General features: G+C 40.7%; 9 protein-coding genes and 4 long non-coding RNA genes across 58 annotated transcripts; 7 read left to right on the top strand and 6 right to left on the bottom strand.

Moving 5' to 3' along the window:
• Positions 1-8,088: 8,088 nt before the first annotated feature.
• Positions 8,089-10,922, bottom strand: COA4 (cytochrome c oxidase assembly factor 4 homolog). Its single transcript, XM_082749795.1, has 2 exons — positions 10,796-10,922; positions 8,089-8,918 (listed from the first exon to the last, which is right to left on the bottom strand). Exon 2 carries the CDS (start codon positions 8,904-8,906, stop codon positions 8,601-8,603), a length of 306 nt encoding a protein of 101 aa, XP_082605921.1. The 5' UTR covers positions 8,907-8,918; positions 10,796-10,922; the 3' UTR covers positions 8,089-8,600.
• A 107-nt stretch (positions 10,923-11,029) lies between these two features.
• PAAF1 (proteasomal ATPase associated factor 1) lies at positions 11,030-54,786 on the top strand. Of its 3 annotated transcripts, XR_014316462.1 has the most exons (13): positions 11,030-11,108; positions 13,089-13,129; positions 14,167-14,270; positions 18,676-18,765; positions 31,006-31,104; positions 31,767-31,917; positions 38,657-38,851; positions 44,763-44,854; positions 46,202-46,317; positions 46,445-46,499; positions 48,250-48,332; positions 50,946-51,028; positions 54,372-54,786. XR_014316462.1 is itself a non-coding variant. In XM_082749759.1 (12 exons), exons 1-12 carry the CDS (start codon positions 11,062-11,064, stop codon positions 54,447-54,449), a joined length of 1,179 nt encoding a protein of 392 aa, XP_082605885.1. In that variant the 5' UTR covers positions 11,031-11,061; the 3' UTR covers positions 54,450-54,786. The 3 variants fall into 3 exon arrangements, 2 of the variants coding, with proteins under 2 accessions (XP_082605885.1, XP_082605886.1); XM_082749759.1 differs by lacking the exon at positions 46,445-46,499 and having other exon boundaries at positions 11,031-11,108; XM_082749760.1 differs by lacking the exon at positions 46,445-46,499 and having other exon boundaries at positions 11,053-11,141.
• An 11,115-nt stretch (positions 54,787-65,901) lies between these two features.
• On the top strand, positions 65,902-79,126 carry DNAJB13 (DnaJ heat shock protein family (Hsp40) member B13). Of its 2 annotated transcripts, none has more exons than XM_082749770.1 (8): positions 65,902-66,048; positions 71,040-71,143; positions 72,114-72,275; positions 74,783-74,940; positions 75,985-76,098; positions 77,154-77,267; positions 78,148-78,224; positions 78,810-79,126. In XM_082749770.1, exons 1-8 carry the CDS (start codon positions 65,981-65,983, stop codon positions 78,961-78,963), a joined length of 951 nt encoding a protein of 316 aa, XP_082605896.1. In that variant the 5' UTR covers positions 65,902-65,980; the 3' UTR covers positions 78,964-79,126. The 2 variants fall into 2 exon arrangements, with proteins under 2 accessions (XP_082605896.1, XP_082605897.1); XM_082749771.1 differs by having other exon boundaries at positions 72,054-72,275.
• A 9,402-nt stretch (positions 79,127-88,528) lies between these two features.
• UCP2 (uncoupling protein 2) lies at positions 88,529-95,400 on the bottom strand. Its single transcript, XM_082749774.1, has 8 exons — positions 95,104-95,400; positions 93,955-94,112; positions 91,440-91,664; positions 91,057-91,267; positions 90,054-90,248; positions 89,863-89,964; positions 89,345-89,525; positions 88,529-88,975 (listed from the first exon to the last, which is right to left on the bottom strand). Exons 3-8 carry the CDS (start codon positions 91,563-91,565, stop codon positions 88,861-88,863), a joined length of 930 nt encoding a protein of 309 aa, XP_082605900.1. The 5' UTR covers positions 91,566-91,664; positions 93,955-94,112; positions 95,104-95,400; the 3' UTR covers positions 88,529-88,860.
• On the top strand, positions 94,119-132,948 carry LOC309873682. 3 transcript variants are annotated; one of them, XR_014316465.1, is made up of 3 exons: positions 94,119-94,909; positions 125,876-126,001; positions 130,107-132,948. It is a non-coding gene; the product is annotated as an uncharacterized lncRNA (long non-coding RNA). The 3 variants fall into 3 exon arrangements; XR_014316466.1 differs by lacking the exon at positions 94,119-94,909 and adding an exon at positions 102,069-102,817; XR_014316467.1 differs by lacking the exon at positions 94,119-94,909 and adding an exon at positions 123,007-124,478.
• UCP3 (uncoupling protein 3) lies at positions 106,315-116,711 on the bottom strand. 2 transcript variants are annotated; one of them, XM_082749772.1, is made up of 7 exons: positions 116,519-116,711; positions 113,796-114,032; positions 113,119-113,329; positions 112,649-112,849; positions 111,374-111,475; positions 110,677-110,857; positions 106,315-108,150 (listed from the first exon to the last, which is right to left on the bottom strand). In XM_082749772.1, the coding sequence occupies exons 2-7, from the start codon at positions 113,919-113,921 to the stop codon at positions 108,036-108,038; spliced, it is 936 nt and encodes a 311-aa protein (XP_082605898.1). In that variant the 5' UTR covers positions 113,922-114,032; positions 116,519-116,711; the 3' UTR covers positions 106,315-108,035. The 2 variants fall into 2 exon arrangements, with proteins under 2 accessions (XP_082605898.1, XP_082605899.1); XM_082749773.1 differs by having other exon boundaries at positions 113,796-114,008.
• Positions 118,886-120,220, top strand: LOC309873684. Its single transcript, XR_014316469.1, has 2 exons — positions 118,886-119,039; positions 119,898-120,220. It is a non-coding gene; the product is annotated as an uncharacterized lncRNA (long non-coding RNA).
• Positions 120,687-267,900, bottom strand: C2CD3 (C2 domain containing 3 centriole elongation regulator). 29 transcript variants are annotated; one of them, XR_014316451.1, is made up of 34 exons: positions 267,462-267,809; positions 262,129-262,398; positions 258,898-259,055; positions 244,961-245,184; positions 243,688-243,935; positions 237,117-237,249; positions 236,533-236,661; positions 226,578-226,725; positions 216,663-216,814; positions 215,455-215,664; positions 214,650-214,762; positions 210,314-210,432; positions 208,401-208,523; positions 204,541-205,035; positions 201,307-201,458; positions 199,269-199,512; positions 196,388-196,568; positions 194,768-194,951; positions 193,302-193,474; positions 191,062-191,185; positions 185,318-185,586; positions 185,082-185,171; positions 177,577-178,179; positions 174,418-174,753; positions 166,654-166,792; positions 164,052-164,116; positions 159,860-160,065; positions 157,582-157,703; positions 150,180-150,341; positions 146,665-146,882; positions 142,898-144,123; positions 138,544-138,655; positions 126,011-126,127; positions 120,687-121,500 (listed from the first exon to the last, which is right to left on the bottom strand). XR_014316451.1 is itself a non-coding variant. In XM_082749709.1 (34 exons), exons 1-34 carry the CDS (start codon positions 267,821-267,823, stop codon positions 121,360-121,362), a joined length of 7,104 nt encoding a protein of 2,367 aa, XP_082605835.1. In that variant the 5' UTR covers positions 267,824-267,879; the 3' UTR covers positions 120,687-121,359. The 29 variants fall into 29 exon arrangements, 23 of the variants coding, with proteins under 23 accessions (XP_082605835.1, XP_082605815.1, XP_082605826.1 ...); XM_082749709.1 differs by having other exon boundaries at positions 138,544-138,609; positions 142,888-143,804; positions 199,266-199,512; positions 267,754-267,879; XM_082749689.1 differs by having other exon boundaries at positions 142,898-143,804; positions 199,266-199,512; positions 267,754-267,879.
• On the top strand, positions 267,844-332,831 carry PPME1 (protein phosphatase methylesterase 1). Of its 2 annotated transcripts, XM_082749762.1 has the most exons (15): positions 267,971-268,239; positions 285,603-285,696; positions 290,633-290,727; positions 291,305-291,396; positions 300,288-300,345; positions 300,812-300,863; positions 306,090-306,244; positions 307,552-307,642; positions 311,433-311,498; positions 314,728-314,851; positions 323,716-323,845; positions 324,917-324,961; positions 329,559-329,623; positions 330,232-330,299; positions 331,610-332,831. In XM_082749762.1, exons 3-15 carry the CDS (start codon positions 290,688-290,690, stop codon positions 331,626-331,628), a joined length of 1,005 nt encoding a protein of 334 aa, XP_082605888.1. In that variant the 5' UTR covers positions 267,971-268,239; positions 285,603-285,696; positions 290,633-290,687; the 3' UTR covers positions 331,629-332,831. The 2 variants fall into 2 exon arrangements, with proteins under 2 accessions (XP_082605887.1, XP_082605888.1); XM_082749761.1 differs by lacking the exon at positions 285,603-285,696 and having other exon boundaries at positions 267,844-268,239; positions 290,633-290,726; positions 291,304-291,396.
• An 8,911-nt stretch (positions 332,832-341,742) lies between these two features.
• On the bottom strand, positions 341,743-380,478 carry P4HA3 (prolyl 4-hydroxylase subunit alpha 3). Of its 7 annotated transcripts, none has more exons than XR_014316461.1 (13): positions 380,229-380,478; positions 373,462-373,604; positions 372,449-372,672; positions 367,855-368,004; positions 361,229-361,280; positions 358,945-359,108; positions 358,516-358,692; positions 353,586-353,650; positions 351,879-352,049; positions 348,200-348,262; positions 344,662-344,730; positions 343,151-343,247; positions 341,743-342,343 (listed from the first exon to the last, which is right to left on the bottom strand). XR_014316461.1 is itself a non-coding variant. In XM_082749747.1 (13 exons), exons 1-13 carry the CDS (start codon positions 380,426-380,428, stop codon positions 342,273-342,275), a joined length of 1,635 nt encoding a protein of 544 aa, XP_082605873.1. In that variant the 5' UTR covers positions 380,429-380,478; the 3' UTR covers positions 341,743-342,272. The 7 variants fall into 7 exon arrangements, 6 of the variants coding, with proteins under 6 accessions (XP_082605873.1, XP_082605878.1, XP_082605874.1 ...); XM_082749747.1 differs by having other exon boundaries at positions 351,890-352,049; XM_082749752.1 differs by having other exon boundaries at positions 343,151-343,240; positions 351,890-352,049.
• Positions 380,479-380,563: 85 nt separating this feature from the next.
• On the top strand, positions 380,564-415,750 carry LOC309873685. Of its 2 annotated transcripts, XR_014316470.1 has the most exons (3): positions 380,564-381,002; positions 413,816-413,920; positions 415,078-415,750. It is a non-coding gene; the product is annotated as an uncharacterized lncRNA (long non-coding RNA). The 2 variants fall into 2 exon arrangements; XR_014316471.1 differs by lacking the exons at positions 413,816-413,920; positions 415,078-415,750 and adding an exon at positions 392,455-393,264.
• PGM2L1 (phosphoglucomutase 2 like 1) lies at positions 396,628-453,469 on the bottom strand. Of its 4 annotated transcripts, none has more exons than XM_082749745.1 (15): positions 453,091-453,469; positions 451,678-451,946; positions 428,980-429,147; positions 425,666-425,772; positions 424,868-424,952; positions 420,946-421,029; positions 414,165-414,358; positions 413,048-413,237; positions 412,635-412,732; positions 411,789-411,969; positions 408,993-409,086; positions 408,315-408,444; positions 407,895-408,084; positions 404,394-404,527; positions 396,628-402,394 (listed from the first exon to the last, which is right to left on the bottom strand). In XM_082749745.1, the coding sequence occupies exons 2-15, from the start codon at positions 451,786-451,788 to the stop codon at positions 402,292-402,294; spliced, it is 1,869 nt and encodes a 622-aa protein (XP_082605871.1). In that variant the 5' UTR covers positions 451,789-451,946; positions 453,091-453,469; the 3' UTR covers positions 396,628-402,291. The 4 variants fall into 4 exon arrangements, with proteins under 4 accessions (XP_082605871.1, XP_082605869.1, XP_082605870.1 ...); XM_082749743.1 differs by lacking the exon at positions 453,091-453,469 and adding an exon at positions 452,288-452,433; XM_082749744.1 differs by lacking the exon at positions 453,091-453,469 and adding an exon at positions 452,314-452,405.
• LOC309873687 lies at positions 452,582-475,224 on the top strand. The gene is made up of 2 exons (XR_014316473.1): positions 452,582-452,766; positions 475,032-475,224. It is a non-coding gene; the product is annotated as an uncharacterized lncRNA (long non-coding RNA).
• The last annotated feature ends 447 nt before the right edge of the window (positions 475,225-475,671 follow it).

The following is a 475,671-nucleotide window of genomic DNA, read 5'->3' as shown; positions in this document are numbered from 1 at the left end:
GGAAGCATGTTTCCCTTCACTATTTCCCCAGTTAGAGTGATCTCATCCTTTCAAGCAATCTGGCATTGAATCTTTTAGTGAAACAGAGGATCATAACATAAGTAAACCCCCTATGGATAGAAGGCATAGGGTTGGAAATTTTGGCTCTGTATATGAAAAAAACCTCTCCAGATAGAATCAGGGTCTGGCGGTAGTGAAAAAATACCACTTTGTGGGTAGTGAGTGACTCGTCATTCAGGGAGATGTTACATAACTGCTAATTAAGGTTACCTGGAATGAGTTTACACAAAGAATTAAGGTTGATCTTGGTCAGAAGTCAGAAAACTGCTGGTAAGCCAAGTCCCACTAACTGCCTCTTTTTTTAAAAGTAATCTACTGGAGTGAAATTCACAAACCACAAAAGTAACCATTTTAAAGCAGACAATTCGGTGGTATTTAATACATTCACAATGTTATACAACTACCACCTATATTTAGTTCTAAAGCTCTGTTGCCTGTGTATTGGAACAGGGCCATGGTCGTTCACTTACATATGGTGTAGGGCTGCTTTCACACTGGCAGAATAGTTGTGACACAGACTGTAAAAGCAAAACATTCATCATGCGTCCTTTCTAAAAATAGTTTGTCAAACCCTGATCTAAGTCACTGGTTCTCAAACTAAGTGTGCATCCAAATCACCACCTGGGGGACTTTTTAAACACAAATTTTTGGACTCCACCCTTATTTTTTCTGATTCAGTAAATCCTGAGTGAGGGCATAGAATTTGCGTTTCTTACACATTCCCAGGTGATGCTAATGCTCATGCAACTGGTCCAAGGATACCTCTTTGAGAACCACTAGTCTAAGTGACCTCTGATATTTTTCCTATTTTGGGTATTAGTGAGTTCATACTTTTGTACATAATAGCAATCATTTATTGAGCTAGACTCTGTGGAAGGTACTACATGAGCTCTAATCCTTACACCAGTCTTTTAGGGTGTATATATGCGTGTGCACGTGAATGGGTATTGGTGTGTGTGAAAAGGCTATGTATGAGTATGTGTATCTCAGTATGTATCTCACACATACGGAGCCCTCATTATGCTATGTACTTTATAAAAATTGACGTTGATGGTATTGTCCCAGTTTTACAGATGAAAAAACTGAGGTCTGGAGATAGAAAGTAACTTCATTCTCCTGAAGAGTCACATAACTAATAAGTGACAGATCTTTCTCTCCTGTACTCCACTGCTGCTGTGGGGTACCCCTACGCAGAGGTCTGTGGGAGCCCAGAGCATTCTTAGCATTGCATGTACTTTTCTAAAACTCAACAGTTGCAGTTCTGAAGTTATTTTGGTTTCTTTGCGTTGGTCTTTAAAGGCAACAATAGGACACTCAGATTTCCTTCTAAGGTATAACACTAAGGGAGAGCTGTCAAAATAGCAGTTACCTAAAGTTAAAATGCTTCTCTGAATTGACACTGAAGGTTCAGCAGGCCACTGCTTTCAAGTGAAGCCCAGTGGGAGGTTGGGCAAAATTTTTCTGGTCAGAACTGGTATTTTGGTTGTAGAATTACTCATTGCTGAGTCTCTTTTAGGGAAGATAAAAGAGAAGTTGCTAATGGATGAGTGTAATTTGGGGAGATGTATAGAGACAGGAAGATCAAGATGAATAAACAGATGTATACAAATACTTACACATGGTTCCCATGTCCTGAGGACTCTATTTAGAACCTGGAAAATTGCATTCTTTTTGTTTCTGACTTTTCCTTGTTAGTTATTTGTGCAATCAGGACACAGGGTTTAATAAACTGACAAGAACATTAGGACCCAGCTAGCCTAACCCTCTCCTTTAGCAGGTATAGGTTAGGGACCCAGGAAAGGGTGCTTTTACCCAAGGTCACAGCACACCTCACAGGCATGCCTTGGAACAGGATTCAGATCTCTTGATTCCCAGTCCATCCCTTTCCATTACATCACTGAGGGATGAGTCAGGTTTTTCTCTTGAATAGGAGGCAACTGGATTCCCTCACCTTGGAGCTCTCCTGTCACTGACCTAGTTGATGATTTATCCTCTCACCAGAGTCAAAGAGCTTTTGTTACTCCTTAGTCTGCCCTGAGATAAATGGAAATTGCTTCTAATGCCTTATCCTGTCAAGAAGGATGGGAGGTATTCTGATTACTAGAACCTCAGAGTTACAAAACAATTATGAGCTTCATCGGATTCTCTCCAGTGAGGTCCAGAAGGAAATGGACTTTCCTAGAATCACATGGCAGTGAAGTCAAATGGAGTGTAAGTTTCTTGCACAAGGTTGAAAATAACTTTCCCACCCTCCCTGAGACAACTTATTATAAAGGAAAGAGTCAGAGAAACCTAGGCTATTCCTCTTTTCTATACTTAACTATTCTTAGGGACTCATGTGAATTATTTTAACCTCATAAACCTCAGTTTTCTGATCTGTAAAATGGGAATACTCCCTTTTTAGGAATTTGAGGTGGAGATAATATATACAAATGGGCTAGCAAGTGCTCAGTAAATATTGGATTATTTTCCCTTCCAAACTTCTTCAGCACACTTCTTAAAAAGTTTTTTTTAATTGAGATATAATTTATATTTATGATGAAACAACAGATCTTAAGTGTATAATGATCAGTTTTTAAAATGCTTGGGTCCTGATGGGTCAGTTAAGTGTCCAACTCTTTTTTTTTTTTTTAAAGATTTTATTTATTTATTTGACAGAGAGAGAGATCACAAGCAGGCAGAAGCAGGCTCCCCACTGAGCAGACAGCCCAATGCAGGGCTTGATCCCAGGACCCTGAGATCATGACCTGAGCTGAAGGCAGAGGCTTAACCCACTGAGCCACCCAGGTGCCCCTTAAGTGTCCAGCCCTTTTTTAAAAAAAGATTTTATTTATTTATTTGACAGAGGGAGAAGCAGGCTTCCCAGAAGCAGGGGGACCCTGGGACCATTACCTGAACCTAAGGCAGACGCTTAACTTACTGATCCACCTAGGTGTCCCAGGTGTCCAACTCTTAATTTCAGCTCAGGTCATGATCTCAGGGTTCTGGGATTGAGCCCTCCATCAAACTCTGTACTAAGCCTGGAGTGTGCTTGTCCCTCTCCCTCTGCTTCCCATCCCAACCCCTTAAAATAAATAAATAAATAAAATATTTTAAAAAAATGCAGTCACCCATGAAACCTATACTTCTATCAAGATTACACTTTCATAACGCCAGAAAGTTCCTTTACTTTCTTTGAGTCCTTCTTCTCCAGAAGCAATCATTAATCTCATTTTTGGTGAAGTTTTGCCTTTCTAGAAGTGCATATAAGTATCATACAGTATATGCCCTTTTGTGACTGACTTCATTTACCCTGTTTTATCCATGTTGTTGTGTCTGTCACTAGTTCATTCCTTCAGCATACTTTTAGTTTTGAATGTTCCTTTGAATGTGCCTAGAATCTCTGTGATAACATGAGGGGTAGGCAGGAGGGACAAGAGGGAAGGTCAGTGGATTGGGATTTAGAACAGCTGGGTGCTAGGTTTGGCTCCATCAGTATACAACCTTTGGGATAATCTGTTTTTGGTCTTCATTTTTCTCATCTGTAAAAAGATGAGATCACTGGCCTAAGAGGGAAGCAGACTTTTCCAAGGTTAGCCAGTGCCAGCCAGGGATTGCTCCAGTTCACTCAATTCCTGGTTTAGTGCACGTTACTGAGATTTTGAGAACTGACATTTTGTGTAGATCATTAACTTCCAGGAAGATTGAATGGGGTTGAATTGGCAGTCTTCCTAGTTAAGGCCAACAGTTTCCTCAGCTTTATGTTTTAGTTCCCTTCCTCTGGCTAAGGATGCCTTCTTCTGCCACCACCACAGAAGGCTGGAATTTGCCAGCTGTGGACTCTAAAAGGGTAGGTTTACGTAAGGAAGGAAAGCTCTCTGTGCAAGCATTGGTTGGGTCTAGAACTAGACCTGCCGGAAAGGCACTGAAGACAAGTGGCCAAAGTGTCTTGCGCTAGTTTAATGTGTACTTTGACCTCTTTGTGTCATTTATGTCTTCAAATATGTGATCTCCCTGGAGAGTCTGAAATGATTCATTGAGTTCTTATAAATCCCCCCAGAATAACTTCCATTCCTAGTCATTTCAGGTTTAGGTCACCATTTCGACAGAATGCCCAGGCTCTGAAAGATGCCCAAGCTCCAAAGAATGAAAACTCTTCAGAAGATTGCTGCTAAAGGAGGAAAGAATTCCTCCCACTTCTGCCTGCTGTAAGTCCCTGCTGGAGCAGAGAGCCCTATCATTCTATACAGTGGGAAGCATAAGGTTTCAACCTGAACTGGCTCCAGTTCTCTTTGGATTTCTAGTCAGCAGCTCAAGGACTTAGCCTGGAAATTTTACCTGAGGGAGGGAGATTGGGAAGCATCTCTTATTACTCACCTAGTAAAACACATTACCATGCAACTTTGTACTGAGCACAGGCCAAGTCCCCAGCCAAGGACCTTGCAGGGAATGGCCAACTCATGAGCCACAGCGACACCCAGCCAAGTCTCTCCACTCATCCCTGGCACCAAGCCTCTGTACAGAGGTAGGTATAGATTGTTCTGGACAAGCATGGACCACCTTAAATTACAGCTCCATGGCTGTAGGCTCCAGAGCTGAGAGACTAAAATAACATGCCAATCTAGAACACTGTGGGCAAGGTGCACTGGTTAACCTCCTTTTTGTAAAACACTAAAAAAGCCAGCCAAACAAACAAATCCATAATATTTACATAGTAAATAGTTACTTACTATTTGTTAAGCATCATACCAGGCAGTGGAAGATCAGGAGAGCACAGAACAGAACAGTATAGACCTAAGAATAAGACACACTTGAAAGTCTAGCCCCTAATCTAACCTTTATTTCCTCTTCTGTGAAGGGGAGTTAATGGGGTTACTGAGAAAATGTAACTCAGGAGAGCACCTAGCACACAATTAACATCTAGTGAATGCTTACTATGTACCAGACACTTTCTAAGCTCTTTACCAAAATTAATTTTTTCAACAAGTCTATGAGGAAGGTCTACATTTATTAGTTTTAAGGCCTATGAGGAAGGTTTTACATGCATTTTTCAGAAGAAAAAATAGATCCTGAGATGTTAAGTAATTTGCCCCAAACCACACAGCTAGTAAGTGGCATAGTGGGATTTGAAAGCAGTGTGTCCTAGAGATTGAGAGCAAACTTTGGAACCAAACAGCCTGAGTTAAATGCTTCATAAATATTGTATGACAGTATTTATTACATATATACATTATAAATATAATAGTTCAAAAATGCTAATAATTTTTATTTGCTATTTATATTATTATCCCTCATTTAATTCTCTGCACCAAGAAAATAATAATTCTCTATTATGCCTATTAAATAGGCATTTACTTCATTTACTTGAGGAAACAGATTTGAGTGGCAACAAAGCCCACTTTGCCCAAATACATTCTGTGACCCACCCAGTGTTAGCTCTGTGTTAGAGGTGGAGTCTTATAAAACTTGCACTTAGCTGGTTTGTAAGCTAGTCTGCTAGTGAGTCCTGTCCTTCCTCTACTAGAATCCCACCCGCCCTCCCCACAGACAGTTATTTCTATTTTAATTACATAAATTAATATGTAGATACATTTCTCTTGTAAAAGATTTGAATATATTGGGGCGCCTGGGTGGCTCAGTGGGTTAAAGCCTCTGCCTTCAGCTCAGGTCATGATACCAGGGTCCTGGGATCGAACCCCGCATCAGGCTCTCTGCTCAGCAGGGAGCCTGCTTCCTCGTCTCTCTCTGCCTGCCTCTCTGCCAGCTTGTGCTGTCAAATAAATAAATAAAATCTTTAAAAAAAAATTTGAATATATAAGCAAATATAGTCCTTACTGATGGGAGTTTTAACATTTATTCACTATATAAACAATGTTGCAGTGAACATAACAGTATATACATCTTATAAAAATATATTCAAGAGGGTTCCTAAAAGAATTGCTGTTGAAATATATATTTTTAAGTTTTTAAGTAATCTCTAAAGCCAACATGGGGCTCAAATTCATGACCCCAAGATCAAGAGTTGCATACTCTTCTGACAAAGCCAGCCAGTAAATATATAAATGTTTAAAATATTTACAGATCCTAGGGCACCTGGGTGGCTCAGTCAGTTAAGTGACCAACTCTTGATTTCAGCTCAGGTCATGACCTCAGGGTCATGAGATCAAACCCCACATGGGGCTCCACAGTGAGAGGAATCCGCTTTTCCTTCTCCCTCTACCCCTACCCCCATGCACGTGCGCACATTCTCTCTCTCAAATAAATCTTTAAGAAAAGATAAAATATTTATAGATCCCATCAAACTGTCCTCCAGTAGCTTTATTAACTTACTATCCCTTCAGTGTGATTGTGCCTGTTCTTCATCCCCACCAATACTGGCTGTTATAAATACTTTTGATTTTTGTTAATAGAAATAGCTAATACTACTTCATTTAACTTTGCTCAGTTTTTAATTGGGCTGTTTGCTTCTTACTGATTTCTAGGTATTTTTATTTATTTATTTATTTATTTTAAAGAGAGAAAGCTGGGGGGCGGGGGTGCAATGGGGAGAGGCAGAGAGGGAGAGAATCTTCACGGAGCCCTACACGGCTTGATCTCAGGACCTTGAGATCATGATCTGAGCTAAAATCAAGAGTTGAATCCTTAACTGACTGAGCCACCCAGGCACCACTTATTTCTAGGTACTTTTTACTTAATGTAGATGGTATACCTTTCTGTTACATATGTTACAAAGAGGTAATGTTTCCTTCATCACTTAAGGTTCAACTCAACTAACTCCCTTTGAAATTCTTCCTGACAGCTCCAGTCCACACTGTTCTGATGACCCACAGCACTGAGCAGACAGAGCAGACAGGGCCCCACAGAGTCTTTACTGATTACTAATTGGGATTTTACTGTTCTTTAAACTGGTATTCCTCTCATCTTCTCCCCTCTTTTCTCTTTCTCTCCAACCCCAGTCACCAATGCAAAGACTCAAAGTAGTTTTAGGGCTTACTATACTTCAGATTTGCACTTTTAATACATAGATGCTCAAGAAATGTTACCAATGGGTGGCTCCGATCATTAAGTGTCTGCCTTCGGCTCAGGTAATGATCTCAGGGTCCTGGGATCAAGCCCCACATCAGGTTCCCCTGCTCAGCGGGGAGTCTGTTTCTCCCTTTCCTTCTATTGCTCCCCCTGCTTATGTTCTTGCCATCAAATAAATAAAATTTAAAAAAAACGTTACTGATGATGATGAGAGCATACACCCCTTTACATTCCAGCTTCCATGGCAGGAGTTACTCTTCCACCTTCTTTTCCACTCCAAATGCCTCCCAGGGCTAGACAGAAAACAGAATGCACAATGTAGTTCCATAGAAGAAAAATGAGAAGCAATGGCAACTGTTATTAACTGGAGAATACAACCATCTCAAAGAGGAATCATTACTCAATTCCAGCAAATTGTCAAGTGGGAATATAAGCTCCATGATGATAGCTTCTCCATTTTTTAAGAGCTGAAAATCTGTATTTTATGTTAAATGTGCCTTTTATTTATTTACTTTTTTATGGCATAAAGGGGATTCAGCCACTTAAAAAAAAAGATCTTATTTATTTGACAGAGAGAGAGAGAGTGCACAAGTAGGCACAGTGGCAGGGAGAGGGAGAAGCAGGCTCCCTGCTGAGTAGAGAGCCCGATGTGGGGAATGATGCCAGACTCCATCATGACCTGAGCCAAAGGCAAACGCTCAACTGACCGAGCCACCAGGTGTCTCTGTTAAAAGTGCCTTTTAAAGATTTTTTTTTTTTTTTTTTTTGACAGAGAGAGATCACAAGTAGGCAGAGAGGCAGGCAGAGAGAGAGAGAGAGAGGAGGAAGCAGGCTATCTGCTGAGCAGAGAGCCTGATGCGGGACTCGATCCCATGAGCATGTTGAGGTCAGACTCTGCATCTGTCTGGGATATAAGAGGAACTCAGTGTTTATTTTCCCGTATGTTTTCTTCCTTCTACTAGATTAAATGAAATATCCAGATCAACCAAGGAAACATAAAGGCACTTACATAATGGCTAGTAATTAGTTATTCTAATGTTGTTTTATTTCCACCCTTCAAACCAGACTAAGTAACACGAAGAAAGAGATCCTATTATTCATCCCATCAGATCATATTATTCATTCACACAGTAGCTGGCACAAGGAAAGGTCTTAGAAAAACTTGTTAGTCATGTGTTGAACCAATGATGAATAAATGAAGACCTGACCAGGTAACCAATTTACATTTAGATTGTGAATTTACTTTTCAAATTAAGTGTCCATGTAATCAGTACTTGGCACACTGACCCAAGATGTAGGACAGAAGACCATCCATTAACCCCAATCTTTGTTTTACTTAGCAAATACCAGTCAATATTCAATATTGGTGAAGATGTGTGGTATCTCACCATGAAAATATCACAGCTCTTTACAGCAGTCATGTCCAAACCCATGGCTGCCGAGCTTTCAACATCAGTCTTAGCTGAAGATAATCCCCGAGTTTTATACTTCTTGGCCCACACTTCTGCTGTTCAGGACTTCTTCCCGGGATCTCTCTAGGTGCTAGTTTCTGCAGGGCCATTCTCTGGGGATAGGCAGTTTGGAGACTCAGTGGTGGGACGGCCTCGCTCTTTCCTCCTCTGCAGCTCCTCCCGCCGCCTTGCCTGCTGTTCACTCATGCAGTCCCTGAAGGCCTGTACCTGCGGCTGACACTGGCGCCAGTCCTGGTGTTGGGCCATGCACTCCTGTACTGCATAATGGGAAGCAGCACAGCCAGAACGGGAGATCAGCCGGTCCAGGGGGTCCTCTTCCTCATCTTCCTTCTTCACCTGTCGGGCCCAGGTATGGCCTTGAGTTGACATCTTTGGGAATCTCTGGAACATCAGTGGAGGCAAGATTAGAGTAGGGATGTGACTATGAGGTTCCCCTATTATAAATAACACTGACCAAACCTATTTTGGTTTGGTTTAGCCTATTTATGCATTAGTCTCCCATTGGAGACTGTAAGCTTATTTGAGAACAGATATTCGGCCTGATTCATCTTGATGCCACCAGCAATAGGCCTGGCAAGAGAACAGATCTGCAAAATGGTTTGAACTCAATGAAATTACAAGTATATGAGAGTGTTTAGCACAGCACTAAATAAGCTAGAATGGATTCTGTTAATGGAATCTAAAATAGGTGAAATGTCACCTTTTTGGAGCACCTGTCTTGGATCCACCCCAAAATAATTAATCTCTCTTCTTTTCTCCTATTAACCTTTTCCTATGGTTGGAAAAGAACATGGTTTAACATTTGGGAGAGCAACCAAATATGGAGAAATGGAGAGTTCCGTGTGGCTGTAGCGTGCATGGGCCAGGGCAAGAGATGAGTCTGTGAGATGAGAGTGCTTAATGTGAGGTGGATTTGCCCAGACTGTCTTCCTAAGATCATCTGCTTCACAGCACCCAGTAGAAAGTAGCCTACAGAAAGAATCTGAGAAAGGTTTGAAGGGAAATAAACTCAGCCTTTACACACATTTCACCATGACAGGCTTTAAAGGAACTAGTACTCTTTAATGCCTTTCCTGTGTCTCTCTGGTTCATTCAACAAAGGATCATTAAGTATGTATCATGCATGAGGCACTATGCTAGAGGATACAGGAGTGACCAAGACTGAGTTCCTGCCTTAATAGTGTATAATCTATGTAATAAACAGACTACAAGGCAGTGTGTACGGATATCGAAGACTGGGAACACACTGGAGGAACACCTAATCCAGACATGGCAGGAACAGGCAGGGAAGACTTCCTGGAGGAAATGATTCCTAAACTGAGACTTGAAGGATAAATAGGAGTTAGCCAGAGATGGGGAGAAGGTCTATTCCCAATCAATGGAAGAGGAGAATCACAGGTTGAGACAGGATTTAACACAGGAAAGGAACTGGAGGTTCTGTATGGCTGAGGAATAGCATAAGAAGAGAACTGTAAAACAAATGAAATTGGCGCTATGAGAAAGTATCTAATCATAGCAAGGTTTTGTTGGCCATAGTAAGCAGTGCGGAAATTACAAAGATTTAAGGACTCCAAAGCCTTACCCAAAAGTCATTTGCTTTGGAGGCAAACCTGAGGAAGGGGTAAATAGGCTTTGAAAAGGGACTGGGATTGGAAACCTAGTTTTGTCACTAACTGGAAGACCTTAAGAAAATCACTTCGTAGTTTCTCTTTAAAAAAGTGTCTATCTCACAGGACTGTCGAAGGCTAAATGAGATAATGCACTTAAGAAGCCTGGCACGTCCATAGAGTTCAATACATGAGTTTTATTACCGTACAGAAAAAGTGCCCTGGATTCTAACCCAAGAGATCCAGATTCGAATACCAGCACCACGTCTTACCACACAATCTTTTTAGCTTCCTCCTTAATAATAGTTAACTCATAGAATTAATGTAAGGATTAATATGATAATGAACGAAAATTGCACGGACAACAGGAATCAGTAAATGTCACGGTATTCTCTCCCCACTACATCCGGCTTCAGTCTTCCCTGGAGTGAAAAAGAGGAAGACCCATGCTTGGAGATCGGGGCAGGCTACACAGTCGGCAGCTGGCCTGGACTGGGAAGGCCTGGGAAAGCAGAGAAATTCAATTGTCCAAGTCACCTGCAGCTACTCTCCGACTTAACGAGAGAACGCATGCGCGCAAGCGGCAGTTACCCTCTGTACTGCTGTGCCCGCTACGCCTCACTGCGCAAAGACGCGGTAGGCAGTGCTCACCGATCAGGTTGGACACGAGAACTCGGACGCGCGTTCTAGCACGTCGACGTCAGTTTTGCAGGCAGTTGGAACTCTTCCGACCCTCAGACCGAAAACCAACCACTCTGGGGAGAGGGGAGGTGGGGAACATGAGTGCGGAAGTGGGAGGGAGAGGAACCCGCCACATGTATTCATTGGTGGCCTCTCAGTATAGATCCCGCCCCCAGTCCTTGTCGCAGCCCCTTGGCGACCCACTTCCGGCAAAGAGCGGAAGAGGCGGGGTTACGATGGCGGCGCCTCTGAGGATTCAGAGCGACTGGGCCCAAGCCCTCAGGTGAATGAAGGCCCAGAACCGGGACGGAGGAGGGTAACGCGTGTAGTCTTTGCGTTAAGGAGAGCTGTATCCAGTCCAGGATAGAGATTACCTACATCATTGGTTGAGGGATCACTGGATGTAGCAAACCCACATGGTCATTTGTCTTCGTTTTCAGCAGAGCTGTCCTGAGGCAACGTATATGTGCTGTGATCCCAGTATCAGAACTAGGACCAATGAGTTGGAGAAAGACAGGAAAACTGGGAGGCAGGAAGACTCTTGGGCGAGGAGTCAGTCATTTAGCAAGTATTTACTGTTCGTCAGTTATTTGCAAAGGTCCTACGACTCAACCACCTCCACATTGTCTTTGAGTTTATGATGAAATCTTTGTATCCTCCTAAGACCCCTAGTGCTATGTTAGATAAATTGCACAGTTCTATTCAGGAAACAATGTAACATCCACTATGTCCAGGCTGTGTGCGGGTGGAGTTTAGATGAATAATCTAAATTTAAAGGATGGCTCCTGCCTTTAGGAAGCTGACAGTGTAATTGGGGATGCACAGCAAACCATTCATTTAACATATTTATTGATCGTATACTGTGCAGGTTGTTACTCTGCACCAGGATGAGTACAGCAGTGCCATGAATGGCAACTGTTATTACTAATAGGGGTTTTTCACATTGAAACCATGGTAAAGATGAAAACATAGCTTTTTGCAATTAAGAAAATTATGCTTTACTATGTGAGCCAAAATAAAATACACATTACTTAATACAATAAGTAGTAAAGTAATAAAGATAAGTAATAAAGCAAGGACATTGACATTTACTGAGGACCACCACAAAGTGGTGCCTAGGAGAGAATGCAGGAGAGGAATCAGGAAGTAACTTGTCCAAGATTTTGTAGCCAGTGATAGAGAGTTACTGTCAACCTAAATCTTTCTTTCTTTCTTTTTTTTTTTTTTTTTAAGATTTTATGTGTTTATTTGAGAGAGAGAGGATGAGCAGAGGGAGAGGGAGAAGCAGACTCCCCACTGAGCAGGGAGCCCGATGCAGGGTTCTATCCCAGGACCCTGGGTTCATGACCTGAGGCCAAGGCAGACACTTAACCGACTGATGTGCCCCTAAATCTTTCTGTCCTAAAAGTGTAGGTCTGGGTGTGTGGGTGGGGAGGATAGGGTGGCTGGGTTACGGACATTGGGGAGGGTATGTGTTATGGTGAGTACTGTGAATTGTGTAAGACTGATGATTTACCGACCTGTACCCCTGAAGTAAATAATACATTGTATGTTAATAAAAAAGTAAAAAAATAAAATTGAAAAGTATAGGTCTTTTTCACTATAACCTAAAAATGTTAGAGTGATGAAATAAAGATTGGGATGATTGGGGCGGTGCATTCTAAAACACATAAAAAGTCAGTGTGAGCTGGTGGAGTGCAGAAATTGCATACTAGTCCCATGTTTCTGTTCCTGCTTTCCAGATAGCTAGGTGACCTTGGACAAGTCATTTTCTGAGCTTCAGTCTTATCTTAACATGGGGATAATAAAAGACATTTTCTTAAATTGTGAGGATTAATGATACTGTTTGCAAAGTGCTTAGCACAGGGCTTGGCTTAAAATAATCCCAGTAAATATCTAAATATAAAGTATTTGTGATTTTTCAGAGCTGTGTTACTTATAAATGAATAGTGAACTCCCTGTTGTTGAAGTATTTGAATATTCATTTAACCTATTTTGAAGTATTTCAATAGTCATTTAACCTGTTTTTGAAGTATTTGAATATTTATTTAACCAATAGACATCTATTCATTAAACACTTAATGCATCAATATTTATTTAATAAATCTTGTTTTATAATAATATAAGCCTGGATGAGATATTAGACTAGTCATACTTAAGTACTATCCAAACTGAAGATTATATGATCTTCTTTCTCCCTTGCACCAGGGGCATCCTTTTCAGCATTGAATGAGCCTAATTAGTCTTTTGTCTCTCTTCATAGGAAGGATGAAGGGGAAGCCTGGCTAAGTTGTCACCCCCCAGGTAATGTCCTTTTGCCCAAATTAATATGCCTTCTTTTAGAGGTAGGGGGATTTACTACCCTTAGAAGAGAGTTAGAAGAGAGCTTCATACTTTCTTTTGGCTCAGACTCCTTGCACAATGCTCCTAATCTTCAAATGTTCTTGACTAGTTTATGTGTAGGATATTTTATTTAGGCCCCATCACCAAAAACAGTGTTCTCCTTAAGCAGATTTTCTAGATTACTGAAGCGTAACTCAATGCTATGTATTATGTGTATATACTGTGGCTAAATGCATGTGTGCGTGTTGATCTTTCATTGTGGAAGAATTATATTTCACAGTCAGTAAAACTGAGTTTGAGATTGCTTTAGTAGGGTTTTGGTTTTTTTTTTAATATTGATTTATTTTTGGGGCGCCTGGGTGGCTCAGTGGGTTAAGCCTCTACCTTTGGCTCAGGTCATGATCTCAGGGTCCTGGGATCGAGCCCCGCATCGGGCTCTCTGCTCAGCAGGGGGCCTGCTTCCTCCTCTCTCTCTGCCTGCCTCTCTGCCTGCTTGTGATCTCTCTCTCTCTCTCTCTCTGTCAAATGAATAATGAATAAAATCTTAAAAAAAAAAAAAAAGATTGATTTATTTTTGGTGGGGGGCAGGAGCAGCGGGAGAAGGAAAGAAACTCAAGCAGACGGTGCACTGAGTTCACACCATGGTCCAGGGCTCCATCTTGGGACCCTGAGATCACAACTCTGAGATCATGACCTGAGCCAAAATCAAGAGTTGGGTGCTTAACTGACTGTGCCACCCAGGAACCCCCTGGTAGCTTTCTCACAAATGCCGTAACTTTAAATCTTTGTATCTAATTTTTAGCTCTTGAGCATATTCCTACCAAATTAGGTTCACCCAGACCAGGGGTTTTTTCTTTTCACCTTACTTTATACAAGTACCTTCTTTTCTTTCATGAACCAATTTCCTGCCATCTATATAGATGCCTGAATTAAATCTTCAAGGAGAACAATGTTAAATTATTATTTTCCTGAGACAACGCTTCTTTTGTGTTATGTAGGTAAACCAACTTTGTATGGCAGCCTAACTTGTCAAGGAATTGGCCAGGATGGCATCCCAGAAGTTACAGCTTCAGAAGGATTTATTGTGAATGAGATAAACAAGGTAGGTTTTTATATCCTCTAAATGACACTGGGTTAATACCCATATATCTACTTTAAATATTTATACTGTAATTTATATATGTTTGTCATCTTTATTTTATTTGTATAGTAATCACAGTTTTTACTGCCTTGGATGTCAAGAGTTGTTTTTTGTTTTTTTTCTTTTGTAGTTACATGTGCTTTGAGATACCTTTAGTTGCATACACTTCCCTTATATCAGCGCTGTCCGATAGATGAATTATGTAAGCCACATATGTGATGTAAATTTTTTTTTTAAGATTTTATTTATTTATTTGAGAGAGAGACAGTGAGAGAGAGCATGAGCAAGGAGAAAGTCAGAGGGAGAAGCAGACTCCCCGTGGAGCTGGGAGCCTGATGCGGGACTCGATCCTGGGACTCCAGGATCATGACCTGAGCCGAAGGCAGTCGTCCAACCAACTGAGCCACCCAGGGGTCCCTGTAATGTAAAATTTTTTAAGAGCCACATAAAAAAGGTAAAAAGAGGGACACCTGGGTGGCTCAGCTGTTAAGCGGCTGCCTTCGGCTTAGGTCACAATCCCAGGGTTCTGGGATCGAGCCCTGCATCAGGCTCCCTGCTCGGTGGGAAGCCTGCTTCTCCCTTGCCTGCTCCCACTGCTTATATTCCCTCTCTCACTGTTTCTCTCTCTCTCTCTCTCTGTCAAATAAATAAATAAATAAATAATCTTTAAAAAAGTGAAATTAATTTTAATAATATATTTTATTTAATGCAATTAATCTAAAATACTATTTCAACTTATAATTAATATTAAAAAATTATTAGTGAGATACTATACATTCCTTTTTTCTTACTGAGTTTTTGAGACCGTGTGTGTATCTTATATTTACTACACATCCCAATTCAGACTAATTTTTTATTGAAAATAAATAAGTAGGGGCACCTGAGTGGCTCAGTGGATTAAGCCGCTGCCTTCGGCTCAGGTCATGATCTCAGGGTCCTAGGATGGAGCCTGGCATCGGGCTCTGCTCAGCAGGGAGCCTGCTTCCCCCTCTCTCTCTGCCTGACTCTCTGCCTACTTGTGATCTCTCTCTCTGTCAAATAAATAAATAAAATCTTAAAAAAAAAAAGAAAGAAAAGAAAAGAAACAAGTAAAGGTATTTAGGTTATATAAATTTAGAGTTGAGAACATAAATTCACATACCCAGGTAGTTCCAGATATATTTTTAAAGTTTTCCAAAAACTGAGGCAAGTATCAGTTTTTAAATTAAACTTTAAATAAAATTTAAAAATGCAGTTTTCATATACACTGGCTGTATTTCAAATGCTCAATTATCTCTTGTGGCCAGTATCTACCATATTGGACAGCATAGCCTTTACAATGTATCTGGCTAGGCCTTGATGAAGACCTACATAAATAGTAGTTTTTCTCATTGTCTTTGAGGTGAGTAGATAGCCAAACAAAGTATTGCAGAACCCATGTTCTGGTGAGATGTGTAATTAAATTTTTTTTAGTTGTGAAATATTTCAGGTATACTGATAAGAATGGATGATACTTTGTTTTTTACATAAGACTTTAAATGTTAATTTATTCCAATTTTTGCAAGTTAATAGGCTATATGTTATTATATATGTTTTGCATTTGTTTTTCAGAAACAGCTATGGCATAGTAGAAACTGTCAGAAGATCTGAGTTCAAGTTTTAGTTAACTCTGACACTAATAATATGATTTTTGGACAAATAACTTAGTTTTCTGAGCCTGTTTCCTCATTTACAAAATGGAGATGTGCTACCTACAGACTGATTAACATGGAGTGAGACTGCATATGAATGAAAACTAAAATCTTACAAAAGTGAGTTGTTGTTCATCATAACAATCCTGTGGGATTGGCATTTTAAATTTCCATTTTGCATATAACCAAACAGACTCAGAGACATTAATTAACCCTAATAATCAAAGCTAATTAGACTGTATACCAGAATTGAAACCAGTTCTATAAATTTCTAGGTATGGACACTACCTTGCAAGCCGACATTTTTCCCAAGTGTTTTGCCCATATCCATCCATAGCTTCAGTGCTGACTTCCTTTCTTCCTTTCACACTTAGGCCCTCATACAATCCTTATCTCTTCCAACATTATTGCTAATTTCTGTCTTGTACCTGCTGAGTCAGACAGTAAATTCTTATGGTTGAACATTCATTTGTTTTCTAATTGCCATGAGTCACTTTGCTCTTTGATGTTGCTGTATTGTTCTCTTGAACAGTAGATTATGCTTAAATATCTAAACCTGGAGAATAAAAATGTTTGACTTGGAATTTTATCTTAGTGTGGAATGCCCACACTCCTCCTCTAACCCCCCCCCACCCTGAATTTTATGTTTTGATATCTCTTGCAGCTTTTCATTACAATATTTTCATTAACAGCATGATTCTCTACTGTTGATATTGGAAGGTAGTTCAACATTTCTCTTCCTCCATAGTTTGTTTATGGATTAAAGGTTGATTTGGTCAGTTGATAAGCAGGAGAAAACTACTAATTCTTGAAATCTTTCACATAATTAGTCCCAAAGAAATGAAGTCTTCTGAGAACAACCACAATTCTTATAAATGCCTGAACACTAAGTTTTTGGAGTTCCTTGAATCCTTGCTGGTAGGAATATTTAAGCCCGGAGAGTTTAGCTGACACTCTAGTTTTGGGTGTAGGAGGCAATTCCAAATCCAGGTCAACTCTCTTGCAGCTGTGTGGGCTTTCTTATGGGGTTAGAAGCAAAATTCATTTGATGAAAAGACTGCAGGCAGCCACATATGGCTATGCTGGCTAAGAAAGTGCTATTTATACAGACATATTCTAATTGCCTTTTTAAAAAAAGATTTTACTTATTTATTTGACAGAGAGATCACAAGTAGGCAGAGAGTTGGGGGGAAGCAGGCTCCCTGCTGGGCAGATCCCAGTCCCCTGTGGGACTTGATCCCAGGACCCTGAGATCATGACCTGAGTGGAAGGCAGAGGCTTATCCCACTGAGCCACCCAGGCGCTCCTCTAATTGCCTTTTTAAATGAGTAGAAGACTTATAGTAAGAGCATTTTGATTTTTAGTGATGAGAATGTTACTACTTTGAAATTGTTCTTTCTAAAGAACTGTGAGGACCTGTGTTTGCTGTGTATATATTAGTCTTAGAAAGAGTTTTAGAAAATTTTAACTTTGGAAGACATTTTCATTGTTCAGTAGAATTTCCAAAATCTTTGAAGTACTGCTGCAGAAGAGATAACAGGTTGGGGCTGTTTGGCGAGTGTAACTCTACTCACCTCCCTATGGGAGATACACACTTAGGTGGTGGTGTTGGTATTCAGCCATTTAGAGTAAAGGACTCATATTGCAAGAATCCCTGAAGGGTTTACTAAGCCTTTTATACCTCTGCACATGCTACCTTGAAACACCAACATACTTAATCTTAAATGGTTACAAAGGCTGCCTTGTGCAAGTCCTATCATCTGAACCTAACATCTTTTTCTAGATATAATTTGAATGTCACCATTCAACTATGTCACCAGTGTTTTCTTGCTACAGTAGTTGAAAGATATGTTATAATGACTAGCAAAACACATGAGGAATTAATACAGCTGTGGGGTAATGAGCAGTCTATGAACATGGATCAACTGTTGGAATGGGCACTGCAAGCCTGACCAGGGCCTACAGATTGTATAAGTGTACCATAATTTATACCAATTTTCTGTGGTAACTATAGATGTCAGTAGTCTTAACATTTTTTAAGTAGTCTTAACAAGTTCCTGTAGGCAGTAAGTTAGCTTTTAGACTAGTCTTTTAAGTGCTAGACTTAGAGTCTGGTTGGTGATGTTTTCTCCTATCTGTTAATCCTATTCCTTGCCCCACTGCTAACTAAGAGTACTCATATTAGATTTTCTTTGAAAAATTAATGCTCTCATATTAATATCTTACTGTTGGTTTATCTTCTGTGGGAGTTTACTTCTTATAAAAAGATAAGGGCAGCTAAACAATACCAAATTACATTGCGGCCCTTTGCAGTAAAAGGACTGCTAATTTATAAGGGAGTGGTAGTGTTGTGAGCTGGCAAAGGAGGATTAGAAGGGGTACATTTAAAAAAAGTTAGAATTTCCAGGGCACCTGGGTAGCTCAGTGGGTTAAGCCTCTGCCTTCGGCTCAGATCATGATCAAAGGGTCCTGGGATCAGGCTATACATCGGGCTCTCTGCTCAGTAGGGAACCTGCTTCCTCCTCTCTCCCTGCCTGCCTTTCTGCCTACTTGTGATCTCTGTCTGTCAAATAAATGAATAATAAAATCTTTTTAGAAAAAGTTAGAATTTCTTATCATCTACTGTTTTCTTTAAGAGCCTTTCATTCCACTGGAGTAACTTTACTGATGAATTTCATCTTTCCCTCTCTATTTAGAAAAGCATTCATATTTCTTGTCCGAAGGAAAATGCATCCTCAAAGTTTTTGGCACCATACACTACTTTTTCCAGAATTCATTCAAAGAGTGTAAGTATTTTGATAAAATGAGAGAATATAATGACATGTTAATTTTTCATTATCTGCATGAGTGCTATAAACATATTCATAATTAATGTGTCTTTCATTTACTGTGTATTAAGGTACCATAGCTGAAGTGTGATGCTTGGCAAAACTGGTATTTGGGTCCACATAGAATATGTATATAAATCCACTCACTGGCAATTTTAGAGAGTAGAATTGTCTGAGGTTTACTCATTTATGTTTTAACAGAGCTGTTTAGTGGCTTTTGGATAATGATAGAAGCTGTGTTTATGTAATTTGCCATTGTTTATATTTCTGTCTCATTGCCTATAGGACAGAGATGTTTTATCAAAATTCCAAATACAGCATATTGAGAAATAATTTTCAGAGGTCTCTGTGATAATGCCCTTTCTACTACCATGATCTTTTTTGAAGCATAAATGAGAAATATTTGGATAAACTGATTATCTTAAAGCCTTCCATTTTATTGTGTAGTACATTTTACAAAATGGCTATTTTTTATCCTTTTTATAAAACAGACATAGTTTACGTGATGAAAATTTAGGAAATATCAAAAGGCGAAAAATCACTCATGTTCTGCAACCTAAAGTAACTAAAGTAACTATTGTGAACTTTTGTTACAAATGCTGTATTAATATAGTAGTAATAGCTACTATGTGTCTGCACCATGTGAAGCTTTATGTATTATTTCACTCAATTCTCATCTTTTTTCTTTCTTTTATTTTAAAAGATTTTATTTATTTATTAGAGAGAGCGTAAGAGAGAGTGTGTGTGAGCAGGGGGAAGGGCAGAGGGAGGGAGAAGCTGACTGCCCGCTGAGCAGGGAGCCTGATGTGGGACTTGATATTGAAGTCAGACCTTTAACCAACTGAGCCACTCAGGCATGTTGCCCTTTTTTCTTTAAATACTTAAGCAAAGTAGGTTTTTATAGTATATACTGTTTTATAACTTGTATTTCTATTCCTTAATAATATGTACATCATTGCATGTCATCTTTCTTCATATTCTTTTTTTTTTCCCCAGAGTATCTTTTAAAAATTTTTTTGTTTTCTTAAAGATTTTATTACTTATTTGACAGAGAGCGATCACAAGTAGGCAGAGAGGCAGGCAGAGAGAAAGGGCTCAATCCCAGGACCCTGAGATCATGACTTGAGCTGAAGGCAGCGGCTTAACCCACTGAGCCACCCAGGTGCCCCTTTGCATATTCTTTTAAGAGCTGCATAGTATTCCTACTGTATGATTTACTACAATTCATTTTTCCAATCTTATATTACTGGACTTTCAGGTATTTTTGATTTCCTAATTTTATACTTTGATGATTTGGCTAACCCTTTATTCACAAAGTTAGGAAGAAATTAGAATACATTTATAAAATAGAGTTGCTGAGTCATGGGAAGTGCAAGTTATAAGGCTTTTGGTATGTTCTGACTTCCACTTAACTAATTTATGGAGTTAATTATTACCCTGCCTTTCATGTGTAAAACGTACTGACTGATGCTCACAGCACATTCATGGCTTGTAAGCTCTTCTCTGGGATCTACATACTGCGATACTACTGGTTAAATTGAATGCTTACCAAGGATAAGTTACATTATCAATTATATTGTTTTTGAAACTTTGTTAATTAAATACAGTAAACCAATGTAATACGAAAATGAAAAGACAGAGTGATTATGTCTTTGAAAACTAAATGGTTGCTTTGGAAAGCCTTGATAAAGAAGAGATTTTTTTAAAAAACAGCTAAAATAGAAGCACATGGGTGGCTCAGTCAGTTGAACGTCTGGTTCATGATTTCAGCTCAGGTCATCATCTCAGGGTCTTGGGATCAAGCAAGCCCCATCTCGGCTCCTGACTCAGCAGGGAGTCTGCTAAGATTCTCTCTCTCCCTCTCCCCCTCCCTCCACCAACAAATCTCTAAAATAAATTTAAAAATAATGACTATAATAGTATGTGTGGGCAAGATAAATGCAAACTGTTATGGAAAAGATTTCTTGTTAAAATCCTAGGTGAGGGGCGCCTGGGTGGCTCAGTGGTTTGGGCTGCTGCCTTCGGCTCGGGTCATGATCTCAGGGTCCTGGGATCGAGCCCCGCATCGGGCTCCCTGCTCCGCAGGAAGCCTGCTTCTCTCTCTCTCTCTCTCTCTCCCCCTGCCTCTCTGCCTACTTGTGATCTCTGTCTGTCAAATAAATAAATAAAATCTTTAAAAAAAAAAAAAATCCTAGGTGAGGGGCGCCTGGGTGGCTCAGTGGGTTAAAGCCTCTGCCTTCTGCTCGGGTCATGAGGATAGAGCCCCACGTCGGGCTCTCTGCTCAGTGGGGACCCTGCTTCCTCCTCTCTTTCTGCCTGCTTCCCTGCCTACTTGTGATCCCTGTCTATCAAATAAATAAATAAAATCTTTAAAAAAAAAAAATCCTAGGTGAATTTTGCTCTTAGATTGCTTTGTAAATGTGAATAAAGATTTGCCTTGCTTTCAAGAAATCAAGTTATGAATTGTGCCTTTTGATTTATAGTTTAATACAAGAAAGGTTATTACAAGAAATATATTTTATTACAAGAAGGTGAAACTTCCTTTTTTGGGGCACCTGGGTGGCTCAGTGGGTTAAAGCCTCTGCCTTCGCCTCAGGTCATGATCCCAGGTCCTGGGATCGAGCCCCGCATCGGGCTCTCTGCTTAGCCGGAGGTCTGCTTCCTCCTCTCTCTCTGCCAGCCTCTCTGCCTATTTGTGATCTCTGTCTGTCAAATAAACAAATAAAATCTTTAAAAGAAAAGAAAAAAGATTTATAAAAAAAAAAAAAAGAAAAGAAACTTCCTTTTTTGACTTTAAAACATTTTAATAATGTGTATACTTTTTAAAAAAAATTTTTAAATGTAAATTCAGTTAATTAACATATAATGTACTATTAGTTTCAGAGGTAGAGTTCAGTGAGTCATCAGTCTTACATACCACCCAGTGCTCATTACATCATGTGCCCTCCTTAATTTTCATCACCCAGTTACCCCATACCCCCTTCCTCTCCTCTCGAGAAACCCTTAGTTTGTTTCCTATAATTAAAGGTCTCTTATGGTTTGTCTCCCTCTCTGGTTTCATCTTGTTTCATTTTTAACTCTCTTCCCCTGTAATCCTCTGTTTTGCTTCTTAAATTCCACATATGAATAAGATCATATGATAATTGTCTTTCTCAGATTGATTTATTTCGCTTAGCAAAATACCCTCTAGTTCTATCCACATCATTGCAGATGGCAAGATTTCATTTTTTGATGGCTGAGTAGTATTGCATTATGTATATATACCACATCTTTTTTTTTTTTTTTAAGATTTTATTTATTTATTTGACAGAGATCACAAGTAGGCAGAGAGACGGGTAGAGGCTGGAGGAAGCAGGCTCCCTGCTGAGCAGAGAGCCCTATGTGTGGCTCGATACCAGGACCCTGAGATCATGACCTGAGCTGAAGGCAGAGGCGCTTCAACCCACTGAGCCACCCAGTTGCCCCTATACCACATCTTCTTTACCCATTCATCTGTTTGTGAACATCTGGACCCTTTCTATAGTTTGGCTATTGTGAACATTGCTCTTAGAAACATTGGGGTGCACGTTCTCCTTCAAATCAACATTTTTGTATCCTTTGGATAAATACCTAGCAATACAACTGCTGAGTCATAGGGTAACTCTGTTTTCAGCTTTCTGAGGAAACCCCATGCTGTTTTACAGAGTGGCTGTACCAGCTTGCATTCCCCCCAACAGTGAAAGAGAGTTCCCCTTTCTTTGCATCCTCATCAACATCAATTGTTTCCTAACTTGTTAGTTTTAGCTATTCTGACCAGTATGAAGTGGTTATCTCATTGTATTTTAATTTATTTCCTTGATGCCGAGTGATGTTGAGCATTTTTTCATGTGTCTTTTGGCCATTTAGATGTCTTTGGAGAAATGTCTGTTCATATCTTCTGCCCATTTCTTGACTGGATCATTCTTTGAGTGTTGAGTTTGATAAGTTCTTTATAAATTTTGAATACTAGCCCTTTATCTGATATGTCATTTGCAAATATCTTCTCCCATTCTGTCAGTTGTCTCTTTATAATTGTTATTTTGAAATCTAGTTCTGACATATTACTCACATCCGTACTGATTAGGTCCCTGGCAGTCAGTACTACCTCTAGTTCTCTTTCTTGAGGTGAGTTTTTCCATCTTGTCATTCTCTTCAGAGAACAGATGAGTGAAAAAACAAAACAGTAATATGGCAACAAAGACCCCAGAGACCTGAAACGGAAAAAAAAATTTTTTTCTTTAAAAGTATACAATCAGACAGGTGAACAGAATAGAGCAATGTACTGCATCCTGTGTGTATTTTGCTTGTTTGTTAGAAAACTATATTCTGGGTGCCTGCATGGCTCAGTGGGTTAAGCCTCTGCCTTCAGCTCAGGTCATGATCTCAGGGTTCTGGGATCGAGTCCCACATCGGGCTCTCTGCTCAGCGGGGAGCCTGCTTCCTCCTCTCTCTCTCTCCGCCTGCCTCTCTACCTATTTGTGATCTCTGTCTGTCAAACAAATAAAATTTAAAAAAAAAAAAAAAGAAAACTATATTCCAAAATTGTAAAGAAAGAAAAACTTACATATGTACAAAAATAAAGTTAAATACAATGAAATGTTAGAAATACTATAAAAATGAAAATTAAAAGCCAAAAGAAAAAGAAAATATAGTCAGGCGAACAGATCAGAGCAATACACTATAATCTGGGTGTATTTTGGTCTATTTGTTAGAAGAAATTATATCCCAAAACTGTAAAGAAAGAAAAACTTAACTTTAAGTCACCACTGCTGTCATGAATAGCGCGTAGGGCAGGCCTGCACTGACATGGAGCGGGAGAAGGACCTGTGCTTCAATTGCTGATTTGCCAAGAAGTTCCTCAAGGGCGGGGACAGCTCCTCAGGCCCATGCACCAGCCTCTTCAGGCACTATCAGCAGTGTGTTTAGAGAGCAATAAACAAGAAGGAGACTCCCATTGAGGGATTGGAATTCATGGGCCATGCAAAGAAAGGCCTGAAAGCTCTTCTTCTTCTTTTTTTTTTTTTAATTTTATTTATTCATTTGACAGAGATCACAAGTAGGCAGAGAGGCAGGCAGAGAGAGGAGGAAGCAGGCTTCCTGCTGAGCAGAGAGCCCTATGTGGGGCTCGATCCCAGGACCCTGAGATCATGGCCTGAGCTGAAGGCAGAGGTTTAAGCCACTGAGCCACCCAGGTGCCCCCTGAAAGCTTTTCTTGACCTTGACAGTCACCTTGAAAATAGACTCCTTCAGTTAGGAAAATGAGGACACTGGATTTTGTCAATTAAAGCTGTGAATATAGCCATTGGTTTGATGAGGAGTTTAGGAGGGAGGAGTTTTCTTTCCTCCTCGATTTCCTCTCACTTGTAAAAGATGCATCACTCTTTGCTTTGAGGTGATTTTTCACTTGCTCTGGCATCTTGGAGGAACTCCATGTGCTGAAACTGAATGATTTCTTAGGATTAATGTTGCAGTACTTAGTCTGGGATCGGACTTACATATCCTTTGTATATAAATACTGATAAACTTGTCAGGATGTTCAGGGCGGCCTAACTTCTTGAGTTTTGCTGCGAAGGACATTGGGTACCTTGTACTAAGGTTGTTATTCATGGAAGCATTTGGTTAGGATCTCTCTTTTCTCTCAAGGAGCTAATGCTCTGAAAAGGGGTCCCAGCACAACAATTTTAATCAATGCTTGGGAGAACAATTTTATTTTTATATGATAATTTTTAAGATTGCTGGTGGACTGGGTTAGCCAAGAGGAAGACAGCTTTAAGAATTCCCTACCTTGGGACACCTGGGTGGCTCAGTTGGTTGGGTAGCTGCCTTCGGCTCAGGTCATGATCCCAGCATCCTGGGATCGAGTCCCACATTGGGCTCCTTGCTCGGCAGGGAGCCTGCTTCTCCCTTTGTCTCTGCCTGCCATTCTGTCTGCCTGTGCTCGCTCTCTCTCCCTCTCTCTCTCTGACAAATAAAATAAAATCTTAAATTAAAAAAAAAAAAAGAATTCCCTACCTTAAGAAGAGGTGTCAGATTCAGGGGTGCCTGGGTGGCTCAGTGGATTAAAGCCTCTGCTTTCAGCTCAGGTCATGATCCCAGGGTCCTGGGATCGAGCCCCACATCGGGCTCTCTGCTCAGCAGGAAGCCTGCTTCCTCCTCTCTCTGCCTGCCTCTCTGCCTACTTGTGATCTCTGTCAAATAAATTAAAAAAAATAAAAATAAAAAAAGAAGAGGTGTCAGATTCTGATTAAATGTGAAAGCGTGAAGAATATTGCGGTATACACCATTTCAGAGCTTATAGTGTAGTTTAGGAATTAAGTTCCTTGGAGTAACAATGGAGGAAGATCTAATTTACAAACATTTGCCGTTGCCAGCTTTCATCCCAAGTCAATTGATTAGCCAACATGTATTATCATAAAACTGCCAAAATGCTGTATCTGGTTAAATGGGAGAAGAGTTTGTTTTATTTGCCTTGTGTACTTGCCTTGCCCTGTAATGTCTGTAATCATGGAGATGGAATAAATTGTAATATTTAGTTTCAAAAAAAAAAGAAAAACTCATATATATACAAAAATAAAATTAAATACATTGGGGGCACCTGGGTGGCTCAGTGGTGGTGTAAAGCCTTCCTCTCAGATCCTGATCCCCAGGTCCTGGGATTCAGCCCCCGCATCGGACTCTCTGCTCAGCGGGGAACCTGCTTCCTCTTCTCTCTCTCCCTGCCTCTCTGCCTACTTGTGAGCTCTGTCTGTCAAATAAATAAATAAGATATTTCAAGAAAAATACATTGAAAAGATAGAATATAATTGTAATGATGAAAATTTAAAAAGACTTTAACGAGAAAAAATATGATCAGATAGGTGACGAGAACATAGTAATACACTAGATTCTGGGTGTATTTTGGTCTATTTGTGGGTAAGAAAGCCCATCAATTTATTCCCTTATGGTAACTACTTTTGGCGTCCCTTATGGTAACTACTTTTGACACTATAAAGTAATCCATCCATATCTCCCTCTCTTGAATTGTCATACTTATCCAATAATTAGGGTAGTCCATGATTTTATATTTATGTTCTTCTTTTTTTTTGAAGATTTTATTCATTTATCAGAGAGAGAGAGAGAGCGAGCAAAGGCAGACAGAATGGCAGGCAGAGGCAGAGGGAGAAGCAGGCTCCCTGCCGAGCAAGGAGCCCAATTTGGGACTCGATCCCAGGATACTGGGATCATGACCTGAGCTGCAGGCAGCTGCTTAACCAACTGAGCCACCCAGGCGTCCCTATGTTCTTTTTTTTTTTTTTTAAGAGAGGGAGAAAGGTGGGGGAGGGGCAGAGAGAGGGAGAGAGAGAGAGAAAATCCTAAGCAGGCTTCACGCCCAGCATGGAGCCTGATGTGGGGGCTCAGTTTTAGAACCCTGAAATCATGCCTGGAGCTGAAATCAAGAGTTGTTTAACTTGCAGAGCCACCCAGGTGCCCCTATGTATATTCACTTATAATTGCACATCATAATAGGTAAGAGCATAAACTCTAGTGATAAACTCATTGGATTTGAATTTTGGTTCAACTGTGACCTTAGGCCAGGGTACTTACCCTCTATGTCACAGATTCTTTATTTGTAAAATAGTGGTAAAAGTATATTTCATGGGGCTGTTACAAGGATTTAAACAGAATTTTGTCTGAAACATAGTAAGTAAGTAAGTGTTAAAATTACATAGTATTTTCTTTGTATTTTTATGTTTTATTTTTCTACATTTCAAACTTTATTTTCGTTACTTGGTTTAAAGTAGGGATCAGCTTTATTATTTTTTTAATGATTAGCATATCAAGACACTATAAAATAATCCATCCATATCTCCCTCTCTTGAATTGTCATACTTATCCAATATTTAGGATCATCCCATTGATCTGTTTTTTTGCTGGAACTAAGAAATGGATCTCTAGCTTTAAACTCTGACCTAGGTTTGCGTCCTGCTCTGTTGTGTCACCTTGAGGATATTACTTAATCACTTCTTAAACTTTAGATTTCTCAACTGAAAAATAGAAATACCTATCTTAATAGATTTTTGAGGGTATTATATGAGAGTAGTGAGTTACGTGTCTGGAATATAATAGCTTTTCAATAAATGTTAGTTTCCTTTCTACTTTAATAAAAGTTTGGAGAAAGGAGATAGCTGGTATGACCTATAATCTACTCTTCAGTGTTCTATTACTTTGGAAGAACTGGATAGTTGAGATTTAATTACTTTTTAGATCTAGGAACTAAGACGCCAAAGATATGTAAAATAGATAAGGTAACAATATATCTGTCCCCTCCAGGGACAGTATATTAACTGAGAGATACAATAGAATATATCAAAGTTTCTCAGCCATGGTACTGCTGACATTTTGAGCTGGGTAATTCTTTATTGTAGGGGACTATTCCCTAATTATGACAACTAAAAATGTTTACAGACATCACCTGATGTGATGAGCTAAGTTGCCCCTGGTTGACAACCACTACAATATATGAACATAGTGCTGAAGACTTCTAAGGAGGAAGTGATAAACTTTTTGGCAGAATTGGGATACCCTTTTGAGAAATAGGTCATTTTTTTTTCTTTTCTCCAGCTTACTTTAAGAATACAGTATATAGGGGCACCTGGGTGGCTCAGTGGGTTAAGCCTCTGTCTTCGGCTCAGGTCATGATCCTGGGGTCCTAGGATCGAGCCCCACATCGGGCTCTCTGCTCAGCAGGGAGCCTGCTTCCCCTGCTCTCTCTGCCTACTTATGATCTCTCTCTCTGTCAAATAAATAAATTAAATCTTAAAAAAAAAAAGAATACAGTATATAATACATATAACATACAACATTTATATTTTTATTTTTATTGATTTTTATTTTTTATTAACATATAATATATTATTTGCCCCAGGGGTACAGGTCTGTGAATCGTCAGGCTTACATACTTCGCAGCACTCACCATAGCACATACCCTGCCCAATGTCCATACAATATTTTAAAATTAAATTAAATTAATTTTTTTGAAAGGAAGCTCTGTGCCCAGCATGGAGCTTGAACTCACAACCCTGAGTCACATGCTCTATCAAGATCCGGCCAGGTGCCCCAAATTTACTTATTTTTATTTGAGTGTAGTTGAGAGAAGTAGGTCATTTAAAAAAAATGATTAATTGTGCCTTTTTTATTTTTTAGAGATTTTATTTATGAGAGAGAGAGAGCAAGAGAGAGCATAAATAGGTAGGAGGGGCAGAGGGAGAGGTAGACTCCTTGCTCAGCAGGGAGCCTGACACAGGCCTTGATTCCCTGGGATCATAACCTGAGCCAAAGGCAGATGCTTAACCGACTGAGCCACCCAGGCGCCCTAATTGTGCCCTTTTTCGATTTCATATTCTCCTTTCCTCTTATTTGAGTTCATTATTAGGTGACTTATCTATTTTGTTTTAAAGATTTTATTTATTTATTTGACAGAGAGAGAGATCACGAGTAGGCAGAGAGGCAGGCAGAGAAAGAGGGGGACGCAGGCTCCCTGCTGAGCAGAGAGCCCGACCTGGGGCTTGATCCCAGGAGTCTGAGACCATGACCTGAGGCGAAGGCAGAGGCTTAACCCACTGAGCCACCCAGGCACCCCATGACTTATCCATTAATCGCCTCCTGTAATCCAGGTACTCTGGGTGCTGGGGCTATAGTAGTGAATAAAACTGTTGTGTAGCGCCTACATTCTTCGGGTGTAGGACCAGACAGGATTTGCTAATGACTTCGGTGTGAAATGTGAGTGAAAATGAGGAGTTGGGATCATTCCAGAATTTTCCAAAGAGTTGGGTAAATTATAGTGCCATTTACTGGTTCAGGTCAAGTAGTTGTTTTGGTATGAAGCTGGCGGGAATGAGAGTCCTGTTTTGAACTTGGTTGGGTTTGAGGTGACCACTGTAAAGCTAGCAGTTGAATAGGTAGCACCTGAGTCAGGAAAGAGTTTGAGCTATGTTGCTTTAAGGATTAAATCTATTTCAGCATGAGTAGGGAAGTGTTTAAATGTCTTGTTTCTGGGGCCCTGCAAATGGGGACAGTAGTTGCTCTTACTGATATGGGTCAGCTGGCTTTACTCACCTACCTAATGTTGTTAAGGTACTTCATTCTTATTACCAGACTACTGTCCATTGGTGTTTGTTGAGTTAGTTACCATGTACATAGTCTGTGGCTGTGTTACGAAAGTGCTGGACAGGGGCTCCTGGCTGGGCTCAGTTGGCAGAGCACACAACTCTTGATCTTGGGGTTGTAAGTTTGAGCCCTGCATTGTGTGTGAGATTACTTAAAAATAAAATCTTCCCCCCTCCCCAGAAAAAAAGTGCTGGACATTGTTCAACTTGTCATGTAGTTGGGGAGCCAGACAGAATTGAAAAGTTAATTGATGATCCTAGTATTCAGGCTCAAGACAGGATTCAGGGTGGTAGTGGTAGTTTGGAGAAGAAAGATAGATCTAAGAGTTGGGTACTCCAGTACTAGAATGTGAAGGCAGCACTATGTCATATTTACATCCATGTCTCCAGTATCCAGCAATGGGAAGCTAGGAGCAGAATGGAATTATTATGAAAATCAAATGATATAATGTATTTGAAAATGTTTTATAAATGATAAAACATGATATAAAGGTTAGTTATTGTCATAATCCTTAAAACTAAAGGATTCACAATTAAGTTAATAGTACTTTTTATTCTGGGACACCTGGGTGGCTCAGTTGCTTAAATATCTGACTCTAGGTTACAGCTCAGGTCATGATCTCAGGGTGGTGAGATCAGGCTCCATGCTCAGCAGGGAGTCTGCTTGAGGATTCTCTCTCCTATACTGTCTCACACAAATGTGCTCTCTCTCTTTCTAAAATAAATAAATAAATAAATAAATAAATAAATAAATAAATAAATAAATAAAAATTTTTAAAAAGACAGTACTTCTATTCTGAGGAGTCAAGGTAAAGAAGAAAAAGTCTTAGAGTGAGAGATATATGCCTTTAGTTCTTGCCGAATTTACTCATGATGACTCAGCTGGCTTAGAACAAAGCAGAATGGTAGATTGGGTAATTAAAGCCTACTCTACTTTTCCCTTAATAATTTAGGTCTTCTGGGAATCCAGGAATATGTCTGGGATTATACATCTCAGTCCTACATTTCTGGAATATTTGCAGCTGGGTTTTTTTTTTTTAATGTATATATATTTTTAAAGATTTTATTTATTTAACAGACAGAGATCACAGGTAGGCAGAGAGGCAGGCAGAGAGAGAGGAGGAAGCAGGCTCCTTGCGGAGCAGAGAGCCCGATGTGGGGCTCGATCCCAGGACCCTGGGATCACGACCTGAGCCGAAGGCAGAAGCTTTAACCCACTGAGCCACCCAGGCGCCCCATAGCTGGGTTTTTTTTTTAATAAAAAAAAAATGTATGCATGTGTATGATCATTGCTTATGTATGAAGTGATTGCTAATGTTGAAACTGCATAAAGGGATCAGAATTTTTTGTTACTTATTCTGAAATACACATATACGCACAATTAGGATTTTACAGAGGGAATGTGAAGAAGTAAATTGGAAGCATCTTTGCTTTTTCTTGAATCCATCTGGTACGTTTTAGTTGACTGTCTTTTGTGTACGTGGATTCCTAAGAATGAGGTATCTTAATTTTAAAATAGCAAAAGAGAGGTGCCTGGGTGGCTCAGTCAGTCAAGTGTCTGCCTTTGACTTGGGCTGTGATCCCAGGGTCATGGGATTGAGCCCCACAGTGGGCTCCCTGCTCCACCATGGGGAGCCTGCTTCTACCTCTCCCTCTGCTGCTCCCCCTGCTTGTGTTCTCTCTCTCTTTGTCAAATAAATAAGTAAAATCTTAAAAAAAAATTTAAAAATAGCAAAAGATGGAAACGATAGAAGTGATATGGGGATAGTAAAAACTTTATAGTTGAAGCAGAAGGCTGTAGATGATTACAAGAACATCTTTTTGTTTTGAGAAATAAAAGATGTTGACGCTAGCTTTGTTAGGAGATAGGTGATGACACCTCAGTCTTCAGATGAAAACACTTGTCCTTTGTGCTGGGAAGCGTAGGCCTGAAGAAGTCTTAGAAGAGTGTGAAACAGGAGTAATCTTTAACATATTTCAGGGAAAGAAGAGTATTTCAGTATTTATAACACCAGTTATTTTGTCTTTTTAACAGATAACATGCCTGGACATTTCCAGTGGAGGCGGTCTTGGTGTGTCTTCTAGTACTGATGGGAGCATGAAGATCTGGCAGGCTTCTAATGGCGAACTCAGAGTAAAGGCTTTGGTTATGCTTTTAGGTTCTTATACATGAAGGGTGGTTGGAGAAGCCTTAGACTGGGTCACAGAAAGTGGAGTGGTGCATTCTAAATTTATTGGACCACTGCACTTCAACTGATCTTGTTCTCCCATTTCTTAATCTGAGAACCATCCTCAATCTTGGTGATTTGCCAGAACAGATTGGGCCTGGAACAGTGGAGAAGCCAGGCTAGTGAATGTCTAGGTGGGTGGTCCCTTGGTATGAACTGCCTTCAGTGATAAGCTTCTAAGCCAGATTAGCTAGGCTGTTACATTGATTATATGGCCAAACTCCTCCACCTTATGCAGAGAATTTTAAAAAGAGGTGAGTAAAAGTGTCCTCAAGCCTCCTCGGCTCCTTATATGTAGAACTAGACTTGAGGCTGGCTGGGAGAACCTTGGAGTTCAAATCCATTATATCTGTAGCCAGAGCTACAGGAAAGGGAGTCAGTAGCTCTTCAAACACTGCCTGGTATACAAATGAGCTAAAGAGATCCTTTTGAACCTCACTAGTTTTAAAAACCAGCATGTAGGCATAGCTTGTAGATATTTCATTTAAAGGACCAAGGATATGATAGGTCAGAGAATATCAGGGAATGGACAAGAGAACTAGCATGGAATTTTCTTTTGTTTTTCCAGAGAGTATTGGAAGGACATGTATTTGATGTGAATTGTTGCAGGTTTTTCCCATCAGGCCTTGTGGTTCTGAGTGGGGGAATGGATGCCCAGCTGAAGATCTGGTCAGCTGAAGATGCTAGCTGTGTGGTGACCTTCAAAGGTCACAAAGGAGGTATGAAGGGTGATTTCTCCAAAAGGCTTCTGTAATGATTCCCCAGAGACAAATCACCAAAAAGGTGGAAAAGGTTGAAACAGAAGCTAGTTTTCTACAAAAACACGAATAATTCCTCTAACCGGCCATTTAAATGAGCTGTTTCCTCAAGGATTAGAAATTCCTTTGACACTGAGTCTTGTTATTGCTCTCCAGAACTAATTGACTTACACAGATAGTTGTTTTCTGCAATTGACAAGTGAAAAAAAATCCTCCCCAGGAGGTTATCTGCTGTGTGCTAGGAGAGAGAGAGAGAGAGATGTGTGCCAACATTTTCTCATTATTAGTCCTTTGAGGTGACAGTAAAAGCTGGGTGCAAATGGCTGCATCACTAGATATCAAAGATAGAGCCTGACACTGACTATCAGTTCCTATGAATTTTTTTTTTTTTAAAGATTTTTATTTATTTATTTGATAGACAAAGATCACAAGTAGACAGAGAGGCAGGCAGAGAGAGAGGGGGAAGCAGGCTCCCCACCGAGCAGAGAGCCCAATGCGGGGCTCGATCCCAGGACCCTGAGATCATGACCCGAGCCGAAGGCAGAGGCTTAAACCACTGAGCCACCCAGGCGCCCCCGTTCCTATGAATTTAAGTCACAGTTCAGATTTTAGGAATGGATTAGCCATATAGCCAGTTGATAACAAATTATAGAGACAAAATGAGAACATTTTCCCTTTGTAACTGGTTTGTGGGACAAAATTATAATTTAACAATGTTTTATCGATAATTGGAATGTTAAAAAGGTGATAAATGTTATTCTTATTTTACAAGTTTAGGTATTTTTTAAAAAGTATTAACATCCCCAATAATTTTTTACCTTGTTCCCTTCTTTTGGACCATAGTACACATCATCTGTATGACTCATTTGAGAATTAATTATGTATTGCCCTATACTTAACATATTTGTTAGTCTTTTGATTGTACCTGACGACATTATAAATAACTTGTATGCTCGAGTTTAAGTTTTGTTACTTCTTTATAATGATTTGTTAGGTTACATACAGATCATCTAGCAAATACATGTTAACCTTAGCAAGGTTATTTCTAAGACTGTTAGTACATAGGTACATTGAGGAGGAATAGAAAAGATATCTGGAGCCTTCTTCACATTCAGCCTGAAGAACTGACTGGTCTGAGGAGTCAAAGCGGCCTGCATAGATAGGGAGTGCAGGAGCCAGACAAGTTGACTAGAAGTGATAAACTGTAGGAGAAGTGATGTGAAGTCAGATCCAGGCTAATGTTTGTGAGGTCTTGAATGCTCTTCCCTAGGTCTGTCTGTTAAGCAGGGCCAGATTTGTTGTTGCCCATTCTTCCACAGTACAGAAAATCAAAATTAATCAAAATTGATCTCTGATAGTTTAGCAGCATGTGTGTGTGTCACTGCCTCCAGCTAAATGAATTCCAAGTTCCATTGTATGGCTCCGTTTTTAATCTCTTTACTTACAAGATTTTAAAGGATGTTTATTAGCAAAGGCCATGAACTATATAAAAAACAGAATAAAGAATTATTACCTGGGGGCGCCTGGGTGGCTCAATGGGTTAAGCCTCTGCCTTCCGCTCAGGTCATGATCTCAGGGTCCTGGGATCAAGCCCCGCATTGATCTGCTCAGCTGGGAGCCTGCTTCCCCCCCTTTCTCTCTGCCTGCCTCTCTGCCTCCTTGTGATCTCTATCAAATAAATAAAATCTTTTTTTAAAAATATTTATTTATTTATTTGTTTATTTATTTTTAAGATTTTATTTATTCATTTGACAGAGGGAGATCACAAGCAGAGAGGCAGACAGAGAGAGGGGGGAAGCAGGCTCTCTGCTGAGCAGAGAGCCCAATGCCGGGCTCGATCCCAGGACCCTGAGACCATGACCCAAGCCCAAGGCAGAGGCTTAATCCACCGAGCCACCCAGGTGCCCAAACTTTTGTTATTTTAAATCCCTGGCTTGCTTATTGCTTCTGGTATATGAAAATATGATAGTACATGAGGCAGTATGTAGAGTGTTTAAGCTTGGGATTTGGAGACATAGAAATCTTGGTTTAAATCTTAGTTCTTGGGGTGCTTGGGTGGCTCAGTGGGTTAAAGCCTCTGCCTTCGGCTCAGGTCATGATTCCACGGTCCTGGGATCGAGCCCCACATCAGGCTCTCTGCTCGAGAGGGTGAGCTTTGTGATATTTTAACATACTTGTCATGTGAAAAGCAGAAATTGTTATTTCTAATAGAATAGACTAATTCTTTTTTTTTTCAATTTATTTATTTTCAGAAAAAACGTATTCATTATTTTTTCACCACACCCAGTGCTCCATGCAATCCGTGCCCTCCATAATACCCACCACCTGGTACCCCAACCTCCCATACCCCCGCCACTTCAGACCCCTCAGATTGTTTTTCAGAGTCCATAGTCCCTCATGATTCACCTCCCCTTCCAATTTACCCCAACTCCCTTCTCCTCTCTAATACCCCTTGTCCTCCATGATATTTGTTATGCTCCACAAATAAGTGAAACCATATGATAATTGACTCTCTCTGCTTGACTTATTTCACTCAGCATAATCTCTTCCAGTCCCGTCCATGTTGCTACAAAAGTTGGGTATTCATCCTTTCTGATGGAGGCATAATACTCCATAGTGTATATGGACCACATCTTCCTTATCCATTCGTCCGTTGAAGGGCATCTTGGTGCTTTCCATAGTTTGGCGACCGTGACCATTGCTGCTATAAACATTGGGGTACAGATGGCCCTTCTTTTCATGACATCTGTATCTTTGGGGTAAATACCCAGGAGTGCAATTGCAGGGTCATAGGGAAGTTCTATTTTTAATTTCTTGAGGAATCTCCACACTGTTCTCCAAAGAGGCTGCACCAACTTGCACTCCCACCAACAGTGTAAGAGGGTTCCCCTTTCTCCACATCCTCTCCAACACATGTTGTTTCCTGTCTTGTTAATTTTGGCCATTCTAACTGGTGTAAGGTGATATCTCAATGTGGTTTTAATTTGAATCTCCCTGAGGGCTAATGATGATGAACATTTTTTCATGTGTCTGATAGCCATTTGTATGTCTTGATTGGAGAAGTGTCTGTTCATATCTTCTGCCCATTTTTTGATATGTTTGCCTGTTTCGTGTGTGTTGAGTTTGAGGAGTTCATTATAGATCCTGGATATCAACCTTTTGTCTGTACTGTCATTTGCAAATATCTTCTCCCATTCCGTGGGTTGCCTCTTTGTTTTTTTGACTGTTTCCTTTGCTGTGCAGAAGCTTTTGATTTTGATGAAGTCCCAAAAGTTTATTTTCGCTTTTGTTTCCTTTGCCTTTGGAGACATATCTTGAAAGAAGTTGCTGTGGCTGATATTGAAGAGATTACTGCCTATGTTCTCCTCTAGGATTCTGATGGATTCCTGTCTCACGTTGAGGTCTTTTACCCATTTTGAGTTTATCTTTGTGTATGGTGTAAGAGAATGGTCGAGTTTCATTCTTCTACATATAGCTGTCCAGTTTTCCCAGCACCATTTATTGAAGAGACTTTTTTCCACTGTATATTTTTTACTGTTTTGTCAAAAATTAATTGACCATAGAGTTGAGGGTCCATATCTGGGCTCTCTACTCTGTTCCACTGGTCTATGTGTCTGTTTTGATGCCAGTACCATGCTGTCTTGGTGATCACAGCTTTGTAATAAAGCTTGAAATCAGATAATGTGATGCCCCCAGCTTTATTTTTGTTTTTCAACATTTCCTTAGTGATTCGGGGTCTCTTCTGATTCCATACAAATTTTAGGATTATTTGCTCCAGCTCTTTGAAGAATACCGGTGGAATTTTGATCGGAATGACATTAAAAGTATATATTGCTCTAGGCAGTATAGACATTTTAACAATGTTTATTCTTCCGATCTAACAGAAGTTCTCCAGTAGCACAAATATGATCCCAGTTAATATGTAATTGGTTTTCCCTTATATTTTTAGATATGTATTTTATATATAAATAATTAGTGTGTTCTTTAGTAAGCAGAGATGAGATATGTATATGTTTTTAAATCTTTCTAATGAAAAGATAAAGTAGTTTTGTCTTTGTAATATAGTAGTCCCCCTTTATCCCTGGGGAATGCGTTCCAAGACCTCCAGTGGATGCCTGAAACTGCAGATAGTACCAAATCATGTATATACTATCTTTTCCTATATGTACAAACATGTGATATGTGACAGACAAATGGATACTGTGTGGATATGCTGGGTAAAGTGATGTGATTCACGTCTTGGCTGTGGAATAGTGCAAGATTTTATCACGCTACTCAGAAAAGCATACAATTTAAGACATATGAATTATTTATTTCTAGAATTTTCCATTTAATATTTTCAGACCGTGTTTGACCACAGAAAGTGACACTATGGCTAAGGGGATACTACTATACATGAGTCTTCTAAGTAGCTCCAAGGTGTACTTTAGTTTGAAGTTTTTAAATTGCCCAGGCCCTTCAACTAAGGTTGGTGAATTTGGAGGTATATAGAAATATAATCCTTTGAATAATAATTTAATAATCATAACTCTAATAACTGCCAGATCATTCTTAATCTGTGAAAACATTGAGACAAATGGAACACCATTATAGTTGATTGGTTGAGTTTTGCTCACCATGGTAGGGAAGCTACTTGCATTTGTGGAATAATTTTAGCAGGTCATGTTGCATTTTCAGCTCTTCAGCCATTATTTTCAAACTCTTCTCTATTTTCTTTGAAATAAGATATGCTGCCTTGAAGTAACAGTAGGTGCTTCAAAACTTTTTTTTTTTTTCAAGACTCATTTTTTCTGAGATCTAGTCACAACCATTACTCTTTCCATGTACACACACACATACATTTCCCCTTCCCTGGTATGTGTGTTTTTACTTCCTGGCAACATTAAACCAGTTTAATAGTAAAACTAGATAATTTTAATGGAGTAAACTTGTTAAAAACATGCCTAGATATATGAATGTTGCTGTATTTTTTACTAAGACTTGTTTTAGTCATAGTTTCTTTAACGTTCTTATTTCCCAGACATTGGCTAGGATGTTTATTTGTGATTCAGTGGAATCTTTTCTTTCTTTTTTTTTTTTTAATTTTATTTTTAAGATTTTATTTATTTATTTATTTGACAGACAATGATTACAAGTAGGCAGAGAGGCAGGCATGGGGGTTGGGGGGAAGCAGGCTCTCAGCTGAGCAGATCAATGTGGGGCTTGGTCCCAGGACCCCGAGATCATGGTCTTAGCTGAGTGGAATCTTTTCTTGAAGGCAAATGCTTTTTCATCTTGGTTTTTATGTTGAGGACTTTTATCAGTTTGGTTTGATATTTAAAGCTTTTTGGCTTCTGGTAGGTCTTTGCTCTGGTAGCTTCTCTTGCAAGGCCTTCCTGCTACTTTCATAGCTTCTTTCTAGAGTAATTTGTCATAGGTTCTAGCTCTGTAGGGCTCCTCTTTCTTTTATTCTTGTCATCTCAGAGTGAAGAAGAGATCCATTCTAGTTGCCACTGTATTGTGAGAAGGTAGTTGGGGGAAAGTAGAGTGCTACTTTCCACTACTTTGTTTTTTCTCATTCTACCTGTTGTTGCCAGGTCAGGATAGAGGTTCAGCTCTCCACTGGACCCTGCTGAGCCTGATCACTGTCAAGGGTCAAAGAATTGGACTGCTGCCTCCTGCTTCAGGGGGAGTAGGGTAGAAGAGCGCTGCCTATTTAGCCTCACTGACCTTGGGGAAGTGGCAGTTTTTCTCTCTCTGTTTGAGTAAGTTGCCAACATTTTCTGCTAGGCTACCCCTTTCCCAATTTTTTGCAACTATTTCTTGGAGGTGGGTTGTTTTGTTTTTGTTTTTGTTTTTAAATTTGTACATTTTTTTTTAAATCAATTCCTTGTTGGAGGCTTCTGTAGATCCTTTCCAGGTTGTACGGGAAGCAATAAGGAAATCCAGGGAATTTGTTACTCTTTTGTTCTCCCAAGTCCTCAAGTCCCTACGTAACCTTCTTTCCATCTTCCAGTTTTCTTGTCTTTTTTTTTTTTTAAGATTTTATTTATTTATTTGACAGAGAGAGATCACAAGTAGGCAGAGAGGCAGGCAGAGAGAGAGGAAGGGAAGCAGGCCCCCCGCTGAGCAGAGAGCCTGATGCGGGACTCGATCCCAGGACCCTGAGATCATGACCTGAGCCGAAGGCAGTGGCCCAACCCACTGAGCCACCCAGGCACCCATCAGTTTTCTTGTCTTATGTCCAGATTTTTTTCAGTTATAAGGGAAAGGGCCTGGGAGAGATGGGGCTACTGTCTTTTGGCCAGTACAGAAGTCACATCTTTAAGATGGCGAGATTAATCCTTTCAATTAGTTCTCAGTGGAAGCAGTAAGACAGTGATTTTCAAACTGAACTGAAACATCTTAATTTTTATTTAAAAAACATGTTTTAAAAGCCAGAATTAAAACTTAAAAACCACTGTTCTAGGACACTCCACTAAGAATTAAATCCAAACCTTTTTCTAAGTCTGTCTCTAAGGACTAGTTTTTGAACCATTGGGAAGCAAGGACTTTGTTCTATTTCTGTTTTTCTAGCACTTGAACTTGCCCAGCATGTAGTACATATCCAGTACATGTTTGTGAAGCAACGGAGTCATTTAGGCAAATCCTTATTCTCTGCCCTTGTAGTTCCTTTATGACCCACTCCATCTTAGGATCCTTTTTTTTTTCCTCTTGCCAGGTATTCTGGATACAGCCATTGTTGATCGGGGGAGGAATGTGGTGTCTGGTTCTCGAGATGGGACAGCACGACTTTGGGATTGTGGGCGCTCAGCCTGCCTGGGAGTCATTGCAGACTGTGGTTCTTCTATCAATGGAGTGGCTGTGGGTGCTGCTGACAACTCCATAAACCTCGGCTCGCCTGAGCACACGCCGAGTAAGTTGGTAATGATATGTTGAGCTTATTTTGATTCCTTAGTCACCTTCAGTGTTTGCCTTAGCTTCTCCTTTTCTCTCCTTTTTTGGCTGGTATTTGTATTTTCACCATAAGTTTAGTATTTATTGCATACCTACTATGTTTCTATTGCTTTGGAATCTATAAAAGAAGTATATGTCATGTTAACTACATTTAAGTAAGTACATAGTTTAGCAGATGAGACTGATGCCTATAAAACAAAAATTTTTTTTAGCTGGAACAACATAATGATTCTTTTTTTTTTTTTTTTTTTTTAAAAGGTTCCCTTCACTTCACATGGGTACCTTTTTTTTTTTTTTTTTTTAAAGATTTTATTTATTTATTTGTCAGAGAGAGAGGGAGAGAGAGAGCGAGTACAGGCGGACAGAATGGCAGGCAGAGGCAGAGGGAGAAGCAGGCTCCCTGCCGAGCAAGGAGCCCGATGCGGGACTCGATCCCAGGACGCTGGGATCATGACCTGAGCTGAAGGCAGCTGCTTAACCAACTGAGCCACCCAGGCGTCCCCATAATGATTCTTAATACAAATAAAATGGTCTTTTGGAAGAAGAGAGTATTTTATGGTTTTTTGGAAGAAGAGAATATTTTATATTTTAGGTTAGTGTAGATGATAAAGGTGTCACGAAGAAGTTGACTTGAACCTTGGAGGATGAATTTGAGTTGAATAGACAAGAATGGGAAGGATGGGAAAATGGGAGCTGGGGTGTAGGATTAGGGGCAGTTCACATTAAAATAGCTTGAGGTGAAATTGACTGTTAGGTAGAAAGATATGTTTGGTTGGGTCAGAGGTTGGATCAGGAGTAGTTAGTAGGGGCACCTGGGTGGCTCAGTGGGTTAAAGCCTCTGCTTTTGGCTCAGGTCAGGATCCCAGGGTCCTGGGATTGAGCCCGCCATCAGGCTCTCTGCTCAGCAGGGAGCCTTCTTCCCTCTCTCTTTCTCTGCCTACTTGTCTGTCAAATATATAAATAAAATCTTAAAAAATAAATAAGAATAGTTAGTAGTGGGGATCACCTGGCAGGCTCAGTTGTAGAGTGTGCAACTCTTGATCTCAGAGTTCCAAGTTTGAGCTTCATGTTGGGTGTAGAGATTACTTTAAAAAAATCTTTAGGGGCTGGGGCACTTGGATGGTTCATATGGTTAAATATCTGCCTTCAGCTCAGGTCTTGATCTCTAGGTCCTGGGATCGAGTCACGCTCCCAGCTTATCAGGGAGTCTGCTTCTTCCTTTCCCTCTGCCTCTCTCCCTGCTTGTGCTCTCTTTGTCTCTCTCACTCTCAAATGAATATATAAAATCTTTAAAGGGGCGCCTGGGTGGCTCAGTGGGTTAAACCTCTGCCTTCGGCTCGGGTCATGATCCCAGGGTTCTGGAATCGAGCCCCACATCGGGCTCTGCTCAGCAGGGAGCCTGCTTCCACCTCTCTCTCTGCCTACTTGTGATCTCTCTGTTAAATAAATAAAATCTTTACCAAAAAAAAAAAAAGAAAACCTCTTTAGGGGCATCTGGCTGGCTCAGTCAGTGGAATGTGAGACTCTTGATATTGGGGTTGTGGATTCAAGCCCCATATTTGGTGTAAGGATTAAAAATAATCCTTTGGTGTAAGATTTTAAAAATAAAATCTTTAAGAAAACACTTTATTTTTTACAGTAGTTTTAGGTTCACAGCAAAATGGAGTAGAAAGTGCAGTTTCCGGGGTACCTGGGTGGCTCAGTCGGTTAAGTATCCAGCTCTTAGTTTTGGGTCAGGTCATGAGATCAAGCCCCATGTTGAGTGCCATGCTCAGTGCAGTCTGCTTAAGGATTCTTTCCCTCGCCCTCTGCCCCTCCTCCCACTCACAGTTGCACACACGTGCTCTCTCTCTCTCTCTCAAATAAATAAATAAATAAATAAATAAATAAATAAATCTTTTTAAAAAGGTATGGTTTTCATACTCCCTCTGCCCCAGACAGCCTCCCCAATTACCATTTTATCAATATCCCTCACCAGAGTGGCATATTTGTTACAATTGATAAACCTGTGTTGACATATCATTATCACTTAAGTAATTTTTATTAGGTTCATTCTTGGTGTTGTATATTCTATGGATTTGGACAAGTGTATAATGACATGTATCTATCATGGTATCATACAGAAGATTCATTGCCTGAAAAATCCTTTGTGCTCTACCACTTCATCCCTTCCTCTCCTATATCCCTTAGCAACCACTGATACTTTTACTGCATCCATGATTTTGCCTTTTCCAGAATGTCACAGAATCATAAACTATACAGTCTTTTCAGATTGGTTTCTTTCATTTAGTAATAAGCATTTAAGGTTCCTCCATATCTTTTTATGGGTTTTTAGTACTGAATAATATTCCATTGTCTGGATGTACCTCAGTTTAGTTATCCATTCACCTACTGAAGGACATCTTGGTTGCTTCCAAGTTTTGGCGAATATGAATAAAGCTGCTATAAATATCTGTGTGCATGTTTTTATGTGGACATGGGTTTTCAACTGATTTGGGTTATTTTTGTCCTTCACTTTTTATTTTTTAAGATTTTGTTTATTTATTTGAGAGAGAGAGAGAGCATGAGTGGAGAAAGGGGCAGAGGTAGAGGGAGAAGCTGACTCACTGCTGAGCAGAGAACCTGATGCAGGGCTCAATCCCAGGACCCCAGGATCATGACCTGAGTCAAAGTCAAACTCAACTGACTGAGCCTCCCGGGTGCCCCATTGCGCTTCAATTTTTTTTTTTTTTAAGATTTTATTTATTTATTTGACAGAGATCACAAGTAAGCAGAGAAGCAGGCAGAGAGAGAGAGGAAGGGAAGCAGGCTCCCTGCTGAGCAGAGAGCCCGATGCGGGGCTCGATCCCGGGACCCTGGGATCATGACCAGAGCTGAAGGCAGAGGCTTTAACCCACCGAGCCACCCAGGCACCCCTGCCCTTCACTTTTGACACACTGTAGGTACTCTCTTGTCTTAAACTTCCCGTGCAGATGTACTGTGGTCCAAGAACTAAAATTGTTGCTGACCACCAGATGTTCCCTGAGCTCTCTTTGGAATTAATAGGATAAGTCTTTTCCCAAAGTGTGATACATATGCAATTAGTGATAAATAAGATTATTTCAGGCAGTACACATCTTCAGTAGTGTACTATTAAATATATTTAATACACATATTTTGCTTCAAACCTAAGATAGCCCACAAATATTATTTAAAACAAGGTTAAGTTTTTAAAAAAGTATTGGCTTAAAGTAATTTTTTTTAAAGATTTTATTTGTCAGAGATCGAGAGCACAAGCAGGGGGAGCATCAGGCAGAGGGAGAAGAAACAGGCTCCCCAATAAGCAAGGAGCATGAGGCCACATGTGAGATTAATCCCAGGACCCTGGATCATGACCCGAGCTGAAGGCACTCAACCGACTGAGCCACCCTGGCATCTCAATTTAAAGTAATTTAAATGAAAATATGCTTTTTGTTTTATTTATTTATTTATTTATTTATTTATTTATTTATTTATTTATTTTTAAAAGATTTTAGTTATTTATTTGACAGAGTAAGTGAGAGAGGGAACAGAAGCAGGGGGAGAGGGAGAGGGAGAAGCAGGCTTCTTGCCAGGCAGAGAGCCGGATGTGGGGCTTGATCCCAGGACCCTGGGATCATGACCTGAGCCAAAGACAGATGCTTAATTGACTGAGCCACCCAGGCACCACGTACGAGTCTCCTATAACCCTTACTGAGAGACCCGGGCGCCCTGTTTTTTTTTGTTTTTTGGTTTTTTTTCTTTTTTTAAGGATTTTATATATTTATTTGAGAGAGGTGGGGAGAGTTGAGAGGGAGAGAGAGAGGCAGACTCCCAGTTGGTAGGGCGCCTAACTCAGGGCTTGATCCTAGGACCCCGAGATCATAACCTGAGCCGAAGGCAGGTATTTAACTGACTGAGCCACCCAGGTGTCCCTTACTAGTCTCCTATAATCCATTCTCCTCAGAGCAACCATTTGTGGTCATTTTTTAAAAAAAAAGCAACCCACAAATCAAGTCATGTTGCTCTCCTTTGTCCCTACTCTCCTCCAGTGACCTCCTTTTATACATATATTAAAATCCTATCCACTTCACTTGGCTTATCACAATACTTAACACTTTCTGAACTCCACATTCCTTTCCAGCCTCGTGTCATACTGCCTTTACTTCGCAAAGGTGTTTGCATGGCTAATTTCTGGTTTACCAGTCAGTTCTCAGTTGAAACCTGGCCTCCATGGGGTTTCTTAAAAGATAGATTTATTTGATAGATTTATTTGTTTGTTTTTATTTAAGAGAGGCTGGGCTGGTGGGGATGGGGGTAGAGGGAGAGAGAGTCGTAAGCAGACTCCATGCTGAACACAGAGCTGACGCAGGGCTCAATCTCATTACCCTGAGATCATGACCTAAGCTGAAACCAAGAGTCAGATGCTTACCTGACTGTGCAACCCAGGTACTTCTCATGGATTTTTTTTTACAGTTGAAGTTTAAACTTAAAATTACCTTTTCTCACTCAGCCTTCCACATCTACTCACTACTGATTAGATTTTCCTTCTTTATTTCCTTTGTGGAATTCATCACTGTCTGAAAATATCCTATTTGTTTATTTACATATTCCACTATAATTCTTGAGAGTAAGGACCCTGTCTGTTCATATATTACTATTTCCTTAGCACCTAGAATAGTGTCCAATACATAGTAGACCCTCACTAAAGATTTTAGTGAATGAATAAATTTCATTTACTGCAGACCATAAGAGCCTTGAGGGCAGAGACTGTTCTAACATTGTGCCCCTGCTGCTAATATGATATCTTGTCATATTCCAAATGACTTAATATTCTTAAGTTGGGTTTATTTATTTATTTATTTATTTAAGATTTTATTTATTTATTTGAAGGACGGAGATCACAAGTAGGCAGAGAGGCAGGCAGAGAGAGAGAGAGAGGGAAGCAGGCTTCCTGCGGAGCAGGGAGCCCGATGCGGGGCTCGATCCCAGGACCCTGAGATCATGACCCGAGCCAAAGGCAGCAGCCCAAACCACTGAGCCACCCAGGCGCCCCTTAAGTTGGGTTTATTGATAAGTATTTTACATGTAGTAAAAGTTGCCCTTTTTATCTTATTTTATTATATATATATATATATTTTTTTTTTTTAAGATTTTATTTATTTATTTGACAGACAGAGATCACAAGTAGGCAGAGAGGCAGTCTGAAAGAGAGAGAGGAAGAAGGAGGCTCCCCGCCGAGCAGAGAGCCCAATGCGGGATTCGATCCCAGGATCCTGGGATCATGACCCGAGCCAAAGGCAGAGGCTTAACCCACTGAGCCACCCAGGCGCCCCTTATATTTTTTTAATTAGCTTATTTAGGGGCACCTGGGTAGCTCAGTCAGTTGACCTTCTGACTCTTGGTTTCAGCTCAAGTCATGATCTTGCAGTCATGGGATTGAGGCCTGTGCTGGGCTCTGGGCTCAGTGTAGAGTCCGCTTCAGATTCTTTCTCCTCCCTCTGCCCTTCCCATGTGCACTCCTGCTCTCTCTCAAATAATAAATAAAATCTAAATATATATATATATATATTTATTTATTTATTAAGTAATCTCTTATCCCTAACCTGGGGCTCGAACTTAAAGCCCTGAGATCAAGAGTTGCATGTACTACCAACTGAGCCAGGCAGGTACCCCAGAAGTCACCCTTTTAAATGATCAGTTCATGAGTTTTGACAGATGTTTACCAAGATACAGAATATAATAAAAGTTTTTTTAAGTTAGCAAATTAATCACTAAAAGGAATTCAATAAACAGCCGTAAGGATTTGTGCTTTCTGGCACTGCCAGCTGATCGGCCTAGCCCATTGTTGACATGGTTTATCTGTCATGCAGGTGAACGGGAGGTTGGAACAGAGTCGAAAATGCTGCTGTTGGCACGGGAGGATAAGAAACTTCAGTGCTTGGGACTGCAGAGCAGGCAGCCGGCAAGTGGTTCCTCTAAGACTTTGGAACTCTGGGGCATGCTGGATCACTCTGATTTTTGGAAAGCAGTTTTGGAAACATTTCTGCTTGCTCCCTGTGTTCATCTTTTGGGAAAGCTGCAGGAGTAAAGGGCAAAAGAGTGTAACGATTAAGAGCATGGAATTTGGAGAAAGGGCAGCATTCACATCGTAGCTCTTCTATAATGGTTGTGACATTTAATAGGTTACTTAACCATTCTGAGCCTCAGTTTCCTCATCACTAAATTGGGCATAGTAGTACTCACCTTGTAGGGTTGTATGATGAGGATTAAATGCTCTACTTCTTTGTGACCTTTGTTAAGTCACTTTCTCTCTGGGCTTCAGCATACTGTGTATAAAATGATGAGGTTATGTAGATTTCCTTCCATATCCAAGGTAATGTGAAGAAATTCTGAGTCAAGGACTCATGCATTCAGGACTCTTGATCAACTAGTGACCAGAATGTCTCTTATGGAAGAATTATTTGAATTTTTTTCCTTCAGCCTTTGAAATTTTGCACTGGGCATACTACTCTTCATTAAGCCCGGGGTTCCCTGGGATTTTATTTTGCCCATCAGCCTCACCCAGATAACTTTAATGATATGGGTTGGCTATAGATTTTATATTTTCATTTCTTCTTGTTACTTTTGTTCTAGTGATGTTTCCATTTTCAGAAATGACATTCCAGGAACGTCACTCTTTCTGGTCGTATCGCCTCTGCACTGCTTTTCCTTCTGAAGGGAAATCACAGGTTTTGTTTGTTTGGCCAGATTTGTTTTTTTCCTTTCTTTTTAGAACATTTGAGGCAGAAATGATCAGATTGAGCTAACAGTAGAGAACAACAACAACAACAACAACAACATCTGATAATTCCTTTTTTCGGGAAGAATTATAATTCTTTAAATTGCCACTTTATTTAAGCTTGTTTCTTTTCCTACGTAGTCTCCCTTCAAAAGGTTGTCAGAAGTGACATGAACAAAATTTAAATGTGTGAATTGCAAGTATTTCCCAAATGGAGGGTTGTAATGAGAAGCAGAAGAAAGACGTTGGAGACTGAGGGTCGTGGGAGGCAGTGTGGGTCCTGGGAGGCAGTGTGTTGAGGGGCAGTAGTTTGAAAACTGCATCTGGGTGTGGTTGTGCATACATTGTTAAAGTCCTCTGCGGGGCCTGGTTCCTCTTTGGTCCTTGCTGAGTACTTTGTTTAGAAGCAGAGTACTTAAAGGGAGAGGAAAGCAAATGTCTCTAAAAATAGGAAATTTTTCCCTTTTTTGGTGTCTGCTTATTTCTGAAAACAATGTTTAAGCAGCAGTTTCGGCACCCACTTGTTCCCAGGTGTTCCTCTTTGTTGGCTCAGATGCCTTCAACTGCTGCACTTTTCTCTCTGGCTTCTTGCTGTTGGCTGGGACACAGGATGGAAACATTTATCAGCTGGACGTGAGGAGTCCAAGGTGAGTCACCATTCATTTGCATGATGCAGGTCTTCTACAGAGTGGAAATTTTTATTAGCTTTAACAATGATTTAGCATAACATGTAGACGACTGTTGAATCAAGGGTATATTTTTCCATTTATAAAGGTTTTCCAGTATGAGTGGTCTGGTTGTTCTTATTATTCCTGGAATCATATTAAAGGTAATTTGATTCATGCTGTCATGATTGTCCTATTGTAGTGATGGCTTTGGAATCTGAGCTTTAACGAACTAACATTTCACTTAAAATGATTGTATAGAACTTTTAATTTTAGGGAGCTCAGTAATTTTCTCAGTGGTATTAAATCTGGATTGGCTTAAGAGTGATCATTTTTAGTTCAAGTAAGCCAGCTGTTTTTCTTGGCTTTGATCATAACCTATCTGAAATGGGCTTTATTCTGGTTTTAAAGATACCCAGAGAGAACCACACAACCTCTCCATCCCAGGATTTAACTATTTCTCCAATTCTGTCCCTTCTTTCTTCCATTTCCTTTCTTTTGTTCAGCTGACATTTACTGAATGGCTTTTGTGGTCACCAGATATTGTGCAGGGCACTGAAAACCAGAAGTAAAAGATACAGATTCTGCCCTTGAGGTGGATTCTAACAGTAAAGACAGGCAACTAAAAGACATTGGTGATACATTGTGGTCAGTGGGCTGACAGGGCTCTACACAGGAAAATGAGAAAGCGCTGAGAAGGAGAAAGGAGAAGGTGGGAATTCTTCTCCAAGGAAATGAAGCTTTAATTGGATCTTGTCCAGTAGGAAGTTACCAAATGAAGAGAGGGATCTGCCCTAGGTAGAATAGCACATAGAGAAGCATGAAGATATGTGGAAGTATGGCACTTTCAGGGATCTCTGAGTAGTTTAATATGACAAATATATACCCTGCAGACAGGGTAGCAGTTAGAAGTGATGTCAGACAGGAAAGCAAGAGTTTGTTAGAAAGAACACATGTACCATCCAAAGGAGTTTGGGCTTTACTCTAACAGCAGTAAAGAAATTGTAGTGAAAGCTTGCACCTTTTCTTCCAAAATTTCAATTGCTTTACTTTTGTTCTTGTTTTTGACTCTATAGAGATTCAGGGAATGTCTGATCACTATTAGAAAATCAGCCAGGGTGCCTGGGTGGCTCAGTTAGTTAAGCATCTGCCTTTGGCTCAGGTCATAATCCCAGGGTCCTAGAATCAAGCCCCATGTCAGGTTCAGACTCGGACTCAGACTCAGACCCAGACTCAGCGGGGAGTCTGCTTCTCCCTCTTCTGCTCCCCCTGCTTGTGCTTTCTCTCTTTCTCTCAAATAAATAAAATATTAAAAAAAGAAGAAGAAGAAGAAGAAAATGAGCCTCACAGGGGGACCTAGCTGGCTCAGTTGGTAGAGTGTGCGACTTGATCTCAGGGTCACAAATTCGAGCCCCACTTTGAGCGTGGAGCCTACTTAAGATTAAAAAAGAAAGAAAGAAAATCAGCTTTACATATATATTAAATTGATTCTCATTCACCTTTCTCTTTCATTTCATAGAATCCTGACATTTGTAATATCTGACAAGTATCTTTTTTTTACTCCCAACTGTCTTAATTTTGTCTGTAAGCAAAATAATTAACATGTGTTAACATTGTTATCTTAAACTCTGGTCAGGTCTCCCCTAAAGACTGGAGTTGGTGGTGGTAACTTAGTTCATTCAGCTCAGTGACCTGTTTAGTTAAAGACATGTTTAGATCACTCCAAGGTGGTTTTGAGTGGATTACCTGAATCTACCATTTAAGGATCTTGTCAGGAAAGAAAGTGTATGAATGTTTAATCTCTGTCCACGTTTGTCCTGTTTGCTTTTGTGTGGTTAGTCCTATATGTTGAATATAGTCAAGTGTTGCTCTTGAAGAAAAAAGTACAGTTGTTTCTTTTTCTTTGAATTCTAGGGCTCCGGTACAAGTCATCCACAGATCTGGAGCACCAGTTCTGTCCCTGCTGAGTTTCAGAGATGGATTCATTGCCAGCCAAGGTGGGTCCAGGGATCCCTTGAGAGAGATGGCTTCCTGTAGTTCCTTTAAATTTAAGGTTAGGGGTATCTGGTGGCTTAGTCTGTTAAGCATCTGACTTTTAATGCTTAGGTCATGATCTCAGGGTGGTGAGATTGAGCCCTGCATCAGGCTCCATGCTGTGTGGAGCCTACTTAAGATTCTATCTCTTGGGGTGCCTATGTGGCCTGGTTGAGTGACTTGATTTCTGCTCAGGTCATGATCTTGGGGATGTGAGAATGAGCCCAGCATTGGACTCCATGCTGGGCTTGAAGCCTGCTTGAGATTCTCTTTCTCTCTGTCCCTCCCCTCCAACCCTTAAAAAAAAAGATTATCTCTCCCTCTGCCCCTTTCCCTGTACTCCACCCCTACTCTCCCATTCATGCCTTCTCTCTCTATCTAAAAATAAATAAATTTATATTTAAATGCATGATCTATGGTGGGGCTAGGGGTATGGTTCTTCACAATTCTTTGGCATATCGTATTTATTGTACAGTGTTTATCACCCTACACTATGATTGTCTATATCTCCCTCCAGTTCAGGCTCCTTGAAAGTAGTGATTGTGCCTTATTCATAGTAATATAACTGTTTTCAGAGGATGAAACTTAAGACCGATGAAAGAAAGTTACCAGGAGCCACATTTCAGTTGAATGTAAGGAAAATGTTCTGTCTCGTTAGGAGAGAAGCTGGCATTGTAGAAAGCAGTACCAACTTGGGTTGGAGAAGCATAGGGTGGCTGGCCAATCTGCAAGGTGTTGTGAATAGAATTCAGTACCGGTTTAGAAGTTGGATATAGATGATCTTAGAGGTCCTTTGGAACTCTTTTACTAGAGAGGAGATTGAAATTGCCAGATTAAACAATTTAGAAACTTTTTATTATGGAAATTGTCAAAGAGATACAAAGGTAGAGAGAAAAGCATAATAAACCTGATATTCCCATTATCTAGCTTCAACCTTTACCAGTTTATAGCTAATCCTGTTTCATCTTGTTTTACACTTTCCCTTATAATCCCCAATTATTGTGATATTTTGAAACATATCACAAATATTGTATTATTATACCTATCAATACTTACATAAGTATTTCTAAAAAATAATAATTCTTTTATTGAAAAGATGATTTTTGGGATGCCTGGCTGGCATTGGTGGAGCATGCTACTCTTGATATTGGGTTGTCAGTTTGAGTCCCATGTTGGGTGTAGAGATTACTTAATAAAATAAAATTTAGGGGTGCCTGGGTGGCTCAGTGGATTAAAGCCTCTGCCTTCGGCTCAGGTCATGATCTCAGGGTCCTGGGTCAAGCCCCACATCGGGCTCTCTGCTCAGTGGGAGCCTACTTCCCTTCTTCTCTCTCTGCCTGCCTCTTTGCCTACTTGTGATCTCTGTCTGTCAAATAAATAGATAAAATTTTTTAAATAAATAAATAAAATAAAATTTGAATTTAAAAAGATTATTTTTAATAATACCAGAAAGGATAAGGTCTTTCTGTATGCTGCTGGTTGGGGTATAAGTTGATTAACAGATAAATTAAAATTAATTAATTTGTTTCAACAGCAGTTTTTCAATTTTTAAAAAGCTTGAAAAGGTTAATTAAAATTTTATTCTTTACAAAGTTACAATGTTGATACAGAAAAACTTCATGTATAAAGATATTCTTTTATGTAATATGCTTTCAACCATGTAAAATAACATTTGCACAAAAAGGGGGTGCCTCGGTGGCTCATTGGGTTAAAGCCTCTTCCTTCGGCTCAGGTCATGATCCCAGGATCCTGGGATCAAGCCCCACATTGGGCTCCCTGCTCGGCAGGGATCCTGCTTCCCTTCCTCTCTCTCTGCCTGTCTCTCTGCCTACTTGTGATCTCTGTCTGTCAAATAAATAAATAAAATCTTTTAAAAAATTTTGCACAAAAAGGATTGGAAAAATACATTAAAAATATTAACAGTAGTGATCTTTTAGGGGTAGATGGAGTGTTTTTTTTTAAATTTCTGTTTCTTGTTTTTAAAGTTTTCCTCAATTAACATGTACTGTTTTTATATTAAGTAAAACAATAATAAAAAAATTACTTTATTTCAGCAGTTTACAGATCATTCCAAGTCTCATTTGCCCATGGTCTTTTAAGAAAATTAAGTTTAAAAATAAATATACTTTTATTTTCTTGGAATTACAACTTTGCTCCTTTGTCTCATATATCCAGTCAAGTTTATAGGTAGAAGAATAATTTGGGAGCATATTAAAACATGTATATGGACAAGTCCCTGTTAAAAATCATGGGCCAGGGTAAGTTTGCAGTCTTCTATAAGCCTGAAGTGACTTGCTCTGTGCCCTTGGCAGGTATTGCTCATCAAAGACAGCCCTTCTTCCCACTGAGCTTGTACTTGTCCTTCAGATCCTCTAACCCAGCATTCAAGGCAGCCACTGTAGGCCCTCATGTTTGACCCATGTAATGAGGTCTGTTTGCCATTCTGGGTCTTGGGATAAACTTCTTTAGGCTTGTGATGTACTGAAATAAACTACAATACTGATTTTTTTTTTTTTTAAAGCTCCTTTGCGTGCAGCTTTTCTTTAGTTCTCTAAATTTTTCTTTCTGCCTTTTAGGTGATGGAAGCTGTTTCATTGTCCAGCAAGACCTAGACTATCTCATTGAGCTCACTGGAGCTGACTGTGACCCTGTGTTCAAGGTACAGGCCCGAGAGGCACCTGGGTGATTCCCACCTGACATCTAAGGCTTTTGAGGGGACTGAATCCAGCTACTTTGTGGGCATTCTGAATGATAAAATACTTATGGATGAGATAAAAGTCAGTGAGAATTTTGAATCAGAAGTGATTTCACCACTTTTTAGCTCTAGAAACTTGAAAAATCATTTTACCTCCTCAGTCTGTCCGTTCTATAAAATGAGAGTAATAATGTATATGAAAAATAGTTGTAAATTTTAAATCTTCTATAAATAGTTAGCTGTCATTATTATTATTATTTAAAGTTCAAGACTGTTTATCTCATTTGATTAGAAAGAGAAAAACAAAAGGGGAAATAATATTTATTGACTAGACATTGTGCTGGATGTTTTACATGTATCTTATTTCATTGTTATTATTCTTGAGGTATAAGTATTATTATTTCTATTGTTTTTATATTTTTTTAAAGTTATACAGCTAATACATACCTATAAAAATTCAAACAATACAAAATTACACAACTTTCAAGTCCCCTTTAAGACCTTTTTAGTTCTGCTCTTCTTTCCAGGAGTAACTAGCATTAACACTTGGGCATGTATCTTTCAAGACTGTTTTTGGAAAATTTTCACTTCTGTCTTTGTGTTTATGTAATTATGTAGATAATATAGGTTTATCTTTAGTTTGTGCATAACTGAAAACATTCTCTATGTATTGTTTTGTTCTGTGACTTTTTTAACATCTCAGAGCTCTTTTCAGATAAATGCAAATAGATCCACTTCATTTTTAAAATTCCTGCATAGTGTTCTATATTGTGAATCAACATACCATTTTCATTTTTATAAGTGAGGAAGCTGGAGTCCAGAGTGATTGAGAAAGTTGCCTTAGGTCATGTAGGTACACATTAACACACCTGAGATTAAGCTACCTCCAGAATTCATGCTTCTTCCACTGAATTAGTGGTTCTTAACCTTTGAGTCTCAGGCTTTTTCTCTTCTTTTCTTTCGATTGAGATCTTATCTACATACCGTTTTGCTAGTCTGCATGGGTACATTAATCCTAATGAGTTTAGATTTATAATGAGTGGGCTTAATCATATAATAACATACACACATGCACACAAATTGTTTTTAAAAAGTTGCGCATAGGGGCGCCTGGGTGGCTTAGTTGGTTAATAAGCCACTGCCTTTGGCTCAGGTCGTGATCCTGGAGATCCGAGATCGAGTCCCACAGCGAACTCCCAGCTCCACAGGGGGTCTGCTTCTCCCTCTGACCTCCTCCTCTCTCATGCTCTCTCTCACTCTCTATTTCTCAAATAAATAGAATCTTTTTTAAATGCATATATTATGCTCCTATATTTTTTTTATTTATTTTTATTTTATTTATTTATTTGACAGACAGAGATCACAAGTAGGCAGAGAGGCAGGCAGAGAGAGAGGAGGAAGCAGGCTCCCTGTGGAGCAGAGAGCCCGATGCGGGGCTCGATCCCAGGACCTTGGGATCATGACCTGAGCCGAAGGCAGAGGCTTTAACCCACTGAGCCACTCAGGTGCCCCTATTATGCTCCTATAAAGGTTGATTAAAAACCTCTAGTTTCAAAAAAAAAACAAAACACCTCTAGTTTCAAGAATCAGTCTGATTTTGAAGATGAACTATTTTGGTCATTTTTGTACAGTGCTATGTTATTGAACTGCAATGTATATTTTTTAAAAGGACACTGATGAAGGGCACCAACTGGTGTTAACTTTAACCTTAGCTGGCTTCCCCCTTCTCTCCCCAAGAGTTCTCTGCTGTAAAGATGGAAAAGACCCAGTGATACTTTGGCAGCAGTTCTTTTGCTGCGTGGAGGTAACAGAAGCAGGCCCAGGTCCCCCTCTCATTCTTCCACACTGTGCAACTCACAAATGGCTCTGAAATGATAACATTCACTGTCGTGCCTAAAAACTTATGAACATGGAGAGTCAGATAGAACAAGGGAAAAGAAAATCACAGGTGGGCACATGAAAAGCCAAGCTGCTCTGTCCAACACCTGTGCCTGTGTAATGTGTGGTTTAACTAAATGTGGCTGAACTACTAAAAGTAAACCAGCTTGACTCACCTTCCAAAGCAGAACAAGACTTCTGCCAGTGGTAAGAGGCTCATATACAGGATCTCTACTCCTGCATAGTATAATGTATGCACATAGCACATCTAGCCGCTGAAGAGCTGCACGGGCCCACTCTCCCAGATCACATGCACGTGACTGGTTGTAGCTCCTTCACCCCTAGGACATCAACACCCCTCAGCATAGAGGTGAGAGGAGTGGGCCCACCAACCATTACAGGTGCCAGATGTCTCTCTGCTGCAGCTTAGGGACACTGGTTTTTGGTTTCTTTGAACCAGTCCTTATTATTCCCAGTCTGACTAGCTGGTTCCATTGTAGGGCTGGTTCCTCTGTAGGTCTTACTTCCTGGATGCTCTGATCAACCTCGTTTTTCTACCTTCACTCTGTAAATGTATCCCAGAACCCCTACAACAGCTTCTGTAAAAAAACCAAGAGTAGAATGATGACAAATGTGGCACATCTACAGCAGCTCTCCCAGATTGGGACACAGTAGCCAGTCAGCCCGAAAATGAAAAGTGGGGATCCATAGCAATGATAATTATAGTAGGGACAAGAGGATGCACATCTTCAAAGAAGTGGTCATTGTCATCATAAGTGATGAAGACAGGGGCTCCCACATAACCTAAAAGGCCAGAATGCGAGCTACCCCCGACCCTGAAGATGAGGTTGAGAAATTCCAGAAGTCTTGGAGGAGGTGATGCCGTCCATCCATGGTGCTGGCGGCCCTACGGACACCATGTGCTCTCCAAGCAAGGTGGCAGTAGTGATGGCAGAGCCTAGACTGGCCTTCATCTCAACCCGTGGTGCCGTGGCACAGCCTCAGCATGTGCCTTGCTCCTCCACGTAGCTGCTGCCTCAGATTTCTTTGAGAAGTCGATGAAATCCCCTCAGGCAGGCAAATATTGAGAACTTCTTTGAATATAATTTTATAAGGTTCAGAGATACAGCGGCCAGTCTATGGGTCATCTCCTTTCCCAGATCCAGACCCTCTGCCCTCAACTATGCACCACACTAAAGGGTTTGCTCTCTACTTGGCTGATTAGTTTCTCTGTTCTGTAGTCCTAAGGGACCTGGGTCCTAACTGGCTATTTTAAAATACTGATCATGGATCTAATTCTTCTTTTGTCTTTGAAGTCAGTAGAGCTTCTTAGACTCACTTGTACTAATGGAGATCAATGACGAGCTTCTATCTTCTCGAAATGGAAGATTCCCAGGCTTCCTTTGAGCTGTGAACTTTTATATTCCAGGTAGCCACATGGGAGAAGCAGATCTACACATGCTGTCGAGATGGTCTTGTGCGACGCTATCAGCTCTCTGACCTCTGACTCCTTGGAAAAGGATGAAGTTAATGAAAAATATTGGCTCTAATCAACAAAGACATTAGTCCTTCTCAAGGACCATGGCCCCTTATTGTTTGGGGCACCCTTTGGGTGTCACAGAAAATCAGCTGCATTGCCCCATGTGGAAGTATCATTCCATGACAAGACCTACTGTGAATTGAGTAAGAAGCTCACACGTACTCCCTGTATACACTCACCCCAGCAGCACAGGGCAAGGACATGGATGCTTATACTTTGATCTCATACCATTGTGTTAAATGTTTACAAGGACCAGAGGACTAAAGCCTGTGCTCTGAAGGAAATAAAGAGAATGTGTTTGGAAGAGTCTGAATTTGAAAAACTTTGTTAAATATTCTTACTCCAGCAAAAAGCCATTCAAGTTGATGGAACTCCTTTCTTGGGCACTTCCTGTTGGCCTACCCGTAGAGTTACTGCTTCTTAGCAGTAACTATTATTTAAGCAGGAGCCTGTGAATGATTCCTATACAGGTAGGGAAGCCAACTGTCTCAGTTTTCCTTGGACTGAGGGGTTTTCTGCTACGTGGGACTTTCAGTCCTAGGCAAACTGATAGGATTGATCAGTCCATATACAGGTAATAAAGTTGAATCCTATAATTGTAAGGGCAGTGACTGTCCGAGTGTGGTCCCTTAACTGCCAAATCAGTATCACCTGGGAACTTGGTAGAAATAGAAATTCTAGGCCCCACCTCAGCCCTAAATCAGAAATTCTATGGGTAGAGCCGGCCAGGTGATTCTGATGCATGCTAAAGCTTGAGACCTAGAGGAAGAAATAATAAAGGGCACTTTTGTCATAGCTGGAACTCAGCACTTATGGGATGGTGAGGCTGGTCTTTAGAGGATGAGGCTGGGGAGGTGGGCCGGGCCCAAGCAATGAAGGGGCTTGAGTCCCAGGTAAGGAGCTTGAATTTCATTTGGTTGGCAAGAGACCCACAGAAGAGTTTTAAGCAAGGGTTTAACATGGGTCACTTTTTTCCCCCCTAAATATAAAAATGGAGTAATAATGCATGAATTCCGTGTTTTATTTTCACTTAGAATCTCTGAGTTCTTTCAGTACATTTAGACCTCCATCATTCTTTTTAACACTATGGAGTTTTACATTTTAGAGATTACTAGAGAGAGAAAAGGTTCCTTGGACAACACAACACTTGAGCTGAGCAATGTAGGCTAAGATCTGGCTTTATTTAAGGGAAGAATCCAGTATCTGGCTGGGGTAACAGTATGGTTCACAGCATTCTTAAAGGTATATTCGCATGTAATATTTATAACTTCACTATGACATGCAGATAGTGAGACTCCGATTAATTGGTTGGCCAAGGGTCATAGGGAACAGAAATTTTAACACCGTTTATCTTAACTTTAAATCCATTTTTTTCTACCTGTTGTATATGCTTAAATTGTGAAAATAAAATAGTCATTGAATATTACTGGTCATCTATGCTATACTAGGGACTGTATTTAAATATTTAATCCCAATGACATTCTTAAAAAGGAAATGGCATATATATAGTTTTATAGATAAGGAAACTGAGGCTCAAGAAATTAAGTACCAAACCCTTGATTTGGGCCTTGCTTAGTTTGTCTCCAAGACTGTGTCTTCCGCTACGCTACACAATACTCAAGACCTCTGGGACTTGACCAGTTCCATTTAAGGAGTGATTTGTGATAAGGTCAGGTAGACCCAAAGGGACATATTCCAGAGCTCAGAAACATTGGATCCAAGGAGATCTGGAGAGAACCTCTTGGAAGTCAGATGAAGAAGACAGGATGAAGCAGGATTGGGTGAGTTCACACAAGCAGGAATGTCTGTGAGTTCCTCTTCCAGGACTTGCTCTTCACTGCCGTCAGAGCTGTGATAGTCCAGTGGTAATGGGTGCAGTGGATGCCCTGAAATCTAGATCCAAACAGGAGGAGGGAGGCTAGCTCTTAGGTGACTCAAAGCCTCGTCTACTGTGAATGGAATCTCCCCAGTATTAGCAGACAGCCTTTTTTTTTCCCTTTTGGGTTGAGGAGTGCATTCTGGGTAAGGAAGGGTGGACAACCTTCATCTGCCGCAGTACAGGCTCAGGTAAGCTAGACTTTGTTTCTTGGCTTTCAGACGCCCCCTTGTGACTTCTTGTGAGAAGTGCATCTATTTCTCTGAATGGAAAGCTGGCAGTGGCATTCACTAGCGTGCATGTAATTGGTGCCGGTAGCCCTGCAGAGTAAAGGTTTCTTATTCTTGAACATGTCTCTTTTTATATTTTTATTATTTACTCTTTTTTTTTTAGATTTTATTTATTTGAGAGAGTGAGCGAGAGAGAGCATGAGTAGGGCAAGGGGCAGAGGGAGAGAGAGAAGCAGACTCCCTTCTGAGGAGGTAGTCCGATTTGGGGCTTGATCCCAGGATTCTGGGATCATGACCTGGGCCCAAGGCAGACGCTTAACTGACTAAGTCACCAGGAGCCCCAAATTTACTTTTCACCTTGAAATCATTTCACACTTGAGAAAAGTTGTAAGGATGTGGTATCTGTTTAACATTTAGGGACTTCCGCCTGATTTCCAAATGGCTACACCATTTTACATTCTGAGTGACAGTGTATAAGGGTTCTTATTTCTCCATGTCCTTGCCAACCCTTGGTCTCTCCACCTTTTATCATAATCAGGTGAGGTTAAGTTGGTTAAAATGGTGCCTCCAGGTTTCTCCATGGCAAAGTTAGTAGTTTGTGGAGAGCTACTTTGAGACTATATGAATATACTGCTCCTCATCAAACCTGCATCATCTAGTGGCAGCCTTTGTTGTTTTTCTGAATCAGTTACTCCTATGCTAACTGCCAAATAGTCATTTTATCATTCCATCATTCTTTTTACATTTATAATTGGCTTTCTACTGTGAGACTTTCCCTTCTCTGCCATTTATCTAATTACTGATTCACTCACTTATTCACCATAGGTTTATTATTATGGACTGCACATGGATTTGTATTTTATTTTATGGATTATAATCCATTATTGCTACTATTTATTTTGGTGGTTAATTTTTCTCAGTTGGACCCAGTGGTAGCCCCTTCAAGATGGATACTATGTCCTTTTTTTTTTTTAAAGGAAACATTTTATTTATTCATCTGTCAGAAGGAACAGGGGGAGTGGCAGGTAGAGGGAGAAGCAGGCTCCACGCTGAGCAGGAGCCCGAGGTGGGACTCAATCCTAGGACCCTGGGATTATCACTTGAGCCAAAGGCAGATGCTTAACCGACTGAGCGGTCCAGGTGTCCTGATGTTATGTCCTTTTGATGTGTTAATAGCATTCTTTTAGTGCTTCCATATTTTCTGATACCACAAGCTATTTAAGTTTCATCTTATAATTTCCCATCCCAGTACTGGAATCAACTATTTGTCTAGATAGCTCTTGTTCTTTTAGTGGAGAATGGCTTTTGGAAATCAAGATTTGGGCACTATATATATACTCTTTACTACTAGGGTATTATTGCTTCTAGGCCATATCAGTGGACAGTACTGTGATGTGGAGTCTCCATTTCAATATCCCTCATTCTGTATATATATTAAAAAATCATAAATTCACACTGAAGTCCCCTAATTCCAGTCCAGCTCCACTGGGATCATTCTAGTCTTCTGCATATAAACTTCCTTCCTCCCAATAGTGAGAAACTCGGCTGTCATAATTCTCAATGTTTCACTTGCTCAATACTTCTGTGAGTAAAGAGTGTGGCAGCCACACAGGCCATCTCCCCTTTCACCCCAGCCCCTGCACACATGGTGTCCCTCAGATAGAGTCTCATTATTCCCATGTTCACCTCAGCCAATCTCAGGCTGAACAAGGCCTTCTCCCAACCCTCTGGATTTAATTTTCTTTTTAAGATTTTTTTTTTTTTTTTTTTTTACAGAAATCACTAGTAGGCAGAAGTAGGCAGAGAGAGACAGGAAAGCAGGCTCTCTGCTGGGCAAAGAGCCCAATGCGGGGCTTGATCCCAGGACCCTGAGATCATGACCTGAGCCATAGGCAGAGGCTCAACCTGCTGAGCCACCCAGGCACCCCTGGGTTTAATTTTTAATAACATATTCTTTCTGGTAATAAGAGTTTTTTTTTAAAAAAAAAAAAAAAAAGACCCTACACATGAAAAAGATGCTCAATTCCAGTAGTTAAGTGCAAATTAAAACCCACAAGAAAGCTCAGAAATGCAAAAAATAAAATAATGCCATATTTTCACTTTACAAATAGGCAACTGTGGCTAAGAAATCATTGTTTAAGGTCATAAAACTAGTAGCTAATGGACAGGATTTGGAACTTGGGCTCTGGCTCTATTACCTCAATGCTAAGGAAGCATTTTTTATGCATGCTTTAGTGTAATTGTATTTAATATTTTCACATCTGCCCTGTGGTGGAGTTTATGTTCATAATCCCATTTATTCAAGGAAATAAACGTGGGGCCATTAAGTAAACTTGCTTCAGGTCACACAAATCTGAATTGAGCATAGCAACATCAAGATATAGTTGCTTTCTGGGGCGCCTGGGTGGTTCAGTGGGTTAAAGCCTCTGCCTTCAGCTCAGGCTGAAGGGTCCTGGGATCGAGCCCCGCATCGGGCTCTCTGCTTAGCAGGGAGCCTGCTTCTTCCTCTCTCTCTCTCTACTTGCCTCTCTGCCTACTTGTGATCTCTGTCTGTCAAATAAATAAATAAAATTTTTAAAAAAAGATTAAAGAAAAAAGATCTAGTTTCTTTCTGACCACTCAACTTTCTTTTTTTAAACTTCATTTAAAAAACCTTCAGTGCAATATTAAAAAGCAATACAGCCAGCTGGAGTGACAACCAACAGAAAGAAACTGTTAGGGAAGACTCAGGGACCTCACTCCAGCTGCTCCTAGGGAACAGAGGCCAGGGGCAGACCCAACTGGGGAAGAGAGGAAAGACCACCCAGCAAAATGGACAGGCAGAACAAAACATATAAGAAACATCTGGCTGAACTGAAGAGGGTCTAGGGGAGAGGGGAAGCCCCCATTTCCCCCCCAAATGTCCTAGACTTGGGAGGGCTGGCCTCCTGGGGTGAAATGAGCAGGCCCTGTACCACTCCACACTCCTCTGTGGTAGAGTATAGGATGTGCTGGGGGCCACGTGTGTATGCTTGGGGAAACAGGGAAGAGACGAGTAGGGAGGAATATCCCTCACTGGAATCTTATGAGGGCTGAGAGTGACCCCCTCCAGTTCCTAGACACTGGGGTCTTGGTAGATGGGGGTTGAAATGGGTTGGGGCAGCGGGGAGGCTGGGTGCTCAACCTAGAAAGCCAGCAGGGTCATCATCCTCAAAGTGGCCTTCCTGCAGCACCTCGATGTAGTGCTCATAGATTTTCAGGGCTGTGCCCAGATAGATGGACAGGCCAGTCAGCATTATCAGTGCACTGCGTAAAGACTGGCCATTGATATCCCACTCTTCGGAAGCTGTTGCCTGCTTGGGGAAGCTGGCCTCGATAAAATATTCAACCACGTCCATCACTGTCCACTCCAGGGAATCAACTAGCTTCTCTTTGCCCCCAGAAGGACATCAGTCCTAGGTAGGGCTGGTTTTCCTAACTGACCCCTCAACTTATCCCAAACCTGCAGTTGACTTTTTAGGTCTTTAATTTATTTCTCTGTCCCTTGGCCCAACTCCAGAAGTGTGTTTTAACTTTTCCAAATATTCCTAAAGTAGGCCTCAAAGGATGTGAAATAGCTACTTTAAAGCAGGTCCTCCTCTAAATAGTGTGGTTTCAGAGGACCCAGAAAATTTCTTAAATATCTCAGTCACTAATACCTGAAATGCCATTAAGGGACCCAGCGTTTTCATCCACAGTTAGAGATGAGCTTTAAAACATAACTGTCTTTTCCCCCAACTGACTGACATTAGATCCTTTTTTTTTTTCTTTTTAAAGAGAGGAGGGGGGGAGAAAGGAGTCGTCTTCTTCTTCTTCTTCTTCTTCTTCTTCTTCTTCTTCTTCTTTTTTTCTTTTAGAAAGACGGCATGGTGGGGCGCCTGGGTGGCTCAGTGTGTTGGGCCTCTGCCTTCAGCTCAGATCATGATCTCGGGGTCCTGGGATTGAGTCCTACATCAGGCTCTCTGCTCAGTGGGGAGCCTGCTCCTCCTCTCTCTTTGCCTGCCTCTCTGCCTACTTGTGATCTCTCTCTGTCAGATAAATAAATAAAATCTTTAAAAAAAAAAAAAAAAGGGCATGGTGGGGAGAGAAGCAGAGGGAGAGGGAGAGAGAAACTCAAGTACTAAGCCCAACACTGGGCTCAATCTCCCACCTGATTATGATCTAAGCCAAAACCAAGAATTGGACATTTAACTGACTGCACCGAGGGAGAGAGAGAGAGAGAATGAATGAATCTTTTTTTTTTAAAAATGATTTTTATTTATTTATTTGACAGACAGAGATCACAAGTAGGCAGAGAGGCAGGCAGAGAGAGGAAGGGAAGCAGGCCTCCCGCTGAGCAGAGAGCCCGATGCCCAGGACCCTGGGATCATGACCTGAGCTGAAGGCAGAGGCTTTAACCCACTGAGCCACTCAGGTGCCCCAGATTGAATGAATCTTAAGCAGGCTCCATGCCCAGGGTGAAGCCCAACATAGGGCTCCATCTCAGGACCCAGAGATCAAGACCTGATCAGAAATTAAGAGACACTTAACAATGAGCAACCCAGTCGCCCCTAGATCCTTTTTTAAGAACACATTTACATTTGAGAGGAGTAAAGGAGTAGTACTTAGAAAAGAAGCTCCTGAAGAAGGAGGAGGAGGAAAAAAGGAAGGGATATAGTGTGGCATTGGCCCAGGGAAAGACCAGTGGACCAGTAGTCCAGATACAAACCCACGTATATATGGAAAGTTTATACATAACACAGCAGTCAATACAGATTGGTGCGGGAAACAGAGAACTGCTAAATAAATGGTTCTGGGACAACTCTATATCAAAAAGAAGAAAATGATACTACCTTGTACCATATTCCAAAAAAAAAAAAGTTCTAGGTGAATAAAAGACTTAAGAGTGAAATGGACTCTCAGAAGAAAATATAGGTGAAGATCTTTATGACCCTCTACAGAGAATATTTCTTAGACATAAAAAGTATAATCAAAAAGGAAAAGATTGGTAAGTTCTACCCCCCTAAAAAAATTGGTAAAAACACAAGCTTGGAAATGAAAGGGGTTTTTATTTTATCTATTTTCAACAAATATAAAACGTGAAGAGTCCCCGTACCCCCCAAAAAAATCCCAGTAGAAAAATGGTCAAAAGAGGGACACCTGAGTGGCTCAGTTGGTTGAGCATCTGGTTTTGACTCAGGTCATGATCCAGGGTCCTGGGATTAAGTGCCACACTGGGCTCCCTGCTCAGTGGGAAGCCTGCTTCTTCCTCTCCCTCTGCCAACCATTCCCCCTGCTTGTGTGCTCTCTCTTTCTTTCTCTCTCTCTCTCTCTCTCTGACAAATAATAAAATCTTACGAAAAATGGGCAAAAGACATAAATAGGCTTTCACGATAAAAAACAAATGGGCAATAAACATGAAAAGATAAAAAAATGGAAATCAAAGTCTGCAATGAGTTGTTGTTTCACATCTATATTGGCAAACATTTAAAAACTTGACATCAGTGGTGCCTGGCTAGTTCAGTGGGTAGAGCCTGCAACTCTTGATCTCAGGGTTGTGAATTCAATCTCCATGTTGGGCATGGAGCCTACTTAAAATAAGACACACACACACACACACACACGTGTGTGTGTATGTATGTATGTGTACATGTACTTTAAAAGAAAATTAAAAACTGGACATCAAGAATTGGTAAGAATGTAGGGGCACCTGGGTGGCTCAGTTGTTGAGTGTCTCCCTTCAGCTCAGGTCATGATCCTGGGGTCCTGGAATGGAGCTCGCTGCATTAGGCATCAGGCTCCCTGCTTGGCAGGAGGCCTGCTTCTCTCTCTCCCAATCCCCCTGCTTGTGTTCCCTCTCTCGCTGTGTCTCCCTCTGTCAAGTGAATAAATCTTTCTATCTGGTGAGCTGGTTGTTAAATATTTACAAGTACGCCACAGGAGATGCATAGTAGTGAAACAATGAATAAAAGCAAGCGAATACTAAGTAGGTAGAGAGGAGCACACAGGGGCAACATTCCTTCAATAAGGAATGTTCTAATGCTGCTCTTCTGTGCATATAAACTTCCTAAGGAAAAGAAAATAAGCAAGGGTTAGCTTGGTGGAAGGCAGGGCCAGTGGCATGTGTATATATACACACTGGAGGATCTGAGAGAGGTAGCTCCAAAGATGAATGTGAATGTGAGAGAGAGAATGGTTAGTTGGGGCAGTTGCAAGCATGCTTTTCATGCTCAAGCATTCTGAGAAGCAAGGAGCAAGGGGGTTGGTGTGCCCTGGTAGGAGAGATTAGGGTAGATGGGGTGAGAGCAGATCACCACATGCCTATGTGCCAGGGTCAGCAGTTTGGATTAACTGTGGGCAATGTGTGAGCAAAAGTCTTGGCATGCTCAAGCATTCTGAGAAGCAAGGAGCAAGGGGGTTGGTGTGCCCTGGTAGGGAAGATTAGGGTAGATGGGGTGAGAGCAGATCACCGCATGCCTATGTGCCAGGGTCAGCAGTTTGGATTAACTGTGAGCAATGTGTGGGCAAAAGTCTTGGCAGGGTAGAGGCAAGATGGGCAGGATAGTGAGGAAGTTGGAAAGGCTTTGCTGGAAAGTGAAAGCCAAAGCAAGACCATGGCTCTGAGGACGAAGAGGCTTAAGAGGTCCCTAAGATGTAAAAAAGACGGAGCTTAGTGACTGATTGGATGTGGGATGTGGAAAATAGGACGCTTCTGCCCACAAGGAGGTAGAACAGAATTCCCCACTCTTTAAGGGTGGGCCATGAAATGACTTTCTTCCAAGGAGTACAATCCAGAAAGGAGGAAACAAAAGTAACCTTACAGTGGAGAGAAAACTGAAAAGGCTACCTCAGCAGGTGAAGGTCATCATTGCCAGTGATGTCATGTTGATAGTAGGTCCCTTTGATATGTTGGGATGAGAATGGCATTTCACCTCTGTGGTCTTCCTTCCAGAAGCCCCTAGCCTCAGTCTAATCATCAAGCAAATCCCATTGAGAGGCTGTACAAAATACACGACCGGTACTCCTTATTAAACTATCAAAATCATCAAAAAACAAGAAAAGTGAGAAACAGTTTTAGCCAGCAAAACCCTAAGGAAACCTGACAACTAAAGGTAATGTGGTATCCTGGTTGGAATCCTGGAATAGAAAAAAAAGACATTGGGTTAAAAACTAGGAAATCTAAAAGTGTGGATTTCCATTATAAATGAGGTATCTGGAAGAAATAAAACTAAAAGTCAACTTACTGAATGGGAGCAGATATTTGCAAATGACATATCTAATAAAGGGCTAATATCCAAAATATACAAAGAACTGCTAAAACAAGACTCAAAAAACAAATACTCCTATTAAAAAATGGGCAGAAGCCATGAAAAGACATTTCTTCACAGAAAACCTACACATGGCCAACAGACACATGAAAAGGCGCTCAACATCACTCATCATCAGGGAAATGCAAATCAAAACTACGATATCACCTCACATCTAAATTGACTAAAATTAACAACACAAGAAACAAGTGTTGGCAAGGATGTGGTGAAAAAGGAGTCCTCCTGCACTGTTGGTGGGAATGCAGCCACTATGAGAAAACAGCATGGAGGTTCTTCAAAAAGTTAAAAATTAGACAAACCATAAGAGAATCTTAATCTCAGGAAACAAACTGAGGGCTGTTGGAGTAGAGAGGGGTGGGAGGGATAGGGGGGCTGGGAGATGGACACTGGGGAGGGTCTGTGCTATGGTAAGTGATATGAATTGTGTAAGACTGATGATTCACAGACCTGTACCCCAGAAACAAATAATACATTATATGTTAATAAAACACATATATATGTATGTGTGTGTGTGTGTATGTATATGTGTGTGTGTATATATTCACATACACACACATATAAAAAATGTTTTAAAATATGGGGTGCTGGGTGGCTCAGTCATTAGGTGTTTGCCTTCAGCTCAGGTCATGATCCTGGGCTCCTGGGATTGAGCCCACAATCGGACTCCCTGCTTGGTGGGAGGCCTGCTTTTCCCTCTCCCACTCCTCCTGCTTGTATTCCCTCTCTTGCTGTCCCTCTCTGTCAAATAGTAAATAAAATCTTTAAAAATAATTTTAAAAATAGACCTACCTCATGATCCAGTAATCGCACTGCTGGGTATCTATCCAAAAAATACAGAAAGACCAATTCAAAGAGATACATGCACCCCTGTGCTTATAGTAGCATTATCTACAATAGCCAAATTATGGAAACAGCCCATGTACATGAACAGATAACAAAGTGGTGTATTTATGCAACAGAATATTGTTCAGCCATAAAGAAGAATGAAATCTTGCCATTGGCAACAACATGGATGGAGCTAGGGAGTATTACGCCAAATGAAATAAGCCAGTCAGTTTAAGTCAAATACAATATGGTTTCACTCATATGTGGAATTTAAGAAACAAAACAAACTAACCTGGGTGGGAGTAAACGAGAGGCAAACCAAGAAACAGATGCTTACCTAGAGAGAACAAACTGATGGTTACCAGAGGGCAGATGGTGGAGGGATGGGTGAAACAGGTGTTGGAGATTAAGGAGGGCACTTACTGTAATGAGCACCAGGTGATACATGAGTTATTGAATCACTGTATTGTATACCTGAAACTAATATAACACTGTAAACTATAGTGCAGATAAATTAAAACTTAATAAATAAATGTCACTAAATTGAGCATTAGAAAAAAATCACAATGTATCAATATTGATTATTATTTGTGGTAAGTATACCTTTCTCATGTAAGCCATTAAGAGTACAGGAAACTGGGTGTGGGGCATATGGGAATTCTGTCTTCCCAACTTTTCTGAAAGTCTAAAACTATTCTAAAATTTAAAACTTATTTTTAAAAAATCAGCTAGATGCATTTGTTCTGAAAATGGTTTTTTTTTAAGATTTTTTTTATGAGAGACAGTGTGTTGGAGTGGGGGTGGTGGGGCAGAGCGAGAGAGAGAAAGAGTCACAAGCCAACTCTGACTCCGCACTGACCCTGGGGCCCCAGTGGGGCTTGTTCTCATGACCTGAGGTCATGATCTGAGGTGAAACCAAGAGTCGGACCCTCAACCAACTGCCCCACCTAGGCATCCCTGTTCTGAAAAGTTTTAATTAAAATTAATTGCTACTTTCCTTAAAAACTGAGTTGAGAGTTTCTGAGTTGAGTGACCTTTATCAGGGTCACAGAGTCAGCCCCTATTCTTCTAATTCTTCTCTTGGCTCTTCTGTGAGGCAGAATTGAACAGGTGGTTTGCTTGGGCAGGAAGGACTACCACTCCCAGAGTGCCCCTGTGCGGTTGTCAGGAGCAACCAGAGAATGCAGACTAACAGCCCTCTTGGAGTCGGGATTATACAACTGGGTACCTTGCCAGGCAGCCATGGGCCAGGACTATTACTCCGTGCTTGAGGTCACTCGCAATTCAGAGGATGCCGAGATCAAGAAGGCGTAAGTGGGGGGCGGGAGTGAGGCTTTAGGGGAGTGCCAGGAAGGCTCCACCTTTATCTTCCAAACTGAGCTTTCTTGCACAGTTTAGGGCAGGCAAGATAAACCTTGTTCCTTCTCTTGATTCTTGCTTACCTATACTCTAGGTTTGGGCTGGGTTAGAGTTCCCAATTCATCATGCTTTACCTCCTAAACCCTATCTCTCTTCCTGCTCATCCTGGTTTTCCTAGCAATAAAAGTCAGGACAAAGGAGACATTTGAATTTTATTCTGATTATGGAGAACCAAAGGATTGAAAATAGTTGAGTGACCTGACCAAATGGGTGTGTTTCATAGTTTATTCTGGCCATCAGATGAGTTTGTTTTTGTTTTTGTTTTTTTAAGATTTTATTTATTTATTTGAGAGACAGAGATCAAAAGTAGGCAGAGAGGCAGGCAGAGAGAGAGGAGAGAGCAGGCTCCATGCTGAGCAGAGAGCCCAATGTGGGGCTTGATCCCAGGACCCTGGGATTGTGACCTGAGCCGAAGGCAGAGGCTTTAACCCACTGAGCCACCCAGGTGCCCCTCAGATGAGTTTTTAATGCTGAACGGCATTTCTCAATACTTCCATCAGGTCTTGGGGATTTTGCGGTCCATTTCCAAAAAAGTGTAGGATGGGAGTCAGCACATTTTTCTGAAGAAAAAAAAAAAGTGTTTTTGGGGGGTAGCTGGGTGTCTCAGTCAGTTAAGCATCTGACTTGATTTCAGCTTGGGTCGTGATCTCCAGGTCATGAGATTGATCCCTGCGTCAGGCTCCACACTAGGTGTCAAGCCTGCTTGGGATTCTGTCTCTCCCTCTGCTCCCCCCAAACCACACACACCCTGTTCGCTCACACACGCACTCTCTCTCTCAAAAAAAAAAAAAATGTGTTTTTTAAATGTATATTTATTGAGTGCCTACCCTATGGTTAGGGGCAGTGGTAGAAGCTGGAGATATGATCATGAATCAGACAGATAAGTAGCTTGATTTTGTTGATTAATACAGATAATGAATAAGTCATAAGTGTGATGAATGTTACAGAAGGGGAAGTACAGAGGGTTGTGAAAGCTTATTTTAGAAGTAGAGAGACCCTATTCAGGGGCTGTCAGGATAATCAAGGCTGACAATGAAGCTTAGGTGCACCTGGATGGCTCAGTGGGTTAAGCATTCATCTTTAGCTCAAGGCATGATCTCAGGGTCCTGGGATCAAGCCCCCCATCGGGCTCTCTGCTCAGGAGGGAGCCTACTTCTCCCTCTGCCTCTGCCCCTCTCCTTGCTTATGTGCTCTCTCAATCTCTCTCTCTCAAATGAATAAATAAGATCTTTTTAAAAAAGAAAAAAGAAGATGAAGCTTGAAGCAGGACAGTGGGTTGGTGAGAAGAGAGAGAATGGACTTGGCTCTTTTTTTTTTTTCAAGATTTTATTTTTGTATTTGACAGAGATCACAAGTAGGCAGGGAGGCAGGCAGAGAGAGAGAGAGAGGGAAACAGGCTCCCCGCTGAGCAGATAATCAAGGGAGAGAGCCCGATGGGGGCTCGATCCCAGGACTCTGAGATCATGACCTGAGCTGGAGGCATAGGCCTAACCCACTGAGCCACCCAGGCACCCCTTGACTTGGCTTTTAATCAGATCTTTGAAGGGTAAGGAAAAAGGGAGGAATCTGGGATAATACAATTATGGTTGGGCAGTAATCCATTTATTGAATGTACAGATTCTGTTCTGAAAACCTCCCATCATTATTTCATTTAATCCTTACAACAACCCTGAGAGGTAGGTGCTATTATTATCCCAAGCCCATGTGCCTAGTAACCAGTATCTGGACACCAGGCCTACTGTGGTTCAGGTCCTATAGGGCATTAATTGTGGGGTAAGTCGAAAGAGTCTACAGTGTGGCTGAGAAACAAGACACAGACTCATGAGACAATTACAGAGTAACTCAGGACAGTGTGTGATGTCACCCACAGTTCAGAGCATCTCCTTGGCCAATGGGAGCCATCTAAGGAGAGGTCACAAAGAGTTGGAGTGCCGAAAAGTAAGCCAAACTTAAACACTAGAAACACCTAGATCTGAATCCAGGTTCTCCTACCCACTAGCTGTGTGACATGGACAAAGTGCCCTCTCTGGGCCTCGTTTTCCCATGTCTAAAATAACAGTAACAAACAGTGGCACCTGGGTGGCTCAGTGCGTTGGGCATCTGCCTTCAGCTCGGGTCATGGTCCTGGGTCCTGGGATTGCCCTTCACTGGACTCCTTGCTCAGCAGGGGGCCTGCTTCTCCCTCTCGCTCTACCCCTCCCCCTGCTTGTGCTCTCTCTTGTGCACTCTCTCTAATAAGTAAATTCTTAAAAATTAATAATTATAAAGGTTGTTCTAGTATTAATATGGGATCGTATGAGATAATGAATATGAAATGCCCAGCAATCATTTGCCTCAAAACCAGGTCCTATAGAGTGGTTAAAAGGACCACATGTATTTCAAACAATAGCCCTTAACCCTTCTCTCTCGTAACAGTTTTAAGAGATGAGTGCTATACTGGAGTACCTAGATTTTTGACCTCCCTGCTCAAAATGCTGAATGTATATAATGAAGAAAAGCTCCACGATGATTCCTAATTGCCTAGCTATTTCCCTTCTCAGTGTCTCTCATTTGGTCTCAGCTGCTACATCTGAGCTGTGACTCACCTCCGTCTTGGGCACTCAGTAAAACAGTGATGGTTGTAAGTAAAACTTACAACTACTCAAGTTTATATGAACACGGAACTCTTCTCAAACCCACTTACTTTTACTCATTGATAGAATATTCTTTCAGTTCTCCTCATAACTGACTTTGGCCTTTGTAACTGAGAAGGGCTGGTTTCAAAGCCTCAAGGAGGTCATGACAATTGTGTTCAAGTCTCTGAAGGTGGAACAAGCCGATACTCTCTGTAAGGGCTCCAAGGTCAGAGTTAGGACCTTCAGAGTTAGAGGACAGCAGGCCTCACTCAGTAAGATGAAATGTTGCCTCCAAGTCCGAGCGGTCCCACCCTGAGATGGGCTGCCTTGTGGGACAGTTACATTGGGTCATTCTTTTACTCTCTGCTGCTCAGAGCTAGGCACCAGGGACACAGAACCAGACACAGTAACTCAAGGAAATCACGCTAGTGGGAGAGACAAGCCAGTCAATAACCAGCTGGAGCACCAAGTACTAAGTTTAGGGACGGAAGGCACTGGGGACTCGGGAAGGGGATTCTAACCCAGAATGGAGGCTGCAGTTAGGGAAGGCATCCTGGAGGAGTTGACCCTGAGCTGTGTGTTGGAAGATGAATGAAAATGTGCCAGTGGGAGATGGGAGGGACTGGAGAGGGGTGAGTGTTACAGGTGAAGGGAGTAGAATGTCAAAGACATGAGCAACGCAGTGTGGGGAGTTTGGAGCCTGGGCAGAAGGTCAGTAGAGGTCATGGGAGTGGGGAGAGAGCTGTGAGTAAGAAGGCCAGAGAGAGAAGCAGAGGCTTGAATCTCAGAGAGATTTGGATTTTATGCTGAAGACAAAGGGGAAACCAGTGGAGGATTTAGGCCGCAGAGTGACTTGGTCAGGGGGCAGCACGCCAAAAGGCCTGGGGAAGGGGAGCACTAGAAACAGGAAACCATAGTTCTGCAATAGTTGTAGGGATGAAGCAGCAGGAAGAGAACCTTAGGGAGAAAGAAAAACCAACGTGCCTGGGTAACGGGTGGGATGGGGGTGGAGGGGACAAAGAACCTGGGAGTTGATAACGTTCAGGTTTTTGGCTGCAGTTCCTGGGTAAGTGAGCAAAAAATGAGGGAATGAAAGTGTGTTTCATTTGGGCTCATTGAGTTTGTGGGGCCTTTGGGACATCAGAGAGGAGATACCAAGATGGCTCTGGGAGCTGGGCCCTCTGAACTGCATCAGTAGACACCGTGGGGCTCAGGCTTCCTGAAGAGAGCCCAAAGCAGGTGATTGGGAGGGAGGTGAGAGGGGCTGGGGTCTTTATTCCCAGCTCCCTTCCTAGCAGGGCCCTTCAGGTTGGCTATGTTCCTTAAATGAAGTGACGGCTCCTGCCAAGGGCCCCCATCCACACACCCTTCCGTGGGATGTCATGAACTTCTCCTTCCCCTCACTCCTATAGGCTCGAGGGCATCAGGATCCCTCAGGGCTCCTGACCTTGGGCTACAGCGCCGTCCACTATGGTTATCCTCCCTACCTCACACTTTGGTGAGTGGTCCCTTTATCAACTCCACAAATCCCCCAGTCCATGCCAGCTCTTTCCTCCCAGACACTGAGGGTACAGCTTTTCAGATGCTGTAGGTGCTGCCTCACTTGAGTGGTGGGATGGGGCAGCTATGGAAGCTGGGCAGCGAATGAGCACAGAAGCAGGAGACACTAAGAGGGCCTGACATGTGCTGAGTGCCTCTCTGTACTCAGCCCTTTGACGCCTTATTTTATGTGATCTTCCCAAGAAGCCTAGGGGTCAGTTCAGACATCAAGACAGGATTCGAAATATATTGGGGGAGGCATGTGTGAGGGTCAAGGAGGAGCAAGAGTGGGCAGGAGGGCCTTCAGACCCCAGTGCAGGTCTGATGCCTGTGGTGGGGGAGCTGGGTGGGGAGGGCCGCAGAGTCGGCTGGAGAAAATGCTCAGTCCGGATGATTGGCAGGAGTTCCGAGGCAGAGGTTGTAGGTTGGAGGGGTCCTGTGTCCCACAGGGAGGCACAAGCACGAACATCCTCACCATGCTTGGGCCCTAGCTGGAGCAGGTGGAGGAGGGGTAGCTTCAGCACAAACACCGAGGGCAGGCAGCTACGCTTTCTCCCCGCTGGGCCCTCTTCAAGGGCATCTGAGCCATGGGCCACCTTGGCTACCACAGCCCAGACTTTATAGTTGGGAACATCAAAGCAGTGAACAGAGAGCCAGCTCTAAGCCAGCTCTAAGCACCTTGGGCCTGTTTCAGCTGCTATGACGAGTATGAATCCTCTCTCCTCCAGGTACCGGAAACTGGCCCTGAAGAACCACCCGCTCAAATCCAGCGAGCCATCTGCAGCAGAGACATTCAGGCAAATAGCAGAGGCCTATGATGTGCTGAGCGACCGTGAGTGACTCTGCTCTCTTCCTCAGGTCTTGGGTGTTGGGCTTTCTGAGGGGACCCAACAGAGAGGAGGCATTCCTCTTCCTGCCCTGGGCAAAGAAAGAAAACAGCACGAAGAATTAGTCGCCTATCTCAGTAGTCCAGAGATAAGGCTGACGTAGCGTGGGGAGCCCTTGGATTAAGCTGATCTGCTCAGCTGGTCTTGGAGGGGGCAGAACCTGGTGCAGGTCCCCACAGCCCCCACATTCACCCTGGGCCCGCAGGGATGGGCACAGTGAGATGCTTCCTGCCAAGGCAGGAAGGTAAGGCTGAAGCTGGTGTGCACCTTTACTCTTCCCGGACGGCCAAGGAGAGCATGTCTATAAAGGGGCATGGAGAGGCTGGTAATTGAGAAATCTCCTGAAACTAGGAGTATAGAAAGCGATTCCTCCCCTCTGCCCTGGCAAGTACCTGCATGGACATCCTGAAGTCTTGTCCCAGAGACTAGTTACAGATCCTGTGCCGAAGAATGGCCAGATCACAAAGGTTTTTCTGGTCCCGAGTTCTCAGGACTTTGGAGTCCTTAGACTGTAGGAGTTCAAAGCTCTAGAATCTGGGAGCTCTAGAATTCTTGGATTCTAGAATTTCAAGGTGCTAGGATTCTACCTGCCCCAGAAAAAACTGTATTTGTGATGATGAGTTCAGCCCAATTCCCGGACAGTAGCCTGACTGTTAATCTCCAGATCCCTCCTCCAGGCCTCCGCCACCGTTGTGGCTCTCCTCCAGGCTACAGGCCCATACCTAGATGCACCCACCATGAGCTTCCGCACCTGACTTTTCAGATCTCCTTCCAAAGACTGCCAGACAACAGGCACGTTAGAAATAAGGTTGCTTTTGCCCTTTTCTCTCCACCCTGTGTTCATCTGCTTCCCAGCCCAGTAGCTATCTTAGTCCCCGAGACCGGCCCCTTCCTCAAGGTGCAACATGTCCACAGCTGTGAAGAGAGGCATCTATGACAAGTTTGGAGAAGAGGGCCTGAAGGGCGGGATTCCCCTGGAGTATGGAGCCCAGACCCCATGGACCACTGGTTATGTCTTCCACGGCAACCCTGAAAAGGTTTTCCATGATTTCTTCGGAGGAGACAACCCCTTTGGTGGTAAGAGGCCCCACCTCCCCACTTGCCTTACTGGGAAAGGACAGAGCTATAAAAGGTTTCTTTTCCTTGAATCCTTTTGTTTATTTAAGAAATAGATATAGTGCCTGATTAAAAAAATTGTATTAAAGAAGAAATAAAGTCCAGCCTTTATTCCTTCTCTAGGAGCAGCCACTTACTGCCAACAGTTTATGTATCCTTCCAGAAATTTTCTGTGCATTTATGAGCATATATTTATGTTTACATAAGCCTTTTACCTAATTAAGGAAAGAGGACCATATTGTACATGCTGAGTTTTTTTTCACTTAGTGTATCTTGGAGATGATCTTATTATGTACCATATTGTATACAGATCTGTTTCATTCATTTTAATAGCTGCATCAGATTTCATTATACAAGTGTGTGTTAGTCAGCTGAGTACATGGATGGCTGTGTGAATGATCCCACATCCCGACAAACTGACAAAGAGCTGATTTCTGAGGCTCAGGGTCATCTCGCAAGGACAATTGACCCTCAGACCTGTCTTCCTGGCTTCAGTTTTGCGACTCAGAGAAGCTCGGTTTCATTGCCTGTCCCCCTGTAGCCTCTCCGCCTGGCTATACCACCGCCTTTCTGCATTTCAGAAGTTCTCTTTTCCTTTTCTCCATGTTAATAACAACTGAGTACGGCTCACTGTCTGTCTACCTCCGGGCCCCCTCCCACCCTGCATTGCCTTCTCCTGTCTGCCAGAGGGAACTAAGTTCATCAGCTGCATGTGTAACTGGACAAAGCGGGGGACTCAGGGTCAGGTCTGTTTCAGATCCACACACTGCCTCTTACGAGCTGTGTGGTTCTCGGCAAATCCCTTCACCGCTCTGAAACCTCAACTTCCTTTCTGGTCAATGACTATACTAGTCCTTTCCTCACCCATCATTATCAAATGAGATAACGGGCTTTATAAATCCATTATGAACATGCGCTCTGCAGACTGAAAGATACTGTACAATGGATCTGTCTCTCCCAGAGACAGGCACATGGAAAAGAGACAGCTCGGAGGAGCCAACCCAGAGCTTATAGGGGCATTGCTTACAAGGTTTGGGCTATACTGCCGGAACGCCCGGGTGGCTCATTTGGTTAAGTGGCTGCTTTCGGCTCAGGTCATGATCCCAGGATCCTGGGATCAAGCCCCACATCGGGCTCCTTGCTTGGCAGGGAGCCTGCTTCTCCCTCTGCCTGCCACTCTGCCTGCATGTGCTCTTTCTCTCTCTCTCTCTGACAAATAAATAAATAAAATCTTAAAAAGAAGAAGAAGAAGAAGAAGAAGCTATACTGCTTCAGTGCTTCACCCCAGGGATTCGTGGGTCCCATCTCCCTACAGGGCCGAGGGACAAGGCCTTCCTATGACCTGGCTACTGGGGTGTCTATAGCCCCGTACACCATAGCTGCAGCGTGAACGAATGAATTCAGTGAATGATACAAGAGGGGACCAGGTAATTCACAGGCCTCTTGATTCATTAGCACAGCACAGCAGGGCACACATTACAGTGAGGCCTTGCCCTAAAAATCTGAATTATGATAGCAACCTAGACTCTACACAAAAGGCTTCACATGTAGTGATAAGCACAGTGGTTCAGGACACAGGTTCTAGAGTCACACTGTCTGAGTCCAGATGGACTGTGGGGCTGTGAGCATTTTCTTTGGCCTCTCTTCCCTGTAAGAGAACCATGTGAAGCACTGACACCAGCTCCTGCTGCAGAGTAAGCTTTCAGCAATGTCTAGTTCTTCATCATCATCTTGTTATTTAATCCTAATGGTAGAAGGCAGATCAGGCATTATTACTCCAATCCAAGCACAGAAAAACTGGAACCAAACTACTACATAGCACTTCAAGAGGCAAGGGCTCTTTGGACTGGGATGGAAGGGCAGCAAGAGGTGTTTATGGGTATAGAGCTGGGCAGGGAGAAAAGAGACTGAAGAAAAAAACGTTTGGTGAACTCTCAAATTTTTAAGGAACCACCCCTGCCCCAGCCCTTTGTCAGCGGCTGACTTCATAGAAACTTGAGTCTGGGGTCTCTAGTGGTATTGGGCTGGGCTGTACATGAGGGAAAGGGGAGCCTCGGGAAGGGTAGGAAGGACTAGAATGCTTATTATGACTCTCCCAGCGGCCTTCTAACTGCAGGAGTCATTTCTGGAATACCAGGAGCTGCCACCAGAGGGCACTCCTCTCCCTTCTGAGACAGCCAGTCTCCAGGGGTATTTCCCAAGTTTAGGGGGAAAGGAGTCAGGAGAGTGTGGGACTATCCAAAAAGGGTGGGGTGGGGGGTTTGAAGTAGTGGGAAGTGGCAAGGATTGATAATCATTGGATCTGCAATTAAGGATAACTTTTTGACCTGGCTTAACAGTCTGAGTCTGCAAGATAGGAATGAGATGCTGGGTATTACACTTGGGGTGTAATATGTGTGAAGGTGTCTGTGCATCCAAGTCCCTGGAAGCAGCCTCTCTTACTCCTCTCCTCTCCCCACCTCCTGCAGAGTTTTTTGATGAAGAAGGAAATGAGGTAGATTTGAACTTTGGGGGGCTCCGGGGCCGGGGAGTCAAGAAACAGGACCCCCCAATTGAACGAGACCTCTACCTATCCCTGGAGGACTTATTCTTCGGCTGCACCAAGAAAATTAAGATCTCCCGAAGGGTGAGTACTGGGCTTCCTCCTACTGGGAGCCACTACCTATCCTGTCCAATCTTACAAGTAACCTCCTCCCTGTCCTCACTGGAGACCTCAGGTATGGTCTCTGATGGAATCATGAAATCTCAAGTTTGGGGACATAAGATAATAGAATTCTAGAATCTGAAGTTGGAAGGGACAATCAAAGGTCCCATTCTATCCCATGCAGGAATCTCCTCTCCAGTGTTCCTAACTGGGACAGAGTCTTTCCTTTGCTCTCAGTTCATCCCCATCCCTGTGGGAAGTTGGGCTCTTAATGTGCAGAGTCTCCCGTGAATTCTGCCCTCTGGGCATTACCAGACCATACCCCCAGGGCTTCATCAGTGTGTAAGCCTCACAAGGAAGAAGAAACAATGTGGGCATGGAGGGTGGGCTGCAGGACATTCCCCAAGGAGTCTGATTGAAGACCTTCAGTGCCCCAGGGTACAGTCAGTCCTTGAGTTGGCCCTGTCCCGTGGCCCAACCCTATGCTAGGCACACAAGCAAGACCTTTTAACACCTTTCCCCAGAAGAGGAGATGCCAACAATGGCCATGCTTTCCGCGGATGGCACTTGTCTGGGCATGTGATTGGGGAATGGATGGATGACATAATAGGGAATGCTCGAATATGCTGACCTCTGTGGTCTTTCTCCCTTCATGATTAAGAGACCTCCCAGAGCCTCATGGCCAGGGTCTCTTGATTTGGAGAGAGGACCTGGGTATGTGCTCACTATGTATTTGTTAGTGGCCAGGGCCACGTGATTTCTAGGGCAGGAGTTGGGGGCTTGATCAACTCATGGTGACCACTTGGCATCTCAAGCCCCAGCCCTACGACATAGCCTGTCATCCTGGAATTATAAGTCCTTGGTTCCAGTGAATGGGGTGAGAGTGGGAATGGCTCTGGAAGGTTCTCCCTGTTGTTAGAGGAATGATCCCAAGCACAGAACCTCTGTAACAAATTTCTCATGTGAAAAGGCCAGCCGGGAAATCCCCAGCAAACTTCTCCCCACCCCCCCGCCATCTGGCTGCAGGTGCTGAACGAGGATGGGTACTCCTCTACCATCAAGGACAAGATTCTCACAATTGATGTGAAACCTGGTTGGAGGCAGGGCACACGGATCACCTTTGAGAAGGAAGGGGACCAGGTGAGAAGGAGGGAATTGACTAGGATCCATCCTTAATTAGTGTCAGTTGCCTGGGCTTGTCCATGGAGTGGGAAGACTGAGAGGGAAGGAGGCAATGCTTTCTCCTGCCCCTGTGAGCCCTACTCTGGTAGGGAGACCAGTCTGCAGAGTGGGTGAGATGATCCCCAAAGTCTCTTATAGACGACAGAGCCTCATCATACCTCTATGAGTGGATACCCAGGGATTTCCCCCATTTTGCAGAATAAGAAACTGAGACCCGGAGAGGGAAGGGATTTGCCCAGGGCAAGAGCACAAGAGCTCTCTCTTCCTGATTTTCTTCAGTGCTTCTTGAATAAAGCCTAACTACAGGAGCTATTCAGAAACCACTTATTAATAATAATTTTAATACCATTTAATATCTTAATGATAATTACTTATTTAAATAAAAATATAAAATTATTGTTCAAGGCATGCTGAATCCTAAGTCTGAGAAGAGGCAGAGTGATGGTGTTTTCAGAGCCGAAAGAGATTAATTCCTCGGCTGACACTTCTTGCTCCCTTTCTCACCTGTAAAACATCTACTTCCAAAACACGCCCTTCAGGACCCCGCTCTAATGCTCCCAGCTGTGGGCAGCCTCCCCTGACCCCCCACCTAGGTTAGGGCCTCTCTGGTCTCCTGCGTCTGGGTTCCCTTTACCATAGTCTGGAGCACATTGAGGACTGTGGGCCTGTCGCCCACAGCGACAGTTAATGAAGCCTGGCAGGACAGAGGCTTGCTGGAAGTTGTCTTCAAATTTGCAGCTCAGAGTTTTGCCCACCACCTCAGGAAGCCCCGTCCCCCTCCAGCTGAGTGAATCCTTTTGCTCAATAGAGGAGAAGTATTTGGGGGGGCTGGATTCACCCGAGTAGGCTTCTCAAAGAAGCGGATATGAAAACAAACTGTAAAGGTCCTTCCAGAAAACCTGGTTTAATCTCTTCATTGTTCAGATGAAGACATGGAGACCAGTAGAGGTAGGAACTTGGCCAGTGGCACACAGCCAATTAGCCCTTGTCAACCCTTAGCCTCCTCTGCCCAGGGCCCCAACATTATCCCAGCCGACATCATCTTCATCGTAAAGGAGAAGCTACACCCTCGCTTCCGCAGGGAGAACGACAACCTCTTTTTTGTGAACCCCATTCCCTTGGGCAAGGTAAGTGGGCAAAGTAGAGGAGAAGAGGTGGGCAGATGAGAGTGAGCAAGCCGGCCGCATTCTGCACTCCTCCCACTGCATGGGGTAGGCCTTCAGAACGTGAGGAGAGCACATATAATCTATGTGGTGTCTTCAGGGCCCCTCTGTGTCCTCAGACTCCAAGCACAGAATAGCACCGGCCTAGGCTTTGCCTTCCCTTCTGCACTGCACCTGCAGGCAGTCACTCAGTCAGTCCCGCCACCTGGTCTGTTCATCTCTCAGTCTGGGTGTGAGCACCTGCGTCTGCCCAGGAGCCCTCTGGCGGCCCTCCCGCCTCCCTTCCCAACTTCTCTAGGCTCTTCCCCGTACTTATTGGACTTATTGGACTGTGCCACTGGCTTATCTCAGCATCTCCTATGATGTTCAGGGCCCTCCACACTCTGCCCCTGAGGTTCTCCCCCCGTGCACTCCGACCACCGTGCTCCTCGGAGCTCCTGCCTGCTCACACCTCCAAATTCTTGTTAGTGCTATGCCCTTTGCATGGAATGCTGTATCCACCTGGTCTCCCTGGCAAGCTCCTTCTCACCCTTATCAACTGCCATCATGGGGCCGCCCTCCTGTCCCACTCCAAAATGTTCGGGGGGCCTCTCCTTGGCTCCCGCAGACTCCTTGACTTCACTCTATCATAATATATGTCATCCTCAGTCTTACGTAGCAGACTGAGCTCCTGCGAGCAGGTAGTTAGTTGCCTGGCTCGCTCTTCTGTGAGTCCTTGAACAGCCTTGTGCCTCCTTGAGGCAGGGCTCATGGCCTGGCACTGAATAAGCTCAGAAAGTGCCTTCTAAACAGAAAGGCCAAGGTGACCTCCCCCACTCCCACCTTTGGCCCTCATGTCCCCTAGGCCCTGACCTGCTGCACTGTGGAGGTGAAGACCCTAGACGATCGTCTGCTCAACATCCCCATCAATGATATTGTCCAGTGAGTGCCCCTGCTTGGGACCCAGTTGGCAGAAGGGCTGGCCTGGACCTTGGAGGGTAGTGGCACGCTGGGCAGCCCCGTGCCGTTCAGTCCTGGCCAGAGAGACCTGAAATCCAGCCCCACCTCTGGCCAAGCTGCAGTCACCTGGTAAACGGGAGTGCCTTTCTCTAACTTGCACAAGGCCACTTTAGAGCCCAGAGGGCCCCCGTGTTGGGCAATCTTGGTTGCCTTCCTCCTCCTGAACCTCTCATTAGTGTTCTGAGTTGTATTCCTTAAGTCCTTTCCAGGAAAGGCCCTCCCCATGGGAAGCTTTACTCAGCCTCTCAGCATCCCAACCCAGGGTGGTATCTCTAGTTCTGGAACCCTCTGTTAGAGACTCAGTGTAAAAGGGTTGTCGAGGGAGCAGGCTGTCTGAACAAGCCAGTTCCCCCACCCCTACCCCGTTCTGGTTGAAATGAGCCCCATGGCGGAAAACCGTACTGATTGCCCCTTGCCTGAAGTTATGCAAGCAGGGGCAGCATGGGATCTGTCAAAATGCTCCTCTGTGGGGCCGCTAATTTCCCTTCTCTCATCCTCACCTCTCAGTCCCAAGTATTTCAAGAAGGTGTCAGGTGAGGGGATGCCGCTGCCCGAGGACCCCACTAAGAAGGGAGATCTCTTCATCTTCTTCGACATCCAGTTCCCCACCCGCCTCACACCCCAAAAGAAACAGATGCTGCGCCAGGCATTGCTGACATAACTCTTGTGGACTGGGGGCTGGTGCGTGGAGGAGGCTAGCTGGGCCTTTAGCCCACCCCGGCCTCAGGATGTGCAGGGGAGCCAGCCCACAGCACAGATGGGAGGTGAGGATGGGATGGCAAGGGACTTTTAAACTGACACAATAAAGATTTATTTCCTACCTACCAGTTGCACCCAGGAGACTGTGTTGGAGGAAAAGGAGCTTCATGTATCTCTTTCTTGTGAGCAGAGGGAAGGGCAAGGTGTAGGAAGCCTAAAACCTGGGTCCTTGTCCAGGTTTTTAAAATTTATTTAAATTCATTAGTTAATGTATGATGTGTTATTGGTTTCAGAGGTAGAGCTCAGTGATGAAGTGATAGATCAGTCTTATATAATACGCAGTGCTCATTGCATGCCTTCCTTAATGCCCATCACCCGGTTACCCCATCCCCTATCCCTCTCCCCTCCAACAACCCTCAGTTTGTTTCCTTATGGTTTGTCTCTCTCTCTAATTATACCTTGTTTTATTTTTTCCTCTCTTCCCTATGATCCTCTGTTTTGCTTCTTAAATTGCACAACCCGGTGAGATCATATGATAATTATCTTTCTCTGATTGCTTATTTCACTTAGCATAATACCCTCCATATCCATCCACATTGTTGCAAATGGCAATATTTCATTTCTGATGGTTGCATAATATTCGTGTGTGTGTGTGTGTACCACATCATCTTTACCCATTCATCTGTCAATGGACATCTGTGTTCTTTCTTTTTTTTTTTTTTTAAGATTTTATTTATTTGTTTGTCAGAGAGAGAGAGCACAAGCAAGCAGAGTGGCAGTCAGAGGCAGAGAGAGAAGAAGGCTCCCCGCTGAGCAAGGAGCCCGATGTGGGACTCGATCCCAGGACCCCGGGATCATGATCTGAGCTGAAGGTAGCCGCTTAACAAACTAAGCCACCCAGGCATCCCACATCTGGACTCTTTCAACAGTTCAGCTGTTTCGAACATTGCTACTATGAACACTGGGGTGCAGGTGTCCCTTCGGATCACTACATTTGTATCTTTGGGGTAAATACCCAGTAGTGTAATTGCTGATTCGTAGGGCAGCTCTATTTTTAACTTTCTAAGGAAACTCCATGATGCTTTCCAGAGTGACTGTACCAGTTTGCATTCCCACCAACAGCATAAGAGGATTCCTCTTTCTCCACATCCTCACCAACATCTGTTGTTTCCTGACTTGTTAGTTTTAGCCATTCTGACCAGTATGAAGTGGTATCTCATTGTATTTTGATTTGTATTTCCCTGATGCTGAGTGATATTGAATGTTTTTTCATGTGTCTGTTTGTCATTTGGATGTCTTCTGTGGTGAAGTGTCTGTTCATGTCTTCTGCCCATTTCTTGATTGGATTATTTGTTCTTTGGGTGTTGAGTTTGATAAATTCTTTATAGATTTTGGATACTAGCCCTTTATCTGATAAGACATTTGCAAATATCTTCTCCCATTTTGTTGGCTGTCTTTTGGTTTTGTTGACTGTTTTCTTTGTTGTGCAAAAGCTTTTTATCTTAATGAAGTCCCAATAGTTCATTTTTGCCTTTGTTTCCCTTGCCTTTGGAGACATGTCTAGCAAGAAGTCACTATGGCCGAGGTCACAGATGTTGCTGCATATGTTCTCCAGGATTTTATTGGATTTATGTCTCACATTGAGGTCTTTTATCCATTTTGATTTTATTTTTGTGTATGGTGTAATGAAATGGTCCAGTTTCATTCTTCTGCATGTGGCTGTCCAATTTTCCCAGCACCATTTGTTGAAGGTACTATCCTTTTTCCATTGGATATTCTTTCCTGCTTTGTCAAAGATTAGTTGACCATGAGTTGAGGATCCATTTCTGGGCTCTCTTCTGCTCCCTTGATCTGTGTGTCTGTTTTCGTGCCAGGACCATGCTGTCTTGATGATTACAGCTTTGTAATAGAGCTTGAAGTTTGGAATTGTGATGCCACCAGCTTTGGTTTTATTTTTCAACATTCGTTTGGCTATTCAGGCTCTTTTCTGGTTCCATATGAATTTTAGAATTATTTGTTCCAGTTCTGTGAAAAACATTGATGATATTTTGATAGGGATTGCATTGAACGTATATACGTATTGAATGTATACTGCATTGAATGTATAAGTAGCATAGACATTTTCACAATATTTGTTCTTCCAAACCATGAGCATGGAATGTTTTTCCATTTCTTTGTGTCTTCCTCAATTTCTTTCATGAGTGCTCAATAGTTTTCTGAGTACAGATCCTTTGTCTCTTTGGTTAAGTTTTTTCCTAGGTGTCTTAGAGTTTTGGGTGCAATTGTAAATGGGATCAGCTCCTTAATTTCTCTTTCTTCTGTCTCATTGTTTGTGTATAGAAATACAACTAATTTATGTGCATTGATTTTGTATCCCTCCACTTTGATGAATTCCTGTATGAGTTCTAGCAATTTTGGGTTGGAGTCTTTTGGGTTTTCCCCATAGACTATTATGTCATCTGCAAAGAGTGAGAGTTTGACCTCTTCTTACTGATTTGGATGACTTTTATTTCTTTTTGTTGTCTGAATGCTGAGGCAAGTTACTATGTTGAGCAGCAGTGGTGACAGTGGATATCCCTGCTGTGTTCTTGAGTTTAGTTCTCTCAGTTTTTCCCAGTTAAGAATTATATTTGTGGGGTGCCTCATGGCTCAGTGGGTTAAGCCTCTGCCTTCAGCTCAGGTCATGATCTCAGGGTCCTGGGATCAAGCCCTGCATCAGGGTCTCTGCTCAGTAGGGAACCTGGACCCACCCTCTCCCCTGCCTCTGTGCCTACTTGTGATCTCTGTCTTCAAATAAATAAATAAAATCTTTTTTTAGGGACGCCTGGGTGGCTCAGTTGGTTAAGCAGCTGCCTTCAGTTCAGGTCATGCTCCCAACGTCCTGGGACCGAGTCCCACGTCGGGCTCCTTGCTCAGCGGGGAGCCTGCTTCTCCCTCTGCCTCTGCCTGCCATTCTGTCTGCCTGTGCTCGCTCGCTCTCCCTCTCTCTCTCTCTGATAAATAAATAAAATCTTAAAAAAATATAAAAAAATAAAATCTTTTTTTAAAAAATGCTATTTGCTGTGGGCTTCTCATACATAGTCTTTATGATATTGAGGCGTGTTCCCTCTATCCTTACAGCATGAAGATTTTAATCAAGAAAGAATGCTGTACTTTGTCAGTGCTTTTTCTGCATCTATTGAGAGGATCATACAGTTCCTGTCCTTTCTTTAGGTAGTGTATCACATTGATTAATTTGCAGATATTGAACTATGGTTGCAGTCCAGGAATAAATTCCACTTGTTTGTGGTGAATAATCCTTTTAATGTACTGTTGGATTCTACTGGCTAGTATCTTGGTGAGAATTTTTGTATCTGTGTTCATCAGGTATATTGGTCTGTAAATCTCCTTTTTGATGGGGTCTATGTCTGGTTTTGGGATCAAAGTAATGCTGGCCTCATAGAGTTTGGAAGTTTTCCTTCTATTTCTATTCTTTGAAATAGCTTCAGAAGAATAGGTATTAATTCTTCTTTAAATGTTTGGTAGAATTCCCTTGGGAAGCCATCTGGCCCTAGACTTCTGTCTGTGGGTAGATTTTTGACATCTGCTTCTGTTTCCTTGCTGGTTATGGGTGTGTTCAGGTTTTCTTTTTCTTCCTGTTTCAGTTTTGCTAGTTTATACTTCTCTAGGAATGCATCCATTTCTTCCAGATTTGTTGGCATATACTTGCTCATAATATGTTTTTGTAATTGTATTTTTTCAGTGTTTGTTGTGACTTCTCCTCTTTCATTCATGATTTTATTTATTTGGACCCTGTCTTTTTTTCTTTTTGAGAAGTCTGCCCAGGGATTTATCAATCTTATTCTTTTAAAAAAACAGCTCCTAGTTTCGTTGATCTTTTCTACTTTTCTTTTGGTTTCTATTTCATTGATTTCTGCTTTACTCTTTATTAAATCTCTTCTCTGTTGTGTTTAGGCTTTGCTTGCTGTACTTTCTCCAGCTCCTTTAGGTGTAAGGTTAGGTTGTGTAATTTAGACCTTTCTTGTTTCTAGAGAAAGGTATATTGCTATATACCTCCCTCTTAGGACCACCTTTGCTGAATCACAAAGATTTTGAACAGTTGTATTTTTTTTTTAAACTTTTTTTTTTTTAAGATTTTATTTATTTGTCAGAGAGAGAGCAAGCACAGGCAGACAGAATGGCAGGCAGAGGCAGAGGGAGAAGCAGGCTACCTGCCGAGCAAGGAGCCCGACGTGGGACTCGATCCCAGGACGCCGGGATCATGACCCGAGCCGAAGACAGCTGCTTAACCAACTGAGCCACTCAGGCGTCCCTGAACAGTTGTATTTTTATTTGTTTCCATGAAGTTTTAAAATTCTTTAATTTCCTGGGGCGCCTGGGTGGCTCAGTGGGTTAAAGCCTCTGCCTTCGGCTCGGGTCATGATCCCAGGGTCCTGGGATCGAGCCCCACGTCGGGCTCTCTGCTCAATGGGGAGCCTGCTTCCTTCTCTCTCTCTCTCTCTGCCTGCCTCTCTGCCTACTTGTGATCTCTGCCTGTCAAATAAATAAATAAAATTCTTTAATTTCCTGGTTGACCCATTCATTCTTTAGTAAGATGCCCTTTAGCCTCCGTGTATTTCAATTCTTTCCAAATTTTCTCTTGTGATTGAGCTGCAGTTTCAAAGCATTGTAGGCCAAAAATATGCAGGGAATAATCCCAATCTTTTGGTACCAGTTGAGAGCTGACTTGTGAACCTATATGTGATTTATTCTGGAGAATGTTCCATACACTAAGGAAGAATGTGTATTCTGTTGCTTTAGGATGGAATGCCTTCAGTATATCTGTGATGTCCATCCCATCCAGTATTTCATCCAAAGCCCTTATTTCCTTGTTGATCTTCTGCTTAGATGATCTGTCCACTGCATTGAGTGGGGTGTTAAGGTCCCTTGCTATTATTGTGTTATTATCAATGTGTTTCTTTCATTTTATTATTAATTGGTTTATGTAATTGGCTGCTCCCATATTTGGGGCATAAATATTTACAATTGTTAGATCTTCTTGTTGGATAGACCCTCTAATTATGATATAGTGTCCTTCCTCATATCTTACTACAGTCTTTGGTTTAAAATCTAATTTGTTTTCTTAAGACCCTAGTACCTATAACCCTGGAAGATTCCAATTATTCTGCACAATAAAATTTACAAATTAAAAAAATAATAATAAAATCTGTCTGGGGCACCTGGGTGGCTCAGTTGTTAAGCGCCTGCCTTCAGTTCAGGTCATGATCCCAGGGTCCTGGGATTGAGCCCCACCTTGGGCTCCCCCGCTCAGTGGAAAGCTTGCTTCTCCCTCTCCCATTCCCCCTGCTTGTATTCCCTCCCATACTGTCTATCAAATAAATAAAATCTAAAAAAATAAAAAAATCTAATTTGATATAAGGATTGCCACCCCAGCTTCCTTTTGATATCCATTAAAACAATAATTTGTTTTCCACCCCCTCGCTTTCAATCTGGAGGTGTCCTTGGGTCTAAAATGAGTATCTGGCAGATATCAATGGGTATATCGATGGGTTTTGCATTTTTATCCAATCTGATACCCTATGTCTTTTGATTAGGGCATTTAGCTCATTTATATTCAGAGTAAACATTGAAAGATATGAATTTAGTACCATTGTAAAGTACCTGTAAAGTCACTGTTTCTGTATATTGTCGCTGTTCCTTCCTGTTCTATGTTACTTTTGGGCTCTCTCTTCGCTTAAAGGATCCCTTTTAATATTTCTTATAGGGGTGGTTTAGCAAATTCTTTTAGTTTCTCTTTGTCCTGCAAACTTTTTATCATTCCTTCTATTTTGAATGATATGCTAGCTGTAAAAGTATTCTTGGCTGCATATTTTTCTTGTTTAATGCCCTGAATATATCATGCCAGTCCTTTCTGGTTTGCCAGGTCTCTGTGGATAGGTCTGCTGCCAGTCTGTTTCTACCCTTGTAGGTTATACACCTCTTGTCGTGACTTGCTTTCAAGATTTTCTCTGTCTCTGAGATTTGCAGGTTTCACTGTCATTTGTCAGGATGTTGACCGGTTTTTATTGATTTTGAGGGGTATTCTCTGTGACTCCTGGACTTGAATAACTTCCCCTTATTAGGGAAGTTCTCTGCTCCAATATACCTTCTGCTCCCCCTTCTTTTGGGATCCCAATTATCTTAATATTGTTTTGCTTTATGTTATCACTTATCTCTTGAATTCTCCCCCTCATAATTATCTTTTATCTCTTATCTTTCTCAGCTTCTTTATTTTCCATCATTTTATCTTCTATATCACTGATTCTCTCTTCTGCCTCATCTATCCTAGCAGTTGGAGCCTCCATTTTTATTACATCTCATTAATAGCCTTTTTGATTTTAACTTTAGATTTTAGCTTTTTTATTTCTCCAGGAATGGATTCTCTAGTGTCTTCTCTGCTTTTTTCCCTAGCCCAGTAAGTATCTTTATAATTGTTATTCTCAACTCTAGTTCCAACTTATGTTCATACAGATTAGGTCCCTGGCAGTCAGTACTGCCTCCTTGTCCTGGTTTTCCATGACCAGGTAGGTTCCTGAGGGCTCGGAGCCTGTATGCTGTTACCTTGATAGAGTGGGGCAGAGCCGTGTGGTCTCTGTGTCCCTACTCTGCTCTGATTTCTCATGACACAAAATCTTTACCTATATAACACTCTCTAGAGTGTTATATGGTCACACTGTGGACAGGAAGCACAAAGAAAACACTTGTCAAGGTTACATGGGACAAAGATATCATCAGAACTTTGAAGGCTACTCCCAGACTCATCCTGCCTAGAGGCAACACTGACACAGGGCTGGAAATGGCTTTGATTCTTCCTCACCAGCCTCAATTCCATCTACTTAGTGGGTCCTGGGCTGCCTCTAGGTAGGGTGCAGAGGGGGACAGGCAAACTGGATTTCACTCCCGGCCCTGCCACAGGCTTCCTGGATGTTACTACTCATAACTCCCCTGCAGGCTGCTTGAGGACTGAGTCATTGGTGAATGTATTTGAACTCACTGCTTAGGAATCAGGGTTCCAGGATTGCTGCTGCTATGACCACCAGGCCCAGCTGGGCCCATATAGAGCACACCTACCTCCCCAAACTGCCTACCATCCATCAGCAAGTGTGGCATGCAACTCTTCTCTCTTTTGAGTCTGGGTTTGGGCTAGGATACATCCAAGCTTCTGAGAGTAACTGGCCACTTTTATGGAGGGATGTCAGAGGTACCAGAAAAGGCCCCCATGCTGTCGATATCAAATTCCCCCATTCAAAGCACATCCAAGCTTTAGGTTTTTTCTTAAATGTGGTTTCAGTAGCACCAGTCAGACATTTAAAAAACCATCAGGGAGGGTGCCCGGGTGCCTCAGTGGGTTAAGCCTCTGCCTTCGGCTCAGGTCATGATCTCAGGGTTCTGGGATTGAGTCCTGCATTGGGCTCTCTGCTTGGCAGGGAGCCTGCTTCCTCCTCTCTCTCTCTCTGCCTGCTTGGTCTCTCTCTGTCAAATAAATAAATCTTTAAAAAATAAAAATAAAAAACCACCAGGGAGAATGCAGCAGGAGCTGCCCTTGAGATGTGGAATCTGGACCAGGGTTCTAGGGAGCACCTCTGCCGTCCTTAAGGAATGTGGGCCTTGGAATCAGCTACACCTCAGTCATATGCCAGGAGTCAATCACATTGCTTCTCTGAGCCTGTTTCTTACAGCAAAGATTACAATCCTGGTCTTGTGGGCCTTATGGAAACAAGATGAAGTGGACTCTGCCCTGAGGCACGGCTGGTGGAGGGGTGGTGCCAGCTGCCCTCTGCTGACAGTGAGCAAGTGGATGAGGGAGTGTGGTGACCGTGTTGTCTCCTCTAGGCCAGCAGCAAAGCCTGCCTCTAGCCTTTTCATGGTGAGGCTCTGAAGGAAGTGTGCTTTTAGGCCTGATGGAAGACCTTTATGAGATTTCTATTACCTCGGTGATCTTCGGTGCTACCTCCTATGGTAGGCAAAGCAGGCTGGCTTGGCATATATTCATTTTATAGGCCATGAGGACTGGTTACTGAATTACTGAGGCTTACAGATATGCTGCCCAGTGGTTTCTGCCACCTCCCCAACCTCCTCACTGTCCCAGGATCATGCCCAGAACCATGATGGAGCCCGGTGGCCTTGTGTCCATCCTAGTATCTGGGACATAAGGCTGGTGAGTGGTATCAGCTGACACGCCTAGGGCAACAAATTGACCCTTTGGTGCGTTAACAGGGAGTCCTGCCTCCCAGAACTAACATGAGAATTAGGGTGCAGGAGGGCTAGTCCTCCATTTATGCTGATTCCCCACAGCCCAGCAGACAATAGCCCCACTGGGCTGCTTACCACCTTCACTTTGGCTCTGTTCATGGCACCCAACCCTGTCTCTCTCAGGGACTGAGACCCCAGCTCAATTTGTCAGATGCTAGGAAGTAGGTGAGGAATCCTGGGCCCTCCTTCTGTCTCCAAGAACCAGTCTAATGTCCTGGACCCCTTGCCAAAGCACTGAAGGGCTGAGCCTCCAGCTCTGACCAGTGGGGAAAGAGCAGTAGTATTAGCTGCTTTAGGCAGCTGGAAGAGGGGAGTCATATTCTCTGAGCCTGGCTCTACAGCTGCCCAACCCTTTCCAAAGGACTCTAGCACTGGTCCCTGCGTGAGGAGTCCACAAGGGGAGAGAGGAGTCTGACTGGCCCCCGTTCAGTTGCTGACTTCCTATATGTCCTTGCTTGCATGACTGGTCTCAACCTTCATCTTCTTCCAGCAGCTATAAAATAGGCCTACCTCTGCACGAGATGCCTCAGCATCCCGGGACTTCAGAGTACCCAACCCCTTGAAACAGATATAAAATCTGCTTTCCTGTCTGAGGACAGGTGCTAGGGACAGGGAGGTTGACACCGTGTGCAGCCTAAGTCCTGTCTTGGCACTGCCTCCTTGGGATCTTGAGCCCAGGGAGAGGCTGAGACTCCAAATGAAAGTATCCTCAGGTTGAGGCCACCTGTTTGCCTTGCAGCATGTCCCACCAGTGCAGAAGTACCACCCACTAAGGGCATGACTGGAGGACAAGAAGTGGCCTGGCTTTGCCTCACTAGGTCTGGGACTTTGAGAAGGTTTCTCATTTGTAGAATGGAATAAACTAAGTTCATAGCATCTAAGGTTCCCAAGTTCTCTAAATCTTCCAAGAAGCAGAGGCAATGTAGGGCAGACAGGAACACACCGACTTTGCAGATAAACAGGGGCCAGCTAGAGGGTTTAGAAAGGCAGGTGCTAGAGTACCAGGCATGGGTGACATGACCTGGTGCAAGTGAAGCTACTGCTGCCCCGGCTGCTCCTTCACTTGCCATCTAAGCCCTGGCCCGGTCTGGGAAGAGAAATGGACAGGATGACCTCTATGGGCCCCAGATTGGATGCTAGCAGCAGAAGGTGGGTCATACCTTTCTAAGTTAGGTGCCAAAAGGGCCCACTGGACCAAAACCTCTGTTAAGAGCTACGAGAGAGGGAAGAGACACCAAGGTTGAACCTGTTTTATGGGTGACATGCTGGCTGGGCTGGGCTTGGGGGCAGAACAAAGAGCTGGGCTTAACTTTTCAAGCAACTGAAGGCTTGGGATCCTGGCTGATGCCAGTCCTCTTACAGTGTTAGCTGGGGTCAACTCTATTGGGACTGAGAGGCAATGGGGAGATGAGGTAGGGAAGAAGGGTGAGAATGTGGGGAGAGGAAAGGGAGGTGGTGGGAAAGGGAGTAGAAGGAAGGGGTGAGGAGAGAGGGAAGGGAAGCACGGCCTGGATAGAGCTGAGCCAAAGCCAAAGCTAGAGGTGGTGGGCTCAGCAGCAGGAGACGCTCAAAAGGGAGCCTCGCGGGAAGTTCGGGTAGCCATGAGGGCCCGTTTGAGCTGCTCATAGGTGACAAACATCACCACGTTCCAGGAACCCAAACGGAGAAAGGAGGGCATGAACCTAGAAGAGAGAAAACACAGGTCACAGAGGGTAATCTGGTGACTCCTGAGGGCACTCCCACCTCCCACTCACCCATGGTATCCAATCCAACCCAGCTGCTCTGCCCCCAAGAAGGCTGAGCACTCAGGGAACACAGGCCCACAGCTGTGTGGCTGTCAGCCAAGAATCCCCCGGGAGTCTCCATTTTAGTACCGACAAAGTAGGGATAACAACTCTGGAAGTAGTTAAGAGCATGAGAAAATGCTGGTGAAATACCAGGACCAGGATCAGAATAGCTTGACACCTGGTTGCAGGTGGTTCTCTCCTATCTGTGTGTAGGTATGGGCAGCCAGGGGGCTTCAAATTGGATGGGACGGATCAAAGGCTCACCCTTTGTAGAAGGCTCGAGGACCCTCCTTCTGGAGCATGGTGAGGGCACAGTGGCCAGCGCTGCTGTACTGGCCCAGGGCAGAGTTCATGTATCTTGTCTTGACCACATCGACAGGGGAGGCGATGACAGTGGTGCAGAAGCCCGCCCCGAAGGCGGAAGTGAAGTGGCAAGGGAGGTCATCTGCCAAGGAGGAGCGGGAGAGGCGGTCAGGACTCCTCACCCCAACATTCCAGAAGGAAAGGGATTATTAAAATAGCTTAGGGGTCTGATGGTTTTAGAGAGAGACACTCCAGCTGGGACTTCTCCTGATGACCTAAGACTCCTTTTGCCTCAGTGCCTCAGTGTGCAAAGTGGGAGTTACATCCTAGCAGGCTTCAATATGGTAAATCTAAACTCATTCCACAAGCATAGGGGAAGCAGGATGAAAAGATGTAGTCAGTCCTCAGGCAACCAGACTCCCGCATCTGCTCCCAGATGGTAGGAAAGACGAGACCCAGCACCAATTACTCTAACTCACCTGTCATGAGGTTGGCCTTCAGGAGGGCATCCTTGATGAGATCGTAGGTCACCAGCTCAGCACAGTTGACAATGGCATTACGAGCAACATTGGGAGAGGTTCCTACAGGAGGAAAGAGTACCAATGTGGAACCAGAGACTAGGGGAGAAGGAGGATGTGGGAGAAGAAACACCTGATACACAGACACAAACCTTTCCAGAGTCCTCGGAACCCTTCCTCTCGGGCGATGGTCTTGTAGGCATCAACAGTGCTTTGGTATCTCCGGCCACTTCCAGCCTGGGCTTGAGCCTGGAACCGTACCTTTACTACATCTGTGGGCTGGGCCACAGCCACAGCCAAGGCACCTGTGGTGCTGCCTGCCAGGAGGCGGCTCCCGATGCTGGCATCTGTGGGAAAACCGTGGGGGTCAGTGCCTGGGGGGTTGGACTCACTTTCCACCTCTCCTCACCAAAAGCATCTCATCTCTGGCCTTTTGGGAATAGGATTCAGATAAGCTCTTGCTCGAAAAACTCTTTGCATCAAAGAAAAGTAACACTGTGAAGGTCTATTACTTGCTATGCACAGGGTCACAGCAAGGAGCAGGACAAAGTGAGACTTAGCTCAATAGGTTACATGCCCTGAGAAATCACAGTCCTTTCCATTTGACAAATGTGAAAACCAAAGCTCAGAGAGAAGTGGCCTTCTCAAGGCCTGGGACCTGTTAAGACTTGGGATCGCATGCCAGATTTATTTCTCTCTCTCCTGTAATCTTGGGAAAAGCCAACCTTTTGATCTGGGTTCTCAGTTTCCACATGTGTAAAATGGAGGGTGGGCAAGGCATGCTGAGGAGATGAAATGGAAGAGTGGTCTTGGAGGCAAAAGTCCTAGCTGTGTTTTTCTGGTTCCCCATTGTGTGCTCTTGGCCAAGTCCTTTCCACCAAGAAGACTCAAGTCTTTTCATCTGGAGATGATGCCATCTACTCTCAGAGCAGTTGTGAGGATTGTCCTGGGACAATGCCCTGCAGAGCTTAGCACAGCCCAGGTGTTCAGGAATCATTAGGAATCAAGGTCCCTTCCAGTTCTCAGTTCCTCTGACTAGCCTAAGGATCTGGAAGCCTAAAGGGGCTATGCAGCAAATCATCAATCAGGGATGATTTGATCAATCATCACAATGAAGAAAAGGCCAAGGGGCCTATGGCCCAGTCCCACACTCACGCTCAGAACCCTTGGTGTAGAACTGCTTGACAGAGTCGTAGAGGCCGATGCGGACGGAGGCAAAGCTCATTTGGCGCTGTAGGCCGGCGACCAGCCCACTGTAGAGGCTGCGGGGGCCCTCGGTGCGCACCATGGTCAGAATGGTGCCCAGCACGCCGCGGTACTGGGTGCTGGCCGCAGCCCGCACTGGCCCCTGCCTCTCTCCTTGGATCTGCAAGGTCAAGGTGGGTGGTTATGGATAAGGCAGGTTGCACTCTCCATCTCCTGCCATCCCTATGTTCCAAAGTTTACAGTTCTAAACATTTCCCTGGCCCTTAAGTAGTCTGTATTTTGGGGCAGAGCAGACCAGACAATATCAAGAACCCCAGGCTTCATCCCCTCACCTGCAGCCGGACTTTCGCCGTGTCCAGAGGAAAGGTGATGAGATCTGCAATGCACGCAGCTGTGCCAGCCCCCAGGAACTTCACCGTGGCAGTAGGGGGTACATCTGTAGCCTTGAACCCAACCATAATGCTGATATCCCGCTACCTCCCAGGAGATGGAAAAAGAGTGGTGAATGGAACACTTTCAGGCAGCAACAAGACGAGACAGAGGAACTCTGCCGGAATCTAAGCCAAGGAGAAAGAAGTCCCATTAGCAGCAGTATGCCCAGTCCTTCCCTGCTCACCATGCCACCCCTACCTTCCCTGACAGTATCACGTCCCTAAGCAAGAACCAGAGCAACCTCGTGAGCTCTGGAGAAGCAATTCCTGCTTGGGGAGAACACATCTTGTGAAGCGGCCTCTCCTTTTCCCGGACTTACAGGGAGAGTCCAGCTCCTGGCTATCTTAGTAGGATAAGTCAGTGCCTCTGAGTCAATGCCCCAGCTTTCTGTCTGCTGGGTGCAGAGAGCTCACTGCTGATGCCCACATTCCTGCTTCCGCAGGTCTGGAAGACAGGCAGAAGTGGGGAAAATGTTGCGGTCAGACCAAGACCTGACAGGCACAAACTCACAGGCTTATGCCCTGGATTTCTTAAGCAGGAGAGGTTCCTACAGGTCTGAAATTGCCTAAGTCTAGGGGAAAAAAAAAAAAAAAGAATGGCAAGGCCAGTTCAACCCTTTCCAAGCCCACTATTCTCATTCTCTTCCCAAGCCTGCACACTGGGGCTCTCTAGAGTCATTCCTTCAAGACTGCTTTGCTGGGTGTTGATTTACTGAGAGGCAGGAGACAAGGTCACCCCAGAGGGCCCTTACTGTCTGGCATAGGGGATGGGCAGGTAATTCAAGCTGCATTTGGGGCCTGCAGGACATACTCTCAAAATGGGGAGGGAACAGCTAACTCCATCAGGAGAGAGGTAAGGAAGAGTGTGTGATCAGAAAAGGTGATATTTAGCTGGGCCTTGAAGGATCCTGGGCAACTCTCAGGGGTGAGAGCAGGTACACAGGCCCTGGACTCTCTCCCCTGGACTACTGTGTGATGCCAGGAAAACTGGTTCCTTCTCTGGCCAGTTTCCTCTCCTTCAACACAGGGGATCCACCATCTTCACAGGAAGGGCAGGCTTGGGGAGGTGCAGGTCAGAGCTCTCAAGAGTGAAACAGGAAACCAAACACTCCATTTTGTTCTCAAAGTTGGAACAACACCCTTCTCTGCTGTACCCACGGGCTGGGGAGGAAGTGAGCCCAATGGCCCAGTGGGGGAGGGTGACCTGCTTCTCTCTTCGCTGAGCTCACTTCTCTGACTTCAGGAGCAGCTGCTCTGAGCCCAGCCTGATTGGCCACCCTTGTCACTGGGGCCATGAGCAAAATGCTGGCCAGCAAGAGGAGGATGTGGTTGGAGTCCGTTGAGTACACAAAGACCCATGGAAGCAAACAGCTGCTTCCTCCTGGGCTGCTCACTCCAGGTAGCTGGGGCAAACAGTGAAATCCAGAGGCTCCTCACTACTCAGCTGTACTCAGAGCTCCTACAGGCCAGACCTGGTCTTATTTGAGTTTTCCTGAAACCTGGCCACATGAGGCTCAGTGAAGATTGGGAGTCATACGGCAGAACGGGTTGATGAAGGTGCTTCAGATGTCCCAGGTTCCCTGTCTGACCTAACTATCCCCCAGGACATGTTCCATACCCTCCCCAGCCCACCGGGGGGAGCACTGTTAGCTCACTCCTCAGAGCAGCCCTGTGAGGTGGCTGCCTTACTTCCATGTCAGAGGAGGGAGCTTAGCCAGAGCCACGTGTATAGGCTCCAAAGCTTATGCAATTTGCTTTGCGCTGGTGTCCAGAACATTTCTCTCCCACTGTTTTCTCAGCCCCGGCTTTTGCAAGGTAGGGCTTTTGCAAGGAAGTCTAACACCCAAGTTCTCTCATGCCAATCTGACAGTTCTGAGAAGGTTCAGGCAAATCATATCCCTTCTCTTGGGTCAATTGTATCCTGACCCTGAGCTAGGCTGCAGTGCTGTCAAGGCCAGAGAACAAGACCCAGCCCCCGTCCATCTCCAAGATAGGTGCACAGAGGCTCACCTGCCATTTCAAAATGTTGCTGTGGGTTTGCCCAGGTCCTTCAGAGGCATGAGTATGGGGTCATTGGTGGTAAAGACCCTACTAAGAAGTGTAATACTCAAGCCTGGAAAGAGTCTATCCTAGCTCTGCTGCAGACTTCCAGGATGACCAAGGGCTAATCACTATCCCATCTAGGCTTCAATTTCTTCCTTTGTAAATATGAGGGACCACCATCCATGGCTTGTCAAGGTCAGCTTAAAGGACAGAATGAGACCAGGAATATATGAAAGTGCTTTGTGAACTCTGAAGAGCAACTTCACTTGGGGGGGGGGGTTATTTTTGCTAATATTCTACAGACGCCTGGCCCCAGGCCAAAAGGCTGCTGCTATAGGCAGCAGGGGACTCCTGCCTCAGACTGGACTCTTACCCGGCTTTGTATGGTCTCACGCTGAGGCCTCTGAAGATCAGGCTTCTCTAAAGGCATCCCATTCTTCAAAGCTGCCAGTAGCTATCATGGCCCGATCCCCTTGGTTTTCCATAGAAAATGGCTGGGAGACGAAACACCTAATAGACATACTATGTGTCCTGTGGATGAGGGCAAAGAAGAGAGTTTATTTTAGAAAGAGAGAGAGAGAGAGAGAGAGAGAGATCATATGCCTGGGGGGAGGGGCAGAGGGAGGGAGAAAACCTCAAGCCCGTTCCCTGCTGAGCACAGAGCTCAATACCAGCTGGAACCCACACCCCCAGATCCTGACCTGGGCGGGAAGCCCACAGTCCAAGGCTCAACCGACTGAGCCACCCAGGCGCCCCAAGAGGATGGTTTAGAAAGGGAAATCTTTCTTAAAGGATCACATTCCAGCAAGGAAAGAGCCACCTGCCAGAGGCACAAAAACCCACAGTCCTTAAGCTGGGAGGTGGGGAGGAGAAAGGAACGGGGTCCATTTCATCTACGGCAGCCGGGGACTAATTAAGTGCACAAACTGTGTATGTGTGGGGGGAATGAATCTAGGAGTACCCCCTCCCCAGTCTGCTTGGTATCACGCATTTACTGCCTTCGAGATTTCTGCTTTAGTGGCACTCTCTGTAGAAGCACTCTCCGACACAGCCGACTCTGACGAACGGAACTGTTGTAAAAAGGTCATGATAGATCAAAGCCTCTCTTGAGAGTCCGCTAGGCCCCAGGTGCGGACTGTGAGGAGGATAGAAGGGCTGGAGGCAGGCCCTACTCAAAAACTCAAAACCTCCTCTTCCTCGGGAGGGGAAGGCCATTCAGATCATCGTGGACGCGCGGAGGGCCCCCCACCCAAGCCGGGGCTGGGCATCCAGGCCGAGCGGAGAGAGTGGAAGAGGAGGCTTCAATTACAGGCAACTGAACCTGAGCGGTAAGAACAAAAGGGAGAGAGAAAAAGAAAGAAGAGATAAGGAAAAAAGAGGAGAGAGAAGAAAAATACAAGACAGGCTGGGAGAAGAGGAGGGAAGTTAAAGAGAGGGAAGGGCGCGGATCCGCGTCGCCGGGTTGCAGGCTTGCCGCAGGTGTAGCGGGCGCAGGGCTGGGGCGGGCGGGGCCCAGGCTCACCCGGCAGCAGGGAGAACACGAGTGCCGGCGGCTGTTTGTTGGCTGCGAGCGCGTGGAGGGAGAGCAGGCGGTACTCGGTCCTAGAGCGCCGCTGGCGAGCTTGCAGTGGGGGTCCCCCGGGCCTGCTGGGCGGTTTCTGTCTGGGGGGCGGGGCATGAGGGGGCGGGGCCTGCGCGACGGAGCCTGTGGGCTCTGGTGGGGTCACCTTCTAGCCCCCGCCTTTCCGCACGGGCAGTCACGCCCAAGGTTCTCTGCGCGTCTTCCTCCACTCTCCTGCCATGCAGGCGGATTCCCGCGTTTACCCATTCGTGCGCCCGCAGGGTCACTCCGTCGCTCCGCCTCATATCCCCCTCCCCCGCGGTCCGCCAACCTCCTACTGAGAATGGCAAGGCTGACGCCTGGAAAGGAACAGAGCCTGTCCAGGGTCACACAAGCCTCTCTACCCCGGCACCCCGCCAGGGTTCTTTCTAACAGCGCCCCCAGAGGGTCGGGTGGAGAGCACTCCCTGCTTCACCCGCCCAGTCCGCGACCCCCCGACCAGGCAAACAGGACGCCCGCCTCCCGCCGCTCTGGCTGGGCGGGTCCTCCCGACCGCTGGCGATTGGTTAAAGCCGCCGCGTTGCCCGCGGAAGGAGCCAATCAGGGCTGCAGCGGCCGGTGGCGGTTAACCGCCAACGGCCGCGCGGCGCGGCTGGTCTTCCCTCCGTCTCCCGCCGCACCCCTGGTTTGCCCTGGGGACCCGGGGGATTTTCCGATCTGGGTGGGACGCGGGCGCAGAGCGTGACGCTCCCGCCCCCACTTGCAGCGGAGTGCTCGGGCCGGCGCCGCGCGAGAGCGTAGGCGGAACAGGGCCCGGGCCTGCTGCTCGCCCAGCCCCGAGATGAGAAATTGATTTAGATGAGCTGAACCTGGCTCGCCTTCAGGGGGCCGGCGGTCTTCTCGGGGCGACAGGCACGTAAAAAACCAGCAGTTGGGTACTGTGGCTGGAGCAAATATGGCGTTTGGGGAGTAGAAGGAGATAGGACTCCTCTTCGCCCTAGTACGCCTCTCTGTCCTTCCTCTTCTCATCTTTCAGCCTCTCAGGACTGTTTTGAGGGATTGACTGAGGTAGTGGAAGCGGTTTTACTGACTAGATTGTAAAATTCTCGAGAGCAGGAAGCTATTTTCTATATTTTTATTATCACAACACTCCAAGGGGCGACTAGAGGCTCAGTGCTTGCTTTTGGGCTGCTGCTGAAGATGCGTGGAAAAGCGTAATGGGAGAATGGGGGGAGATGAACATTTGCTGACTACAATTACCAGGTTCACGTTCAGTGTGAATACTTAGCATAATCTTGCGAAGCTGATATTAACCTAAATTTTACAGATGAGGAAAGAGTCCCAAAGGGGTTAAATCAGCTACCTAATGTCACACAGCTAGGAAGTGGTGAGCCGCGACTTAAACCCTGGTTTATCAGGTTCCATGCGTTTGTTTTCTGAATTGTCCACAAGCAGAAGTTGTCAGCTGAGAATAACTGGAATGGGCCTGGATAATTATAGCAGGAAAGAAAAACACCAAGCACGTGGTCCTGGCAGAAGCAGAAAACAAAAGTGGAAACTGAAAAGTCAAGCCAGAGAATTTTTTCTGGCTCTGTGGAGGCTCCCATCCACTAGCTGGTCTAGCTTTTGCACAAGCTTCTGTCTGTTGCTGTGATGAAATGATTCCCAGGATGTCCTGTGACTGGTGGTGAAACTGCTGAACTTGAGGAGACAGAACAGGGTGCATCTAAAGGCCTGAAGATAAGAGTGTCACCCTGACTGCCCAAATGGAAGAATCTGAGTTCCAAAGACTGCATACCCATGAAATGTTTAATCATTCCTGGCGAAATTCAAGGGCTGTTAAAAGGATCACGGGTGAACACTTAAAAAGAGAAGTAGAGATTCCCAGGACCCTGCGTGGATCCCTTAAGAACAAATCCTGTTAAATTCTCTAGGGGCGCCTGGGTGGCTCAGTGGGTTAAGCCTCTGCTCAGCAGGGAGTCTCTCTCTCTGTCTCTCTCTCTCTGCCTACTTGTGATCTCTGTCAATAAATATAATCTTTTTCTTTTTTAAAAAATAAATCTTAAAAAAAATTCTCTCAACACAAGAGTTTGAAAACAAAAAAATAAACAACAGAACCCCCAAATGCTCTTTTATTTTGGATGGAGCCAGGCAGATTAGAGTAATGCTATAGACACTGTACCCCTGGACTTTTAGCAAGCCTATTGTCTGAGTTGTTAGAGATCTTGTAGACAGATTAGAGAATGTATGCATACAGGTCAGTGCATTTTAAAAACTTGTTTCACATCTGTTTCATTGAATATATATATATATATATATATATATATATATATATGCCCCAGTTTAGTTGTAAATATATGTGCCAATAATTAAGCTGAGGAAGTTTATAATGTTGATAATCATACCAGAAAACAGTTTACTGTATTTACAGTTTTGGAACTTTAAAATTTTAAATACAGGAGCGTCTGGGTGGCTCAGTGGGTTAAGCCTCTGCCTTCGGCTCAGGTCATGATCTCAGGGTCCTGGGATCCAGCCCTGCATCAGGCTCTCTGCTCATCAGGGAGACTGCTTCCCGCCCCCTCACCCCACCTGTCTCTCTGCCTACTTGTGATCTCTGTCAAATAAATAAATAAATAAATAAAACCTTAAAAAAATTTAAATACAATCTATTTGAAACACTGAAAATGAAAAAGACACAAGAATGCCATAGAAAGGGGCACCTGGGTGGTTCTGTGGGTTAAAGCCTCTGCCTTTGGCTCAGGTCATGATCCCAGGGTCCTGGGATTGAGCCCCGCATGGGGCTCTCTGCTTATTGGGGAGCCTACTTCCTCCTCTCTCTGCCTGCCTCTCTGCCTACTTGTGATCTCTGTCAAATAAATAAAATCTTTAAAAAAATGCCATAGAAAATTGAAAACATTAGGTTATTAAAGTCAACATGAGAAAACATTAAATATTACACACTTCAAGTGTCTCTGTTAATTTTAAAATATTGAGTAGGTTGGCTATGTTAACCCCTGAAAATAAACACAAAATGATCTGATTGCATTTTTTTAAAGATTTTATTTATTTTTATTTAAATTTTTTAAAAATTTATTTGAGAGAGCGAACATGAGAGAGAGAAAGTAGAGTGGGGGCATTGCGGGTGGGTAGGGGTAGGGTAGAGGGAGAGGGAGAAACAGGCTCCCTGTTATTTTTTTCTTTCTTAAAGCTAGCTTTATAGTGACGATCACTAAAAAGCATCTTGCTGGTGTGATATAACTTATCACTTAAATGATGTTCACAGTGTGCTGTGGTATAGTTTGGGAAACATTTAATATTGTTTGGCATCTTGCTGATTATAGCACATCCTAATGCAACAAAGAGCTACTTTATTCTTTTTAATATTTTATTTATTTGACAGAAAGAGCACAGGCAGGGGGAGTGGCAGGCAGAGGGGAAGGGAGAAGCAGGCTCCCTGCTGAGCAGAGAGCCCAACAGTGGGGTTCGATGCTAGGACCCTGAGATAATGAACCAAGCTGAAGCCAGGTGCCTAACCGACTGAGCCATCCAAGCACCCACAAAGAGCTGCTTTTAAAAAAAAATTGAGGGGCACCTGGGTGGCTCAGTAGGTTGAACATCCAACTCTCGATTTGGCTCAGGTCGTGGGATGACACCCACCTCCCCTCCCATCAGGTTCCCCCACTTATTGGGGAGTTTGCTTCTCTCTCTCTCCCTCTGCCCCTTCCTCCACTTGAAAGCTCTCTCTCAAATAAACAAGTCTTTTTTTTTTTTTTAATTGACGCTAGGTTCTTTTTTCTTTCTTTCTTTTTTTGTTTTTTAAACAAAGACTTTCTAGCAGTCAACACTGTATTTTTTTATCTTGAGTTGAAGGATAAGGATAAGGATAAGGATAAGCTTTATGATCACTGCTAACATTTATAAGTCGTCACTATGAACATTGTAATGGTGATTTTATGCATTACTTTATCAAACCTAGATCTCGTCTAATTTTATAGTTTGTTACCTATGCTTTTGGAGCTAATGGAAGAGATTTAACTCTTCTTATGAAAATACTTCTTGGTATTTAGAGTAGAAAGAGTATAAAACAATAAACATGCAGTATTGAGAAGTTTGACAAGGCATTAAGAATTCTTTTTTTTTTTTTTAAGATTTTATTTACTTTGATAGAGAGAGACACAGCCAGAGAGGGAACACAAGCAGGGGGAATGGGAGAAGCTGGTTTCCCACTGAGCAGGGAGCCTGAGGTAGGGCTCGAACCCAGGACCCTGGGATCATGACCCAAGCCAAAGACAGATGCTTAACTACTGAGCCACCCAGGTGCCCCAAGACATTAAGAATTCTAGTAGATATCTTTAACTTATGCATATCAATTGAATCTTATTGAAGATATGCAAATCAGCATAGTTGTGTATAATTTAACCTTTTTTTTTTTTTAAGATTTTATTTATTTGTCAGAGAGAGAACAAGAGCGAGCACAGGCAGACAGAGTGGCAGGCAGAGTCAGAGGGAGAAGCAGGCTCCCTGTGGAGCAAGGAGCCAGATGTGGGACTCGATCCCAGGACACTGGGATCATGACCTGAGCCGAAGGCAGCTGCTTAACCAACTGAGCCACCCAGGCGTCCCTTAACCTTGTTTTTTAAGGTCTTTACTCAGACTATAAAGATTCACTGACCTCTTATGAGAAGTTTTGGGAAAAAAATTTTTTTTTACCCATTTAGAATTCATTCAAAGTCCAACAAGCAGTCCTTGAAAGGATGTTAACAGGTCCAATTTGCATTTTTTTTTCTTTTTTTTTTTTCTGGTACCAGCTTTATTGAAATATAATTAATATACTCTGCAATTCATCCATTTAGAGAGAAAGTCAACAGTTTTTAGTATAGAGTTGTGCAACCGTCACCACAACCAATTTTAGAACATTTTAATCATTTCAAAACACCCAACCCCTCCTTACCCTTTACCTGTCATGCCCCAATAACCTCCATCTTTCCCAGCCCTACTTTCTCCCTCTATAGAGTTACCTATTCGGACTTTTCATGTAAGTAGAAGCATACTGTATGTGGTCCTTTGTGTCTGGCTTCCTTCACTTAGCATTCTGTTTTCAGGGTTCATCTATGTTGTAGTATGCATCAGTACTTAATTCCTTTTTATTACTGAATAAAGATACATCTTTTAACTTCTTTAAAGATGCATCTTTTAACTCTTAACAGTGTTTTTCTTTTTTTTTTATTTTAAAGATTTTTTTATTTATTTATCAGAGAGAGAGAGGGGGAGAGAGCGAGCACAGGCAGACAGAATGGCAGGCAGAGGCAGAGGGAGAAGCAGGCTCCCTGCTGAGCAAGGAGTCCGATGTGGGACTCGATCCCAGGACGCTGGGATCATGACCTGAGCCGAAGGCAGCTGCTTAACCAACTGAGCCACCCAGGCATCCCTTAACAGTGTTTTTCTAATTCAACATTACAAATATAGTGTTTGGGTCATCTGGGTGGCTCAGTCAGTTAGGCACCTGGCTTCAGCTTGGGTCATGATCTCAGGGTCCTGGGATGGAGCCCTGAATTGTGCTCTCTGCTCAGCGGGGAGCCTGCTTCTCCCTCCCCCTCTGCCTGCCACTCCCCCTGTCTGTGCTCTTTCTCTCTGTCAAATAAATAAAATTTTAAAAAGAATAAAGCAGCTCTTTGTTGCATTAGGATGTGCTATAGTCAGCAAGATGCCAAACAATATTAAATGTTTCCCAAACTATACCACAACACACTTTGAACATCATTTAAGTGATTAGTTACACTACACCAGCAGGATGCTTTTTAGTGACCGTCATTATAAAGCTAGCTTTAAGAAAGAAAAAAAAACACCCAGTGTGAATAACACATGTTGTTATCAAATTACTGCAAGTGAAGATTAGCAGTGAGGAGTGAGGAGGGTGACCCTCTATTCCATTCTGATAAGATTGATAAGATTTCTTGTCTTTAAATATTGCATTATTTGCAGGAAGTGGGACTTCCATACCAGCATAAGATGGTAAAGCAAACTTGAAAAACTGGCTTCAGTGTGAATATCCAGTGTTTAAATCTCTTTCCTGGAATGAATGAAAAATTAAGGACGTGTAGACAGAGTTTTCTCTGAACGGAGTGGAGTGGTTTGTTTGTTCTGAATGGGGTTTTTGAAGGCTTTTTTCTCTGCAAAGTTTGTGTGTAGCAGGTTTCCTACAAACGTTCTCATTTAATTCAGAGCTAACCAGGAATTTCAAAGCACAGCTCAAGGGGAAACCAGTCGGCTTCTGTTGTGGCAACATTAGAGTTCTGTTTTGTTGTTGAATCTGTAGTTGCTTCCTCAGTAACTATTTCAAATGATTCTGTACGTTCATTTGCTCTGAGTCAGAAGTTAAATCAGGTTCTCCTTTTTTTCTCAGAAACATCACCAAGTTTTCTGTTTATAGGTTGTTTAGAAGTGTAGAGCATGGTGACATAACCACAGAAATCCCTGCTAACTCATCCTGTTCGGAATATTTGCAATGCTTTATGACTCACGCCTCTCCTTGTAGTTGTTTTATCAAATGGGAAAAGTTTCTCTCATCCCATCATTCAATATGTGTGAATATGTGTGAAGTAGGAATTACTTCAAGTTTATTATTTTTTTAAGGATTTTATGTATTTATTTGATAGATCACAAGTAGGCAGAGATGCGGGCAGAGAGAGAGGGGGAAACAGGCTCCCCACTGAGCAGAGAGACCGATGTGGGGCTCGATCCCAGGACCCCGAGATCATGACCTGAGCCAAAGGCAGAGGCTTTAACCCACTGAGCCACCCAGGCACCTCTTACTTCAGGTTTATGACTCTAAGACATTATTAGTGCCTAATAATGACCATGAATTATATCTGACTGTTTTTGAAGTCTTACACTTTTGGACAGTAATAAAAAAATGGGGATTTAACTTCTGGGTGGTGACTTCTGGATAATGGGTCTAAAATGCCGAGCTGTCCTCCTGCCAATGATCCAGCTGGATCTGTCAGTGAGAGGAGCCATGGTAACAAGCAATTTGTAATTTTTGTTTAGAAGTCTGCTGCAAGTTGTAGGGTTCAAATCAAGAAGGCTTTACAGTGTAAGAGATTCAGAAGAAAAACATAATCAGGTTGTCATTACAATGCACAGACAGTATTTGTTTCTCTAAGTGCCAGATCAAGATATCTCTGTAGTCTCCGCTTGTCCTTCCCAAGTATTTTGAATCTTTTCTGATTCTGTAAGGAAGCTGTCCAGAGACTCCTGTGAGAGTTTGCTAACTTTTGGTGAAAGATTTCCCATCATTAAGAAGGTAATAGTGGGGATGCCTGGGTGGCTCAGTTGGTTAAGCAGCTGCCTTCAGCTCAGGTCATGATCCCAGTGTTCTGGGATCGAGTCCCACATCGGGCTCCTTGCTTAGCAGGGAGCCTGCTTCTCCCTCTGCCTCTGCCTGCCATTCTGTCTGCCTGTGCTAGCTCTCTCTCCCTCTCTCTCTCTGATAAATAAATAAAATCTTAAAAAAAAAAAAAAAGAAGGTAGTGGAGTCAAATAGGGAAGCAGTATCTTTGTATATCCTGGGGACAGACCCGCACTGCTTGGACAGACTGTGTCAGCTGGATCTAGTTTCAGTATCAGAGCTGACAAAGCTTCTCGTTCAGGACTCCTACTTTCTCCACCTGCCCTGGTAAGAATATCTTTTGTGGATGTAGACTACTTTTAAATTTGTTTACAGAGGGTACATTCCACCATGATAATGAAGTTGATCCCGGTTTCTTACTTGTCTCTTCTTATGCACAAAGTTGGCCCAATCAGCAGTACTTGGACAAATCATTCATAACCAATGATAAGTGTATCTCAAGGACATTTGCAAGCTCGGCAGCATTAATATGCTTACCTATTGAAAGAACTATAGTTCCAAAGTAATTACTAGTCATGTTGCAGTCAGTTCATTACAGAACCTTCAAGAGAATGAGATTGTCAGGGTGCCTGGGTGGCTCAGTGGGTTAAAGCCGCTGCCTTCGGCTCAGGTCATGATCTCAGGGTCCTGGGATCGAGTCCTGCATTGGGCTCTCTGCTCAACTGGCAGCCTGCTTCCTCCTCTCTCTATGCCTGCCTCTCTGCCTACTTGAGATCTCTCTCTGTCAAATAAATTAATAAAATCTTTAAAAAAAATGAAATTGTCATCAGAGATTGATAGGTTCAAATAAATAAATCATTTATTATATAAACTATACACCACATTATAATCTAGTGATCCAGAGAGTTAAGGACTGACTTGAATCAATGATCTTAACTATATATATTTCTCAGGCAAGATGCATATTTTTACATCATTTTTGTGATCTGACCAGTTTTCACTCCTTACCATGTCTCTGTGGGATTTTCTACTGGCTTTATTGGTAGGTGATCATTCCTCCAAATTTCAAAAAGAAAAAATTTGATCTATACTGATTCATAATATCAATGTACCACTGTCTTTTAATGCCAAGAAACCGTAGACAGTCAGCTCTAATAACATTGGACAATGAAGCAGAAATTTTCTCTTTTTTCAAAATGTCCTCTGTAACCTCAGCATGATACAAAAATATTATCTTCAGACCCACAATATCCAATAAATGGTGAAGGTAAAGCCTGAAAAAATCGAGAGTATAATAGGTCCTCAAAGTATTTGCAGTCATCTTTCTTGACATGTTTATATTTCCATATCATAGCTGATGGTGGGTATATAGAGGACTATCTACTTGGCATATTTTCTCTGTGAATTTTAAAGACCCTGTCACATATTGGCTAGCAGCTTGCTCTGTGGGTGATGTGCTTTATGTGGACCTCCATGTTTATGGTGTGGGAGCCCTGAGACAGCTGGGGGAAGCTCACTAGGGGCCTGGTGCCTTACACTTTGGAATTCCCGATGGTGAGGGCTCCAGACAGCTCAGCGTGGCAGAGAACAGAGAATGGTGCGAGGGGTGTACCAGAGGACCCATTTTGTTCATTAAATTATATTTTAAGGGAGAAAGAAAGAGCTTTTAAGATCTTTTTTTTAATAAATAACTCTCTAGGCCCTAACCGACTTTCCTATATAACCATTCCTGAAATTTTGATGGGAAGACTGGAGAATGCTTTCATTTTGCTTCTCTGCATTTCAAAATGTTTACCTTTATGGCTGTTTTATTTCTGGCTTTTCCATATCCATTCCAGAGTGATCCCTACCACCTTACCCCATTATTCTGTCCTCTTCTGTCTTCTCCAGGATCCTGTTTCTGCAATCTATTTGCCTTATCTTCAATCTTTCCTTTCTTCTACTCTGTGTGTGTAAATGGAAAGAAACCCTCAGGACTTTCCTACCCCTTCTACAGTGGCTTTCCCCCCTCCTTCCTTTCTCTGCCACACTTTCCAGACAATTGGCTGTCCTCTGACTTCTCAGCCTCTGGCACAGCTCTTACATATTTCATGCATGAATAAAGGAATGATCTCACGTTCACCTCATTCACTTAATGCCAGCCACACACAGCCTTCTTTCTGTTCTCTGAACATGTCAAGCTCATTCCCATAGGGCCTGTGGGCTGCTTGTTTCCTTATCCTGGCCAGCTCCTCTCATCATCCCTGCATATACACACACACACTCACACATACATACAGATACCCTGCACACATAGATACACAGGCACACATGTTTCTTGGAGATCACCCGTGATCCCTTTTTCATATTAAGTGCATATTTATTTATTTTTTTTTAAATTAAAACAACATTTTTTTAAAAGATTTTATTTATTTGACAGAGAGAGTGTGAGAGAGCACAAGCAGGGGGAGCAGCAGGCACAGGAAGTCGGAGAAGCAGGCTCCCTGCCGAGCAGAGAGCCCGATGCAGGGCTCGATCCCAGGACCCCAGGATCATGACCCGAGCCAAAGGCAGACACCCAACCACCTGAGCCACCCAGGTGCCCCAAGTGCATTTTTAAAGTAAACTTTATTCATTCATTCTTTCTTTCTTCCTTCCTTCCTTCCTTCCTTCCTTCCTTCCTTCCTTTAAGAGTGAGAACATGTGAGCTACCTAGGAGCCCCAGAGCACATTTCCTCTTAATGACTTGATGGAGTAAGTGTCTGTGGGTGTGTTGTGGGGGATGGGTGCACAGAGCTAAGACACCAACTTCCCTGTGGGGCCTCAGCTGGTGACCTGACCATTTTACAAGATCTCATCCCTGACTTCCTTGTGGCAGAAATTGGGGATAGAACTAGGAAGGGCTTGCATGCTGTGGTTTAGAAGAAGCTGTTTCAGTTCTTAGAATCACTGAACTTTAGAGCTTTAGTTCATTTGGTTCAACTTCTGCCTTTAAAAAGTGGGGAAAGAGAGCTAATATTTTGCCCAAGAAACTATAGAAGACCTCCCACCAATCTGGGCTTTCTTTCTTTTTCCTTCTTCCTTCCTTTCTTACTTTTTTGAAGATTTTATTTATTTATTTGACATAGAGTGGGAGAACACAAGCAGGGGGAGCAGTAGCAGGAGAGGGAGTAGTGGAGAGGGAGAGGAAGAAGCGGAGAGGGAGAAGTAGGCTCCCCACCAAGCGGGGAGCCCAATGCAGAACTTGATGTGGGACTTGATCCCATGACCTAAGCTAGACGCCTTAGCCGACCTTAGCAGATGCCTAAATACTGAGCCACTGAGGCACCCCTGGTTTTCCTTTCTTCAAAAGTCTGGACTCAGAGGTCACTAAGGTGCTGCTCCCAATCAAAGTAACTCTTGGTAGAATTGATCCTTTCTCTATTTTGGTATCATCATCCAGATAGTTTGTTTTGGGTGGAGGATGTGTTAACATTGCTATGGGGAGGGTGCCTGGGTGGATCAGTTGGTTCAGCGGCCAACTCTTGACTTTGGCTCAGGTTATGATCGCAGGGTCGTGGGATTGAGCCCTGCATCAGCCTCCTCACTCAGCTGGGAGTCTGCTTGAGGATTCCGTCTCTCCCTCTGCCTGGCCCCCTCTCCCTGCTCATGCTCTCTCTCTTTCTGAAATAAATATATACATTTAAAATAAATACATATTGTTGCATAGTAACTCATAGAAGACATAGTTCCTGGCCCTAGGAATTTACAAACTGAGACCAGGAGTTTAAGAATGACTTGTACATTCCAGTCAAGTCAAAAGAAAGAGAAAATTTTAAATATGGGTTTTATTTAAAAATCAAACCAGATATTAAACAGAAATAATCTTTCTTTCTTTTTTTTTTGCTTTTATTTGAACTTTCCAGTTTATATATGTTGATAATCTCAAATTATCATTTAAATTTAGGAGAGTGCTAAGGGTGAGTGGACATTTACTTTTCCCCTCCTGGGATGCAGCCGTGTCAGAGTGGGGAGGGAGAGATGACGTTGCTGAGCACTTCTACAAAGGTGGGGGATTGTTATTTCTACTTCTCTGCTAGGACAGTGAGGTATTAGGATTCCTGGTGGTTAGGTTTCTGGTAAGATGAGGGGAGGGGACATTTGAACCCAGTACTGTTATTAATGTCACAAAGGCCCAGTGCTGGCAAACAGGAAACCTGGTGAGAAAGGGACATTCTGTCCAAGAAAGAGAAGGCAAAAAAGACATAGCTGTTCTCATTCCCACACCCTTTACTGAATTATAATAATTTTCCAAAGAACTCTGAGCCCTTGGGGCACCTGGGTGGCTCAGTGGCCTCTGCCTTCAGCTCGGGTCATGATCCCAGGGTCCTGGGATCGAGCCCCGTATCGGGCTCTCTGCTCGGCGGTGAGCCTGCTTCTCCCCTCTCACTCTGCCCGCCTCTCTGCCTACTTGTGATCTCTCTCTCTGTCAAATAAATAAATAAATAATCTTAAAAAAAAAAAAAAAAAAAGAACTCTGAGCCCTGCTACTTTAGGCTGTCAGCCTGGCATCTACCTCTTTTTCCCCAAGCCTGGTACCGTTCAGGGGTCTTACAGTCCTGCTGGGAAGCCAGGGCTGCGTGGGAGTGGGCCTTCGGTGACTGCACACCATTCTGTCACCCCTGGCCCCCCAGCCCCTGGCTCCTTTGGTCTAACCTCTAGACAACTTTTCAACCTTTCAAACTTCCCTGGCAGTTCTTTACTGTCCTGAGAATATCTTTCCCAAGAACTTGTAAATATCAGAGCTTTTGCTTTTATAAAGTGCTTTCATGTCCACCCTGTCACCTGATCCTCATAACATCCCGGGTGAGAGAGGAGGGAGGGGTTTATTACTCCCATTTTACAGGAAAGAAGATGAGGTCTGCCCTCTTGATTCTGCAGTGTCATCAGGGAACAGTTAAGAATCTCAGCCTCATGCTGGCCCAGCAGTGTTCTTTTGGCACAGGTTCCCGGTTTTCTCGTTCTCTCTCTCTCTCTTTTTTTTTTTTTTTTTTGGTCTCCTATTTTCTAGAATCCTAGTGGCTTCTAAGTGGCAGGCACATTACACAGATGGCTGATGATCCATAGTTAACCAAAGGCTGCAGTCACAGCTATGTTGTTTCGGCAGCGTCCCTCCACACTCCTTAGCTGGTTTCCAGGTGTCATGTACCACTGCTGTCTCACGCTTGCAGTCTTTCCTGTTTACAATTCATCATCTCATTAGATTTTTTTTTAATTTTTTTTTTTTTTTTGTACAGAACATAGGTTTTCAGACTTTTGTTTTATCCAAATGGATGTTTTGGTTTATTTTCTCTTGCCTAAATGTTAGGCATCCAACATCATGGGTCCCTCAAATTAATATAATTTAATTTCCATCTTGTTCATACAAAACAAATGTGTTCTTAAGACAAAGCACTGAAGACCAGAATCCTTTCTCTGCTTCTGTTTCTTGACTCAGCAGGAAGTAAACAGTTGTGTAAACATGTGTGGGTTTGTGTGGGACCCACTGGTTTTTGTTCCAATTAAGTACTAAGTGGCCCTGCTTTATTCAGAATGAAGATTCCCGTAGCATCTGGACTTTCATCAAGGCTCGTTTCAGCTGCTCATAGGTCACGAACATCACCACATTCCAGGTTCCCAAACGCAAAAATGATGGTGTAAATCTGATGAGAGAACAACCAGAACATCAGGTGGCGTGGACTAAGTACCCCACATGGATGTCGGGCGCTCCCCGCATTTACAGCATTAGTGCCAAAGGACCTAGGACTCTGTTAATCACAAACATTCTCTGAGTCTGTTCAGGCTTTTTCTCCTCTGCTGAAGGAATTTAGGCAGAAGCAGGAGTCAAGAAAGGAAAGAAAGCACATTTTGAATCAGGTTCTGTGTTAGGCAATTAATTCCCACAAGTCTATAAGGAAGCTATGATGGTTGCCACGTTTCTTTTTTAGAAACTGAGGCCCAGGCGTGTCTGGGTGGCTCAGTTGGTTAAGCGTTTGACTCTTGGTTTTGGCTCCAGTCTTGGTCCCAGGGTTGTGGGATGGAGCCCCTTGTCAGGCTCCGTGGTGAGGTGGGGACTCTGTTCGGGATTTTCCCTCTCTCCCCGCCTCCCTCTACCCCTACCCCACGCTTGTGTGTGTGTGCTCTCTCTCCCTCCCAAATAAGTAAATCTTAAAAAAAAAAAAAAAAAAAAAAAGGAACTGAAGCCCAGGGCAATTAAGGAGTTCAGCTAAAACTATCTGACTCCACCCTGCTGCTGGGTATTTCTGGAATCATTTACATGCTGAGGGGCCATCCCTGCGGAGGCCCTACCAGGGTACCTAGAAGCTGGCACACCAGAGGGTGAAGACTGAGTGACACCAGCTTTATAATCTCCAGAGAGCCTGCCTGTCCTGTGATAACACAGCTGGGAGCCAGTCTCCACCTCAGCTTCACAGACTCAGGGAGGAGTCTGGGACCTGACCTGCTCCCTCTTTGGCCTCTCTACTAATCCCCCTCCTGGTCCTATACTCTCCTGCCAGACTTGCTTCCTGTGCCCTTGTCTGAGCTGCTCCTTCTGCCTGGGAATGTCCCCTACTCTCCTCCTTGCCTGGCTGGTTGCTCTTGGCTCTGCAGGACTAGGCTTGGGCCCCACAGACTCATACCAATGTCTCTCCAGATGCCTCAGCCTAGCCTCCCCAGGGAGAATAGCACTGGGGCAATGAAGGTGAACTCCAGAGTCTGAGCTGGGCTCAGACCCTAGCTCTGTCAGTTTCTAGCTGCATGACCTAGGACAGGTGACTTAATCTTTCTAAGCCTCAGTGTCCTCATCTGTAAAATGAGGAACATAACAGCATTTACCTTATATAGTTGTTGTGAAGGACTAAATGAGTTAATAAACAGCATACAGTGCAGGGCCCAGTCTCCGTAAATGCTCCATTAATGTCGCCTGTGTCTGCTGCTCTCTGAGGCAAGCACAGGGCCTGGCACACAGGAGATGCTCAGTAAATTGTTTTCCAAGTGAAAGAATAAACTGAGACAGGCGGCAGCGGCTGCTGATTGTAATGAGAGAAGCACTTACAGGGGAAGAACAGCCTGGCAACAGAAGGAGTTTTATATGTCACTTACAGGATTGAGGACCTGATTGCATGATGGGTCCCATCTAACATGGGGCACCAGAAAACTATCTGCTGAAGGCATCAGTGGTGGGAGGGGTGAGGGCCAAGCCAAGAGCCTGGCAATAGGACAGATGACAACACGGCGGGTGGCATCTGATGATCTGGCTTAGAGCCATGGCTCTGACATTGTAAGTCTGGGATCTTGGGTAAGTCACTTGACCTTCCTGAGTCTCCATTTCTTCCTCAGTAAATGTGGAGTAGACCATCCAATTCAGGGGTTGTTCAGATAATCTGTGTAAAGTGCTTTGCGTAAGGTCTTGTACTTAGCGCCTTAGTGGTCATGGTGGTTGTTCACAACCTACATTATTGAGCGCTGGCTCTTGGCTAGGGAGGTGAAAGACGGATAAGCCTCCATTCTGGCTTTGAGGAGCTTGTGACCCAGCATGGGGAATATTTTAGCCTTACAAATCCTATAACACAAGGTAGGAGGTGGTAAGTACCCTAAACAGTGGAATCAAGGACGTATTGGTGAAGTTCACAGGGAGGAGGAAAGATTCCTACTGGAGAATACTGGGGAGGAGGTGGCCTTTGAACTAGTTCTGACGCATGTGCATGAGGCGGGAAAGGCATTCCATTAAGAAGGAATGGTAAAAGCAGACCCAAAAGCAAAAAAAAGTGATGTGTGCTGGGCATTTCGGCCGCCATCCGTGCTGATCCACAGTCATGACAGTGGGCTGGAGGCAAGTCTCAGGACGACCGACCACCCTTCCTTCCTCCCTTACCCTATAAGTTTGGGGATAGACAACACTTTGACCTATGCCTTGAATTCTTTTTTCTCAGCCTCCCCTGACTCTCCAGGTCAGATTTGGTCCACTTTTTTTTTTTTTTTTAAACTTCTGTAGTTCTTTGTATTTGTCCTTTGTGGTGTTTATATATCTGTGCTGTTCACCACCACGTCCCCAGGTGGACCCATGGTAGGCACATTATATGTGGAGGAAGGAAAGAAAGAAGAATGGAAGGAAGGAGAGAAAGAAGGGAAGGAAGCAAGCCCAGGTTCTCTGGGAGGGGGTGCTGGAGCAGGAGGGGGAGACTCACCCCTTATAGAAGGCCATGGAGCCCTCGCGGGCCACCATCTTCAGCATACAGTCCAGGGGGCTGCGGTATCGGCCTGGTGGCGAGTTCATGTACCGGGTCTTCACCACATCCACTGGGGAGGCCACCACTGTGGCACAGAAGCCGGCTCCAAAGGCAGAGATGAAGTGGCAGGGGAAATTGTCTGCAGCGGGGAAGGGAGGAGCAAGTGCAGAGCTGTGAGGAGGCAAAGCGCTGCCTTTCTGTTCCCCGTGGTCGTCATTTGTCCTTCACTAAACTGGAAGCTTCTGAGTGTGAGGACAGAGCTTTCTAAAGCTCTCACAGGACTCACAAAATAGAACAGGGCTGTCCCACTGCTGGACGGCTCTGCAGCCCAGCGATCTCATTAAAGGAAAACGAAGTCCGAGAAGGTGACCCTTGCTTCAAGGTGCACGGTGGGAAGCAGGCTTCTTTCCCAGTCATCACAGTGATGGCAGGGTATTTTTTTTTTAAAGCTCTAATTGGCATTATTAAGTGATTCATGAATTGGGCAGCACCCCGTCTAGCAAGTTAAGAGGCCCTCCTATACTGGGCATTTTTTCTGGGCACTGCTCCCCTCTCTGCTCCTTCTAACAGTCACCTCTGAGTGGTACCCACTCTGTGGAATTCCAGGTTCCCTCCCTGCTGTGGGAGGGCAGCTCCCCGGAGCCCAGGGCCTTACCCGTGAGCAGGCGATAGTCTAGCAGCTTCTCCTTGATGATGTCATAGGTCACCATCTCAGCACAGTTGACGATGGAGTTCCTTGTGATGTTGGGGAAAGTTCCTGTGAAGGATGGGGTGGGGGCTGATGAGTGAAAACGAGACGTGGACTCCGTGGTTGCAAGGTCCCGGGCTCCAGTTTGGGGGCAGAATGTTCCATTCCAGGGGTCTCAGAGGAGACTGCCTCAACTGAGCGGGTTCCACACTTTCCTCTCTGGGGCTAACTCTTAGGTTATCCGTGTCCACCTCAGAGACAGGAAACAGAGAGGCCCTCTTATGTTTGTCCGAGCCACACTTTGGAGAATAATCTGTAATATCTATCAAAATTAAAATATGCCTCCCTGAGACCCGGCTAAAGTCAGGCAAGAAAGCCTTTCTTCTTTCCAAGAGCTCCAAGGCTCTTGGAGCAGTGACAGGAAGGGAGGCCTTAGGAGAGCATCAAGACCCAGCCACTGATATCACAGATGAGAGGGCTGGACTTTGGGAGAGTGCAGAGCAAATCAGGCTGTGACCAAGGGGTCCTGTGCTTAACCTTCACTGGGTCACTCTCTCTTCTGCAAGGATTGGTGTGATCCTTGGTCCACATGTGGGAGAGATTCCAACATTTGTCACGGTGGCCTCCACGGGGACACATAGGGACCCCAGAAGCCTTACTCTTGAGGAAACCCCCTCCTCATGGAATCTCCTTGCACCCGACAACTCACGGTTGCCTCCTCCGCTGGCCTCTGTTTCTTCTCTGAGTCCTGTAGTCCTACAGACCTATGTCCTATAGTCATCACCCCTGAGAGAACTTTGCTGGGGAAGCCCTCCCCTTCCATCTCCACACACCTAGAGCCCACTGAGCCTTGAGGCCCAGCTTCCGTGTCGCCTTCCCCCCCGACCTTGGAGTCTGCACAGCCTCTCTTGCCTCTATGCGACCTTTGCACGTCCTACCCTGTGGGCTGGCTGCTCCTTGACATGTCTCATCCCTCTCCATCTGTGAGAGCCATGAGGGTAGGGAAGGTATCTTCCATTCCTTTCTGTCTCCCTCACAGCAACCTGCACATGCTGAAGGGTTGCCAAATTGAATTGAACTCGGGCACTGTGGCAGGTCAGTGTGAGAGTTTTGGCTGGGATGTTCTTGCAGAATCACTGGACTATACCATGCTGGGAGTTCCCTCCTCGCTCGGTTCTCCGCCCTAACTCAGGGTAAGGCATGCTCTACCCCGGGCCCTCTGAGCCTGGAGTCCAGACCTACCTTTCCATAGGCCCCTGAACCCTTCCTCCCTGGCGATGGTCCTGTAGGCGTCCATTGTCCCACTGTATTTCCTGTTGCTCGCAGCCCCAAGGTGTATGCCGGCCTGAAACCTGACCTTCACCACATCTGTGGGCTGGGCACAGCATACTGCCATGGCCCCGGTGGTGCAGCCTGCCAAAATCCGGGTAGTGATGCTCGAGTCTGGAGAGGAGGAGAGAGAGGGGGTCAGTGTTCGGCCAGCCAGTGCTCCTCCGGGCTGGACACTCTTCTCTGTGGGGCTGTTTTTGCCTGACGCCTGCCTCTTCTCCCAGGCTCAGGGTCCTGACCGTGCCTCTGTCTCCTGGTGACTGTCTCCGGCTTTCAGTGGCCCAGCCCTGCCTGCATCCCTGCACCACCTGCATCCCTGACCCGCTAACCTAGAGTCTGCTTCTGCCTAACCCCTCCGTGTATCCGGGATGCCAGGCACTCACAGTCGCATCCCTTGGGGGTGTAGAGCTGCTTGGCAGAGTCGTAGAGGCCAATGCGGATGGAGGCGAAGCTCATCTGGCGCTGCAGGCCGGCAACCAGCCCACTGTAGAGGCTGCGGGGGCCCTCGGTGCGCACCATGGTCAGGATGGTGCCCAGCACGCCGCGGTACTGGGGTCTCTGGGCTGCCTGGGTCGCCTGCTTCTCCCCCTGGATCTGAGGAACGGCCCAGCAGAGGGTGAGGAGCTGGGAGCGGGGCGGAGGGGGCCGTGTGCAGAGGGGCCTGCCCAGGCGATTGGAGCTGCCACGTCCCCGTGAAAACAAGGTGTGTGCCCCCAGCGCATCGTTCCTAAACTATGATCCGTGGTGTGGTGCTCAGCCCTCAGAGCACAGGGAGGGCAGATTGTTTTCCCCACAACAAGTGGTCAGTGGTTTGCCCAAGGTCACACAGTTACTTTTCCTTCACACTCCATGGTTTACAAAGTCGGGTGAGGCCAGGAAGGGCCCAAGGACCCACGATTTTTTTTTTTTTTTGTCTCAGATGATGGTGGCACAGGGTTGTAAGCAGTGGAGTGAGTGGCCTGTGCAGGGTTCGTGAGGCTGGCACACGCTAGAGGTGCTGGAGTGGAGAACTCAGTCCTGCCTTTGATCTGAGCAACGACCCTTGCCAAAAAGTACTTACCTGCAGGCGAACCTTGGCTGTGTCCAGTGGAAAGGTGAGGAGATCAGCAAAACAGGCTGCTGTGCCTGCCCCTAGGAATTTCACAGCTGTGGTAGGAGGTACCTCTGAAGGCTTTAGTCCAGCCATGGTCCCAGAAGGTTCTGCCTGGTCCCTCCAGGGCCCAGGAGAGAGAAGAAAGGAGAGAGGTCCAAGGAGAGAGGCTGCTTTGCAATCCTGAGGTTTAGTGCAGGGAGGAGGCTGTCAGAGACAGACCAGAGGAGGCAGATGGAACTTGGGCCATCCAGACCTGTCCCCACCTGTCCCCTGTGTGCAGAGTTTTTATTGCCAGAAGGAAATCCCTATCCCCAGAAGGAAAGGGACAAACACTGTGCCCGCCTCACAACTCTGGCACTGGCCCTGACTCTAAGGGGTGAGGACACTGAAGAATCCAGGATCCCAGCATACTAGGGGTATGTGTGAAATGGGTGCCAGGGGGTGTGACCTGCTAAGAAATGGCATCAGCACCAAAAACCAGATACCCAGAAGAACAGGTGATAAGAATGCAGGGTTGCCTGTGCCAGGCGTGCCAGCTCCCCCAGGTAACCACAGCTAAGCCAGGACCTTCGGATACACTCATGCCCCTGCTCAGCCAGGAATAGGACAGATGCAGGCCCAAGTGCACACAGGGAGAGGAGACACATTCTCTTGACCCAAGATGGACCCTCCTCTGTCTGAGAAGCCCGTTCTCTTCAGCTGAGAAGGGATGTCCTCAAAGGTGTGAGGGGAAGGGGCCTGTCCTGAGCCAGGCAGAGCAGCTGCCACTATCCCCAACATCAGCAGCAGGACGCTTTGCAGCCCCATCTCCCTGGGAGCCATGGGAGGCAGAGCAGCAGAGGAGCCCAGGACCAGGCTTCCTCCCTCCTCCAAAGCAGAACATCAGCCCCAGGAATCCCACTTCATGGGTTTTGTCTCATGGGCCGGATCTCCTGGGGGAAGCCTGTTTTCCCCTGGCCTGGGGGTTGGGTGGGAGGATTGGGGGAGCCTGAACTCTCAAACTCCTTTGGCCTGGCCTCTGTTCCCACAGCTTTTTGTTGATTAGCTTAGTAGCTGTAGTTGTTTCCCCACTAGATAGGGAGCCGTAAAGGCTGGGATAGGGTCTACTTATCCTGCTTCTCTGTGTAGCCTGGTACCAGGGGGGCCCAGGGAGGACCAGTTGACCAAGGAACCCCACTTGCTGAAGTGGAGAAATGGGAAATCAGAGAAGCCCACAGTGATCTTTCATGGAGGGATCTGGAATGCCAGGGCTGTACTGAATCAGAGAATGGGGAGTGATTGGTGGTTCTCAAGTAGAGGAATGACATCGTCAGGCCAGTGTTCAGAGTATGCAGGTGCAAATGTCAAGGCTGGATTGGAAGGGGAGAGACCAGTGAGGAAATTGTTGGAATGGTGTAGCCAGAGCTGTTGGAGCCACGCAGCGGCCACGCGTGAAGACGCAGCCTATTCTGGACGCAGCCTTGAGCCGTGGGAGGCAGAATGGATGGGCAGGGACTCAAGTTAAAAGCCCTACCTCATTGGGGGGGTGGGTGCGCTAGAACTTTCATTAGTCAAGTTGTGGTGGAGAGGGAGGCCACAATGGTAGACTCAGGAGCTACCCTGAGGCCACCGTTTCCCACTTCCCTTCTCCCTTGACTCCAGCATCCTGAATTGATACTTGAGGAAATCTAGCAGCCAGCGGATTTTTGTCAGTGGCAAAGGGGAAGTTGAGAGCAGGACTCTTCTCTCCATAGCTCTGTTGGGGCACTTGAGGCACAGGATGTTCCAGTAACCCTAACCCTAATGTCTGCCCAGTGCTCCTTGCATGAGGCATGGTGCCGAGGACTATATGGGTATTGACTAATTCAGTCCCTTTATAAGGCTATACGGTAGTTGTCACAAAGATTCCCACTCATAAACAAGGGACCTCAGGCTGTGAGGGCTTCAGCTAGTCATAAGACTGACGGAAGGGATGGGGCTGGGACTGGAGCCCAGGTCAGTGTGACACTGCGGCCGTGCCATTGGCCGGAGCCTCACTCTTCAGGGAGAGCTCAGGATCCCTGGAACTGCTTGTTTACGGAGTGGATTCTCAGAGGCCCTCAGCGCCGGAGATCCTGATTCACGTCTGGGCTGGGACTGGGGAATCTGTTCTCCGTGGCAGCTCAGAAGCAGGGATCAGACAACCCCATTCTGAGATGCCCCACCTGATCTCACCCTCCTGGCAAAGCCTGCACAGCATATCCCTGCTGAGGACGCCGCTTGAGTAGAGTTGTGTGGGCTCGTAAACCTCCCTCCCTGTGAGGCCAGAGGTGCATGCACCATCTCTACTCAGGAAAGGAGTCCCCAGAACCCTTATGGGGAAAGGCCTTAATGCTCTAGAGGAATTCTGGAGATTCTGTGCTAGACTAAGGAGAAAGCCACTCTTGTCTACGGAGATTTGCAAAATCAGAGCAGAGGCGGCCAGCAGCAAAAGGGGACAGTGAGTTGTGGGTGAGTGACGCAGACGTTCGGGTCGAGCCTCTGCCCAACCATGGTGCCCCTGCATTATGGTTGTCGTTACCCCCTCTTAACTTGGTGGGGGAGGAATGAAATCTACCAGCTCTGTAGTGATCCCAGGCTAGTGATCTCCGTTCACTCCGGGCTGTCTCTGTAAGCTGCCGTGAAGGGCAGAGCATGGAGGAGGAAGGGGGTGGTGGAGAATGGGGTCTTACCTGTGGGTCCAGCCAGGGCAGGGGAAGCACCGGGCCTCCTTAAGGCTCCTTAGGGCTCCATCCCAGGGTGGGGCAGCAGGGATCTAGTTGCCCCCTTACCATTCACTGTTGTCTCTCTGCCTCCGGCTTGGCACCTATCTTTATATGCTCCAGCTGGCTTGAAACCTTACTCTACAGAAGCTTAGCTGACAGCCTGATCACTTGACAAGAGGCGGCTGGCTGGTGAGTGGCAGGGAGGTGAGGGGAAAGGTCAGAGTTCCAGATCTGGTTTAGTTCCTCTGACTTAGGGTTCTTTAAAATAGCTCCTTCCAGCTGCTAAAAGAGCTACCTCAGGTAATGAGGGCACATATGAAGACAGGGGTTGGACCTGTCACCTTTGAGAATTCAAAGGTCAATGCCACACACAGGATAGGCTGGGCAGGGCTGTCCTAACATTAACAATGATAGTAACGGTCATTTCTTGGTGCCTACTGTGTGCCAGATACCTTAGAGACATTATTTCTATTTTTCACAACCCTATGAGGTGAGTACTATTAGGATTCTGTTTGTTTGTTTTTAAATATTTGAGAGAAAGAAAGAAAGCGAGCGTGAGGAGTGGGGAGGGGCAGATGGAAAGGGAGAAGCAGACTCCCCCTGAGCAGGGAGCTGCCTATGGGGCTCCATCCTGGAAACCTGAGATCATGACATGAGCTGAGGGCAAGCACTTAACTGACTGAGCCACGCAGGTGCCCAGGATTCTGTTTTTTTAAATAACAGCTTTACTGAGATATAATTCACATACCATACAGTCCACCTATTTAATGAATATAATTCATTGGTTTTAACTGTTGTTATCCAACCATCATCACAATTTTTTTTAATGGTTTTTTAAAGATTTTATTTATTTATTTATTTGTCAGAGAGAGAGAGAGACAGAGCACACAAGCAGGCAGAGTGGCAGGCAGAGGCAGAGAGAGAAGCAGGCTCCCTGTTGAGCAGGGAGCCCAATGTGGGACTCGATCCCACGACCCTGAGATCATGACCCGAGCCGAAGGCAGCAGCTTAACCAACTGAGCCACCCAGGCATCCCATCATCACAATTTTAAAATATTTTCACCACTCCCCACAGGCCCCCCCGCCCAAATCCCTGTGTACATCAATAATCACTTTCCTTTTTCCCTTACACTCAGGCCCAAGCAATCACTAATCTACTTTCTGTCTCTATAGATTTCATTTTTTTAAAAGATCTTATTTATTTGAGAGAGTGAGAACGAGAGAGAGCAAGAGCCGGCTGAGAGGCAGAGGGAGAAGCATGACTCTGGAATTATGACCCGAGTCAAAGGCAGATGCTTAACTGATGAGCCACCCAGGTGCCCCTATCTCTATGGATTTCTGAACCTTTCATATAAATAAAATCCTATTGTATATGACTGGCTTTTCTGTTAGCATAGTACATTCAAGATGTGTCTGTGCTATAGCATGTATCAGTACCTCATTCCTTTCCTCGCTGAGCATCTAACATTTGTAATGCTCCCTTTACAGAGGAGAAAACGGTGTCAGGGAGGGACAAGGACTAACCCCACTCACATTGCTAGTATATGGTGTTGCCCAACCCCCAGTCCTTTAATATTTATAATTATAAATTAGTAATTAAAATTCTGGGTCTCTCTCACACATGACACTGAAGGGAGCCAAAGGGAGTGGGCAGAGGTGTGTGGAGCACGGCAGGGAGGGCTCCTAGGAGCTGCGACTACTGTAGGCTCCATCAGTAGGCACTGAGGGGCAGGGTGGGGCACATCTGAACCTGGGACGCAGGTGACACAGAAAAGGGGATGGGGACAGGAGAAGAGAGGGGAATTCTGGGGTGAGAAGGGAGTTAACTGGGTAGGGCAGAGGAGTAGGCAGAGCCCATTTCTGGACTTGGGCACAGAGCCATGGCCACAGAGCAAGTGGTCACAAGTCTAGACATTCAAGTGCAAAGCCAGGGATGTGTCTGTCCTCTCCCTTGGAGCAGGCCCTGCCCTAACATCAGTAGCACAGGCAGTTCCCTTCATAAGGGAAGGAGCTGCTAGGACTGCTGAGGCTGGGCTCAGGAAGTAGGTGCCGGCTCCAGCTGGAAATGCTGGCCTGAAGGTGGTGGGTAGATTGCAGTGGGTACATGGGAAGGGATAAACAGCAGGCGCTCAAACAAGGAGGCCGTGGGCCCTGGAGTCCCCAGAGGGAGGACTCAGCTTACATTGGCCTGGGAGGCTTCTTGAGGGCAGGGCCAGGTGTGTCTGCTGTGGCTCCCTGTCCCCAGAATCCAACAGACACTGAAAATTCAAAGGTTGGTGGCAAGGGCTGGGAGTAGCCAGCATCTGGTGAGCAGAAATATCCATTTTCAGGTCTCTGCAGAGGCACTGCCTGAAAGGAAGCGAGGGAGATGATGGCTCCTTGTCAAGTACGTACCTCATGCCCTTAAGCCAGGCTGCATGGCTCACAAGGCATTTCACCTCTGAGCTGTCACCGGGAAAGAGATCCAACTTTCAAGGAGAGGATACTGGTAAATAACACACTATTTTAAAGATTTTATTTATTTATTTGACAGAGATCACAAGTAGGCAGAGAGGTAGGCAGAGAGAGAGGAGGAAGCAGACTCCCTGCTGAACAGAGAGCCCAATGCGGGGCTCGATTCCAGGACCCTGGGATCATGACCTGAGCCGAAGGCAGAGGCTTTAACCCACTGAGCCACCCAGGCGCCTCGAGCACACTCTTTTTAAGTGGGGGTGATGGTTTACAGACCCTTAGGGTGCCCTTTTATTTTGGGGGGTTGCTCTGAGCCTGGGTAGGAAAAACCGCCTGGGTAGCCACAGCCTGTGTCCTGCTGTGGCCTTATCCCAACTTGACCCAATCAGGTTATTTACAGAAGCTGGAGCAGGATTTGGAAGGAATATTCTTCACCTGAGGCTTAACCCCTCAGGCCTGGGCCCCCGACTGCCCCTCTATAGGTTCTATGTGGCCTTAAGGCAGGTGGAGCCCTTGCCTTGAAAGCTCTTACTGTCTACCTGAGATGGGGGGGAGGGGTGAGCAGGCAGGCTGAAGGCTGAAAACTGGGGGGCCAAGAACAAAAAAAAGGGAACAGCCTGGTGGGAGGGCACTTCAATGATGGGGGGGGCACCCTGTTCCTCCTCGGGGTTTGTGCATCACCCTACACCCTCAGGCGTGTCCTGCCTGTCTCAGAGCTGTTGGGGTGCTTGCCTGTCTGCCCCTTAGCTCGGGAGCTCCGGGGGTGGGGTGGTGGGAGGAGCTGACATTTCCTCAGCTTCCACCAAGTGCCAAGTGCAGGCGAAGCACTTTCACAAATGTCATCTGTTTAGTCTTTACAACAACCCCCTGAAGCGTTATTATCTCTGCTTTGCAGACAGGCAACAGCGGCTCAGATGGAAGGACAGTCAAGCTGGAGGGGACCTATGAGGGAAGTGGCAGTGTCAAGACATGTCTCTTCCCTGTCCCTAGCAGCATGTGGCTCTGAGTGCTCTCCTGGTTTTTTCTCTGGGCTCATCCTCCGACTTTTCTGGGAAGCACCCCCTGGTTGCTCCAGCCCACATGGTTTTTCTCTATCAGTTTCCCCAATTCAGACAACTCACTGGCTACTTCCTGTGTGCAGAAGCCTTGTGACACCTCTGGAAATGTTGTATGTGGTGATTCCTTTCCTAGCTACATAAACAGAGGCAAAGAACTTGACTTTGGTGAGTTTCAGTAACTATAAAATGGGTATCATGACGTGTAGGTTATAGAGTTGTTATGAGGACTAAGCAAAATGGCCTGTGCTTGGGGAGGAAAGCGGGACCCTCCATGTTAGTTCTCCTCCAACCTTCTCTCCCAGCCATTCTGCACATCTTTGTGCTTTTCTTATCTTCCCCACAAGCCTTGTCTATAGCAGCTGCTCAAATGTTTGGAGTTTGACAGTCTTAACCCAGAGCAATTCACTCTAGTGAGATCAGGGATTCTAAGCAGACCTGTTCCAGGAGACTCCTCCACTTTGTTGCTGGATTGGAGGCACAAGCAAAGGAATAATGGAGTGTCTGCCCAATCTGATCTCTCACCGTGAAGTCTTGTGGTGACCTGGCCCCTAGCTTTCCTTTGGCTGTTAGAGCACAAATGGATTCCTAACACCCCAGTCCGGTAGCCAATCCAGGAAACACCTGGGTACAGAATACAAATACCAATATGATTTTATTCAAACACAGGCAGGAACAAGGACCTTCAGAGCTGGGTAAAAACAATAAGTTAAAAGCATGGTTAGAATTTCAGATAATCAAAAAAAGTCCAAAGGAGGTGATTTTCCCCCCTCCTTTTCTATTGATTAATTCAACACAGCATAAAAATAATTTATATCTATAAAACACCCTTATTTCTAAGCAAATCAGCGGAGGTGGCCCAAGGACTTCCTCAGCTATGCACAACACAATCTCCACCCCCACCTCTACCCCACCCAAACTTTAAGTCAAAAATGGCCCATGATATTCAGGCAGAAGGTGGGCTCATGTCAGCAGTAGGCTATCAAGGACACTGGAAGGAGTTTCTCAGCCGAGAGATGCCTGCTTGGGTCCCTTGGTCAAAAGATGGGTGGTTCCACTTGGGTACTGGAGTCCATTTTGTTTAGAAGGAAGAAGCTGAAATCCTAGCAGGTGGACTTTGGACTGGTTTGGGACATTCCTCCAGGCTGCACTGGATGGGGTCCCAAGGCACCCATGGACTAGGCTGGTGGTTGTTTCAGGGCTCTCATGGCCTTGAAGGAAGCAGACCTTGTGTCTCATGTGAGCCGGACAAGGCCAAAGGAAGGTGGGAGGCGGATCCTTCCCTTTGTCTTTCAGTCTGTATTAGTCTTTCTGGGAGTACTGGGAAGAAAATATCCGTGCGATCCTGCGAGTTTCTTCCTCAGGCAAGTTGGGAGGCAGCGAGTTGGGTCTGGGACGACAAGGCCTTCTGGACAAGACTCTGCTGGAGGCCTCACTCTTGTCCTGAAAGAAGAAGTCAGCTAGGTGAGGATATGGCACCTCCAAGAAATGACTTTGGTTCCTCTCATATCTTGGTTCTCTGGCTAATATTGACATAGAGCTGACTGGTTTACAAAGCACTTTATGGACCTGACCTTGTTTAACCCTCATCTCAACCCCACGGGTGGGCACGTTGTTCCTACGTCATGGACAGGAAACTAGAGTTCAGGTTTAAATAAACTCAAGGTCCCACAGCTTGGCGTGGCAGAGCCGGGATGTGAACCCTAGCTGAGACTCTGTGTGCCTGTGGAGGAGCAGCAGTCCCCTCTGGGACAGGACTAAAGCCTCATCCCTTCTCTTGCTGCATGAATATGGGTAAGCTATTCGTCTTCTGAGTTGTAACTGTTCTACATGTCACCATGGGAATATATCCAATTGCCAGGGAGGAGATGTTGGTGAATACTACACTCTCAGTATGGCCCCTGGGAGTTCTGACAGCCAGCAGGTGACATGAACCACATCCCAACACTGCCCTCCTACCAAAACTTTACCTGCCTCAGGCTGACAGGGTATCACCAGTTCCCCTTTAAGGTCCTAGTGCTTGGGTCCCTTTTGGGTTATGTGATGGTGGTCTTCTGGACTCCTTTAGGACTCACTCTTTTGCTCATTCAACTGTTCCCCACTCCACTTTATTTTCTGTACCAGGTTCCTGCCCTGAAGGAGCTCAAAGCTATACAAAAAAGCCAACATAGGCAGCCAGTTGACAGGAAGAGGCAGTGCTAAAAGGAGATGGGGGTCACCACCACAGGTCAACCTGGCTGACCTCAACAGCATGCAGCCTGCCCTATGGAAGGGTAGCTCTTCTCTGCCTCCAAATCCATGTGCTGAGGTCTTCACAAGTTGATGGAGGCATAGGCAGCTCACTGCACCACTCCCCAGGCACCAAGAATCAGTTTGGTGGAGACCCCAGAGATCTGAAACTACCTCCATGCCACTTGTGATTCTGCAAATGGGAAACTGAGGCCCAGCGAGAGTTGCTTTTGGGATCAGTAACATTTAGTAATTCCCTTCCTTCACTTAACCTTTTTAATGCGTACTGTGAGGAGACAGAAATGAACAGAACCCAGTTTTCTTTTTTATTTTAAATATTGTATTTATTTGAGAGAGAGTATGAGTGGGGGGGTGGGAAGAGGAGAGGGAGAAGCAGACTCCCTGCTGAGAAGGGAGCCCAATGTATGGGCTCGATCCCAGGACCCTGAGATCATGACCTGAGTCAAAGACAGATACTTAACTGAGCCACCCAGGTGCCCTCAGAACCCTGTTCTTGACTTCCATGGCACCGAGAGGACAGAGTGATCTACTAAAAAAATTAGAATAGCAGTCAGAATGTGATAAGGGGAGTGGAAAGCCAGGCAGCCTTGAGGACTACCTGCCAATCTGGAATTCTTTGTTTTATTTTATTTATTTATTTTTTTAATAGTTTTTTTTTAAAGATTTTATTTATTTGACAGAGAGAGATCACAAGCAGGCAGAGACAGAGAGGAGGAAGCAGGCTCCCCGCTGAGCAGAAAGCCCAATGCGGGACTCGAACCCAGGACCCTGAGATTATGACCTGAGCCAAAGGCAGCGGCTTAACCCACTGAGCCACCGAGGCGCCCCCAATCTGGAATTCTAAATGCTGAAGGAGTCCACAGAACCTGAGCAAACTCTCAGCACTGAAAGCCCACAGTTAGGGTTGCCTGAGAACCAACCCACAGCTCTATGTCTTCTAGGGAGGCCTAGGCTAAAAGGAAAACTACTTTGCTCATGACTGGAGTTCTTCCTTCCAGAATATGAGAGGTGTTGTTTAATGCCTCAGGCCAGGGTAGACCAGTTGCCCAGTCCCTGGCTGTTGCCCTCCTCCTCTGCACTGGATGGGTGCTTCTGCAAGACACAGACTGAGTCTGATGCTTATGACTCCAACTGTGCCAGGTCCAAGACAGGAGGTTGTTAACTGCTAGACCAGTAATGGGTGGGACCAAGCCCTGGTGGCCAGAGGCTGAAATTGGGTTGGGAGGAGGCTGCCTCTTAAAAAAACATCTTATTCATTCATTCTAGAACCAGTGGTTGTTGGTCTACCAAATGCCAGGCCTTTGGTTAGGTCAAATCCTCTCAGGCGCTTGGAAACACATTAAGTCCTCATATACCCCTCTGTACTCCCAAGATCTAAGAATGTTGTCTTGTGAGCTATTAAGGATTTAGAGGTAATGATGAATCCCCTTCTAGTGCCCTGGCTCCACTGCAGACAGATCTTCTGGGTCACCAGCTGTACCTTAACTTTCCATTTCTTTCTCTGCGACAGTGAAAGGGGACAGAGATGTTTGTTTTTAAAAGCTAAATGGGAAAACAGGCCTAAGAGCATAGTCCCCTATTTCAAATCCTAAACCATCTGTGTCATCTGCCAGACGAGAAGCACTGTTTTCAAGAAGTTCTGGTAGGTCTTATCCTTGGAAGGGTCAGTTGGGTACTTCAGTTTATGAAATGACCATTAAAGAGCTTTGTTAGTGACTCATCAAGCCTTTTAGGAGCCTAAGATCAATCTAACCCGATCAATTTTTAAAAAATAAATTTATTAAGCTTTTTTTTTTTCTTTTTTTGAGAGAACATGCCTATGCATGCTCATATGCATGATTTGCGGGGGGAGGGGCAGTGGGAGAGGGAGAAGCAGGGTCCCCTGCTGAGCAGGGAGCCCAATGTAGGGCTCCATTCTAGGACCCTGGGATTATGACCTGAGCTGAAAGCAGATGCTTAACCGACTGAGTTATTCAAGCGTCCCTCAACCTGATCAATTTCTAAGGACAATAAGTAGCCATGGTTTCTGTCTTCATAGGGCCAGAGGCTAGAGGGGAGAAGACCGATACCAACCCACCCAACAATCACAGAGATGAAGCTTAGAACTCGGAAGCATGGAGAAGGGAGCAATTCATGACAGCCAGGATGGCCAGGGGAGGCTTCACACAGAGGTGAGATCCTAGCTGGGCAGAGTGGCAGCTGAACTGGAGGTGGAATGAGGTCATTTCACTGGGGGGAACGGCATGAGCATAGGCCCACACCTGACTGGCTGGGCCAACATCTGTCTGCCCTGGAGCTGAATCAAGTGTGGCTGGTTCAACCGACTTCCCAGCATTCACATCCCCACTGGCAACCCAGGGGCTTTATCTGTATGGCCCAGGCCCAGGGACAGGGCTTGGCTCTGTCTACTAGGCAGGGCAGGGGTGTGGAAGGACAGAGAACACACACTCAGCAGCGTTTGGCTTTTGTTGACCTCAGTAGGGTCTAAAAAACATCTTGACTGGGAGTAAAGGTTCTTCCTTCATTAGTTATTACTCCAAAACACACAACTAAGGAGGGGCTGGGCAGAGGTGAAATTGCTCAGAACAAGGACACCCCTCCATGTTCTGACTGTTCCTCGGAAATCCTCACATGCTCCTGCTGGAGCCCTGGGGCCCAAGCCCTGAGCAGGTCCCCTTGCTCAGTAGATACCTGCCTTGCTCGACTTCCACCCACTTCGCTGGCTGCCTTCCCCTAGGCTGGGACTAGGACTTGTTGGGGCTAGAGAGTAGCAGATTCAGTAGCCACAGCTAGGAGCAGGGCAGAAATGGGGACAAGATACACAGACCAGGGTCCTAGCCCTGAGACAAATCCTAAATTTGAGCCCCCAGCCCAACTGCAGCATGGCTGGGCTTCATGAACAGATGATGGGAGAGGAGGTGCTCTGTCACTCAGGAATGGCTTCCAGCTGCTAGATCCTTCTTTGGCCAGGTCCCTGTGACATAGTATCTTCTCCAAAACCTCCCTCAGGAAGGCCCAGCCCTCTTCTTTTTTTCTTTTTCTTTTTTTTTTTTTTTAAGATTTTATTTATTTATTTGACAGACAGAGATCACAAGTAGGCAGAGAGGCAGGCAGAGAGAGAGGAGGAAGCAGGCTCCCTGCTGAGCACAGAGCCCGATGCGGGGCTCGATCTCAGGACCCTGGGATCATGACCTGAGCCTTCGGCAGAGGCTTTAACCCACTGAGCCACCCAGGCGCCCCGAGGCCCAGCCCTCTTCTTTGGGTTGAAATGTGGTCTGGTCCAAGCCACTATATTCTGGATTCTCTTCACTCTAGTCCCCCAGTGGATCCTCTTGAATAGATCACCTGCTGCCAGGAAGGTGGTGGGTGCAGGTCTCCCCACTTACCCCTGCTTCAGGGTGTTCCTGAGACTCTCAGAAGGGAGGCAGTGGGGTAGAGTGGAAGGAAAATGGTCTGTGGCCAAACTCAACTATCCACTTGCTTGATGCCAAGACACACTCTTTCTCTGGGTCTCGGTATCTTTGTTACCAAAGGGAACTAAGAACTTCTGTTTGGCCTTCTAATCCAGGTTTACTATGAAGGTGAAATGAAATTCATATGTGACCAAGGGTCTGGTCAGCTACATCTTGTGAAACACCTGCTACAGAGAGGACTTGCTGTTCTCAGACCTCACGCCAGGCAGAGCAAAAGTAAGGTACTGTACCTCCCCAAGGCATGCCCCCAGGTCTGGCCAAGCTCTCCCCGCTCCACTGCCCTCTGCCCAGTGAACCTCTGGACCTGGCATCAGGACTGAAGTTTTGTTCTTTTCCAGAGCGATCCCCTTAGGTAACATAAACACAGACTTAGTTGCTGGAAACAAAACTTTTGCAAGAGCTAAAAACTGAAAGTAAACAGCTCCCTGATTCTGGCTGGCTAGGAAGGCTTGCCAATGGGATTGCTGCCCCAGAGACAGCTCAGTACAGCTGTCTGTCTTCCTCAACTTTCACCCCCTTGGCTAGCTGCCTTCACCTGGCACCAGTGGCTCCCAGAGTCCTCTCTCCCACGGCTGGAATTAGGACTTCCTTGGGCTAAAGAGAGTTTGCAGATTCAGCAGCTACAGCTAAGAGCAGGGGGAATGTGGGGACAAAACACAGACCAAGGGCCTAGCCCTGAGAGGCCAATCCTAAACCTGATCACTCAGCTCAAGTGCAGTGTGGCTGGGCTCCCTACTCTGAGCTCACCCTCTGCTTCTGCAGTAGAGCCCTGGTCACGTGGTTCTTACCACCTACTGCTCCCTCCGTTCCTCACCACACCCACTTCCTTCCCTATCCTTCCTCTGAGGAGCCTTCCCTGACAAAGAGGCCCTTCTATAGGGACTAGAGCCACTCCCTCACCCTGGGCCTCAGTCTCCCCATCTACAGAATGAAGAGGCCTGACTAAATCAAGACCCTTTGACCCTCTGAACTCACACCCTGCTAGGGAGAGGGGTTGAAAGTCCCGACTCCTGAGAGGGAAAGGTTAAACTGTCACTCCTGGAAGAGGTCCTTGCTCCTCCTAGACTCTGGCTTCAGAGTAGCTCAGGCAACTTGAGCCCTGTGTCTGCCTAAAGGTCCTGTGGGCCCTTTCCCTTAAGGTGCCTGCCAAGTTGCATTCTGGGTCAGGGTGGGCACCAGCCAATTCTGGCTATTACCCCTGACTTCTGTACACCCTTGGCAAGGGAGCTCATCTCCTAAAAGCTCTCTGTATGGACTTTTATCAAAAACCCTTGGACCTTTAGGATTCTTCTTGGCACTCTGCAGAGAGCTGGGGACTTGGTGGCTCAAAGAAGTGAGGCAGTACATTAAGAGGGACATCTCAGCCATCAGGCTTAGACCACAGGTTGAAGAGAGAGGATACTGGGCTCAGGAAGTTCCCTTGGGCCCCAGCTGACCTGATCTGACAGTTTTATGGAAGCTGGGTTTCTCTACCAGGACTGTGCATCTCTTAGATGCCTCTAGGCCTGAGGAAGGGAAACCAAGAGGCAGAAAAATTCTTTGAACTCCTGTAAGAAGAGAGGCAAATTTAAAGCCTTAAGACTCATATACAGGCAGACCAGAGACTTCTGAGGCTAGGGATCTGTTACCCTCAGATAGGGGTGGTGTATCACCCTGGGCCTCTAACTCAGGATCTGAATGGAGCAAAGAGTCTACCGCTATAGCTTGAAAACTGCTTCCATACTTCAAGGCTGCTCTGTGGGGCTTAACTTCCCAGCTTCCAGTTCTTGGTGCTAAGCTTTTGATCATGCCCCTATCCCTTAGCGTTTCATTTTACCAGTTCCCCCCAAAATGGAACAATAAATAAGAGGGGAGACATCTCAATAGTAATGATGATAAAAATAATAATAGCTAACACTCATACAGTTCTCTCTCTCTCTCAAAAAGATTTATTTACTCCTTGGGAACAACAGCACCTGGCCCCATGCCTGTGGTTCGTCCGGGAACTTGTTCCTGCTGTGTGGAGAGCCTGGCCTTGGCAGGAGGGCACAGAATAAGACAAGGCCCATCTCACAGTAAAGAAGTGCCGTGCAGGCAGGCAGGGAGGCCAAAACTCAGATGACAGGTTACTTTTGCTCTTTGCTTCTGATTTCTATTCCAACCTAACTGTTCTGGTTAAGTTCAAATCCTCCCTACCTTTGACCTCCTTTCTAGCGTACACTGTTTGGACCTCTGAGTTGCCAAATTCTGCTGATTCCCTGAGAGGTATCTTTTCTCCAGAATCACAGCTTATAAAGCCTTTCCTTCATCTCTGAATTCTACTCAAGCCACTGTTGTGGCTCTGGCTTCTTTTCCCTAAATTCATTCTTTTTTTGTCTTGTTTTCCATAAGTGTTATTGTAGGCTAACATCACTTGGGAAAGCTAGAGTGGTTTGGAGGCCAGTACCCCTAGGAACCGAGCTCCCTGCAGACACAGTCTAAAGTACCAGGTCCAGCCCTTTAAGCATGACAGGTACTTGATAGGAGCTGGATATAAAATATAAAGCTGGCTACCCTGGGGAACTGTGAGCTCCTGAGAGAAGGGGCCTTCTATCCTCTCTGAACCTAGCTCAGGACTATGACTTTAATTTGCCAAAAGATGTATGTGTCAAGTTTGAGGCCGAAATTACCTTCCTATGCTCTGGCCTATGTGTCCTCAGGCCCTGTTCTGGCTCTCCTAGTCATTAATGAGAAGTTACTGGAGGGTTCCAAGTAGAGAAGTCACAGGATTTACTCAACATCTCAAAAGGTTAAAGGATGCTGTATGCGGAATGGGTTGCCAGGGGCAAGGGCAAAAGCAGAACGGCAAGAGAGATTTCTGCAATAATCTAGGCAAGAGGTGACGGTGGTTTAGACTGGGGTGGTAATGGCTGGTGTGGTGATAAATTAGATCTGGATGTATTTTTTTTTTTTTTTTTTTTGACAAGCTTGCGAATCTTTATTGTTCTCCTGGATGTATTTTAAAGACAGAGCTGCCAGAATTTCTTGGTGGATTGGAAATAGAGGTGTCAGGGGGGATTCTAAGGGTTTTGGTCTAAACCACAGAACTAGAAGGATAGGGTGTCTGTTAACAGATGGGGAAGACTGAGGAAGAGCTTTATGGAATAAAATCTGGAGTGAGTGTTAATTTGAAGTATCTGTTAAATACCTAAGTGGGGCTGTTGGGTAGGCAGGGGGGCCACATGAACCTAGAGTTGACAAAAGTCTGAGTGAAGGTAACAGTTAGCAGTGGTCAGCACGTAGAAAGGATTTTAAAGCTCTGAGATCAGATGGGATCATCTGGAAAACAAATGTAAATGGAGCAGTCTAGACTCTGCCCAGGGTTACTCCTTTGTTAACAAGTAGGGGAAATAAGGAGGAACCAGCAAAGGCAGCTGAGCGGGAATCGCCATGAGGGAGGTGGAGAACTTATTTGAACTGATGCCTTAGAAACAAGTGAAGAAAGTATTTAAAGGAGAGAGAGAGAGAGAGATCGACTATGTCACACACTGCTGAGAGGGCAAATAAATGGGGCACTCAGATTTGATAGGTGGCTTAGGAATATGGGTTTTTATTTTTTAAGATTTATTTATTTGACAGAGATGACAAGTAGGCAGAAAGGCCTACTTGTCAGTAAGGGTGGGTGGGTGGGGAAGCAGGCTCACCTGCTGAGGTCTGAGCAGAGAGTCAGACATGGGGCTGGATCCCAGGACCCTGAGATCATGACCTGAGCTGAAGGCAGGGGCTCAACCCACTGAGCCACCCAGGTGCCCCAGGAATATGGGTTTTTAAATTATAAAAAGGTTTTGCTTTTTGACAACCCTGAAGAGTCCGCCTCCCTTCCAGCTGTGGGAAAGCGTGGACATGAGTGAGACTCGTTAGAAGTCATGAGGGAGATGATGAAGACAGATAACAGGATGGTGGGAAGTGAGTACATGTAGAAGATATTTAGTGGGCTGAATTAACAGACCCTGCTAACAGAAGAGCTCTGGGGTGTGGGGGGTAAAGGAGCAAGAGGGGGGAAAGAGCTTCTGGCAGAAGGGCTGTGCAAAGGGAGGTGCCAAGCTCAAGTTTTGGACATAGTGCACTGTTTGTGACACATCAGGGAAAAGATGGCTAGGATGCGGCTGGATGCAAGTGTGTCTGCAGCATGGGAGAGAAGTCTAGATGAAGATAAGGATTTGACAGGTCGTCAAAATGTAAATAACTTAAATACTTGAAGTGGTTGAGATTTCCCCAAAGAAACAGCTGTAAGAGCAGAGGACAGAAACCTGGGGGAAAACAACATGTGAGATGCTGCTGTCTCATCTTCTCTTTCCTCCCCTTTAGGGAAGTTGATAAAACTAATTTACCCACAAGCAGCAAAGCAAACAGAATCAGACGTAACTTTCAATAAAACCAGGAAGCCGTCCCAGCGAAGAGGTCCTTTATCATGGGAGGTAAGAGAAAGCAGAGGCAGCAGAACTTGACTGATGCACAAGTACTACAACACTGCCACTGGCTGGCATGCAGCAGTCCTGCTCAACAGCCACCCACCTCCTCCTCTCCTTCTGAAAGCGTGACAGCCGGAAAGGAGGCAATCATGAGAAGCAGAGCTAAGGGTCGGCCTCTGTTCCCTATCTCTGTGGCACTTGGTATTCTACAACCTCCCTGTGAGACGCGATAACCCCATCTGACAAGTGAGGAAACAGACTCAGCAAGATCAGACTTGACTAATGTCACATAGAGACCTGTATCCACTACACCATTGGGGAAAGGGTGGAAAAAACCCTGCTTCACAAAAGCTGGACGTGTTTCTGAGCCAGAAACCTAGAGCCAGGTTTCTGGGCTCTAGGGCGTCATTTCAACATGAAGTGAAGGATCAGGCCTTCCCTTAGAGCTGGTGAGGCCAGAACAGTTGAACCAGTGCTTGCAGAGTCTCTCCTCCTGCAGGGACGGGTTGCTTGCCGGCCCTGAAGCAGGTTAGCTACAGTGCAGCAGTCCTAGGACACTGGTTGAGAAGAGCCCAGCAGCCTCTCAAAATGCTCCCCTTCAACCTTCAGGGCCAAGGCTAGCATTAGGAGGAGGCAGAACAGATGACATTCTCAAACGAGGGTATAGGACAGGGTTGCTGCCCTTCTGTCCCTAACTCTCACTTTTACAGTTGACAAGGCCCAAGACATTACAAAAAATAGAAGACAAGAAGAGACAAGAAGAGAAAATAGATGGGCACCCGGGTAGCTCAGCTGGTTAAGCATCTGCCTTTGGCTGGGATTATGATCCCAGTGTCCTGGGATTCAGCCCCATGTTGGGCTCCTTGCTTGGCAGGGAGCCTGCTTCTCCTTCTGCCTCTGCCTGCTGCTCCCCCTGCTTGTGCTCTCTCTCTCAGTCAAATAAATAAAATCTTAAAAAAAAAAGTAAAGAAAATAGAAGCTTCCATCAAATGGGAAACACCACCAAATTTCTAATCCTACTTGCTTTAGCACTGATATTCTTTTTTTTTTTTTTCAAGATTTTATTTATCAGAGAGAGAGAGAGAGGGAAGAGAGCGAGCACAGGCAGACAGAACGGCAGGCAGAGGTAGAGGGAGAAGCAGGATCCTTGCTGAGCAAGGAGCCTGATGTGGGACTCGATCCCAGGACGCTGGGATCATGACCTGAGCTGAAGGCAGCTGCTTAACCAACTGAGCCACCCAGGCGTCCCAGCACCGATATTCTTGATCTTCTCCATCTTTCTTCATGCTTCAAGGTGTTTTCTTTTTCCTCTCAAAAGGCTACCTCCACCTGTGCTCTGCATCCCATGCCCTCTCTGACTCAAGGACCATCCTTTCTCTTCTTCTCCTGCATCTTCCCATTTTTTTATGGGACCACTGCATTCACATAAAGAAAGCTGTAGCCATTCCCATATTAAATAAAACCAAACCCCAAAACCTTCCCTTTACCTCACATGCTACTCTAGCCACTACCCTATTTCCCTGCTTCACAGTCACAGCCAGATTTATGGAAGGAGTTGGTATCTCCATTTTGGCACCATTCAATCACTCTTAAAATGTTAATTACATACAGTTTTGTGATTTCATTGTGTTAAACACCAAAGAAACTATGTGATATATGTAAATTATAAAGCATTATAAAAATGAACATCTGTGAATCCACAACCCAGTCTGACTGTGAAAATAAAGGAAACCTCATTTAAAATGGAGTCAGGAAGCCCTGAAGGGAGAGCTCTCACACACTAGCTCTGATGGTAAGAAGCAGACCTAGCATTTGTCAACAGAAAGAAGCTTACTTATTTCCATACCCCAACAGGAAAAAGGAAGAATTCCTCCTTGCCCAGCAACAAAGTAGACAAGGTGGACTCAGCAGAAAAGTCCCTCCCAGGTTCCTCCCTTCACCCTGTAAAAGTAAGCCCCTCTCCTCTGTTCTGCAGACTTGCCTGTTTTGATATAGTTTGCTGGTCCCCAAACTGCAATTCCTCTGCTATTCCAGAATAAACTGGTAAAATAACCCGTTTTGTTTTGTTTTGTTTTTTCCCCCCACGTTAGCAGAATCAACCTAAGAACTCAAACACTGCTAATATTATTGTATAGACCTGTGTTCTTCCTCCCCTATCCTACCCCTGCCTCCACAATCATGAACATTGTGGTCAAATGTTAAAAAGGTCACATTACCATTCTGGGCAACAGAAAGAATGATGCCTGCTTCTCATCAGAAACAATGTAAGTCAGAGTGTGGAAGGATTGCTCTAAAGTGCTAAAACAAAATTCAAATTGGAATTCTATAGCCAGTGGGGAAAAATATTCTTGAAAAATGAAGGCAAAATAAAGATATTTTCAGACAACTGAAGGTGTTGCCAGTAGGTCTGCAGTACATGAAATTCTAAAGGAAGTTCTTTGTGCTAAAAGGAAATGATCCTGGCCGGAAATCAGGATGTGAAGAAGGAATGGAGAACACCAGCAAGTATGTTGGCAAATATGAACGTCTGGTTTTTGTCTTAAATTCTTCAAAGAGGTTACTCTGAAGACCTTCCGAGACCATAAGCTGAGATTATGGGGCTCCTGCCCAAGTATAATTCATAATTAGATCTAAAATAAACCATAAGTGTAGTGAAGTTGAAGTTCTGACTTATCCCATGGTAACTATGTCAAATGCTTTCAAAAATAAATGTAATTCTTAATATTTTTTTCCCTTAACTTTTGGTGCCTCCACTTGCTACAGTCTAAAACACAAACTTGATTTGAGTCTTAGGTTATCCAGCACTGGGCAGCAGCCAGCCAGAGCACAAGACTCGGAAAATATGCATCCAGTAGTGACAGGGTCATTGCTAGTGAGAACAATCAGCCTCCTGAGGTGTCCTGGGACTTTCAGTGCTGAAATGGCCAGTTTTGAGTGTGATGATTAGTTACCCTAAGCAAGATCCAGGATGAGGTCCTGAGGAGAGAAGAGCACTGAGAACAGCAGATAAACAATGGAGTTTTGCTGTGACTAAGAAAGAGAAACAGCTGAAAAGTATTTAAGACTTACATTCTCAAAACTAGACTTGCCCCCTTTTTTTTTTTTTAAAGATTTTATTTATTTATTTGACAGAGAGAAATCACAAGTAGATGGATAGGCAGGCAGAGAGAGAGAGAGAGAGAGAGAGAGAGAGAGAGAAGCAGGCTCCCCGCCGAGCAGAGAGCCTGATGCGGGACTCGATCCCAGGACCCTGAGATCATGACCCGAGCCGAAGGCAGCGGCCCAACCCACTGAGCCACCCAGGCGCCCCAGACTTGCCCTTTAATTGAAGTGAAAATTCTTATTTCTCCCTCTCCTACACTTGTGTCTTATGTTTAACAGATCAAAGACCGATAATTCCCTTGGGAGCTGGTATATAATGAAGGCAGAAACAGAAAAGCAAGAACAGCATTTCTGCGTGGTAGGAGACACAACAGCTCGGAGTGGCTCATAGACTCCCTTCCTATGGGTGTGACTCATTTGACATTTCATCCACTTTGCTGGGAGGGGAAGAGAGAAAAGGAACTAACAGTGTCTACTTTTTTCCTCTAGAAAATTCTTGCCATCATTCTATTAGGTAAGAATTATTTTAGCATGATGGTACATAAAAGTAAACAGAAACTCAGAAAGGTCATGTTCAAGATCCCTTAATTACTTAGTAGCAGCTTCAGTGTTTGACCTCATGGGTGTCTCCCTCAAAAGCTTGTGCCTGGTACCTGGATAGAGGCTGGTGACTCCAGGATAAATGCTGGTGAGTATGTATGGGACATGCAAGAGGAAGGAGATGAGCTGGAGAGTACAAACCAGAGCAGAAATAAAGCCTACAAAATGCAGAGCTCCTGAGTAGGGGCAGGCATCTTTCCTTCTCCAGGAAAGGATTTACAAATTTGATGAGAACTGAGATGTGTGAGAACTTAGACTGATCTGTCTACTAAAAAAATCAGATGTCCTGAAAATGGTGCTAGGGAAGTTGAGGGAGAGAGGAGGAGGGAAAACTAGTAAAAGGATCAGATATCTGATGGCTTCTCTTTAGGATATACCCTAGGGTCTCAAGATGCTTCTGGATGGACTCCATTGGTCATCAAAGTAGGTCCTGGAAAAGCATTAAAAATGTTTAAGTGAAGGGGTTAAAGCCTCTGCCTTTGGCTCAGGTCATGATCCCAGAGTCCTGGGATCAAGCCCCACATTGGGCTCTCTGCTCTTCGGGGAGCCTGCTTCTTCCTCTCTCTCTCTGCCTGCCCTTCTGCCTACTTGTGATCTCTGTCAAATAAACAAATAAAATAAAATATATTTAAGAGGGAAGGAGGAGTAAGATGGCGGAGTAGGAGACCTAAATTTCGTTGGGTCCCAGGATTTCAGCTAGATAATTATCAAACCATTCTGAACACCTATGAACTCAAAAAGATATTGAAGAAAAGAATCGCAGCAATTCTAGGAATAGAAAAGTGGCCACTTTCTGGAAGGTAGGATGTTCAGAGAAGTGAATCTGAGGCGATATACGGGAAGACAGATTGTGGCGGGGAGGGGCCAGCTCCCGGCAAGCGATAGAAGAGAGGAGCACAGAGTCACAACTTTTACAGGTCTACTCCAATGAGGGATGCTGCTCCAGAGGCTAAGTGGGGAATGGAGCCCTTGCTGAGACAGTGTGGTCTCAGGTCCCTTAGGGCCACAGAAAGACCAGGGGTGCATGAGTGTGGCAGAGCTCCCAGGTGTTGGAGCGGGTAAGCTGGCTGCAAAGATGGAGCTGAGGAGTGGGCTCTCAGCTCAGGGTTGCCATAAACCATGATTCCCAGCATAGTCGGGTCACTGCCACCCCCTTCCTCCCTAGAAGGAGGGATGCGGGAGCATGCTGCAGGAATTGGCTGGGTTTGGAGAATCCAAATAGGGCTGTGTGCCAGAGATAGACAATCTGGAAGAAATGGATGCATTCCTAGAGACATATAAACTGTCAAAACTGAACCAGGATGCAACAGAAAACCTGAACAGACCCATAACCAGCAAGGAAATTGAAGTCATAAAAAATCTCCTAATAAACAAGCTGGGGGCCAGGTGGGTTCCCAGGGGAATTCTACCAAACATTTAAAGAAGAATTAATACCTTTTCTCCCGAAACTGTTCCAAAAAATAGAAATGGAAGGAAAACTTCCAAACTCATTTTATGAGGTCAGCATTACCTTGGATCCCCAAACCAGAGAAAGAGCCTATTAAAAAGGAAAATTACAGGGGCGCCTGGGTGGCTCAGTGGGTTAAAGCCTCTGCCTTCGGCTCGGGTCGTGATCCCAGGGTTCTGGGATCAAGCCCCGCATCAGGCTCTCTGCTCAGCAGGGAGCCTGCTTTCCCCCTCTCTCTTTCTGCCTGCCTTTCTGCCTACTTGTGATCTCTGTCAAATAAATAAATAAAATCTTAAAAAAAAAAAAGGAAAATTACAGACCAATATCCCTGATGAACATGGATGCAAAAATTCTCACCAAAATACTAGCCAATAGGATCCAATAGTACATTAAAAGGATTATTCACCATGATCAAGTGGGATTTATTCCTGGCTGCATGGTTGGTTCAACATCGTGCAAATCAATCAATGTGATATAATACATTAATCAAAGAAAGAACAAGTACCATATGATACTTTCAATAGATGTTAAAAAAGCATTTGACAAAGCACAGCATCCATTCTTGATCAAAGCTCTTCACAGTGTAGGGATAGAGGATACATACCTCAATATCATAAAAGCCATCTATGAAAAACCCACAGTGAATATCATTCCCAATGGGGAAAAACTAAGAGCTTTTCCCCGAAGATCAGGAACATGGCAGGGCTGTCCACGTCACTACTGCTATTCAACATAGTACTAGAAGTCCTAGCCTCAGCAATCAGACAACAAAAAGAAATAAAAGGCATCCCCAATTTGGCAAAGAAGTCAAACTCCCACTCTTTGCAGATGACATGATACTTCATGTGGAAAACCCATAAGACTCCACTCCAAAACTGTAAGAACTCATACAGGAATTCAGCAAAGTGTCATGATATAAAATCAATGCATAGAAATCAGTTGCATTTCTATACACCAACAGCAAGACAGAAGAAAGAGAAATTAAGGAGTCGATCCCATTTACAATTGCACCCCAAACCATAAGATACCTAGGAATAAACCTAACCAAAGAGGCAAACAATCCATACTCAGAAATCTATAGAGTACTCGTGAAAGAAATCGAGGAAAACACAGAGAAATGGAAAAACATTCCATGCTCATGGTTTGGAAGAATAAATATTGTGAAATATATATAGTGTATATGCTACCTAAAGCAATTACACATTTAACACAATCCCTATTCAAAATACCATCAATGTTTTCCAAAGAAATGGAACAAATAATCCTAAAATTTATAGGGAACCAGAAAAGACCCCAAATAGCCAGAGGAATGTTGAAAAAGAAAACCAAAGTTGGCGGCATCACAATTCCAGACTTTAAGCTCTGTTACAAAGCTGTAATCATCAAGACAGTATGGCACTTTCACAAAAACAGACACAGATCAGTGGAAGAGAACAGAGAGCCTGAATTCTGTGGTCAACTAATCTTTGAAAAAGCAGGAAAGAATGTCTAATGGAAAAAAAACAGACTCTTCAACAAATGGTGTTGGGAAAATTGGACAGCTGCATGCAGAAGAATGAAACTGGACCATTTCCTTACACCACACATAAAAATAGACCCAAAACGGATTAAAGACATCAATGTGAGATAGGAATCCATCAAAATCCTTGAGGAAAACACAGGCAGCAACGTCTTCGGCCTCAGCTGCAGCAACTTCTTCCTAGAAACATCACCAAAGACAAGGGAAGCAAGGGCAAAAATGAACTACTGGGCCTTAAGATCAAAAGCTTTTTTTGCACAGCAAAGGAAACAGTCAACAACCCAAAAGACAACCAACAGAATGGGAGAAGATATTTGCAAATGATGTAGCAGATAAAGGGCTAGTATCCAAAATCTATAAAAAATTTATCAAACTCAACATCCAAAGAATAAATAAATAAGCAGAGGGGGGCGCCTGGGTGGCTCAGTGGGTTAGGCCTCTGCCTTCAGCTCGGGTCATGATCTCAGGGTCCTGGGATCGAGCCCCGCATCGGGCTCTCTGTTCAGCGGGGAGCCTGTTTCCCTCTCTCTCTTTGCCTGCCTCTCTGCCTACTTGTCATCTCTGTCAAATAAATAAATAAAATCTTAAAAAAAAAAAAAAAAGAAAGAAACAGAGGAAGGGAAGAGATATTTTGCCACAGAAGACATCCAAATGGCCAACAAACACATGAAAAAGTGCTCAACATCACTCGGCATTAGAGAAATATAAATCAAAACCACAGTGAGATACCACCTCACACCAGTCAGAATGGCTAACATTGACAAGTCAGGAAACGACAGGTGTTGGCCTGGATGCAGAGAAATGGGAACCCTCCTACACTGGATAAAACATGTACCTCATTAGGTTGCTGAATAGCACCTCAATACAAGGTGCTTTGAACAGTGCCCAGCAAGCACCACCATGACCGCCATCTTTCAGCTTAAACACTGCCTCCTCAGAGAGACCCTGTTCTTTTCAGAACACCAATACTCATCACAATCTGTAAATATTTTGTTTATTCTTTGTGCTCCATGAAGATAGGGAATTTGTCTTGTTTACTATTGTATGCTCAGAACCTAGCACAGTGCCTGACGCAGGTAGGTACTCTAGAAATATATGCTGAATGATTACGGAAGTAGTTATTACTATTACTATACTGGTGCGGTGCCAAGGCAGAAAAGAGGAGAGCTGGGATCTGTAACCATCTAGCTCAGCTAAAGGATGAACAGTTACAAGATGTTCTGTAAACAACAAATGGGTACAGCCCTGATACTATTCTCTTCTTCTAGACTTACACATCTCTCACCTGGTGCTGAGGTTGGATCTCCTGTTTGAAGTTTCCTCTGCTCATGCCCACCGTGACTTAGTGGCGCTCCCAGAGCACTCACTATATTCATTTCTTGGCTGAGTCCTGTTTTTAACATTTCTGTACTATTTCTTCCACATAACTTAGCTGATGATGCCCTGCTCTTTACATATTTACTCTTCCTCATTTTGTGCCTAGTTCACCCCAGATGAGTTCCTTGTGTACCCCTGGGCCTTCAGAATATGCTCAGCACAAGCCTGGAGACTGACAATTGCTGCTGCCTTTTCAGAAAGCTGGTCCAGGGCAGCTCTGCATTCTGCACATGCTTTCATGGAAGAGATGAGGATTCTAGGAGAGGGAAGTCAGCTGGCTGTTCTTACCTGATCTGTTGCGGCTGGTGGTGGCATAGCTGCAGAGAGTGAGAGCATCCGCATGGAAGCCTCCAACTGCTGGGGAGGCAAAAAGAAGTTGGGTACCACAATGGGCTCTGGCCTAGACGGTAGTTAAGGGACACAATTACCTAGAAATCTCCCCCCTTGCCAGACCAGCATCTCCCTTGGGCTTAGTCACCCCCACTCAGTTCCTCCAACTTATTCTTGTCCATGAAACCTCTGCTCCAGTGGTGCCTTCTGCCTGGAAGACCCTGCCCACCCCTAACAAATCAGTCTATACTTTCTGCAAGTGTTAGTTAAAATAATTCCTCCTCTTGGAAGCCTCTCCTAAAGTCAGCCCATTGTGATTCCTGCAGTCTGCAACACAAGATACTGCTTGTTTTTACTCTGCTAGGAGTCTTGATTTGTTTCAGTATTCCTTCCAGAAACTTCTCAAAGGCAAGGGCAGTTTCCATCAGTTACCTCACTACTTCCCTAGAGCCCTGAAAGGGTTGAGGCTGATAGGCAGCAACATTTCAATTTGTTTTTTCATTTTCATTCAACTTGCTGAGGACCTGCTGACCCAAAACTGACCTGTTAGAGTCCGACAGGGTCAGGGTGGAAAGGCGGCTTCAAGGGCAGTGTCCTGCCAGTTACAACACCCAGGAATGAGGACTCTATAGAAGGGGCTCTCTGTGGTACGGCTTGTCTACCCGGTCTGCATCTGAGCCCTAGAAGCAAGTACCACATCTTGTACTTCTCCATATCCTCTGACTTAATCCAGTACTGTGCAAGAACACCCGTGTTCCAATAACATCTGTTCACTCAAAGCAATGATTCCATTTGGGAGGGGGCTATTTTGGTGTTCTAATTTTTTTGTTTCTGTTCAATAAGCCAAATATGGTTCTGGTTCGAATTGGTTTATCATGGTTCTTCCAGGCTAGACTTTGAACTCCAAGAGGGTAGAGATAATTGATCTCTTTTTCACAGTCATATTCCTGTCACCTAGCATAGTACCTGGGATATAGTAAGTGCTCAGTAAGTGTCTACTGAATGAATGAAATGCATCCTTTCCTGCTTTGGCTCAAATCCCTAATTTTTCTATAAAGAGGTGGAGGTGGAGGTGGAGACCCTGAAGGAGAGGAGCCTTTTTACCCAAGCCTTTTTTAGAGGCCCAAGTGAAGCAGGATCTGGCTGCTCTGACTACTGGGGACTCTTCCAGTTAGTTGATGCTGTGGGGAAAGAAAAGCTTTGTTATGAGGGGTCACGGATGTGTCTGAAGCTCCAAAGCTCCCCATCTCAGTCACTTTTTAGACAGTGACTTCGGGAAAATTCATTTTTTGCACCTATTTTTTCACCTGGTTATAGCAATGGTATCTTTTGAGGATTACATGACTTTATAGATGCAAGTGTTCACTAAACATCAGCTATTCTTATTTTCCTGGTTCATGGGAAAAAGGTGCCTATTCTGTCTTTACCCCTCAGGTTCCCTGCCATTGAAGTCTGCCTTCTGTTCCCACCTCTGCACCATCCTCCTCAACGCTAATGCCACCATCAGTCCACATTCTACAGGACCTGTCTGAAGTGTCAGAGCACTGACCACTACTTCTCCCTGAAACTCTGCTCCTGCACGGCCTCTGTCCTGCTTTTCCATCTCCAACCAGCTCTTCTCCACCTCCTCTGTGGTGTGTCTTATTCCGTGCTTACAGCTGGGGGCTCCTCAGGGCCCCATCTTGTGTGTGTACTTCTCCGTTTCCACGCTCTCCCTGCTGCCCTCATCTGTTTTCAGAGGCACCTACCTTTATAGCTGGTGTCCTCCAGGAGGTCTTACAGGCACACATGTCCGAAGTGGAAACGTGCCCCTCCCCTACAAACTATTTTTTTGTGCTGTTCCCTATCCAGTCAATCACCTCGCTTACCTAGCAACTTGTGACAGAACTCTCGAAGCCATCCTTTCTATTTCCTTCTTCCTCTTCCCTGCCCCTATCTAATTCTCCAATCTGTGCCCCTCCTCTTCACCATAAAGCAGACTATGCTTTAGGTCACACTTTATCTTTTATTACTATTTCAAGTTTCCCACCTTGTCTCCTTGTTTCTGGCCTCCCCTTCATCTAACCCATCATCCACCCTCTAATTTTCTAATACGTAAACCTGACCAATCACACTCCTGCTTGCTTACCAGTTAATATTTACCGAACACTATGTACCAGGCATTTGCTAGGTAGTTTACACTGTTAATTGACTTTTCACAATACTCCCACAAGAGAAGTACTATTATCATCTCTGTTTTAAAGATAAGGACACTGAAGTTGAACTTGGTTACAGGATAGAGTCCAACCACCTTAGCCGGGCATAAAAGGTTCTCAGAGGTAGCCCTGCCTCACCTCTCACCATTCCACATACCTCTGGGCTCTACCCAGAGTGAACCGCTGCCCACAGGCCAGGCTCTTTCAACTGGCTATGCCTCTGGACACGCAGTTCACTGTGACTAGATCTTTCTCTCTCCTCTGCCTACAGAATGCCTATTCATCTTTAAGGTCCAGCTCTACTGTTTCTCTTACTGGAATGCCTCCAAACAGTATTACAAGAGCTTCTTCCTCTTGTTCCCTAGCATTCTGTCCATGTTTCATCACAGCACTTAGAATAAGAAACTGTATCACTGCCTGTCCCTACCTCATAAGGGGAACTTCTGGAGTAAGGTCTATTTCAAATCTGTTTTCAGTAGCAGCACACAGCCTGGCAACACCCATTTTTGATGAATTACTACTTGGGAAGGTTCAAATTAGAGCAGTATCCTTAGTACCTGGGCACAAGTGACTGCTCCAGCACAGACCATATGCGTTCTGAGCACAAGTAAGCTGGCTGTAAAGGCAGCAGCCTCAGAAGCCAGGAAGGAACTCCATTGGAGGTAGTCTCCTTTCAGTGTCAGACTCCAGCCATTTCATGGTTTCAGTCTTTTCTGAGTCCCCATTGCCTGCCTACCCTTTAGTTTCTCTCTGCTCTGCAACACGAATCACATTTATGTAGTGGGTACTCATTTAATTTCCTCAAGAATCAATCTGACTTGGGGCACCTGGGTGGCTCAGTGGGTTGAGCCGCTGCCTTCGGCTCAGGTCATGATCTCGCGTCCCGGGATCGAGTCCCGCATCGGGCTCTCTGCTCGGCAGGGAGCCTGCTTCCTCCTCTCTCTCTGCCTGCCTCTCTGCCTACTTGTGATCTCTCTCTGTCAAATAAATAAATAAATTCTTTAAAAAAAAAAAAAAGAATCAATCTGACTTGATTTTCTCAAAAATCCTGTGAAATTCAGTTCAATTCAGTCTATATTTACCGATTCCTCCTCTGTGCTGTCTGGTACAGGGGATACAGAAAAAGACAAGGTCCCTGACCTACCTGGGGAGTGTACAGTCTGATGTCTCCATTGTGTAGGGAAAGAAACTGAGGCTCAGAAAGGTTAAATTATAGGTCTGACTTCACAGGGTCTAGAAGGGTAAAAAACAGGCCCCCTGGCTTCTGGGAGAGAAAGATCTCTTCAGTAAAACAGCCTCCTTCACCAGCACCTGCACAGTAACCCCTGCTTACTATGGGATGCTGGTGGCACTGATTTGATAGGGGTTAGGCAACAAACGTGAGGGCTGCCAATGGTCCTAAGTGATTTCTTTTTCCCATAACATGCTCATCTGTGTTTCAAAGCAGGAATGGGGAACGTTAGATATCCCTTCCCCCACTCAACACTGCCATTCTGGAGGGGGAGGGAGAGTTGGGCAAGTACATTTCAACCGTGCCCTCTTCCTCTCTCCTTTTCCCTATCACTTGCATTTCTTATAAAAAAAAATTAATTAGGCAAGTTACTATAAATTTGAGCCTCAGTTTCCCTACATGCAAAATAGAAATGATGATACTGACCTTCTAGACTTATGAAGAGTGAATGAAAAAGTTATGTAAAGTGCCTGGCACATAGTAAATACTTAATCAGTGCTGGTACTCTCCTTTCCCCTCTCACCCTCCACTTTGATTTCACCTGAGATTAATGGTCTCATTCCTTACATCCAGAACACTACCTTCAAATGCAAAATACCCAATAGACTGATCCAGTAAATCAGGCTGGGCTAGGCTAATGAATGTGCTACCAACACTTACACCCAATTCAAAGCATCATGCTTCAAGGGTGGATATTAATATAGCACCAAAGCACCTTAAAGCCTTGGTGAGTATTCTGAAGGAAGAGGCTTCCTGTACCTCCCAGTGCATTACATGAGGAAGGCCACCGCTCCTGCTCACACACACGCTAGGCTATCCAAGTGCCAGTGTCCAAAATGCCTACAAATGACTTAAGGGGCTACTTGAGGGAAATACCAAAGGATACAGGAGGCTCTGCCTTGTGGACACCTCTGTTCCAGACGTTGCCTGGTTCTGCCTGATCTCAGAGCAGTTGATAGGTAGCCCCCGATGGCTTTCCTTCCTGCTCCGGGAGGCTAGGTGGAGAGGGAATTTCTTGAAGCTATCAGCAGAGTCACTTAGTTCACTGGAGGCAGCTTCATTCTCAGTCTGCGCCTCTAGCCTGCCCTCCTGGTCCTGATTTGCTCTTGGCGAGCTCAGTCCAACAGAAGTATTGCTCTGCTGGGCTTCTGAGATAGTCACTTGTGAGACGAGATGAGGGACTGCTGAAGCAGACTCTCCATCCCTAGAGTGAGAAGACTCACCCTCACAAGCAGTAAGACTTTGGCTAGAAGAACCCTGCCCAAGCAGATGGGGCTGAACCGCCCTTCCTGGACTGGACAGAGGGCTACTTTTGCCCTTGAGCTCATCTCTGGGGAAATGCTTTGAAGAACAACAAGAAGGGCCTTCCCTATGCACCTCATTAACCTCACTTGTGTCTGACATGAAACTGGACCAAGGGCTAGTTTTGTCTGTCACGGTGGTGATATCATTGAGGGTCCTGGGCTCAATGATGTCTTCTTCATATTCCTCATCACTGTAGGCTTGGCCTGCCTCAGTTTCTTCACTGCTCTGCATCCTTGTAATGGGTACTGTGTGCCCCAGGGACTCATGGAGAATTCCTCTTCCACTTGAAGTCTCTTCAAGAGTAGGGCGAGTTAAGGGGCTTCTGCCCCCATCCGGAGCTCTTGCCAATGGCAGTTCTGGAGTTGTGCTTCGCTCCTCCATGACCACTGTCTCCTGACCATCTGGTAGGGTGGGAACCTCTCCGCTTCTACTCCTGGCTCGGTGAGAACTCAAAGATGCTTGAGTATTCTTGGTGATAGTCTGCAGATCTGAACAGCAACAGATATCTTACTACAAGGTAGGGCCACAGACCACTCAATTTTCCCATGCTAGGCTCTAGCTTCAGATGTATTCTTGCAATCAGACTTTGAACAAATCTTACATTAATCCACCCGAGTCAGTGAAACTATATTCAAGGCAGTATACAATTTCTAGCACTTTATTCTAACATCAGAGGACCAAAATCTAATCTGTTTATAGTTGTGGTTACATCTGTGGAAAGGCTTTCAGAGACTATCTGCTCAGGAATTCTTGGGAGCTAGGAGTCCTGGCGGGCATGTTCATGCTTCCATTTACTTCAGTAATTACCTATATTAAAAATCAAAATGAGATTTGATGACAGTTATTAGAACTATATATTTTACTTGGAAAATAAAACCAAGTCATCTGTTACCCAAATTGTAAGGCAGGGGAGGTTTACAGAGAAAACAGAGGCAGCATGGTGTGTGGAAAGAGCAGAGGCTTTGGGGGCCAGTCAGTCTTGGATTTAAATCTCGACTGTCACTTAGCAACTTTTTGGTCATGAGCAAACTATCCTTTCTGACCCTGTTTATCTTTAAAATGTGATTAACAGGGGAGTGGGGGATGGGGTAACCAGGTGTTGGGTATTTAGGAGGGCATGTGTGGTGATGAGCACTGGGTGTTATACACAACTAATGAATTGTTGAACATAACACCAAAAACTAAAGATATACTATATATGCTGGCTAACTGAATAAAAATAAATAAAAATTTTTCGAAAAATGTGATTAACATCACCCTTTGCACAGAGTTATGGTAAAGAATACATGCAATAAATGGGCATAAGTGGTATGGCACATGTATAAGCAATAAATAGAAGCTACCAGTCATTTCAAATGGTTTTGCAATTAAATGGGAGGGAATAAATCAATAGGCTTAGTAAATGGTTTGTTTGCATGGTTATCTAAGAAGAAAAGGCAAATTTGACTCCTTGAGTATGGGGTCATAACTCCCTCACAGCACCAAATGGAAATCTTCAGCCTACCTGAGGTGTTGGCTGAATTTAATACATTAACAATTGTCATGTCTCAAAGGGGTATAGATGTATGAAAACAGAACATCCCTACCTACAAACAGGAAGAGGAACCAGGAAGCAGGTTAGTTAATCCTGATCCCCTTGCCTAAACTATCCTTTCTGTCTTGGAGCAGTTTTTCTGCTTTTTACAAACCAGCCCATCCTCCAAGGCCCTGCTCTACTGCACTTCCTCCAGGAAGCCTTCCTAGGTGTATCACCTGTGGGATGGCTAGACAGTGTTGTTCTATAAAGAAGCACTTAAGATGCTATTGTGTATATTTTCCTCATCAGATTGTGAGCTTCTCAAAGGCAGAGACCATGTGTCTGATTCATGTTGCATTTTTAGAGTCCAGCAAAGGACCTGGCACATAGATGTGCCATAAATGAGATCTCTACTCAGTTAACTCACTCTCAAGCTTCACTTGTATCTACTTGTCTAATGACGTCTTCAAACGTGTACTGAGACATGATGGAGGCTGGAGGAGTTTATTCATTTAAACTGTTTTCTTTGATCCAATCATCTCTCTCATTCACTCTCCTAATATACCCATTTAAGGGGTTCCCAATCTGCTTTCACCTTTACTCCAAACAAACCTCCCTCTGTTTTGCTTTTATGCTTTCTTTCTAGGAGGCAGTTTCTTCAGTTGACTATAGAATGTACTCCTGATGAAAGCAAAGACAATTCCTGTCTTGTCCACCATTTTATCCTCCTAGAACTTGTAACACATAGTGCCTGGCATAGTTGCTGCTCAGTAAATAGACGACTGAATATTTCCAAGCAAGTAGAAACCAAATACAGCATGTAGCTCTGGAGCCCTGGCTACCAACAGGTCAGCTCTCTGGGCAAGAGGACAGGAAAGAGGTTTGTATCTATTATCAATCATGGTGGCTGCTCTCCCCTTTAAACAAAGAAAACTGAACTTATTCATCCCTGTGTACAATAAGCATCTCTTCCTTGAACAAAAATGACACCCAAGTGATGGCTAAAGATACTGATCTAATTGTTTTCTCACAACTCCCTAAACTGATATATAAGTTCCCAGGTCTTAACCCTGCATTCTGACTCAAGAGAAAGGAGTAAGATCCAGTGATTTTTTATATGTTCAGGCAAGTTTGAGAAATACTTGTTCTGCAACAGGCTCTGGGCTGCACAGTGGAATTACGTGGGAGTTATGAACACTGATGCCTGGGTCCCATCTTCAGAGATCTGTTGCAACTAACCTATGGTGCAGCCTGGGCACCTGAATTTGAAAAGTTCCCTCAAGAACCCCAATATGCAGCCAAGGTGAGGAGCACCACTTTACGGGGTTTTTCGATGGGTCGACTACGGACCACCAACATCTAGTCATACGAGGTACCTGCTAAATATGCAGACTTCTGCTTTCTGAGAATTACAATTTTAAATAAATCTGTAGTTGGTTTTTCCCTGAAAACAGGGTTGCACAAGCTTAAGAACTGCTACTGAAGAACTCACCTAATCCATGCTAGTCTTTTTTTTTTTTTTGGCTGGGGAAACCTCAAGAAAGGAAAGGGGTCAGGGTAAACAGTGTCAAATAGTAAGCCTGTGCCAGCAAGCCACCAAAGACCTGACTCGAGTCTCCTGCCTCTCAGTGTGATGCTCTTTCCACTTCACATATTTCTGTGCCATGCTTCTACATCTCTCCTTCCAGAAGGAAGACAGTAAGTAAGTCAGATAGGGAAAGCTGTTGGTCTCTGTTTGTCATGGGGATTTGTCTGAGGGCAGACATTCAAATGCTTTTTGACTAGGCACCCAGGGAGTATAACTGCTCAACAAGAGGGGCCCTGAGCCATACCCGTGATTAAGGAGCTGACTTGCAACACCAGGTTATTGGATTTCTCCAGGATGCTCTGGCTCTCTGGGTCTAGGCTGCTGTCTCCAGGTCCACGATGATCCCTGTGGCTCTCCTGACATTGCAAGATGCTATAACTCTGAGGACTGAGGGGCAGCAAAGGCTTGGAGAGCTTCTGACTGAAGTACTGCTGGATCTGATCTAGCTCATTCAGATTCCTCCTGTAAAAAAAGGGAGAAGACCAAAGGGTCATTCACTGGGATTACAAGCATCTTTGCATTTCCCTGACAGTCCACTGCTTCCCAGGAGCTTAGTACTTCTAGTACTTCACTTGGTCTATTAACACTAGGACTGACCCTGCCCTCCCTCTCCAATCCATCAACTCATCCTTTACCAGACTATGATCCTGCTGCTCAGGACAACTTTCCTTCCTTCTGTCTGGCTAATGAGATTCCTCTTCTGATGTCCAGTAAAACCCCCACCTCCTGTAGGGAAGGAACCATTCTTGACTACCATTCATGCCTAGTCTTCACATCCTCTTACTCCGACAGAGGAAGGCCTTACTCTGGACTAACACTGGCCTTTGCTACTCAATAACCATACCCAATCCTTCAAGTAAGTGACCTCTCCTAGCAAGTCTTCCCTGAACCTCTAAATTGGGTTAAGAGGTCCCCTTTTGTGCTCCACAATTCTGTACTCTCCAATCATATCCATTTCCCCTGATGTACTATGAGCTGTGTGCTGCTCCCTTTACATCTGCTGTACTCAGCGTAGGGTTTTCTCCATGATGATAGATGGGTTCTGTCCCAGCTGGGTTCATTTCAGCCTCATACCTCTGAATCCTGGAACCTGAGTTCAATCTATTCCCCTTGCTGTGTCCCTATGCTATTTAACTTTTAAAGTGCTCATATTTCTCCTTTCCAAAAGTCCATCAACCCAAATCCTTGGGCCACCTCTCCTCTGAACTCCTTCACTCTTGGCATCTCCATCAACCTTTTGTCTTAGATTTCCCTTTAGTTTTCTCATTACGTATCAGTTTCCCAAACTAGGCCGTGAGCACTTGGTGATAGAAGACAGTATTTCAAACTTCTCTCTTTCTCTGGTTCACTCACTGTGCCTGGTGCACTGGCAAAACACAGAAGCTAAGTACCTGTGAGGTAAACTGAAGGTCTCTCTATCCTTTGTTAGGAACTACAGTTTGCATGTCCTACAGTCAAATTCAAATTAAATGAGGGAGCACAATGCTGATCCTTAATCTGTCACTAGAGACCACAACTCTCAAAATATGGTGGACTTACTTAGGTGTAGACACTTAAGTGTCTACATCTGGGTGTACACCACATGCTACCTGTAGCAGGAACATGCAAACAACTGTGAACCTGGTGGAACTTGAGAAAATGTGCAAACCCAGCTGGCCTTGTCAGAGATTCTGGGTATAGAAACTATTAACACTAAGCTGCAATTTTCTCATCTGTAAAAAGGTTTATTAATATTTGCTCTGCAGGCCTCATAGTATTGCTGAGACTCAAATGAAGCAGTTTTAGGGCTCTGTGAACCCAAGGAAGTCACGTGAAATTGGTATCTTGTTTCATCTCCACTGGGTAGGGAATTCATCTACTAACAGTTTTCAAAATGTGGTTCTAGGTCTAGCAGCATCACTATCATCTGAGAGCTTATTAGAAATGCTAATTCTCAGGCACTATCCTGGACCTACTGAATCAGGAACTGCATAGGTGGGTCCAGCAATCGCTGTTTTAACAAACTCTTAATGTGATTCTGAAAAGCACCCAATTTTGAGAACCACTCCTCTAGGGCAATGGTTTATAGCCTGGCAATTTGGCCCCAAGAAGTCTTTTGGCAACGTGTGGAGACATTTTTGGTTGTTACAGTCAGGGGAGGGGTGCTATTGGTATCTTGTGGAGAGAGGCCAAGGCTGCTGCTAAATATCCTACAATGCACAAGACAAGCCCTTGCAGCAAAGCATCTGGCCCAAAAGTCAGTGGTGCCGACACGGAGAGAAACTGCTCTAGGGTGCAGGAGAGTTTCATTCTCTCTTTTCTCAGTGAATGACCCAATAAAATGTAGCCACACTCTTAATGGTTTTACTTAAATAGCCTACAGTCTCTGGCTGAGAATCTAAAATGAGAATCTGAGCATACCTCTTTCTTGTGATATAAAAATCTGAACAGTTTCCCATAGTCTATAGTGTGAGTGTTCAATTCTTTTAACACGTTCCACTAATCAAAAACATTTTGCCACTTCTTTTCTGAGTTTGCTTTAGGAAACCAAATAATAGGTTAGTTAGTTTTCCGAATACAAAATGTCAAATATTTCCCCCTCAACTTTACACATTCTCTTCCTCCCCTCCCCATCACTTTCCACTTGAGAATCATTCATTCTTGAAGTCCAAACTCCTAGCTAACATTTAAGGCCCTTCAAGATGGTCCCACAGAACTTGTCCTACTTTTTACATCTTTTTTTTTTTTTTAAAGACTGATTGATTTGAGAGAGAGAGAGAGAGCGAGAGAGATAGCACATGTGAGTGGGGTGAGGGGCAGTGGGAAAGAATCTCTAGCAGTCTCCCAACAATGCATGGAGCCCAAAGTGGGGCTTGATCCCACAACCCTAGAGGTCATGACCTGAGTTGAAACCAAGAGTTGGACGCTCAACTGACTAGGCCTGTTGCTTTTTACATCCTATGCTCAGCTGTATCCTAACTGTACTGCTGGTATTCCTCCAAACTTGACTTGCTGTTTCATCCCTCTGGGTCTTAGCATGTTTTCTGCATAGAATGTCTTTCAAATTCATTGACCTGCTCCTTCAAAGACCAGTTCAAGTGTGACTTCTTTAAATCTTCCATTACCAACTTAGAATGTTACTTATTCCTCCATCTACCCTTGGCCAGAAAACCTGCAGCTCTTACCTCACATCATTATAATTATCCGGTAACAGGCTATCTCCCCCTCTGGGAATGGCAGAGCCAGGATCGGAAGCCAAGACTACTGGACTCTGAAGCCAAGACCTCACAGCACCACACTTCTTACTATATAACCCAGGGGCTGACTCAGATGATCTATAATGGCCCTTTCTTCTCTGGCTCAGATGCTGACTAAATTAAGAAAGAGATAGGGAAACATTAACAGGACAGATTCTGGTCTGGAAGAATTCAGTGGTTGTGAGAAGACAGTGGGCAGAAGGAGGCTCTGTAACTTTAAAGTAGATACGAAACTATATAGAGTGGTTATTACGTCTGGTGAATAACCTCAAGTTCCTGTGTTACTAGGTGGACCAGTAATAGAGCCCGTGAAGGAACAGAAGGCCCCACGCTTGAGAAAGGTTGATCTATGCGGAATCCTGAGAGGTTCCAGGGTCCAATTCAGCATTAACCTAGACAAAAGTCCCTCCTAAGCTCTCAGGGCCGCGGCAGCGGACAGAAAAGCAGTCCTGCCAGCTGCCACTGCCAGTTACCTTGTGCTTCACTATGGTTTCCTGTGTCTTTCCTCAGCACCGGGCCTTACCTGAGAGAAGTCAGAATGGAAGTACGGGAGGACAAAGGCAATGTGGTCAGTTTGTCATCACGTGGCAAAACCGCCTCTCCCTGCTGCAGGGATTCATGAAATCGGCGGATATTCTGCACATGCTCTTCATGGCGTGATGCCTGACTTCTTGTGGTACTGCTTCTGTCAGGAATAAATGGGGCCAGAGTAAGAAATAAGAAAACTCCTAATGTGACAATCAACAAGTAACAAATAAACTGACACTGCAAATCCATTCCCATTCCCATGATTCTGGCTTGGATTACAACTATCTTCCAAATAATCTTGCCTTCAGTCTTACCCCTTTATTTTTCTCTCTCTTCTTTAATTCTAGTGTAGTTAACATACAGTGTTGTATTAGTTTCAGGTGTAGAATAGAGTGATTTAACAATTCTGTACATTATTCAGTGCTCATCAGGATAAGTCTATTCTTAGTCCCCTTCAGGGTTTCACCCATCCCCCTACCCATCTCCCCTCTGGTAACAATACGTTCTTTACAATTAAGAGTCAGCTTCTTGGTTTGTCTCTTTTCCCCTTTTGTTTGCTTTGTTTCTTACAGTCCACACAGGAGTGAAATATGCTATTCATCTCTGACTTATTTTTTTTAAAAAGATTTTATTTATTTATTTGAGAGAGAGAGAGATCACAAGGAGGCAGAGAGGCAGGCAGAGAGAGAGGAGGAAGCAGGCTCCTTGCTGAGCAGAGAGCCTGACTGATGTGGGGCTCGATCCCAGAACCCTGAGATCATGACCTGAGCTGAACAGAGAGGCTTAACTCACTGAGCCCCTCACGCACCCCATCTCTAACTTATTTTGCTCGGCATTATACACTCTGGATCCATCCATGTTGTTCCAACTGGCAAGATTTCATTCTTTTTAATGTTTGAATAGTATTCCATTGTGTATGTGTGTGCATGCGTGCACACCCCCCATCTTTATCCATTCATCTGTGAATGGACACTTGGGTTGCTTCCATAGTCTGTCTATTGCAAATAATGCTGCTATTATAAAAAATAAACATGAGGCTTTTGCCCTTTGAATTCGTGTTTTTGTATTCTTTGGGTAAATATCCAGTAGTGTGATTCCTCAATCATAGGGCAGTTCTATTTTTAACTTTTTTAAAAAAAGATTTTATCTATTTACTTGACAAAGAGAGAGAGAGGACAAACAAGTGGGGGAGCAATAGGCAGAGGGAGACGAAGAAGCTGAGCCTGATATGGGGCTCAATCCCAGGACCCTGAGACAATGACCTGAGCTGAAGGCAGACTCAATGAACTGAGCCACCCAGGTGCCCCTATTTTTTTTTTTTTTCTTAAAAGATTTTATTTATTTATTTGTCAGAGAGAGAGAGAGAGAGAGAGAGAGAGCACAAGCAGGCTGAGTGGCAGGCAGAGGCAGAGAGAGAAGCAGGCTCCTCACTGAGCAAGGAGTCTGATGTGGGACTTGATCCCAGGACTCTGGGATCATGACCTGAGCTGAAGGCAGCCGCTTAACCGACTGAGCCACCCAGGTGTCCCCCTATTTTTAACTTTTGAGGAGACTCCATATTGTTTTCACCAGTGGCTGCACCAGTTTGCATTCCCACCAACAGTGCACAAGGGTTCTTTTTTTCTACAACCTTGCCAATATGTTTCTTTCTTTCTTTTTTTTTTTTTTAAAGATTTTATTTATTTATTTGACAGACAGAGATCACAAGTAGGCAGAGCAGGCAGAGAGAGGGGGAAGCAGGCTCCCTGCTGAGCAGAGAGCCTGATGTGGGGCTCGATCCCAGGACCCTGGGATCATGACCTGAGCTGAAGGCAGAGGCTTAACCCGCTGAGCCACCCAGGCGCCCACCAATATGTTTCTAGTACTGTTGATTTAGCCATTCTGAAGGTGAGAGGTAATACCTCATTATGGTTTTGATTTGCATTTCCCTGATGTTGAGTGATGCTAAGCATCTTTTCATGTCACTGTTGGCCATTTGTAGGTCTTCTGTGGAAAAATGTCTGTTCCTGTCTTCTGCCCATTTTTTAATCAGAGTATTTGTTTTTTGGGTGTTGTGTTGTATAAGTTCTTTATGTATTCTAGATAGTAGCCCCTTATTGGATACATCATTTGCAAATGTCTTCTCCGATTCAGTAGGCTGTCTTTTAATTTTGTGGTTGTTTCTTTGCTGCGCAGAAACTTTTTATTTTGATGTGGTCCCAACAATTTTTGCTTTTGTTTCCGTTGCTTAGGTGGACACTTATACGAAGATATTGCTATAGCTAATGTCAGAGAAATTACTGCTTATGTTCTCTTCAAGGATTTTTATGGTTTCAGGTCTCATAATTAGGTCCTTAATTCATTTTAAGCTTATTTTTGTGTATGGTGTTAGAAAGTGGTCCAGTTTCACTCTTTTGCATGTTACTGTCCAGTTTTCCCATCATTTGTTGAAAAGACTGCTTTTTTCCCATTGCATACTCTTGCCTCCTTTATTGAAAATTGACCATATAAATGTGAGCTTATGTCTGCGTTTTCTATTCTATTCCACTAACCTGTGTGTCTATTTTTGTGCCAGTCCACACTGTATTGACCACTAGAGCTTTGTAATACAAACTAAGGGTTCAGATTTGTGATGCCTCTAGCTTTGCTTTTCTTTTTCAAGACTGTTTTGGCTATTTGGGTCTCTTCTGGTTCCAAACAAATTTTAGGATTGTTTGTTCTAGTTCTGTGAAAAATGCTATTGATGTTTTGATAGGGATTGCTTTAAATGTGTAGATTGCCATGGGTAGCATAAACATTTTAACAGTATTTGTTCTTCCAATCTATGAGCATGCATTGTCTTTCCATTTTTCTTTTCACCTTTTAAAGTAGGCTCCACACCCAGCGTGGAGCCCAATGTGAGGCTCGAACTCACAACCCTGAGCTCAAGACCTGAGCTAAGATTAAGTTTTGGACACTTAACCAACTGAACCAACCAGGAGACCTTGTCTTCCCATTTCTTTGTGTCACTTTCTATTTCTTCCATCAGTATTTTATAGTTTTCAGAGTATAGGTCCTTCGAACTCTTTGGTTAGATTTATTCCTAACTACTTTACTATTTTTGGTACAATTGTAAATGTGATTGTCTTTTTGTTTTTCTTAATTTCTTTCTGCTACTTTAGGGAGGGGGAAAACATGGGCAAGGAGAGGGGCAAATGGAGAGGGAGAGAGAAAGTCCTAAGCAGACTATAAGCTAAGTGCAGCACCCAACATAGGACTTTATCCCACAAATGTGAGAACATGACTTGAGCCAAAATCAAGTCTCATATGCATAACCGACTGAGACACTCAGTTGCCCCTTACTCCTTTAAATGTTTGGTAGAATTCACCTGAAAGCTGTCTGGTCCTTGGCTTTTGTTTGTTGGGAGTTTTTTGATCAGATTCAATTTCATAAGCAGTCTGTTCAAATTTTCTATTTCTTTCTGTGTCAGTTTGGTAGGTTATATGTTTCTAGGAATTCATCCATTTCTTCGAGGTTGTCCAATGTGTTGGCATATAATTTTTCTTAGTATTTTCTTACAATTATTTGTATTTCTGTGTTATTGAATATCCTTCCTCCTCTTTCATTTGTGATATTGTTTGAGTCCTTTCTCTCTCTCTTTTTTTCTGGATGAATCTGGCTAGAGGTTTATCAATTTTGTTGATTTTTTTTTTTTTTTTTGAAGAAACAGTTCCTGGTTTCATTAATCTGTTCTATTCTTTTTTTAGTTTTTCTATCATTTGCCTCTGCTCTAATCTTTATTAATTTCCTTTTGCTGGTTTTGGGTTTTGTTTGTTCTTTTTTGAGCTCCAAAGGTGTAAGGTTAGGTTGTTTATTTGAGATTTCTCTTGCTTTTTGTGGTAGGTCTGTATTGCTCTAAACTTGCCTCCTGGAACAGCTTTTGCTGCATCCCAAAGATTCTGGACCATTGTGTTTCAATTTCATTTCTCTCTGTATATATTTTGATTTCTTCTTTGATTTCTTGGTTGATCCATTCATTGTTTAGTAGCATGTTATTTAACCTCCATGTGTTTGTGATGTTTATAATTTTTTTTCATATGGTTGATTTCTAGTTTCATAGTGTTGTGGTCAGAAAAGATGTACATGACTTCAATCTTTTTAAATTTGTTGACACTTGTTTTGTGGCTTGATATGTGATCTATTCTAGAGAACGTTCCATGTGCACTTGAAATGAATGTGTATTCTACTGTTATAGGATGGAATGTCCTTAATATATCTGTAAAATCCATCTGGTCCAATATGTCATTCAAAGCCACTGTTTTCTTGTTGATTTTCTGTTTGTTTCCATTGATTTAAGTGTTACCTATTCTCTTTTATAAATTCTCCACATTATAGCCTGAGTGATTTTTTTAAAAACATAGGTCTGAAATAACAAGAACAACAACACTATTTATGGAGTCCTTATTAATGAGCCAAGCACTGTTTAAGCATTTGTTTACTAATCTATTCCCTATTTAATCACCGTTGCTCCTTTCTAGCTTTGGTCACTCTTTTTTTGCGGGCGGGGAGGGGTGGCACAAGGTGTCTGTGACCAAATTTATCCCTGAGGCCCAGCACAGTTGGGATCAAGGCCCATGGATCACAGTGTTTCTGTGGCAGCCTTTTGGGCCAGTGCCAGCCATGGCATGGGCGGGCACTGAATTTGACATAGCTGCGGTGTTTTGTTTTGTTAAATCTATAAAAAAATTTTCAAATTTCTTCGCAAGGTATTCATGAACTTGACTCCAGCAATAATTGTCTTCTCTTTAAATATTAGCTTCATCGATATATAATTCACATACAATTCACCCAGTGAAAGTGTACAACTCAATGGTTTTTAGTATATTCAGAGTTGTATAACCATCACCACGTATTTTCATCACCCAAAAAAGAAACTCTATACCTATCAGCAATCACTCCACATTTCCTCCACTCCCTCAAACCCTCAACCCAAACCTCCTAGCTCTAGGCTACTGCTAATCTACTTTCTGATTCTGTAGATTGGCCCAATCTGAATAATTCATATAAGTGGAATAATAACCGTATAGAGTCTTTTGTGACTGACTTCTTCCATTTGGCATGTTTTTAAACTTCACCCGTGCTATAGTATATATCAGTAATTCATTCCTTCTTGTGGTTGAGTAATTCTCCATTATGTAGAGATAACACGTTATTTTTCTATACATCAGATGATGCACATTTTGGTTGTTTCCATTTAAAAAAAAAATATTTTATTTATCTATTTGACAGAGACCACAAGTAGGCAGAGAGGCAGGCAGAGAGAGAGGAGGAAGCAGGCTCCCCGCTGAGCAGAGAGCCTAATGCGGGACTCAATCCCAAGACCCTGAGATCATGACCTGAGCTGAAGGCAGAGGCTTAACCCACTGAGCCACCCAGGTGCCCCTGGTTGTTTCCATTTTTAAGTCATAAGGAACAATGCTACTAACAAACACTCATGTACAGGTTTTGTGCAGACATATTATTTTACTGTTCTTGGGTATATACCTAGAAGCGGAATTATTGGATCAAATGATTTCTCTATGTTTAGCCTTTTAAAAGGAAGTGCCAGACTGTTTTACAAAGCAGCTGCACCATTTTAAAATCCCATCCCTGGATGGTTCAGTCATTGGGTGCCTGCCCTTGGCTCAGGTCATGATCCCAGGGTCCTGGGATTGAGCCCCACTTCGGGGTCCCTGCTCAGCGGGAAGCCTGTTTCTCCCTCTCCCACTCCCTCTGCTTGTGTTCCCTCTCTCACTGTCTCTCTCTCTGTCAAAAAAAGAAATAAAATCATTAAAAATAAATAAATAAATACATACATAAGTAGACAAATAAATTTAAAAAAGCCCACCATGTATGAGGGTTCTGGTTTCTCCACATTCTCCCAACACTTGTGATATTTGTCTTTTTGATTAGTTATTGTAGTGGGTGTGAAGTGGTATCCCATTATGGCTTTCATTTACATTCTCCTGATGGTTAATGATTTTTTAAAAAATATTTTATTTATTTATTTGAGAGAGAGAGACAGTGAGGGAGAGTATGAGCGAGGAGAAGGTCAGAGAGAGAAGCAGACTCCCCGTGGAGCTGGGAGCCCGATGTGGGACTTGATCCTGGGACTCCAGGATCATGACCTTGAGCTGAAAGCAGTTGCTTAACCAACTGAGCCACCCAGGCACCCTGGTTAATGATGTTAAATATCTTTTCATGTGCTTACTGATAATTTGTGTATCTTCTTTGGATGTTTTCAGATATTCTTTGGATGTCTATTCAGATCATTTGTCTTTTTTTTTTAAGATTTTATTTTATTTATTTATTTATTTTAAAGATTTTATTTATTTATTTGACAGAGAGAGATCACAAGTAGGCAGAGAGGCAGGCAGAGAGAGAGAGAGGAGGAAGCAGGCTCCCTGCTGAGCAGAGAGCCTGATGTGGGACTCGATCCCAGGACCCTGAGATCATGACCTGAGCCGAAGGCAGCGGCTTAGCCCACTGAGCCACCCAGGCGCCCAAGATTTTATTTATTTAAGGGAGACAGAGCGAGAGTAAGCAAGCATGAGCACAGGGCGGTGGGGAGGAAAGGGAGAAGCAGGCTCCCTACTGAGCAGGGAGCCTAACTGGGGCTTGATCCCAGGACCCTGGGATCATGACCACAGCTGGAGGCAGAGGCTTAACCCACTGAGCCACCCAGGTGCCCCTTTTGGTCCATGCTTACTTGGGTTATTTGCTTTTTATTATTGAATTATAGGAATTATATATATATATATATATATATATATATATATATATATGAATTCTTTATATATTCTGGATATGTCTCGTCATATCTATAGGTTGCCTTTTTATTTTCTTAATTGTGGCATGAAAGTTTTTAATCTTATAATCCAATTTACTTTTTTTTTTTGTTGCTTCTGCTTTTTGTCTCTTATGTAAGGAATCATTTACGTAATCTAAGGTCATGAAGATTTACTCCTGTTTTCTTCCTTTGAGAGAATGGAATATGCTCTAGCTCTGTCATCCATATGCATGTCTATGGTTGACGAGGTGAAGCATCTGGATGGGCCAGTTGCTCTTCATAAAATATCCTGGTTCCTACATTTGGAAAGGGAAAGATTTCAGATAGCTGATGATTGATTTTAAGGATAAATGTTAAACGTTAAAGGCCTCTAAGGAAAAGAGAACCGCATCCTTTCCACTGAAGCTACCCTTCAGATAGCAGTAAAAGTTCAAGTTTCCATCTTATGAAAAAAAAATTTGCTTTCGTAGGATCCCGAAGTTCCCAGCAGTTGTGACAGAACAAAGCTATTTCCCTGTCTCTATTTTCTTCCTCCAATAAAGTAAAGAGAGATGACAAACTAGTTAGCAGACTTTCAACTCTATTTCTTCCCATCAAAAATTCACTCACCTCTCAGGAGAGGAGAAATCAAGTTCCTTTGATGAGGTGTGAGTAAATTGTTCTGGGGTCCATCTTGCAATGCTGCTGAGGAATGCAGAGGCAGGGAAGGAAAAGGGGCGATATACTGGGTTCTGTAGAAACAATGAGAAAAATGGTGTGCCTGTCACCACAAATCCTTTTGGAACAAAGAAGTACAAATAAGTTTGTAAATTTGTGTTTAAAAAATTTATTGTATGTAGATAAATATAATTTGCTGAGTACTTTCTATGTGTTGGATGATGTACTAAGCAATTTACATGCATTTTCTTATTTGAACTTCACAATAATATTACAAGATAGGTACTATTATTCCCATTTTATATACCATGCTATCAGATTACTTTTTAGTTGCTTTATTTGTATTTATGCTTGGCTCTTCCAGCTAGTTTGTAAATTCCTGACTGGATATCATTTTACCTTACATGTCAAGTGGTATTTCTTACCTCATGACTACAGGGCTAACGTGAAGAAAAGACCTTCTTATACAGTGACTGTTTAACTCTTTGTCACTTTCTCACGCAGTCATGCATGAGAGAGATGCCCACCCTGCTAGAACCTGGGCCAGGCATGCATGATAACAGAGATGAAAAAAAAAAAAAACCACCCTACAATCTTTGTCTTGATAGAGCTCCCTCATCTGGGACAGTCTGGAAAATTCTTTTATAGTTAACTCCCTGAGTGTTCTTACTATCACTGATTCCCCTCTTTCCATTCCCTCTCTTTTTATTTTTTCTATAAGACAGAACAGTGATTTTATTTGACAGTTAAAAAATATTTATTTTTAAAAGATTTTATTTATTTGCCAGAGAGAGAGCGCGAGCACAAACAGGGAGAGCAACAGGCAGAAGGGGAAGGAGGCTTTCCACTGAGCAAGAAGCTTGATGCAGAATTTGATCCTAGGACTCCAGGATCATGACCTGAGCTGAAGGCAGATGCTTAACTGACGGAGCCACTCAGCCATCCCAAAACGTTTTACTTAAATTCAATTAATTTAACGTATAATGTATTACTGGTTTCAGAAGAAGAGGTCAGTGATTCATCAGTTTATATAATACCCAGTGCTCATTATATCACGTGCCCTCCTTAATGTCCATCATCCATTTTCCCATCTCCCCACTCCCTTCCCCTCCAGCAACCCTCAATTTGTTTCCTATGATTAAGAGTCTCTTATAGTTTGTCTCCCTCTCTGGTTTCATCTTATATTTTTTTCCTCATTGTTTTGTTAGAACAATGATTTTAGGGACGCCTGGGTGGCTCAGTCAGTTAAGCATGATCTGCCTTCGGCTCAGATCACGATTTCAGGGTCCTGGGACTGAGTCCAGCATCAGGCTCCTTGCTCAGCAGGGAGCCTCCTTCTCTCTCTGCCTCCGCTGCTCCCTGCTTGTGTGCTTTCTCTCTCTCTCTCTCGGAAAAAGAAATAAAACCTTAAAAGAAAGAAAGAACAAGGATTTTAATGTAATAGAGTTTTTAAAGAGTTTAACCAATGTGGTTTCAAACTCCATGCTGCAATTAATCTTATTTTATTTAAAAATTAAGATACAGCCATTTGTGACAACACGGATGGACCCAGAGGGTATGATGCTATGTGAAGTAAGAGAGAAAGACAAATACCCTATAATTTCACTTTTATGTGGAGTCTAAAAAACAAAACAAATTAATTAAGAAAAAAGCAGAAACAGACCCATAGATATAGAGAACAGACTGATGGTTGCTAGAGGGGAGGGGGATGGGCAAAATCAGTGAAGTAGGTAGGAGATACAGGCTTCCAGTTAAGGAATGAATAAGTCACGGGAATAAAAGGCACATCACAGAGAATGCAGGCAATGGTACTGTAATAGCACTGTATGATGACAGATGGTGGCTGCACTTGTGAGCATGACATATAAACTTGTCTAATCACTGTGTTGTACACCTGATACCAATGTAACCCTGTGTGTCAACTACACTCAAGTAGAAATTTTTTTTTCAATTGAGATACAGTCAGTGTATTATAAAGTTCATCTTTGAAATTGTTCAATTCAGTGGTTTTTAATATATTCAGAGTTGTGCGTCTGTCACCCTTGTATAATTCCACTTTGTCACCACTGTGTAATTTTTATCATCCTAAACAGGTCATGAGGTCATTATGAGACACAAATACATAATGTGTTTTGTAAGCTGGAGAGCACCAAACACATGTAAAGGATCTTCTTACAGATTTGGCTCAGCAGAACGCTTACTGGTTAAGACCGTGAATCAGCATACGTACCAGCAATCCTGGGGTCTCTACCCCACGTCTTGATTGTTTTTCTTCTTTGAAGTGCATCAAACTCTCCAGAGGGGAGACAGCAACTTTTATCTGCCCCTGACACTCTCCACTGAAGTCTGTGATGTTGTACCAGCCACAGACAAACTGGAAGCCAGAAAGAAGCGGGGAGAGGTCCACTGAGGCAAAGCCAATCACCCTCTCCTCATCTGTGGGGGAAAGACAAGAACTGGGTAGTGTGGCTGGGCAGGTCTTGCCACTGACATTAGAGGCTGCACACAGAGAAGCTGAATCAGGAGACTGCGGGGTGTGTGTGTAGGGGCTCAAGTGATTCCAAAATCAACACTGAAGACAGATAATGAGAATGAGAGAGACAGCCTGCTTTCACTACCATGAATTCCCTTTTTGTATGGCAGGGAAAAGCTAGCAGATTTGAGTTTTATTCTCTTGATATAGGCAATTGGAAAACAACCTTAAACAGCAGTTATATCTTTTCCCTACATTATCATGTCTCAGTGATTTTCCTCAGGGCAGTGGGTCTTGAAAGAAATCATTTGCAAGACCCATCACCCTTGGAATTATGAGGGATTTGCATTTTCCCATTCACATTTGTCTGTATTTTTCAAATTTTCATATGTATTATATTTAATTAAGAACAAAAGTGATACAAATCACAAAAGAAAGACAAAGAACCCTCTGGAAAACCAGTACATGGTGCAAAATAAGAGCTGGGACTCAGGTTTGTAATAGGGCTGCCCTTAGTGAGTAAGAAGACCCCTTGTTGACTGGATAAGCAACCATGCAATGGCCTTTGTTCTCAGACTCATTGCTTCTTGTTCCTCACTTCTGATATGGAAGTAGCTGGAGAAGAACAGGCTCCTCTCCTTCCACAAGTTCTTTATTGTATGGGCTATAATCCCTATAATGAATATCAAAGGCTGACTACCAAACGTGGACACCATTCTCAGTTTTCAATTTGCTCAGTAAGTCAAGGAATGTAAATTTCTAAGAGGAGTGTTCATTAGTTTTCCCAGTTTCTTGTACATTCCGCTGGTGACACTGAACTCATTACACACTAACATTTGTTTGGACAGTTTTCTCTTCTTTAGCCTAGGACCTACCTAAAAGCTAAGACCAAATATCATTCGCTTTATGTTTCCTACACTCTTCATTCCGGCATAAATCTTCCCCCATCACGAGGAAGTTGATAAACCACCACTGAGAACACAAATGAACTGCCAATGTAGAGTGGGACAAGGAAGCAGTGCACCACAACAGCTAATCTGAGTGTGGCTTTGATTTGAAAACACATTACTTTAACACCCCAAACCTTGTCTCATATACACAATGAGAAGAACTGAACCACATTTAAGATCCTCTTCAACTTGGACAGTCTTTTTAAGAGTCTATGAACGTTTGACACTGTGTTCCTCAGAGTAGAGTCAAGTAATTCTTACCTAATGGGAGTGAAGAATGACGGCTAGAACCATTAATTTGCACTCCAAAGATTTTTTTTTTATAGCTTTGCAAAGAAAAATAATCTTGTTTTATTTGGTTACCCATGCATAACCTATTCTTGATAGACTGTAACTTTAGGTAACAGGTTGAGGGTTTTTCCTAACACTACATCTTAAACATACCGGAGGAGAAATCAGGCTAAGTTGATCACTGAGAAAAACAATAGCTTTGAAGAGCTCAGTTTAATATCATATTTAGTGGGACAACCCAGCATTCTTTCTTTGCAGTTCTATGTTCTCATGATCTCAAACTTACTTCATACTTTCTTTACGTCAGACTCTTGTATTTGCTGTTGCCTCTGACTATACTCTGTCATGCCCCTTCATTTCTCAGCTGAAGTATGCTCCAGGAAGCCTTCTCTGACATCGTCAGTCTGAGTTAGATATTCCCTGCCTGTATTAGCCTAATCATACTGTCTTCTAATTGTTTATCTCCACAAGCCCCCCGACCCCACCTGCTGCCAGGGGACACAAGCTCCATGAGGGTAAAGACCATGTATGCCTTATTTTACCTTTGAATCCCTAGCACTTAAGCATAGTACCTATCACAGAGTAGGAACTCAAATATTTATTGAATATATTTATTGTTTGCATAGCTAAGGCTGTGTGGAAAGGCTGGAGTTAAGGGAAGAGTGGCATTTACCTCCACAGAGACAGAGTTAGGTAAGTATGGTCAATTGGGTCTAGGCATTTTCTCTATCTCCATTTACAACAGGGTTTTACAGGGTTCTCTAGTGGTCTTGGAAGATAGGGAATTTTGTTCTTCTCTATACCAAACAGCCCTAACACAGTACCTGACACATAGTAGGCATAATAAAAATAGCTCCATTTATTAAGCATTTGGCATTTATGTGCCAAACATAATCTCTAATCTTTATAAAAATCCTGAAGGGCAGGTACTATTGTCCCAATTTTATTATTAAGGAAACAATGGCTCAAAGAGGTAAAGTGTTTTGGCTTAGGTCATATAAATTGTGAATGGCAAAACCAAAATTTGAATCCAGGTCTGTATTAAGACCGAAGTTACTCTTTTTTTTGCCTTGTTATAGTAAGAGCTGAACTGAGGCAAACCCTAGTCTGCCTGACAATCTGTGGGGAGTACTTTAGAGAAAAGAGAAGAATAGAATGCCAGGCAGAAGGGTGAATCCTAGTTAAATACAGCAGGAATTCCTTATGTTGATTCAGAGAAAATGGATTTATGATCAGTTCTGCCACATTTACGACATTAGGTGGGGTGGGGGACATGATAGGTGAATCCAAGGCAGGGGCATGGGACGAATCATCGAAATTGGATTCACAGCATGATTTCCAAACAGAAGCACTAGAGGAGAGACAGGTAAGTCTATTTCCTTTACACATTGACTACTCTCAGGTCTTTATTAGGTTCTGGGGTTAGCTGTGAAACTTACCACTGGCAAATAAAAACTGTAAGGCTATTGACTCAAAACAACTGAGGGTTTAGAAACTAGGCCCTAGTAAGAATGTTAAAGAAGCTAGGTTTATAGGAGGGATTTAACTAAGACAAAATTTTCTAATTACAGAAGCTGTGAGATAGCTGGATGTTCTCATTCACTCACTTTCCCCATCCAATGTTACCAGCATGGTGAAGTACAAATGGTGAAGGCTGTATAGCCAGTCAGAATTGGGTTCAAATCCTGACTCCACTGATTAATAAGTATATGACCTTCTAATTTCTTTGGGCCTGAGCTGTTACATTTGTAACAATGAATGAATTAGGGGCACCTGGGTGGCTCAATGGGTTAAAGCCTCTGCCTTTGGTTCAGGTCATGATCTCAGGGTCCTGGGATCGAGCCCCATATCAGGCTCTCTGCTCAGTGGGGAGCCTGCTCCCCCCCCCCCCACCTACTTCTGCTCTCTCTCTCTCTGTCAAATAAATAAATAAAATCTTAAAAAAAGAATTAAAAAAATGAATGAATTATGTTTTTACACTGTAGGATTAGAAATGTTTGTAAAGCTCTCAGCACACTGTCATTCACTAATAAGAACAATAAAAACAGATGGTTTTATCAAGTATCAGACACTCATTTAATTCTCCCACTGAGGTAGGTACTATTATTCCTATTTTATAAATAAAGAAACTGAAGCAAAGAGAAATTGAGTCATTCACCCAAGGTCATATTACCTTGTATGGGGTAAGAACTGGTATCTGAATCCCAGAGTGTAGCTTTAGAGTCTGTGCTCTTGATGTTGGATTACGCCTATTAATAATGGTAGCTGAATAAAACTAGGTTCAAGGATCATGATACCAACACCTCTTAGAGGCTCTTGAAACAAGACTCTAGTTTTGTGTACAGCTTAAAAATGCTGGGGTCTTGGTTAATTAGCCAATAGAAGGTACAACATCATACAGGGGGTTGAAATCACTTATGTATAGTAGGGTGTACACTGTGACCGATGAGATATAATTGGAAAGGTGAAATGTACTTGGACTTCTGCACTAAGCAGAAAGTCAAACAAAATGACATGACTTCTAAGGATTTAAATTTCCTGGGAGACTAACGTGGCCTTCTGTGAGAATCCCTCTAACACATACATGCGTCCCTGCATCACAAGTGCCATGGTTATGGTTTCACTTGGTTAAAAAAGGAAAGGATTGGAAACTGTCAACAGGATGTGAGCTTATTTTCAGACAGATATTCACAGAATAGAGTTCATACCTCCTTTATGCCAAACTTTGAAGACCAGAGTTTGTTGAGGGTCCAAAAGAAGCTCTTTTGATAGCCTATTAAGAAAAACATCCACCATAAATTAATGGTGTAGGAAGCATCTGCCATATGAAACTTAGATTTGAAGAGCATTTTGTAGTTTGCAAAGCACTTTCCTAACATTTTCATTTCAACTTCATGGTCATCTCCGAGGATATAGTTTTACTTTCACAGGTAAAATGAGGGATGGAAGCTCAGAGAGAAGTAACTTGCCAAGACTTGGAATCAGGCTCCCCTGATGTAGTACTTTCCCACCTGATGGTATCTGCCACATTCAAACTCTCTTTCTCAGTATGACAGGGAGTGTGGAGAGGGAGCTCCTCAAGATGTAAGAAACAGTTTTACTGAAGCAGAGCCGGGATTCTTTTTATTTAATGTGGAAAACAGAATGGTAAAAAGGGAGAAGAGGGGAAAAACAACATCCACTGAGTGCCTACTGTGGGACAGGCACAGTGCCTAATATTTCATATATGTGTAATCTGCACAGAAGCCTAGACATTGGCATTATTATCCCTGCTTTACAGATGATAGAAGTGGGCTCAGAGAGGTGAAGTGACTTGCTCAAGGTCACATGAGAATCAGTAAGTGGCAGGGCTGGACTTAAAGCTTAGTTTGTTTAATTCTAAAAGCCACACTCTACAGAGGAAAGGCACCAAAATAAGAAAGTATCCATTTTCATATCAGAAAAGAAGTTGATATGCAGTTCAATAAACACCTCTAACACATTTTATTTAAAAAATGACTTATACCATTTTAAATTACAAAGATTTGGAAAGTTCCACACCAGGTGCCATTGCTTTAGGAGGAAATCCAAGGAAAACTAAGAGATTTAATTTCCTTCCCTAGATAACCCTGAGGAACTGAAGAGAACCCACTTTAAGACAACAGGAGGCACTGTGATAAAATGAAATAAGTACTGTGTCAAAAATCTGAATTCTACTTGGTGTTCAGAATACCCACCTCTGCATTCCAGCTCTGCTATGGTTACATGAATGACCTTGGAGACTCAAACATTTTGAGCCCTGGCTTTCTTACCTGTTAAATGGGTTATTTTCTACCTATGAGGTAGAAAATAGGAGCATCAAATAAAATAATTTTGTGATAAAGCAATTGTAAACAGAACCTTTACTCATTTTTCTTCTCTTCTTTCCTCTGCTACCAACAGACTATGTAACCTCCCTGGTCTATAGTCTTAAATTTGAAGTGAGGGGATAAAATTAGAAGACCGTCAATGTCCCTTTGTCAAGTTCAAAATGTTACACTCTGAATGAATAAATCACCTTCAATTAGAAGCTTAGCCCTCTAGCCTCCTCCCTTTTAAGGCAGATTTGATATTTTAGATCAAGTACCTGGCCATAATGGTGAGAACTTCTATCATTTCCACTAATTCACCATAGATAGTACTGAGTTGCCACTGTAGTTCTAGCTCCTGACTCAGGTTGGCCTCTCAAATTTCAAAACACTGGACGTGTGAACAACTGCTGGGCTCAACTAGGTATGGAAACACTGTGAGAAAGCAGCAGATCAGACACCATGTGGTATGGCTAGTGTTGGTGGACAAGTGAGAAACCTTATAAAAGGTGATGCAGGATAAAGATAATGGTAAATTGTTATACTAGAACTCACACTTTCAGTGACGATGAAACAGATGTAATGAAAAAAAGGGAGGACAAGCACTGGGCCTGAATGTCAGCCCCTGACCTCTGAACTGTACTGCAGCATGACCGACAGGGCTCCACCTCCAATTCTTTGAGTCTTCCAAAGGACATCTAACATTTGTGGAGCACCTGCTTTGTACCATGAGGTCATTTTTCTAAATGTCACCTAATTTGGACCTCACAATAACCCTATAAAAATTAACCCCACTTTGCAGATGAGGAATCTGAGGCTCAGAGATACAATTTCATTTGTTCACGCAGCTAGTAAATGAGATGGGATTGGAGGCCAGGTCTCTCTAAGAGCAAAGCCTAGGCTCTTTCCAATGCAGCAGAAATCTTTTTCAAGGAAGTACAATCCATAGCCTTTCCTGAAATTAGTTTGATATTATCTTCTTCCCCCAAATAAATTGTATACATTCTTCAATACTCAGCTGAATTATCTTATTTAAAATAAAAAGCTTTCCCTGAACTTCTAGGTTAATCTAAATTATCTTTCTGAGGCACTAGAATTATTTTTTGCTACTTTTACAGCACTTGTCACATTCTAATGTATATTTTTCCAGGTAGACCATGAGTACTACAATTGTAGGGACTGTCTTAATCATCTTTAATTCCCAGTCTCTAGAACAGAGTGGGGTATCTAAGCGGTTTTCACTGAATAATTTTTGAGTTGTACTGAGCTCAAAAAGAGTTAAAAAAAAAATACCGCAGTAAGATCTTTAAACCACTACTAACTGTGAATTCATAAGCACCAGGATTAAATAACTGCTTGATAAGAAAAGCATTTTCCAGGTCTGCTTAATATTGTTCCCTTTGTTATATCCCTTGATCTGAGTTTGTCTCCTGGAACAAAAAGGAGATTCTGGAAGGCTGATGCGATATCATATAATACAAACCTTGACTGCTGTTGAAAATTCCAGATGGGGGAATCTGTGTTTTCAACCACGTGGGTGTAGATAGGAGATGGATCATCAGCCGTTGCAAAAGATACACAACAACTGGGTATCAATACTTTCCGTTCTGTCAAGGGACTCCCTGAAATAGAACACAATGGAATGACTGACTTTAGGGTGTCAGAAAGAACATGCTAGAAGCCTCCCATTATAAAGGTATAATTTCTAGCCTTATCCTACCTTTAGGTCTTTGCTTGAGCTATTATTCTCTGTATCTGAAGTGTTTCTAGTGTCCTTTCTGCTACTAAAACTGTCCTTTCAAGGCTCAGTTCATAAATATTCCCCAGTGAGGGATCACTCCTCTCATCTCTGTATACCTTGCGGGATGATGGAAAATACTGAATTGAGAAGAAAAAGTAGAACTGCAAAACGCCCTAGACTCAGGAGTCACACAATCAATGATCAGCTCTGCGGTGCATGTTTTGTGGGACTTCAGCAAGGCAGCTCTAGGCCACAGTAAGACAACCAGGTGATAGAGAGGTAAAGTGGCTTGCTCACTGCACATCTGGCTAACTAGTGTCTGTAAGACCCAGCCAGGTTTCCTGAGTTTCCAGGGTTTTTCCATTGCAATAGGTCTAATTAACTATTTGGTTAAGAGCTCCCCTCTGGCCTGGAATGAATCCATGGTAACTTTTCCCTCAAGTGATGCCCAAATTTGCATATTAACAAAAACTTAGTCCAGTTCCATTAAAGGAACATTAACTGACACTTTTCTCTGTGATACACACACATGCCCAGAGGAGTCAGGTTTGATTCCTGATTGGAGACAGACACACACAATTAAAATAAGAGAAAGCACAAGGGAGATTTGGGAACCCAAAGGGGCTCCTAACTGTGCCTGAGTAGGTAAAAGAGAACCTCTAAAGACTGATGATACCATAGATAATTTTGGTTTTTACTAAGTATAACTTAGATTAACCTAAATAATTTTACCTCTTTGTTCCTCAGTGCCTTATTCGTAAGACAGGGCTGGAGACACTTGTCATGTCTAGTGTAAGAATACAACTCTAACAAGTACTCAAGGTGACTCATAAAGAAAGGGTCTTCAGAACTTTCTCTAACAAAAATATTCAAGAAGCTTTTATTTTCAGAACCAGGACCACAATGGGGATCACAGAAAGTTCAAAACTCCTTCAGATTTAAGCTCTGCTGAGGGCAAAACTCATTAATTCAGGACTGTTTGGAGATTTTCTGCATGCAACCTTGTATGCAAAATGATTTTCACAAGAGCTTGGCAAATTATGGCTGACTCAGACAGTGTGGCATGAGTTGCCCTCAGCTACATGTTCTCAGATGATAAGAGTCAAAGAGAATCTGAGAGATGACTTGTATGAGCATCACATTTTATAGTTGTGGAGAAGGGAAATGGGTTTGCTCAGTCATAAAGCAAGTTCATGGCTTAGCTAAGGTCAGAACCCAGTCCACTGACTCCCATTCCAGAACTACTACTATCATATCATCATTTGGAAGGCACATTTCAGAGAGATGACACGCAGGTCTGTATTCTCAGGACCAAACAAAGGGCCTGAAAGACACATAAACTTCGTGGGAGGAAAGACTATATGGATCTATCACTGAGGGTGGGAATCAGGGAGACAACAGAGACCTCTGAAAGTCAGATATCCACCCTGATAAGTGTTCAGCCCTGGATAACAGCAAGAGGCCAAAGAAAAAGTGATTTATAGATTTGTGATTTATAATTCATATTAGAGATTTTAGAGGTATTAAGTATCATATTCACAAACAAGAGGACATTATTTCCTGCATCAGGAAGATGAGGGTGTTGTGGCAGAGAAATAAACAGCACAGTTCCAAGAATACACAGCTAGTGGAGAGACACCTTTCTAGCCATTTTCAATGCAGACTAATATGTGATATGAAGGAGGAAAATTGTGTGGGAGTAGGGGTGGTGGTATGGGGGAGACTGGGGAACCTAGAATGAGGTTTTGTGCTAAGAGAGGTAGTCAGTAGGCTTCAAAGTGATGGTGTCACCTTAGTCCATTCTCAAAAGATGAGTACGTTTGTTGAAAAGGAGAGAAAAAGGCATTCTAGGAAAAGAAAGGAGCAGATCAAAGGCTTAGTAAGAGAGAGAAAAGGGCTTTGGCAAAATGCAAATTGTGGAATTAAGATATGGTGAAAGATGAGGCTGAAAAGACTGATGAGGCCACATGGGAGGAACTCTGTGTGCTGTCACTGAGAGTGTGGGGGAAACAAAGCCAATAACAGTAAAGTATTTTCAGTTGAGAGAGATCGTTATTTGTGGACCAGAATATAACCTCAGGAGCAGAATTAAAAAGATATTGGAAGAGAATACTGGAAGCAGCAACCATTGAGAGGGCTATCCCATTTGTGCAAGTTTCTGAGGCTTGAGCAGGCAAGGTAGCACTAAGAATGGAGAAAAGGTGACAAATTTTGTGCAAGAGGCTGTGGTCCTATACCATGTATCTGGATACAGTGGAACTTGGTAAGTATTTGTTGAATAATCTATTAATCCCTGTGACTTATCCCCTGTTAAATTCTCCATAAGCAACTCTCCTACAGGAGAGACAAAGTAGGAAACGAGAGGAGGTATTAAGGAGAAGGCAGCACTGGGCTGAGGCCTCAGGGTCATCCACTTCCTCATTTAACAAATATTTCCGGCTTATTATGTGTCAGATACAGTTCTAGGTGTTAAGAATTTAGTGTTAATAAATAAAACAATAATCCCTGTTTCTGTAGGACTCATATTCTTCTAGGAAGGGCAGAAAATAAACAAAACACATTATTAAAGGCTACAGACAAAAAGAAAGCAGGAAAGAGGGATAGAAAACGTTGGGGAGGAGCTAGAAATCTTAGATGGGTGGTCAGGGAAGGCCTTGTGAGACAAAGTCATTTCACTAAAGACATGCAAGATGTTAGGAATATTCCAAGCAGAGGAATATCAGATCCAAAGGTCCCAAGACAGGAGTCTGTTTGTATTTCAGAAAAAGCAAAGAGGAGCCAGCATGTTTGTAACAGGGTAAATGAGGGGAAGGGCAGGATGCCAGTTGGACCTTGGTAGCTGGGGAAAGGGAGAAAGGAATCCAGGCTAAGAAAGGTGTGTGAGCAAAGGCCCAGGGAATGGCTTGTCGTTTGTGGTGGTAGGAAAGCAAAGGAAGCCACGCAGTACTGGAGGAAATCACCATTTTGCCATTCTTAGCCACTCTAAAATCATGTCAGTTAGTCTCAGTTGAGCCCTTGGTCGAGCTCAGCAATCTTCTTACCATGATTCTCACAGCTCTCTTGCAATGACCAGTCAAAGAGGATCAATTGCTATCGTGATCCCTGATGCCCTCTCTAAGCAAGCCCAGAACATACACTTTCCCACTTTAATACCTTTGTTTAAGTTGAAATATCCACCTGGAGTTTTATCTCCACCTTCCTGCAATCCTACTCATTCTAAAAGATTCTCCTGATTTCTCAGACATCTCTCATCTCTCTGTTCTAAACTCTCTAAAGACTACATATTGTAGTGCCCTTTGGGACTTCAGAACACTTTGCTTTATATATCCTTAACCGTGTGGCTGCTAACCTTCTCAATGGGGTAATCAGCTCTTGGAGGACAGAAGCCATGTGTCATTTGCTCCATCCTCTCTATATTTGGCATCGGCCCTGCAGAGATTTACCACTTGCAATGCAAGCCCAGGACTTGCAATATATATACCCACCCTGGGCTAGAGTGACGGGTAAACACAGTGTAGACAGGATTAACTGGCAAACACAGCCATATTTCATACCTGAAAGGCAGAATGGTATACAGGAAAAGAGCACTGGCTTCAGATCCAGACATAGCTGGAATCAAATCCTGGCTTTCCAGAGCTTATTAACTGTGTAACTCATGTCACTTTACCTTTTTGAGCTTTATAAAATGGGCAGGTACTATAAACTAATCACACCATCATTGTACTTGTGGTAAGGATGAAATGAGATTTAATGCACAAAAATGAGAATAAAACTCCGTACAAGGAGATGCTCAATAAATTATTGTTGAATTACTTTGCCAAGTCATATTTTAAAAATATACTAAATGTTCTTCCCGTAAGAAGTCTGAAGAGAGCTCTGAAAATGGTTTGCTATATACTTGGCCCAGAAAAGCCTACAAAATCACATGAATTGGGAGGTTCAAATCTTCATGCTGACTTTAAAAACACAGGTGAAACTGCCCACGCCATCAAGGGTATGTATATCTGAAAAGCCACCAAGTATGTGAAGGATGTCACTGTGCAGAAGCAACACATGCCATCCTTCACTCCAGTGGTGGAGTTGGTAGGTGTGCCCAGGCTAAACAGTGGGGTTGGACACAAGGTCAGTAGCCCAAGAAGAGTGCTGAAGTTTTACTGCATAGCCTTCAAAATGCAGAGTATTGCTGAACTTAAGAATTTAGATGTAGGGCACCTGGGTGGCTCAGTTGATTATGTGGCTGCCTTCAGCTCAGATCATAATCCCTGGGTCCTGGGATTGAGTCCCCCATCAGTCCCCCATTGCCAGCAGAGAGTCTGCTTCTCCTTCTCCCTTGCCCTTCCCTCTACCCCTACTTGTGCTCTCTCCCTCTCTGCCTCAAATAAATAACAAAATCTGACAAAAAAAAAAAAAAAAGAAGAAGAAGAAGAAAGAAGAGAGCTTAGATGTAGACTCTCTGGTCATGGAGCACATCCAGTGAAAAAAGGCCCCAAGATGCCTCAGAGAACTGACAGGGCTCGTGGCTGGATGAACCCACACATGACTCTCCCTGCCACATGGAGAAGATCTTTACTGAAAAGAGCTGGTTGATTATAAACTGAAGAGGAAGTTGCACAGAAAAAAACGATATCCAGAAGAAATGAAGAAAGAAAAACTTATGGCCTGGGAGTAAATTCTGCAAAAAGTAAATGCAATGCAAATAAAAGTAAAAACAGAAAAAAAAAAAAAAAAAAAAAAAAAAGTAACTTGCTGTCTAATGGAAAAGTTACAAGAATATTTGCACTTTTGCAATATGGGGATTCCCCCTAAAATGGAATGTAAACCCTATCTTTGCTATTTTAAATTCTATTTTATGCAATAACAATGAAACAGAACAATCCTTGCAAAAAATAAAACTTTTTCTTGCTTTCCTTAAATTCATTCATCTATTGATTTTTCTCTTTTAAAAAATTCGTTTTGGGCACCTGGGTGGCTCAGTGGGTTAAAGCCTCTGTCTTTAGCTCAGGTCATGATCCCAGGGTCCTGGGATGGAGTCCCACATCAGGCTCTCTGCTCAGCAGGGAGCCTGATTCCCTTCCTCTCTACCTACTTGTGATCTCTGTCTGTCAAATAAATAAATAAAATCTTTTAAAAAATTTCACTTTTTATATATTATAGTTGTCAAAAATAGCCTGCTTTCGTGGGTCAATAAAAAAAAATTATTTCCCAGTTTTGTGACTCATATGGGATCTCATTATCTCTAATACAGTACAGCAAGGGCTGTACTTGGGGAAGACTTTGTCTTGAGATAAACCATTTCAAGGTTTCAAAGATAATGAGAAGGATAAGAGAACCTCAGGGGTCATTATAGCAGCTTATACTCATGGGAATAATGCCCGTTGGTGGTGTGTACAGAGAGAAATGAAATGAAAGGTAAGCAACAGTTACCATGGCGTGAATTTTGTTTCTGTTCCAACATAGCACAGATTGAGAGAGGCCAACACAGAGATGATAGGAGCTAAGTACGGAGGCAAAACGAAAAGATGTATGTTGAAACCTGAGCTCACAGGGCTTTGATTATCTGGCTTACACAGCCATCACACATCTCAGAATTGTTAATTCCAACCATTTATAGATGAGAAATTCAAGACAGAGGGAGACAATAACTTACTCAAAGTCACACACATACAACTTACTGGCTGGGAATACATATTTGAGGGTATTTCTACTGGAATGTAAGTTCCACATGGGCACGATTTTTAGCTATTTTGTTCACTACTTTATGTCCAGCACTATACACTATGGTAAAGAGGGCAAAAAGTGCTGGGAGAGCAAACGGGAGAGGGGCCTTTATGTTAGGGAAACTGATAAACATCAAGTCTTAATAGAGGAGTTGGAATTAGCCAGGGAAAAGAGAAGTGTGATGGCAAAGAGAAAGTTTTAAAAGTGATTACAAGGCTGAATAAAGAGTAAGGTAAGGGTTCCTTCTTAATAGTGTGTGTATAATCAGTATGTGTGGGTTTTTCCCCTTTTCTTTTTTTTTTTAATTTTAATTTTTTAAATTAAATTAAATTTATTTATTTGACAGACAGAGATCACAAGCAGGCAGAGGCAGGCAGAGACAGGAGAGAGGAGGAAGCAGGCTCCCCGCCAAGCAGAGAGCCCGATGCGGGGCTCGATGCGGGGCTCGATGCGGGGCTTGATGCGAGGCTCGATCCCAGGACCCTGGGACCATGACCCGAGCCGAAGGCAGAGGCCTTAACCCACTGAGCCACCCAGGTGTCCCCTTTTCTTTTTTTTCTTTAGAGAGGGCAAAAAGGAGGGAGAGGGGCAGAGGTAGAGGAATCTTCAGTAGGCTCCACACCATGTGGAGCTTGACGTGGGTTTCAATCTCATGACCCTGCGATCATGAACTGAGCTGAAATCAAGAGTTGGATGCTTAACAGACTGAGCCACCCAGGCACCCCACGTCTGTGTGTTTTAAAGATTTTATTTATTTATTTTGGGGGGGAGAGTGAGAGAGAGAGCATGAGTTGGGGGGGAGAGGCAGATGGAGAGGGAGAAGCAGGCTCCCCACTGAGCAGAAGAAAGCCCGATGTGGGCCTGGATCCAAGGACCCCAGGATCATGACCTGAGCCAAAGGCAGACATTTAACTGACTGAGCCATCCAGGTGCTGCTCTGTGTGTTTTTTAAAATGCATAATGTAAGATACACAGGATTACATAAAAATCAAATTACATTAGCATTATCAAAATGCTAAAAAAGCAGTGACCTACTAGTATATATGCTTTATTAATATGTGACAAGATCTAACTATAGGTTTTACAACTACTGTAATTTTGAAGTGATGATAGGTATAAAAAGATACTTGCAAGAACTACAGTGTGATAGGAAAATACCTGTGATTTCTATTGCTGACAACTCACAGACAGGTACTATTAATATTACTGGGGTCTAGTGTTTATGATCACAACTGTAGGAAATGTTTAATTTTAGTTAGAGGTTAATAAAATCCAGATGTGATTATTTTCCTATCCAAGTTCACCATCTTGACTTTTTATTCTTAGGTCCTTTGGGGTTTAGGGATGCAGTGTTAAGAACTCTTGGTCCCAGGTACATAATGAAGATGGTCTGAGTTGGTAGCAAGGGAAAGGAGAAAAAGAGTCCTGAGAGAAATTTAAGAGATACAACAATTTAATGAAATTGATATGATGGTGGATAAGGAAAAGAGAAGTACCTAAGCTTGATATGATGGTAGATAAAGGAAAAGAGAAGTACCTAAGTTGATACTCAGGTTTCTGGACTGGGGAACTTATGATATGCGAAATTAATATATAACTGGCAATGTCCACTTAAGTTCAGAAAGGCTTTCATGTTGCTTCAACTTTTAGGCTTGAGAAATATAATTATCGATTAAGATGTTGTTGCAGATTCTGTCATGATCTCCAGGATTTATGAAGCCAGGACCATAATCTAAGGAGTCAGATACATGCTCTTTTTAAGTTCATACCTTTTAAGCTCATACCTACCTTTTAAGCTCAAATGCATTGCTCTTTCTACCAGGATACTGACTGCAAAAGTTCCATCCAATGTGGCAGCACTCTCCTCGGCTGGGCTGACTTCCTTTGTGGTGTTGCAAGGGACATGGGTGGAGGCAGGAGACTTCTGGTGGGCAGGTGATGGAGAGAGCGGAATCTCATCATTCCTTCTGGGGAACTGCTCAGACTCACTGTGGCTGCTGCAGTCCACAGAATCCAGCTCAGGAGCAGGCCCAGGGTGTGGAGAAGGAGAGGAAAGAACCACATGAACTCGTAAGGCAGCTCCTGCGAGGTTGGAAGCATTTCGTCCAAATAGAGGATACACACCTACAAGAGGATGAAGGAGGATAAGCCCAAGCAAGCAGGAACCAACAACACTCTCTAACCTTGGAAATGATTCACTGAGAGTGCTTGTGGTCCTTTCTCCTTCAACAGGCCTATAGGTCCCAATATACCAATTTGTAAAAGAAACTGTGAAGTCAGTATATGGTGTGAAAATGTTTACTCCCTTCTCCCCAATATGCACATTATCTCCATCAATGGAAAGCAGTGCAAGTTCAGATTTGAAGCCAAAGCCAAATGACTACTAGGCAGAGCTGCTGTGGAAGAGATTCACGAGCTGGGGTGAGCAGACTTAGATGACTTCTCAAGCCTTCTGAAAGTAACATTATTATTAAAGCGGAAGTGGCCTGTCCTCTCAGTCACATGTCCCTCTGGCTCTCGTCTATAGGCTTTCTCCTAAGGTCTTCTTCTTAGGAAGCTATCCTGGTGCTCAACTTAGCCTGTTTCAGCAACTAAATATGTCTGGCAGTAGCCCTGAAGATCATCTGGAAATGAAGTAGGTGGCTTCAGCAAAGGAGGCAAGAAAGAAAAATAGGGGAATTCCTATTTGTTGACTGTTTCTCATGTGCCAGGATCTGAGGAGTTAGGTAACTTGCTAAGGTGAATTCTCCAAAGTGGCAGATTTAATCTCAGGGATATGAACTTATAAGCTTCCTGGATATTAAAATGAGATTTCATTATATAGCAGAAGGCACTGAGAATTCTTCCAGAATCTCAAAGTTTGGTTCATTAGGCTCATCTCAATTCAGGAAAATGGAGTTAACTGATTCACAGGAAGTAGTAACATGCAACTTTCCCCGTCTTTGTCAGTTTTTTAGGTAACCTCTTTTCTTGTGATGCAATGTGTGAATTATCATCATTATTACAAGGAGAAAGTAAGGCCAATAGGAGGCAAGACATCCATAAGCAACAGAGCTAAAGCCTTATCCTCAAGAAACTCAACAGCTACTTGGAAGGACAGTTGGGTGGATGACTGAATGGACTGCTTGGGTCATTCAATCAATACATCCAATACCACACCTTGTACAAAACCCATTTACAAGAAGATAAAAAGCGTAGACTGATGAGAGGTGGAGAAGTAGGAGAGAAATGGATAATCATAAAACTTAAGTATTTCCTTTGTATCAGTCAATAAAGAGAGATATTTCTTCTTGAGTTCTGATCTTTAAATCTTTATTTAGTGTTCCAAACCTACTTTCTTCAGCAGAGTGAAGTTAAAAGTCCATCTTTATGAACTTTAGTTCAAGTGAGCTGTGCTTACTTCAAAGATGTTTTCTGCAGGCTCTCTGAAGTGATTCTAGGCTCGCCCAACAAAATAGGGCACATGGAATCTAATGAGGTGTTCAACGGAGACAGAATTACACGTGCTGGGTCCAGAGAGAACCAGAGAATCTGAGATGATCACCCAAATACTTAGTTCTTACTTAGCTTGGGCCATCTGTGCAACAGGGTCAGAACACAAGGCTATCAGAGCTACACAGGGTTGTGACTCAGTTTCTTTAGTTGTATAGTAGAGGAAATAACAACCAATCTTACAAGGACTATCCTAATGAATAAATATGTTTATAAAGAATCTAGTCTGGTTATCTTCAATTCATTCTGCATTATAGTTACTAGATGGAGTCTTCTAAAATACAAAACTATCACTCTTCTATTCAGACCCCATTAGAATAGCTTTCCATAGCTCTCAGATAGAAGTCCGGTACTCTTGTCCACCTTTCTAACTTCATCTCCTTATTATCTTCCATCCTATATATCTTATGATCTAGCAGTACCAAATTACTTACAGTGCCTAAAAGGTATCAACCTGCCTCATGCCTCTGTACCTTCACAGGCTGTTCTCCTGTTTAGAATATAATTCTTTTCATGGCTTATTCCTAAATCCTCTGAAACTAAGGTCAAGGATCATTTCCACTGAGATGTCATCCTTGAACCAAAGAGATGTTGCATTCCTGTGCTCCACAATACCACTGAGGATACCTTTTCATAGTTCTTATGGTTCACTGTAATTGTTTATTTACTACTCTATTCTCCCATTGACTATCTCTTACTCATCTCTGAATTCCTAGAGCCAATTATATGTATCAAGTACTGAACAAAAGTTTAAAAGAAAGCATCTAGCACATAATGCCGCTTGCAAAATGTTACCTTTTTCCTTTCTGCCTTGTGAGCCAATTTATTACTTTGTACATTTTCTTTTATGATTTCAAGATGTGCTGACCAGAGAGAGAGGATATCCTAGTCTCACCAGCAGCTATGTTTTTCAGTGTATTTTAAAAACTAGCATTCTAGATTATCATAGAGGCTCTGATACATGAGTTTAAAGATAGTGCTCCCCCCTGCCAATTCACCCATTTTTATTTTACACAAATTGAGTACAATATTCTAGGCACTACGTTAGTGCTAAATCTGCTAAATTTGACTGCATTCTAAAGCTACAAAGCTCAGAGCCACTTTTCAGATCTGTGGTGACCCTACCAAGATATACTGTCATGAGGCAATGCCCTCTTTTAAGCAGCCAGTGGTGCTCTTTCCTTTTGAAAATTCTTTAGTTATAGGAAGCATTACTAAATTATTACTAATCTTTCAGCATACAATATTAGAAGAAAACACTTGCTAGCTGTGAGCCTGGGTAGTAATCTAACCTCTTTGAGCCTCCATTTACATGACTGTAAGATAGGTCTGATATCTACCTCCCAACACTGCTAGGAGGATCAAATAAAATAATGTCTGAGGGAGCTTATCACATAGTGCTTGTCACAGAGCAGGTGATAAAACCACAAGAGCTGAGGCCAGTTCCTCACTTACCACTGACTGTTAATGTTCTTGCTGACCTCTCCCCAAGTCTGGCCAGGTCCACATAGGCTGAGCCAATCCAACTGTCCGTCTGGTGGGGCCTCTCCAAACTGTCATTGCCATAAGCCCGCCACACTTGGATCTCTAACCTCTCTTCCCTGAAATACCAAAGGAGTGATGGGCCCCTAGTGACTTCTGCTCTTCTGGATGCCTTGAAAGTAACCATGACCTGTTTTTTGTTTGTAGATTCCTTAGGCTTCTTGAGAGGGGTCCAGAAGGCCTCATGATCATACAGCTTATAGCGGAGGTAGCAGTATGTGTTCTTATGTATGTGGCTCTGGCCAGCAAGAAGCACACAATGGATGGGCAGCCAGAGCCTTGGGGTGGATATGGTGACAGTGGCTGGCTCATCTTCATTCATCTTGACAAGATTCTTCAGATTATTCTCAAAGTTCCAGCCCAATAGCTCAGCAGCTTCCAATACCCGCTCTCTATCACCAGGATGCGTGAAGGAAACTGAAAGCTCCAGGCCACCCACAATCTTCTGCATGAGCTCCAAACCATGAGGCAGGGCCCCATCCTCTGGCAAAATGATAGGATACCATCCTGTGATCCCTTATGGAAAAACAAGTAAGACTTTCAATTAGTGAAGAATAAAATGATTTACCCACTTCCTACTCCAGATCCACCATCACTCTGGCCCAAGACAGAACAGAAAACATATATCCGGGGTGCCTGTGTAGCTCAGTGGGTTAAACCTCTGCCTTCAGCTCGGGTCATGGTCTCAGGGTCCTGGGATCGAGTCCTGCATCGGGCTCTCTGCTTGGCAGGGAGTGTGCTTCCCCTCTCTCTCTGCCTGCCTCTGCCTACTTGTGGTCTCTCTCTGTCAAATAAATAAAGTCTTAAAAAAATATATATATATACCCACAGAACACAGGAGTTTGTTTTCCCTGACTACTCAAAGACTATGAGATCATGTGGAAGAACAAAACCTAGGAATTGGAAGACCTGAATTCTCTCCTAGGCTCAGCCACAAACCAGCAGTTCAGTCTAGGTAAGTCATTAATTTCATTCAACCTTGGTTTCCTTACCTAACAAATAGGAGAACTGGTGCTAATTTTGCCCACCAGACAAAATTGTTATAATCATCAAATGAGATAATGGTTTTGGAAGAGTTTGAAAAGAGAAGTGCTATAAAAAAATGTGAAATTGAGGGGTTGAAAGATGGAGGCCGAGTAGGAGGACCCTAGGCTCTACCTTGTCCCACAAATATTAACTAGATAACTAGTTAATCAAATCATTCCAAGAACCCCAGAAATTGATCTGAAAACTGGCAGAACAAACCCCACAACTAAAGGTTGAGATGAGGACTCATCAAAGAGAGTAGGTAGTGTAGAGACACAGTTTAGGAGAGAAATGGTTTGTGACTGTTGCAGTGGGGAGGGAGTCATGGCCACAGAGAAGGGCAAGAGATACACTAGCACACAGAGGAGCTCACGGGAAAACAAATTCCCATAGCAATTGGCTTGGAAAGTGAGAGGAACTGAATTTCATGAGTTTCTGCAACAAGTGGGGCTTAAAGCCTGGAATTTTAAATTAGTATGCTTGGCTCTGATAGAGCCTGGAGGGCATTAGGGCTGCTCTTGAGAGGAGGCAAACAGCCTGAGAAAATATAGTCTAGGAAGAACAATCTGAAGAGCACCTGGAACACATAATGGGGAGGTTATATGCTAACCTAATGGTAACCATAAATCAAAAACCACTAATAAATATGAAAGGTATAAAGAGAAAGAAATCCAAATATATCATTAAAGAAAATCAGCAGGCCATGAAAGGATCAGAGAAAATCTTCGGAAACAACCAAAAATAAGTAATAAAATGACAATAAATATTATCTATCGTAAATAGACTAAATGCTCCAATCAAAAGACATCGAGTAAGAGAATGGGTAAAAAACAAGACTCATTTACATGCTGCTTATAAGAGACACATTTTAAACTTAAAGACACCTGCAGACTTAAAATGAGGGGATGGAGAAAAATCTATCATGCAAATGGATGCCGAAAGGAAGCCAGAGTAGCAATACTGATTTTGGACAAAACAGACTTTAAAACAAACTGTAAAAAGAGACAAAGAAGGACAGTGTATATTAACAAAGGGGATAATCCAACAAGAAGATATAACAATTATAAATATTTATGTACTCAACATAGGAACACCCAAATACATAAACAGTTAAAAACAAACATAAAGGAACTAATCGATAACAATAAAATAACATTAGCAGACTTTAACATCCTACTTACATCAAGAGGTAGATCATCTAAACAGAAAATCAATAAGGAAACAATGGCTTTGAATGACCCACTGGAACAGATGGATTTAACAGATATATTCAGAACATTCCATCCTAAAACATCTGAATACACATTCTTTTCAAATACACATAGAACATTCTTCAGAATAGATTATATAGTAGGCCAGAAAACAAGTCTCAACAAATTCAGGAAGATCAAAGTCATACCATGCATCTTTTCTGACCACAATGCTATGAAACTAGGAAGTCAACCACATGAAAAAATCTGGGAAGAACACAAATACACGGAGGTTAAATAATATGCTACTAAACAATTACTGGGTCAACCAGGAAATAAAAGAAACAAAAGTAGATGGAAACAAATGAAAATGAAAACACAATGGTCCAAAATCTTTGGGATGCAGCAAAAGAAGTTCTAAGAGGGAAGTTTATAGCAACAGAAGTCCACCTCAAGAAGCAAGAAAAATCTCAAATAAACAACTTAACCTTACACCTAACCTAGAAAAAGAACAACAACAAAACCTAAAACTAGTAGAAGGAAAGAAATAATAAAGATTAGAGCAGAAATAAATGATAAAGAAACTAAAAATGTAATAGTACAGACCAATGAAACCAGGAGCTGGTTTCTTGGAAAAAAGTAAACAAAATTGGCAAGCATACAACAAAAGAAATAAAAGGCATCCAAATTGGTATGGAAGAAGTGAAATTTTCACTATTTGCAGATGATATGATACTGTATGTAGAAAACCCTAAAGATTCCACCAAAACTCTGGTAGAACTGATAAACAAATTCAGTAAAGTTGTAGGATACAAAATCAAGATATAGAAATCTGATGCATCTTTCTCCTCCCTCCCTCCCTGCTTGCTTGCTTTCTTTTCCTCCCTCCCTTCTTTCCTTCCTTCCCTTCTCTTCCTTTCAGTAGCCCAATGCAGGGCTTGAACTCACGACCCTAGGATCAAGACCTGGGCTGAGATCAAGACTGGATGCTTAACCAGCTGAACCACCCATTCGCCCTGTTGAATAAATACACCAATAATGAAGCAGCAAAAAGAGAAATTAAGGAGATAATCCTATTTGTAGCTGCATCAAAATAATAAGATACCTAGGAATAAACCAAACTAAAGAGTTAAAAGACTTATACTCTGAAAACTATAAAATATTGATGAAAGAAATTGAAGACAACACAAAGATATGGAAAGACATTCCATGCTCATGGGCTGAAAAAATAATGTTAAAATGTCTATACTACTCAAAGATCTAAACATTTAAAGCAATCCCTATCAAAACACCAATAGTCCTTTTTACAGAACTAGAATAAACAATCCTAAAATTTGTATGGAACCAAAAAAGACCCCAAATAGCCAAAGAAATCTTGAAAAAGAAAGGCAAAGTTGGAGGCATAATTCTGGACCTCAAGTTATACTACAAAGCTGTAGTAATCAAAACAGTATGGTACTGGCACAAAAACAGTCACATTGGGCGCCTGGGTGGTTCAGTGGGTTAAAGCCTCTGCCTTCGGCTCAGGTCATGATCCCAGGGTCCTGGGATCGAGCCCCGCATTGGGCTCTCTGCTCAGCGGGGAGCCTGCTTCCTCCTCTCTCTCTGCCTGCCTCTCTGCCTACTTGTGATCTCTGTCTGTCAAATAAATAAATAAAATCTTAAAAAAAAAAAAAAAAACCAGTCACATAGGTCAATAGAACAAAATAGAAAACCCAGATATAAACTCACAATTATAACATCAATTAATCTTTGAAAAAGCAGGAAATAATATCCAATGGGAAAAAGACACCACTCAGCAAATGGTGTTGGGAAAACTGGACAGTAACACGCAAAAGAATGAAACTAGACCACACTTTCTTAAACCATATACAACAATAAATTCAAAATGGACTAAAGACCTAAGTATGAGACCTGAAACCATAAAAATCCTAGAAGAGAACACAGGCAGTAACTTCTTTCACATCAGTTATAGCAACTTTTTTCTAGGTATATCCACTGAAGCAAGGGAAATAAAAGCAAAAATAACTACTGGAACTATATCAAAATAAAAAGCTTCAAAACAGTGAAAGAAACAACAAAACTAAAAGGCAACCTACTAAATGGAAGAAGACATCTGCAAAATGACATATCTGATAAAGGATCAGTATTCAAGGGGCACCTGGGTGGCTCAGAGGGTTAAAGCCTCTGCCTTTGGCTCAGGTCATGATCCCGGGGTCCTGGGATCGAGCCCTGCATCATCAGGCTCTCTGCTCAGCAGGGAGCCTGATTCCCTTCCTCTCTCTCTGCCTGCCTTTCTGCCTACTTGTAATCTCTGTCAAATAACTAAATAAAATCTTAAAAAAAAAAAGGTCAGTACTCAAAACATATACAGAACTTATACAACACAATACCCAAAAAACAAATACTCCAATTAAAAAATTGACAGAAGACATGAACACACATTTCTCCAAAGAAGACATGCAGATGGCCACCCCAGACATAAAAAGATGCTCATCATCACTTATCATCAGAGAACACAAATCAAAACTACAATGAAGTATCACCTCACACCTGTCAGAATGGCTAGTCAACAACACATGTAACAACAGGTGTTAGCGAGGATGTGGAGAAAGGGGAACCCTCTTACACTGTTGGTGGGAATATAAACTGGTGCAGCCATTGTGGAAAACAATATGCAGTTTCCTCAAAAGTTTAAAAAGAACTACCCTACGATTGAGGAATCGCATTACTGGCTACTTACCCAAAGAATACAAAATCACTAATTCAAAGGGATACCCACACCTCTGTTTACAGTAGCACTATTTACAATAGACAAGATACAGAAGCAGCCCACGCTGTGTACATTATCAACGCTGTGTACATTATCAACGAATGGATAAAGATGTGAGATACACACACACAGAGGAATATAATTCAGCTACAAAAAAGAATGAAATCTTGCCATTTGCAACAACATGGACAGACCTAGAAAGTATAAGGTTAAGTGAAATAAATCAGAGAAAGGCAAATACCAAAGGATTTCATTCCTGTGTGGAATTTAAGAAACAAAACAAATGAGCAAAGGGGGAAAAAGAGAGTGAGCAAGAGAGACAAACTAAGAAAGAGACTGTTAACTACACAGAACAAAGCGATGGTTACTAGAGGGGAAGGAGTGTTGGGTGGATGGGTTAAATAGGTGGTGGGGATTAAGGAGTGCACTTGTCATGATGAACAGAGGATAATGTATGGAATTGTTGAATTACTACAATTACTACATAGTATACCAGAAACTAATACTGTATTAGTTTAGTTTAAAGTAAAAACTTTAAAAAAATGTGGTATATATACACAATGGAATATTATTCAGCCATAAAAAGAATAAAATCTTCCCATCTGCAGTGACAGGGATGGAGCTAGAAAGTATACTGCTAAACAAAGACAGAGAAAGACAAATACCATATGATACCACTCATATGTGGAATTTAAAAAACTAAATGAGTAAAGGGGAAATAAAGAGAGAGAAGACAAATCAAGAAACAGATTTTTAATTAGAACAAACTGATGGTTTCCAGAGGGGAGACCAGTGGAGAGATGGGTGAATTAGGTGATGGGGACTAAGGAGTGCACTTGTGATGAGCATGGGGTGATGTACTAAGTGGCCGAATCACTACATTATACACCTGAAACTAATATAACACTGTATGTTAAAAAAAAACAAAACAAAACAACCAACTTGCCTCATATGATCCATGTACCAATTCATTTCTCCAACCCTCAGTTTTTTCATCAGCAAAATGAGGAAATTAGGCTTCTACAGGCCTTCCTGAATTTAAGAATGTATAATTCAGAACTGTGTCTACATGAGGGATGGAGAAGAGGAGGAATACACTGAGAGGAATTAAAACGAAACTTGCCTACATCCTAAATCATTCCCCTTGAACCCATTAAAACACATACATATCACTTAGGGGGAAAAAAGTGAAATGTTATAAAAGTGCTATAAATACTGGGGAAAAGGCATGGGTCAGGAGATCTAGGGTCTAGTCCTAAGTCTCCCACTGAAGGAACTGCCACTTAGGACCAGGCACTAGATTTCAAAATAATAAAAGCTACTCTTTACTGAGTATCCACTGTGTGTCAGACATCCTCTTAGAGCTTCATATATAATAACTCACATATATATTACTTCTCCTGATAACTGGGATAATAATCCCTATTTTACAGATGAGAAAATGGAAGCTCAGAGACCTGCCTGGATAATTATAGCTACCACCTTGAACAAATAAGTGACATAAGTAAGAAACCCTCTATACTAAGTTGTACAGACTTTTCTCTGGCAGGCATACAGAGTACCCGTTAGACAGTACTGCTCAAATTTTAATTCACAATTAAATTTAGGAGATGTGTGATAGGATTCTAGATATTAGAACACACAGTCCTAGGGAGGATGATGGGCAAGAAAAGGAAAGCTGACATTTACCGAGTGCCTGCAATGTGTTGGGTACTTTATATATCTGATTTCATCAGCTCCATCAGATCTGTCAGGATTAACTGTCTCCATTCATGAGATAAGAAAACTGAGGCTCAGAAGGGTCAAGGTCACTGAGCTAGCAGTTAAGTAGGACAGGTCCATTATTTCCAGACTGCCTTGGTGGCTGTCCCTTTTTAGGTTGTTACCTCATTCTTTATTCCTTCTACAGTGAGAAGAAGATACAGTGAAAAAGAATAGGTGAACCTGGACTTGATTTCCTGTACCACCACTCACTAGTTGTGTGGTTTTGGCAAATCACTTAAATTCTGTGAGCCTAAGTTTCCTCATCTGTAAAATAAAAATAGTAAGACCCTGTATTCCCACCAAGCAGGGTTATAATGAGGCTCACACAGTATCTGAGGAAATAGTTCACAGAATGTTATATAACACAATGGGTATCACCATATTTACTATTTGTAGTATCACCATCACCATCATCTTTCCTGGAGTAAGACGACAATACAAACAAAGCTTTGAGTTACTTTATTTTGTTAGAAGACTTTCGAAACGATTAGCAGAGGACTTAAAATACTTTTCAGTAAACTTCTAAGGTACCTGCAAGAATTCAAAGCATTTTTTAGGGGTCATGTTTTCTTCTGCATATCTTACAGGGAGCCATGCAAGATGATCTCTTGTAGGAAGGAAATGAGAAGGAGTAGAATTAGAAAGTGATTATCCAGCACCCTTACCAGATCTCTTGACCAGCAGCTCTTTTGTTGGAATCTTTACTACTCCAAGCAGATAATCTCTGAATGACTGAATACTGGTTATATCACTGGCTATCAAATCAAACAAAAAAGAGAAATTATTTAGTGCTTTACTGACCAAAGGCTAAATATTTCAGCATGTATTTTCTAGGAAGAGCTATAATATTCAAAACAGAGCCCCTTTTAATTCTGATTGTGGTTAGTCATTTGGTGCTCACCTGACTTGGTATCTTCATGATAAACAGCAAAAGTGACCTCTGCAAATTCCAACAGTTCTGCCAGGAAACAGGCCTCTCCACTGCAGTGCTGAGTCACCAAGTTGCATGGAAACTCAATGTGATGGGAAAACTCAGGGCAGAAGGAACAGGCTATGGGGCGGGTTCGGCGCTGTTCTCCCTTGGGCAGGAAGGAGAGATGTGTGGTGACAAAGGCATTGACCCCGACTGTGGCACTGAATTGTAGAGCGGGTTCCTGCTCGGCCAGAGCTCTGTAAAGGAATAAGGATGGGAATGAGATGGTAGTATCAAAAGTCAGCAGATTGCCTAGAAAACATCTGCACCATTTTCATGAGGCTACCAGGAACACTAACTGATCATGTATTTCCTATCTAGGCTTTGGGCAGAGCCGTAACGTGCTTTCTTAGTCATCATTTAGATCATAGTGTATGTGTATGGGATGGGGGAAGACAACATTCACATGTTTACCAGAGTGATACTCCAAGAACACTCCTTTGTACTGTCAATGACCTTCAGCCAAAGACTACCAGGGAGCCATGGTAGTTGAACAAGCTGGTTCTATTGTTCATTACGATGAGAAAGAATATATACCAAGGGAAATTATGGGGAATTTTAGTAAAAAGCTATCAAAAAGGACTTCTAGAACACTCAACTCATTTGCGGATTTGGAGGTTGTTCAAGGAAGTGGGGCTTTGCTCTGTATTGCTATTCTAATGAATCTTACCTAGGAAGGAAGGAAGACTAGAATAAGGCTAAGGCTGTAATTGGTAAAACAGCAGCAATAACTCATTTTGGCCAAGATGGGGGGATGTTAGGTATTTTGTGACTCATAATGACCTTGTTTTGGTTTGTATCTAGGCAAGATTACAGAGTAACTTTTTTTCTGTCTTCATTGTGGTTGCAAAGCAGCCTTATCTGATGTTGCTGTTCTGTGACATTGCTTATGCTCAGCATGAAAACGCCAAGCCCAGCTACAAGTGTCACATCAGTTTCCAGATGTCTCTGGAGCTGTTTTTCTCAGTAGAGATGTACCACAACACACAGACAGAACCTATCCGCCTTTAGTTGATACTCGTAAAAAGTCGTCAAGTCTTTCATGTGTGGGTATAGTATGAGACAAACTCCCTCATCCCAACTTCCCCAAGGTTACAAAACTGACATTGAGGCAAAGGTCACCTCTTTTTATAATTTTTTTTTTTTAAGGTAAGCTCCACGCCCAATGTGGGACTTGAACTCATGATCCTGTGATCAAGAGTCTCATGTTCTACCAACAAAGCCAACCAGGAATCCCAAAGAGGTCACCTCTTTTTGAAGCATTTCCTGATAACCACAAAGCATTCAGAGGGGTTCCTTCTTTATTGTTCTTGATATGCATTTTTAGAGGATAGTAATCTGGAGTTACATAGATCTGGGTTTTAATCTTGGCTCTATCATTTAATTAGATGTGTGACCCTGAACAAGTTATTCAAACTCTTCCAAGTTTCATTGTCTTCTCTACTAAAATGAGGATAGCATAAGGATACAACAAATACTAAAGGTTTATACATAGTTATATATGTACTGCATTTTCATTTCTAATGAAATTAACCTAAAATGATCATTAAAGTAGACTGGTATATGTCTATAAAATAGCATACTCGGAAATGTATATTGTGAATAGGAAAAATGAGGGAAATAAGTCAAATGTTAGTAGTGGCTAAAAAAACAAGGATAAAATGTTCGAGTAGTGTCATAAAAATTATATAATATATACAAAGCAGAGTACCTGCCTATGGGTCATGAAAGGACTCTTAATATAGGAAACTCTCAGAGATGGCAGTGATAGCAAATAAAGTTTGGGCCCAAAGCCGGTCTGAATTTATTCATTCAGTAATTATTTCCCAAGCATCAGCTCTGTGTGTCATGCACTGGGCTCAGAGCTAGATACATATAGTAGTGAAATAACTATAATTTCTTTCTCTTGTGGAACTTAGTAAGTATTGCAGGGCCTCTGCTGTCAAATAAATGACTACATCTAGACTGTGATTTCTCTTCCTTTGATCCAATTATCTTTTTGCTAGTACTTCACCAGCAAATCAGTGAACCCATGTATGTTCACGAATTTTCTACTCATTCTCAGGTAAAGATGAGGTTAGTTAAAAGACTCTCATGAATAAGAAAGAAGGGATCTGTTTACACAGACATCGAAAATGTAATTTCAGGAAGACCTCTGGCACTTAAGATGAGGGTTGGTGTCTCTCTCTTTTTAAAAGATTTATTTATTTATTTATTTGAGAGAGATGGAGAGTGTGTTCGGGGAGGGGGAAAGAATCTCAAGCAAACTCACGCTGAGCAGGGAGCCAGATGCAGAGCTTGATCTCAAGACCCTTAGATCATGACCTGAGCTGAAATTAAGTCAGATGCTTAACTAACTGACTGAGCCACCCAGGTGCCCTGAGGGCTGGTGTCTCTTGGTAAGAGAAGGCTGACTTCAGAGGACCTGCTATCTGGATACCAAGAATTCCTATCTTCAATAAGATGCAAAGTAAAACTTATTTCTGATTTTACTATATTTTGCTGGCTAAGAAGGGTAATGTTAATTATCTATACAAACGGAACTAATCACTTGTATAGTAGTAATTTATTTATTTTCAAAAATTATTTTTAATTTTTATTTTTTTAAAATACTTTATTTATTTATTTGACAGAGAGATAGATCAAAAATAGGCAGAGCAGCAGGCAGAGAGAAGGAGAAGCAGGCTCCCCACTGAGCAGAGAGCCCGATGCGGGGCTCGATCCCAGGACCCCAGGACCATGACCCGAGCCGAAGGCAGAGGCTTTAACCCTCTGAGACACCCAGGCGCCCCTAGTAATAATTTATAAAATGACTTCATATTTATATTATATAATATAAATATGTATATATATGCACATTATAATTCTTATATTGATCCTTATAAAATCAGGAGAGGTATTCATAATTTTCATTTTTTGGATGAAAAAACAGACACAGAGAAGTAAAGAAACTAGCCCGAGATCACATACAGCTAGTGGAAGATGGGACTAGAAGGAAAGAAGTCCAATTTCTAGTGCAGTTCTGTTTCCATTATACCCTGTCTGTGTATGTTTATACATAGTCTGTAAGACTGCCCCAAACTATAAAGAGAATATAGTGTTAGAACTGCTCTGGCTTCTTACCCTTCCTTCTTGAAATAGTAACACAGACCAAAAGGGTTTACAACAAACTGCCTGCCACCCAATTTGACTCTTTTTATGATCCCGAGACGGGGACTACTGAGCTTATCTAGGAGAGAGCTACTGAGTATCTAAGCTCCAAGTCCTTCTCTGCCAATTAAATTGTGGTTAATTTGCAAATTCTGACCCCTGCTGGGTCTTACACAGAACAGGTACTCCCTGGACACAAGTTTCATTCCTCCATACATTGCACATGTTCTTCCCTGTGAACAGAATAGTTTTCTCTTGGGCATTCTGGTAACTCCCACTCTTCTTTCAAGACTGAGATTAAAGAGGGCTCTGAATGCCAAGTTGAGCAAGTTAGAGCTTCTCCTGAACCAGTAGTCCCTAGAGTGTGTATAACCTAGGGAATTTATATATAAGATAAACTACTTGGGCATAGGAAAAAAACATTAAAAGGTCTATATTTGTTATCTCACATGTTTAAGTTTTGTATACGTTTGTGTATGTTATTTTGTTTTGTATATGTTACTGTATATTTTATAATGTATTTATACATGAAGTATATAAGTATATAATTTTTATATAAAAATACATTTTATAACATATTTATATATGAAATATGTAAGTATATGAAGATTTATACACAAAAAGTATACAGTTATTCAGATTGTATGCTAAACGTTTTTGTTAATAGGAATGGATGATTAAAATTAGACCACTGCTACTGACAATGGGAAAACCATCAAAAGTTTTAATGTGAGGGAATGACATGATTTAAAAACTGCCCTGGTACCACGTACACCAAAATGAATATTCCAGCAATGATTGCTTAACAGTCATTCCATCAATCACCGGAAGTCCATTTAGAGATTTGATGATGAAAAATATTAACCAGGCTGAACATTTTTCCAACTGCTTCAGTGTCAGATCTCACATGGCAGTAATTCAATTCGTTTTTTACGGACTAAAGTTAAAGTGATCTGTGATCTGACTCTAAAGTTATAACAAGGGAAAAAATTAGGGAACACTTACCTACTTTTTTCTTGAACTTCTGTCCAAAGTGAAATAGTCTATGGTAGAAGCTTGACTTAGTTCTCTTTCTTACTAGCACTTGTTATGTGCTAGAATTATGCTATGTGGTGGCAGGGGGCAGAGAGAAGTTCAGACAGTGACTAGAGGAACTTACAGCCTTGTGGGGGAAACTCATGTATACAAATCCCTGAAACTGAGTAATATGGACTTATAACCAAGGTGCTAAAAGACAGGACAGGGGCACCTGAGTGGCTCAGTTGGTCGGCTGTCTGCATTTGGTCCAGGTTATGATTCCAGGGTCCTGGGATTGAGCCCCATACTGGACTCCCTGCTCAGCAAGGAGCCTGCTTCTCTCTCTCCCTCTGCTACTCCCACTACTTGTGCTCTCTCTCAAGTAAATAAATAAATAAATAAATACATAAATAAAATCTTTCAAAAGAAACAAAAGACAAAGGACAAAGTGCCACGTCTGTCTACATGTAGGAAGAAATAAGGGAAGGCTGCAAAAAAGCTACGAAGTCAAAAGAAAACGGGTTTTTAGTGGACAAAAGGAAGAACATTCAAGATAGAGGGAAATATGAACAAATACCTAAAGGAGATAAAAGAGGGCCATGCTGTGACACCTGGGTGGCTTACTCCATTAAGCATCTGCCTTCAGCTCAGGTCATGATCCTGGGGTCCTGGGATCAAGTCCTGCACTGGACTCCTTGCTCAGGGGGGACCCAGCTTCTCCCTTTGCCCCTGCCTGCAGCTGCCCCTGCTTGTGCTCTCTCTCTCTTTGACAAATAAATTTAAGTAAAAATCCTAAAAAAAAAAAAAAAAAAAAGAGAGAGAGAGGGCCATTTTCTTCATATATAGCAACAGTGCTCAACAGAAAAGAACCAGCAAGACAGATTCCCTAAGGGGAAAATGAGCTTGGCGTGTTCAGAAGCAATAAGGCCAGGGGCCGGAGTACAGTAAGCAGAGTGGAGATGAGCAGAAGATAAAGTCATAAAGATAATAAGGAGCCAGGTCATGTGGGGTCTCATAGCCATTTTTAGTTGTCTTTTACTTTGAATGAGATGAAAAAGTCACTGATGGGCTTTAAGCAGAGGTGTGGTCAAGGTCTGACTTAAATTTTCATAGGGTCACTGGTTTCTGTGTTGAGAACAGACTGAAGGGGAACAAGCTAGAAAAATGGGAGGTGGTAATCACAGACTGAATATGGGATTACAGAAGAGCTGTGGTGATGGTCCTGGCTTGGTTTGACGGTATAGGGTATGCCTGTGTAAACGAGTGTAAGCAGAATAGAGGATAAGATTAAGGTACAAAGTTGCTAATAACAGTTGAAATAATAAAGTTTATAAGTGGTTTACTCATGTATACTCTTACATGCTTTCTTAAGAGAAAAAGAAAAATAAAGCTGTGCTTAATAAACTGGAATTTGTATACAAGGGAAGTTCTGCATATCTGAGTCTCATATACTGTGTGGACTACAGGAGAAAAAGACGAGGACTGTTCTTCCAAGGTGGACTTACTTGGCTGCTGCTTGCAGGCCACAGGCTCTGATAACCTGGACTGAGATAGAGACAGCTTGGGCAGCAAGAACTCCCTCTGCTGTCCTGGGAGTACGCCTGTACCTTAGTCCCACATCCAGTAAACCTTATGAGGACAAAAGGAAAAAAGATAAAAAGGTTAGTTGGAAGAGTCTCTGTTCTACCAAACCCCAAGCCCTGGTCAGAAAGAAGAGGATAAACACCCTAATGAACAATAAGGAGCATTAGCAGTGAGACAAAATGTCCATGGCCAGAATTACTTTATATTATTGTGTAAGGGCCTATTCAGCCAGAGCGGCCCCACACCAGTTGAACTGCCATTTTGTTGTAAAACTTAAATTGACTCTGCCTACCAGCCCCCCCCACCCCAGGGGAACTTACTTAAAAACAAGTCCTGGAAACCAGTCCCAGGTAACAAAGCCCAAATACAAGGGTGGGTCAGGCCAGGTGGCGACATCCGATCAGTGGTGGTGGTGGGGCATACTGTCTCCTTAGTTACCAAGGAGTAGGGGCCCCGCTCTTTGGGCACCTTTTGGGCATCAATTCTGACCAAGGTGATAGGCTGGTTCAAATGTCTACTAGGGTAATTGTAATTCAATTGGTCACCTAGCAGGACTGTGCAGCTTTCTCTATGTGTTACAATTTCATTGGCTACCTGTGCGTGTCCAGGCCCAACCACACGGCCTTTGCTCTATAAAAGCTAGTCTGTGAAACAGAGAGGGGTCGCCCTCTCTGTAAGGGGCGGCCCCGACCCGTCTGTTTGACCGTCGGTTTGATTCTTGATACTTGGCGCAAAATAAAGCTTTGCTTGACCTTCGCTTTGTATCAGTCTTGCTCCTTTAATCACGAATCCATTATTGGGGGACTCAACATTGGGGACCCAACAATTGTATGCCAGGACTAATAAAAGCAGAAGAAAATTTACTATTTTTACTCTGTATCCAAGAAACTATGTCAGAGGCAGAACTCAATTTCAGATTTTTTAAAACTTCCAATTATTTTTTTTTAAAGATTTTTAAAATTTATTCATTTGAGAGAGACAGAGAGAGAATGAGCAGGGTGGGGAAAATGGTGAGGGAGAGGGAAAAACAAACTCCCCACTGAGCAGGGAGCTGGTGCGGGGCTCGATCCCAGGACCCCGGGATCATGACCTGAGCCGAAGGCAGATGCTTAATGCCTAAGCCACCCAGGCGCCCTTCTTTTTTAAACTTTTATTTTTTTTAAAGATTTTATTTATTTATTTGACAGAGATCACAAGTAGGCAGAGAGGCAGGCAGAGAGGGGGGGGGAGCAGGTTTCCTGCTGAGCAGAGAGCCTGATGCAGGGCTTTATCCCACGACCCTGGCACCATGACCCGAGCCAAAGGCAGAGGCTTTTAACCCACTGAGCCACCCAGGCGCCCCCCTTTTTTAAACTTTTAAAAGGTTTTCACACTTACACTTTTAATACCCTTCTACTAACCACCACCTGAAATACCCTTTATATGCCATCCTTTTATAAAAATTCTACCTTCCTATTATCACATTTCAGAGAAAGTGTTAAGAAACAACAGAACAAGCTGATCAGTGACAGGAGGAACACCTCAATCTTTATCGTGGCAAAAAACCCCTTTTGCTTTGGCAGATACTCTCCAGCAAGTAAGCACATTAACTTGATTTAGGAGTCCAGTTCTAGTTATCTGATGACGTACCTGGAGGGAAGGTCAGCTTACCGAAACAATTAGGATATAATTCAAAACTCCAAATTCTAATGAATCCCTTTCAACTTTAAATCCTAACCTCTTCCTCCCTTACAGTGATTTCCCTTGTCATGCTAACTGTATCTCACCAATCCCGTATCTGCTCATGTTACCCTGGAATAATAATTCTCTGAGTACACCTACATAACACATAGGATTTATGCTGTGAGGCTTCTTAAATGCTTGCTGAAGTTAAAGGTGAAATGAGACAAGCAACATTTATGCAGACAGTCCATGGAAATATGAATTTTATAAAATTAGACAAAATTTACATGCAATAAACTCATATGTTCATTTTTCTAAGGTAGATCATAGTTTTCATGGGCCCAGCACGCTTCCGCCGCGCGACTCTGCTAGATCATAGTTTTCATGAGATTCTTAAAAGGGTAAGTCTCTCAAAATATGAAGAGTCACTGTTTACTGAGAAAAGGGATATTTACGTGTACTGATTTCGAAAGGGAGAGACAAAGCAGTCTTCAATTACCTGATGACTGGTTCCTCAATTCTTTCCTGTTCTCAAGCCTGGGGGTTAAAGGGAGATTAAAGGTCTGTATTCCCACATCCTCACGGTGCTGCATGGTTACCATGGCACAGATCCTTGATAATGGCAAGGTTCCTTTGGCAACCACCTGGTCTCTCACGTTAGGATAATAGTATCTGTAAGCCGCAAAAGCATAAGCTGTCAGTAGGAAGAATTACATGGATAAATGATTCAATTTGCTCAAGGGATCAGTTTTTGGTATCAAGTTATCTTTGGAGCCTGGCTGCTCTGTATTGGTAGCATACAGTTGTGGTCATGTCTGGCTGGATTTATTGCCTGTCATGTGGAGAAGTAACTCCATAAATTATACAAACAACAGAACAACTTTCTGTTCTACAGAAACTACAAACTTTGTTTGGTTATCTGCATCTGACTTGGACTTCTGGGAGTAGTCACTTTTGAGAGCATTCATCCTGTAGCAGCAAAAGTGGTTCTAAGTGGAGCAGCCTCAATTTTCTTCTGTGGCTTGAGGCCTAAGTCCCTCAAATTTAAAGGATCTCTTAGTACCTACTCTATTTCCTTCTCTTGTCAAAATATTTCATCCTTATATGTTTTATATTTTTTAATTTAATTTTTTTTTTTAAGATTTTATTTATTTATTTGACAGACAGAAATCACAAGTAGGCGGAGAGGCAGGCAGAGAGAGAGCAGGAAGCAGGCTCTCCACTGAGCAAAGAGCCTGATGTGGGGCTTGATCCCAGAACCCTGGAATCATGACCTGAGCCGAAGGCAGAGGCTTTAACCCACTGAGCCACCTAGGCGCCCCTCCTTATGTCTGTTTTAAATCAAACCTAAATTCACCTGTTTTTGGGAAAAGTTTCTGGCAAATGAATCGAACTCTTCCTTACTTCTGCCCCGGATGCTCTGTCTTCTTTTATATCTACATACCCTTTGTCATTTTTGTTGGTTTCTTGGGAGTAGGGATGCAAAGGAGGGTGAGCATCTACATTCAGGTCAAGTCTGTGACACGAGTGGATTTATATTTTATGAAGGCTACTCTTTGGGTGGTGGGAAGAAAGGATTATAAGAAATAAGTTTAGAAGTGGGGAGACCAGTTAGGAGGCCATTAGCAATTTAGGCGTGATAGGATGAGGGACTGAACCAAAAAGGGAAGTAAACAGAAAATGGGTGACCGAATACTTAAGAGCAACAGGAGGTAAAACTGATAGAACTTCACTTCCAAATGTTACACATGGTTAAAAGCACGAGATATAACTGCTCCCAAGAGCCTAATAATTCAGATTTCAGTAAAATCTGGAGAAGAGTCACTCACTAACAAGTCAGATGATATAAAGTAGGGTAGAAGGGATTGCTTAGTTTCCTTACATTTCAGCCTAAGCTGTGAAGGGAAGCATGATCTATGACTGCGTACTTCCTTTCTAGATACAAAAACTGGTTTCACGTTATACCTGCACCAGATTTCAAACTGGACTCCACCACCAGGAACAAGCCCCTGTGCAGAGAAGGCACTCAGTAGAAGTCTTTGCACTGGAACTTCACTTGGCAAAAGGAGAGAGTGATGGTGTTCACTATTAAAGATGGGATCTGGAACACAGAGTGTGGTTGCAGATCTGAAAGGCTTCAAAGAGATTCCTTTGGAAAAGAAAAGCAATTCAGAATAATCCAACATAACATTTAGTGTTTTGCATGTAGTAAGACAATATGTTAATATCCAGTATTATTCCATTTTATCCTCACTATGTGAGGAAAACAAAACAACTATTACTTCTACTTAACAGACAGAATATGGACATATTGAGGTTCCATAGTGAATCCAAAGGCCTTAGAGGTAGTAGGTCATGGACCTGGAACCAAAACCTTTATCTTCTATGTTACTTCTACCAAGGTCCATTTCCCTAGTAGCTATGGTACCCAAAGGTTCCATGATAATACAGAAGAAAGAGATCGTTTTGTTGCTGGACAATATCTAAGGGTTGCAATTCCTACACTTTCTTGTCAATACCTGTTAGCCTATTCTTTGTTTTAGTTTTTTGGTTTTTAAATTATTGCCATCTTGGTGAAAAGAAGTGGTATCTTGTGTTGCTTTTGGTTTTCATTGTCAAATGGCTAATGATGCTGAGTATCTTTTCATGTGCTTATTGGCCCTTGTACATCTTAGGAGAAATGTCTATTCAGATCTTCTGAATACTTTTTAGTCAGATTGTTTTTTATTATTATCTGTAAGGTTTTTTTTTAAAAAATATATTCTGGATCCAAGTCCCTTATTTTCAACCCCCAAAATCAATACTGGCATCGCTTTTGCAGTTATTTGTGGATGTGCTGGGAATGGCAAAACATGTGAGTCACCTGACTTGATCATTCCCAGCTGAGCTTGAACAAAGTGACACTCTGACTTCTTGTTTCAGCTCTCAGGGATGATCAGATGATGGAGACGGCAGAGGCTAGTGTGGTGTAGTGCGAGAATATCTGGCTCTGGGGCCAGCTGAATGGGGTCTGAATGTGAACCTTGTTATTATCACTTGGGCAGCTTCAGTCACTTAACATTTCTGAACCTTTTCTCGCTTTCAAAAAATAAAGTAAAATCTACTAGAATAAGTTATTTTAGGACTTATAATTATGATCTATGTGTGATATATATGTACATATTTCCCCTAAGAGCAGTGGTTCGGTATTTTTAAATTCAGTACCCCTGATATTGCTATGTTATGCAGAATATAACTATTGTGAGTAATGAGAATCAATTGTATGTGTACAGGTTAAGAGTGAGTAGGCATGTAAATGAAATAAGATGGGGCAAAATATAAGTAATTTGTGGATCTAGGAGAAGGGTATATAGAAGTTCTTTGTACCATTTTTGTTAAATTTTCTGTAAATTTGAAATCATATCAAAATAAAAAGTTACAATAAATAACATAAGAAAATATTTGGATTAGCCCATCTCCTGTACTACCCAGGTTAAGACTAGAAACATTCAGGAACACAGAATTCACTCAGGAAAAAACAAAATTCTAAGTATAGCCAAGGAAAGAACCACACAAGAATGAGAAACTCTAACCTCCCAAACCTACCGTTTTCAGGGAACTCAGATCCTTTTAGCACACTGGATTGGGAGTCTTGAACTGGAAAGTAGTATTGGACATAACAATCTGCTTCTCCCCAGACCGTTGCCTGAAGAGGGGCTAACCCTTTAACTTTCTCTACATGGAGCTCAAAGTGATGCTCCATTAATCCACTTCTTTGGTCCTCCATCTATTAAATGAAACAGAGATACTGTTGTAAGCTTTAAAGAAAAACTTTTTTAGAATATTCCTTTTTCTCTATGAAACCTGAGTCTAGATGAATAGGTGTAATTAGCTGATAATAAAACAGATACTTCATTTTCACTGTGTATAAATCTCACAACTGCTCACTGTAATCAGATCAAGAAAGATTTACTCTAGACTATGAGACCAGGTCAATATTAAAAAATTTAAAAATGTAGTTCACTGCATTAATGGAACAAAGGAAAAAACATGACTGTCTCAATAAATGCTAAAAAGGTATTTAATAAAATTCAACACTGGCTCCTGATTATTAGTACCCTAAGAACAGAATACATTAAGAATATCCTGGGGTACCTGGGTGGCTTAGTGGGTAAAAGCCTCTGCCTTTGGCTCAGGTCATGATCTCAGGGTCCTGTAATCAGGCAGGCCCCACATTGGGCTCTCTGCTTGGCGGGGAGTCTGCCCCCCCCCGCCACGCCTGCCTCTCTGCCTACTTGTGATCTCTGTCTGTCAAATAAATAAATAAAATCTTAAAAAAAAAAAAACCCCAATAGGATAAAAAATATATACATGAAGCAAATATGTATTAACACACTAATTTTCTTTAAGTAGGCTCTACACCCAATGTAGGGCTCAAACTTACAACCCTGAGATCAAAAGTTGCGCACACCACTGACTGAGCTAGTCAGAACCCCCAATTTACTTACTATTTTTAATTAGGTTGAGAATAACACTGAGACTATTCATTAATGGTAAGGACTATTAGGGGAGGTTGTGAACATATCATTACTGAAGTACTGGTAATAATTTAAGGTTTTTATTATTTACTGTAGCCAGGCACTATACTAAGCCCTTCACCTGCAGTAGCTAATTTAACAAGCAGAGCTAACAACAGCAGAACCAGGGTTTGAATTCAGGTAGCCTGACTCTACAGCCAGGCTCTTTACTTCTACTCTAAACAGCTTCAACAGACACAACTGGTAATTGGGAATATTTATAGAGAGGGACTTCAGGATTCAGACAGGGGTCAAACTGTATGATCTGTATGTACTTAATATTCTAACTAATAATCCCATGAATTTGGAATAGAAATTGCATAAAGTCTTTGCTTTGTATTCTAAAAACATATCAGCAATACCTGCTCCAAAACCTTACATAGGGAAACAGAGAACTTTCAATTTGATTCCCCAGAGAAGAAAAATATGGGTTAAAAAAACCTCTCATGGGGACGCCTGGGTGGCTCAGTTGGTTAAGCAGCTGCCTTCGGCTCAGGTCATGATCCCAGCATCCTGGGATTGAGTCCCACATCGGGCTCTTTGCTCAGCAGGAAGCCTGCTTCTCCCTCTGCCTCTGCCTGCCATTCTGTCTGTCTGTGCTCGCTCGCTCTCCCTCTCTCTCTCTGACAAATAAATAAAATCTTTTATAAAAAACCAAAAAACAAAAAAAAAAACCTCTCATAATCTCAGCAGCTGCTTAATTTGGCCATACAGTATTACAGTAATTTATTAATTCAGTTCTGCAGATGCTGAAATGGATGAGCGACATGAATGTAGGAAGAAAAACAACTGTATTTATAGATATCTAATCTTTAAAATAGCTCTTTTATGCTCATAGTAACATTCTTTAATTTTTGGTATGGAATTTAATAAACTTTGAGTCTAGGGTCGCCTGGGTGGCTCAGTGGGTTAAGCCTCTGCCTTCGGCTCAGGTCATGATCTCAGGGTTGTAAGATCAAGCCCCACATAGGGCGCCACAGCGGGAAGTCTGCTTAAGATTCTCCCCTTCCTTCGTTGCTCTTCCCCCCATCACGTATATGCTCTCTCTCTCTCTTAATAATAATTAAAAAAAAAAAAAAAAAAAAAAAAAAAAAAAAAGCCAGTGTCTGAACTCTGATTCTTCCATTCTTAGCCATGAGACCCTAGACAAATAACTTCTTTTGACTCTGTTTCATCACCTAAAAAGTGAATGACAATGGTTCCCCTCATGTAGTATTAGGGAAATAAACATGCAAAAGTATATCAATGTGTTTTCTCAATTGTACAGCACTGTACAAATTACTTTTAAAAATTTACTGGTAGAAAAGCAAGGAACTTCACTATAACTTCCCAGTGTGGATTTGGTTAAGAAACAGAGTAAGATTTTGTGGGCCTACATTTGGGATCATTGTCAACCTCCCACCCCTATTCCCCACCCCCGGATTATCTTCTTTTTAATTAAGACCTTTTAAAATGCAGTCTTAGGTTCACCCCAACTTTCTAAAAGACAATTAATTAATTTAGTAAATTAGACGATTAGGATGTGGTTGACAATTAGAGTTTTTTTTATAAATTCAAAATCTCAGAAGGACAGATATATATTTAAAACACAAAAATAATTGCTTGGATCTACAGCATGCATTGGAGTGCAAATATGTTTCTTTTCTCTACTGAAATAAGGATCTGGGACAATGGTTTCATTAAAACACACAAGATAAAATGAGATTATGAAATTTAAAATTTGCAAATAGATCTTAAGTGCTCTCAACTACACACATAAAAAGGTAAATCGATGAAGTGACTGATAATTTTAAATGGCTTCACTGTGGTTGGTAATCCTTTCACAATGTTACCTATATTAAAGCATCACGTTGTACACTTAAAATGAGATTATGGCTTTTGTAAACAATCAAGTGTTTAGTCACTACCACATTAACAGATGCTGTAGATGGCTGGTCCAAAAAATGGGCTGGCCTAGGACTGAAGGGAGGAAGTATTCCTTCTTCATTCTTTAATCTCTGCAGTGCCATTATCTGATCTGAAGAACCCATGGCTAAAAAGACACGAAGACTCCCGTTTTGGTGGCCTGAGAACACATCAATCACAGGCATGTAGCTGTCAACAGCAACAACTGGGTACTGAGCATCAAGCAGCAGGCGAGAAATTTTGGGATCTCTAGAGGGAGAGAATATTGCAAATGAAAAAATAACAATCATCAATTATGTCACAGAGCTGCTACTGCATTTCCTACTTGGCTTATTTTCTCAGTTTGTTAAAAATGGGTCTACAAACTAGAAAATACTGCTTTGAAAAACACGACTTTACCATAGCTCATCAAAGAAAAATGATCAGGCAGTTAACTTCCAAATGTAGCAATTTGAAAGCAGAGAATGTCTGATTTATGTCTGTTATCATCATGACCCCAAACCCAGCATCTGGACTTGTGCACTATCTCAGTACAGGCTTGCTGAATTGCATTACTTTACAGGGAGGAAGAGTGGTCAACATGAAATGGACTTTGGAATCTGGCAGATACGATGTAGATACTATTATCATTAATATTTGCCATCTATAATCCTACCACTGCAAAAGTTGGTATTATCCACCATTAATAGATGAGAAAAAGTCCAAATACTCTTCATTATACCATGCTGAGTCTTAGCTCTGTTACTTGCTGAATGACTCTCAGTAATCAATTTAACCTTTCTAACTCTGTTTCCTCTTCTGTAAAATGTAGGTAATAAAACTTCCATCAAAGGGCAATTATTAGGATTAGATGAGATAACAAACCTAAAATACCAACTATAATACTTAGTAGGTAAAAGTACTCAGTAACTGAGTAGCTAATGTTTTATGCTCTTTCAGCAAAGAATGGGGTCTAATGAAGTGAGAAGGGAAGGGAAGTATGAGACCACATTAATCATAACTAAAAAAGTGGAAAAAGCCTACAGTTGACAGATGGCATGATTCCAGCAGCACTCCTTAGCCTGACCATGCTTTCTACTGTTACTATTATAAGTATTTCACTGTTCACAGAAGGCTTACCCACTTATTTTCTCACTGGACTGTCACAATTGTGCCATAAGGAAGACAGTGGTGTCTATCATTACCCTCATTTTATAGATGATGAAAAGCCAAAGAGGCTGACTTCTGCAAGTCAAAGGATAAATTTCCTAATTTGTAAAAAGGGGATAATGACAATAGTTTCCCAGGGTTACAGAAAGGCTCTCGTCAACTGTGCCCACAAAAGGGCTCTCCGTAAAATGTAAAACAGCATTTAAAACACAGAACCATAAGAAGGCTGTTACAAAAGAAGTCAACACTAAAATAACTAAAAATCAGTACCATGAACCAAAAGAAAAAATGAACAGTCTGTAGTGAGGACAGAAATAACCTTCAGATAAATCAATACCCCACTGGGGTGTGGCACAGTGAAAAGTGAGGTACAGTGATCAAATGTGAAGGTCCAAAAGACAACACTCAGTATAGAAATCTTGCAAATAGGTGAAATAAACAGTACTAAAGGTTTTGTGAGAGAGAACTAAACCATTAGTTTTGTGAGGTTAGGACTAGGGTTGGCAGTAGAGCTTCTTGGTGAAGCAGCAGAACTTGCTGGGTTCTAACCCTGGTTCTACTACTTACAATATATATATAAAAAGTTATTTAAATCCTCTGCGCCTTTGATAACTCATCTGTAAAACGAGAAATAAAAATTACCTGCCTTAGAAAACTCTAATAGGATTAAAGGACTTGATATATGTGAGGTTCTTAGCACAGGGCCTGAAACATGGTAAGCAGTATTGTAGAACTGTTTTAACACAGGAGAAAGTGCAGCAATTGTGGTAAAATTGAGAAAAGTCCTCTAAGGTTTTATCGCGCTAGTTATTTTTGCAAACCAAAAGAATTCCTCTTCAGTCCATACAAAGCTAAAGATGAAAAGTAAAGAACACTCCAAAAGATCCTATTTACTTGAATGACATGTAAAACTGATGGAGGGGGAGTTTCACCAGCCCAAGCAACTTGTCCTGTCCAGGGCTCCGCAATTTGTTCCATGCTTCAATTACCATCACGTTGTTCTTCAGCCTTTCCAGGTATTTGGAAGACAGAGAGACAGGAATCACCTGGGGAGAGGACAATCAAAAAAACAAAAACCCTCACCTGAGACAAAGGATTAATCTATGCTTTTATTCAACAAGTACTAACTGAAAGCTCAATTTGAACCGAAAGCCAAGTATAGTGCTAGGAGCTGAAGACATTAAAGTAAAACCTACTCTGTATCCTCAAGAGAAGTCAGTTTGGTGTAAGTGACCAACATATAAAGGCCAAATACAAAATGGTATGAGTTCTCTGATGACAAATCTCATACAGATGGGGCTCTGACGACACAGAGAAGGTTGTGAGACATGTCAATCACTGCCTGCCCACCTCGGCCAAGCCTAGTTCTAAGGCCAAATAACCCATTTGTAAACCCCAGCTGAGAGATACTTTTTTTTTTACTGCCCCCGCCCCATGTTTTTGAAAGAAAGCTGGCTACTGATTAGACAAGTGCTGAGCACCTAATCAAAGAGCAGCCAATCCACGGGTTAGGTGGTATGGCCTAGTGCAAAAAGCTCTGCCCAACAACGTCATGGTGAATAACAAGCTAACTGTTCATCAGTGTAAAATTATTCTAGAACTGGCCTGTCAGCTAGTAGCTGAAAGAGAAAGGAAAAGTCACAAAGAGAAGCAGAGATCTGCAGCTAAGAGCGAGTCAGTTAAATTAATGGTAGAATCAAAGGTCCACCAATTTGAAGGGACCCACACTGTAGTATAACTGAATCAGCAGAGGAGATAAGCCCCAGGATAAAACCAACAGAAAATATGAAAGGCAAAAGGGTGAAACCAGAAATGATGTATGGCAAGATGAGAGAAAGACAAGAGCAGAGAACCTGAGCAGACCTACTTTTGTATCCATCTAAGAATTTTTTTTTTTTAAAGATTTTATTTATTTATTTGACAGAGAGAGATCACAAGTAGGCAGAGAGGCAGGCAGAGAGAGAGAGAGAGAGAGAGAGAAGGAAGCAGGCTCCCTGCTGAGCAGAGAGCCCAATGCGGAACTCGATCCCAGGACCCTGAGATCATGACCTGAGCCGAAGGCAGCGGCTTAACCCACTGAGCCACCCAGGCGCCCCATCTAAGAAATTTTAATTACATAAGGTACCCTGAGTACATTTCTGTTCTGTGAAATAAAAAGAGTGAAACATAGCGACCTAACCTACAATTAGGGAGATTCCAGAGAAAGCTGCTGGCAGAAAGTAACCTTAAATTCTGAAGGATAAACAGAAGTTAATTAGTACAGGGGTGCCTGGGTGGTTCAGTGGATTAAGCCTCTGCCTCCAGCTCAGGTCATGTTCCCAGGGTTCTGGGATTGAAACCTGGCATCGATCTGCCCAGCTGGGAGCCTGCTGCGCCCCCTTTCTCTGACTCTGCCTACTTGTGATCTCTGTCAAATAAATAAATAAAATTTTAGGAAAAAAAAAAGCAGTTAGCTAGTATAAAAACCTTTAATAGGAATCATGAAGGTAGAGTAGGAAATGCAAGGCAGAAGGAAAAGTACATGTAAAGACACGGCGGTGGGGCGTCTGGGTGGCTCAGTGGGTTAAAGCCTCTGCCTTCGGCTTGGGTCATGGTTCTGGGGTCCTGGGATCGAGCTCCGCATTGGGCTCTCTGCTCGGCAGGGAGCCTGCTTCCTCCTCTCTCTCTGCCTACTTGAGATCTCTGTCTGTCAAATAAATAAATATAAAAAAAAATAATAAAGACCCGGCAGTAGGGAAAGAGAACGTTTATGAAACCTCAAGTAGCTGAACATAACTGCCACTATCTAGTGTGGAGGGAAGAATTCAGAAGGGAAGACAGTTCTTAAAGGGTTTTGCAGTCCACAGTAGACATCTGGATTCTATTCTGAAGGCTATGGGGAAATCACTGAAAAGTTTAAAGCAGGGGAGGAAAATATTCAGGTTAATGTTTTAGAAAGATCATCCCTACTGATACAAAAAGGAATGGATAGGGAAAGACCAGAAACAGACTAGACTGAAGGCCATTTGTAATAAGAAAGGGGGTGTGAATGAAAGCACTGGCAACTGAGTTTAGGTAAGAAGATTTATTCTGGAGATAATTAAGTTTGCAGCATCTATTGGATTTGGTGAATAATTATGTAATAAAGAGTTGAGGATACCTCTCAGGTTCTGCTTGGGTTTCTGAGTACATTACAATATGAATTAGGGCAGATAGGAGGAGGTGGAACAGATCTGGAAGAAATAATAAAATCAGATTTTGACATATCTGAATTCCTTTTTTATTGAGAAATTAAAATTAAAACCTTTATTGAATATCACTGATATGGCAGGCAGCACATTAGGTCTAAGCCAAGTGTACAATGCTTTTGACACATCTGGGGATGATGACCAGCAGTTAGAGAGATCAGAAACCTGATCAGAAAAGCTGGCCTACATGGAAATATGGATTTGGAAGTTATTTTCATAAAAATAATAGCTGAAGCTATGGGAATAGATGTAGTGGCTGTGGGAAAAGAGGACTAGTTTGAAAGAGTACCAAGGAACAATGAACAGGAGCAACAGTAATTAAAGGTAAGAGAAAGAAAGAAAGTAAGTGTTGGGGTCACCACTCTTTTCCTACTGGCCCATAGACTGAAAAAGAATACTTGTTGATTCAGGAAGAAAGTCAGAGAGTAGAGTTACAAAAATATCAAGAAAGGAAACAATTTAAGCAAAAGTATCAAATCCTACAGAGAAATCAAGCAAGATAAGTACTAAAATAAGCAGAGGAATAAAGGAGAGAAAAAATATATTAAAAAGTTGACTGAGTGAAGAGTTTGGAGATACAGAAAAGAATGGGGAAAGTTTAATTCTAGAGGAAGCCGAGAGGAATACAATTCAGAACTCGGGCAAAGAAACAGTGGGAAACCATATCAGCTGAGACAGAACACAAGGAAATGAAGACACAAATTTTAAAATGATGACAATGTCCTTTCCTTTTCCAGTCCCACAGTGGCAATGGATCTACATACATAGATCTACAGACAATTACAAAGGTCTCTCCCAGTCTGAACATTCTAGGTTTCTTTCATAATGGAATTATGATTTGGGAAACACACACGTCTCTGCCCCCATACATCCCTAATGGATATGGAATGTACAAAGTTACCTGTAAAAAGTTAAAGACTGGTTGTGTTGTGCCCCATGCGATGACAGATCTGGTGACTTCCTCTGTGCTGAAAAGTTTGCAATTTAAATAAACATTGCACGGTGGTTGTTTGTCAGACTCTCCAGTAATGAAATCTTTCCCATCTGGAACCATCAACAGCACATGCAATAGCAAAGCAGTCTCTTTTGTTGACCCATTTGTCTGATTTGCTAAATTGTGAGAGGCTGGCACATTCATGAAGGTTGAAGGATTTGATATGACAGGACTTGGTGACTTTGGTTTGGGGAGCACCAAATTTTGCACTTTCTTTGCAGCTTCTTTGTGAATTTGATTGAGGTTCTCTGGATTTTTGGTACAGGTAACATATTGACCAGGTTCTGAAAGTGTCTTATCTGGACTTGTAAGAGCACAAGGTGGGTTATGTTGGGTGCTGCTACTTAATTTAGTATTCACACCAGTGAAATCCTTGTTATCTATAACAAGCTCTATAGTTACCTATAAAACACAAAAGGAAGAGAGTTAGCAAGTATGTCTTCTGAAATCAGAATCAGCATTTTGGAGCCAGAGGCAAACTGGATTGTTAGAAAATAATTAACTCATTCTCAAATACCATAATAGTAAGAACACTAATAGACTGTATATACATTACCTTATTAGGATTAAGAGAAGCTAGACAGATGATTTATCAATAATACAAGATGAACGTGGAACATCATCTTGTGCTGGAAAATAAGGAAGTGCTCAGAAAAGGATGCAGGCATATTGAAAGGAGAAAGGATACAGAATTCAATCAAAGGAGCTCACATTGGCCAAATCTGGGACAATCTGAGCATCAAAATGAATAATAATAGTAATGGATTAGAACCTATTGAATAATGTAAAAGTCCATGAGTCTATCCCAACAAAAATAAATATGGGAGAAAGGACAACTCTTCTGTATAGTAGAACACAACTAGTAAAAACATAAGGGAGGAGTTAGAAAATCATCACCTTACAATCATTATAGTGGTAAGTGATATAGATAAACCTCAATGGAGGACAGTCTACAAAATAACAGGCTTTATTTTTAAAAAATATCAAAGTACTCAAAGACAAAGAATGGTTGCAGAACTGTTACAGACTAAAGGAGATTAGAGGGTGCCTGGGTGGCTCAGTGGGTTAAGCCTCTGCCTTTGGCTCCGCTCGGGTCATGATCTCAGGGTTCTGGAATAGAGTCCTGCATTGAGCGCTCTGCTCAGCAGGGAGCCTGCTTTCCCCCCTCCTCTGCCTGCTTGTGATCTCTCTCTGTGTGTCAAATAAATAAATAAAATCTTTTTTTTTTTTTTAAAAGATTTTATTTATTTACTTGACAGAGAGAGAGATCACAAGGAGGCAGAGAGAGAGGAGGAAGCAGGATCCCCGCTGAGCAGAGAGCCCGATGTGGGGCTCAATCCCAGAACCCTGGGATCATGACCTGAGCTGAAGGCAGAGGCTTTAACCCACTGAGCCACCCAGGCGCCCCAAAATCTTTAAAAAAAAAATAAAGATTAGAGAGAGATGACAAATGTGATAGGTAATCCTGGACTGGAAAAAAAATTCTATAAATGGATGTATTGGCACAACTGGTGAAATCTGCATATGGACTGTGGACATTATCAAGGTTAAGTTGATTTTTATAACTGTACAGTGTTGTGTCTGATCATGTCCTTGTTCTTAGGAAATACAAGAATTTGGGGGGAAAGATGCAAGATGTCTATAACATATTCTCAAATAGTTCAGAACAAAATTGTGTGTGGGTGTGTGTGGGGGGGGGGATGCAGAGGGAGACAAAGGAAAAAAGACAAGTGAGAAAGGGAGAGACAGGAGGTAGATGATTGTAAAGCAAATGTGACAAATGTTAGTAATTGGTGAGTCTCCGTAAAGGGTGAGTTCTTTGTACTATTTTTGCAATTTTTCTCTAAGTTTAAAGTCATTAGGAATAAAAGGGGACTTGATGTTCCCTTTATTTAAAACCGACAGCAATCTATCTAGAACAGTATTTCCCACAATATAGCCAGGACAAAAACAATTTCTAGTCCATCAGTTCCATTAATTCTTCTTTTCTGATTTTTAAACTTGCAGTCCAGAACTGAACTAGGCAAACAAAAAATAAAACTTTTGATTATGGAAGAGAAATGTAGTGTTAATTTTTCATAATGACAATCACACCAGTCTTTAAAACTAAATGTTATTTATTACTGAGAAGACCAAAAAGTAGGCAGAGAGGGCTTCCAAGAGGAGGCAGTAGCGTGAAAATCAAGATCAAAACCATGGAGGTAAAAACCAGCATGATACCTTATTGATTCTTTACATAGTTTGACATGGCTATTGGTAGGGAAGCTGTAAGTGATAGGCTAGGACCTTATGGGGAGCCCTGTATTTTTATCTTTTGGATAATGAAGAGCCATGGAAATGTCATAGGTATGGCTGTGATTATTATTTTTTTTCTCTTTAATATTTTATTTATTCATTGGACAGACAGAGATCACAAGTAGGCAGAGAAGCAGGCAGAGAGAGGAGGAAGCAGGCTCCCCGCTGAGCAGAGAGCCCGATGTGGGGCTCAATCCTAGGACCCTGGGATCATGACCCGAGCCGAAGGCAGAGGCTTTAACCCACTGAGCCACCCAGGTGCCCCTGGCTGTGATTATTTTAAAAGCTCACAAGAACAATAAGACAATGCTATATTGAAGCCACACATTCAAATTCTGCCATCTAAGAAATCCTGTAGCTTCTGAATACAAGGAAAGAACCCTCTCTCCAAAGAATTATACATCAGAATTCATTCCACCAGACCATAAACTCAGTCACTTTTTTCCTTGTTTATATCCAAGTACTCTACTCCAAGCCATCAGTTATCTCTTTTCTGGACTAATGTAAGTTTCTATTTTTCTTCTTGTCCCCTACAATGTATTTTCCACAGTTACCTTTTAAAAATGTAAATCAGGGGACGCCTGGGTGGCTCAGTTGGTTAAGCAGCTGCCTTCGGCTCAGGTCATGATCCCAGCGTCCTGGGATCGAGTCCCACATCGGGTTCCTTGCTCGGAGGGAGCCTGCCTCTCCCTCTGACTCTGCCTGCCACTCTGCCTGTGCTCGCTCTCTCTCTCTCTCTCTCTCTGACAAATAAATAAATAAAATATTTAAAAAATAAATAAATAAATAAATAAATAAAATAAAAATGTAAATCAGGGTGCCTAGGTGATGCAGCTTGTTAAACATCTGACTAAGTGTTTTGGTTTACATCGTGATCTCAGGGTTGTGGGACTGAGCCCCACATTGAGCTCCATGCTCAGCGTGAAGTCTGCTTCAGCTTCCCTCTCCCTCTGCCCCTCCTGCTTGTGCTCGCTCTCTCAAAAAAAAAAAAGGTAATTCAAATGTCACTGTCCCACTTCGATGTCCTTTCTTGGCTCTTATGATAAAATCTAAACCATTTACATAGATCTACAAAGCTCTGAATGATATGGCTTCCACATGCCAGTCCAATCTTATTTTCTACCATTCTCCCTCCTGGCTCCCTATCCTATGGCAACGACACTGCTTTAGGGCCTCTGCATGTGTTATTTCCCTTCTTTGGTATGATTTTCCCTCTACTTTTTACTTGGTGTCTCTTCCTCTCCTTCAAATCTTACCTAAAATGTCACTTCTTTAGACCTTCTCTGACCAAAAGCCCCCTACTTTCTCCCACATATTCACTTTCACATTTTACTGTTTATTTCCTTCACAGCAACTCTGCTGCCCTATTTTAACAGAAGTTGCAAGAGGAGAGACTCTGATTTTTCTCATTCAGTGCCAGCCAGTAAGATATATTTCATAATACTTGACTACCTGAATGTGTATCTATGTACCTTAAGGGGGCCCAGTGGAGTCTGACCATTCTCTTGTTGCACTGGAAGCTGGTTACTGAAAGAAAGCAACTCAGACTGAATGACAGTTCGTAAAGGCAGTGATGCAGATCCAATGACTTCTGGCTGAGAGAAGAAGAAAAGAAAAACTTTAGGTTAAATTAAAGACAAGCCACAGGGTATTTTAACTGAAGTGATAACATAGTACAGCTTAGAAAGGAGCCCAGGCTTTATGAAGTAAATAGCTTAACTATTTGACTGAGGCATCTTTAAGTGGCAACCTACATTCTGCCATACTTTCGTCCCCATTCTGGGGTCACTACTTCTCTCTAGAAGATTATAGAGGGTTTCATAAGTTACCAAGAGGTTGGAAGAAAATATTTTTTCTATTTTAAGAGTTAGTTCTTTACAAAAAGGGTTCAACTTCAAAACGTGTGAAATTGGGAATATAAACTGGCAACATACTTCTGAACAGCAAATTTGGCATTAAATATTAGAAGCTTTAAATATTCACTCTTAAGCCCAGTAGTTCCACTTCTGGGAATTTATACTATAGAAGTAACAAATACATAAAAAGCTTATAGACAAATATGTATACTTCAAAAATTAACAATTAGAAATAACAAGAGGTCCAATAATCAGGAATTAAGTTAATTACAGCACATTGTTATAATGCAATAATATACAGTCAATAGCGTTTACAAAAAATCTGAAATAATATGAACAATATGAACAGTATTTACCATGTTTGGTAAAAAGAGGGTGTTAAGTAACATACAGCAAATCTTCAAATATTTATAAACATAATGTTAAATTTTTTAAAAAGCAGGATAAAAAAACTGTAAATAAAATTATCCCAATACTGTCAAAGATTTGCCAATGTATTGTAACCATTTGAAAAAAAACAGAAGTGAAACAAAAATATTAACAGTTATTTCTTGGTGATGGGATTATAGATAGTTTTTGCTTTTCAGAAATATTTTCTCAAGTTCTCTGCCAAAAACACGTACAACTCTTTTATTAGAAAGAAGCCATTAGCTAGGTGATTCAATGTAAATATACTGAAATATTTGCAGAGGCAGTCTTGAGGTTGTAGAATTATGTGTTTTTCCACCTCTTCTTATTTTAGTATATTCTTCAAAAAGAACTTGTATTAATTATATCCTCTGAAAAGACCAAAAAAAAAAAAAAAAACCCTCAAGATACATTCCTCATGCTATCCATACCAAGAGGAGATCAAAGATTAGAAAGATTTCAGTAGTTTTACTAAAATAAGTTAAAAACTACTCAGGACATAGCGTTTCTTTTCTGCTTTAATTGGCTCTTTGGTGTAAAAACTACTCAGGACATAGTTTATCGATTTATGCTGTACCAATTGCAAGTGAATTTTATAAACTTGGAATAAGTTTATAAGATGATCAAAACTGCTATCCACATTGTATTATCTTGGACCTCTATATATTCTACCTGAAAATAAGAAATAGAGTCTCAAATTAAGGCTTATAACCTGTATCAGTTCAAATAGTCCCCTCTCTGTTGCAGGGAATACAGTGAAGAGGTTAAGAACTTAGGGTCTAAAGTCAGAACACAAGGTAGAGTCCTGCCTGGCTTTATCTTTTATTAGCTTGAGTGATCTTAAACGAGTTACTGAACTTCACCAAATCTCAGTTTCCTTGTCTATAAAATAAAGATAATAATGTACCTAATTCACAGAGTTGTAATGATTAAATTTGCTAGTGTGTTTGTGTAGTGTCTTTAGTATATCTTGCTTATAACAAATAGCAAACAGAGATTAGAAACAATAATAAGCAGTGGTTGAGCCTGGAGAAATTCCTAGTTTAGGTAGGAATATAATTTTAAGTATATTCTAATTCCCTAGTGTATTGATAAGGCGAAGGTCAAAATCACTTAAGTACCTTTTTCTGTGGGGTTTTTTTTGTGTAAATTTGGAAAGTGAGGTTGGAATTCCACCAGTGTTCTATCATTGGGCCTCCAAAATGTACCGGAAACACAAATCGCTGCTGGAAATTCACCACTGTAAGGAGAACCAAACACATAAGCACATGTCAGTCCACCCAACTACAGCCATTATCAATCCAAGCTTTGACACAACCTGCTTCCCTTTTGATCTAACTAAAATCTCTTTCAGAAGTCTAGTCAGGCACCTGGGTGGGTTAGTCAGTTAAGGGTCTGACTTCTACTCAGGTCATAATCTCAGGGGTCCTGGTTTTGAGCCCTACAGTCGGTTGGGGTCTGTGCTCATCAGGGAGTCTGCTTGTCCCTCTCCCTCTGCTCTTCCCCCTGCTTATACATTCTCTCTCTCATATAAATAAATAAGTAAAATCTTAAAAATTAAAAAAAGAAATCTAGTCAGCATAATTTCACAAAAGTGTTAGGGTTGTAGGGATTGAAGGAGCAGAGACAAAGAGAAAACCCTGAATATAGTACAGAGAAGATAAGCAGTGCTCTGTTGCTCTAGTTTTGCTATGAGAAATGCATGTCAAACATACGCGCTCAGGGGGCGCCTGGGTGGCTCAGTGGGTTTAAAGCCTCTGCCTTCAGCTCAGATCATGATCTCAGGGTCCTGGGATCCAGCCCCGGACCAGGCTCTCTGCTCAGCAGGGAGCCTGCTTCCTCCTCTCTCTGCGGCCTCTTTGCCTACTTGTGATCTCTGTCAAATAAATAAATAAACTCTTTATAAAAAAAGAGAGAGAGAAAAAAGGAAATATATGTCCATACAAATACTTGTACAAGAATGTTTATAACAGATTTATTGGTAATAGTTAAAAATTATAAACAACCCAAGTGCTCATCAACAGATGAATGGATAAACAAATTTTGCTATATCTACAGAATGGAACAACGGTCAGAATGGCTGAAATTAACAACACAGGAAAAAAAAAGATGTTGGCAATGATATGGAGAAAGGGGAACCCTCTTACACTGTGGGAATGCAAATTGGTGCAACCACTCTTTTTTTTTTTTAAATGTTTTTTTTAAAAAAAAATATTTTATTTATTTTACAAGTAGGCAGAGAGACAGGCAGAGAGCGCGCGCGCGCTTGAGAGAGAGAAAGAGAGAGAGAGAAGGAAGCAGGCTACCTGCTGAGCAGAGAGCCCGATGTGGGACTCGATCCCAGGACCCTGAGATCATGACCTGAGCTGAAGGCAGAGGCTTTAACCCACTGAGCCACCCAGGCGCCTAATCACTCTTGAAGACAGAAAAGAGGTTCCTCAAAAAGTTAAAAATAGAGCTACCCTAAGACCCAGCAATTGTGCTACAAGGTATTTACCTAATGGATACAAATATAGTGATTCCAAGGGGCACATGCACCCCAATGTTTATAGCAGCTATGTCCACAATAGCCAAACTATGGAAAGAGCCCAGATGTCCATCGATAGATGAATGGATAAAATAGAAGATGTAGTATGTGTGTATACACACACACACACACACACGCTGTGATATTATTCAGCCATTAAAAAGTATGAAATCTTGCCATTTGCAATGACTTGGGTAGAACTAGAGGATATTATGCTAAATGATATATGTCAGTCAGAGAAAGACAAATATCACATGATTTCACTCATATGTGGAATTTAAGAAACAAAACAGATGAACATATGGGAAGGAAAAATAAAAAAACAACTAAAAACACGGAAGGATACAAACTGTGAGAGACTTAACTCTAGGAAACAAACTGAGGGTTGCTAGAGGTGGGGTAACAGGGTGATGGGCATTAAGGAGGGCACTTGAAGGAATGAGCACTGGGTGTTATATGCAACTGATGAATCACTAAATTCTACCTCTAAAAGTAATAATACAGTATATGTTGGTTAAACTGAATTTAAATTATTAAAAATGTAAAGGAAGAGTAAATAAGTATTTTTAATGTTTGTACTGGATATACTCACATAAATGAGAAATGATGCATGTTCAAAATTTTTCTATTGAATCACCGTTTTTAACAATAAGACTGAAAACAACCTAAACAGTAATATATTAATAAGAGGTGTTTAAGTTATGGCATAGTCATACAAGGGAATATTATGTGGCCAGAAAGGACTGGGAAGACTGAGTTCTTTATGTCCTGGTATGAAAAAAATTACTAAGATACACTGTTAAAGACAATGTACAGAACAGGGCATAAGGTACACTAATACTTGGATTAAAATGAGAGGGCGAAAAAGGATAAACATACTTGCTTAAATATGCATGAAATACCTTAGGAATAATAGAAAAGTTACAACATTGCCTACAAAGATTTTGAACCAAGTGAATGGATTCTATCTAGTTAAAAAAAAAACAAATAAAACAAAGCAAAATAAAAATTTAAAAATCCATCATTACCAGGCTGTACTGGAATGTTACTTGAATGTGTAGGAGAATTAGGACCATATCTTTTACTCTTTAAACTACCTCCCAGAGAAAAATAAATAAATAAATAAGCTACCTCCCAGAGAAGGAATACTGATGAACTGTTCATGGATCAAACTGGATAACCAATGCAAAGAAACTCACAAAATCTGTTATAAAGTTATATAACTTTGGATAACAGGAACATAAATGTTTATTATATTACCCTTTTACTTTTTTGTATTAGAAACCCTTAAAATAGAAAAAAAAGATAGTATCAAAAGCACATGCAAAAAAAGAAAAAAATTGGGCAAGAGTAAAATTCAAAACATTTGTGCTATAAATGATAGTACTTAGAAACTGAAAGGACAGCCCACTAACGGGAGAAGATACTCAAAATCAAAGCTCTCGCAATAGTTTCATATCCAGAATATGTAACTCATAAGGGCCTTATGTAACTTATAAGGACCTTAGGATATATAAAGGATATATAAATAATTCTTGTAATCCGGTAACAACTTAAAAATGGACAAAGAATTGCAACAGACATTTCTCTAAGATACACAAACAGACAATAAGCACCGGGAAACACACTCAACACCATTAGTTATTGGGAAATGCAAATCAAAACCACAGTGAGATACTACTTCATAACCCCTAAGATGGCTACAATAAAAAATAATGAAAGATAACGAGGGTTGGTGAGTATGTGGAGTATTGAAAACCTCCACACACTGCCGCTGAGAATGTAAAATAGTAGAGCAACTAATGAAAACTGTCTGGCAGTTCTTCAAAAAGTTAAAACATATAGTTGCCATATGACCCAGCAAGTCCACTCTTAGGTATACACTGAAGGGAAATGAAAACATTATATCCGCACAAAAACGTGTACACAAATACTCAGAAAAGCATTCTCCACAATAGCCAAAAAGCAGAAACAACCCAAATGCCCATCAGCTGAGGAATGGATAACCAAATGTGATAAAAGTCATATGATGAAATATTATACAGCCACAATAAAGAAAAAAGTACTGAAACATATCATAACATAGATCAAATTTGAAAATATTACGGTAAGTCAAAGAATCCAGTTACAAAAATCACATACTGTATGATTCCATTTACATGAAATGTTCAGAATGAGTAAAATGATAGACAGAAAATGGATTGGGGTTGTTTAGTGTGGGTGGGGGTGGAGACAGGAAAATGAAGAGTGAATACTAATGAGTAAGAGATTTCTTTTGGGGGGATGAAAATGTTCTAAAATTAGATCATGATGGTTGTACAGCTCTTTGTATATACAAAAACCACTGAACTCTTCAATGGGTTCAACGAACACTCTAAATGGTTAAATTGTATAATATGTGAATTATATCTTTTTTTTTTTTTAAAGATTTTATTTATTTATTTGACAGAGAGAAATCACAAGTAGTCGGAGAGGCAGGCAGAGAGAGAGAGGGAAGCAGGCTCCCTGATGAGCAGAGAGCCCGATGCGGGACTTGATCCCAGGACCCTGAGATCATGACCTGAGCCGAAGGCAGCGGCTTAACCCACTGAGCCACCCAGGCGCCCTGTGAATTATATCTTGATAAAGTTTTTTAAAAAAGGGAATAAAAGAAAGATGGTAAGAGTCCAGCAAATGTGCTCTAAGCATCAGGAGCTCTGCATTCTAGTCTCAGGTATGTTACTGACTTGCTGCCTTGCAAGAGGATAGTCATAGGGCCTCTGGGGCAGTGTCCTCACTTATAAAATAAAAGAATGGCGGTAGATTCACTTCACAACTCTTTCTAACTCTGTGATTTTATGGTACTATAAAAGTCAGATGAATATTTAGGGATTGAAAAATTCTTCCACAGTAAAAATGTCTAAGGAAGAGAAAACTAGTCTTTCTCTTACTTCCATCTGTAATTTTACTGGAGGCAAGTCGAACGACCTCGGTGATCAAAGCTGTCTTTCCCAATCCATTTTTAGAAAAGCCCACAGGAAAGTGATATTCCACAAAGAAGGTGCTAAAAATCAAAACCAAAAAAAGTGATTTAAACATAAACCAACTAACAAATGAACATATTTATTATTTGATCAATCCTACATATCTTTCAAGGTCCTATATTCAGCATCTCAGATCCTCAGAGGACCTATCTGGTCTCTTGAAAGCCTTCACCAATCCTATCAGGCAAGTTTTACCTTGTGCTCGCATAGTTTACTTACTCTGTCTTTTACCTATCTATTATTGAGACATAACTGACATATAACATATTAGTTTCAGGCTATAACAATGATTTGATATTTGTAGAAGCTGGAAAATTATCACAGAATGTCTACAAATCTTCCAAAGTATTTTTTAATCTTTCCAAAATAAAACACCTATTTTGCATCCTACAGCCTCTTAAATATGTCTGTATTGTGCTGACTGTAAAGTATATAACAACAGAGTCAGGGTCTCAATTTCCTTTTTTCTCACACTTACCTAGTATTGGTCTTGACACCTAGTGAGGAATTCATTTTTGAAAACATTTTTGTTGATGGATTCATATTAAAGTAACTTATAAATCATAAAATGTTATACAATTATTTATTTTATAATTTTATTTTTTATCATGTTATATATTTTTATATATTATATATATTATTTATTAATTACTATTACCATCACACACATTCCAGAAATATCAAATTTAGCTTTTCCATGTTAGAGACGTACCGCTTTTTTATTGCTGTCAGCTTAAGTGGTCTGCCAGAAAAGCTTTTCTTGCCAGGGGTCATCTGGGGACTATCTGGAGGAACGATCATTGTTTCGATGATGATTCTGACTGAATGTGTTCTACCCAAAAGGGCCAATCTATCCACACTTAGTGTCATCACTTGGGCATCTTCTGGAGTTTCTGATATCATCTGTTGTTCAACCAAATTTCTGAAAGGAGTTCACATAGACAGTAAAACAGACAGTCCAAAGGCCAGCATGAAAGAGGAAAAAGAGGAAAGAGGAAGGGCAGTCAGGTATCTAATTCACAAGTTATCAAGGACTAAGAGATGACTTTAATCAATAGAATTCTGGTCCTAACCCAGAGTGAAAGAAATTTCAAAAAATGCAAAACCATTCTTCTAATATAAAGACTTATCTCCACACAAGTATAGAAACGGATGTTACAGAATTAGGTTTTCTTTTTTCTTTTTCCAAGATTTTATTTATTTATTTGGCAGAGAGACAGCCAGAGAGGAAACACAAGCAGGGGGAGCAGCAGGTAGAGGGAGAAGCAGGCTCCCTGGGAGCCTAATGTGGGGCTCGATCCCAGGACCCTGGGATCATGACATGAGCCAAAGGCAGACATTTAAAGACAGCCACCCAGGAGCCCCCAGAATTAGCTTTTCTTATAAGGGCTACAGGCATTACACCTCAGTTAACATACTACTTCAATATAACTACTATCATCACTTCTGTGTATTCGTTTTCATTTGTTTTCTTTATTCATATTTTCTACAGTCTAGGATAGCACACATTCAACCTAGAATTCTGCTTTCTCAACCATTTTATTGTATCCATCTTTTCATATTATTACACTTTTAAGGATTCAATACTTAGTGAACTACTTAGTGAACTCACTTAACTAGGATGATAGTGCTGGGCAAATACAGATCATTTACTTTAGGAGATTTTTTTTTTTTTTTAAAGATTTTATTTATTTATTTGACAGCGAGAGAGAGATCATAAGTAGGCAAAGGCAGGTAGAGATGGGGGAGTGGAGAAGGCTCCCTGCTGAGCAGAGAGCCCAATGCAGGACTCGATCCCAGAACCCTGGGATCATGACCTGAGCCGAAGGCAGAGGCTCCAACCCACTGAGCCACCCAGGCGCCCCTAGGAGATCTTGTAAAAATAATCTTCCTTTGCTTTTTCCTCAATCATAGCCTCACCTATTTTTCTTGCCCGCTGCCCTTTTCTTCAACTTAGGATCACTTGACTCCACAAGCTTAGGAGATTTGGCAAGAGCTTTTGACTGGTTCATTTTTTTAGAAGCGACAATATCATCTTCACTGAAGAAATCACTGATGCTGGTATTGGATTTCTATGGGGGGAAGAAACAAAAAGAGAGGCACTAAAAAAAAATTGTTTTAGGGAGAGTGGTAATGAAAACATTTCTCTAAAGGTAATCAAATTCTTCTCTGAGATTACTGATGCCAGGGAGATAATCCCACAATTCTCCTGGTATATAAAAATAACCTACAAATTCAGTTCAAAGAAAATAAATGAAAATAGACTCTTCTTTTAAATTTCAAATCATTACTTATTTACTATCTATTATGTATCTAGTACCAAAGCCAGATACCAAAGCCTGTATTTCTATCACAGTTTGAGGCAAAATGGAACAATGTCACCTAATTAAGAATTTTAGGAACCAAACACAGTTTCATAATGGTAAATTTCTAAGCTCTGGATGTTATTCAATATTAAGGAACATCAAACCCTGGAAAAGGACATGTACATTTTAACTCCCTAATCTTTCATTGCATCATGGTCTATTGGTTCACTCCTCAGCAGCCAATCTTTTCTAAGATTATTTTGGTCAAATGGCATGGGGGATTATACAGTGCCATTCATAAACTCATTCCTTTATTCATTAAGTACTCACTGAGTACACTCAATATTCATCAGGCTTTGTTGTACTGGTAATACAAAGATAATGCAGACATGGTCTTGTTCTTGAGAAAGTGTATCATAAAACACTGCCTGAATGTCCCAGGATCCTGTGGAAATCTGGGCAATAAATTCTGCTTGGAGAAGTGTACAATGGTTTCTTCAGAGAGGTAATCAGCTGATTTTTAAAGAATAAAGAGTTTATCAGATGTATAAAAGCATTTCAATATTCGAAGTAGAAGAATCAGTATAAGCAAAAAATACAGAGATAAAAAAAAGAACTACAATGTTTGTGGAGTGATGAGACAATCAGTATGACTGGAGGGAAAGGGCAAATGTGGGAGATAAGGTTAGGGAGGTAAGTCAAGATCAGATTCTAATGCATACCTAAGGCTTATGAGATGATGTCATTATTTACAAGTAATAAACACTCCTAAGCATTTATATCATGATGTATAAAAGAAAACATTATCATATTGGGCTAGATAGAGAATTAAATGAAATAATGAATTTGAAACATTTGGCACAGTACTCAAAAATAATAGATAAGAAGCAAGATGGTGGAGGAGTATGAGACTGAAATATCATTAGGTCCCAGGAGTTAAGCTAGATAGTTATCAAATCATTCTGAACACCTACAAACCCAACAGGAGATAGAGAAGAAGAGCAGCAATTCTAGGAACAGAAAATAAACTACTTTCTGGAAGGTAGGATGTGTGGAGAAGTGAATCTGAAGCCAGTGGGGAGGGGCTGGCTCCCCACAAGTGGTAGAGCAGCGGAGCACAAAATCAAGAGATTTTAGAAGTCTGCTCTGCTGAGGGATGCTGCACCTGTGGCTAAGCGTGGAGTGGAATCCTTGCTGAGACCATGTGGTCTCAGGTCCCACAAGGTCACAGAAAGACCAGGGTGTCTGAATGGGGCAGAGCTCCCAGGTATTGGAGACGGGAAGCCGGTTTCAGAGATGGAGCTGAAGAGTATATTCTCAGCTCGCGGTTACCTTAAATCGTGATCTGAGGAAGAGTTGGGCCACTGCTCTTTGAGCAGAGACCCACAAGTGGCAGACCCAGAGAGACCTCCTGCTTCCTCCTCAGGGAGGAGCAGCACAGGAGCACACAGCAGGAGTCTGCTGGGTTTGGAAATTCCAAACAGGGCTGTGTGCCTGAGACAGAAATGCTTGGGTCACAAGCCAGGTGAGCATGGAGTATGGCCGGACACCAGGGAGACAGGAGGGATTCACTACTTTTCTCTGAGGGTACACTGAGGAGTGAGGCCCCCCCGCTCTCGACTTGGACGGCTGGAGACTGGGTGGCTGCTATTTTTATTCCCGTTCTCCAAAGCTCTACAGAAAGCGTTCAGGGAACAAAAGCTACTAAGAGTGAACATGAGCAGATTACTTAGCCTGATCCCTGGCAAGGGTGGTGCAATTCCACCTCAGGCAAAGACATTTGAGAATCATTGTAACAGGCCCTTCCCTCAGAAGATCAGCAAGAACATGTAGCCAAGACCAAGTTAACTGATCAATGAGAACTGTGGAACTTCAGAGCTAGGGGAAAGCAACACATTAGAATTCATGGCTTTTTTCCTATGATCCTTTAGTCTTGCAAAGTTAAAATTTTTTTTTAAAAAGTTAAATTTTTTTAATTTAATTTTTTTCTTACTCTATTTTTTAACTTTTCCTCTTTTAACATTTTTAAACTATTTTATCTTATCAATACTTTTAAAAAATCTTTTAAAATTTTCATAGTTATAGTCATATTTTATCCCTTCATTGTATTTACCCTTATGTTCTGTATACATACTTTTTTTTCTTTAAAATTTTGGGATACAATTTCTTCTAATCAAAATATACCTTAAATCTAGCACATGGCTTTGTTTTAGTCTCCAGCCTGATCACATTCTCTCCTCCTTTTTTTCTTTTTCCAACCAACTTATCTTATAAATTCCTTTTTAGAATCTTTTTATATTTTCATCTTTAGAGTCATATTCCATCTCTTCACCATATTTACCCTTATTTGTGTGTGTGTGTGTGTGTGTGTATATATATATATATATATATTTTTTTTTTTCCTTTCCTTGAACTTTCAGAGGTAGTTTCTTCTAAGAGATCAGAATACACCCAAAATCAAATGGGTGGCTCTGTTCCATTCACCAGTCTAATATGTATGTATGTATGAATGTATGTATATATTTTTCCCCCCTCCTTTTCCTCTCCCCCCCATTTCGGGTCTCTTCTGATTTGGTTAGGGTATATTTTTCTGGAGTCTTTGAGACCCTTGCAGTATTTTGTTTCCATATTCATCTATTCTTATCTGGATAAAATGACAAGGCAGAAAAACTCACCACAAAAAAAATATAACAAGAGGCAGTACTGACGACTAGGGACCTAATCAATACAGACATAATAATACATTAGAACTAGAGTTCAGAATGACGACTATCAAGGTGCTAGCTGGGCTTGAAAAAAGCATGGAAGATATTAGAGAATCCCTTTCTTGAGAAATAAAAGAACTAAAGTCCAACCAAGTTGAAATAAAAAAAGCTATTAATAAGGTGCAATAAAAAATGGAGGCTGTTATTCCTAGGATAAATGAGGCAAAAGAGAGAATTAGTGATATAGAAGACCAAATGATGGAGAATAAAGAAGCTGAACAAAAGAGAGACAAACAACTACTGGACCACGAGGGGAGAATTCGAGAGACTAGTGACCCCATAAGATGAAGCAAAATTGGAATAACTTGGATCCCAGAAGATGAAGAAAGACAGAGAGGGGCAGAAGGTATACTGGAGCAAATGAGAGAATCTCCCTAATATGGCAAAGGGAACAAGCTTCAAAATCCAGGAGGCACAGAAAGCCCCCTCAAAATCAACAAAAATAGGTCCACATACCCTCATCTAGTTGTAAAACTCACAAGTCTTAGTGACAAAGAAAATCTTGAAAGCGGCTTGGGACAAGAGGTCTGTAATATACAATGGTAGAAATATTAGATTGGCATCAGTAAACAGAGACCTGGCAGGCCAGAAAGGACTGGCATGATATTTTCAGAGCACTAAACGAGAAAAATATGCAGCCAAGAATACTATATCCAGCTAGGCTATCATTGAAAATAGAAGGAGAGGGGTGTCTGGGTGGCTCAGTGGGTTAAAGCCTCTGCCTTCAGCTCAGGTCATGATCCCAGGGTCCTGGGATCAAGCCCCACATCGGGCTCTCTGCTTACCAGGGAGCTTGCTTCCTCCCCTCTCTCTGCTTGCCTCTCTGCCTACTTGTGATCTGTCTGTCAAGTAAATGGATAAAATCTTAAAAAAAAAAAAAGAAAGAAAGAAAATAGAAGGAATGATAAAAAGCTCTCAGGACAAACAAACATTAAAAGAATTTGCAAACACCAGGGGCACCTGGGTGGCTCAGCAGGTTAAAGCCTCTGCCTTGGCTCAGGTCATGAGCCCAGGGTCCTGGGATTGAGCCCCGCATCAGGCTCTCTGCTTAGCAGGGAGCCTGTTTCCTCCTCTCTCTCTCTGCCTACTTGTAACCTCTCTCTGTCAAATAAATAAATAAAATCTTAAAAAAAAAAAAAGAATTTGCAAACACCAGACCAGCCCTACAGGACATATTGAAAGGGGTCCTCTAAGCAAAGAGAGACCTTAAAAGTAATAGACCCGAAAGGAACAGAGACAATATACAGTAACAGTCACCTTACAGGCAATACAATGGCACTAAATTTATATCTTTCAATAGTTATCCTGAATGTAGAGGCTAAATGCCCTAATCAAAGTCACAGGGTATCAGAACGGATAAAAAACAAGACCCATCGAAATGCTGTCTACAAGAAACTCATTTTAGACCCAAAGACACCTCCAGATTTAAAGTGAGGGGGTGGAAAACAATTTACCATGCTAATGGACATCAAAAGAAAGTTGGGGTGGCAATCCTTATATCAGACAAATTAGATTTTAAGCCAAAGACTATAATAAGAGATGAGGAAGGACATTATATCATACTTAAATGGTCTGTCCAATAAGAAGTTCTAACAATTTTAAGTATCTATGCCCCTAACATGGGAGCAGCCAATTATATAAGGCAATTAGTAACAAAAGCAAAGAATTTCAACAACAATAATACAATAATAGTAGGGGACTTTAACAACCCCCTCACTGAAATGGACAGATCATCTAAGAAAATACCAACAAGGAAATAAACGCTTTAAATGACACACCGGACCAGATGGACATTACAGATATATTCAGAGTATTCCATCCCAAAGCAACAGAATACACATTCTTCTCTAGTGCACATGGAACATTCTCTAGAACAGATCACATCCTGGGTCACAAATCAGGTCTCAACCAGTACCAAAAGATTGGGATCATTCCCTGCATATTTTCAGACCACAATACTCTGAAACTAGAATTCAATCACAAGAGGAAAGTTGGAAAGAACTCAAATATATGGAGGCTAAAGAGCATTCTACTAAAGAATGAATGGGTCAACCAGAAAATTAAGGAAAAATTTAAGAAATTCATGGGAACAAATGAAAATGAAAACACAACTGTTCAGAATCTTTGGGACACAGCAAAGGAGGTCCTGAGAGGAAAGTATAGTAATACAAGCCTTTGTCAAGAAACAATGTCTCAAGTATACAACCTAAACCTACACCTAAAGGAGCTGGAGAAAGAACAACAAAGAAAGCCTAAACCTGCAGGAGAAGAGAAATAATAAAGATGAGAGCAGAAATCAATGAAATAGAAACCAAAAGAACAGTAGAACAAATCAATGAAACTGGGAGCTGGTTCATTGAAAGAATTAATAAGATTCATAAACCCCTGGCCAGACTTATCAAAAAGAAAAGAGAAAGGACCCAAATTATAAAATCATGAATGAAAGAGAAGAGATCACAACCAACACCAAAGAAATACAAACAATTTTAAGAACATATTATGAGCAACTATATGCCAGCAAATTGGACAATCTGGAAGAAATGGATGCACTCCTAGAGACATATAAACTACCACAACTGAACCAGGAAGAAATAGAAAACCTGACCAGACCCATAACCAGTAAGAAATTGAAGCAGTCATCAAAAATCTCCCAACAAACGGGCCCAGGGCCAGACGGCTTCTGGACATTACAGATATACTGGGGAATATATCTGTATATATATGTTTGGAATTCTACCAAACATTTAAAGAAGAATTAATACCTATTCTCCTGAAACTGTTCCAAAACATAGAAATGGATAGAAAACTTCCAAACTCATTTTATGAGGCAGCATTACCTTGATCCCCAAACCAGACAAAGACCCCATCAAAAAGATGACTTACCACTATCCTTGAACACGGATGCAAAAATTCTCACCAAAAAACCAGCCAGTAGGATCCAACAGTATATTAAAAGGATGATTTACCATGACCACATGGGATTTATTCCTGGGCTGCAAGGCTGGTTCAACATCCAGATATCAATCAATGTGATATAATACATTAATAAAAGAAAGAACAAGAACTATATGATACTCTCAATAGATGCTGAAAAAGCATTTGACAAAGTACAGCATTCATTCTTCATCAAAACTCTTCACAGTGTAGGGATAGAGGGTACATACCTCAGTATCATCAAAGCCATCTATGAAAAATCCACAGTGAATACCATTCTCAATGGGGAAAAATTGAGAGCTTTTCCCCTAAGGTCAGGAACATGGCAGGGATGTACATTATCACCACTGCTATTCAACATAGTACTAGAAGTCCACGCCTCAGCAATCAGACAATGAAAAGAAATAAAAGCCATTCAAATTGGCAAAGAAGTCGTCTCTCAGTTTTGCAGATGATATGATACTTTATGTGGGTTTTATGTGGAAAACCCAAAAGACTCCACTCCAAAACTCCACTCACACAGGAATTCAGTGAAGTGCCAGGATATAAAATAAACGCACAGAAATCAGTTGCATTTCTATACACCAACAGCAAGACAGAAGAAAGAGAAATTAAGGAGTCGATCCCATTTACAATTGCACCCAAAACCATAAGGTACCTAGGAATAAACCTAACAAAAGAGGCAAACAATCTGTACTCAGAAACTATAAAGTACTCATGAACAAAACTGAGGAAGACATGAAGAAATGGAAAAACGTTCCATGCTCATAGATTGGAAGAACAAATATTGTGAAAATGTCTATGCTACCTAAAGCAATCTATACATTTAATGCAATCCCTATCAAAATACTATCAATTTTTTCCAAAGAAATGGAACAAAGTATCCTAAAATTCATAGGGAACCAGAAAAGACCCCAAATAGCCAGAAAAATGTTGAAAAAGAAAGCCAAAGTTGGTGGCATCACAATTCCAGATTTTAAGCTCTATTACAAAGCTGTAATCAAGACAGTATGGTACTGACAGAAAAAAGGACACAGATCAATGGAACAGAATAGAATTTGTTGTCTCTTCAACAAATGGTGTTGGGAAGATTGGATAGCCACACGCAGAAGAATGAAACTGGACCATTTCCTTATACCACACACAAAAATAGACTAAAAATGGATGAAAGACCTCCATGTGAGACAGGAATCCATCAAAATCCTTAAGGAGAATACAGGCAGTAACCTCTTTGATCTCAGCTGCAGCAACTTCTTCCTAGAAAAATCACCAAAGGCAAGGGAAGCAAGGGCAAAAATGAACTACTGGGACTTCATCAAGATCAAAAGCTTTTGCACAACAAAAAGGAAAGTCAACAAAACCAAAAGACAACTGACAGAATGGGAGAAGATATTTGCTAGTGACATATGGATAAACGGCTAGTATCCAAAATCTGTAAAAAAATTTATCAAACTCGGGGGGTGGGGTTATGGACATTGGGGAGGGTATGTGCTTTGGTGAGTGCTGTGAAGTGTGTAAACCTGGCGATTCACAGACCTGTACCCCTGGGGATAAAAATATATGTTTATAAAAAATAAAAATTAAAAAAAAATGCTAAAAAATTATAAAAAAGCAAAAATAATTTATCAAACTCAACACCTAAAGAACAAATAATCCCATCATGAAATGGGCAAAAGACATGAATAGATATTTCTGCAAAGAAGACATCAAGATGGCTAAGAGACACATGAAAAAGTGCTCTACATCACTCAGCATCAGGGAAATACAAGTCAAAACCACAATGAGATACCACCTCACACCAGTCAGAATGGTAAAATTAACAGTCAGGAAACAACAGATATTGGAGAGGATGCTGAGAAGGGGGAGCTCTCCTACACTGTTGGTGGGAATGCAAACTGGTGCAGCCACTCTGGAAAACAACATGGAGGTTCCTCAAAAAGTTGAAAATAGAGCTACCCTATGACCCAGCAATCACACTACTGGGTATCTACCCTAAAGATACAAATGTAGTGATCTGGGGCACCTGGGTGGCTCAGTGGGTTAAGCCTCTGTCTTTGGCTCAGGTCATGGTCTCAGGGTTTTGGGATCGAGCCCTGCATGGGGCTCTCTGCTCAGCGGGGAGCCTGCTTCTCCCTCTCTCTCTGCCTACTTGTGATCTCTCTCTATGGCAAATAAATAAATAAATAATCTAAAAAAAAAAAAAAAAAAGTAGTGATCTGAAGGGCACAAGCACCTGAATGTTTATAGCAGCAAGGTGCACAATAGCCAAACTAAGGAAAGAACCTAGATGTCGATCAACAGATTATAGGATAAAGAAGATGTGGTATATATGTACTGTGGAATACTATGCAGCCATCAAAAGAAATTAAATCTTGCCATTTGCAATGATGTGGATAGAACTAGAAGGTGTTACATTGAGCAAAATAAGTCTATCAGAGAAAGACAATTATATGATCTCTCTGATATGAAGAATTTGAGGGAGGGTGGGGAGTTGTCGGGAGAGGGAAGGGAAAAATGAAACAAGATGGGATTGGGAGGGAGACAAGCCATAAGAGACTCTTAATGTCACAAGACAAACTGATTGTTTGCTGGGGTTGCTGGGGGCTGGTGGTGGGTAGGGAAAGGGTGGCTGGGTTGTAGACATTGGGGAGAGTATGGTGAGTGTTGAGAAATGTGTAAGCCTGATGATCCACAAACCTGTACCCCCGGGGCAAATAATATATGTTAATAAAAACAAAACAAAACAAAAATACAAATAAAATAATGTGTAATAAATTTAAATTCTCTCTTTATCCCACAAGTAACAGAGTATCAGTGATGATTTTTTTTTTTTAAAGATTTTATTTATTTATTTGACAGAGAGATTACAAGTAGGCAGAGAGGCAGGCAGAGAGAGAGATAGGAGAAAGCAGGCTCCCTGCTGAGCAGAGCACCCGACGCAGGGCTCGAACCTAGGACTCTGGGATCATGACCTGAGCCCAAGGCAGAGGCCTTAACTCACTGAGCCACCCAGGTGCCCCTCAGTGATGATTTTTAAAACAGAAAGTCATGAAATGCTAATAATTCATAATATCTTTTAAATTCATCTCTTCGCTTCCAACCGCATTGCTGTCACTCTCATACATACCTCAAATAACCCAGTAGCTTCCTATCTCCTTCCAGGTATTCTCCCCTAAATTAGCTCCCTAAATCTTTGCTAGATTAACGTTCCTTAACCACCAGTTTGATCATGTCATTTCTCCTCACCTGATATTCAAAGGCTTTCTGCAATATGCCAGGCTGCCTTACTGATGATGACTTTCGCACATATCTTCTCGTCAGTTCAAATTAGATCCCTTGCTTCTCTAGACGGGTCATTCTTTCTTTTACCATTTCATATCCTCTATCTCTCTAAATGCTTTTTTTTTTTTTTTTAAAGTAAGCTCTATATATACTTAATATGAGGCTAGAACTCACAACCTTGAGATCAAGAGTCCCATGCTGTACCAACTGAGCCAGCCAGCCACCTCTAAAATTCTTAACCTTACTAGGCCTGTCTCCTCATCTATAAAATGACATGTACTCTTGATTTCAGGAAACAAACTGAGGGTTGCTAGAGGTTGGGGGGAGGGATAGGGTGACTGGGTTATGGACACTGTGGAGGGTATATACTACGGTGAGTGCTGTGAATTGTGTAAGACTGATGATTCACAGACCTGTACCCCTGAAACAAATAGTATGCTACATATTAATTTTTTTAAAAATTTTAAAAGGAAAAGAACAATGACATATATAAAATATCTGACAAGTCTTGTTCTCTAATTTCCAAAGCTGTAGATTCAATGACTTACAGGTGCCGTGTAAAATAAGCTCTCCAGGAGACTCTGGTCATACTGAGGATCATTCAGCTCACTGCTACAATCCACATCACTCCCAGGAGATAGGGAATCTGGAGGAGAGCCAAGCCCATTCCAGTACCGACCTTGGGATAATTCAGCACTGTAGAGGTAAAAAAAAAAAAGCAAAAGAACATTAAAAGAAGTTTCAGTTGCACTACAGTTTTCTAATTGAAAACCTTCTAAAGTTCTAAACATTAAAGAAGATATGTTAAGCAAAAGACTCACATTAGGGAGAAGACTATCTGATAAATATTTTCATATTATATTCTCCTTCCTCTGGGATGCCAACAGCTAGTATTCAAAAATAAACTACTGACCCTGATTATGATCTCATTCATTTATTTAACAAACATTTTTCTTTTCTGGGCAGCTATTATGTGCCAGGCATGGTGTTAGGTCTTGAGTGATACAGAGATGGTTAAACTAACTTGCTCTACTCTTACACTGCTTATGGTCTAGCAGGGAGGAAAAGAAGGTAAAGAATTATCTATAATTCAATGAGTTAAAAGCTCATGCTGTTTTTGTGAAGAATTCATAAATATGCCTTCTTCCATTAAGCAAAAATATGTTATTTAGGGTTAATTATGGCAAGATTAATTCCATGTGTGATATAGAAATAAGAAAAACAGATACCCCACTTACAAAAAGTTTGTGAATTTTTTTAAAAAATTATTTTTATTAACATATAATGGACTATTTGCCCCAGGGGAACAAGTCTATGAATCATCGGTTTACACATTTCACAGCCCTCACCATAGCACATACCCTCCCCAATGTCCATCACCCAGCCACTCCATCCCTATTCCCCCAACCCCCAGCAACCCTGTTTGTTTTTTGAGATTAAGAGTCCCCAAAAGTTTGTAAATTGATAAGGAAAGTAAGCATACAAATACATGTATACTTCATTTTTGTCCTCCTAAAATAACTGGTACTGAACAGATACCTGTAAAGGACTTACTGAAGTCTTCATGAACATGTTATTAAAAATAAAAGCAAAATTTATTAAATGTACCAGACACTGTGCTAAGTATTTGTTATTAATTCTTTCAACTTTGCTTCCCTTTCATGCTAGTTGCTATACTTTTTCCCCTTCTTTTTTTTAAGTTTATTTAAGCAGTCTCTATACCCAACGTGGGGCTCAAACTCAAGACCCTGGGTCAAGAGTCACATGCTCTTTTAACTGAGCCAGCCAGGTGCCCCATTTCTGTCTTTAATTTCTCAAGAGAATAGCATATAATTACTACCTTCAAATTAGATCATGTTCCTACATTTCTTGGAAGAAACAGATACTCAATAAATGTTCCTTTTCTCACTTTTAAAAATCTAAAGCAGGGTTTCTCAAATTTAGCACTACTTCAACGGTCGGTCAGATAATTCTTGGTCATTGGGAGCTATCCTGTACATTTTGTACCCCTCTAGACATTACAAAATGTGCCATGGGGCTGGGAGTAGGAGAAAACTGCCCCTCAGTTGACAACTACTGATCTACAGAAATCTCTCTCTCAAAGGTAAGAATAGCTCTCTAACTGCTACAACCCAACTAACAACTTCCCAAACACAGGGCATCTCTAGCTCCAGAGCACTGTTCCTTTTTGAAGCTTTACTTCTTGGCATTTTACACAACAATCACTTGCTATTTATAGTTACCCCTCACTTGGTTACGTCTTTTTTCCCTCCACTACACACCTTTGAAGTTACCAAGATCACCACTGTTCAGTATTCAGTCCTCCCCATTTAATTTTTTTTTCAGTTAAGTTCTTTGAACTTATTCTACTGTCTACAACACATTAAAAGGCCATGCTGAGTTAAAATGGTGAGAGCAAGCATCTTTTGTTTCTTTTTTTTTTTTTTTAAAGATTTTATTTATTTATTTGACAGACAGAGATCACAAGTAGGCAGAGAGGCAGGCAGAGAGAGAGAGAGAGGAGGAAGCAGGCTCCCCGCCAAGCAGAGAGCCCGATGCAAGGCTCGATCCCAGGACTCTGGGATCATGACCTGAGCCGAAGGCAGAGGCTTTAACCCACTGAGCCACCCAGGCGCCCTGCATCTTTTGTTTCTAATCTTATAGGAAAAGCTTTCAGTGTTTCATCATTAACTATGATGTTTGTTGTGGGCTAGTGATTTATGGCCTTTGTTATTACGTTGAGGTACACTGCCCCCGCCCTTTAAGATTTTATTTATTCTGGAAAGAGAGAATGAGAGATCATGGAGCCTGATCCAGAGCTTGATCTCAGGACCCTGAGGCATGACCTGAGCCCAAACTAAGAGTCAGATGCTTAACTGACTGAGCCACCAGGCGCCCAAGGTACACTGGTTCTATACACAGTTTCTTGGGAGGTTTTATCGTGAATGGGTACTGAATTCTATCAAATGCTTTTTCGCATTTATTGAGAGGATCATATGACATTTATGCTTCTTTTTGTTAATACAGTGTATCACACTTACTGATTTGTGGCTGTTGAACTGTTTCTGCATCCCCGGAACAAATTCTACTTGATCATGGTATACGATCATTTTAATGTACTGTTGAGCTTATTTGCTACTTTGCTGAAGACTTTTGCATCTATGTTCATCAGGGATACTAGCCCATAATTTTCTTTTCTTGTAGCATCTTTGTCTGGCTTTAGCAGCAAGGCAATGCTGGCCTTGTGAAATGAGTTTGGATGTGTTCCCTCCTCTTCTGTGTTTTGGAAGAGATTGAGAAGGATTGATACTAGTTCTTTACATGAAGAACTAGAACTCACTAGTGGAGCCATCTAGTTTCAGACTTCAATTTGCTAGGAGATTATTGATTACTCATTTAATCTTCTTACTAGTAATCAGTCTGCTCAGGTGTCTATTTCTGCATAATGCAGTTTTAACAGCTGTATATTTCCAGGAATTTACCAATTTCTTCTTGGTTTTCCAATTTGTTGGCATATAATTTTTCAGGGTAGTTTCTTATGATTGTACTTCTTTGGTATCAGTTATAATATCTCTGATTTCATTTATAATTTTAAGTCCTCTCTTTTTGTCTTCATAAGTCTAATAGTTTATCTATTCAAAAAAACCCCAACTCTTAGTTTCATTGATCTTTTATATTCTTTGTAGTTTATTTCATTTATTTCCACTCTGATTTTTGTTCTTTCCTTCCACCAACTTTGGGCTTAGTCTGTTCTTTCTCTAAGTTCCCTGAGATATAAATTTAGTTATTTTACTTGAGATCTTTCTTATTTTTTAATAAACACACTTATGCTATTGATTTTCTTCATAGGTCTGCTTTTGCTGCATCCCGTAACTTTAGGTACATTGTGTTTCCAATTTCCTCTGTCTCAAGTTACTTTGATTTCCCTGTTGATTTCTTCTTTGACCCACTGGTTGTTCAGGAACATGTTGTTTAATTTCCATACACTTGTAAATTTTCTAGTTTTCTTTTTGTAATTGATTTTTAATTTCATACTACTGTGGTCAGAAAAAAAATGCCTACTATTTTAATCTCCTTAAATGTATTAATAACTATTTTATGGCCCAGTTTATGATCACAGAGAATTTCTATGTGTGCGTGAGAAAAATATGTATTTTGCTGCTATTAGGTGGAAAGTTCTATATATGTATATCAGGTCCATCTGGTTTGTGTCTTTTAAGTCAAGGATTTCCTTACTGATATTCTGTCTGGATGATCTATCCATTGTGGGATGTGGGATTTAAAGTTCCCTGCCTTATTGTGTTGTTGTCTCTCCATTCAGATCTACTAACATTTGCTTTATGTATTTGGCTGCATCAATATTTACATTTATATCCTCTTGAGGAATTGACCAACTATCATTATATCATGACTTTCTTTACCTCTTGTTATAGTTTTTGGCTTAAAGTCTATTTGTCTGACCTAAGAATAGCTACCCCATACTCTCCCTTGGTTTCCACTTGCATGAAATCCTTTCATTTTGAGCTTATAAATCCTTAAAGTCTCCTGCAGGCTGCATATAGTTGGGTCTTATTTTTCTACCCATTGAGTACTCTCTGTCTTTTGGTTGGAGACTTTCTACCTACATTTTAAACAATTATTGATAGGCATGAACTTACTAGTATCATTTTGTTAACTGCTTCCTGGTTGATTTGTAGTTCCTTTCTTGTTCTCTTCCTTTGTGTTTTGGTGATTCACTGGAGTGGCATGTTTTAATTCCTTTATATTTTAGATATTTTACTATACACTTTTGCTCTGTGGTTACCATGAGGCTTACATATTTATAAATAACAGCCTCTTTTAGGGTGATATACCAACACACATACAAAAGTTCCCCTACCTCATTTTCAATTTTTGATGTCACAATTTGTAGCTTTATATCATGTATCCATTAACCAGTTATTATAGTTAAATTTATTTTTAATACTTTGTCTTTTAACCTTCATATTAGATTTATAAGTGAATTAACCATCACCATTGTAGTATTACAGTATTCTCAGTTTAACTATATATTTACCTTTAGCCATGAGTTTTAGAATTTTGTATGTTTTCTTGTTACTGCTTAGCATCTTTTTATTTCAGCTTGAAGAATTTCCTTTAATGTTTTTTTGTAAGGTTAGTCTAATGGTCATTAAGTCCTTCAGTTTTTGTTTATCTGGAAAATTCCTTATCTTCCCTTCCATTCTGAAGGACAGCTTTGCCAGATACAGTATTCTTGGCTGGCAGTATTTCTTCTTTCAGCACTTTCGAATATATAATCCCACTGCCTTCTGGTCTGCAGGTTTTTCTTCTGTTGTTCTTTCTAAAGACTTATCTATTTATTTGAGAGAGGCAGGGGAGGGGCAGAAGGAGAGAGAGAGAATCTCAAGCAGACTCCCCAATGTGTGTGGAGCCTGACACTGGGCTTGATCTCATGACCCTGAGATCATGACCTGAGCTGAAATCACAAGATGGACGTTTAACTGACTGAGCCACCCAGGCACCTCTAGTTTACAGGTTTTGCTGAGAAATCTGCTAAAAAGTCTTATGGGGTATCCCCTGCCAGTAACAAGTTGCTTTTTGCTCTCTACTTTTAAGATTCTCTCCTTTTAACCTTTGACAATTTAATTATCTTGTGCTGCAGTATGGGTCTCCTTTGATTCATCTAACTTAAAACTCTCTGGGATTCCTGATTCTGGATGTCTGTTTCTTTCCTCAGGCTAGGGAAATTTTCAGCCATTATTTTTTGACTATTTTTGCTCTTTTCTCTCTCTCTCACCTTCTTCTTCTGGGACCCCTATAATGTGTATACTGGTCTCTTGATTTCTCGTAAGTCCCTTATGCGATCTAAACTCCTTTTCATTCTTTTTTCTTTTTGTATCTCTTGACTGAATTCCACTGCTTTGTTTTTGAGTATGCTGATTCTTTCTTCCCACTGATCTAGTCTGCTGTTGAAGCCCTCTCAAATTTTTCAGTGAGTTATTGTGTTCTTTAGGTCTATAATTAGTTTGGTACTTTTTCTTTTTAAAGATTTTATTTATTTGGGGTGCCTGGGTGGCTCAGTGTGTTAAGCCACTGCCTTCGGCTCAGGTCATGATCTCAGGGTCCTGGGATCGAGTCCCACATTGGGCTCTCTGCTCAGCAGGGAGCCTGCTTCCAACTCTCTCTTTCTCTCTGCCTGCCTCTCTGCCTACTTGTGATCTCTCTCTGTCAAATAAATAAATTTTTTTATTTGACAGAGAGAGATCACAAGTAGGCAGAGAGGCAGGCAGGGGGTGGGGGGAGAAGCAGTCTCCATGCTGAGCAGAGAGCCTGATGCAGGGCTCAATCTCAGGACCCTGAGATCATGACCTGAGCCGAAGGCAGAGGCTTTAGCTTTAACCCATTGAGCCACCCAGGCACCCCAGTTTGGTACTCCTTATGACTGTTATTTCTAATTCTCTGTCAGGTAACTCACTTATCTCTGCTTTCCTAAGGTCTATTTCTGGATATTTATTCTGTCCTTTTGTTTGGAACATATTCTTTTGTTTCTTCATTTTCTTTGACTTTCTCTGTTGAATTCTGCATATTAGACAAAACAGTTACCTGTCTCAGTCCCGTCATAATGTCCTAACAGACAGTTCTGACCTGTTTCTATTCTTGACAGTAGGAGATAAACCTCAGCAATTAGTTTGGCTCGCAAGCCCCTACCTCCTCATAAATTTTTCTGATTTCCAAGCCTCCTCCATTGTCCTTAGTAGATCCCAGTAGTTGAGGCCATGCAAAGACCCATCAGTGTCCCAAACAGGAGGATCAAAGTCAGTGCCTAGATGCACTCTGATTGGAAGCTGAACCCCAAATAGCAGCTGGGAAAGTGTGTATTATTATGAGTCACACTGGCTTTCGAATTAAGTGTTTTTGGAGCCCATACCTCTAGTGGGAGGCTTAAAAGTTGAGGCTAAATGTGGGGTCCAAATCCTTCACTCTTTAAGAAGTCAGGATGTAGAGGTTCCCTCTTGACTATATAGTACTACACTGGGGGTTTTAAAAAAAGTTTCATTTAGACATAATTTACATAAGATACAATTCACTCACTTAAAGTGAGTAATTCAGTTAGTTTTTTTGTATATTTACAGATATGAACAACCATCACCAGAGTCACTTTAAAACCTTAAAAAGAAACTATCCATTAGCTATTATCACTTACCCTCCCATCATACCCAGGGATAAAGAACCCACTAATCTACTTTCTTTTCTCTAGATTTGTCTATTTTGTATGTTTCATATAAATGGACTCACAAAATATGTTCTCTTTTGTGACTAGCTTCTTTCATTGACATATTTTCTATGTTCGTCCATGCTAGAGCATGTTATCAGTAATTTATTACATTTTCTGGCCAAATAATATTAGATTTTATGAATATATTACTTTTTTTTTTCATTCATTCATCTCATGAACATTTTAACTATAATGAATGCTGCTGCTATGGAAATTCATGTACATGTTTTTGCATGGATGTAGCTTTCATTTCACTTTGGTGTATATCTAAGAGCTGAATTGCTAGGTCATATGTTAATTCTACATATGTTAGAGTTATATGTTATATGTTAACTCTACATATAACAGTTTGAGAAAGTGGTGAACTATTTTCCGAAGTAGTATACCATTTTACACTGCTGTAAGCACGGTATGAAGGTTCCAAATTGTCCACATCCTCACCAATTTTACTACCTGATTTTTTTTTTTTTTTAAACTACCTGATTTTTTGATTCAAGCCATCCTGGTGCTTATGAAGTGGTATCTCACTGTGGTGATATGCGTTTCCCTGACAACTAATGGTGCTGACATCTTTTCATGCATATATTAGCTATTTCACTATCTTCTTGGGAAAAATCTCTATTTCAATCCTTTGCCCATATTTTTAATTGAATGACTGGTCCTTTAATTATTAAGTTGTATGAATTCTTTATATACTTTAGATATAAATCCTTTATGAGATTTGCAAATATTTTCTTCCATTCTATGGTCCTTTTACTTTCTTAACAATGTCCTTTGAAGCACAAACATTTTTTATTTTAATTAACTCTAATTTATCTGGGTTTTTTGTTGCTTGTCCTGTTGATGTCATTTTTTTTTTTTTAACGATTTTATTTATTTGACAGATAGAGATCACAAGTAGGCAGAAAGGCAGGCAGAGAAGGGGGGAGGAGCAGGCTCACTGCTGAGCAGTGAGCCCGATGTGGGGCTTGATCCCAGGACATTGGGATCATGACCTGAGCAGAAGGCAGAGGCTTTAACCCATTGGTGTCATTTTAAAGAATCTTTTTCTGAATCCAAGGACATAAAAATTTACCTCTATATTTCTGCTAAGAGCTATACAGTTTTAGCTCTTCCATTTAGCCATTTCATCCATTTTGAGTTTTTTGTATACGGTTTAAGATAATAATCCAACTTCATTTTTTGGCATGTAGCTGGCCAGTTGTCCCAATAGTATTTGTTGAAAAGACTATTCCTCACAAATTGGTCTTGATATCCTTGTATTAGTCAACCACAGACATAGGTTCCTCCTTCTTTCCTTACTCCCTCCATTCCTCTTCCTTCCTTCCTTCCATTATGTTCAGTTAGCCACCATACAGTATACATCATTAGTTTTTGATGTAGTGTTCAATGATTCATTAGTTGCATATAGCACCCTGTACTCTTCACTACACTTGCCCTCCTTAATACCCATCACCTGGCCACACCTACCCTCCATTCCCTTCCATTCTGTAACCCTCAGCTTGTTTCCCAGAGTCCAGAGTTTCTCGTGGTTTGTCTGACATAGGTTTATTTATAAGCTCATTTCTATTCCATTAATTTATATGTCTGACCTTATATCAGTACCAAATGGACCTGTTATTTCTTTGTACTAAGTTTTAAAATAAGGAAGTGTGAATGGCACCTGGGTGGTGCAGTCAGTTAAGCATTCGACTCTTGGTTTTGGCTCCGTTTGGGATCTCAGGGTAGTGAGATTAAGCCATGCGTCTGGCTCCTTATTTAATGTGGAGTCTGCTTAAGACCATCTTATCTTCTGTACCTCCCCCCATAAATAAAAAAATCTTTAAAAATAAAGGAAGTGTGAATCCCCCTAATTTTCTCTTTTTTGAGACTGTTTGGGCTATTCTGGGTCCCTTGCAATTTCACAGGAATTTTAGAATCAGTTTATTAATTTCTACAAAGAAGTCAGCTACAATACTGATAGGGATTGCACTGAATCATGAACTTGGGATTTTTATACTTATTTAGATCTTTTAAAATTTCTTTTTTTTTTAATTTTTTATTTTCAGCATTTAACAGTATTCATTATTTTTGTACCACACCCAGTGCTCCATGCAATCTGTGCCCTCTATAATACCCACCACCTGGTACCCCGACCTCCCACCCCCCACCCCTTCAAAACCCTCAGATTGTTTTTCAGAGTCCATAGTCTCTCATGGTTCACCTCCCCTTCCAATTTCTCCCAACTCCCTTCTCCTACCTCCCCATGTCCTCCATGCTATTTGTTATGTTCCACAAATAAGTGAAACCATACGATAATTGACTCTCTGCTTGACTTATTTCACTCAGCATAATCTCTTTTAATAATAATGTCTTGTAGTTGCAGAGTTTATGTTTTACACTTCTTTTGTTAAATTTTTCCTAAGTGTTCTTATTACTGCTATTATAAATGGAATTTTTTCTTAATTTCATTTTTGGATTGCTCATTGCAAGTATATAGAAATACAATTGGTTTTTGTGTATTGATCTCATATCCTGCAATCTTCCAGAATTTATTAGTTCTAACTTTTTTTAGTGGATTTTTTTAGGATTTTCTACATACCAGATCATGTCATCTGTGAATATAGCTGTTCTTCCTTCCCAATTTGGATGCCTCTTATTTTTTTTTCTGTCTAATTACATAGGCAACATAGGCTATATAAGAGACATACTAAGACCCTGAATTAACTTGTGTTTGCTTAAAATCTGAGGTTTTTAAAAAATTTATTTATTTGAAAGAGAGAGCGTTGGAGGGAGAGCAGAGGGAGAGAGAGAGATAAAGAATCTCAAGCAGGCTCCCTGATGTGATGGAGCCCAACACGGGGCTCAATCTCAAAATCCTGAGATGGTTCCTTGAGCTGAAACCAAGAGTTGGGCACTTAATCAATTAAGCCACCCAGAAGCCCCTAAAATCTGAGTTTTTAAAATTGTACCCTAATAATGGTGATGAAGATAAAGTTGGGAGATAAGAATGGAAAGGTGGGCTGGAGACCATTCTGTAAGTGAAGCTAAGAATAAAAGGCTAAAGACTAGATTTTTACTTAGTAGGTAATAAATAGTGATTTTTATTTAGTATGCAATGAGTAACCAAGGGAATGACTTGGCTACTCCACACAAGTATTGCTTTCAGAAGATAAATCTGTTAACCAATATACACAATGAATTGAAGGAAGAATTTAAAAAGGAGAAAGATAGTTAAAAGTCCTTACCTGCCCAATAGCAGCTGGATAGCTCTGGTATCATCTTTTGTGTCATGTTTCCAAAATGTATTCTCAGTTGGAGGGAGGAGGTGATCTGTTATGTGATCTTTAAACTGGTCCCTAGACAAAGCTTTGATTCTGTGGTGTGGAAAAGTACTTTTCTGAGTGGCTAATATACAGGAAAAATCTAAATCAGAATTAACTGAACTAAGAGATAGTACATGGAGATGATCAACATGGAACACTTAACATCCTTCAGACATAACAACCTTAAATATATACAAAAGTTCACAATTTACAAAACCCTTTTCTACCTTAGATTCTAATTTCATGTCTGTAAGAGAGTTAGGAGAGAATATCTCCATTATACGTATAAGCCTGCCAGTTCACAGGGAGCAAAGAATTTAACTATTTACACATTTAGCAAGTACCAGTACTATGTCTAGATTGTGAGTATATAAACTCCTAGTTTAGGCTTCCTTTTCACCACATTAAGAATTATTTGCTGAATAAGTCTATAACTTAACAAAAAATATACATTAGCAACAATTAAGAAATGAACTGTTAGGAATCATCTTTATTCTGTAACTTACTGTGTTGAGGCTTTAAGAAAATCTTCCTTCATAGGAGGATGAACTTCATCCAACAACATGCTAGTATCTGGGCTTGATTTCATTGTAGAGATCACCATGGCATTACGCAGTTTATCACCTTGTTCTAACAGTGCTGAAGAAGGCAAAAGCAGAACATGGAAAATCTAAAATCCAACAGCAATACCTCCAATATTCAGCACCTTTCTATCTCTGACAAGATTTAACATATTATAAGACTTAGCATATTGTAATGACCTACCTGTTTGCTTTTCCCACTAGTTTGAGAATTTCTTGAGGACACTCACTTTACAATAAACAGTTTACAGAACTTCTATGAGAGGACTGTTTTTTATTTATTTATTTATTTATTTATTTATTTATTTATTTGAGAGGACTGTTTCAAATGCTGGCATTACAGCAGTGAATGGAGTTTGTTCTGGAGGGAGGTCAGTCTCTCCAGAGTTGTTATACAATGGGAATCATTACATGAATGCACTGACTTTTCCAATTGGTTTTTATACATATTAAAGTTAATAATGTCTACATAATTATTTTTATATCCAGAAATCATACTGTATTCTATTACTTGTAGTAGTTAATGTCACTATTAATGTCACCAAAAAACACTAACAGCTATACCAGTTATAACTTTAAGAAGCTACAGTGTTTACCTATTCCAAATTCATACTTTTATAAAGAATGCCAAAAAATGTCCGTGATTTGTCTAAGATGATACAGCAGGTTAATAGAGAAGCTAGGATGAAATCTTCAGACTTCCTGATAAAATTTACCCATCCCTGAGTAAAAATAATAACAACAGCAATAATAATTTACTGAAGTCTTAAACACATGCTGGGCACTACTCTGTGTATATTAAATTAAATATATTTACTCATTTATTCCTCCTAACGATTCTCTGAGATGGATACTACTATTTCATCTTCTAGATTAAGAAAATTGAGGCAGAGAGGATATGTAACTTGCTCAAGTTATACACACTGTATAACCAGAATGATCAGAGCCTATAATTTTATTTATTGTTATTATTTTTTAAGACTTTAGCTTTTTCAGTAATCTCCACACCCAGTGCAGGGCTCAAACTCACAACCCTGAAATCAAGAGTTTCATGCTCCACCAAAGTGTCCCAGCTCGGTGCTCCACATCCTATGATTTTAATCACTATACTACTACATATAACCCCACTTTAGTTCTTAGACATCTTTTAAAAAGCTTAGGGCCAGTGGCATTATTCCAAGGAACAGTGGGAAGTATTTTTCCCTTGAGGTTCCACAGTTGCTTTGGAGGTAACTGAGACTAGACACCAACTGTCCATTCTCTTAGTCTAGAGTTTTATAGCTTCTAAAACGAAAGAAGATATAGGGACCCCTGGGTGGCTCAGTCGGTTGGGTGGATGTCCAACTCTTGGTTTCTGCTCAGATCATGATCTCAGGGTTGTGGGATAGAGCCCCACCTCGAGCCTGTGTTGGGCATGGAGACCGCTTTGGATTCTCTCTCTGTTCCTCCACCCCTCAGCCCCCTGTCCTGCACACATATGCATACATGTACTCCCTCTCAAGAAAGAGGGAGGAAGAAGAGGAGGTACAGGAGGTGGAGGAGGAGGAGGAGGAGATGATGATGATGATACGGTGGTCAGGCCAAGAAAAAAAAAAAAAAGAAGCCAAGAAGATCCATAAACATCTAACATTTGTTAGTACAAAGAATTCAAAATATAGCTTACAAAGTAAAAAAAAAAAAAACCAAAAACTGAAATATCACATATTCAGTGACAATACAACTAAATTAAAAGAAAATAAAGATCAACCATTCAGAATTCTAAGATAGTTCTCCCCAAGATTTCCGACTCATGTATCTTCTCTCTGATTAAAACACTCATCTAAAGGTACTGCTTTAAAGGGATTTTACAGATGTAAAATCAGTTCCAAATCAGTCAATCTTAAGATAGGGAGATCATTTTGGTAGTCCAAACCTTTTAGCAGAGTTTTCTCTGGCCATTTGCAGGTTATGACAAAAGAGATTTGAAGCACGAGAAAGATTTAATGTATCATCACTGTCTTGAAGATGGAAGGGACCACATGGGAAGAGATGCAGGTGGCCTTTAGGAAGCTAACAGTGGCTTGCAGCTGATAGCAAGGAAATGGGACCTCAGTCCTATAACTGCAAGGAACTGAATTTAGTCAACAAGAATGAAATTGGGACTGCATTTTCCCCCAGCACTTACAGATGAGAATTTAGCTTGGTTGATATCCGATACCTTAAGCAGAAAACCTAACCATACCTTGTTGGACTTCTGAGCCACAGAACTGTGAGCTAATAAATGGATGTTGTTTTAACCCATTAAATTTGTGATAATTTGTCATGCAGCAACAGAAAACTAGTATGTCCATTAATGCTACTACTCTGGAATATTGTTATAGTTTTTAAAATCTATGCATAAATATACATGTATTTATATATAGATTTCCTCTTTTGCAAAAACATGTATACCGATTTAAAATTGTTTTTCACTTAATATACATTAACTTATTTCTATGTAAATAATGGCTGCACAAATTCATTCAGAATTCATTGTATTTTTTATTTAAGATTTTATTTATTTATTTGACAGAGAGAGAGCGAGCACAAGCAGGTGAAGCAGCAGAGGAAGAGGGAGAAGCAGACTCCCCAATAAGTAGGAAGCCAGGGTCTGGGGATCAAAACCGAAGCCGAAGGCAGATGCTTAAACAACTGTGTCACCCAGGCGCCCGTTTTTTTTTTTTTTTCTTTTTAATCTCTGAGATTCAGCCAAAAAATGGCTATCTTGTTTACTCAATGAGAAAGGGTAAGGAAAACATGGTCTTGCTAGCATTAGAAATTTGGCTGAAGATTGCTATGTGACCAGAAACCTTCTTTTAGTTTCTAGTTGGCTCAATATAAAGTTCCTCAAACGAGGTGGGCACATTCAAATGTTTTATGAATAAAGTGGATAATAACAAGCTGTGTTGATAATAAACCTCACTTGACTTCAGGACCATGAGGAAAACCGGATTTTCTATCAATACTCAAAATGTTTTTGGAGAGATAATATCCTTGGTACCTTAACCATACCCAACTATCTTCAACTCCTTAAACACAACACTTCCTTCGTATTCTCAAAGCTCTGGGTATTTAATTCTATCAAATAATTTATCACTCGGTATTATAATTGTCTATTTCATCCAATGAACTTTGAGACAAGGGATTGGTCCTTGTTGATTTTTGTATCATCAGTGTCTCATACAGTGCCTAGTATATATCAGGCATTTAATAAAATGTTCTTCCACTGTTGCTTATATCAGACATAATTGTACTGTATCTGCTTTAGAGTCAGTTTCCTTTACTAGACTGAATTCCTTAAGGTCAAAGACTATATTTTATTTATCACTGCAACCCCAATACTCAAAACAATGACTGATCTAAAAGACTAGTTAGTGTTTTGTTTTGACTCACTCAAAAGTTACTTCTTGAATTAAATTGGGCTTGAAGTTTTTATCTCATTTAAAAAAAAAATTCCTCTGGGAATGGTAATATTTCAAAAGGGACTTAAACAGTCATTTACATCTAAATGGTAAAAAGTACTTAAGATACTTTCCAAAATCAGGTTTTAAAAAGGAAATAAACATTGAGGAAAACAAGTAGGACAAATTTGAGCACAGGTGGTCCATCCACTAGCCTCCAAGTTGAAACAGCCATTCTTGGAAAAGCTTTTCTAAAGTTTGAGGCATGGTAACAAAAAAACTTCTGACCTTCCCTTCTCAAGGGAAGCTGGTACCTACATTCTAAGAGCTGTCATGGCATCAACCTGTACTTCAACTCAATAATCACTCCCTGAACACAAAGAAGGCACCCAGGTGGGTTTAGAACAAATGTTTCCCTTGTTTATTACGCACATGCCATGGGCACAGCTCCTGTTAAACACAAGAAGATGTGCAGCTTCTGATTTTTGGTCCAACTCCTTGCTATCTATTCCAAACCCAATTCTCAAAAGCAGGATGTGTAGTTTGTTTCATCAATACTAGCTGGTTCACTAATTCAGCCCTGTACCCCTTTTCTGGTGTCATGTCAGTCCAATAAAGACCAAGAAGATATTTAAGTATTTGTTAGATCCCTCTCACAATCTCAGCTCTAGACCTACTTACTAGTATGAGCGACTTAGTCTTCCAGTGTTTTGTGGCTGGAAGGGATCTTAAAAGATCCTATCTGTCCATTTGATGATTCAATACAATCTGTAAAAGTCCTGACAGGATGGTTAGCTAGCTCCTCTTTTCCAGCGATAGAGAATCCACTACCTCTTGAAGCTGTCCTTTCCCATTCTGCACAGGTGTTATTATTAACTCAGACTGAGTCATAATCTGTCTTGTTACATCTGTAAGCCAATTGATCCTCATAACTCTCAGGGAAGAGGCTGAACACTGGCAGTCCGTGGGCTGTACTTGTCATATTTTGTTTGGCCTCAACAGTTGGCCAGCAAAGTCTTGATTTAAGGAAAAAAGAAAAAAAGAAAAAAAGAAAAAAAGAAAAAAAAAAAAGGCTGGCTTAGGTAAACAATGAACTTACAGTAGGATAAAGTAGAGGACCTTACCTTAGACTCTAACTGGAGCTGAAGAGCAGCTTCCACTTTGATAGGACAGGAGCTTCCTAATTCTGAGCTTGTGTTTTCATTTTAGAATGGTGGTAACAGGGCGCCTGGGTGGGTGGCTCAGTGGGTTAAGCCGCTGCCTTCAGCTCAGGTCATGATCTCAGGGTCCTGGGATTGAGTCCCGCATCGGGCTCTCTGCTCGGCAGGGAGCCTGCTTCCCTCTCTCTCTCTCTCTCTGCCTGCCTCTCTGCCTACTTGTGACCTCTGTCTGTCAAATAAACAAATAAAATCTTTAAAAAAAAAAAAAAAAAAGAAAAGAAAAAAGAATGGTGGTAACAATCCCTACCTCACTTGGTTTTTGTAAGATTATGTGTATAAGGCACTTGGCATAGTAGTTAGCATACAATGAATGCTCACTAAATGGTAGCCTCTTGTGAAGATAAATATCTCTTAGTCCTTTCATAAACGTAGTTATTTTCCTTAAAAGGAACTCATTTTCTTTAGATCTTTACTCTCATATTACCTTCTTAATGAGGTTTTCCTTTGCCAACCTATGTAAAACTAACATCCTCTTATGTGCCCTGCTTCATTTTTTTTTTTCCAACTGCCATTATCACCATCTAACACTACATAGTTACTTATTTATCCAGAAATTTTAGGGCAGAAATTTTTGTTTTCATTTAAATTACTGTATTCCTGAAACCTAGAAGAATGCCAGACATTTGATAGGTACTAAATAAGTAACTGCTTAATGAGTAAACAAATAATCTTTCTCAAAGTCTGGTGCCTAAGCAAAATATTGCAGGTGTGAGCTTACAAGTACAAGCAGTATAGTAAAATGGAACAATTTGTTCTTGTTAATGTAGCCTAGGATTGCCCTGAAGGTTAAAATTAATACACTATCTAAGAGACTCTTAACTATAGGAAACAAATTAAAGGTTGCTGGAGGGGAGGTGGGGGGGGGGATGGGGTAACCTGGGTGATGGGCATTAAGGAGGGCACTTGATGTAATGAGCACCGGATGCTAAATGCAATTGATAAATCACTGAATTCTATCTATGAAACTAATAATACACTATATGTTAAATAACTGAATTTAAATAAAATTTAAAAAATAAAAAAGATTATAATCAGAGTATATTTTCAAAAACAGAGGATCACAGACATTTCAGTTGAAAAAAAAAAATGAACAGAATGTCTTTCTTCATGAAAAAAAAATCCTTACTAATGTAAATTTTGTACCCAAATAGTTATTTTAGAGATTTTTCTACTAATGCTGCAGATACTCTACTTTGGAAATTTACTAGTGAGGATGGAGACAAATCCCCATCATGCTCCTGATGTCACAGAGATAAATGGTTGAGCATTACACATAACATAAGGCATCTCAATTGCTTTTATAATATCACCTCTAAATAATCCTATTTGGATTTATTTCAGTTTAAGCCCTTATACAAGTAAACTGACACCTTTCTACTTCTGCTTAGCTGTAAGTCATATTTAATTCCCAGACTTAAGATCAGCAGTTGCTATGCAATGAAGGTTCCCACTGAGACCAAGAATTTTCAGGACATGAAGCAGATTTGGTACAAGCGTCTGTACAGGAGTGCAAGTAAATCTCCTGATGAGATAAAAACTATATTTGCCTTGAATTATTTGGGAAAAAAATAAAGAATAATATTTCTCTATGATAAACTTTTCCCCCATATCCAGGTTCATTTTAAATGGCTCCTTCCCTAAACATACAATTTTAAGTACGTAGTATTTATTTAGAAGTAACTTACTGGTTTAAAAGAGCTGCCTTTAAATGGTGAGCAATTCAGAACTTTAGTGAGATCACTCACTTTTATTTGGTTATTTATTTCAAACAGAAGTCTTGGTTCTCTTTGAAGACTGGCTGACAAGCAGAGTAATCCCAATAAATATAGCTTAGTCTTGTCACAAATACATACATACCTGAAAGAAGGTCCTTGGTAGGGGGGTTGTTTGAAGAAAGAATGCATGAGTCGCTGTGACTCTTGGCCACTGTCCTAATTTGAGGCTGGAATTCAGAACTGTTAAGAAGGGACATCTGCTTCCTTGGGGCCTTGCCTTTCAGAGTCATAGACTCTAAACTCCGTCCTGAATTAAGATGGTGTTGTAGTTCGAAGAAAGAGTCCTTTATTGTATCAGAGTTCTCTGTAAAGTACAAGTGGTCCTTCCCCCTGTTATAAAATAAAGGAGAACTTTAGCAATATATTACCTACTGTGGTAACATTTCACTTTGTCAGAGACAGAAAGTGTATCAGTAGTTTATAGCAGTGTAAACTGCTTCGACTTTGTAAATCTGTTTTTCATCTCCCAAATGAAATAAATACATGTTTTATCTACAGTTGTATGGTTGTGGCTGAAGTGAGACAATGAAATAGAGAGCTCAGCTGGGGCACCTGGGTGGCTCAGTCAGTTAAGTGTCTGACTCTTGGTTTCGGCCCAGGTCATGATCTCAAGTCATAAGCTTGAACCCCATGTTGGGCTCTGTGCTCAGCAGGGAGTCGGCTTGAAGATTCTCTCCCTCTGCCCCTCCCCTCACTTGTGCACATGCAAGTGTGTGTCCTCTCTCTCTCAAATAAATAAATCTTGAAAAAAGAGAAAGAACTTAGTGCAGAGCCCAACACAAAGCAAATGCTTTGTAATTATTTAAAACAAAAATCTAGGGGTGCCTGGGTGGCTCAGTCAGTTAAGCATCTGCCTTTGGCTCAGGTTGTGATTCCAGAGTCCTAGAATCTAGCCCCGCATCTGGCTCCACAGGGAGCCTGCTTCTCCCTCCCTTTGCCTCTCTCTTCTCCCTCCCTTTGCCGCTCTGCCTGCCTGTGCTCTCCCTCTGTCAAATAAATAAATAAAATCTTAAAAAAAAACAAACTAACTTATTGCTCTTACTCCATCCTGTTTCATGAACTACTGCCCTTTCCCTCTTTTTCCCTTATGGGCATTTATCATGGCATCTGTATATGACTTAGTTATACTTATTTATCTGTACAATGGCCTCCCCACCAGATTGTGAGCAGTCCCCAAAGACAAGAATTGTGTCTTATTAATTTCTATGCCTAGTACTTGTTACTAGACCAGGCACACAGTGGGTACTTAATAGTTGTTTGCTGAATGAACGACTATTTTCAGTATTTCATCCAAACACAAATAAAAAACAGAAATTATGAAGTGGGAGTTAGCTGAAAGACTGGTTACTGGTTACCTTGGAGTGGTTGATCTACTACTGTTAGCTGCTAACTCTTTTCCATCAACTTTGGTGGTAGGCATCCTATGGGGCCTTGATGGAACCAGAAACTGGCTACTGCTGGGTTCAGTATATTCTCTGAATTCCTGCTCAGATAAAAGCACATTTTCTTTCACATCGGTGGATGGAAGAGAGTTGTAGCTATCATAAGTTTCTGACAGAGGCTCCAGGGCAAGTGAGACCTGAAAGAGACATACATGTAATATACCATAAATTTTCTTCTGCATTGACTATTTTTTTAAGCTTTTATTTATTTATTTATTTATTTATTTATTTATCAGAGAGAGAGAGCGAGCGAGCGAGAGCACGAGCACACAGGCAGGCAGAGTGGCAGCAGAGGCAGAGGGAGAAGCAGGCTCCCCGCCGAGCAAGGAGCCTGATGTGGGACTTGATCCCAGGATGCTGGGATCATGACCTGAGCCGAAGGCAGCTGCTTAACCAACTGAGCCACCCAGGCGTCCCTGCATTGACTAATTTTAAGACTCCCTGCTTAATATAAATGAATAGTCCCCATTCCTTGTAGGATCAAGTTCAAATTCCTGCAGAAGCCTCATCTCTTACTTTGCTCTCCTCCTCCATTCCTCTCTCCCAGATATACCAATCACTTAAGATTCTCTCAATGTACCTTACATTTCATTCCCTAAGGCCTTGTATATGCAATTTCTTCCAGTATTACTTTCTTTGTGAAAATTTGTTTTTAATTCTTTAAAGATTTTTATTTATTTGAGAAAGAGAACACAAGCGGGGGGTAGGAGTAGGTAGACAGAGGGAGAAGCAGACTACCCATTGAGCAGAGAGCCAGACTTATGGCTTGATCCCTAAGCTGATGGCAGATGCTTAATCGAGTAAGTTACCAGGCGTCCCTTCGAAAACTTCTCTGTGCCCAGGTAGAGATGTCATGGCCACTCCCTTCTTTACGTTTCCACTTCTTCTGTGTCTACCCAACAATATAACCCCCGTTTATTGAACTCTTTACTACAGGCCATAAGGTATGCTAAGTTGCTCACATGGAGAAGCTCATGTGATGATATAACTCCATCAGGAAAGTATATTATTCTATTTGAAGATTTTTTAAGAAAGCTTATAGGAGGTATTTGTAACTTTAGTTTATTCACTACCCTGATTAGGTTAATTCCTTGAAGGCATGCACTTGTCTTTTTCATTTTTGTATGGGCTAATCAGCACAATAAACACTTGGCATACAAGCCTTTAATGCTTAATAATGTCTAATTATTATGTCTGATGAATAAGAGAATAACAACACCTTCTACATCCTTATTGTTGGTTATTTAAGAAAAATAAGGCCCTAGTTCTATGCTGGATATAGACAGGGTAAAGAAGAAGAAACATTAATATGAAAAGAAATCACTTGAAGTTTATTTTATCATCTCATCCTGTGAGTTCAGGTTCTCTATTAAATGGCTCTCCAGTCCTCTGAAAAGCCTAATGGAAGAACAAAGCCTAAAAAAATAGAGTCTAAAGCAAAACTTTAGGAAAGAAGTTGAAGAATATACTGCAAAAGAAAGAGTAATGGTGTTGAAAGTTCTATTACAATGAGGGAGAAAGCAGAAGGCATTGTTCCAGCAGCCCAAGTCAAATAATGATGAAGGGGCTAAAACAAAGATGAAAGGTTGAAGTTAGATATTTCAAGATGTCTCTCGAAAGGTCAATGGGATAATTTGTGCAGAGAAACTGCCAAGGTCCAGACTCAATAAAATATACTTGGGTCTTGATGAGAATTTTGTTCTTGAACAGTTAACATAAAGTCCTTTAAATCTATTCACCACCAAGATTTTTTTACAAAGACAAATGACAGGAATGCAGTAGGATAAATATTCTGTGTAGTGATCACTATAATAGCATCACATAAAGTCCTGGCTGCCTAATATAAATGTCAGAAAGTATTCCCTTACCATTCATCATTTCCCAAAAAACTGCCTCTATATTTTATAAACAAAGAAGACACTGAGAATAAAGGCATATGTCCCTGGCCTTAACAATGACTTGCTGTCTGGCTACTGAGTTTTGCTTTTTCTCTAAGCAGATCCAAACCAATCACAAAACAGATCATAGGCCTATACTACCAGTGACCCTTAAAGAGATAAGTAAGTCCAGGTACCTGCCAGACCAATCTTACAATCAAAACATGTGCCAGCCTAACTCCTCTACTCAATTAACAAATATCTGTTGATACTAGCTTAGTGCCAGGCTCTGTGCTACCTGCCTGAGGCAAAGAGATGAATAAAACATGGAGCCTGACCCAGAGGATGGCGGTATCTTGTAGAGGACCTTAAAGAGACAAATTTTAATTTAAAATGGTTCACTCTGAGATAAGGGTGTGTATCAGGCAGTAAGAGAAAAAGGGGTCTGAAACTGAGGCAGAGGTGAGGAAGGAGTGCCACGGTTTCCAGAAGTGAAACATAAACATCTGGATTTGGAATCTTAAATATGAATGGTATAGGTAAGGCCGAGGGAGAGGAGACTGAGGTAAAACATACCAGGCAGAGGGAAGAGCTTGAGTCAAACTTTAAAGGTATAAAATACTGTTCCAGCAATTCCTACAAGTTCAAGGGATTGCCACTCCTAACCCCTCTGCTTTCACCCAAAATACTCCTATATTCATCTTCCAGATCATCATTCTTGTCCACCTCAGTCATGCTCCCCTCCCCCAATCATGTTCACTCTTGTGCTCACTCCTCTGCCAACCTCTTTATGGAGCCCTGTAGGATTTCTATTTATACAAACTACTTTACCACTTCAACTGAACATCTCTTTCTTAAAATGCCCCAATTTTTCCAAAGTCTTCTGTAATGGAAACTATTTCTTTTACTAGCCAGGATAAAGGAAGTGCCTTTCTGCTGCTTTCCTAGACCATCATTCTGTCACCTAAAGATTTCACATCTTTTCAGAAACCCATGCCATCCACAAATACCACAAATTTACAAGATTCTCACATCCGTAATAGAGCAACCCTAGGGACATTTACCATTCTTCTCAAAAACTCAAGGCTCTCTTTAGCACTAAGCTGCCTACAATCACTGACTACAACATCTATCAGTAACAATGATAGCACATTAGTATGCCTATTTTTCAGACTTATGCTGGCCAAAATGGCATTTAAAAAAATTTTAAAGTTATTTAATTATTTAAATGGTATTATTTAAAATACCAGAGTTTACGTAAAATTTTGGAATTCTGGTTCTCTTAAAAATTCAGAAACTCTAATGGAGCTAGATCTCCATTTCAATGTGGCAAAAATTAGCTGAAGCAGACTAGTGGCTTTGGTCAGGGCACATGTTCCGATCTGAAAAGTCCCCAGCCAGGTCCCAATGAGGCAGAGTGATAACTATTATTTATCATCCCACTTGGTCTGCCAGGCTTTTAAAAATTTTACTATCTTACAAAAAAATGGATATTTTTGTTTATACATTTTTATAAATTTTAACCTATCGATAGATGCATGTAACCACCACCATAATCAAGATAGAGAATAACTCCATTAACCCAAAAAACTCCCTGGGAGTATCCCTCTGTATCCATACTCTCTCCTCACCTTTAATCCCTAGCAACAGCTGATCTATTCTCAACCATTATAGTTCTAGCTTTTTGAAAATGTCATACAAATGTAACTATATAGTATGTAACCTTTTGAGATGGGCTTCTTTCACTCAGAATAAGGCCTCTCAATGTGGAGAAAGGAGAACCCTCTTACACTGTTGGTGGGAATACAAGTTGGTGCAGCCAATTTGGAGAACAGTGTGGAGATTCCTTAAGAAATTAAAAATAGAGCTTCCCTATGACCTGCATTTGCACTACTGGGTATTTACCCCAAAGATACTGTACTCCAATGTTCATAGCAGCAATGGCCACGGTTGCCAAACTGTGGAAGGAACCAAAATGCCCTTCAATGGATGAATGGATAAGGAAGATGTGGTCCATATACACTATGGAGTATTATGCCTCCATCAGAAAGGATGAATACCCAACTTTTGTAGCAACATGGACCAGACTGGAAGTGAAATAAGTCAAGCAGATAGAGTCAAGTATCATATGGTTTCACTTATTTGTGGAGCATAAGAAATAACACAGAGGACATGGGGAGATGGAGAGGAGAAGGGAGTTGAGGGAAATTGGAGGGGGAGATGAACCATGAGAGACTATGGACTCTGAAAAACAATCTGAGGGTTTTGAAGGGGTGGGGGGCAGAAGGTTGGGGGAGCCTGGTGGTGGGTATTATGGAGGGCATGTATTGCATGGAGCACTGGGTGTGGTGCACAAACAATGAATTCTGTTACACTGCAAAGAAATTAAATTAAAAAAAAAGAATAAGGCCTCTCAGATTCATCAACATGGTGCGTGTATTAGCAGTTCATGCCTTTTTACTGACTTGGTAGTATTCTATTGTTAACATGGCTTATCACATTGGTTGACTTTCAAAGACTGAGATAGCCTTGCATTGCTGGTACAGACCCCAGGTGGACATGGTCTCATTACTCTTTTTATATACTACTGGACCCAACTTGCTAATATTTTTTTGAGGATTTTTAGGTTTATTTTTAGGTCTAGATCTTAAACTGTCCTCTATTTTGCTATCAGGGTGCTGTAAGCCTCATAAAATAAGTCAAAAAGTATTTTCTCCTGTTCTATTTTCTGGAAAAGTTTGTGGAAATCAGTGTTACCTCTTTTTTTTTAAATGACTGCAAGAATTCACCAGTGAAATTATCTTGGCTTAGAGATTTAGAGATTTCTTAGAGCTTAGAGATTTCTTTTTTGGAAGGATTTAAACTGCAAAAGCAATTCTTTAATAGTTACAAGTCTAGTCAGGTTATATATTTTATCTTGAGTGATTTTTGGTAGTTTGTGGTTTTCGAAGAATCGATTGATTTCATCTAAATCAACAAATTTTTGTGTATAGAGTTTATACTATTCCCTATCTTTGGGATTTTGTGGGCTATGGTCTCTCTCACATTAGAATCAAGAGGAAAGTAAAATATTTCTTGCATCCAAGAAAGAACTAGAGCCCCATGATTTTCAAAAGAAATGTCAGAACGCGTATTTCTTTGTGGAAGAGAATATCCCTAATTGCTCATAAGGCAAAGAAAGTGTGACTGTCAAAGACAGCATTATGAAACGAAGCACAATAGGATTATAATTACTTAGTAGAAAAGATGCATGATAAAAATGGAATAAACAGAAAGATACCTATTTTAAATAGGGTTTGTTTTTTAAATGCAAATAAAATAAGTGGTACTCTTGTGACATAAAATCAAATATATATTTTTAAATATTTATTTATTTGATAGAGATTACAAGTAGGCAGAGAAGCAGGCAGAGAGAGAGGTGGAAGCAGGCTCCCTACTGAGCAGAGAGCCCGATGTGGGCTTGATCCCAGGACCCTGGGATCATGACCTGAGCCGAAGGCAGAGGCTTTAACCCACTGAGCCACCCAGGTGCCCCATAAAATCAAATATTTAAGATAAAAAAACTTTATAAAGTATCAAAGTCTCTTATAAATGGCAACATTTATTAAAGAATGCAACAGAATTTGTGAATTATAAACATTTGCATATGTAGGTCTAATTAAAAATTATAGTTGTTCCTAATGTTAGTGGTATGGCTACAAACTTACAAGGTGAGCTGAATAAAAATGTTAAACAATTTGTGATATTTTTCTCTGTAGCTGAGAAGAACACAAATAAAAACAACTCTTGACAGCTGTGTTTATTTAGAGCATCAGTGAAATTTTTATGTGAGTGAAAAACTTTTGGAGATGCTCATAGCAAACAAATCAAGGAAATGGTATTTCTTTTTCTTTTTTAAAGATTTTATTTATATATTTGTGAGACAGAGAGAGAGAGTGAGCACAAGCAGGGGAATAGGAGACAGAGGGAAAGGCAGGCAGAGGGAGAAGCAGGCTCTCTGCTGAGCAAGAAACTGATACAGGGCTCTGTCTCAGGACTCTGGGTTCATGACCTGAGCTGAAGGCAGATGTCTAAGTGACTCAGTCACTCAGGCATCCTGGGAAATGGTATTTCTCCAAACTGAGAAATGTTTTAAAAAGTTTATTAAAGACTGATAACAGGGGTGCCCGTGTGGCTCAGTTGGTTAAACATGTGTCTTCAGTTTGGGTCATGATCCCACAGTCCTGGGATCAAGCGTACTTCAGGCTCCCTGTTCAGCAGGAGAGTCTGCTTCTCTCTCTTCTTCTGCCCCTGCTCCTGTGTTCTCACTCTCAAATAAATAAATAAAATCTTTAAAAAAAAAAAAGACTGATAACAATGGATGATGTCTTTTTGTTGACAATAGACGTGTTTCAAAATTTAAATTCAAAGTGGCAACATTTTGCCAAGACAAAGAACCATAAACACACTGTCTTGGTTATTTCATCTAAAACGCTAAAAATCAAACAACACACATATATATAATTAACATATAAATTAATTAAACTCCTGTGGTCAATGTTTTGTTTGACAATGGATAAGCAGTATTGCAACCTGTTATTGCTACATGAATACTAGGGGGTATAAAACTGTGTGTGGTGTTACACGTTTTTGCTTGAATTAAAAGAAGTCACCTGGTTTATGTTTTCGAAGGAGAAATCCCAGCCTCAGATCACCAGCAAGTGCTGATCAAATACAGGACTATTTTAGTTGACATTATAGACTACATAAAGCATTTAATTACTTATCTGCAAGTGCATTCACAAGGAATCATACAATATGAGATTCAATTTATTCATTCTTTTGATTATATCTTTGGAAAATTTATTTGGCAAAGAACCATCTATCCTACTTTTCTATATTTTTTATGCTGAAATAGGATTTCCAGACATCAAAGTGATGGCATGAAATACATTTCTAAAACTGTAGAGCTAAAGACCAACATCGCAAAAAGACTTTTTGGATTTCAAATGTTATGAAAACCAACACTGCTCATTTTGCTTTACTCAGTTTATACTGAAAGTATAATATGGAAGTTAATGCAGCGTTGTACAATATTTAAGCTTAAATACGCTTGAATATCTTAAATTTTAAGAATATCTTAGAAATAAAATCCAACTTCAAAAAATACTGTGCCAAGATTCTGTCTTTGTTTGGAAATAAAGGCAGCCATGTTTGTGAACAGCTATTTTGTTATGAAACCGAATAAAAACTAAATTTTATTCTCAAATGGTTTAAAAAAATGAATGCTGTAATGCCCATCAAATATAAATCATCTGGTACTGATAACTTGGTAGAGAAGTACAAGTATCAAGACTTTAGCTAAATCAAAGGAATTGATTTCAAAGCCAAGAATTTATAATTAAGGGTTTTTTTTTTCCAATTTCAATGTAAAATAATCACATATATGTATATAATGTTACATGCTCACATAATAAAGTTTGGTTTTTATTTTTTTTAGTAATCTCTACACCTATCATGGGGCTCAAACTCATGACCCCGAGATCAAGCATTGCATGTTCTTCCAAATGAGCCAGCCAGGCATCCCAAGTTTAGTATTTTTTAAAAGTTTATTATATTTTTGGCTGTTGATTATTCTTATAGCCAGCCTGTTTGACTCATTCGTTATTGTCAATATCTGACCTATACCAAAAATGGAATACACCAACAGCTCGGTTCTAATGATCTTTATTGTCAAACTACTCTGAGCACCCTCCAGCCAGTTTGGCCTTCTTATTATTTTAAACTGTTCTAACTCCATAATCTCAGTTTCCCTTTAGTAACTATGCATCTGTCTTCTTGAGGTCTGACTAAACCTGATCATCAGAGCAACAATCTAAAACCACCTCTATTCATCTTCCAATCTATCAGCTGCCCATTGGCATCCCTTACCACTTGACAAGAAGGATTCCACATTTAGTCAATTCATGACTGCTTTGGGGGACAGCAAAGCAATGGTATGATAAATCCCATCACTCACTACATGCTCTTTTTTTAAAAGTTTTTTTATTTTTAAAAAAAGATGTATTTTAGAGAGAGAGAGAGAGAGAAAGCGAGCTCAGGGAAGGGCAGAGAGAGAGAGAGAAGCAGACTTTCCATTGAGTGTAGAGAGCGTAGAGCCTAATGCAGGGCTCAGTCCCACAACTCTGAGATCATTACCTACGCTGAAATCAAGAGTTTAATGCTTAACCTACCTGGGAGCTACCGAGGCTCCCCAAAAGTGATTTTTAAATTAACATTTCACGCCGCTGCCTTCAGCTCAGGTCGTGATCTCAGGGTCCTGGGATCGAGTCCCGCATCAGGCTCTCTGCTCAGCAGGGAGCCTGCTGCCTCCTCTCTTTCTCTGCCTGCCTCTCTGCCTACTTGTGATCTCTCTCTGTCAAATAAATAAATAAAATTAAAAAAAAAGAAAAGTAAATTAACATTTCACATTCATAGAATTTAATGAATTAGAGAGTTCTATTACAAAAATGAGTCCCTCACACAGACCCCCATATTTTTCTTTTCCCAGAGGCAACTACTTTCAACTCCTGCCCTTGATTCTTATGGAATTACCTCTAGAGTTCCAAATAATGTGCTTATATTTCTCTCACATCTTGATCCCCTCCTCAGTTTTCAGGCATTATCTTTTGACTTTCTAATATGGAAGATAAAAATTTAGCTCAATCCCATATCCTTCTACCTCCTTATCTCCCAACCTGCCCATCTAGTTTTATTATAAACACAGATTATGGATTGAACTAAAATTATTATATGAGCATGTGTTCTATTTAAAGCTGAACCATTAGGTGCACTGATTACTTTTCCTTTCCAATGAAAGAGCGACAGAAATAATATTTTAGGCTTTGCATGCCATATAGTCTCTGTCATAATTAGAGTGGTCCCCCTGCTTATCCACAGGGTTATGTTCCAAGACCCCCTGTGGATGCCTGAAACTGAAGATAGTACTAAATCCTATATATACACTATGTTTTTCCCTTTAAGTACATAACTATGACAAAGATTAATTTATAAATTAGGCACAGTAAGAGAATAACAACAACAATAATAAAATAAGCTATGTGAATGTGCTTTCTTAAAAATTACTATATTCACCCTTTTAGTGATAAAAATGACAAAAGATCTATGTGATGAGATTAAGAGCTGTGAAAGACATAGGTATCATGACATAGCCACAACTTTTTCTTATGAGGAAAAGTTAGAAGGAGCATCAGCTGCTTCCTGACTGCACTGAAACCACCAAAAGAGAAACCGAGGACAAGGGGGGACTACTGTAGTTCACTTTGCTCTTGCAGCATGAAAGCTGCCATAGATCTACAAATACAGGTGGTAAGCAAGTCAGATTTGCCTTGGGGGTTATAGCCTGTGATTCCCTGAAGAAAATAAAAGAACGGTGCAAAAGCATATGAACAAATACTTAACATACTGATCATCAGGATATGATAACTAAAACCTCAGTGAGATACTAGGACATACTCACTAGAAAAACAAAAACTGAAAAGACTACCCAAACCAACTGCTGGCAGATACGTGGAGAATGTTTATATACCACTGATGGGAATGTAAAGTTATACCATCACTATGAAAATGGTTTGGTGGTTTCTTTCTTTCTTTTTTTTTTTTTTAAAGATTTTATTTATTTATCAGAGAGAGAGGGGGGGAGAGAGCGAGCACAGGCAGACAGAATGACAGGCAGAGGCAGAGGGAGAAGCAGGCTCCCTGTTGAGCAATGAGCCCGATGTGGGACTCGATCCCAGGACGCTGGGATCATGACCTGAGCCGAAGGCAGCTGCTTAACCAACTGAGCCACCCAGGCGTCCCTGGTTGTTTCTTAAAAAGTTAAACATGACTCACCAATCCCATTCTATGTAGAACACATCTACATAGAGTTGCTTTACTCATAAGCAGCAAAAAAAAATTGTAAAAAAAAAACAAAAAACAAAAAACAAAAAAAGCCCCAAACAACCAAACGTCCACTAAGTAGCATATAGATAAAAAATCATGGAATATCCATACAGTGGAACACACCTCTGCAAAAGGGAACTACTGATACACAAAATAGTATGGATGAATCTCTAAAATTGGCTTTGTTCACTTACTCTCTTAACCTGGGTGAGGGGACAATTTGTGTTTACTATATGGTTATTTATATATCTTATATATAGAAGATATTGTTTTGCATATCCCTGAAAATTTTTAAAAAGTTAAGTGAAATAAAATGTATAGTGTCTAACATATGGTAGATATACAATAAATGTTGATAAGAGAATGATCAGAGCATCGCCTGGGTGGCTCAGTCGTTAAGTGTCCGCCTTCAGCTAGGTCAGAGCAGGAAGCCCACTTCTCTCTCTCCTACTCCCCCTGCTCGTGTTCTCTCTCTCATTATGTCTCTCTCTGTCAAATAAATAAAATCTTTAAAAAATTTTTTAAAATAAACAGAATGAATGCTTTCAATTTTATCTCAAAATGCTCCTCCTCTTTTGCCTTCCTCCATCCCAATGTATGCGACCCTAGTAACTGTGTTTATGGTAGAAACCCATTCTTATTTAGTTCTCTTCATGATCTTATTGGCTCAATTATCCTCTTATTTTCAATTTCTTCACTTGCTTCTCTTTGGTCTAAAAACAAATCAGGTCTCTTATATTCTAAAGAGGAGTCACACAAACTTACTCTGTCAAGGGGCAGAGAATAAATATTTTAGGCTTTCTTTATGGCATATTTTTCTTCTTTAAATAATCTCTTAAGGGGCACCTAAGGGCTCAGTCCGTTAAGTCTCTGCCTTTGGCTCAGGTCATGATCTTAGGGTCCTGGGATTGAGCCCTGAGTAGGGCTCCCTGCTCAGTGGGTAGTGCAGCCTTTTCTCTTCCTTTTGCCACCTCCCCCTCCCCACCCTGCTGGTGCACCACACACTCCCTGTTTCTCTCTCTCTCTCTCAAATAAATAAAATCTTAAAAAGACAATTTAATGACCTTTTCAAATTGTAAAAACCATGTTTAGTTAGAAGGCCACAAATGGAGCAACAGGCAAAGTGTGTCAACCCCTGTTCTAAAACAGTACCAAAAAACTTCTGAATTCTACTACCCACTATCAGTCGTGTTCTCTCAAATTCAAGTAAATTTGGCATGTTGCCATCACATGCCTAAACACGATGTTAAGTGTTTTCATATTTTTTCCATCTCATTTAATCCCTGCAACAACACTGTGAGGTAAACGTTTTAGTACTTTTTTTTTTTTTTTACAAAATAAAATATGGAAGCTCAGAGTGGACAAGTGAACATCAGAACTGTTTTGTAACCCTTTTTGTTCTGGTTTCTCCACTGTTCATAACTGTTTGTCCATGTCCAAACTCTAGTGCTATTTCCATTAGATCACACCACCTCTCCCTCCTTTCACTGACACTTATTTGGGAAATAGAAATCTCTAATTACTACTTATTTCCTTATTCCATAATCTTTTAAAATCTGAATTTTGCCTCCAATGCTCTATACAATTTTCTAACAAGCCCAATAACATTTAAATAAAACACACACACACATTTTTTTATCAACTGATACTTAAATATGGAAAAAAAAAATGATCCAGCCACTTTAGAAAACAGTCTGACAATTCCTCAAAGTTAAACATACTTACCCTATGACTGCAAATCTACTCATAGGTATATACGAAGAGAAATGAAAATGTGTTCACGAAAAAACTTGTACATGAATGTTCACAGAACTACCATTATTCATAGCAGTCAAGTGGAAAAAATCCAAATGTCTATCAACTGAAGAATGGATCAATATGTGGTCTATCCATATAAGGGAATATTATCCAGCCATAAGGAGAATGAAGTACTGAGACATGCCTCAATGAAGATGAACCTTGAAAACATTGTGCTGTGTGAAAGAAGCCAGTTACAAAAAGCTACATAATATGCTATTTCACTTATATGAACTGTCCAGAATATGCAAATATATTTTGCATATTTTGCATAATCACTAGTGGTTTTGCATAACCACTAGTCCCCAGTGGTTGCCAGGGACTAGGGTAGGGTGAAACGGGGAATGACTGATAACAGCCACAGCACTCCTTTTTAGGGTAATAACAAGCTCTGGAATTAAATAGTAGTGATGTTTATAAAAATGAGTAAATTCTATACTTTAAAGGGTGAGTTTTATGACATATAAATTATGTCTCAATTTTAAAAATAGGAAAAAAACTACCTAGAAGCCTATACTCTCAACTGTTTTCAATTTTATTTTTTCCCAGTCATTGATTATGTAGTTCAGCCACAGCACTCCTTTTTAGGGTAATAACAAGCTCTGGAATTAAATAGTAGTGATGTTTATAAAAATGAGTAAATTCTATACTTTAAAGGGTGAGTTTTATGACATATAAATTATGTCTCAATTTTAAAAATAGGAAAAAAACTACCTAGAAGCCTATACTCTCAACTGTTTTCAATTTTATTTTTTCCCAGTCATTGATTATGTAGTTAACTTTAATTTTCTTTAGTCATCAACCCAAAATCCATTTTATCCATGCAGCTACATAATCATAACTAGGTAATTTTGTTTTTATGGAAACAAAATACTCCACTACTAGACTATAATTTTAATATTACTAAATAATTTATTTCATTTTTTTCAATATTAAAAGTGTATTTCTGTAACTAGACCTAGGCAGACAGTTTCCCTATTTTTACAGTATTTCCTTAAGATAAGTTCCTAAGAGTAGAATTACCAGTTCTTGAAACAGAATGCCAAACTGTTTTGTAGATCGCATGGGAATTTTTATCATTGTCAGAAAAGTAGGAGTAAACCAGACTCCACCATGAAGTTACGAACATAAGGAGTCACCTTTTAAATTTAATATATATAAAAATATGGTAAATACAATAAAAAAAATGTTGCTTCTTTCATTCAGATGGAATTATTTTTCAACTCTATTCTGTTCCACCAATGTGATTATGTGCTTGTAGTTTTTTTCTTCTTTTTAAATAATTTCTGCACCCAATAGTGGGACTCCAACTTAGGAACCTAAGGTCAAGAGTCACATGCTTTTCTGACTGAATCAGCCATTCCTGTGCTTGTCATTTTATAAAAAGTTCTTATATCTGGTAATGCTGTATATGTTTTCTCATATTTTTAAAACTATTTTCTCATATACCTGTCTAAATTTCTGTATTTTAGAATACATCTGACAAAGCATAAAACTCATGAAATTTCTAAGTGATTTGAATACTTAGAGCTTTCTAAGAAACACTGTCAAAGAGTGTCCCTCAAAAAGGATCCTTCAATGTTCTTCCCCACCATCCTGTACATACATGTTGCAATATGCACCTAGTATACACCTATCAGTCTGCGTTCTACCTGTTATTCTTCTATTTCCTCCTACATGACTTTGGAAAACTACATGAAAAAAATCATCTCTTATCTCTTTATCCTTAGTGGCACATAATAATGTATAAAAAAAAAGGAAGGCTGAATCAATGAATGAACACACCAAAGATACCACTTACATGAGTCAAACAAGCAATTAATGCTTGACACTATGTTAGGAGCTATAGAAGAAACACAGAAAGTAGAAAACACTGTCCTGCCTCCCAGGGAATCTAGATACTAGAAAGAAGGGAAGTTAAAGGAAGACTACTAAAACATAATTTTAGAGATTGTGTAGGATTATAACTGAACGATAATTATATAATCAATGTTATAAATTTAATAGAGTACAGAGAAGATGAATGCAGTAGGAGCTGTGAAAGACTTGGCACTTGAGATGGGCAGTAAAGCACTAAGAGGATTTGGATAAGTAAGATACATTATATTCTTTGGGTAAAAACATGAACAAAGGCATGAAGTGGGAATTAGCATGATATATGGGAGTCATGTACCTATTTATTCTACAAACACACTCAACTACTGGTGCTGTAAAAGTTTTAGTCTACATAGAAAATAATTAAAATATTTTTACCTGGAGTTCTCCAAGTTTCTTGGACGTTGGTGAAACAATGGTAAAAAATCCACTGATGTGATGGGTTGGAGAAAGCTGGGCTAGTCCACTGATCTGAACTCTACCAATTGGAAGATGGTCAATTTTGGTGATTACTTCCAGCACCAGCACAGCCATATCTAATCAGAAACAATTACAAGATACACAGATATTTTTCATTTATTTTCTTTTCCTTTTTTTTTTTTTTTAAATGGGCAGAGGGGCATACATCAGAATACTTGTTTACTTAAAAAAATATATTTTATTTTCAAATAAAACACTACCTACCACGTATCAGTCTGGGGCTGGGCAAGAGTGAACCCATTATCAAAAGAATAAAGTTTTAGGGAAGAATGACAAATACCTTACAAAGAAAAAAAAAAGATTACATTGATGTAATTAGCAATGATTACAGGGTGTGAGGAAGGCTTGTGTGTAGCTTGGCTGTTAAAGAGTGAGGTTCTCTCAACTTCCTTTTCAGTGTTTTGCTGTTTTTATATAAAAGAACCCAACTGTTTCCGCTTGCTGCAGCTTGCCTAGTCTACAGGGATGGGATGGGTTCATCACCTGAAGCCTGGTGATGGCTTACATGGGACTGGGGCCCACTGCTGGCTTTGCCAGGCTGGCCACCAGGCTGCTTCCTCATGGCTTCCAGAACGATGCACTTATTTTCTTTCACATAAAACATGCATACAAAAGAGTACATAAAAGAATAATAAACCAAATACCTACCACATACCTTAAGAAATAGTTATATTTTCCCCAACTTTACAGTTAGAGCATACATCTTGTGAACTGATGTTTGATCTCTTGTGTCTTCATTTTCTAATAAACACATCATATTCATGTCCACAGCTGGGCCTCACTTACAAGGTTCACCTCATCCATCTCCTATTCAAATCCTACCTTCTACAAAGCTTCTTTCCTAATAGATTTATAAAATGTGAATACTGACCCATTTGGTGGTTAACCCCTTCATTTTAATAACGGGAAAATAAAGACCCAGGAAGATGAAATCGCTTACTCAAATTCAAGCAGCCAATTAGTGCACAACACAAGTAGGATTCTCTGGGGCACCTGGGTGGCCCAGATGGTTAAACATCTATCTGCCTTTGGCTCTGGTCACTATCCTGGTGTCCTCGGATCAAGCCCTGCATCGGGATCCCTGCTCAGTGGGGAGACTGGTTCTCTTTCTCCCTCTGCCCCTATCCCCCTGCTCATGCTCTCTCTCTGTACCTCTGTCTCAAATAAATAAATAAAATCTTAAAAAAAAAAAAAAAAGATGAAACATCAAAAAAAAAAAAAAAAGGAAGTAGGATTCTAGTTTCCTAAGAACTTAGGATAACCTTGGCTCTTAATAACTTCCTGGAATATTCATATGATATTTACTACATGTGCCAAGTAATCAGACATTTAATTACTTACTGTCTGGCACTGTTTACTACTATATCATACATAAAAGTTTTGTTTTTTTCAACTAATCTGTAAGTTCCTTTTGATCAGATATTGCATCTAGAGTTTCTTTATTCCCCACACTGCCCAAGACTTTATATTTTTATAAGATTCATACCTACAGTGTGCCAGGTAGTGGACCAATCACTTCACACAACTTTTTTCATTAAATCTTCTCAACAATTCCTACCACTAGTGTTATTATCCCCCATTTAACTAATAGGACACCGAGGTTCCAAGATCTTAAGGAACATCTCAGCAGCACACAGCCATCCAATTCTGAAGCCAGAGTTCCAATTCAAGACTGACTTCAAAGCCCATGTTCTTCCCATTCAACCAAGCTGCTTCTTCATGAAAAAGCAAGGTGAAAGGGTAGCAACTTAATGCCATTTTACAGATGAGAAAAAAGGGGAGTCAGAAATGGGGAGGGACTTTCCCCAAATACTGCAACTGATAACATCAATCTCAAGTTCAAATACATTCTTTATTATACCACAAAATGCTCAAATAAATGTCTGACTTGTTGATCATATTAATAAATATCTTCTGTCTTACTGAAGAATTTTTATTTACTCTTCATTTGTTAAATTAGGTTTATAGTATCCAGAATATCTATGGGTATCCTATAATAGCAATTATCACTTTCTACTTAGTATTTTAACTAAACTTCTCTGTGAATTTAGTTAGAATTAGATACAATTCTGATTAAATTGGTTCATTTTTCTAATTCCCCACAGTGCCTACAACACAATGACTATGAAATGCTAAGTGCTCAGTATGTATCTTTTGAGAGACTGAATTTTTTGTTCTTTTTATCTTGAGGTTTTCAAAATTTCTTTGATAGAATATAACCTTCTTAAGGACAGTTTAACCTTTATTTCAACTCTGATTCTCTAATAGCTTTAGACCAACAATGTTTACATGCTACTTAATTTTACTGACTTGAACTGGATTGATTTGATAAATAACCCCACTATCCAAAATGTGTTTATGCAAAAACCTGATCCAAAGAGAGAAATACAGTACATTTAGAATGCTTTCCTTGAACAGAAATGAAGAAAACTTGACTCCTGGTTATTCTGTAAAGGGATCCTTCCCTGCTCTGAAAACCAGTATTACTAATCCACTAACCCACTCATTTAGCATGTGTTATCTTGCACTATTAGTAAAGCTTATATACATATGTACTATATGTAATGTGTGTGTATATATATATACACACATTATACAAAAATTATATATCATACATATTATATATGAATTCTAACACATATACTTTTACACATACTTTATTTCTATATATGTAAATATACATATTTACATACATAAATATTATATAACATATATATTATATAACATATATATATATTCTTTCTTTGAGCATAATATAAGTCCCAGAGCAGAGACTACAGTTATTTCTTAAAGCAACATGGTGTGGTGAAAGTGTGTGAGTTTCAGTGTCTGACAGAAATTGGTTCAAATCCAACTTTTGCCATTTCTCAACTATGTAACTTTAAAGAATATTCATTTCATCTCTGAACCTGTTTCATTGCCTATAAAACAGAAAATGTCTTTCTTGCAGGGTTATTAAGTATTAAAAATAATATGCATCAACTGCTGGTACATAGTACACTGTCAATAAAAGGGCTATTATAAAACTTCTTTCACTCAATAGATAGTATGTACACAATAACACCCACTGCTAACAACATAATACATGTTTATTAGGCCTGAAGGTAAAATGATAAGACAGAAACATACCAGTTAGATAAGAGGTAAACTGCTTTGGACCACAGCGAACAGCATAACGGGTAGTTGTTCTCACAGATTTTGGTTCAGTCTGCAGTGCGTCCCTAGGACAAAATAGGGTTCCATCTGATGTTTCTCCCCACCATCTCACTCGGACAAGTACACAAGTGGGAGGCTTTGCGATCTTCCATATGACTTTATTGACTGTAAGTTTCAGAAAGCAGCGTAGCTGGCCTTCAACAAGAGGTGGTAGGCTTGTAGACGGAGAAATGTCACTCAAACCTGTGGAGAAATCCAAAAACACTAAGTCAAACTTTAAACAAAATATAGAAAAATAATCTGCTTTTTGAATGAGAATGCATTTTCGTCTCTACAGAGAGATGTTTTATCTTATGTATTCTAATACATGAGAAGCAAATAGCAAAGCGGACCATATAATAACCTACCTGGTCACTTAAGTGACCTTGGTAACTAATTAGTATTCAGGGTCTGATTCAGGTTTTTCTAAAACGTAATACCAACTTAAGATATGCTAAGACAAACTCCTCTTTAACTGAAAGATATAATTTCATGCACATTAAAACGATAAAACCTTATACTGTTGAAATGGCTAGAATTAAAAAGACAAGAAATAACAAGTGTTGGCAAGGATGTGGAGAAAAAAGAACCCTCATGCAGCTACTGTGAATGTAAACTGGTGCAGCTACTGTGAAAAACAGTAAGAATGTTCCTTAAAAAATAAAAAATACGGAGATGCAACGTGGGAGGTTTGGGGGGTAGGAAAAGAATAAATGAAACAAGATGGGACCGGGAGAGAGACAAACCATAAGAGATTCTTTTTTTTTTTTTAATTTTTAATTTTTTATAAACATATATTTTTATCCCCAGGGGTACAGGTCTGTGAATCACCAGGTTTACACACTTCACAGCACTCACCAAAGCACATACCCTCCCCAATGTCCATAATCCCACCCCCTTCTCCCAACCCCCCTCCCCCGAGCAACCCTCAGTTTGTTTTGTGAGATTGAGTCACTTATGGTTTGTCTCCCTCCCAATTCCATCTTGTTTCATTTATTCTTCTTCTACCCACGTAAGCCCCCATGTTGCATCACCATAAGAGATTCTTAATCTCACAAAACAAACTGAGGGTTGTCAGGGGGAGGTGGTTAGGGAGAGGGTGGTAGGTTTATGGACATTAGGGAGGGTATGTGCTATGGTGAGTGGTGTAAAGTGTATAAACCTGGCGATTCACAGGCCTGTATCCCTGGAGCTAATAATACATTATATATTAATTTTAAAATTAAAAAAATTAAAAATCACCCCTCTTATGAAAAATTAAGAATCACCCCCATGATCCAATAATTTCCACTACTGGGTATTTACCCAAAGAACAAAAAACACTAATTAGAAGAGATATATGCACTCCTATATTTATTGCAGCATTATTTACAGTAGCCATGATGTGGAAGTAACCCATTGATAGATAAATGGATAAAAGAGATATGGTGTATGTACAAAATGGGATATTACTCAGCCATAAAAAAAGAAGGGGATCTTGCCTTTCAAACAACATGGATGGACCTAGAGGGTATTATGCTAAGTGAAGTAAGTCAGACTGAGAAAGACAAATATATGAGTTCACTTACATGTGGAACCTAAACAAACAAAAAGTAGAAACAGACCCAAAAATATAAGGAAAAACTGATGGTTGCCAGAGGGGAGAGGAGCAGGAGGACGGGAAAAATAGATGAAGGGGAGTGGGAGATAAAGCCTTCCAGTTATGGAATGAATAAGTCATGGGAATAAAACGTACAACATAGGAATATAGTCAATGGTACTGTAATAGTGTTGTACGGGGACAGACAGTAGTTACACTTGTGGTGAGTGTAGTATAACATATAGATGTCTGGAATCACGATGTTGTACACCTGAAACTAACATAACATGCATGTCAACTATACTTCAATTTATAAAGATACCATTTCAAAAATATAAGCATAACAACAGAGTACATAGGTTTTTAAAAATCTCAGAAGTAGTTTAAATTTTACTTCCAAGTAGTGTTGTTTTTTATTATTGCAATGTCCAGGTTTGAAGATATGTTATCTTTACCTCCTACTTTAAAACCATCACCAAACATGAGACAGCAATGACTCCCTTCACTCAATGTTCAAATGATTTATAGCATATGACTCAGCATTCCAATAAAGACCACCTTAAATTGTGTATTTTCTTTCCTGCCAACATCATTCAGTCAATGAAAACAGACACCATTATCTTCAGATTCTGCCACCATTTTTTAGTACAGTACTGGGCTCAAAATATTTATTGGCTTTTATAATATTTATTGGATTTCAGACAGATAATACATGTAAACAAGGCATTTAATCATGACTTTCTTTCTTCCTTTTTTTGTTTTAAAGATTTTATTTATATATTTGACAGAGAGAGAGAAAGAGATCACAAGGAGGCAGAGAGGCAGGCAGAGGGGGAGGGGGAATCAGGCTCCCCGCCTAGCAGAGAGCCCGATGTGGGGCTTGATCCCACGACCCTGGGATCATGACCCGAGCCGAAGGCAGAGGCCCAACCCATTGAGCCACCCAGGCGCCCCTAATCATGACTTTCTATAAAACTTTCCTTTAATGATCCAGACTATCTTCCACTTATAGTTATCTCCTAATCATGACTTAGAGAGGATTTAAGAAACTATATATATGAATATGAATATTATTCACTCATATAAAAGAATGAAATCTTGCCATTTGCAACAACATGGCTGGAGCTAGAGCGTATAATGCTAAGTGAAATAAATCAGAGGACGACAAATACCATATGATTTCACTCATGTGGAATTTAAGAAACAAAACAAATGAACAAAGGAAAAAAAAAAGAGAGAGACAAACCAAGAAATAGACTCTTAACTATAGAGAACAAGCTGATGGTTACCAGGAGAGAGGCTGGGGGTTGGGTTGAGTGAAATAGGTGATGGGGATTAAAGTGCATACTTATGATGAGCACTGAGTAATGCATAGAATTGTTGAATCACTATACTGTACACCTAAAATTAATATAACACTACATGTTAGCTATACTGGAATAAAAAAAAAAAGGAAACCATTCCTATATTACACACATCTTTCTATTACTTTTCCCTTGGAGAGTGATCATACTCAACAGGAAGAAAATACATTGGAGTACATCAGATCAGGAGATCTATATACGTCAGTCTTTAGATTTGTAAAGCAAACACCTTCTCTGGTCTCTATAGTTCAAGATGACCCACCATAATCTTTATGGATAACTAGTTTTGATGTAAAAATAATACAGAGGTGTGTATATGAGCATTACAGCAAATATATATGTGTGTGTGTGTGTGTGTGTATCACACACACAGATATATACACACATGGTACAGCAAGAAGGAGATTCTTACATTATTTCTATTTTTATTTTCCTCCTATAAACCAAATATGCTTGACTGGTTTGGTATAGGAAGCACCAGCATCGAACATACCCATGCTTCCATTTCATATCCTCCCATCATTCCTGGCCGGAAAGGTACTGCCTCAAAACTGCATTAATTATCTTTAAATGGCTTGGATAAGATTTACTTCCAGACTGTAGATTCTGTCTCAATCCAATGACCTAATGTACTATCACTATTCTTAATACCAATTTACCTGTAATGTAAAAAGGCAAAGTCACACAAAATTTGTTTGTTTGTTGTTTGGAGGCAGCCCTATAAAGATTCAATTTCCAGTTTTCTGATTTGTCCTGGGTTACCAGGGCAACTGTTCTCTTTGCAGCTAACATTTCCCTGCTCTTCTGGAGAGCATGTTTCTCCTTAAGCCTACTATTCTGATAAGGTCCTCTTGCTACACAATCTTTTATCCTCTCAAATCCTTCAGAGATCCCCATGCCTTCACCCCCACTCCAACACCACCACACCCTGTCACTCCCCACTCTTTCTTCCTCTCTCCTCCACAACTATCTTTTCCAACTCCTGCCTGTAGCCCTTCATTCGTCACGATTGTCTTATGTTTGACTCATTCAGTCACTTACCGACTCCTGCTTTATGCTAGCTCTTAGGGTTTCAGTAATGTATATGATCCTTGACTATTATAATTATTGATATACCATCTTTCCAACTTATGTGTCTTCCACATAAGCTGTGGAACTCCACAAACGTATACCTTCCCACACACAAACACACATTTGTTATCAAAAACACCTCAGGGACACCTTGGTGGCTCAGTGTGTTAAGCATGCCTTCAGCTAGGGTCATGATCCCAAGGTCTTGGGATGGACCCCACATCAGTCTTCTTGCTCAGCCGGGAGCCTGCTTCTTCCTCTGCCTGCATCCCAGCCCCGGGTACTCTCAGACTGTCTTTCTTCCTCTCTCTGGTAAATAAATAATCTTTAAAGCAAACAACCAGTCCTAAGTCATAGAGATGTAAGGTACCACAGAGTGACTATAGTTACTGATGTACTGTATATTTGAAAGCTGCTAAAAGAGAGCACCTGGGTGCCTCAGTTGGTTAAGGGACTGCCTTCAGCTCAGGTTATAATCCTGGGGTCTCAAGACTGAGTCCCTACTCAGCAGGGAGTCTCCTTCTCCCTTTCACCCTCCTCCTCCCCTGGTCTCTCTTTTTGTCTCATAAATAGATAAAATCTTAAACAAAAATTGCTAGAAGACTCTTAAAAATTTTCATGAGGGGCACGTGGGTGGCTCAGTTAAGCATCTGCCTTGAGATCAGGTCACGATCTTGACAGTACTGGGACTGAGTCCCACAACGGGCTCCCTCCTCAGCGGAGAACCTGCTTCTCCCTCCGCCTCGATCTCGCTGTCTCTGGTGAATAAATAAAAACTTTAAAAAAATTTTCATGACAAGAAAAAATTTTTTTAGTGATTGGTGATGGATGCTAACTAGACTTACTGTGGTGCTCATTTTGCAATATATAGGAATATTCAATGATGCTGTACAACCTAAAGTTAAGACAATGTTATATGTCGAGTATATCTCACTCCAAAAAGTTAAAAAATTCCTGGTAATTTTTTTAAATTCCCTTTCTTTACAAACGTTCTGCCTGCACCCTTTTAGCCCTTACCTTGCCCCATTTACTTGCCCGTTTTGTGACCCCACCTCAGCCCCTATTTCCTTTCCATCCGTTGGAGAGCCAATTGCCTTCTCTTCCAACCCTTTGATTCCCTGGTTGTTTCCCACTTTCTTCCATTCTCCCGGCTTATTTTACAGGCGCGTGTGGGAGTCTTCTAGAATTCCTTACACTTTGCTCCCTTAACTCTGCTCCTTACTCTTTCCTCGACCTTTGGTCGCTCAGTTTACCTCTTTTCTTGCGGCCTCGGATGCCCACAGGCCCCTGGCCTTTTCGTTGTTTCATGACGAGCCAGAGCTTTTCTTCACCAACTGAGTTCCCGCTCCAGCACCTAAGCTGTAGCCTCCCGCCATCCCTTCCCAAGGCGCCTGCGTTCCCCGGCAACAGGAGCCGCCGGGCAGCCTGGGAAGCAGGAAGAAGGGGCTCTTCCGGTAACAGTCTGCGAGAAGCGGTGAGAAGAAAAGGCGCCAAGACTTCTTCCCGCAAATAGACTACAATACCCAGCAAGCTCTGCTAAACTACCTCTGCGAGATTTGACGCTATCGCCTCCAGCTGCGCAAGCGCAAAGGGATACGCCCTTTGAGGACTTCATTGCCCAGGGTGCATTGCCTTTAGGAGCGCTTGTCTTTCCGGCGAGGGTCGATGAGGTCTCCGCTTGGGGTCCGAGAGATCCGTAAACTCCGTTACCCAGCTTCCTTTGTGGAGGGCTGTTGCGCACTTCCGGTGGAAGCGCTGAGGAGAGAAGGTGGAGTTTACGGAGCCGGTGGGCGGTGGGCGGTGCTGCCGGTAGCTGGGTGCTGTCCAAAGGCGCTGGGCGTCGGTAGGGGAGCGAGCTGTGACCAGCTGGGCCGCACTTAGCGTGGGACGAAGCTTAGGCTACTGTTTGATTACCTGAGGCCTTCCCCTCATGTCGGCCCTCGAGAAGAGCATGCACCTCGGCCGTCTGCCCTCTCGCCCACCTCTCCCCGGCAGCGGGGGCAGTCAGAGCGGAGCCAAGATGCGAATGGGGTACGTGACCCATACCCCTTCCAGGGGCCGGCCATTGGAGAATGGTGTCTCTGGGCGTGTAGAGCTGCACGTCAAGGGAAGCTAAGGATGGGAGAGAGTATTGGCGGCGGCCTGGAGACGTTTAGATGGTGTTGTAGGCGGATTTGGGAACTAGGGGAGGCGCCAAGTCCATGGAAATTGGAGGACAAATAGTATTGAAGGAAGGAGGGAATGAGGCAAAGACTGAGAAAGCTGAGAGGATTGTTTAAGAGAAGTAGGAGGCACCTTCAGAATAAGTGATGGAGAAGGTTTGAGGAAAGGTAGTAGAGGTAACAAAAATCGGGAATATCTGTCGGGGAGGATTGAGGGACATGGGGAATGACTGAGAAAAGTTGAGGGGAATTAGGGGAACAACTAGGGAAAGATTTGGGAGTAGAATAAAGACTAAAAGAACTAGATATTAGAAAAGCAGAGGGAGGGAGGCCTGCCTGGGTGGTTCAGTTGGTTAAGGGTCTTCCTTCGCTCAGGTCACAATCCCAGGATCTTGGGATGGAGCCCCACTTGGTGCTTTCTGCTCAGCCAGAGCCTGCTTCTCCCTCTCCCTGCTGCTCCCCCTGCTTGTACTCTCTGTCAAATAAATAAGATTAAAAAACAAAACAAAAACAAAAACCTCTTTAAAAAAAATAAAAAAAGAAAAGAAAGGCTGAGGGAATTGAGAACATCCGAGGCAGGGTTGAAGGAAAGAAAACTAGGGAGCAGAAGGTTCTAGAGAGAGTTCCTAGGGGTGTTAAGAGAGAGATTCGGGGAGTGAGGGGATGATTAAGAGATTAGGTCTCTTAGGGGAGACCTGAGAAATTTTGAAAACAGGGCTGAGGAAGATGGAGAATATAGTTAAGTAGACTGTTAAGGGTAATTGGAACGTGCTAAGAAGTGAGGGTAGGGAGTAAGGGGAGGAGTGATGAGGTGGTTAGAGAGTGACTATGGGCTCTAGAGATGGAGAAAAGACTGAGAACAGGGTTTCGTGAATGAAAGTGCTGCAGAGGTAAGGTAGGGGAAGCTTAAAGAGGATATTTGGGCAGTTGATTTTGCCAGGTAAAGTCTGATGGAAGGGATACACTGGTTTAAGAAGACTCAGAATTAATGAAGCATTCAGAGTAGCCAGCTAAAATGTTTTAGGGAAAACCATTTACTAGGAAAGGAGGAATTGTGTTGAAGAGATAGGTTTGGGGAATTTTAGGTTGTTGAATGGCTTTTGCCAGATTAGGGGGTACTCAGGTATAGGAGAGAAGGGTATGAATTGATCATGGGAGAGGTAACTACTAGGAAGCAGAGGGAATTGAATAGGCAGGTTTTTTTGAGGGGTATTTTTAGTATCAAGTGGTATTCTGAAGACTAGTAACTGTAAAGAGAAAAGGGATAGGAAGAATACGTATGAGGTAGTTAAAAGGGTGTGTTTGGAATTCTGGAGATGGGTTGATATACTTGGAATAAAGACAAGAAGTACTATGTACAAAACTGATGAAAAAGGAGATAAGGACAAGAGATGCAGTACTATGAAAGAAGGTCCTTAGAATAAAGAGAAAGAAGAATCCCATAAATTAAAACAGTAGGGTAGAAAGGTGGTGAGAATTGAGGGGGCTAGGTTTGAAAAAAACCATGGGAGGAAATTAAGGATTGGAGACCTATGACACACAGTAGAAAGGTGAGAAAATCTTAACAGAAGATAGGTGCTGGATGCACAACAAAAAGAAATAGTAGAAGGCCTCATACAAGGTGTAAAATGGAGATTGTTTTGGCTTTAGATGACAGAAAGGTAAGACTGTAACAGGAATGAGAAGGATCTGGAAACTGATCCATGATAGATTATTTGGGAAAATTAACCTGGAGTATAAAAATAAATGTACCATTTATTATTGGTATGTTTCTTAATTGCTGCCTTTCTTAAACTAAAATTTGGTCCTTTAGTATACCAGCACTCTTCTGTAAAAATATATAAATATAAAAATATTAACTTTTTAATAACTGTATATGCTACAGCTTAGTTTAGAGCTCAGCTTCCCTGTTTGTTGAAACAAGTTCTCTGATGATAAGAACTGAAAAGAAAAATACTAAGAGAAAATGAATAAAAAATCTGCTTATTAGAAGATTGTATGACTGTTGCTAACTTACCCTCTTAAACAGATGCTTTGGTCTTCTTTGTTAACTGCTTATCCTAGAAAATAAAGCTCCTCAGGGAAATCCTTCTTTATAATATTGTGAAGAGAAGAGCTATGTTGGTGAATTTTATTAAAGTGGCTTGTTTTCATAGATTTTTCTTTTCTGTTTCTTTATTGGAACATTGGCAGGCCTCAGCTGAATCTAAAGTTAGTGGTAATACAGACTCTCTCCCTGCCCTAGAAAGAGAGCTTTCATTTGAAATGATCTCATGGCACTATGGTAAGAAAACCATTCAGAGAATTCTGTATTCTCTAAGGTAAAAACTGAAAGGCAGGGGACAATATTTTTTGTTAATAAATAAGAAAACAAACTCAGGGTGCCTGGGTGGTGCAGTTGGTTAAGTGTCCAACTCTTGGTTTCAGCTCAGGTTGTGATTTCAGGGTCCTAGATGGAGCCCCAAGTTGGGCTCCACGCTCATTGTGGAGTCTACTTGAGATTCTCTTTCCCTCTACCCCTTTTGTTTGTTTGCACTCTCTCTCTAAAATAAATAAGTCTTTAAAGAAAAAAAAGAAAGAAAGATCAAGTCTTCTTCATACTAAGGCAGTAGAACATTAATGGTAGGGCCGCTAACAACTAAGACTTGAGTCTCTGAGACCCGTTATGTTTTTTGGATTCATAGTTGTTATCCTGGCCATACTTAATTTTGAGTCATGCATCTTATTTCTTTCCAAATACACTAACATTCAGCCTTTTGCTTTTGCTGAGTCTTGATTTATGAAGTCTCACTTTAACCAATTTTAAAGCATCCTTCTTTATTTCTTCTTCTGTTCATTCATTTCATTTTTCTTATCTATGTATCTTTTTCCATTCTCCCATCTATCTCTTACTTCAAGTTGGACCTGTTCCTTTCACAATCTCTTACATGACTTACTCTTTCAACTCTTTCAATTCATAATCTCTGGCCTTTTAATTTCACTAAGCCTTATTTAAATGTGTTTGCATATTCAGGGTGGTATTGAGTGTATGATTTTTCTTGAGTTTCCATAATTCAGTTTTTCAAATTAGACTTAAGTAATTCCAGAATATTTCTAGATAATGTAGTAATAACAATTACTTTCTTTTTCCAGGTAGGTTACTTTGTGCCAGTCATTGTGGTAATAGCTTTATTATGTATGTTACTTAATTTAATCTGCCTTGGAAGGTAGATATTTCTCTGCATTTATTAGTAAGGAAATTCAGACTTGAGATTAAAGGTCACCCAACTAATATGTGGCAGAACCAGGATTAAATTTATGTTTAGTCTCAAAACACTACACTTGTGTTTTGGGTAAGGCCTGAAATCCTGGTTTCACTATTCCTTGATAGAATCCAGTAGATGATGTCAAAAACAGTGATTTTGACCTTTTTTTATTATAGATTTTGGAGCTGCTTTGGTTTGTGATTCCTACTTGTAACTGGTATCTTAATCTGTTAGCGTTGCAGTAACAAAACACCATAGATTGGGTGGCTTGTAAACAACAGAAATGTTATTTCTCACATTTCTGGAGGCTGGGAAATCCAAGATCAAGCTGCTGAAAGATTCCGTGTCCAGTGGGGACCACATGCTGGTTCATAGATGGCAGTCTTCTTGATCTGTCCTCACATGGCAGAAGGAGGAAGGAAGCTCTGTGGCATCTGTTTTCTAAGGGCACTCACTAATCCCAGTCTTGAAGGTTATACTCTCATGATCTCATCACCTCCCAAGGCCCCACTTCCAAATACCATGACATTAAACGTTAAGATTTATCAAGAATTTGGAGTTGGAGGGGTGGGATGGAGGATCACAACCATTTAGTCTACAGCACCTGAGTGTGCTTGAGAGGAGTATGTTTTGAAAATCACTGCTTTAGTACATGTTACCATTAGAGAGACTATAGAGATTTTTAAAACCTTTCATTTTCACCATGTTTTTGGTTTATCAATAGTACTACATTTTGTAATCCCTTAACATTTCTACAGTACTTTAACTGGAAGATATATTAGTGACTTTCTATATTATTTTATGAGATACATTAAGGCAGGGATTAATATTTTCTCTTAATGAGAAAATGAAAATGTTCTTTGACTTGCCTAAAAACACAGAATCATCAAATGGCAGAAACAGGATTCAAACCCAGACTTCAGATTTTTAGTCCATGGTTGCTCTTGTAATATCTTGGTGTAGAAATTGTTGTTTAAAGTGATATAGATCTTTTAAAAAAATGATGATAAAGATCTGAGTTTGAAGTCCAGCTTGTGTATTTACTTTGGTCAAGTCATTTAACCTCACATAGTCTTTGTTTTCTTTTAATTTCTGCTTTCTTTAGAGTTCTGTGAGAATGAAATAATACATGCAAAGCACTTAATGCTTCCTGACACACAAGCTCTTAAGGAATGACAACTGATGAATTATTTTATATTGAGAATGGTGAAAAAGACTTATTCTTTATAAGGTAGAAGCTCTCCTTTCAATTTCTTAAAATGTCAGCTTTTTCCCTGTAAGCTGTATATTACTCATATCTGATTAGGTAGTCCTTCATTCAATGTCTTAAATTTATAATGGATATCAGGCCTCTTAGGAAGCCTTTAAGGAGCTATTCAACAAATGGAGAAATAAAGGACAAAGTGAAGTGACTTGCTCAAGCTCATATATTGAGTTACAAATCCTAGCATCTCTGTTTTTGTTGCTTATTATGTTTTTAAATATTAAAGTTGTTATTAAAATCAGTAAATTTATTGGTAAACTTATTAGGTTTTTAAAAATTAAATTTCACATACCATAGAATTTACCCTTTCAGAGTATATGGTTCGATGGTTTTTAGTACATTTATGGTTGTACAGTCATTGTCACTAATTTTAGGATATTCTCATTATCTCATAAAGAAACTACTTACCTGCTAGCAGTTATTTCTCCCTCCCCCGTCCCCTGGGAACCACTAATCTATTTTCTGACTTCAAAGATTTGCCTGTTCTGAAGATTTCATGTAAATGAAATCATGCAGTAGGTGGCCTTTTGTGATTGGCTTCTTTCATTTAATACAATGTTTTCAGGATTCATCCATGTTGTATCATGTTATCAGTACATCATACCTTTTTATTACTGAATGACATTCCATTGTGTAGATATGTCACATTTTAATTAACTTGTTTATCAGTTGCTGAACACTTGGGTTGTTTCCATTTTTTTGCTTTTATAAATACTGCTATAAACATTCACATACAAATCTTTCTGTGGAAATATATTTGGATTTCCCTTGGGTAAATACCTAAGAATGGAATTGCTGGGTCATATGGTGAATTATATATAGTTTTTTAAGAAATTTGCCAAACTGTTTTCCAAAGTTGCTCTTTGAAGCTCTGTGTATTCAGGATATTTCTTCTTTATAAATCTTAAAAATATTTTTCCAACTTGATTTTCTACTTTGCTTACAATATATTTTGCTATGTAAAATGTTTTGTTTTTATTTATTCTTTTTTTCTTTTTTTTAAGAGAGGGTTTTGGGGTGGGGCAGAGGGAGAGGGAGAGAGAATCCTAAGCAGGTTTCGTGCCCAGTGCAGGGCCCAACAAGGGACTTGATCTTAACGACCCTGAGATTATGATCTGAGCTGAAATCAAGAGTCAGATGCTTAACTGACTGAAATACCCAGGCACACCAAAAGTTTTGGTTTTAGATCTTAACGTACTCAAATTTAATGTATGTTGCTTCTGGATTTTGAATTGCAGAAAGACATTTACTTCTCCCAGGTTATAAAGGAATTCATGTATTTTTTTCCCCAGGAACTGTATGGTTCCTCTTTTTTTTTTTTAAAGATTTTATTTATTTATTTGACAGAGATCACAAGTAGGGAGAGAGGCAGGCAGAGAGAGAAGGAAGAAGCAGGCTCTCCAAAGAGTAGAGAGCCCGATGCAGGGCTCCATCCCAGGACCCTGGGATCATGACCTGGGTCCTGGGATCATGACCTGAGCCAAAGGCAGAGGCCTTAACCCACTGAGCCATCCAGGCGCCCCTATGGTTCCTTTTTCTAAACACCTGTTTTAAGTTTATCTTGATGTGCAAAGTGAGGAACCAATTCAGTTTTGTCTTTGCCCACAGATTATCCAATTGTTGTAACAGCATTTATTAAAAAGTCTTTTTCCCATTATATGAGTTTTACCTCAATAAAAATTAGTCTTTTCCCCTGGATTAAAATGATCTCAGGGTCCTGGGATCAAGCCCCAAGTTGGGCTCTCTGCTCAACGGAGAGTCTGCTTTTTCCTCTCCCTCCACCTCTCCCCCCTGCTCCTGCACTCTCTCTCTCTCTCTCTCTCAAATAAATGAAATTGTTTTTAAAACATGATGCCTTGGGACACCTCAGTCAGTTAAGCATCTACCTTCAGCTCAGGTCGTGATCCCAAGGTCCTGGGATCAAGCCCTGCATCGGGCTCCCTGCGCAGTGGGGAGTCTTCTTCTCCCTCTCTGCCCTTCTCTTCATGCTTGTGCGCACTCACTCTCTCTCTCAAGTAAATAAGTAAAATCTTTTTTAAAAAATGATGCCTTTATCATGTACCAAATTTTCACATAGATTTGGATCTGTGTAGTTTCTTTTCCCATTGGCCTGCCTACTTACTGATGTGCCACTACTACACTTTAATTACAGAGGCATTTTATTTTATTTTTTAAGATTTTATTTATTTATTTGACAGAGAGAGATGGCAAGAGAGGGTACACAAGCAGAGGGAGTGGGAGAAACAGGCTCTCCACTGAGCAGGGAACCTGTTACGGGGCTAGATCCCTGGATCCTGGGGTCATGACCTGAGCCAAAGGCAGACGCCTTACCGATTGATCCACCAAGGCGCCCCTACAGAGGCATTTTAAATATGTTTTAGTAGGTGGTAGAGTCTTTTTTAAGATTTTACTGGTTATTTGTTTATTCTTACAAATAAACTTTTTTTTTTTTAAATATGTTTGACATACAATGTTATGTTTGTTTCAGGTGTAAAACATAGTGATTCCACAAGTCTATACTTTATCCTGTGCTAACCACAAGTGCAGCTACCATCAATCACCATCCAATGCTATTGCAATACCATTGCCTATATTCCCTATGCTATACCTCTTACTCCCTGTGACATATCCATTCTGTTAACTGGAAGCCTGTATCTCCCCATTCCTCACCCCCGTTTTTGCCCATTCCCCCATTCCCCTCTTCCAGCAACCATCAGTTTGTTCTCTGTATTCATGAGTCTTTTTCTGCTTCTTGTTTGTTAATTCATTTGTTTTATTTTTTAGTTTCCACCTATAAGTGAAATCATGTGGTATTTGTCTCTCTGTCTTATTTATTTCACTTAGCATAATACGCTCTAGGTCCAATCATGTTGTTAGCAAATGGCAAGATCACATTCTTTTTATGGCTGAAAATATACAAATAAACTTTATAATCAAACTAGTACCAGAAAAAAAGTACTAACAGTATTTTTATTGGGATTACATTAAATATCTAAGTTAACTTAGAATAAACATTTTTATGATGTTGAGTCTTTTTTGAGGATGTGTATGAATCCTTTTTGAAGGAAAAATATTTCAGATGCCTAGTATTGGCCTAAGTTATATTTAATGTAGTATCACTTAATTATGTACACTATAAAACTAAGGGATAAATTCTTTTTTTTTTTTAAAAGATTTATTTATTTATTTATTTGACAGACAGAGATCACAAGTAGGCAGAGAGGCAGGCAGAGAGAGAGGAGGAAGCAGGCTCCCTGCTGAGCAGAGAGCCCAATGTGGGACTCTATCCCAGGACCCTGAGATCATGACCTGAGCCGAAGGCAGCGGCTTAACCCACTGAGCCACCCAGGCGCCCCGGGATAAATTCTTTATGTATAAGTAAACATATTATTCTTATATAATTAAAAAACTCAATAGATATACTATTTAAGTGCAGTTAGACCTACAAAACTCTCCAAATTCAAATTAGCAGTATTACATTAATGTGAAATAATTGTATTTGCTGTTAACAACTTACTGAGCTTTAAGATTTTATTTACTCATTTGACAGGCAGAGATCACAGGTAGGCAGAGAGGCAGGCAGAGAGAAAGGAAGGGAAGCAGGCTCCCCGCTGAGCAGAGAGTCCGATGTGGGGCTCGATCCCAGGACCCTGAGATCATGACCTGAACCGAAGGCAGAAGCCCAACCCACTGAGCCACCCAGGCGCCCCCTTACTGTGCTTTAAACCAAAAGGAAATAGGAAATTCCAGAGTTGATTTAGTCATTCAACTATATTAAGGACCCTGTGCATCCTTAATTTTGCCATCCTTAGGAATGTTGGATTTTCCTTTTCTTGCTTATCACCTTTTGGTTGTGAGATGGCTGCTGCAACTTAACTTTCATCTTACCTTTATTCCATCTTTCCAAATAAAAAGGAAGGAACAGAAGAAAAGGCCTTTTGCTAGCTAAGCTTGTCTTTTTTTCATCCCCCCCCCCTTTTTTTTCTTTTCTTTGTTTTCTGGAAAGGTAAATTTCCCAGCCAGTTTTTCCCTTAATTTTCATTGTCCAGAACTGGTTTACATGTGCATCCTAAGACCAATCACTGGCAGTAGGGAATGAAATTACTATGACTGGTTTAGACCGATTCTCATTAATTCTCTTGGGGTGGAGGAAAGATAACCAAATATCTCTACTAAAACAATCTGGAATTCTGCTAGCAAATAGAGAGTGGTGAGAAATGAAGGTATGTCTAGAGTAGACAGTATAGGACATGTATTCCAAGCCCTGATGTTAGCAAATGGGGGGGGAGACTTATCTTTTGACTGCACATTCTCCACTGTTTTCACTGCAGCACAGATATAGAAAGTAATAGATCTCTTTCTCTCCCCCTTTTCTCCCTTTCCACCTTGTGCCAGGGTTGAGCCCCTTGATCTGAGCACTTCTGAGTAAATATCCCTTTTTCCATGGTTGCTAGACTTATTACTAGCAAATCTGTTGTTTCTTAGTGTCTGCAAAATTGGATAATTGGTTTGTTTTTAAATGTCACCCTCCTTTATGTGTTGCTTGATGTCAGATTTGAGAAAACACTTCTGGTTGGCTAGGAAAAATTTATTCCTTAATGTCATAAATTAGTTTTTTTTTTCTTTTAGAGAAGAAAGTTAATTAGTAGTGCTATTTAAGGAGTGGTCCAACTATATGCCACACTTAGCTGTTCTTCAAAATATAGTTTTGCCAATCCGTCCCAAGCACATACTACTAATAAATTTTGATAATTGAATGAGAGGGTATGCTGAGGGGTTGCCTGGATGGCACAGTTGATTAAGTGTCTGACTCTTGGTTTTGGCTCAGGTCCTGATCTCAGAATCGTGAGATCAAGCCCTACATTGGGCTCCACGCTCATTACAGAGTCTGCTTAAACACTCTCTCCCGCTCTCCTCTGCCCCACCACTCCACTCTTGCACACACATATGCCAAAAAAAAAAAAAAAAAAAAAAAAGAAAGAAAAGAAAAGAAGGAAGTTGTGTTGAAGAATCCAGTCATCCAAATCATAGGAGAGGGCTGAAGTTGTTTACTGTCACTCCTTTTCCACCATGCATCTATGTGTGTTCTTTGCTTTGGACTTTTTCTTGGTTTAAGTGGAAATCCTGTCTTTGTTGCTAATAAGCCTTGTGGCTCTGGTCAATTTATCTTTCCTTCTCTCGGGGACTCACTATGATGGTGTAATAGAAAGAGCACTTTGGAACCAGACATATACTTGAATTTAATTCCAAGTTCCAGTGGTACTGAAAGTGGCTCTGGGCAAATCATTTTACATTTGAGTCTGTATTTCCTTGTCTTTAAAATGGGGAAACTTGGGCACCTGGGTGGCTCAGTGGGTTAAGCCTCTGCCTTCAGCTCAGGTCATGATCCCAGGGGTCTGGGATCGAGTCCCGCATCGGGCTCTCTGCTAAGCGGGGAGCCTGCTTCTCCTCATCTCTCTCTGTCAAATAAATAAATTAAAAATAAATAAATAAATAGGAAAACGTTTCTTGCAGAACTGAAAAATCTGTTTGACACATAATAGGCAGTTAATTAATTGTCCCCTTCCATAACACAAGATTTAGGTTAGATGATCTCTAATAATCTGATCCAGTATGTAGTTTTTAGAATCTTCACTCTGCTGCTTTAATAGCATGCCCTTATCACTAGTAATAAACACTCTAAACTACCACAACCCAGACAGCCATCTGGTTGCCTTCTTTCCATTCCCTTCAAAGTGTTCCTAATGAGGACTTTCTTTCTTTTTTTCTTTTTCTTTTTCTTTTTTTTTAGCGCTGATGCCTTGATTTAAATAGCTCGCTGCAATTAAACTTCAGTATTTTGCCTCCACTGCAAGACTCCTAGACTAGAGAATTTGTGGCAACAGTGACTAGGACTGCTACTGTGCAGCTCATGACTCATTCATAACTCTCTTAACAGATTTAAGCAGCCTAGTCAATGTTGAGGTTATTATGCCTATTTAGACTTGAGACATTCACTTCAAAACATACAATTTTTCTTATTCCTTGTTCTCTAAATATGCAGGGAGAAATTTTCCTCCCTTCCTCCTCTTCTGCCCTACCCTTCCTTCTTCCCTGAGCAGTTAATGATATAATAATCCTGGTAGGTATCATCACATAGTAGGCAACAGCACAGCTATCCCCATAGCCTTCTGTAGTTTAACCCTTCTCTTTCTGACTTGTAATTTTTGCTTGACGGTCTACTCTTCAAGATGATGAACTTCTTAAGGGTAAAAGTTCTATCTTAATTTCCCTGGTTTCAAGCATGCTGGCTACTAAGTGCTGACCTATCCTAGACATATTTGGCCTCATTTTGCAAGAACAATCTTTTTTCTTCACCAGTTCCATGAAGATGGCATAACTAAACTTGTATTCTCTTTCTTCTGAAAGCTGTTTCACTTCATGAAATAATGAAATCTATACTTTATTTCAACACCAGCACTTAGGCAAAGTGTGTTGTGAGTGCTTCCAAATACCTTGTCTTAATTTGAATTGAACATACTCATATGGTTGTAGCTCATGTCTACAATTAGTCTCTCTCTCTCTTTTTTTTAAAGATTTTATGCATTTATGTGTCAGAGAGAGAGAGCACAAGCAAGGGAAGCAGCAGGCAGAGGGAGAAACAGGCTCCTGCCGAGTAAGAAGCCCAATGTGGGACTGGATCCCAGGCCTCTGGGAGCCTGATCCGAAATGAAGGCAGACATCTAACTGACCGAGCCAGGCAGGCATCCCCAATTAGTCTGTTATATGTAAAGGTTTATGCCTGGTTTTGATTTTATTTTATAGCAGTTTATCTCTTCTTTTGTGATTCCCCAAACCTCTTATTACTATAAGAGAACAAATGTCAATTAGCAATTATTTTTGGAAGGACCTGCATTTTATAGGATTGGGTTTTTCTGCCCTTGCTTGGTTTATCCCCTGTTCTCTAAGGGTGAAGACTATTTTCCAAGGAGATGATACCTATACATTGGTAACTCTAACAAGTGTAGGGATCAGAGCAGGCAGTCTACTGTTAAAAGCTCTCCATAAAAGCTCAACATTCATGTTCCAGGCAATGGCAGTTCCCTAAATGTTTCTTGGCACCTACTAGCTTATTAACTAACTTACTAACTGCCAAGTTTATTGTACTTGCAATGCCTCCCATTTCACTTTTCTACAAAACCCATGAAGCTCTTTCAGACTATTCTAGCTCATTCACTTGTTCTATCCCTCCTCTGAGCTCTATTACACTTTTTGTCATTTCCACTCACTTATCAATTATTGTGCATTACTACTTGGTATCGCATTTTTAAAAATGTTATATTAAATAAATCTATCAATTTTTATGGTACTTTGGCAATTACCATAATTATCCTAATTTATATTTTATGGAAATTTTTTAAAGTTACCCCTAAAATGGAAGGTCTGGAGTGCAGGAGCCTTTGTTTTCATTTCTTTGCATTTCTATAGTAGCATAGTTCATGTTTTTGTCAGTTTTCACTTAATGGACATGTGGCACACAACATTCATTTAAAATGAGATCCTAAATCTTTTCCATTCATCCTGAAGTAGATCTTTCCATTTTCTGTCCTTTTGTAAGACCTATCATTTATACTAGAGGTTGGCAAACTTTCCTGTAAAGGGCCAGATAGTAACCATTTCATGGTTTGCAGTACAGTTTCTATAACAGCTCCTCAACTCTGCTGAGTATGGTGAAAGCAGCCATGGACAATTTGTAATTGAATGTGATTGTGTTCTAACAATATTTTTTCTGTGGACACTGAAATTTGAATTTCATGTAATTTTCTCTTGTTATTATATATTATTCTTTTTTCTTTACTCCCAGCTTTTAAAAATGTAAAGACCATTCTCAGCTCCTGAGCCATACAAAACAGGCAATGGCTGGATTTGCCCATAGGCTATAGTTTGCCCACCCTGTATCAATACTATTTATTTTGTACTTCTTCTGTAGGAGAAAGAATATAGGTTTTAAATCAATAAACTAGGATTCCCTTTCTGGCATACTGCATACTACTAAAGTAGTATAAGCTTGACTTTTATTTTCTTAAAATGTGAGTAATACTAAATATAACATTGTATGTTAATTATACTTCAATAAAAACTTTTTTAAGATTTTAATATGGGTACTACTAACCTCATTTGTTTTTGAGAAGAGGTACTGTATATGTAGAATCATTATTTAAGTTATGAAACTGGGTAAAGGAAACCTATTTACTATAATTCATGGATTCTAAGATACATTTCTTTTTGTATTTAAAATGATAGTGTCTTGGGGCACCTGGGTGGCTCAGTGGGTTAAGCCGCTGCCTTCAGCTCAGGTCATGATCTCAGGGTCCTGGGATCGAGGCCCGCATCGGGCTCTCTGCTCAGCGGGGAGCCTGCTTCCCTCTCTCTCTCTCTGCCTGCCTCTCTGTCTACTTGTGATCTCTCTCTGTCAAATAAATAAAAATCTTTAAAAATAAAATAAAATAAAATAAAATGATAGTGTCTTAACAATTGCTGTTGGTTAAGTAACAGCCCTCTCTTGGTTCTCCCTGCTTGTTTGAGCAAACACCAAAACCAGCATCAAATCTTGCAAAGTAGGTGTTGGTAGCTTGGAAGAAATTCCTGGAGACAAAAGTGGAGCACCCTCTTAACCACTGAAAACTGAATGGTTATGAGAAGTAGTGGGTATTCAATCAGATGAATTAAGCATTATTCCTAAAGTTAGAGTAAAAAAATAATATAGCTCTCCATATAATGGTAAAGTCAGCATATGAGCTGGTGTTTATAGTTTTAGGAAACATTCCATCACCAATGTTCTTGTGAGGCACAGAGGACTATATTAGTCAAAGTTACTCAAAAGAGAATAGAATTCTCGGTATGAAGACATTGATTAAAAATACTTTTATTTTGCTCTTATTTTCCTTTATTTATAGCCATAACTGATATATGTTGAATCAATATAAGTATTAAAGAGCTTTTTAAGAAATTCAAAATGAATTCCAAGTGGTCAAGTGTGTCTTTAATTGGTAGCTTTTTTCTTAGTGGTATGTAAAATTATAGTTTATCTTTTTTTTTTCATCTTATTTTTGACATTGCTGTATATATACAGTATTTTATCTGTTCTTCTAACAACTCCATTGTAATCTACTTGTTTAGTCTTCCCTAATTTAATTGTAAACTCCTGTGTTTTATTTACTTGCCCCAAAGTGGGTAGCATATAGGAGCTCAGTAAACATTTGATGAATGAATGAATGATGCTCTAATACAGTGGACAGATGGTGTTGTTTCCAATAGTTTAAAATTGTCCACCCTGAACTGAGTAGGGAAGGAAGTCATAGATTTGTGGAATATAGAAATGAGATTTTTAAAATGTAATTATTCACAGTGTGCAAAAATAAACTTGTGGCCTCTTTTTATTCTTCTGTGGTTTCACATTTATATTCTTCTATTTTTATTCTATTAAGAAAATATAACTCAGATTATTAGGAGGATTAAATTTAGGTAATGCTTGTAAAGTGCCTAGCACAAATACATTAATGGTTTGTTTCGTTTAATCCTTCCCACCCCTTTTTAATTAAATCAGTTTTTCCTTAAGCATAAGAACCATGGTTCAAGTTACAGTAAAGTCACTTCAAATTCACTTTTCTGTGTTAATCACTTGAACTACATTGTTATTAGCTGAATTTCATCACAAATAGCATTTTATTATGTTGTATGGCTAAGTAGTCTTGGGGGTAGAACTACCCAGAGAATTTACTAATGTTTCAGAATTACTAATATTTCATAATATTTACTAATATTTCAGAATTTACTAATATTTCAGGGAAAATGTGCTTCATTTTTCCCAACCACTACTTCACAGACCTTTGGAGTAGAAACCCATTTTTAAGTTGTAGAATCTTTTTTTTTTAAAGATTTTATTTATTTATTTGACAGACAGATATCACAAGTAGGCAGAGAGGCAGGCAGAGAGAGATAGGAGGAAGCAGGCTCCCTACAGAGCAGAAAGCCCGACGTGGGGCTCGATCCCAGGACCCTAGGATTATGACCTGAGCTGAAGGCAGAGGCTTTAACCCACTGAGCCACCCAGGCGCCCCTAAGTTGTAGAATCTTTATACTAACATTTTTCTCACAGAGTTTCGGGAAGTTTTATTTGGTAATTAGAGAAATTACTTTCCCAATCTAGGTCGATATTTAATAAGGATAGTACTTCAGATTTGTATAACATTTAAGAAAATCTTCCACACTGGACATTATCACTGTGAATCCTTCCCTGACCTGATTCCGTTCTCATCAGTGTTCCAAACAAGATTGTATGTGCCATCTATGAGTTTTCGTGGCATGCTAGGCGTATTTCTGCCCTAGCTTTAGTATACAGTGACTGTTTACTTACCTATTTTTTTCCCAGGCATGAGCATTTTGAGGGCAAGAACCAAGTTTTGTTCATCAGTAGGAACTTTCGGCCTGCTGATTTCCCAAATGCCCAGGAAGTATATCAGGGCCCATCATAAAGGGCATACTCAAAAATTGAGTTGGAATTAACTTTGTTGATTATACAAGCAAATCATAACTGGAAAGAGGCTCTAGAATAATTGCCCTAAACATATTTGAAATGAAATATATTATGAAATATGTCTTATATTCTACATTATTATGACATTCAGGTGAGTCTGAGAAGAGAATTATATGGTGGTTGGCTCTGAACTGTATACTTATTAGAGGCTTCTATATGGACTTTATTGGCTTGGAAACTCTGACTCCAGACCCGCTTGCTTTCTTCCTGTTGTGGTACTGTCCACAGAATAGTAGCTTACATAATTCTGATCCCTGAGTACAGATACAAACATTGATTATAAGAGTAAGCAGCTACAATTAGCCCTTGTAAAGCATCAAAAAAAAAGCCCTGTACTCTTTCTTGCTTTCATTACTGATATCTCAGTGATTTTGTTTTATTTGAGGCCAGATCACTGTACTAAATTTTTAATATCTTTTTTCTCTTTACTTTTAGGGTTTTGGAAAAATAAGTTATTAATTAGGTTAGGTAAGTGGCAGAAATAAAATAGAGACATTTTTCTAAACCTAAATAAAGCAGAATTCTTTTATTATTGGAGGTATAAGATTACAGTAGTTCTTCCAGTGCTGCAGCAGTCTGTCTTCATCCATCCATTTTAAATGTATAGTTTTGCATGATCTGACTCAGCAGGTTGGAAGTTCCCATGGATTAAGTACCCTATTTGAAAGTGGTCTTAAGTGAGATAAGCTTTCATTCATTTGCTTGAAACCACATCATATATGGAGCCATAAGTATCCTGTCCTATCTAATGCAGGCTGTTGTGGTAAATGGTACTATTTTCATTTTTGGATTCCATGATGCCCAATTAACAACATTTACCAATGGCTAACAAAGAAAACTAATAGGAATAGAATCTAGGATTTCAATCCCATGGTAAATCAGTATTTGTTAACCCAGAGTTCTTTAAAATGGCCTCTTATGCTCTCTCTTTGTGAATGGCATCACAGAAACTTGAGAGTTTTTGATTCTTCCTTCTCGCTCCATCTTCCTGCTCTGTCCCATGGCCTCTACATTTATAACCTTGACTTTTTCTTTAGTCTCCCTGGTACTCAGGCTTGCTACGAAGGTCCTCTGCCAGTCACTATCCCTACAGCAAGAACTAATCCTCTATCACCTCTTCCTAGGGATTTATTTGTGCATGCTCATTGCTAGCTTGGGTGATTTCAAGAATAGAGAACCTAGTATTATTTTGAAGGTAGTATTGAAAACTGATATAGAGGTAACCCTGAGAATAAGATTTTAGCTCAGCTGCTTTCTGTGTCTTGGATGAGTTACTTAACCTCCCTTGGCTTTAGTTTTCTCATTTGCAAAATAGGAATAGCTACCCCAGAGAGGAGTTGTGGAAATTAATCCATTCATTCTCTTATCAAACCCTATTAATTTATGTTAGAGTGATTTGGAAAAAGGAATAATACCACAGGACAAAATAGAGGAGAGAATATAGATAGGCTACCAAGATTTAGGAAGATAGCAAGTTGACTGTTAGCGGAGAAGAGCAAACTGAAAACTACCCACAGAAGGAAAATGAAAGTACAGGCTAATCCATATCATAACCCCATACAGGCTCAGGAATTGTAGGAGCTAAGTATCTTTGAAAGGGGGCTAAAACAGGAATATTGATTGAAAATCTGTATAAAGCACCTTTAAAGTCCCAGATCTCCTTTCCCTCAGTGTGATGGTTAACTTCTAGAGAAACTGGACCAGAGTGTCTCTGGACTCAGAGACAATATGGCAACAAAGGTAAAGCAATAGGATGAGAGCAGGGATTAAGTAAAGGTATACCTTCTGTCTTCTAGACACGCTCAGGCTTGCTCCCTTACCTTCAGGTCTTTGCTTAAAGGTGCCTTTCCTAACCCCTTGATTTAAAACTATAGCCCTTCCTAACCTGACATTCATTGTCCACCGCCCCGCCTTTATTTTTTTATCCATGACACCACTACCTGACAAATTTTTACTTAAGTCTCCTTCTGTTGAAGTGCAAACACCAGAATAGTAGGAGGTTTTGTCTGTTTTGTTCAGACAAAAGGTATCCCCAGTCCCTAAAATAGTATCTTATACGTGCTCAGTGAATGTTGGTTGAATGAATAAACAAATGAGACTATTCAGATCTTTTCCCAGAAGGCTAACAGTTAGTCTTATGTCCCCAGGCAGGAGATTGGAGGATTTCTTTCCGGACAAATGACTGGCCTGAGAAAAGACATGCAGACTCTGATGTTTGGGGAAGAGTCCCCCATTTAAAAGGTTAGATCTCTACTTATTAACTGTATGTCATATTTATTAGTCAGCAAGCTCTATTCTCTCATAGAATCACCAGATATCCAGGGAAAGCCTCCAACACAAAAGACAGGTGCAAAGACAAAATGAGAAAAAGAAATAATAATGCATAGAACAAAATAAAATCCTAAAAAAATCTAGTATCTCTTGTCAGAGAGACAAGAGACAATATGGCATCTATGAAACAAGAATAGAGTGCTCTTTAAAAAAGAGGGGAGGGGACCTCTTTTCAGAGAACAAGAAATAGCTCTTGGGAATGAAAATATGTATAGTAGATATAAATTCAATAGAAGAGAAAATTTAAGGAATCTTCTAGACAGTCGCATGTTCTAGTTTAACATCAAAATTCAGAAATATAGGAGATAAAAAGGTTCTTAGTAAAAAAAAAAAAATCTCGGGGCGCCTGGATGGCTCAGTGGGTAAAAACCTGACAGAGAAAGAGAAACAGCGTCTCGGCTCAGGTCATGATCTCTCTGGGTCCTGGGATCGAGCCCCGCGTCGGGCTTTTGCTCAGCAAGGGGCCTGCTTCCTCCCTCTCTCTCTGCCTGTGTCTCTGCCTACTTGTGATCTCTGTCTGTCAATTAAATAAAATCTTAAAAAAATCTCAACAATAGTACCTTTCTTAGATAATGATAGAAAAATCCCTTGAATTTTGAGAAAGAATATTTAGCCTTAAATTATTGTGGCTAGTATCTGGCTACAATGTCTTTGTCTCTCTTACTTTGGAACATTTGTCTCAGGGGCACCTAGGTGGCTCAGTCGTTCAGTGTCTGTCTTCGGCTTGGGTCATGATCCCAGGATTCTGGAGTTGAGCCTCATGCCGGGCTCCCTGCTCAGCAGAAAGCCTGCTTCTCCCTCTCCCACTCCCCCTGCTTGTGTTCCTGCTCTTGCTGTCTCTCTTTCTCTGTCAGGTAAATAAATAAAATCTTTTTTAAAAAAGAAAATAAAATAGTATACAGCTGGAATAAAAAAAAAAATCTCCTCTGAGGATATTTGTTTCAGATCAGCTTCATTTTTTTGCATGGATTATCCTAGAGAATATTCTAGTGAGTTTAATCTATCCTTGATATATTTGGATTTATTTCTATGATCTTATTTTATATTTTGTTCCATCTGACCTGGGTTCTTCTCATTCTATTTTTTTTTTTTAATCGTGTACTAGTGTTATAATCTATTGAGTATCAAGTTCATGTGCCATACAACTGACCCATTTAGAGTATACATTTTTTTTTTTTAGCATAGTAACATAGTTCCACAATGAATTTTACAACACGTTCAGCACCCTAGGAAAGATCCTCATGCCCATTAGCATTTAGCCCTCATGTTCCCTCAAACCTCCCAGCCCTAGGCATCCACTAATCTGTTTTCTATCTACAGACTTACCTAATCTTGACATTTACAATAATGGAATTATATAGTGTATGTGATCTTTTGTGATTGGCCTCTTTCACTCAACATAGTATTTTCAAGGTTCGGACATGTTATAGCAGGTTGTAAAACTTCATTCCTTTTATTGACGAATGATTATTCCATTGTTTGGATACCAGAGTTAATTTGTCCATTCAATGGTTGATGGACATTTGAGATTTTTCTCCATTTTAGTTATTACAAACAATGCTGCTGTGAACATTCCTATACATATTTTATTTTTTTTTTATTTTTTTTTTTAAGATTTATTTATTTGACAGAGAGAAATCACAAGTAGACAGAGAGGCAGCCAGAGAGAGAGAGAGAGAGGGAAGCAGGCTCCCTGCTGAGCAGAGAGCCCGATGCGGGACTCGATCCCAGGACCCTGAGATCATGACCTGAGCCGAAGGCAGCGGCTTAATCCACTGAGCCACCCAGGCGCCCCCCTATACATATTTTAAAGTGGACATTTGTTTTCATTTCCCTTGGGTATACCTAAGAGTGAAATTTCTGAATCACATGGTATTTCTCAGTGTTTAATTTTTCGAGGAACTGACAAAACTAGTTTCCAAAGCAGCTGCTCCATTTTATATTCTCATCAGCAATATTATGTGGGTTTTAATTTTCCATATCCTCAGCAACACTTGTCTTTATTGATCTTTTTGTTTATAGCCATCCTGGTTGTGTAAAGTGGTTGTTCATTGTGGTTTTGATTTGAATTTCTCTAGTAACTAATGATGCTGAGTATTTTTTTATGTGCTTGTTGGTCATTTGAGCTGTTCTATGGAGAAATGTGTATTCTAATTGTTTGCTCATTTTAAAAAAACAGGTCATTTGTCTTTATACTGAGTTGTGAGTTCTTTATATACTCTAGATACAAGCTCCTTATCAGATCTATGATTTGCAAATATTTTCTTCCACCCATGGAATCATGCCTGTAAATTACTTGGCAAAATGATTCACTGTTGTGGCACAGTAAATGTTAAGATACTATTACTGTGATGATATCCTAGGTCCAGACATCAAAAATTCATCCATAGATACTTAGAATCCATTATCATGTGTTTGACATGTTATGTGTGGTTGTTATACTCAAATTAGTATATGCATAGGTGGATTTGTGAGTGACTGATGAATCCGTAGAATTAAGAATTCTACTTTTAGGGGCGCCTGGATGACTCAATGGGTTAAGCTGCTGCCTTCGGCTCAGGTCATGATCTCAGGATCCTGGGATCGTGTCCGTCATGATCTCAGGATCCTGGGATCGAGTCCCGTATCGGGCTCTCTGCTCAGCAGGGAGCCTGCTTCCTCCTCTCTCTCTGCCTGCCTCTCTGCCTACTTGTAATCTCTCTCTGTTGAATAAATAAATAAAATCTTAAAAAAAAAAAAAAAAAAGAATTCTACTTTTAGCTTTCCAGTAGGAACTCAGGTGCAACCAGCAAACCAGAAAAAAATTTGTCTATTTTGAAATTGCAGTTTACTTCTATATAGGCAGTTTTTCTATCAGAAGATCAGATTTTACCCATTTACTGAGCAACAACTAAATACCAGATGTATTATTAGTAAAAGGTGAAAGATTTATATGATATGAAGAGAAACCAGATTGTGAAATGCCAGATGTATTAGAATCCTTTAAAATGTATGTTATTTGGGGCACCTGGATAGCTCAGTTGGTTAAGCCTCCGAATCTTGGTTTCAGCTGAGGTCATGAGATCGGCCCCACTGTCAAGCCCCCCACAGAGAGTGGAGCCTGCTTAAAATTCTCTCCCTGTCCCTCTCCCATCTACCCTCTTCCCACACATATGTGCTCTCTCTCTCTCAAAAAAAAAAAAAAAAAGAAAAGAAAAGAAAAGAAAAAGAAAAACATACTTTATTCACTTGCTATAATCCAAGGCAGAAAGAATTTAAATAATTTAAATTTGCTCAAATCCATACTGTAACTGTTAGGGATTTATAGGGAATTATAGGGAAATGGTAGGAACTGTGAGGAATTTGAACTCTTCTCTCATTCCAAATCACTTACCTTTGTATTCCTAGCACCTCTCTTTCAACTTGGGGAACTTTAAAAATTATCAGTGCCTATGCCACACTTCAAGCCATTTAAAGCAATTTCTAGAAGTGAAACCTAAGCATCAGTATTTTTAAAACTCCTTAGGTGATTATTGTTACATGGATTGAGAACTATTGATCTGTTCAATGCCAGAAGAGAATAGATTACTGTTCAATAAATATTTAGCTGTTGAAAGAATACCTAATGGTGCAGTTGCTTCATTGTAATTCCCATATTATAGTCAACCTAGAGTGCTTTTGTATTAACTTAAGTCTTTAAAAGGGGCTCTGTATTATAACTTCGTGTATATTCTCCATTTGCCTCCACGGCATATATAGGAAGATATCTGGCAGGAGGTAAAGTTTTGTTGCTGACAGAATTCTGAATTCTCTCCATTACTGAGGAGAATAGATATGGAAATAAGGTAAGTGTCAGGCTTCCTTTCTTGTATTTCATCCAAGGTTGAAGACAGAAGTTGTAAACAGACATTTACTGGTTATTTTTGTTTTAGAGTAATTTTTAAAAAATAATTTATGGTTCAAAAATCAAAAGATAGAAAGGGATGTACATTGGAAATTGTCCCTCCCATCTCCCAGTCATCGTTCCCCTTCCAGGATATATCAAATGTTATATTATAATTCTTTCAGAGATATTCTAACCATATATAAGCAATTATATTTACACATACTTCCTGTTTTTACCCAAATAGTAGTATGGTGCATTGTTTGTTTGTTTACTTAACAGTGTATCTTATCCATATACGAAGAATATTATCAGCATATAATTGCTTCCATCTTTTTGTAACTAAATATTATTTCTCTATATACCACAACTTATTTTCATCTATTACCTGTTGCTGTATATTTAAGTTGTTTCTAATCTTTCTCTATTACAAACAGTGCTACATTAAATAGATAAGTCATTTCATTTCTGCATGAGCATATCTTTGGATAAATTCCTAGAAGGTCAAGGCATTGCCAGTATGCCTTTTATGAAGCTTGTATATTGATGGGTTGGAAATAATGAAAAAGCATGAAATAATGTGCGATATTAAAAGTATAAAGAAGGAATAGTGAACAAAAATGATTATTGCAGGAATGATATTAAAATGGCTTGAGAGGATAGGAATGAACCGATAGCCAAGAACAAGAAGAGAGAACTAGCAGGTTCTGTGGTGTGTATACATGGGATATATTTGTGATTAAAATATACTAATGAGTTTTCTAAAATCCTGACATTTTTACTCTTATATCTTGAACTTTTAAAAACACATCTTTACGTGATGGTTTCTGTATGAGAACTCCTCACTCTTAAAGAGAAAATACCCTTCCAATTTTCATTTCATATTTACATTTAGCATTTGTTGATCAAGATTTTATCTTTTCATGTGTAACTATTTTTTACTTAAACTCTCTTTCCCTCTCTCTCTCTTTTTTTCCCCCTTAGCCCTGGAAGAAAGCGAGACTTCTCCCCTGTTTCTTGGAGTCAGTACTTTGAGTCCATGGAAGATGTAGAAGTAGAGAATGAAACTGGCAAGGATATATCCTTTGCAAAATGGCTTATTCTTTAGCAAGCTTATAATGCTGTCTAAGAAGACACGTTAATAGTTTCTAAAGTGTTCTTTAGTCCTGTTGCTTATTTCATTTTTATTCCCCACCTGTAATTGTACAGCATGGAATTTAACCTGTAAGTCTATGCCAGTATCATATTGGGACATAATTGTCTAATGCATGGGGAAAGGATTAAGAATTAAGTTCCTGACACTGATATATATCTTAAGGGCCCAGGGGAAGGTTTCATGAATCAGATGAGTTGAATCAGTTTAGCATCTAGAAACCAGGGACTGTAGGTCTTCGTTAGGGCAAAGGGATTTTTTTTTTTTTTTTTTTTTTTTTTTTTTGTCCCCATTGAAAAAGTGGTAATACTGGCTCCATGCTTCAAAACGGGTTTGGTGTTTCAGAAACTTCTATTTAAGTATCTCTTAAGTTTGGAAGTCTGCAGCTCTATATAGAGTCTGGTACTGCCTGAGTTTTCTAATCAGTATTATTACGTTTAAATAATAAATCAAAAACTTCAGTGAGCAAAAGCTTAGATACATTATCTTTAACTATTCATACACTTTCCGAGTTTATAAGAGTGGCTCAGAGGGTCCCGTCCTCCTACTTCTGCATGGAGGAGGCCATTCTGCCCTATCCTGGGCTGTGTTCACGGTAAGTAAGTAGCTAATAAAAGAAGTTGATGTTAGCACAATCATTGTTTACTTCTGGCTGAATCTGACTAACCTAACTCTTCCTTCTGTGTTTACTCGTATAGCTTGATATAAGAAAGTTAGAGGTGTGAGTTGATTGTGAATATTTTTCATGATAGGCCCAAGATCACCTGTTCTTTACTCTAGGGTAAGCTTTAATCCATTAGTTCTTCAAACATTTTATAAAATGTTCTATATATATTGCATTGGGATGAGGGAGATGGGATTTGCTCCTGGTCAAATGTGGGGGTCTGTATCTAAGTAATCTAAATAATAGGTAAACAGAAATATTCTATTCAGGTGCTTTAGGTAGAGATAATATCTATCCTTTATTTCCCTCATAGATCCTAGCATAGTACTTTATACATGGAGATGCTCCATAAATATTTGGAATTTTTTTTTCTTTTTTAAAATAATGCTTTATGTATATATGTATATCTATTTTTTTTTAAGATTTTATTTATTTATTTGACAGAGAGAAATCACAAGTAGATGGAGAGGCAGGCAGAGAGAGAGAGGGAAGCAGGCTCCCTGCTGAGCAGAGAGCCCGATGCGGGACTCGATCCCAGGACCCTGAGATCATGACCTGAGCCGAAGGCAGCGGCTTAACCCACTGAGCCACCCAGGTGCCCCTGTATATCTATTTTTTAAATTTATTTTTTATTTCTATTTTTTAAGATTTTTATTTATTTATTTGACAGAGAGAGACACAGCAAGAGAGGTAACACAAGCAGAGGGAGTAAGAGAGGGAGAAGCAGGCTTCCTGCCAAGCAGGGGGCCCAATGCAGGGCTTGATCCCAGGACCCTGGGATCATGAGCTGAGGTGAAGAGAGACATTTAATGACTGAGCCACCCAAGTGCCCCAATAATGCTTTATATTTTAATTATATTAAAATAGATCATTAAAGCTACTGGGAGGTAAACGATATTTGGTTGAAGATACCCTTGTCTAGAATAGAGGATGTATGTCTCTGTGAATGCTACCAGTTCTAGATCTTCCTGATTTTCTTGACTCTGTACAAGGAGAGGTGCTGCTAAGGAACATAGTAGCATTATTTCTATTTTTCTTCTGGTTTCTATCAGGGAGATGTACATACTTCCTCTATTTACCTGTAGGGAGTCTAAGGGACAGAAAAATGGGAGCAAGGGGGAATGCAGTTCTGGGTAACGAGAGCTAGATGGCTATGAAATTGAGGAGGGCCCTGAATATACCATTATGTTCCTGGCAGCAGGATTATTGGGAATAGTTCTCGACACATAAGCACTTAATCATCTGTTATTAAATTACTAAATGATTTGATTCCTATCTTGTTTGCTACTTCCTTTCTCTTATTTTAGAACGTAGCTGTTTGATTTGGCTCTAAGTGCCAGGCTCTTTAATCTCCCTACACCTGTGTCATCCAACAGAAATATAACGCAAACCATGTATGTAAATTTTTGCCGCATATGTGATTTTTAAATCTAGTAGAGACATAAAATAGGTTAAAAAAAGTGAAATTGTTTTTAATAGTATATATCTTATTTAACCTATTGTACCTGTGGTATTATCATTTTAATAAGTAATCAGTATAAAAATTAGTACTGAGATATTTTACCTTATTTTTTATACTGTCTTTGAAATTCAGTAAGGCACTTATAACATGTCTCATTTTGGACTAGCCACATTTCACATTTTAGTAGCATTGCTTTGATAATTTACATTCCTCAACTAGGTAACTAGATTGTGAGGTGAAGACCATGGCTTAGTTATGCCTGGCACTTAATTGTATGCTCAAGGAATGTTTCTTGAATGAATGAGTAATAGCATCACATGCCTGTTCCTAATAGTAACTGTATTCCAGTTCCCCTGAACCAATAGAACAATACATGTAAGCCTTTACTCTCCAAATAAAGTCTTCTTATACTTCAAGATTTCTTTGAAAATTATGTAAAATAGTGGAATATGAAAACTGTCAATTTTAAAGTCATGTACAACTATTATAATAAGTGATTTGTTAACATATATTGATATTAAATAAATTTTTTTCATAAAAAGATAAAATAACATGGAAAGTGAATGGCATAGAGGAGGTGATTGATAAATAGCTGCTGACATTATATGTGTTAGTGCAGAGGAAATCTCTAGTTCTTTTTTTACCAAAGTATAGTCTACAAATTACAAGTTCCATGAGATATTAATGAAATAAGGTTTTTATGATTAAATGAGTTTAAGAAATATAACATATAATATCTTCCTCTGATTTCTGTCAGAATTTCACTATATATCAGTATGTTATTAAGGTCTTTAGGATGTTCTTCTAAATAAATCTATTTCATTTCACTTGTGTCTTCCAAATGTATTTGACCACCCAATTCCCTTTTTCTAAAACATCTATTAGCATCCCGTACTTTGTGAAAGTCTTTTATACATAGGTCATTATGTCCCAATTGTTATCTGGTTTACTTGTATAATCAAGGAAATTCCTTACCACTGAGCTTAATATTAATAGCTTGGACTTTTGCTGGTTAAATTTACCTGCCCTTTTTTGTTGTTGTTACTCCTGACAGTATACCAGCCCACTAAATGAGTTTATATGTGACAGTACTTTGGAGATAAAAATGGTTATGTAAAAATTAGTGCTCTGGCAATTGACTTGACTCCAGAGCTCATATTTTTGTAAATACTAGAACATGATTGAGAAGGCAGCCATCGCAAACAGCAGGAATAAGCCCAAGCACCTAATGATCCTGAGAGGCAGAATTACTCTCAGACATCCACCCACATATTAACTGGTAAAATACTATAGTAAATTAGAAACAAAAAGGTACTAGTGTAGCCAGAGGACAAGTATACTGACAGCAAAAGGAAAAGATGAACAACTGTGGTTGATATTTATGTTGCTAGATCGTGAGATTCCCTGACAGCAGAAACTGTGCTTATTCACTCTTAATATGACAACACACCGGGCCTGTCCTGGAGTTGGTGCTCAATAGTTATTCCTTGAAGAAGTTAAAACAATTAAGAAAAGGATAAATTTGGGGCGCCTGGGTGGCTCAGTGGGTTAAGCCACTGCCTTCGGCTCAGGTCATGATCTCAGGGTCCTGGGATCGAGTCCCACATCGGGCTCTCTGCTCAGCGGGGAGCCTGCTTCCCTCTCTCTCTCTCTGCCTGCCTCTCCGACTACTTGTGATTTCTCTCTGTCAAATAAATAAATAAAATCTTAAAAAAAAAAAAAAAAGTGGGACGCCTGGGTGGCTCAGTTGGTTGAGCAGCTGCCTTCGGCTCAGGTCATGATCCCTGCGTCCTGGGATCGAGTCCCACATCGGGCTCCTTGCTCCACGGGGAGCCTGCTTCTCCCTCTGACTCTGCCTGCCACTATGTCTGCCTGTGCTCGCTCTCGCTCTCTCTCTCTGACTAAATAAATTAAAAAAAAAGAAAAGAAAAAGAAAAGGGTAAATTTTATTCATTGTGTCCTATTTGAGAAAGTAAATCATTCTAAAGTTTTGATCAAATGTCAGTAAGTCATTTTTACATATGGCTGATACCAAAAGATAGAACATGGTTAGAAAAATCCCAGACACAGGATATGCAAGACCAAAGGACATGAAGACACAGTTCATGGAGAACGTACAGACATGAGAAAATTCATCCTCACTAGTAATCAGATATGATTCACATAGGAGGTATCATTTTTTTAGATATCAAATTAATATTTTCCAAAAACTATTCTTAGTGTTGGCAAAGGCATTAGAAAACAAATATTTTCAAACATTGGGACTAGAAATCACATCTTCCAACTCCTACTTCACTGTTCTTTTCTTTAGTGTCAGATAGAGCTCTCTTGGGAAGTAATTTAGCACTTTGAATTATCAGTATTTATATCATTTGAAATAGAGGTTGTACTTCTAGGAATCTATCTGTTCTAAGGAAATAATACCAAATTGTGAAAAGCTATTTAAAATTAGCAATCCTAGTGTCCAACTGGACAACCTAGAAGAAAGGGTTAAATTCCTAGAAACATACAGTCTTCCAAAAGTGAAACAGGGGAAATAGAAAATCTGAATAAACTAATCACAAGAAACAAATTTGAATCAGTAATCAAAAAACTACAAAAAAAATGGGGTGGCTAGGGGTTATGCCTGGGTGGCTCAGTCATTAAGCATCTGCCTTCAGCTCAGGTCAAGATCCCAGGGTCCTGGGATGGAGCCCTGCATCGGGCTCCCTGCTCAGTGGGAAGCCTGCTTCTCCCTCTCCGACTCCCCCTGCTTTTGTTCTCTCTCTTGCTGTGTCTCTTTCTGTCAAATAAAAAAATAAAATCTTAAAAAAAAACCAGGGTGGCTGGATGGATCACTCACTTGAGCATCTGACTCTTGGTTTCCGCTCAGGTCATGATCTCATGTATCATGAAATCAAGCCCCACAATGGGCTTCACTCTCAGTGGGGAAACTGCTTGAAGATTCTCTCCCTCTTCCCCTCCCTGTGCACACACTCGCTCTCTCCCTTTCTCTCATTAAAATAAATAAATCTTGGCGAGGGAAACAAAAGCAAAAATGAACTATTGAGACTTCATCAAGATAAAAAGCTTTTGTACAGCAAAGGAAACAGTCAACACAACTAAAAAGCCTACAGAATGAGAAAAGATACTTGCAAATGATGTATCAGATTAGGGGCTGGTATCCAAAATCTATAAAGAACTCATCAAAATCAACACCCCCCCCCAAAAAAAAATCTAGTCAAGAAATGAACAGAAGGCAGGAACTTCTCCAAAGAAGACATACAAGTGACTAACAGACACATGAAAAAATGCTCAGCATCATTCAGCATCTGGGAAATACAAATCAGAACTACAATGAGAGTCACTAAGATTAACAACTCAGGAAACAACAGATGTGGAGGATGCAGAGAAAGGGGAACCCTCTCCTGAGTGACTGGTGTAGCCACTCTAGAAAACAGGATGGAGGTTTCTCAAGACATTAAAAATAGAGCTACGCTATGGCCCAGCAATTGCACTACTAGGTCTTAATCCAAAGGATACAAACAGTGATTCAGAGGGGCACATGCACCCCAATTTTAATAGCAGCAGTGTACACAATAGCCAAACTATCGAAAGAACCCAGATGTCCATCAATAGATGAATTGATAAAGAAGATGCGTGTGTGCGTACACACACACACATACACACACACGAATATTACTCAGCCAGCAAAAAGAATGAAATCTTGTTTTGTAAGTCTGTTTCTACTTCTATTACTCTAATGAATACATTTAAAGAGAATAATTATTATGGACATGCTCTAACACTTTTTCGTTATTTATACAACATGTTACACTCTGAATTTACTTTGTTCTTTCATTGTTTTCTAATTTTTGTTTGCCACACTAGGATGTAAACATTATGAGAGCAAGGACATTGCCCATCTTTTTCATACTGTAACCACATGATTAATTGGTGCCAGATTTTTAAAAGATGTAGTATAGAAAGATTTATTAAATAAGTGAATGGAAAATCTGTTTTTAGCATTATTGTCTTGTTTAATGACAGGCAGATCATAAATTACTGCTTTCAAGATAAAGTTGGGATTGACAATTACTCCTTTCAAAAAACTCCCTTTTTAAAATGTAGAGTAATAAAGCAAATTTGACAATATCTTTGCCACTTAATTTTTTAAAAGATTTTTTATTTTATTTATTAGAGCGTGAGGAGGGGGATGGGCAGAGGCAGAGGGACAAGCAGACTTCCCATTGAGCAGGGAGCCCAGTGTGGGGCTCGGTCCCAGGACCCTGAGATCATGACTTGAGCCGAAGGCAGACTCTTTACAGACTGAACCACACAGGTGCACTTAATTGTATTTCCAGAGTATAGATTTGTTTTTGGCCTTGAAGGCTCTACCACCATTGTAATGTGTTAAATAACCCTTGTAAATTAGCTTTCAGGAACAAATAGCAAAGTGTAGTAGGATTTCAGTCTGCTATTCTCTTTAAAGGTATTCATTGGAGTAATAGAAATAGAAAAGACTCGCTTTTCTAGCTGATTCCTAAAATTTTTATTTACTTATTTTAAGTAATTTCTACCTACTGTAGGGTTTGAACTCACAATCCCAAGATCAAGAGTTGCATGTTCCTCCAACTGAGCCAACCAGGGCACCTCTAGCTGATTTTTAAAATGTGATTTAGGGGCGCCTGGGTGGCTCAGTGGGTTAAGCCGCTGCCTTCGGCTCAGGTCATGATCTCGGGGTCCCGGGATCGAGTCCCGCATCGGGCTCTCTGCTCAGTGGGGAGCCTGCTTCCTCCTCTCTCTCTCTGCCTGCCTCTCTGCCTACTTGTAATCTCTCTCTGTTAAATAAATAAATAAAATATTTTTTTTAATGTGATTTGATACACTGACACTGAACTATTGGAAAAATAATTAATCCCATCTACAATAGCAAATAAATAAAACACTTAGGAATAAATTTAAGCAAAGAGGTGAAAGATCTGTACAGTGAAAATTATAAGACAATGATGAAAGAAATTGAAGACACAAATGGAAAGGTACCCCATGTTCATGGATCAGAAGAATTAATATTATTAAAATGTTCATACTACCCAAAGCCATCTACAGATTCAATGTAATACCTATCAAAATCCCAAAGACATTTTCCACAGAAATAGAAGAAAAATTTTCTAAAAGTTGTGTGGAACAGGAAAAAATACTGAATAGCCAAAACAATCAAGAAAGAAGAGGCCAGGCATTATAATTCCTGATGTCATATTTGCATCCAAAGCTATAGTAATTAAAACAGTATGGTACTAGCTTAAAAATAGACACATAGGCCAATGGGACAGAACCAAGACCTCAGGAATAAAGCCATGCATACTTGATTAACTAGTATTTGACAGGGGAGCCAAGAAGACTCAATGGAGGAAGGATAGTCTCCTCAATAAGTGGTGTTGGGAAAGCTGGATAACCACATGCAGAATAAAATTGGACTCCTATCTTACATTACTCACAAAAATTTAACTTGAAATGGATTAAAGATTTAAATATAAGACCTGAACCTCTAAAACTACTAGAAGAAAACATGGGGAGACAGCCCTTTGACGTTGGTCTTGGCAATGATTTTTTGGGTATGACACCAAAAGAATAAGCAACAAAGGCAAAAAGGAACAAGTGGGAGTACATCAAACCCAAAGCTTCCGCATAGCCAAAAGGAAAAAAAAAAAAAAAAAAAAAAAAACAAACCTATCAGCAAAATGAAAAGGCAACCTATAGAAAGCGAGAAAATATTTGCAAACCATCTATCTGATAAATGGTTAATATCCAAAATATGTAAGGAATTCGTACAACTCAATAAGAACAAAAAAATCAATTAGAAATGAACAATAGAGGCTCTTGGGTGGCCCAGTTAATTAAGCGTCTGCCTTCAGCTCAGGTCATGATCCCAGGGTCCTGGGATCGAGCCCCACATTGGGCTCCTTGCTCAGCAGGGAGCCTGCTTCTCCCCCTCCCTCTGCCTGCCTGCCACTTCCCCTGCTTGTGCTCTGTCTCTCACTATCTCTCTCTGTGTGTCAAATAAATAAAATCTTTTAAAAATTAAGTAAAAATGGACAATAGACTTGAATAGACATTTTTCCAAAGAAGACATATAAATGGCCAACAGGTACATGAAAAGATATTCAGCATCACTAATCAGGAAAATGCGAATCAAAACCACACTGAGTTATCCCCTCTCAGCTGTTGGAATGGCTGTTATCAAAAAGATAGGAGACCAGCATTGGAAAGGCTGTAGACAAAAGGTAACCCTTGTGCACTGTTGGTGGGAATATAAATTGATTGCTGTGACAAGTATTTCCAGTACTCTGTTGAACAAAAGTAACAAGAGTGAGCATCTTTATCTTGTTCCTGGTCTTAGAGGAAAAGCTCTCAGTTTTTTACCATGGAGTGTGATGTTAGCTGTAGGTTTTTTGTATTTGTATTGAGGTATGTTCTTCTAAGTCTACTCTCCTGAGAGGTTTTGTCATGAATGGATGTTGAATTTTGTCAAGCGCTTTTTCTTCATCTATTGTACACTCTTGGTGGGAATGTAAATTGGTATATCTACTGTGGAAAACACTATGGAGGTTCCTCAAAAAATTAAGAGTAGAAATATCATATATCCAATAGTATCTCTATTGGGTATTTACCCAAAGAAAATGAAAACACTAATTTGAAAAGATATGTGCACCTTTATGTTTATTGTAGCATTACTTAAAATAGCCAATATATAGAAGCAACCTAAGTGTCTATCACTAGACAAATGAATAAGAAAGATGTGATATGTACACATAATGGAATATTACACTACCTTAAAAAAGAATAAGATCATGCCATTTATGACAGCATGGTTAGACCTAGAGAATATTATGCTAAGGGAAATAAATGAGACTGAGAAAAACAAATACCGAATGATTCCATTCATATGTGGAATCTAAAAAAACAAGAAATAGAATCAGAGCTATAAATATGGAGAACAAACTAGAACAAACTGATGGTTGCTAGAGGGTTGGGAATGGAGAAATGGGCAAAATGGGTGAAGGGGTGTGGGAGATACAGGCTTCCAGTTACGGAGTGAGTAAGTCACAGGAATAAAAGGCTCAGCGTATAGTTGGTGATAATGTAATAGTGTTGGATGCGGTGAGCATAAAATAATGTATAAGCTTGTCAAATGACTGTGTTATACACGTGAAACTAATCTAACAATGTATGTCAGCTGTACCCAAATAAGAAAAAAAAAAGTGAAATGTCTTTCTTTGATTATTCTGAGATTCTTGAATTCTGATGGCCGTTCATTCAACAAAGTTATCATTATTGATGGGGAAAGATTTGCTAACTCAGATTTTCCTTATCTTCCTAGGCGGCGATCATTAGTAGGGTTCAGTGTAGGATTGTGGCTTTAGATCTGCGAGGTCATGGTAAGTGATGTTCTTAATTAGTCGCTGACTCAATGTTATATTTGCCAACTCCTTTGAATAGTGTTAAGTATTAAAGTAAATTTCAGTGTGACCACAAAATAACTTGGCCTGTTCCATTTGGGCTCTTTGAGCAAAGTCTTAATTTCTATAAAAGATATTTTATAAATACACATATATATGTTGTTGTTTAGCTAAAAAATAAAAAAGTCCTTTAATGTAACCAAATTCTGATGCTGGTGATGTATAAGGAATGTGGATAAATCTTTAGTAGGCCACTAGAATTATATCTTTCTTAGGATGGCCAACTATAAAGATACATCTGTAACAGAAAACCCTTGCTAAGCCCATCATACACAATAATAAAATCTGCATTTCATTCCCCAAAGTGAGATTTTTGAAAGCGAATACTCTTGCTTTTATAATTCCTATCATTGGGAATTTTATTTTTTAAATATTTTCTTTTTAGGTGAAACAAAAGTCAAGAATTCTGAAGACCTGTCTGCAGAAACAATGGCAAAGTAAGTAATGTAATATTGTTTATACATCACCTGGCTTCCATTACTATTATAAATAGTGTGTAACTATTACTCTCCTGGTGAGATTGTTGGACAATAATTAGCATAGAGAAAATTTTACTTCTGTTGTCTTTCCTCTGTATTTAGTGTTTCCTTAGTATTTAATCTTGAAAGAAACATCCATCTTTCTTGATACATTCAGTGTTCTAGTCATCAAATAAAGCACTTGAAAAATTCTTTGAGTTTGTGTTGCATTTTACAAAGTTTTCTTCTATTAACAGAGTTGAATAGAATCTGGATACTATTGGGAACTTATGCTTGAAAAGTGGTTATATATAAAAGGCTGAAAGATGTTCTTAAGGTAACCTGCCCACCTTCTTTGTCCAACTTCCTAGTAAGACAAGAACAAAGTATTGAAGAATAAATAATTACCTGGGCTTCAAAGTACAAGATGGTGGTAGTATATACAATAGCCTCACACCTGGTCACTCATTAGAATCACTGAAGGAATGATTAAAATACAGATGGTTGGCCTTATCCCAGACCTGCTGAATTAGTGCTTCTACCAGGGGGATCTGAACATTTATTTATATTTTTGATAAAGCTATATAAAGAAATCTTATGCAGCCAGTCCTGTGACTGGAGTTTGGGAACAACTAACCTATATTTTAAACAGGATTCTTCTAACCACCCTGCTATAATACATGGTCTTTGAAGTATTTCACCAACTTTGGCCAAAAATTATCTTGTCTCTTCTTACTTTAGCAGCTTTAATCCAAGAGTAAACCATGTTTCCTTCAGAACTCAAACTCATTGTGGCCATAGGTTTATTGTTATAGTTCATGCTCTTTGTGTGCTTTCTGTCTGCCAGGCTTTATTAAGTGTAAATTATGCATTTATTAAGAAAAATATTTATTGGGATGCTTGGGTGTCACATTTGTTGAAGCATCCGACTCTTGGTTTTGGCTCAGGTTGTGATCTGAAGAGTCGTGAGATTGAATACCATATCAGGTTCCACACTTAGTAGGGAGTCTACTTGAGATTCTCTCTCTCCTTGCTGCACTCTCTGTCTAAAATAAATAAATCTTTTTTAAAAAAAGAATAAATAGTTTATTTAAGGTGTTTATTTTAATTATCCATATTATTAATTCTGTAGTACAGATGTTATCTTTTTTTTTAAACCAATGAGGAAACTTAGATTGACTGACTGTATGAGGTCACATAGTTAAGAGAGCAGAATTGTGATCATTCAACTACAGTGCTTGGCAGAGAGAGAGAGAGAAATAACACTGTATGACACCATTCCATTCAGTGAACATATTTCTGAGAAACCATGAAAAGGGAGCTAAGACTCTGTTTTCTGAGTTGTTCATACTATCCTTTGTAATGTGAGAACAGTAAAGCCCAAAATGATCAGGTGTTTAGTGATACCTAGAGAAAGATTTGTGAACAATTTTTAAGGATTTAAAGGGTTTCCTGACTGTTGACAAAAAGTGAGATACATCATTTAAGTGCCAGGCTGCCAAAGAGTTATGACAGCTTGAATGACGTTCTCCAGGAATTTGAAGAATTAATTGAGGATCTTAAGTATACATTGCCTAATAATATATCAGTCTGGGACAATCAGGGAAAAAAAAAAAACACATAGGAATTTGAACAGGGCAAGTTTAATATAAAGATTTATTAAATATAGTAAGGCATTGGAGTAATGAAGAATTGCTAGTAAGAAGTAGAACATTAAAGAATATATATTTAATTAACTTGATTGTGGGGGTCATTTCACCCAATCATCATATTATATACTTTAAATATATTATAATTTTATTTACCAGTTATACCTCAATAAAGCTAGAAAATTTTTCAAAAAAGGAAGAAAGAATATAGGAATAGCAGGTGTAAGTAGCTGCCACAATTCCCTTGGGCAGAGGTGGAACACCAATGGAAGAGGTTGAGATTTAGACCTTGCTGTAGAGGGCATGACTGTGGTTTACTGAGGGCAGAGAAGTCATTTGGATGCCATGTTGGCAGACCTTCGCCAGATATCTGCCCTCTAGGGTACAGGGAAAACTGTTCACAGAGAGGTGTCTCACTAGAGGCACTCTGCAACAAAAATATTGAGGGTGGTTCCAGAGATCTGCTGCTATACAACATAGTGCCTGTACTTAACAATGAGTTAAAAGTTTGTTAGGGGAGTAGATCTCATGTTACACCCACACTCACACAAAAAGAAACTTTTGGAAGTGATGGTAAGATAAGCGTATACATTAATTATTTACTATTTTTTGTATACCAATTTTACCTCAATAAGGCTAGGAAAAAAATTGGGTATGGGGGGGATGATATGCTAGAGAAGCCACCTGTGCTGCAGGATTTGGGCACTAGGGAAGCTGTGTGCTGGAAGGCTTCCCATGGCACATAGGCTTCAGGAGCTTGTGGAGAAATGCACTTGCACTAGCTGCAAAACCTTTTCTTTCTCTAATGTCTCTCTTGTGCCCTCTACTGATAAAGCTTAGCATCATGCCCGCTGGAAAGGCGAAAATATTTAAAGGCCAGTTTTGGAGAACATACAATGAAGGGTGTGAGAATTAGAGCTGAGAGACAATAAGTTGAAAACTTCTAACAAAAGTTAAAAAAAAAAATAGATAATTAAGACTATCTAGAATGATGAAGATGGCTACCAAGAATCAGAAGAGCCAATAATTTGGATTCTTGTGAAATAGTCAAAGCAATAAAACATTTATATGATTACTGAGTTCAGTCACTCTGAAGCAAAAATCTCAAAATAGCATATTTAATGGATGATTAATCGGATTTTCAAGTAGTACTGACAGCACAATTTTTGCCTTGTGTATCAACTTCAGAACCTCAACCCTACATAAAATGCAATTCCACTGAAAGTAGAAGAAACAAGATTTGAGCTCAGATTGCTCTGATACTCTTTTTCTGTTATGTCCATGATATGCTATATTGCTTCTCAGAAAATGAACCCAGTATTAATAAGCATGATAGAATCTCCTTACAAAGCCTTCGCCAAAACTGTGATGTATCCAGTTATAGTTTAGTTTTCTAGATAACACTTGCTACTTCATCTTTATTTTATTTTTCTGTAACTTTAGAACATGTGTCAAGGCACTAATCTTGGCAGTTTGGCTAATCTTAATAAGAACAAATTTCTCCTGGTGGTAAATGATCAAGTGATTGATCATAACCACTTTTTACCTGGATGGACTATACCTTTCCTAAGCTTAGATACATTTTGGAGTTCGTTTGTTTCAGACCCTGTCCACCTTCAGGCACACATGAAGCAGATATCGCAGAACCAGTCCAACTTAGTTACTTAGTGTTTTATGGAGACCTGTATTTAGATAACCTTCTGTAGCAACTTTTTACTTTATTATACTGTTAGTAACCAAAACTTTTAGCTTTAAGTTTAACTCCAAAGGAATATTAAACTGTTACTTTTTTCACTTAAAAAATTAGGTGGGCCTCCTTATCTCCCAGATTGTCTGCAGATGCTACAGCTACCCCATTCATATCTGTATTTGTTTTATGAGATTTTTAAGATTAATTCCTTCTGAAAACATTTGTCTTTGCCACTCTGAATGCTCTGGAGGTCATATTCAAAAGGCTGTGTTCCTACATCCACAGCTGCTATATTTGGATAACACTGTGTGGATGCTTGAGGTATATAATAACATACAGCAAGAAAAAACTGTTTTTTTTTTTTTAAGTTAACTAACTCAGCCACTCCCAAAAGAAGACGGTAGAGCCAGTAGTCTCTAAAAACATACCACATCTACCTATTGCTGTAGTGAAGAGGGCCTCTAGACAAATCAAACCCAAGTTCCTACTTCACTTCTCATTTTCAAAACTTTAAGGTTTGACTTTGTTAAATAGATCCACTCAGAATTAAAGACTAGGACAGAAGCCAATAAAAATTAGCTCTGAACATCTTGTTTCTCAGAACATTGTACTTACATTTATGTTACTACTTCAAATAACTTTATATGACAAATTTTAAGGAGTAGGTAACATTTGCATAGCATTTACACTTTTCAAAGTAATTTTCATTCACTGTTTTTTTTTTTTAAGATTTTATTTATTTATTTGTCAGAGAGAGCGCACAAGCAGGCAGAGTAGCAGGCAGAGGCAGAGAGAGAAGCAGGCTCCCTGCTGAGCAAGGAGCCCAATGTGGGACTCGATCCCAGGACCCTGGGATCACAACCCGAGCCAAAGGCAGTGACTTAACCAACTGAGCCACCCAGGCATCCCTCATTCACTGTTTTAGTTACTCTTCAAGGCAGTCTGAAATAGTAGATCATTTTCTTTTTTTCTAATAAATCACATTCTTATCTTCATTTTATAGATATTGAAACTGAGAGATTAAATAATTCAATTCCACATAATAAAAATTAAACTTGGGCTGCAATTCATCTTGTGACTCTAAATTTTACTACATTATAATGCTTAATTGTTTTCCTGTTTTATCGTTAGGGAAACTGTGGCGTAGAGAGCTTACATTATTTGTCCAGTTTCAAGCTTAGGTTTAAAATAAAGATAATATATGGGGCGCCTGGGTGGCTCAGTGGGTTAAGCCTCTGCCTTTGGCTTAGGTCATGATCTCAGGGTCCTGGGATCGAGTCCGGCATCGGGCTCTCTGCTCGGCAGGGAGCCTGCTTCCTCCTCTCTCTCTCTGTCTGCCTCTCTGGTTACTTGTGATCTCTGTCTGTCAAATAAATAAACAAAATCTTTTTTAAAAGATAAAGAGAATATGTAATTGTACTAAATGTGTGGAATAGTGAAAGTATGATGTAAAAGAAAATTTTAAAATTGGGGTTCTTGGGCACCTGTTAAGCTCAGTTGGTTAAGCATCCAACTCTTGATTTTGGCTCAGGTCATGATCTCAGGGTCATGGGATTGCGCTCCCTCTCAGGCTCTGCACACGTCATGGAGTCTGCTTGAGGTTCTCTGCCTCTCCCTCTGCACCCCTCTGCACATGCTCTCTTTAAATAAATAAATCTTTAAAAAAAAGGAAAAAAAGAAAATTTGGGTTCTTAGTCCCATTTATCAGAAAGAGCTAGATGTGAGGCTACATATATAGATACTGGGGGGCATAATAAGAGATTTACATAGGTATATTTGCAAGATGGTCCAGTAGACCTTTACAGTCTTAAGATCTATAGTAACAGACCAAAGGAAGGAGTTAGAAATACAATCTTCTCTTTGTAGGGATGTTGGCAATGTGGTTGAAGCCATGTATGGGGACCTCCCTCCTCCAATTATGCTGATTGGACACAGTATGGGTGGTGCTATTGCAGTCCACACAACATCATCGAACCTGGTGCCAAGCCTCTTGGGTCTCTGTATGATTGATGTTGTGGAAGGTAAGTTTTCTTAGTACTGACTAAATCAGAATCTTTGATTTATAAGAGACATCCATGATAGATTATTATTATCCTATTTTAATTTATTGTTGATTTCTACTCATCTTGAACTATGTCCCTCTGTCTTTATATCTTTTTTTATGTTATTTTATAGCAGAGGCACTCTCAGATATATTTTTTAATTGGCATATAACCTTTTATTGGTTTTAGGTATATAACATAATGATTCAATGTATATATTGTGAAATGATAACCACATTATGTGTAGATAACATACAGATTTTTTTCTTATGACGAGTGTTTTTAAGCTCAACTCTGTTAACAGCCTTCAAATATACAATAAGGGGGTACCTGGATGGCTCAGTCAGTAAACAGCTGACTCATTGTTTTGGCTCAGGTCATGATCTCAGGGTCATGAGATCGAGCTCCATGTAGGGCTCCATACTAGGTGCAGAGTCTGCTTAAGATTCTCTGCCTCGGGGCGCCTGGGTGGCTCAGTGGGTTAAGCCGCTGCCTTCGGCTCAGGTCATGATCTCAGGGTCCTGGGATCGAGTCCCGCATTGGGCTCTCTGCTCAGTGGGGAGCCTGCTTCCCTCTCTCTCTGCCTGCCTCTCTGCCTACTTGTGATCTCTCTCCATCAAATAAATAAATAAAATCTTTAAAAAAAAAAAAAAAGATTCTCTGCCTCTCCCTCTGCCCCTCCCACTGCTCGCATTCATGCATGCTGTCTCTCAAATAAATAAATAAATAAAATCTTAAAAAAACACAACAGGTATAAAATACAGTATTTTAAACTATGGTCACCATGCTGTACATTACATCCTCAAGACTTATTTATTTTATAACTGGAAGTTTGTACCTTTTGACACTTTCCCCCATTTCACCCACACCCCACATTATATAGTCCTTTTCCATGTCATCAAAAACTCTTTGTAAATATCTTTTGTGGCTGCGTAATTTTTTAATTGTATGTGTGTCCCATTATTTTATTTAACATTTAAAAAGAAGCTGCCATGTCTTTTATGACCCATCCTCAGAAGTTACACTATTGTTTATATAAGTCAGCCCCTATTCAGTGTGGGAAGACTACACAAGGGAGTGAATACCAAGAGGCAAAAATCACTGGAGGCCATCTTGGAAGCTGGCTTTCACATCAGTCTTCTGAATTTTCTTAAGCTATATCTTTTTTCCCAAAAGCATCACTGAATTCTGCTATCATTAAAAGCAAATGTACACAGTTATCCCAGCAAGTGTAAATGCTTAGAATATGTTAAGTGCTATAGTTAAAATATTTGTTTAACATCTAGGTACAGCCATGGATGCACTTAATAGCATGCAGAATTTCTTACGTGGTCGACCTAAAACCTTCAAGTCTCTAGAGAATGCCATTGAATGGAGGTAACCAACAAATCTATATTGTCTGTATTCTAAATGTTAGATTGTAGCTGCCCTTTTTCATCAATTCAGGCACCAAGTTCAAAGGAGTAGTTCAGTTTCCAAGCCTTAGCTTTATCATGTGCAGAAACAGTTACATAAAGAGCAGAATTTTTTTTTTTAAATATTTAAATGTTTCATGCTTGGCCCAGTTATCTAAAATCCATCCTTTTTCTAATACACTATAGTGCCTCCTAGAATTTTAATAATTATGGATCATCTGCTGTCTAGCTATTTCCATCTCTGAGGTAAGAGTCTGGACTAAATTAGGCTCTAAGGCCTTTTTCACTTCTGATGCTTCATGGTACTAGATTCACTTTCTGTGTTCCAGAGAAAACAGTGGAGAAACAGAAAGAATGGACATAGGTTCCTTTCTTAGTTTTTATTTGGGTTTTGGTTAAATAGTTTTCATAAAAATTATGGACAGAATTGGCTATGACTTCCACTTAAGGCTGTTCTGTTGTTAATTTATTCATTAATTCAATCAATTATTTGATTAAATATTTATTAAAAACTTTGTGCTAAAGGGTGGAATTTCAGAAACGAGTAATATACTGACTCCCCGACAAGGAAATCAGTCTTAGGATAAAATATCTTTAGTATCCTGTCTTCCTGCATATTCTTTAAAATCATGTCTAGTTCCTTTTTTAGACCCTTTTTCTAACTCCTCCATTCATTTGATTAAATAACTAGAGGCCTCTGTCTGTATTATATTGTACTGTTTACCTCTTTAGTCTTCTAATACTCCCCTAAAAGATACGCTTTTATTGCCAATTTTCATGTTTCTCTTAATGCTTCCTACATCATAAGGGCAGAAGCTATCCTCTATTTCTTTTGTGTTTTCATATTGCATACAGCATACTGCTGACTGCATTAGCAGGCAGAACGTATCTGTTCTTTGAATCAAGTGGAAATGAAGGACTTGGTAAATAAAGCCTAGGTAGTTTATCTAAGAGTATCTCATGCCAAATATGGCTTACCAAAATAAAGTTTGTGTTTGATAAGTTACTTCTGTCTCCCCTTGTTCACACTACTGAGATATAGGGTTCCTTTTCTCTTAGAGACACCAAAGATCTCTCCCTCTTCAGCAGCTACAGTGTTTGTATGGAGCCGTTGCCAGTTTAGCATGTACCTCAGGCACCCTGCCTTCTTCCCCAATAACAACAAGTGAGAAGATGATTCCAAATAACTTTTTCCTTTTTTTTTTTTTTTTTTTTTTTTTAAGTACCTAAGATGTGTTGTACCTGATTTAAGAACTGGTGATGAATCAGGCTTAGTACTTGTCATCAAAAAAACTGGGAATACAAACAAGTAAATGTGTAAACACAATGATTGAAGCACAGAAGTTACAGAAGATAGGAACTTAATCCAGCATGGCAGTCATAGTGGACCTGCTCCTAAAACAGACAGAGTCTTGATTCTAGTGGCAGATGTGGGATAGGATGAAGGTTCTCTCTGTTGTATGTTTAAATGTTTTGGGTTCTCTGATTTTTAGAACCCAGTTCCTGAGCCTGAGACTCAGAAAGAATATAATGAAGTATTTCATAACTTTATTTTGTACTCTGCTGGATATCTGATTCAAGTTCATGACCCATGGATATTGTGGCTATTCCATATGGGAGCGGAAAAAAGATGTTGAAATACAAGGTCAACCTATTTAATTCAGTAAGGATTTAAAGCAAAGTGAATTCCACTTCTACTTTCTCTGGTCATCCTAATAAGAAGCAGTAGGTTAATTGTCATTAGAAGCCTAGGCTTTGAAGTTGGACATTTTGGTTTCCCCACTCTGGCTGCTCTGAGGAAAACACTGGGGGAAAGAATAGGGAGTGGTATGTTAATGGAAGTGGGAAATTGGTTAAGAGACAATTGTAGTAGTATAGGGGAATAATGATGGTAAGCATAGACCAGGATGGCAACAGAGGAAGTAGTATGTCATATCTGGAATGTATTTTGAAGGAAGAACTGACAGGACTGCCTTGTGGGTTGGATATCAGCAGAGAAATGGGGTTGGAGGCAGGAGGAGGCACAGCATCCAAGGATGAGTTCTAGGTTTTTAGCCAAAGCAATTGGGTGAATGGTAGAGACAAGGAGAAGTAGATTTGGGAGCAGGTAAAAGGTCAGGGAATAAGGATTTTTATATGGATAAGCCAAAATGCTTATTATACATCTAAATGGAAATGTTAAGTAAATACTTATATGTACTTGTTAGAAGAAGTTGAGCTAGAGATAATTGGAGGACCATTATTTTTTGGTGGGGGGAGGACCATTATTATGTAGATAAAATATTTAAGAAAAATGATTCCTTTAAGGTAACTTTTTTTTGACACTTTTTTTGAGAAGTTTTGTTATATGGGGAGCAGAGAAGTGGGGGAGTATCTAGTAGTGAATGTGAAGTTGAGAATATTTTCAAAAGCTGTTTTATAATATTCACTAAAGAAAAAAATAATCCACAGGGTAACTATAGGTAGCAAAGTCCTCACAGGCAAGAGGAGATGGGAACTGTGCCCAAGGTTGACCTTGAATAGAACAAAGATGTTTCATATATTAAAAACTCATCAAGGCAGGGTATATGATTATAAATACTGGTATATTTGTAGATCTGTAGATTCAGTTGATAGTAGAAAAATGAAATAATCATTCTGATTGCATCTGTTTATCATTAAAATAAGAAACAAGGTCATTATCTAAGGGAGTTGCCCTTTAAAATTTTGCATGATTTTTTAAACTAAAAAGTTGCATTTCAAGAAATGTGTTCTGGGCCCTTAGGTGGCTCAGTCAGTTAAGCATCTGCCTTTAACTCAGGTCATGATCCAGGAGTCCCAGGATTAAGCCCCAGATCAGTCTCCCTACTCAGCGGGGAGTCTGCTTCTCCCTCCCATCTTCCCCACTCTTATACTCTGTCACTCTCTTTCTCAAATAAAGGGATTAAATCTTAACAAAAAAAAAAAAAAAGCGGGGGAGAGAGAGAGAGAAAGAAGAGAAGAAAAGAAAAGTGTTCTGGTGGCTTGTTTCACATATTGTTTCCAGTTCCCCCGGGACATGCAGCTATTTTGCTTGGCCCTTAGCCATACATGGGCAGATAACTCTGAGAGAACTAATCTATTAAAATAGCATCTTAGCTCCTGAACTCTGTATCATGACATGCAAGGTCCTCTAGGAGCTTGTCCTTACCCACCTATCCCTTTCTCCCATATCCAGTATTTCTCCCACTCACACTCCCATTTTGCTTTCCCCTGCTTCTCTTTGCACTCTGTCCTCTAAAATCCTCATCATGTTGACTTGTCCACATCACAGTGCCTTTGTTCGCAATGTGCCCTCTGCCTATATTGCCCTGACCACCTTCTTTTATCTTCTGCCTAATTTCTTTTCTCCTTGGTTTAGGCAGGACATTTAGGGAACTTTCTTTAACTTCTTTATTCAGAATAAAGTGATTCCTTTGAACCTTGCATTTATTATATTAAAACTATCTGTGTTTCTTTCTCCCTGTTTGAATTGGGTGTTTCTTAAGCACAGGCCTGACACATGTGGTAAATGTTTGCAGAATGGAAATTGCTTGAATGTCTTTAGTTAATTTTTACTGGTTGGCTTATAGCCATAATAACCAGGTAGGAAGAAGTGGTAATCTCTATATAAGCTGTATTGGTAAACACAACTTTATAGAGGTTCCACAGAATCTGCAAAATTATTCATTTGACCCTATAACATGATAAGGTGGATACTGAGTAACTTTCTTTCTCCCTTCTCACTTTTCTAGCGTGAAGAGTGGTCAGATTCGAAATTTGGAGTCAGCCCGTGTCTCAATGGTTGGCCAAGTCAAACAGTAGGTCTTATTTTTCCCTGTTGGGCTGGTTAGAGACTGAAACATGGTGAGGGAATTACAGATTGCTTTTTGTTATACACCTGTCCTACCATCCTGAATGCCTTTGCAGTCAAATGCTCTACCCTTGAGCTATACCCCCAATTCTAGATAATTTTTGCAAATGAGTTCAATTGAACTAGCCTCATAGCTTTTCTTTTCTATTTCTTTCTTTCTTTCTTTTTTTTAAAAGAAATCCCAAAGCCTATATGATACAGGATTACCTCTTTATTGCAACTCTGGGTCTTAAAAGGTGAAGAATCCCAGAGAATGGAGATTAAAAATTAAGTGTCTTCTCTAGTGTTAGAAGCTATGGCTTTATTCTGGTAACAGTCTCCTTCTTAGCCAAACCTGATTGTAAGGAAATCACACTATAAAAGTTTTAGTGTAGCCTAAGTGAAAGCCAGATTCTAAGGCTAAGCTAAGATTACTTTAGCCTTTGGGGCACCTGGGTGGCTCAGTGAGTTAAAAGCCTCTGCCTTTAGCTCAGGTTATGATCCCAGGGTCCTGGGATCTAGCCCTGCATCGGGCTCTCTGCTCAGCAAGGAGCCTGCTTCCTACCCCCCACCCCTGCCTGCCTCTCTTGTGACCTCTGTCTGTCAAATAAATAAAATCTTAAAAAAAAAAAAAAAAGATTACTTTAGCCCAGCTGATCTTCTTGGATAGGGTTACATGAGTCTTGAGTATTGCTTTGTGGTTACAAAATAAACTTTAGATGAATTGAGAAAATGTTGCCCAGCAGAACAAGAGCATGAGAGTTGATGAAAATGATAATGGCATTACTGAATGCCTGCTATTTGCCAGGCACGGCACTGTACCAGCTATTTTATACTGTATATATATTTTATACTGTACCAGGTATTTTATATACATGCTCTCATTTTAAAAATCTTATATTATGGAAATTTTTAAACATGTAAAAGTAGAATAACACAATGAACCCCAATATACACATTGCCTGTTTTCAACAGTTACTGACTCATGGCCAGTCTTGTTTCATCTGTGCTCCTTTATTGTCCGCTAATTACAAAATATTTTGAAATAAATTCCAAGATTTGAGGATACCCTAAATGGTGAGCACACTTTAAAACCAATCACAATACCATTATTACACGTAAAAAATTTAATAGTTCCTTAATATCATCAAGTGTCCATTCAGTATTCACATTTCTAATTGTCTCACTGATTATATTTTTTAGATCAAATCAGAATTACAGTAAGGTAGATATATACTAATTGGAGGGAGAATATATCTCTTAAGTATCTTTTATCTTTTATAGTTTCTACTTTTGTCTCATTTTTTTTTTCCCTTGTAATTTATTGTTGAAGAGACCTGGTTCTTTGCCCCGTAGAATTTCCCACAATCTGGATTTTCTGATTGATTCCTGAAGGTGTAATTTAATATGTTCCTCTCTTCACTGTATTGTCTATAAATTATTAGTTAGATTCAGAAATTTGATCAAGTTCAGATTTGTTTGTTGTTATTTTGGCTTTTTATTTGTTTGTAAGAATAGGTACTGCCATTAGGAAGCATGTAATTATTGGTTGTCTCTTTTCTGCAGCGTTGGTAGCCATTAATGATCATTACATAGATTCATTGATTCATTTGCACCATCTCATTTAATCTTTACGATACCTCTTTAAGACAAATATTATTTTGTAGGTGAGAAAATGGAAGTTCAGAAAGGTAAAGTGGCTTCCCCAGGATCACACAGCTAGTGAGTCACAGAGCTCAGATTCTGTCTCCTGTGTATTTGACTTCAAGGCCTGTGTCATAGACTTTAGGCCTGAAAGTACAATTCAAGTAGCAATACCTAGTAGACACAATAAGCTGTGGGATGCCCACTTTTTAATGCCTGAATATTTTGAAATTAGATTTGTTTAAGTAGTGGGAAAGCATTTTGTGAGGAAGTTATATGACTTATATTCAGGTAGTTCAGCGATTTTAAAATTTTACCTAATATGTAAATTTAAGTGGTGTCTTCTCTTAATATGTAAACTTGTGTATATAGTGTGTGCTTTAGTTGTCATATACATACCAGATAGAACCTTCCTGCCCTTTTTGATCTCTTGAAGATCAAGAGATCTCGAAATCTCTTGAACCTCCTAATCCATAGCTGTGGAAATCCAAAGCACATGTTCTTTGTTATATTACCTTAACCCTAGTTATGAAACTTCATAACCCTAGTTATGAAACTTGACATCTCAAGTCCCATAGAACACATTTTGTGAACATACACTTTACTGAGATCAATAGAGGAAACAAGGAAGGAGAAGTTACCACTGTTAAAAATCCACCACTGAAGTTTCAGTGACCCTTCAATTTATCCCAGTCCCTTTTTATCCTGCTTGTTCTCTCTCCTCTCCTCCCTTCTCTCTCCCTTTCAAGGGCAAAATAGCAAATTCTTCTTTATCATGGAGAACAGACCTTAGTACTGGCTGCTACCTAGGCGCTTGGGATTTTTGCCTTTAATATTGTCAGTGTATTTTTTCCAACAAGTTCTTTCTAAAAGGAATTAAAGTATCAGCTGTTCATATAATACTGATTTTTCTACCTAACTATATAATAAAGAAAGATTGTTTTTTAGAGGAGAAACAATAATAGCAATTGGTTGGATCAGATATTCTAAGCCTCAAGGTTCAGCTGGCGATGGTTATTTAATTGTCAGTTTCTATCAGCTAATTGAAAGTTGGGGCCTTTTACTGTGCTTAAATAGCATAGCCTTGCTCTACTGTAAACAGGGTACATGCTTTGAAGTTAGTTCAGCTTGGATTTGCCTTCCAGCCTCATCTACTAATGAGCCAGGGGATCTTGGACAATTTTTTTTTTTATTTTTCAAGGCTACTTCGTAGAATCGTTTAAGAAATTTTTTTACAAGATAATGTCAATAAAACTCTGGTCACCATGCCACAGGAAATGATTACTCCCTTCTATGGGTTAGTATTGGTGTAAGAATGGAAAACTAGCTCTTGGAATATAGTCATACCTTCCATGGCCATGACTTTCCACAGCCCTGGTCTATTTTCACACACTTTAAAATGCACATTGTTTACATCCTCCTTCTCCCCAAAGCATTAAGCTTTAACTGACATTTGATTATAAAAGCCTATAAGAACCTGTATCTCTGAGATAATTTATGTATAAAAGAAAGATGTATGATAGCACTTAAAAACAAACAAACAAACCACCTAGGTGTGAAGGAATTACAAGTCCAGAAGGCTCAAAATCTATAGTGGAAGGAATCATAGAGGAAGAGGAAGAAGACGAAGAAGGAAGTGAGTCCGTAAACAAGAGGAAAAAGGAAGATGACATGGAGGTGAGTAAAAGCTGGCATTCTTGGAAGGTTGGGGCAATGAAGGTTTAGAGTGTGTGGGGGTGGGAAAGTGGGGTGACATATTCTTTTTGTTCACCCCTAGATATTTTAGGTGGTGAAGAAGTTATCATAATAGCTATTTAGGTTAACAATAAGATATAAGGCACTTGTAGATAACTTTAACAAATTGGAACATAAAATTTATATACCCTACACTCAAAAAGACTGCTCTCTCATCAGATTCTTTCTCACCTTAATATTTCTGTTCCTGGGACGCCTGGGTGGCTCAGTGGGTTAAGCCGCTGCCTTCGGCTCAGGTCATGATCCCAGCGTCCTGGGATCGAGTCCCACATCGGGCTCCTTGCTTGGCAGGGAGCCTGCTTCTCCCTCTGCCTCTGTCTGCTATTCTGTCCGCCTGTGCTCGCTCTCTCTCCCTCTCTCTCTGACAAATAAATAAAATATTAAAAATATATATATATTTCTGTTCCTATGGTTTATCTCTTGAGAAAATCTGATTTCCCACTAGTCTATGCTAAGTCCATCAGATCTTACTCATCTTTCAAAGTGTATTTCTTTGGGGAAGTTTTCTGACCTCATTTTCTATCAGTCCTTCTCCAGTATACCACTGAAGATCTATATGACATAACTTAGCACTTTTTGGGTTGTTTATTTGTTTAAATAAGTTTAAGTAATCTGTATACCTGATGTGGGGCTCAAACTCATGATCCTGAGATCAGGAGTTGGGTGCTCTACCAACTGAGCCAGCCAGGGTCCCTGACATAACTTAGCACTTTCTGTTTTAAAGTTGTGGCTAAGGGTGCCTGGGTGGCTTAGTGGGTTAGGCTACTGCCTTCAGCTCAGGTCATGATCTCGGGGTCCTGGGATCGAGCCCCGCATCGGGTTCTCTGATCAGCGGGGAGCCTGCTTCCCTCTCTCTCTCTCTCTACTTGCCTCTCTGCCTACTTGTGATCTCTGCCTGTCAAATAAATTAAAAATTTAATCTTTTTTTTTTAAATAAATAAAGTTGTCGCTAAGTCATAGAATTATTTTTCATAAACCCCATTCAGAGATACTATGGTCTCCTGTAGTCATCCCTAGAATGCAGATTCAGTGTCCTCTAATGTGCAAGTGTTGTCTCCCAACAAAATAACCTCTGTATTTTGAATTCCCCTCAGCATTTAGCTTGGGTGTGTGTGTGTAGCAAGTGTTGTGTGACTTCTTATTGAACACTTGATTTGAAGATAGTAGTGGGAAAGGATTTTTTTTTCTTGAAATGGTTAGTGAGCCTGAGGAGCAGACTTTTGGGGATGGATTATAAATACCTTACTAATGGCAAGTAATGGATTCAGTGTATACCCCAGAGTCCCTTATGTTTGGAGATGCTACTATTAGCAAGGAGGAGAGGACAATTGAGTCCTGAACAATATGGGGGGTAGGGTCACTGATCCCCCAACACCATCAAAAATCCAACTATAACTTTTGGGGTGCCTGGGTGGCTCAGATAGGTAAACATCTGACTCTTGATTTCACCTCAGGTCACAATCTTAGGGTCATGAAATTGAGCCACTGGTGGGGCCTCACACTGGTCATGAGTCTGCCTAAAATGGTTTCTATCCTTCTCCTTCTGCCCCTCTATGCACACCCCCACCCCACACATGTGCTCTCTCTCTGTCAAGAAAAAAAACCAAACTACTATAACTTTTGGCTCCCTAAAAACATAATCACTAATAGCCTACTGTTGACCAGAAGCCTTGCCAATAATATAAATAGTGATTAATATATAATTTGTTTATTTATATTTATTAAATACTATACTCTTATAATAAAGTAGCTAGACAAAAAGAAATGTTCTTGAGAAAATCATGAAGAGGAGAAAATAAATTTGTAGTACTGTACTGTTTCCAAATCCACATATAAGTGGACCTGCACAGTCCAAACCTATATTGTTTAAGCATCAACTGTACATTTTTTAAAAACAGATTTTTTCATTTAACGATGATCTTTTGTCATCCTTAAGATCAATAAATAATTGTTTGTACCTCTTTGGAATTTACAAAAATATAAACAGTGCATGATTAATTTGCCCTTCCTACACTTGGTGAGGTGAGATCTCTCCCATGATAACAGTGTAGAAACTGAGACACAGAGATAGAGAGAAGAGACGTTTCCAAAGTAATCAAGTAATTAATATTTAGTAGATCTGAGACTCTGATACAAACTGCTAATTACTTTTTGCCTTTTATGTGCTGGGAGCTATACTAAGTAAATCACATTTATCATCCCTAGTTCTCATTTTAACTGTATTGTAGATATTATCACTGTTTTACAACTGAGGTACAGATTCTTGCCTATGAACACCTTATAAATGTTGGTGCTAAAACACATCCAGATCCTTTGGTTTTTAATTCCAGCTCATTTTTCCTTTGTAATTATTTTATACGCCCAGTTATATGGAGTTTAGTAAACTCCAGCAGTTTTGTTAGAAGGTCAGACTGAAACACATGAGGCAATAAGGCGTACAGCTAAAACAGTCTGCCCTTGAGGAAGGACATAAACCCCAAACAACACAAACTACTTCTTATAACTAGTAGATAAACAGATCCTGGAGATCTAATGCACAGCATAATAATTATAGGCAGCAATACTGTATTATAAACTTCAATGTTGCTAAGAGACTAGGTCTTAATTATTCTAGTACAAAAGAATTTATAATTCTGTGGTATGATAGAGGTGTTAGCAATCACTATGGTGTTGCATATCGCAGTATATAAATGTGTCAAGTCAACACATTGTACACCTTAAACCAACACAGTGTTATATGGTGATTATATCTCAGTAAAAAAAAATAACTAAAATGACAGAAAATATTAATAATATAAATTAAATTTAACAACTACAACAACAAGAACAGTCACAGCTTCTAAAGCATGGTAGCCAGGAGCCACGTAGAGCCCATTAGCCCTTAGGGGATTTCTGTGTTTTAACTAATATGAAAAGTGGTGTTTGAAATGATCCTGAGACATACACAAGAGTTCTGTTGCATCCATTTCGCCGTGTAAAAAAAGACAAGATAAAAAAAAAAAAAAAAAAAGACAAGATACACATTGGCAGTGAGGGGTGATGTCTAATACAATATGATTAAAATACAGAAAAGAAGAGGGAAACTTTAACCTTTGGTCCTTAAGGGAATAAACTTCAGTTGTCCAGGAGGTATTCCTTTATGCATAAATATCCTTTTTTAAAACTGCTTTATTGAAAGGTAACTCATCCAAAGTGTACAATTCAGTGGTTGTTAGTAGATTCACAGACTTGTGTAACCATCATAACAATCTTATTTTAGAACATATACATCGGGGCTCCTGGGTGGCTCAGTCGGTTAAGTGGCTGCTTTCAGCTCAGGTCATCATCCCAGGGTCCTGGGATTGAGCCCTGCATCGAGCTTCCTGCTTGGTGGAGAGAGCCTGCTTCTCCCTCTCGCTCTGCCTGCCCCTCTTCCTACTTGTGCCTTCTATCTCTCTGTCAAATAAATAAAACTTTAAAAAAAAAAAAAAAGGACATTTACATCACTTTTTTTAAAAAAATGCTGTACCTGGGGATGCCTGGGTGGCTCAGTTGGTTGGACAACTGCCTTCAGCTCAGGTCATGATCCTGGAGTCCCGGGATCAAGTCCCGCATTGGGCTCCCCGCTCCACAGGGAGTCTGCTACTCTCTCTGACCTTCTCCTCGCTCATGCTCTCTCTCACTGCCTCTCTCTCAAATAAATAAATAAAATCTTAAAAAAAAAAAAAATACTGTACCTGTTTGCAGTCACTCCCATTTCTCCCCAACGTCCGCCCTAGGCATCCACTAATCTTTCCGTCTCTGTAGAATTGCCTAATCTGGACATTTAATATAAATGAATATACAGTCCTGTGGCTGGTTTCTTTTACCTTACCATAATGTTTTCAAGGTTCATCCTTATTATACCATGTATCAGTGCTTTATTCCTATTTGTGGCTGAGTAATATTCCTTTGTAGGGATAAACCACTTTTTTTATCCATTAATCAGTCATTGGACATTTGGATTGTTTTCACTTTTTGTCTGTTATGAATATTGCTTGTCCAAACATTTGTGTACAAGTTTCTGTGTGGGCATAGGTTTTTATTTTTCTTGGGTATGCACCAACCAGTGGATTGCTGGATGCTATTTCTGTGTTTAATCATTTGAGAAATAGCCAGACTATTTTCCAAAGTGCCTGTAACATTTTATATTCCCACTACCAGTGTCTTGAGTGTTCCATTTTTCTGCAACTTTGTTAGCATTTGTAATATTGTCTCTCTTTTTTATTATATCCTAATGATTTGATTTGATTAAATCCTAATGGGTATGAAGTAGTATCTCATTGTGGCTTTGATTTACATTTTCCTGATGACTGTTAACGTTGAACATCTTTTCATGGGCTTCTTGCCCATTTCTTCTCTGGAGAAATATATATTCAGATACTGTGCCCATTTTGCAAGAGGGTGTTTTGTCTTTTTATTTCTGAATTATAAGAATTCTTGTATATTCTAGATACAAGTCCCTCATTGCAAATATTTTCTAGTTTTAGCTCTTATATTTAGGTTTCTAGTTTTAGTTTCTAGTTTTAGCTCTTATATTTAGGTCTATGATCCATTTTGAGTTAATTTTTGTGTATAGTACGAGGGTAGGAGATGTAACTTCATTCTTTTGCATGTGGATGTCCAGCTGTCCCAAGACCATTTGTTGCTAAAACCCCACTTTCCCATTTAATTATCTTGTATGCCTTTTTGGAAATCAAATGACCATAAATGCCAGAGTTTATCTCTGGACTTTCAATTCTGTTTTGCCAAAATATGTCTTATCATTATGCAAGTGCCACTGTCTACATTATTGTTGCTTCATAGCAAGTTTTGAAATCAGGAAGTGTAAGTCCTCCAGCTTTGCTCTTATTTTTCAAGATTATAGAAATCCTGTATTCTTAAGATTTTTATTTTGGCAGGCAGCTGGGTGGCTCAGTCGTTAAACATCTGCCTTCGGCTCAGGTCATGATACCAAGGTCCTGGGATTGGGCCCCACATCAGGCTCCCTGCTCAGCTAGAAGCCCATTTCTCCCTCTCCTACTCCTCCGCTTCTATTCCTCTCTCAATGTCTCTCTCTCTGTCAAATAAATAAAATCTTTAAAAAAAAGATTTTTATTTTGGTTTTTACTTTTATATGCCAGACCATGTTCCTATTGTTTTATGTATGTGAATATCTTTAGTTCATCCTTACAATAATCCTTTGAGATTTTATGTTGTGCTCCTTATAACTAAGAAAACAGGCTTAAAGAAGTTAGGTAACTTTCCCAAGGGATCCACAGTTTATTAGCTGATGATGGAGCTGGAATTTGCATTAAATCAAGTCTGACTAACACAAAAACCTGTCTTTTTATTTTTTATTTTATTTCATTTTCCTATTAACATAGAATGTATGATTTGTTTCAGGGGTACAGGTCTGTGAATCATCAGTCTTACACAATTCACAGCACTCACCATAGCACAGACCCTCCCCAGTGTCCATTACCCAGCCACCCCATCCCTCCCACCCCCTCCACTCCAGCAACCCTCAGTTTGTTTCCTGAGACCGAGAGTTTCTTAAGGTTTGTCTCCCTCTCTGGACGAAACCTATCTTTTTAAATGTTTTTCAAGTGAGGTGTTGGGAATAGTGCAAAGCCTGTGGTTGATGCCCTTGTGTGGAGAACCATATCCTACCCACATGAACATCTCAGGATGATTGGTAGCTAGCTTTCTGCTTCTCCTATCCAACAGTTAGATCTCATTACCTTGATCTGTTGTTGTTGTTTAGTTTTCTTTTTTCAAGTTTTTATCTAAATTTCAGTTAACATACAGTGTAATACTAGTTCCAGGGGTAGCATTTAGTGATTTGTCACTTATAAACAATACCCCATGCTCATCACAGGTGTCCTCCTTAATCTCTTTCATCCATTTGACCCATCCCTCCAGCAACCCTGTTTGTTCTCTATAGTTAAGAGTATTTTATGGTTTGCCTCTCTTTATTTCCCCCATATTCATCTGTTTTGTTTCTTACATTGTTCTGTTTTATTACCATTTGTCAGAGGAAGGGATCTAAACTAAATTAACTTCATGATCCAGCTCTCCAGAGAAAGGATATAGTATTATCACCGTAAATACAGGAGCAACTCTAATTCTATCCAGGCTTTTTTTTCTTCGTTTTTACATTTTTTAAGACTTGAACTCCTCTTTTAAAATTTCTTTTTGTAATATTATTATCCTTGGAAGTTCCCTTACCTTAAATTAGTCATTTGCTTATGAAGTACAGTGTACATTTAGGAGGGTCTTCCTGTCTCTGATAGTGGAATCTACTAGAAGTGGCTTGTTAATTGTGTTGCACATGCATTGTTTATTGAGACTGGGAAGATGCAAGTTTCCTGAATATCCGTCCAGTGATCTTTTTCTTTCTTTTTCTTTTTTTTTTTATTTTGGTAAAAAACACATAACAAAATTTACCACCTTACTCATTTTTAAGTGTACAGTTAAGTATCGTTTGTATTGTGGTAAAACATCTCCAGAGCTTTTTCTAAAACTCTGTACTCATTAAACAATTTCCCTTTCCTCCCATTCCTGCCATTTTACTTTCTATGAATTCCACTACATTAGATACCTCATAGAAGTAGAACCAGTGTTTGTCTTTTTGTGACTGGTTTATTTTAGTTAACACAATGTCTCAAGTTTCCTCTCTGTTGTAGCATGTGACCGGATTTCCTTCTTTAAGGCTAAATAATATGTATATAGCACATTTTGTTTATCCATTCATCCATCGATAGATACTGCTTACTTCTCTTGACTGTTGTGAATAATGATGCTCATGAACATGGGTCTGCAAATATCTCCTCCTCAAGACCCTGCTTTCACTTCTGGCTGTATACCCAGAAATAAGATTGCTGGATCATATGATAGTTTTACTTTTAATTTTTGAATAACTGCCATGCTGTCTTCATAGTGATTATATCATTGTGTAATCCCACCTACAGCGCCCCAAGTGTTCTAGTTTCTCCACATCTTTGCCAATGCTTGTTATTTTGTCTTTTTTGAAAATAGCCATCCTAATGGGTATAAAGTGATATCTCATTGTGGTTTTGATTTGCATTTCCCTAATAGTGTTGTTGAGTTTCTTTTCATGTACTTATTGGCCATTTGTATATCCTCTTTGGAGAAATGTCTCCTCATGTCCATTGCCCATTTTTTAATCAGGTCATTTCATTTTTTTGTTACTGAATAGTAGGAATTCTTTATATATTCTGAATATTAACCCCTTATCATAGATATGATTTGCAGATATTTTCTCCCATTCTGTACAACGTCTTGTCACTCTGTTGATTGTGTTCTTTGAGGCACAGAAGTTTTTATGTTTAGTGTAGTCCATTTATCTATTTTTGCTTTTGTTGCCTTTTCTTTTGGTGTCATAGCCAAAAAAATCATTGTCAAATTCAATGTCATGAAAAGCTATATGATGCTTTCCTCTGTTATCTTCTAGAAGTTTTACAGTTTTGGGTCTTAATATATAGGTCTTTAACCCATTTGAGTTAAATTTGTGTATTGTCCAGCTTCATTCTTTGCATGTGGATATCCAGTTTTTCCAACACCATTTGCTGAAAAGACTGTTCTTTCTCCATTGAGTCATCTTGGACCCTTGTTGTTTATTTCTGGGTTCTCTTGTGTATTCCATTGGTCTCTGTCTTTATAACAGTACCATACTGTTTTGATTACTGTAGCTTTATAATATGTTTTGAAATTAGAAGCATGTGTCTTCCAATTTTATTCTTTTTAAAAAAATTGTTTTGCTATTTGGTGTCCCTTGAGATTCTATATGGATTTTTTATGAATTTTTCTATTTTGCAAGAATGTCATTTGGATTTTGATAAGGATTGTTATGATAAGGATCTGTAGATCACTTGGGCTACTATGGACATCCATCCAGTGCTCTCTAACACAATATGTTGCTATCTCATGTTCACTTCCAGATTTTCATATTGTGGCTACTGCAGGATCCCAATTATTTATTTCATTTATAATATTTAAAATTTTCAGTGATGCAGAAAACTATAGAGAATCATTTATTTGTTCATCTTGTATTTGATGAGTACATACTCTGTGCCTGTCTAGTATATATAGGGATTTAACAAATACATTTTGTAATATTTGTGCCAGATTTCCTTTTTCAGATTACTATTGCAGGAACATACCATTATCAGAACATAAGAAAAAATGCTCTGCCAACAAATCAACGTATTTTCAGTTTTCCCTTCCAGTTCTTTCCCTATGTGTACCACATTTATCCAGTAGTAATCCTCGCGTGGATGGCATGTTATACTCTTCTTCTTTCTTTTAATATTATTCTTTCTTTTAATATTATATCATAAGTATGTATATTTTTTATACTGTACTGTGCTTTTTGTAATTATCCTTTTGATGGATATATTCTTTTTGTCAAATGGATATAAGAGAAACTAAGTCTCTTACGATTTACTGGCTTTGTGATCTTAAGAAAGTTCAAAGTTCACTGAAATTAATAAGATTTACTGGCTTTGTGATCTTAAGAAAGTTCAAAGTTCACTGAAATTAATAGAAGTAAAAAGTAAACTTCTAGTTATCTAAACATGGAAATTACAACAATAACCTGTATCACAAAGCTGTTCAATGATTAAGTGAATATGAAAATGTCTGGGACCTAGTAGCACCTTAGTAAGTGCTAGTTTCCTTCCCTTTCATTTTCCTAGGGACCTAGTTTTTGTCCTATTCCTCCAAGGGTTGCCCTCAGAGACTCAGAACTTGCTCTTTTCCTCCAGACCAAGAAAGACCATCCATATACTTGGAGGATTGAACTGGCAAAAACAGAAAAATACTGGGATGGCTGGTTCCGAGGCTTATCCAATCTCTTCCTTAGTTGTCCTATTCCTAAATTGCTGCTCTTGGCTGGTAAGTGTGCATGTGTGTGTATTAGCCAGGCTGCCATAACAAAATATTATAAATTGGGTGCTTAAACAACAAATTCATTTTCTCACAGTTCTGGAGGCTGGACGTCTGAGAGCAGGGTATCGGCACAGTCAAGTTCTGGTGGGAGCTTTCTTACTGGCTTGCAGACAACTGCCCTCTCACTGTGTCCTTACGTGGCAGCAGAGAGAGTGAAAGCAAACTCTCTGGTGTTTATTCTTAAAAGGACACTAATTCTGTCATATGAAGACCCTACACATATGACCCCATTTAATCTTAATTATTTCCATATCTGCAAATGTGGTCACATTGTGGAATAGGCCTTCAGCATATGAATGACGGGAAGGATACAGTTCAGTCCATAGCAGTGTAGGTATATTATCTTCTGAGTAGGTCCTTGTTAAAACTATTCACCACATGGGGCGCCTGGGTGGCTCAGTCAGTTAAGCGTCTGCCCTTAGCTCCAATCATGATATCGGGGAGTCCTGGGATTAAACACCATAGGGAGTCTGCTTCTTCCTCTGCCTCTGCCCGTCCTCCTCCCCTATGGTCACTTGCTCACTCTCTCTCAAATAAATAAATAAAATCTGAAAAACAAAAAACAAAACTACTCCTACATGGGTAGTAGCTTCCAAATAAAGTACCATGCTCACTCATTTGTATTCCTCTCCTCTCCACACCAAATCCCTAAACTTAACTAAGCAAAAGCATCCATCTGGAGTAACTTAATTCTGGCCTGCCATCAATCCCTGGTTAAGTTCAAGTTCTCCAGAGTGGTGTAAAGATATTCCGAGTATAATGGAAATTTTAAAAAGTAAAACCCTATTTTCATTAATCAGTTTAAGTGACCAAAAAGATTGCAGGGGACTCTCATTCTGGAAAGTTTCATGTGGTGACTATATACCCTCAAGGAGTTAGGATTGGGATTAATGTGAATTGAGAGTGTCATAATGTTTACAACTTTGTAACAATTGTTACTTCATACTTGAACAGCAAAACCTGTTTCCTACAACCTTTTCTAGTAAACTACTTCTGGATTCTCCTGTTTTGTTCTAGGTGTTGATAGATTGGATAAGGATCTGACTATTGGCCAAATGCAAGGTAAGTAATCAAGAAATTATGTCCCGGGATGCCTGGGTGACTCAGTCAATTAAGCGTCCCACTTGTGATTTCAGTTCAGTTCGTGATCTCAGGGTCGTGAGGTTGAGCTCCATGTTGGGCTCCATGCTTAGTGGGGAATCAGCTTGGGCTCTCTGTCTCTCACTCTGCTCTTCCTCCCACTCATGCTTATGTGTGCACATGCACACTCTCTCTGTCTCTCTAGTAAGTAAATAAATCTTAAAAAAAAAAAAAAGAAAGAAAAGAAATTACGTTCCTAGGTCCTTCTCTGAGGACAGAGTCATGTGGAAATTAATGTTCTGAGATGGTGAAGTGCAATGGAAAGAGCATGAGCTTTAGAGTTAACCCCATACTTGATGACATCAATATCCAGTCCTGACCCAAATATTTCCATTTTCTGAGCTTCAGTTTTTTTCCTCCATCTAAAAATGGGACTTAACTCCCATCTACATCTCAGGGTTGTAAGGACTAAAATATGGCTCTGTCTTGGCAGAGTTCATTATAAACCATAAAGTACCCTATAAATATAAATTATTGTGTAGGAGATATTCTGAATACTGATCAGTATTTTTATCATTGTTGGAATTCTTAGGAAAGAGAAATGTCCAGGATGATTGGAATGCAAAAAGATGTAAACTATGTTTAGAAGACAGCATGGTGAGGTGGCAAAAGCAAAGACTCTGAGGTTGGGAGTAGTACTTCTTTCTTACTTATTTTATGACCCCAGGCAAGTTATTTGACCTGCCTTAGCTTTAGTTTTCTCAGTCTATAAAAGGAGAAAGTTGATGGCAACTTCACAGAGATCATGAATTATAATGAGTAGAAAAGTAACATATTGTGCACAGATCCAGGTGTGTTGTCCGGATGGAAGTGGAGGCTGTGGGACCAATTTTGTGGAGGCTCTTGCTTTGGTATGGATGAAAGGTGTGGTAAAGATGAAATCAATAGGCATTGGTATCTTTTAGGTTATGGGAAGAAGAAGTGCTAACTCCCAAGTCAAGGTTTCAGGCTTAAACAGATTCTGTTCTTGACCTCCCTTTTTTTCCCCTGCTTACTCTCTCTGGGCAATCTCATGGCTTTTATTTATACCCTTATAATTCCCAAAGCTAAATGTCCAACTCATACCTCTCTCCTGAGCTCCAGACCTGGCCCATATGTAAAACCTACTGGACGTATCTACTTGGGTGTTTATGGTCTCAAACTGTTCTTTGAGCTGTCCTCAGGCTCCCCACAGAAAAGGGGGGGCTATATTTCTAAACAACAGTTGTTCAAAGGCTCCTGAATGATTTATTACATTCTGGACCCAGGCACTCCTACCCTATTCCTCCAACTACATAGTATCTGAAGCCTGGAGGAAGATTATGAACTGGGGCAGTGAGCGTTTTATGGCACTTATGTTGGTAATTCTGAGTTTAGACATCTTTCCTTACATTCAGTTCAAGCAAACCTTTCCTAAGCAGTTTTTCTATATAAGATCTATGCTTGATGCTAGACAGGCAGAATAGATATGGCCCCTGAGACTATCTGAAAGCAGTTGAGCTGGACTGGAATAGCATTTGAAACCATTGTTGGTCACCAGCCTTGGAATCAAACAGTCCTGGCTTTGAGTCACAGTTACTAGAATTGTGGCCTGAATGAACTTCTTTAATCCTGAGTTTCTTCATCTGTAAAAGAGAAATAATGCTGTATCTGAATACATTTGCATGGTGTTTAAATGCGAAAATACATGTGAAGTAAGAGTCTGACAAATGATGGCTTCATTATATCCAGGAAGTACTCATGATTCCTCATGAGATGCCCTGCCATTTCCCCAATAAGGTTTATGCCAAGACTACCTTTTCTTCCAGAGCATCCCATGAATATAGAAAGTAAATGGCTGGAATGAGGGACATCCCATAAGACAAAGGGAAATGGCCAAATTGTCATAGATTCCAAACCACAGTCTTTCCAGCACTGTTTAAACCTGCTGAATTAGTTAATGGATTCCTAGAAACCTAGCACTCATTCATGATGCAACTTGGGTAAATAATTTAGGCTGTCTGAACCTAATGTTCTGTAAGATGAGAGGGAAGGGTTTGGAAATATGCCCACTTCATAGAATAATTGTGAGGATTACCCATAATCATTATTTTATGTGTACAAGGCACGTTATTAGTGTTAGTGTGTGTGCATTCTCTCTGATTCTTTATATCCACTCTTCCAAAGAGAAACAAAAAATTCATCCCTAGACATCAAGCCCAGGGTGGTTGGAATTGTAAGTGTTTTCAGGTCATTCACTCAATTATCCATTTAAGACTTAACTAACACTTGGGGCGCCTGGGTGGCTCAGTGGGTTAAAACCTCTGCCTTCGGCTCAGGTCGTGGTCCCAGGGTACTGGGATTGAGCCCCACATCGGGCTCTCTGCTCTGCAGGGAGCCTGCTTCCTCCTCTCTCTCTGCCTGCCTGCCTCTCTGCCTACCTGTGATCTCTGTGTGTCAAATAAATAAATAAAATCTTAAAAAAAAAAGAGAGAGACTTACTAACACTTATTCAGTGTCTAGTCCTGTGCTGGTTCCTGTTGATATTAGGCTCTGTTCTTACAGAAGTGTTGTCATGCTCCTGGGAAGGCAAGCACCAGTGGCATAAAATACAAGCTTACAAAACAAGCAGGGCACAAGTTGCTCTGTGTTTCAATCCAAATATATTAGCCGTAGTACATTAAGAGATAAAAGAGAGGGCACCTATGTGGTTCAGTTGGTTAAGCCACTGCCTTTGGCTCAGGTCACGATCCTGGAGTCCTGGGATCAAGTCCCGCATCGGGCTCCCAACTCTGCGGAGAGTCTACTTCTCCCTCTGATCTTCTTTCCTCTCATGCTCTCTCTCACTCTCTTGCTCAAATAAATAAAACCTTTTAAAAAAGAGAGAGAGGGATCAGAGAAGGGACTAGGATGGAATAGGCCGGAGCCCCCGGGGCACACTACTGCAAGAGGAAGGGCATGAGCTGGGCCTCACTGAATAGAATAGTCATAGTTCCTCTACTAATTAAATAAGCAGGGGGATGCCTGGGTGGTTCAGTGGTTTAAACCGCTGCTTTCAGCTCAGGTCATGATCCCAGGGTCCTGGGATCCAGTCCTGCATTGGGCTCCTTGTTTGTCAGGGAGCCTGCTTCTCTCTCTGCCTCTACCTGCCACTCTGCCTGCTTGTGTGCTAGCTCGCTCTCTCTCTCTGAGACAAATAAATAAACACTTTAAAAAAAAAAATAAATAAGCAGCCTTGGGCAAATTACTTCACTAACCATGATATTAATCTCATCATCTCAGAAAAGAAATTCAGTATTTATCCTGTTCAATTTTATGGGGTAGATTTGAGAATCAACTTAAAAAATGGATAGAAGAGTATTTTGAGAAAATCTTAAAACACTTTGTAACTGGGTTAGGAATCCTGGAACATGATGACCCAAAGGACTTCCAGAGCATTCTGCCTTGTTTTGTAAATGGAGCCTTTCAGGCTCTGAGAGTCTGCTCTTTACTTAGGGGAAGCTGTGGGTCCCATTTCCTTTAGTCTGCTGCTTAGAGATCTTGCTTTATCTGTCATCTCTTTTTACTCTCAATAGCTATCACATTCATGGTGAGCCACAGTGTTCTACAAGGCAGTGAGAAAGTGGTTAGTACTGTCTGGCATTTGGTTGAGCACTTAAATGGTAACTTACTATTGTAATAATAAATTTCAAAATCCTTAACGTAGCTTACAAAACCCTTGATGGCCCCTGCTTTCCTCTCCAGCCTCATTGTTAACTCTCAAGAGTTCTGTGCCAGACTTTTTATTTCCAGGAACAAAAATCATTTCATCCTCCTTTCCTTTGTGTAGACTATTTTTTTTTTCTGTGTGGGAAGCTTTCCTGTGTCTTTATTTGATTGCAAAGCCTTCTTTCCTATGTTATTCCAGTTCCATGTGCTCAGTTTTATCATAAGAACTACATGCTTCATTAAAATGTTGTCTTTTGGGATGTCTGGATGGCTCGGTTGTTAAGTGTCTGCCTTCAGCTCAGGTCAAGATCCCAGGGTCCTGGGATCGAGCCCTGCATCAGGCTCCCTGCCTGGTGGGAAGGCTGCTTCTCCCTCTCCCACTTCCCCACTTGTGTTCCCTCTCTTGCTATGTCTCTCTGTCAAATAAATAAATAAAATCTTTTCAAAAATAAATAATAAAATCTTAAAAATAAAATAAATAAATAAGTAATAAAAAATCTTTAAAAATAATAAAAATATAAAAAATAAAAATAATAAATAAATAAAATGTTGTCTTTTGTGTTCCCCTTCTAGACTATAAAACCCCTGAAAACGGGAACCTTCCTGTGGCTGGCTCAAAGTAAATGCATGCTAAATAGTTGCCAAAGTTAAAAATGAAGGGAAAGTCATTTGCACAAGGTTGTAACTGCAAATATTACCATCTACCTCAAACCTTGGTAACAGGGTTCAGACTATTAAGGACGGGAGTAGATAGGAAGGTACTGGACTCCTGAAGTAGCCTCTGAGACCACAGAGGTGGTAAGGAGAGGGCCGTTTTAGTCCCTGAGGTCACCTAGATTTGTTTCCTTTCCAGGAAAGTTCCAGATGCAGGTCCTACCCCAGTGTGGCCATGCTGTCCATGAGGATGCCCCAGACAAGGTGAGTCTGGTGCTCTGTGACTATAAAGGGACAGCTGTGAGAGTCACCTTTTGTCTCACAGAAAATAGTACAAGCCTCTGAGTCAGGCTGAGTTGCCTGTAGCAGCTACTGTGGCGCCTATTCAGATATAACTCCACCATCTCCCCAGACCTCTTCCTGGCAGCTGCTATGGTCTTGGGTTTCTTTGTATGGACTGAGGAACCACTGGTATCCCATAGTTTCACCCCAGGGTGCTCTGGTTAAGATCTGAAGCTCTACCCCTCTCCTTAGCCCAAAAGCCATGTGGAAGAAGGAAAAATTGGGATAGAAACTGCTCCTGAAACTACGGTCACAGTTGGAAGTTAATATGCACTCCTATAGAATAAGATGCTTTGTAAGTGTCAGGGGATAAATAAGCCCTCACAGCATTCCTCTTGACTTCTCTGGAGCTGTATTTGGCAAGGATGGTGGGGGAGTCTTCTAGCCCTGCCAGACTTTCAGCTTCTCAGACCTCTAAGATCCATGAGTCCACTATACAGCCTAACCTTCCAGTAGAAGCCCGCAGGACCTCCAAAGCCGATCCCCATTGCTAAACATCATATAGCCTGGAATCTCTCTCCCTTTTCCAGGTAGCCGAAGCTGTTGCCACTTTCCTGATCCGGCACAGGTTTGCAGAGCCCATCGGTGGATTCCAATGGTAAGGAAGTAACAGAGGTTTAAGGAGCCCAGCAGTGCTGACCAACTCCAACAAAAAGATATTTGCAGCATTGTAAATATCTCTTCCTTACCCCTGCCTGGTTTGGGTCACCATGCCTTTCTTCTTCCTCCTCAACACAGAGCCCAGCACATGTGTTTCTATAAACCCATGGTGGGTTGTTTCTGTGTACTTTGGTCCAATGGGTTGTTGCTGAACTGAGATTAAATTGTGCCTAGTCCCCACTCCACCCCACTTCTTAAAGAAGTCCTCCCACTTCCTGAGGTGCCTCCTTCTCTGAGGAGGCTAGGATGGGACTCCATCTTCTTCCAGACTCTTAGGATTCTGTTTGCCTTCTCCTCTGCTGCCGAGGAAGGCTGGGCAGGCCATGGATACTGTGGAGAGATCCAGAACAGGGTTTTCAACCTTAGCACTGTTGACATTTGGGGGCCTGTCCTGTGTATTATAGGTTGTTTGACAGCGTCCCTAGCCTCTATGCACTAGAAACCAGTAGCACTCCCACATACACACACACAAGTTGTGATAAGAATATCTTCAGATGTTACCAAATGCTTAAAGGGAGACAAAATCACTCACAGTTGAGAAACACTAGTGTGAAGGAAAAATACCTCTCATTTTAGAAAGCTCTTCTGAGTAGGGAGACACAGACTCTTTGTTGAGGAGGAGGAAGAGACAAGATTACCCAAACCACACTGTCCTGGCCCCATTTTAGGGAACTTATGGTCTGTGCCACAGTATGCCTGACCCCAGAGCGCCCATGAGCCTACTGAGTCATAAACCTGCTAGGGGGATAGTTCTCCTGTCTGATTTTGGTGAGAGTCCAGGGGAACTGGTTCCCTACCCTCAGGAATTCGAAGAAGAAATGTTGGAGAAAAGAAATTGCTCCTGCGTTAGAGGACTCTGAATGCCAGGACCTGGGAGGTGAAGGTGGCAGGGCAGAATAGGCATTGGCAATGATGACAGGAGCCTGGTACAGTGAGCCACACAAGTGATTCCCTCATGCCAAACCACCCCTCAAGCAACTAATTATTGATGGACCCCAGAAAACAAAAGGAAAAACTGAAGTTTTTCTTGTTAGTAGTGTTTGAAGCCCCTGGACCATTTGGTCACATCACCAGCTCACAGAGAGCAGAGCCCGTGTCTAGACCTGGATGGGGCTATGGAGAGGTTGGACAGATCTGCAAGGGCCTTGGTGGTCATGAGGGTCCTGGGCTTCCTGGAGGAGAAGGGGCGAGGAGGGGAAAGCTAGTAATGGTCACATTTGTTTTCCTATCTCTTCCCACTCTTCACAGTGTGTTTCCTGGCTGTTAGTAACCTGCTGTCCGTCCCTCCCCAACATTGAGCTCTGTTGTAAATACATCGCACCAGAGGCCACTGTGATGCCGCTGTCTCCTCCTCACCATCCTGCCCGACCATGTGACACCGGCTCCCTATCGACGGGCTTCCCCAGATGTACAAACCCTTTTGTGTATTCCTGCCGAAAGCATTGTTATCCAGGGCCTTTGACCAACCTCGACCTCCTTAGTCCAAGGCTCCCCAACTCCCATCCCTTCCCTGTTCAGGGGTAGCCCCTACCTATTCTCCCTGCCTTGCCTAGGGTGAAGCCTCCATCAGAAATGCCACCCTGGGCCCCTATTCCTGGTATTAGGCAGTGCACCTGGGTCCAAATGTCTCTCCAGGCTCAGGGACCTCCATTCCTTGAGATTGTTCTTGGCGTGGTCCTGCCCTACCTCATGGGATGGACCATGCACAGGGTGGTCCTTTTTTTCCCCCTTTCAAATAAAATGCCAGTCAGGTACCTTTTTATCCCAGTCTTACTCTTCCAGGCTTGGAAGACCCAGAGAGGCCAGGATGCCATCCTTAGGAATAGGGAGGGGTGGTGGATAGCATCACAAGAAACCAGCCTGAAAATCAGGTCCAGTCAGTCCAAGCACATGGCCTCCCATCTGCGGAGAGCCCACTGTCCCTCTCCCACATGTCTGGGCACCTGCCCTGGGCTGAGGCCAGGCTGCTCCAGGGGCCTCTTGAGCCCTCACCTGCCACAGAGCAACCCAGGTTTAATACAGCCCTTGCACAAAGCCATAGGCTAAAGCCTGTGGAGTTGTTTTTAAGAATCAAATTTAACCATTTCCATAATTGGTCCCTGGAGGTGTGCAGAGTGCCCACTTGCCTCTTCTAGACCCACAGCTTATCTTCACCATTTGTGGTTTCCATGTCACTCTTCAGAGAAACAGTACAGCCCAGCATCCTCAATCTGTGCCCTCTTCCAGCTGCCTCATCACAGCCGTGCGGCCTCCCCCTGCTGCCCAGGCACGCCATTTCCAAGGGCAGGAAGGGGCAGTCTCCTGCAGCCCATCTTTTCTGTGACTGTCTTAGGTGATGCGTAGCCCCTCCACCTTTCCACCCAACAACTTCCTATCCCTGTCCTGCTGCACGGTCCAGAGTCTGGGACCTACTTTGTTTCTTTGTTATTTATGACCTTGTTTAAAAAGAATAAATAGCTCCCAACCTTTATTGATCTTGTCTTTCTCCGTGGAGTTGTCCTTATTTTTACTGATCTGGGAACAGGGGACAGTTTCTTGGATTTAGTCATCATAGGTGTCCAGAAACCCCTTTCCTGAGCCCATCAGCATCTTGGGCTCTGCCTGCTCCTCACATCCAGAATGGCCAGTGGAATGGGCAGAGCCAGCCTCTGCTACAGCCAGGGAGACCTGGATTCCCATCCCATTCTTCCAGTGATGTGCTCTATCGACTTTGGCCCAGAACAGGACAGTCTATGCACTGTTTATGTGAGGTCCGACACTCACGGCTTCACATCTGCCAACACCCCAACTTTGCCCACAATCCAGATCATCTCCTGAGCTCTAGATGCTTAAGTCCATCTACCTCCTATCTCTCCTGGATGACCAAAAGCCACTCATCCTGGCCACTCCCAAAACTAAACTCACCTTCTCCTTAAAACTTGTTCTTCCTCCGTGTTTCCTTGCTCAGCAGGTGGTGAGGTACCATCTCTCTATTGTCCAAACCAGCTGAGCTCTCTAGATGGCGCCCTCTCTCACACCTTTATCCAGCTTACCGCCAAACCCCTACCATGCTCTTTTTTAGGTCCCATTTCTCATCCCACAGCCCCTGCCATAGCTTAGGAAGTTTAGGCCTCATCTGCCAGCTAGATCACTCAGTACCCCTGCTGGTTTCCTGCCCTAGCCCCTCACTTGGTTATGCTCTACACATTGTTGAAGTCTTCTTTCTTTTAGGCTGTGGAGCCAGGCTGCCTAAATGGAACCCAAGGCTCACCCCTTACAGGCTGTATGAGGTAGCCGTGTACTTTCTCTTTGTGCTGCAGTTTCCTCTGAAAAATGATCAACAGTTCCTCTTTCACCCCATCTTGAGGACTATGTAAGTTAATCGAGGTTAACTGGCTTTCTCAGTAACCAGCATAGGATAAAGCACTTAATAAATAGCTCATGTCATGTCACTGCTGTATTGTACTTAAGACCTTTACTCAGAGTGGTCTGCAGACCAGTAGCATCAGTATCATCTGGAAGCTTGTTGAGGATTTTGTCTCCACCCCAGACCTATTGAGTCAGAACTGGTCTGCATTCTGACAAGCACATTAATTCTGAGTTCTGGATTAGATGTTCCCTAAGTATTTCAGGGTAAAGCGTGAGCTCCCTAGCAGAGAAGTGCCTCTCGTGTGATGTGATTTCTCCCACCAAGCTCTTGGGGTTGGGGCAGTGGGGGGCGGAGGGGCAGTGGTCCCTTTACTGGGCTGTGTGCTCTGTGTCCACAGAAGGGCAGCATAATCACACGCATGGTTTTCAGAAACTCCTCAGCACTTCTGTTCACCAGGCCAGTCATAGTAGTCATCAAATTTTGAGTGCCATCTAATTTACTTTATACTCATCTCATTTAATCCTCACAGCATCTCTATGAGGTAAGTGATGTTCCTTCTACAAGTAGGCAGGCAGGTCCAAATTCATATAGCCCAGAAGTGGTGGTGTCAGAATTAAAAACTAGGTTGTTTCCTCTCCACACTGCCTCCTGGACAATAGAGGGGACCCTGAGCAGAGGTCATTTTGGTCTAGATACTGTTCTTAAAATAGCAAGATGACCAGGGACTTGAGGCTTCTTCAGACTTGATGGATGCAGACTGAGAATGAGTATGTTGAGTTTTGGGTTAGGTTCTGTGCTCGTCATTTACATCCTTTATCTTTGTATTTTTGCCAAGTATAGGCATTATTATTCCAACTTTAAAGGTAAGGAAACTGAAGCTCAGAGATGTGAAATGACAAGCCCACAGCCATGGTGAGGAAGTGGCAGCACCTTTGTCTACTGAGTGTTCCATTGTACCCCAGCAGGTGAAGCAGGAGGGCTAGGTTCTTGTCTCAGCCAGTCGCAGAATGAATTTGCAGACAAAGAAGAGTGAGTAATGCAATAGAGCTTCTATTAAGCAAGGGTACAGGAAAGAAGCTCTCCAGAGTGAGTTGGGTCTTTTATTGAAGGCTAACGCTGGAACTTAAATCCTTTTAACATTTCTATTGATAGCACTTTAATGGCTTACTTTCTTTTTCAGTGTGCAATAATTCTTTGTTGATCATAAGTAGCTGTTATAACAAAACCCCCACCTCTGGGGCGCCTGGGTGGCTCAGTGGGTTAAAGCCTTTGCCTTCGGCTCATGTCATGATCCCAGAGTCCTGGGATCAAGCCCCGCATCAGGCTCTCTGCTCTGTAGGGAGCCTGCTTCCCCCTCTCTCTCTGCCTGCCTCTCTGCCTACTTGTGATCTCTGTCTGTCAAATAAATAAAATTTTAAAAAAACAAAACAAAACAAAAACATCTCTGACACTTAAGGCAGGGTGGTCTTGTTGTTCCCTGATCTCTAGTTTCCCTACACTTATGTATTTTTGTGATTTTTGTAAGCATGATCCCATAGCCCCTACCTGTTTCTCCCTACCTAGCCCTGCCTGCCCCTTTTCACAGAGCATATCTTTAGTGAGCACCTACTGTGTGCTGTCCATCACATCCTTGAGAAGCCTAAAGATCAGCACTGTAAACTCCGCAAGGGAATAGAGGAGATCCCAGACCCTTAAATGAGGGATTTGCTATAGAGCCAGAAGGAGTATGTTTGGGTTAAACCAAAGGCCATTCTGTCACACATGAGCACTAAAGAATGTCCAAGGAGAAGATCCTGAAAAAAGAAAGTGGGCTGATTTTGGGATAGCCATAGATCTGTTGGTGGGGGGAGAATCTCAAGATTGAGAGTACTCAAAAGCATGAAAGGAGCTGTGTATGAATGACTTCTTGGTCTTACCTTCTTCTAAACCTGCTTTTAGAGCATTTATTTGCTCGTTAAGCAAACCTGAGCACCTATTCTGTACTAGTCTGGACTTTGGAGACAGAGATAAATAATGAGGCCCTTCAAATGGGCTTGTAGTCTAGACAGACTGTTATAGAAACAGTGACCACTTTGTGTTAAGAGGAAGGGGACAACTAAACCTCTTTGAAAACAAGTTGGGGAAGGCTACATAAAAGAGGTATCATTTGAAATGAGCTTTGAAGCATCATCATAAGCTGGAGGTAGAGAAGGAAGGGAAAGAAAATACATTGCAGGTAGAGGGGACAGCATAAATAAGTTCAGCATACTCGGAAGTCAGTCTGAGAATTGGTAGATTAGTTTGATGAGTAAGGCTGGAGTAGAGGCTGACAGGAGAGTCCGCAGGAGGCAGGACATAAAGGCCTTGAGTGGCAAGAATGGGGAGTTCTCAGGAGCACCTGGGTGCTTCCATAGGTTAAGCATCTACATTTGGCTCAGGTCATGATCCCAGGGTCCTCGGATGGAGCCCACCCAGCCTGAGGCCTCCTGCTCAGTGGGGTGTCTGGTAGACTCCCGGCTCAGTGGGATGTCTGCTTCTCCCTCTGTCCCTCTCCCCTGCTCATGTGTGTGCATACGTGCCTGTATGCACTTGCTCTCACTCTCAAAATCTTTAAAAAAAAAAAAAAAAGAAGTTAAGGAACTCCAGTATCCTGCGCAGATGGATTGGTAGGCACCAGACTCCAGGCAGGAAGACAGTAAAGAGGCAGTGGAGCAGTCAAGTAAAAGGCAAAGGTATACTTAACGAGGACAGTGGCTGCAGGGATGAGAGAAGTGGAAAGGCTCATTATCCTGGAGGTGAAATGAACAAGACAGAAACTCATTTGGACAGTGAGATGCCAAGGACTCTTCAGTTGAATTCAGGGGTATGTCATCAGAACTGGAGGTAGGGAGTTAGAAGTTCAGGACTTGAACAAGGGAAGAGCAGAGAGAGAATCTACAACAGGAGTAGAGAAAGCAAAAGACAGTCACACTCTCCTCTGCAGGAATGGAGTTTTTGAGCCAACTCTTCTGCCTCAGCTGGCTGCCCCACAAGTGGCCAGAATCAACACATTCTCAGCCTGGATACAGGGCTCAGAAAGTTATGTAAACTCAAGAGACTGCCTTATTCCCAGAGCTGGTTTTCCTCTCGCAGCAGTTTGCTAGAAAACTCTAGCCTGTAGCCAGGCGAAACCTTGGAAACAGAGACTAGCCAAATGGCTGGCCTCTTCCATATGGGGGAAGTAACTGCTGCCCTCCTGCCCCATAAGGTGATAGGCGGATGAACAAGAGGTATAATGGTCGTTACTTTATGCACCATCTGAAAAGTGGCAAACATTAAAAAAACACAGAGATAGTAGTTATCTATGGGACTCTCAATCTGAGCCATGCCCTCAAACCCTTAGAACTTCATTCCTTTGAAATCACTGATTTCATCAGGGGTGACCCACTTCTTATGCAAATATGCCCCTGGCAAGGACAGAGGGACCCTCTGCTATTCAGACCTTAGAGGGAATAGGCCAATCAAGCACTTTCTGGAAATGATCAAGTGACCAAGGGAAGGAATAGAAGTGGCAGATGCGGCAGCTCTCTTTCCAAAAGGGGAGAAAACTGTGGAGATCCCAAGGTGAGGAAGAAAGAAAAGTTCAGAGAGAAAGTTGGTTAGAAGCAGCTGGTAGGGGGAAACTACACGCTGCAGACCCCAGCTCTTCTTCTAGCTGTGTGAATTTACAGACGTCTTTTTCTGAGCCTCCTTTTTCTCCTTTGCCAAAAGGGATAATTGTTTTAAGACAAGGGAGATAAAAGAGCTGGCACAGAGGACTACAAATGTTTGTCTCCTCCCCCTAGCTTTGAACTGATTTCAGTGTTTTGCTAAGTGTACAGTAGTCTGCCTGCAAATGTCCCTTCTCCCCACTGGAACCCCTTTTGCCTTCTCCCAGCTTAAGCAGCCAAGTGCCCCTGACAGGAGATTCTTTGAATCGTTCCATGAAAGGGCAGTTTGTGCTGACTGCCCTTGGCACTGCTGGACAAGGACCCCACAGGATTAACGCCCTCTCACTTCCTTCTCCCAGATAGCTCTCCCTGCCCCCTCATGTGTAAAAGTGAAGTGATAGCTGCTTCCTGCCCTCCATCAGCCCACATCCTCTTTCCATTGTGTTCCTGGGGGCCCAGTGTGGAAGCCTCTCTGCCCACACTAGCCATAGGGTCCTGCCCTTTCTGCCAGCTCCCATGATGCTTAGGGTAACACCACACAGCTTTCCACTTGATTATATCCAATTAGCTATTCTTACATTTGCTTGTATGCTAACTTTGCCTCAAGTGCAGCAAACAGGCCTCCTTATTGTCTTGGATTCTCCTGGAACACGTAGTATGGAGTTCTTCACGCAATAGGTGTTCACTGTAGCTCTGTGGAATTGAGGTGATTCATTTCTGGAGTCAACAAATACCTTTATCTGATAGGACTCCTAACCATTAGGCATTAGAGGCAGAAAGGATAGACCTCTCAACACCTGGGAAGGTGTTGGAGACTCCTCAAAAATTACTGACTCCAAAGATATTACTGCCAATAGAAGCAAACAAGAGCAAAGTGACATTAGTGCAGGCAACAGAGGGCTAGTTCAGATCTTTGGAGACAGATCTGGATTTGAATTCTGCTTCCGCCACTTTATAGCTGTGTAACCTCAGGCACGTTCTCTGCCTCAGCTTCTTCTCTTCTGCAGAACGGAGATACTTGTCCCTATCTCACTGTAAGCACTGAAGGAGACAAGTACACCTAAGTTCTTAGCCCAGCGCCTGGCCTACAGTGCATGGCCAGATTGTGGTCACTAGTGATAATGATAATAGTCATTTACTTTAAAGTATATTCTCTGGAGTGAGACTTGTTGGAGTGATACAACAGCCCACTTGGACAAGGCTGTTAGAAAAAAGACTGAAGAAAAGTGCAAGAAAGAAAGAAAATTACAAACAAGCAGTGTTCCAGACCACAGTCAGTCTTATCCTGAATTAGCTACCTACCCACTAAGCACTGTTGGGGCCCAAAAGCATACAACTTTCTAGCAGGACTAGTCAGAGTTTCTGAGGGCATGGAGGCTGGTGCAAATATAAAAGAATAAGGCCTTTCCACTCTGCAGTTGTGGTACAATGGAGGGACGTACTGTTGATAACCACTGAATGGAAAGAGCATTGGTGAAGGAGACAGACCAGGCCTCAGGCCAGGCTCTCCTATGTAACCCCTGGCAAAGCACTAACCATTCCAGACCTTGCTTTCCATAATGCCTGCTCTTTAAAGTCTTAAAGATTTTATTTATTTGACAGACGGAGATCACAAGTAGGCAGAGAGGCAGGCAGAGAGAGAGGAAGGGAAGCAGGCTCGACACGGGGCTCGATCTCAGGACCCTGGGATCATGACCCGAGCCGAAGGCAGAGGCTTTAATCCACTGAGCCACCCAGGCACCCCATAAATAAAATCTTTTAAAAAAGAAAGAAAACTGACAGACTGACCAGAATTAAGGTGGTACTATTCATAGCTCTAGGGACAGGCATTCCCCCTGTTTGCACAGCTCTGCCCTTCCTCCCAAGCTTCTCCACACCCTCAGCATCTTTAAGACTTGGTCAGTCTCTCCTTCCCATAAAGCCTCTGAGGAGCTTCTCAGTGCTATGTCCCTGTTTCCACCTGTGACTACACTGTCTTATGATGATTTGAGGATCTGGGCAGGGTCAACATCTAATTCTCTCCATCCCTGGTGCCTGCAAGGGCTTGGCACTGAGTCAGCACCTTGGCTATGTGTTTTGGATAAACAAATGAGGCTATCCCAAGCCACAGCGATCCCTTTAGCTCTGGACTGCAGCATTCAGTAATTCCTCTCTTACTGCATGCAATTTTTTCACATTGTGCTTAACTTCCATTTAACACTGGATGCATTTGCCTCATCTCCCTACTGACCATCAGCTCCCAGGAACTGCATCCTACACCTCTCAGCACCTCTATAGCAATGCCTGGGCCTAAGCCTGCCCCTAGGAAATGCTCAGTAAGCACTTATTGGCGACAGTTCTTGGGCCTCAGTCACCTGATCAGGATGTGTGATAATGGCCACATGTCAGACAATGCAGAAGTAGTGGTTCAAAGCACAAGGATCGGACAGAGCCAGACTGTGGGACTTGAGCAAGCTACTTAACTGCTCCTCTGCCTCCATATCTATAAAATGGGCATAAGACTGTATCAACCTCATAGGGTTGGGATGAACATTAAATCATTAATACATATAAGCCCTTAGAAGAGTGCCCCTAGAATGGTAAACTTCCCAAGTTTACTGTTGCTGCTATTAGCTGAGACCGACCCTGCAATTTGGAGAAGGCCCAGCTCTGATGTCTGCAGCAGTAAAGAAGGGGAGCTGTGTTGCTCAGACAGTAGCTTTTTGTTTCAGACCCAGTCCTCTGGAGCCTCAGTATGTGACTGAGGGTAGCAGACCATGCCACTCTGGCACATTCATTATTTTGGGCTGTAGGCACTTGAAAAACAGCAAATGCAGGGAGTGGCTTTCTCTGAACTCCCCTTATCTGCCTAAAGACAGATCCTCCAAAAGAAAGCCAGTTGTCATAAATTTCCTCCCTGGAGATTTGCGGATTTCTGCAACTGAGAAAGATGAACTCTTATCACAGAAGACTCAAAGTAGACACCACACCTAGACAGACTTCATCACAAACTATCATACTTCTCACCTATGTTCATAAACTTGTTTTTCTCTTGTTAATCTTTTATTACAGAGGCCTCAGCTAAGAATACAGAACGGTAGGGGTAAAATTCCCTCCCCTGCATGACAAAATTGCATCATTTAGTGAGAGGATTCCCAGAATCTTGACACACTCAGCAGAAATACTTTAGATGTGACCAGGTGCTCATTGAGGCCCTGGAGGAAGCTGGATATCGGCACATCAGAACCCTTTCCTTAGGGGCCACAAGCTCTGGGAGGCAGAAATTCTGAAATGCATGGTGCAGGGACAGGGCAGAGACAACACAGCATCCAACCAGCCAGTCCTTTAACTGTGTGCCTTTGTGAGTGAGACACATACTCCGCCCTGTTGGGGAATCTGAGCCAAGTTGCCTGGAATGTGCTCAAGTGCACAGTGCTCAAACATTACAGTCACTTATCAATACAGCCTTAGCTCATGCAAGTCCTGCCGGGAAATGCTTCTCCTCATTAGACTCTACCTGTAAAAATTCTACCAGTCCTCCAAAGTGTAGCTCAAAAGATGCCTTTTTATTCATTTATCCAAAAATATTTGCTGAATGCCTACTTATTTGAACCAGACCTCCTTCTGGGGATACCAAGAGGAAGAAGGAGTACAGAATCTAATGCAGGCAGCCAGGCAAAGAAACAAATACTGAAATTCAGTGCAATGGGGCTATTATAGAAGCATGGACAAAGTATAGTGGGTCCTTAAAGCACTCACCCTGCAGGAAGGACAACTGTCCACAAATGACTAGAGTAATTTCAACTTGAGAAATGTGTAATGAAGAAAATAAAATCAGGGGCGCCTGGGTGGCTCAGTGGGTTAAGCCACTGCCTTCGGCTCAGGTCATGATCTCTGGGTCCTGGGATAGTGTCCCGCATCGGGCTCTCTGCTCAGCAGGGAGCCTGCTTCCCTCTCTCTCTGCCTGCCTCTCCATCTACTTGTAATTTCTCTCTGTCAAATAAATAAATAAAATCTTAAAAAAAAAAAAAAAGAAAAGAAAATCAGGTAACATGAAAGAATATGGCTGGTGGGTTGGATGATCAGGGAAGAGAGGTCTGAAGCAACATTGAGCCCAGAGTGGGATAATGAAAAGAGCTTGGGCATGGGGGGAATATAAGGGAGCAGCAAATGCAAAGACCTGAAAGGTGGGAATGATGCTGATGGCGATGAGCACAGTGGCTGTAGGAATAGAAAGAATGTCATGTGTCTGGAATATAATGAGAGGGGAATGGTGAGAGGTGAGCCAAGTTGAAATTATAGCATAAATTTAGAAAAATACAGTTTCACATATATATACATATTACTCAATGTTATCCTCTAAGAATACTCTTGGTTGTGAAAAATGATTTATAAATGTTTTTAATGGCTGTAATTAAAAATCATCATATAAAAAAAGAAAGTTTCATTCTGCTTGAAAAAAAATCCTATGAGGTACACCTACAGAGACAGTCAGTCCCAGCTCAGTCTTCAAGAGAAGTCAGTGGGGAGGGCAGAAAGCTAGCCCCTTCCTGCAGGTGTCCTCATTGCCACTTCTGGGCTGCTGTAGTCAAGGCTCAAAGTGGCAAAAACTCCATTGATCAAACCCCAGGGACCGTTGCTATATTCCGTTTCCATCATAGAGTGTCTGAGTCCCCAAAACTTCTCCCTCTGGCCTCAACCCCTTCTTTGTATTGCCCATCTACTCTGACTGATGGTTTGAGAAGAATTCTCAGATATTCCCTGGTACAGACCACCTCCTTTTGTAAGAAACAAGCAATACTGACAAGGTCCTCTTCCAGAAGGTAGCTCTCCTTTCTCCTCTCCTAGGCATGCCTTTGGCTTCTGGCTTTTCTGGAAAGTCACAGGACTCCACCAGCTTCTCTCTGCCAACATTTTAGTCTTTAGGGCTTGAGCTGCAGGGTCTGCGGAATTCCTGTCCATACTCATGTATCCACTTGTTGGCCACTGGGAGAGAATGGGGAAGAAGAAGAGAACAGGCTCAACAGAGCAGACAACAAGCAGCAATGCTCACTCACAGGGTCAGGGGAAAGGGTCACTTACATTTGGCACCCTGGGCAACTCACTTGCCTCACGCTAGTCCCAGCCCTACAACAGTTTACAAGATGGTGCTTCTAGCACAGAGAAATAGCAAAGGGGATATTGTCCCCTAGAAAAAGTCTCTGACAGGTCCTGTCTCCTACAGACTAATTTTCAAAACTTGGGTACTAAGGTCTCTCACTCTTCATACTACATATGTAGCTCCTAAAAGTCTACCCTCCCCCTGGTGCAATGAGAAAAAAGCAGTGGCTTCTGTTGGCAATATCCATCTCAGCATGAGAGTCTGTGATCAACTTCTTTTTCTGTCTTAACTAAGTGCTTTTGGACACATATATGACATAAATACATCTGCTGGTTATTTATTTCTCTTCTTTGTTTGACCATCTCCTCAAGGGGAGGCACTAAATGGGACACATAGTGGCTTGATAGTTCTCTCCCTGGGTTAGAGGACTGGAGCACAGGTCCATTTTCCTCCTCAGCTGTGCTCAGAAATCAAGGCCTATCTGATCAGGTCAATAAACTTTCATTGACACCTGCTCTGCTAGAGCTTCCCATTCTGTAGGGGGCAACTAAGCCAAATTTGATCATCTCAATATTAAGTAGCACGTAATGAAGTTTCTGAAATGACAGGGCTATACTATTTTCCATCCATCTCCTATTTGACTTTACTCTGAACCCCTCCCCCATTCTCATGCCCAGAAAGGCAGGCCTTACCCCACTTATCTCCCACCAGGACAGGACAACCAGCATGAAGTGTGTCACCATCCCCTTCACCACTCCTATGCAGATTCCACCAAAACAGTGCTGCATTCTGAAAACAAAAGAGCCCACCCCAGAGAGGGTCAGCCCAGAATTTTAATCCTTCAGAAGTACATGACTATGACTAAAGACAAATGCATGCATTTCATTAAATGAGAAAGCTATCCATGCAGATTGGGGACAAAGCATGCATAACATGGCACAAAATGGCATAAGTTGCCATTCTCCCATGAATGCATCATTTATTGAGGGCCTACTCTCCTCTAGGCCCTAAGGATACAAAGACAAATCATATCCACTTCTGTTCTCAGGGGCCCACAGTCTTCTAGGAAGATAGACATAAAAACAGAGCAGGACAGGACAGTGTGGCAAGTGGCAGGAGAGAGGTGAACACGTGATGTCATTGGATCCCAGAGGAGAGGCCCTCAGCAAAAATCGCAAAGTGGAATAAACTATTTCTTATACAAATAAGAACTTAATTCACATGCTTAAGCATCCTCAGGCACTTACTAATAACACCCCCAGGAAGCAGGCTTTATCATACTCCCAACTTTACCAGCAAGGAAGTTGAGGCTTCAGGGCTTTAAGTAATGCAGCTAAGAAGGCGCAAAGTCAAAATTCAAACCCAGGTGTTTTGACAAATCCTGTATGTTCTTTTCCCCCCTATGCACGGCTTCCCCCGCCCCCACCCCCACAACTGCTACAGACTTAGTTTAACCTTGGCCATTAGAAGCAGTCAAAGCCCAAGGTAAGGAAGAGCCTTCCAGGAGGCACTGACAGCTTCTGCATTCCCAAGTTTAAATTCCCTGAGAATTTCTAGATCCCTGCATTTACTTAGGCAATGTTTATGATGTGCCCGGCCCTGTGCTAAGTGCTTCATAGGCACAGTTTCATTTCTATATCTTCATTTCATTCCTGAATTAGGTAAAGGCTTTGAGAGAGCTTGATGGGTCTCAAACTGGGGGGAAATGAAACCTCTTTATCACACAGCCCTCCTCTGTGCCTCACATGACCTCACAGCTCTTTCTGCAAGGAAAGAATGTTGTTACTGCCTGTTAACTTCTCTGTGAGCCCCTGGAGGACAAGAACCATGAGTCTTCCTCTCCCTCAGTGTTTTCAGACCTCAGTGTTTACTGAATGAATGCCTGAAGGGACCAGTTGTTCTAGAGGATCCAAGGGTCACTAAAAGAGAGTTCTTACCTTTGAGGAGTTCTATCGTAATAGAGAAGGCAGACATGTAATCATCTCCTTGTAATATAAATAGTGATAAAATTTTAAAAATAGAAGCACAAGTAAAGTGTGGTCATCTAAACTGAGGAATTATCTTTGATTTTGAGAATCAGGTGGAAAATATCTTTGTATTCTTCCTCCCAGGAAGAAGCTTGCAAGCACAAACAGCACGGAAGCTCAGGTGTTAGTTCTGCACTCTTACAACCACCATATGCAGGGACCAGACCCCCACTCACCTTGACCACAGGCACGCTAAAGTTGGCATAGATGAAGGCAGTGGCTCCTCCAGCTTCCACGGAGCTCAGCTACAATGCCAAAGATCCAGCATTGAAATAGCCCCTGACTATCCAACCCTGCCTAATTTGACATCTGATCTCATTTCTGCATTGAATCCTACCTGTGTTCCCCTATCTAGTTCCAGGAGAAATACTTGTTGAAAGATGATCACTCCAATTTAGGAATTAAGGGAGCCTACTCCATGGCATCAATGTTTGCCTATAGGGCCACAAGAGGACAGCCTTTAGGAACTATTCCTTTCTTTATCCTTCTAGCTAATATCCTTATTGAGGGCTACAGTAGGTCAATTGAGACCTACAGTAGGTCAAATTGAGTAGGTCAATTTGAGACCCTCAGGAAGAAATCCAGTTTATATCACAACCCAAGACACACCCCCCCCCAAGTACAAGTTTCATAAGACATTCTTACTACACAAGATACCCTTCATTATTTTCCATATTATTTTATTCTATTCTAGTTCAAATTTCTTAAATGCAGGCCACATCCACTAAATTAATTTCACAGCCCACTAATGGATCATGTCTGTGGCTTACAGAGCACTGTTTATATTACAATTAGTTTTCAAAGTTGGCCTTGTAGGAACCACGGATTGTAGCTTTGGCATGTTTCCCAGACCAGTCATTCCACTCTAGGTAACCTCAGCTAAGGAGTTTCACCACTGGTACATTCTAGAATTTTAGATATGTTCTCTTAATATGAAGGGTTTTTTTCTGATTTTCAAAGAAATATATTTTTTAAAATATGGGAAAATACAAATATTGTTCATCATATCGAGAAAAAAGGCATTGTTGTAATTTATATACTAATAAAGGGCATTTATTCAGCACTGCCTATATGCTAGACATTCTACTAAGTCCTTAGAGGTATATTATCTTACTTATTCATCACAACAGTCCTTTAAGTTAGAATCGTCACTGTTACAGTTCACATTTTACAGAGAGGAAACTGAGTCTTAGGAGAGATTAAGTACTTAACAAAACGTCACATCACTCTTCTGTGACTGAGCCCGATTTGAACCGAGCCAATGCTAACTAGACTCCCTGTTCACAATCTTTATGCTGTACCCTTGAACATTCAGGTTATTTCCAAATGCTTGCTATTATTAGTAACTCTTAGTGAGTAAAATCTTTTTTTTTCCTTCATTTTACACTGTTCTCATAAGAAAGAGTCTGGACGATCAGTATTACTGAGTCAAGAGTGTATGCGTACATTAAATACTTTTGATACATAATGCTAAGTTATTTTCTCACCAGCAGTGCAGCATGACAGAGCCAGTCTTATCTCACCCTGTCTATCAGAACATTTGTGGATCCCACCACATTCACGTGGTAGGAGTTAGGAGGTTGGCACTTGGTAGAGGAAGCGGAACTGACATGGTGATTCAGAACCTGGAAGTAGCAGTGGTGATTTTTTGCATTTCATGGCTTCCCCTATAGTCCCTTGGGAAGGTTGATGACAGCAACAGTTTGCTCCTTGTGTTCAGGTAACTAACAGGGACGATTCCATTCTAACCACTGTTGTCAGCAACTATGGGTGTAAGCAAGATCCACAGGGGGAGCCTGCACTTTCCTGCATTCCTTTACCTGTGGTTTTGCAGTGTGGCAGGAAGGAATGACTTATGAAACAAATTAAAAAGAGAATCGGACCTGTGTGCTATGAAGCCCCTGGGCAGGATTGTGAGATCAGTGGAGTAGAAGTAAACCTTTCACTCTTTTGTACTGGCGCTGATCTTATCTCCAATTTGAACAAAAAATTACTAACTTGATTTCAGCTCAGTCCTCTGCCCATCTTATAGATTATTTTCTCCCTACAGTATTACTCTTAGATTCTCCAAAAACCTTAATGTTTGCCATTAGAAATGTTTGTAACGGTCTTTACCTCAATCTGAAGATGAAAGAACTGGGATAAACTAGAACTTCCTAGGCCTCTCGATGCCAATGGCCCTTTAAGGAGTCCTATACCTGCTGGTGGGATGCAATGATCAAAACCTAGTGGATAAAACTTTACAGGGTGATGTCCCTTTAAATTATCTCATCAGATTCTCATAACAACCCAATGAGGAGGTGCAGGACAAGAAAACAAGCTCAAAGAAATTGAAGTGTTTTGTGCTGGAGCCGCATATTAAGTGGCAGAACCAGAATTAGGCCAACTAACCCTAAGTATATTCCATTCCACTATCACAAATGCTTATCCTCAAATGTACAGACACACACACGTGTGTATACTCACCTCCGTCCACATACACACACTTGCATTTTGCCATTTAAAATTGCAGGGCTCTTGTCCATGCTACCCTTACCATAGTAACTGGGCCTTGGTAACCAGGGAACCAGTGGTAGGAGATATTAGGGAGGTAAAGAAAAGAAAGATACTGGCCCCTACATGTCCTTTTCTTTGCTTGATACCAATATTCTTCACTGCCTGTGACTTCCCATGCTGTCTTGAGTCATCAGACAGAGATGCAACCAGCTGCTGATATAGGACATGCCCCCTGCCTGGAGAGCTGACGTCCCTCTATGCCTGATCAGAACATCCAGAATGACCACCTGAGGCCAGATACCACTGGAAGTGGCAGCCTTCTGGTTCGGCAGGAAGTATAAAACCAAGTTACAGGAAGAACTACAATGGAATCACCAGCATTATAGACCATAAAGCATGGCCTCTGGTTGTCCTTTCTTGGCTGCACTGTGGAGACAACACAGCACTGAGGAAGGAAGGAATGCTATTCCCATACTGAGAAAAGAGATTAGGGGTATGCTATTCTAATAAGCCTGAAAGCAGGACTTCTGGTGTTACGTAGAGCCCGTCTATTAACATGTTTATCCCTTCAGTTAACAGTCACACATACACCTCTTATAATTTAAGTGACAGATGACTGAAATTATGACTGGCCCATAAAGAATGAAGTAAACCTATGTGATCTGCGAGGAAGTGAGTAGGTGAGATAACAGCAACTAGGTTCAATTCCTAGGATCAGGTCAGAAATTAGGAGAGGAAGCCAGTTTATTTGTTAAGGGGGTATAATGCAAATTTTATGGGGAAATAGGAGAGAGAATTTTAACTACACTAAAACAGCAACACTTACTGAATTTCTCCGTAGACATCCCTGTTTTCCCTCCTGCAATCTTAGCTCTCTCCTTTGTGCGACCTCAAAGAGAGAGAGACTCACATCCCCTTCCTGTGTTGGTCAGGCCCTAAGAACTCCAGGCCTCAGTGTAACTCTACTTCCCATCCTAATCACTGCCTATGACAAGTTCATATTTAAGTCTATGCACTGTAAGCTCTTAGAGAGCAGGATATCTGACTTCTATTTATCTCCTATAGGGCCTAATAAAACTGCTGTATGAAAGTCACAAATCTCAGAGATTTTTGTGGTGTATCAGGTCAAATCAGTGTCTGCTATTGCTTTGAAAACCGTAAATTTAAAGCAGTATAGTCATTAAATAAGAAACTCTAATCATCCAAAGCAAGACTCACATAGATCATAAATGTTGCAACTCGGTTCCCAGACTTCATTCTGTACAGGGGGCTGGTTGGCGACTGAGACAAAAGTAGAACATATCATTATTTTATGCAGATGGCACCACAGTGACAGTCAGGATTCCAACATAATACAGGGAGAAAAATGGGGAGGTCACAGATGGGAGATAGCCTTGAGCCATACCCTTGCTGGCAGGTGTTCACTTACCTTTTATTCTTTTACTAATTTATTAGATACTCATTTAAGTGAATTGTATACAGTTGATCCTTGATTAAGATGGGTTTAAACTGTGCAGGTCCATTTGTATGCAGGTTTTTTTTCCAATGAGTACTGTAAATGTGTTCTCCTTGTGATTTTCTTAGTAACATTTTCTTTTATCTAGCTTACCTTATTGTAAGATTACCATATACTAAACATACACAAAATATGTTAATCAATACATGTTTATGTTATTGATAAGGCTTTTAGTCAACAGTAGGCTATGAGTAGTTAAATTTTGGGGAGTCAAAAGTTATATATAAATTCTTGACTGTGCAAGGGGTTGGCTCATGTTGTTCAAGGGTCAACTATACCAATCAAACAGAATGGTTTGTCAGGGGCGCCTGGGTGGCTCACAGGGTTAAGCCTCTGCCTTCGGCTCAGGTCATGATATCAGGGTCCTGGGATGGAGCCCCACATCAGGCTCTCGGCTTGGCGGGGAATCTGCTTCCCCCTCTCTGCCTGCCTACATGTGATCTCTCACTCTCTCTCTGTGAAATAAATAAAATCTTTAGGAAAAAAAAGAATTGTTTGTCAGTTGTGAAATACTATATAAGGTTAACTTCATGTTCAGTGAAATAAAGGAATTAGTAGATACAGTATTAAAGATAATTATTCTATAGGAACATTAAGTTGTAATACTAGAGTTCCCAATTATTTGCTAGAGACACACTCTTCTGTCATAGAACAGTTTAACTGAGATATAATTTACATATAAAATTCACCCACTGTAAGAGTATTTTTTAGCGAGCTTTAGTAAATTTCAATAGTTGTGCAGCCTTCCCACAATCCAATTTTAGAACACTTGCCTCAGCTTAAAAAGTTCCCCCATGTCAGTTTGTAGTCAGTCTTCATCCTACCCTCAACCCCACGCAATCACTGATGTCCTTTCTGTGTCTTGCCTTTTCTAGAAATTTCATATAAACAGAATCATAAAATATGTAGTCTTTTTTTGTTTGGCTTCTTTCCCTTAGCATAAAGTTTTTATGGTTCATCTGTATCGTTGGATGTATCAACAGTAGTTTATTCCTTTTTATTGCTAAGTAGTATTCCATTCTGTAGATATAGAAAAATTTGTTTATCCATCTGTTGATGAGCACTTGGATTGTTTATAATTCTTAACTAATACCAATAAATCTGTTATAAACATTCTTGTACAAGTGTTTGTGTGGACATATATTTCCTTTTCTCTCTCTCTCTTTTTTTTTTTATAAAGAGTTTATTTACTTATTTGACAGACAAAGATCACAAGTAGACAGAAAGGCAGGCAGAGAGTGAGAGGGAGGCAGGCTACCCACTGGGCAGAGAGCCCAATGCAGAGAGCTCGATCCCAGGACCCTGAGATCATGACCTGAGCCAAGGGCAGAGGCTTAACCCACTGAGCCACCCAGGTGCCCCTATTTCCTTTTCCCTTGGGTAAAATACTTAGGAGTGGAATGACTGCATTATATGTAGGTGTATGTTAACTTTTTAAGAAACTGCCAAACTGGGGCACCTGGGTGGCTCAGTTGCTTACACATCTACCTTCAGCTCAGGTCATGATCCCAGGTCCTGAGATGGAGCCCTGTTTTGTCAGGCTCCCTGCTCAGCAGGGAGTCTGCTTCTCCCTCTCCTTCTGGCCCTCCATCCTGCTCATGGTCTCTATCTCTCAAATAAATAAAATCTTAAAAAAAAAAAACCTGTCAAACTATTTTTCAGAGTACCTGTACCATTTCAGATTCCCATCAGCAATGTATGATGTATGATGTACGATGTATCAGCAATGTATGAAAGTTCAAGTTCCTCCACATCTCCACCAACACTTGATATGATCTTTATTTTAGCCACTGTAATATAAATGTGGTTTCTATCTCATTGTGGTTTTAATTTCTATTTCCCTAATGAGCATGGAGCTCACCTGCTGAGCATGGAGCCTGACAAAGCAGAGCTCCATCCCAGGACCCTGAGATCATAACCTGAGCCAAAAGCAGACACTTAACCTGCTGAGCCACCCAGGCATCCCTGAATTGTCTTATTATTAAATTATAAGTTCTTTATATATTTTGGATACAAGTCCCTTATCAGATACAGGATTTGTAAATGTTTTCTTCTAGTTAGTGGCTTCTTTTTTCATTTCTTAATGGTGTTTTTGAAAGGCAACTAATTTTAAGGACACCTGGGTGACTCAGTTGGTTAGTGGCTGCCTTCTTCTCAGGTCATGATCCCAGGGTTCTGGGATCAAGTCCTGCATCAGACTCCTTGTTTAGCTTCTCCCTCTGCCTGCTGCTCCCCATGCTTGTGTGCGCTTGCTCGCTCTCTCTCTGAAAAATAAATAAAATCTTTTTTAAAAAAAGATTTTATTTATTTATTTGACACAGAGAAAGAGATAGTGAGAGAGGGAACACAAGCAGGGGGAGTGGGAGAGGGAGAAGCAGGCTTCCCACCGAGCAGGGAGTCCAATATAGGGCTCAATCCCAGGACCTTGGGACCATGACCTAGGTAGAAGGCAGATGCTTAACGACTGAGGCACCCAGGCGCCCCAAATAAATAAAATCTTTTTAAAAAGAAAAGAAAAGAATTTTAATTTTGATGAGGTCCAAGTTAGCACTTTTTATTTTTCTTTTGTGGATCATGCTTTGTTAACTTTTGCATATGGTATGAGGTAAAGGTCTAAGGTTGTTATTGTTATTTTGCAAGTAGGTATCCAATTGTCCCAGCACCATTTGTTGAAAAGGTTATCTTTTCCTCACTGAATTTCCTCAGCACCTTTGTCAAAAATCAATCAACCATAAATGTGTGAGTTTATTTCTGGACTTTGTGTTTTATTTCTGGACCTATGTATCTATCCTTATAGCAATACCACATGGCCCTGATTACTGTAGATCTATATTACATTTTGAAATCAAGTAGTGTGTGTCCTCCAACTTTGTTGTTTTTCAAAATTTTGGCTGTCCTGGGTCCTCTGCATTTCCATATACATTTTAGGATCAGCTTATTAATTTCTATAAAAATAAGACTCCAGTAATTTTGATAAAGTTTGGGTTGAATCTACAGATCAATTTTGGGGAGACCTTTAAATCCTCAAAAATTATTTGCTAAGCACACATCAGCAATGATGAGCAGTTGAGATGATGAGAAAAAGAAAGTGACTGGAAGAAGGACAAGCTTCACTGGGAAGTCCCTGGGTGAAGTGAGACAGAAGACTCCATGACAGGCCACATTCTTCTTCGCACTAGCAAATTTTAGAAAGGGGGGCCGGTGACCCAAAAGGAAATGAGTCAGCAGCAATCAACTTGAAACCAAGGTTTTCAGACCTTCCTGGAACAAGAGCCTTTGTTCTAAGATTTCACTTGCTATTCCCTGAGAGCATTATAAGGGCTCTGCCTTAGAGATATAAATAATACCCTGGCTCCCGACCACAGGAGATTGATCACTGACCCCATAGTTACCGTAGCATGGTCAAAGTGAGGTTCATAGTGACCACCAATTCCATAATTCACCACCTGGAGATACTCTGCATAGGGAGGCTGGACATCAAGTCCCGTGAGGGCACCAATGCGATGGTCAAGGTTCACCAGCAGGGGGTCAACGGTGTCCTTCAGCCAGGCACTAAAACACACCATGGGTTGTAGCATCAATGATTTGATGCCAGAAAGGACTATGTCTGTGAATGAATGAGTTGTATCAACTGCCGGAAAGAAGGATGGAAGGAAGGAAGAAAGGAAGGCAGGCAGGCTGAAGAAAGAGCATAAGCACAGACATGGAGGTATAACAATATTCAGTCTGTACAAGTGTGGGAGCATTTTGTCTATGAAAGAAGTAAAAGGAGACAAGGCTGGAAAAGTACGTTCAGGACATAATGTAAAAAGCTGAGGATGCCGTGATCATAAAACTGGTCTTTGTGGGTGGTAGATAGTAAGTGAAGGTTCATGGACAGGAAAGTGATTTGGTGACAAGTTCACTGGTGACCTCTGAAGACCAGTTCCAGTGAAGTTGTGAAGACAGAACCAAAATTCAAAGGGATACAGAGAGATGACAGGGAAAAAAGAGGAGGCAGTGGGGGTCTAGGGTTCTTCACCTGAAAAGTAAAGAAAATAATACCACCTACTCCGTTAAAAGCAATGAATCTAGGGGCGCCTGGGTGGCTCAGTGGGTTAAAGCCTCTGCCTTCGGCTCAGGTCATGATCCCATGGTCCTGGGATGGAGCCCCACATCAGGCTCTCTGCTGAGTAGAGAGCCTGCTTCCCCTCCTCTCTCTCTGCCTGTCTCTCTGCTTAATTGTGATCTGTCTGTCAAATAAATAAATAAATAATCTTTTAAAAATAAAAAAGAAAGAAAAGAAAAGAAAAAGAACGAATCTAAGCAGAAGGTCAGATTTTCTCTGGACCTTCCTATATCTCCTAGTATATAAGGTCACTAAATGTACCAGAAGAAGTTTAAGGTTAAGCCAAATGATTCTGAATCAAAGCTTTCATTATTCACTTCACCTCCCAGAAAACAAAACTATCCACTCATCCTCAGGTCTGGCCTCTCCCCAAGGATGCTGTTGTCACTGTCTCCCATGGCTCTGATGGGGACTCATCCTCTTACTGATCATAAGTCCTGTCTTTACAATACAAATCAAGGACTGTAGGGGGGTGGGAGCAGGAGCTGAGCGGAGAGAATAAAGCTGGGCTCTCACAGCTGAATCTGCCTCTAGAAACCATCAGGTCCAGAGATTCCAGCCTCCCTTCTTGCCTGAATGTTGGCAAGTCATGCTTTGAATATGAGTCAGGAGGCGGGAATGGAACCTTATAAAGTCAAATTCCAAATGGGAATAGAACTGAATTCTCTGGAAAAGCAATCCTGGTGAGGAGTACATCTATACACGTAATTCTGGATGCCAGCATAGAAGCTTTGTCAAGTCTTTCCCTAAGGGCCTCCTTATTAAGTCCGCAGACCCTATAACAACCTGTGAAATAGCCTTGGGTGAGGGGAGTGGAAATTTCTTCCTCTCAACGAGAATGTGCAGACATAAACATGAACTATGGGTTCTCTAGCAGCATCTCTGAATGGCTGTTGCTGACCTTCAGTCAGCTGTGCCACAGGCCCAAGGGCAGGCAGCAAGTATGACCAGAGTCCCTGTCAAGGAAGGAGCCCTCTTACCTTTTGCTGATGCGGTACTCCACTGGCAACTGCTTTTCCCCTGACGCCACCACAGATCTCTGTAGCTGAAACAGAGGCCATAAGAGAAAGTATAAGTTATGATGTGAAGGGAAGGGCTCCATTATTTCCACAGACATGCCCCTCTCTTCAAAGTAAATCTAACAATTGCCAGTTCCTCCCTAATTTAAAATGTTTTGCACATGCTACTAATTTAGTGATAGCTATTGATCTCAAAAACAAACGCTAGTAAGTGACCAAAAAATCTGACTTGAAAATAACCTTGCTTGCTGAACTAAAATAAAGTGGTATTTGAATCCCTTCTGCATCTGAGACTGAGTTCTGTCAGAACAGGGATTGCTTCTCACTCATCTTTGTATCCTAGTGGCACAGGGCCTGGCCTAGAGTAAGCACTTAGTGTTTGTCATGTTAACTGAACACCTCCAACGAGGAAAAACTCTCCACCCTCAGGTGTAGCCCACTCCCCTGAACAATTCTGACAAAACCCTTCCTTACAAAGAATCAAAATCTGTTTTGCTGCAACCTCCCTGATTATGTGGGGGAAAATATCCCGAACAGGTTCAATGTAACTAATATCGCTAAATGTTTCAATTTTATTCTGAATGTCTAGATATGAATTTTAAATTCTTTTTAAATGCAGTGGCTCCTAACTGCAAAGGCGCTGTACCAGATACAGAAAGAGAAAGATTTACATAAGGATGTGTCTGCTTCTGCATCTGTCATCAAAATGTCAGCTCCAAGAGAGCAAGTATTTTGTCAGTGCTATGTCCCTAGAAGCCTAGCAGGGGGTAGGAGCTCCATATTGGTGAATGGAGCAAATGAATGAATGATTGAACCAGAGTCCTGTGCTTAATGACCCAGCCCTGGAGCAAATGAATGAATGATTGAACCAGAGTCCTGTGCTTAATGACCCAGGCCTGGAGCTTCACATGCTGTCAGAGCAGAGCACGAGGCAACGAACTGCACAAGACATACACCCTTTCCCTTCTTGGAAGCATCTATCCATATTACTATTCCTGCTGCTAAACCAGGTAGACAAATTTGGAAAAGTCTCTTTGTTTCCTTGAACCTGTTTCCCCAGCTATAAAATGCAGCATGTGAACACCACCTTCTCGGGAGTTCCTTTCAGCCTATCCTCCTATACTATCAGGATGCAGGGAATCATTAGGCGACTAATAATGCCTCTGTCTAGTGCTTCACTCAGCATCCTCCCCTGAACCCCTCGCAGAGGAGAGAGGAGAGGTTCTTAGAGGAATTGCTACCTTACCTTCTGCTAGGGTAACATCAGTGGTTTAAAGAAAAATCTTAGGGAATCTCCATTCCATCCTTGTCCCCATTAAGACTTAACTCCTTTAAAATGAAACAAGATGTGGGACGCCTGGGTGGCTCAGTTGGTTAAGCAGCTGCCTTCGGCTCAGGTCATGATCCCGGCGTCCTGGGATCGAGTCCCACATCGGGCTCCTTGCTCAGCAGGGAGCCTGCTTCTCCCTCTGCCTCTGCCTGCCATTCTGTCTGCCTGTGCTTGCTCTCCCTCTCTCTCTCTCTCTGATAAATAAATAAAATCTTAAAAAAAAAAAAACGAAACAAGATGGGATTGGGAGGGAGAAACCATAAGTGACTCTTAATCTCACAAAACAAACTGAGGGTTGCTGGGGGGAGGGGGGTTGGGAGAAGGGGGGTGGGGTTATGGACATTGGGGAGGGTGTGTGCTTTGGTGAGTGCTGTGAAGTGTGTAAACCTGGCCATTCACAGACCTGTACCCCTGGGGATAAAAATATATGTATATAAAAAATTAAAAATTAAAAAAAAATAAGTTCAAATAATCAAAATAAAAAAATAAAGACTTAACTCCTTTAACCATTATTTACTGTACACCAGCAAGTCATTCACTTCCAGGGACAAATATCTACTGGTTGTTCTCTGTGCGGAGTACCATGCTGGGCACTGGAAACACAACATATGGAGCAGACATAAGTCATGTAATGGAGCCATAATGGACAAGTCCAGGCCACTAAGAGAATATTAAGAAGGAACATCTCGTCCCTTATGAGGGACAGGAAGGTTTCCCAGGATACCCAAAAGACAAATGGAATCAAACAGGTGAAAAGAGGCCAAGGGGAGAGTTATTTAGGCAGAGAGAAGAGTTTGCACAGAGGTTGAGGGAAGCATGCCCCGTTCATTGAGATCCAAGTTGTTCAATGTGTCTGGGGCATCAAGTGCACAAGTGTGGAGGGGCCAACAGCAGCAGGTCAAGAAGCTTTATAACATTCAAGGATTTAAAGCAAGGGCTTGATGTTGTCAGATGCAACCTTTTAAACAGTACTCTGGCTGCAATGGGCGTAATACAGGGTGAGGCATTTCAAGGACGGCCTATGATCCCTCCTAGATTATAATCTAGTTGAGGAGACAGGATGCTATCTCTTGAAATAGCTAGTGATACAAGACAACACAAAAATGGTAGAATAAATAAAAAAATTAAATACCAGACAACTTGTGACAAAAGCTTTGAGTTCAAAAAAGAGAGAGGTTATCATATGTGGCCCCAAGAAGCGCTCTGAAAAAACATGTTCCTACTGAAAGAACCCACGAAAGTGGAGAGTGACAGGGCTAGTGGGCAAAGACAGGCATGAGGCTTCCCTTGAGTCTTTAAGAATGGGTGGGATGTGGATAGAGGGAGAAGTGACAAGACAGCAGTGTTTGGGATGGGAAGCAGATGGAATAAATTCAAGCCTCAGGAGAGGAGGCTTCAGTGGCTTGGGTTGAATTTAGTTTCCATGCGGCAACCCCACCCTTGGAGCCGAGGCTTATTCCCGGCAAAGCCCAAGACCAGACAGAGATCAACGTCTCCACATCAGCTTCTGGGCAGAGGGAGAGTGACAAAGTCTTTGCCTGCCAAATAGACGACCTGGCCCTGATGGACTGCGGGGTGGGCTGCCTGTCCTGCTACCAAGACAACAGAGTTGTTCTAAGGAAAAAAGTAGCTGCTGGCCAAATACTACCACTGGCTCACTGAGATGCCAAAGCTGTTGAAGATATTTTGTTCCAATTGACCAGTGGAACTTAATGCTCTCAAAAATTGCACAAGGATTCTAGACCTCACTGGAGGGGCTCCTGGATGAGATGACTATTGCTACTCTTGTCCCTCCAATCCATGTCTGCTGTCAGAATCTTCCTTAAAATCAACAGGCCTGATCATGCCAATCTCCTGTTTTAACTGTCCAAGAGCTCCCTGCTGCCTCCGGGATAAAATCCAAGCTCCCCAGCACAGTATTTATGACACTTCCTGACTGTGTCTCCCCATTTATCCTCATCTCCAATCACCTCCCGCCCCAGCCCTTGCACGCTTGCGCCAGCAACCTGCACCCTGTTCTCTGAACACACCGCATGTGGGGTCTTTGCATGTATTGTTTCGTCTTCCTCCCATACCCTTTGCCACCCTGTTACTCTGATGAATTTCACATCCACCGGGAAGCCTTCTCTGTTTTTCCCTCCTTCCCATCTGCTCTTTACCCATCTGCCTTTCCCTCACAGGAAGGCTCACTTTTTGTTGCCGCCATAGCACGCATGGCTCCCTGCACACACCTCTGCTAGGGCGCCTAGCACCGCGGACTGTAAATATCTGTTTTCCCCCATTATGCTGTGAGCTCCTACAGGAAAAGGGCCAGTAGTATATCTCTGCAAATGTCCCGCACTTGGTACAGTGTCTGGCACACAGCAGGCTCAGTTCTGTTGACAAGTGACCAAACGACCACTTGGATAAACAGGGCACCCTCAAGGGCATGATGACATAAGGAATTCTGAAACAGCCATCTAAAGAGGCAGCATGCTTATACTGATGAGGTCGGTGTGTTATTTTTCTAAATATCTGCCATCCTTCCTGGGAAAGGATTAAATGTCCTCTTCCCCTTGGCATCAAGGTTGGCACCGCAGCTCGAGGAGCCTTTCCTGTAGGAGCATTAGACACACTCTCCCTGTTGACTGCAGTGGTGGTCCCAAGCTTTGTCTCAACCAATGAGATAGGGCAGAGGCAGAAGCTTTAGGAGACAGCTGGTAGTTTGCCATCTCTCTCTTTGTCTCTTGTCAGACTGGAGATGTCCCAAATACAGGCGGCTCTGTCAGGCTGGGTCTCCAAGTGAAGACCGTTCTGCCTGCCCCGCCCCCCCAACTGCAGCCAGCCCAAGACAGACACATAGTGTAAGTAAGCAGCAAAACTTTGTTGTTGTTGTGTCTGAGATGTGGGGGCTATTTGTTACTGACCATAACTTAGCCTAAGGCGATACGAGAAGGCAGAATAACAAAGCAGCCATCAATGTACTAAGTTCCAGGTTTGGCTCCAGCTACCTGCCTGACCTTCATCAGGTCCCTTTCCCTCTCTGGGCCTCAGTTTCCTCTTTAACAAAATAATCTAGCTAAACTAGATAATCTTTCCTCTCTGAAATTCTGTAAATTTGCACTAGGATATCACTCCTTGTCCACCACTTCCCCCATTAAAAAAAAAATTTTTTTTCCTACCCATTATGTGGAATGATTGACTTGGGGAGGAGGGGTCCTTTTGATCTTTTTTAGGTTATATTTACATATAATGATATGCACAGATCTCAAGTGTACCATTTGCTGAATTTTCACAAATGTACACAGCTATGTACTCCACATCCCTAACAAGATATTGAGAGCACATTTTCAACATCCCAGAAAATGCCTTTGTCCCCTTCCCCAGCCAATCCCCTCCCTCCAAAAGCAATGACTTCTGTGATTTTTTTTCACCATTGATTTGTTTTATGGAATGGCTGGCATTTTGAATTCCTGGACTGGTAAAGTGTATAGTTGTTCAGGCTGACTGTTTTCACATTCCTGAACTCCAGGCATGTGATGACACAAAGCGAAGTTCTAGGCAGGCTTTGGGGATACTCACCCACGGTTCTGCAAGCCCTCTAATCTTCTGAGCCTCCATGTCACTGACGAAGTCATGGTAGAGAACAACGTAGGGCTCCAAGTGGATGACCTCCTTCCGGATGGGCTGGAGCAGCAGGTAGGGGCTTGAATTTGTCTCATAGGAGCAGTAAAGGCTAGGGATCTGGTAGTGAATAGGCTGGAAGGAAAAACTAGAGTCAGTATAAGAGATGAAGGGATTAGGGAAGGGTTTAGGAGAAGAAGCCAATGTAGGGAACTATGGCATAAGAAAACTGGTATGTGGGAGATTGAGAATGTGGTCCCTCTGATGCTGTCCAAATGAGCTTTACATTTCTAATCCATCAGCCTTTCCCCCTCACATCATTCCAATGCTACCTTCTCTTTCTCTGGGTAAGCTATTCCCCCTTTCTCTTTCGCTGAGGAATCCTACCTGGGATCCCAGGGTCTGACATAACCCCTCGTAGGTGTCTCTGGTCTGCAGGTGGGGAACATTGGGCCTCTGGATGACAGCCTCAGCTACCACCTGGTTGGGGCTCTCTGCCAAAAGTTTTTCATATTTCAACACATTCCTGGCCATCCTCTTATTATCTGGGCCTGGAATAAATCAGAGCAGGGAATAATACAGATTAACAAACAATGGTCTCAGAGAGTGCTGCCAAGGTTTCCTATAGCTTCCCAGTCACATGCAACCAGCCACTGGCCACCCTGAAAAGCTCCCGTGTCCATGCACAGGAGGATATAAGGCCCTCAATCCCAGAAGATTACCTGTATTAAGAAAGATTGAGTTAGGTCCAGTAGATCTGAGGGTGCAAAGGACTTTGGGGAAGAAAGTGGTACTTAACACTGTTAGATCAAGGGATCATAAGGATGGCAGCTCTAGGATAGTGTGATGGTAAGTTTTATGTATTAGGAAGAAGCTTAACTCATTCCTTCCTTCCTTCCTTTATTCATTTACCCATTCAATAAATTTTCAGTAAAAATCTACAAGGTACTGGGTACTGTGTTAGAGGCTAACCTCCCAGAGTTTGGAGCCTAATGGAGAAAAGCTACATTAAATAACTACTCACAATGAAACCCGTAACTGCCATGAAATAGAAGTCCAGAGAGCCAGAGCCTAAAGCAGAGAGACCCAACCTATTCTTCCCTACAGCAGTGAAAGCTAATCCATTTCCCAGTCTATGAGATCCTTCAAAATTCCCAACTGGCCTACATATAGAGCAGTGCAGTGTGAGACGGAGGGGTTCTAGGCTTTGGTTCTAGCCTGGGTTCCCCCTGGGGTCTTGTATCTTATCTGTGCCCACCTGTTGGTGCCCACTGTGACTATAAGAGGTCCATGGGCTGGCAGCTACCCATGGCCTGCTAGCCTCTGTGCCTGAGTTTTAGTGCCTCTCAGAAGGACATACTGGATTGTTCTAATGATCCCAAAGCATTGTTCTCTGAGGAGTTCAGTGTGCCTCTAACCACCACCACCACACCCCTGGAAAAAGTTACCAACCTTTTTGTAACAAGAGGCAAAATGAAGTTAAGGAGAATAGAAGTAATGACTCCCAAACCCCAGTGAAAATACTACAAGGCCAGAAATGGAACTGGTAATTTTAATTTGCTTTGTCCTATTCCACCTATAACTGCACATGGTTTGGGTTCTCTGGGACAGGCAGAAATTTTAATAGCCAAACATAAAGAAATAAAGAAGGGCTGGGTTGGGGCACCTGGGTGGCTCAGTGGCTTAGAGCCTTTGCCTTCGGCTGAGGTCATGATCCCAGGGTCCTGGGATTGAGCCCTGTGTCTGGCTCTCTGCTCAGCGGTGAGCTGCTTCCTCCTCTGTCTCTGCCTGTCTCACTGCCCACCTGCGATCTCTATCAAATAAATAAATAAAATCTTAAAAAAAAAAAAAAAGAAAGAAGGACTGGGTTATCATTTTGCCTGTAGTAATTGCCCACATGTCTCCAGACCATATGGCTACTTCCACATCCAACTGTTTGCCCAGTTTCCAGAATGGAATAATGTTACTAAATGGATTCATTAAAAAGCAATAAATACATACAACTGTGAAGTCCTATGTGAAACACTTTATAAATATTAAAATATCACAGTGACTATTTACTTACTTTAGTATCTCACTATCTTATTAAAGGAAAGCCTGGGAAACCAGCTTCCACCAAAATTTTACCTAAAAATACCCAAGCAGAGAACTAGGCTGGGAATTCTTGCTCCTGTTCTACTCTGGTGATGTGATGTGTGAGAAGGGTCAAAGCTGAACCCTGCACTAACAGAGCAGGGTGCTTGATGGCCAAGCGAGCTCTGGTTTAAAGGGAAGAACTGATATCTCTGTGGAAACAGCCAAAAAACAGCCAAAATAATCCTGCGGAATCAGTCCCCTTGCACACACAGCTCTCACTGACTTCGTGTGCGTCCAGTCCTGGCCTTGTTCCCCACTGGAGCAGCACTAACGTACACCCAGCTGCAAGTGGAAGAGGAAAGGGACAGACTGTTACCTCCTTAGCATTTTCCCATAAACCAAAAAATTTCCCCCTGATATATTGATCAGTAGCTAAGTAAGATTCAATCCAAAATTAGAAATGTGGCTTGGATTATAATATTAGAGAAATAAAAACACATAGCTGTCTTTTCCTTGCAGGGATTAAGGGCCAGGAGCAGAAGGGATTTCCCAGTGAATCAGAGCCGTGGCTCATTGATCGTCTATCATTACGTACTGTAGAGAAGAAACTCTCGGGAAAGGCTGAGGGCACAGGAAACATTGCCAGCCTATAAAACAAAAAGAAAGGAAAGGAGGCATTAGCCACACTGAGGATATCTTCTTTGACCAAATCATTAAATGGATTTAAAAAAAAAAACTGTAAAATACTCTTACCACCAGTAGACAATAAGACTCATTGAAATGAGCAGCAGACTAGGAATGTAGAGGTTCTCGGTTCTAATTCAGGATTTTCACCCCTAATGCAACTCAGGTCTCCTCAGTGTCGTCATTTTACAAATGACTCATTCCCACCCTTACCAGGAAAGGTAGAAACATAAATGAAAATAAACTTTCTTAAAGTGCCTCAAATCTTAAAGCATGCAAAACCACATAACTGGAAGGTGGTGTTATTTTGGTATATTTCATTATTAATTTAACATGAAACTATAAAAACCCTAGTAAAAATATAATTTGTTCTCCAGGCTCAGTCCTTCCTATAGTCTACAAAGGTAGCAGGAGGGAGCCAAAGGAAGAACTAAACCTGAAACATTCCCACTGCATAGTAATGACCTCTCCTTGCCACTGCCATTTGACCTTGAGCTACACATGTTCAGAAGTACACAGGGGCTTTCCAGACAAACTGGGGAAAAGAACCCAGTGTAGGTGGGCTGCCATCCTGCCCTGGGTGCCAAGGAATGATGACGAACTGATAGAATCATATATCCTTCTGGTCATTTCATTGTTGCATGCTAAAAATTCATGTTTCAGGGTGCCTGCGTGGCTTAGTTGGTCAGATGTCTGCCTTGGCTCGGGTCATGATCCCTGGATTCTGGGATCAAGCCCTGCATCAGGTTCCCTGCTCAGCGGGGAGCCTGCTTCTCCCTCTCCCTCTGCTGCTCCGCCTGCTTGTGCTTGCTCTCTCAAATAAACAAAGCCTTTAAAAACATTCATGTTTAGTGATAAAAGCAACAATAAGCACACTATGAAACATAAGAGACAGGAAAAAGAAATGCTCTATTGAAACCCAGGGGCTCCAAGCACTTTAGAAGAGGTATAGCGTTTACACATTCACATTTGTTATACATTTTCATATCCTGGTTGTTTTATTCTACATTGTCATCAGGGGGACTTTTTATATCATTTATATCATCTTCGGAGATTGCATTTTTTTTAAAGATTTATTTATTTATTTATTTATTTGACAGACAGAGATCACAAGTAGGCAGAAAGGCAGGCAGAGAGAGAGGAGGAAGCAGGCTCCCTGCTGAGCAGAGAGCCCGATGCGGGGCTTGATCCCAGGACCCAGAGAGATCATGACCTGAGCCGAAGGCAGAAGCTTTAACCCACTGAGCCACCCAGGAGCCCCAGAGATGGCATATTTTAACTGTGGAAAGAAACACACAACTTAGGGACACCTAGGTGACACGTTTGGTTAAGTGTCCGACTCTTGGTTTAGGCTCTGGCCATGATCTTATGGTCATGAGATTGAACCCTTCGAGCGGTTGCACACTGAATATGGAGTCTGCTTGAGATTCTCTCCATCTCTCTCTGACCCTCCCACTTATGCTCTCTTCCTCTCTCTCTTAAATATATACATGATTCTTAAAAACAACAGTAGGTAGCTTGGGTGGTTCAGTCATTGGGCATCTACCTTTGGCTCAGCTTATGATCCCAGGGTCCTGGATCAAGCCCTGCATAGGGCTCCCTGCTCAGTGGGAATCCTGCTTCTCCCTTCCCCACTCTCCCTGCTTGTGTTCCCTCTCTCACTGTATCTCTATCAAATAAATTTTTAAAATCTAAAAAAAAAAAACAAAAACCCACAACATAAATTTACCATCTTAACCATCTCTAAGTGTACAGTTTGGTTATATTAACTACATTCACATTGTTGTGCATCAATCCCCAGAATTTCTCCATCTTGCAAATCTGAAACCCTGGACTCAACAAACAACTCTCAATTGCCCTCTTCCTTTAGTCCCCGATAACCACCATTCTACTTTCTGTCTCTATAAATTTGATTCCTCTAGATACTTCATATAAATGCAATCATACAGTATTTGTCTTTTTGTGACTGGCTTATTTCATTTAGCATAATATCCTCAAAGTTCATCTATGTTGTAGCATGTGTCAGAATTTCCGTTTTTTTTTTTTAAAGATTTTATTTATTTATTTATTTGAGAGAGCGAGAGCATGCACAGAGGGAGAGGGGGAAGGAGAAACAGACTCCATGCTGAATACAGAGCCTGACACAGGGGTCAATCCCAGAACCGCAAGACTATGACCTGTGCCAAAGGCAGATGTTTAACTCACTGAGCCATCCAGGCACCCCTAAGAATTTCCTTCTTTCCTAAGGCTGAATACTATTTTCTTGTATATAGAGACCACATTTTTAATAGCTGCATTTCATTCTACTTAAAAGCTATATCACAGATGACCTAGACATATAGATTGTTTGCAGTTATTTAATACCATTAGTTACTCTGTTCAATAGTTAACAGAGGGATACTTAAGTACTGTATTGGTAACATCAGATTATTAACTCAAGGTTATAGCTTTTCAAATTCTTTTGAGATGAAGAGAACTAAAATACAACTTTATATATTTTTATAACTCAAGGGCTCTTTCATGAGATAAAATTAGATTTTATCAAGAACAAAGCTACATCTGGGGCACCTGGGTGACTCAGTTAAGCGTTTGCCTTTGGCTCAGGTCATGATCCTAGGGTTCTGGGATCAAGCTCCACATCGGGCTCCCTGCTCAGTGGGGAGTTTGCTTCTCCTTTACCCTCTGCTCTTCTACCTGCTTGTGCTTTCTCTCTCTCTCTCTCAAATGAATGAAGAAAGTCTTAAAAAAAAAAAAAGAAAAAAGTTATTTTTGAATGGAATGTGTACACTATATAATGTTACATGAATAAGGTGAATGTACGCTTGTAGTGATAATAGCTTACATTTGTTGAGTGCCCATGTCATGATCAGTGTTAAGGGCTTTACATATATTAGCTCATTTATTCCTCATGACAACCCCTTTGAGGTGAGCATAGAAGGGGAGCAAAATAAGCCACCCCAAAATATGTCTCTTTGGCAAAAGGATTATTTTGAGCTAATTATTTTGAGAAATGGCAGACATAGGAGAAGCTCTGAAAACCAGAAAAGCTACCCTTTTGTGAGAGAAATTTGTATTTATAAAGGAGTCCTCCATTTGTGTCTCCCTCTGTGTACCTGGAAAAGAAGGATGACTCTGAATCACAAGAGAATCTTTTTTTTAAGGTATATTTATTTATTGGAGAGAGAGAGAGAGAGAGCGTGGGTGGGGGGCAGAGGGAAATGGAGAGAAGGCTCAAGCAGACTCCACACCCAGCATGGAGGCTGACACAGAGCTTGATCTCAGACCCTGAGATTACCACATGAGGTGAAACCAAGAATCAGCCACCTAACCAACTACATCACTCAGGCCCCTTGAATCACTAAAGAATCTTATCAATGGAGAAAGCTCACTTAAATCTGCATAACAACCTTACCCTTGTTGGCATTTCCTGGTAACCCCCCAAAATTGGCCTCCCCCCATACCTTTCTTTCTACTGTATTTAGCTGGAAATGGTATTTAAGGTGGAGGCTGAGGCCACTTCAAGGAGTTTCTCATTCTTCCACCCCACCTCCTGTGTATTTTTCCTCTTATTAATCTGTTTTTTATTGCAAAGATGTCTCAGCCAAGCACTCAGAATATTAAAGAATTACTTCCTGCTCCTCCCACTTTCTAACAGCATCAATATTATCCACCTTTTAAAGATTTGAACCCAGGTCAGTCTGACTTCGGAGCCTGTGGTTTAATTACTACGCAACTATCTCTCGTTAAAAATTACTGAAATAGGGGCGCCTGGGTGGCTCAGTAGGTTAAGCCACTGCCTTCGGCTCAGGTCATGATCCCAGGGTCCTGGGATCGAGTCCCGCATTGGGATCTCTGCTCAGCGGGGAGCCTGCTTCCTCCTCTCTCTCTCTGCCTGCCTCTCTGGCTACTTGTGATCTCTCTCTGTCAAATAAATAAATAAATTCTTTTAAAAAAATTACTGAAATAATTTTTTACTAAAATATATCATGAAAAGTTATTATATAAGTGATGGGGGAGCAGGAGGCTGGCTGAGGACAAAGCAAAAGCTGGCACCTTCCACCCCCCTCTCCACCCGCTCCCCTCCGTAATATGTGTAGCATTCCTCAGGCACCCTTGACTGCCATAAAACGATAAATAGTTAACTTGCAGAAAACACAATCCTGCAGAAAAGGAATCTCCCTTGCTCTACAGATGTCCTAGAGATCTACAAACAGGGAGGTTACCTTATCAATAGCACAAATTTCCAGAGGCAAATAACTCTCAGTTCCTAAAGCCCTAATGTCTCCCTCCCCATCATAAACTGGAGGAGGCTGAGGTAGAAGGGAATGTAAATGATAGCAGGATCATAACACCCCACCAAGAATCTCCCTTCCCCTCACCTTCCCCCAACCGCAAGGTATATAACCTGCCATCCCTCACAACCCGGGGCAGCAGCTCCTCCTGCCCACGGGTCCTGTCCCCGTGCTCTAATAAACCACCATTTTGCACCAAAGATGTCTCAAGAATTCTTTCTTGGTCATCGGCTCCGGACCTCAGCCCACCGAACCTCACCTAGGTTCTAGAACTTCATCATAAGTATTATATGTTATATGATATTATATATTACATATAATATTTTCATAGTACAAATAATTATATATCACATGTTTTATATGATAATGAAATATCCACAACTATCCCAAATTTATAAGGGCTAAAAAGGGGACCATAACTGTCTATGAGACAATGCCCAATGTGTTCTATTACTATCGTGTAAAAAAATGTTTGTAAGGGCACAAAGGAGTCTGAGAAGTCTGAGGAGAATTGAGGAAGTCTTCACAAGTAGGTGACATTTGAGCTATGCCTTGTGAGATGAATAAAAATTACCAGACAAAGCACAATTGTGGAAAGGGAGAGTCTACCAGTGAGCGGAGGAGAAACCTGAGTCTTCAGAGGATAAAAAAGCCAAAACCAGTCCTCAGGCGCTGCATTTGAAGCCTGTTTTTCAGGGTAAGCTGCTTGAGTTCATCTTCTCCTAGTCTCTGTGTCAATTCTGTTTTCTTCCTCTATTAAAATCCAATTTCTTCTTGCCTTAGTTGTACTACAGTGATTCTATTAGAGCTTTAATACAGAGCAATTGAGCAGGCGCATTAGGAAGAGCACCCTGGAAAGTCTTACAACAAAGACCCACTTACCAGGAACTTCCATGAGAGGCACAGGCCCATTTGCTACTCTGAGAATAAATCTGTTTTGGCGGCAACATGTGGGTTTGGACCAGCCAAGTCCTCCTCCCTTTTCTCAGGAAAAGGGGGAAAGAGAAAGGAACGTAGGGAGCAGAAATGGTTTATTAGCTTTGGAAACTCTAAGGAATTGGCTCTGTAAACAATATTTCCAGCTTATTCTTGAAGACTATACAATTCTGGTGGGAAACAGATTAGCTATATAAAAGGACAGCAGATCTCCCTATTCAGGGAAATGAGCTTCCACGAGAGGAACTACAACAGCTCATAGATCAAGTGCCAAGGAAAAGCAATCCCTGGAGGAGGCGCTGAGTGTCACTACAAACCAGTGACACCAGCTTGATAGCCAGACCCTAGTCATAGTTACAGTTGGACTCAGCTGCAGATGGGAGAGGATAATGTCGGGGAGGAAGTCCTTCTTCTGCCCATGGTCCTTCTAGCTGGACATAGAATTAAATGGACATGAGACAGATTAACAGGAGAAAATCAAATGTAGTAGGCACGGAAATCCACACAGACACAAAATTCTAAAGACAGTGAGGCAACATGAAGCTTCTATGAGTTAAGAAGGGTAGAGTCATAGGACACAAGGGGGAGAAAGTTCATCAGCAAGAAGGTGAAGGGAGATGTTTGGAGAAACACAGTTGCCCTATTTTGCAGAGTTCTTAGGTCAAGGGGAGCCTCTGTTAATAGCTTTCTGCCTATTACAGACTCTCCTTTCCAACATAATCTTGGCAGTTGCAAGGAGGCAGAGTGCTTTTCCTGCATCTGCTGGGTTTTGATTACTTTAACTCAAAATAATCTTTATGCCAAAGTGGCCCATATTGGGACAGCCTGCCTTGGGCCCCTACCATAACAATCAAACTTCTTCCTTGGATATGGAAATATCATGACAGAACACCTGTGAGAAGACAGAAGCTGCTGACAGCGTAAAAGAGTGCCCTACATCAACTATGAACCCGTTAGACATTTGTCAAGGCCCCTGCTGCACTACAGGTGGGAGCCTGCCTCCTACACAGAAGACGATGGTTTTAAAGCAGTCAAGATGCTGGAAAGAGCACCGGACTAAGAGTAAAACAGACTTGGGCCCTAATCCCAGCTCTATGAACTTCCTGACAAGTTAGGAATTTTTTGGAGATTTAGTTTACTCACATGTGAAATATGGAAATAATAAAACAACTGCCCTGCTTGACTCACATTTGGTCCTGTTGGGAAGATGAAATAAATTGAGACATGAAAATGTGTAGGAAATTGTCAAGCAGATATAAAGCACTATATTTATTGTGATAAAAGTAGTGAGCCTCCCTTACTCCCCTACCTGGAAATAGGCAAAGGCCAAGTGATCCAAGGCGTCCTCTAGACTTGCCTCATCCTCTGTCTTCCATTCTCCATAAGATCCTCGGAAGAGACTGACAGCCTCCTCCAGCCACGGAATGGCATGGTAGTAATCCCCCATGTCATACGCCACCTGTAGGTAACATAAGTACCATCATTAAGCCTGAATCCACAGGTAGAGGAAAGGAAATGACAAAGAGTAAGAGGGCCTATAGAACACAAGCAGGCAAGTTTTCATCTCAAATTCATTTAAATTCAATTTATCAACCATCCATTATATCCAATGCATTGTTCTAGAGGTAGCAAAGACACAAGGGTTCTTGCATTTAAGGAAATTATAATATGGGGAGAAGAGAGATATGAACTCAGTTAACTGTAATACTGGGCAAAATGCACGAATACTCAAAGGAAAAACGCATAATATGTCATGGAGACAGAGAAGGGAGAGACTTGGGAATCTCAGAAGGCTTCATGGAAGAAGTGGCATCTGAGGTAGACTTCCCCTGAAGAAAGAAAAGAATTTCAATGAGCAGAGATTGAAAGGAAGAACATTTTAAAGTGAAGGAATGGCAGAAACAGAGCCAAAAGCAACTGTGTTCAAGTTAGACACTGTGTTATGGCCTAAGGTGAGGAGACGCAAGAAATGAATTTCAAAAGGTAGCATGGGTTAAGTTAATTAGAGTTGTGAGTGTTGGGCTTTTAAAAAGATACTGCCAATAGCAATGCGAGAAATGGACTGAATTCACTCATTTATTTATTCAATATTTACCGAGTATTTGCCATGTATCTGGTGATCCCTGACCTTAAAGAGCTTATAGTCATATGAAGGGCACAAGAGTAAATCGATAATTGCAACACAATGTATTAGACCCACATGGGAATGCTCAAACAGCCCAGTGACTTTTTTCTATATTAAATGTTGGAAGGCGGGAATGTGGCAAGGTTTACTAGAGCTTGTTCCTGTCTTTTAACAGCTTACAGTTAACTAGAATGCCAGCACTGCACGTGGAATTTCCTGGAAGTAGATGTTGGAGACAGCATGGAATTATAAAATCACAGAGTTGGAAGCACTCTTACAAAAAATTCTAATTCTACTCTAACTTCCAACCAGCAAAAAGACAGGGCAGAACCTAGAGGTACTGAAACTCTGCAATCTAAAACAGTAAATCAGCTTTTCTTCCAGGTCTGCCATTCATCTGCCATGTTATTTCTCTGATCCTTACTTTTCCTGTTTATGTAAAAAGGTTGAGTTGAAGAATAACAGCTAAAATGACTGAACTTTTTCTGCAAAGTTAACAATTTGTTTAAGTTTTCCCAAGTCCCAAAAATATGGTAGATTGAGATAACTGGAATCTTTCCAAGCAAAAAGACTTGGAACTTTTGAATAAAATTTAACAAATATTTTATGATATATTTTCAAGAAAGAATGGAATATACCCAAGTACCAGAAACAAAAAAGGAGCTAAAAACCTCAGCAATGAGCTTAAGAGCAGATGCTGAAGCTGCTTAGGATGGGGGCAGTGTTAGTAATCCCGGTACTTAGCAAAATTTGGTTATACTGCCCACATGAGCCCCTCCTTACACCTCCCAAAACCTAGGCACTAGAACAAAGACACACTCATAAAACTGAAATCCATGAAAAACTATACCTTAAAGGAAAGGTAGACCAGAAAAAAATCTACCCATTGTTGCAAAGAGTCAAGAAAACTGGTTTGTTTCTGTCTGGATATTGTTCGGAGGAAGCAAAATGTCTCCTTAAAATATTCACAGTCTTGAGCCTATGTTTCATGTGAGTTTAGGGTATGAATCTGCATTATTCATATAGCTCAGGAAACTCCAGGCCAAGAAATCAATATCAAAATGGATCTATGGTCAGTGCAAATCAAAACCACAATGAGATATCACCTCTTGCCTGTGAGAGTAGCTATTATCAAAAGGACAAGAAATTGTGCTGGCAAGGACATAGAGCAATAGTTCTATGCACTGTTGGCAGGAAAGTAAATTGGTGCAGCCAATGTGGAAAATAATACGGAGGTTCCTCAAAAAATCAAAAACAGAAGTTTGATCTACCAATTCCACTTCTGGTATTTATCTAAATAAAATGGAAACACTAACCCAAAAAGATATGCACCCCCATGTTCATTGCCAGTATTATTTACAACAGTCAAGATATGGAAACAACTTAAGTGTCCATTGATGGATGAATGGATAAAGAAATGTCACACACAGACACACACACACACACACGATGGAATATTATTCAGCCATTGAAAAGGAAAAAGTTGCCACTTCCAACAACATGGATGGACCTTGAGGGCATTACACTAAGTGAAATAAGTTAGACAGAGAAAGACAAATACCATACAATCTCACTTATACGTGGAATCTAAAATAAAAACACAATAACAAAAACCCGAGCCTATAGATACAGAGAACAGACTGGTTGCCAGAGGTGGGAAGTAGGGGGAGAGTGAAATGGGTGAAGGGGGCCAAAAGGCACAAACTTTGTATTATAAAATAAATAAATCACTCAGATATAATGTACTCCAAAAAAAAAAAAAAAAAAAGGAATCTTAGGCCAGTGATACCACCAGAGTACTGGAAAAAGAAAACCCAGAACACTTTGGAGTGATATTCCCATAACTCCAGTCACAGAGATTCTTCTAGATGGGGAAAAAAAGTCCTGCTAAAAATAAGCTCACAAACATAATAAACCGTATCAGGAAATAATCAGTCATGAGCAACAGTCAATAGACATGACTGTGGCAAACTACAATTAGACAACTAAGAATTTCAGAAACTAGAAAGGCTGGTCTGCTTTGAAATAATCCATGGAGGAGGAGATTAGAGATGTGTAGATGAAATAAATTTGGCCACACGTTAATAATTACTGAAGCTTTTTCTTTGACCCGGCAAGACCACTCCCAGATAAATAAAAACAATTGTTCACAGAAAGACAAGAATGTTAATAGCAGCTTTATTCACAGTAGCCCAGGCTGGAAAAAGTGCAAGCATCCATTTCTAGTAGACTGGATAAACAGCATGTAGTATACTCATACAACGGAATACTACTCAGCACTAAAAAGGAATGAACTATTAATAAATGCAACAGGTGGATAAATTTCACAGATCCAGTGTGCTGAAAGAAGCTGGACTCAGGATAGTACACATATACTGTATGGCTTAGGACAGTTCCTGGGCACCCAGGCAAGGGTTGAGAGGAAGGGAGGGATCAGGAGTGGTGAGGAGAAAGAGAAGGGGGGCTTTATTGAGCTATATGTAAATTCATTTTTTAATATTAACCTTAATGCCTTCTGTTTTACATAAATTCCTTTTTAAAAATTTGAAATGAACATTGCACAATTTTAACATATTTCACCTCAATTATAGATATAATTGCTTGTTATATTATTTTATATAGTTTTCTTATATTTGAAATGTTTTATCTTTTAAAATAAGTGAATCAAGACAAAAATAAAGATGGCCAGTGAGGGTTTCAGGAAGGCACTTACTGCATTTTCAACATATGGTTTTAGTTTCAGAAAGGCTTCACAAATGAAGTGTATATTGGTACCATACACAGAACTATTTTACCTGGCTGAAATTTAAATTAGCCATGAACATGATGATTGAGCTGATTCCATTCAGAATCCTAGAGAAGGGAAAATGGTACATAGAGAGGCTTAGGGCAACCCACTCTGCACTAATTTGGAAGACTGATCTCTAAAACTTAAAATCAGGGCACATGAGGCCCAGTCTCAGATATGCTAATGAATACTGCAGGGGCTGGGAAAATTTACTTTCCTGCAATACACATCTTCAAAATTAAAAAGGACTTACTCCATTACTTCTTGTGGCAAAGGCTAACAAAGAATATATTGTAAAATAACCTCAAGTGTGCTTATAAGTTATGATCAAAGATCAGTTAAATTTCTCATATGGAAGGTTCCTGAAGTCTATTTCCTCAAGTAATCTTCAGTGAATGGCCTCAGCTTTTTGACACTACCTTAATCCAATACTTCTAAATGCTCAGGAAATGTTGCAAGGAATTCCAGAAAGTCTCAGGAGGCTGAGTTTTCGTGACCTTACCTCACATCTCTATCTCTTCTCCCCTCCCCCAACCTTGAACCCTGCTTCTCCTTTCCACCCAGCCTTTCATCTGCTGGCAGGGCACTACTGTTAGGGTGACCCCAGGACCATTTTTCCCAGTCCCAATTTATATCTGTCGTCCGGCCATAACTAGTAGTAACACTCCCTTTACTCTCCAGAATATCCTGCGTATGTGATCACCTTAGTTATTATGGAAAGAACATGGGACTCAGGGTTAAAAGACCCAGGTTCAGAATTTATTTCTGCTACTTAAAATTGTGTAACCTTGGGCAGATTATTTACCGTATCTGACCTTCGGCTTCTTCATCTGAAAATGGAGAATTATACCAAATTTCCAAGTTTGCTGGAAGGACTTAAAGCATGTAAAAGCAATCAGGATATAGTTCCTTTATCCATAAAAAAAAAAAAAAAAAAAAAAAAAAAAACAAGGGCTGAGCACTTCGCTCTCTCTCTCTGGATACCTTTACCTTGCCAACTTGGAAGCAGTCATCTGCCGTGAGGGAGAAGAGCCTCCTGGGGCTGTACAGGTCAGTGACGGCGGAGCCAGCGACTCTTTGGAAGACGCCTCGGGCCAGGCCCTTCACGTTGAGCATGTACACATCCTGCAGCCGCATCAAGGCTCTTGCTGCTCCCTCCACGTCCTCAAAGGCTGGGAGGTCCTGCTCCACCTTCTCATAACCATCTTTCAGAGCTGTCAAGGTGGTAAAAACACCAATCCACCATTCAAAAAACAGGCAGTGAGCATTTAATACAGGCAAGGCATAACCACCTCTTCAAATCTTTTGTGAGCAAATAACATGTTTTATGTGTTTTTATTTCCCATGGCTAGCAGAGTCCTGGTGCAGAGTGGAGGCTTAATACAATCTTCTGAATGAGGAACATAAGCTCTAGAGTAAAAACTAAAGCACACGCATGTTGTTCCATCCTGTCTCCAGGAATCTTGCACTTTGTGGGGATAACTGTTCTTCCTCCTAATCTCCCCAAAGTCAACAAATTTCTTCAAGTACAAAGTAGAATAAATTAGGAAACTGACCTTGCTTCAGATCACATTATAGTTTAATCAAGTAGAAATTATTAGACAAATATGTAAATGGAATGATATAACCTGTACTTCTTCATAGGGTTATGGTGAAGCTCAAATGAGATAATGGACATGAAAGCATCTTTTTTTTTTTTTTTGAAGATTTTAATTTTAAGTAAGCTCTACATCTAACATGGGGCTGGAACTCACAACCCCAAGATCAAGAGTCTCAAGCTCCACCATCTGAGCCAGCCAGGCCCCCCAAAAGTGCTTTCTAATGTACAATCACATAGACATATTAACAAGAGGACCTTAATTCTCTGTTAATAGCAAAAGCTATGAAGATGGAGTAATACCTACCCACTTCATTACCCTTCATCACATTCCACCAGAATCTCTCTCCTTTCCAGAATCAGGAGACAGAATCTTCTCTTACCCTCCAGCCCTCCTCCTCATTACCTCGGATGTTCTCACTGGCCTCCAGACTATGTACCACATTCCTCCAGTCAGACTGTAGGCGTTTGATGAGAGTAAATGCAAGCAGAGGGTTAGACACAGGGGTTGCCGAATCCTCGTGCAAAGAAAGCACCTTGTCATAGAATCTGGAAGAGAGGAGTAGAACGATCTCGCTTACTGATACAGCCACCGCCCCTAGCAAAGGCTGGCATGGTGTATGTGCATTTGGAGTAGTTAAAAATGAAACATGAACCCCTGGCAACTCACATAATCCTCTAGCCAATAAGCTCAAAGAACATGAAAACTACCAAGACAAGAGAAGGAGGTCCATTCATTTGTTCATTCAATGAGTCAGTCTCTGCTCATCAGTTACTGTACATCAGGGACCACACTAGATGCTAAAGATTCAAAGGCAAGACAGGGTGGAGCTCTCAAGCAGTTCACAAGCCAGAAAATCTTTCCGCTCATCATTCTCTTATCAATATTTAGAATCTGGTAGAAGCTCAAAAATGTTGTGAAATTAATTGCAATAATTGATACCGGCTAGGAGAGAAGAGAGCTTATAAAGAGCCATGTAACGCTCCAGCTACTTGGAGGCAAGGCCCCTAACCCAGGCGGAAGTTAGAAGGTGTAAGGGAAGACTTCCTGGAGGAAATGGCACTTGATCTGAGTCCTAAAGGATTAAACAATTGAAAGCTGCTACTTACTGAGCCTTTACCACGAGGCATTCTGCTAAGTGCTTTATATATATTTTGTCTCATTTAATTCCCCCACCCTCAGATTAGATTTTATCAAACCAACAATGAAGAGAGAAAAAACTGAAACCAAGGCCACACTGTTAGTGACAAAACCAGATCTGAACCCAAATCTTCCTGACTCTGAAGCTTGCTCTCAGCTGATTTTGCCATACTGTTTCCATGGAGCTAAAACAAAAAAGGAAGAATTTTTTTTTTTTTTAACTTGAGTATAGTTGACTCACAGTGTTACATTAGTTTCAGGCGTACATCACAGTGATTCAAAAAATACAGAACACTTCACGAATTTGCATGTCATCCTTGTTCAGGACCCATGCTCATCTCTGTATCACAGGAAGAATATTTTTTGATCCAATGGGACTAACATATACAAAAGCACAGCGGCTTGACAAGTATGTGTTCATTAATAAGTCGGTCTAAACTGGTTACTTGCTAGATGGCAGACTCCATGCTAGATGCTAGGGATGAAAAGACAAGACATGACGAAGGGAGGAGAGGCAGTCAGAGACAATTCAACGTGCATGAAGGGACAGAGAGAAATGGTAGGGGGAGTTCTGAGCTGTTCAGTAGTGCTGGAACCCTAGGTGTGTTGGGAGGATGATGGGTAGGTCAGACTGGACAAGAGAAGAGCACCCCACAGGCCCTGCTGAGGAATTTGGGTTTTGTCTTGAGTGCAATTAGAAGCTGCCAAAAGGTTTTAGGTGAGAGTTGGATACACTAGGAAATGTTTACATATACGAATCTGTGCGAGGGTGGGGTTCAGAAGTGGGGAAGAGTGGAGGCAGAAAGAACTGTCTGGAGGTCAATTCAAAACTGGAAGCAAGAGTAAGGAGGGTCTGAACCATAATAATGACAGTGGGGGCAGAGGTCGGGATAAATTCAAGGGACATATTCAGGAAGAAGTCCACATAAAAAACTAGTAGCTGTAATGGGGGAGGTGGATGTGGGGTGGTCCAGCAGGCATCCAGCCTCTCTGGCTTGCCAAATGTGTAGAAAAGGACCAGAAGTGACCATCTTTCTAGTTAATTTCTCTCCTTTTCAGATGTCCTAAAACAGTGTTCACATCAGCAAAAGATGCTGTTTCCTTTCCTGGCATACTACAATTATTCCATTTCTAACACACTATTGGGATTAACATGATTACAATTTATTTATGATAATAAGGCAGACCTAAGAGTTGTTGGCATGCCCTCTAAAATTTTTTCCCTTGATTTAAAATTATTAATTCCAGGAGTAATATAATAACAACAATGGAAGTAAAAAGGAAAAAGTGTGTGCAAAGTGAAGAGGACATGGGTTTAAAGGCATGTGCTCAAGAGTGGTGAGAAAATAGGCATTCTTTGGCCAGAGTGGAAGACTTGAGTGAGGAGGTAGGGATGAAAGTTAAGAACAGAGGGAGTGGCAGGGCTGGGGGATTCATTGCCTTGAAACTGAGTCTGACCTAAGGGTTTCTCAAGGGTGGAGCCTGAAATAGAAGATGACTTGCCTCCAGGTGCCTCCAGGGAGCCAAGAGTTGAATTCAAGCATAAACTAAGGGAGGAGAATCTGAGCCTCGGTACCCCAGAGAGGAAATGAGAACCCTGTCAAGTCCCAGGATGTCTCTGATCTCTGAAACAAGGCACTTTGAGAATGGGTACTCTACAGTTTTAAAAACTAAACCAGCCTCCTGGGGTGGGATTTTTATTTTTATTTATTTATTTTTTTTTTACTGCCCATTATTTCCTGCTCCTGCTCCTGCTCCAGCTCCATATGGAACTACTTAGTGCAAGATATTTCATTGCTAGACGAAAACACTTACAAGCAGAGACTTGGGCTTGAATCCAGCCTGAAGAGTAAGTATCCAAGGACAACTGAGGCTGAGTGGGCAGTAATTTTAAAGACAGTTGGATTGGAAGGAGACCTGGCCTCCAACTGTCCCTCAGTTTGCTCCTCTGTAATAAGACAGAACTGGTCTAATCTAGAAGGTCTCTCTGGATCCTTTCAGCATGACCATTCTATTGTTTCTTTCCATCATCTTTTCCATAACTGAATAAATAGATTCTTCATTTGGTGCTTGAGGATGTTTAACAGGCATCAGAGGAAAGACACAAGACAGAGATGTGAAAATTTCCCCCAAATCCTCCAGCATTCAAAAGCCCTAGTGCCTTGTTCTCTTCGCATGGTACTTTGTGTTATGGGGTCAGTTTATTTAGGGCAGGGGTTTGATCTCTACGGCAGCACATAATTCAGTTCAGCTTTCAGATACATCATTTTTCTGTAACACAAAGAAAAAACCTATCAACAGATATCTGAGACTGGTTTGGAATCCAAACATTGGCCCTATTCCCAGCCTCTGAGCAAATAGCTGGTTTTCAGAGACCGAATCACTGGATGCTGAATTCAAACCTTAAGTTTTCCTAAATGGCTTTTTGCTTTAGCAAATGTTGCTGAGAGTAGAAAATCAGATCCTTGCTTCAAGAATCTGCACATAAAATTTGCAACCCAATCCTGCATTAAACATAGCCTGGATAGGTTATCCAGCCGCAATACGTAGGCCATTTTAATTCAATATGTTTCTCCTTGAGAATTCAGCAATGGCTGTGTCTCAGATCTTCTGAGACATTCCAAATGCTTAATTCATAACCCAAAAATTACTGCTGCTGGTAATACTTTTTCAATCTTGGTAGCTTTTTAAAACTGAAATAGCAAAATAAAAAAAAGCTATATATATATGTATATTTAACTAGTAAAATTTTTATTCATTAACTTGAGGTAAGGAGTAGTTTCAACATTGAAAAATATTTTTTTTTAAAAGCTTTTGTTTATTTATATGAGAGAGAGAGCAAGAGAGTACATGGGGGGCATGGTGCAGAGGTAAAGGGAAAACTTGCTGAACAGGAAGCCAGCCTCTGCTAGATCTAGGATCCCAGAATCATGACCTAAGCTGAAGGCAAACGCTTAACTACCTGAGCCACTCAGGCACCCCCAAAATATTTTATTTCTAAATTCAGAAATTTAAAGAAGACTATCTACTGAGGTCCTTAGAAATAACATCTCAAGTCACATTAGATCACCAGATTGGGATTATAAGGAAAATAAGTAGAACTGCCAAAATTTTTGTTTTAGAAAGCAAATATCTCACTAGGTTTTAGAGCATTGACTAAGGAACAGACAGTCTCTAAGATATCAAACTAAACTTTCTGAAATTAAATGTTCATAGCTCATAGGAGAAGAGAATCTAGAATTTTTCTGAATCTTTCTTATTATCTAGGCTCTCACAATCTTAGTTACTGCTTAGAGACAAAGGTGGAGTCTAGTTTCACCAGGCAGTCTCAAAATAAAAAATCACACAGAGCTAACATTTGTTGAGCACCTACTACATTTCAAGCAATATGATAAATGCCTTTACATGGTACTAATCCTTCTACCAAGTCTGTGGGATAGGTGCTATCATTATCATCATTTTGCAGATTAGGAAAATAATGCTTAAAGAGGTAAAGGACCTTGCCCAAGGTCAGAGCCAAGGATTCAAGCAAAGGTCTATTAAATTCCTGCATCCAGACTCTTAACCACTATGTACTCCAGCTATTCATAAAATCTCAGCAGTTATGGGGTTTGGTCTGGGTCCTGGCACAGCAGATAAAGCAAGCAGTAAGGACCTACCTGATGGCATAATAGCAAGAAACAATCAAAAGAACTATGTCCTAGTCCTGGATTTTGCTACCTACTAATGTATAATCTCAGGTAAGGCTACTAAACTTTAGTTTTCTTATATTTTAAATGATTTCTCATTTGTTTATGAGAGCCATACAAACCTATTTCAAAGCATGTGTGTAAGGAGCAAATGAAATTAGGGTTCAATGAAAAAGCTGTGACGATGACAATGGTGATGAGACAGTAAAAGAGACCAGCATCAGTGTCCCCCATTCCCCTCCATCAGTCACCCTGATCCACAGTGCCATCTCTCTGTTATGAACCTGTTCCCTGGGAGGCCTGGCATCAGGATCTTGCCCCCACCCCCCATCTCTACCTGAGTCACCCAACTAAAGAGATTAGTGGTATGAGAATGAGCACATGGAAGCAGGGAACTTGGTGGAATCTCAAATCAAAGAGAAGAGTCTTTTATTTCCACCAATAAACCTAGACTCCGATGCATGTGGACTAAGAACAGAATTAAAACATTTTGCTTTATAGAGTAGGCCCATAAAACTTATCCTTTACTATTATAACACACACATACATTTTGTGTGTGTGCATGTGTGTATATTCAATTCACACTATGCAAAACTGATAGTAAATTTAAACACACATATAACTGCTTATATGCAAGCTACATACTTAAGAGCACATACCAAATCACACTATCATTCAGTCGCCATTGAGTAAAAAGATCTTTCACACTCGCTTCCACACATAGCCTGATTCTCTCCAACAGGGCTCTCACCCACTGCCACAGTGTCCCCCATGCCTTCTTCCCATGCACCCCAGAATTTTAGTATTACTATCGCATACACTCGCTTAGCTATATCAGCGGTGCATTGTGAGACAGCTCTCTGTTGGCCTCAGCTCAGCAGAGGGCCAGATGATGTAAGACATATTTCAATTTATTCAGATAGCTATGTTGTTACAGCACTGCTGGAGGTTTCTTCATGTCCTAAACAGAGAAGACACAACATACTCAATCACAATGTATCACACAATACAGTCATTCATTTTTCAGTTTGATAGTCAATATTGATAGTCAATGCCCCAGCATGCCAAGTCTACAGTCTTTTATGCCACAGTGTGTAGCACTCGAGTTTGCTGCTTGTATGGCAAACAGTATTAGCTGAGCATCGGCTTGTGTGTGCTGCACGCAGTATCCTCTAGTATCAAGTATGGTTTTCCCTACTGTTTTCTTGGTCTCAATATATACATGTTAAATCTCAATTATCTCATATTTAGAATTTAAATATTTTTTTGAAGATTTTATTTATTTGACACAGAGAGAGAGATCGCAAGAAGACAGAGAGGCAGGTAGAGAGAGAGGGGGAAGCAGGCTCCCTGCTGAGCAGAGAGCCCAATGCAGGGCTCGATCATAGACCCTGAGATCATGAGCTGAACTGAAGGCAGAGGCTTAACCCACTGAGCCACCCAGGCGCCCCTTTATTTAGAATTTAGAGAACTCTTATTAAATATGGGAAGAGAAGGAGAGTTGAAAACAAAGGAGACAGTGGACATCTCTGAATAATAATCATGATGCCACCGACTCCAAGCTCCCTGAGGTCAGAGTTGGGTCTTGCTCACCATTTTATCCCCACTGCCTGGAAAAGTATGTGGCTCAGAATAGGCAAACACCCCCACTGAATGAGTTAATGAACACGAAACCTTATTCATATACTGAGCTGTACAAGCAGCATCCAGAATGCTGCAGACATATCCATACCATCGTGCCCATCCAGTCCCAAAGGCACGTAAATCTCACACAGGGTCACACAATGTCACTTCCTACTAAACACCCCTTCTCTGTCACACACGTGGCTACAGTGACACTGTATTTTCTCCCTCTCACTCTTGCAGTCGCGCTGTGTCTCTGTGGCACAGAGCCTGGGGACCCACCCGCATGCACTATGAGGTCCTCCTACTAGGCCTGAGTCACTCCCACCACAATTTGCCACAGCGCATCAACTTGGCTGTGTGAAGATGGCCCTGGGTGCCACTGGGTGTGTGCGACGGAGTTCGAGGCTCCACACTGTGTGATACAGCGTCCCCAAGGTCACGCTCGGTCTCTTTCTCCTTTATCTCATGCCACGGTGTGTCGGGGGTCCCACACAGGGGGACACTGAGTCCGACAGCCACAGTGGGCCACGCGGTGTCTCAGCCTTACGGTCTAGTGAGGGTCTTAACCCTACTCTCAAACGGAGTCTGAGGTCCCACGCTGAACTACAATAAGACTGAGTCACCCGCCACCCTACCGCACGGTGCCTCGGTCTCGCCCTCTGACTCAGTCTCCCCAACTCACGCGCCTCCGGGACCACCGCGCGCGCTTTTTCTCACCTGGTCAGGTCGCGCAGCCTCGCCTCCTCCCCGCGCAGGTAGCGCCGCAGCAGCCCCAGCAGCCGGCGCTCAGGCGCCAGGGCGCGAGCCACGCTGGTCAGCGCCGAGAACGTGTCCCCCCGCGCCGCGGCCCCTGACGGGTCCCCTGCCCGGAGCGCCAGCACCGCCAGCAAAGCCACCAGCCCCGCCGCGGGGCCCATCGCCGGCTCTCGCGCGTGTCCCCTCGGACCTTCGGGCCAAGCTCCGGCGCGCGCCGGTCCCGCCCACCCCACCCCACCCCGCCCCGCCCCGCGCCGCCAAGCCCCGCCAAGCCCCGCCGGACTCGGGCCCGCCCGGCAGCCCCGCCTCAGGGCCCCCGCCCTCCTTTGCTCTGACGCCTCCCGGCGCTCGCCGTCTCTGCCTCGGCTGCCCCCTAGCTCCTCCGCGGGCGCCGGGACTGCGCTGAGGGTCCGCGGGCCCTTCACCAAAGCGCAGCCCTGGCAAGATGTTTCCACGATGCCCGGTTCACGCTCGGGGAAACTGAGGCGCGGGTGTGGGAGGACGAATTCCCTGGTCTACGGCTGAACAGCGCCACCCTCGAATACTCACCCTTCTGGACGGGGGTGGAAGTACAGACACTACTGGATTCTGATGGGGAAATCCAGGTGAGTAAATGAGGTGGTTCCTCATGACGACGCGGTGCGCGGGGAGAGCTGTGGAGGAGCAGAGGGAAGGAAACACTTCACAGAAGACTTGACATCTGAGCCATCATGAAAGGCAGAATTCTGACCGAAGGTAAAGAGGGTGAAGTTGATTAGGGTCGCTGCATGACAAATCTAGGACCTATCAAACCTAAAACTGGGATCCTGGGTCATTGCTCTATACCACATACCTATGGCCACTTAAGCAAAAACATTATTATTATTGTCTGATTAGGCTACTTCCCCCCTCCCCCCGCCAGGCAATGTTCATTTGTTCATTCAACAAATACTTAGCACCTCTGTCACGATGCTGAGGACATAGAGAAATAGCACATCCAACCCCTGACTCACGAGGGAAAACAGATGTAAACAAGTAAGCACAATAAAGGGCTCTCAGGAAAAGAGAGAGTTGTGCAACAAGCTCAGGGTGGTACAAGTGAAGTATGACCTCCAGGTAAAGCTTTCAAAAATACGGTTCTAAAGACTCATTGTTGCGACCTTAGAAAGATTTAAAGGCATTGCCTAGTAGAGCTTCAGAGAATCTTAAGGGCATTTCTTAGAGTCTTTCTGGTAAACAAGGGAACTTCAAAGAGTCTTAAGAGTGTTCTCTATATTGGGGCGCCTGGGTGGCTCAGTGGGTTAAGCCGCTGCCTTCAGCTCAGATCATGATCTCAGGGTCCTGGGATGGAGTCCCGCATCGGGTTCTCTGCTCAGCCTCTCTCTCTCTCTGCCTACTTGTGATCTCTGCCTGTCAAATAAATAAATAAATAAATAATCTTAAAAAAAAAAAAAAGAGTGTTCTCTATAAAGTAAACTATTTCAACTGGCAAAAATGCTTCTAAGAATCTTAACATTATTGTACCACAGCATCCCGACTCTCAGCCTAAGTTGCCCAAAAAGAAATATAGATGTGGCTTTTAACAGAGTGAATTCCAATAAGGTTTATAGAAAATAATCAAAAGTTTTAAATGAGGGGCACTTGGCTGGCTCAATCAGTGGAGCATGTGACTCTTGCTCTTAGGGTTATGAGTTAGAGCTTTGTGTTCGGTACAGAGATTACATACATACATATACTTTAAAAAAAAGTTTTAAGATAATTTTATCAGAAGAAGCACTGTAAGTTTGAGTGAAAGACAAAGAAAATACCAAAAAAAAAAAGGGGGGGGGAGAAAAAAGGGAGGGAGGGAGGAAAGAAGGAAGGAAGGAAAGAAGAAAAGGAAGAAAAAAGATGCCATCAGACCCTGGTATCAGTTTTCTATTGCTGCTGTAACAAATTACCACAAACTTAGTGACTTGGAACAACTCAAATTTATTATCTTACATTTCTGGAGTTTAGAAGTCTGAAATGGATTTCACTGGGCTGAAGTCAAGGTGTCTGCAGGGCTGTTTCTTCTGGAGGCTCTGGAGGAGAATCTATTCCTTGCTTTTTCCAGTTTTATGGGATGCCTGCATTTCTTGATTCATAGCCCCTTCCTTCATCCTCAAAACCATAGATATAACATGTTTACATTTCTTTTTGACTTTGCTTCTACTGTCACATCCTCCTCCTCTGACTCTTTTAAGGACCTTTGTGATTACACCAGTCCCACCAAGGATAATCTCCCCATGTCAAGATCCTTAACTTAATCATACCCTGAAAGTCTCAGGTTTGGGGAACTAGGACATGGGCATCTTTAGGAGGGGTGTTACTCTAACTACTATAACCCCCAAACTTCTGTGGGCAGAAAGCAGTCTGAGATGACTACTCAGTTGTAAATAAAGGCCCATGGCCATGTCAACATTTTTTCAATCAGAAGTATTAGGAGGGAAAGTGTAATGGAGAGGGAGTCAGACTGGAAAGAGATAATGTAACCAATTGTGGTTAAAACAGCTTTTTGGGGCACATTTTGCAAATATCAGATAGCAATGTGAGCACATTTTTAAGTTCACACATCCTCCCAATCCTGAGGGCCTCAGAAAGGGTTTGTGCAAATTAGGTGCCTTGAAGCTTAAGCTTCATGGCAAATCTGCCTCTGGTCGCCACTAAGGACATGGACTCTGAATCTACACTACCTGGGTTCAGTTCTTTGCTCCATACTTATGTTGTCTTCACTGATGTTACAGATTGGGTATTCCCAGAAGCAGACGCTGAGATAGAGTTTGGGGTGTAAGATATTGATTACAGATCAACATCTGTGAAGGGGAGAGAAAGAAAGGAATGGAAGAGGAAGAAGTCAAAGAGACCTGATGAAGTTTTGATCAGAGTGGCAGGAGGGCTTCAGCTAGTTTATCCTGTCAGAGCTGTCTCATGTCAGGTCTGAATGGCTGGGCATTTATTCCTTCACCTCACTTGGTCATTGTTTAGGGTTCATTGAACTTCTTGGATCTTTAGGCTCATGTCTTTTGTCAAATTTGGGAAATGTTCATATATTATTTCTTCAAATACTTCTTTTACAAACTCTTCTGGAATTTTGATGACATGAATTAGATAACTGCCTCGTAAGGCCTCAGGCTCTGTTCATTTTTTTAAAAACATTTTTTCTCTGTTGTTCGGATTAGTTGATTACTATGAATTTATCTTCAAGTTCACTGATTCTTGGTTGTCATCTCTGTTCTACTGAGTCCAATGAGTTTTTTGTTTTGGTTATTTTACTTTCGATTGTAACATTTCCATTGGGTCCTTCTTTATATTTTCTTTTTCTTTGTTGATACTTTCTACCTTTACATTCATTTCAGGAGTGTCCACTTGGGTGGCTCAGTTGGTTAAGCATCTGCCTTCAATGCAGGTCATGATCCCAGGGTCCTAGGATCTAGCCCTGCATCGGGCTCCCTGCCCTTGCTTCTCTCTCTCCCTCTCTGTCAAATAAATAAATAAGATCTTTTTTTTTTTAAATATTCATCATTCTTCTTGGAACATTTTATGAGTCTTCTATAATTTTCAACATTTGTGTTATTTCTTCCTGGATGTCTTTTGATTGCCTTTTCTCATACTTGAGATCTTCCTGGTTCTTCAAATGCAGAATAATTTGGATTAAATACTAGGTATTTTTGAATATATAAGTGTCGTCTACGTCTTATTTAAATCTTATGGAAAATATTAATATTTTTGTGCTAGCATATAATTAACTCAGTTGGATTCAGGCCACAAGTTCTGATCTGCCTTCTGTGGCCATGGTTTCAATGTCAGTTCAATTCCCAAAGTGTTTGCAATGCCATTCAGATCTGTCCCAGTTGTGCATCACCTTTGGATCTAGACAGTGGTGTATCCCATACCTCAGTACTTAGGTCTATGACATGCAATTTAGCATCAGATCTGTGCATGCAGAGCTAAGGGGTGAATCCAGGAATCATGGGGTGGATCTCTTGAGCTTTTCCCTCTCTGCAGTCTCTATGATAGTTTCCAGTCCCCTGAGACTTCTCTTTTTGGTTCTCTGGCCAGAAACCTGGCCTTCAAACAACTCTACTCTGTTGTGTGCTTCTCTTGACTTCATATGTCTGGGCCAAGTTGCAAGAGGACACAGAGAGAAAAAGATCAGTGGGGGTTTCCACACCCTGTTGGTTGCTGAAAACAAAATTTACAGCATTATTTGAGATGGTCCTAATGTATGTAGATTAATACATAAGATAACTCAAAGTTTTAGACAGCCATAGGAACCTCACTACCACCACTGCCACTGGGGCCACTACTGTGAGATTGCCTGGGGGAGATGTGTGGGGTAGGAAAAAGAGAAAACGAAAGGGAATCACGAGATATTCCCCCTCTGAGTCTGAGGAGTTCTAGTCCCTTCTTGAGCCAGAGTGTGAGAGAGAGTCCTGACCCAGTAAGGACTCCCCCAGTCCTTACCCAGGGTCCCAATTCTGGGTTTCGGGCTACTGAGGATTGAAAAGTAGAAACTTAGGGCACCTGGGTGGCTCAGTGGGTTAAGCCTCTGCCTTTGGCGTGGATCGTGATCTCAAGGTCCTGGAATTGAGACCCGCATCTGGCTCTCTGCTCAGCGGGGAGCCTGCTTCCCCCTTCTCTCTCTGCCTGCCTCTCTGCCTTATTGTGATCCCGCGCTCTCTCTCTGTCAAATAAATGAAATCTTTGAAAAACAAAAAGTGGAAACTTAAAACCAGCTCCATGGTGTCTCAAATTCTGGTCTTCTTCCCAAATTTACCTGCTGTCATTTACTTTTCCCAGTACTGACTAGAGCTTCCTCCATGATAATATTTTATTTTAATTTTGCCTCAGAATGGAGTTTTAAGGTCACTGTAAGTAATACAGGGTTCCAAGTTTAACTAAATGCAAATTAAAATCTAACTAAATTATACTACCAGTTCAAATAACTGTGTGAAAAGAGAATAGGTATTTTCCAAGCACAGCTAAAGTTCTAAGAGCTTGACGTATGTTGCTGTTTGGTATTTAGCAAGGTGGTTTTCTTTTTTTTTTTAATTTTAAAAACATAGATAATCCCTATTTCTGAAAGTCAAAAACTGAAAAATGTATGCAGTAGTCCCCCTTATTAAGTTTTATTTCCTGTGGTTTCATTCACTTGAGGTCAATGATGATCCCAAAACAGATCATCCTCCTTCTGTTAGACGAACAGAAGCCTAATGCTACATCACCATGCTGACACCCTAACCTCACCTTATCTCCTAACATAGGCATTTATCATCTCACATCATCACGAGAAAGGCGAGCACAGTACAATAAGATATTTTGAGAGAGAGACACACATTCACATAACTTTTATTAGTTATATAGCTGTATTTGATCTATTATTAGTTATTGTTAATCTCTTATTGTGCCTAATTTATAAATTAAATGTTATCATGTACACATACAGGTACACATGTATAGGAGAAAACATAGTATATGTGGGGTTCAGTAGTATTATGGTTTCAGGCATTTCCTGGGGGGCTTGGAATGTGTCCCCTGCAGGTATGGTGGGATGACAATATTAGTTTTGAGTAAATGTTACTAGTTATTAGGCTTTATACTACAAAAGTGGAAAAAAGATTGAAGTGGAAATGAAAGGGTCAAGGGAAAAGATCAAAATTTTCACATAAATATCAAGGCACGATAAAAGAAAGGCTTTTCCAAACAGTATGGAGGTTCCTCAAAAAGTTGAAAATAGAGCTACACTATGACCCAGCAATTGCACTACTGGGTATTTACCCCAAAGATACAAATATAGTGATCTGAAGGGGCACATGCACCCGAATGTTTATAGCAGCAATGTTCACAATAGCCAAACTATGGAAAGAACCTAGATGTCCATCAACAGATGAATGGATAAAGAAGATGTGGTGTGTGTATACACACACACACACACACACACACACACACACACAGGAATACTATGTAGTCATCAAAAATGAAATCTTGCCATTTGCAACAGTGTCAATGGAACTAGATGGTGTTATGCTAAGTGAAAAAAGTCAGTCAGAAAAAGAATTATATGATCTCACTGATATAAGGAATTTGAGAAACAAGACAGAGGATCAGAGGGGAAGTGAGGGGAAAATGAAACAAGACAAAACCAGAGAGGGAGACAAACCATAAGAGACTCTTAATCTCAGGAAACAAACTAAAGATTGCTGGATGGAGGAGGGTGGGAGGGATGGGGTGGCTGGGTGATGGACACTGGGGAGGTTATGTGTTGTGGGGAGCACTGTGTATTGTGTAAGACTGATGAATCACAGTTTCATTTTCGATCCTGCCAAGCTCTTTCCTGATCCTTGTGTGATTTCTGACTAATTCCTACTCAACCTTTGAGTTATTTCTTCAGGACATTTTATTTGTCTGAATATGTCTGAATATTTATTTGTCTGAATCTCCATATGAGTCAAACACCCCCTATATTTTCCTTTGGTAGCATTTTTTATAACAGCTATTTCTTATTTCTATAATTAATGGCTATCTGCTCCCCTAGATCACAAGCTTCATATAGGCAGGACTGCCTAGCAGAATGCCTGGCAATAGTACTTACTCAGTTAAAAAAATAGAATAAATGAAATAGAAAGAGCATTCAAAACAATCCCATCAATCCATCTCTTTATCAAGAGTCCTCTGGGGGCCAGTGGTCTGCCAAACCCTTTATACTATTTATCTCCATTTTTCCTCACAGTAAGTCTATAGAATAGGTGGGGTTTTTGTTGTTGTTGTTTGTTTTAGATTTTGTTTGTTTGTTTTTGTTTTATATTTTTATTTATTTATTTGACAGACAGAGATTACAACTAGGCAGAGAGGCAGGCAGAGAGAGAGATTGGAAGGGAAGCTGGCTCCCTGCCAAGCAGAGAGCCCAATGCGAGCCTCGATTCCAGGACCCTGGGATCATGACTTGAGCTGAAGTCAGAGGCTTTAACCCACTGAGCCATGCAGGTGCCCTTATGGAGTAGCTGTTGTTATCCCACATTTTACAACTGAGAAAATCATAGTTTACTGAAGTTAAGCGATTCATCTGCAAGATGGTAAAACCTGAAGTTGAACCCAGGGTGTCCTATTCTTGGTTGGGCATTCTTTAGTTACATCATTACCTCAGGCTTCTCATTATCAGTTCCTGGGTCAGCCCCCCTGACTACATCCAGTGGGGAGTTTCTGGGGGACTACTTCTACTCACTTCTCCTCAGTTTTCTCCTCTATATTATGAAAGGATTAAACCAATGGGTTGATGTTTGTGAAAGTAGTCCACAGTTCATCCGCGTAAGAATCATGGTGGGAAAGATGGGATGTTCTTATGAAAAATTCCGTTTCCAGCACAGCACAGCAAACAGTCAACAAAACCAAAAGACAACTGACAGAATGGGAGAAGATATTTGCAAACGACGTATCAGATAAGGGGCTAGTATCCAAAATCTATAAAGAACTTATCAAACTCAACACCCAAAGAACAAAGAATCCAACCAAGAAATGGGCAGAGGACATGAACAGACATTTCTGCAAAGAAGACATCCAGATGGCCAAAAGTGTTCCACATCACTCGGCATCAGGAAAATACAAATCAAAACCACAATACCACCTCACACCAGTCAGAAGAGCTAAAATTAACAAGTCAGGGGGCGCCTGGGTGGCTCAGTGGGTTAAAGCCTCTGCCTTCGGCTCAGGTCATGATCCCAGGGTCCTGGGATCGAGCCCCGCATCGGGCTCTCTGCTCAGCGGGAGCCTGCTTCCCCCTCTCTCTCTGCCTGCCTCTCTGCCTACTTGTGATTTCTGTCTGTCAAGAAAAATAAATAAAATCTTTAAAAAAAAATAAAATTAAATTAACAAGTCAGGAAACTACAGATGCTGGTGAGGATGCAGAGAAAGGGGAACCCTACTACACTGTTGGTGGGAATACAACCTGGTGCAGCCACTCTGGAAAACAGCATGGAGGTTCCTCACAAAGTTGAAAATAGAGCTACCTTATGACCCAGCAATCGCACTACTGGGTATTTACCCTAAAGATACAAATGTAGTGATCCAAAGGGGCACGTGCATCCAAATGTTTATAGTAGCAATGTCCACAATAGCCAAACTATGGAAAGAATCTAGGTGTCCATCAACAGATGAATGGATAAAGAAGTGGTATATATATACAATGGAATACTATGCAGCCATCAAAAGAAATGAAATATTGCCATTTGCAGTGACATGGATGGAACTAGAGGGTATTATGCTGAGCGAAATAAGTGAATCAGAGAAAGACAATTATCATATGATCTCCCTGTTATGAGGAATTTGAGAAGCAACGTGGCGGGTTTTGGGGTAGGGAAGGAAAAAAATGAAACGAGGTGGGATTGGAAGGGAGACAAACTGTAGGAGACTCTTAACCTCACAAAACAAACTGGAGGCTGTCAGGGGTAAGGGGGTAGGGAGAAGGTGGTTGGGTTATGGACATTGGGGAGGGTATGTGTTATGGCAAGTGCTGTGAAGTGTGTAAGCCTGATGATTCACAGACCTGTACCCCTGGGGCTAATAATATATGTTAATAAACGAAAACAAAAACAAGACTTAAAAAAAAAAAGAGTTGGTTATAGACAGGGTAGAAGAGTGTGAAGAGTGTGAGAGAAAGAACAGAATGGAGCTGGCTTTCTGGGATTTGGGAGGAGGCAATGCTGTTCAGTACAAACCAAAAGACTGAGGGAAGAACAGGTAGTAAGGGGGTTTGGGGGTTGACAAATCAAAACTTTCTTACATTATAATTCGACTTGACACCTCTCCTAGTTATAATGGCAGAAAATAACTGCAGGAATGTTTATAACTATAGAAGGAAATAGAGCATTGTTTCGTACATTAAAAAAAAAATTCCATTTCCAGATTCCCACCCAAACTTTTTGAATCAGAATTTTGTGTGCTGTGGGGGACAAAATCGAGGAATCTGCATTTCAACAGGATCTTGAGATTCTTATGCATGTGAGAATACTTCATTAGGTGTTACCCCAAATTCTCTCTAGCTTTGACAGTCTTTGCTTCTAAGACATTTGGAGGGCACGCCTTTGTATTTCTATCATCTTTTACACAGCCTGGAACTCAGTATAGTTTTAGTGAATAAATACATTTGGATTTGGAAGATAGATTCAAGTCCCTGCTTAGATACCTAAAATTTTGATTCCTTGAAGAAATTTCTTTGCCTTTTGACCCATAGATTTATCATCTTTAAGATGGAAATAATAACAACAATCCCTTTTCTGGATCCTAACTGATGATGTGGAGGATAAATTAAATCATGTTTTTGGAAACTCTTGTGATGATTCCATTATAGATATAAAGTAGACGCCAATAGGGGTTACTTTGGTCCTTCAAACTCACTGATGGCTGAGATACGGCTCTTTTGAGTGGACTGAATAAGGAGCTTATTAAAACAAAACAGAGCAGGGCAAAACAAAAACAAACAAACCAACAATCAAGCACTGCTGTTTAAAATTACATTTCCTTCAAAGTGGATAGAGTCTTTCCAAGAAGAAACATTGATTTTTTAGGAGAAAACTGAGGCATTCCCATAGTGCCCCCTGGTGGAACTTAGAAGCAAACTCAAATCCACAACCCTTACCACGCATTTGCTGTTTATCAGAGCGATGATGGATCTATCTATCCGTAATTTATCTGTCTCTTTATCTCATCTGTTCTCCACCTAGGAGAGACTAGGAGCTTTTGGTGGAGTTTTTCTCTATCTCCAGAACCTAGCATTCATTCTTCATGCATTCATTGAACCATTACCGAGTATCCACGGTGCCGGGTGCTGGCTAGGCACCCAGGGGCAAGCAGAGGAACCAGGTGGCTTCCCTGCCCTAGAGCCCTTTATAGTCAAGTAGTGGCGACAGACAAGAAAGAGCCAATAACAACAGTGATTTATGCCAGGTTGGAGAAGGTTCAGAGAACGATGGAAGTCACTTTCTTTGGTCAATACCCAATGATCGACTAGTTTAGAGAAAAAGCATGGCACCTGTCAGATGAATGGCAAAAATGAGGCAGGAAGTGTAAATAGAAGCTAGATGATGAAAAGCCTACTCTATTAATAAATTTGGTTTTATACTAGGGTCAATGGGAAACTGAACAGTTTTAAGTAGAGGAATGATGTGATGATATTTTTGTTTTTTAAAGATCATTGTGGGGCGCTTGGGTGGCTAAGTTGGTTAAGTGTCTGTTTTTGACTCAGGTCCTGATCCTAGGGATGGAGCTGAGCGTTGAGCTCTTGGCTCAGCAGGGAGCCTTCTTCTCCCTCTCCCCCTCCCCGCTACTCATCTTCTGTCTGTCTGTCTCTCTCTCAAATAAATAAAATGTTAAAAAAAAAAGATTATGGTGATTACAGTGGGTTACAGTGAACTGATTGGAAGAAGCAAGACCAGAGGTAGTAAGGGTCAGCTAGGAAGTCACTGTGTAGTCCAGGTGAGAAATGAATGTTTGGTTAGGAAGGATATATAGGGTGATTAAAATGTATGGTCAAAATTCTGTTTCTGTCTTACGAAAGTGTCTTATTCCTTATAAATCTTACATTTCCATTACACATATTCTTTATTATATATGAAGTCATTCATTTAAAAACATATAAAACTGATGGGGAAAAAATGTATTTTTGCGTTCACATAATTATAAAGATATGGAAGGGAAGGATGCACACCAAATTCATGATGAGGCTTGCTTCTGAGGAGGTACAATATAGCTGTCAGCCAGGATCCTCATTCTGCCCTGTATCCACACCCTTTACTGTGTGACTTTCTTACTTCCTTTCCTTGAGAAGTGGAGTCTATTTCCCCTTCCCTAGCATCTGGGAAGGTCTTATTACTTACCTTCTTTCTTTTTAAAATATTTTATTTGTTTATGACAGAGAGAGATAGTAAGAGAGGGAACACAAGCACAGGGGAGCTGGAGAGGGAGAAGCAGGCTCCCCACTTCTCTGATAGGGATGCTGGGATCATGACCTGAGCCCAAAGCAGATACTTTATGACTGAGCCACCAAGGCACCCAACCTTATTACTTTCTTTAGCCAATAAAATGCAGCAGAAGGGATAGTGTGCCGGTTCTGATCTTAGGCCTCAAGAGGCCTTGGCTGCTTTATCCCTCCCTTTTGGAACCCTGCCCAGGCACCCATGGGAAGCAGCCTGGGCTAGCCTGCTGGAATATGGGTGACACGTGAGGCAGAGCTTGGCCAACTCCACTGAGGCCATCCTAAACTAACGAGCACCCAATCAATTTGGCAGCAGACCTCCATCTGATATGTGAATCCTACTATGACCAGAAGAACCAGAAAGCTGACCTCAGTCCAAATTGCCAAAATGCATAACTGTAAGACATATAATAGTTGTCTTCAACCACTAAGTGGCTGTACTTTGTTTTACAGCAAAACTTGACAGAAACTGGTGTCTGCAAGTGAAATGCTTACCTTTAACAAAACCGCAAATTCTAGGCATTGGCTTTGGGATCAGGGAAGGGTGGAGATTGGAAAAATGGCAAGCAAACAGTAAAGTCTGGAAAAATGGTGAGGAAATTGTTACTGGAGGCTGAAAAAGTGTCAATCTGTGTTTTGTAATGGCAGAATGATTGGCCAAAGAGTTGCCTATGGTTACTTGGAAGATGGGGGGAAAATACTCAGAAAGTTTTTATTTGGCTATGGAGAGCTAGCTCTAGGCAGAGTGTTGAAAGTGTCAGTTGAGTGCTCCTAGTTGTGTAACCTCATAACAGGAAGAGAGATGTGAGCTAAAGAAAGAACTGGCAAAAGGAATTTAGAGGGAGCAGAGAGGAGCAGGACTTACTAGGTTAAAAAATAAAACTTTTTTCAGCTTGAGGCTCTCTAGCCAGCATAGAGTTATTTCAGGAATATGACCCAGAGATGCAGATCTTACCGAAGGTATAGCCATAACACACTTTATAAAGCCCTTTGAAAGAATTAGTGATGGCTAGTAGATTCCTAGACAAAATGTCTTCTTGGAATCCTAAGAGCAATATCAACAGAAGCCTAATCCAAAATAGCATGATAAAATTTAGGGAGAGGTCTCAAAAACAATTGTGAGTGTGTCATTTGGAGGATAGAGTCAACCATAAGTAGATATATAGAAAACCCATGAAATTCTTATTTATATTTATTAATTTATTTGTTTGTTTGTTTTAGGAGAGGAAGAGAGAGAATCTTAAACAGGCTCCATGCCCGAAGTGGAGCCGGATCTCAGGCTGGATCTCATGACCTTTGAGATCATGACCAGAGCCGATCTCAAAATTCAGACACTAAACTGACTGAGCCACCCACAAAATTTTTTAATGAGTTGTACATGGAAAAATACCAGCAGATTGAACTTCAAGGGACTGAAATATTTCATACTGCTAGTCAGCTCCGACATGTGCCACTGATTCAGTAATAGCTAAGGAAGCAGATGGACAAGGAAGGATGGTCCAGAGGACAGAGCCAAGGAATACAGAGATCCATGGGCTAGGGAGCCACTCCCAGGGAGTAGAACCCAAGGCCCAAGCAAGGAAGATTCCTTTTCCATCCAGGCTGGAGGCCTGGACAGCATTTGTCTAGTGGGAGTCAGAATTGTTCTATTTAAGGAAGACTGTGCAACTTTCACGCTTCTTGTTCTTGAATGGGAATGTCTGTTGAGGTTATCCTGCCTCTGTCTCATTGTGCACTCTCAGAACATTAGTTGGAACTTTGGACATTTCACCCAGAAAGAGGGTGTAAGTCAGGAGTGCGGATGGCTGAGATCAGAAACCTCTAACCCGGCCGTCCTGGGACACTCCTTCCTGCTTTCTCCTTGTCTGTCTCCTGTGTCTGCAGGGTCTTGTTTCTCTGCCTGACAAACTCCTGCCCTTCCTTCAAGGCTCCACTTTAGTTCCCGTCCTGCACGATTCTCTGTACCTGCCTCTAGTACAGGACTCCCACGGCGCTGTATCAGTTCTTGTCTTTCTAAAGGTGTGAATTACATCTTGTCGACTTTTTATTCACTGTTCTGCTCCTTGTAGTTTAGTAATATTTATACAGGAGGAGAAAGGGATGACCAGTCAGGAGACCTGAGTATTCGTCCCAGATTTGTCACTGACCAGCTCCATGACTAAGATCTCTGGATCTTCGTTTTCAGCTGAATCAAAGTAGGAAGGGCCCTTTCGAACAGAAGACTAAGATTTATTGAGAGCCATCCTCAGGGCATGGGGGCAAAAGCAGCAGACTAGGGGTAAGACAACTTCGGGTCTGTAGGAATCCTCTGTGGATCCCTGGCTTGACCCTTCGATCAAGTTTCCCTAACTGTAAAGAGAGATGCTTTCATTGAATCTGGATTCCTTGCAGAGCAGAGGGGCCAAGTCTGTTTCATGGAACATGGATCCGTCCTCCAGGGGGAAGTATGCATATGTGGGACTGGCAGACAATTGAAAAATACTGACCCAGTTGCTGCTTTTTTTCTGCCCTTGCTCCCTGCCCGAAGGGAATACATCTCTCCCATGCCAGCTTGACTTATTTAGCCCCAGTTTGGTTTTTTTCCCCTTCGGTTTATGACTTTCCTGCAGCCAAAGTCTGGCTGGAAGCCCTCTAGCAAATCTCAAGGATCTCTTGCTTCCCAGTTTTGCTCACTTATTTCTTTGCTTTGAGTTGAACGCACTCACCTGCGGTGTGTGCCTCCTCCCCTTTGCTTAGTCACAGCCTACTTGCTTTTGAAAATTCAGCTCAAATTCCGATTCTGGGGACACCTGGGTGGCTCAGTTGGTTAAGCAGCTGCCTTCAGCTTGGGTCACGATCCCAGGGCCCTGGGTTCAAGTCCTACATCAGGCTCCTTGCTCACAGGGAGCCTGCTTCTCTCTCTGTCTCTGCCTTCCACTCTGCCTGCTTGTGCTCTCTCTCTCTCTGAGAAATAAATAAAATCTTTGAAAAAAAAATTCCGATTCTGTTCACTTCAGCTGAACTTTTTCCTTCCTTCCTTCCTTCCTTCCTTCCTTCCTTCCTTCCTTCCTTCCTTCCTTCTTTCATTCTTTCTTTTTTGTGAGAGCTCATTGTCTGCTTGGCTCCATTCTGGGCACTGGGGGTCCTGCCCAGTTTGAGTTGACTGGCTGCTCACAACTGACTGGTTGGCTGGGAGAGTCCAGACGCAAGCAGATCATTTAGTTATGGCATGGGACATGCTGAAACAGAGGATGGCAGAGGGAGCTGTGGCAGTATAGAGCAGGGCCTCTGCCCATCTGGGCTGCTGGGGCAGGGATAGGGGGGTGGGGTGATGGGAAACAGTCAGGAAATGCTCTATGGGAGGGATGATGCTTGAGTTGAGGGTGAGGGGAGGAGTTGTTTGTGAAGTGAGGAGGTGTCCAGTGGTGTTCCATGGGAAGAGCCCCTCCCTGCCATGTCTGCTGCCCACCACCCATAGCAAGGGGAAATCTGCCTTTTCCCACTTTGGGCTGGCACCCCTATTTCTAGTCTATTAATTCTGGATCCAGCTCCTTGAAAACTGTCCATGTGGTGATCAGGAAAGTGAGAAGATGGCCATACAAGAAATAAGTAGCTGAAATGCACATATTTAGACTGAGGGGAAAGGACTTTGAGTGAAAAGGAAATGAGGTTTTGAATAAGATTGAGCTTCCAAGTACAACCAAAGGGTAGAAGCTGTAGGAGGTGGATTTCAGCTGACCGCAAGAAAGAACTCTCTACTGGCCTTTCTTTTAAAGTGTACATACAACTTGTCTTGGCAAATTGTCATGGGAGAGGTTCAAATATATATCCTCACTTGCAAATCAGATTGTGGGAACTGATGAGAGTTCTTAGATAAGGTGACCTTTAAGGTTCTTTCCAAGGGTGGGTTTTCTCATACTAGCTCCCCACCACCACTTCAGAAACCTACTTATGACTTTCTGTACTCTCTCACCTGCTGACTAAAGTACAAACTCCAAGGCAGAGCACACAGGACCCTCTCTACTCACACCCCTACTCGATACAGCAATACCAAACTACTTAGAGTTCTTGGCAGGCTTATGCTATGTTCTGTGCTTAAGATGTCCTCCCTCTTCCTTTGTCTTCCTCATAATTTCCAATTGGTCAATTAACTCTCTCCCACTGTCTTTTTAAAATTAATTAATTTATTTTTTAATTTTTAAGGTGGGGAGAGGTAGAGGGAGAAGGAGAATCTCAAACAGGCTCCATGCCTAGTGCAGAGTCTGATGCCAGGCTCCATCTCACAACACTGAGATTATGACCTAAGCTGAAATCAAGAGTCAGACACTTAATCAGCTGAGCCACCCAGGCACCCCTCTCTCCCACTGTGCCTTGATTGAAGGGTAATTGCAATGGCTTACTTCCTACTACCATTCAGAAGGAAGCTAGGTGTTCAAATCCCTCCTTTATTAGTTTCTGGTTTCAGCTAGGAGGAAGCCATGTAACAAAAGTCTAGCCAACTGCGCCTTCTCTCTAGTGCGTTGACTCCAAAGATATAAGGAATAAAGGTGATCTGATGGCAGTGGGGATAGTGGGAACGATATCCTGAACAGACTATTCTAGCAATAACATGGTTGCTGTGTCTTTTTTCCTACTTTTTAGCCTTCTAGAGTGCCCTCAGTACAAACATATTTCCAAGTCAATAAATATTTATAAAAAGAAATAATGAAGCACAAGGATAAAAGTCAAAGACTTGATTTAAAGCAAACTGCACGCAAGACTAGACTATTTAATGATTAGAACCAGAACTAGAGAGGAAAATAAAGATAGGACAATGGTCACATCACTAACAGAAATGAGGAAGTGTTAGTTTAGGGAGGACAGGGAGGAAAGATGGGGAATAACAGGTTTTATTATAATATATATATTTAGCTTCTTATTATGTTAGCTGATGCTAACACTTAAATTAAGTCAACTGAAGGAGTGAAATGCAAAAATAAAATGGAAAGGACTTTAATATTAGCTCTTTCTCTTTATTTTATTTTATTTTTTATTTTATTTGAGAGAGAGAGCAAGCAAGAGTGCACGCGTGCACATGGAGGGGAGGGGCAGTGAGGGAAGGGGAGGGGCAGAGGGAGACAAAGGGGCAGACTCTCTGCTAAGCAGGGAGCCCAATGTAGAGCTTGATGCCAGAACCCTGGGATCATGACCTGAGCCAAAGGCAGACACTTAACGAACTGAGCCACCCAGGTGCCCCTTCTTCTGGGACTTCCGATGAACTAATCAATACATATTTACCAAATATTAAACTAGAAGATTCATTTAGGCTGAAAGTAGATTCTGTATATCATGTATATATTTTAAAAACATATTCTACTTGGATAGCAAACTCTATGAACCATACAGTAACTAAGATAATAAAAATTACGCAGAAACTCATGCCTATAAAGAGGCCTGTTTATTACTGATAACACTTCATTTGGCTAAAACCACAAGAAATCCACACACAAACACTTTAAGTGCAAATTCTCACAGGCAGTACTTATGATACACCCTGGTGTTTTCATCAGAAAAAAAAAAAGAGAAAATATTGACAAGAACAGGTAAAACAAGAGCACAATTTTGATCTACTGCTACACAGTCAGAAAAATAATTCATTCTTAACGGCATATATTTCATCTGGCATATTCGGTGATGTATACAAAGTTTATTTTTGCCTAAAACGAGAAGGCCTCACCATATATACAGATGCAGACTCTTGCTTGAGTGCCTCTTGTGAGATGTATGATGAATCATAACAGTGGACAAAAATATATCAAATTGTATCAAATTAGCTGTGATTCACTTGGAAGGCAGCAGTAGGAGGCTCAAAGTGGCACCTATACCCAGTGATACTAAGTCTACATAGGTACGTTCTTAGCCTACTAGGCCAACACCTTGTTATGAGTGTAAAATACTAGGCATTACATATAATTTTCCAAACAGGAATATGTTCTGCTCTCTCAAAAGAAGCTGAGTATTTAAGGGTATGCATGTTTAATGAAGATGATTTATTATAAATTTCAGTAATGAGATTTGTTTAAAAAACGGAATCAGAAAATTAACATTTTTGATTGCTTCTTAAACTATTAGCTGCTTTAAGATACAATCCCCTAATTCCTACTGTCACCAACTAAGCATTCTATAACACGTACTATAACGGGGGTGGGGGAGGTTATGAAAAATAGTAACACATGATCTCTGCTCTCAGGGAGCTGATAGTCAGATGCTCCTTCTCAGTCAAGGAATGCCAGTGAATGGATGAAAACAAAGTGGCCAACACTTCTGAAAATGAGGTTCAGTGATAACGTAACTGTTTCAGGTCAGTTTAATTTGGCAGTAAGACTTTCAAAGTTCAGCTTTTAAAATATAGGGAACCGGCTAGATATGTTCTGTGCTTCTATTTCTCACATTAAGGTCGGTGTGTGTACCTCCAGGCAGATGTGGCAATTGAGGTGGGGAAGGGGAGACCACTGAGCAGCCTTATGATCAACACGGAGCTCCTTTCCAGCAGCACCTGCTTCCGTGAGGACTGGAGGAATCATTTTTACATTGAAACAGTTTTATTATGGGGAATGCAAAATTCAGCTTCCATTTTTATGATAGAACATGAAATTTCATGAGCGATAGACTGCTTCAGAGTTTGGGCTTGGGCCCACACATAGTCGTCATGTTCCTCTACTTTAGGGTTATGCTGGTGGCAAAATTTGCAAAGCAGACTTTAGCATGCCATGTGCCCTTAGCTTGGTCACTTAACTCATTCTTATATGTCCTCTTTTTAAGGTATAAGGTCTTTAACAAAGATAAAAGATGGCTTAATGAACATAACAGTATAGTTAATATTTTAAAGTAGCCAGTAGTAAAAACTAACTTGGTTTTCAACTGGAACTAAAGAAAGTCATGCCATGTCAAGTCCTGCAATGAAAGGTTCTCTTCTTTCCACTTGGACTTCTTATGGCTTATAATAAGATGCTCTGGGGGACAAAAGGGAAAAAAGATTTCCTAAAATTTTGTGCTTTGGATGCCCCAAGTACAAGGAGACCTGAAATAAAATGTGAGCTCAACTGACCATCCATTTCGACTGGTCGGACTCTTTCCTCATCACTTTCTAGAGCAATCTCAGAAAAACAAATGAATTATAAAAGGCCATAATAAATTAGCATATAGTAGTATCCAGACAGACCAAAAAAGGCTATGAAATAGATTTAAAATTACTTCTTACAATGTTTTAAATATTCTCACAATAGTAACAAAATAAGTAAAAAAAAAAAAACATAGTTTATGAATCAGCTTAAAGCATTCTGGATGAATACAGTTAAGATTTCTTATCAGTGAGGTAATAGAGCAATAGCTTTTCACAGTAACAAAATGTAGGAGGGCACCTGGGGAAGGAGGGAGGTAGAGAGAAAAAGGCATAAAATAAATGTATCCAAGCGAAATTTGGATTTTTCAAGCATCATAAACATCAGTGGAAAACACTGGAAAGAAATACCAGTAGCAGCAGTTCATAGAACAATTTCTCCATTAAACTCCAGCTAATATCTCTGTTGTGTCCATTCCAGAAGCGACTTCCTTATGAAACAGGAGCCCTATTTCCTATATAAGGATATCCCCAAAGTTTCCAATCTCTTAGAATCTTTCTGTCTGCTGAAGTTACTACATCCAAATAACAATAGAGTTGAAACAAAACCCTAAAATATCCTATAATGCTATACATTCTTCAAGATGAACAAAATGGTGTTCAAGTCTCACTTAATTCGCCCAGTTAAATAAAAAATAATATCCAAGCTGGTCTCTGTGCAATGAATCAAGACTGCGCTCATGCAACTACTACTCAACATATACAAAAACTCTCATGAGCTAAATTCTTGTAGTATATGTGCTGCTGAAGCAAGCACCTAAATTCTTCTAGATATGGAGTGAAACTCAAATGTTACTTTCAGTACTCTCTATGACATCATTGTTGTTCCAACCTGAGTTAAAAAAAAAAAAAAGTATTGGATAGAACCTTTAAAAGACATTTAGTATATCCCTTAATCTTAAATTTGTTATTTAGTTTTTTGGAAAAGGTCCTTATTCTTTTATTCTGTCCTCACTGAAGACAGAAAAGTTTGCCATATTACTTCTTACTTTGCGTCCTTTAAGAAAAGATTCAACAAACAACTTAAGACTTATTAAATTACCTTAATAGCTTTCTCCCCTCCAGAATTAAATAATCTGAATTCTTTGAACTTTTTCTCATAATCTCTGTGGTATTCTGTTTTATTTATGCTATGTCTTCTCTTCTCCAGCTCCCATATGATCCTAAGACACAACATCCTAGCAGGAATTGAATCAGTAAGAGGGGTACTTTTTCTCACCTCCAAAAACTTGGCCTCTTTATAGTGGTTGTTAATAAAGGAAACAAAAGGTTCACTATCTGTTCATCATTATAACAAATACACATGGGTAAACAACTTGCCCACAGCCAGCTTATTCCCTACTTTTAGCTCTCTCAGTTTACCCTTCAAAAGAAGCATTTCCTGTGCCATCTTATTGATCTGTTTGTTTATTTCTACTGATTATTTTCAATGTATGCTTTGATCTTGCCAGACTAGTTCTCTCCTTTCCCCCAAAACTCTAGAAAAGCCCAGTTTTAATCTACACACTGAATGAGAATGGATTCATTTTCAAGATACTGTTCGTAAAGAAAAAGTTAAACATTGTAGAGCCCAAGGCTAAGATCTACAGTTGAGCACTCCTGTCTTTCCTGGTCAGCTTGGGTTACTAAATTTACCGTTAGGCAACTGTACACCACTGTGTCAAGTTCATGTTAAATATCATGCTAAGATAGACTTGAGAGCTTGGCTAGAATCAAATAATTTCCCTAATCTATACACTTTAGAACATTTGTAATATTTTGTTGATTTTTAAATTTGGATTTTTAAATTTTTGAGGTAAGAATCTGGGCTTTAATAACTTTTCACCTTAATTAAGATGACTTAAATGTTGCATTATATTAAAGCACTCAAAACTGTTCTCCTTATAATAGAGTGACAATCATGGTATGGCTTTAGCGATTATGAATGTGCTAGCATATCATTTTAGCTCCCTTTTGTTCTTCGGTCACTGGAACAGATACTAAAGCCAAATATACATACTTTTCATATATATAGCATTGTTCATACTACTTGGTAGAATATAGGCTATCTCCAAAATTACATTCTACATTCTTAAAAGCAAATAAAACAAAAAAGTCTGCACATTTCTTCGTCAGTACAAAGCCTTTGAAAACAAAGTCATTCAGAAGTATGGTGCTCTATACTTACTTAGCTGTCTATTAACTACAGTAATATGGGATCTAACTATAGAAAAGGAAGGAACAAATTAACAATAGTGGCAATACAATAATTTGAAAATTATATTTGCACTATATGGATTCAAACAAATGTTAGCTAATAAAGCTGCAACAAACCATACCATTTACTAAATAGTCTAATTAGTTTAAATGTTATATTATTATTATTATTATTTAGGAAATAAATACTCTAATACCAGTTATGTCCCATTAGCATTTTGTTTAGTATGATTACACCCAAGGCCTTGTTACTGTTACCTCTTAGCTATATCACATGTGTTTATGTATTCTGCTGAGTTGTATAGGACAGGATACACTTTAAGAAAATTAAATAGTACTTCTCTACTAAGACATTTTTAGAAGACTGGAGAATCAACCAAAAGTGACCTTCCAAAAATTTTTTTCACATTGAGGGGCGCCTGCGTGGCGCAGTTGGTTAAGCCTCCGACTCTTGATCTCAGCTTGGGTCTTGATTTCAGGGTCATGACTTCAAGCCCCACATTGGGCTCTATGCTGGGCATGGAGCCTACTTGAAAAGAAATACGCAAAAATTTTTTCCACACTGAAAAAGATAAGTTATACCATTGAGATCAGAAATTCTATAGTAGCCAGCAAGATATTAGAATAAACTGGACTTTAGTTTTAAAACATGTAGTTTTAATGTTTGGTAACATGTAAAATCTGGATATTATATTTCTTAGTAAAATTAGCATTACTTCATCTGGTAAAGGAATAAATCTACTTACAAAAATTTAATTCCAAAGTTAGATTTGTAAATAAATTAAGAGCTCCTTTCTCAGTTCAGATTTTTTTCTCTACCTGAAGGCTGTGATTATTGCACTTAATTCTTACAAGAAGATCCTTAAGCACAGTTACTTTGAATCTGATTTTATTAAGATTTTTATTTACATTCATAAGATTTTTAGGAGGGCGAATTGATTTGATATAGAGGGGAAGCACCTATATAGTTTGGTCTGAAATAACTGTCTGAAAATTAACTGACTAAATTATAGTCGATGCAGGAACACTGTTTTAATTCATAACATACCCTGAGAAGGCACTAAGAAATCTGACAAGAACGAAGCCACTAGGAGCATTGCCACTATTGTTTCATGTTCAGTAAATGTCAGAATTTTAAATACATACAATAAATTTACACTGCACCAAGAGCACCTGAAACACATATGGTAACATCTGTTCTAAGCTAGAAATGCCCAATTTCAAATACTCTACTTTGTAAGTTAATACCTATGATGTAATAATGATACTTTGCCACACTATGCTGGGAGCAATGCCATTTTCTTGTCAATTTTATAGATTAATTTCCTTAGCTAATTCAACAACTATATAACATTTATCTACCTTTTTAAAAAACCGTGCTATACACAAGTACAATACGGAACTAAGCTTAATCACACTTTAATAAGAAAACTCACTTTTGTATTGTTTTTTTTTTCTGTTAAAGGAAGAACAATGTGTTACTAGAATACTTTTAATGCAATGACATTTGTTCAAGATTATGAAAAAATTCGAATCTTTTCTCTCCAGATCATTTCCTTTCGAACTTATACAGTTTGTTTCATCAGCCCACCGAAAGAAAGAAAATCAAAGTGCAAAGATACTTGACCAGATGAGATAGAGAATGCTAACACGACTTCAATGCATGGAATTCCTGGTTGTTCTGTTCCATGTGCCGGTGCCAAGTCATGGCGTACTGGTGTGCACTAAACAGAACGCCAGATCAGTCCATTTTTACTAGGCTCAAGAAAATTCTCAATCAAAGCTTCAATGAGTTTCTTCAATTCCTCTTCTAGGAAGGCAGTGTCACTGAAGAGAAAGATGGGGAGTTTTGAAATTCTTGATTTTTACCACTTTAAATTTTATTTAAATTGTTATAATTTTTAAAAGGGGATGCTTAAACACTTTGTAAACCAAAAAGAAGTTCACTCCGTTAAAACAAGACCAAAGTTGGGGGCGGGGGCAGGAATCACACACAAGAAAACACCATGATCACAAACTTAAGTTGTACAGCATTAAAGGGAGTTCCTTGTTACATGATACATGGATGAGTTTCGGTATATCTAGATTTTTCTCCTTGGTCAGGCAATTTAATGGTCCAGAACACCAATACCAGGCCTTATACTAAAATGGCTTCCGGATACTTTGAAGAATACTCAGTAGATGTTATGGGATGATACAGTATGACTCAGATACAGAAGGGGAATGGGACTAAAAAAATGAGATGCTTAAGAAATAAATACACATTTACAAATATGTGCTTTAAAGTCATCACTGCTGTTGACCAAAACATGTCTAGGAAAGCCTCTTTTCAACTGCCTCCATGATTATTTGTTATTACTTTAATAATCATCCATTATTTTCAACCAAATATAGCATTACCCTAATTTGGTTTCCTTTAAACTCTACTCTGAATGACTTTAGGACATCCTTTTTTTTGCCCCCAAAAGAAAATAAAAATCTCTTAAATGCAAAGGTTTAGAGACATACAAAATAATGTACCTTGGAATCTGAAGACAATTCCAAAGCATCTCTTTCCCAAAAATATACTGATCAGTGACAACATTATAGAAGGTACTACTTTTAATAAGTGTAAATAGGCTTTAGAAGCTGGCTGTGCTCACCACTACACCACCAATGCTTAAGTGTAAATGACCTTTGAATATGTTTATTAAAGTTAATTTAGTGACAATTCAGACTCTTTTTTTTTTTTTTAAAGATTTTTTATTTATTTATTTGACAGAGAGAGATCACAAGTAGGCAGAGAGGCAGGCAGAGAGAGAGAGAGGAGGAAGCAGGCTCCCTGCTGAGCAGAGAGCCTGATGCAAGACTTGATCCCAGGACCCTGAGATCATGACCTGAGCCGAAGGCAGCGGCTTTACCCACTGAGCCACCCAGGCGCCCAACAATTCAGACTCTTAAAGGGAAATAAATTGGGCAGATTAAGTCAAATCATATTAGATATATGAAATGAATGTTTGAAAATAAATTATTTGTTGATCATTTTCTTAGGTTCAGCATAACAGTTAAAGCTCACAGAACCTTCCCAGTAATAAAAATCTACCAAAATCTTGAAATTCAATTCCCAAATGGTCCAACTGCTTTGGAAAACAGTCTGGCAGTTCCCCTGAAGGTTAAACACAGAACTACCATGTGATCCAGCAATTCTCCATCTACATATGGACCCAAGTGAAATGAAAACATGTCCACACAAAAACTTGTGCACAAATGTTTATAGCACTGTTGCTTGTAATGGTTAAAATGTGGCAATAACCCAAATGTCCACCACCTGATAAAAGGATTTAAAAAAAAAAAAAAGTGTTGTATCTATACAACAGGATATTATTAGGCCAAGAAAACAATTAAAAAAAAAAAAAAAGAATTAAGTGCTGATTCATGCTACAACACAGATGAACCTTGAAAACATCAGGCGAAGTAGAAGATGCCAGTCACACAGGGCCATACGTTATATGATTCCATTTATATGAAATGCCCACAATAAGCAAGTTGATAGTGACAGATAGTAGATTGGTGGTTGCCGAGGGCTACATGGAGGGGGATGGCAAGTGACTGCTAATGGATATGGGGCTTCTTTCTGAGGAGATAAAAATGTTCTAACATGGAATGTAGTAAAAAAAAAAATGTGTAGTGATGTTTGCACAACTCTGAATATACTAAAAACCACTTAACTGTATGCTCTTAATGGGTAAACTGTACAGTATGTGAATTTAATCTCAATAGAGCCTATATATATATAAATATACAAATCTAAATATATAGTATATATATTTTAAAAGTCCATTCTCACCTCTGCTCAGGGGATGCACACATCTCCGCATAATATTTTATCTTTGGTTCTGTCCCACTTGTCCGAAGAGTAGCGACACAGCCATTTTGAAAAGTAAATGTAATCATTTGGCTATTTTTACTCACAGGCAATACCTATGCACAAGGTGAATAATGGCTTAGTTACACTCGGTACCTTTTTCATTTTCAGGAGTTGTAAAATATATTCTACTTATGTGAGGTATCTAAAGGAGTCAAATTCATAGAAACAGGAGTACAAGGTCATTGGCAGGAGGTGGGGGAAGGGGGAAGTGGGGAGTTGTTTAATGGGCATGGAGTTTCAGTTCAGCAAGATGAAAAAGTTCTGGACATCTGCTGCACAACAAGGTAGACAGAGTTAACACCAACGGACTGCATGTGGTAGATTTTGTTATGTATTTTTTACAATTAAAAATTTGTTTTTTAAATTACAAAACACAAAAGATTATATACACAATAATTCATAAATATGCCATTTACTAAACATTTATAATAATACGGCGTTGGGTTATATACCTTACACACATGATCTCCAGGCCTCAGCAACAATCTTCCAGAGTAAATATTACTGCCAGTTTACTGAAATGGCTCAAAAAGAGTAAATGACCTGGTCAAGGTAATCAGCTAAAGTGGCAGAGCGAGAAGTTGGAGCCAGGTCTATGTATCACAGTCCAAACTGCCTCTGCGTTGGCAAAGGGCTTTACAATTTCGAAGCACTTTCATAGACAGTTTATCAATTGTCTCCAAAGCAGACTGCATGTGTCCTAGAGGGCAGGCAAAATAATCCACTGACTGGGGTACAATAAAAGTTTATATTTTTTACCTAAAAGTTAAAAAAGGAGATGAATCTACTGACGTTGAACACACGGATTCATCCTAGTACTCCTTCTGTGAAGGTATCTTGGGGGAACTGTGGGGGTTGTACTAGGACAGAGGTGGTGCCTTTCAACAGGGTCTGAGCCTGATCCTTTCTTTGAAATCCCTCCCTCAGTTACAGGTACTACTACACACCAGTTGCTTAAGACAGAGACCCTTCTCCCCTCTTTTTTACTCACAGACCATCAACTAGCAAGTCTTGTCTATTCTAGTCTTTAACTCAATTTCGTCCAACTTTCTCTACCACTACTGCTAATAGATTTAATTCAGGCTCCCATCATCTCTCATCCTGATTCCTGAAACAGCAAAATAACTGAACTTCTGGGAGTTTGCCTCTCTCTAACCCCCATACTGTATGTGCCATTCCTCCTCGAACTCCACACTACAGTGTAGAGAACTCTTGGTGGTTTTTTGGAGGAGAACATGCCTTCCTACCTCCAGACCTAGCACTTGGTGCTTCCTTTGCCTGAATACCCACTGTTCCTCCCTGAATACCCACTGTTCCTCCTACATCTGGATAACTCTTACTCACACTCAGCTCACAGAAGTCCTCTAGAAGGTCTTCTGTAAGGCTCCCAGATCTGAGCAAGGGTCCTTCCTATGCTCTTCCATGGCACCTTACGCACCCCCGGTCTGTTTCATTTTGTAAAGTAATCCCTGCTTACTTCCATTTCCCCTCTAGCCTCTTGAGTGCAGAAACAGTGGCTCTGCCATTGCTCCTTCTCAGTGTGCCTACAAGGGCTTTGATAAATGCCTGTTGAACACACAGAGAGCAATCTGGAGTGTGAAGAAAATACTCAGGAGGTCTTTGACACTATGTGACCGCTGGGGTAAATTAACAATATCTGTAGTACCTGCCTTACAAAATTGTTGTAAGCATCTGTGGAGAGCAGACAGAAAAGCACTTTGAATAAGGAATATCCTAAACCTTAACGGGGGTTAATAGGAAAAAAGCATCACACCAAGAACTACTCCTAAGCACATTAGTGAAATAAAAAGAAACAAAAAATTTGGTTCGTCTCATCAAGTAGTTTACAAAGACAGAAAAATAGATACCAACAACTGGGAATGAATATTTGCTGATTAGATGAATAGACATAAAAGGAATATGAGCTATATTCTATGCAAGAAATGACAGATATTCCAAAATATATTATGCCTGTAGCATGTGGGACATCAGAACATTATAAGTGGAAATTTAGTCTAATAATCCTAACAATAACCAAATACATATGATTAGCAATTAATGGCATTTATTTATTTTTTTAGAAGATTTTATTAATTTTAATTTTTTTTTAAGATTTTACTTATTTGCCAGAGAGAGAGAGAGAGAGAGAGAGAGAACACACAAGCAGGCAGAGAGGCAAGCAGAGGCAGCGAGAGAGAAGCAGGCTCCTGCTGAGCAAGGAGCCTGATGTGGTACTTGATTCCAGGACCTTGGGATCATGACCTGAGCCGAAGGCAGACACTTAACCAACAGAGCCACCCAGGTGTCCCTATTTATTTATTTGACAGAAAGAGAGAATGCAAGAGCAGGAACACCAGTAAGGGAAGTGTGAGGGAGAAAAGGCTCCCCACTGAGCAGGGAGCCTGATGCGGGGCTCAATCCCAGGACTCTGGGATCATGACCTGAGCTGAAGGCAGCTGCTTAAAGACAGAGCCACCCAGGTGTCCCAATTTATGGTGTTTAAATATTTGTTGAGCACCTACCACAAAAGCAGGAGCTTTGACAGGCACGGAGGTATGTCAGAAATGGATCTGACATGCACAACACGATGATAACAATAAAATAGAAAGTGATAAATGACAAGAGGAAGGCACAATATATAATGAAACCTCAGGAGGAAGATATCTAATTACAGGACCTGGAGGGTATGTGGAGGAGGTGATATCTGCCTGAAGTCTTAAATAATGGCTAAGGTGTGGACCTGCCGCAGAGGAAAGAGAGGCAGATTGGGGAAATAGCTTGAGCAAAAACAGAGATATTTTTATTTTCATTTCTTTAAAGATTTTACTTATTTATTTGAGAGAGAGAGATAGCCAGAGAGAGGAGGGCAGGGGTAGGGGGTTGGTGAGGAGGAAGCAGACTCTCTGCTGAGCGGGGAGCCCTGACTTGACTCTGGTCTCGATCCCAGTACCCTGGGATCATAGCTTGAGCCAAAGGCAGAAAACTAACAAATGGAGCCACCCAGGTGCTCCCAAATACAGAAATTTTTCATAAAAATGTATGCATATAAGAAACTATAAGTTGTCTATTTGGCTGCAGGTGTAGGGACTAAGGTTGAAAAGGGAAGTTGCAAATAGGTGTAATGGAGAGCTTTGAAACGACAGGCTTTTAGACTTTATCTTCAACATCACACATTCTCCCTCTCTCCGTCCCTTTCTCTTTTTGTCTAATTCTCTTTCCCACCTCCCAGGGAGGAGCATACACTTGGGGAGAGGGGAGGACAGGATCAGAGGCAGGGAGCCTGTTAGTGGGATTATAACCACTCTGAAGAAAAACAATGAATCCTAGTTTCAAGACATTCACAGGCTTTAACTTCCACTATTTTATTATAGTACAAAGTACTACAAATCGTTAAACTTAAAAAAAAAAGGGGGTACTTACTGATTTCTTATTAGGCTGGCTGCTGTCATAGCCAGTAGTAACATCCCGTATGTGCAATATAGCAAATGTCCCACAGAATTTTGGATATTCTTTTGGAGAATCAAAATTGCGAAGCCTTTCAAATATACTTTTGATGGTACTTGGATCATAACACAAGAAATATGAAGTTTTTGAAATATGATAACCATATCTGCACAAAGATTTAAAGTGTTAAAGTCAGATTTCAGATAACTCTTCAGCAAAGTATAAAGATAAGCCTATTACAGTATTACGTAGGAAGTGGCAGTCTTTACTTCAGTTTTAGAACTTTTTAGAAAGGACTGGCTGTTTTCGAAAACCAAATTTAGAAAGCTAAAAGGAGGGCCCCCAAAATGAGAAGTTTGGCAATTGAAAAGAGAAATTCATAATAACAGAACTTACTTTTCATAGACCTTAATCAGCTGCTGTTTCAATGTTATATTCATGGTTTCCAGGTAAGCTGCCATCTCGGCAGCAACTACGGCTGCACTCACCCCATCTTTATCCAAAACCGAAGTGCCACACAGAAAACCTAAGAATTAAAACACATTTTTTTTTTAGATTTTTATTTATTAGAGAGAAAGAACGAGCACACAGGAGCAGGGAAGAGGAGTGAGGGAGAGGGAGAAGCAGGCTCCCCACTGAGCACGAGCCAGGACAAAGGTGGGGCTCGAACCCAGGACCCCAGGACCCCAGGATCATGACCGGAGCCAAAGGCAGACAAACGCAGACACTTAACCAACTGAGCCACCCAGGGGCCCCTTAAAACACATTTTTTAAAAAGGGGAAAACTTAAGCCTAAAATAATTTCAATAGTTTTACATTTCTTCAGAAGAACCAATGAATTTAAGAGCCTACTGACAGATGAAGCCCACTGATACTGAAGGTACTTAGGGTACTTTTAAGGGTCTTCCCCCCAGTTCCCCCCAACAAAAAGTGCATCTACATATTTCTGAGTTCTCTGTGGTTTTTACAACTCAAAAGACAAAACCGGAAGACAAAATTTCCTCTCCACAGAATTACTACACTTTAAAATATGCTCTCATTCAAATTTTAAAGATTTTAATATTTACTACATACCAATTGACTCCTCAAATGCAAAAAGGACTTCTTTCCCATTTTCCAGGAGGTCTTTTATCCTACTTCCAATCCATTTAAAACCTGGTAATGTTTCCTGAAATGAAGAGAAGGCCATTCTAAGTAAGTGACTCCTCATAGACATATAGAAAGACCTCTCACTAAATGCATGTAACACTTTCATAGTGATCTTCTCTAATGGCTTTTGGCCCACACAGATTTATACCATACTAAGCATATAGCCAGGAAGTGCTCAGATTCATATTGCCATGACTGATAACCTACTATTTATTGAGCACAGAAATAGCTGACTGACACCAAATAGAATCCAACATCTGTAAATGGGGATCCAGACAGTCACAGAGTAACATAAATACATCTATTATGATTATCTACTATTCATCAAGCATCATTAACAGGCGCTTTATGTCATTGTCTCTTTTAATGCTCATAAAAACTCTGTTGCTGAAACACAGGCTCAGAGACTCAGTGAGTTTGCCTAAGACTATGCTGTACATAAGAGATGGAGCCAGGATTCACCTACACTGCTTCTCAGAAACTGTCTTTGGGTCTGTATTATAAGTACAATATAAGAGAACCTATGAAGCTTGTGATTTAGTCCCCTTTGGGTTTTTAATGATGTACTTTCATCATTACCACAGCGCATGCTTAAACCAGGTGTCCCTTACCATAACACCATGGAGTAAATAAAACCAAGAAAGTTACTTTTTTTGTTTTTGTTTTTGTTTTTTTATAAACATATAATGTATTTTTAGCCCTTCTTTTTTTGTTTTTGTTTTTGTTTTTTTATAAACATATAATGTATTTTTAGCCCCAGGGGTACAGGTCTGTGAATCGCCAGGTGAACACACTTCACAGCACTCATCATAGCACATACCCTCCGGCCCTTCTTTGTAATTAGGTCCAAGGACTTTTCATCTTATAAGCTACTGTTCACTTTAAAGACATGAGCTGTTGTAGAGTCAACAGAAAGAGGATGTGATAGACACTGACTCTAGAACTCGCCATTAGTAACTTAATGATTCCCAATTTACCTCTCTACTTCCTCAGTGGGAAAAAAATAAAGCTAAAACCTTTGCTGCCATCCCCAGAACCAACAAAAAACACAAGGAAGCAAATTTATAATACTGGTCTTTAGGATCATGTTCTCTTTTGTGCTCATTATACATTATTTTTGCCATAAATATTAATGAGGAAAATGTTAACATTACCATAATTCAAAATCTTAGGCTTGAATAAATTTTCAATTTCTGTTCATTAGCAATTTGTTGTTGTTGTTGTTTTTTTAAGACTTTATTTATTTATTTGACACAGAGAGAGAGAGAGAGCGCACAAGTAGGCAGAGAAGAAGGCAGAAAGAGAAGGAAGCAGGGTCCAGACTGAGCAGAGAGCCTGATGCAGGGCTTGATTCCACGACCCTGAGATCATGACCTGAGCCGAAGGCAGAAGCCTAACCCACTGAGCCACCTAAGAAACCCTATTGTTTTTTTTAAGTAGGCTCTGTGCTGGATGTGGAGCCCAACACAGGGCTTGAACTCACGACTGTGAGATCAAGACCTGAGCTGAGATCAAGAGTTGGATGCTTAATGGACTGAGTCACCCAGGCACTCTGGTATTTGTACTTTTTTTTAAGCCTGAGATTGAAAGTTCTATTTCAGGGCGCCTGGGTGGCTCAGTGGGTTAAGCCGCTGCCTTCGGCTCAGGTCATGGTCTCAGGGTCCTGGGATCGAGTCCCACATCGGGCTCTCTGCTCAGCAGGGGGCCTGCTTACCTTCCTCTCTATCTGCCTGCCTCTGTCTACTTGTGTTCTCTGTCTGTCAAATAAATAAATAAAATCTTTAAAAAAAAAAAAAAAGAAAGTTCTATTTCATTAAAACAAATATAGTTTTTTTTTTTTTTTAATTCAGCCAATTATTGTTAAGACCTATAGCTTGGCTGTAGCTCAAGAAAAATGCCCAGAGGTGACAACTGCACTGATATTTGACAAAGATGACAGAGGAAAGGCAATTTAATTGGCATCAATCCCAGAAGCTATAGAAACTGTTAGCTTAACTCTCTAAGGCTCACGAAAGTTAATGATCTGTGCTGAGAGTTATTTCTTGTTTTTTGGATATAGAATCATTAGGTCTTAACTTATAATTTAGAAGACTAAGTTTCTTAAGACTGAACTTGAAGAGCCTAAATAATGGTCATGATTATTTTTTGGAATGGAGTTTTTGGAATGGAATGGATTATTTTTTGGAATGGAGTTTATATTACTGATGAGGTCACTAGGTGCCAGATTTTCTTAGTATGAAAACCAGATTTTGGGGCACCTGGGTGGCTCAGTGGGTTAAAGCCTCTGCCTTCAGCTCAAGTCATGATCCCAGGGTCCTGGGATCGATCCCCGCATCGGGCTCTCTGCTCTGTGGGGAGCCTGCTTCCTCCTCTCTCTCCCTGCCTCTCTGCCTACTTGTGATCTCTGTCTGTCAAATGAATAAATAAAATCTTTAAAAAAACAAACAAACAAACAAACAAACAGATTTTGTTGTATGGAATAATAAGCATTAATGCAATTTTTAAAGAATATCTTATCTCAGTTCCAGAAATTCACATACTGGATGGATGGACTTGACTCAAGGTGTCTAAACTGTCACAAGATTAAGCAAGTGTTAACATAACTAGAAAAAAGGGAAGGATTTTAAATCAAATCAATACAAGTTACTTTTGGTGGGGAGGTGGCTTTAATGTATAGAAATTGATTTAGAAAAGTAGCATGCAGATATTCTCTGTTCTTACTTCAAAATGAAATCCTTCTTTAAGTGCAATTGCCTTCAAAATTTTGGAAGAGACCGTGGTGGCTAACATATAAACATTCTTCACATCAGCATTTCTTGATGTATTTTTCTTCCAGCAGTCAAACATCCACCACCCAAACAAAGCTGCCAACTCGTTCCCTGTGAAAACTTTCCAGTGACCACTATAGAGAGAACGAAGATTCAAGTCAAGACTTTTATAACTGCTCATTAAAATTTCTTGACACTTAGACATATAAATTACCATCCTTCATGTACGAAAATCCAAAAGCTATTATACGAGATTTTTGAGAAAACGTTTAGGATTATTTCTAGCTCACCATGGGTGAATTTAGGGTAGAAAAGGCAATAATGTCTGTTGAAAAATTATTACACTGTAACTTTTGTTCTCTTACTTAATCTAAGAAAAGTTATAATATGATGTCCTATCTATATAAGGACATTTATCACAACATATAAGGGCAAAAATACACTGCAATCCAAAAGACCAAGATTAGAAAATGATTATATTGATAAAGCAATCTGTTGGGATATCATGTCCTTTTATAATATTTTAAACAATATTTAAGGACTGAAAAAAGTGTTCACGGTACAATATCAAATGGGAAACAAGATAGAAAAATATATGTAGCATGATAATAATTTTATAAAAACAAATATGTCTTAAGGAAATGTCAAAATATATACCTAGGGGTTATCTTTGGATAGTGGACTTAACAGGAGATTTATTTTCTTATTTTTTTATTATTTTGAATGAGCCTGTAAGACTTAAAATCAAAACCTCTTTTTCAAAGCTTAAGCTTTTAATTAAATAACAGGCTTTACTTACTTCTCCTGAAGTTCTGCCACTGCCAGCCGGTCTGCATCAGGATCTGTGGCTAGCACAATTCGGGCATTTTCTTTCTCTGCCAGTCTCAAAGAAAGTTCCTGAAATAATAAGCCAAATCACCAGATTGTATTCCAGATGTTAAATTCAATGTTAATACTCCTACTTGTGGGCACTATGTTAGTTGACATCAATTTTAGAATGAATACAGTTTGACTAAATTTAGTAAATAAGCCTAGAAGTAGGGATATCCACCAAAGAGATTTCAAATAAAACAGAATATATAGCTCCAATAGAAATTAAATTATGTCAACGAAGGTGGTTTCTGCCTTTGTAAGTAATCTTTGAATTGTCAATGAGTTTATTTGATAAAGTTTAATACACTAATAATAATTTAAATAAAGGAAAAAAAATACCAGCACAGATTCTCCTTCTTCAGGATTTGGGCATTTAACAGTAGAAAAGTCTGGATCAGGATCTTTTTGTTCTGGTACTGGAATTGGAGGCTTAAAACCAAACACCTGAAAAGCCAACTGCACATAGTCATGTCCAACCCCATGGAAAGATGTATGTACAAATTTCAAGGTGGTCTTTGAGTTTAATTCCCTGTAAAGGAAAAGAGTTATTCAATCGATATCATAAAACTTGGTACTTGTGGTAAAATTAAAATCAGCTATAGAGAAGAAGCTAAAATCTATTTTTTTGGATGAAGAAAAGATATTCAGCAAGCCAGCAGCTTTCTAGCAATAGCATTAGCTATTTATGGAATAGTTATGAAAATATGGAAATAAGGCAAAAACAAATTTTAGAGAAAATTTCTTAATCTCATATAGAGAATACATATATTTAGCTATAACTTTAACAGTGTTATTAGTAATTAATATGCTATACAATTAGTAATTTATAATATACTAATATACCCTATATATATCCTATATATATATACCCTAATATACTATACAATTAGTAATTAATATACTATACAATTCATCTATTTAAAGTGTGCAATTCAATTCAATTTCACTATATTCATAGATTCTTCATCCATTACCATAATCAATTTTAGAAAATTCTCACTATTGACAAAAGAAACTCTACCCCAGAGCCACCATCCCCTAACATTCCCATTCCTCCTAGCCATAGGCAATCACTAATATACCCTCTGTCTGTTTCTGTTTCTATAGCTTTGCCTTCTCTGGACATTTTATATAAATGGAATCATATAATATGTGGTCTTTTGTGACTGGCTTCTATCATTGAGCATGTTTGCAAAGTTTATCCATGTTGTGGTGTGTATCAGAATTTCTTTTTATTGCTGAATAATATTTCATTGTATAGATATAGCACAGTTTATTTACCCATTCATCAGTTGATGGATATTTGGGTTATTTCCACCTTTTAACTATGATGAATGGTACTATTTGGCTATCTTTTTAATATAATGAACAGCCAACACATCTTTATCCCTGTTTCTTTTCTTTATTTGTTAATCTTCTTATATGGTAATGTTATCCCTGTATTTCCATTGGATACCTGTGAAAACATATCTTTTTAAGATCTTCCATGTATCTCCTGCAAATGTCCTGCAGAGGATCTCTCTTCAGTGGGCTGGTATCCACTAAATTATCATTCCAGGAACCATTCCAAGGTTCCACACATTCTTCTATACATTTCAGAATTTCTTTATCATGAGGAGATGTGATCTGAGCACCAGTTTCCCAATAAACCTAGATGATAGGTAAATACAGCTATAAGTAGTTGAAATGTTGGCCAGATATTTTTAGCTACAGTAGAGATATTTGGCTTTACATAGAAGTGTTCCAAGTTAATTAAGTAGAAAATATCAACATGGGACTAATTTAATACCAAAGGATGTCCATGATAATGATTCTACAGGGACTCTTCAATAAAGGGATAATGTATTATTTTCATTTTTAGAAGTGTACTTTAATAAGAGTACAATTAAAATAAAATCAGGGCATCATTATGATAACATATTAATATGCATATGCCATAGTAGCCAATCATACTCTTAGATTTATAACTATATACTAAAGATAATCTAAGAAATCATGGATATCCATAAAATTTCATACTATAAAATTTTAGCATTAAGTAGTTCTGTAATAAAGAAGAAATTACTTTTCAGATGTAAATTAAAGTAGAATACATGTCATATCAGACAGTGTCTATATCAGGAAATATAATTAGCATATTAATTATTATATATACTTTTCAGTATATGTGTTTTCAGTACTTAATGAATGAAAATACATTTCATTAAGCTGTCAGTTTGCCAAGTATTTCAATCAACAAGACATTAGGAACAGTTAACAACAACAACAACAAATCAATAAAGTGTATTTCTAGAATTCATAGGATTTCAAATTTAGAAGACACTTTGCTTAGAGAATATCCATAATGACTTCTACCAAATATATGACAGGACTACCCTCTTCTGCCTCCTGAATGAAGGAAAGAAGAATACATTTGAATATGTACTATGTACTAAGCTCTGTGCCAAACAAGATGGTAGACAAGATGACCTGAAAATTCTCACTCTATAAACATTTTGAAATGTTAGCTACTGTTAGAAAAGCATTATCTAAAATGCATAGGTCAGTTCAGAAGAAGAAAAGGGAAAACTCCAGGCAGTGGGAAAAAAGGAAAACCAGAGTGATATAAGGTTGTGGAGCTGATGCTGTGACTGCCTGGAGTTTGGGAACTATTTATTTGGTTTTTGAGTTGTAATACTCATGTGGAAGGTAGGAAATTGGAGACCTGAGACTCCCCCCATCCCCGATCAGTGGAAATACAGAATAGAAGTCCTGCCCATTATTATAGAAAGGTGTTGAGGAAGGATGTGTTTTCTGGGGTATTTTTAAAAACTTTCAAATCTGAGATCTCAGTTAATATAGAAATTGCTCCCAGTCAGTGAAACTCCTGGTTCCTGCAGAAATTAAAAAACAGGGGCGCCTGGGTGGCTCAGTGGGTTAAAGCCTCTGCCTTCAGCTCAGGTCACGATACCAGGGTTCTGGGATCAAGCCCCGCATCGGCTCCCTGCTCACCAGGGAGCCTGCTTCCTCCTCTCCCTCTGCCTGCCTCTCTGCCTACTTGTGATCTCTGTCTGTCAAATAAATAAATAAAATCTTTAAAAAAAAAAAAAGAAATTAAAAAACAAAACAAAACAAAACCAGTAACTGCTCTGAGTGATGTTCCCACATCCCAAGCCACAAAAAAGATTCTATCCATAGGCCCCGAAGGTTCACCATGAAAATTTATAAAACATGAGAAAAAACTCCTAGCCTTTGTCCTTGCCCATTTCTTCTTGCCTTTGTATATGGATGTGATGCCTAGAGGTATAACCATTCTATGATGTTCACACTTGAAGGAAAGGCAAAAAAAACCTGCAAAGAGATGCCAGGCGCAACAACACTGAGCTACAGAATCCCGCTAGTAGCCATGTACCCTGGACTTAACTTCATGTGTGAGAAATCAATTCCTATCAGCTTAAACTGACAGAAAAACCCATAAGTTTTCCAAATCTGTAGCAGAAAGTATCCCTATCTGATATAGTAACAGAAAAATCCATGCAACAAAATATATCCATGAACAAACTTTAAAAGAAATATTTGAAAGGGGTCTGTAGTGGCTCAGTTGGTTAGGTGTTTGACTCTTGATTTCAGCTCAGATTATGATCTCAGGGTCTTGAGATGGAGCCCTGTCTTGGGCTCCACACTGAGCATGGAGCCTGTTTAGGATTCTCTCTCCCTCTCCCTCTGGCCCTCCCTCTCACAATCCCGTTTTTTCCCTCTTTAAAAAAAAAAAGTTATTAAAATATGAAAGACCTATTAAAAATATTTAAAATATTACTAAAGTATATAATAGAAGCCTTGAAAGAACAGAAGGATACACCCTGTTAATGAATGAAGAGACTCAATAAATATTATAAACATGTTGAAGCTTCCTAAATTAATCTACAAATGAAATATGATACCAATAAAAATGCCAAAATAGCCTTTTCCCCAAAATGGAAAAAATATAATAGTATCATGCATGGAAAAATATAAATAAAGTCATGATATGGGGGGAAATATCTGCAAAATATTGAGGTATTTTGATGATAGGGTATATTTGATGACCAAGAGCTACTTTTTATATATAAAGAGTTCCCACAAATCACTAAGAAAAAGAGCAATAATCAAAGAGAAAAATGAACAAAACCTTTAACAGACATCTCAGGAAAGGGAAAACAAATCTAATGCAAGTAAATGAAAAGACAGTCTACCTTACTCTTAAAACAGGTACAGATTAAACATAACACTCATCTATCTGATTGGCAAAGACCAAAATGATAATATGGGAGGTATGGGATAAAGACCCTTTTACGCTGTTAGGGAGAGTAGCAGTTGGTACAACCACCTCAAAGAAAGAGTGACAAGTTTTCTTTCATACTGCTTTGACTCAAAAGTTTCACTTCTAGAAATTTATGATATAGATGAACAATGCCATAGAAATACAATGTAAGCCACAAATGCAAGCCACTTACATAATTTTAAAGCTTTTAGTAACCACATTAAGATAAAAAGAAACAGGCATAATTAGTAGTAATATACTTCATACAGCCCAATATATCCATAATATTATCATTTCAACATATAATCAATACAAAATTAATGAAATATTTTACATTCTTTTTTCATAGTAAGTCTTTGAAATCTGGTGTGTATTTTATACTTTCAGCACACCTCAATTCAGACTAGTCATAGTTTAAATGTTCAATAGCCATAGGTGGCTAGTGGCTACAATATTGGACACTGCAGCAAATGAAAAAAATACAAGCAACAGCTAACATTTATTGAGCACTGGGCATTTTTCCTGCAATATCTCCTTTAATCCTCACTCCCACTCTATGACCTTGGTTCTATTATTATCCCTAGTTTGCAGATGGGGAAACTAAAGTACAAAGAAATGAGCCTCTTTATTTTTTAAAGATTTTATTTATGGGGCGCCTGGGTGGCTCAGTGGATTAAGCCGCTGCCTTCGGCTCAGGTCATGAACTCAGTGTCCTGGGATCGAGCCCCGCATCGGGCTCTTTGCTCAGCGGGAGCCTGCTTCTCTCTCTCTCTGCCTGACTCTTCCCCTACTTGTGATTTCTCTCTCTGTCAAATAAATAAATAAAATCTTTAAAAAAAAAAAAGATTTTATTTATTTATTTGAGAGACAGAGAGATTTTATTTATTTATTTGAGAGAGAGAGAAGTAGGCTCCCCACTGAGCAGGGAGCCCAATGCACAGCTAGATCCCGGGATCCCGGGATCCTGGGATCAAGACCTGAGCCAAAGGCAGACACTTAACTTACTGAGCCACCCAAGTATCCTACAGTCAGGTTTTAAACCCAACCCAAGTTCTAACTACTATTCCATACTGATTATATAAATCTACTTACACATATGAACAAAGACATATGTAGAAGAACACTCTTTGTAGCACTGTTTATAAATAGCAGAAGATTAGAAACAAATGAACTGTTCACCAACAGAGGATTGCTTAAATAAATCAGGATTGTGGGGAGCAGGGTGGTTTAGTCTGTTAAACATTCCACTCTTCATTTTGGCTCAGATCATGATCTCAGGGTCATGAGATTGAGCTCCACGCTGGGCTCCATGCTCAGCATGGAGTCTGCATGAGTGAAGATTCTTTCTCTCTCCCTCTCCCTTTGTCCCTCCCCCAACCCATGTGTTCTCTTCCCCACTGAGCAGGAGGCCTGCTTCTCCCTCTTCCTCTACTCTTCTCTGCCCTTCTCCTGTTCTCTCTCTCTCTCAAATAAATAAGTAAAATCTTTAAAAAAATAAATAAAATACAATAAATCAGGATTTGTTATATAGACTTTTAAAGATGAATGAGGCAGACCTATCTCCCTATCAGTTGACTAAGAGAATGATCTCTAAGATTGTTTCATACTGTTGTGTGAAAAAGCAAGGTGCAGAACACTCCATATAGTACTCTGCTATTTATGGGGGGAAAAATGTGGGAGTGAGAGTGACAAATACACATATGATTACATGTGCTGGGGGGAAACTAAAACCAGAAACTGTATTTGGTTCTGAAAAGGGGTATAGGGCTTTTATGGGGTATGGTGAGAGATACTTTTTATGTTTAACTTTATACACTGTTTAACTTTTATCCTTTTTAACTTGTGTGTATATTTTAAGAAAAGAAAAAAAAAACCTTTGAGGCTTTCCTATGTGACAAATATGTTCACTAGCAATGAACATCAAAACAGACCAAGGCCCTTCACCCATGAGTTTATATTGGGGAACAGGGTTGGAGAAGGTCAAACAACTCAATAAAGAAAACAATTCATTTTCAAGAAAACAGATCATCAGACAGCGATAAGCTCTGTGAAGGAAATAAACAAGATGATGAGAAAGTCATTGAGGGAAGCCACTTCAGATAAGGTGGCCTGGGAAGGTCTCTTCAAGGAAATAACATCTGGGCAGGAACCTGAAGGATAAAAATAAACAAATCCGCAAGATGAAGGCAAGAGCAATGCAAGCAGAGCCAAAACCATTTACAAAGGCTCAGAGATGGGAGAGGGCTTGGTATACTGGCAGACAAAGGAAAAGGAAGAAGTGGGAGTGTGACTAGAACACAGTGAGCACAGAAGAGGAATGAATGAAATTAGGCTGGAGAGGTAGGCAGGATTCTGTAAACCTCAAGGTAAGGAGCTTGGATTTTATTTGGATAATGAGAAGTCACTGGAGAATTTTAAGCAGGGAAGTAACATGACCTGTTCATATTTTCAAAGATCATCTGGCTGCATGGTGGAAAATGGATTTTAGGGAGAACAATGGGAGCAGGAAAGAGACCAGCCATGATGCTGTATCTCTGATAGAAGATAACCATGTTTTAGAATGGTGGAGGTAGAAGTGAGCAGAAGCAAACATATTCCAACATACATTTTAGATGTAGAATTTGTAAAACCTGTTAGTGAGTGAAATGTTAGGAGTGAAGGGAAAGTAGTAATCGAGAATAATTTTTGGTTTTTGTTTGGGTGAATGATAGTGTCCATTTACAGAGATGGGGAAGAATGGGAAAGGAACACATTGGGGCATGTACATGAGAGGCTATAGGGGAAATTAATACCTCTATTCTAGAGACCCTAATTCTGAAATATCTGTTAGACATCCTAATGGATTTAGGAGTCTCATCTGATGTCAGAGGAGAGATCTGGGTTCTCAGCTCTCTTCAACAGTTGACTTCTTCTTCCTTGCAATTCTCTTCTTCTCACTTTGGTTTTGATGGCACTAATCTCTTCTGGTCTTTCTCCTATCTCCTGCACTTCCTTCCTTCCCTTGAAGTTGGTATTCCCCAGGGATCTCTTTTGGGCTTGTTTTTTACTATATACCATCTCTGGGCCACATATCCAAGTAAAAGACTTCCAAATACCCTTACATCTTACATGTCCTAATATATATCATGACCCCCAAATCTGACACTTTAGCTTAGATTTCTCCCCCAGGCAACAGAGCTATATATCCATTTGCCTACAGGATGTTGCTACATGGTTGGCTCACAAATACCTCAAACATAGTATGTCCCCAACTGAATTAATCATGCTTCTTCTTTGCCTCTGTGCATGGTAGCTAGCCAGGGCCCAAATCTCAAATTAGTATTAAATCTTCTTTTCTCCAGTAAAACAGAGCTCAGTGTGCCTGAAGACCTCCCATACAAGAAGAAAAACAAATATAAGGTCATGCACTCATCACCCAGGAACCCCAGACACTGGCTCAATAATGTGCTGTATCCTCTCTTGCCAGTCTTCACCCTTCTCCAACCCGTTTTCTGCCATGGAAGCTGACACATCACATGGATCCTTTGTCCCAGTATAAGACTGGAGGGAAAGGAGAGTAAGATCAAGTTTCTCTTGCTCTCCTCCTGCCAACTCTCATTCATTCTTTAAGTTCTCAGTACAATATGACTTTGTTTCTAAAATGGTAGACGGGGTGGATTTGGGGATAGGATGGGGATATCAAAGGCAGGAATATACTAGAAGCAAAAAGACCACTGAAGAGATTTTCATAGTCATACACATTGAGAAGTAATAAAAGTCATTAGGGAAAAACATCCTTTGAGGGCTGGCCTTCACGTTTTTATCTGCCTGTCCCCAACATCTAAGCCTGCTCCTCAGCAATGAGAATATACTCAGCATATATTATTTTTAAAAATCTAAATCTAAATAAATAAATAAACAAATAAACAGATAAAATAAGAACTGTGAAATAAGCAAATATCCAGAGTCCCAGGTTTACCTTGTATCCATTGTCTTCTTTGCGGTTGTGAGAAGCAGTAATCATCACACCTGCAACTGCTTTGAGCTCCTGGACTGCATATGGCTGAAAAAACAGTAATGCCATAATTCCATTTTGCTTTTCAGCTACTTACACATTTGATATAAGAATAACCTTGATTAAGTAACAGGAGAAGGCATTAAGACATAAACAGCCTATGACTTCAACAATCAACTCCAGATACAATGGCTGGGATATAGCTAAAGCCATCTAACTGTTACGTCACCAGTAGCCACTTAGATGTTAGACTGAATGGCTTTTTCCTCCTAGTCTAATTTACCTTAGCCCTATAAACTTTTCTTTTCCTTTTTTTTTAATTTAACAGATATTTAATGAACACTTACTATATGCCAGACTCTGGAAATATGAATTATGAAAGTAATCTTAAAAATGTTAGTGTTGGGAGTTCATTTAGGAATCACCTAATCTAACACATTTTACACACTATAAAATCATAAGGGAGAAGATTCAAGAGTAGAATAACATAGGCCTACTGACTTCCAATTTGAAGATCTTTGTATATATTCCATATATATATGACATATACAGGTCAAGTCACCATCTTCTCTCCCAAAGTTAATTTCCAGGTTAGATTTCCCTTTTTCTCTGAAGTAGTTACCATTTGTCAGCCTAGAATATCCCTCCTACCCCTTCTACCATCACTTCTAATTTCTCTTCTCCTGGCCATAGGGAACAAAAGATCCAGGTCTGACCAGAGTAATTTATTCCCCTGATGATATGATTCAGAGACTGGCTCATAACCATCCAAACCTGGTCTGAGTCCTTCCTCAAGATGTTTCTTCTGCAGCTAGTCAAAGAGAATTGCCAAGGAGGACTGCTAAAAATATATTCCCTACATATTAGAGTAAATCTACCTGTAATGAGAGAGGAAGGCTAACATACCGGAATTGATGGTATTTGGAATTGGCAACCCAATGGCAGAATCCTACAGACATGGTCTAGATTTCTGAACCCTTCCTGTTTTCTGTCATTCATTAGAGCTAATTGTTTAGTGATTCTTTCACTTCTTTGAACGACTCAGTATATTGCCAGTGAATCACTAGAATGGTTTATAGAGACATTATCTATTTCTCAAATATTTGGGAAAACTGGCCCAATAAAATTATCTGGACCTGCCATTTTTAATTTGAGAAGACTAAAAAAAAAATACCAGTTGAATTTCTTTAATGGTTATAAGTCTCTTCAGGTTTTCTATTTATTAGTTTTGATGTATCAATTATTCTAGGAAATTGGCTAATTTCATCTAAGCCTTCACATTTATTTGCATTATGTTCAGAATACTGTGGTTTTCTTAATCTCTAGTATATATATTATGCTCCCTTTTAATTTGTTGTATATTTTTTTCTTGAGCGTCTTTGCGAAAGTATTGTCCATTTTTATTAGTCTCTTCAGAGAGTCAACTTCTGCTTTTATTCATACCCTGTTTTTAAAATATTTCTATTTAATTGATTTTTACCTCAGACCTTCACTATTTTCTTTCTTTTACTTTATTTAGATTTAATCTGTTTTGACTATAACATACTAAGCTCTTTATTTTTTCATCCTCCCTTTTTCTAATATGTTCATTAAGGCTATGTATTTCCCTTGAAGTAGGGCTTTAGTTATAGTCCATAATTTTTGTTATTTACTATTTTCATTGTGGCTCAGTTTCAAATACAGGTAGTCCTTGCTTTGCACAGTTCCAAAACACATGAATTTCTGATACCATATTTTAGTTAAATAACACCCAACAATATAGTCAACAACAGCACAATTTCCCAACAATGCATTCAAATTTCAGTTACCATGGTATATTAACTGTGAGAAACCATATTAAGTGCAAACTTGCTAGTTCTTCAGTCCATAAACAATATGTATATAAGAGATCCGTCATGACCAGTGACCAATCACGTCACTCTGTTAAAGTCTGCCAGTGACCTGTGCATCTGTTATCAGCTCTCAACAGACAGCAAAGCATGTAGTTGTGTTGCCTACTTAACTCCATGGGATAGTTTGCAAAAATGGATAACTGAAAGAAGGAACTGGCCAAGAAAGATTAGAGGGTAGAAAAAGAACAAAAAGTGACAACAATGGAAGGGAAATTTAAATCAAACATAAGTGGAATTACAGAAGAAAATAGCTGGGAATGATGACATTGCTGTCATTCAAGAGACTCTCAATGTGCAACCAGATGAGCTTAGTGTAGGTGAACATATGGATGTAAGTGAGGAATGTGCTTATGACAAAAAGGATGAAGATGTCCTGGGGGAAGTGATATTGGCAAAAAAACCCTTCACATTAAAGGAACTCTCAGAGAAAAATCACAACATTGAAAGTACAACGGATACACTATGGGAAACTGACCCAAACTTATAAAGGAATGTGACAGTTCACCGAGAAATAGAAAGGATGCTCACTCCTATTAAGTTATACAATAAGAAGCACATGTTGTTCATACTTTCTTTACCTATCTACCTGTCTAGCCCAACATGTGGCTCAAACCCATGACCCAAAGATCAAGAGTTGCACGTTCTTCCAAGTGAGCCAGCTAGATGCCCCTGTCCTCTTCATACTCTTGATAATTTTTTTTTTACCAAGAAATAAAACACTTTATTCTCAATGTTTTTAATGTTTTAATTACAATGTACTACATAAGTATTAATTTTACTATTTTTTTCTTTTCCTTACATTTTTAACCAAGAATAGGGTATTCTTAAAATTTGGACAAAAAACTTTAAAGTTTGCAGAACAGCTGTAATTTTCCCTTTGATTATTAAGGATCACTGTGCATGGTTTCAGCTGATAGTTATCTTTACAGTCCTACAATATCACTCAAAGCAAGGACTGCCTGTAGTTTCTAATCTTCATTATTGTATCTTCCTTAACCCAGGAATTATGTTTTAAAAATTCCAAACACATGGGGTTTTATGAGTTTCTTATCTCTGATCTCATTGCATTGAGGTCCAGAACTACGGCTTGATAAGCAGTTCTCTGGTATTTACTGAAATTTCCTTTTATCCCCTGCTTGATAAAAATGAATATCCTGGACGCCTGGGTGGCTCAGTTGGTTGGACGACTGCCTTCAGCTCAGGTCATGATACTGGAGTCCCAGGATCGAGTCCCAGGATCGAGTCCCACATCGGGCTCCCAGCTCCCAGTCTGCTTCTCTCTCTGACCTTCTCCTCGCTCATGCTCTCTCTCACTGTCTCTCTCTCAAATAAATAAATAAAATCTTAAAAAAAAAAAGAATATCCTACCACTACTAAATACAGTGTTTACACACACACACACACACAAACACACACACACACACACACACTCAGATCAAGCATGCTAATAGTGTGTCCAAATCTCTCCTCAGCTATTTTATTTCTTTTTTTTTTTTTAAAGATTTTATTTATTTGACAGACAGAGATCACAAGTAGGCAGAGAGGCAGGCAGAAAGAGAGGGGGGAAGCAGGCTCACCGCTGAGCAGAGAGCCTGATGCGGGGCTCGATCCCAGGACCCTGAGATCCTGACCTGAGCCGAAGGCAGAGGCTTAACCCTCTGAGCCACCTAGGCGCCCCTCCTCAGCCATTTTAATCTGCCTGATAAACCAGTTTCTGGAAGAAGAGTATTAAAATATCAGACCATGACTGTGGACTTGTCATCTTGTTATAGATCAAATTCTTTGGTGGGTCAACACACGCTTGTTCAGTGAAAATAAACTCAGAGCAAAATTTGTTTTCCTTCCTTTTGTCTTTCATATCACTTAATATAGAACTATAAGCATGACAAAGATTTGAATCCCAGTTGAATTAAGAAATCTTTTTAGGGAAAAAAAAAAAAAAGAAATCTTTTTAGGAGCAACAAAGTGTACAATCAATAACATGACACACTTACTACAAAAGGTGTAGGAACATATCTTGAAAAAAGGTACACAGGAACATCTTTGGCTAGTAAGACTGCAGCAGTGAGTTTAGCAAGTCTAAAAACAAAAATAGAGATTTCACTTAGTCCTTAGCTTACCACACATTTTAAAACCCAACCCTCCACAAAATAAATGTTTCATATTGTAATTATTCTGAATATGTAGTAGCCTAATACAACAAATTCTTACAATCACTGGTTATTTGGGCTTCATGTCCCAACTTAAAAATGTTAAATAAGATTTTTTGAAAAGGTATTTAATAAGAAATAGAACTGATATCTTAATTTCTTTCTTTTTCCTCATTCATCTTTCTTTACCAAGAAATAAAACCCACGAAAGGCAAAAAGAATTGAGGAAAGTGAATTAAGAGAATTCAAGAAACAAAAATAATTAAACCCTGAAAAAAATATTGCTATCTCCTGATTATCTATGTGTGAAAATGCCCTAAAACTAACTAAATGTGAGTACAATGAGAGAATACAAGTTATACAATCACTCCTACCTGATACTTGTGCCAAAATATTAAAATCACAACATAAACCATTATGTCATTCTAAATACTAACTCTAAATATTTAAAATTTTAATTCTGCCTGTAAGAGCAAAAGGTTATAATAGAAGCTTTAACATGCTCCCATTTCAGCTCTAAAATAAACATCAGCATGTGATCCCATTTCTAGTTGACAGTTTCCTGGTCAGAAATCCTACCACTAATTGTTTTTCAGGTTTTATTCCAGTCCAACTTAATCTCTGAAACAATTCACACTGTACCTCTGGCTGCTGCAGCTGCTAGTTACTTGACCCCGGGTGTCATACCCAACAACAAAGCCTCTCTGCTTGAAGTCTGAGAAACATCTTTCAAGGTATTTGTACATTCCCTGAAGCAGATAAACACAAAAGATTAGTTCCTGACTAATTCCTGCATTTTCCACCATTTAAAATCCATTATTTTTATGTGTTGTGTGCAGTTTATTGGCTCACAGGGAACTGGCTTCCACCTTTATGCTTGTGTTTACCAGTGTGGGAACAATATTGTTCAGTCCTCAAATCTGAGAGGACAAACATTTATTCCCTCAAGTGTCAGACACATTTAATACCACAGAAATATCAATTAAGTAACTATGAAAGCCAATACAATACATAAAACATTAGGGAAAAAAGAAGGGGCAAGAGAGTCAGTATGGTTAAAAAAAAAAAAAAATTGTTAGAAGAACCAAAAGAAATTGTTTCTTGCCTTTTGGCTGTAGACAACAAAATTTTGACCATTTTAGGCCCTGCTAAATTTCAAGACTGAAGCCAAACAAAAGATTTGACCTATTCATGACACAAACATTTTAAATCAGCAACATAAACCTTCATTAGAACATTTCTTTCTTCCTTCCTTTCTTCCTTCCTTCCTTTCCTTTCCTCTTCCCCTTCTTTCCTTCCTCTTTCTCTTTTCTTTCTTTTCCTTCTTTCTTTTCTTTTCTTTCTTTCTGTCTTTCCTTTCCTCCTTCCTTCCTTTCCTCCTTCCTTCCTCCCTCCCTCTCTCCCTTTCTTTCATTAATTTTAAGTAACCTCTACACCCAACATGGCTCAAACCCCCAACCCCAAGACCAAGTGTGCATGTTCTATCAACTTAGCCACGCAGGTGCCCCATTAGAACATTTCTTTTTTCCTTTTTTTTTTTTTCATTAGAACATTTCTTAAGATGGCTGATCCCATTTGCAATTCCTTAGTTCTAAAATCTCACAGAAAGAAAATTTCATAAACTAGGAAAAATTGCAGCCGATGGTGACAAAAAAAGAAATGAAAGTATTTAATACTGAAAACATCACAATAAATTAGAACCATTTAAGTGTCCTATGAATGATTTGCTAACTTTAATAAATGCTTTCATCTCTAAAAATAACACTTCATATTTTACAGTCCTTTAAAACCACTTTCACAAATGTTGGCACATTTAATCCTTACAACCCCAAAAAGAAAAAATGAAGATACCTTTCCCATTTTTGTCTGTCCTTCAACAACTTTTCAAAGAAAAGAGCAGACAGAATAAGATTGAAGCTCCACTCAATGACTTGCCCAAGGCCTAAATTCACCTAAATTTACTGAAAGCTATTATATGGCAGGCTCAGCTAAGACAATATGTGGCAGCACCATGAGGCCCCAGTGACTTCTGGACCCCTCTTTCAGATATAATTATTCTTTCCAACCTATTCCTGAAAGACAACCTCAAACACCTCCCTTTCAGCCTTAGTCTATACTTGGTATTTGATTAAGCTCTTCTCTCCAGCTAATCTCTTAAATCAGGCAGAAACCCCAGCTGGCAAAGCATCTTGTGATAGGAGCCCAAACTACCTACCCCTCCAATAATGCCAGCAAGACCCTGCATGAGTGACCCCAAGACAGCGACTGACCTGACCTTTACTGCCCACCTGCATATACGCACTACTTTTGTCCTACACTTTCCTTATATAAACGTAGAAATTTTTTCAGCCCTTTGGAGACAGTCTTTGAGATGTTAAGTCCACTGTCTTCCTGGTGTTGGGCACACTGAAATTCCTTTCTTGTTTCACCACCACTCTGTTTCTCTGCCTTTGGATTTTGTCAGCAGCAAGTGGCTGAACCTGGACTGCTTAGGATCTCCAGAGTCTGTGCTCTTGCACCCCTGTGCTCTAGTTATACTCCCTGTGACTGTGGGTGTGAGTCTGTGGATGTGTGCGTGCACGCATGCTTGCTATAACCCACGCTGGTTAGTTTCACCAATTTATTTATTTCTAAAGATGATGCTATCCTCAAATCTCACAGAACTTCCTACTATTCTCTGGTTTAAAAATCACCTTTGCTTCTCCCCATAAACCTAGATTCTGAAAAGGGCTAGGGCTTAAGAATCAGATTCCATTAGGCTTTTCCACTTCACATAATGGAATCTCAAGTCTAGTAACACTTTACATTTCCATAGAAAATGATTTTGAAACACCTCCTCCAATCCTTTTTGTAAAGTCAAGGAATCTTCCTTTATTAAAAGCCTATAAGGAAATAAATTTATTAAAGAGTGAGCTGACACAACTCTAGATGAGGGAAAGAAAGGAGACGGGTGCAGAAGTGCCACGTATCCTACCTATTTAGTCATCTTGTCGTCTGTTCTTCCCCATCCCCTGCATTAGCCTTTGCCTTTAGAGAATTCCCTCAGAACAAGGCTAAGGATGATTTACTGTTGGCGCTATTGATTTGAATTATATCTTTATATCTACTGAGCAATCCTCTAGTCCAGAACTATTTTTAGTATATGCTAAATGCATTTTAGCCTCAAAAGTATACAATTCCTTGAAGCAGTAGGAATGATTCACTAGAAAAAGAAAGTAATCTGTTTCTATGTTGCATAAAAATGGGGAGAAATAAATTGTAGCATATCATAAGCTGTTTTAAGGAACTCTCATGGACTATAAGAAACAAACTGGGGGTTACTGGGGGAGAGGTGGGCAGAGGAGTAGGGTAATTGTGTGATGGGCATTAAGAAGGGCATGCGATGTGATAAGCACTGGGTGTTCTACGCAACTGATGAATTACTGAACTCTACATCTGAAACTTAGGACGTATTATATGTTGACTAATTGAATTTAAATTTAAAAAACCTCTCATGGATATGGACATTCTTAAAGAACTCTCATGGATATGGAAAACCATGTTAAAGGTAAATATTTTTAACTACATTTTCCAAATACTCTGGTTAATCTTTATCAATGGCCATATGCCAAAATGAGTAATTCTCTTTTTTCTAAGTTTGTTTCTTTCTATCAGTTGGAAATGTCAATATCCATTTCCTGATTTCAAATGCAAATTAACAATGTCAAGAGTTTGAATATGGTCACCAAAAGAACTCAATCAGAAAGTTAGTCTATAACCTGGAAGTTAGACAAATGCCTTCTAAAATAAATCTTATGCAAGACCAAAGATCAGGATTTATTCCACATTTTTTACTTAAAAAAGTACCTTCCTAGATATAAACTTTGTTTTTTGTTTTTATAAAGGCACAACGTAATTTAGAAAGCCAAAAAATAGTGTGATTAAGAAGTATACGTATAGTACTTTGTAATTCTTACCTGTGTTGACTGTATTACTGTAAGGTCATTAATATAGCAAAATCCTGCCCCCATAGTAGAACGAAGTCCTGCAGTCCCAAAAGTCATTCGGCAACAAAGACGATCCCGGAGCTCCTTGTTCATCCCATTCCGTAACAGATTTTCAATTTGCTCTTTTGTTTTGGGATTCTATAAAAAAAGGTATTAAGACTTAATCAGGATCACAAGCAGGGTTCTAATATGAGCCAGGAAGTGTTATGTGTATATCACAAGGTTCTAGACACACTATAGATTCCACGGTGCTAATGATCAATATCAGTATATATAATAAAACAATACCTGGCCCTTTCCAGAGTCCCCCAAGGAGCCAGGCCCTTACTGGAGTCCATTTACATATCTCTAATTATCACAGCATTTTTGGTAATACTATTCAAGAGTTTTTTTAACAAATTGATAAACTTAAGAGCTATGAATCCAAAATAAGCCTCTTAGTAAAAAAACAACATTAATTAGAGTCTCTATTAAGTGTTAAAAGAAATGTGGAAGCTATTGGGTAAAAGCCATCAACAGACACTTACCAACCACTTCCCAAATCTCTGTGATTCAAAGTGACCAGATAAGTGTTCCTGCTCTTTAAAGTCACAGAAAACCACTCAATGTATCTACACTAAAGATGACCATAAGATGGTCTTAGATATTACACGTGGACTTAGATAAGAATGAGAATGAAAATTCAGTCCAAACTTGGCTTGCTGAGCAGAACACACCAACATCTACATTTTATTTATTTTTTTATTTTTTATTTTTTATTTTTTTTGACAGAGAGAGATCACAGTACACAGAGAGGCAGGCAGAGAGAGAGAGAGAGGGAAGCAGGCTCCCCGCTGAGCAGAGAGCCCGATGCGGGACTCGATCCCAGGACCCTGAGATCACGACCTGAGCCGAAGGCAGCGGCTTAACCCACTGAGCCACCCAGGCGCCCCCAACATCTACATTTTAGAATTCTGTGTTTCATTATCACATCTTTTACCTTATTTTCATAAAGCTCAAGGATGCCCCTGACTGAAATAGTACCTCACAAACAATTAACTTAAAATAGAAATGTAACAAAAAACTGGACTAAAATTTGTATGGGATTTTCCAGTATTTTCTTTTTAAGAGTCAGAGTCAGATATTACGAAAATAAAGTGAACCACAACTTCTCCCTTCCATACTTTGTGTAGTATGGATTTAGTCCATACTAACAACTTAGATCTTCTATGTCTATAGCCTATACAATAATGAATATTCCAAATGATAAACCAAGGCACCTACAAGGTGCTAAATATGAGAGTATATTTGTACTTGCAAAGAAATAAAGACACATTAATATATATTTAAACAGAAAGGGGGCACCTGGGTGGCTCAGTGGGTTAAAGCCTCTCTGCCTTCAGCTCAGGTCATCTCAGGGTCCTGGGATCTAGCCCTGCACTGGGCTCTCTGCTCAGCAGGGAGACTGCTTCCCTTCCTCTCTCTCTGCCTACCTCTCTGCCTACTTGTCATCTCTGTCTGTCAAATGAATAAATAAAATCTTTTTAAAATAAATAAACAAACAAACAAACAGAAAAGTTTTCTGGCTATAGTGGAATTAAAGTAACCAGAGTACATGCCACAAACTAATGGAAATTCTGATTAACTGAAATTGTAATCTGCTAAAAATAGCCTGTAAAATAAAAATAGATTGGGGCGCCTGGGTGGCTCAGTGGGTTAAGCCTCTGCCTTTGGCTCAGGTAATGGTCTCAGGGTCCTGGGATTGAGCCCCGCATCGGGCTCTCTACTGGGGGGGTAGCCTGCTTCCCCCTCCTCTGCCTGCTTCTCTGCCTACTTGTGATCTCTCTCTCTGTCAAATAAATAAAATCTTTAATATATATATAATATATATATATAAATCTTTAATATAGATATAATATATATATATATGTATGTATCTTACATAAAACCTTAACTCAAGGAATCTCCCTTTTATAAATGGCACACACTAGCAAATACACAGGCTATATAAGAATATGAATAGCTATTTTTTTTTCGAGATTTTATTTATTTGAGAGAGAGAAAGAAAGCATGCCATGTGCACAAGCCAGGGAGGGGCAGAGGACCCTGAGATCAGGCATATGGCAGATGGCAGATGCTTAACCAATTGAGCCACCCTGATGCCCCAAAATAGGAATAGCTATTAAGATAAGAATCTAAGCAATAAGATTACCTGTGCTACTATTTATTATTCTAATGTCTAAGATACCACCAGATTTGATAGAGGTCAAAGAGACTTGAAGAGGGCTAACACTTAAATACAAATGTAAGGGGCACCTGGGTCACTCAGTGGGTTAAGCCTCTGCCTTAGGCTCAGGTCATGATCTCAGGGTCCTGGGATGGAGCCCCACATCAGGCTCTCTGCTCAGCAGGGAGCCTGCTTCCCCCTTTCTCTCTGCCTACTTGTGATCTCTCTTCTGTCAAATAAATAAAATAAAATCTTAAAAAAAGAAAGCATAAGAATGGCAAAAATTAAACACTAAAAACACCTGCATTCTGTAGAGGGTACATGACAGTGTCACATAGTTAGTGACACTGAAATTGGGGTAGTCCTGGGGGACCTGACTGGCTTAGTTAGAAGAGCATATGACTCCTGATCTTGGGATTGAGTTTGAGCCCCACACTGGACACAGAAATTACTAAAATTAAATAAATAATTTTAAAAATTGGGGTAGTCCTTTTAGAGTTTGCAGCCACTATCAAAATTTAAACTGCATGTACATTTTGGCCCATAAATTTCTCTGTCCACAGCAATATCTTCACCCAAACAAAAAGATTTATTCATGTAAGAATGTTGATTGCAGCATTTTACTGGTAGTAGTATTATTACCATTGCATTGATAAAGAACTTAAGATTTAGAGAGGGAGCCTAGTAACTGAGCAAATATTAGAGGTCTAGACAGGATTTGAATTCAGGTTGGTCTGGCTCTAAATCCTATACCACCTCACTATAAACAACAAAACAATTATGTAGAGCAGGCTAATAATGCTTCTAATAATAATAAACTCCAACTATAAGGTAAATCATTATTCTTTTTAATTACAGCTAAATAAAAATGATCTACCAGACATGAATACTATTAGGTTACTGAGTACTTCCTAATGTTCAACTGCACAGCTACTAGAGTAGGGCCTAAAAATTCTATTCTCTGTTATAAACATCACAACCAGTCCTAACCTAATTCCTGGTTCTGAAAGAGCCTGTAAATTAGAGGAAAAATAAAAATGGATTAAAAATCATGATGCATTAGACATAAATATATTTTTATTGTAAACAGTGCTAGCGATTACAGTGACAGGCATATGAAATCTACTTTAGGTTTCTCCACTATTTCATAGGTAGACAATTTTAAATTAGATACTGATGTCTCAAATGTTTTAAAATATACCTAGGGCACCTGGGTGGCTCAGTGGGTTAAGCCGCTACCTTTGGCTCAGGTCATGATCTCAGGGTCCTGGGATTGAGTCCCGCATCGGACTCTCTGCTCAGCAGGGAGCCTGCTTCCCTCTCTCTCTCTGCCTGCCTCTCTGTCTGCTTGTGATCTCTGTCTGTCAAATCAACAAATAAAATCTTTAAAAAAAAAAAAATATATATATATACCTAAAGGGCTCTCTATGTAGCCATGATTATATTTTCCATTCAGATGAATTTGTATTTTTTTGTTGGTTTTTTTTTGTATTTTGTTGTTAAAATCTTCAAATGATTATGATTTTTATAAGCTATCATATATGAAGGTTCTAAAGAACTACAAATTATTTTTAAATACTATTTCTACAGAGAAGTCAGATGTATTAAGTGAAAAGCAGAAGCGTGTATAAAGTGCTTTAATCTGTGTAAAAAGAGGTATGTGTATACATATATATCATTCCAGAAATACTCCATGCAAATGTAAGAGACTAAAAATAGTGATTATCTCTGATGGGGAAACCAGGAGTGAGGTCTGAGGTAGAATTATTTTTGATTGTAATTATTTTATTACAATTTATATTATTTTATTTTATTGCAATTATTTTTACTTGTACAGCCTTGGTACTGTTTGGATATTTTATGATGTCTTACTTATTTTATGGTAAAAACTAGGTAAGTATCTATGATTGCTGAGGGAAAAATACTTGTATGTCTACTTTTTACCTCACAAATTGTTCTTTTTAGAACAGCACCCACAGAGGGCTATTAATAAAACATACATTGGATCTTCCTCAAATACAAATTATTGTTTGCTTAATAAATGTGCTACCTTATTTATAACGCACTTATTACTTGAGAGTAGGAACAGCCTAATCAGTCTAAAGAGAAAAAAATGATTCAACTGGTGTCAACTGTAGAGAAAGCATCTCAAATTATACTGTAAGTCTGTGGAGAAGTTATATGATGTACATACTTTTTGCTAATGCACTTGTTGATCTACATATAAAATGAAAATTAATTATTTAGAAAGTAAATGCATTCAATCTGAACTAAATTTGCTCTTAGCCAGAATATTTTAGAATCCTAATAATTTCAGTACCCCAAAAAAGTAATCCTGAAGAAAATCCAAAAAGATTTTAGTGACTGCTAGCATTTTCTATACTTCATCAGGAGTAAAGCTGATTGTTGAGTAGGAAATCAGTAAGCTAAAGAATACAGAATTAAAGCCAGGCATTATTTTCAAATTTTACCTGTTTACCCAAAATTTTCCTTTAGGTTCTAATCCTATGGATTGCTGCAACTTTATATAGCTGAAATGAAGAAAAGAAAGTATCTTCTTACATAAAACTCTGTGGAGTTCTGTTTTTTCCATAGCGTAGTCCATAAGGCCCAAATTCAAAGAAAACATGAAAGAACCAATTTCCACACACACACACACAAAAGTGGCAGTACACACACACACACACACACACACATAGAAGTACCTCTTCTAACAAACTTCTTACAAACTCTCATAGATGTGAATAAAGCTATATACCAGACCAAAGTCACTCCAACCCTGCCTGCCATGAAATGAAAGTATTAGTACTCACTTACGAAGAATTTTTTTGGACTCACGCAAGCTTTTCTGAACCTATTCTGTACGTAATTAGAGGGTTTCTGTATTATTTATGTGTAATAAATGTAAATATGTATAAAAGGATGTAAAAGTAATTAATCATCATTATATAAAACAAATCAAGTTTATCAATGAGGAATTCACCTATAAATCTTAGTTCCTACTTCTTTTATAAACCTAATATTTGTATAATTTTTATACAACTTGAATCTACTCTATTAATATTCTAGTACTAAACCTAACAGCATAAAAATAATTTAAAATGTGACCTTCATTGTTTAGAAGATTAGAACAGATCTAAAAAAACACAATATATATTCACAATCCAAACCTTAATATTGTTATATATATAAAGATGAGGCAATGGACACTGGGGAGGGTATGTGCTTTGGGGAGCACTGTGACTTGTGTAAGATGGATAAATCACAGACCTGTACCCCTGAAACAAGTAATAAAGTAAAAAGAAAGGGTGCCTGGTTGGCTCAGTGGGTTAAAGCCTCTGCCTTCGGCTCAGGTCATGATCCCAGGTCTTGGGATCGAGCCCTACATCGGGCCCTGCATCGGGCCCTGCATCGGGCCCTCTGCTCAGCGGGGAGCCTGCTTCCTCCCTCCCTCTCTGCCTGCCTCTCTGCCTATTTGTGATCTCTGGCTGTCAAATAAATAAAATCTTAAAAAAAAAAAAAAAAAAAGTAAAAAGAAAAAAATAGGATGAGTCAATATACAAAATTGACTTTTTAGTGGCTCAAATATAGCTAAAATTGCAAAGCTACAAATAACATTTTAAAATTTTACTGACAGAAGCTGCTGTCTAAACAATAAATACCCATTTTATAAAACTACAGAAAAAATATTAAAGCTTATTTCTAAACAGAAGTTAAAATAGGAAACTGCAATCTGAAAATCCAAAGGGTAAACACAACTGACATTTACTTCTGAGGGTCAGCCAGTTTGAAGATCCAAATCTAGAGACTTGGAGTAGAACATGTTTTCCCAACCAGCTGCTTCCTTATTGAGTCCAAAATATACTCTTGCTAATCAATAATTTTTTCCCATTTAAAGGTCTTTGTATAATTCTAAATTTTATTTCTCCATCTTTAAAATTTATTTTTCATACAGAAGTATAATTGACATACATTATATTGTTTTAAGTATAAAATAGTGATTTGAAAATTCAATAGATTACACAATGCTCACCATGATAAATGTAGTTATACCATCTGTCACCATATGTTAATACAATACAGTATTATTGACTATATTCCCTGTGCTATACTCCTCATCTCCATGACTTGTTTATTTTATAACTAGAAGTTTGTATTTCTCAATCCCTCTTGCGTATTCTGCATATGCCCCCACCCCCTCCCCTCTGGGGACCACCAGTTTGTTCTCTGTATTTATGAGTCTGTTTTTGGTTTTTGTTTGTTCATTTGTTTTGTGTTTTAGATTACAGATATAAGTAAAATAATTTCTCATTTAAAAAGATTATAGAAATTAGCATAAATTAAATTGGCTTAAATAAATTCGAATGACTATTCTTGTCATATAAAATGAGTTGTCATTAATAAGAATTGGCTTAATAAAATTTGAGAAATAACCAGTTAATTAATATAAAAATTGTATCCAGGAAATAAAGATTCTAACTACTCAAAAAGCAGAAAATACAATTCCAAATATACTATATTATCATTTAAGTATAATACTAAATATATCAAAATTATTATGAAGACCAAAATGTTGATTATATTTCAAAACTGAAGATTACATAGGCATAGTCTTTTTTCTTTACTGTTCAATAACATAGTCATATTCAAGTATGTATTAAGCTTTAAACAAAAAATATTTCTCATATAAGGCAATCAAAATAAAGCATTTCAAATGTTTGTTGTTTTTCTTTATGTATTCTGACACATACTTTTCTTGACTAAAACTGCTTCTTAAAAAATAAGGTGTTGGGGCACCTGGGTGGCTCAGTGGGTTAAAGCCTCTGCCTTGGCTCGGGTCATGATCCCAGCGTTCTGGGATCGAGTCCCACATTGAGCCCCGAATTGGGCTGTCGGCTCAGCCAGGAGTCTGCTTCCCTTCCTCTCTCTCTGCCTGCCTTTTTGCCTACTTGTGATCTCTGTCTGTCAAATAAATAAATAAATAGATAAATAATATTTTTTAAAAAATAAAAAATAAAGTCTTAATTAAAAAAAAAATAGAAAAATCACCTCAGTAGATACAGAGAAAGCATTTGAAAAATTCAACAGCCAATAATTATTTTTAAATTTCTCAGTAAATTTTTAATAGTAATTCCAAGAGGCATCTACCCAAGAGAAATGTTTGAAACATGTTCACACAAAGACCTGTAAATGAATTTTTTTTCTGTAAATGAATTTTAATAATAGATTTATTCTCAACAGTGGAAACCTGCTGTCCATCAACAGGTGAATGAGTAAAAAAAATTGTTGTATATCCGTAAAATGGAATAACATTTAGCAATAAAAAGGAATAAACTCCTGAAATAGGCAACAAAATGGATAAATCTCACAAGCATTATGTTAAGTGAAGGAAGCTAGACATGAAAAGTCTACATATTGCATGATTTCTGTAAAGGCAAATTATAGGGACAATAAAGAACTATTACAACTCAACAATAAAAAGACAACCCAATTTAAAAAGGGGCAAAGGAGGGATCCCTGAATGGCTCAGTTGGTTGCGTATCTGACTTCCACTAGGGTCACGAACTTGGGGTCCTGGGATCAAGCCCCTGGAATAAACCCAGAGTCAAGATCTCTCCTCAGTGTGGAGTCTGCTTCTCCTTCTGCCCCTTGGTAGCACACCTGCTCATGCTCTCTCCTACTCTCAAATAAATATAATCTTTAAAAAAATTTTAAAAAAAGGCAAAGGATTCACTAAAGAAGATATATAAATAGACAATTCACTGTAATAAGTATTGATTTGTGCTACAGTATAGATGAACTTTGAAAATATGCTAAGTGAAAGAATGCAGACACAAAAGTCACATACAACAATAGTATACTTCCATTTATATGAAAGGTCCAGAATAGGCAAATTTAGACAGATGAGTGGTTGTCAGGAGCTGGGGTGGGGGAGGAGGAACAGGGAGTGACTACTAATGGGTACGGGGTTTCTTTCTGGGATGATTACAATGTTTGGGAATTAGATAGTGGTAACAAGCCACAACCCCTTGAATATACTAAAACCCACTGAATCATTCATTTTAAAGTGGTAAATTTTATTTCACATTATGTGAATAGTATCTCAGTTAACAAAAACTACAGGACAAAATTAGATCAGTGATTGAAAGGGGTTGGAGCAAGGGGATTCACTACAAAAGGGGCAGGAGGGAACTTTTTGCAGTGATACAAATGCTCTTTGTGATGTTGATTGTTATTCAATTGTATACACTTTTCAAAATTCATTAAATGGAACACTTAAAAGAATGAAACTTACTGTCCATTATGTAAATGCAAGTTATACCTCAATAAGCCTGACTTTAAAAAAAAGTATATAGAAAAGCCCTAAAGCTGAGTATGAAGTAGAGGAAATATGCATAAACCCAGAAGCACAGGGTTTTACATTATAAAGTATGAATTAATAACAAACAATATTAGGTGGGTTTTTTCAATTACCTTTATAAAACATTTGAAAAATATAATTTAATGTTAAAAATACAAAACTTGAAAGATACCTAATTCTCTTCATGAAGCAGAGTTTTTTTTTTTTTAAAGACATGCAAATTACAAAAATAAAGTCATGGGTGTGAGATGCACTGTAGTAGCATATCAACTCTCTTACTTTTAAGTTTTTCCTGATAATTATGTAAAAGTTCCTTGATGTTTGGGATATTTAAATCATAATTCTATGTAAGTATGAATCTAATTTTACAGAAATCACAAATGAAACTTACTATCTTTGTAAAATATGACATTTCTCTTTTTTTTTTTTAAGATTTTTAATTTATTTGACAGACAGAGATCCCAAGTAGGCAGAGAGGCAGACAGAGAGAGAGGAGGAAGCAGGCTCCCTGCTGAGCAGAGAGCCCAATATGGGGCTCGATCCCAGGACCCTGGGATCATGACCTGAGCCGAAAGCAGAGGCTTTAACCCACTGAGCCACCCAGGCGCCCCGTAAAATATGACATTTCTACCTAGTGAACATCTTAGGTTGTATTTGATGTTATTTTATTGTTGACTTGCATTTTGTTAAGGAACTATACCTTCTGGTACTATTTAGGCAAAAGTTAACAGTATCCACATTTTCAAAGTTATAGGGGCACCTGGGTGGCTCAGTGGGTTAAATGCTCTGCCTTCGGCTCAGGTCATGATCCCAGGGTCCTGGGCTCCAGCCCCACATCAGGCTCCCTGCTCAGCGGGGAGCCTGCTTCTCCCTCTTCTCCTCCCCTCTCCATTTCTGCTCTCTCTCTCTCAAATTAAAAAAAAAAAAGCTCAGAACAGTACTTGGCATGTAACAAAGCCACACACACACACCCAGTTTGTTATGCTTAAACTCCACTCCAGTCTCCCCCTATATCTTCAGGTCCAGAAAGAGTTTAAACCACTATCACGGGGCTTCGGCGAATAGAGCCCATCTGCCTGGGTTCTGATCCCACAGCCACCATTAACTAGCTGCGTGATCTTGGACAAGTAATTGAACCTCTCTGTTCTTTAGTTTCCTCATTTGTAATACACTAGTGATAAGAATATTGGGACCTGATGAGAGTATTATCAAAAAAGGGGGGGCACCCGGGTGGTTCAGTGCGTTAAGCCTCTGCTTTCGGCTCAGGTCATGATCTCAGGGTCCTGGGATAGATCCCTGCATTGGACTCTGCTCAGCAGGGGGCCTGCTTCCTCCTCTCCTCTGCCTGCCTCTCTGCCTACTTGTGATCTCTGTCAAATAAATAAATAAAATATTTTTAAAAATTATATATTAAGTATTTACATATTATAAAAAACACAATACTTCAATTTTGGGATTTGAGTATTTTCAGGCACTGAAATAGTTTTGACCAAGTGATTTTTTTTTTTAAAGGAGCTGTTCAGCTTCCAAGGTTATCTTGACTTTGAATTAAATGAAAAACAAAGCTATTTTCAACCAAAGAGGAAATTTAGACAAAACTCTAGTATTCTTAGATATGCCTTGTTTACTTCGGAGAAAAATGGAAGGAGAGGAAAATGGGATCAGTTAAGTGGATATGGGAATTTAAACTGAACCTGTAATTTATTTCTTTTAAAAGGAGATCGGATTCAAATTTAGGAAAATATTGTAACAAAATAGGAGATGCTTATCATTCTGTATTTTCATTTATTTTTTTTTAAGATTTTGTTTATTTATTTGACAGAGACAGAGAGATCACAAGATCATAACCTGAGCCGAAGGCAGAGGCTTTAACCCACTGAGCCACCCAGGCACCCCTCATTCTGTGTTTTTATAAAGGAGAGGTCAATTTATTAAAAAGGCTCATTACTTCTTTAATTCATTGGAAGGCTCTATAATCATCCTAATGTAAAACTCTGTTACCCATAATTCTAGAAGAGTCTCCAGCTACCCTCCACATCTCCAACCCATCTCATCCTAATTACATACTGCCAGACTAATCAGCCAAGAACCAACACTAAAGCCCAGTTCCATTTATATCAAATATAAAGGTTAGGAATTAGGTTCCAAAAGCCAGAGATCAAAATATTTTCAGATTGAAATACTCTCTCCATTTCTCTGAATCTAAGTTTGGATACAGGGTTAAAAAAAAAAAAATGGGAATAACTACCTCAAACAATCCTTGAAAGATTAAGAGTTTTGGGTTTTTTTGTTTGTTTGTTTGTTTTGTTTTTGTTTTTTTTATATGAAAGCATCTATTAACATATCTGGATAGCTGGCACATGATCACTCAATAAACAAGAGATTTCCTTTTTCCTTTACGTAATCTTTTTTTTTTTTTTAGATTGTTTTTAAAAAATTTATTCCTTTGAGAGAGAGAGCACCGCCAATGAGGTCAGGAGCAAGAGGAGGGTCATTGGGAGAGGGAGAAGCAGACTTCCCACTGAGCAGAGAGCTCAACCCTGGGATCTAGCCCTGGGCCAAATGCAGATGACACCCAGGAGCTCCTCCTTTATGTAATCTTCACTGCCACAGCAGTCCATACACTATACTTGAGCTAAAATTAAAAAAAAAAAATCTTCATTATTCTTTTGTACACTGCCCATTCAGTTTCATTTCCCTGATCAGTTTCGTTTTCCATTTTATTTTTCTATTTCTCCCACCTTAAATTTCCTGTCCCCATATTCATCATCTATTTCTATCTTATTTATTCTTCAAGGCCCAGCTCCAATTCTATTTGTTACGTAGTCTTCCTGACTTTCAATTTCTATGGCTCTTAAAAAGCAGTGTCAGATAGTTGACCATTAATTGTTCTTTACTTGTATCATTTTTTAAAAAAGATTTATTTATTTGATAGAGACACAGTGAGAAAGGGAATACAAGCAGAGGGAGTGGGAGAGGGAGAAGCAGGCTCTCCGCTGAGCATGGAGCCCAATTCGGGGCCGATCCCAGGACCTTGGGATCATGACCTGAGCCCAAGGCAGATGCTTAACAACTGAGCCACCCAGGTGCCCCATTTGTATCTTATTTTATTTTTTAAGTAGGCTTCAAACCCAGCATGGAGCCCAATGCAGGGCTTGAACTCACCACCCTGAGATTAAGACTCGAGCTGAGATGAAGAGTCAGATGCTTAAAAAGTTGAGCTACCTTGGTGCCCCTCTTTATTTGTATTTTAAATATTATTATTAATTTTGAACTATATTCATACATTTTCCTACTTAATAAAATACTAATAATACAGGGGCGCCTCAGTGGCTCAGCCATTAAGTGTCTGCCTTCAGATCAGGTCACGATCCCAAAGTCCTCCAATCGAGCCCCACATTGGGTCCCCTGCTCAATAGGAAACCTGCTTCTCCCTTTCCCACCTTCCCTGCTTGTGTTCCCTCTCTTGCTGTGTCTCCATCAATAAATAAATAAAATCTTAAAAAAAAAAAACCCTAATAATTCGTATAAAGCTAAACAGGTCTTTGACTATTACCATCCGTCCCTGGCCCCTCCTGTAGGGGGAGCCAGTACTGTTGTGATGTATCCTTCCAGATCTTTACTGGAGAGAGTTTTGCTTTCTTTTTTTTTTATATATAGGGTATCATATGGCACAAACTGTTCTGCAACTTGCTTATTTCACTTAATATATCTTGGATATCCTTTCAATAAATATAGATCTATATATATGTTTTTTGTTCCTGTTTTACTGAGAAACAACTGATCACTGTAAGTTTAAGATACACAGCATGATGGTTTAATTTATATATACAATCAACCTTTGAACAACACACGTTTGAACTGAGCAGGTCCACTTATATGCAAATTTTTTTAGTAAAATCAGTACAAAATTGTGAATTTATTTTCCCTTTATGATTTTCTTTTGTCTAGCTTTATTCTTTTGTAAGAATATATTTTGTAATACATATAACATACAAAATATGTGTTATTCAACTATGTTATCATTAAGGCTTCTGGTGAAAAGAAGCCTATTATTAAGTTTTTGGTTTTTTTTTTAAAGATTTTTATTTATTTATTTGACAGATCACAAGTAGGCAGAGAGAAAGGAAGGGAAGCAGGCTCCCTGCTGAGCAGAGAGCCCGACATGGGGCTCGATCCCAGGACCCTGAGATCATGACCCGAGAGCTGAAGGCAGAGGCTCTAACCCATTGAGCCAACAGGCGCCCCTATTATTAAGTTTTTTTGGGGAGTCAAAAGTTACATGCAGATTTTCGACTGCTTGCGGTGTTGGCACCCCAACCTTCATGCTATTCAATGTATTGTGAAATGATTAGCATAATAGGTTTGGTTAATATCCATCTTAGATAGATACAATAAAAGGGAAAAAATTTTCTTTGTGATGAAAACTCTTAGAATCTACTATTATTTTTAAAGACTTATTTATTTATTTTAGAGAGAGAAACAGAAGGAGCAAAAGGAGAAGGAGTGGAAAAGAATCTTAAGCAGATTTCCCACTGAGCCTGGAGCCCAATGTGGGGCTAAATCTCCCAACCGTGAGAGCATGACCTGAGCTGAAACCAAGAGTTGGATACTCAACCAAGCCACCTCGGTGCCCCTAGATCTACTTTCTTAACAACTTTTCCAATATATCATACAGTAGTGTAAGCTATAATTATATTGTCCATTACATCCCTAGTACTGACTTATAACCAGAAATTTATATACCCTTTGACCATCTTCCTTTAATTCTGCATATATATCCCCCATCTGGTAACCACAAATCTGATCTATGAGTTTGCTGTGTTTTTTGGTCTTTTGGGGTTTTTTTAGATTCCACATGTAAGTAAGACCATATAGTCTTTGTTGTTCTTGTCTGTCTATTTCCCCTTAGCATAATGCCTTCAAGCTCCATCTATGTTGTCACAAATGGTAGTGTTGTCATTTTTTATGGTTGAATAATATTCCATGGTGTATATATACCATAACTTCTTTATCCATTCATCCCTGATCTAGTGTATTCAACTGTTGCAGTGTTCCAATTTGTTTATCCTTTCCCTTTGGTAGGCATTTAGGTTTTTTCTAAATTTTATCTGCATTAATAATAAAACATTTCAGATGGAAAATGACATGAGAAAAATGTGAAGCAGAAACCATAAAATAAAACCACTATTTACATTAAAGAGATCTTATGATTAGCTGAAAGCTAAAAGGCCTATGTATCTGAGAAGCATAGGATTTTTCATTTACATTATAATTTTCATATTCTTCAGGACATTTGATATGACCATGCCATAGTTTTGTTTGGTAAGATCCAGTGCTCACTAATCCCATGCAGGATTAGCTATGGTGACCTACCTGTCTCTTCTTTTCTACCAGAAAAATATTCTTTTCTCCATTAACTCTCTCAGTACTAACTGACAGTAAATAGAAATTGACTAATGAAAAAAATATTTTATTAGCACCACGCTCTAACCAACTGAGCTAACCGGCCGCCTTGAAAAAAAATATTTTAGTATAATCTGCACTAAATTATGTATCAATCTTTCATTCTGGGGAAAATATATTTATAAAAAACAACCAGACACATGAAATATGTAAAAACAATTAAACAAGCAAATCATGCTGTCTCTCTAAGACAATTAAAGAAATCTAATATAGATAATCCAGGGAGGGACTATGAAAATCTAAAATGGTGAAATATAATACTTACATTCTTTGGTTAGTTCAATGTATCTTACAAGTAAAATCTGAAAGAATCAAATGAAGACAAATTCCTTTTCATCAGGTTCTTTAGGCTCTGATTTTTTAAACAGGAAAGATAGAGGGAAAATAATTCTAGATCAAGGATATATCCACATAGGCTTTCTTTTTTTTTTAATTTTATATTTATTTGACAGATAGAGATCACAAGTAGGCAGAGAGGTAGGCAGAGAGAGAGAGAGAGAGGAGGAAGCAGGTTCCCCGCTGAGCAGAGAGCCCCATGTGGGGCTCAATCCCAGAATCCTGAGATCATGACCTGAGCCGAAGGCAGCAGCTTTAACCCACTGAGCCACCCAGGCGCCCCTCCACATAGGCCTCGTAGAAAACTTGAAGGAACTAATCAAAAATCCTTTAAGAAAGAAAAGATAGGGGCACCTGGGTAGTTCAGGGTTAAGCCTCTGCCTTGGGCTCAGTTCATGGTCTCAGAGTCCTGGGATTGAGCCCCGCATCCGGCTCTCTGCTTGGCAGGGAGCCTCCTTCCCCTACTCTGCCTGTCTCTCTGCCTACTTGTGATTTCTCTCTGTGTCAAATAAATAAATAAAAAGAAAATTGAGCAGATAGTACAAGGTGTTCTCTTCAGTTTCCCCTGTTGTGAACATCTTGTATTAGTGTGGTACATTTGTTGTAATTGATCCAATATTGATCCAATACTATGAACTAAAGTCCATAGTTTACATATGGGTAGTAACAAATACATAATGTATTGCACATTACAGTATCAAACAAGTATAGCTTAACTGCTCTAAAAATCCCTTGTGCTCCTTCCTTTCCCCAGGTAATTTTTTTTTCTAAGATTTTATTTATTTATTTGACAGACAGAGATCACAAGTAGGCAGAGAGGGAGGTAGAGAGAGAGGAAGGGAAGCAGGCTCCCTGCTGAGCAGAGAGCCCGATGTGGGGCTCGATCCCAGGACCCTGAGATCATGACCTGAGCCGAAGGCAGAGGCTTTAACCCCCTGAGCCACCCAGGTGCCCCAGGTAATTTTTTTTTTCACTCCTTCCTTTCCCCAGGTAATTTTTAAAAAATTTTTCTCTATAGTTTTACCTTTTTCAGAATGACATATAGAGTCATACAGTATGTAGCTTTTTCCGAATGCCATCTTTCATTAAATAGTAAGTATTTAAAGTTTAACTATGTTTTTGTGGCTTGATTATTTCTTTTTTGTGGCTTGATAACTTTTTAAAAAAATCAATAAATAATATTCTACTGTACTGATGTACCAAAGTTTGTTTAACTATTCACCTACTGAAGGACACCTTGGTTGCTTCCAGTTTTAAGTATATTTTTAATTTGAAAAAATAATAGTTTCAGTTGAAGATGAAAGTCTCAAACACTTGTCTCCTCATCTTCCTGAGAATTTTTTTACATGAGAGTAAAGGTATAAAAGGACTAAACCCATAATGCAAAAGAACTGGGGAAGGGGTCTATGGGTACTGAGGACTAGATGAAATTTCAACATATTTTTGAAAGAAAGTAGCATGAAACAAAGCACAATAAGCCAAAACCCTATTTATCCCAATAACATCTACATTTGGTTCCAGCAATACCACTCTGGGTATATGCTAAAAGAACTGAAAGCAGGTGGGATGTCTGGGTGGCTCAGTTGGTTAAGAATTGAAAGCAGGGTCTTGAGATATTTGCACATCTGTGTTCACAGCAGCACTATTCACAACAGCCAGGGGGTGGATGCAACCCAAATGTCCACTGATGAATGAAAGGATATATGAAGTGTGATTGACCATATTATTCAGCCTTAAAGAAGGAAATCCTGTCATAGGCTACAACAAGATGAACCTTTAACACATCATACTAAGTGAAATAAACTGTCACAAAAAGACAAATAGTGTATGATCCTCTTTTTATGAACTATCTAAATCTAAAGTAGTCAAATTCACAGAAATGGAATAGAATTGTGATTACCAGTGAGTGAGGGGAGAAGTAAAAGGGGACTTACATAACAGCTGGGTTTCAGATTTGCAAGCTGAAAAAGTTCTAGAGATCCATTTTACAACAATGTAATATAATTAACACTTCTGAACTGTACACTTAAAAATCATTAAGATGGTAATTTTAGTTTATATGTTTTTTCGCCACAATAAAAAAATTACTAAATCTTATGTTTTGTCTTCAGGTTGATCTTCAAAATTGAACATAATGTAAACATAAGTTAAGATCATCTAAATATTGTTCATTGTGAATAAAATTTGCTTCTGTTCAGGCCCTCCTATGTTTCCTGAAGGTATTGAGATCAAAATGCATTTTTTCTTAAACTCTGTCAATTCATTGTTCAAAATCATGCCCTGTTTTCGTTTGCTTCATGTTCAAACCATAACCTGCTTACTCAGGTCCTCCTTCCTACCCTCTTCCCTCCCTCTTCCCCTCCCTTCTTCTCTACTATCCATGGATAACTGCCTTTCTTTTTTAAATGTTGTTGCCAGAAAAACACACCATCTTCACCATATCATTAACATCTTCCAGCTTTTTATTATTTATGGCATAGACACATTTCCTGAAGCCCAGTGTGGATCTAGCACACTATGGTCATCTGGGATTTCTTTACATTGGGGTAATTCATCCATGTCAGTGCCAGTGTCCTCTTAAAATAAATGGTCAATTGGGAGCTCTGATTTGTGAGTTGGGCTTATTGTTCTATAGACTTTGTTAGCACTAAGTACATTATTTAAACTTTTAAGAGAATAACTAAAACGTAACTACTGAAATTTAGGAGAGATAGAGAATTGTGTAAGTGAGCTCTGAGTTTTTATAGCACATATTTGACAAATAATAACCTAAGTCAGGACGCCTGTTTGGCTCAGTTGGTTGGACGATTGCTCAGGTCATGATCCTGGAGTCCCGGGATCGAGTCCCGCATCGGACTCCCAGCTCCATGGGGAGTCTGCTTCTCTCTCTGACCTTCTCCTCATTCATGCTCTCTCTCACTGTCTCTCTCTCAAGTAAATAAATAAAATCTTAAAAAAAAATAATAACCTAAGTCAAGGACTACTGGTACTGGCATATCATTTAGTCTTTTGATGGTAACCATGAGAATAACTAAAAACAAACAGCTCAAAATGGCTTCTAAGGAGCAAATAAAAAATGAGAAGTGGTTAGGAACATTGTTTTCTATTATGTTCTCTTTTGTACTTTTTTTTTTTAATCATAAGCATGTATTTCTTTAAAATAAATAAAAATGCCTTGAAGATGAAATGGTGGAAACTGATGAGAAAATGTAAGAAGTCTGGAAACAAAAAGAAATAAGGAATTTCATTTCTAAGAAGTAAAATAAATTCAACCCCTTATTTATATGCACTAAATTTCTCAGAGGGAGAATGCTGTTGCCAGGGAGACCAAAGCAAACTGTTGATCTGCAAATTCAGCTCTTTAAAAAAATTCCATGACATTTATTCTGCAATTACATCCTACTCAGGTTTAACAAAAGCCAATAAAATAGCTTTAAATTAAGTCCTTGAACCTGGGGTATGTTACTAACATTTACTAAATATTCAGGTTATAGAGTATAGTGCAGTAATAAGAAAACTAGAGTAAAGGTCAGGTTCTAATTCTAGTCCCAACTCTACTGCTTAAAAGTCATACATCCTTGGGTAAGTCATTTACCTTTTCTTAAACTAAGTTTATTTACTTGTAAAAATGGGGATAACTACTGCCTGGCTTGCCTACCATTCAGGGTTGCTGTGAGTATCAAATGAGATTTAGATCATTTTACAAAAGTTTGAAACATTACACAAATAAATTCAACTAGTAAGTACTAATATTTCCCCCAAATTAATAAAACCATATGTATTCCATACTCTTCATTGATTAAAGACAAGTTAATTAGAAAAATGTGAACCAAAAGAGTAATATAAACTAGTATTGTAAAACTTGGATTGAACTAGGTGGCAGATAGATGCTGTGGTCCAGACTCTACCACAACTTCTTCAGGTCTCTATACAATGAAATTACACTAGACCGCCTTTGTAGATGTGCTTCTTGGATATATTTTCTATCACACAATGATGATTTAAAAGGGAATTCATTCACCACTAGTTTCCTGGGCTATATTTTGCTTGAAAAAGTTTCACTGCTAGATATCGGAAAATCACTGGCTTAAAGTCTTTTATTTCTAGTTTCAGGCATTTCAACCATAACCTAACCTAACTCATCTTTAGCTTGACATTCTATCCTTTCTCAACATAGACCTACATTTTGAGACCAGAGTGCTCTACTTTCTATTTCTCAAAATGCCATGGCCAATCTCTGCCTGCACATTTCGTCAATCTATAGCTGTTGCTCCTCCAACTGACTGAACAGCACTGCCCAGTACTGTCCCACTCCCCACCCACACATTCACACACCCAAACTTGAGCAGTACTCAGTATCTCGGTTGTATCTGTTTTCAAAAAGTTAAAATTTACAGTAGATCAGAAACAGGTAATGGTTGTCATATTAAAGAGAATCTGGCTTCTAGGCCAGTCAAGACTTGTCTATAATGTGATAGAATGATGAAAACATTGAAAAAAAGAAATTGGAAGAAAGTGGGAGGCTTTAGCCCTAAAGCATAGAAGGGAAAGAGCACTTTAAAAGAGTCATCTGTGCATTACCTGGAGAAGGAACACCTTGAACTTCGGACTTGTTGGGTTCCAGTGGTAGGATAGTCCCATCACAGAAATGGATGCATTTACTTATTACTGGCCAATGCTGTTAAACATTTAAGCATGTATCTGAATCCCTGTGATCTGATTTCATGATTACTATAAATCTTCTTAGTCTTTGACTTCCCTTATGGTACTTCTAGCAAATACCCTGACTAGAGACATCTATACCCTAAATTAATAAAACTGCATTCTGAATTCAGACATCAGTTTCAGTTTCTTGAGGAGGGTCAATCCATCCCGAGACAAGACAAACTAACAAAGTCTGAAGGCATAAAAACTCAGGGTCAGATAAGGAACTACAGTAAATTAAACAACAGAATGCCACCGCATAGAAACTATGTGGGGTACTCCAGACTGCCCCAATAAAAACCCTGTCTCATTGCATTATTTTCTTTTTAACACTTACATACACCTTTATTCAAGGCCACTAAACACATACTAAAGCTCTTCTATGACATGGTCTCACATACCTTTCCAAAAATTTCTCTTACCCAAAGCTACAGCAGAAACAAATGCTCTAAGTACACCAAGTTTCTATCTCTGCTTGGAATAGCTCCTCTCTATGTTGGCAAGTCTAAATATTAACTAATTCTGAGAGTTTAACACAAATAATACTTTTTTTCATGAAGACTTTTCTAAGTACACCACCCTACCACAGCTAAAACTAGCAATTTTGGTGATATGGGCAAGCAGAGTCATTAAGAATCAGCCACATTTTATAGGTTCCTTTTTTTCACTAAAGAGATATTAATCAGGTAGTAAACTCAGTTTCTGTTCTAAGAGACAATATTTGTTGTCAGCGTGTAATATAATAAATGCTGTAAGTTTGATCCATTATTTCACATTTCCGCACTCTAAATTTCAGTGCCCTAGGATATAGCCTAGGTTAACCACACTATCAACCTACAGTAAATACACCTTTTTTTACCAATTAAAAGTATTATTTCCCATATGAGAGGGATCAATTAATTACTTATTTTTATTAAATAATTATTAAAATTATTTAGATTTATTCCCTGGGCAAGAGCACTTAGTTGCCCCCTTTGTGAGCTTTTGTTTCATTTTCCCTTCTACGTTCTCTGAAGATAGAATCCCTATCTATTTCATTTTTGTATCTTCCACAGGTTTAGCTAGTATTTTTTTTAGCTAGTACTTTATATAGAAAGGGTACTTTAGGGGCACCTGGGTGGCTCAGTGGGTTAAGCCTCTGCCTTTGGCTCAGGTCATGGTCTTAGGGTCCTGGGATCAAGCCCCGCATCGAGCCCCACTTTGGGCTCTCTGCTGGGTGGGGAGCCTGCTTCCCCCTCTCTCTCTGCCTGCCTCTTTGCCTACTTGTGATCTCTCTCTCTGTCAAATGAATAAATAAAATCTAAAAAAAAAGAAAAGAAAAGAAAGGGTACTTTAAAAATAATTTAAGAATTTCTCTTCTATTTTCAGTGAAGGTTCCCCCTCAGTCTTTTTAAATGTATCCCATTTTATAAAGTCTTCCTTGATCATCCTGGCCCACAGATCACTCTTACTTTTGAATTCCTGTAAGGACTGCCTATAAATGTTTAATTGCCACAAATACTGTCCCAGTGTTATTTTTTGTGTTTATATGAATTTTATAGTCTTTTCATATTTTCATATATCCCAATATCTAGACACAGCATAGACAATTAATAAATATTATTTCATTCAATCAATCTTTAAAAAAAATCAAAGATTCGTTAGGAAAAGCATAGTCAAAACTGGCACCTAAAAAGAACAAAAGATCTCACCCATGGCAATGAAAACAAATTCCTATTGCTGGGATCAAAAGCTGTGACATGCATAGTAGTTACTAGCAAATTAAATTGTGTTGGAATTCTACAAGTGTTTTCAAATTTCATGAGTCCTCTTTTCTCTTCAGGGACATATAAGTGCCCAAAAACATTCATTTCCTGAAAATACCAATGAAAGCAGATGGCTTTAAAATAAAACAACTAACCTTATTAAACATATAAGATTATCATTCATTTGCAATTTGGTAAGGTTTCCATGCTGGAGACATTTATATAGTCAGTTTGTAGTACATTTGTTTTTATTGTATGCTGAGCATTAGCTCTTGCACTAAGCTATTCTCGGGCAAATGGCTTTAAAGTTACTTGCTTTTTATACATTCTTATGGTAATTAATGAGATATCAAAAATTCTGCACACTTGACTTAAAAAAATATTATGGTCAAATCCTATAATAAGGGAGTTAGTTCTTTAATTTGATATTTGAATCACAACACTCTCGAGTCTTCCCACTCCAAGCGTGGTCCACAGACCAGCAGCACTGGTATCACCTGGGAGCTCACTCTTGAGGCAGAATCTTAGACCCTACCCCAGGCCTATTAAATATGAATCTCCATTTTAGATCCCTAGGTGATCTGTAAGCACTTTAGGTTTTGAGAAGCACTGGTTTACACTCCAGAGGAAAAACAGAATGTCCGAGATGCCTATGAACAAGCAACAATAACTAACTTATTGTAATTGCTTATTTGTTGGTCTTATCTGCTAACTGAAGGCTTGTTGAGGTCAAACCCTTCTATTTCCTCACCAGTAGTATTCATCCCTAACAGGCTCGGAAAATATTGACCCAATGCTCCATAAATATTTTTTGCTAAATATATTAATGAAAATCAGACTTTTTCTGAAAGCAAAAATCAGTGAAAATCAGACTTTTTCTGAAAGCAAATCCTTTAGAAAATTCTTGTGTACATGGTTTCACATACTGCCATACTAATTCCTTAATTCACTATTATTAATTCCATTTAAAATACATTGCCTTCTCTACTTCAACAAATGCATTTAATGCACTTGACAAGCAAAAGCTTGGATCATGTTCTCCTGTTGGAGTCATCAACGGCCTCTTCTACAAGTAAGAGAGCTGAATTTTAATTCTGGCTTTCACAGATCCATCACATATGCCTTCACATGATGAAATCACCCCAACAACTCTGAGGCGGTGGCAGGAGTAGAGGAAGAAAAGGAATGGGTAAAGCAAAAACACTTCCGTATCGGGAACATCAAGTGAAACCATGAAAACATGATTCTTTGAACAGGATAGTTCCAGAAAATAACTCCCGGCAAGAGAAATAAAGAGGTAAAGGAACGCTTACCTTTCTCAAGAGCAAAAGGTGATACTAGAGAATACCAGGGAGTGATAAAAAACCAGTGACTACCTAGCGACAGAAGGTGGAAACACACCAGACCAGAAGTAAAGCGGAGAGCGGTTAAGGACATCTATAAAGGGTACCAACAACCACTTTCAGGTTTGCAGAGAAGGAAGTCAAGGGAGGAGAAAGGAAATAGCTCTATGAAGGGTTTAACTTACGACGATGATGATAATTATAATTATTTTTTATGAGAGAGAGACGCCGTGCTGTTGAAGGGCAGGGAGTGGGTGAGAAAGGGAGACTGCCATCCCGCGCACTGCAAAAAGAAGGGAGACTACTGGCAGCCCTGCTCAGCCGGTCCCGGGGAGGCGGCCCAAGCATAGGTGGGTGGCAACGCCCGGCTCCGCTGGTCCCCGCCCGGTGGCTTGAGCCATCTCCTCTGCAGCCTGCCGAGCACCGGGTGGGGTCGGGAAAAAGCGGACCGCGTATGCGAGGGCATGCGGGAGGACAGGGCTGATGCCGGGCTGACCAGGTACCCACCTTATCCCAACGAAGCCACTGCCCGATGGCCGTGTCTAGCTGAGGATCCCCGGTGTGGTAGGGGGCGTGGAGCAGGTTGGAGTTCAGGTCCCCCTCTGCATTTTCAGCCATGGCAGCGAGACTGGGGTGTGAGGGCCTGGGGGGCCGCGAAGACACTGGGTTGGGGGGGGGCGCTGAGATGCGCTCACCAGGGTTCTGACGCCCCCTCCTCAAGGAAGGGCATCGGAGACCGACCAATCACGGGATGTCTGAGCCAGCTCCTGCTGCAGCTTTGGGGAAGCAGAAAAGAGGGGGATGAGGCTGCCCGCTCCCACCAAACCAGCTCCAGGTCTTTTTCTGCACGAACCGACTGAGGCGGTCGCAAAGCGAGAGAACAACAACAGTCCCAGATGTCTGGGTCGTGGCCGCCGCCGCCGCCGCCCTACGCCCCGCCCCACCTCCAGCGCCACAGGCCCCGCCCCTTCCCGCCCCTTCCCATTTAAGTCGCTGGGGCGTGAAGCCCGAGCCAGAGAGCGCCCCCGCGGTTCGTCTGTAGCAGTACGATCTCGGATCAGCCAGGGTGGTGAGGGGTTGAGTTTTTTTTTTTTTTTTTTTTTAATTTGCCTCTTGCCTCGCGTCTTATCCTTGTTACGGTACCCACGCACTCCCACGCGTCTCCTTTTCTCAATCAGCTGACGTATCCACCGCCAGTACCCCACTTCAGTAATCGCTCCGTGCACCCCTGGCGCGCGCGTAGGAATCCTTTCTCCCTCCCGCTTCAACTTGGGGCACGCGCTTGGCGGGAGGGTGCAAGGGACTGTTACCGCAGGGCTTCACGGGAATTGTAGTTCTTCTCTTTCTCTGAGCTCTGTGGAGACTGCCGCAAAGACTACAACACCCAGCAGCTCCGCGCTCTTCCTTTCCTCAAATGAAAAAGATATGCCTGCAGGCTGTTCCCTACGGACACACCCTGTCCCTGCTTTGCTGCGCAGTGTGGCCATGGAATTAAATTAATTTAAAGCAGGACTGATGCAGTAAGGGGATCACTGGTATCCATTTAATGCTTTACAGTTTGCGAATCGTATTCTATCTCTTCAACCATCTTCTGAGGTAGGTGGGCGTGATCTACCCTTATTTTACAAACGAGGAAAGTACCTCAGAGTGTGAAGGGACTTTTTCAAAGAGGCAGAATTCAGAATTCAATTCTAATTCAGTTCTAAGTGATAGAACCAGAGGGTGCCAATCTCCTTTAGATCTCGTCTGCTGGCAGTTCTTTTTGCTGCTGCAGTGAAGGAGGAGAGAAAAAAAAATGACAGAAAAAATAGACAGGGAAGTTAAGGGGGGGGAAGATGGGTCAACATTTAACCATAACACAAGCAACAGTGTACAAGCGTCATAAGAGGGGGATACAAACAGCAATGGCAATAAGCTTACGGAAAAAGAGAAGAGATCACTGAAGTCATCTTCAGTTTCTTCTTGCTTTGGCCTCTGTCCTCTGGAACGCTCACCTTGCAAAGTCACGCAACTTGAGGTCTTGGAGATGCAGAGAAAGGCTTACCTGTCAGACACTCAGCAACTGCTGATTTTCTTGCTTTGGCCTTCTTAAAATGGCTGTATGAATTTGGCCAAGTATCTTACAGCTCTTTCCCCAGTCAGCTGTTTTGTAAGGAGGGTGTAATAATATTTACACCATGGCTATACAGGAACTTAATAAATGGTTTTAGAGGGCTTTCAAGTTCACAGATAAAAGGCGTAATAAATTCAAAGTATTACTTTATTTCCGTTAACAAGCCATTTACCATAATAAAATCCAAACTACCAAAGTACAAAAGGATCATAGTGCCAATTCCTGAGAATAAACGTGCCACAGTCGGCATTTACAATCTTCGCTAAGCAGTTGGGTGGTTTCCTTTATGGAATCAGCAAATTCTTTTAATCATACAAGGCTTGGGAAACAACCACGTGTCCTGAAAAGAAATTAATCGTTCCCTATCATTACGATTATTGTCCATGACAAATGTTGATTCAATATTTACTCTATGCCAAGCATTATGCTAGGAGCTGAGACTATAAGAAAGTATTTAACAAAACTGTTCATTTCAAAAAATGAAATGTGTCTGGGGAGACAGGATATATGTGAGAAAAGATAGCCGATGATAAGCAGCAAATGCTTCCTGTAGAGGACTGTTAAAGAATTCAGAGTCTGAGGTGGTCAATAGAAGCAACAAGCAGCAGGAGCAACAAGCACTAGGCATTGAAGGACAAAAAAATTAATAAGTAGAGAAAAAGGTGGAGGGCGTTTCAAACCCATAAACCATTGGTTCTCAAATCTACCTAGGAGTTCGTTTAAAATGTGTATTCCTGGTCACTGCCCCAGAGATTCCAAATTAGTACATTGGATAGGGCCTAGGTCCCAACATATTTAACAAATACCTATTGATTGCTGTATAAGTGGCCATAACCTTGCTATACAGGGTAGGACCTCTTATAAGGTTTTCTGGACACTATAAAAATTTCAGGCCCCTTCCCAATGCTACTGAGTCAGAATCTATATTTTAACAAGATCCAATGATAATTCTATACTTACTAAATTTGATAAGCAGTGGTTTTTATAAGACAATTCTTAAATTTAATTCAATTATGAGAAACACTTAAATCAACAGAATTTCCAAGAGTTGGAATTATATAAGGCAATTATAAAAGACTGGAGAAATACAAGTTTTAATTCAATACCAGAGTCAACCAGCCCTTAATTTTATCAACAAGATTATGACATACAATGTTCACTAGAAACCTTGCCCAGCATCTTTGGCTTATTGCTTAAGAATTGAGGGGTGACCAAAGAGACCCAGAACTCGTTAAATCAAAGAATAGTGTGTAAGTGTGTCCAAAAGAGGGAGTATAATAGTTTTCCTAGTCAGGGAAAGTTCAGAAGCTTTAATTTCTTTTCTTCTCTCTCTCTCTTTTTTTAAGATTTTACTTATTTATTCAACAGACAGAGATCACAAGTAGGCAGAGCAGCAGGTGGGGTGGGGGTGGGGAGCAGGCTCCCTGCTCAGTAGAGAGCCTGATTCGGGGCTTGATCCCAGGACCCTGGATCATGACCTGAGCTGAAGGCAGAGGCTTAACCCACTGAGCCACCCAGGTGCCCCTGAGAAGCTTAAATTTCTGGTCGAATTTGCCCAGAGTTCTTTTTTTTAAGTTTTTATTAAAAAAAAAAAAAAAAGGTTTTATTTAAATTTCAGTTATTTAATATACAGTATAATGTTAGTTTCAGGTATGGGACACCTGGGTGGCTCAGTTGGTTAAGCCGCTGCCTGCGCCTCAGGTCATTATCCCAGAGTCCTGGGATCGAGTCCCACATTGGACTCCTTGTCCAGCAGGGAGCCTGCTTCTCTCTCTGCCTCTGCCTGACACTCTGCCTGCTTGTGCTCTCTCTCTGACAAATAAATAAAATAAAATCTTAAAAAAATATATTAGTTTCAGGTATACAGCATAGTGATTCAACACTTGCATGTATCACCCCCTGATCAACATAAGTGCTCTCCTTAATCCCCATCATCTATTTCACCCATCCCCCCACCCACCTCCCTTCTGGTTGTTCTTTATAGTTAAGAATCTGTTTCTTGGTTTGCCTCTCTCTCTCTCTTTTCTTCTTTTGGTCATTTGTTTTGTTTCTTAAATTCCACATATGAGTGAAATCATATGGTATTTGTCTATCTCTGACTGACTTCACTTAGCATAATAATCTGTAGCTCCATCCATGTTGTGGCAAGTGGAAAGATTTCATTCTTTTTGATGGGAATTTGCCCAAGATTTTCTAAATCTGGCAACCCTAACTGTGATTATGAAAGAAAATATCTCTCTTGGTCCTAATACATATATATGACCAAATATTTTAGGATCATGATACATAACTTACCCTCAAATGGTTCAGAAAAAAAAATACTCTGTATGTATATATGCCCACACACAAATATATATTACATATACACATATATAAATATATATACAAACATATAATTAATAAATAGAAAATAATAAATTGAATGGGGGAAATTTTAATAATAGGGGAATCTGGGTAAAAGATAGTTGGATAATCTTTGTTCTATTTTAATTTTTGCAACTTCATTAGAAATTATTTCCAAATTTAAAAATTTAGAAGAAAAACCTCAAGTGTATAAGAAATATCCATTTACTTATTGTTTTAAAAAAACAAATTAAGAGACTCAAAGCTCTCATTCTGTCAGGATAACAAGAAATTGTATTTTCATCAATATCAGGGGGCTCCCCTCTCATCCAGGGCTTATATAATACCAGGGAAACAGAGTCGATAGCTCCAGTTTATCAAGGTTTCTGCTAACATCTGTATTGTCTAGGATCATACTGGTCTTTGGAAGTCTGACAGCTTTCTCCTTGCATACTATTCATAAGCTGTTGTCAGGAACCTTGGTTAAGGCTATGAACCCCAAAGCCTCTGTCTAGGTATACCATATAGACATCCCCCCAAAAATCTTGTCAATTCCTTGAAGTATTGCCACCAAACAATCTTTGGAGACTCTCTTGCTCTCTCATCACCCTGATATTTTAAGACTTTAAGTCTTGAGGAAATCTATCATTCTGTTGTGTGATTTCTCTGAAAAGATAAGTATTTTCTTGTTGCTCATCAAGATACTTGACCTAAACTCTAGTGAACTCTGTATTTTTTTTTAAATAGTCAATAAAGGAACTATCTTGTAAACAATTTTCTATGTTCTACTTTTAGCCCTATTACATAAAATTCCAAAGGAACACAACAACAACAAATAAGAAGTGATTATCTTTTTGTAAGGGAGAGGGAAGGATGCAGAGCACACTTGGGATTAGGGTGAAGCAAGGCAAAGAACGTAGGGTGCAAAATCTAAGGAGACATCCCTTTCAGGTTTGTGGAAGTGCAGAATTGGTGCCTGAGAGTGAGTGCCTTATTACATTTTTGAACAACTTTTTTGAGATATAATTCACATAGCAAATAATTCACCCATTTAAAGTGTACAGTTCTGTGGTTTTTTTTGTTATATTCTTAGTTATGCAGAAACATCACCACAGTCAATTTTAGAATATTTTCATAACCTCAGAAAGAAACCTCAAGCCCTTTAGATATGAACCACCTATCACCCTATATCCTACTCCCAGGCCTAAGCAACCACTAATTTGCTTTCTCTCTTTGTAGAATTATGGTTGAGTAATATTCCAGTGTATGGGTATACTACATTTTATTGATCTATTTGTCCATATCCATTGGTGACATTTGGGTTGTTTCTGTCTTTTGGCTTTTATGAATAATCCTGCCACAAATATTCATTTCATGTACCGTTTATGTGTGGAATAGGTTTTCATTTCTCTATACCTGTGAATGGATTGCCTGGACTATGTAGTAATTCTATGTTTAACCATTTGTGGAGCAACCAGACTATTTTCCAAAGCAGCTGCACCATTTAAATTCCTACCAGCAGTGTTTGAGGGTTTTCCCACAGATTTTCCAACTCTTGTTATTATCTCACTTTTTGATTCTAGCTATTTTTAAAATTATTTTTGGGGGGAGAGAGAGAGAGCGGGTGTGTGTGGTGGGGAGATGCTTGGACAGAAGGAGAGGAAGAGAGAGAGTCTTAAACTGGCTCCACACTGAGTGTGGGCTCTGGGCTCAGTCTTACCACACTGAGATCATGACCTGAGCCGAAATCAAGAGTCAGACACTTAACTGACTCTGCCACCCAGGTTCCCCAGATTCTAGCCATTTTAGTGACTGTGAAGTGGTATCTCATTGTGGTTTTGATTTTCATTTCCCTGATGACTAGTGGTTTTAACATCTTTTCATATGTTTATTGGCTATTCGTGTATTCGTGTATCTTTGAAGAACTATTCACATCTTTTTTTTTTTTTTTTTTAAAAGATTTTATTTATTTATTTGACAGACAGAGACCACAAGTAGGCAGAGAGGCGGGCAGAGAGACAGAGGAGGAAGCAGGCTCCCTGCTGAGCAGAGAGCCCGATGCGGGACTCGATCCCAGGACCCCGAGATCATGACCTGAGCCGAAGGCAGCGGCTTAACCCACTGAGCCACCCAGGCGCCCCCTATTCACATCTTTTGCCCATTTTAAAAATTGTTTTATTTTTGAATTTTAAGATTTATTTGTATTTCTCAATTTAAGTTTCTGATACAAATCAGTTAAATGATTTACAAGTATTTCTCCTCTTTCTGTGGGCTGTCTTTTCACATTCCTTTATTTATTATAGAAGTACAGTTGACATTCAGTGCTTTATTAGTTCCAGGGGTACAACATAGTGATTTGACAATTTCATGTATTAGTCAGTGCTCACCACAATAAATATAGTCACCATACAACATCATTGCAGTATTATTGACAATATCCCCTATGCTGTACTTTTCATCTCTAGAACTTATTTTGTAACCAAAATCAAAAGTTTGTGATTCTTAATCCCCTTCACCTATTTTACCCATCCCTCTACCCTGTCTTTTTACAGTCTTGATGGTGTTGTCCGAAGCAGAAAACTTTTTAGTTTGAAGAAGTCTGATTTATCTTGTTTTTTTCTTTTGTTGCTTATATCTGAGAATCCTTTGCCAAGGGGCACCTGGATGGCTCATGCCCTTAAGCGTCTGCCTTTGGCTCAGGTCGTGATCCCATGGTCATGCGATTGAGCCCTGGGTTGGGCTCCATGGTCGGAAGAGGGGCAGCTTGCTTCTTTCTCTCCTAACCCTCTCTCAAATGAATAAATAAAAAAATCTTTAAAAAAATAGAAAAGAATCCTTGGACAAATCTAAGGAGATTTCCTCTTTGTTGTCTTCTTTAAGAAGACAGAGCCCAGTGAATGGGACTGAGGGCTTAATCCCAGGATCCTGAGATCATGACCTGAGCTTAAGGCAGATCCTTTTAATTGACTGAGCCACCTAGGCATCCCCTCTTTGTTGTCTTCTAAGAGTTTTATAGTTCTTATGTTTTTATGTTTAGGTTCTCAATCTACCTTGAGTTAATTTCAATACATGGTGTGAGGAAGGGATCTAACCTCATTCTTCTGAATCTAACCTCATTCTCAGCTATCTGAGCTCCATTTGTTGAAAAGACTACTCTTCCTGATGGTCTTGGCATTCTCGTAGACAATTAGTTGACTATGGATATATGGATTTATTTCTGGACTCTCAGTTATATTCCATTGATCTCTATGTCTAATCTTGTGCTAGTACCACAAGATCTAGATTACTGTTACTTTGTAGTAAGTTTTGAAATCAGGAAGTATGAGTCCTACTTTATTCTTCTTTTTCAAGATTGTTTTGACTATTCTAAGTCCCTCATGATTCTAAATAAATTTACAGTCAGCTTGTTGATTTCGACAAAGAAGTCAGGGATTATCTTTGAATCTACTGAATCTATAGATTGGATTGGGGAGTATTACCATCTTAACAATGTTAAGTCTTCCAATCTGTGAACATGGGATTTTTTTTCTAATTGTAGATCTTCCTTGTTATCTTTCAACAATATTTTATAGTTTTCAGAGCATATGTTGCATTTATTCCTAGGTATTTTATTCTTTTTGATGTCATCGTAAATGGAAATGTCTTAATTTCATTTTTGGATAGCTCATTGCATATATATAGAAATACAGTTGGCTTTTGTACCTCAATTGCATCCTGAAACCACTGAGTTCATTTTTTAGTTCTAATAGTTTTTCATTTAACTTCTTTGGATTTTCTGTATATAAGATCATATCATCTGTGAATAAATAGTTTTACTTTTTCCTTTCTAATCTGGATGTCTTTTACTTCTTTTTCTTGCCTGTTTGCTTTGGCTAGAACCTCCAGTACAATGATGAATCGAAGTGGCAAGAGCAAACATCCTTGTCTTGTTCCTGACCTTAGAGGAAAGCATTCCATCTTTCACCATTAAATGTAATGTTAACTGTGGGGTTTTAGTCGATGCTTTTTTCATACTGGTGAAACAGAAGAGAATTTCTGCTTCTAGTTTGTTGAGTGTTTTTATCATGAAAGAGTGTTGGATTTTGTCAAATGATTTTCTGTATCTAATGAGATGTACATGTAAGTTTATTTCTATGTTGATTACATTATTACAATTGTTACATTAATTGATTTTTAGAAGTTAGACCAAACTTGCATCCTACTTGTTCATGGTATAACACTGTTTTTACATGTTTCTGCATTTGTTTTGCTAGTATTTTGTTGAGGATTAATCTGTTGGTATTCATAATAGATACTGGTCTGTAGTTTTCTTATGATGCATTTTTCTGGTTTTGGAATCAGAGTAATACTGACCTCATAAAATGAGTGTTTTCAACTCTTCTAATTTTTGAAAGAGTTTGTAATTGGCATATTTTCCCTTTAATTATTAGTAGAGAATTCAATAGTGAAACCATGTGGATTTGGGCTTTGTGAGTAGTTTTCTGATTATTAACTCAATTTCTTCACTTTTTATAGGTCTGTTCACTTGTCTACTTCTTGAGTAAATTTTATTAGTTTGTTTCATTGTAGGAATTTGTCTATTTCATCAAGGTTCTCTAATTTGTTGGCATATACTTGTTTATGGTATTCCTTTATATCCTTTTTTCCCCATAAGGTCAGCAATAATGTCCCCTCTTTTACTTCTGCTTCTAGTGATTTGAGTCTTTTTTTAGGAGCAGAGTTTAGTTTAGCTAAAGGTTTGTCAGTTTTGTTGCTCTTTTCAAAGAACTTCATTTCATTGATTTTCTCTATTGCTTTTGCTATTCTTTGTTTCATTAATTTCCACTCTAATCTATATTATTTCTCTTCTTCCAGTTTCCTAATTCTCTTTTCATCAGAATCTAACTTACTAAACTGGGCCGTAGGTTTTGTGTGTGTACATGTATTCCAATAAAACTTTATTCAAAAGCAGGCAGCAGGCCAAATTTGGCTCGAGGGCCAGAGTTTGCTCACCCTGATCCAGAGTAATAGTTCCTAACCCTGGATGCATAGTATTTTAAGGAACTGATTCCTGGACCTCAACCCCTGAGATTGACTCAACTGATCTGGGTTGGAGCATGAAGTATTTTCTCCTTGCTTGTTTGCTTTTTGTTTTAAATTTTCTCTGTGTTTCCAATGTGCAACCAAGTCTGAGAGCCATCTTTTCAGAGCAGGGATCTGACCTTGGGTTTTTTGTTTGTTTGTTCTTAGTTTAAAACAGATTAAACCTGGGGCGCCTGGGTGACTCAGTGGGTTAAGCCTCTGCCTTCAATGTGCAACCAAGTCTGAGAGCCATCTTTTCAGAGCAGGGATCTGACCTTGGGTTTTTTGTTTGTTTGTTCTTAGTTTAAAACAGATTAAACCTGGGGCGCCTGGGTGACTCAGTGGGTTAAGCCTCTGCCTTCTGCTCATGATCCTAGAGTCTTGGGATCGAGCCCCACATCGGGCTCTCTGCTCAGTGAGGGGGCCTGCTCCCCTCCTCTCTCTCTGCCTGCCTCTCTGCCTACTTGTGATTTCTGTCTGTCAAATAAACAAATAAAATCTTTAAAAAAAAACAAAAAACAGATTAAGCCTGTTTTATCTCAGAGTTCCGATGCTGGAAGTCTGAGCTGAAGTGTCGGTAGAGCCATGCTTCCTCTGAAGCCTCTAGTGGAGAATCTTTCCTTGCCACTTTAAGCTTCTGATGGCTATAACCTTTCCTTAGCTTGTGGCTGCATAACTCCAGTCTGTGCCTCTGTCTTCACATGGCCTTCTCCTCCAACTCAAAAACAGCAAATGAATAGATGCACAGGGCAAAATGTGGGGGCATGGGGGAGTATGTAGCTTTGATGTCCTCAGGGCATGCTGTCCTCCTAGTATCTGAATGTGTCCACCAACCTGGGAGATCCGTCTTTGCAGTTTTAATTTCAGTTATTGTATTTTGTATATATATATGTGTGTGTTTGTGTGTGTGTGTGTATAATTCTCTTAGATTCTTTTGCCAATTTGGTATAGCACTTTTTATGGTTTCCTATTCTCTATAGAGATCTTCTATTTATTTAGTGAAAGAAAAGGTAGCATGTAGTCAGTTTTCTATCTCTAACAATGTTACATTTCCTGATGAACTACTAAGATCCACCTTCTATTATAATATTCAGGTAGTATGGTATATTGTGGATGAAGGGAAATTGAATCTGTTGGAGTTAATTCAGGGCTCTGGGAGGGAAACTGATTTTATGATTATGTGATGTTCACAGCCTGATATATCCTAGAAATTTCTAAGATTAGAAAGTGAAAGATTTTGGACTCAAAGCAATAGGAGAACATAACCCAATGTTTTATGGCAAAGGGACGACTAAAAGGTATTGTTTTTGTAGATTTCATTTTTTTAAAAGAATTCTGTATAAATCACAAACTGGAATGAGTAATACACACACACACACACACACACACACACACACACACACACACACTTTTCTGCCCACCCTTTAGTTATCAGTATTAGTGAGGAGTGAAATGGCTATGTATCAGTTATGATTGCATTCAGCTACATGTAATGAAAACCAAACCTTAGTGGCTTAACCAAAGAGAGGTGTATTTTTGTTTTCCAAACAACAAGAAGTCCCAAGGAAGGCAATCCAAGTGCAATAAGTCAAAGACATCAATAATGACCTGTCTCCCTTTTATCTTCCTGCTCTCTCATCCTAAACGTGTGGCTTTCAGCCCTATGGTCAAAAAATGCCTGCTGACTTCGTTTCCAGTCAGGCCTGTAAGGAATTTGGAAGCTGCCATTGTACCCTAACAATAAGTAAATTGCTGAACAAACTGAAGAATCAACAGCTTTCTTGGGTCCATCAGAGAAGTGAGGTTACAATGCAAACTGCTGCCCCCAAACTGGAGACTTAGTCGTTATTTAGTGTAGCAGAAACACACAAGTAGTAACCTCAGGGACTAATGCAAGGGTTGGAAAACCAAAACTGCAACTGATGAATTATTGGAGACTCAATGTGCCCAAGTCCAAGAATCAAAAACCTCTAGAAGACCTAGTCATATGGGGGTATATATTGTTGTCAATGTCCTATTCTCAATTTGTTGTCAATGTCCAGTTCTCATAGTGAATACTGGAGAAAAATGCCCCTGCTTCTGGCAGGGCAAGGGGGAAAGTAGCCATTGTGAATATACCAGAGCATCTGTTCTTAACAAGGCCTGCTTTCAGGAGAAACTGTTTAACCAGAGCCTAATCTGCTGGATTTTTATCAGAGCCTAACTGACCTAGGGAAAGCGAAATACCCAACCCAAGCCTACTCTAGCCATCCTGTTTCTTCTAAGGATTGGGGAGAAGACTGAAAAGTACTTGTGAAGTTCACAATCCAGAGGCACAGGCTCCTTAAAAGACTAACACTAATCATAGGACTATAAAATACTTCTGCTCCCCCCACACCTTACCATATTACTGAAGACCTATTTATAGCAGTTCTTTTACCTAGTACATCATGTCCAACTATCACGAAAAAGTTATAAGATATTGAGTGGCAAAAAACAGTTTAGAGAGACAGAGAAAGCATCAGAACCAGACTCGGATATGGTGGGGTTGTTTGAATTATCAGATCAGACATTTAAAACAACTATGTTTAATATGCTAAGCGCTCTAATTGATAAAATAGCATGCAAGAACAGATAGGTAATGTAAGCATAGAGATGGTAATTGTAAGAAAGAGTCAGAAAAAAAATTCTAGAGATCAAAAGCAGTGTGACATAAATGAAGAGTGCCTTTGATGGGCTTCTTTCCTCAACTGGACACAGCTGAGAAAAGAATCTCTGAGCTTGAGGGTATCTCAATAGAAAATTCCAAAACTGAAAAGCAAAGAGAAAAGAGACAGAAAAAAACAGAGCAGAATATTCAAGAACTGCAGGACAACTACAAAAAGTAGTTGTATCCCCATTACGACATATGCGTAATGGGAATATCAGAAAGAGAAAGAAACGGAATATTTAAAGCAATAATGAAGGAGAATTCCCCCAAATTATGTCAGATACCAAATCACAGATCCGGGAAGCTCAGAGAATGCCAAGCAAGATGAATGCCCAAGAAAGACTTTATGTAGGAATATTGTATTCAAATTGTTGATAATATAAGATGAAGAAGAAATCCTGAAAGAACCCAGAATTAAAAAACAGATTACCCATAGAGGAGCGAAAATACAAATTACATCAGCTTCTTCTCAAAACCCATGCAGGCAAGAAGAGAATGGAGTGAACTATTGAAAGTCTTGAGAGATAAAACAACAACAAGCACCTAGAATTATGTTCTCTGCAAACTAATCTTTCAAAAGGGAAGGAGAAATAAAGACTTTCTCAGACAAGCAAAAATTAAAGGAATTGTTGCCAGTAGACTTGGCTGGCAGGAAATGTTAAAAGTTCTTTAGAAGAGAAGGAATATGAGGGATGCCTGGGTGGCTCAGTCAGTTGAGCATCTGACTCTGCTTTTCACAACCCTGAGATTGAGCCCTGCATCAAGCTATGCACTAAGTGAAGAGTCTGCTTGAGAATCTCTCTCCCACTGCCCCTCCCCCCACTCTCTGCCTGCATGTGCTTTCTCTCTCTCTCTAAAATAAATAAATTCTTTTTAAAAAGAAGAAAAGGAAAATGATACAGGTCAGAAGGTCATATAAAAAAAAAAGAGCGTTGGGGCGCCTGGGTGGCTCAGTGGGTTAAAGCCTCTGCCTTCGGCTCAGGTCATGATCCCGGGGTCCTGGGATCAAGCCCCGCATCAGGCTCTCTGCTCAGCGGGGAGTCTGCTTCCTCCTCTCTCTCTGTCTGCCTCGATGCCTACTTGTGATCATTGTCTGTCAAATAAATAAATAAAATCTTTTTTTTTTTTTTTAAAGAGCATTGGAGAAGAAATAAGTGAAAGTAAAATAAAAGCATTTGATTTTCTTTTACTTTTTAAAACATTTTATTTATTTATTTATTTTAGAGAGAGAGAGAGAGAGCAAGCCCAGAGGGAGAGTGAGAGGAAGAAGCAGGCTCCTGGGTGCCTCAGTTGGCTAAGAGACTGCTTTCATTTCAGCTCAGGGCATGATCCTGAGATCAGTCCCACATGGGGCTCCTCCTGCTCTGCAGGGAGCCTGCTTTCCCCTCTCCTGCCTGCACCTCACTCTGCTTGTGCTCTCTCCCTTTCTCTGTCAAATAAATAAATAAAATCTTTTAAAAATTTTTGGTAACCTAGATGAAATGGACAGTTCCATGAAAGACAAAATCTGCCAAAATTCACACAAGAAGACACAGGCAATCTGAATAGTCCTGTATCTGTTAAGAAAATTGAAACTGAAACAGTAATTAATAACTTTCTAAAACAGAAAGCACCAAGCCCAAATGGGTTCACTGGTGAGTTCTCCCAGACATTTAAGGAAGAAATTAAACCAGTTCTCCACACTCTCTTTCAGAAGATAGAAGCTGAAGGAATACTTCTTAACTCATTCTGTGAGACCAGCATTACCCTATTACCAAAACCAGACAAAGACATTACAAGAAAAGAAAACTGTAGACCAATATCTCTTGAGCATGATATGAAAATCTTCAACAAAACATAGCAAATAAAATCCAACAATGTATTAAAAAAATTATACACTATGACACCATAACCAAGTAGGATTTATCCCAGATATGCAAGGCTGACTCAACATTCACTTAATGTAATCAATTACATCAGGATAAAGAAAGATCACATGATCATATCAACAGATGCAGGAAAAACATTGTGCAAAACCCAATACCCATTCATAGCAAAAGCTCTCAGTAAACTTAGGAATAGAGGGGAACTTCTCAATTTGGTAATATCTCAATTAGGTATATAAAAACCTACAGCTAATGGTGATAAACTTGAATCTTTCCCCATACCATAAGGAATAAGGCAAGGGTGTCTCCTTTCACCACTTCTTTTCAACATAATACTAGAAATCGCAGCTAATGCACTAACATAAGAAAAGGAAATAAAAAGTATACTGATAGGTAAGGAAGAAATAAAACTGTCTTTGATTGCAAATGACATGAATGTCTATGTAGAAAATCTAAGAGAATTGAGGAAAAAAACCCTCCTAGAACTAATAAGTAATTATAACAAGGTTTCATGATATAAGGCTGATATACAAACTTAATCGCATTCCTATACACACATAATGAACAAATGGAATTTGAAATTAAAAACACAGAGGCAGGGGCACCTGGGTGGCTCAGTGGGTTAAAGCCTCTGCCTTCGGCCCAGGTCATGATCTCAGGGTCCTGGGATTGAGCCCCACGGGCTCTCTGCTCAGCGGGGAGCCTGATTCCTCCTCTCTCTCTGCCTGCCTCTGTGCCTACTTGTGATCGCTGTCAAATAAATAAATAAATGAATTTTTAAAAAATAAAAATAAAAACAGAGGTTTTTGGCAGCTTTCTGCTCACAATTAATTGTCCAAATTAGTTACATACCTAATTAATTCATGGCGAGGAGAATAAGACCATATGAGTGCCTTAGATCAGTCATAATTCCCTCATGCAGTGAGCTGGAACTAGATAGAGATCCTTGAGCAGGAAGATGAGATCTACTTAAAAGTGAAACTATGGGGGTACCTGGGTGGCTCAGTGGGTTAAAGCCTCTGCCTTCGGCTCAGGTCATGGTCCTAGGGTCCTGGGATTGAGCCCCACATCAGGCTCCCTGCTCAGCAGTGAGCCTACTTCCCCCACTCTCTCTCTGCCTGCCTCCCTGCCTACTTGTGATCTCTGTCAAATAAATAAATAAAATCTTTTAAAAAATATATTACCATTTGTCTTAAAAAAAAAAAAAAGTGGAACTATGCCAGCATGAGAATAGGAAGAATTGGCATATGGAGAAGCTCCCATAATATCTGCTATAGATAGGGAGAAATGGGAAAGATTCAAAAGAGAGAGGAAAAGGGAGAGAATGTGTGTGTGTGACACTCCAAAAGAAAGGGCAAGAGACAGAGAGGCCATACTATCTTGGGTTCTTGATGCCACACTGTGGCATCAAAATTTTCTCCAGGAGAGCATCAAAACATATATCAACTTTGAGAGAAGTGAGTTAATATGGCAATTAGTAGCTGTTCAATTCTTATTTTTGAGTGGATAGACTTTTACATCAGAGGAAATAATAATTGATCTTATGAAGTACTTTTTTCAAATATTTGGTATAAATTCTATCCCAAGAGCAGTCTGCTTTCCCTATGCTATGTGCTCATGGAACACTTGGAGAAACTGTTTCTTTTTTTTTTTTTTTTAAGATTTTATTTATTTATTTGACAGAGCAAGATCATAAGTAGGCAGAGAGGCAGGCAGAGAGAGAGAGGAGGAAGCAGGCTCCCTGCCAAGCAGAGAGCCCGATACAGGACTCGATCCCAGGACCCTGAGATCATGACCTGAGCCAAAGGCAGAGGCTCAACCCACTGAGCCACCCAGGCGCCTGGAGAAACTGTTTCTATGCTTGATCTCCATCAAGACAAAATAAGCAAGGATAGAGCTGTACAGACAACCTGCTTTTACTTAAAGCATTCTTTATCGTCAAGAAAAGGGATATTTTTTGTCTGAAGTGAGTGGAATTTCATTACAGTCCTTTCTTTTTCATTACAGTCTTTTTGAATCACTTTTGAAGTTTTATCATGACATTTAAAAAAACCTGAGGCAATTAAAGCAAGTTGCCTTAAAAGGTTGGCAACAAACCTCTTTAAAACCGGTTGAGCTAGTCTCCCCCCACATATACCTCTCTTCAACTAATCAAGGTAAACAGTTAAAACTAGCCACACAGATTATAGTTTATTTATTACATGCATTCAAGATGAAAAGAAATGAAGTAGTCTCAGCAAGTCCCCTGGTAATAGCTCAAATTTTGTATCCAGCCTTGTTATGTGATTTTTTTTCTTTGCACTTGTCTTTGGTTACCATGACAACTGGAGAGCTCTTGGGGGAGGAGAGATTGTTTTGACTGTTGCACTGAGACTAGGAGGAAGAGTTGAGACAGGTGTAGAAACACGGATTCAGGTCAGGGAACAATGAGAGCTGGGCGGATGTGGATGTGTACATGCTGAGCATTTTAGGTTATTTTGTAGGGAAGACAGGCATGATGCTGAGTAGTATAACAATGCAGAGTACCAGAGTAAGACATGGAGAACTTAAAGGCTAGTGGGGCAGAAAAGTTTTATATAGCCACCATGTCCCTTGCCCTCTCACATCACAGATTTTGTGCCGTAGTTCATCCCTGAGTAAGTGACTGATCTGATCCACCTAGTCCGTCATGCAGGCAAGTAACACAACGAAAATATATCTAACTAATAGCTAAATAATAATCTCCCCAGGCCACACTCCCTATTCTCAGGGTATCTTGAGTAGAAGAACACAACCAGCTGAGCCTGTCCTACTGAGGTGACTTCAGAGGAAGTGACATGGTACCAGAGTAGCAGCTGTCTTTGACAGGACCTCTCCAGAGTACAGAAGTTACCAAGTTCCCAACTCATGGAGTAGCCAAGGGATGTTGGGGAACCTCAACTCCTAAGGTGACCCTGGTCACTGGTAAGCTGAGTAATAATGTAAAAGAGGTGCCCAAGTTTGACCTGGTCTAATAATTCGGAACTGGCCTAATTTTGTAAAATTGGTAAAGATGGGTCCTTGCAAAGGATGCCCTTCTTGGAAGTCCATTCTGTTCACTTCCAAACTGGCATAACCACCTCTTAGATTCTAGCTGCCACAGGGATAGTTTCAGAATCGATTCCAGTTTTGGGGTGCCTGGGTGGCTTGGTTGGTTAAGTGTCCAATTCTTGATCTCAGCTCAGGTCTTGATCTGAGGGTCATGAGTTTGAGCCCTGCATTGGGCTCCATGGAGCCTACTTAAAAAAATTGTCCTTAATTAAAATCAAAATAAAAATAAAAGAATTGTGGGGCGCCTGGGTGGCTCAGTGGTTAGGCCGCTGCCTTCGGCTCAGGTAATGATCCCAGGGTCCTGGGATCGAGCCCCGCATCGGGCTCTCTGCTCAGCAGGGAGCCTGCTTCCTCCTCTCTCTCTCTGCCTGCCTCTCTGCCTACTTACGATCTCTGTCTGTCAAATAAATAAATAAAATCTTTAAAAAAAAAAAAATAAAATAAAAGAATTGATTCTGGTTTTTACCCATCACAGATGTAGAACCACTTTGGTTTATTTTATTTATTTATTTATTTATTTATTATATTTTAAAAATGTTTTTGTATTTTTATTTAATAATTTTTAATGTTACAATACTGATTCCAAGTAGGGATAGAGCAATATGTGTTCCCCAACATAAGAATTGGAATTTTTTACTACTTAAAATTGATTATGAGTCATTTAACTCTCAAGAACTATTTTCTAATTTATCACTGACTTGAATTAATATCACATCTTTATTCTAAGTCTGCCTTTTGTGTTACTTCCTCTGTTTTCTCAGCTTCCTGTTGGTGAAAAGGGGTTTTGGTGATGTATAATCTTTGAAAAGTACATTCATTAAGGCTGTCAGCACCATGTATTTGAACATTATAATCCTGGATTTTTATTATGTTTCTTTCCCACTTGTTCTTGGTTTTTATTCATGAATGTTCTGTAGTCTCTCCTTGCTGTATGCTTGAATTACAAGTATACACAAGGAAGTGGCTTTTATGACATGCCAAGGCAAGGATGTTGTATTGCAGCTTTATAATAATAGCACTGGGGGAAATAGTTCATTTCAAAAAGACTAAGTTCTACTTCAAAAGAGTTTTAGTTAATTAAAGTTAAGGTGGTGAAAAGCCTAAAAAGCAATTCTTTGACCGTAAAGTATTTTCACTTAGCTATTAATTAAATATATTTCCATTGTGTTTATAGCCTTACCTATTAATACTTTGTTTCAAATAGTCAAACAAAAATGGATGTGCATGTTACTGTATTTCATTATTTCTTTTAGCTACATTATGGCCTATTGAAAATGATTTCATATTTGCAGACATGGTATTGATGATTCACATTTATGAAGTTAATTAGAGGTATATCTTGCATCTTGGAGCAGCCACATGGTCATCTGTTCTTCCCCCTCCCTGTAAGCCATCTGCTTTCTTCTATAACAGCTTTCCTGCTTACATGCTTCCTTTGACAAAAATTCATTTATTCATATACCAAACATCCAAAACATCCAAGGCACAATTGTACACACTGCAAGAAATGAAAAACTGTCACTACATTATATACTGTTTTATAATTCATAAAAATATTTTTTACAATGTAGGGTGATTGGGAAAAAATCAGGGAGGTATTAGGATTCATTAGAGAGGAACTCAGAAGTATATGGATAGGTTATTGCCAGGCAGTTGAATGGGAGGAGATTTGTATGTAGAGATGTAGATTTTACCTATATAGAAGTAGGTAGATTTTACCTTTGTCTCTCTCATCTTACTCCTGTCTTCATCCAAAGCTAACTCTTGGGTGCCTGGGTGGCTCCATGGGTTAAGCCTCTGCCTTCTGTTCAGGTCATGATCCCAGGGTGCTGGGATCGAGCCCTACATCGGGCTCTCTGCTCGGTGGGGAGCCTGCTTCCCCCCCCGCCTCTCTGCCTACTTGTGATCTCTCTCTGTCAAATAAATAAATAAAATCTTAAAAAAAATAGTTGCCAAAGCTAACTCTCAGGATGCCTCTCTACTCCTTACCTGAATGAATGAGCTTCATGAGTGCAGGGGCTTTTATCTATTTTGTAAAGTGGTGCATATTCAGCACCAGTAATGCCTGGCATGTGCAGATGCTAAGTATTGTGAATTTTTTGATCAATAAACATAGGAATGAAATGATAATTACCTATAAGTTTTAGGGTCTCTGACCTTCTAAGATGTTAATTAATTCATTTTTTTCTCCATAAACTTTGGTCAATTAAGTTTATTATAAAACTTTTTAGGGGTGCATGAGTGGCTCAGTAGGTTAAGCCTCTGCCTTCGGCTCAGGTCATGATCTCAGGGTCCTGGGATCAAGCCCTGCATCAGGCTCTCTGTTCAGCAGGGAGCCTGCTTCCCCCCTCTCTCTGTCTGCCCACTTGTGATCTCTCTCTCTGTCAAATAAATAAATAAAATCTTAAAAAAAATTTTTTTAAGATCTTTTTGTCCATTCATGTGTCTGTACCAACAAGCTTAGAATACTGTATCTTTATATTATGCTGGGGTTTTGGGTGTGTGTGTGTGTGTGTGTGTGTGTGTGTGTTTCTATGCAGTTTTGTCTTATGTGTATACTTGTGTAACCGCCACCACATTCAAGATGCAAAACTGTTCCAGGGGCGCCTGGGTGGCTCAGTGGGTTAAAGCCTCTGCCTTCGGCTTGGTTCATGATCCCAGGGTCCTGGGATCAAGCCCCAAATCTGGCTCTCTGCTCAGCAGGGAGCCTGCTTTCCCCTCTCTCTGCCTGCCTCTCTGCCTGCTTGTGATCTCTCTGTCAAATAAATAAATAAAATCTTAAAAAAAAAAAAAAACTGTTCCATAACTACAAAGGAACTTCCAAATGTTACTCCTTTATATATCTGCCCCTTGTTATGAACCTATCACTAAACTAAGAACAGATAACTTACATTTTCTTATGTTCTTTATCCCTATCCATTGCCTTGCCTCTCCCTTAAGACATCCACCTTCTTCTTCTTCTTCTATTTTTTTTTTTTTTTTTAAGTAAGCTCCATATCCAGCATGGAACCCAAACCCTGGCCTGAACTCATGACCCTGAGATCAAGATGTAAGTTGAGATCAAGAGTCAGACACCCAGATACCCCAAAGACACATCTATTTTGTTTTTTTGTTTGTTTGTTTTTAAGATTTTATTTATTTATTTGACAGACAGAGATCACAAGTAGGCAGAGAAGCAGGCAGAAAGAGAGGAGGAAGCAGGCTCCCTCCTGAGCAGAGAGCCCGATGCGGGGCTCGATCCCAGGACCCTGGAATCATGACCTGAGCCAAAGGCAGAGGCTTTAACCCATTGAGCCACCCAAGTGCCCTCTATTTTATTTTTATAATTGCATTTGGGGAGAAGATGTTTTACCACTTATACTGTTTTACTTATTAGTTTTATAAAAAGATTTTAACAACCTACATTATCTTCTGGGACTTTCTGTGTTACTAAAATTTTGCTGTCACTACTTTCATTCTTGGTTAATACTCCATTGTGAGAACATAACAAGAAAATTTAAGTTGTTTTCAGCTTTTGCTGTTATGAGCAAGTCCTTTTTCTAACCATTAAGCTATAATTTAGTAATAACAATAATAATAATTCTTTCTTTTAGCAGTAATAATGATGCTGCTATAATCTATAATGATAATAATAGCAATGACAGTAATAATGTGATTGCTCATCATAACACTGCTACAGTGATCTGAGATGCTTATGATAGCCCTAGCCTTGTATTTAACAAGGTCGATCAATTAAAAAGGTGGAATAGAACTAAAGGGTATTACGCAAAGCAAAATAAGTCAGAGAAAGATAATTATATGATTTCACTCATATGCGGAATTTAAGAAACAAGACAGGATCCTATAGGAAAGGAGGGAAAAATAAAATAAGGCGAAATCCGACAGGGAAACAAACTGAGGGTGGCTGGAGGGGAGGTGGGCGGGGAGACGGGGTAACTGGGTGATGGGCATAAGGAGGGCACGTGATGTAATGAGCACTGGGTAATATATACAACTGATGAATCACTGAACTGTACCTCTGAAACTAATAATACATGATATGTTAATTAATTGCATTAAAATAAAATGTCAGTGGAAAACCAAGTAAGATCTAAATATTCTGCTCATTCATGGAGATATTTATGTTTTATAATAAAACTCTCCTTGATACACTCTTCCATGGAGTGTTTGTTGAGAGTTATGAATTATTTGTATGTTTATACAACTGGTCCAAGAAGTCAGCCACTAACCCCAAGTAGGGCCAGACTCATTTTACTGTCATTCAAGTAACTTAAAAATAAATGCTCCGAGGGCACCAGGCTGGCTCAGTTGGTAGAGCATGCACCTCTTGACTTTGGAGGTGTGAATTGGAGCCCCACAATGGGCACAGAGATTACTTAATTAAAAAAAAAAAAAGTTGTCATTCTGCAGAGTTTGCTAACTTTATTGTACTGGATGATTTCCTTATGCCCCTCTAAATCTATCCTCTACCCTTCTGCAGCCCACCATGCCTCAGAAGGGTGACCTATATGGAGTGCCTCCACAGGCTTCCTTTTCTTCTACTTCCAGTCTCATTGGACAATGGGGAACACTAGCAGATAACTGAAAGAAGGAAGAGAATGAGGCTGGAATGCAATCTGATTTATTCTTTGACATAATTGATGTCAAGTGATTCTCTCCACAAATCCCTTTTTGTTTCTGATTCCAGTAACTGCTACCTTCCCTCATCCCTACCTGTTTCAGAGAGGTAATATCTCCTCATCAAGTGTGTCTAGCTCTGGGGCCCTACATTATTCCTTGTGGTATTTCTACTCATATTGTGTATATAATCTTTGCAGTAGACTCTCCTCAGATTATTCAGTTTGAAAGGTCTCTCTTTCCTGTCAGCAAACGAACTGATAGACTGAAATGGCAGATGATCATTTACTTGCCACACAGTGGAAAAGGCATGTCTGCAGTAGAAGAGAATGAGAGAGAGAGAGAGTGCAAGGTGAAGAGGGAAAGTCCTGGTGTCATGGAGATCTGAATTCCAGCCACCAAGCACTTCTTCCTCAAGCTCCCCCTTCAATTCCTTCAGTTACCCTAGTGTACTCCATGGTAAATAGGCAAGTAACAGGAAGCCCAATTTGAGTTGAGTTTTCTGTTACTTGCCACAAAGTATACCAAGGTAGCCCATGACCTACCAAACTGCAAAGTCCAGAGATAGTTGTTCTTCAGAATTAGTTGATCTAGTAGTTGAATAATGTATTATAAACCCTGTTTGCCATATACAGTATCAGCTTTATTCTAGAGTCTGGATTTCTACATAGTTATAAAAAAGCAGTCGTATCCATTCCTCTAACATCTGCTAGGAGAGAGTTGCTTCCACATACTTTCTCAGAAAATTCAGGAAATTCTTTTCCTGAAACTCTCAGCAAACCTCTCCCTGCTTCTCATTGGTCCATATAGTATCACATGTCCATCCTTGAACCAGTAACTGCAGCCAGGAAGTAGGATTATGCTGATGAGTGTAAACCTGAGTATAAACCTTTCTCTTCCAATCAGGAGTAGGTCAGTTTCCACAAGAGCACATGGTGCCATGGCTTGGATTAAGGGGGAGCCTGGGTAATGAGGGAGGAGATTGGGGAGATACCAAGAGAAAAAGGAACAGATCTTGGGAGAGATAACCACAGTATATTCTATGACTTCCAAGCTATATACGCCAAAAGGTTATTTCCTGCTTAAACTATTTGAAGTTTCTTTTCTGTCTTGAAGAAGCCATGATTAATTCAACTAGGAGTATCTTGGTACTTGTTCTAGACATTTCCTAATTGTGTGACTTCGGTTATGTTATATAAGACACCTATGCCTTAGCTTCTGCTTCTGTAAAATAAAGGTTATTTTTTAAAAAGATTTTATTTATTTATTTGACAGACAGAGATCACAGGCAGAGAGACAGGGAGAGGGAGAAGCAGGCTCCCCACTGAGCGAAGAGCCCAATGTGGGGCTCGATCCCAGGACCCTGGGATCATGACCTGAGCTGAAGGCAGAGACTTTAACCTACTGAGCCACCCAGGTGCCCCAAAATGAAGGTTAATAACATCTGCCTGATAAGGTTGCTGGGAGCTCCTGTGAGATGAGAAGTAAGAAAGCATTTTATAACCCAGAAAGGGCTAAACAAAAGTGAGGGCTCTTAATTAGCACTAGCTTTGTTGTTGCCACACCCTGGAGATAAGTTGCTCTCTTTAGTGAGCAAATTAGACGATCCCACCTGGCTGAGAAATGCTAAATTGCTAACAACCTCCCTAAGGTCTTATCCTCCTTCTTTTTCATAAGAGACTTCTCTCTGAGCTGCTAAGAGCCAGAGTTGGATTAAATTATCAGGTTTTCTCCACTGCTCTGCGAAAGAACCAAGATGTGTACAGGTCATTCTAGTCAATCCAAAAGCACATATTAAGTACCTTCGGGTGTCACCTACTATGGCAGATATAGATAAAACCGTAACAGCCTGTTAGTGTGAATTGTCACAGAGAGAACAGCCCTCCATGCCGCTGGAGATTAGTTAAGCAAAAAACATTGTGTTATCTTCCAGGCATTATGCAAACTCATATCAGTGTAAGGCCTTTTATGGGTTGACTGTGATAGGAAAGAAAAGCACTGAAGGAAATGATTATGTGGTTAGGAATTTGGCAAGGTGGATTTTTTTAGTAGACTGTATACCGTAGACTGTGATACTTTTGAATCTCTCTGTTTCCCTCTCCAGGTGACTTGAGATGAGAAATCTACTTTGAGAAAACGGTAACCTGGTTCAAGTTAATAAAAATACTCTCAGTACTCAGAATAATTATGGAGATATGAAGAACAATTCTTTCTCCCTGCAACTGCATAAAACTGTTGGAGTTCACTACACTGAATAAACAGTCCAATGCTGTAGCAGTGCTCAGCAGGAGAACATATTCCAAATTTATCTATTTCTCTCTTGCCTTCCCATTCCAGGGTATAACCGTGAGTTAGGGAGCGGAAGGATCAGGCCTGTGCAGTTTGATAAAAAGTGACCTTCATGCACACTTTGAGACCCACTGCGTCTAAGATAGTGAGTTTTGAGTACCCAAGGGCCCCCATTCTCTTCATTCAGTGTTTTTTTCCCATTATACCAGAGAAGCTCAAGGTTTAAGTAAGTAACTTCTTGATCCAGAACCCTAGAGCCAGCGTATAAACTTGGAGCCAGTACATAAACCTGGAGCCTGTGCTGCTGCTGCTTCTTTTTTTTTTTTTTTTTAAGATTTTATTTATTTATTTGACAGAGAGAGAGAGAGACAGAGAGAGAGACCACAAGTAGGCAGAGAGGCAGGCAAAGAAAGAAGGGGGAAGCGGACTCCCCACTGAGCAGAGAGGGCGATGAG

This window comes from Mustela nivalis (genome assembly GCF_964662115.1).
Source record: "Mustela nivalis genome assembly, chromosome: 9".
Taxonomy (NCBI): domain Eukaryota; kingdom Metazoa; phylum Chordata; class Mammalia; order Carnivora; family Mustelidae; genus Mustela; species Mustela nivalis.
The sequence above is the reverse complement of the archived record's forward strand: the minus strand, read 5'-3'. Positions and strand labels throughout refer to the sequence as shown.

Coding starts and splice junctions, on each gene's coding strand:
- COA4 (XM_082749795.1), bottom strand. CDS start 8,906: ATGTCAACTCAAGGCCATACCTGGGCCCGACAGGTGAAGAAGGAAGAT.
- PAAF1 (XM_082749759.1), top strand. CDS start 11,062: ATGGCGGCGCCTCTGAGGATTCAGAGCGACTGGGCCCAAGCCCTCAG. Junction 31,918..38,656: donor CTTCAAAGGTCACAAAGGAG/GTATGAAGGGTG, acceptor TCCTCTTGCCAG/GTATTCTGGATACAGCCATT. Junction 46,318..48,249: donor CTGGACGTGAGGAGTCCAAG/GTGAGTCACCAT, acceptor TTTGAATTCTAG/GGCTCCGGTACAAGTCATCC.
- DNAJB13 (XM_082749770.1), top strand. CDS start 65,981: ATGGGCCAGGACTATTACTCCGTGCTTGAGGTCACTCGCAATTCAGAG. Junction 66,049..71,039: donor GATGCCGAGATCAAGAAGGC/GTAAGTGGGGGG, acceptor TCTCTCCTCCAG/GTACCGGAAACTGGCCCTGA. Junction 74,941..75,984: donor AAATTAAGATCTCCCGAAGG/GTGAGTACTGGG, acceptor ATCTGGCTGCAG/GTGCTGAACGAGGATGGGTA.
- UCP2 (XM_082749774.1), bottom strand. CDS start 91,565: ATGGTTGGGTTCAAGGCTACAGATGTACCCCCTACTGCCACGGTGAAG. Junction 91,268..91,439: donor CGGCGAAAGTCCGGCTGCAG/GTGAGGGGATGA, acceptor TTGACCTTGCAG/ATCCAAGGAGAGAGGCAGGG. Junction 90,249..91,056: donor CTACACCAAGGGTTCTGAGC/GTGAGTGTGGGA, acceptor GTTTTCCCACAG/ATGCCAGCATCGGGAGCCGC.
- UCP3 (XM_082749772.1), bottom strand. CDS start 113,921: ATGGCTGGACTAAAGCCTTCAGAGGTACCTCCTACCACAGCTGTGAAA. Junction 112,850..113,118: donor CACCCCCAAGGGATGCGACT/GTGAGTGCCTGG, acceptor CCTCCTCTCCAG/ACTCGAGCATCACTACCCGG. Junction 108,151..110,676: donor TCCATGGCCTTCTATAAGGG/GTGAGTCTCCCC, acceptor TTCTCTCATCAG/ATTTACACCATCATTTTTGC.
- C2CD3 (XM_082749689.1), bottom strand. CDS start 267,823: ATGAAGTCCTCAAAGGGCGTATCCCTTTGCGCTTGCGCAGCTGGAGGC. Junction 185,587..191,061: donor GGCCTGCAAGCAGCAGCCAA/GTAAGTCCACCT, acceptor ATTCCTTTACAG/AGCTCTGGCCGAGCAGGAAC. Junction 150,342..157,581: donor GATTTCTCCTCTCCTGAGAG/GTGAGTGAATTT, acceptor TATTCCTGACAG/AAGCAGTACCACAAGAAGTC.
- PPME1 (XM_082749761.1), top strand. CDS start 268,139: ATGTCGGCCCTCGAGAAGAGCATGCACCTCGGCCGTCTGCCCTCTCGC. Junction 290,727..291,303: donor AGAATGAAACTGGCAAGGAT/ATATCCTTTGCA, acceptor AACTATTCATAC/ACTTTCCGAGTTTATAAGAG. Junction 300,346..300,811: donor TTTAGATCTGCGAGGTCATG/GTAAGTGATGTT, acceptor TTTTCTTTTTAG/GTGAAACAAAAGTCAAGAAT.
- P4HA3 (XM_082749752.1), bottom strand. CDS start 380,428: ATGGGCCCCGCGGCGGGGCTGGTGGCTTTGCTGGCGGTGCTGGCGCTC. Junction 352,050..353,585: donor GAGTACCGCATCAGCAAAAG/GTAAGAGGGCTC, acceptor GGTGTGTTTTAG/TGCCTGGCTGAAGGACACCG. Junction 343,241..344,661: donor TTAGCGTGCCTGTGGTCAAG/GTGAGTGGGGGT, acceptor TTCAGAATGCAG/CACTGTTTTGGTGGAATCTG.
- PGM2L1 (XM_082749745.1), bottom strand. CDS start 451,788: ATGGCTGAAAATGCAGAGGGGGACCTGAACTCCAACCTGCTCCACGCC. Junction 421,030..424,867: donor ATGTTCCTACACCTTTTGTA/GTAAGTGTGTCA, acceptor CTGTTTTTTCAG/CCATATGCAGTCCAGGAGCT. Junction 402,395..404,393: donor TGTGCATCCCCTGAGCAGAG/GTGAGAATGGAC, acceptor CTTTCTCTTCAG/TGACACTGCCTTCCTAGAAG.